General features: G+C 37.0%; 3 protein-coding genes across 6 annotated transcripts; 1 reads left to right on the top strand and 2 right to left on the bottom strand.

The window, feature by feature from the left end:
- Positions 1-148,561: 148,561 nt before the first annotated feature.
- On the top strand, positions 148,562-422,590 carry NECAB1 (N-terminal EF-hand calcium binding protein 1; the record flags this gene model as incomplete). Its single annotated transcript, XM_082674826.1, has 13 exons — positions 148,562-148,660; positions 155,549-155,573; positions 230,804-230,912; positions 291,481-291,506; positions 316,480-316,577; positions 346,987-347,123; positions 360,079-360,200; positions 369,562-369,638; positions 388,365-388,415; positions 411,102-411,214; positions 417,337-417,414; positions 418,710-418,801; positions 422,565-422,590. The coding sequence occupies 13 exons, from the start codon at positions 148,562-148,564 to the stop codon at positions 422,588-422,590; spliced, it is 1,053 nt and encodes a 350-aa protein (XP_082530952.1).
- Positions 422,591-424,057: 1,467 nt separating this feature from the next.
- On the bottom strand, positions 424,058-466,081 carry LOC309835579 (uncharacterized protein C8orf88). Of its 4 annotated transcripts, none has more exons than XM_082675145.1 (6): positions 465,950-466,081; positions 459,282-459,380; positions 456,497-456,570; positions 449,171-449,243; positions 428,074-428,180; positions 424,058-425,913 (listed from the first exon to the last, which is right to left on the bottom strand). In XM_082675145.1, exons 2-6 carry the CDS (start codon positions 459,352-459,354, stop codon positions 425,890-425,892), a joined length of 351 nt encoding a protein of 116 aa, XP_082531271.1. In that variant the 5' UTR covers positions 459,355-459,380; positions 465,950-466,081; the 3' UTR covers positions 424,058-425,889. The 4 variants fall into 4 exon arrangements, with proteins under 4 accessions (XP_082531271.1, XP_082531272.1, XP_082531274.1 ...); XM_082675146.1 differs by having other exon boundaries at positions 459,282-459,409; positions 465,950-466,074; XM_082675148.1 differs by lacking the exon at positions 465,950-466,081 and adding an exon at positions 465,845-465,928.
- An 11,997-nt stretch (positions 466,082-478,078) lies between these two features.
- Positions 478,079-562,453, bottom strand: PIP4P2 (phosphatidylinositol-4,5-bisphosphate 4-phosphatase 2; the record flags this gene model as incomplete). The annotated part of the gene is made up of 7 exons (XM_082674735.1): positions 478,079-478,222; positions 478,882-478,972; positions 500,629-500,681; positions 516,331-516,454; positions 525,310-525,416; positions 539,722-539,870; positions 562,348-562,453. The coding sequence occupies 7 exons, from the start codon at positions 562,451-562,453 to the stop codon at positions 478,079-478,081; spliced, it is 774 nt and encodes a 257-aa protein (XP_082530861.1).
- Between the last annotated feature and the right edge of the window lie 14,263 nt (positions 562,454-576,716).

The following is a 576,716-nucleotide window of genomic DNA, read 5'->3' as shown; positions in this document are numbered from 1 at the left end:
TATCAGTCTAAAGCAAGCAAATATATGAAGGGGTTACCATACTTGAAAAACAGGGCAACAACAAATCAAAAACATAAAATAGCTTCACAAAAATGAAAAAGAAGAGAACACAAGCATAAAATAAAAGGAAATCATCAAACCACAAAAAGAAATACAATAAGAAAAAGAAAGGAACAAAGAAGAAACAAAGACTCAACTGGAATACAAGGTTTAAAATGGCAATAAATACATACATATCAATAATTAGGTTAAATGTCAAGGGACTAAATGCTCCAATTAAAAGACATAGAGTGGCAGACTGGATAAAAAAACAAAAGCCTACAATATGCTGCCTGCAAGAGACCCACCTTAGGGCAAACGACACACATAGATTGAAAGTGAGGGGATGAAAAAAGATATTTCAGGCAAACAGAAATGACAAGAAAGTGGGAGTTGTGATACTCATATCAGACAAAATAGACTTTAAAGACTATAATGAAAGATAAAGAAGAACACTATATAATGATAAAAGGATCAATACAAGAAGAGGATATTACACTCATCAACTTATATGTGCCTAATATCAGAGTACCCAAATACAAAAAATCAAATACTAACAGACATAAAGGGAGAAATCAATAAGAATACAATAATAGTAGGAGTCTTTAACACCCCACTCACATCAATGACAGATCTTCCAGACAGTGAATCAATAAGGCAACAGAGATCCTAAATAATACAATAGAACAGTTAGACTAAATTGATATTTTCATGACATTACATCCAAGAAAAACACAAGAAAACAAAAAAAAAACCAGCATACACGTTCTTTGCAAGCACACATTGAACATTCTCTAGGATTGACCACATACTTTGGCACAAAATTAATCTCAACAAATTTAAGAGTATAGAAATTATTTCAAGCATCTCCTCTGACCACAATGGCATGAAACTAGAAATCAACCACAGGAAATGAAATGAGAAAAAAATGACTACATAGAGACTAAACAACATGCTACTAAAAAACCAAAGGGTCAACGAGGAAATCAAAAAGGAAATTAAAAAAATACCTTGATAAAAATGATAATGAAAACACAACCATACAAAATCTATGGGATACAGCAAAATAAGTTTTTAGAGGGACATTCAAAGTGATACAGGCCTTCATCAAAAAACAATAAAAATCTCAAGTCAACAAACTAACCTGCCACCTAAAAGAATTAGAAGAACAAACAAAACTTAAAGTCAGCAGAAGGAAGGAAATAATAAAGATCAGGGAAGAAATAAATAAAATAGAGATGAAAAAACAATAGAAAAAAATCAATAAAACCAAGAGCTGGTTCTTTGAAAGGGTAAACCAAATTGAAAAACCTCAGGCCAGGCTCACTGAGAAGAAAAGAGAGAGAACCCAAATAAATAAAATAAGAAATGAAAGCAAAAAAACAAAAAAAACCAAAAAAAAAACAAAAACGGGCTTCCCTTGTGGCACAGTGGTTGAGAGTCTGCCTGCCAATTCAGGGGATGTGGGTTCATGCCCTGGTCCAGGAAGATCCCACATGCCATGGAGTGGCTAAGCCCATGAGCCATGGCTGCTGAGCCTGAGCGTTCGGAGCCTGTGCTCCACAACAGGAGAGGCCACAATAGTGAGAGGCCTGCATAACGCAAACAAACAAACAAACAAAAACATCCTCAGTTCACAAGGATGGTTCAACATTCACAAATCAATCAATGTAATATACCACATTAGCAAAAGTTAAAAAAAAACATATGATCATCTCAATAGATGCAGAAAAAGCATTAGACAGAATTCAACATGGCTTCATGATAAAAACTCTTATCAAAGTGGTAATAGAGAAAACATATCTCAACATAATATAAGCCATTTATGACAAACCCACAGCTAATATAATACTCAATGGTGAAAAGCTAAAAACCTTCCTGCTAAAGTCTGGAACAAGACAAGGATGCCCACTCTCACCACTTCTATTCAACACAGTATTGGATGTCCTAGCCATAGCAATCAGACAAGAAAAAGAAATAAAATGTATCCAAATTGGAAAGGAAGAGGTGAAACTGTCACTATATGCAGATGACACAATGCTATATGTAGAAAACCCTAAGGACTCCACACAAAAACTACTAGGTCTAATAAATGAAACCAGCAAAGTAGCAGGATACAAGATTAACATTAAAAAATTGGATGCATTTCTTTACACTAAGAATGAAATTTCAGAAAGGGAATGTAAAAAAATAATACCTTTTAAAATAATACCCCCACCCAAAATACCTAGGAATATACCTGACCAAGGATGGGAAAGACTTATATGCTGAAAACTATAAAATATTAATAAAGGAAATTAAAGAGGATTCAAAGAAATGGAAAGATATCCCATGCTCTTGGACTGGAAGAATTAATATTGTTAAAATGACAATACTATCCAAAGCAACCTACAGATTTATTGTGATTCCTATCTAAATACTCAAGACATTTTTTCACAGAAGTAGAACAAATAATCCAAAAATTTATATGGAACCATAAAAGACCCAGAATTGCCAAAGCAATCCTAAGGAAGTAAACAAAGCAGGAGGCATAACTCTCCCAGACTTCAGACAATACTACAAAGCTACAGTAATTAAAACAGTGTGGTATTGGTACAAAAACAGACATACAGATCAATGGAACAGAATAGAGCCCAGAAGTAAACCCACACACCTATGGTCAACTAATCCTCAACAAAGGAGGCAAGAATATAAAATGGATAAAAGATAAGTCTCTTCAGCAAGTGATGCTGGGAAAGTTGGACAGCTGCATGTAAATCAATGAAGTAGAACACACCCTCACAGTATGCACAAAAATAATCTCAAAATGACTTAAAGACTTAAACTTAAGACATGATACCATAAAACCCCTAGAAGAGAACATAGGCAAAACATTCTCTGACATAAATCATACCAATGTTTTCTTAGGTCAGTCTCCCAAGGAAATAGAAATAAAAATAAAAACAAACAAGTGGGACCTAATCAAACTTACAAGCTTTTGCACAGCAAAGGAAACCATAAAAAAGGTGAAAAGACAACCTATGGAATGGGAGAAAATATTTGTAAATGATGCAACAGACAAGGGCTTAATCTCCAAAATATGCAAACAGCTCATACTGCTCAACAACAACAAAAAACAAACAACCTAATCAAAAACTGGGCAGAGGACCTTAATAGACACTTCTTCAAAGAACACATACAGATGGCCATTTGGAACATGAAAAGATGTTCAGCATCATTAATTATTAGAGAAATGCAAATCAAAACTACAATGAGGTACCACCTCACACCAGTCAGGATGGCCATCATTAAAAAGTCTACAGATAACAAATGCTGGAGAAGGTGTGGAGAAAAGGGAACTCTCATACACTTTTGGTGGGAATGTAAGTTGGTGCAGCCACTATGGAAGACAGTGTGGAGTTTCCTCAGAAAACTAAAAATAGAATTACCATATGATCCATCAATCGCATTCCTGGGCATACACCCAGACAAAACTATAATTCAAGAAGATTTATGTACCCCTATGTTCATAGCAGCACCGATTTAAAATAAGGTTTAAAAATCTATTTCACAAAGAAAATTTCTCTTAAGTGAAGTCAATTATTGTTAATAATTCCTCTTCACATCTTGGTTTATAAAATTCACTTTTTAATATTTGGCACCCCATAAATAAAATATTTATTTCAAAATTACATATTTACTGGAGCCATTCCTCAGGTAAAACAAAAATTGGTCCCGTGATCACATAGAAAGAATGCATTGAGCCTTATTCTTTGGGCTGCATTTAGACTTTGGTATGAGCAATCCAAGATTGTCCCCCATATTCATTTCACGTTAGTGCAACAGGCTACAGAGTGCCCTAAAGAATGATTTCCTTCCTGGTATTACAGGTAAGCTACTAAACAATATGGAATCTATGTCTAAGTTACCTCTAAATTTTATTTTGGAACCTAAGATCACTACTAGGTTTTTTTATTGGGAGGAGTATCTTCCTTAGTTACACCTACTGTCTTCCACATGACATAGGTAATGTGAAAATCTAATTCTATCCCCTCACCACTCCCCTAGTATTTTAGTCTGTTTATTTTTAAATTTTGACTCACTTCTATTTTTTCATTCAGTGCAGAACTTGTACAGTATTCTCTTTTATGCTGGGCATAAAAGGTCTTACATTGACACATAAAATGAGGACTTACTGTGTAAGAAATAAATACTGAAAATTAAGTATGCATAAAAATACTAGAACAAAATACACCAAAATGCTCTCCTTTGGATGTTGGATTTATGAGTGAATTTAAAATATCTTCTTAGCGCTTTCTATCCTTTCTAATTTTCTATAATAAAAATTTAATCTATTTTGATGTTTGTTTATGTTTGTTTATTTGCAATTTGAGGTATCAACTTTATTCTACAAATGTAAATAGGCTTAAGGAGATTTTAGTGAGGTTGCTAATGCTCATCCTCAAGTGAAGACACTGAGCCCGCAGTTGACTTCCCCAGGATCAGATGGAGAGACTAGAGTATCTTTTCTAAGGAATCCCTTCTAAGGAATCTCTACCTAGATGTGCTTATATGGCAAAAGTAGCACTGAAGAGCTCTCATTCTTCTTACCAATCCTAAGGCAAGCAGACAAAAAGAAACCAACCTTCTAAACATTTTACTCAATCCAAATTCATTTTAAGTAATAAATATTTACAAGGATGTTCAGAAGCTATAATCCCAGTGGAAAAAAGTCAAATGGTATCACTGACATACTCAATTTTAGCATGAGTTTAAAAAATGGTATTGAAATTAGATTTTTATATATGTGCCTAGGTATTTACTATGATCTTAGAAAACCATATGGTGGTTACTAATTTATTAGGTACAGATTGGAATGTATTTGTATACAGTTGTAGATGCATGGCATTTCTATTAATTGTCTTTTTTTGCCACTAAATTTTGTATATAGCTTATCTTAGTAATATTGGTATTTGGTAATATAATGTTTGATAACTTGTTAACCTCTTTGGAAAGGAACATGAAACCCATAGTTCTATGAAATTAAAACAGCCAGGAACACTTTTTTATTTTAAACACTATTCAGGTAATGGGAAACAACAAACTCAGTTTTGTTTTGGTGTTGCTGTTTATTCACTCTAAGATTTTTGTTGGGGTAGATGACATTTTGCTTCTTGGAGTGAATCTTTTTCACATTTTTTCAGCCAAGTTTTCATATGGATATTTTCAAATAACATATATAACTAGAGAAATATGGGGCTTCCCTGGTGGCGCAGTGGTTGAGAGTCTGCCTGCTGATGCAGGGGACACGGGTTCGTGCCCCGGTCCGGGAAGATCCCACATGCCGCGGAGCGGCTGGGCCCGTGAGCCATGGCCGCTGAGCCTGCGCGTCCGGAGCCTGTGCTCCGCAACGGGAGAGGCCACAACAGTGAGAGGCCTGCGTACCGTAAAAAAAAAAAAAAAAAAAAAAAGAGAAATATGAAACTAGTAATATTGCTTTTCAAATGTTAAGTTTCAACCTCAAAACACAAAAAAAGAAAAATTCAAATGAGACAAAGAATAGAGTTTTTGTTTTTAAGACTTAAAACATTCACTTATAAAAACACTCATATTCTCAAATTGCAAAATGTTCCACCTGGTGAAATAATGTTTGCCATTATATGATATATAGTTAAATGAGAATAAAGGCAAGCATGGACAAATACTAAAGAAAAACTTCATTGTACAAATACATGTATTCTTAGAAATAATCTTGGAAAATGTACCTCCCTGACTAAATATTTCAGCTGTTTACACAAAGATGTTTTCTACTGAAGCCAACAGGAGTTATACATTCATACATTTCTGGCTAAAATAAGGGTTTTTAATGATTGTTAAAGCCTCATAGAAAGGCCTATATCATTTCTTGTCTTAATTATTTTAAGCAGGAGTTCCTGTTTCCATGTTCAGTTTTTTGCTAATTAATTTGGAAACACCAGTTTCCTAAAAAAGAGGGGATGGAGCGGATGGTCATTTTTTCATTGTAAACTATCAGTTACCCTGTTTGCTTTTGCAAACCTGTATTGCAATTTTTTTAAAAAAAATATTTACATGTTAGGGTAATTAATACCAGATAGCCTCATGTCATGTTTTGGTAATGTCTACAGATATATCATCTGTGGGAGGGCTAATGTCTGTCACAGATCAATCAGCTAGTAAATTGTGCTTATTTGAAGTCTTCTGTTTTTAGCCTCATGATTTACCTAACTGACTTTTGGGGGTTGTTAAAGAACAAAATAACTTGGAATTAAAAATAATTCATAATACTTGTCACAAATAGAGAAAATGTGTTGTAAAGAATAAACTAAAGTAGTTTTAGCATATCAGACTTGTTATAAGCCCTCTGATTTACTGCTGGTATAAACTGCCTTCTTTAGCTTACTTATCTTCAGATGATGCCAAAGAACCTCAGCCTTCCAGACCAGCCCCATGCATGCCTGAAGATAATATGAATCAAGCTGGTAGTTTTTTTCCCCAGAGAGTTGTTCATCAAGCAAATAAAAATACCAGTCAGAAGATGGGGGAGAAATCCAGCCTGGAGATGCATACTTTAGAAGGCATTGATACTTTAATGGTTAGTGAAGCCATGGCAGTGGATGGAATCACCTACGGAAAAGAAGTAGAACAATTTTTATCAGCTATCTAAAATCCATGCCCTTTTTGAATAAACACAACACCTCCCCACCCTACCCCCTGATCCTCATTGAGAATCATAGCCTCAGTATCCACGTGGTTCTGGCTTTAGTTTCTGTAGTCTATATTATAAAACTAATATTTTTTGCTTCATTTTCAAATTACTATAAAATTTAATATGCATTTCCAGACTATACGTGCAAACCCCTTGATGAATAAGAAGAGCAGCCAGCTGAGCATGGCAGCTTAACTAAAGGAATAGCCATGGCTTCCTACTCACCTCACAGGATTGCTAGGAGTAGCAAATGAAAACATAGAGGTTGAGATCTTTGAGACTCAGTATAAAAAAGTCAGAATTTAAAGGATGCTCTTGCTGGAAACAGACATCTATTTCTAAATATATGTGCAATGGGCAATCTTTAGCATTTGTTTTTGGAAACTCTAGCATGGTACATTACAGCAATTTTTAGTTTTTATTCATTGCACAATACCAACCACATGGCTGCACTGTGACTCATAGTAGACAGTTGTGGGTAGTAGCATGGTTATCATTTATTCAGTGTGGGCAGTCTTAGGTTCGTTATCAAGATTTTGTTGAGCTTTGTGGGCTGGTTTGTAAATATTTTATTGCTCTGTATACTTTGCCATCCAGGCCTTTACTGAAACCAGTATCAGTAAAATTCTGCAAACAAAGAGAGCATTTTTTTTTTTTTTTTGGCTGTGAGGCATGTGAGATCTTAGCTCCCTGACCAGGGATTGAACCTGCACCCCATGTATTGGAAGGCGAAGCCTTAACCACTGGATCGCTGGGGAAGTCCCGAGCATTTTTACTTTTAAATCAAATTTTCATGCTTACATTATTTAGAAATTTGAGTGAGATTGGCGTACTATTTAATGGTTTTTTGTCAGAGTATCAGGGATACCTCTGAACTTAGCTCATCCAATTAACTCCTTCCCTCTCTGAGAGGTGTATTCTCATAAACAAATTTCAAGGGCAAAAATAACCAAACAACAATAGTAAAAACAAATTATTAGTTGGGAATTTGGCTTAGAGCCAGGGTACAAAGCTCTAGTAAATTGGGCTGAACACATGAAAGGCTTCTATTTCTTGAGCTTGTTAGGCCTAAATAGCCTCAGGCTAAAGCAGGCTCCAAGGGTTGCTCTCTCACTTTTAATGCTACAAAGGCAGACCTAATACTCCAGTGGGCACTAGTGGAAATGGAAAGAATGCCAAACAAGAGAACACCGTAGCTCTCCTAGGTATTGCTGAAGTTAACTTACTGTGCTCCAAACTTAGGGAGAGGGAGAAGGGGGAGAGGACAGACGCAAAGTGCTCCCCCACACCACTTTGCCCTGTCCTGCAAAAGAGGAGAGAGCCCTGTGGTGACGTGTAGTTCCTTGGAAAACTTTGACTCTTGAAAAAAGCAGCTTAATCAATATCCTATGATATTACTCTCCTCCTTAAAGGGACAAAAAGAGTATGAATGTGGAATGCCGTTCTACACCGAAGGAGCAACAAAATTATTTCAAGTATTTGAGTACATTTCCTGAAGAAAGCAACATATTGTTGTCTTCCTCTTTTCTGTTAGATCTTTGATACAAAGAGGTTTTGGAGGGACCCTCAATTCCCTGAAAAATCAACCATCTTCTTATTCCTTGGGGACCAGCGGAAAAGTCTAAGCACACACACGCATTCTTTACAATAAGTCTCTGTCTTTAACCCAGAGCCCTAATGAGCAAGGCTGAGTCATGGAGTTCTACAAGGACTCCTTTTGTGCTGTTGACCTAACAGCCTAAATGAAAAGAAAGCACAGAGACCTCTTTGACTCCTCTTTCCTGGGCCTATACCTGAATTTTTGCTTTCAGACTTTCTACTTCAATTATAAGAAGGGAGAAAAGGCAATTTTAAGAAAAGTAGCAGCAAAGGTAAAAGAGTTTTTCTACTTTATGCTTAGAACTTTAGAACTGATCTTACCTGAGTTACGAAGTCCTAGGCCACTGAACACTGGAGGTTGTGTATGTTGGGGAGCATTTTAATACAAAAATCACATGAAAGAACACACTGTGTATGAGACAAAGAGAAGCGAAATTGAGATCCTCACAGAACCCTAAAGATGCCAAAGTCAAAGCTGTTTACCTACCTACAAATCTCTTGGAAACCTTCAGCCAATGGCTGACTGGCTTTACTTCTTCATTATATTCCCCTTAGCTCCTCCTCTTGAGACATTTATCACATTTCGTTATTCTTTAACAGCCATCTTTTTCCTAGACTGGAATCTTCTCAAGGGCTGAGACATATTTGTCTTCTTATTCTCTAGCACTTAGCAGGCACTCAATAGATTTTTTTACGGTTGAATGACATTTAATTGTGCCGCTGACTATAACCTCTTTTCAGAACACCACTGGGGAAGGTATTTTGGGGAATAGCTTCTTCACCTCCCCCAAAGCATAGACTGTTTAACCAACATTAGCTCTAGAAGTGTTATTATTTGAATAATTGGTGATTTTAAGAAAATTAAATCTCATACATTTTTTTAAAAATTGCTAACCCCTCAGGTTAGGTTTTATGTGTTCTATTCCCATGGACATCCTCCTTTCATACACTCACTTGCAGTTTCTTGATAAAATCTGCATTTCACCTAAGCTGTAAAGTACAGGAGTAAAGGAGACTGTGTCTAATTTGCCCACTGTTGGATTCCTAGTGCCCATCACTTGGGATAGCATACATTAGGTGTTCAATTGCATTCGTTGAATGAATGGAACATTTAGTCATTTCTTTTGTAGATACAGATCATTAAGTATAAAGTTACTTTGCTCATTTGATCACTTCCATGTTTTTAGTCCATTGGAAGACTAATGTGTATGCTACCTATTGGAGTTACTGCAGACATCCATGTTCAAGACAGTTTTAGTCTTATGCTTCAGCAATTCTTATATTTCATTTGAAAGACAAAGGGGTAAGAAATGTTCTATCTACTATAGCTGAAATAAATTTTAGAAGAGCTCTGAAACTCAACTCTAAAACATATACCTCTAATTCTTAACATTATAAATTGGTGCACAGATCCATATATTTCTGGCACTATAATATAGTTTTTACTGCATAAAAATCTATATATATATTTATATATAACTAAATTTTTAGTGATAGATAAAACCCACTTTTGTATTTACATGTGGCCACAAATAACTCTTGGCTCAAAATGGTATTTCTGTTTTAGATAATCCTCACAGTTCCACTTATTTAAGGTACCTTATATCTTTATCAACAACACTTTTCAGTATTTAATCTAAACATACATACCCCAAATGGCTATTAATTTCTTGAATCATTGAATTTCCAGAATATTATACCTTATGTTTAATCAAAAATGATAATAGAACTTGAAAAGTCAATTATAAAGCCAATTGCTGCCTCACAAAAAGTTTTCTATTTCTTTAAGTTGGAAAATGGAGAGAGCAGAAGATATTGGTAAAATCATATTTAGAAACTATGTGTTTTCTTAAAAAAATTACTTACTGTATTTCATGTTAAGTATGTTTTAATTAACACTGTCAAATTAATAAAACCCTCAGAAGTCAAAGCAATACAGAAAGATTTTTCTTCTGAGAAAAAGTTGTTAATGTAGACATGTTGTTAATATTTAGTCCAGGAAAACTCAACTTTATTCAATAAAAATTTAAGCAGAATTTATTTCCATAATAAGAACAGCTGTGTGGAGGAGAAATGATAAGCAAAAGACAGGAAAAAAGGAACGTACAAAACAAAAATAGTGAATTTCACACAGAAGAAAAGGAGCAGAGGGTGAATAACTGAGATTTGAGTAAAATACTCTTGTCATATCTTGTTAGTCGCTTGAGCTGTAATATCCAGCCTGTCACACAATTTGCCATACTTTTTGAAGTACTAATTACATGATTAAGTACTCTTAACCTTGACCCTGGGAGTTCCATGAGCTTTTCATTTATTATTCATTAATGGAGCTCAGACTCTTGGTATCTGAAGATATAAGGATGACTCTTTGCCTTCAAGGAATATGCAACAAGTTAGAGGAGACAGACAAGTAATTAAAGGATGCTAATATAGTTTAATATATACTATAATACTGGAAATGCTATATTTTTTGTGGCAAAAACATGCTAGGAAAATGGTCCAAAACTCTTTCTCAGGTTTTTGTATGTCAGATCCTAAAATGGCAATCAGATCCATTTTTTTAAACTGGTGTTAGTTGCACTTATAATAAAATATGCATTCTCTGGCAATGATACTTAAAATTATTTTTTATATCTCCCCATATAAAAAAATTAATACTGTTTTAGTCAGATTTTATTTCAAGTTAGTGTAAAACTTTTTTCTTCTCCCAGAACTAAAATGTGACCAGACTGTTTCATACCTGACATCTCAGAGTAAATGCAGAAGAAAACTGGGAAGCAATGAATTTAGCATTTAATATCTTGCTTTAGAGTATAGTTATAGTTAGAATATAGTTAAATAGTAACTCCTTTGAAGTTGCCTCCAGCTTTTTGTCTGTGGTGTTGAGTATGTATGTGGTTCTATCGGAGATGGAGCAGTGTTGCTGAAGGGAACCATAGGTAACACTGAACACCATTTTTGTACTTTTATTTATGTGATTGATCATGATGATCACTTTGATCTAAAGTTAGGTAAAAGTCTGGGTTCTTCAAAGGTGTCATTTCATTATCTAAATTTGACTGAGCAAAGAGTCTGTGCCAAGGCTACTCCAAGTAGTTTCTTGCAGAGGATACAGTTTGGTAGTTTACAGTTGGGGAATACCCAGGGAAAGCCAGAGACAGATGCAGGTACAAAATTTTGAAGGACATTCTATGTCATGTGAAGGAGCTTAGACTTTATTGTGAAGATAAAGTATTCTCTGTCCTGATGATATTTCAGTATCTAGTAAAGATTTAGACAGGGTCTTGCTGCCTAATTAATCTCATTAAGTATACATTAGTATTAATTAACTCCAAAAGAAAAATCTCAGTTTGGGCCGACATCATCTCCTTTCCTCTGAAGGAGGCTGTATTACCTGCCAAAGATGAGGTGCAAGGTGATTATGTCAGGAACCTGAGGAAAGTATTAAAGATTCCCAGTGGATGTTGTGGGTAAAAGGTGAGGAGAGAACAGAGAACGATTGCTGAAATGAGGTCATGAATTTGTAAGAAAGTCAATCCATATTGCATGATTTTTCTCCAGGAGACCTCAGCAACATAGGAGAAGAGAAGGCAAATTTTCAAAAGGTTAGGATTTTGCTACAAAATGTAGCTGAGGTATCAGAAACAAAAGGCATTGGAAAGAGCAGTTATCTTATGATTTTTAATTTATATTTATAATATTTAAGATTTAAATAATAGTTGAGTGGTAAGAAAGATCCTTATTCCTGCCAGAGTAGAAAGACTAGAGTCCAAAGCGGGTAAACATGTATGAAGTCTGGACTGCTAAGATAATGATGGCAGAGATGAAGAACGGATTGATTTGAGTATAATTTTTATATAGAATTGAATGAGAGGTTTGAAGACGTGGGAAAAATGGGAGATAATTTCAGGTTCTTGACCAGGATGAATGGAAGATGTTAATATCCAGGTTTAAGGTGGAAGTTGATGAATTTAGTTTTGGACATGCTGAATTTCAGAGGCATCCATGGGAAGATATCAAGTAGATAGTTGGATATTTGGATATGATGGTTAGGAGAAAAATCTAGGTTAGATTTGGGAATCATTGTGTGCTGGTGATTTAGTATATTGGTGATTTAGGTTTAGATGTGTATCCAAGGAGATTATGTATAATTGGGAAAGAAAGGATCAAGGATGAATTCTAGGGGAATACCAATATTTATAGAGGAGATGAAGACACTTTTTAAGGAAGTAAAAAAGAAACAAATGGTTCTCATGGAAACCTCAGGAGGAAAGACTTTCAAAAATATAGAGTGGTGAAAACTATTATTCACTGTGAGTGTTCACGTGACATAAGGACTGACTAAAATCCATTGAATTTGGAAATTAGTTAAGAACGGTTTCAGTTAATGGTGGAAGCAGATGTCGGATTTCAGTGGCTTGAGGAAAGAACAAATAATTAATAAGTGAATTCAGATTGTTCTTTCAAGGGGTATGTGATTATGAAGGTCAGAGCAGAGAATATACTATTGCTAGAAGAGAGTTCAGAGCCAAAGGAAGTTTTTCTTTAAAATGGGAAAGATAAATATATTTATTTGTGGAGGAGAAGTCAGTGGAGAAAAAAAAGAATCTTAAAGCAAGAGTGCAAAATTAACACTGCAGAAATTAGTATGAGCAGAGTTTTGAGGATTGGTGAAGGGATTAGCATTAGACTGAAGGGTAAGGGCTGGTGGAGAATTGGGGATTTTAGAAAATATCTTGTTTGGTTTGATTGCAGACACATGTGTGATTCCCTTATTTCTTACTCTTAGGAGGGAATGCATGCCAGGCTGTTTCCACTCCTTCACACACACCACCTTAGGGGAGGTGGAAATAATGATATATTTAATAAATTTGATTAGAATAACTGAGCATTAGGATCCTTGGCTGAACTCTAGCCATCCTTCCCTTTGGGAACAATCTACCTCCAGAGAGCATATGTTCTCCTGCTCCTCCAAAGGCAAGCTCTTCCCCAACACACAGGAGGACTTGCCTTTTTTCAGTGCCTTGAACTTGGTTACGTCTGACTCATTCAGAGATTCAGCATTATAAAACTCCTGTGGCTAACAGACATAAAGCCATATCCTCTAACCTGCCCTCTATATGTAATAAAGATGATATTTTACTCTCTTATTCCTTTCTTGTGTTTCTCAATTAGATCAGTATTGGGTGGGAGAGAAGAGTGTTATCTTGTATGCCAATTAATTGTTTACTCATCAAATATAGCATTGACTACATGACCATGGCAGACTGCTAGTGGTCCCCACGCTCTTCCACTTTTAATTGGAAATAGATGCCCAGCTTCTAAAGTAAGTTGCTGCTAAGTCCAATCAATATTGTGAACTGTCAAAAAAGTCTTCTGCAGCTGCTTGGCCCTGGTGAGTCTTAAAGCTATAGACAGCTCACAGATGGGAGAGATTTTGATTTTAGCTGAACCAATGTGCTGGAAGAAAGAAAATTAAAAAATTGGCAAGAGATGGGTGCCTTCTTATTGGCACAGAGATGAGGTACCAGGGAATTGGAACAGATGTATATGACCTAAAAGAGCATCCTAAAATGAGTAGTAGATTGTTTCTTTTTCCTTGCAGAGCTAATCCCCACCCCCTTTAAACTTTATATCTGATGCAAGCTAGACTGACTCCTTTAGATACAAGAGTCCTTCTATGGTGGGTCCTCAGGTAACACCAGAGATAGAGTAGGGAGCAAACTGGAGATCCTTTCCTCATAATTCTGAAAGAGATACCACCTACCACCACCATCCCAACCTAGATATCCTCAGTCCAAGGAAAAATTGCTTTTGTGTGCGGGCATTCTCTCAAATGACAAACCCTGTACATCTGCTCCAACTAAGAGCTTCAATTTGGTGATCCCACTGTGTGTGTGTGTGTGTGTGTGTGTGTGTGTGTGTGTGTGTGTGTGTGACTGAAAGCAAAGTTATCTGTTGAGAATAAGGGTGGTAAAAAATAAAAGGGACTTTGAAAACAGTAGTAGGTTGAGTAGGTGGTTGAAAAAGCTGCTATAAAGCGTTGGAGACAGAGCTGACTGAGACACTAAAGAACTATGAGGAGGCCATGAGGGCCCAGGTGAGGTGATGTTGCAACAAAAATAGAAATGAGGTTTTTTCCTCTCCTGATAACCAGGAAAATAAAGGGAACAGTGAACAGGTTAGAGAAGAAACATAACTGGCCTTAGTTAATCAATCCTAGTTTTATTTTAACTGTTACTAATAGGTAGTGTCTTTAGTTAGATTTGTCCTTCACAAAGCTAACATGTCACCCCTAACCATGTGTAATTTAGGTAGTTTACATCCTGCACATGGTATTTACTCTTTACTCTCCCTATAATCTCCTGTAGCAAATCACCCCTTGTAGATGTTTGCATTTCAGAAATGAGGTTGCAGATTGATAACCCAGAGACTAATGGACCCAATTACTGGGCTGCCAGACTCAATTACCAGGTGGCCTGACTCCAGCGGTGACTGTTTCAAAATAATGCAAGAAGAAGAATGCAAGACCTTCACCATTTTGATCCTTATCACTCATTTCGGACTGTAAATTCCCCTATAAGAATCCCTTTAATTCCCCAGGAAGGGGAGGGGGCACGGTTCTTGAGGCACTAGCCTACTGTGTCTTCGCTTTGCCTGGCAAAGAAAATAAAAAGACTCTCTATTTCTTATATTCCAAATTTCTGTTTCTGTATTATTTATTTATTTATTTATTTATTTTGCGGTACACGGACCTCTCACTGTTGTGACCTCTCCCGTTGCAGAGCACAGGCTCCGGACGTGCAGGCTCAGCGGCCGTGGCTCACGTGCCCAGCCGCTCCGCGGCATGTGGGAACTTCCCGGACCGGGGCACGAACCCGTGTCCCCTGCATCGGCAGACGGACTCTCAACCACTGCACCACCAGGGAAGCCCTGTCTCTGTATTTTTATTTGGAATCGGAGCATAGGGAGCCAGATTTTGGCAACAGTGAGAGAAAACAAAAACATTGAGACATAACTGCACAATTATATGGTTTTTTCAAACAGCACTGCACTCTTGAAAAAGGGAAGAAAAAGCATATGGTTTTACAGAGCATGGGTGAAGGTTTTCCAGGAGAGTGGAGCAGAAAGACCAGAGTTCAAGTTGACTGGTGACCATGTGTTGGACCAATGAAGAAGGCAACATAGGCTGGACTGGGATGAAATCAGGGAACAGCAGGTATAATGTGATTTCTCTCAAGGAATTCATGAAACCAAAGAGTGAATGAAGTGAGAGCAAGACAGAGGGAGGTCAAAGAATAATAGTAGTCCTTTGGCTGGGATACATCCTCATTCACTCAAGCAACATTATCCAGAGTCTAACCTCTAAAAGGGTGTTTTTTCTCCTCTTTGTTAGTTGAATAATCAGAAAGTTGATATCCTACCACCACCACCCTAAGTGTCTTAGTTAGTTCAGTCTGCTATAACAGAATACAATAGATTGGGTGGCTTATAAACAACAGAAATTTATTTCTCACAGTTCTGAAGGCTGGGGAGTCCAAGATTAAGGTGCCAGGTGATTCAGTGTCTGGTGAGGGCCCACTTTCTATGTATGTTCTCATGTGGCAGAAGAGGATCTAGAGAGCTGTGTGAAGTATCTTTTATAAGGGTACTAATCTCATTCATGAGGTGACTTAATTACCTCCCAAAGGCCCCACCTCCTAACACCATCATGGTTATGTATTACAACCTATGAATTTGTTGGTTTATGGTTTCAACATATGAATTTTGGGGGGACACAAACATTCAGTCCATACCACCATGCCAACGTTTACTGAAAGCTTACCATTTGGCAGTGACTTTTGAGGCTTTTACAAACATTCCCTCATTTGCTCTTCACAACTCAATGTGTGGGTTTTACATACCTTGCACAGAGTCACATAAACTGAGTGACAGAACTGGGATTCATACCTGGGCAGAACCCTGGCAGACCCCCTCTTAAGCATGGAAACCCCATGCTTGACCATTACTCAAAAGTGCCATCTTATCATGGGATGGAACTATGGAATATTGTTAACAAAAGTTGGATGGTTTGAAAATTATTATGGACTCATTCATAGATAATTTATGAACTTGGGAATAATATGTGAATCACATTAGTTGATTCATTTCTTTCTTAACAACCTTATGTTAAGCACCTATAATGTGTCAGGCAGCATACACCACAGACCCTGACACAACATAAATTATGAATTAGTATTTCCATCATCAGTTGAAATACCATATATTCAGTAGGGAGGAAATATTTTTTAGAATAGTGCATGTAACCTTATTAGAATAATGTAACTCTGGACCTTACAATTCAGATGATTCTGCTTGGCCATGAAAGTTTTTAAAGGGAAAAAGAGAAATAATCCCAGTTAATTATTGAGATGGTGGTCAGGGTCATCGCCATTTCACCCATTGTGTGTAGGCTTTTTTGTAGGCTTGTTGACTTCTTGTGATTTTTCTTTAGATGCTATCTTGTTCACACAGTTTGTTCACAAGATTACTGAGGGAGAAGCTAGGGAAGAAAACTTGTAACTGAGCAGGACCCTGTGAGACCTTCCCAGGACAGGTCGTTCCCCCATATCCTCTGCTTTAGCTCCTCTCTGAAGTACCTAGATAACAGTATTTGATGCTCATTTCCTGAGTTGCTTTACAGATGTGAAAACCCCCCACCAAATGGAAGATGTTAACTACTTGATGACCATGAACACATAGCCTCAGGTCTCCTGGAGCCTGAGGACTGATAATATTAACTCCTGTGACACCACCCTGTTCCCTCACCATCAGCCAATCAGAGACTTGTGCACAAGCTGATCACATACCCTGTGACCACCCCCTCCCTCACCTGGCTTCTAAAAATGCTTTGATGAAACCCTTTGGGGAGCTTGACATTTTTTAGGGCATAAGCCACCCGTCTTCTTGCAGGGCCCTGCAATAAACCTTTCTCTGCTTCAAACTCTGACGTTTTGGTTTGTTTGGCTTCACTGTGCATTGGGCACACAAACTTGCACTAACAATTAACAGCTAACATCTGTTAATTACTTATTCTTCATTTCTGCTACTTTGATCTATGGAAAGAACCAACAAAAGATTTGAAAGGCATGCTAGGGCTAGAGATGAGTAGAGCGTGGGTGTGCCTGATTTAAGGTTAGTGACAAAAGGGGGACCCCTGTAGAGAGCTCTTTCTGCCAAGAGCTCTTTCCTGCCAAAAGCTGCTTATAAATCACCACTTGTCAGAACATTATTCATTTCTATGGGATTATGGGCTAAGGTTGGTCTTCTGTAACTACTTCATGCTGACATAGGACACCGTATTCTTTTTTCTTTTTTGCGGTACGAGGGCCTTTCACTGTTGTGGCCTCTCCCGTTGCGGAGCACAGGCTCCGGACACGCAGGCTCAGTGGCCATGGCTCACGGGCCCAGCCGCTCCGCGGCGTGTGGGATCCTCCTGGACTGGGGCACGAACCCGTGTCCCCTGCATCGGCAGGCGGACTCTCAACCACTGCGCCACCAGGGAAGCCCAGGGCACTGTATTCTTAGAGTGGAAGTTGACGACTTGTAGCATCTCTTTGCTGACAGTTGTAATTGTCTGTTTACATATACGGGCAGAACAAGCTACCATTATTTTGATGCCCACAAAGATATAGATTATTATGAGCAGTAGTGTGCTAACCAAAGATTCAGTATTGCTCAAGATGGAGCAATTTATGTCATGGCTGCAGTCTGGTCATCATGCAGTTAGCTTTTTCCCTTTGGTGGCAATAACAGTATCTGTAAAACAACTCAGGAATGTGCATCGGACACTGTCTGTGACTCTACTGTCCTAATCATTAGCTGCCTGAGCCTGTTCTTTTGTGACTCAGGGAGACCTGGGAGACTTCAGCTTTCCTATAAATAAGAGGCAGGAGACATGAAGGGTCCTTTGTACTTGGGTGGGGGCAGGGTTTTGCTTGGCTTCATTTATAAATGGATTTTAAAATAACTTAGTATAAATGGTAGCTTTGAAAGCCTGATTTTCAATTGCAAGACAAAGTCACTTACCTTTTTGAATTTAGAACTTGAAATTTTCTCTGTGTGTGTGTGTGTATGAGTGTGTGTTTCATGAAAGTAGATTAATTATAAGATTATAAGTTTACAACTGTGCAGAAATGGAAGGACTTGTATGAAGTTCAGCTATAGACCAAAATTTTTAAAAGGTATATTTCTACACAAGAATGCCAGTGACTAAATTTTGACCTGCATAAATCAAAATGATAAAGGACAGTATGGCCTCCCCCTCCACTAGAGGTCACTTAGTTTAGTGGAGGACAGTGATTCCAAAACTAACAGCAAAGTAAACGGAGTAGAAAGCAAAAGTAACTCTGGAACTAAATTACACAGTAGATGCATATAGAGGCACAAAAAACTCTCTCCCTGGTTTCCCTAAACCCCACTTCCAAGTCACCTGCACTAGACCAACAGGAACTTTGAAAAGAGGAAGACAGGGTGAGGTCTTGCTACTCCAGGAATAGGGGCTGTTAGGTCAACACACTTGGATTTGGAAGTGTTGACTAAAGAAATGCATAACCTAAAAGTTGAGAATTACATTTATTCAGTGGACTTTCTGAGGACTTCAGGCCCGGGAGGCAGCCTCTCAGATAGCTCTGAAAGACTGCTCTGAAGAGGTAATGGAGGATCCAGGATATATAGGAGTTTTGCAACAAAAACCAGGGAGTCAGAACATCAAAAGATTACCATTAATTAAAGAAAACCAGACATTTCAGGTTAATGAATTTAGCGCTTTTCTGTGTGTGGAAAGATGCAAGAGTCTGGGCTCACTGAAATCATTCCTTTGATATGCACCTTAACCATCTAGAGCCAGTATCCTGTTCTTTCCCATCCTGAGATCCCTCAGGGTGCACTTTTGAGGGTGGCTGCAATGGCTTGATGGCTGCCACATCCCGTTTACTGATATGGCAGGCAACATTTTTCATTCACAGAGGGTATGGAAAAGAATGACATGCTTATGGGGCTTCCCTGGTGGCACAGTGGTTAAAAATCCACCTGCCAATGCAGGGGACAAGGGTTCAAGCCCTGGTACAGGAAGATCTCACATGCCAAGGAGCAACTAAGCCCGTGCTCCACAACTACTGAACCTGCTCTCTAGAGCCCGTGAACCACAACTACAGAAGCCCGCTTGCCTAGAGCCCGTGCTCTGCAACAAGAGAAGCCCGTGCACCACAATGAAGAGTAGCTCCCACTCGCTGCAACTAGAGAAAGCTGCACACAGCAACGAAGAACAAAAGCGGCCAAAAAAAAAAAATGACATGCTTATTTGTTTCTTTTTTAACTTAACAAATGCACTAAGAGAGTTTTAACACAAAACTATTAATGGCTGCATAATAATATCATTTTTTATTAAGGACAATATTGATATTTCAATGAACATGTAAACAACATATCTTATTCTTCCAAGATGCCTACAATGTGTATGTCTTTTTTTTTTACATTTTTGCAATTATTGACTGTAAACTCTCCTATATTTGCTATTTCCACCAACCACTACATAATTAAGAATTCTCAATATTCCTACAATCCTCCTTTTATTTCAAAAAGAAATAATATTCTATTATGTTTATGTGACAAAATTTGTTAGAAACATTACCTAATGAAACATTCATATTGTTTTTCTTTCTTACTGGGAGTAGGGGTGGAATCCAGTGTAGAACTAGTATATATAATCTTTTGCTTTGAGAAATGGAATATTTCCTGCTATATCAGTAAACAAAGGATGTCACAGTCATCAGCGCTTGCAGCCCTCCAATGTGAGCTGGTGAGCCCTGAGGAAACTCAGGAAGGAAAGAATACCTAACATCTAGCAGCCATCAGACTGCAGCCACTCCCTAAGGTGAGCCCGGATGAAACACAGGATGTGAAAATATAGGATACTGGCCCCAGATAGCTGAGGTGCATATCAAAGGAATGATTTCAGTGAACCCAGACTCTTGCATTATCCCGTACATAGAAAAGCTCTAACTTCCTTAACTTGATATACCTGGTTTTCCTTTAATTAACAATAATCTTTTGACGTTCAGACTACCTGCCCTTTGTTGCAAAACTTCTATATAACCTGGCTTTCCCCCTCACCACCTCAGAGCAGTTCTCTCAGGGTTACTTGAGATGCTGCCTCCTTAGCTTGAAGTCCTAAAAATTCCCGTCAAATAAAATATAACTCTCAACTTCTAGGTTGTGAATAGTTTTTTTAGTCCACAACTTCTATTAAATTATTTCCTTTAAGTTTATTATTCTTTGAACTGACTGGGGTTGTAGGTGGTTGGCTTGCTTCCATTCCCAACATTCAATTGACTATAATAACAATTAACTTTTAAAAAAGAAGATAAAACTTTGATTCTCCATTTCGACAGCAACAGAATTCTCTTTAGCCAATAATTAAACAAAAAAGAACAAAATTTGAGAATAGAGCTGCACCAACATATTTTTTGTCATTTTTAAACAAACTTTTAGCTTTAGAACACTATTAGATTTACAGAAAAGTTGTGAAAATTATACAGAGAATTCCCTTATACCCTTCATCCAGTTTCCCCTTTTGTTAACATCTTATGTTAGCATGGCAGTCACAACTAATGAACCAATGATGATATATTATTGTTAACTAAAGTCCATACTTTATTGACATTTCCTTCCTTTTAGAGTATTTGTTTGAACCATTGTTATATATTTCTTTTTACAATAGGTATTTTAATTATATGAAAAATTGACTTTAAAAAATCAATTCATGCTAATACAAATGTATGCTCTGAATTAGCCATAGAAGACATGGGGGAAAAGAGGTTATCAAAAATCCTTTCTAACTTATCACACTATATCTAGGCAGGTGTCTTGTAGATAAAAAATAAAAGAGGAAAGTTCAATTATTCGATTTCACCTTTCTTCTTCCTCTGGTCCCAATGTAGGACATTTCAACAGATGAGCATTTTCTGCTGGGACACTGTGAGGGGCAATGGTAGCCACAGTAATGACAGCTTTTAAATACTGGTAAGTCCTTTGAATTTCCACTATATGCCTGAGGGGTTGAGATGGATCTTAACACATTACTGGTGAAAGCAAGCTCTGCAAACATGAGAACATTTTGACTACTGTGGTACATCTTCTCAAGTATTATAGATCTCCCTTATCTCATCCTGACCTCAGTCCCTAGGCATGGGGTTTATTCTGTCACAATGTGACCTGCTTCTTAGAATGATATGCTTCTCTTACATCAGAAGTATGGGCTTATTTCCCATTGGCTTAATTGATACTAAAACTCAATAAAAGAAGCAGATGGGGCCCATTTGGTTTCCTTTACTCTGAAAGCCAAAATTAATCCTGAGCATAAAAATTAAAACAGTATTATTGTAATGGGGAAGAACAAAATCTGACTCCATGTTGGATCTATTTCTTTTACTTTAACCTTTGCTCTGTGTTGCTTTTTGTTACTATAATCACTAAAATTATGTTGTCTATAGCTATTGGCATACATAATGACCTCCCTCAGGGAACCCTGCCCCTCTGCCTAAATGTTAATCTAAAGTGCCTTTGTTCAGCTCACAAGGAAACATTCTGACCCTGCCCACCTGTGAACGGCTGTAAGAGAGAAGAAAGTAACACATCCCCACCTGGCCAAACCAGGCAATGTTTTGCAAGACTTATGACCTTTTTACTTTACTTCCTCACATCCTCCCCCTCTCTGTTCTATAAAAGAAACTGGCATCCAGATCCTGATAAAATGGTATTCTGGGACGCTAGTCTGCCATCTTCTCGAACACCTGGCTTTCCAAATAAAGTTGTTATTCCTTGCCTCAACACCTCATCTCCTGATTATTGGCCTGTCATGCGGCAAGCAGACTGAGCTTGGATTTGGTAACGTTATGTCCAGTTTATGCTGACAATTGCAATGTTATCTCTAGATCATTAAAAATAGCTGACATGGGCCCATCACTAAAGCATTTTACACAGATTATTTTATTTAATCCTCTCAACAACCTTTGGGAGCTACTATGATTATGTTCATTTTACAGGTGAGGAAATGGAGGCATAGATGGTTCAATACCTAGCCAGAGTCAGTCACATATTTAGTGACTGGCAGAATTAGGATCCAAACCCAACCCTGTGGTTTTAGTCATAAAATTTTCCCTTAGTTTTTGGGGTATAGTAAAGTCAATAAATATTTTATAAATGAGTGAGTGAATAAATAATGAATAAAATATTTTGGTAGTGTATCCCTGAGTGAGGCATGTCTTGTATGGGTTCAGTTTAGGGATTATTTAGTTTATCCTCATGTTTACCTTAGCTAAGTTATTCAGGACAGACTTCCTGAAGATATACAAGAATATTTTTGTGCAATTTTGAGTTTTGAATAGGAAGACTGACTTAAAACGTATAAAAGAGTAAATTAGTCTGTATGTAAAGGACAACATGAAAAAGTCATAGAGAAGAAAATAGAGAGAAGGGAAAATAGAACTAAACATTCCTTTGATTGAATTGAAAGTGCCACATGGGAATGGAAAACATTAAAGACCTTTGTCGGTATAAGTTATTTGAATGTGTGCAAAAAGCAATAAGGAATCATCTAAATTCAGTCATTGTTGAATGTTTGTATTGTTTGGCTACAGTCTTTTGTATTGATCAGGATGTAGAGAGAGACTGAAGGCAGGAAATGGGGAACAGAGGAGGCTTCATTCATTGGCAGCCTAGATAAATGACCATAGACACAATGCCAAAGGAAACATTTGAGGAGCTAATCCAGAGGGAGGAGACATGTTCCTCAATAGAAAATCATTTTGAATATGAAAGGAATAGCAGCATAATTTTTCTCTTCCTGACTTCTAAGATATTCCTTTTTTCTTTTCTTTCTTTAATTGTAAGTCAGAATTTTATATTAATTTTCCCAGTGAATATGAGGCTTAAAATTTTTTAAATGTGTATACTGTTAAGTCTAAATTATTTATGTTATGTAAGAAACAGTAACACAGAAAGTCTAAAACCATGCTTTTTTTTAAACTTCAATATTGCATTCAGTGTTTTGGAGTATACAAGGACAGATCATTCTAATTTCATTTTGCTAGGATTGATAGTGAAGTAGTTTTACATTCTCACAAAACACAAAACAGGCAATGAAGAAATAGTCTAAGAAGGAGTTTCAGAAATATTGTGTTTTCAGGGGAATACTGTTCTTGAGCCCAATTCATTGAGGCCAAACAAACCAAAGCATCAGAGTTTGGAGCAGAGAAAGGTTTGCTGTAAGGGCCATGCAAGGAGAATGGGGCAGCTCATGCTCAAAAGACCCAAACTCCCCAGTGGGTTTCAGGGATGCATTTTTAAAGGCAAGGTGAGGGAGAGGAGTCACAGAGTGTGTGATCTCTGATTGGTTGATGGTGAGGTATCAGGGTGGTATCACAGGGGTTAACACTATCAATCTTTAGGCTCCGGTAGATCTGCTATGTGCTTATGGTCACCAAGTAGTTAACTTCTTCCATTTGGTGGTGATTTCGGGTGCTCGCAGCAGTAAGTGGCAGCTTGCAGCGAGCAATATCTGGAAGCAAGTCTTTAGTTCCCAGACCGGGGGTCCTAACCACTAAACCACAGGGACCAGCAGCTAGGGCCTAGATCCCTAGTTCTTGCCTGCCTTGTCAAGAATGAATTCAGGTGAGGAGGCAGAAGATAAAGAGAAAGGTAAAAAGTTTATTGGAAAAGCAAAGTACACGCGGAAAGACGTGTGGGGGAACTCAGAGGGAGAGTCACGCCTTTAAGAAGTTTATATTCTTTTTAAAGGGGCAGTTTTCAGGGTCTTTGTCTTCCTTCTAGCCATTTATCTCGTTTTGTCCCCGCCCTGGCTAATATGTCTCAGAACCCTCCCCTTAGGTGCACACGCATCTCTCAGCCAAGATGGATCCCGATGTGAAGGTGTCTGGGAGAAGCAAGAATAACCATGGCCTGGAGTTGTCCCCTGACTTTTGACCCTCAAGGAGCCTTTCTACGCATGTGTAGTGTCTCCCTTGCCCCAGGAAGTGGGGAAGCAGAGATCCCTTGATCCTTTTTTCAAACAAGGTTTTGCCGCTCTGTTCTCACCATGACTGTTATCTTAAGGCATCCATAAGGGACAAAGCTTGGCTATTTACTCTGTTTCTGTTGTTACTTCCATTTCAGAGAGCAAACAGGAGACTGATTGTAAATGCCTAACTTGGAGCCCACCTATCTCCTGTCTCAGGAAATGCAAACAGGAGGCTAGTTGTTAAGTGCCCAGCCTGAAGCCCACTTCTTTCTGCTTCATGAAATGTAAATGGAAGGCCAGGTGTAAATGTCTAACCTGAGGCCCATCTATCTCCTGCCTCAGTGGGGGTTTTTAGTATCTGTAAAACACCTCATGAAATGTGAATCTAGGAGAAACTAAAGATTCTGTGGCTGTCATATGGCTGATTTACTATTTAAATTCTTACCAGTTCTCCAGGCCCAACTGCTATTTTTGTCACTACATGTTCACAACCTTTCAATCATTCATTCTTGAGACAGGCTTTTGTGACTCAGAGGAGGCCTGGGAGACAACAGCTTTTCTGAGGCAGGCAGAGGACATGGAGGGAGGGGTCTGTCCTGGGATGCCCTCATAAGGTCCTGCTCAGTTACAACATCAAACGGAAATTTTAAACTTTTTCTGAAAAATAAACTTAAGAATTAAGTGCCAAACAATAATATAAATGTAAAATAATTTTAAAATATTTAGGAGCCCTATCCCACTTATAGTTACTTTCCAAATATAAATTTTACTGGGTAACTTTGACTCCAGAAAATAAATTAGGCACATGAGAACGTAAAAGGACAAAGGTTAAAATTGTGCCATGTTAGGGGATAATTATAAAGTCACTGTTGCAAGTATGGAGGTAGCAGTGACTAAAACGATTAAATTTCTAACAAAGGTTACCCACCTCTTGGGGGACTTTTAACTGTATACACTTCTCTAACGTTTGAAATTTCGACAATGGACATACATTATGTAGGGAAAAATAATACAGTAATAATACAATACAATGAACATTGAGCCGTTTGCTTGATGATGTGTCCTTAAATTAATGTGGCTTATCTGAGCTATGTAAATATTGAATGACTGTTTAAGGAATTACTTTGAACACCATAAGGTACTCTATGATTTTCTATTAAGGACTCGGCTATTCTTTACACTAAAGAGAAATTGTATTGAAAAATTAAATGGAAGAATGACATGATTCCTGTTTTCAGCAATATAATCCTCAAGGTCCTCTCTCACTCAGCACTCATCTTATATCCTTCTTCTCCCACACACATACAAATACAACTCTGAAATTTTCAGTAGGGAACTCTGATAGAGGGGAGAGTTCAATCATATAGCACATAGCAAAGCTTCTTTAAAATCTTTCTTTTCCCATTATTCCACTCTTTATGGAAGATATAATGTATTTCTTTTCTCTCTTCTAGAAAAATCCTTTTGGCTTTGCCAGTAAGTTTCCTGCCACTTACTTCCCTTACTTTACAAAAGTTTGTACAAAGTTCAAAATGTGCTTGCATAGCAGAATTAGCTAGACAAAAACACAACAAAACAGGACCAAGCCAAATCCACAGCCATTTATTATCACTCTAAACATGTCACTGAGGAAGCTCATTTTATCGTATCATATAATTTATAAATAATAATATAGCTGAAAGTAAGTTTCTTTTTCAGGTATAAGAACAAAGTGAAGGTTTCTCCTTCTTTATCCTAGTCCTATGTTGTAACTGCTATTTCTTTCCTAGTGATACTCATTTCACTCTTCATGGATAGGCAGAAGGTCACATACTAGTCCATCTGCAACACTTCTTTTTATGTGGGAAAATATTAAGCCACCAGCTGAGTCATTTACAGAAGAAGCATTTTTAACAGATACTGTGGAAAACTGAGACCCTAAATTTATAGGTCAGAGTTCTAGGAACCTGTTTAACTAAGAGATGATGTGTGCATAAGCCAGTCTTTAAAAAAAATTATTATTTTAAATTAAAGTATTAAATTTTAAATTGGCTGATGGTGAGGAGATACTTCAGCAACAGCTGTTAACCGGGGCAAGGAAGCTGCTTTGGAGAAAGTGGTAGTGAGTAGTGTTTTGGGATACAAGAGGAAAGGAAGCCATCTAGTTTCATGTTGGGCCAGGTGATCTGATATCCCAGGCACTATTACAATATTTTGCACAGTCCATAAAGCCAGAAATGAAAGAGAGAGAGAGAGTGCGGGAGAGAGAGAGAGAGAGAGAGAGAGAGAGAGAATATGTGTGTGTATGTGAGTAAGAGGAGTATTTAGGTGCTTCAACTATCTTCCTCATTGCTACTCCAGCACAGCATTTGCATCCTTAGGTAATGAACATCAAGGGCATAACAAAAACAACATTGAACCATACCAGATGCAAAGTAAAAAATTCAACAATGATTAGTGGTTAGGTTAAGAGGGGGAGAATTTTTTACTTCTATGTAGACAGATGAATTGATGAAACAACATAATGTACATTACTGAAAAGTTATTATAGATGCTTTCTTGTCCTGATGGTTTAAGATATGGTTCCTATGATGAGATACAGCTCTCACTAGACTGTAAGCACAAGGAGGACGAGAACTAATTTACCATGTTTACCATGGAAACTAATTTATCATGGTAAATTAGTTTTCATTTACCATGTTACCACAATGTCTCCAGTGCCTGACATGCAACAAGCAACATAATAAACATTTGTTGGAAAAAATAATGATGTGAGGGTACATCATAGATCCATACATCATCTCTGATCTGAAAGACCTTTTAATAACATGGTGATGATGATGTTAATGATAAATAATAGTTATGATTTTTTGAATTCCTTCTTTGTGCCAGGGACTGCACCATCAATTTACACATAATATTTCACATTTCATTTAATCCTAGGAAGTATGTATTATTATCACCATTTTGCAAATGAGAAACCTGAATTACAGAGATAGGACTAAACCCCACCCAAATCAGCCTACATCAGGATCTGATCTTTTTGCTGTATGTCTTTGAACAAACACATTCTATACCCACATTATGAACATAGAACTAAGTTAAGGACAACAGATTGAAGGTAGCATATACTCTTTGCTCTTAAGGAGGCAGTATAAGGTACATAACAACACTGGAGGCATTGCAAGGCCAATTTGCCAGATAATCGGTACAGTAGGTCAGTGCAACAATTTCAAAGAGGAAGAATTTGCTGTGTCCTGAAGAGTTCAGAAAGTGCTTCATGGGAGAAGGAAGCTTGGACAGGATGTTGAAATAAGAATAGAATTTAAACAGGGAGAAAATAAGGGGAAGAATATGAACCAAGTTGAGAAGAAGGAACACACAATGTGTCTTTAGAAAACAATGAGGAGACTAATGTGGCTGGAGCAGACTTCTTTGGGGACAGTGCTCACTTAGAGAAGTGTTTGAAGATATAGTTGTTGGGACACCAGAAGTGGGTAGCACAAATACTCAGCTAAGAAGTTTGAAATTTATCCCATGATGACCCAAAATGTTTGAGATAGTATCTCATGGAAAACAATTATTTTGTTTTCATTAAAATTGTTTGCTCTCCATTAACATTTTGCTCTTATTCCTCCCAGTCTTAGTTCCGTGGAGGTATCTTATAAATGAGGATCATTTTCTACAAACAGTTTGAAATGGAATACATCAAAATTATAATCGAGTCTGTATCCTGGCCAGAGAGGTGTCTCTTGCTGTTGCACCAAGGTGCGGGGGCTGAACTCTGGTGCTGGCAGGACATGGGTTCATAAGTAAACTACCCACGTGGCTTGAAGTTGTGTGCTTCTGTGAATGCTCTACAGTCATGGTTTTTGTGAATGTGTTCTTAGAATTGTCGGGCTCCTGAGCTGTATCATGGACTACTGCAGATAAGAGGTAGGGACAGTGAGAACCTGCTGTCCTTTTTCAACCACTGCAACTCCTCCCCTAAATGTTTGTTAAGTTAGAGTTATATCTACATTTTTATTTGAAAGATAAATTCTACTGATAAAATATGTTTGAAAATTCTACTCCTTAACAAGCACCGACCCAGTCCCATCATTGCAGCCTCTGGAGCAGGAGCTCTTTAGAGATAAACAATACCATATTTAAGGTAAATTCTTTCAGTTTGTCAATTGGCTTAAAGGTTGCTTGTGATTTTTTGACATCTTAAATTTTTAAAATACTATGTTGTTAAATTTGATGTTTCCTTTGTGATTTCTTTCATAAGTTTTATTTGGAGAAAATGCTCTCATCATACAAGGGAACAGCTGCCTATATTTCTCCTAGGTTTTATGTGGTTTCTTCTTTTTCCTTCTAATTTCAATTTAGAAAATTTGGAAAATTTGAAATGTGATATGAGGATTTATTTAGTTAGTTATTTTATAAACAGCCATTTTACTAATTCCATTTATTGAATAATTTTTACATCACCATTAATGTAAATAATTCACACACAAAGGCTTTTTTATACAGTACCAGTTATGTTTTATTACTTTTTGTCATTGCTTATTTTGTTCTGGGAGTATCTGCAGTATCTGGCCCTATGACTGACTCAGAAAATAACTAGCTGTTTCAATTTATCTTTTCTTTTCCCAGATGAATTTGAGTCATTTTAAAGTTTCTCGGGAGACTTCCGGGAAGATGGCGGAAGAGTAAGACGCGGAGATCACGTTCCTCCCCACAGATACACCAGAAATACATCTACGCGTGGAACAACTCCTACAGAGCATCTACTGAACGCTGGCAGAAGACCTCATACCTCCCAAAAGGCAAGAAACCCCCCACGTACCTGGGTAGGGCAAAAGAAAAAACTAAACAGAGACAAAAGGATAGGGACGGGTCCTGCACCAGCGGGAGAGAGCTGTGAAGGAGGAAAAGTGTCCACACACTAGGAAGCCCCTTCGCGGGTGGAGACTTCGGGAGGCGGAGTGGGGGAGCTTGGGAGCCGCGGAGGAGAGCACAGCAACGGGGGTGCGGAGGGCAAAGCGGACAGATTCCAGCGCAGAGGATCGGGCCGACCGGAACTCGCCAGCCGAGAGGCTTGTCTGCTCGCCCGCCGGGGCGGGCGGGACTGGGAGCTGAGGCTCCGGCTTTTGTCGGAGCGCCGGGAGAGGACTGAGGTTGGCGGCGTGAACACAGCCTGCAGGGCGTTAGTGCACCGCGGCTGGCCGGGAGAGAGTCCGGGGAGAAGTCTGGAACTGCCGAAGAGGCAAGAGACTTTTACGTCCCTCTTTGTTTCCTGGTGCACAAGGAGAGGGGATTAAGAGCGACGCTTAAAGGAGCTCCAGAGACGGGCGCAAGCCGCGGCTAAAAGTGCGGAGACCAGAGACAGACATGAGACGCTAGGGCCGCTGCTGCCGCCACCGGGAGGCCTGTGTGCGAACACAGGTCACTAGCCACACGCCCTTCCGGGGAGCCTGTGCAGCCCGCCACTGCCAGGGTCCCGGGATCCAGGGACAACTCCCCCGGGAGAACGCACAGGCGCGCCTCAGGCTGCAACGTCTTGCCGGCCTCTGCCGCCGCAGGCCCGCCCCACACTCCGTGCCCCTCCCTACCCCCGGGCCTGAGTGAGCCAGAGCCTCCGAATCAGCGGCTCCTTTAACCCCGTCCTGTCTGAGCAAAGAACAGACGCCCTCCGGCGACCTACACGCACAGGCGGGGCTAAATCCAAAGCTGAGCCCCTGGGAACTGTGAGAACAAAGAAGAGAAAGGGAAATCTCTCCCAGCAGCCTCAGAAGCAGCGGATTAAAGCTCCACAATCAACTTGATATACCCTGCATCTGTGGAATACCTGAATAGACAACGAGTCATCCCAAATTAAGGAGCCCTGTGGATGAAAGGCTCTTGGTGCTGCAGCCAGGAGTCAGTGCTGTGCCTCTGAGGTGGGAGAGCCAACTTCAGGACACTGATCCACAAGAGACCTCCCAGCTGCACATAATATCAAACAGCAAAAATTTCTGAGAGATCTCCATCTCAACGCCAGCACCCAGCTTCACTCAACGACCAGCAAGCTACAGTGCTGGACATCCTATGCCAAACAACTAGCAAGACAGGAACACAACCCCACCCATTAGCAGAGAGGCGGCCCAAAATCATAATAAGTCTACAGACACCCCAAAACACACCACCAGACGTGGACCTGCCCACCAGAAAGACAAAATCTAGCCTCATCCACCAGAACACAGGCACTAGTACCCTCCACCAGGAAGCCTACACAACCCACTGAACCAACCTTAGCCACTGGAGACAGACACAAAAAACAACAGGAACTACGAACCTTCAGCCTGCAAAAAAGGAGACCCCAAACACAGTATGATAAGCAAAATGAAAAGACAGAAAAACACACCGCAGATGAAGGAGCAAGATAAAAACCCATCAGACCTAACAAATGAAGAGGAAATAGGCAGTCTACCTGAAAAAGAATTCAGAATAATGATAGTAAGGTTGATCCGAAATCTTGGAGATAGAATGGACAATAGAATGGACAAAATGCAAGAATCAGTTAACAAGGACCTAGAAGAACTAAAGATGAAACAAGCAACGATGAACAACACAATAAATGAAATTAAAAGTACTCTAGATGGGATCAATAGCAGAATAACTGAGGCAGAAGAACGGATAAGTGACCTGGAAGATAAAATAGTGGAAATAACTACTGCAGAGCAGAATAAAGAAAAAAGAATGAAAAGAACTGAGGACAGTCTCAGAGACCTCTGGGACAACATTAAACGTACCAACATTCGAATTATAGGGGTTCCAGAAGAAGAAGAGAAAAAGAAAGGGACTGAGAAAATATTTGAAGAGATTATAGTTGAAAACTTCCCTAATATGGGAAAGGAAATAGTTAATCAAGTCCAGGAAGCACAGAGAGTCCCATACAGGATAAATCCAAGGAGAAATACGCCAAGACACATATTAATCAAACTGTCAAAAATTAAATACAAAGAAAACATATTAAAAGCAGCAAGGGAAAAACAACAAATAACACACAAGGGAATCCCCATAAGGTTAACAGCTGATCTTTCAGCAGAAACTCTGCAAGCCAGAAGGGAGTGGCAGGACATATTGAAAGTGTTGAAGGAGAAAAACCTGCAACCAAGATTACTCTACCCAGCAAGGATCTCATTCAGATTTGATGGAGAAATTAAAACCTTTAGAGACAAGCAAAAGCTGAGAGAGTTCAGCACCACCAAACCAGCTCTGCAACAACTGCTAAAGGAACTTCTCTAGGCAAGAAACACAAAAGAAGGAAAAGACCTACAATAACAAACCCAAAACAATTAAGAAAATGGGAATGGGAACATACATATCGATAATTACCTTAAATGTAAATGGACTAAATGCTCCCACCAAAAGACACAGATTGGCTGAATGGATACAAAAACAAGACCCATATATTTGCTGTCTACAAGAGACCCACTTCAGACCTAGAGACACATACAGACTGAAAGTAAGGGGATGGAAAAAGGTATTTCATGCAAATGGAAACCAAAAGAAAGCTGGAGTAGCAATTCTCATATCAGACAAAATAGATTTTAAAACAAAGACTATTAGAAGAGACAAAGAAGGACACTACATAATGATCAAGGGATCGATCCAAGAGGAAGATATAACAATTGTAAATATTTATGCACCCAACATAGGTGCACCTCAATACATAAGGCAAATACTGACAACCATAAAAGGGGAAATCGACAGTAACACATTCATAGTAGGGGACTTTAACACCCCACTTTCACCAATGGACAGATCATCCAAAATGAAAAAAAAATAAGGAAACACAAGCTTTAAATGATACATTAAATGAGATGGAGTTAATTGATATTTATAGGACATTCCATCCAAAAACAACAGAATACACATTTTTCTCAAGTGCTCATAGAACATTCTCCAGGATAGATCATATCTTGGGTCACAAATCAAGCCTTGGTAAATTTAAGAAAATTGAAATTGTATCAAGTATCTTTTCCGACCACAACGCTATGAGACTCGATATCAATCACAGGAGAAGATCTGTAAAAAATACAACCACATGGAGGCTAAACAATACACTACTTAATAACGAAGTGATCACTGAAGAAATCAAAGGGGAAATCAAAAAATACCTAGAAACAAATGACAATGGAGACACGACGACTCAAAATCTATGGGATGCAGCAAAAGCAGTTCTAAGAGGGAAGTTTATAGCAATACAATCTTACCTTAAGAAACAGGAAACATCTCGAATAAACAACCTAACCTTGCACCTAAAGCAATTAGAGAAAGAAGAACAAAAAAACCCCAAAGTTAGCAGGAGGAAAGAAATCATAAAAATCAGATCAGAAATAAATGAAAAAGAAATGAAGGAAACGATAGCAAAGATCAATAAAACTAAAAGTTGGTTCTTTGAAAGGATAAACAAAATTGATAAACCATTAGCCAGACTCATCAAGAAAAAAAGGGAGAAGACTCAAATCAATAGAATTAGAAATGAAAAATGAGAAGTAACGACTGACACTGCAGAAATACAAAAGATCATGAGAGATTACTACAAGCAACTCTATGCCAATAAAATGGACAACCTGGAAGAAATGGACAAATTCTTAGAAAGGCACAACCTGCCAAGACTGAATCAGGAAGAAATAGAAAATATGAACAGACCAATCACAAGCACTGAAATTGAAACTGTGATTAAAAATCTTCCAACAAGCAAAAGCCCAGGACCAGATGGCTTCACAGGCGAATTCTATCAAACATTTAGAGAAGAGCTATCACCCATCCTTCTCAGACTCTTCCAAAATATAGCAGAGGGAGGAACACTCCCCAACTCATTCTACAAGGCCACCATCACCCTGATACCAAAACCAGACAAGGATGTTACAAAGAAAGAAAACTACAGGCCAATATCACTGATGGACATAGATGCAAAGATCCTCAACAAAATACTAGCAAACAGAATCCAACAGCACATTAAACGGATCATACACCATGATCAAGTGGGGTTTATTCCAGGAATGCAAGGATTCTTCAATATACGCAAATCAATCAACGTGATACACCATATTAACAAATTGAAGGAGAAAAACCATATGATCATCTCAATAGATGCAGAGAAAGCTTTTGACAAAATTCAACACCCATTTATGATAAAAACCCTGCAGAAAGTAGGCATAGAGGGAACTTTCCTCAACATAATAAAGGCCATATATGACAAACCCACAGCCAACATCGTCCTCAATGGTGAAAAACTGAAAGCATTTCCACTAAGATCAGGAACAAGACAAGGTTGCCCACTCTCACCACTCTTATTCAACATAGTTTTAGAAGTTTTAGCCACAGCAATCAGAGAAGAAAAGGAAATAAAAGGAATCCAAATCAGACAAAAAGAAGTAAAGCTGTCACTGTTTGCAGATGACATGATACTATACATACAGAATCCTAAAGATGCTACCAGAAAACTACTAGAGCTAATCAATGAATTTGGTAAAGTAGCAGGATACAAAATTAATGCACAGAAATCTCTGGCACTCCTATACACTAAGGATGAAAAATCTGAAAGTGAAATCAAGAAAACACTCCCATTTACCATTGCAACAAAAAGAATAAAATACCTAGGAATAAACCTACCTAAGGAGACAAAAGACCTGTATGCAGAAAATTATAAGACACTGATGAAAGAAATTAAAAATGATACAAATAGATGGAGAGATATACCATGTTCTTGGATTGGAAGAATCAACATTGTGAAAATGACTCTACTACCCAAAGCAATCTACAGATTCAATGCAATCCCTATCAAACTACCACTGGCATTTTTCACAGAACTAGAACAAAAAATCTCACAATTTGTATGGAAACACAAAAGACCCCGAATAGCCAAAGCAATCTTGAGAACGAAAAATGGAGCTGGAGGAATCAGGCTTCCTGACTTCAGACTATACTACAAAGCTACAGTAATCAAGACAGTATGGTACTGGCACAAAAACAGAAATATAGATCAATGGAACAGGATAGAAAGCCCAGAGATAAACCCACGCACATATGGTCACCTTATCTTTGACAAAGGAGGCAGAAATGTACAGTGGAGAAAGGACAGCCTCTTCAATAAGTGGTGCTGGGAAAACTGGACAGCTACATGTAAAAGTATGAGATTAGATCACTCCCTAACACCATACACAAAAATAAGCTCAAAATGGATTAAAGACCTAAATGTAAGGCCAGAAACTATCAAACTCTTAGAGGAAAACATAGGCAGAACACTCTATGACATAAATCACAGCAAGATCCTCTTTGACCCACCTCCTAGAGAAATGGAAATAAAAACAAAAGTAAACAAATGGGACCTAATGAAACTTAAAAGCTTTTGCGCAGCAAAGGAAACCATAAAGAAGACCAAAAGACAACCCTCAGAATGGGAGAAAATATTTGCAAATGAAGCAACTGACAAAGGATTAATCTCCAAAATTTATAAGCAGCTCATGCAGCTTAATAACAAAAGAACAAACAACCCAATCCAAAAATGGGCAGAAGACCTAAATAGACATTTCTCCAAAGAAGATATACAGAGTGCCAACAAACACATGAAAGAATGCTCAACATCACTAATCATTAGAGAAATGCAAATCAAAACTACAATGAGATATCATCTCACACCAGTCAGAATGGCCATCATCAAAAAATCTAGAAACAATAAATGCTGGAGAGGGTGTGGAGAAAAGGGAACCCTCTTACACTGTTGGTGGGAATGTAAATTGATACAGCCACTGTGGAGAACAGTATGGAGGTTCCTTAAAAAGCTACAAATAGAACTACCATATGACCCAGCAGTCCCACTACTGGGCATATACCCTGAGAAAACCATAATTCAAAAAGAGTCATGTACCAAAATGTTCATTGCAGCTCTATTTACAATAGCCCGGAGATGGAAACAACCTTAGTGTCCATCAACAGATGAATGGATAAAGAAGATGTGGCACATATATACAATGGAATATTACTCAGCCATAAAAAGAGACGAAATTGAGCTATTTGTAATGAGGTGGATAGACCTAGAGTCTGTCATACAGAGTGAAGTAAGTCAGAAAGAGAGAGACAAATACCGTATGCTAACACATATATATGGGATTTAAGAAAAAAAAAATGTCATGAAAAACCTAGGGGTGAAACAGGAATAAAGACACAGACTTACTAGAGAATGGACTTGAGGCTATGGGGAGGGGGAAGGGTAAACGGTGACAAAGCGAGAGAGAGGCATGGACATATATACACTACCAAACGTAAGGTAGATAGCTAGTGGGAAGCAGCCGCATAGCACAGGGAGATCAGCTCGGTGCTTTGTGACCGCCTGGAGGGGTGGGATAGGGAGGGTGGGAGGGAGGGTGACGCAAGCGGGAAGAGATATGGGAACATATGTATATATATAACTGATTCATTTTGTTGTGAATCTGAAACTAACATACCATTGTAAAGCAATTATGCTCCAATAAAGATGTTTAAAAAATAAATAAATAAATAAATAAATGGAAATTTAAATGGAATTAAAAAAATAAAAAAAAATAAAGTTTCTCAACCCTTATCTTCACCCCCATTAACAAATGCATCCCCCAAATTGTGTTTAGAGTGATGATGAATAATTTTGGCAGTCTCATATAAGTTAGATCATTGTGAGAAAAATCTAGAGCAGTATTTCTCAAAGGGTTTTCCCAGAGTACTTTTTCAGAGTTAGTAAATCAGCACCTCTGGAGGGGGACCCAGGAATCTAAATTTCAAGTAAGCTTTCCATGGTTGAGAGCATCTGGTGTGGAGACGCAGGTACACGTGAAGAGGATCCCACACAGACTAGGCATGAAGTGATAAGGTCTAAATAAAAGTGGTGGTGATGATATAAAAAGGGACATGTATCTATTTCAAGGTAAGAGTTGATAGCATTTGTTTTGAGCATTTGAGTCTATTGAGTTTGAGTTGGGTGACTGTTAAAATGTAAAATGATATGCCACTGATAGAAGTAGTGAGTTGAGGAAGGATGTTTACCTTTTGGGGGAAGATGATTAATTCATTTGTAGACATGTCAAGTTTGATTAGATGTTAAGATTTCTAATCATTAAATAAGTTAAAATGTAGATTGACACATGTAATTTGTCTCAGACAAGAGAGGGCTCTGAGCAAAAGATGGATAGGGGTTAAAGCATGGGCTTTGGGAGTAGTGATGCATTCAGTTTTGCCACTTAAGGCTCCATGACCTGGAGCAGATTACCTAACTTCTCAAAGCCTCAGTTTTGATACATGCTCACAAATGGGAAGTGGATACAATGATTGTCTACAGAGAGAAGATGATTGTGAAGAGAAAGTACAGTTAGAAAGAAAAAACTCTCTCTAGTCTCCTCATATTTCTCTGTTCCATGACAGACTTGGTTGGGCTGTGATTTCCATTCTGTTTTGTTAGCAGCAGGACTCTTGCTTTAAATGGCATCTGTGGACAAAGTCCAGTATGTAAGTCCAGTGTGTAAAGCAAGCAATGCTCTGTCTAAAGTGGGACTGGAGGCATGAGACGTAAGCATTGATCTCTATTGGCCTGAGCAACCAGAGCCTCCAGACATCTGCTTAGAAGCTTGAATGCCAGGGTGTGGGACAGTTGTAGCTGGGAGAACTACACTCTCTCTGCCTACAGAGTAGCAAGCTAAACCCTAATATATCTAAAACTACAGGAAAAACATGATGTTTGGTATGTAAAAGTACTGACTGAGTACTGACCTTGAAGAATACAAGGTTTGAAGTCACAGCTTTGTCTATGCATGAAAGTGTTGTCATCTACATCCACTTTACTGCAGTCTCCCAGCAGTCCAGAAATGAGTTCTCCTTAGAACATTTATATCTTTTTGGTTCTATCCCCTTCTTGATATTTGTGTTATTTAATTTAAAATTATTATTCTTAGTTTAACAGACACTTGATAATAAAGGTGCTAGAAATAAATACAAGGAGGGCAGATGATTATAGATAAGCATGCAGGAAGTTCATGGGCATTTATCTTTTTATTTATTTCTGTATTAATTTTAACATCTTTATTGAGTATAATTGCTTTACAATGATGTGTTAGTTTCTGTTTATAACAAACTGAATCAGCTATACATATACATATATCCCAATATCCCCTCTCTCTTGCATTTCCCTCCCACCTTCCCTATCCCACCCCTCTAGGTGGTCACAAAGCACTGAGCTGATTTTCCTGTGCTATGTGGCTGCTTCCCACTAGCTAGCTATTCTACATTTGGTAGTGTATATATGTCCATGTCACTCTCTCACTTTGTCCGAGCTTAACCTTCCCCCTCCCGTGTCCGCAAGTCCATTCTCTACGTGTGCGCATTTATTCCTGTCATGGCCCTAGGTCCTTCAGAAGCTTTTACTTTTTTGCACATTCCATATATATGTGTTAGCATACGGTATTTTTTTTTCTCTTTCTGACTTACTTCACTCTGTATGACAGACTCTAGGTCCATCCACCTCACTGCAAATAATTCAATTTCATTTCTTTTTATGGCTGAGTAATATTCAATTACATATATGTGCCACATCTTCTTTATCCATTCATCTGTCGATGGACACTTAGGTTGCTTCCATGTCCTGGCTATTGTAACTAGAGCTGCAATGAACAGTGGTACATGTCTCTTTTGGAATTATGGTTTTCACAGCCAAGTAGTGAGATTGCTGGGTTATATGGTAGTTCTGTTTTTAGTTTTTTAAGGACCTCCATACTGTTCCTCTATAGTGGCTTTATCAATTTTCATTCCAACCAACAGTTAAAGAGGGTTCCCTTTTCTCCACACCCTCTCCAGCATTTATTGTTTATAGATTTTGTTTTGTTTTGGTTTGGGTATTTTTTGCGGTACGCGGGCCTCTCACTGTTGTGGCCTCTCCCGTTGCGGAGCACAGGCTCCGGACACGCAGGCTCAGCGGCCATGGCTCACGGGCCCAGCTGCTCCGCGGCATGTGGGATCTTCCCGGACCGGGGCACGAACCCGCATCCCCTGCATTGGCAGGCGGACTCTCAACCACAGCGCCACCAGGGATGCCCTGTTTATAGATTTTTTGATGATGGCCATTCTGACCTGTGTAAGGTGATACCTCTTTGTAGTTTTCATTTGCATTTCTCTAATGATTAGTGATGTTGAACATCCTTTCATGTGCTTGCTGGAAATCTGTGTATCTTCTTTGGAGAAATGTCTACTTAGGTCTTCTGCCCATTTTTGGATTGCATTGTTTGTTTTTTTGATATTGAGCTGCATGAGCTGATTGATTTTGGAGATTAATCCTTTGTCAATTTCTTCATTTGCAAATATTTTCTCCCATTCTGAGTGTTGTTTTTTCATCTTGTTTATGGTTTCCTTTGCTGTGCAAAAGCTTTTAAGTTTCATTAGGTCCCATTTGTTTATTTTTGTTTTTATTTCCATTTCTCTAGGATGTGGGTCAAAAAGGATCTTGCTGTGATTTATGTCATAGAGTGTTCTGCCTATGTTTTCCTCTAAGAGTTTGATAGTGTCTGGCCTTACATATAGGTCTTTAATCCATTTTGAGTTTATTTTTGTGTATGGTGTTAGGGAGTGTTCTAAGTACATTCTTTCACATGTAGCTGTCCAGGTTTCCCAACACCAATTATTGAAGAGGCTGTCTTTTCTCCACTGTATATTCTTGCCTCCTGTATCAAAAATAAGGTGACCATATGTGCGTGGGTTTATCTCTGGGCTTTCTATCCTGTTCCATTGATCTATATTTCTGTTTTACTGCCAATACCATACTGTTTTGATTAATGTAGCTTTGTAGTATAGTCTAAAGTCTGGGAGCCTCATTCCACCAGCTCTGTTTTTCTTTCTCAATATTGCTTTGGCTATTCAGGGTCTTTTGTGTTTTCATACAAACTGTGAAATTTTTTGTTCTAGTACTGTGAAAAATGCCATTGGTAGTTTGACAGGGATTGCATAGAATCTGTAGATTGCTTTGGGTAGTATAGGCATTTTCACAATGTTGATTCTTCCAATCCAAGAACATGGCATATCTCTCCATCTGTTGGTATCAGCACTAATTTCTTTCATCAGTGTCTTATAGTTTTCAGCATACAGGTCTATTTTCTCCTTAGGTAGGTTTATTCCTAGATATTTTATTCCACTTGTTGCAATGGTAAATGGGAGTGTTTCCTTAATTTCTGTTACAGATATTTCATCATTAGTGTATAGGAATGCAAGAGATTTCTGTGCATTAATTTTGGTTCCTGCTACTTTACCAAATTTGTTGATTAGTTCCAGTCGTTTTCTGCTGGCATCTTTAGGAGTCTCTATGTAGAGTATCATGTCATCTGCAAACAGTGACAGCTTTACTTCTTTTTTTCCGATTTGGATTCCTCTTATTTCTTTTTCTACTCTGATTGCTGTGGCTAAAACTTCCAAAACTATGTTGAATAATAGTGGTGAGAGTGGACAACCTAGTCTTCTTCCTAGTCTTCTTCTTCTTCTTCTTCCTTCTTCCTAGTCTTTCTTCTTCCTGATCTTAGAGGAAATGGTTTCAGTTTTTCACCACTGAGAAAGATGTTAACTGTGTGTTTGTCACATATGGCCTTTATTATGTTGAGGTAAGTTCTCTCTATGTTTACTTTCTGCAGGGTTTTTATGATAAATGGCTATTGAATTTTGTCAGCAGGTTTTTCTGCATCTATTGAGTTGATCATATGGTTTTTCTCCTTCAATTTGTTAATATGGTGTATTACATTGATTGATTTGTGTATATTGAAGAATTCTTGCATTTCTGGGATAAACTCCACTTGATCATAGTGTATGATCCTTTTAATGTGCTGTTGGATTTTGTTTGCTTGTATTTTGTTCAGGATTTTTGCATCTATGTCCATCAGTGATATTCACCTGTAGCTTTCTTTCTTTGTGAAATCTTTGTCTGGTTTTGGTATCAGTGTGATGTTGGCCTTGTAGAATGAGTTTGCAAGTGTTCCTCCCTCTGCCACATTTTAGAAGAGTTTGAGAAGGATAGGTGTTAGCTCTTCTCTAAATGTTTGATGGAAGTCACCTGTGAAGCCATCTGGTCCTTGGCTTTTGTTTGTTGGAAGATTTTTAATCACAGTCTCAATTTCAGTGCTTGTGATTTGTCGGTTTATATTTTCTATTTCTTCCTGTTTCAGTATCAGAAGGTTGTGCTTTTCTAAGAATTTGTCCATTTCTTCCAGGTTGTCCATTTTATTGGCATATAGTTGCTTGTAGTAATTTCTCATGATCCTTTGTAATTCTTCAGTCTCAGCTGTTACTTCTCCTTTTTCATTTCTAATTCTATTGATTTGAGTCTTCTCCCTTTTTTTCTTGATGAGTCTGGCTAATGGTTTATCAATTTTGTTTATCTTACCAAAGAAACAGCTTTTAGTTTTATTGATCTTTGCTATTGTTTGTTTTATTTCTTTTTCATTTATTTCTCATCTGATGTTTATGATTTCTTTCCTTCTTCTAACTTTGGGTGTTTTTTGTTCTTCTTTCTCTAATTGCTTTAGGTGTAAGGTTAGGTTGTTTATTAGAGATGTTTCTTGAGGTAGGATTTTATTGTTATAAACTTCCCTCTTAGAACTGCTTTTGCTGTATCCCATAGGTTTTCAGTCACCGTGTTTTGATTGTCATTTTTCTTCTAGGTATTTTTTGGTTTCCTCTTTGATTTTTCAGTAACCTCTTGGTTATTTAGTAATGTATTGTTTAGCCTTCATGTTTTTCTTTTTCTTTTTTTTTTTTTTTTTTTTTTTACAGATTTTATTCCTTTAATTGATATCTAGTCTTATAGCATTGTGGTCAGAAAAGATACTTGATACAATTCCAATTTTAAATTTACCAAGGCTTGATTTGCTACCCAAGGTATGATCTATCCTGGAAAATATTCTATGAGCACTTGAGAAGAAACTGTATTCTGTTGTTTTTGGATGGAATGTCCTATAAATAGCAATTAAGTCCATCTTGTTTAATGTATCACTTAAAGTTTGTGTTTCCTTATTTTCATTTTGGATGATCTGTCCATTGGTGAAAGTGGGGTGTTAAAGTCCCCTACTATGACTGTGTTACTGTCAATTTCCCCTTTTATGGCTGTTAGCATTTGCCTTTTGTATTGAGGTACTCCTATGTTGGGTGCATAAATATTTATAATTGTTATATGTTCTTCTTGGATTTATCCCTTGATCATTATGTAGTGTCATTCTTTGTCTCTTGTAATAGTCTTTAGTTAAAGTCGATTTTATCTGATAGGAGAATTGTTACTCCAGCTTTCTTTTGATTTCCATATGCATGGAATATCATTTTCCATCCCCTCACTTTCAGTGTGTATGTGTCCTTAGGTCTGATGTGGGTTTGTTGTAGACAGCATATATACGGGTCTTGTTTTTTTATCCATTCAGCCATTCTGTGTCTTTTGGTTGGAGCATTTAATCCATTTACATTTAAGGTAGCTATCAATATTTATGTTCCTATTACCATTTTCTAAATGGTTTTGGACTTGTTATTGTTGGTCTTTTCCTTCCTCTTTTTTTCCTTCCTTTAACATTTGTTGTGAAGCTGGTTTGGTGGTACTGAATTCTCTTAGTTTTGCTTGTCTGTAAAGGTTTTGATTTCTCCATCAAATCTGAATGAGATCTTTGCTGGGTAGATTAGTCTTGGTTGTAGGTTTTTCCGTTTCATCACTTTAAATATGTCCTGCCACTCCCTTCTGGCTTGCAGAGTTTCTACTGAAAGATCAGCTGTTTTCCTTATGGGGATTCCCTTGTGTGTTATTTGTTGTTTTTCCCTTGCTGTTTTTAATACATTTTCTTTGTATTTAATGTTTGGTAGTTTGATTAATATGTGTCTTGGCTTGTTTCTCCTTGAATTTATCCTTTATGGGACTCTCTGTACTTCCTGGACTTGATTAACTATTTCCTTTCCCATATTAGGGAAGTTTTCAACTATAATCTTTTCAAATATTTTCTCAGTCCTGTTCCTTTTCTCTTCCTCTTCTGGGACCCCTATTCCTCAAATGTTGGTGCTTTTAATGTTGTCCCAGAGGTCTCTGATACTGTCCTCAATTCTTTTCATTCTTTTTTCTTTATTCTGCTCTGCAGTAGTTATTTCAACTATTTTATCTTCCCGGTCACTTATCCTTTCTTCTGCTTCAGTTTTTCTGCTATTGATTCCTTCTAGAGAATTTTTAATTTCATTTATTGTGTTGTTCATCATTGTTTGTTTGCTCTCCGGTTCTTACAGGTCCTTGTTAAACGTTTCTTGTATTTTCTCCATTCTATTTCCAAGATTTGGGATCATCTTTACTATCATTACTCTGAACTCTTTTTCAGGTCGATTGCCTATTTCCTCTTCATTTGTTTGGTCTGGTTGGTTTTTACCTTGCTCCTTCATGTATTGTGTGTTTCTCTGTCTTCTCATTTTGCTTAACTTACTGTGTTCGGTGTCTCCTTTCACAGGCTGCAGGTTCTTAGTTCCTGTTGATTTTGGTGTCTGCCCCCAGTGGCTAAGGTTGTTTTAGTGCATTTTGTAGCCTTCCTGGTGGAAGGGACTGGTACCTGTGTTCTGGTGGATGAAGCTGGGTCTTGTCCTTCTGGTGGGCAGGACCATGTCTGGTGGTATGTTTTGTGGTGTCAGTGACCTTATTACGATTTTAGGAAGCGTCTCTGCTAATTGGTGGGGTTGTGTTCCTGGTTTGCTAGTTGTGTGATGTAGGGTGTCCAGCACTGTATCTTGTTGGTCATTGAGTGGAGCTGGTTTTTAGCATTGAGATGGAGATCTTTGGGAGAGCTTTCACTGTTTGATATTATGTGGAGCCAGGAGGTCTCTGGTGGACAAATGTCCTGAACTTGGCTCTCCCACCTCAGAGGTACAGGCCTGACACCTGGCCATAGCACCAGGCACATGGCTCAGAAGAAAACAGAGAACAAAGAAAGAAAGAAGGAAAAAAATAATAAAGTTATTAAAATAAAAAATCAAAAGCTTATTAAAAATAAAAAAATATTTGAAAGTTATTTAAAAAAAGGAATAAAGAAGAGAGCAATCGAACCAAAAAACAAATCCACTGATGATAGCAAGTGCTAAAAACTATAGAAACACAAACAAACAAAAAAACATTGATAGGCAGAACCCTAGGATAAGTGGTAAAAGCAGAGCTATACAGAGAAAATCACACAAAGGCCTTCACCTCAATTTTGGGATGATTCGTTGTCTGTTCAGGTATTCCAGAGATGCAGGCTACATTAAGTTTATTGTGGAGATTTAATCTGCTGCTCCTGAGGCTGACTGGGAGAAATTTCCCTTTCTCTTCTTTGTTCGCACAGCTCCTGGAATTCAGTTTTGGATTTGGCCCTACCTCTGCATGTAGGTTGCCTGAGGCATCTGTTCTTCACTCAGACAGGATGGGGTTAAAATAGCAGCTGATTAGTGGGCTCTGGCTCACTCCGCTGGGGAGAGGGAGGGCATAGAATGCAGGGCGAGCCTGTGGTAGCAGAGGCCGACATGACATTGCAACTTCCTGAAGCATGCTGTGTGTTCTCCTTGGGAAGTTGTCCCTGGAGCTCCAGACCTTGGCAGTGGTGGGCTGCACAGGCTCCCAGGAGGGCAGGTGTGGATAGTGACCTGTGCTTGCACACAGGTTTCTTGGTGGCTGCAGGAGCAGTCTTAGCATTTCATGCCCCTCTCTGGTGTCCACGCTGATAGGTGCAGATCGCGCCCATCTCTGGAGCTTGTTTAGGCAGTGCTCTGAATCATGTCTCTTCACACACCCTGAAACAATGGTCTCTTGCCTCTTAAGCAGTTCCAGACTTTTTCCCGGACTCCATCCCAGCTAGCTGTGGTGCAGTAGCCCCCTTCAGGCTGTGTTCATGCAGCCAATCCCGAAGTCCTCTCCCTAGGATCTGAGCTCCGAAGCCAGAGCCTCAGCTCCGATCCCCCACCTTCCCGGCAGGTAAGCAGACAAGCCTCTCAGGCTGGTGCATGCTGGTCGGCACTGATCTTCTGTGTGGGAATCTCTCCACTTTGCCCTCTGTACCCCTGTTGCTGCGCTCTTCTCCTTGGCTCCGAAGCTTCCCTGCTGCCACCCCCTGCCTCCACCAGTGAAGGGGCTTCCTAGTGTGTGGAAACTTTTCCTCCTTCACAGCTCCTTCCCCGAGGGGCAGGTCCCATCCCTATTCTTTTGTCTCTGTTTCTTCTTTTTTCTTTTGCCCTACCCAGGTGTGTTGGGAGTTTCTTGCTTTTTGGGAAGTATGAGGTCTTCTGCCAGCATTCAGTCTTTAGGAGTTGTTCCACACGTAGATGTATTTCTGATGTATTTGTGGAGAGGAAGGTGATCTCCACATCTTACTCCTCTGCCATCTTGAAGGTCTCCGCATTTATTTTTATGATCCATTATATCTTGTTCACTTTTTTATTGCCTTGTAAATAAATTCAGAATTTGCCTAATGTATATTTTAAATATCTGTCAACATAATTCTTATATCTATTGTGAATATTAACCTTACTTGTTACTCTGGCTCTGTAGGGCTACTAGTATTATATATTCCAGTTAATAAACTCTTTGCCCTCTGTTGAGAACAATAACAATGCAACCAACTAATTTCCTTTATAAGACTGATTCTGGATTTTATAGTCTGGTCTTTTGGAAACTAAAATTAGACCACAAATTGTTTTAATAAAAAACACAAAATTCTGCTAGGCAATAGCAACTTCGTGTAATTTTCTGAGATTTAGGGATCACATTGCTGAGTTGACATAGACGTTCAAATCTTTTCCTGGAAAATTGGATCCATTTATAACTTACAACACTTGGGGAGTAATTTGGCTAAATCACTGAGTTGCAGTTGTCACATTTTTGTATGGATAGCAACCACTCAGTCTACTAAGTAAAACCCAAATTCCCAGGTTCCACTTTCTGATATTTTGATTTCAGTAGGTCTGAGGTAGGAACCAGGGCTCAGCCTTTTGAAGTATTACATAGGTGGTCCATAGATTGTACCTTGAGAAATTCTGGAGTATAGAGTAAGTTCACGTCAGGAAAATCTTTTAAGGGAAGAGTATGATGTTTTGTAAGAGTGGCTAAACCACAGAGAATTCCCGCTTCACCTAACACTCCTCTGTTTACATCAGTGCAGAGCTGCCAGGTAGTGAGTGGGTGTAAGTAACTCCATTTAAACATGGAGATGAGGAAGTAAATAATCAGCAATACTGTGGTTCCATTATAGTTATTCCAATTGTGTTGTTGTTTATGTTTTGGAAACTCCACAAGCTCCTCTGATATCTTAAATAACTTTCAGAAGACACACTTGTTTTTCCTTGAGTTTTGTAAGCCTTTTTAAAAAATATGAGTATTGGGCTTCCCTGGCGGCGCGGTGGTTGAGAGTCCGCCTGCCGATGCAGGGAACACGGGTTCATGTCCCGGTCCGGGAAGATCCCACATGCTGCGGAGCGGCTGGGCCTGTGAGCCATGGCTGCTGAGCCTGCGCGTCCGGAGCCTGTGCTCCGCAACAGGAGAGGCCACAGCAGTGAGAGGCCCGCGTACCAAAAAAAAAAAAAAAAAAAAAAAAATGAGTATCAAGCTCTGCAAATCCAACTGATCAGAAGTTACCTTGACAATCATGTTTCCTATTTTAATTATGTGAAACTTGAAAGAAACTTTGTTTATTTTTATTATGTTTTTCCCTCAATATAACATCACATATTAGAATTTCCCTTCCAAAGACACTGAAGAAAACATAATCAAGTTGTTTGAGCTTGAAGCAGTTTTCTGAATTATAAAAGATTTGTCCTTGTAAGACACACACAAGTATAGACTCATTCATGGAAAAGGAAATTGTGTAAAGAGAATATTATTATCCTATAGGTTTCAACGATAACTGGGTGAGAGGGAAGGGTTACTGTCTCTTGTGTTGATCTTCAACTGTTAGTAGCTCTACACACTAGTCATTAGACAGGTGGTGAAGTAGTGCTGGAAGAACACCAGATGGTATTAGGAAGTGCAGACTTGAGATCTGGCTCCAATAACTCCCAACCATGACACCTTAGTAAATAAAGTTTACCACTTTCTCTCCCTTAGTTATAGATATTATCCCATCTTCACTCATATTTTTAGTCATTCAGTACATTTTATTTTCTACCTACAGTGTTCCACGTTCAGTGTTTTATACTAGGGATGTACTGATAGTACTTTAGAAAGGTGATGATTGCAGTGAAGATGGAGATAAGCAGATGAACTCACTGTGCTGTTCTAAAGTTTCCAATGAGATAATGCAAGCAAGCATTATTTAGAGATATAGAGTGCTACACAAATGTAAATTATTAGTATTTTGTTTCTTATTCCTTAGCTCTGTGTGCCCCTATAATTCCAGTGTCCTTAACAGCCCCGTAAATATAGATCTCCACTGAACACTGTATATAATATTTAAAGATTAGAAATAACCAAAATATATATCAAGGGGGAACTGATTAAATAAATTATGGTACTTCTATACATAGGAATATATAATAATAAATAATGACAATAAATAACCTTTTTGAGCACTTACTGGGTGCCAAAGATGGTTCTAAATTGTTTGTTTATAAATTAAATTACTTAATTATTGTAACACCACTATGAAGAAACTGAAGAACATGGAAGTTAATTTGCCCAAGGTTTCAGAGATAATAAGTGATAGAATTGGAATTTGAACACAGGTGGTTTGGGTCTTACTCTCCATACTTAACACTAGTCTTTTCAACAGTCAGAATAAACAAAGCAGCTCTACATGTAGAAAAAAGGAAAGCTTTCTAAGATATACTATGAAGTGCAGAATGCATACTATTTTCTGGAAAATGGAAGGAAAGAAAGGGAAATTCAAATAAAAAACAAACATGCATGTGTATAGAATATCTCTGGAAGGATATATAAGAAAATGGTAAATGTGGTTGTTTTCTCAAAGGGCTTCTGGGTAGCTGAAGAACAAGGATTGAAGACTCAATCTTTAAACCTCTCTGGTGTCTTTTGATTTTTATGCTGTGTGCATACATTACCAATTTAAAAAGTAAATAGATTAAAAAATTGTAAAGTTCTCATAATGAATCCTCCTGAAGCACGTAACAACCTTGTAATGTACATCTTATCACCGAGTTGATATAGTCTGAAATCATAAGTTCATATTTGTGGTACCTAGAAGACTTCACTGCAGGATAACGATATCAGATTATTTCTGTGACTTGTATCAGCATGCAGTTAGAAAGCAACCAACGTTAAAAGGAACTAGTCTCAACCAGCCTGCTTACTGACAGATTTCCCCCAGCAGCCCAACCCAGGCTACCCAGAAGTCCTCTCTCTCTGGGGCCTCTTAGTCCAGGCCAGCACATTAAGGCTTAGGAAGCCTGAAAGAGCAGAGGGGAAGAGATTATCCAGTGATAGGCATATAGAGGTTGTCTAATACATTGTTTTGAATGAATAAGCCAAAAAGAGAAAAAAGGGAATAAAGAAGAAAAGGTAGTTCTATAAAGTTATATGCCCTATGTCTATACAGTGTGAGATTGATTTTTCACCTGCATCTAATAAAATGGCTTAAAAGAAGTTCCCAGAATGATTTGAGCAAGAGCCATTAGCTTAAAAGTCATCAGTGATACAAAGAATTCTGCTTAACTTACCTTTTCCCTTGGGAGTGGGTAGGTGGATGTGAATATGGGAATAAGATTTTAACTTTATCAGCATAACTTGTACCATTTATCAGTCCATAAAAAACTTTGAAAATAATAAAAGCAAAACATGCTGTTCCACTTAGGATTATAATTTTAAATAGGGGCTTATAGCACCTGAAATTGAGACAGAAAAAATTTTTAGTTGTGGTTTCAAGATCAGTTTGTCTACCAGGCAAGCTAGGTAGATATCCAGATTGGATTCATGCATTTAAAGGTGTTAGAGCCCAAATTAAGTCCCTGGTTCTGATGAGATGACACTTTAAGAAATCAGAGACATTCTACTTTTAAACCAAGAATATATCATAAATTGTATTATTCCCAAATTTTCTGTGTCCTCCTTGTGCATTGTCATGGAACTTGAAGTAGACCATTTATTTGGAAGAATATCCTTCCCCACTACAAGTATTTCATGCTTGAGTATGTGACTAGTTTTGGTCAGTGGAATGTGAATGGAAGAAACATATGAGATGTATCAGTAGAAGTTAAGAGCTATCACATAGCTCTGCCATCTCTCTCTTTTCCCTCTGTCCCTAGGATGGCATGTACCAGAAAAACACTGCTCCTTCAGCCTAGATTCTGGAATAAAGAAGACATTTGGAGCAGACTCTGAGACAATCCTTAGCTGTTTTGTAACATAAGCAAGAAGTTAATATTTGTTTTAGTAAGTGCTAAGATTTAGGAGTTCTTTCTTACTGCAGAATAACCTACAGAAAACTGACTAATACAGAGTGATGACTTGAATAGCCATGCTTGCTATAGGAAAATTTTAAATGGGGAAAAAGAAGGCAGTAAAACATAAATATCTATACCAGCATCTTTACACCCTCAGGCTGGGTGGATGATGAGCCTTGCAGTGGGGTTGACTCCTGGTGTGGCATGCCCAGGTCAGTGATAAATGGAGGGATTACCTGGGCATCTGAGCTCCAGGCTGGACTACTCTCTGCCTTTGGCCTCTGGACTTGCATAGATGAGCATTTGGAGCTCAGAGAATGTACTTAGCCATCTATGGGACTCAGTCATCAAAGCTGCTGTGAGAAAATATTTGAATCCATGAATGCTGTGTAGGGGAAGTAAATGTTTTAAAGGAGATTTTTGATGGTCTTGGTGAGTTTAACAGGCACTTGGCCATCTTCTCAGTATCAGTTGGGGATTGCCCACTCTTGTGAAAGTGGTGAGACTTCAGATTGGAGGAAATAGTAGGTCTTTGACATACATCAAAGAACACATGTAAAGGGCCAGGTAATGAATATTTTATGCTGTCACAACTACTCAACTCTACCATTATCCTGTGAAAGCAGAAATTCACAGTAGGTAGTGAATAATTGTGGCTGTGTTCTAATGAAACTTTATATTCAAAGGCAGGTGACTGGCCAGATTTGGCCTATAGGCTTTACTTTGCTGACCCTTGATGTAGTAGAAAAGAAAATGGAACTTTTTTCCACTAATATCACACTCAGAAATTTGGTGTTAGTTAAAGAGAGGTTCTTGTACACACCTCATCCATAGAAACTTGAAATGTTCTCGCTCAGTCAAGAAACCATCAAAACCATGAAGGGAATAATTCCCATGAAGGGAATTACCCTGGGGAACTATTTTGAAAGTTTAATGACAAATTCTATGTCATCAAACACAATGAAAGGTACAGATGCCTTGGTATGAGTGGCATCCGCAGCCTTACCACAGTTTGAGGACCTAGAAGCACTAACCTATGATAGTGCATGAAACATACAGGAGCAATCAGGCAAATACAGGTTATGAGAGAATAAAATAAATACAGAAAAAATACAGAAGCAAGTGTTAACAGGAATTCATTATTCCACCTTGTATCACTGTGAAGTGTGCATACTCATTTTACATTTGGTTTGTCAGAAAGAACATTGGCTCTTAGCACATCTCAGGAGAGTAGTTATTAGTTGATTTAGGAAAAAAACACTAGAATAGAGATTTATTTGCTGTATCTTGGCCTTTTTTTGTTACTTTTCTTGAGATAAGAAATATTTTATGTCCCAAGAAAGAGTTTTTGTTTTGTTTGTTTGCTAAACAAAAAATGAATTTAAGTATTTGATATAGTTTCTTCAAAGTCCAAAACATTGAAGTATAAGTTTCCTTGGGAGTTTTGATCATCGTTTGTTGCATTCCTGGACAGAACATTCCCCTTGGCTTCTTCAGAAAGAATGGTATTCTCAGAGCCATACTATTACCTTTTAGAGACCTAAGGATAACCTGAGGAGTTTTTAGCTTTTGAAATTTGCAGCTTTATGGGCTTCAGAGATTCTATGAGTTCTATTACTTATCCCCAGTGGGAGATGGCCCCTCAATGGATCCTTTGCCCTGAGTCACAAAAGCCAATCAAATGAAACCAGGTTAAGTATAGCAGAACAGAAACTTTATTCATTGACTAAGGAATGGAGAAGGGAGAGCTTGTGCTCTAAAAACATCTTCTCCCTGAAGGGAGGAGAGTAATGGAATTTTAAGGGTTAGGAAGTAGACATGTCATTAGGGCTCTAGGAAAGGGGTGGAGATTTCCAGGGGTATCTGGGGGCAGATGGGGCATGTGCAGTCGTCTTCCATGCTTCTTTGCACAGTGCACAAATTGTTTAGCAGAGCCCTCCCATCACCACCACTTTGGGTGGAGATCTTAGCATGGTAATGTAGCAAAGGTAACTTTTGGACACCTCCAGGTCTCATCTGTGCAGGTGTGTTCCTGTGGTCAAGTCAGAGCCAGTTCGGGGCAGTTGACTACTGCATATCTCTTAAAGCACAGCAGCAAAACATCTCTGTCAAATACCAGGTGCTTTTGAAACAAACACAGAGGTAAATCAAGGCCAGGACTCTTTAGCTTTCAGATTTCAGGGGCTTGTATGGGTGACAGTTCTGGAGTATGGTTCCTTAATATGAACTTTGCCAAAATGCAGGTGATAGTGGTATAGGTGGTCACCAGATCATGCTGTGAGAAACACAGGAACACAAAAAGAAACACTTTTTGACTGTATCCAGGGTACAAGAATGTCCTCCTTCCTGTGTTGCTGCTATAGTTCTGGGACAAAATCCTACCTGCCAAGGCTGAAGTTGAGGTTCTACAAATGCTACGACCACATACAACATGTTTATTTACTAGTTTATTTACTGGATTTTATCTCCCACTGATCAGAGGCCTTACATTTAATTTAAGAAATGTTTAGTAGGTGATTTTAATTACATGTATATAACAAGTAGCACAAGATATATCTATGTCATTTTATTTTCTGAATATAAAATAAGATCTATATTTCCTAGTTTATGTTGTAACCAAACCAAACATTTTTGTTGTTTCAGAGGAAATGCAGGAGGAAAAAAGTTATTTCCTAATGTCATATTTTTGTCTGAGGTGTTATTTTATGTAAAAAATAATTTTGACAGAAGCATAGAAATAAAACCTGAATTCTGCAATGTTTCTTATGTTCTTAATTTCCAATGTTACATCTTTGTTAGTGTAGCCTTTGAATAGAGCACAAATAAAGACTTTGTATAGTGGGATATAATACCATAAATTTGAATATATTAAGAAAAGATGCGGCCTGGGGTCGTATATAATTTAAATACAACTATATTCAAATTAACAATGGGTTCCATATAAATAACAGATATTTTTGGTACAATATACTGATATTTAATTTATAGTTAATTCGTGATGCTTTGGGTTATTTATATAAAAGTTATATCTCTTGTTCAGGAATGTAAAATCCAATTGTAACAACGTTCCAAGGAGAAAATCAGTTACATGTGGAAACATAGCGAAATGATGATCAGAAGACTTGGAATCAGATAGATACAGGTCTGCTTGTTGGTTTTGCCATTCACAGTCTATTGACATTTCTCAGGTTAATTAACCTCTCTGACATTCATTCTCCTCTTGTATAAAGTAGGAAGAAAAATATCCACCTCTAAAGTTGCTATAAGAATTAAATAAGGCAATGTTTATAAAATATTGAGTTCAAGTGCCCATTGAGAAAATGGTGATTCCAATTCCTTTATACAGTTTAACTCATAGCATTTATGAACTCTGAACAGAAATACGTTTATTTTCCTATAAGAATTTAAGTATTCTATATTCCTTTTTATATCACTTCCCTCTACACCATGCATTTATTTCTGATATATTTCTTTTATAATACCAAAAATGTATGGATAGAGAGAAAAGTCATATTCATTAAATAAAATTTCATCTCTAATTCAAGTCTTAACAATGTAATGCTAATGCGCATTGCTTTTGGGTCACTGAATATTTAATCCAAATTATTCTGTATTTTTTACATTATCTTTAAAGGTTATCTTTAAATATTGCTTTACTTTATGAATCCTAGAAATGAAAAGCATAACTCATCTTGAATCCTGTAGCATAAGCCAATCCAAGCTATTATTTTATTTTTTTAAATTTTGATTTAAATACTGTGTGTACATTGTAGAAGGAATAGAAAATGTGGATTTAAAAGAGAAAAAAATACACACTGTCCATAAATCTATGAATCAGAGATAATCACTTATTACAATACATATATATAAAATATAATATTGTAAATATTTTGTCACTGTAAACTAAATGATGACCATCTCTCTCAGTCAAATATACTTCTATAATATAATTATTTTGCTGCATCATATTTAGTTGATTGCATATATTATAATTTAGGTAACAAATTCTTATTTTTGAGTATTTAATTACTTTTATTATGAAAATGCTGCCATTAGTATCTATCTTTTTTTTTTTTTTTTTTGGCTGTACCACGTGGCATGTGGGATCTTAATTCCCTGACCAAGGATGGAACCCACATCCCCCTGCTTTGGAAGTGAAGAGTCCTAACTATTGCACCACCAGGAAAGTCCTTATTAGTGTCTATCTTTATAAAACTATTTCCTTGTTTGAATCCCTATGTGTAGAACTATTGCCTAAATTCAGACAGATTTAAAATTCAACATAAATTTTCATGTAGAGTCTCATAGCTAATTTCTCCACTAGAGGCTACTTTCTTTGTTTCTAAAATGTCATCTATGTAGATGTTAATTTACTGTAACTAGCATTGCAGACATGCAGTTCGTAAACTCTTTTTTGAACTGTTAGTGTTTCATAACATCCACCCTCCAATTAATACTTTCAAGGTTCTTTTTTTAAAACAATAGTAGTTTTCCCCAAATCAAGTTTTTTCCCTCCTTTGAATTTTTACGCTCTTTTATTTTCAGTAGTTATTCCAGTTATTTCAATATGTTTTTAATTTAGTACACTCTATTTTAAATTAATATTACAGTATTTCTCTGTAATGTAAGAACCTTCTAAATAATACTTTGATATATACTCTTCATGTACTTTGTGCTATTATTGTCATATATTGTTATTATTTGTACTTTAGTCTGTGTCTGAAATTTTACTATCTGGATAGTCTGTGAATATGTTATATTGTCTATTGTTTTGGGTTTTTTGGTTTCAGACACGTGCTTTTGTCTCTGTGTGCCTGATCTTTTAAATTCAGTGCCATTTGTTGTTTTTGAAAAATTATAGAGATAATTTGATGCCTAAGGTAATTATTTTCATCCCAAATAAGATTTATATTTGTTTCTGGCAAATAGCATTACCAGATCCCCTTAATCCCAACAAGGATTGAAATGATGCAAATTGAGCTTCGGTCCTTGTAAGGGCTGGGCTAAGTTAGCTTACCCTAACTCTTTAGGTGCAGCCCTTGGGGGTCCCAGTCTTAAATCTGGGGATTTGCCAGGACCTCCCTCTCCTTGCCAGGCTCTACATTTCAGTTTTTATCTTCTCTAATTCACAAGGCTATTTTAAGTACAGTTTAGCTTCTTAGTCTCTGGAGGAAAGTGATCCAAATGCCAGGCTTATCTTTCTAGATTTTCTTCTTCTCTTTACTTTTGGTCCAAGGATCCATCTCTGCCTTTGTAGCTCTTCAATGCTTTTAAATTTAAAAAAGAATACTTTGTCCAACCTTTGTTTAGGGTTATACCTATAATTATTTTGATACCTTCCTATGCTTTCAGTAATACTAGTTCTGAAAAACTTTAAATTGTGAAATATAATACATTTAGAAAAACAAATCAATAAAGGGACAACTTAACTAATTATTATAAAGTGAATATTCAATGAAACTAACACTGAGGTTATGACTTTTAATTTTGAGCAAAACTATTTGACTCTAGAAAGTTTACTGGTATTCACAACAATGATTGTTATAACCCAATAGAATATAATAATCTTAATTAGAATGATAAGCACATAGAAACTAAAGGTTACAAGTAATACTTACATGGAAATGATAAATTTACCTCAAGAAATGTATTAGTTCTAAAATAGAGTGTACATTTTTCTTAACTGGGGAAAAATAAGGATATTCTGAAGCTAGTTCACTAATTAAGGTTTAAAGAAAACACACATCATGGATAATTCAAAGAAGTAGGAAATTGATTACAGTTGACCCTTGAACAACATGAGTTTGAACTGCACAGGTCCACCTGCACATGGATTTCTTTAATAAATACTAGAGTACTACACGATCCATGATTGGTTGAATCAGTGGGTGTGGATCCTGGATGTGGAAGGCTGACTGTAAAGTTAGACACAGATTTTCTACTGCACAGGAGTCAGTGTCCTTAACTCTTGCATTGTTCAAGAGTCAACTATATTATTGTTCATAACACTCTTTCTACCAGAATTAGCATAAGGATATTTGATTTGAATATACAAAAATGGGGCATTCTGATTTGAGAGAATAACTCAATATCATTTATTAATTTCACACCTTTTAAAAGTAACTACCTTACAATGGCCAGTGGCCAAAGCGGAGGATATAGTACATCTGTGTAAATTTTGTAAAGATGGCCTTGTCCTCTCTCAAACTGATACTTTCAGGGTTAGGGTCAAGCATGGGCTGACTGGAGAGAAAGTGAGATTTTATCTACTGAGGTGAGACACCGCAATGTCCTGACCTTTGTGGGAGAACAACACCCCTGACAACTGTGGAGGACATTCAACCTCAGGTATTGCAGGAAGAGAGTGAGAGCAATAAATACTCTCTTTCATTTCAATATCTAACTCTACACCCATGTAAAACAATCATACCATATGTCTGGGTCATCAAGCAACATTTGCTGCTGGCGACATGGCCTCCCTTTGGGTTTGTCATCCAAACTAAGTGCTTGAAAGTGAAAAACTCATGTGACTCTGGCTGGTCCTGATAATGTGCACTGCTTGATGCCATCACTGGAAGTTCTCCATTGCTGCAGCTATGCCAGTAGCCATGAAAACTTTGTATGTTTTGTGAAATACCTTTTTATCTCATATTGAAAATGTAGCTTTTAAGTGGGTGTAGGATTGCTATAAGAAAGACATACATATAGATTCTAATATGATTCAAAATAAATCATTATATGACAACTTAACTCAAAAGGAAGGTGAAGGATCTAAAGTTGGAGAATTTAATGCCAGTAAAAATGTTTGATAATTATAGAAAGAGGTTTGGCTTAAAAAAATGTTAAGTTAACAGGAAAAGCAATTTCTGCTGACCAAGAGTCAGTACACAACTTCCCAGAAGCCATTAAGAAAGACCTTGAGGGGAGATCAAGATGGCAGAATAAAAGGAATAAATACAACAAAAATACATCTACATGTGGAAAAATTCTCAGAGAAAACCTACTGAATGCTGGCAGAAGATCTCATACAAACAACGCTACAAGAAAGATCCTACATAACAGTGTAGGACAAAAGAATAAAAAAGGAATTGGGATGGGACCTGCACCCCTGGGAGGGAGCTGTGAAAGAGGAAATATTCACTCACCTGCTGTTGCATGTTGGGGCTGGGTGCTGAAACTTGGACTTCAGCTGACAGACTCAGGGAAAGGAATGCATGGAGACAGTCCAAAGTGAATGGAATGTGGTCTGTGCCTCAAAAAGTGGTGCATGCAGGACAGACCTGGGTCTTAACAGAAGCCCCATTGTTAACTTGTGCATGAAGGGAGGGATGGGGCCTTGCCATGACAGCCTCATTCTTGGCTTACTCACAGCAGGTTTGGCTCCACCTCTACAAGCTCCAGGAGAACACAAGCCCCAATTCGTTGCCCACACACAGAGGTGGAACTGAAATCTGAGATGATCCCTGGTGGTTCTGCAACTTCAGTGGATTTATGCCACCAGTGGTTTTGTAAGCTTGATGCATGCAGGACAACAGAGTGGATTACTGGGGCTCCCATGGCTGGAGCAGGTCAAAGGTTAGTAGTTCCAGGCTTTGAGGACATGTGCATGTGGAGGCAGGGCCAGGGTCTGGACTGATTCTGTAGCTCCCATGTCAGGTCCAGGTGCATAAGTATTCTGGGTCCCAGGGCCAGACTTTTGTGGATCTATGCCAGTGGCTTTGTGAGCACAGTGCCTGATGAACATCTGAACTGATTGCCTGGGTTCACATGGCTGAGGTGGGGTTAGGGCAGTGCCAACAACAGGGTACATTGTAAGCCTGTGCAACAGGTGACAGATGATGTCACCGAGCTGACTTCCCAGTGGACAGTCCTTGTGGAAGAATAATCAGTGACTTCTATACTAGTGTGAGTGCTCCAGTCCTGCCTACCTCTCACCACAACTTAGACCACATCTAGGGGCTTCCATTCCAAAAACTGGGGAGCAGACCCTGCCACTGACAGGGCTGTGACAACCACAGAGCAAAAAGGAGACCCACTCAACATCCACTGCAGGCTCTGATCACCACAACACCAATCACACCCCCTATTAAGGGAATAATTGTCATCACACACTGAGGAAAGACATGGAAGTCATCCATACAAAAAACAGCCCTTGCACCACAAATATTAGACTCACACAGGCTACACAGGGAGACTCCCACATAAAAAAAAAAAAAAAAAAACCTTCAAGACCACACTAGATAACAGTTTCTCCTAAATGAATAGAGTCAGACAAATGTAAGTACAATGAAGAAGCAGAGGAACCACTCCTAATTAAAAGAACAAGAGAATTCCCTTGAAAGAACAAACAATGAAACAACCCTGTCCAGTCTACTAGACCCTGAGTTCAAAAAGGAGGTAATAAAAATATTGAAGGAATTAAAAAACTATCAATAGAAATGCAGATCACTGTAACAAGGAACTAGAAACTGAAGAGGATCCAATCAAAATTAGAAAGCTCATTTGCTGAGACATAAATTGAGCAAAAGGCAATAAATAGCAAACTAAATAATGCAGGAGAATGAATAAGTGATCTGGAAGATAGAATAATGGAAATCATGCAGTCAGAAGGGCAGACAGAAAGACAAATTAAAAAAAAAGTGAAAGCAATAGACGAGATCTGTGGAATAATATAAAGTGAGCCAATCTACACATAATAGGGATCCCCAAAGGAGAAGAAAGAGAATAGGGGATCAAAAATGTATTCAAAGATTATGGCTGAAAAATTCCCAAACCTAAAGAAGAAAACAGATATCCAGTTACAGGAAGCATAGAGGATCCTAAGCAAGATGAACCTAAATAGACCTACACCTAGACATATTATAATTAAATTAGCAAAAGTTAAATATAAAGAGAGAATTCTAAAGGCAGCAAGAGAAAAACAAAGGGTTAGTTACAAGGGAACCCCCCTAAGGCTATCAGTTGATTTCTTTACAGAAATGTTGCAAATCAGAAGGGAGTAGCAAGATATATTCAGTCATGAAAGGGAAAATCCTGCAATCTAGGATACTCTACCCAACAAGATTATAATTTAGAATAGAAGGAGAGATAAAGAATTTCTCAGAGAAGAAAAAACTAAAAAAATACAGCAGTATTAAAAATATCCTAAAATAAATATTGAAAGGTCTTCTCTAAATAGAAAAGAAGCAAGAATCTATAGGGAAAATAAAAATCACAATAGGAAAGTAAATCACTTAAATAGGTCAGTACATAGCTAAAAAAAATTAAAAATTTTCGTGAAAGCAATAATAACTAAAATGAACAGCAAAAGAATAACTTGAAGATGTAAAAGAGAACATCAAAATAATAAAATGTGGGGGAGGGGAGTAAGAAAATGTAGATTTTTTAAAAAGAATGTGTTTGAGCTTATATGACAACCAGTCTAAAGCAAGTAGATACAGTAATGGGATAACATACTTGAAAACCAGGGTAACTACAAATCAAAAACATGCGATAGATTCACAAAAAATAAAAAGAAGAGAACTCAAGCATAACACAAAAGAAAACCATCAAACTACAAAAGGAAAAAGAAAAAGAAAGGAACAAAGAAGAAATACAAAATCAACTGGAAAACAAGGTTTAAAATGGCAGTAAATACATATCTATCAATAATTACCTTAAATGAACTAAATGTTCCAGTTAAAAACAGAGTGGCAGATTGGATAATAAAACCTGAGTCTACAAGGCAGCTTATGCTGCCTACAAGGGACCCATTTTAGAGGGAAGGACACATATAGATTTAAAGTAAGGAGATGGAAAAAGATATTTCATACAAACAGAAATGACAAGAGAATGGGGGTCATAATACTCATAACATACAAAATAGACTTTAAAAGAAAGGCCATAAAGAAAGATAAAGAAGGACACTATACAATGATAAAAAGATCAATAAAAGAAGAGGATATTACACTTGTTAACATATATGCACCCAGTTAGGAGCACATAAATACATAAGACAAATACTAACAGACATAAAAGAAGAAATTGACAGGAACAAAATAAGAGTAGGAGACTTCAACATGCCACTTACATCAATGAACAGATCTTCCAGACAGAAAATCAGTAAGGCAACAGAGATCCTAAATGATACAACTGACCAGTTAGACTTGATATTTTCAGGACATTACATCCAAGAAAACAAAACAGAATACACATTCTTTTCAAGCACACATGGAACATTCTCTAGGATAGACCACATACTAGGACACAAAACAAGCCTCAACAAATCTAAGAGGATAGAAATTATTTCAAGCATCTTTTCTGACCACAATGGCATGAAGCCAGAAATCAACACAAAAAGAGAAACAAGAAAAAATAATTACATGGAGACTAAACAACATGCTACTAAAAGACTGATGGGTCAATGATGAAATCAAAGGGTAAATTAAAAAGTACCTTGAGACAGCACAATCATACAAAATCTATGGGATGCAGCAAAAGCAGTTCTGAATGAAATTCATACCAATGCAAACCTCCCTCAAAAAAACAAGAAAAATCTCAAATAAACAACCACCACCACCTAAGTGAATTAGAAAAAGAACAAACAAAACCTAAAGTCAGCAGAAGGAAGGAAATAATAAAGATCAGAGAGGAAATAAATAAAATCGAGATGAAAGAAACAATAGAAAAAGTAAATAAAAGCAAGAGGTGGTATTTTGAAAGGATAAACAAAATTGAGAAGCCTCTGGCCAGGTTCATCAAGAAGAAAAGAGAGAGAACCCAAATAAACAAAATAAGAAATGAAAGAGGAAAAATAGTAACTGATACCACAGAAATACAAAAACACATAAGAGAAGACTATGAACAATTACACACCAACAAACTGGACAATCTAGAAGAAATGGACAAGTTTCTAGAAACATACAGCCCACAAAAACTGAATCAAGAAGAAATAGATAATTTGAACAGAGCAATAAGTAGAAGTGAAATAGAATCTGCAATAAAAAAGAAACTTCCAGCAAACAAAAGTCTAGGATTGGATAGCATCACTGGGGGAATTCCACCAAACATACAAAGAAGAAGTTATACCAATCCTTCCTAAACTCTTCCAAAAGATTGAAGAGGAGGGAACACCCCCAAAGTCATTTTATGAAGCTACTGTCATCCTGATACCAAAACCAGACAAAGACAGTACTAAAAAAGAATTATTATTATTATTATTATTATTATTATTATTATTATTATTATTATTACAGGCCAATATCTTTGATGAATATGGACGCAAAAAACATCCAAAAAATGTTAGCAAACAGAATCCAACAACCTATAAAAAAGATCATACACTGTGATCAAGTAGGATTCATCCCAGGGTCACAAGGATGTTTCAACTTATGTGAGTCAATCAATGTGATACACCACATCAACAAAAGAAAAGACAAACACGATATGATTATCTCAATAGATGTAGACAAAGCATTTGATAAAGTTAAACATTTGTTCATGATAAAAACTCTTAACAAAGTTGGTATAGAGTGAACATATCTCAACATAATAAGCTATTTGTGACAAACCCACAGCCAGCCTAATACTCAATGGTGAAAAGCTGAAAGAGTTCCCACTAAAATCTGGAACAAGACAGTGATGTCACTCTCACCACTTCTATTTGATATAGTATTGGAAGTCCTAGCCACAGCAATCAGACAAGAAAAAGAAATAAAAAGTATCCAAATTGGAAGGGAAGATGTAAAATTGTCACTGTATGCAGAAGACATGATACTATATGTAGAAAACCCTAAGAACCCCACACAAAAACTACTAGGTCTAATAAATGAATTCAGCAAAGTAGCAGAATACAAAATTAATATACAGAATTCTGTTACATTCCTTTACATTAACAATGAAATATCAGAAAGAGAAAGTAAAAAAAAATCCCTTTTAAAATTACATCAAAACAAACAAAGAAAAAAACCTAGGAATAAACCTAACCAGGAAGGTGAAAGACTTATAGGCTGAGAACTATAAAACATTGATAAAGAAAATTCAAGATAATTCAAAGAAATAGAAAGATATCCCATGATCCCGTATTGGAAGAACTAATATCATTAAAATGGCCACAATATCCAAAGCAATCTACAGATTTAATATCAACCTTATCAAATTACCCATTAGATTTTTCATAGAACTAGAGCAAATAATCCTAAAATTTATATGGAACCACAGAAGACCCAGAATTGCAAAACAATCCTGAGGAAAAAAACAAAGCTGGAGGCAAAACCTTCCTAGACTTCAGACAATACTACAAAGTTACACTAATTATAACAGTGTGGCATTGACACAAAAACAGACAGAAAAATCAAAGGAATAGAATACACAGCCCAGAAATAAACCTACACACCCACAATTAATCTTTGACACAGGAGGAAGGAATATACAATGGAGAAGACAGTCTCTTCAGCAAGTAGTGTTGGGAAAGCTAGACAGCCACATGTAAATCAATGAAGTTAGAATACTCCCTCACTCCATATAAAAGAATAAATTAAATGGCTTAAAGACTTAAATATAAGACATGACACCATAAAACTCCTAGAACATGGACAAAACATTCTCTGACATATATTACAGAAATGGTCTCCTAGGTCAGTCTCCCAGGGCAATAGAAATAAAAGCAAAAATAAACAAATGGAACCTAATCACACTTCAAAGCTTTTGTACAGCAGAGGAAACCATAAACAAAACAAAGAGACAACCTTCAGACTGGGAGAAAGTATTTGCGAAGGATGCAACCAACAAGTGCTTAATATCCAAAATATACAAACAGCTCATACAGCTCAATAGAAAAGAAATGCAACCCAATCAAAAAAATGGGCAGAAGACCTAAATAGATATTTGTCCAAAGAAAACATACAGATGGCTAACATGGACATGAAAAGATAAACATCACTAGTTATTAGAAAAATGCAAATCAAAACTACAATGAGGTATCACCTCATGCCAGTCAGAATGGCCATCATCAAAAAGTCTACAAATAATAAATGCTGGAGAGGGTGTGGAGAAAAAGGAACCCTCCTACACTGTTGGTGGAATGAAAATTGGTGCTGTCACTATGGAAAACAGTGTGAAGATTTCTTTAAAAATTAAACATAAAGTTACCATAGGAGCCAGCAATCCCACTCCAGGGGCTATATCTGGAAAAGATGAAAATTCTAATTTGAAAAGATAGATGCACCCCAATGTTCATAGCAGCACTGTTTACAATAGCCAAGACATGGAATCAACCTAAATGTCCATTGACAGATGAATGGATAAAGAAGATGAGCACCAGAAGGTAATGCAGAAAGGGATAGGTTATCTCTACTGTTTTGTGCAAATGCAATTGGGTTTATGATTAGGACTGTCCTTCCCTGTATAGCTGTTAACTCCTGAACCTTGAAGGGAAAAGTTAAACACCAGCTGTCAGTCTTTTGGTTGTACAGCAAAAAGGCCTGGACAATGAGAATCCTTTTTCTGGATTAGTCTTATTGATGCTTTGTCCCTGAAGTCAAGAAGTATGTTGTCAGTAAGTCACTGCCTTTTAAAGTTCTTTTGATATTGGACAATATCATTGGTCACCCAGAACCCCATTCCTACACTGTTGGTAGGAATGTAAATTGGTACAACAATTATGGAGAACAGTTTGGAGGTTCCTTATAAACTTAAAATAGAGCTACTATATGAACCTGCAATCCCGCTCCTGGACATATATCTGGAGAAAACCATAATTTGAAAATATACATGCACCCCAATATTCATAGCAGCACTATTTACAATAGCCAGGACATGGAAACAACCTAAATGTCCATCAAAAGAGGAATGGATAAAGAAGATGTGGCACATATATACAATGGAATATTACTCAGCCATTAAAAAGAATGAGATAATGTCATTTGCAGCAACATGGATGGACCTAAAGATTGTCATATTGAGTGAAGTAAGACAGACAGAGAGACAAATATCACATGACACTGCTTATATGTGGAATTTAAAAAATTGGTACATATGAACTTATTTACAAAGCAGAAATAGAGTCACAGATGTAGAAAACCAACTTATGGTTACATGGGGGGAAAGTGGGAGGAGGGATAAATTGGGAGATTGAGATTGACATATACACACTATTATATATAAAATCAATAACTAATAAGGACCTACTGTATAGCACAGGGAACACTTCCCAAAACTCTGTAATGACCTATATGGGAAAAGAATCTAAAAGAGAGTATATCTGATATACATTGCTGTACAGCAGAAACAACACAATATTTTAAATCAACTATACACCAATGAATTTTTTAAAAATATTTTTATTGGAGTATAATTGCATTACAATGTTGTGTTAGTTTCTGCTGTACCACAAAGTGAATCAGTTATATATATATATATATATATATATATATATATATATATATATATATATATATATATATATACACACATATATACACATATCTCCTCCCTCTTGCATCTCCCTCCCACCCTCCCTATCCCAGTCCTCTAGGTCATCACAAAGCATCGAGCTGAGCCCCCTGTGTTATGCAGCAGCTTCCCACTAGCCATCCATTTTATATTTGGTAGTGTATATATGTCATTGCTACTCTCTCACTTCGTCCCAGCTTTCCCTTCCCCATTGTGTCATCAAGTCCATTCTCTGCATCTGCGTTTTTATTCCTGCCCTGCCACTAGGTTCATCAATACCATTTTTTTTTGATTCCACACATGTGTGTTAGCATACGGTATTTGATTTTCTCTTTCTGACCTACTTCACTCTGTATGACAGACCCTAGGTCCATCCAACTCATTAAAAATAACTCAATTTCATTCCTTTTTATGGCTGAGTAATATTCCATTGTATATATGTGTCACATCTTCTTTATCCATTCATCTATCAATGGACTTTTAGGTTGCTTCCATGTCCTTGCTATTGTAAATAGAGCTGCAATGAACATTTTGGTACATGACTCTTTTTGAATTATGGTTTTCTCAGGGTACATGCTCAGTAGTGGGATTGCTGGGTCATATGGTAGTTCTATTATTAGTTTTCTAAGGAACCTTCATACTGTTCTATATAGTGGTTGTATCAATTTACATTCCCACCAACAGTGCAAGAGGGTTCCCTTTTCTCCACACCTTCTCCAGCATTAATTTTTTCTAGGTTTTGTGATGATGGCCATTCTGACTGGTGTGAGGTGATACATCATTGTGGTTTTAATTTTCATTTCTTTAATGATTGGTGATGTTGAGCATCTTTTCATGTGTTTGTTGGCAATCTGTATGTCTACTTTGGAGAAATGTCTATTTAGGTCTTCCATCCATTTTTGGGTTGGGTTGTTTGCTTTTTAGATATTGAGCTGCATGAGCTGCTTGTAAATTTTGGATATTAATTCTTGTTCATTTCTTCATTTGCAAATGTTTTCTATTCTGAGGGTTGTCTTTTTGTCTTGTTTATGTTTTTCTTTGCTGTGCAAAAGCTTTTAAGTTTCATTAGGTCCCTTTTGTTTAGTGCTGTTTCTATTTCCATTTCTCTAGGAGGTGGGTCAAAAAGAATCTTGCTGTGATTTATGTCATAGAGTGTTCTGCTTATGTTTTCCTCTAAGAGTTTGATAATGTCTGGCCTCATATTTAGGTCTTTAATCCATTTTGAGTTTATTTTTGTGTATGGTGTTAGGAAGTGTTCTAATTTCATTCTTTTACATGTAGTTGTCCAGTTTTCCCAGCACAACTTATTGAAGAGGCTGTCTTTTCTCCACTGTATATTCTTGCCTCCTTTATCAAAGATAAGGTGACCATATGTGCATGGGTTTATCTCTGGGCTTTCTATCCTGTTCCTTTAATCTATATTTCTGTTTTTGCACCTGTACCATACGGTCTTGATTACTGTAGCTTTGTAGTGTAGCCTGAAGTCAGGGAGACTGATACTTCCAGCTCTGTTTTTCTTTCTCAGAATTGCTTTGGTTATTCGGGGTCTTTTGTGTTTCCATACAAATTGTAAAATTTTTTGTTCTAGTACTGTGAGAAATGCCATTGGTCATTTGATAGGGATTGCATTAAGTCTGTAGATTGCTTTGAGTAATATAGTCATTTTCACAAAGTTGAGTCTTCCAATCCAAGAACATGTTATATCTTTCCATCTGTTTATATTGTCTTTGATTTCTTTCATCAGTGTCTTATAGTTTTCTGCATACAGGTCTTTTGCCTCCTTTTGGTAAGTTTATTCCTAGGTATTTTATTCTTTTTGTTGCAATGGTAAATGGGCATGTTTCCTTAATTCCTCTTTCAGATTTTTTGTTGTTAGTGTATAGGAATGCAAGAGACTTCTGTGCATTAATTTTGTACCCTGCTACTTTACCAAATTCATTCATTACCTCTAGTAATTTTCTGGTGACATCTTTAGGATTTTCTATGTATAGTATCATGTTACCTGCAAACAGTGACCGTTTTACTTCTTCTTTTCCAATTTGGATTCCTTTTATTTCTTTTTCTTTTCTGATTACTGTGGCTAAAACTTCCAAAACTATGTTGAATAATAGTGGTGAGAGTAGGCACCCTTGTCTTGTTCCTGATCTTGGAGGAAATGCTTTCAGTTTTTCATCATTGAGAATGATGTTGGTTGTGGGTTTGCCATATATGGCTTTTATTATGTTGAGATATCCAATAAAAATTAAAAACAAAACAAACATTCTTCTATAAATAAATAGGGCTTCATTTAGCAAATTAATAAGACTTAATAAAAATTCTCACCTAGACACAAACAAAAAATAAAAATAAATAAATTTAAAATTAAAGTTCTTGTGATATTGAGCAATTTCACTGGCCACCAGAAACCATATGCATTCAACACCCAAGGTTGAACTTGCCCCCCCCAAACACAATATCTCTAATTCAGCCTCTAGATTAGGGAGTCATAAAGACCTTTAAGCTTTATTACACATGGTACTCTCTGGAAAAGATTGTGTATGCTATGAAGAGAAACCTAAGAGAACATCATAAAGGTCTCGAAGGATTACATTATTGAAGATGCCATTGTTGTTATAGAAAAATCCAAGAAAGCCATCAAACCCCAAGAATACATTCCTGGTGAAAACTGTCCAGATATTATGCATGACTTCATGGAATTTACAGCAGAGCCAATCAAGGAAATCATGAAAGAGATTTAGATATGGCAAGAAAGGTGGGGGATGAAGGGTTTCAATATGTGGATGTTAGAGGAATTCAAGAGCTAATAGACATCATACCAGAGGAATTAACAGAAAATTACTTGATGGAGGTGAATGATTCTGAACTAGTGCCAGATGATGAGGACAGAGATGTAGTGACATAAAACAAACTGACATTTGCATTCTGCCATAATTCAAAGCAGTTTTGTCTTCTTTTACGATATGAACCCTTCTATGATATGGGAACTGAAACTAAAGCAAACAATTAAAGAAGGACTTACCATATAGAAACATTTTTAGAGAAATGAAAAACCAAAAAAGTCAGACAGAAATTTTGATGTATTTCCACAACGTTGCACAGAGTATGCCTGTCTCTCCTGGCTCCTCTTCCATGTTCTCCACCTCTGCCACCCTCTGTTTCCTCCTCTTCCTTAGCCTGCTCAATGTGAAGATGGTGAGAATGAAGTCCTTTAAAATGATCCACTTCCACCAAATGGATAGTAAATAATCATAATGCCATACAATTGATAAAGTTATTTGTTGTGTCTTCATGTGAAAATCTAATAACTGTAAGGCAGGATCTGTATGAGACCTTTTTGTCATCATCATCATCACCTTAGTATTCATTGTGGCAAGGCTTTTATTGAGTGAATAGTTTATTCTTACATAGGCATAAGGTAAATAATAGTTAATATATAATTAGAAAGTGCTGGTTTTCTTGCTGTTTTATAATTTGCTTTCAAGGAATTACAATATTGTACATTATACCTCTCTCTCTCATAATTAGATAAACTGCGTATCAGCATATCTTCACAGGTAAGTGGGTTTATCTTAATGTAACATTTGTAATATTGTATTATGAATATGACTATAATACTGTATACCATAAAAATTTTATAATGATTCATTCATTAGTGTATATGCTAGGTTACCATGAAGCAGTTTTATTGATTATCAGGCTACCATAAAATAATCATATTGCTGCTCCTTTATCAATGCATGAATCATTATACCTGTGAATAAATATGAATTTTTCACATTATCTTTTCATTGTTGATGTCTAGTAATACATATAGTATTACATAGTTAGTAATACATATAACATCTACAGTGTTTTGTATCATACAAGACAAAATTCATGTAGTACTAACAAACAGAGAATTCATCTAGTAAACAGATGACATAAATTTATGGTATCAATAAGTACAATGCAGTACTGTAAATGCATTTTCTCTTCCTTATGATTTTCTTAATAATGTTTCCTTTTCCCTTGCTTACTTTATTGTAAGAATACAGTATGCAATACATATTACATATAAAATAGGTTAATTGGCAGTTCATGTTATCAGTAAGGCTTCTAGTCAATAGTAGGCTGTTAATAGTAACGTTTTGGGGGAGTCAAAAGTTATATGCAGATTTTTTTTTTCCTGCAGTACATGGGCCTCTCACTGCTGTGGCCTCTCCCACTGCAGAGCACAGGCCCTGGACGCGCAGGCCCAGTGGCCATGGCTCACGGGCCCAGCCGCTCCACGGCATGTGGGATCTTCCCGGACCGGGGCATGAACCTGTGTCCCCTGCATTGGCAGGTGGACTCTCAACAATTGCGCCACCAGGGAAGTCCTATATGCAGATTTTTGACTGCATGTGGAGGTTGGTGCCCCTAATGTTCAGGGGTCATTGCTCAAGGATCAACTGTAACTAGCAGAAAACTTCAACACAAAGCAGTAAGTGGGGTTTACAATGTAAACTACAGTATGTTGTGTGAATGCAGAGGAAATATGCCACCTCTTCCTGCCAAGTTTTCTGATATTGTCTTATATGTTAAATTAATTATGAATATAAACAAGAAAGATGGTACAAAAATATATAATCAATAGTGACTGAAACCAGAGAATAATTCATACCTCATATGGAGGACCAAGATGAGATAAGTGCTTTACTTTGCCAGTTCTCCACAAACAGCTGCTATACTAAGAGGCAGTATGATTTCACTGGAATATTTTAAAATAGAAATGAGGATAGCCAGAGTGGGAAGGGTATATTTAGGTTCTGAAGGGCAATGATTTTCCAAATAGCAGCTTAGAAGATAGACTTTCCTATCCAAAATCATAGAGCAACTATATTATCCCTCCCTTCTAACATGTAGAGAGGGAAATCAATTCTTGTTTAGGTAAAAAGTGATGTTACCTGCTAACATCTGCTAAAACCGTCTGATAATAACATGATGTTATTCAGAATCTGTGTATACAGTGAGAATGAGCAAGAAATATAAAGCAGCAATTGTTATGAGTAATTCACAGTTAAGGGTAGAAAAACTTTGTCCTACAACAATTAGTCACTGCATAATGAACCCATAGTTTACGGTTCCCAGAGAGAAACACATGAAACTTAAAAACAAACAAACAAAAATGTTCAAAAAGCTCTGTACAGAGAGGACAATGCAAAAGAAAATCATGAGGATAAACTAAAGTCATTCAATCGTTGGGATACATTACTTGGCTATCTTGCTAGTTAGCTAAAACATCTAAAATAGTTAACTAAATCTATTTAGCCATACAGTCTGCCATTTGATTCTTGACACTTTTCCCCTCTGATATCTCAGTAAAGAATGTATTTAGGTACTGTGAAAATAAAGTTACCTGAATCCAGGTGGTATAGAGCCTTGCTCCTCAAAGAGTGGTTCACAGAGTAACAGTATTATTATTTTCTGAGAATTTTCCACTCTCCTTCCATATTGACTGAATTAGGATTTGCATTTCAACAAGATCTCCAGGTAATTTGTATGCCTCTCAAAATTTTAAAAGTATTGGCAGGAGTTTATTATTCTGGTGCCTTGTCAAGAACTTCCTTACCTCATATCTGCCAAGTTACTTATTATAAGTTTCAGGGGGAAAAATTCTTTACAGTGAAATGTTGATTTCTTTATAGAGTTAGATTTCTCCTCTGCATTTTTTCCTATGGCACAGCAATTTTGTTTTGCACACTTAGACTCTTTCATAATAGATAATTTATATAGGTATAATATAAAATTAAAAAGTTGGAGAGTGACATCAGCAAAATGGTAGCATAGGAATTTCCAGTACTTTTCCCCTCCTAGAAACATCAATTTGTGCAACACAAAATACTTTAACAAGAGCCAAGGATTCCAAGTCAGGGATTATAGCACCTGGGTGAATCACAGAAATTTAAAAGAATGTGAATTGAGAAGAGAAGAAAAAATAGATTCACATTATCCCTCCCCAAGCCCAGGGAGCTCAATTCAGAGAGAGACACCCTTCCCATTGGAAAAGAAGAGTGAACTGAGCTCCTGACTTCACTGTGTGCTGCAGAGCCAGCCTGTCCCAGCATAGGCTGACTGATTCTCTAGGTGGCTCCCTGTAGGACCCCAAAAATCCAGGCCTTTGGGTCACTTGATGCATCCAGTGGCCCAGGTGGCTCCTACAGCCCCAAGCAGATTCCATGGCAGCAGGCTGCAGCAGGCTCCCATGAACCCAGGCTCTTGGCATATCCCAGCACTAGCTCCGAATCAGCCTTCATGAATTCGGGCTCCAGGCAGGCATCCATGAATCCTGGCTCCTGGTTGAGCCCAGCACCAGGCCAAATAACAAGAACCTAGGCTTTCAACCCACCTCACCACAAGGCTTGTTTCCATGGACACAGACTCACAACCCCGTAGCACCAGGCTTTCCCCCCACCATTGATCTAGACTCCAGACCAATTCCCACAGACCCAGGATTCTGGACTCCCCCAGCAACAGGCCAGCCCCTGCAGTCCTAAGTTTGAGACTGACTTCCAAGGACTGAGGTTCCCAGCCTGCTCCGGCCCTACACCAACCTCTCCAGACCCCACCTCCAGACTGGCCCCTCTGAGACCTCAGGTTAAAACTGACTCCCACAGTCCCAGGCTTCAAGATTATTGTAGTTCAAGGCCAGCTCCCATGACCCCTGCCTCCAGTCCAGCTCTTGCAAAATCAGACTCACAGCTCATCCCAGTACAGGAAGAGTCCCTGCAATCCAGAAGCCAGACTCCCCCAATGGTCCCTGCTGCCTTGTTAAACCCTGTGGGCCCAGGATACAGGTATGTACATGAAGACCTAAGGCCCAGGCTTACCACCACAGACTCAAGTGCCAGGACCACCCCAGTGAACCCAGGCTCCCCAGCCCACCTCAGTGGACACAGGTACCAGACCAACCCATCTGCAAACTCAGGCACTAGATGTGCCAACCTAAGGACTCCAGCTGCAAGCTTACCTGTGGACACCACCAGATGACCCACTCAGAATCTCTGGATGGGTTCACTGGTGAAGGGTTTGGCCTGTCAAAGCCAATCTGTAGAAATTGGAAAAGATGTGTATTTCCTCAAATGCACTGACACCAACTCAAGGCCACACAAATCATCAGTAATCGAGGAAACATAACACCACCAAAGGAAACTAACAAAACTCCAGTGACTGACCCTAAAGAAATGGAGATCTATGAATTGTCTGACAAAGAATTCAAAATAATTCTCTTAAAGATAGGAACTACAAGAAAACATATATAGACAATTAAATGAAATTAGGAAAACAATACATGAATAAAATGAGATGTTCAACAAGAAATAAAAAACAATATTTGAAACCTAAACTGATCCTGGAGTTGAATAAAATGACTGCATTAAAGAATACAAAAGGGAGCTTCAACATCAGACTTGATAAAGCAGAAGAAAAAATTAATGAACTAGGGGATAGATCATGTGAAATCATCCAGGTAGAGGAGTAAAAAGAAAAAAGAATGAAGAAACGCTGCATAAATTATGGGATATCATTAAAAGAAATAATATATGTATTATTGAAGTCTCAGAAAGTAAATAGAGGTAGAAAGGAGCAGAAAGCTTACTTAACTTAAAGAGATTTTTGACATCCTAATTCAAAACGTCACCCCAAACCTCCAACCCAAAACAATCTTTTCTAAGACACATTATAATAAAACTGTCTAAAATAAAAAAGAGAAAATTTAAAAAGCAGCAAGAGGAAAAATTTCTCACATAGAAGGGAAACCTCATGAGGCTTTTAGCAGATTTCTCAACAGAAACCTTACAGGCCAGGACAGAGTGGGATGATATATTCAAAGTGCAACAAGAAAAAATCCTGCCAACCAAGAATGCTTTACTTGGCAAAGTTGTTTTTAAGAAATGAAAGAGAAAAGACTTTCTCAAAAAACAAAAAAAACAAAAAAAAAAGCTGAGGGAGTTTATCACAACTAGATCTGCCTTACAAGAAATGCTGAAAGGAGTTCTTCAAGCTGAAAGGAAGGGACCCTGATTAATAACATGAAAAGATATGAAAATATAAACTATACCAGTAAAGGTAAATAAAGTCAAATTAAGAATATTCTACATCAAACTGTAATATGATGGTGTGTTAATCACTTAACTCTAGTATAAAGGTTTAAAGGACAGAATTATTTTAAAAAAACCCATAGCTACAATAATTTGTTAATGAATACACATTATAAAAAGGTAAATTTTAATATTAAAAACTTAAAATATGGAGGAGACAGTAAAAGGGTAGATTTGTATGTGATTGAATTTAAGTTATATATGTTATTATTATATATTGATATGCTATAAGATATTTTATGTAAGCATCATGGTGACTACAGAGCAAAAACCTACAGTAGATACAAAAAAGATAAAAGAGAATCAAAGCATACCACTACAGAAAATAATCAATTTACAAAAAAAGTCAGCAAAAGAGAAAGGTAGGAACAGGGAAGCTCTAAAATAGCCAGAAAACAATTAATATGATAAATGGCATTAATAAGTCTTTACCTATCAATTACTTTAAATATAAATAGATTAATTTCTCCAATCAAAAGACACAGAGTAGGGCTTCGCTGGTGGCAAGGTGGTTGAAAGTCCGCCTGCTGATGCATGGGACACAGGTTCATGCCCCAGTCCGGGAAGATCCCACATGCCACAGAGTGGCTGGGCCCGTGAGCCATGGCCGCTGAGCCTGCGCGTCCAGAGCCTGTGCTCTGCAACAGGAGAGGCCACAACAATGAGAGGCCCTCGTACTGCCAAAAAAAAAAAAAAAAAAAAGACACAGAGTAGATGAATGGATAAAAAACAAGACCCAACTATATGCTGCCTATAAGAGACATCAGCTTTAAAGACACATATTGAAGGTATGCAAAAGATATTTTATGCAAATGGAAACCAAAAGACAGCAGGGATGACTACATTAATATCAGACAAAACAGATTTTAAGTCAAAACTGTAACAAGAGACAAGGTCATTAAGGTCAATTCATCAAGAAATTATAACAATTGTAAATATATGTACATCCAACATTGGAGCACTTAAATATATTAAACTAATACTAACAGATCAAGGGAGAACACGAAAAAACACATAAAAGTAGGGGACTTCAGTACCTCACTTTCAATAAGGGAGATAATTTCTATACAAAAAAATCAGTAAGAAACATTGGATTTGAACTGTACCTTAGACCAAATGAACCCAACTGAAATATACAGAACATTACACCCAACAGCAGCAGAATACACATTCTTCTCATTAACACACAGAATGTTCCTCAGGATAAATTATATGATGGGTCACAAAACAAAACTTAACAAATGTAAGAGGGTTGAAATTATACCAAGTAACTTTTTGAACAACACTGGTATGAACCTAGAAATCAGTAATAGTAGGAAAACTGAAAAATTCACAGATGTGTGGAATTAAACAACATATTCCTAAACAATTAGGTAAAAGAAAAATTCAAAATTATCTTTAAAAAAACAAAAATGGAAACTAAAAATCCAAAATTTATAAGATGCATCAAAGGTAGCTCTAAAATGAAAGTTTATAGGATAAACACCTACATTAAGAAAAAAGAAAGATCACAAACAATCGAACTTCACCCCTCAAGAACTAGAAAAAGCAGAATAAACTAAGCCCAAAGTTAGTATAAGAAAGGAAATAACAAAGATCATAGCAGCAATAAACAAAATAAAGACCAGAAAAATAATAGAAAAAAATCAATAAAGCTAAGAGCTGGTGTTTTAAAAAGATATGCACAATAGACAGGCATTTAGCTCAACTCACTAAGAAAAAAAAGAGAGGACTCAAGTAAATAAAATCAGAAATTTAGGAGGAGATGTTAAAATTGACACCATAAAACTACAAAGGATCATAAGAGATTGGTATGAACAATTATATGCCAGAAAATGGACAACCTAGAAAAAAAAATGGATAAATTCCTAGAAACATATAACCTACAAAGACTGAATCATGAAGAAATAAACAATTTAAAGAGATAAATGAGTATGAGACTAAATCAGTAATCAAAAACCTCCCAAAAGAGAAAAGCCCAGGACAAGATGGTTTTACTGGTGAATTCTACCAAACATTTAAAGAATTAACACTAATCCTTCTCAAACTCTTCCAGAAAATTGAAGAAGAGGGAACACTCTTAAATCCACTTTATGAGGCCAGCATTACCTTGATACCAAAACCAAATAAGGACACCACAATACAAGAAAACTAGAGGTCAATATCCTTGATCTGTATAGACGTAAACATTCTCAACTAACAAATTGAGAACTAACTAACTAAACTAACTAACTAACTAAAATACTAACAAACCAAACTCAACAGCACATTAAAAGAATCATCATATATAAAGATCAAGTGAGATTTATCCCTGGGGTGTAAGGATGGATCAACAAATGCAAATCAATAAGTGTGAAATATCATATCAATAGAATGAAAGGTAAAAATCATATGATCATCTCAGATACAGAAGAAGAATTTGACAAAATTTGACATTTATTTATGATAAAGACTGAACAATTTGAGTATAGAAGGAATGTACTTCAACAAATAAAGGCTATATATGACAGACCTACAGCTAATATTATGGTCAATGATGAAAGGTTGAAAGCTTCCCCACTACAATCAGGAACAAGACAAATATGTCTACTCTCACAGTTCCTATTCAGCATAGTACTGAAAGTCCTAACCAGAGCAATTAGGCAAGAAAAAGAAATAAAAGTCATCTAAATTGGAAAGGAAATAGTAAAATTTTCTCTGTTTGTAAATGAAATTATCTCATATACAGAAAATTCTAAAGACTCTACCAAAAAAAAAAAAACTGTTAAAACTAAATAACAAACTTGGTAAAGTTGCAGGATATGAAATTAACATACTTCTGTATGTTGCATTTCCATACACTAATAGCAAATTATCTGAAAAAGAAATAAAGAAAACAATCCCATTTATAATAGTATTAAAATAATAAAATACTTATTAATGAATTTAATCAAGGAGGTGAAATATCTGTACACTGAAAATTACAATACATTGATGAAAGAAATTGAGAAGACACAAATAAATGGAAAGGTATTCCACCTTCATGGATTAGAAGAATTAATATTGTTAAAATGTTTACACAACCCCAAATCATCTATAGATTCAATGCATCTCTATCAAAATTCCTATGGCACTTTTCACATAAATAGCAAAACAATCCTAAAATTGGTATGGAACCACAAAAGACTCTGGTTAGCCAAAGCAATCCTGAGAAATAGGAACAAAGCTGGAGGCATCACAATTACTGATTTTAAACTTTGTTACAAAACTATAGCAATAAAAAATTATGGTATTGACATAAAAACAGACACATAGACAAATGGAACATCATCAAAGTCTCAGAAACATACCCACACATATACAGTCAACTAATTTTTTGAAAAGGGAGCCAAGAATATTCAATGGGGGAAAGATAGACTCTTCAATAAATAGTGTTGGAAAAACTGGATGCTTATATCTTAGGGAGTGAAATTGGACCCCTATCTTATACCACTCACAAAAATTTACTCAAAACGGATTGAACACTTAAATGTGAGACTCCAACTGAAAACTACTACAAGAAAACATAAATAAAAATTTCCTTGACATTGTTCTTGGCAACAATATTTTGAATATGACACCAAAAGCACAAGTATCAAAAGCAAAATAAACAAGTGAGACTACAGCAAAATTAAAAAATTGTAGACAGCAAAAGAAAAGATCAACAAAATGAAGAGGCAACCCACAAAGTGGGACAAAATATTTGCAAAAAATTGATATGAAGTTATTGTCCAAAATATAAAAGAAACTCATATAACATAGCAAAGTCATCATCATCATCATCATCATCATCATCATCATTATCTGGTTTAAAAATGGGCAAAGGACCTGAATAGACATTTTTCCAAAGAAGGTATGCAAATGTTCTTTAGGCATATGAAAAAGTGCTCAACATTACTAATCATCAGGGGCAAGCAAATTGAAATCACAATGAGATATCACCTCAAACCTGTTAGAATGGTCATTATCAAAAAGACAAGGGTTGGTGAGGTCGTGGAGGAAAGAGAATCCTTGTACACTGTTGGTGGGAATGTAAAATAGTATGTAAGTTCCTCAAAAAATTAAAAATAGAACTACCATGTGACCCTGCAATTTCACTTCTGGGTATTTATCTGAAGGAAATGGAATCACTGTTTCAAATAGATATCTGTGCACCCATGCTCATTGCAGCAATATTTACAATATCCAAGACATGGAAACAACCTGTTTCCATAGATGGATGAATGGATAAAGAAAATGTGGTGTACGTGTATTTATATGTGGATGGAATATTCTTCTGTCATAAAAAAGAAGGAAATCCTGCATTTTACAACAACGTGTATGGACCTTGAGGGCATTATGCTAAGTGAAATAAGTCAGACAGAGAAAGACAAATACTACATAATTTCACTTGTATCTGGAAACTACAAAAGCTAAACTCATAAATATAGAGAGTAGAATAGAGATTGCCAGAGGCTGAGGGGTGGGGAAAGTGGGGAGATGTTGACCAAAGGTATAAACTGCCAGCTATAAGATGAATAGATTGTGCATATCTAACATAGAGCATGGTGACAACAACTTACATTACTGTATTATCTACTTGAAAGTTGAATAGTTCTTGCTTGTTACAGCCACAAAAAGATGGTAATTATGTGAGGGGCTAGTACTCACTGTTGTAATAACTTCACAATATATACTTTCATCAAATCATCATGTTGTACAACTTAAACTTATATATGTTATATGTCTATAATTTCTCAATAAATCTGGAGGAAAAAAACACAAAAATGAAATAAAGTAAAAAGGTATTCACAATTCCTTTATGTTTATTCTTGAAAAGTTTGTAAAAGGGGAGCTGCATTTAGAATTTTAATCAGGATCCCATTTTAAATAAAACTCTCCATGCATCAGAGTTACATTGTGTTTTGTGATGATTGTAAGTAATTACTTCAGTGTCTACCTTGATTATGAATCCTACAATCCATACAAAGTAACCTTTTTCTAGCAATTACTTTTATCCAAATAATTGATCTACCTTGATGTCAAACAAAAATAAATTAATTTAACTTTTTTTTAACATCTTTATTGGAGTATAATTGCTTTAAAACATTGTGTTAGTTTCTCCTGTATAACAAAATGAATCAGGTCTATATATACGTATATCACCATATCCCCTCCCTCTTGTATCTCACTCACATATTCTCTATCTCACCCGTCTAGGTGGTCACAAAGCACTGAGCCGATCATCCTGTGCTATGCAGTTGCTTCCCACTAGCTTTCTGTTTTGCATTTGGTAGTGCATATATGCCAATGCCACTCTCTCACTTCGTCCCAGCTTACCCTTCCCCCTCCCCGTGCCCTCAAGTCCATTCTCTATATCTGCATCTTTATTCCTGTCCTGCCCCTAGGTTCTTCAGACATTTTTTTTTTTTTGGAATCCATATATATGTGTTATCATATGTTATTTGTTTCTCTCTTTCTGACTTACTTCACTCTGTAGGACAGACTCTAGGTTTGTCCACCTCACTACAAATAATTCAATTTCATTTCTTTTTATGGTTAATATTACATGGGAATATTATATGGCTGATATTCCATTAGCCATATAATATTCCATATGTGCCACATCTTCTTTATCCATTCATCTGTTGATGGACACTTAGGTTGTTTCCATGTCCTGGCTATTGTTAATAGTGCTGCAATGAACATTGTAGTACATGACTCTTTATGAATTATGGTTTTCTCAGGGTGTATGCCCAGTAGTGAGATTGCTGGGTCATATGGTAATTCTATTTTTATTTTTTTTAAGGAGCCTCCCTACTGTTCTCCATAGTGGCTTTATCAATTTTCATTCCAACCAACAGTGCAAGAGGGTTCTCTTTTCTCCACACCCTCTCCAACATTTACTGTTTGTAGACTTTTAGATGATGGTTATTCTGACTGGTGTGAGGTGACAGCTCATTGTAGTTTTGACTTGCATTTGTCTAATAATTAATGATGTTGAGCATCCCTTCATGTGTTTGCTGGTAATCTGTATATCTTCTTTGGAGAAATGTCAATTTAGACCTTCTGCCCATTTTTGGATTGAGGTGTTTGTTGTTTTGATATTGAGCTGCATAAGCTGCTTGTATATTTTGGATATTAATCCTTTGTCAGTTTCTTCATTGCAAATATTTTCTCCCATTCTGAGTATTTTCTTTTCATCTTGTTTATGGTTTCCTTTGCTGTGCAAAAGCTTTTAAGTTTCATTAGGTCCCATTTGTTTATTTTTGCTTTATTTCCATTTCTCTAGGAGGTGGGTCAAAAAAGATCTTGCCATGATTTATGTCATAGAGTGTTCTGCCTATGTTTTCCTCTAAGAGCTTCATGGTGTCCAGTCTTATATTTAGGTCTCAAATCCATTTTGCATTTGTTTTTGTGTATGGTGTTAGAGAGTGTTCTAATTTCATTCTTTTACATATAGCTGCATAGTTTTCCCAGCACCACTTATTGAAGAGGCTCTCTGTCCTCCATTGTATATTCTTGCTTCCTTTATCAAAGATAAAGTGACTATAAGTGTGGGTTTATCTCTGGCCTTTCTATCCTGTTCCATTGATCTATATTTCAGTTTTTGTGCCAGTACCATACTGTCTTGATTGCTATAATTTTGTAGTATAGTCTGAAGTCAAGGAGCCTGATTCCTCCAGCTCCGTTTTTCTTTCTCAAGATTATTTTGGCTCTTAGGGATCTTTTGTGTTTCCATACAAATTGTAAAATTTTTTGTTCCTGTTCTGCGAAAAATGCCATTGGTAGTTTGGTAGGGATTGCATTGAATCTGTAGATTGCTTTGGGTAGTATAGTCATTTTCACAACGTTGAGTCTTCCAATCCAAGAACATGGTATATCTCTCCATCTGTTGGTATCAGCACTAATTTCTTTCATCAGTGTCTTATAGTTTTCAGCATACAGGTCTTTTGTCTCCTTAGGTAAGTTTATTCCTAGGTATTTTATTATTTTTGCTGCAATGGTAAATGGGAGTGTTTCCTTAATTTCTATTTCAGATTTTTCATCATTAGTGTATAGGAATGCAAAAGATTTCTGTGCATTAATTTTGGTTCCTGCTACTTTACCAAATTTGTTGATTAGTTCCTGTAGTTTTCTGCTGGCATCTTTAGGATTCTCTATGTATAGTATTATGTCATCTGCAAACCATGACAGTTTTAGTTCTTATTTTCCGATTTGGATTCCCCTTATTTCTTTTTCTACTCTGATTGCTGTGGCTAAAACTTCCAAAGCTATGTTGAATAATAGTGGTGAGAGTGGACAACCTAATCTTCTTCCTGATCTTAGAGGAAATGGTTGCAGTTTTTCACCACTGAGAAAGATGTTGACTGTGCATTTGTCATATATGGCCTTTATTATGTTGAGGTAAGTTCCCACTATGTGTACTTTTTGGGTCTGTTTGCTAGTATTTTGTTGATGATTTTTGCATCTATGTTCATCAATGATATTGGCCTTCAGATTTTTTTTGTGACATCTGTGTCTGTTTTTTGTATCAGGGTGGTGGTGGTCTTTAGAATGAGTTTGGAGGTGTTCCTCCCTCTGTTATATTTGGAAGCTTTTGAGAAGCACAGGTGTTAGCTCTTCTCTAAACGTTCAATAAAATTCACTTGTGAATTCACTTGGTCCTGGGCTTTTGTTTGTTAGAAGATTTTAAATCACAGCCTTGATTTCAGTGCTTGTGATTGGTCTGTTTATGTTTTCTCTTTCTTCCTGGTTCAGTCTCGGAAGGTTGTGCTTTCTAAGAATATTTCTATTACTTCCAGGTTGTCCATTTTATTGGCATATAGTTGCTTGTAGTAATCTCTCATGATCCTTTATATTTCTGTATTGTCAGTTTTTACTTCTTTTCATTTCTAATTCTGTTGATTTGAGTATTCTCTCCTTTTTTCTTAATGAGTCTGATTAATGGTTTATCAATTTTGTTTATACTCTCAAAGAATCAGCTTTTATTTTTATTGATCCCTGCTATTGTTTCCCTCATTTCTTATTCATGTATTTCTGATCTGATTTTTATGATTTCTTTTCTTCTGCTAACTTTGTTACTTTTTTCTTCTTCTTTTTCTAATTGGTTTAAGTGTAAGGTTAGGTTCTTTATTTGAGATTTTTCATTTTTCTTGAGGTACGATTGTATTGCTATAAACTCTCTTAGAACTGCTTTAGCTGTATCCCATAGGATTTGGGTCATTGTGCTTTCACTGTCATCTGTTTTTGGGTATTTTTTGATTTCCTCTTTGATTTCTTCAGAGTTCTCTTGGTTATTTAGTAGCATATTGTTTAGCCTCCATGTGTTTGTATTTTTTACAGTTTTTTCACTTGTAACTGATATCTAGTCTCATAGCACTGTGGTCAGAAAAGATACTTGATATGACTTCAATTTTCTTAAATTTACCAATGCTTTGTGACCCAAGATATGATCTAAGGCCGGAGAATGCCCCATGAGTACTTGAGAAGAAAGTATATTCTGTTGTTTTTGAATGGAATGTCCTAAAAATATCAATTAAGTCCATCTTGTCTAATGTGTCATTTAAAGCTTGAATTTCCTTTTTTATTTTCATTTTAGATAATCTGTCCTTTCGTGAAAGTGGGATGTTAAAGTCTCTTACTTTTATTGTGTTACTGTGGATTTCCACTATTATGGCTATTAGCATTTACCTTGTGAGGTGCTCCTATGTTTGGTGCATAAATATTTACAATTGTTATATCTTCTTCTTGGATTGATCCCTTGATCATTATGTAGTGTCCTTCTTTGTCTCTTGTAATCATCTTTATTTTAAAATCTATGTCTATTTTGTCTGATATGAGTACTGCTACTCTAGCTTTCTTATGATTTCCATATGCATGGAATATCTTTTTCCATCCCCTCACTTTCAGTCTGTATGTGTCCCTAGGTCTGAAGTGGGTCTCTTGTAGACAGAATTTATACAGATCTTGTTTTTGTATCCATTCAGCCAGTCTATGTCTTTTGGTTGGGGCATTTAATCCATTTACATTTAAGGTAATTATCAGTATGTATGTTCCTATTACCATTTTCTTTGTTGTTTTGGGTTTGTTATTGCAGGTCTTTTCCTTCTCTTGTGTTTCCTCCCCAGAAAAGTTCCTTTAGCATTTGTTATAAAGCCGGTTTGGTGGTGCTGAATTCTCTTAGCTTTTGCTTGTCTGTAATCTTTTAATTTCTCCATCAAAACTGAATGAGATCCTTGCTGGGTAGAGTAATCTTCATTGTAGGTTTTTCCATTTCATTACTTTAAACATGGCCTGCCACTCCCTTCTGGCTTGCAGAGTTTCTGCTGAAAGATCAGCTGTTAACCTTCTGTAGATTCCCTTTTATGTTATTTGTTGCTTTTCCCTTGCTGCTTTTTATAGTTTTCTTCTGTATTTAATTTTTGATAGTTTGATTAATATGTGTCTTGTTGTGTTTCTCCTTGGATTTATCCTGTATGGGACTCTCTGCATTCTGGAGTTGATTGACTATTTCCTTTCCCATATTAGGGAAGTGTTCAACTATAATCTCTTCAAATATTTTTTTAGTCCTTTACTTTTTCTATTCTTCTTCTGGAACCTTAAAATTCGAATGTTGGTGCATTTAATGTTGTCCCAGATGTCTCAGAGTCTGCCCTCAATTCTTCTCATTCTTTCTTTCTTTATTCTGCTTTGCGGTAGTTATTTCCCCTTTTTTATCTTCCAGGTCACTTATCCGTTCTTCTGCCTCCATTATTCTGCAATTGATTCCTTCTAGAGAATATTTAATTTCACTTATTATTTTGTTCATTATTGTTTGTTTGCTCTTTAGTTCTTCTAGATCCTTGTTATATGTTTCTTGTATATTCTCCATTCTTTTTCCACAACTTTGGATCATCTTTACTATCATTACTCTGAATTCTTTTCCAGTTACACTGCCTATTTCATCTTCATTTGTTTGGTCTGGTGGGTTTTTACTTTTCTATTTCATCTTCTGTGTATTTCTTGGTCTTCTCATTTTGCTTAACTTACTGTGTTTGAGATCTATTTTTCTCAGGCTTCAGGTTGATAGTTGCCTCTGTTTTTGGTGTCTGCCCCTAGTGGGTAAGGTTTGTTCTGTGGGTTGTGTAGGCTTCCTGGTGGAGGGGACTGGTCCCTCTGTTTTGCTGGATGAGCCTGGATCTTGTCTTTCTGGTGGTCAGGACCATGTCCAGTGGTGTGTTTTGGGGTGTCTGTGAACTTATTATGATTTTAGGCAGCCTCTCTGCTAATGGGTGGTGATGTGTTCCTGTCTTGCTAGTTGTTTGGCATGGGGTGTCCAGCACAAGAGTTTGCTGGTCATTGAGTGGAGCTGGGTCATAACATTGAGATGGAGATCTCTGGGATCTCTCTCCATGGAGAGCTTTTGCTGTTTGATATTATGTGGAGCCAGGAGGTCTCTGGTGGACCAATATCCTGAACTGAGCTCTCTGACTTCAGAAGCACAGGCCTGACACCTGGCCAGAGCACCAAAACCCTGTCAGGCACAGGGCTCAGAAAAAAGGAAGAAAAAAAAAGAAATTAAATAAAATAGAGTTATTAAAATAAAAAATTATTTAAAAAATTTAAGGAGTAATAAAAAAAGGAGAGAGCAACCAAACCAATAAACAAATCCACCAATGATAACAAGCACTAAAAACTATGCTAAGATAAACATAGAAATCAGAAACTAGTCAGTCACATATAACAAACCCCAAGTCTACAGTTGCTCCCAACTTCTACCACCTCAATTTTGGGATGATTCATTGTCTAGTCAGGTATTCATAGATGAAATGTTATCAAGTTGATTGTCAAGATTCAATCCACTGCTCCTGAGGCTTCACAGAGAACTTTTCCTTTCTCTTCTTTGTTTGCACAGCTCTTGTGGTTCAGCTTTGGATTTGACCCCACCTCTGCATATAGGTTGCCCCCTGACAACTGTTCTTCACCCAGACAGGAGGGGGTTAAAGAAGCGGCTGATTAGGGGGCTCTCACTCACTCAGGCAGAAGGGAGAGAGGTGTATTGAATGTGGGGTGAACCTGCAGTGGCACAGGCCAGCATGATATTGAAACAGCCTGAGACATGCCATGTATTCTCCCAGGAAAGTTGTCCCTGGATCAGAGGTCCCTGGCAGGGGCAGAATGCACAGGCTCCCAGGAGGTGTGTGAATAGTGACCTGTGCTTGCATACAAGCTTCGTGGTGGCTGCAACAGCAGCCTTAACATTTCATGCTGTCTCTGGTGTCCATGCTGTTAAATACTGTGCCCACCTGTCTCTGAAGCATGTTTAGGCAGTGTTATGAATCTCCTCTCCTCACACACCTTGTAGCAATTTTCTCTTGACTCTTAGGCAGTTCCAGACTTAGTACAGTTCTTAGTTTCAGACTCTTAGTACAGTTCCTGTACTTCGTCCCATTTAGCTGTGGAGCACTAGCTCCCTTCAGGCTGTGTTCATGCAGCCAACCCCAATCCTCTCCCTGGGATCTCACCTCCAAAGCCCGAACCTCATCTCCCAGCCTCCACTCAACTCAGTGGGTAAGCAGACGAGCCTCTAAGGCTGGTGGGTGCTGGTTGACACCGATCTCCTGTGTGGGAATCTCTCCGCTTTGCCCTCTGCACCTCTGTTGCTGTACTCTCTTCCATGGCTCCAAAGATTCCCCCCAGCCCACCCCCCGTATCCATCAGTGAAGGGGCTTCCAAGTGTGTGGAAACTTTTCCTCCTTCACAGCTCCCTCCCAGAGGTGCAGATCCTGTCCCTATTCTTTTGTCTCTTTTCTTTTTTGTTTTGCTCTACCCAGGTACATAGGGAGTTTCTTGACTTTTGGGAGGTCTTAGGTCTTCTGCCAGTATTCAGTTGGTGTTTTTTAGGAGTTTTGTCCACAGGTAGATGTATTTTTGATGTATCTGTGGAGAGGAAGGTGATCTCTACATCTTACTCTTTAGCCATCTTGAAATTCCTCCTAACTTTCTTTTTATTTTAAAATATCTAAGCAATTTTAAAGTCATATATGTGAAAGATCCATAAAAATCTTCATGATTGTTATGTAGGTTTTAATATGCTTGAAGGTAGGAAGGTTTTATTTATGAGACATAGAAAATATCTAATCTCTTTACATCTTAAATAAATCCAACTGTTCATAGAAATATGCAAAAAAATAAATATGACAGCATAATGACTAAACAATCAGGAGTCAGCAAAGTATGGCCAAAGACCAAATCTAGCACACTGCCCATTTTTGTAAACAAAGTTTTATTGGAATACAGTTATGTTCATATTTTTATGAATTGTCTATGATTGCATATACACTACAAGGTTGTGGAGTTGAATAATTAATACCAATACTTTATGGCTTACACAGCCTAAATATTTTTACTCTAAGACCTTTTAAGAAAAAGTTTGCTCATCCCTGAAATGTATCATCAAAACTACCTAGACAGCAAGATTTTACATTTGTACAATATGGTATTATCCTTTGCCATTATGGTTAATTAAAATAAAAATAATGGAAGATTAATGTTGGAAGAATCTTTACAATTATATAATATGTAAAACTTTGTCCTGGACAAGATAAAAGACTTGCAAGTGACAGTTCTAGGATGTAAACCACAGCCATAATTTTTTAATAAGGGAAATCTCCTATATGATACTTTTTCCTAAGTACTTTGATCTCATACTTTTAAATATAGAGACAAACCTTGAGGAAGATACATACAAAGTAGGATAAATTTACCAGAATGATAACATCAATCTATGTGAAAATTATTAAGAAAGATAATGACAAAAGTGAAAGTAGATTTCTGGATTTTGGTAATGGAGAACTAGAATCTATTATATCATCTTTTCCTGTTAACAGCTCTACACTCTTGGCAAAATATGTTAAAAAGAAAAAAGACACTACCTTAAGTATTGAAGGGCAAATAAAAGCAGGCAGAAATGGGAGATGAAACTACATTTGGAGCTAACTGCTGAACAGCTGTCAACAAAGGAACACTGGAACCTACCAAAAAAGATACCTTACATCTAAGGACAAAGGAGAAGCCATGGCAAGATGGTATGAAGGGTGCATTTGTGATAGAATTAAGTCCCATACCTGCTGGGTGGGTGAACCACAGATGGCAGAACAATTGTACCACAGAAGTTATCTCACTGGAGTGAAAGTTCTGAGCCCCACATCAGGCTTCCTAGCCTGGGGGTCCAGAAATGGGAGGAGGAGTCCCCAGAGAGTCTGGCTTTGAAGGCCAGTGAGATTTGACTACAGGACTTCCACAGGACTGGAGGAAACAGGAACTCCACTCCAGAGGGCACACAAAGGGTCTTGTGTGCACCAGGATGCATGGGAAAAAAGCAGTATCACCATAGGAGAATGGGCCAGACCTGCCTGCTGGCATTGGAGGGTCTCCTGCAGAGGTGGCTGGTGGCTGTGGATCACTGTGTGGATGAAGACACTGGCAACAGAAGTTCTGGGAAGTACTCATTGGCTTGAGCCCTCCCAGAGGCTGCCATTAACCACACCATTAGCCTGTAGGCTCCAGTGCTGGGATGCCTCATGCCAAACAACAAACAGGGAGGGAACACAGCCCCACCCATTAGCAGACAAGTGGATTAAAGTTTTATTGAGCACATCCTTGCCCACAAGAGGGACAAGACCCATCCCAACCCACCACCAGACCCTCCCATCAGGAAGCTTGCATAAACATCTTAGATAGCTTCATCCACTAGAGGGAAGACAGCAGAAGCAAGAAGAACTACTATCCTGAAGCCTGTGGAATGAAAACGACAATCACAGAAAGTTAGATGAAATGAAAAGGCAGAGGATTATGTCCCCGATGAAGGAACAAGATAAAACCCCAGAAAAACAACTAACTGAAATGTAGATAGGCAACCTTCCAGAAAAAGAATTCAGAATAATGATAATGAAGATGATCCAGAATATCAGAAAAAGAATGGAAGAAAAGATCGAGAAGATACAAGAAATATTTAACAAAGACTTAGAAGAACTAAAGAGCAAACAAACAGAGATGAGCGGTACAATAACTGAAATGAAAAATACACTAGAAGGAATCAATAGCAGAATAACTGAGGCAGAAGAATGGATAAGTGACCTGGAAGACAGAAAGGTGGAAATCACTGCCACAGAACAGAATAAGGAAAAAAGAACGAAAAGAAATAAGACAGTCTAAGAGACCTCTGGGACAACATTAAATGCACTAAGATTCACATTATAGGGACCCTAGATGGAAAAGAGAGAGAGAAAGGACCTCTTTTAAGGACTACTCTTCAAAGAAAATATGTGAAGAGATAATAGCTGAAAACTTCCCTAACATGAGAAAGGAAATAGTCACCCAAGTCCAGAAAGCACAGAGAGCCCCAGGCAGGATAAATCCAAGGAGGAACATGCCAAGACACACAGTAATCAAATTGACAAAGATTAAATACTAAGAAAAATTATTAAAAGCAACAAGGGAAAAGCGACAATGAAAGACAAAGGAACTCCCAAAATGTTATCAGCAGATTTCTCAGCAGAAACTCTGAAGGCCAGTAGGGAACAGCATGATATATTTAAAGTGAGGAAAGGGAAGAACCTATAACCAAGAATACTCTACCCAGCAAGGCTCTCATTCGGATTTTACAGAGAAATCAAAAGCTTACAGACAAGCAAAAGCTAAGAGAATTCAGCACCACTAGACTGGCTTTGCAACAAATGCTAAAAGAACCTCTCTGGGCAGGAAAGAGACAAGCAACTTAAAACAACATTGTACATATATAGAATGCTGTATCAAAACCTCATTGGTATAGCAAATCCAAAAACTATGGTAGACACACACACAAAAGAAAAAGCAACCCAAACACAACACTAAAGATAGCCATCAAACCACAAGAGAAGAGAAAAAGAGAGGAAGGGAAGAAAAAATACCTACAAAAACAAACCCAAAACAAGTAAGAAAGTGGCAATAGGAACATACATATTAAGAATTACCTTTAATGTAAGTGGACTAAATGCCCCAACCAAAAGACATAGACTGGCTGAATAGATACAAAAACAAAACCAGTACATATGTTGTCTACAAGAGACCCACTTCAGACATAAGGAAACATACAGACTGGAAGTGAAGGGATAGAAGAGGTATTCCATGCAAATGGAAATCAAAAGAAAGCTGGAGTAGCAATACTCATATCAGATGAAATAGAGTTTAAAATCGAGACTGTTATAAGAGACAAAGAAGGACACTACATAATTATCAAGGGGTCAACCCAAGAAGAAGATATAACAATTGTAAATATATATGCATCCAACATAGGAGAAACTCAATATATAAGGCAAATACTAACAGCCATAAAGGGAGAAATCTACAGTAATACAATAATAGTGTTACTTTCATTAGTGGAGAAATTATCCTGACAGAAAATCAGTAAGGAAACACAGACCTTAAATTACCAGATGGACTTAATTGATATTTATAGAACATTCTATCCAAAAGCAGCAGAATACACATTATTCTCAAGTGCACACAGAACATTCTCCAGGATTGACCACATGCTGGGCCACAGATTGAGCCTCTGTAAATTTGAGAAAACTGAAATCATATCAAGCATCTTTTCTGAGCATAATACTATGAGATCAGAAATATACTACAAGAAAAAAAACTGTAAAGGTCTTCCCTGGTGGCACAGTGGTTAAGAATCTGCCTGCCAATGCAAGGGATGTGGGTTCAAGCCATGGTCCAGGAAGATCCCACATGCCACGGAGCAACTAAGCTCATATGTCACAACTACTTAGTCTGTGCTCTAGAGCCCATGAGCCACAACTACTGAGACCATGTGCCACAACTACTGAACCTGTATGCCACAAATACTGAAGCCCATGTGCCTAGAGCCTGTGTTCTGTAACAAGAGAAGCCACCACAATGAGAAACCCGCACACTACAACAAAGAGTAGCCTTCACTCATCGCAACTAGAGAAAGACCACATGCAGCAATGAAGACCCAATGCAGCCAAAAGAAAAAAGGAACAAAAAACTGTAAAAAACACAAACACATGGAGATCAAACAGTATACTTCCAAACAACCAATGGATCACTGAAGAAATCAAAGAGGAAATCAAAAAATACCTAGAAGCAAATGACAATGAAAACATGATAACCCAAAACCTATGGGATGCTGCAAAAGAAGTTCTAAAAGGGAAGTTTATAGCAATACGGAAAGCAAGAAATATCTCAAAGAAACAACCTAACTTTACACCTAAAGCAACTAGAGAAAGAAGAAGAAACAAAACCTAAAATTAGTAGAAGGAAAGAAATCATAAAGATCAAAGCAGAAATAAATGAAATAGAGACAAAGAAAACAATAGCAAAGATCAATGAAACTAAAAGCTCGTTCTTTGACAAGATAAACAAAATTGATAAACCTTTAGCCAGACTCATCAAGAAAAAAGGGAGAGGATTTAAATTAATAAAATTATTAATGAAAATGGAGAAGTTACAATGGACACCACAGAAATACAAAGGATCATAAGAGACTACTACAAACAACTGTATGCCAATAAAATGGATAACCTGCAAGAAATGAACAAATTCTTAGAAATGTACAACATTCCCATACTGGACAAGGAAGAAATAGAAAATATGAACAGAACAATCACAAGCAATGAAATTGAAACTGTGATTTAAAAACTCCCAACAAACAAAAGTCCAGGACCTGATGGCTTTAGAATAGCCAACATCTATCCTTCTGAAACTGTTCTAAAAAATTTCAGAGGAAGGAAAACTCCCAAACTTATTCTATGAGGTCACCATCACCCTGATACCAAAATCAGACAAAAATATCACAAAAAAATGGAAAATTACAGACCAATATCACTGATGAACATAAATGCAAAAATAGTCAACAAAATGCTAGGAAACCAAATCCAACAGCATATTAAAAGGATTATACACCATGATCAAGTGGGATTTATCCCAGTGATGCAAAGATTTTTCAATATCCATAAATCAATCACTGTGATACAGCACATCAACAAATTGAAGAATAAAAACCATATGATCATCTCAATAGAAGCAGAAAATATTTTGAAAAATTCGACACCAATTTATGAAAAAACTCTCCAGAAAGTAGGCATAGAGGGAACTTACCTCAACATAATAAAGGCCATATATGACAAACTTACCACTAACATCATACTCAATGGTGAAAAACTAAAAGCATTTCCTCTGTGTTCATGAATAAGGCAAGGATTTCCACTCTTGCCAGTCTTATTCAACATCGTTTTGGAAGTCCTAGCTATGATGATCAGAGAAGAAAAAGAAATAAAAATAATCCAAATTGGAAAAAGAAGTTAAATTGTCACTGTTTGTAAATGACATTATAATATACATAGAAAATCCTAAAGGTGTTACCAGAAAATTACTAGCGCTCATCAATGAATTTAAGTTGCAGGTTACAAAATTAATAAACAAATCTGTTGCATTTCTACACACTAACAACAAAGATCAGAAAGAGAATTCAAGAAGCAATTCCATTTATTAATACCATCACATCAAAATGAATAAAATACCTAGGAATAAACCTACCTATGGAGACAAAAGACCTGTACTCTGAAAAATATGATATGCTGGTGAAAGAAATCAAAGACTACACAAACAGATGGAAAGATATACCATGTTCTTGGATTGGAAGTCAATATTGTCAAGAGGACTATACTACCCAAGGCAGTCTACAGATTCAATGTAATGCCTTTCAAATTACCAATGGCATTTTTCACATAATTAGAACAAAACGTTTTAAAATTTGTATGAAAACACAAAAGATGACCAATAGCCAAAACAATCTTGAGGAAGAAAAATGGAGCTGGAGGTATCATGCTCCCTGACTTCAGACTATAGTACAAAGCTACAGTCATCAAAACTGTATAGTACCGGCACAAAAACAGAAATATAGATCAATAGAACAGGATAGAGAGCCCCAAAATAAACCCACACACACATGGTCTATTAATCTACTACAAAGGAAGCAAGACTACACAATGGAGGAAAGACAGTCTGTTCAATAAATGGTGCTGGGAAAACTGGACAGCTACATTAAAAAAAATGAAATTAGGCCATTCTTTAACACCATACACAAAAATAAACTGAAAAGGGATTAAAGACCTAAATGTGAGACTGGAAAAAATAAAACTCTTAGAGGAGAACATAGGCAGGACACTCTCTAACATAAGTCACAGCAATATCTTTTTCATCCATCTCCCAGAGTAATGGAAATAAAAACAAAAATAAACAAATGAGACCTAATTAAACTTAAAAGCTTTTGCACAACAAAGGAAACCATAAACAACAAAAAAAAAGACAACCCACAGAATGGGAGAATATATTTGCAAATGATGTGACTGACAAGGGATTAGTCTCCAATATTTACAAACAGCTCATGCAGCTTAATATCATCAAAACAAACAACCCAATCAAAAAATGGACAGAAGACCTAAATAGACATTTCTCCAAACAAGCCATACAGACAGTCAAGAAGCACATATAAAGATGTTCAACACTGCTAAATATCAGAGAAATGTAATTCAAAACTACAATGAGATATCACCTCACACCAGTCAAAATGGCTATCATTAAAAAACTCCACAAATAGCAATTGCTGGAGTGGGTGTGGAGAGGAGGGAACCCTCATGCACTTTTGATGGGAATGTAAATTGGTACAGCTACTGTGGAGAACAGTATGGAAGTTCCTTAAAAAAGCTAAAAATAAAGCTACCATACAATTTTGCAATACCATTCCTGGGCATACATCCAGAGAAAAGTATGGTCTGAAAAGATACATACACCCCAATGTTCACTGCAGCACTGTTTACAATAGCCAAGACATGTAAGCAACCTAAATGTCTGAAAGAGGAATGGATAAAGAAGATGTGGTACATATATACAATGGAATATTACTCAACCATTAAAAAGAATGAAATAATGCCATTTGCAGCAACATGGATGGACCTAGAGATTGTCATACTGAATGAAATAAGTCAGACAGAGAAAGAGAAATATCATATATTGCTTATATGCGGGATCTACAAATAAATGTTACAAATGAACTTGTTTTACAAAACAGAAACAGGCTCACAGATGTAGAGAATGAACTTATGGTTACCAGGGGGGAAGAGTAGGGGGAAGTGATAGTTAAAGAGTGTGGGATTGACATGTACACACTGCTATATATAAAAGGGATAACTACGTCTCATTTTGAATTATGGTTTTCTCAGGGTATATGCCCAACTATGTTGTCCATAGTTGTTGTATCAATTTACATTCCCACCAACAGTGCAGGAGGGTTCCCTTTTCACCACACCCTCTCCAGCATTTATCATTTCTAGATTTTTTGATAATGACAATTCTGACCAATGTGAGGTGATACCTCATTGTAGTTTTGATTTGCATTTCTCTTAAAATTAGTGATGTTGAGCACCTTTTCATGTGCCTCTTGGCCATCTGTATGTCTTCTTTGGTGAAAAGTCTCTTCATTTTTTAATTGGGTTTAGTTTTTTGATATTGAACTCCATGAGCTGTTTGTATATTTTGGAGATTAATCCTTTGTCCGTTGTTTCATTTGCAAATATTTCCTCCCATTCTTAGGGTTGTCTTTTTGTTTTGTTTATGGTTTCCTTTTCTGTGCAAAAGCATTTAAGTTTAATTAGGTTCCATTTGTTTATTTTTGTTTTTATTTTCATGACTCTAGGGAGTGGGTCAAAAAAGATCTTGCTGTGGTTTATGTCAAAGAATGTTTTTCCTATGTTTTCCTCTAAGAGGTTAGCACTATTTACAATAGCTATGGAAGCAGCCTGTCCATCAACAGATGAATGGATAAAGAAGATGTGGCACATATATGCAATGGAATATTAGTCATAAAAAGAAATGAAATTGAGTTATTTGTAGTGAGGTGGATGGACCTAGAGTCTGTCAATCAGAGTGAAGTAAGTCAGAAAGAGTAAAACAAATACCATATGCTAACACATATATATGGAATCTAAAAACAAATGGTACTAATGAACCTAGTGGCAGGGAAGGAATAAAGACATAGACATAGAGAATGGACTTGAGGACATGGAGGGGGAGGGGGGAGCTGGGGCAAAGTGAGAGTAGCATTGACATATATACACCACCAAATGTAAAATAGACAGCTAGTGGGAAGCAGCAGCATAGCACAGGGAGATAAGCTTGGTGCTTTGCAGTGACCTAGAGGGGTGGGATAGGGAGGGTGGGAGGGAGGTTCAAGAGGGAGGGGACATGGGGATATATGTATGCATATGGCTGATTCACTTTGTTGTACAACAGAAACTAACACAACATTGTAAAACAATTATACTCCAATAAAGATGTATAAAAAATAAATAAAAGTAACTCTTGACAGGAAAATTAAATAAATAAAAAGTAAATAAAATGTATAATCAGCAAGGACCTACTGTATAACCCAGGAAACTCTTCTCAGTATTATGTAACAGCCTAAATGGGAATATGATTTGAAAAAAAATAGATACTTGTATATGTATAACTGAATCACTTTTCTTTACACCTGAAACTTTCACAATATTGTTAGTCAATTATAGTCTAATATATAACAAAAAGTTGAAAAAAGGGGAACTTGAAGAAGGGGAACAAAATAGCATTGCATGAATTTTTCATTTTTATTTGTTTTATTTAAAATTTTTGTATATTTATTTTTGCCTGAGGGCACACTCCATTCAACTCCAAGCAAGGTGGCTAAAATTTGGATGAAAAACTTGCAGTCTTTCTAGCTGAGGGACATAGAAGTCAGAATTTTCTGTGACCATAGCAACTGGAAAATGAGGAAGGATTTCTGAAACAGAGAGAGAGACACACAGGGGAGAGGCTCTAAATTCTGTATGTAAAGTCTACCCAAATTATGGCTGACTCCTGCAACTTCAATTGTTACCCATGCGGGAATTACAGAGTTTGGAGATTTAGTTCAGCCATGTTAACGGCTTGTTGAAACAACAACAACAAAATGAATATTATTCAGAGGGATAAAACAAAAATTCAGAGTCTTTTCAAATCAAAATATCCACAATACAATCTAAAATTATTAGTCATATAAATGAGAATATGCGATCCATACTCAAGAGAAAATATAATCAGTAAATTTGGAGATAAGTATACCCAGATAATAAAATCTGCAAAGATTTTAAAGCAGGTATGCTCAAAGACATTAAGGAGAATATACTTATAATAAACACATTTTAAGTTTAAGCAGAGAAATAGAATATATTAAAAATAACAAAGGTAAATTCTAGAACCAATAACACACTGTATAATGTGAAAAAAATTACTGGTTGGACTTAATAGCAGATTACAGAAGAAAGAGTTAATAAACTACTATAAATTTATCCAATCAGAAGAACAAAGAGAAAAAAATTTGAACACTGCCTCAGAGATATGTCAGATAATAGGAATTCTAGAATAAAAGGAGAGAGATACTGGAGCATAAAAATTATTTAAAAATAATATCCAAGTTAGTTTTGCTTCTGTTTAGCAGGTAGAAAGTTACAAGAGCATATGGTCCCTATCTAACAATGAGTAAAACTGGAAAATCTACAAAATCATAACTTTTCTTGTTTGCTAACAACTATTATAACTCTGAACTCTTCATGTTTTTCAAAATCAGTATAACCAAAATTCCCTGGGATGCACAGATGCAACATATGTGAAAGAAGCAAAATCAACATCACTTCTGTAGAAAGGGTCTTTGCCATAGAAACTCTGACACTAGAATTTCACCGGCCACGGAAGCTGTCCATGGGAACTAACAGTTCTCCCATTTGGATGAGTATAAAGTAGCAGATTCACTTTTTTACAGATTAATCTCCTCTTTTCTTCCCTCCAAGATGTGGGAAGTTGGGCACATCTTTGTTTTAAAATACAGTATGAAAATTAAATAATTCTTTTGGGTCCAGCTGGAATAATAATGGCCAATATTTATTAAGTGCTTACAACGTACCATGTTCTTTTAGTTGTTATTACACTTAATCCTCCTACTAAACCTATTAAGTAGTTACTATTATCATCCCCACTTCACAGATGAGGAAACTCATTCCCTGAGAGCGCGGGTCCCCAACCCCTGGGCCGCGGACTGATATATCGGTCCACAGCCTGTTAGGAACTGGGCCACACAGCAGGAGGTGAGCAGCGGGTGAGCGAGCAAAGCTTCATCTGCTGCTCTGTATAGTTCACATTACTGCCTGAACCATACCCCCTCCGCCCCCGCCCACCCCATCCGTGGAAAAGTTGTCTTCCACAAAACCAGTGCCAAAAAGGTTGGGGACAGCTGCCTGAGAGGACTTTCTTTCCTAAAGTCACAGAGCTACTAAATGGTGGTGCTAATATTAAGACCCGGGCGATCTTTGTGCTGAATCCACATTGTTAATTAACTTTGTGCTATGCTCTCTTCCCTCTAGAACAGAAAGTGTACAAGTCTAAAGCATTAGCTTATTGGATAGCAGTTTAGAAAGTTGGAAAAGTTAAGTAGGTAAGAGGTAGGAAAGAAATATCGGTCTCAATCATCTTTAGTGACTCAGCATACTTTAATGGCTTCAATATGCTCATATATCTCTTATACAATTTTGACTTTAAAAGACCCTATAAACATATTTAACTGTACTGGGCATCTTTATTTTGCTCAGTTGCTCAGAATATGTTGCTGTTCATACTCACTGATCCTATGAAGTGTTAAAATATTACTGTCATTCCCCACAATTACTTAGTTGAAACTCCTATTATTATAATATTGTGGTTTTCAAAAAGAAAAAATATGCTACAGACCTAAAAGATTTAAAAAACAGTATAATTATCTTTACTGTCATTTCAGTAGTTTTAAAAATTGTGACTCCATTCAGATAAATATTGCCTTGCTTCTTTATTCTTTGATGTCTTTTAAATAGAAAGTAAACTGTGACATGAAATAAATAAAAATAAAAAATAGAGACCTTGGCCTTGCTATAAGTGACAGACAAATTGAAGAACAAGGTGAAGATTAAACTCTAGCTTCATTTCTTCTTTATCATCTGCTCTCTATAGAGCCCTTCAAATCTTCTGCCCATATGGGCTGTCTCCATGTTCAGTACTGTCCTTGATCTTTGCCTTGGGATCTCTTATAATGATACTCCAGTTCACTGAGCAGATTGCTAGATCGTTCAGCCAACTTGGCATTGGCACCTGGAAGGTACTTGATTACGTGGCTCCCACTCTGTCCAACTTCTGGGTTTGTCTGTATAAAATAAGACTGAATTCAGCAGTGCAGCTATTCACTTACATTTGAGATGTATGAGTGTTCCATTTAATTGGAATTGAAAGCAAAAAATTAAAAGGATTAAGAAAAAGTTAAAAATCAGCAAAAGGAAACTGGGATCATTTTTCTGTGTGACGTCTTTGAGCTTCTCAATCAGAGGAAGATTATCAACATAGCAAATATAAGTGGAAAAAATAATTGAGAATCTTGTATAATAATCATAGCATTCAAGTAGAGAGAATACTAAAAATTATGCATTGAATTATGAACAGAGTTCCTCATTAACTAATAATATGTTGATTCAATAATTTGGTGTCTCTAACATTTCTTTGGGTGATATAATTTTATAGGCATGGAAGGAATCTCAGCAGTGCATATAAACATCCAAAAGAGAACAGGGGAAATGTTAGTGAAAGAGTTTGGGGGTTTTCAGGGTTCTATGTTTAAGTGCCAGACAGAATTAATTTTTATGTATTCCCCAGTGATCTAGTGATGGAATTAAAATAAAACATTCAATCAGAAGGGGAAAAATATTTATCTATTCATATGAATATATGCTATATAGAAATAAATCCATATTTCTAGAGTTACATACTCTTATTCATAAAATATATATACATATATTTATATTTCTAGAGTTAAGTAATATTAAAATTTTTAAATGAATTTTATTTTTTGAAGACGTATTCACATTATTCAATATATTCCACAGTTATAAAAAATGGAATGATGTCCATTCATCTTGTCCTCAGATGTTACTGATTGCTTATGTATGCTTGCACAGCTATTCTGTACATGTACTAGAAAGTAAATATATAAACTTAAATATTTTCCCTTTTTACTCAATGGTATTTTACTACATGCAGCAATCTGCATCTTTGGAGGATTTTTTAAGTTTATAAACATATGTTTATGTATATTTATTTCATCAAGCTTCTTTATTAATTTTTTTAATGACTGAATGTGGGTGAATCTTAATTAAACTAATTTTTCATTCAGCTTCTGCCAATGTGGCCATGAGGGAATGTGGATCCAAAGTGGTAAAATCTTACAATTCTCTAAAAGAAGCCAATGGTTAAAATTTTTATGGTAACTCTCCCACATTTTAAATGCAGGTACTAATTTAAATGTTTTTTTAGAAAACTAAGCAATGTATATAAATTACGTCTGCAAGTTAAATCTGACAAGTGGGTCAGTCACTGTCTACTTAAAAAAAAAATCTTTGCATTGTTAAATTTGAAAAATCAGTGGATGAAGAAGCATATGTGTAATATCCACTCTATATAAATGTGGACACAATACCCTATTGATCTTCTTTCATAAAAATAATTTAAATATGTGATATTATCACTGAACATAAATATTTTATTTTGAAACTAAACAAGTTACCAAATTGGGCCAGCAAGCAGGAGAAAAGCATACTGTTGTCTCTTTCTATAAGATGCTACCTTAGCAGCATATATAATAAAAGTTGTTTTTTCTTATTTTTCCAATTAATTTTAATTGTTAGCTTTATTTTCTCAAAAGTTACACATATGCATACTTTAAAAGGTAAAATGTTTCTATGATTCTTTTAATTTTGAAAAAGCTATTTCCTTTCCCATCCTACAGACACTCAGTTCTTATTCTTAGGAGGCAGCCACTTCAATTCCTTTGCTATTTTTTTCTAGTATTTGCCTTCTTTTCTCACAAAAAGCTTATACTAATACTTCTTGATTGTCTAAATTTTAGATATTACTTACTGACTTCCTATTTTGAATAATTATAATTTAGCTTGACACACACTTCCTTCATCCCTATTTTCCCAATTTCTCAATCATAATTTTTGGTGAGATCAGAGTTTGGTATTTACCATATCACCACTGAACTCTATAGTATACTATGATTGTCTATCCTTTCTTACCTTGCTTTTTGTTTTCTCAGGAGATTATTATCAGCTTTTTTTCCCCCAGCTGTTTACTGCTATGTATCTATTACTAATTTGTTTCTCTACCTCTCAAAGTAGTCAAACCTTTGGTCATCAATGAGTTTCTTCCTCTTTCTTTCCTATTTCTTTTTCTTTTCTCTCTCTTTGTCTTAGACATTCTCTCTGGAGCCTTCACTTCTGCTCCTGATGAACTGTTCTTTGGCTTGTTGTAAACCATCTCATCACTGGCACTTAATGTCTAGGTTGCTTGAAGCCTCTACTGCTTCTTCATGAAGTATCTGCTTTTGTAAGCCTTTGTCACTGACAAGGGAGTTTTCAGTTGTTCTGGTATCATGGAAAATGTCAGAGTAGAGAAATAAACCACCACGGGTATGGTGATTGGTTAGAAGACAGATATGGAGAAGAAATTTTGAGAATTTGAGAAGTTAGGTCAAGCTGACCTAAGGGAAGATAATAAAATACCTCAAATAACTTCACTCATCCTCTTTTGTCTTTATGTCTAGAACACTATTTTCCCTCTCTGCACAATGTCCCTTATTTTGTTTTCTTATTTTAAATCTTCACCAGTCTTGTGACATGGTTTTTAAAAATAGAAACACTTTATTTCTTTGAATGAAAGGAATGAGACTGCATTGGTATCAACAGATAACTTCTTTAAAGGCAATTTTATAAGTTCTCTGACATAGAGAGGCAAATCAAAATAATGTTATTTTAAGCCAATTTCCCTCATATATTTTGGCTAAAAGACAGAAGAATATTTTCTGGAAAACTATCAGTGTAATGTTCTTATTAGAAAGGTATTTGGCAATGGATGAAGGGGAACATCTCTTATCTATACAATATAATACTTTAAAAAGAGAATAATAATATAAAAAATACTTGCTATTGAAAAATGGGATATATTTATATGTTATAAAATAGAAATAGAGTATCAGCTACTCTGTTTTCAAAAATGTCTTTTTGAAAAGAAAATTTCCATGAAGGCATAAATGTAAACAATTCTAAAAGTTAAATCTAAAATTGTGTAGATTATTTTCATTATGATAAATCTAAGGATACTTATATGTAATATATAAATGAATTATCACTAATATATAAGACAAAACACCCAAATAAGATTATACAACTAGTAACAAGTAAAAATTATATTGAAATATTTGTATGAGAGCACCAGATTTTGGAAACTTCTTAAAAAATAAAGTTTACCACAGTTTATCAGAAACTTATTCATAAGAAATTGAAGGTCATTTGGGTCACTCTATTTCTGAAGCCGATTTATCTCATTTAGCTGCTGACTATATCAGTCTGATCAAGTGGAAAAGAGCCTCTACTCCACCAGCATCAATCCCAGATGAATCATATTGACTTGCTTTTAAAGACATAATGGAAATGGCACAGGATACTACCACCTCAGGCTAGAGTTAAGAGTCTTGAAATGTCTTGGCGATTGGCCAAACACTCAATCAGTTCAGTAAAATATCCCAATTAATATGTGTGAATTAAATACTTATTTTAGCCAAACAATCAGTTAGTAGAGCTGATGTCAACTTTTTGACACAATGATGACTAAGTCACTACTTTCCTCTCTATATAAAAATTTATAGGGCAAAAGTGTAGTGATTGATACAATATAGTAAGGAAGTGAATTGTTCCAAATCAGTTTTTAGACAAAAAGCTGAAGGTTAGTAGTTGAACATTTCTATTGACTATCTCATATAAGATTTTTTACACACCGTCCTGCCATAGGAGACAGAATATGGATTCCAGAATAAATGTTTCTTGATAACTGAGTGTTGCCATCATGACTGTATTTATTGGAATGCCACAGCCATAATTGTATAAGAAGAAGTGGATGTTGTGAAATTGTTGTCCATTACTTACCAGGGACACAACAGATCTCAAGTAATTGCTTTCTTAAATTTAGCTGATGAACATGTTACTTTAATAACTGTGTATTTCTAAGGTATTTGAGAAAAAGAAGAGTGTGCTCATGTAATGCTTATTTTTAAAAGCACATACACAGAACATTCTGGGAGCAAGTAAGCCAATATTATGAGGAATAATTTTACCCCTAGTGGATAGTAATTATTATACTATTTTTTGTAACTTTTATACTTTTAAATTTCCACTAGGAAAAAGTTACTTGTTTTTTAAAAGAAAAATCCCCTTATTTCAGGCATAAAAGCAGAGTGAGACAAAGTATTTGCAGTAACATGGCCATGATGAAGACATAATATGAACCAAATGCAGAAACTCTTTTCTCCTCCTTATCTTCTTTCATTTTGTTTTGCTTTATTCTTTGTATTTATTCAGTCATAGACTTAAAAGTATTCATTAAGTATCTACTATGTTCCAAACACTGTCCTAGGTTCTGGGATTTTAATGATGATGAACCAAAACATGGGTTCCTCTTCTTATGCTGACAAATAAAGATGGTATTTGGACTAGTGGACAGATATTAATCAATTATGACACATACTCCAAAATAAATGTAGAATGACAGCTGTGATCCTATCTGAGGAAACAGGAAATGCTGTGAGCAAGGGGATAAACCATTCTATAGTCAATAGGAGAAAGCAGGGGTCTAAATTGAGTAGGAGGTAAGAATTACTTAGCAGATATTCTAGACTTCTCTTTTTGGACAAGACAGAGAGATGCTGGGAGCTGTCAGCTTTTGCACTTAAAGGGTTTTGGGTTGAAAGTCATCATCAGGAAATGAGATGATCTTTAATTCTGATTAGTGAGCCTAAACTTCAACATTATATCTTCTGAGTTCTCCACATCCATCTTTCAATCAATTTTGGTACTCAGAGTCTTATTCTCTCTGAGTCTGTGAAAATCCCTCACATGTGCTATGAGGGTGTCATTTTACTAACTCTCATCCCTTGTCTTAGCACATGCTCAGCACAGTTTTTTTTTTAAGCTCTAGAATATAAACTCTAGAATATTAAACAACTCCAAACAGCTACATTTTTTCTATCCTGGATATATTGGTTTTATCTTTCTCTGAACTAGATCTTTTATTATGTCCCTAGTGTGCAGACAACAATACATACTAATTTATAGGAATGTAGAAGTTCAAAAATAAGGAAGAAGGGTTAGAGGCAGTTGGGAAAGGCAGATATACAATGGAATATTACTCAGCCATAAAAAGAAACGAAATTGAGTTATTTGTAGTGAGGTGTATGGACCTAGAGTCTGTCATACAGAGTGAATTAGGTCAGAAAGAGAAAAACAAATACCGTATGCTAAAACATATATATGGAATCCAAAAAAAAAAAAAAAAAAGGTTCTGAAGAACCTAGGGGCAGGACAGGAATAAAGATTCAGACATAGAGAATGGATTTGAGGACACCAGGAGGGGGAAGAGTAAGCTGGGACGAAATGAGAGAGTGACATGGACATATGTACACTACCAAATGTAAAATAGCTAGTGGGAAGCAGCCGCATAGCACAGGGAGATCAACTTCGTGCTTTGTGACCACCTAGAGGGGTGGGATAGGGAGGGTGGGAGGCAGATGCAAGAGGGAGGAAATATCGGGATATATGTATATGTATAGCTGATTCACTTCGTTATAAAGCAGAAACTTACACACCATTGTAAAGCAATTATACTCCAATAAAGATGTTAAAAAAAGGAAAGGTAGATATTATTGTCTTTCCTTATTTAACAGGGATGAAATTAGGTAAATGAGAAGTTAAGTGAGTTTATAAAGATTACCTAAAAAATTAGTGGCAGAGATGACATTCAAAACTAGGCTTTTTGACTCCAAATCCTATGCTGAATAGAAATACATAATATAATTCTATAGTGTATCTAAATTAATATTTAAGATTACATTAATGTTATATTTTAGGTTTACATAGATTTATTCAAGAATGTATTTATTTCACTCTGTCTCTGAAATTACATTTTGACAAGATTTTTCAATGTTCTCTTTCTGCTACATTAAACTTGCTTTATTTTATCATAGATTTTTAAGTTGTTGGCTTAAAATTTTACACTTGATATGTATATAGATATTAGACTCATAAGCAGGCTGAGTGAAGTATCTGAAATAACATTAAGGTACTAACCACTGATGCTAGACATTCCCAAATAGTTGGATTATATTTATACCAGAAGATGGCATAAGAGCTATAGCAATGGAAAATTACACACAACAGACCATGGATTTCTTAAAGGATTGCATTATAAACCAGTATGTAAATTATATAATTCTCTTCTTTTCTGATAAAAAGCATTCTTTTCCCTGTGAAAAATTCCCCTTCTTTTTAAATTATGTAATGATTATAGAATAATATAACACACACATACACAAAAATTAAAATTAAAACCACTCAAATTTCACAGTCCATAAACAGCTATCACCAACACATTACACATGTGGAGGGTCAATGTACATGATTAGAGGGCTAGGTTTAATGCCTAAAGGTCCAAGTTCTATGCCTTTAAGGTCAGGTGTCCCAGGGTGAACCAGATTGTATGCCTAGAAAAGCAAGATCCACATCTAGAAGACTTAAATCAATCCTGAAGGTACACATTTCACACACAGAGTGCATGTATAGCCAGGTTCCATGCTAGGAGATTGGTATTCCATATATGGAGTTTCCATTTCTATGTCAAGGAGGCCAGATTCCATTCTTGGTGAAGATATTCCACATACGGAGTGACAGATTCCATAGTTGTAGGGCCAGGTTCCATGCTTGGTGACTGAGATCCCATACATGGAGTACCAGGTTCCAGGTCCAGGACACCAGGCTCCATGTTTTAGAGTGACATGGAGGGGGTTAGTTTGAGGGATTTGGGGCTGATCAGGAAAACGATATGACCACAAGAGGCAATGACACACAACAAGATTTATTGTGCAGTGTTTGGACAGGGTTGCATAAGAGGGGAAGTTCCTCACAGCATAAGTTCAGTCAGAGGCTTATGGTAAGTGGGCTAGCCCCAGAAGGGGAAAAGGGCAAGAGAACTTCTGGGGTAGAGGGAGATAGAAGTGGGAGCCTATGTGTCTAGGTGACGTCAATCAGTAGAATGGGGAAATCACTGGGTCAGAGAGCTCTAAAGGGCAGCAGCAGCTTGGAGTCTTATAACCACAAGCTTCTATCTTTTCATTGGCCAGGAGATACCAAGGATTGTGTTGGTCAAAAAGTTCTTGTTACATGTTATGGAAAATCCCGAACGAATTCTTTGGCCAAGCCAATATTTCACAAGATATACAAAGCAGGCATGGTCTAAGTGGCTAAAATTTGGCTTGTTTGGGCTATTTTAAAAATAACTGGATATGTACAAATTTAAGTGTGATGCTAGTGGGGTTTTGAGCTAACAGTTTATTTCTGCAGTGAAGAAATAAACAACTTAGGCATCAATACAAAGAGGTCATCTTTCTCTAATTTACATAGCACAACGTCTGTAATGAAAATTCAGGAACTACTCCTGGATTGACAGTTTCCACATTTGTAAGAACATTTTCTATGTTTGAAGAGTGAGATTCTGGACATAGAAAACCAGGTTCTTTGTTTGTAATGCCAGAATCCATATCTAGTAGAGCCTACTAAGACTGAACTGCTTGGTATCTTATATGGCGTGTCAGGTTCCACAATTTTAAGGTCATGTTACATATTTAGAGATTGAGTTTCCACACACAAAGTGCCATATTTCATGTATGTAGGGTCCCCTAACATGGGTGGAATTTGAGACACCACACCGCAAGGGCCAGGTTCCATGTGTGTAGAGTTCTGTATTTGGAGACTGAGATGCCATATATAGGATGTCATGTTCCGTGCTTGGAGGGACACAAGTTTATTAATTAACTAATTAATTATTTTTTGTCAAAGTATAATTGACCTACAAAACTGTGTTAGTTCCATGTGCATGAACTACTGTTTCTATATTTCTATACATTACAAAAAGATCACCAAAATCTAGTTACCATCTGTCACAAAGTTATTTCATTATTATTATTATTATTATTATTAACATCGTTATTAGAGCATAATTGCTTTACAATGGTGTGTTATTTTCTGCTTTATAGCAAAGTGAATCAGCTATAAATATACATATAACCCCATATCTATTCCCTCTTGCATCTCCCTCCTTCCTACCCTCCATATCACACCTATCTAGGTGGTCACAAAGCACTGAGCTGATCTCCCTGTGCTATGCAGCTGCTTCCCACTAGCTATCGATTTTATATTTGGTAATGTATATATGTCCATGCCACTCTCTCACTTTGTCCCAGTTCACCCTTCCCCCTCCCTGTGTCCTCAAGTCCATTCTCTAGTAGGTCTGCGTCTTTATTCTTGTCCCGCCCCTAGGTTCTTCAGGAGTTTTTTTTTTTTTTTTTTAGATTCCATATATATGTGTTACCATACGATACTTGTTTTTCTCTTTCTGACTTACTTCACTCTATATGACAGACTCTAGGTCCATCCACCTCACTACAAATAACTCAACTTTTTTTCTTTTTATGACTAATATTCCATTGTATATATGTGCCACATCTTCTTTATTGTTCATCTGTCGATGGACACTTAGGTTGCTTCCATGTCCTGGCTATTGTAAATAGAGCTGCAGTGAAAACTGTGGTACATGATGCTTTTTGAATTATGGTTTTCTCAGGGTATATGCCCAGAAATGAGATTGCTGGGTCGTATGGTAGTTCTACTTTTAGTTTTTTAAGGAACCTCCATATTGTTCTCCATAGTGACTGTATCAATTTACATTCCCACCAACAGTGCAAGAGTGTTCCATTTTCTCCACACCCTCTCCAGCATTTATTGTTTCTAGATTTTTTGATGATGGCCATTCTGACTGGTGTGAGATGATATCTCATTGTAGTTTTGACTTGCATTTCTCTAATGATTAATGATGTTGAGCATTCTTTCATATGTTTGTTGGCAATCTGTTTTTCTTCTTTGGAGAAATGTGTATATATGTCTTCTGCCAATTTTTTGATTGGGTTGTTTGTTTTTTGATATTGAGCTGCATTACCTGCTTATAAATTTTGGAGATTAATCCTTTGTCAGTTGTTACATTTGCAAATATTTTCTCCCATTCTGAGGGTTGTCTTTTCATCTTGTTTATGGTTTCCTTTGCTGTGCAAAAGCTTTTGAGTTTCATTAGGTCTGGTTTGTTTATTTTTGTTCTTATTTCCATTTCTCTAGGAAGTGGGACAAAAAGGATCTTGCTGTGATTTGTGTTATAGAGTGCTCTGCCTATGTTTTCCTCTAAGACTTCTATAGTGTCCGGCCTTACACTTAGGTCTTTAATCCATTTTGAGTTTATTTTTGTGTATGGTGTTAGGGACTGTTCTACTTTCATTCTTTTACATGTACCTGTCCAGTTTTCCCAAAACCAAAAGAAAAGGCTGTCTTTTTGCCATTGTGTATTCTTGCCTCCCTTATCAAAAATAAGGTGACCAATGTGCGTGGGTTTATCTCTGGGCTTTCTATCCTGTTCCACTGATCTATATTTCTGTTTTTGTGCCAGTACCATACTGTTTTGATTACTGTAGCTTTGTAGTATAGTCTGAAGTCAGGGAACATGATTCTTCCAGCTCCATCTTTCTTTTACAAGATTGCTTTTGCTATATGGGGTCTTTTGTGTTTTCATGCAAATTGTGAAATTTTTAGTTCTAGTTCTGTGAAAAATGCCAGTGGTAGTTTGATAGGGATTGCATTGAATCTGTAGATTGCTTTGGGTAGTAGAGTCATTTTCACAATGTTGATTCTTCTAATTGAAGAACATGGTATATCTCTCCATCTTTTTGTATCATCTTTAATTTCTTTCATCAGTGTCTTATAGTTTTCTGCATACAGGTCTTTGTCTCCTTAGGTAGGTTTATTCCTAGGTATTTTATTCTTTTTGTTGCAATGGTAAATGAGAATGTTTCCTTAATTTCTCTTCCAGATATTTCATCATTAGTGTATAGGAATGCAAGAAATTTCTGTGCATTAATTTTGTACCCTGCTACTTTATCAAATTCATTGTTTAGCTCTAGTAGTTTTCTGGTAGCATTTTTAGGATTCTCTATGTATAGTATAATGCCACCTGCAAACAGTGACAGCTTCACTTTTTCTTTTCCAGTTTGGATTCCTATTATTTCTTTTTCTTATGTGATTGCTGTGGCTTAAACTTCCAAAACAATGTTGAATAATAGTGGTGAGACTGGGCACCTTGTCTTCTTCCTGATCTTAGAGGAAATGGTTCATTTTTCACCATTGAGGATGGTGTTGGCTGTGGGTTTGTCATGTATGACCTTTATTATGTGGAGGTAAGTTCCCCCTATGCCTACTTTCTGGAGGATTTTCATCATAAATCGGTGTTGAATTTTTTCAAAAGCTTTCTCTGCATCTATTGAGATGATTATATGGTTTTTATTCTTCAATTTGTTAATATGGTGTATCACATTGATTGATTTGCTTATATTGAAGAATCCTTGCATTCCTGGGATAAACTCCACTTGATCATGGTGTATGATCCCTTTAATGTGTTGTTGGATTCTGTTTGCTAGTATTTGGTTGAGGAATTTTGTATCTATATTCATCATGATATATGGCCTGTAGTTTCCTTTCTTTGTGACATCTTTGTCTGGTTTTGATATCAGGGTGATGCTGGCCTCATGGAATGAGTTTGGGAGTTTTCCTCCCCCTGCTATATTTTGGCAGACTTTGAGGAGGATAGGTGTTAGTTTTTCTCTAAATGTTTGATAGAATTCGCCTGTGAAGCCATCTGGTCTTGCACTTTTGTTTGTTGGGAGATTTTTAATCACAGTTTCAATTTCAGTGCTTGTGTTTGGTCTGTTTATATTTTCTATTTCTTCCTGGTTCAGTCTCAGAATGTTGTGCTTTTCTACAAATTTATCCCTTTCTTCCAGGTTGTCCATTTTCCTGGCATAGAGTTGCTTGTAGTAGTCTCTTATGATGCTTTGTATTTCTGTGGTGCCCATTGTAACTTCTCCTTTTTCATTTTTAATTCTATTGATTTGAGTCTTCTCCCTTTTTTTCTTGATGAGTCTGGCTAATGGTTTACCAATTTTGTTTATCGTCTCAAAGAGCCAGCTTTTAGTTTTATTGATCTTTGCTATTGTTTTCTTCATTTCATTTTCATTTATTTCTGATCTGATTTTTATGTTTCTTTCCTTAAGCTAACTTTGGGTTTTTTTTGTTCTTCTTTCTCTAATTTCTTTAGGTGTAAGGTTAGGTTGTTTATTTAGATGTCTCTTGTTTCTTAAGGTACGATTGTATGGCTAAAACTTCCCTCTTAGAACTGCTTTTTCTGCATCCCTTAGGTTTTGGGTCACCGTGTTTTCATTGTCATTTGTTTCTAGGTATTTTTTTATTTCCTCTTTGATTTCTTCAGTGATGTCTTGGGTATTAAGTAGTGTATTGTTTACCTTCCATGCGTTTCTATTTTTTACAGAACTTTTCTTGTAATTGATATCTAGTCTCAAAGCGTTGTGGTCACAAAAGACTTTTGATACATTTTCAATTTTCTTAATTTTACCAAGGCTTGATTTGTGACCAAAGATATGATCTATCTGGAAAATATTCCATGAGCACTTGAAAAGAAAGTGTATTCTGTTATTTTTGGATGGAATGTCCTATAAATATTAAGTCCATCTTGTTTAATGTATCATTTAAAGCTTGTGTTTCCTTATTTATTTTCATTTTGGATGATCTGTCCTCTGGCAAAAGTGTGGTGTTAAAGTCTTCTACTATGATTGTGTTACTGTCAATTTCCCCTCTTACGGCTGTTAGCATTTGTCTTATGTATTGAGGTGCTCCTATGTTGGGTGCATATATATCTACAATTGTTACATCTTCTTCTTGGATTGATCACTTTTTCCTTATGTAGTGTCCTTCTTGTCTCTTATAATAGTCCTTGTTTTAAACTTCATTTTGTCTGATATGAGAATTACTACTCCAGCTTTCTTTTGATTTCAATTTGCATGGAATATCTTCTTTCATTCCTTTACTGTCAATCTGTATGTGTCCTTAAATCTGAAGTGGGTCTGCTGTAGACAGCATATATATAGGTTTTGTTTTTGTATCCATTCAGCCAGTCTATGTCTTTTGGTTGAAGAATTTAATCCATTTACATTTAAGTTAGTTATCGATATGTATGTTCCTATTACCATTTTCATAATTGCTTTGGGTTTGTTACTTTAGGTCTTTTCCTTCTTGTGTTTACTGACTAGAGAAGTTCCTTCAGCGTTTGTTGTAAAACTGGTTTGGTGGTGCTGAATTCTCTTAGATTTTTCCTGTCTGTAAAGTTTTTAATTTCTCCATTGAATCTGAATAGATCCTTGATGGGTAGATTAATCTTGGCTGTAAGTTTTTCCCTTTCATCACTTTAAATATGTCCTGCCACTCCCTTCTGTCTTGCAGAGGGTCTGCTGAAAGATCAGCTGTTAACCTTAGGGTTTCCCTTATGTGTTATTTTTTGTTTTTCCCTTGCTGCTTTTAATATTTTTTCTTTATATTTATTTTTGATAGTTTGATTAATATATGTCTTGGCTTGTTTCTCCTTGGATTTATCCTGTATGGGACTCTCTGCTCTTCCTGGAGTTGATTGACTATTTCCTTTCCCATATTAGGGAATTTTTAAACTATAATCTCTTCAAATATTTTCTCAGTCTCTTTCTTTTTCTCTTTTCCTGGGACCCCTATTATTTGGATTCTAGTGTGTTTAATGTTGTCCCATAAGTCTGTGAAACTGTCCTCAATGCTTTTCATTCTTTTTTCTTTATTCTACTCTGTAGTAGTTATTTCCACTACTTTATCTTCCAGGTCACTTATCTGTTCTTCTGCCTCAGTTATTCTGCTATTGATTCCTTCTAGAGAATTTTTAATTTCATTTATTGTGTTGTTCATCATTGTTTGTTTGCTCTTTATTTCTTCTAGATCCTTGTTAAACATTTCTTGTTATTTCTCCATTCTTTTTCAAAGATTTTAGATCATCTTTACTATCATTACTCTGAATTCTTTTTCAGTTAGACTGCCTATTTTCTCTTCATTTGTTTGATCTGGTGGGTTTTTACTTTAATCCTTCATCTGCTGTGTGTTTCTCTGTCTTCTCATTTTGCTTACTTGCTGTGTTTGTTGTCTCCTTTACACAGGCTGCAGGTTCATAGTTCGTGTTGTTTCTGGTTTTCCCCCAGTGGGTAAGGTTGGTTCAGTACATTGTGTAGGTTTCCTGGTGGAGGGTTCTGGTGCCTGTGTTCTGGTGGATGAGTCTGGGTCTTGTCTTTCTGGTGGGCAGAACCAAGTTCAGTTGTTTGTTTTGGGATGTCTGTGATCTTATTATTATTTTAGGCAGCCTCTCTGCTAATGGGTGGGGATGTTTCCCTCTCTTCCTAGTTGTTTGGCATAGGGTGTCCAGCACTGTAATTTGCCAGTCATTGAGTGGAGCTGGGTCTTAGCGTTGAGATGGAGACCTCTTGGAGAGCTTTCACCATTTAATATTACATTGAGCTGGGATGTCTCTGATCAACCAATGTCTGACCTTGGCTCTCCCACCTTGAGGCACAGCCCTGACAACTGACCAGAGCACCAAGACCCTCTCAGCCACATGGCTCAGAAGAAAAGGGAGAAAAAAAAGAAAGAAAGAAAAAAATAAAATGAAGTTATTAAAAAAGTAAAAAAAATATTAAAAATCAAATAAAATTGGGCTTCCCTGGTGGTGCAGTAGTTGAGAGTCCACCTGCCGATGCAGGGGACACAGGTTTGTGTCCCGGTCTGGGAAGATCCCACATGCCACAGAGCGGCTGAGCCCGTGAGCGATGGCCGCTGAGTGTGCACGTTCAGAGCCTGTGCTCCACAATGGGAGAGGTCACAACAGTGAGAGGCCCACGTACTGGAAAAAAAAAAAATTAAAAGTAATAAAAAGAAAGAAAGAAAGAAAGAAGAGAGCAACCAAACCAAACAACAACTCCACCAATAATAGCAAGCGTTAAAAACTATACAAAAAACAAACAAAAATAACCAGACAGACAGAACTCTAGAACAAATGGTGAAAGCAAATCTATACAGGCAAAATCACACAAAATCCACTGCCTCAATTTTGGGGTGATTCATTATCTATTCAGGTATTCCACAGATGCAGTGTACATCAAGTTGATTGTGGAGATTTAAGCTGCTGCTCCTGAGGCTGCTGGGAGAGATTTCCTTTTCTCTTCTTTGTTCACACTGTTCCTGGGGTTCAGCTTTGGATTTGGCCCCACCTATGCTCGTAGGTCACTTGAGGGCGTATGTTCTTCTCTCAGACAGGACAGGGTTAAAGTAGCAGCTGATTAGGGGGCTCTGACTCACTCAGGCTGGAGGGAGGGAGTTGCGCAGAATGCGGGGTGAGCCTGCAGTGGCAGAGGCCAGCATGATGTTGCAACAACCTGAGGTGCACTGTATGCTCTCCCAGGGAAATTGTCCCTGGATAATGGGACCCTGGCAGTGGTGGGCTGCACAGTTTCCCACGAGGGGATGTATGGATTGTGACCTGTGCTTGCACACAAAGTTCTTGGTGACTGCAGCAGCAACTTTAGCATTTCATGCTCATCTCTGGTGTCTGCACTGATAGCAGCAGCTTGTGCCCTTCTCTGGAGCTCGTTTAGGCAGTGCTCTGAATCCCCTCCCCTCGTGCACCCCAAAACAATGGTCTCTTGCCTTAGGCAGTTTCAGACCTTTTCCCAGACTCCATCCCAGCTAGCTGTGGTGCACTAGCCCCCTTCAGGCTGTGTTCACACAGTCAACCCCAGTCCTCTCCCTGGGATCTGACCTCCAAAGCCGGAGCCTCAGCTCCCATCCCCCACCCTGCCCGGCAGGTGAGCAAACAATCCTCTCAGGCTGGTGCATGCTGACCGGCACCGAACCTCTGTTTGGGAATCTCTCCACTTTGCCCTTTGCATCCCTGTTGCTGTGCTCTCTTCTGTGGCTCTGAAGCTTCCCCACTGCCACACCCCTGTCTCTACCCATGAAGGGGCTTCTTAGTGTGTGTAAACTTTTCCTCCTTCAGAGCTCCCTCCCATAGGTGCAGGTTCCATCCCTATTCTTTTGTCTCTGATTTTTCTTTTTACTGTTTCCCTATGCAGTTACATGAGGAGTTCCTTACCTTTTGGGAAGTCTGAGGTCTTCTGCCAGCATTCAGTAGGTGTTCTGTAGGAGTTGTTCCACATGTAGATATATTTCTGATATATATGTGAGGAGGAAGGTTATCTCCATGTCTTATTCCTCTGCCATCTTGATAGTCTTCCCCCTGAATTCCTTTTATTTCTTTTTTTTTTTTTGTCTGAATGCTGTGGGTAGGACTTCCAACACTATGTTGAATAAAAATGGTGAGAGTGACCATCCTTGTTTTGTTCCTGATCTTAGAGGAAATGCTTTCAGCTTTCCACCAATGAGTATGAGGTTAGCTGTGAGCTTGTCATATATGGCCTTTATTGTCACGAGGTATGTTCCCTCTATACCCACTCTGTTTAGAGTTTTTATCATAAATCAGTGTTGAATTTTATGTGGCACATGTATACAATGGAATATTACACAGCCATTAAAAGAAATGAAATTGAGTTATCTGTAGTTAGGTGGATGGACCTAGAATCTGTCATACAGAGTGAATTAAGTCAGAAAGAAAAAAACAAATACTGTATGCTAACAAATATATATATATATATATATATATATATATATATATATATATATATATATATATATATATATATATATATAATCTAAAAAAAAAAAAAAAGGTTCTGAAGAACCTAGCGGCAGTACAGGAATAAAGATGTAGATGTAGAGAATGGACTTGAGGACACAGGGAGGGGGAAATGTAAGCTGGGACAAAGTGAGAGAGTGGCATTGGCATATATACACTACCAAATGCAAAATAGATAGCTAGTGGGAAGCAGCTGCACAGCACAGCAAGATCAGCTTGGTGCTTTGTGACCACCTAGAGGGGTGGGATAGGGAGGATGGGAGAGAGATGCAAGAGGGAGGGGAAATGGGGATATATGTATACATATAGTTGATTCACTTTGTTACACAGCAGAAACTAACCCAACATTGTAAAGCATTTTTACTCCAATAAAGATGTTATTAAAAAGAAAAAACCTATCCCATTTCCCCCCTAAGAAAGCAAAACAAAACAACAAAACAAAAACAACAACAGAAAAAGCTTTTTCTGCATCTATCAAGGTGATCATATGATTTTTATTTTTCACTTTGTTAATGTGGGGTATAACATGGATTGATTTGTGAGATATTGAACCATCCTTGTATCTCTAGGTTAAATTCCACCTGATCAGGGTGTACAATCCTTTCATTGTATTTCTGAATTCAGTTTACTAATATTTTGTTGAGGATTTTTGCACCTATGTTCACAAGTGATATTGATGTGTAATTTTCTTTTTTTGAGGTGTGTTTGTCTGGTTTTTGTATCAGGGTGATGGTGGTCTCATAGAATGAATTCAGAAACATTTCTTCCTCTTCAATTTTTTGGAATAGTTTGAGAAGGATAAGTGTTAATTCTTAATATTTGAGAGAAATCACCTGTGAAGCTATCTGCCCTGAACTTTGGTTCACTGGGAGTTTTTTAAATTATTGATTCAATTTCATTAGTGGTAATTGGTCTGTTCATATTTTCTCTTTCTTCCTGATTTAGTTTTGGGAGATTGTACATTTCTAGGAACTTGTTTATTTCTTCTAGGTTGTCCATTTTATTGGTGTATAATTGTTTCTAGTACCCTCTTATGATCCTTGGCATTTCTGTGATATGGGTTGTAATTTCTCTTTGATTTCTAATTTTATCATTATGGGCCATTTTCTCTTGATGAGTCTGGTTAAAGTTTTATCAATTTTGTTTACCTTTTCAAAGAACTAGCTGTTAGTCTCATTGACCTTTTCTATTTGTTTTAGTCTTTATTTTATTTATTTCTGCCCTGAAATTTATTATTGGTACTTCTACTAACTTTGGGATTTGCTGGTTCTTATATTTATGTTTCCTTCAGGTGTAAGGTTAGGTTGTTTACTTAAAATTTTTCTTGTTTCCTGAGGTAAATGTATCATTATAAACTTCTCTTTTAGAACTGTTTTTGCTGTATCTCTTGATTTTGAAAAACTGGGTTTGTATTTTCAATTTGTTTCAGGTATTTTTTGATTTCCTCTTTGATTTTTTCAGTGACTCATTCATTTTTTAGTAGCATATTGCTTAACCTCCATGTGTTTTCATTTTTTGTAGTTTTTTCTCATAGTTGATTTCTAGTCTCACACAGTTGTGGTTGGAAGAGATGATTGATATGATTAAATTCTTCTTAAATTTATTGAGACTTGTTTTGTGACCTAGCATGTGATATCTCCTGGAGAATGTTCTATGTGCACTTGAAAGAATATGTATTCTGATGCTTTTGGATAGAATATTGTATAATTACCTGTTAAATCCATCTTGTATAATGTGCTGTTTAAAGCAAATATTTCCTTATGGATTTACTATCTGGATGATCTGTTCCTTGATGTAAGTGGGGTGTTAATGTCTCCTAATATTATTGTGTTACTGTCTATTCTTTCATTTATCTCTCTTAATATTTGCTTTATGTATTTAGGTGCTCCTTTGTTAGGTGCATATATATTTACAATTATTATATTCTTGTTGGATTGACCCTTTGATCATTATGTAATATCTTTCTTTGTCTCTTGTTATAGTCTTCATTTTAAAGTCTTCTTTGTCTGATATAAGTATTGCTACCCTAGCTTTTTATTCTTTCCATTTGCATGGAATACATTTTTCCATCCCCACTTTTAGTCTGTGTGTGTCTTTAGATCTGAAGTGAGTCTCTTGTAGGCAGCATATATATTGTTTTTTATCCATTCAGCAACTCTCTGTCTTTTGATTGGAGCATTTAGTCCATTTACGTTTAAAGTAAATATTGATAGGTATGTACTTATAGCCATTTTGTTAATTGTTTGGGGGTTGTTTCTATAGCTCTTTTTTGTTCCTTTCTTCTTTTGCTTTCTTCCATTGTGACTTAATGGCTATCTTTAGAGTTATGTTTGGATTCCTTTCTCTGTTTTGTCTGTGTATCTGTGACAGATTTTTGATTTTCAGTTACCATGACTTTTAAATATAACAACCTGTGTATATCTGTGATTATTTAAAGTTGTTGATCTCATAAGTTGAAGCACATTCTAACAACTTTGCCTTTTTACTCTCTCACCCTATGTTTAATGTTTTTTATTTCATATTTTACATCTTTTTCTTTTGTGTGTCCCTTAACTGCTTATTGTCAATGTAAATTATTTTACTATTTTTTTATTTTAACCTTCCTACTACCCTTATGAGTGGTTGATTTACTGTTTTTACTGTATACTTGGTTTTACTAATGAGATTTTTCCCTTTGTAATTTTCATATTTTTAATGTGGTCTTTTCTTTTACACTTAGAGAAGTCCCTTTAACATTACTTGTAAAGCCAGTTTAGTGGGGATGAGCTCTTTCAGCTTTTACTTGTTTGTAAAATTCTTTATCTGTTCTTAAAATCCAAATGATAGTCTTACTGTGTGGAGTATTCTTGATTGTAGATTATTTTCTTCATCACTTTGAATATATCATGTTTCTCCCTTCTGTCCTGTAAGGTTATGCTGGAAAGTCAGCTGATAGGTTTATGGGAGTTCCCCATAATTGGTTACTTTTCTCTTGCTGCTTTTAAGATTCTCTTTTTATTTTTAACTGTGGACATTTTAATTTTTTTATTGAAGTTATAGCCGATTTACAATGTTGTGTTAGTTTCAAGTGTACAACAAAGTGATGAGTATATGTATATGTGTGTATATATATATATTAAATATTCTTTTTCAGATTCTTTTCCCTTATAAGTTATTACAAAATATTGAGTATATTTCTCTGTGCTATACAGTAGGTCCTTGTTGGTTATCAATTTTATATATAGTAGTCTGTATACATTAATCCCAAACTCCCAACTTATCCCTCCCCTGCTTTCCCCTTTGGTAACCATAAGTTAGTTTTCTATGTCTGTGGGTCTCTTTCTGTTTTGTATATAAGCTCATTTGTATCATTTTTTAATAGCTTTCACATATGAGTGATATCATATGATATTTGTCTTTCTCTACCTGGCTTACTTCACTTAGTATGATAATCTCTAGGTCCATCTGACATTTTAATTTTAATGTGTTAGTGAGGATATTTTGGTTTCATCTTGTCAGGGATTCTCTGTACTTCCTAGACCCAGATATCTGTTTCCTTTCCCTGGTTAGGGAAGTTTTCGGCCTTTATGTCTTTATTTTATTTTATTTCTTTTTTAACATCTTTATTGGAGTATAATTACTCTACAATGATGTGTTAGTTTCTGCTTTATAACAAAGTGAATCAGTTATACATATACATATGTCCCCATATCTCTTCCCTCTTGCTTCTCCCTCCCTCCCACCCTACCTATCCCACCCCACTAGGTGGTCACAAAGCACTGAGCTGATCTCCCTGTGCTATGCAACTGCTTCCCACTAGCTATCTATTTTACGTTTGGTAGTGTATATATGTCCATACCACTCTCTCACTTTGTCCCAGCTTACCCTTCCCCCTCCCCATATCCTCAAGTCCATTCTCTAGTAGGTCTGCATCTTTATTCCCATCTTGCCCCAGGTTCTTCATGACCATTTTTTTGTTTTTTTTTTTTAGATTCCATATATATGTGTTAGCATATGGTATTTGTTTTTCTCTTTCTGACTTACTTCACTCTGTATGACAGTCTCTAGGTCTATCCATCTCACTACAAATAACTCAGTTTCATTCCTTTTATGGCTGAGTAATATTCCATTGTATATATGTGCCATATCTTCTTTATCCATTCATCCGATGATGGACACTTCAGTTGTTTCCATGTCCTGGCTATTGTAAATAGAGCTGCAATGAACATTTTGGTACATGACTCTTTTTGAATTATGGTTTTCTCAGAGTACTTTGTGTCTTTAAATAAATTCCCTCCCCTCTCTCTTTCTAAGGCCCTTAGAATGTGAATGTTAGTATACTTGATGTTGCTCCCAAGGTCTCTTAAGCTGGGCTATTTCTTTTTATCTTTTTTTTCTGTTCAGATTGAGTGATTTTCACTACTCTGTTCTGGATGGCTGATCTATTCCTCTCTATCATCTACTGTTGATTCCTTATGATGATTTTTTTTTATTTCAGTTATTACATTCTTCAGCTCTGTTTGGTTCTTCTCTATATTTTCTAATTCTTGGTAAAATTCTCACTGTGCTCATCCAATCTTCTCTTTAGTTATTCGAGCATCTTTATGATTAGTACCTTGAAATATTTATTGGGTAGATTGCTTATCTCCACTTTGTTTAGTTCTTTTCTGAGGTTTTGTCTTGTTCCTTTGTTAGTCTGTGTCTTCATTTTGTTTAATTCTCTATGTTTATTTCTATGTATTATGGTTGGTTATGTTTCCTAATCTTGGAGAAGTGGCCTTAAGTAGGAGATGTCCTATGGAGGCCAGCAGCACACTCCTCTCTGGTCACCAGAGCTATATGCTTTAGGGGTGCCCCCTATGTTGGCAGTGTGAGCCCTCCTGTTGTAATTGAATCAACTCCTGTGGACATGCTCATTTGTAGGACTGGCCCCAGGTGTGTTGGCTACCATGCTCTGTCTTGTGTGGAGGCTGCTAGGATGGTCAATGCCAGTCCTGGATGACTGGCTGCACAACTGAAGGTCCTGGTGCTGGTGCTGTCCTGCTTTTGGGTGAAGCCACATCCCAGAGCAGCTGACTGTGGGGCCCTGGGAGTTCTGGTGCTGGTACTGGCCCACTAGTGGCAGAGCTTGGTCTCCATGAGGCAGGCTGCTCAGCCTGGGGGAGGGGTCCTAGGACTGGTTCTCACCGGCTCATAGGTGGGTAAGCTCACAGCACTAACAGGCTCTAGGGAGGACTCCAAAATGGCTCTTGCCAGCACCAGTGTCCTTGTGGTAAAATAAGCTCCCCCAGATTGCTGCTCTCAGCATCCTTATCCCCATGGGGAGTCCAAGCTGCCTCCTGCTTCTCTGGGAGCCTCTCCAGGATCAACAATGGGGTCTAACCTAGGCTCCTTTCAAATTACAGCTAGTGTGTTGGGTCTTGGAGCATGTGAGATTTTGCATGAGCCCTTTAAGCGTGAAGTCTCCATTTTCTACAGCCCACTCGCTCACCTGTATGCAAGCTGCACTGACCTTTGAAGCCAGAATTTCTAAGGGCTCATCTTCCTGTTTCAGAACCCCTGGGCTGGAGATTGCAATGTGGTGCTTGTGTTCTTGGACAGCAGTGAGTGGTGGCTTGAAGCAAGATTGTATTTCCCTGCCCAGGAATTGAACCTAAGTATCCTGGATGAAAACCAGGAGTCTTAGGTTCCAGTCCACCAGGGGCTAGAGATTAGCAGCAAAGTAGCTCTGGCTCTTGCCCCCTTGTAATGAGAATGTTTCAAGGAGGCCAAAACTGCAAAAACAGGTGCAAAGTTTATTATTAGAGACACAGCACAATGTGTGGGATAGCACACAGAGAAACAGTTTATTTAAGACAAAGACAAGGCAGAAATACCCAGAGAGAAAGGGTGTGGGCATCCTCCCTAATGAGGAGGAGTTCAGTAAACAGGCAGTTAAATCATTTATATAAGAGCAGTTCTTCTGAGTCTTTGTTCTTCACTGGCCAATTATTTCACTTCTTTTTCCCACATCTGACCTGCCTTAGGGCTCTCCCCAGTATGTGTGTGCATTTTTTTTTTTTGCCAAGATAGATTCCAGAGCAGATGTTAATAGGAGGTTTGACAACACCTATTATGGGATGACACCCCCTCCCATTTTGACCCCCAGGAGCCTTTCTGCAAGTGTGCAGTCAGGGAAGTTTCCTTGACCTGAGGAGTGATAGATGTGGTAGTCTTATCTCTTTACTCTAGCAGAGCTCAGCTCCCACAATTAACTTTGTCCTTGGAGTGTCTAGGGAAAACAAACTTCCAATTTACTCTGCCTGACAAACTCCAGCTGCTCAGCCCAGGGGACCATCTACCTCCTACCTCACTTGGACCCATCTTGCCTTGGAGAGAACTCTGCAATTGTGATTATCCTCCCATTTGTGGGTTGTCTACCTGAGAGTGTGGGTCTTAACTATAGTGTGTCTCCACCCCTATTGCCCATCTTGTTGTGGTTCTTTCTTTACACCTTTAGTTGTGAAAAATCTTTTCTGCTTGTGTTCAGGTGGTTCTCATCGATAACTTCTCTGTAAATTGTTGTAATCTTGGCATGCAGGGGTGGAAGTGAGTTCAGGGTCTTCCTACTTGGCCATCTTGGCCACACCTTGGGTGGGGGCAAGTTTTATAAATAGAGCTAAGTTCAATGCTTAGCGCTTTTCACACTCAGAAATCCAGGTTTTACCCTTTGATATCCAGTTACAACCACGGAGAATCAGATTCCATATCTAAAATTAAGTGTCAAGACTGAAAAGACTTGTTTTTTTCCTAAGAAACCCAGATTCAGTATTTCATACCTATACGAACTGATTCCACAGTTGATGGATTAGATATGACCATCCCTTTAGGCTTAAGTTTCACTCTCAGAAGGCTGTGTTGCAAGCCTGGAAAAGGAGATATCATACAGTCATGATTTTTCTGGAAGGCTTAGTTCCATGGCTAGAGGGCCCTGATCCACATATAGAAGCCCAAATTCTAGACCTAGAGGGAATGACTCCATGTCTGGAAAGGCAGGGTCCACATTTAGATTAACTTTTCATGCCTATAAAGTCAAATTCCATTTTGGATGGTCAGGATCCAATTTTAAATAGCTATATCAAAGCTTAAATGGCCAATATTCATCTTTTGAGGGGTAAGTTCCACCCCCAGAAACTTCAGACTCCAAGACTGTAAGGCTGAGTCTCATGTGCAGAACCAACTTTTATGCCTGGAAATGCAGAATTTACACCTAGAAATAAATTAATGACTGAAAGTCTAGATTTCACACAGAGGCAGCAGGTTCCAAGCCTGGGAGAACTAGGTCCTTGAAGTGTCAACTACTATGTCTCAAACCCTGGGTACAAAGTCTGGATTGCCACGTACCATGCTTGTAAGACCATGTTTCATGCGTGGGAAATCAGATTCCACACAGGGATCATGAAGTTCCATTCTTGTAAGGCCAGGCTTAATGCTTGGAGCTGGAGACTTCAAAGATGGAGTACCAAGTTTGCTGCCCAGAAATTCAGTTTCCATGTCTTGGGGAGCCAATATGATATCAAATTCTATGTCTAAAGTGCCAGGTTTTTCACATTAAGGCAGTGTTCCATGCTTGGACTTTCAAACATGGAATATCAGAATTGATGCTTGTAAGACTGAGTTCCATTCTTAGAGATTGAGATTTCACATATGCAGTGTCACATTCCATGTTTAAAGGGTTAGGTTCTATGCTTAGAGACAGAGTTTCCACGCATGGGATGCCACGTTCCTTGTTTGTATGACAAATATCTGTGCTTAGGATTTGAAGTTCTACATATGAATTGTCAGCTTCCTTGCTCATAGAGTTGGGTTCTATGCCTGGAGATCGAGATTCCATACATGGTGTGATAGGTCACTTAGGAAATCAGATTTTGTGACGTGACAAGCTGAGTCTTTGATTAAAATACAAAGTTCCATTGTAAGGATGATAAGGCCAAGTTCCATATTGGGAGATTGAAATTCTAACATCATGCACATATTGCATGATGGATTTAGTGTTTCCTTATAGGGAATGAGTGTCCATGACTGTTCAGTTTCCATTTTTGAAGACTGAGATTTCACACATATAGAATCAGATTCTCTGCTTGTAGTTCCAGGTTTCATGCTTGGAGATTAAATGCCACAAGTGGAATGCAGTTTCCATGCTTTCAGGTTCAGGTTCATGCTTAAAGATGGATATTTCAAGTGTGGTGTTCCAGGTCTTATGTATTTAGAGCTAGGCTCCATGCACAGAGATTGAAATTCCACAAATGGAGGGTCAGATTCCACGGAGATTGAGATTCCATATGTGGTGTGCCAGGTATGATGCCTGAAAATCTATGTTCTATCTTTGGTAGAGGCAAGGTCTGTGATTAAATACCAGTTCCGATGACTGGAGTTCCAGTTTACACACATATCAAGTCTTGTTATATGCTTGTAGTTTGAGATTCCACACATTAATATCCAGTTTCCCTGTTTGAATCACAGAGAGCATGGAAATTCCACACTTGATGTGTCCAATCTCCATGCTTGGAGATTGAGATCTTATGTCAATGAGTGACAAGCAACTTTCTATGCCTAGATGCCATAATCTACACTTCTTTGGACAAGTTTTATATCTGGAGATTTAAAATACATACATGGCGTGCCATGCACCATCATTGTTGGTCCACATTCCATATGTGAATTTTATATTCCACACCTAGTGAGAAAGATTCCATACTCATAGTGAGGTAGGAGATAGATGGACCCCTGGCTGAACAGTTTCTCCCCTGTAGACAGAAACTCCATAAAAGCTGGGCCCTGCCCAGATAAGAGATAAAAGACCACATATACTTCATTCTTGAAGTCAAGGAGACCTCCCCAACTACACATGCACAGAAAGGCTCCTTGGAGGTCAAAAAAGGAGGGTGCCCTACCCCATAGTAAGTGATGTTAACTACCCATAGGCATCTTCACTAGAATCCATCTTGGCTAAGAGATGCACATGGACCCAGGGGAGGATCCTGAGATATACCAAATACAGACTCAGAACCAGGTAAAGCAAGATGATTGGCCAAAGGGAAGAAATACTCCATAAAGGTGATTCAAATTATGGTAAGGGTGTGACTCTCTCTCTGAGTCTACCTGTGCGTCTATACACACATACTCTTTTTCCTTCTAATAAACACTTTACTTGCTTCACTACTTTCTATCTCTACATGGAAATTCATTTCTACACAGCTGATGGGCCAGGGCCTTGTCACTGGCCATTGGTCCCTGGTGGTCTAGTGGCTAGGATTCAGTGCTCTCAGTGCTGTTGCCTGACCTCAGTCTCTGGCTGGGAACCAAAAGCCTGCTTCAAGCTAATACAGGATGAGACCACCTGAGATCAATAAGTCTATATTCCATCTAAAGACCTACATCTTTAGAATCCATTTGGGTAGTACCAAGTTCCATGCTTGAGACAAGTTTGCATATCTTGGAAAGCCAAATTCTAATAGCAAAATCCTATGTTCTTTGTCTGGACTGACAGATTTCAAACATAGGAAGGCAAGTTAAATGTTTGCAGGTAAAGATTCCAAACATTGTATGCCAAGTTGAATGCTTTTAGGGACAGATTCTAGCTTGAAGATTGAAATTTCTCACATGGAATGCCAGGTTCCATTGTTTTGGGGACCAGATTCCATGTCTAGTGATTGATAGTCCATATGTGAGGTTCCAGCTTCCATGTTTGTAAGGTCACATTCCATGTTTGGTGATTGAAATTCTACATACAAAATGCTATTTTTCCTGTTTTTAGGGCAAAATTCATGTTTGGATATTGAGAATACATATGTGTATTTAATGTTCCATGCCTGGGAGTGAAGGTTCCTTGTCTTAGAAAGCCAACAGCTATAACTCACATCAATGTCCAGTACCTAGAGTGCCAGGTTTCACCCATATTAGGTATGTTCCATGCTTTTAGCCTGAGATTATATATACTGAGTACCTGGCTCCACACTATTGCAACCAGGTGAAATTCTTGTAGATATAGTTTCCTTATATAAAATGCTAGTTTCCATTCTAATTGGACAAATTTCCATGCATAGAATTTGAGATTTCAGACATGGAATTCCAGGCAGCACACATATGGAGCCTAGTTCTTGCTTGGAGATTGAGATTCCTCACATAGTTTGTCAGTACCATGCTTATAGGGTCTGGTGTCATGTTTAATGATTGAGATTCCACACTTGAAGAGCCAGGTTGCATGATTTTAAGGTTAGGTTACACACTTGGAGATTAAAAATTCACACATGGAATAACAGGTTTAATTCTCATTGGGCCAGAATCCATGTGTAAAGATTGAGATTCCACATATGGTGGGAGGTGCTAAGCTTGTAGAGCCAATCTAAATGTTTGGAAATTGAGATATTATATATGTACTGTGTAGAGGAGCAGAATTTGTCACCCTAAAATGTGTCTCTTTGGCATATTCTTTTAAGCTGTTTATTTTCTAAGAAATAGCAGACATGGGAAAAACTCTGAAAACCAAATAGGATTTACACTTTTGTAAGAAACATTTGCATTTATAATGGAAATCTTCATTTGTAAGGACGTCTCCCTCCTTGTACCAGGAAGAAGAGGATGAGCAAATCTCTAGAAACTCTTATCAGTGGAGAAGACAATGATTTAAATATGCATAAAAACCTTACCTTTGTTTGCTGTGTTTTTCCTCGTAGCCTCCGCAACAGACTCTCCCCACCCTCAACATCCTCTTTTGTCTTTAGTTAAGGATGGTATTTAAGGTGAGGGCTTCAGCCGTTCTAGCAAGATACTCAGTTATCCTGGGTCTCTCCGATGTATACATGCTATTAAACTTTTGCTTGATTTGCTCCTGTTAATCTGTCATGTCAATTTAATTCTTAGGCAAGCCAGAAGAACCTAAATGGATAGAGGATAATTTCTTCCTCCCCGACACTACAAATATTATGCATAGTTTCACGTATTGTAGAGCCAGTCTCTATGACCTACACATCAGGTTCCATATCTTCAGGACAAGGTTCAGTACATTCAAGGCTGTGCTGTGTCTCATGCACGGAGATTGAGATTCCACACATGGAATGCTAGGTTCCATGCTTGGGGGTCCATGTTTGATCCCTGAATTTGAGATTCCACTTTGAGAACCTGGAGTACCAGTTTCCATGTTCATAAGTCCAGGTTCCATGCTCAGAGACTGAGATTCCTCAGGTCCTTTGTAGTGTCAGGTTTCATGCTCAGAGATTCAAATTACATAAATAGTGTAGTGTGCCAAGTTCTATGCTTATAGTGTGGAGATTTAAATTCCTTATGGTGTATGTCTGTTTGGGTTGCCATAATAAAATACCATAGACTGAGTGGCTTAAACAACAGAAAAGTATTTTCTCATAGTTCTGGAGGCTAGAAGTCTAAGATCAACATGCCAAAAATTCACATTCTGGTGAGAGCTTTCTCCCTGGCTTGCAAATAGCCACCTTCTCACTGTATCTTCACATAATCTTTCCTCTGTACACACAGAGAAAGAGAATGAACTCTGGAGTCTCTTCTTCTTATAAGGACATCAGTCCTATAGGATTAGGACCTCATCATTATGACCTTGTTTAACCTTAATTACCTCCTTAAAGTCCTATCTCCAAAACCAATCACATTGGGAATTAGGGCTTCAAAATATGAATTTGCAGGGGATAAAATTCAGTCAGTAACACATGGTGTGGCAGGTCTGGTACCTCAAAAAATAGTTTCCACTTTAGGAGAGCCAAAGCTTATGACTCAAATGCCAATTTCCTATGTCTGAAATGAGAGGTTTTAGACATGCCTAGTCATATTTCTTTTTTATAGTCCACACCTGGAATTCATGCCAAGTTCCATGCTTGTAGGTCCAGGCTCCACACTTGGAAATTGAGATTCCATAGATGGAATGCCAGTTTCTGTACTTAGAGTGCCATGCTCCATCCCTGGATGTTGAGATTTCATACATGAAGTTCTAATTTCCTTGCCAGGAAGGCCAAATTCCATATGTGGTAAGCCAAAATCTATGAAAGAAATACAGGTTTCTATATATTGGATATCAAGATTCACACCCTGAAGGGGTCCAAGTTTGGAGATTGAGAATCCACACATGTGGTGCCATTATCCATGATTATAAGGCTAGGACCCTTGCTAGGACATTGAGATTACATACATGGAGTTCTAGATCCATTACTAACAGACCAGTTTCCAAGTTTTGGCAAGCCCATGTGTATGACTAAAATATAATGCTATATATCTGTAGCATGCTCCACACTTGAGCCAAGTTCCATGCTTTGAGATTGATATTCCATACATGAAATGCCAAATTCCAAAACTTAAAGCCTAGTTTTTATACATGGAATTCGCAAGTCTATACATAGCAGATTAGATTCTATGCTTGTTGCATCAGTTTTCATGTTTGGTTGTTGAGCATGCATGCATGGAAAGTGAAGTTCCCCACCAGCGAGACATGGGACCATGTCTTGCTAGGACAACGTCTGTGACTCAGATGCCAGATTCCAAGTCTGGGATACCACATTCACCATGGTAAGTCCAGGGAGATTCAGATTACACACATGGAATGCCATACGGCATGTTTCTAAGGCCAGGTACCACAATGGGAGATTGCATTTCTACATATGGAATGGCAGGTCCATGTTGTAGAGCTAACTTGCATATATATATATATATATATTACAACTTTATTGGAGTATAATTGCTTTACAATGGTGTGTTAGTTTCTGCTTTATAACAACGTGAGTCAGTTATACGTATACATATGTTCCCATATCTTTTCCCTCTTGTGTTTCCCTCCCTCCCACCTTCCTTATACCACCCCTCTGGTGGTCACAAAGCACCGAGCTGATCTCCCTGTGCTATGCAGCTGCTTCCCAATAGCTATTTTACATTTGGTAGTGTATATATGTCCATGCCACTCTCTCACTTTGTCACAGCTTACCCTTCCCCCTCCCCATATCCTCAAGTCCATTCTCTAGTAGGTCTGTGTATTTATTCCTGTCTTAACCTTAGGTTCTTCATGACATTTTTTTTTCTTAAATTCCATATATATGTGTTAGCATACAGTATTTGTCTTTCACTTTCTGACTTACTTCACCTTGTATGACAGACTCTAGGTCCATCCACCTCATTACAAATAGCTCAATTTTGTTTCTTTTTATGGCTGAGTAATATTCCATTGTATAAATGTGCCACATCTTCTTTATCCATTCATCCAATGATGGACACATAGGTTGTTTCCATCTCCTGGCTATTGGAAATAGAGCTGCAATGAACATTTTGGTACATGACTATTTTTGAACTATGGTTTTCTCAGGGTATATGCCCAGTAGAGGGATTGCTGTGTCATATGGTAGTTCTATTTGTAGTTTTTTAAGAAACCTCCAAACTGTTCTCCATAGTGGCTGTACCAATTCACATTCCCACCAGCAGGGCAACAGTGTTATCTTTTATCCATACCCTCTCCAGCATTTATTACTTCTAGATTTTTTGATGATGGCCATTCTGACTGGTGTGAGATGATATCTCATTGTAGTTTTTTTTTTTTTTTTGTATTTTTTTAACATCTTTATTGGGGTATAATTGCTTTACAATGGTGTGTTAGTTTCTGCCCCGTAACAAATTGAATCAGTTATACATATACATATGTTCCCATATCTCTTCCCTCTTGCGTCTCCCTCCCTCCCACCCTCCCTATCACAGCCCTCCAGGCTGTCACAAAGCACTGAGCCAATATCCCTGTGCCATGTGGCTGCTTCCCACTAGCTATCTACCTTACTACGTTTGTTAGTGTGTATTTTTCCATGACTCTCTCTCGCCCTGTCACACCTCACCCTTCCCCCTCCCCATATCCTCAAGTCCGTTCTCCAGTAGGTCTGCGTCTTTATTCCTGTCTTACCCCTAGGTTCTTCATGACATTTTTTTTTTCTTAAATTCCATATATATGTGTTAGCATATGGTATTTGTCTTTCTCTTTCTGACTTACTTCACTCTGTATGACAGACTCTAGGTCTATCCACCTCATTACAAATAGCTCAATTTCATTTCTTTTTATGGCTGAGTAATATTCCATTGTATATATGTGTCACATCTTCTTTATCCATTCATCTGATGATGGGCACTTAGGTTGTTTCCATCTCTGGGCTATTGTAAATAGAGCTGCAATGAACATTTTGGTACATGACTCTTTTTGAATTTTGGTTTTCTTAGGATATATGCCCAGTAGTGGGATTGCTGGGTCATATGGTAGTTCTATTTGTAGTTTTTTAAGGAACCTCCATACTGTTCCCCATAGTGGCTGAACCAATTCACATTCCCACCAGCAGTGCAAGAGTGTTCCCTTTTCTCCACACCCTCTCCAGCATTTATTGTTTCTAGGTTTTTTGATGATGGCCATTCTGACTGGTGTGAGATGATATCTCATTGTAGTTTTGATTTGCATTTCTCTAATGATTAATGATGTTGAGCATTCTTTCATGTGTTTATTGGTAGTCTGTAAGTCTTCTTTGGAGAAATGTCTATTTAGGTCTTCTGCCCATTTTTGGATTGGGTAGTTTGTTTTTTTGATATTGAGCTCCATGAGCTGCTTGTAAATTTTGGAGATTAATCCTTTCCAGTTTCTTCATTTGCAAATATTTTCTCCCATTCTGAGGGTTGTCTTTTGGTCTTGTTTATGGTTTCCTTTGCTGTGCAAAAGCTTTGAAGTTTCATTAGGCCTCATTTCTTTATTTTTGTTTTAATTTCCATTTCTCTAGGAGGTGGGTCAGAAAGGATCTTGCTGTGATTTATGTCATAGAGTGTTCTGCCTATGTTTTCCTCTAAGAGTTTGATAGTTTCTGGCCTTACATTTAGGCCTTTAATCCATTTTGAGCTTATTTTTCTGTATGGTGTTAGGGAGTGATGTAATCTCACACTTTGACATGTACCTGTAGAGTTTTCCCAGCAGCAATTATTGAAGAGGCTGTCCTTCCTCCACTGTACAATCCTGCCTCCTTTATCAAAGATAAGGTGACCATACATGCGTGGGTTTATCTCTGGGCTTTCTATCCTCTTCCATTGATCTACATTTCTGGTTTTGTGCCAGTAACATACTGTCTTGATTACTGTAGCTTTGTAGTATAGTCTGAAGTCAGGGAGCCTGATTCCTACAGCTCCGTTTTTCGTTCTCAAGATTGCTTTGGTTATTTGGGGTCTTTTGTGTTTCCACACAAATTGTGAAATTTTTAGTTCTAGTTCTGTGAAAAATGCCAGTGGTAGTTTGATAGGGATTGCATTGAATCTGTAGATTGCTTTGGGTAGTAGAGTCATTTTCACAATGTTGATTCTTCCAATCCAAGAACATGGTATATCTCTCCATCTTTTTGTATCATCTTTAATTTCTTTCATCAGTGTCTTATAATTTTCTGCATACAGGTCTTTTGTCTCCTTAGGTAGGTGTATTCCTAGATATTTTATTCTTTTTGTTGCAATGGTAAATGGGAGTGTTTTCTTGATTTCACTTTCAGATTTTTCATCATTAGTGTATAGGAATGCCAGAGATTTCTGTGCATTAATTTTGTATCCTGCTACTTTACCTAATTCATTGATTAGCTCTAGTAGTTTTCTCGTAGCATCTTTAGGATTCTCTATATAATATATCATCTGCACACAGTGACAGCTTTACTTCTTCTTTTCTGAGTTGTATTCCTTTTATTTCCTTTTCTTCTCTGACTGCTGTGGCTAAAACTTCCAAAACTATGTTGAATTAGAGTGGTGAGATTGGGCAACCTTGTCTTTTTCCTGATCTTAGTGGAAATGCTTTCAGTTTTTCACCACTGCGGACAATGTTGGCTGTGGGTTTGTCATATATGGTCTTTATTTTATTGAGGAAAGTTCCCTCTATGCCTACTTTATGCAGGGTTTTTATCATAAATGGGTGTTGAATTTTGTTGAAAGCTTTCTCTGAATTTATTGAGATGACCATATGGTTTTTCTCCTTCAATTTGTTACTATGTTTAATCACATTGATTGATTTGCATATATTGAAGAATCCTTGCATTCCTGGAATAAACCCCACTTGATCATGGTGTATGATCCTTTTTATGTGCTGTTGGATTCCGTTTGCTGGTGTTTTGTTGAGGATTTTTGCATCTATGTTCATCAGTGATATTGACCTATAGTTTTCTTTCTTTGTGACATCCTTGTCTGGTTTTGGTATCAGGGTGATGGTGGCCTCCTCGAATACATTTGGGAGTGTTCCTCCCTCTGCTATATTCTGGAAGAGTTTGAGAAGGATAGTTGTTAGCTCTTCTCTAAATGTTTGATAGAATTCGCCTGTAAAGCCGTCTGGTCCTGTGCTTTTGTTTGTTGGAAGATTTTGAATCACAGTTTCAATTTAAGTTCTTGTGATTGGTCTGTTCATATTTTCTATTTCTTCCTGTTTCAGTCTTGGCATGTTGTGCATTTCTAAGAATTTGTCCATTTCTTCCAGGTTGTCCATTTTCTTGGCATAGAATTGCTTGTAGTAATCTCTCATGATCTTTTGTATTTCTGCAGTATCAGTTGTTACTTCTCCTTTTTCATTTCTAATTCTATTGACTTGAGTCTTCTCCCTTTTTTTCTTGATGAATCTGGCTAATGGTTTATCAATTTTGTTTATCTTCCCAAAGAACCAGCTTTTAGTTTTATTGATCTTTGCTATCATTTCTTTCATTTATTTTTCATTTATTTCTGAGCTGATATTTATGATTTCTTTCCTTCTACTAACTTTGGGTTTTCTTTGTTCTTCTTTCTCTTATTGCTTTAAGTGCAAGGTTAGGTTGTTTATTAGAGATGTTTCCTGTTTCTTAAGGTAGGATTGTATCGCTATAAACTTCCCTCTTAGAACTGCTTTTGCTACATCTCATAGGTTTTGGGTCATTTTGTCTCTATTGTCATTTGTTTCTAGGTATTTTTAAATTTCCTCTTTGATTTCTTCAGTTATCACTTCGTTATTAAGTAGTGTATTGTTTAGCTTCCATGTGTTCGTATTTTTTACAGGTCTTTTCCTGTAATTGATACCTAGTCTCATAGCGTTGTGGTCAGAAAACATACTTGATACAATTTCAATTTTCATAAATTTACCAAGGTTTGATTTGTGACCCAAGATATGATCTATCTTGGAGAATGTTCCGTGAGCATTTGAGAAAATGTGTATTCTGTTGTTTTTTGATGGAATGTCCTATGAATATCAATTAAGTCCATCTTATTTAATGTATCATTTAAAGCTTGTGTTTCCTTATTTATTTTCATTTTTGATGATCTGTCCATTGGTGAAAGTGGGATGTTTAAGTCCCCTACTATAAATGTGTTACTGTCGATTTCCCCTTTTATGGCAGTTAGCATTTGCCTTATGTATTGAGGTTCTCCTATGTTGGGTGCATAAATATTTACAATTGTTATATCTACTTCTTGGATCAATCCCTTGATCATTATGTAGTGTCCTTCTTTGTCTCTTTCTAATAGTCTTTATTTTATAGTCTATTTTGTCTGATATGAGAATTGCTCCTCCGGCTTTGTTTTGCTTTCCAGTTGCATAGAATAACTTTTTCCATTCCCTCACTTTCAGTCTGTATGTGTCCCTAGGTCTGAAGTGGGTCTCTTGTAGACAGCATATATATGGGTCTTGTTTTTTTATCCATTCAGCCAGTCTGTGTCTTTTGGTGGGAACATGTAAGCCATTTACATTTAAGGTAATTATCGATATGTATGTTCCTCTTCCCATTTTCTCAATTGTTTTGGGTTTGTTATTGTAGGTCTTTTCCTTCTCTTGTGTTTCTTCCCTAGAGAAGATCCTTTAGCGTTTGTTGTAAAGCTGGTTTGGTGGTGCTGAACTCTCTCAGCTTTTGCTTGTCTGTAAAGGTTTCAATTTCTCCATCAAATCTGAATGAGATCCTTGCTGGGTAAAGTAATCTTGATTGTAGGTTTTTCTCCTTCATCACTTTAAATATGTCCTGCTACTCCCTTCTGGCTTGCAGAGTTTCTGCTGAAAGATCAGTTGTTAACCTTATGGGGATTCCCTTGTGTGTTATTTGTTGTTTTTCCCTTGCTGCTTTTAATATGTTTTCTTTGTATTTAAATTTTGACAGTTTGATTAATATGTGTCTTGACATGTTTCTCCTTGGATTTATCCTGTATGGCACTCTCTGTGCCTCCTGGACTTGATTAACTATTTCCTTTTCCATATTAGGCAAGTTTTCAACTATAATCTCTACAAATATTTTCTCAGTCCCTTTCTTTTTCTCTTCTTCTTCTGGAACCCCTATAATTCGAATATTGGTGCATTTAATGTTGTCCCTGAGGTCTCTGAGACTGTCCTCAGTTCTTTTCATTCTTTTTTCTTTATTCTGCTCTGCGGTAGTTTTTTCCACTATTTTATCTTCCAGGTCACTTATCCATTCTTCTGCTTCAGTTATTCTGCTATTGATCCCTTCTATGGTATTTTTAATTTCATTTATTGTGTTGTTCATAGTTGCTTGTTTCATCTTTAGTTCTTCTAGTTCCTTGTTAAATGTTTCTTGCAGTTTCTCTATTCTATATCCAAATTTTTGGATCACATTTACTATCATTATTCTGAATTCTGTTTCAGGTAGACTGCCTATTTCCTCTTCATTTGGTAGGTCTGGTGGGTTTTTATCTTGCTCCTTTATCTGCTGTGTGTTTTTCTGTCTTCTCATTTTGCTTATCTTACTGTGTTTGGGGTCTCCTTTTTGCAGGCTTCAGGTTCGTAGTTCCCATTGTTTTTGGTGTCTGTCCCCCATGGCTAAAGTTGGTTCATGGGTTGTGTAGATTTCCTGGTGGAGGGGACTAGTGCTTGTGTTCTGGTGGATGAGGCTGGATCTTTTTTTTCTGGTGGGCAGCTCCACGTCTGCTGGTGTGTTTTGGGGTGTCTGTGGACTTATCTGCTAATGGGTGGGGTTGTGTTCCTGTCTTGCTAGTTGTTTGGCATAGGGTGTCCAGCACTGTAGCTTGCTGGTCGTTGAGTGAAGCTGGGTGCTGGTGTTGAGATGGATATCTCTGGGAGATTTTCGCCAATTGATATTACATGGACCTGGGAGGTCTCTTGTGGACCAGTGTCCTGAAGTTGGCTCTCCCACCTCAGAGGCACAGCACTGACTCGTAGCTGCAGCACCAAGAGACTTTCATCCACACAGCTCAGAATAAAAGGGAGAAAACGTAGAAAGAAAGATGATTAAGGAAAATAAAATAAAGTAAGATAAGATAAAATAAAATAAAGTTATTATAATAAAAGAATAATTATTAAGAAAAAAAATTTTTTAAGTAAAAAAAAAAAAAAAAATTGGACGGATAGAGCCCTAGGACAAATGGTGAAAGCAAAGCTATACAGACAAAAATCTCACACAGAAGCATACACATACACACTCACAAAAAGAGGAAAAGGGGAAAAAATAATAAATCTTGCTATCAAAATCCACCTCCTCAATTTGGGATGATTTTTTGTCTATCCAGGTATTCCACAGATGCAGGGTACATCAAGTTGATTGTCGAGATTTAATCCGCTGCTCCTGAGGCTGCTGGGAGAGATTTCCATTTCTCTTCTTTGTTCGCACAGCTCCCGAGGTTCCACTTTGGATTTGGCCCCGCCTCTGCATGTAGGTCGCCGGAGGGCATCTGTTCTTCACTCAGACAGGACAGGGTTAACGGAGCTGCTGATTCAGGGGCTCCAGCTCACTCAGGCCTTGGGGAGGGAGAGGTACGGAGTGCAGGGCAAGCCTGCAGCGGCAGAGACCGGCACGACATCGTTGCACCAGCCTGAGGTGCGCCGTGCATTCTCCTGGGGAAGTTGTCCGTGGATCCCGGGACCCTGGCTGTGGTGGGCTGCACAGGCTCCCCGGAAGTAGGGTGTGGATTGTGACCTGTGCTTGCACACAGGCTTCTTGGTGGCGGCAGTAGCAGCCTGAGTCTCATGCCCGACTCTGGGGTCTGCACTGTAGGCTGCGGGTCGCGCCCGTCTCTGGAGCTCCTTTAAGCAGCACTCTTAATCCCCTCTCCTTGCGCCCCAGGAAATAAAAAGGGAAGAAAAAGTCTCTTGCCTCTTCGGCAGTTAGATACTTTCTCCCGGACTCCCTCCCAGCTAGCCGTGGTGCACTAACCCCTTCAGGCTGTGTTCACTCCGCCAGTCCTCTCCCTGCACTCCGACCGAAGCCCGAGCCTCAGCTCCCAGCCCTGCCCGCCCCGGCGGGTGAGCAGACAAGCCTCTCGGGCTGGTGAGTGCTGGTCGTCACCGATCCTCTGTATGGGAATCTCTCCGCTTTGCCCTCCGCACCCGCATTGCTATGCTCTTCTCCGCAGCTCCGAAGCTTTCCCCCTCCACCACCCGCAGTCTCCGCCTGTGAAGGGGCTTCTAGTGTGTGGAAACCTTTCCTCCTTCACGGCTCCCTCCCACTGGTTCAGGTCCCGTCCCTATCCTTTTGTCTCTGTTTATTCTTTTTTCTTTTCCCCTACGTGGGGAGTTTCCCCACGTAGGGGAGTTTCTTGCCTTTTGGGAGGTCCGAAGTCTTCTGCCAGCGTTCAGTAGGTGTTCTGTAGGAGTTGTTCCACATGAAGATGTATTTCTGATGTATCTGTGGGGAGGAAGGTGATCTCTGCGTCTTACTCTTCCGCCATATTCCCCTCTAAGTTTCATATTTTGAGATTGAGATTCCATGCATGAGTATCAGTTTTCAGGTTTGTAGTGCAAAATTCCACATTTGGAAATTGAGATTATACATGTGTTGCAAAGTTCCATGACAGGGTGACAAGTATTATTGTATTGAGTAGTCAACATCTATTCCATACCTACATGTCCAGTAGCGACATGTAGAAGTCAAGGTTCCACACCTAGAGGATCAAATTCTATGCCTAGAGAGTCAGGAGTCACATTTTAAACTAGTTTCCATGTCTGCAAAGTCAAATTCCATAGTTTATGTTCCATGATTAAAGGGCCATATTCTATACCTGGAGAGAGACGTTTCATGCTTAGGGGGCTAGTTTCCAGTCCTGGAGATCTAAGTTCATACCTGTTAGGCTGGGTCTCATTTTAAAAACCACGATTTATGCCTGGAAAAGCAGAATTAACATCTAAAAGTTTTAAATCAATGTCTGAAAGATCAGATTCCATAATTGGTTGGTCAGATTCCATTTCTCTGGGCTCATGTTGTACACAGAAAGTCCTAAGGTCTTTATTTATTGGGTCCAATTCTATGTTTAGCGTAAGGTTCTACAGCTGGACTGTGAGGTTTCATGCCTGATGACCAAGTTTTACAACTGGATAATTGTGCTTCATGCCAGGTAGTTTGGGTTATGTGTTTGGAAGTACAGGTTCCATGCCTGGTGTGCCAAGTTCCATAATGTACTATAGTTCCATGGTACAGGTTACATGGCTGTAGCAGCTGAAGTGCTTCTTTCCATGTCTGAAAGGCCGGATTTCATGCTGAAAGGACAGAATTCATGCCTGTAGGGGTTGAAGCCCTGTGTGGAAGATGTTCCATGACTGCATGCAACTCACCATGCTTAGAGAGTTCATTTCCACACTGGAGAGTCACATTCAATGCATGGGGCCAGGTTTCATACCTGGAGGTGAAGGGGAGGGAAGGTCTATTCCATGTCTGCAGAACCAGGTTCCTATGAGTGGGAGACTATTTCCAGGCCTAAAGGACCAGGTCTGGAGCCTGGGTTGCTTAGTTTCATAACTGGAACTTCAGAGTCCATGTGCCAAAAGCAGGTAGTGCAGACACAGCTGTGCTTTAGCGAGGAAAGATTTACCTTCAAATTTATTATTCCAGAAATGACCTAGATTGCCAAATTGAAGCTGTGTTGTGATATGTTACCCAAGAATAAACAGAAAAATTATAAAACTTGCCAGGCGTTTTATTTAGTGACACAGTAAAACAAAAACAAACAAACAAAAAACAACAACAAAATAAATAATGCTTCTACTGAATAAATTTATTTGAAGGGGACAGTGGTAGACACAAATCAAATATTGTGGTTACACACAATAGTTGTGACTGTTCAACTTAGTAGTGACACCAGAAATTACTGAGCACTATTTAAGTCTATACCTGCATTGCTAAGTCTATAACAGAGCTGTATCTTTTAAGTCCATAGGATATGTCCTACCTATTATCTGACAGATAAGAAAACTTTGGCACAGAGAGGTTTACTGAATTTCCCGAAGTCTCCTAAATGGTATACAGTAGAAGGAGAATATGAACTCTGCTAAATTTTATGTATTTTAAATGATAATTGTATATGTCTGAAGTCTTGAATCAACCCAAAATGAGAAGTAGTTAGTGCTAATTCCCTGGCTGCACAACAAGACTCAGCTCTCCCTGTGGTATGAGGCACAAAATCTACATTTTGAACTAAAAAATAATTTTGCATAGTATAAGAAAAAAATGGTATATCAAGTCCAAAAACTCTTTCTTATAACAATAAAAAACAAATTCCATTCAACTTTAGAGGTGTGAATTTATGGCATGCACATGGTGTGATTGTCATAATTAATTTTTATGAAGCAATTTTCATCCCTGAAGCATTTTATAAAATTAAGTAATTCGTCTTCACCATATCTTTTAGAGAGAGATAATTGTACTCTGTCTGCAAAGAACCTCTGTCATGGGACTCAAAATACTTTATGAATATTATGTATAGTGAAGAGCAGACTTCAAGCACTTCAGATACATACAAGCTGACACTGAGGATATTAGAACTCATTCATTCACTAAGCAAATGTTTATTTAGTGTCATCACTAGAAATCTATAACTGTGTGGCTGATGTCCCCAGGAGGTACGACATTGTCTGCCTGGCTGAATGCAGTGGAGATTATGAGGGTGGGGTGTTCTCTTTAGAAAAGACAACAAATCTCTCTTGACTTCTTTGCCCCAGATAAAGAACTGATATCATGAGGGCAGTTCACCAAATGGCATAGTCTTCCCCTTCCTTCTGTTCACATTTCCCAACCTGTAGAGTTTATTTCTGAATTGGCTAAAGATTATGGATTGCCTCAAACTTGTAGCACAGACTCCCAATGTTTTCATTCCTCTACTCATCATAACTAGCAACATTTCCCACTGCCACATGTCCCCCTTTATTTTCAACCCTGTGTAAGTCTCTAACACCACTCTGAACTATAGTCTGAAAGAATTTCTAGCCCATTAATCTGAGGTTTAGTGAAAATTCAATCATCTTTTAGTCTAGTAACACTTTTTGAAAGCTAGGCTTTTGTCTTATCTTAGGTGAGATTCCCTAGAAACAGAGTCTAATAGTGGATATTTGTGCAAGTGAATTATATGGGAGAAACCAGAGAGTGAAAAAATCAGTATATCAGAAAATCACAAATTCCCCAAGCAGTTCACTGAAAGTGATGGTGATTGGGGCCATTTCTGCTTCTGCACCTTAGTTTGCAGACCCATGTGTTCTATCTGTTGGGGACACAATACCATGTAATTGATGTTAATAGAGGGCATATACTGCATCCTTAAGAAAAATGCCCCCAAATCACAGATCCTTTGTATTTGTAAGATAGTATGTTGTAGGAGCAGTGGATCTCATCATCATGTACCCAACGCTATATCTACTTTTCTATAAAGTGAGTCTCTTGTCCCAAGACAATGTTATATATGATCCCATAAAGAAAAATCCATTACTCTGATTATGGTACTAGTTCAGACACTGTGGGAAGCAAAAGTAAATCCCTACTGCTACCTCAGGAAGAATTGCTGTCTTTCCTAGGGTAGAAGAGGTCCATATAATTAACTTGCATTATGGTCTCTGTTTGCAATTGAGTATCATTTTCAAGCAGGATTTGTTCCTGTCACAAGAAATGATAAATTTGTATATTTGGAACTGCAAATCTATTTGTTCATGCTTTATGTAAGCAAATTAAATTCTTCTTTGAGATTATTAGCAATTTTTAATACTATGAATTCTACTGAGATTTGAAGAAGAATTTAAATGATTACAATAAGTTATATAATGGGTTCATTGATCAGCAGACATTACCAAGAAGAGGTAACACAAGAACTGAGACTTGAAGGATGACTTCAAGTTCCCCAGGTGGAGATATGGGATTGGGGAGAGCAGATAGTTGGATATGTTGGAGCAAAGGTGTGGAAAAGGGAAAGAACAAGGTTAGTGTGAGGAATACCTACTGTCTAGTTTGACACAGTTGAAACAATAGCTATAAAGATAGTATGGTGACACATCTATAGAAGTACATGAATAGAATAGTGGGTTTCAGAGTTAAATCTTCATTAAATGAATTCATATATGATAATAATATCATAAGTGATGATACTGGTTATTGATATACATACCAAACCTTTTGAAGTTAGAGTCACAGTAGACCTACCAGGGCATGGCAGACTCAGAATAGAAATTCTTCTGTTCTTATTTATCATGAATGCCAGGGTATTATTATTTAAACATTTCTCTTAATATGAACTGTCTAAAAACTATAAATAACTTTGCAATATTTCTGATTATTGGATCTATAAATTGGATCTATATAGATGCATGCTGTATACTTATCATAGCATGATTATAATAATATACAGTCATTATAGATTTTTAAATATAAGAAAATATTGTCACTTGAACTCTTATTATCCAGATAAAATAGCCAATAATATTTTGTATTTTGGTAACCTTTCTTCCCAATGTCTCTGGGTTTACACAGACACATGCACACCCACAGTCTCACTCTCTTTACATGCTTGCATACATTATATCATACATTAAATATCTTTTAAAAACTGATTTGATGCAGTTTTGAATATATCAAAATTGATTGGACCAATCCTCTGTTCATGAACATTTAGGGGGACATGATCTACATGGTGGAGTAGTAGGACGTGAAACTCACCTCCTCCCACAAATGCATCAGAAATACATCTACCTGGGGAACGACTCTCACAGAATATCTACTGAATGCTGGCAGAAGACCTCAGATGTCTGAAAAGCCAAGAAAATCTCCACATAAACAGGCAGGACAAAAGAAAAAAGAAGAAAACAAAGTGAGAAAGGAATCAGGGTCATACCTGCACCCCTGGGAGGGAGCTGTGAAAGAAGAAATGTTCCCGCACCCTGGGAAGTCCCCTCACCAGTGAGGAGGTCAGGTGGGACAAAGGGGGAGCTTCGGAACTTTGGAGGAGAATGCAGCAACAGTATTGCAGCAGCCAGAATAGAGACAGACCTGCACAAATGGTCAGTGCCACCATCCTGCACTCCTCAGCCTGACATGCATGTCCACTGGTGTGTGCAGGGGGCTGGATCCTGAAGCTCAAGCTTCAGATATCAGATCCAGAGAGAGGGCTGGGGTTGGCTGCACAGAAACAGGATGTGCAGGGGCTGGAGTCTGGTGTGACTTCAACTGAGGGTGTATATGGGGGAAGCCTGAGCCGCCTTAGAGGCCAGGTGCCATTGTTTGGAGGGGTTGCATGAGTGGGGGAGCAGGATCTGCCATTGCATCCTCTTTCCCTGTGCATGCTCTCATGTAGCAGGACACCGCGTACACAAGCCCCAGGAGCATTTGTGAGCCACTGACGCTACCCTCACAGACTCCAGGAGTGGTTGCAAGCCACCTCCACTCCCATCACATGCTCCAGGGGTGTGTGTGAGCCACCACTGTCACTGAAAACTCCAGGACCAGGCACCAACCAGTGCATCTGCCTACCCCTTATCAAGGGGATAACAACCAGCACATGCTGAGGAAAGAGGCAACAGGAATCTATACAAAACAGCCCTCACACCAAAAATTTTAAACCTACACAAGTGACACAGGGCTGCTTCCACATATAAATAGCCCTCAAAGACCACAGTAAATAATTGTTTCTTCTAAATCACAGACTATGAGAAATGTAGGTAAAATGAAGCAGAGGACCCATTCCCAGTTAAAAGACCAAGAGCATTCCCCTGAGAAAACAATGAAACAGACAACTTCAGTCTAATAGGCACTGATTTCTAAAAGGAGATAATGAGAATACTGAAGGAATTAAGAAAGGTTTTCAACAGAAATGCAGAGTACTATAAAAAGAAACTAGAAAATATAAAGAAGAACCAAGAAAAATTAGAAAACACATTTGCTGAGAAGACAGCTGAGCCAAAGGCAATAAATAGCATAATGAATAATGAATAAGTGAGCTGGAAGATAGAATAATGGAAATCACCCAATCAGGACAGAAGTTGGAAAGCCAAATGAAAAGAATATAAGAGACTTATGTGATAATATAAATATGAAGCCAAATGAAAAGCCAAATGAAAAGAATATAAGAGACTTATGTGATAATATAAATCATGCCAATATACACATAATAGGGATTCCAGAAGGGAAGAAGGAGAAAAGGGGATCAAAAATGTATTTCAAGAAATTATGGCTGAAAACTTCTCAAACCTAAAGAAGGAAACAGATATCCAGGTACAGGAAGCACAGAGGTTCCCAAATAAGATAAATCCAAACAGACCTACACCAAGACATCTTATAATAAAAATGGTAAAAGTTAAAGATAAAGAGAGGATTTTAAAGGCAGCAAGATAAAGCAAAGAGTTCATTACAAGGAACCCCTATAAGGCTATCAGCTGATTTCTCTACAGAAAAGTTGCAGACCCAAGGGAGTGACAAGATATATTCAAAGTCCTGAAAAGGAAAAATCTGCAACCTAGGACACTCTACCCAGCAACATTATCATTTAGAATAGGAGAGAGAAAGAATTTCTCAGAGAAACAAAAGCTAAAAGAATACAGCAATACTAAACTTGTCCTAAAGTAAATATTGAAAGGTCTTCTCTAAATAGAAAAGAAGAATCTATAGAGAAAAGAAAAATCACAATTGGGAAATAAATCACTTAAGCTAGTACACAGATTTTAAAGAAATCAAAAAAGTTTTCTGTGAAAGTGATGATTACCAAAATGAACAGCAAAAGGATGAACATGCCGATGTAAAAGAGGACATCAAAATCATAAAGTGTCAGGGAGTAGAGTAAGAAAATGTGTATTTTTTTCCTAGAATGTGGTTAAGCCTATATGACTACCAGTCTGAGGAGAGTAGATATAGGAAGGGGTTAATATGCTTGAAAAACAAGGTAACCACAAATTAAAAACATACAATAGATCCACAAAAACCAAAAAGAAGAGAACATAAGTATAACACAAAAGAAAATAACCAAACTACAAAAGGAAAAACAAAAAGAAAGGGACAAAGAAGAAATATAAAATCAATGGGTAAACAAGGTTTAAACTGGCAATAAATACATATCTGTCAATAATTAACTTAAATGTTAATGGACTAAATGCTCCAATAAAAAGACACAGAGTGGCAGACTGGATGAAAAACAAGAATGTACAATATGATGCCTACAAGAGACCCACTTTAGGGCAAAGAACACACATAGATTGAAAGTGAGGGTATGGAAAAAGATGTTTCATGCACATGGAAATGACAAAAAAGTGGAGGTCGCAATACTGACAAAATAGACTTTAAAACAAAGGTAATAAAGAGAGATAAGAAGGACACTGTATGATGATAAAAGGATCAACACAAGATGAGGATTTTATTCTCATCAAAATATATACACCTAATATAGGGGCACCCAAATACATAAAGCAAATACTAAGAGACATAGAGGGAGAAATTGACAGGAATACAGTAATAGTAGGAGACTTCAACACCCCACTCACATCAATGGGCAGACTTTTCTAGACAGAAAATCAATAAGGCAACAGAGATCCTAAACGATACAATAGAACAGTTAGACTTAATTGATATTTTCACAACATTACATCCAAAAAAAACCCCAAGAATACACATTATTTTTAAGTACACGTGGAACATTCTGTAGGATTGACCACATACTAGGGTACAAGAGAAGCCTCAACAAATTTAAGACTATAGAAATTATCTCAAGCATCTTTTCTGACCACAACAGCATGAAACTAGAAATCAACCACAGAAAGAGAAACAAGAAAAAACTATTACATGGAGACAAAATGACATGCTACTAAAAAACCAATGGGTCAATGATGAAATCAAAGGGGAAATTTAAAAATACCTTGAAACAAATGACAGTGAAAACAGAACCATACAAAATATATGCGATACAGCAAAAGCAGTTATTAGAGGGAAGTTTATATAGAGGGTGGGGGTGAAGTGGGGAGGCAAACTGGTGAGGGACATACAAAAGATGGAAAGGAGATGATAGATGAATTTGCCACCCCCCTTCCTCTGTCCCAGGAGAGTTCCCAGGTACAGTGGGTCTACACAGCCAGACAAGAGAAATCTGGCATGAGCCAGTGACTAGGTGTATTTTCTTGTGAAACTGTGGCCACCTCACTAAGTATAATTTTTTTTCTTTCTCCTTCCTTTCCTGCCTGGCTTCCCTTTTCCATCACTTTTGCTGCCTGAGTATTGTAGCTGCCAAAAAAGTTTTCCCAAGTAAACTTTGCCTCAGACTCTATTATTAGATAATCTGTGCTAAGACATATTCTTTATGATGTTGTCTGCTCCTTAGAGGGAAGTGCCTAGAAGTAAAAGTACTGGGCTAAAGGGATCAACATTTTAACTTTAATACAAATTGCATAACTACCTTCCACAGAAGTTGAATTAGTTTACCCACCTCATGAAATTAATGCTGATTTCTTTTTGAGGCTGAAAATGATGGACTGTGAAATGAATTCTCTTTTCTCACCTTTAATCTTTTTTGTCTTTTCCTAAAATTAACACTAAAGTCATACTGTTTCTGAAAGAAAATAAGTTCAATAACTTCAAAAGTTCAATAACTTTAATATGCAGTTCAGCCTGGGGAAAAGTGTTCCATGGTAAACTGCAACATTTTACTTGTTTACCAGTTGTCCTCATGCATTTTTCCCATGAAAGAAACTGATATATAACTCATCTAATTTAAATATTCCTTTTTATATGAGGTACTGATTTGCTGAATTTACTTATTAATTTAATTTATTTATTTCACCAATATCCCATGTTATTTAGTATTCATAACCATTTTCTCTTTTCAAGGTTTGTGTGTTTTCATCAGGTATATATATATATATATATATATATATATATATATATATATATATATATATGGATGAACATGGCAGTTTTTCATGTAATAGATTTTTTCAATAATACTTGCTAAGGCACTATGAAGTGCTGGGTGCTTAATACACAGTGGAAATAAAGCAAGGTAACAGACCTCTGCCTTTTTTGAGTTTACAATCCACAGACACAACAACAGACAGGTTGCACGGTTTGAGTGTCTGCACTGGAAAAGTATTGAGTCATTGAAAGGCTGCCTAAAGCTTCCCAAGGGAAGTGAGCTCTAAACTGAAACCTAAAGAATGAATAGGAGTTGAGGAGACAAAAGCATGGAAGTGAGGAACTGAAGCAAACTTGTGTGTTTGTGTGTGCACACAAATACATGTGCATGTGTGTGTCTGTAAATGCATGTATAAGTGCATGTGTCTAGAAGGTGGGCTCCTAGGGAGAGATGAAACTGGATTTTTCAGGATCTTGAGAATATCACAAAGGCCACAAATATTGAATCCTAAGGTTAATGGTGGTCACTGAATATTTGTGAGCAGGGAAAAAATTAAGATCATATAATCCAGGATCATTGCTCTGACATTGGTTGAAGCATTAATAGGTGAAGGAAATATGAGAGGTATGGAGTTCCAGAAAGAGGCTCTAGCTCCAGAGGGAGGATGTCCCTGGGGCAAGTTGGGACAGAAATGTATACAAATGTAGGGCTATAGATTCCAGAACTCTTTATGTGTTAGAATTCATAAGCCCTGGTGAATGCCTGGATTTCTGAGGGGTTAGGGAAGGCAAAGATGATTCCCATTCTTCTTTAAAAAGATTAATATTTTCCATCAAAGTGTGTCCTGTTCTTTTGGTTGTACTAACAAGAGCCATGAAGAGATTTATGTAACTGCTTGTTACTTAAATTAATGATTAACTTTTGTTGAGCAACTATTTTGAGCCAGGTATGGGATATTTCATTTAGTCCTCATAATTTTCCATGAGGTAAGTGCTATTATCAGTCCACCTTCAGATGAAGAAAATAGGCTAAATAATTTGCCTAAAGTCACACAGGTCAAAAGTGGAAAAGCCTGTGCATGACCCAGCCTTCTCTACCTCTCTCTCTCTCTCTCTGTCTCAATACCTCACATTATTATGATGACTTCTATTAGCAAAACTGAAAGAGAACCCAATAAAATTAGAAAAATATTTTAAACCTAAAACAAGTTTTCCCATTGGAAGATGGGTAGTTCATTCAAAAGAATGTTAAAGGCCCAATATCTTAGAAATTGTCAATTAATGTAAGTAGGGCAGAACTTTACAATTACATATCAGTTTTTGTTTTTTCTTCTTTTTGAAGTGTGACTGAAATTGCCAATTTTTAAAGTGTCATTCCTTTAAGCCAAATCCTTCCCATTCCATATTTTTTCTAACAGACAAATTTGAAGCTGGGAAGGAAATTTGAAGGAGGAAGTCACTGCTGTTGTTAAGCTCTGAGAATTTTCCCAAGTATAATTCAGTTTGTAAATTGCTTTCGTAAATTAGACTGTTTTAAAAAATTTTCCTGATATAAATAAAATGGTGTATTTTATATGTTATTTAATAGGATTGAATCTACTTACCTCAAGGATGTACTACAGTCCAAAAGGACTAGTTTTCTTCATAAAAAGTTATAAGAGTTGTATGTTGTGGATTCTGAAACATGTACAAGAAGAATAGCTGTATGATTGGAATATGGTTTCCAACTTTTCTACAGTGAAAAGTAGTTTAATAATTTAAAAATCACTTTCAAACAATTGTTATTGTTTCAAACAACCTTGGCTCATCTACAAACTAGGTAACATATTTCAGTTTGTGGGGCTCTGTTTTGAAGAAATTGTTGAGTAATCAGTCTGTTTTTACATATTTCCTTAATTAGAGGCTAATCTATTTTTAAGGGGAAACGTCAAATGCATTTTGGAAGCTGCTATCATATGAGGGAGGAACAAAGAGGTGAAAATGCTAAAAAGTGTGAAACCAAGCACTTTTCATCCTCTACATGATTGTGGGCATATGATTACTAGGACAGTGCTTACAAGGTGAAGAGTGGGTACATTCACAGTGTTCACATTCTCTCTTTACACCTCTTTGAGGTTAGTAAAATTCACAGTGTTGCACACTTAATGAAGACCCTACTGTCTGCTGGTTACTGGCTTACTCAACCAGTATGACTGATCACTTCTTTTGCTTCAAGAACAATGCTAAGTGCCGGGAACACAGTGATGAGTAAAAAATTCAGGGTGTGCCCACAAAGTGCTCACAGCCAGATTTATGTCCATTCTCATTAAGCCCACAAAAATCTTACAAAATGGCCATTAAGATTCAGACAGATTAAGTGCCTTGCTCATGACTCCAGAGTTGGATTTGGATCCCCCATTCCCACCCCTACTGCACTACCTAATACTGGTTCCTATGGGTTTAGTGACACATCACCAGGAATTCATTGTGAGATCCCTAAATGTCCACACTTGTAGAGTCTGAATCACAAGGGGATGAAGCCTGTTTCTAGGGCCTGGATAAAACCTTTGGGGCATCTACACAGAGTTGTCAAGTCCTCTTTCCCACGTCCCTACAAGCCTGAATTTTTAAAATGTATAGATGCTTATTAAAATTATAATTTCCTATATTTTCTGATTGTGAAATGGTAGATAAATTGATCAACGTTTAACCTTTCTCTTTTTGGGGGGTTAAGGTGCCCCTGCTGTGTTTCCCTAAGCACACTCTTAGTCGGCCACTGATGACCCAGCACCAGTCCTGCCCAGATTTAGCAGCTTATGCTTACAAGGTTTCCTTCAGATATTGAGGCCCTTCTGCTTTGCCTCTGTATGTTTTTATCATCAACTCATGTGATTGGATATTATGACAAGGAAGCAACTAAGATCCTTCATTCTTTTAATCTGATTCCTATATTCAGTGTAAGAATCATTTCATCTTTCTTTCTTTTGTTCATTCATTTCACTTTTATTGAGTGCCTGCCATCTGTTTAGCAATTTGCCAGATATAAGATATAAATGAAAAATGCAATTCTTACTCTCTAGCATCTCAGAGTTTAGACAGGCAGGTAGAGAGGATACTAAAAAAAATATTTTTTAAAAAATATAAGAGACATGAAAAGTATATATAAGAGTGCTATGGAAAGGAGGAGGGAAAACCAATCCAGCCCTGGTGATTGCTGGGGGCATTGGGAGAGGGAGACTCTTCTGGAGAGGAAATGATGTCTTCTTAAAACCCAGTGTTAGTGGGAATGTAAATTGATACATCCACTATGGAGAACAGTATTGAAGTTCCTTAAAAAACTAAAACTAGAACTACCATATGACCCAGCAATCCCACTACTGGGCGTATACCCTGAGAAAAACATAATTCCAAAAGAGACATGTACCACAATGTTCACTGCAGCAGTATTTACAATACCCAGAACATGGTAACAACCTAAATGTCCATTGACAGATGAATGGATAAAGAAGAAGTGGCACATATATACAGTGGAATATTACTCATCCATAAAAAGAAACAAAACTGAACTATTTGTAGTGAGGTAGATGGACCTAGAGTCTGTCATACAGAGTTAAGTAAGTCAGAAAGAGTTAAAAAACACCATATGCTAACACACAAAATAAGGTTCCGAAGAACCTAAGGGCAGGACAGGAATAAAAATTCAGTCGTAGAGAATGGACTTGAGGACACGGGGAGGGGGAAGGGTAAGCTGGGACAAAGTGAGAGAGTAGCATTGACATATATACACTACCAAACGTAAAATAGGTAGCTAGTGGGAAGCAGCTGAATCACACAGGGAGATCAACTCCGTGGTTCTTTGTGACCACCTAGAGGGGTGGGTGAGGGAGGGTGGGAGGGGGATGCAAGAGGGAGGGAATATGGGGATATATGTATACATATAGCTGATTCACTTTGTTATACAGCAGAAACTAACACAACATTGTTATACTCCGATTATACTCCAATAACGGTGTTAAAAAAGAAAAACCCATTAAGTAATGAACAGGCCAGTTAAGGAAAACTGTATTCTAGGCAGAGAATGCCAAGGCAACAGCCCAGGAGCATAGGATAATGGCTATTTTTTGGCCCAATGGCACTTACTACTCTCAAGTCCTAATTTTGTGATCTACAGTTACATAAATGGTCATGCAGAATAGGTGCTAATGGGGAGCTGTGCCATCCTCTGTCTTCTCTCAGCATTTACTGCAAGCCTCTGGTGATACTCTTGTCTCACTGTATTAAAGTTATCTATTAAAATAGTGTCTCTTTAAGTCACACATGTTCTGCAAGAGCGAGGACCAGTCTTTTTCATCATTTCCTCAGCTATGCGTGTCAGTTGGTGGCATGAAGCAGACACTTAACAGATATCCAAATAGAGTTAATTTTTCTAACAAATTTTTTCCCCAATGACTTACCAAACCGTTCTCTTTAACAAGAAAAATTTAGATTGAACTTATCAGAGTTAAAGCATCAAAAACTAACTCTCACTAACTTTTCAGAGTTTTCTAACTAACTTTTCCATGGTGTAGCTACCACAAAAAATGGAGGTTCCTGCAAAAATTAAAAATAGAACTACCATATGATCTAGCCATCCGACTTCTGGGTATATATCCAAAGAAATGAAAACAGGATCTTGAAGAGATACTTTCATCCACATGTCCATTGCAGCATTATTCACAATAGCCAAGATATGGAAACAGCCTTAGTGTCCACTGATGGAAGAATGAATAAAGAAGATGTGGTTTATATATATAATTTAATATTATTCAGCCATGAGAAAGAAGGAAATCCTGCTGCTTGTGACAATATAAATGGACCTTGAGGGCATTATGCTGAGTGAAATAAGCCAAACAGAGAAAGACAAATATTCTGTATTTTGGATGGATACCAAGTCACTCAGAAAGTTGATAGGAAGGCTGGAGATTAAGCTTGGAGGACAAGACTGCTGAAATCACAGCCAAAGATCCCCTATTATATCAGTTAACTTGTCTTCAGGGGCTCCATTGGCTTTGTGGCCATTTGACACTACACTGCTTTTGCTCACTGATACTGTTTCCTTTCATGTACCTTGATACAGATTTAAAGTCCCAAGTGAAACATCCTAGATCTCAGACTCTGCTCCAGCTGCCAGCGGAAAGGGAGAGGGACCATCTTCCCTCCTTGGAAGAGGTGAGTCCTGCCCCTGAACAGGATCCATACCATGGAACAGGTGCCTAGATGAGGACGACGGTTTGATCTTAGGCTGCCTAAGCAACAAAAATGTCCACCAATCTGACTGAAAGGTTTCTGAGTCATCGTTCCAAAGGATGGCCTTCTGTAAAATTTTTAAAATATAAATAAGATAGATTCCTGGCTGTCTGAAATGGTTTAGATAATAGTTCCTCCATGAAGCAGAGACAGATTGAAATACAATACATCCTCACATGGCTATCATCTCCTGAAATGCTAGAAATACCTTTGTGTCAAAGTCTTATTAGAAGCCCAAGAGCTGGAATTTAGAATGACATTCCTCTCCACCCACTCCGCCCCGCCAACCCCCCAACCATGATTTTGCTACAAGAAGTTGGTCAGAAGATGCATTTCCTCTCTCAAGTTGGTTGTCTTTTGTTTGTGACTGATACTATACACAGTGAAGCATCTGTGTTTCACAAAAATAATGTGTGAAAACAGTTTTCAAAAATGCACACTGTGTGTATAAAAAGAAAACCAAATTATGGTTACAACTTTGTAGTGCCTATTGAATTTGTCGGTGAATGGAAATCTAATTGCTATCCATTTCTACTGAAGCCTTCTATGAACATTACATTTCCATTAAATAGAGAACTCAGGTATAGCAATATGGTGTTCATGTTGAAATAGTAAAAATCATTACTGACTAGTTGTTTAAAAATTTATACTTCCTCTTGACAAATGGTTAGAGGAAATAACAGAAAATATCATTCATGTCAGCAAAGGTAAAAGGAACATATTTTCTGAAATGTTACAAATAGCTCCCTGGTTTTGAATGATGACTACAAATTATTCTCCTATTCTTCATTTATAATCACAGAAACTCTTCTTCAACACCTGCTGTTATTACCATGGGATTGGCATAAAAATATTATCACTTGCAGGGCTGAATTTAAGGACTGAGGGACCCACAGCTTGGGTTAGAGGGATCAGACCTAAACTGCACTTGTTGCAAAAAAATCTATTCAACACTCCATCCAACGGCAAGAACAAATAATATTGTATTTTTATAAACTTGGTAACAATGTTCATGATTAGTTCCCCTCCTCCTTCTCTTTCTGGTTTTTCTTCTTCAGTGATGTGAATGACCAGTATCCTTTTGATGAGTTGGTCAGTCCGTTTTTTAATGATTTTGTATTTTCTTTTGATGAATATTTGTCAAAAGAAAGGAGCAGTTCAGATAATGAGATTTACAGTTAATAAGCTAAAATCACAAAATGATGTTAGATTAATATTTCTAAAGTACAGCTCTAATCAATATCTGCCCTTAGTCTAAAGTCTTTCACGTCTCTATCTAATTAAGTGTAGAGTTCTGGACTTCAAATGTCTTCAAGCCTGTCTTCTGAAATTTTATTCTGTCCTGTATGTATAGTACAGATCAGTTCAGTGGTTCTTAATCTTGGCTGTACATCATAATCACCTGGGAAGCTTTTCTTTTTCAAACACTGATGCCCAGGTGCAGCTGCGTGCTAATTGAATATGAACCTGGAGATGAAGCTCAGGCATCAATTTGTTTTTTCTATTTTTTTTTAAGGCTCCTTATTTTTGTTATCTATTGTCACAAAACAAACCCATACCAAGACTTATTTGTATAAAACAGTAACCATTTTATTATGCTCCTGAATTCTGTGGGTTAAGAATTTAGATAAGGCATGGCACTGATGGTGTGTCTCTGCTCTACGATATTTGAGATCCTGGCTGAGACAACAAAAATGGCTAGGTGTGTCTCAAACAGCTATGTGCTGGAATCATCTAGAGGCTTCTTTATTCACTTTTCTGCCACTTAGGCTGAGATGACTCAAAGGCTGAGTTCAGATAGTACTGCCAGTCAGGGTGTCTACTCTGCTCCTCCATACAGCTTGGGCTTCCTCAAAGCATGGTGGCTCAAGGTAGTTGGATTTCCTATAGGAATCCCAGGACTCCAGGAGCAAATATTCCACTGAAAAAGGTGGCATTGTGATGCTTTCTATATACCTAGACTCAGAAAGCATAGCATCACTTTTGCTGCATTTTATTCATTGAAGCAGTCACAATCCTTCAGATTCAAGGGGAGGGGACTTACGTCTCTACAGGAAGAGTGTCAATGAAATTGTGGCCATAACAAAAGTTGCCATACACCCCCTGGTAATTCCAATGTACAGCCAAAGTTGAGAAGAGCTGGATCCATTTCTTGCAAATACTGATCTACAGAGCAGGGCTGGGACTTGGGTGAGGCGAATGAGATACCTAGGGTGCAAAGGCAGTCACTCTCAGGATCATGCAAGTGCAGGGTAACACCTCCTTACATTTTGTGCCCAAGGCCATTTATCGGTCTCACACTAGTCTTGCCCCTGCTACAGAGCACCAGTGTATGAATCATGGGTGAAAGAAGGACTTAGATTCTTGGGTCTCATACTTTGATATTCTGATTCAGGAAGCCTGTGATGTAGACTGGGATTCTGTATGTTTTCAGAGATTCCAGTAGACTAATTACAGATTTCCATGTACTTTCCTGGGTGTCATGCCTTTGCTCATGCTGTTCCCTCTACCTGGAATGACCTTTCCTTCTATTTCTATCAACTATAGAATATCTACCAATTTTTAAGATTTAAGATCAGGAGTATTTCAAATACTACCTCTTTTATCGGGCCTCTCTTGGTCCCATAAGCTAAATTATAAACTGTTCCTCCTAAGAAACCCGTAGCACTTTTTTATATGCCTTAAGGAACTCACATTTTGTCCTGGTAGTTTGTGAACTTGTCTTATAGAAAAAACATGTTCTCTTTTCTTGGAGGCCACCAAACGGAGATCTGGATCCACCCCATCAATTCTCACAGGCAGAGTCTTGTTTGAAAAAAAGTGCTATTTTCTTTGACTCATCTTGCTCTGAGACAGTTCAACTTTGTAACCCACACAGCAACTGGTATGTACTGTGCACATTTTAGAAGCACAGTGGATATCTATCCTGATGGAAGGTGAGATTACCATTTTTGCAGACCTCAAATGTTGAATAATTGCCCTCGTTTACATTCTTAAGCATAGATAGGTATTGCATCCTTTATTGTGACTTCACCTTTGGAAAACTTGCTTGAACATTACCTGACAATCTTTTCCCCATAGAGAACTTTTTTTTTTTTTTTTTTGATGCTCACTGTATGCAGAGTCCATACCCTTGACCATGGCACTACCACATTTAAGCCACAGAACCCTTTGAGGTAAGCACTGCTATTGTGATTCATTTTCCTGATGAGGAAAACCGAGGCTAAATGATTTAGTAACTTGCTAGATCACAAAATGACAAATTAACCAGGGCAGGTTCTGAACCTGGGCATCCAAGATTCCAAAAATGTGTGATTTTATCTTCACACTAATCCAGCCCCTCTTTGGTTGGTGGTATCCATTTACCGGTCTTTAGGGAGGGTAGGAAAGACAGGTGCACTTGTTCAAAAGCAAAGTTGGCAAAACCTCCTGGAATCTCTCAACTCATACGGTTTCTACCCGGGGTGAGCTTAGGGGCGTCCTTACTTTGTGCTCTTGCTTCTCAAGACACCTTTCCATCTGTTCCCCCTCTCTGTCTGGGCTACCTCCTTTCTCGCTGCATGTGGGACTGTTATGGAGTGGGCAGATACCTCAGTGTTACATTCAGCCAAGGCCGATGGCGGCGCAGGAAGCGGGGGACGGTCATAGTCCACTCCCTCACAAAGTGGAGCAGCGCTTTGCTACGTTCAGGGATGAGACTGATCCAGTCGCTGCAGCCAAGGGAAGTGGGGGAGGCGCGAGTCAGAGCGCGTGGGAGCGCTGGGGGACAGAGGTAAGGAGGGGGAGAGCGAGCCAGAGAGAGACAGGAGTGAGGCTCGCCGGGAAGCGAACACCAGCTCCGGATCCCGAGCCCAGCAGCAGGCGGGGCAGAGACGGCAGTGCGGCATCCTTTGCCTGAGTCTGTGCAGCCGCCGAGCTCCACTCCCGCTCCCGGCCATCAGGGCTCCCAAGAATGGAGGATTCCCGGGAGACGTCGCCGTCCTCCAACAACTCCTCGGAAGAGCTCAGCTCTGAGCTGCAGCTGTCAAAGGGCATGTCGATCTTCCTCGAAGTAAGTACAGAGGGAAGGTGTTAGATCAGTGCCCCTCCCCGCCCCCACCCACCGCCATCGTCTTTTTTCTTACTCGGGAGGAGGCGTGTCGGCCCAGGAGCTGATCAGCCAGTGTTTTGCCCCCAGAACACCGGAGAGAACTACCTTCTACTTCGCTTCCCTCTCTCCCTGGTAAACCACCCAGTTAAATGCTGGAGAAATGACCACCACTCAACTTGTAAAAACGGCTGTCCCAGACCTAAAACCTGGGGCTTAACAACCCTTAATAAATTCCCAAAGTTAAATTTCTCAACAGCCTGGATTCCAATAGGGACTAGGTTTGTAAATACAACAGTCTCCATAGGGGTGGGGGGAGTTGTCCCAACTCATCTCTAATGTGCTCTGTTTGCAGCACCCACCTCGCAGATTCTCTGTGGTGACCAAGGGAATCGGTAGAAGTGGCAATGCCTCACCTCCTCCTCCAGCCCCCTAGAAAACACTTTGAAAACATATTTGTTTTTCATTTTTACCAGCGGTGGCCAAGATCTCTTTCATAATGATCCTTTTTTCACTGCCATATCCTATTTTTCCATTTTCCTGCTCTGTTATTGGCCTTCTGTACCTCTCCAAGTTGTAATTACTGTCATTATCTTCATCAATTCAAGCATTTAGCTGTTCTTCTTTTGGTCCTCTCCCTGGCTTCGGTATTGATTCTCTTCCTCCATTTCTCTGCTGTTGATGATCAGTTTTGTTCATTCTTTATTTCCCTTTCTCTGATATTTTTCTGCCTTCATGCTATGGTTTCTATCTCTATAGCAGTTTTATTTCTTATTTGTTTCTCGATTTTGCTTTACTCTCCTTCCTGCTGGTCTCTATATTTCTCACCCTTTTGTTCAGCTCTTTTCTCTGCCTTTAGGTTTTGTGGTTTTCCTATCCCTCAGTTTCCTGCGGGGCACCCAGCTCTCTCAGCGCCTCAGTTGTCACATTCATGCTGTCCCCTGAGGTAGTTTCTGGCTCAGTGGGGACAATTCTGGCATGATAAAAGATGGGCAAAGGGCATTGAAGAGTGATTCGTGCTCTTTCCTCTAACCTTCTCTGAGTTATCATTTCTTATTAAAATCAAGGTGGGGGGGCCAGAGGCCAAATACATTTATTTATTTGTGGAGCAATGAAAATATGAGGAAACCAAATTATTAGTATCATGATGGTGAAGCAGAAATGATGAATATAAGGGAGAGGAGGCAAGGAGCCCTCCCAAGTTTATTTTGAATGGATTAGCTTGAATTTTTTAATTGGGAGAGAAACTCCTATCAATAATTAAACCTAGTGTAAGGCAAAAATATAGATAAGGTTCAACTTTGTTGAACCTAGCAGCCTTCTCTTCTAATCACCATGCAACTGCAATTGGGGATACAGGCATTCTGGGCAGGCCATCTTCTTCCCACCAATACACATGTGGGATTCCAATTTCTTCCACTCAATAAGATTGTTAATACCTCATTCTTAATGAGGTATTAACAATACTAATGAGCACTCATCTCTGCTTAGTTTGGGTCAATCAGATGATGTTATTGGTGCTAATGGTTAAACTGGCTGATATTATTCCTTTTAAGTCTTGCCATTCAAGGCAAAAAAGCCTCTGAGGAACTAAGCAGGTAGAAGGAGGAGGCACACAGCACACCAGAGAAGGAAATCCTCAGGGCCAGAGAGTCAGGACCCCTGAAAATCATCTCAGTTATAAGTTTGATGGCTAAACTGCCATGAAGTTGATTCAGAGAGAGAAAGAGGGGCTTCCATTCATTCTGAGCTGATCTTCAGCCTGTCCCCAAAGGATAACAAGTGCTTCCCTAAGACTTTTTTATTTTTCTGGAAAAAAGTGTATTTAATTTATTTAATTAATTAGTTTATTATTTATTTATTTTTCTTCCAGTTTTATTGAGATATTATTGACTTACAGCACTATATAAGTTTAAGGTGTACAGCATAATGTACACCTTAATATATCCATAATGTGCACTTACGTAGATCATGAAATGATTACCTCAATAAGTTTAGTGAACATCCATCATCTCGTATAGATACAAAATTTTAAAAATAGAAAGAAATTTTTCCTTGTGATGAAAACTCTTAGGATTTACTCTTTTAACAACTTTCACATATAACATGTTGATTATATTTATCATGTTGTTCATCATATTCCTAGTACTTATGTATCTTATAACTGGAAATTTGTACCTTTTGACCACCTCTTCCAATTTCTTCTCCTCCACCCCTGCCTCTGGTGACCACAAATGTGACCTCTTTTTCTATGAATTTGTTTGTTTGTCTGTTTTTTAATATAGTTGACTTATACCACTATGTTAGTTCCTATTTAACAACACAGTGAACTGACATTTCCATACATTTCAAAATGATCACCATGATAAGTCTAGTTAAGATCTGTCATACAAAGATATTACATAGTTATTGACTATTTCCCCACATTGTAGATTTCATACCTGTGACTCATTTATTTTGCAACTGAACGTTTGTACCTCTTAAACTCCCTTAGTTATTTTTCTTTCCCCCACCCCTCTCTCCTCTGTCAATCACCTTTTTGTTCTCTGTATCTATAACTGTTTCTCTTTTGTTATGCTTGATCATTTGTTTTGTTTTATAGATTCTACATATAAGTGATATCATACAGCATTAATCTTTCTCTGCCTGACATATTTCACTTAGCATAATACCCTCTAGGTCCATCCACTTGTCACAAATGGCAAGATTTCATTCTTTTTTTATGGCATATGTTTTTATATTGCATATATATACCACTTCTTCTTTATCTATTCATCTATTAATGGCCACTTAGTTTGGTTCCACATGTTGGCTATTGTAAATAATGCTGCAATGAACATAAGGGGGCATATATCTTTTCTAATTAGTGTTTTCTTTTTCTTCAGATAAATACACAGGAGTAGAATTTCTGGATCATACGATAGTTCTATTTTTAATTTTTTGAGGAATCTTCATACTGTTTTCCATAGTGGCTGCACCAATTTACATTGTCACCAATAGTGCATGAGGGTTCCCTTTTCTCCACATCCTCTCCAATACTTGTATTTGTTGTCTTTTTTGATAATAGCCATCCTAACAGGTGTGAGGTGATATTTCATGGTGGTATTGATTTGCATTTCCCTGATGATGAGTGATGTTAAGCATCTTTCCATGTGCCTGTTGATCATCTATATGTCTTCCTCGGAAAAAAGTCTATTAAGATCTCCTGCCCAGTTTTTAATTGGGTAATTGGTTTTTTGGTGTTGAGTTGTACAACTTCCTTGTATATTTTGCATATTAACCCCTTATCAGATATGTCATTTGCAAATATCTTCTCCCATTCAGTAGATGGAGCTTTTGTTTTGTCGATAGTTTCCTTCACAGTGCAAAAGCTTTTAAGTGTGTAGTACCATTTGTTTACTTTTGCTTTTGTTTCCCTTTACTGAGTAGACATATTCAAAAAAATATTACTAATAGTGATGTTAAAGTGTGTACTGCCTATATTATCTTCTAGAATTTATATAGTTTCAGTCTTACATTTAAGCCTTTAATTCATTTTGAATTTATTTTTGTGCATGATATGAAAGAATAGTCCAGTTTGATTCTTTTGTATGTAGCTGTTCAGTTTTCTCAACACTATTTTTTTTTTTTTTGGCCGCATCATGCAGCTTGTGGGATCTTATTTCCCTGACCAGGGATCAAACCCGGGCCCCAGAAGTGAAAGAACTGAGTTTTAACCACTAGACCACCAGGGAATTCCCTTCAACACCATTTATTGAATAGGCTTTTTCCTCATATATATTCTTGCCTCCTTTGTGGTAGATTAATTGGCCATATAAGTGTGGGTTTATTTCTAGACTCTATTCTTTCCATTGATCTATGTGTTTGTTTTTGTGCCAGTACAATACTGTTTTGATTACTGTGCCTTTGCAGTATAGTTTAAAATCAGGAAGCATGATACCTCCAGCTTTGTTCTTTCTCAAGATTGTTTTGGTTATTTGTGGTCTTTTATGTTTCCATACAAATTTTAGAATTATTGTTTCTAGTTCCGTGAATGCCATTGGTATTTTGATAGGGATTACACTGAATCTGTAGATTACCTTTGGTTTTAACAATATTAATTGTTAATATTGTTAATATTAATTGTTAACATTTTAACAATATTAATTTTCTAATCCATAAACATGGTATATCTTTTCATTTGTTTATATTGTCCTCAATTTCTTTTATCAGTGTTTTATAGTTTTCTGAGTACAGGTTTCTTACCTCCTTAGGTTTATTCCTAGGTAATTTATTCTTTTTGATGTCATTGTAAATGGGACTGTTTTCTTACCTTCTCTTTTAGATAGTTCACTGTTAGTGTATAGATATGCAACAGATTTCTATATATTAATTTTGTATCCTGGAACTTTGCCAAACCCATAATGAGTTCTAGTAGTTTTTTTGTGATATATTTAGGATTTCCTATATATAATATCATGTCATCTGTGAACAATGACAATTTTACTTCTTCTTTTTTTGGGTCAGCCTGCTGGTGGGCAGGGCCAGGGCCCAGGGTGTCCTGGGGTTGGTGCTAGCCTGCTGGTGCATGGGGTTGGTGGACACTTAGGTCACTTCCATATCTTGGGAATTGTAAATAATGCTTCTATGAACATTGAGCTGCATGTATCTTTTTTAATTAGTGTTTTTGTTTTTTTCAGATATATACCCAGGAGTGGAATTGCTGGGTTATATGGTAGTTCTACTTTTAGTTTTTTGAGAAATCTCCATTACTATTTTCCACAGTGGCTGCACCAATTAATATTCCCACCAACAGTATACAAGTGTTCCCTTTTCTCCATATCCTTGCTAGTATTTTTTATTTGTGTCCTTTTGCATAATAGCCATTCTGATCGGTGATATCTCATTGTAGTTTTGATTTGCATTTCCTTGATGATTAACAATGTTGAGTATTTTTTCATGTGCCTGTTGGCCATCTGCATTTCCTCTTTGGAATAATGTCTATTCAGCTCTTCTGCCCATTTTTAATTTTTTTTTTTTTGATGTTGAGTTGTATGAGCTGTTTATATATATTGGTATAAATCTTTTATCAGTCATATCATTTGCAAATATTTTCTCCCAGTGAGTATTGTCTTTGCAATATGGTAAAGGGACATTTTCTTTGGTACTGTGTATAACATAGCTGTGTATTATATTATCCAGATTTTTTTTCTAGCAGTATACAGTATCATTTAGGGCTAATTTGATTGCTGTTAACAGAAAAAAATAACCCAAACTATTTTAAGATTTTAAAAAATAACAATTTATTGACTCTTGTAATGAAAAGCAGAAATCATCTTTTCAGGATGGCTTGATCAGGGGCTCAGAGAGTGTCATCAAGATCCAGTTTCTCTCAGCCTCTGGATACTCCTTTCTTGAATGTTAGTTATTTCCAGGTTGTATATTATATTAACTTCCTAGGGCTTTTATAATAAAGTACTAAACAAATGGTGGTTTAAACAACAAAATTTACTCTCTCAGTTCTGGATGTTAGAGGGGTGAAATCAAGGTGTGGGTAGGACCATACTCCCTTTGAAGGCTCTAGGGGAGAATCTGTTCCATGCCTGTCTCCTAGCTTCTAGTGGTGACCATCAGCCCTTGGCATTCCTTGGCTTGCAGCTGTATCACTCCAATATCTGCCCCTGTTATCACATAGCCTTCTTCTTTGTGTCTCTGCATCTCTGAATTGCTCTCCTTATAAAGTCACCAACCATTGGATTTAGGGTCCAATCCAGTAAGGTCTTAGTTTGATTACAACAAAGACTGTATTTCCAAACAAGGTCACATTCACAGTTACTAGGGATTAGGACTTCAACATTTGTTTTGGGGCAATACAGTTCAACCCGTGACATATACAATTATAACAAAGCAGCTCCTTACCTATATTTTCCTAGGTTCAAAGTCAACAGAAGATAAAGTGTTTCTCTCTTGACAACTCAAGGAAATCCATGGCTTCATTGGCTTTATTGTGCTAATGCCTGAGTAATCACTGTAGCCAGAGGAGTATGACACTCTGTTTACTAGGCTTGAGTACTCTGCCCAACCCTGGAACACATGGTCCAAGACTGGAGGAAAGATTGGTTTCCCAGAAGAAAATTAGAAATCTTTACTAAAGATACTGGATGGTCAAGCAGTTCATATTTATCAAAGACAATTTAAGATAGTCTCAGATAATAAATTAACTCATAAAAGTAAGATATACTATAGACGCAAGAGCTCTTATTTATCCACAATTTATTATTTTTGTTCCTGTTTATTCCCCGTGTTATTATATGATTGACTTATATTAAATAGCACATATTTAAAGTGAAAGGTTGATGCATTTTCACATATTTATATATATGTGAAACTTTTACCACAATCAAGAAAATAAATATATCTACCATCCTAAAAAGTTTCCTCATGCCCTCTTGCAATCCAGCCCTCTCTGCCCTTGCATTCCTACACAACCCTTAATCTGCTTTCTGTTACTATTTGTATTTTCTAGAATTTTATATAAATGGAATAATATATCTTCTTTTGTGTCTAGGTTTTTTACTCAGCATAATTACTTTGAGATCTATCCAAGTTATTGTATGCATCAAGAGCTCATTCCTTTTTATTGCTCAGGAGTATTCATTGTATGGATACACCATGACTTGTTTATCCATTCACTTGTTTATGGACATTAGGATATTTTTAATTTTTTACTATTGTAAAGAAATATTTCAACTGGGAAAACTTTATTTTAAATTGGAATTTCTTTCATTTAATAATGGTAAATTATGTGGGAGTATAATGTTTCCTGCAATACTTACAAAAATGGTGATAAAATGTTTCCTTTTTCTTTTCCAGATACTGAGGAGAGCAGACAAAAATGGTAAGAGCAAAAGTCTACAGTTTTTACTTATTAATCTCTTACTGTTTAGATCACTTTATATAGAATAATATGGAAGAGAGAGGGGAACACAAGAAATTGACACATAAAATGTCAGTTTCTTGTACCAGTAAGAGTTTAAGAAGAGTTCATGGCTCCAGTTTAGGCGAGTTCATCAGAAGTTGACAGAGGTATCTGCATTTGACAGGAAGGTGGAATTTATGCCTTTGAAGTGAGGAGCCATCATACTTGGGCTCTAGCTTTCCCTTTTGTGTTGTGCTTTAAACTAATTTTAAAGTAATAATAGCTTCTATTTGTTGAGTATCTACTGGGGTAAGTGCTTTGCATTCATTGTTTCTTAGAGTTATCAAATATAGATCTGAGACTTGAACTTTAGTCTGTGTGACATCAAAGTCCAAGCTCTCAACATTGAATTTTATAGTGGACTTGGGGCTAATACACTCTAAGATGGTTACCTGGAACTATGTATTACAGACTTATCTCTACTCCATGGCTCTTGAGCATAGCTCTCCTAGTCGAATTGTATGCACTGTGAGTGATAATCTATAGAGGCAGACAAGTAGCAGAAACCAGAAGGAAAAATTGTTTTGTCAAAAGAACTAAAGTTGAAATGACGCCTGCACAAAGTCCAATTATAAGCTGTCATAAGCAATATCTTTTGAATCCTTCATTCCACTATAAATTTTGTTCCACAGAATACCAAATCAGAGATTATTGAATTTATTCTGCTGCTGTAGTATAAGTACATAACAGAGCTATACTCTTGACAAGAGTTTCTTGACAAATTTAGGGTTCAAAAAGTCCTTTTCTTGAATCCAGTTCTTATATATGGGGAGAAATTACAGGCAGAATCTAGATCTGACAGACATGTGTTGTAGTCTAGTTGCCCATTAAGCTGCCAGATCAAGGAAAGCTTGACTGGCACTCAACACCTTGCCACACAACAGAAAAGATATAAATCTAAGGAGCAATAAAATAGTGCCCCAAATCCTGATAATATTTAATTGTGCCTACCCAATTAAATGTTTTCTCAAACTATGCTGCAGTCAAAGGGTTTTTTTTTTTCACTTGAACCACTTGATTAATTTTTAAGACAGACATAATGATGCTATCATCTTGTCTCCTCATTCTACTCATTGGCCTATGCTTGATATCTAGCTCCAGTGATGCTGAAAGCACAACTGAGTAGTCCATTTGTCTCCATGCTACCTGCCTCTACTTTGGCAGCCATTTTCAACTCAGAAATACCTTGTCTCCCTCTCTACCTAAGATCCTAATTCTCTCGAGGCTACACTTTCCTTTCCTTGGACCCCAGTGCTCTGATAGAGGGTCAGTATTACCTTTGTACCTATCACTTTTCTTTCCATCAAAACTTACCTCCTTGGCAGCCCACTATCATAACCCATGATATGGGTTATGCACACAATTTAACATAATTTCATATGTTATGCCATGTAGAGTGGTCATTGGCACTGGCAACCCCATGTGGTCCCATTCAGTTCCATGTTTCCTCACCTGTCTCATCCCCCCCATATGATACCTCTACCCTTCTTGTTTCCTTTCCTAGTGCCCAATCCCAACGTGTTGTCAAAGCTACCTGTCCTTCTGCTCTTGTTCCCACAATCTTCACCATGCATCCTCCTCTGCAGCCCTCTGAAGCACTTGGGGCTCCACGTGCCACACTTCTGTGGTGTTGTCCCTGCTTTCATCTCCACCTGCTCTGGCCTTTCAACCCTTAGTCAGCTTGAGAACTCTGAGGTATTTCTTACATTCCTGGTCAAAGGCACTTTATCTGGGAAGCACTCATCAACTCCACCAGAGAGAGCCCCCACCCTCTCTCTCCATACTTTGGCATGTATTGATTATTGCCCTTTGTGAGGACTAAAATTGTTTGTTGGTGATTCTACTTCTCTAAACCAAACATGCCTTTCTATGGTAAGGAACTTGTCTTATGAGTAGACACTATGCCTAGGCAATACTAGGTGCTCAATGGATATTTGTTTAATGAATTAATAATAAAGTACATTCTACTCCATTATCCATCTCCCTTCCCGCTGTCCACTCTTCCCTCTGCCTTTCATCCCACTTACTCTTCTCCCTCATTCTCAGTGTAAAGTGAGGGGAGGACAGGGTCAGGCAGGTATGGGTTTAAATCACAGCTATGCCACCTAGTAGCTGTGTGACTTTGGGTAAGTAACAAACTCTGTACCCTCAGCTTTCTCATCTACAAAATAGAGATAATGACATCTACCTATGTCATGGAGTTTTAAACAATAAATGAGATAACATATGAAAATTTCCCAGGGCAGTGCATAACATATAGTAAGAATTTATACCTGCTCATTTTTCTGGTATTATTAGGATTAATGTGATCAGTATACTACTGAAAGCCTGAGTTGTTTTTGTGTTGTGGTGCTTTGGAGACACTTGGTGACATTCTAGTCATTTTTATTTCAGTGGAGTTTAGTTGGAAAAGCAGACTATTTACCATACAAGCAGAATTGAAAAACAGGAAAAGGATAGGGATAATCTAATGTAAATGAGAGGATATTAGCATAAAAAATCTTTCTGTACCATGTGCTCATCACATTCTGTATTGGCAAATAAACAGGTGCTACATGTACTTCTCACATGATAGAATACCTTATGGACTGCATAATTGGTGATGGAATAACACAGGGAATAAGGGACTATAAGCAGTATGATAGATAGCATGCCACAGTACAGATTTAATTTTGGAATCTATCTCACATGAAAGGGAAGCTTCTGGAGAAATTGGAAAAAAATAATACATGATTAGAGAGATCTTGGCGGGGGGTTGGTTGTTGTTTTTAAATCATAGACTAGGGTCCTAGACATAAAGATAGACCTTAAAATAGTATTGTATAACAGAGACACAAGTGCTTTGATCTAAAGAGCCTAAAATTAAACACAGAAATGCAAAACTTACTTCTATGCAGGTCGAATGAAAATGGAAATGATAACATGGGCATTTGTAAAATATACAAAAAGAATTTTTTTAACATTCTCAAAGGGCAAAATAAAAAGGCTCATTGTAATGAATAATATCTAATTCCTCTTGTAGATGTGCATTTGCTAAGATCTGCTGCCATCCTTGATCTGCCTTTCTTGGTCAGCAAATAGGCAGGCTGTATGAATGACACTTTTGATCCCAATGTAATGACTGATCTCTTTAAGAGATCATTATAGTTCTCCTCAGTGGCCTTTAGACCACTCCAATAACCTGTACATTGTAAATCTGTGAGGGTAGAGACCATGCCTATTACACATAGCACCAGGCCCACAGTGGTGAGCCAAATGCCTGTCACAACATAGGTGCTCAATAAATATTTGTAACTTTATTTGTAAGAAGTGCATTACCAACAATTTGACCTTGAAAACTGAAGAAACTTAATCATATATATCAGTTAATCAAACTAAGCACTGTTATTGTTTATCTGTTGTTTATTAATCAATAGTATTTGTAAAATTTATTGAGGATATATTATGGGCTACACCCTACACTAGATGCTTTGTATATATTGTCTTCAGTTATTATGAAAAGTCTACAGAATAGCCAGTTTAGATCGGTGGTAAGAACACAGGTTTTAGTTTTATGACTTTGAGCAAGTTACTCAACTTCCCCTTGCCTCAGTTTCCTCATCTGTGAAAGGGGGGTAATATTATTTCTCTTATGCCTCTAAAACTCTTAGTCTTGATCTTGCATATAGTAGTAATTGTACAATATTTTTAGCTATTTTTAATATTTCTCCTTTTTTTAGGTGAAGCTCAGAGAGTTTAAATAATTTTCTGGGTTATATTGTATGTTAACAGCAGAATTTTGAACTCAGGTTTATCTGACTCCAAATTTGGTGATCTTTTCACTTTACTGTATATGGCACATATATATGTACTTCAGTCTACAAATATATAAATATAATTATAACCTGAATTTGCAAAGAGCTTGAATATGATATTCTGATTTCCCAATGCACTAGTTTTCTTGACTTAATGCACTAATTTTCTTGGTAATATGAAAGAATTATGACTCTTTGAATGACTAATCTACTTCAAGAAAATAATGCTGGCATTAAAACCCCTGGTCTAAGAACAGTTGTTGTATATGTGTGTTTAGAAATATTTTGAAGATTTCATTGGATCATTATATAACTAATGTTATTAGATTAAATGAGAATTTCTAAGAGTCTTTTAATTTGGTTACCCAAAGTTTGGTTTATTCAGTTAAAATGTAAGAATATGACCTCAAGTAGAGGGGTGAAACAAAGGTTCTGGTAAGTAGGAATATTTTTTGAAGACAGAAACTTTCAGAGTACCATCGAGAGGCCAGATTCTGTTTCCTGTGTATTAATAACAAGGCTGTCCTTTGACAAGAGCTACTTAGTCAAGTTTCACTGGCCCCCCCACTGGATGCCACAGTCCCTCTGATCTTCTAATAAGGGATATGAGACACAAATAAAGATGACAAGATTAAGGACTGGGTGCTGTAAAGTAGGATTACTGGCATAAGGCTGATTTTCATTTCGTAATGCCTCACTATTTCTCAAACATTTTGGTGAAAATTAGTGAAACTGAGAATCAGATAGCTTATTACAGAGGAGGGTTCTCAGAGAGCTCTAGATTCATGTTTGCTTTCAGGCATAGGCAAACTTGCAAACTCTTCCTACACATCTGCCAGCTTGAAAGTCAAAGAAAAGTCTAATAAGAGTGATTCATTAAACAAACAAGCAAACAAGCATACAACAAACACCTCATACCCTAACAATGACCCTACTGGGAGAAGTGATTCATCAAGGAGTTCAATATGTGGGAGCACACGAGTGAAAGTCCTGACTGTAATGATTTGTTTTAAATTAAAAAAAAAATTTATTGAAGTATAGTTGATTGACAGTATCGTTCAGTTATACACATATATGTATATATATATATATATATTCTTTTTTTTTTTTTTTTTGCGGTATGCAGGCCTCTCACTGCTGTGGCCCCTCCCCTTGTGGAGCACAGGCTCCGGACATGCAGGCTCAGCAGCCATGGCTCACAGGCCCAGCCGCTCGGCGGCACGTGGGATCCTCCTGAACCGGGGCACGAACCTGTGTCCCCTGCATTGGCAGGCGGACTCCCAACCACTGCGCCACCAGGGAAGCCCTATATATATTCTTTTTCAGATTCTTTTCACATATAGTTTATACATAATACTGTGTATAGTTCCCTGTGCTACATTGTAGATCCTTGTTGGTTATCTGTTTTATACATAGTAGTGTTATATTAATACATAGTAGTAAGGTTAATCCCAGCCTCCTAATTTATCCCTCCTCCCACCCATCTTTCCCCTTTGGTAACCATAAATTTGTTTTCTATGTCTGTGAGTCTCTTTCTATTTTGGAATTAAGTTCATCTGTGTCTTTTTTTTCTTTTAGATTCCATATATAAGCAATGTCATATGATATTTGTCTTTGTTTAGCTTACTTCACTTTGCATGATAATTTCTAGGTCTATCCATTTTGCTGAAATGGCATTATTTTATTCTTTTTTATGGTTGAGTAATACTTCATTGTGTGTGTGTGTGTGTGTATGTGTATATATATATATATATATATATATATATATATATATATATATATACCACATCTTCTTTATCCATTCATCTATCAATGGACATTTAGTTTTCTTCCACGTCTCCACTATCATAAATAGGGCTGAAATGAACATTGGGGTGCATGTATCTTTTTAAAATATGGTTTTCTCTGGATATATACCCAGGAGTGGGATTGTAAGATCATATGGTAGCTCTATTTTTAGTTTTTTAAGGAACTTCCATACTGTTCTCCATAGTGGCTGTACCAGTTTACATTCCCACCAACAGTGTAGGAGGGTTCCTTTTTCTCCACACACTCTCCAGCATTTACTGTTTGTAGACTTTTTGATGATGGCCATTCTGACTGGTGTGAGGTGATACCTCATTGTAGTTTTGATTTGCATTTCTCTAATAATTAGTGATGTTGAGCATCTTTTCATGTGCCTTTTGGCCATCTGTATGTCTTCTTTGGAGAAATGTCTATTTAGATCTTCTGCCCATTTTTGATTGGGTTGTTTGTTTTTGTGATATTGAGCTGCATGAGTTGTCTGTATATTTTGGAGATTTATTCCTTGTCGGTTGTATGATTTGCAAATATTTTCTCCCATTCTGTGGGTTGTCTTTTCGTTTTGCTTATGGTTTCCTTTGCTGTGCAAAAACTTTTAAGTTTAATAGGTCCCACTTTTTAATTTTTGATTTTATTTCCATTACTCTAGGAGGTGGATCCATAAAGATATTGCTGCAATTTATGTCAGAGAGTGTTCTGCCTATGTTTTCCTCTAAGAGTTTCATAGTAAACAGCCTTACATTTAGGTCTTTAATACATTTTGAGTTTATTTTTGCATATGTTGTTAGAGAATGTTCTACTTTCATTCTTTTACATGTAGCTGTACAGTTTTCCCAGCACCACTTACTGAAGAGACTGTCCTTGCCCCATTGTATACTCTTGCCTTCTTTGTCATAGATTAATTGACCATAGGTGCCTGAGTTTATTTCTGGGCTTTCTATCCACCTCCATTAATCTTAATTTCTGTTTTTGTGCCAATACCATACTGTTTTGATGACTGTAGGTTTGTAATATAATCTGAAGTCAGGGAGCCTGATTCCTCCAGCTCCGTTTTTCCTTCTCAAGATTGCTTTGGCTATTTGGAGTCTTTTGTGTTTCCATACAAATTAAAATTTTTTTGCTCTAGTTCTGTGAACAATGCCATTGGTAATTTGATAGATTGCATTGGATCTCTAGATAGCATTGGATCTGTAGATTGCCTTGGATAGTGGAGTCATTTTGACAATATTGATTCTTTAAATCCAAGAACATGGTATATCTTTCCAGCTGTTTATGTCTTCTTTGATTTCTTTCATCAGCATCTTATAGTTTTTAGAGTACTGATCTTTTGTCACCTTAGGTAGGTTTATTCTTAGGTATTTTATTCTTTTTGATGTAATGGTAAATGGGATTGTTTCCTTAATTTCTTTCTGATCTTTCATTGTTAGTGTATAAAAATACAAGCGATTTCTCTTTATTAGTTTTGTATCCTGCCACCTTACTGAGTTTGATGAGCTCTCATAGTTTTCTGGTAACATCTTTAGGATTTTCTATGTAGAGTAAGTCCACTACATAAGAATGAGTTCCACTCCGAGAGTGTGTTCGTATGTCCAATTTGTTCATAACTCCAACGAAGTTAGCCTAGGTACTCAATTAATACAATCAGCTATATAGTACTGTGCTGTAATAGGTTTATAATACTTTTAACACAAATAATACACAACAAACAAACACAAAAAATACAGAAAACATTTTTATTCTTACAGTACAGTACCTTGAAAAGTACAGTAGTATAGTACAACAGCTGGCATACAGGGGCTGGCATCATCAAATGAAGAGGCAAGAAGAGTTACTGACTGAAGGAGGGAGAGGAGGTGGGAGATGGTAGAGCTGAAGGATCGTCAGCAATAGGAGACGGAGTGCAAGCTACAATGTCACTCAGGCCTGACATTGATGGAATGCATGTTTGCATCTTTGGAAGTTCACAACTTGAAGGTTCGTATGTAGCAGACTTACTTATAGTATCATGTCATCTGCAAACAGTGACAGTTTTACTTCTTTTCCAATTTGGATTCCTTTTATTTCTTTTCTTTGATTGCCATGGCTAGGACTTCCAAAACTATGTTGAATTAAAGTGGTAAGAGAGGACATCCTTGTCTTGTTTCCAATATTAGAGGAAATGCTTTCAGCTTTTCACCACTGAGTGTGATGTTAGCTGTGGGTTTGTCATATGTTGAGGTATGTTCCCCCTATGAACATTGTCTGTAGAATTTTTATTATAAATGGATGTCGAACTTTATCAAAAGGTTTTTTTGCATCTATTGACATGATCATATGGTTTTTATTCTTCAGTTTGTTAACGTGGTGTATCACACTGATTGATTTGCAGATATTGAAAAATCCTTGCATCCCTGGGATAAATTCCACTTGATCATGGTATATGATCCTTTTAATGTATTGTTGGATTCGGTTTGCTAGTATTTTGTTGAGGATTTTTGTGTCTATATTCATCAGTGATATTGGCCTATAATTTTCATTTTTGTGGTATTGTTGTCTGTTTTTTTTGTCGGTGTGATGGTGGCCTCATAGAATGAGTTTGGAAGTGTTCATTCCTCTGCAATATTTTGGAATAGTTTTTGAAGGATAGGTGTTAACTCTTCTTTAAATGTTTGATAGAATTCATCTGTGAAACCATCTGGTCCTGGCCTTTTGTTTGTTGGGAGTTTTTAAATCACAGATTAAATTTCAGTACATATAATTGGTCTCATTTTTTGAGGGGTTTTGGTATTAAAGCCAGATTTATTTAGAGTAAATATATGACAGGTATCATTATTTTCTCAAATAGCAATCTCAGGATATCTCACCTATGAAGAAAAGTGATTATGTCATTTCCATAACTTCTGGAGGTTTAGTAACAGTTCTCTCCCCAATCTGATCATACTGACATTGATTCTAAATCAAGGCCAATATGGAAAGGCAAAGAAGATAGCTTGGTTTAGCCAGACAGACAACCTACAATAACAGGAAAAGACACTGTAAGTTACAGTGACCCTATCTCTGCAAAGGTATGAATTTAGACTACACAAGCAGCAACATCTGTAAATATTGAATATGCCCACAATGAGACACCTTTGAACAAGAACAGCAAGAAATTCCATTGAGTGACCTTCACATTTTTCCTACAGCTCTGGTTCTACGACAACTTCAAAGTTAAGAATGTGGGAGTGAGAAGACATGCATTTTTACTCTGATCCTACCTCCTTGCAAAAATTCACAAGGTTTCCGGGCCTCAGTTTCCCCATCTGTAAAATGATTGTATTGGATTCATTCTAGTGTTACAATTTTGGAAGAAAATCCAGTTATCCAACTCATAGTTTCCAATTCAATTTGCTGTGACACTCTGTTGAACCAGCCATTTTTTATTCCTTTCAACATGTCCATGCTTTCAAAGTTCAGGTTCAACCATCATTTTTATTTTATTTTTTTAATTTTGATTTAAAGGATAATTTTAATAGTTAAAATGATCGAGTATCCTGTATATGTCAAGATTGCTCTGCATTTTTTTCTTTTTATAATCTCGACAAATCCATAAAGCACATTTTTATAAGACACATTATTGTTATCCCTATCTATATTAGTTTCCTAGGGCTGCTGTAATAAAATTATCACAAATGGTGTGGCTTAAAACAACAGAAATTTATTCTCTCACAGTTATGGAGGACCAAAGTCCAAAGTCATGTTGTCGGCATAGCCATACTCCGGAGGCTCTAGGGGAGAATCCTTCCTTGCTTCTTCCAGTTTATGGTGGCTGTGAGGCCACCATAAACTTGGTCTGAGGCCACATCACTGTAATCTTTACCTTTGTCTTCACATTGCCTTCCCTTTATACTTGTGTCTTCTCTTTTTATTTTTTGAATTTTATTATATTTATTTAATTTTTATACAGCAGGTTCTTAATAGTTATCTATTTAATACATATTAGTATATATATGTCAATCCCAATCTCCCAAATCACCCCACCACAACCATCACCCCCCACCCTCACTTACCCCCCTGGTGTCCATACATTTGTTCTCTACATCTGTGTGTCTATTTCTGCCTTGCAAACTGGTTCATCTGAACCATTTTTCTATATTGCACATATATGCATTACTATACAATATTTGTTCTTCTCTTTCTGACTTACTTCACTCTGTGTGACAGACTCCAGGTCCACCAATGTCTCTATAAATTGCCGAATTTCATTCCTTTTTATGGCTGAGTTATATTCCATTGTGTATATGTGCCACATCTTCTTTATCCATTCATCTGTTGATGGACACTAAGGTTGCTTCTATGTCCTGGCTATTGTAAATAGTGCTGCAATGAACATTGTGGTACATGAGTCTTTTTGAATTATGGTTTTCTCTGCGTATATGCCCAGTAGTGGGATTGCTGGGTCATATGGTATTTCTATTTTTAGTTTTTGAAGGAACCTCCATACTGTTCTCCATAGTGGCTGTATCAATTTACATTCCCACCAACAGTGCAAGAGGGTTCTCTTTTCTCCACACCCTCTCCAGCATTTACTGTTTGTAGATTTTTTGGTGATGGCCATTCTGACTGGTGTGAGGTGATATCTCATTGTAGTTTTGACTTGCATTTCTCTAATAATTAGTGATGTTGAGCAGCTTTTCATGTGCCTCTTGGCCAACTGTATGTCTTCTTTGGAGAGATGTCTATTTAGGTCTTCTGCCCTTTTTTGGATTGGGTTGTATTTTTTTAAAATATTGAGCTGCTTGAGCTCTTTATATATTTTGGAGATTAATCCTTTGTCTGTTGATCTGTTTGCAAATATTTTCTCCCATTCTGAGGGCTGCCTTTTCATCTTGTTTATAGTTTCCTTTGCTGTGCAAAAGCTTTTAAGTTTAATTAGGTTCCTTTTTTTTTATTTTTGCTTTTATTTCCATTACTCTAGGAGGTGCGTCAAAAAAGACCTTGCTGTGATTTATGTTAAAGAATGTTCTTCCTATGTTTTCCTTTAAAAGTTTTATAGTGTCCCATCTTACATTTAGCTCTTTAATCCATTTTGAGTTTAATTTTGTGTGTAGTGTTAGGGAGTGTTCTCGTTGCATTCTTTTGCTTGTAGCTGTCCAGCTTTCCTAGTCCCACTTATTGAAGAGACTGTCTTCTCCATTGTATATTGTTGCCTCCTTTGTCACAGATTCGTTGACCATAGGTGCATGGGTTTATCTCTGGGATTTCTATCCTGTTCCATTGATCTATATTTCTGTTTTTGTGCCAGTACCATATTGTCTTGATTACTGTAGCTTTGAGTATAGTCTGAAGTCAGGGAGTCTGATTCCTCCAACTCTGTTTTTTTCCCTCAAGATTGCTTTGGCTATTTGGTGTATTTTGTGTCTCCATACAAATTTTAAGATTTTTGTTCTAGTTCTGTAAACCATTGGTAATTTGATAGTGATTCCATTGAATCTGTATATTGCTTTGGGTAATATACTCACTTTCACAATATTGATTCTTCCAATCCAAGAACATGGTATATCTCTCCATCTCTTTGTGCCATCTTTGATTTCTTTCATCAGTGTCTTATAGTTTTCTGAGTAGAGGTCTTTTACCTCCTTATGTAGGTTTATTCCTAGTTATTTTATTCTATTAATTTTTTGCAGTGGTGAATGGGATTGTTTCCTTATTTTCTCTTTCTGATCTTTTGTTGTTAGTGTACAGAAATGTAAGAGATTTCTGTGCATTAATTTTGTATCCTGCAAATTTACCAGATTCACTGATTAGCTCTAGTAGTTTTCTGGTGGCATCTTTAGGATTACCTATGTATAGTACCATGTCATCTGCAAACAGTGACAGTTTTACTTCTTTTCCAACTTTTATTCCTTTTATTTATTTTTCTTCCCTGATTGTTGTGGCTAAGACTTCCAACACTATGTTGAATAATAGTGGTGAGAGTGTACATCCTTGTCTGGTTCCTGATCTTAGAGGAAATGCTTTCAGTTTTTCACCATTGAGAATGATGTTTGCTGTGGGTTTTGTCATATATGGCTTTTATTGTGTTGAGGTAGGTTCCTTCTGTGCCCACTTTCTGGCAAGTTTTTAATCATAAATCAGTGTTGAGTTTTGTCAGAAGCTTTTTCTGCATCTATTGAGATGATCATATGGTTTTTCTCCTTCAATTTGTTAATATGGGGTGTCACATTGACTGATTTATGTATATTGAAGAATCCTTGCATCCCTGGGATAAATCCCACTTGATCATGGTGTATGATCCTTTTAATGTGTTGTTGGATTCTGTTTGCTAGTATCTTCTTGAGGATTTTTGTATGTATATTCATCAGTTATATTGGTCTGTAATTTTCTTTTTTTGTAGTATCTGTCTGGGTTTGGTATGAGGGTGATGGTGGCCTCGTAGAATGAGTTTGGGAGTGTTCCTTCCTCTGAAATTTGTTGGAAGAGTTTGAGAAGGATAGATGTTAACTCTTCTCTAAATGTTTGATAGATTTCACCTGTGAAGCCATCTGGTCCTGGACTTTTGTTTGTTGTAAGATTTTTAATCACAGTTTCAGTTTCATTACTTGTGATTGGTCTGTTCATATTTTCTATTTTATCCTGGTTCAGTCATGGGAGGTTATACCTTTCTAAGAATTTGTCCATTTCTTCCAGGTTGTCCATTTTATTGGGATAGAGCTGCTTGTAGTAGTCTCTTACGATTCTTTGTATTTCTGTGGTGTCCACTGTAACTTCTCCTTTTTCATTTCTAATTTTATTCATTTGAGTAGTCTCCCTCTTTTTCTTGCTGAGTCTCACTAAAGGTTTATCTGTTTTGTTTATCTTCTTAAAGGACCAGCTTTTAGTTTTATTGATCTTTGCTATTGTTTCTAATTTATTTATTTCTTCTCTGATCTTTATGATATCTTTCCTTCTACTAACTTTGGGTTTTGTTTGTTCTTCTTTCTGTAGTTCCTTTAGGTGTAAGGTTAGATTGTTTATTTGAGATTTTTCTTGTTTCTTGAGGTAGCATTGTATTGCTATAAACTTTCCTCTTAGAATTGCTTTTGCTGGGTCCCATAGGTTTTGGATTGTTGTGTTTTCATTTTCTTTTGTCTCTAGGTATTTTTTGATTTCCTCTTTGAATTCTTCAGTGACCCATTGGTTGTTTAGTAGCATATTGTTTAGCCTCGATGTGTTTGTGGGATTTTATGTGGTTTTTTTCCTGGTTGTTGATTTCTCATTTCAGAGTGTTGTCAATGGAAAAGATGCTTGATATTATTTCAGTCTTCTTAAAATTACTCAGATTTTCTTTGTGGCTCAGCATTTGATCTATTCTGCAGAATATACCATGTGCACTTGAAAAGAATGTGTATTCTGCTGCTTTTAAATGGAATGCTCTATAAATATCAATTAAGCCAAGCTGGTTTAATGTGTCATTCAAGGCCTATGTTTCCTTATTGATTTTCTGTCTGGATGATCTGTCTATCGATGTAAGTGGAGTGTTAAAGTCCCCCACGCTTATTGTGTTACTGTCAATTTCTCCTTATGTCTGTTAACATTTGCCTTACACATTGAGATCCTCCTGTGTTGGGTGCATATATGTTTACAATTTTTTAATCTTCTTCTTGGATTGATGGCTTGATCATTATGTAGTGCCCTTCCTTGTCTCTTGTAGCACTCTTTATTTTAAAGTCTATTTTATTGATATGAGTTTTGCTACTCCAGCTTTCTTTTGATTTCTCTTTGCATGGAATATCTATTCATCCCCCTCACTTTCATTCTGTAATTGTCTCTAGAACTGAAGTGGGTCCCTTGTAGACAACATGTATATGGGTCTTGTTTTGTATTCATTCAGCCAGTCTATGCCTTTTGGTTGGAGCATTTAATCCATTACTTTTAATTATCAATGTATATGTTGTTGTTGCCATTTTGTTAATTGTTTTGGATTTGTTTTTGTAGATCTTTTTTCTTCCTTTCATCTTTTGTTCTCTTCTCTTGGGATTTTATTACCATCTTTAGTGTTGTGTTTGGATTCTTTTTCTTTTTGTGTGTATATCTATTATAGATTTTTCATTTGTTGTTACCATGAGGTTTTGAATGATCAGTCTATATGTACACATGATTATTTTATAAAGTTGCTGATTTCTTAATTTCAAATGCATTTCAAATATCTTGCATGTGTACTCCTCTCCTCTTACATTTACTGATTTTGATATAATATTTTTGTGTGGATGATTTCCTACCTTTACTGTATGTTTTTTTTTACCAGTGAGCTTTCCCATTTTGTAATTTTCCTTTATCTAGTTGTGACCTTTTCTTTTCTGCTTATAGAAGTTTCTTTAGCATTTGTGTAATTCTGGTTTGGTGGTGTGAATTCTTTTAGTTTTTGTTGGTCTGTAAAGCTTCTTATTTCTCCATCAGATCTGAACAAGAGCCTTGTGGGTAGAGTATTTTTGGTTTTAGGTTTTTCCCTTTCAACATTTTAAATATATTGTGCCACTCCCTTTTGGCCTGTAGAGTTTCTGCTGAAAAATCAGCTGATAGTCTTATGCGGGTTCCCTTGTATGTTATTTGTTGATTTTCCCTTGTTGCTTTTAATATTTTCTCTTTGTCTTTAATTTTTGAGAATTTTATTACTATGTATCTCTGCATGCTCCACCTTGAGTTTATCCTGCCTTGGGACTCTCTGTGCTTCCTGGACTCGGGTGACTGTTTCCCTTCTCATGTTAGGGATATTTTCAGCTATTATCTCTTCAAATATTTTCTCAGGTCCTTTCTCTCCCTCTTCTCCTTCTGGGACCCCTATAATGTGAATGTTGGTGTGTTTGACATTGTCCCAGAGTTCTCTTAAACTGTCCTCATTTCTTTTCATTCTTTTTTCTTTTTTCTATTCTATGGCAGTGATTTCCACCACTCTGAATTCCAGCTCACTGATTAATTCTTCTGCCTCATTTATTCTGCTATAGTTTCATTCTAGTGTGTTTTTCATTTCAGTTATTGTATTCGTTTACTCTGTTTGGTTGTTACTTATATTTTCTATCTCTTTGCTGAGAACTTCCTGTAACTTCCTGATCTGTGCATCCATTCTTTTCCCGAGTTCTTGGATCATCCTTACAATCATTACTTGGATCTCTTTCTTGAGTAGATTTCCTATCTCTACTTCACTTAGTTGTTCTTCTGGGGTTTTATCTTGTTTCTTCATCTGAAACATATTCCTTTTCCATCTCAATTTGTCTAAATTTCTATTTTTATGTATGTAGTAGCTTAGTTACATTTCTCAGCCTTGGAGAAGTGGCCTTCTGTAGGGGATGTCCAATGTGCTTCAGCAGTACACTCCTCTCTCTTCACCCAAGCGCCAGGGACCAGCTGGTCCCAGGGTAGTTTCTGACCTGCATTTGCAGACTCAGTTCCACAGGCTGCAGGATTGTAGTTTCCTTCTTTTTGGTTTCTGCCCCTTGGTCAGGGAGGATGGTCTAGAGGCTTGTGCAGGCTTCCTGGCTGAAGGGGCTGGTGCCTGTCCATTGGTGGGTGGAGCTGGATCTTGGCCCTCTTGTGGGTAGGGTGGTGGCAATGGACATGTATAGAGGTGGCTGTTGGCTCAGGAAGTTTTAGTTAGGCTGTCTCATGATATGTGGGGTTGTGTTCCCGCCCTGTTGGCTGTTTGGCCTGAGGCATCCTGGCAGTAGAGCTTACAGGCTGTTCGGTTGGGCCAGGTCTCCATGCCAAGGATCCAAAATGTCTGCCTCCAACCAGAGGTCACATAGGTGGCTGCTATGTCCACCACCAGCTTTTATGACCCCAGAGAGAACCACAGCTGTGCCTCGCCTCCCCAGGTGACCCTACAAGACCATCAGATAGGTCTGGCCCACACCCCTATGAAGTCACTACTTTTGCCATGGGTTTTGAAGTGCACGAGACCTTGTGTGCATCCTCCAAGAGTGGAGTTTCTGTTTCCCCTAGTCCTGTGGCTCTCCTGCAAACAAGCCCCACTTGCTTTCAAAGCCAGCTGCTATGGGGAATCATCATCCTGATGCCAGAACCCTAGGCTGGGGAACATGGCATGAGGCTCAGAGCTCTCACTCCTGTAGGAGAACTTCCACCGTATAATTATTCTCTAGTTTGTGTGTCACCCACACAGGTCTTATGGGATTTGATTATATAATGAATTCGCTCTTCCTCCCTTATCATGGTTTAGTCTTTAAGTCTTTGGATATAGAATATAGTTTCTTGGTATATTCCAGTCCTTTTGTTCAGCAGTTAGTTGTGATTTTGGTGTGCCTGTGAGAGGAGGTGAGCTCAATGTCCTTTTATTCTGCCATATTGTTGAAACTCCCCTGCTGAAACCTGTGATTCTCCAGTTTTAGATGCTCATTAACAAAGCCAGATGAAGAGATATGTAGGGTGAGGTCCTGAACAAAGTAGCTTCTGTGGTTATGGAGTTTAGGGACCTGCACAATGGCTTGTGGAAGCATTCTGGTTCCCCAACCTGGAAGCTTGATTTATTTATTTTGTCTACAAAGTAAGAGAAAACAAATTTTCTATTTTCATAGTATATATATATATATTAGTATATAGTATATACTAGTATATAGTATATACTAGTATATAGTATATATATATATAAATGTAAAACAGTTTCACACTCACAATTATTTTTTTCTACAAAGTAGGGGAAAAAAATTTTCCATTTCTGTAGTATAGTTTTTTTCTAAAATGTAAAGCAGTTTCACACTCATAAATGTGTTACTTTTCTGCCAAAAGCAGAAAACTGTTAAAATTTTTATCTTCATGTAGCTGGGCTTATCAGTTGTCACAGAAACAAGTAGAAAATTTAGATTCAAATTACTGAGCTCATCATATGACTGTCATGGGCAGCCAAAAGCTGTGAAGTCAGACCCTGCTCCAATAACAGATCTTGAAGTATATAAAGCACAATGTCTACCCTAAAATGTGACTTCTTCCTTAAGCACTTTCTGTAATCCAGATCTATGGATTGGTAGCTCAACATTCCTTTCCCTTTCTGTTTTGAAATGTAATCATTTCCTGTACACCATCTATATCCAGGAGGCCTGTAGCATTGTAGTTAAACTTATGACTTTGCAATCACATTTCCTGGGTTCAAATTCCTGTTCCACTTACTCTGTGAACTGGGCAAGTTATTTAACTTTCTCATCTGTAAAATGGAGATAAAGACAGTGCCTCTCTCACAGGCTTGTTGAAAGATTAAATGAGATAACACACAAATTTCTTGGAAAGGTGCTTGACCCTTAAGAAATTCTTAATAAGTGTTATCTATTTCCAGTTTTTATCTTAATGCTTATTCTTATTTGGTGGGACTGTCAATCATAGTGTCCTTCCCACCCTCCCAGTGGTGCTGAATTATTCACCTAACAGTGCCCAGATGTTCTGTCCCTGATAACCTTACTAAGCCCCCCGAGCTGCCCTGGTGCTTTTCCTACCTTTGTCCTGCTCATTCAGGTTTTCCTATTGTTTGCAATACAATAGTCTTAATATAATTTCTATCTGTGCTTGGAGATGCCCTATATGCATAAGACAGCCTTTGAGTTCTATACTCTACACTCCAAACTGAAGAAACTCATTTCATCTTTATTTATGGTTTTTAAATAAAATAAAGAAGTGAGAAAAAATCAAATATATGTGATACATTCAGTATATAAGGCTCTCCTTGACATTAAAAATATTGCAGTGCCGGATTATGTTGGCTATGTCTTCATGGTGTCAAAATAACCAGTGGATCAGTGTATTTCTTTAAGAGTAGAAATTTTTATTTTTCACGTAGTAGCTCAACTGATCATTACTTACACAGTGGATTTTTTTGTTGTTGTTTGTTTGTTTGTTTGTTTGCGGTACACGAGCCTCTCACTGTCGTGGCCTCTCCCGCTGCAGAGCAGAGGCTCCGGACGCACAGGCTCAGTGACCATGGCTCACGGACCCAGCCGCTCCACGCAGCATGTGGGATCCTCCCGGACCGGGGCACGAACCCGTGTCCCCTGCATCGGCAGGCGGACTCTCAACCACTGAGCCAGCAGGGAAGCCCCTAAACAGTGTTTTTAAATGTTTTATTAAATCTAATGAGAACTATGCATAGAAATGATAGTGTAAGATTTGGAGTTAGAAGGTCTTAAGTTTTAGCCTCAGCTCTCCCTCTTTTCCTCTACCTTTCCTTCATTCATTCAATCGTTACTAGGCAATGGTCTTATTTGCCAGATCCTATTTTGGGGACTAAAGATAGAAAATAAATAAGGCTTAATTAAGTCAGTACTATACACACACACACACACACACACACACACACACACACACACACACACACAGAATACAGGGAATGGAATGGAGTTCAGTTAAATTAAAGTTCATATTCTAGAGGGGGAGATAAACATGAATTAGAAAATAATATTATACTCTAATAAATGTTGTGATGTAAGTTTATATTAGGTTCTATATTGGAGTAATCTTCCTGTAGTATAAATCTGATTCAATCACTTATATGTTCAAAATCCTTAATTTGTTACCTATTGCCTGCAGGATAAAATCCAGACTCCTGAGCATAGTATTACCTGTCCAGCTTCCTCTTACCCTGTTACCTCTGAAGGATACTGCTTCTAACTCCCCCAGCCCTCTGTTAGGAATGGCTTTCATCTCTCTTGTTTCAACCCAAATTTATCCCTCCTATGAAGCCTCTTCTGAATTTGGTTTGGCAGAGAAATATCAAAGCAGTAGGCATTGATTTTTAAAGTAGTTCTGTCATATGCAAGTTTTATAACTTTGGGTAGGTATTTATACCTTTATGCTTGGCTTATAGGGTTGTTGTGATAATTAATTAAATCACACAATTAAAGTACCTTACATGTGACAAATACATAACCAATAAATATTTTGCCTGAGTACACACCACTCTCTCCACTTACCACATTATACTGAATAGTTTGTGGGTATGCTCCCCTACCTTCTATGAGATTGTAAGCTCTTTGAAGTCAGGGACTATACATCTTTACATAACTAGCGATTAATGCTTGATTCATGGTTAGCATTTCGTAAACATTACTAAATTCCTATGGGGAAATAGAGGAAGGTAAGTCTAATTCTACCTGGGATGTTGTGGAAACCTCCAGTTGAGTTGTAATTCATTCGAGTAAGTGTGGGTTAGGTGGGGGACAGGTAATTCCAGGTAAAGGGAAAAGCAAGTACAAAGGCACACAACTTGAAAAAATTCTTGGGAATTTGTTACTGAACACAATTTCAAAATTTGTAAAAATATATATTGAATACCTACCATACTCATATCTCAAATTACACTCTTAATCCCAACTGCTTGACTTGCTCCTTCAGCAGCATCCTCCATCACAGGAAACGGCACCACCATTCAGCAATTTCTCCAGCCAAATAGTTTCAGAGGCTTCCATGATTATTCTCTTTCTCTGATAACTCCACATCTAATCCCTTTTGTCTTCTCTGTTAAAGTATCTTCAAAATCTAATCACTTTTCAGTACTTCCACATCTCCACCCTATTAAAGCCTCCATAATCTTGCATCTGGACTACTGCAAAACCCTCCATATTAGAGCTATTGAAAGCTTCAATAAAGTCATGATAAAGGTAAAAACCAAAGTTGATATTATTGGATGTATAATTAGCAAAAACTTGGAAAGTAATTGGAAATATTTAATGAATAAGATGAAGGTATTTAATGGCATGCATTTGAATGGGGAGGAGGGAGTCAGATTTCTAGTTTCTGGCTTGGGTAACTGCATGAGTAATGAGACTGTTAAATTCTTTATGTTGAGAGTGTTTTATGTATTAAAAACTTATTTTTTTGTAATATTGGGGTCACTTTTAGTTATGAGAACTTGCTTATGAATATCTGTTGCTCTGGTGACATTTGTGTCTTTTCCCTTAATATTCTAAATCACTCCTAAATTGTTAAAAATATAATAGCTTGTACATTACCAAGACTTATATGGCTGTGAGAAAATTGATTTAGACTTCAAAAGAAAATAATATTATAGTAATAAGAGTAAATAACTCTAGAAAAGGATTACAATATACCAGATGCTATACTAGGCATACTTTCATTTAATCTCCGTAATAATCTTTCAAGAGAGATGATATCATTATCTCAATTTTATCAATGAATAATTTGAGACATAAGTAACTTGTTCAGTGACCTAGAGTAAGTAAATAGAATTTATGTCTAGATTCCACTCTAACCCCAAAGTCCTAGTACTTAGCCCAGGATGCTTCATTTATTGAGTCTCATCTCTGTAGTAGGGTTATGCTGTTGAAATCTAGAAATATCAGTCTTTCCACATAAATAACACTAAGTGATTCAAAGTAATTTAAAAATAAAAGGCAAAAATATATGGAAATGTTTTGGCTATGATCCAGTTTGAAGGAAGCACGGCATAATGGAGATTTGAAACCAAAAAGGACAATCTTTAATCTTAGCTCTACCATTCATTATTTCATTTATTCATTTGCCTAGTATTTTATAAGTGCCTTTTTTATGCCAGACACTGTGTTAGGTGGAGAGATTAAAAAATAAAAATTAAAAAAACAGCTTCCTTTGTGGTGCAGTGGATAAGAATCTGCCTGCCAATGCAGGGGACATGGGTTCGACCCCTGGTCCGGGAAGATCCACATGCCACGGAGTAACTAAACCCATGCACCACAGCTACTGAGCCTGCACTCTAGAGCCCATGAGCCAGAACTACTGAAGCCTACGCACCTAGAGCCCGTGCTCCACAACAAGAGAAGCCACTGCAATGAGAAGCCCATGCACTACAATGAAGAGTAGCCCCCATTCGCCGCAACTAGAGAAAGCTTGTGTGCAGCAACAAAGACCCAACACAGCCAAAAATAAATAAATTAAAATTAAAATTAAAAAAAATTAGTATACATTGATTAGGATGTGATCTTGGACAAATTAACCTCTCTGAGCTTATTTTCTCATTTTTAAAGTAGGAATAATAAGACTAAATTAACACGATAGGTGAGGATTAAGCAAGGTAAATATATATAAAGCCCCAAGGACTTTGTTTAGTATATTATGAATATTCAAAACATACCAGTTCCATTTTGCCTTTATTAATTTCGTACAGGTTCTAAAGATATGATTTCTTCACTTGTGGATCAATTATGGAAGGCTGACTGAAAACTGTGAGCCCTTACAATGCTTTGTGTTACTAGGACAAATTATATGTTTGTGTAATGAAAGTAACTACCCTTAGATTTTGGACATAGATCTGGAGAACACTTAATTGATCACCTCTAAACTCTTAGGAACCTGAGGTGGGGAAGAGATATAGGACACGTTGTCCTCTGAGAGCTTAGCATCTTATTGATAAACGAGTGGTAAACACAGAGAAAATTGAATGATAATGTCATCAACAATGCAAAAGGTATCACTATGTTGAATGGTAAATAACCAATGTATAAGAGTTCAGAGAAAGAGGTCTCTGGGCTTTGGATGGCCTAGGTAATCTTATGGAATAATTGTCCTCAACTAAATCTCTGAAGGTGAGTGAAAATTGAGATAGCTATAAAAAAAGAAAGATGGTTATCATTCAAGACCAATTCACTTTAAAGTGACAAAACTCCAATTCAGATTAGTTTAAGTAAAGTTGGGAGTTTGCTGGCTCTTGTAATTGAAATACTCAGGAAATGGTATAGCTTCAGGCCCAGCTATATCTGGGTGTTCAAGAATCACTCTTTCCCTGTCTCCCTCCCTCTTTCTCCATCTCCTTTTTGATTTTCCTCTGGTTGGTTTTACTTTCAGGTAGGTTTTCTTACTAGGAGTGACAAGATGGCTCCTGGAGTGGCTCCTATCAATTCAACAAGTCAGAATAGAGAGAGAGCATCTCTTTTAAAATGATTTTTGCAAAAATCTCAAGATTTTCTCCGAGTGATCATCTAGAGTCATATGCTTATCCTTGAAGCAATAACTGAGAGATGGAATGAACTGATTTTCCAGGCTTGGATTACATACACCCCCAGAGTAGGATGGGGTGCATAAATCCCCACATAAAATACTTAGAGTGAGAGAGAGGGAAGGTGATATCTCAAGTGAAAATCAAAGTATTTTAAGGGAAATTAGATGTTGATCAGGCAGAAAAAACAGATAATCTTATTTTGGAAGTTAAATTAACTTGGAAAGCAGTGATTACCCACTGGGAATGAAGGTATGGAGGAGGGGAAAAGAAAGCAATTCAGTTATGTATTGTATTCCTTTTTCTATATCTAACACCTGTATTAAAACATTTAATTTTTTATTTTGTAGCAAAATTTGCCTACAAATGGAGTATTCTTTACATTGCTAATTTTGAATCTACATTCTCTATAAATGACTAAAATTTCCTCCAACAAACGTTTCCTCTGTCATTCTACGAAGAGACTGAGTAAAGGGGGGTATGTTTTCTTGTTGCCTTTCTCCCAGTCTCGCATAAAATATTATTGTTAACTCTCCATGGAAGTGACATTAAACATATTTTTTTTTACTAAGTTAGAAGCACGTCCTTTCTAGTCATGAAAAACTAATAAACACTCATTTCATCAAGGTGAAGACAGGTTTTTTCATATTCAGAGCAAAATTCTGAGTGACAAAACTATTTTGATGAAAGAAATAAGCCTTCCTGATAAACCATCTAAATATTTGGTATCAAGTCAGTGAAAAGCCAGACATTTGACTCAATTATTTGATTTTTTACCCAATTTCTGGGTACTTGGTATATTTTAAACTGAAGGCAGCTTTAACGATCAGCTTCCAGAAATGTGTCACAGGAATGTGCTTTCAGGGACCATGTTTAACCTTGTTGTATTTGTTTTCTTATGCTCCTAAAAAGAAAAGTTAGAATATGAAACTACTTCAGGAAATTATTGTGGTGAATATAGTCAATAAAATTTAGAGTAAAATTCTTTTCAAGATAACAGGTCAACATTTTTTACTCATATAACTCTGATACATAAAGCACAATTTATTCCCCCAAATAGTCTGTAGAAAACATGGCAGCCACAGTAGGATGTCTAGAGTTCGGAAAATTAAACTGTTGAGTTGATTATTGAGTTAAATGTGTTAGATTTCAAGATGTAATATGAATAAACATAACTGATTTTATCATGTTGATAACATGGCAAGTCAGTTTTTAATAAAGTATTTTAATTCTATATAACATATTCTATCATATATATATATTTAAATAAACTTTTTATTTTAGAATAGTTTTATATTTATAGAGAAACAGGGAAGCTAGCATAGAGAATTATTATATATCTGACATCCAGTTTCCCTTATTATTATAACATTTTATGTTAGTGTGGTACCTTTGTTGCAATCAATGTGCCAATATTGATACATTAACTAAAGTCCATACTTTATTAGATTCCCTTTGCTTTTACCTAATGTCCTTTTTTCTGTTTCAGGATCCCATCCAGGTTGCCACATTACGTTTAGTAGCCATATCTCCTTAGATTCCTCTTGGTTGAAACAGTTTCTCAGACTTTCCTTGTTCTTGAGATATTGACAATTTTAAGGAGTAGTAGTCTGGCATTTTGTAGAATGTCTCTTGATTGGGGTTTGTCTCATGTTTTTCTCATGATTAGACTGGGGATATGTGTTGTAGGGAGGAAGGTCACAGAGATAAAGTGCCATTACATCATATCAAAGGTATATACTATCAACATGATTTATGATCACTTAGGTGAGGTAGTGTTTGTCAGTTTTCTCCACTGTAGAGTTTACTCTTTCTTCCCCATTCCATGACTTGACTCTTTGAAAGGAAGTAATTTTGGGCAGCCCACATATAGGGAGTGCGTAGTTGTGCTCTACCTCCTTGAAGACTTAGCATCTTCATGAATTATTTAGAATTCTGCATGGGGTTTTGTCTATTTTTTCTATTTATTGATTGATTAAATATTTATTTATAACATTATGGACATATGGATTTTTATTATGAACATTGTATTGTAATCCAATACTACTCAAATTATTTTGTTGTTCAAATATTTCCTATATTGGCCATTGGGAGCTATTTCAGTTGACTCCTATGTGCCTTTGACATACCATCATAATTGTGAGTGTTTTTTTAGCACTTCCTTACTTTCTGGAATTGTAAGAAGCTCCAGACTCATCTTTTGTAAGTCCTGCCCCAGTCCTAGAATCAGCCACTCTCCCAGGAGCTCTTATCTTTTTTATTGGAGAATGGCATTAGAAACCAAGATCTGAGTGATAGATGTGCTCACTGTTACTGAGGTGCTTCTAAGCTCTCTCAGCTGATGGAGCAAAGAAATATATGTATATACTAACCCATATATATGTACATTTCTATAAATATTTCCATTGGACCCATATACCCATATGTATCTATATTAAGGTAAACCTGAGCTCATGTCAATATCTCAGACTCCAAATGATTACCACATGAATTATTCTAGCCTCCTCCTTTTGCTTATGAGTAACGTCTCACTCCAACAGTGAGAACACTGACTCCCCTATTCAACCATATATTTACATGATTATTCAACTCCAGTATATATGTATAACAATATCAGAATGTTTAACTTGCACTCCCACAGGAAACGATTTTATCAGCTGTAATATAGTGTGTATGAACAGTTTCTTTTGCCTTTAGCTTATAGATTCTACTCATTTCCAAAGTTACCCAGGTCAGAACATCTTTCCCTTTCCCTTACTCCCTTCAGTGAGGTTGTTTCTTACATTTCTGACACAGCTAAATTGTTTTGTCACATTCTTTATTCCATTCTGGGATGTCCTGAACTTAAATAATTGTTTAAGAATTTGCATACATTAAAATTCATTCTTTACACTGTAAATTTCTATGAGTTTCGACAAACGCATAATGCCACGTGTTCATCATACCATGTCACACAAAACAGTTTTCCTACCCTAAAAATATCCCCTGTTTTTGTCCTTTTCAACCCTCCCTCCTTGCCCTGAAATCCCAGCAATGACTGATCTTTTAAGTGTCTTTACAAATTTGTCTTTTCATAATGTCATAAAATTGGAATCATACTACATAGCCTTTCAGACTGGCTTTTTTCAGTTAGCAATACACATTTAAGATTCAGTCTTTTTTTTTTTTTTTTTTTTTGGCTACATTAGGTCTTTGTTGCTGCACACAGGCTTTCTCTAGTTGCAGCAAGTGGAAGCTACTCTTCGTTGCAGTGCACAGGCTTCTCATTGCGGTGGCTTCTCTCATTGTGGAGCACAGGCTCTAGGCACGTGCGCTTCAGTAGTTGCAGCATGCAGCCTCAGTAGTTGCGGCATGCAGGCCCTAGAGCACACGAGTTTCAGTAGTTGTGGCACGTGGACTCAGTAGTTGCGGCATGCAGGCTCTAGGGCACACAGTCAGCCATTTCTTTCCATGGCTTGATAGCTCATTTTTCCTTTTTAATTTTTATTCAAGTACAGTTAATTTACAATGCTGTGTTAGTTTCAGGTGTACAGCAGTGAATCAGTTATACATATACATATAACAACTCTATTTTAGATTCTTTTCCCATATAGGCCATTACAGAATATTGAGTAGAATTCCCTGTGCTAATAGGTCCCTATTAGTTATCTATTTTATATATAGTAGTGTGTATATGTCCATCCCAGTCTCTCAATTTATCCTCCCCCCCCCACTTATCCCATGGTAACCATAAGTTTATTTTCTACATCTGTAACTCTATTTCTGTTTTGTAGATAAATTCATTTGTACCCTTTTTCTAGATTCCACATGGAAGAGATATTATATGATATTTGTCTTTCTGTGTCTGTCTTACTTCACTCAGTACAACAATCTCTACATCCATCCATGTTGCTGCAAATGACATTATTTCATTCTTTTTAATGGCTGAGTAGTATTCCATTGTATTGGTTAGGCCAAAGAGTTCATTCAGTTAATGAACACGTTGTTCAATAAAGTTCTTTGTGAAAATGAAAAATGTGTCTTTTATTTTTACTTAAAGCCAAATGACCTTTTTGTCCATCCCAATATATATGTACAACATCTTCTCTATCCATTCCCTTGTTGATAGACGTTTAGGTTGTTTCTGTGTCCTGGCTGTTGTAAATAGTACTGCAGTAAACAATGGAGTGCATGTATCTTTTTGAATTATGGATTTCTCCAGATATATGACCAGGAGAGGCATTGCTGAATCATATGGTAGCTCTATTTTTAGTTTTTTAAGGAAACTCCATACTCCATAGTGGCTGACCAATTTACATTCCCACCAACAGTGCAGGAGGGTTCCCTTTCTCCATACCCTCTCATGCATTCATTGTTTGTAGATTTTTTGATGATGGCTATTCTGATCTCATTTTGGTTTTGATTTGCATTTCTCTAATAATTAGTGATGTTGAGCATCTTTTCATGTGACTCTTGGCCATCTGTATGTCTTCTTTGGAGAAATGTCTATTTAGATCTTCTGCTCATGTTTTGATTGGGTTGTTATTTATTTATTTATTTTGATATTGAACTTCATGAGCTGTGTGTATATTTTGGAGATTAATCCCTCATTGGTTGCTCAATTTGCAAATATATTCTCCTATTCCAAGGGTTGTCTTCTTGTTTTGTTTATGGTTCCCTTTGCTGTGCAAAACTTTTAAGTTTCATTAGGTCCCATTTGTTTATTTCTGTTTTTATTTTCATTACTCTGGGAGACAGATGAAAAAGATATTGCTGCAACTTATGTCAGAGAGTGTTCTGCCAATGTTCTCCTCCAAGAGTTTTATAGTAACTGACCTTACATTTAGGTCTTTAATCCATTTTGAGTTTACTTTCATATATGGTGTTAAGGAGTGTTCTAATTTCATTCTTTTACATGTAGCTGTCCAGTTTTCCCAGTACCATTTATTGAAGAGACTGTCTTTTCTCCATTGTATATTGCTGCCTCCTTTGTCATAGATTTGGTGACCATAGGTGCATAGGTTTATCTCCGGACTTTCTACCCTGTTCCATTGATCTATATTTCTGTTTTTGTGCCAGTACTATACAGTTTTGATGACTGTACGTTTGTAGTATAGTCTGAAGTTAGGGAGTCTGATTCCTCCAGCTCCATTTTTCTTTCTCAAGATTTATTTGGCTATTTGTGGTCTTTTGTGTTTCTGTACAAATTGGAAAATATTTTCTTCTAATTATGTGAAAAATGCCATTGGTAATTTCATAGGGATAGCACTGAACCTGTAGATTGCTTTGGGTAGTATAGTCATTTTCACAATATTTATTCTTCCAATCCAAGAGCATGGTATATCTCTCCATCTGTTTGTGTCATCTTTGATTTCTTTCATCAGTATCTTATAGTTTAGTCAGTATAGGTCATTTGCCTCCTTAGGTAGGTTTATTCCTAGCTATTTTATTCTTTTTGATGCAATGGTAAATGGGATTGTTTTTTTATAATTTCTCTTTATGATCATTTGTTGTTAGTTTATAGGCATGGAAGAGATTTCTGTGTATTAATTTTTTATCCTGCAATTTTACCATATTCATTGATAAGCTCTAGTAGTTTTCCGGTAGCATCTTTAGGATTTTCTATGTATAGTATCATGTCATCTGCAAAGAGAGACAGATTTACTTCTTTTCCAATTTAGATTCCCCTTATTTCTTTTTCTTCTCTGATTGCCATGGCTAGGACTTCCAAAACTACATTAAATAAAAGTGGTGAGAGTGGACATCTTTGTCTTCCTCCTGATTTTGGAGGAAATGATTTCAGCTCTTCACCATTGAAAATGAGGTTTGCTGTGGGTTTGTTGTATATGGTCTATATTATTTTGAGGTAGGTTCCCTCTATGTCCACTTTCAGGAGAGTTTTTATGACAAATGGGTGTTGAATTTTGTCAAAAGCTTTTTCTGCATGTATTGAAGATGATCATGTAGTTTTTATTCTTCAATTTGTTAATATGGTGTATCATATTGATTGATTTACATATATTGAAGAATCCTTGCATCCCTGGAATAAATCCCAGTTGTTCATGGTGCATGATCCTTTTAATGTGTTGTTGGATTCTGTTTGCTAGTATTTTCTTGAGGATATTTGCATCTCTGTTCATTAGTAATATTGGCCTGTAGTTTTCTTTATTGTTATATCTTTGTCTGGTTTTGGTATCAGGGTGATGATGCCCTTGTTGAATGAGCTTGGGCATATTCCTTCCTCTGCAATTTTTTGGAAGAGTTTCAGAAGGGTAGGTTTAACTCCTCTATTAATGTTTGATAGAATTCTCCTGTGAAGCCATCTGGTCCTGGATTGTTGTTTTTTGGAAGATTTTTAATCACAGTTTCCATTTCAGTCCTTGTTCACATTTTCTATTTTTTCCTGGTTCAGTTTTGGAAGGTTGTACCTTTCTAAGAATTTGTCCATTTCTTCCAGGTTGTCCATTTTATTGGCATAACATTACTTGTAGTAGATTTTTATGATCCTTTGTATATCTGTGGTTTCAGGTGTAACTTCTTTTTCATGTCTAATTTTATTGATTTGAGCCCTCTCCCTTTTTTTCTTAATAAGTCTGGCTAAAGATTTATCAATTTTGTTTATCTTTTGAAAGAACCAGCTTTAGTTTCATTGATCTTTTCTATTGTTTTCTTCATCTCTATTTCATTTATTTTTGCTCTGATATTTGTTACTTTCTTCTAATAACTTTGGGTTTTATTTGTTCTACTTTTGTTAGTTCCTTTAGGTGTAATGTTAGGTTGTTTATTTGAATTTTTTCTTGTTTCTTGAGGTAAGATTGTATTGCTATAAACTTCCCTCTTAGAACTGCTTTTGCTGCATCCCAAAGGTTTGGATCATCGTATTTTCATTGTCATTTTTCTCTAGAAATTTTTTGATTTCCTCTTTGAGTTCTTCAGTGATCTCTTGATTATTTAGTGACGTATTGTTTAGCTTCCACGTGTTTGTGCTTTTTACCTTTTCTCCCCTGTAATTTATTTCTAATCTCATTGTGTTATGGTCAGAAAAGATGCTTGATAAGATTTCAATTTTCTAAATTTACCAAGGCTTGATTTGTGACCCAAGACGTGATCTATCCTGGAGAATGTTCTGTGTGCTCTTGAGAAGAAAGTGTATTCTGCTGCTTTCAGATCCATGCTCTATAAATATAAATTAAGTCTATCTGGTCTAATGTGTCATTAAGCTTTGTGTTTCCTTATTAATTTTCTGTCTGGATGATCTGTCCATTGGTGTAAGTGGGGTGTTAAAGTCCCCCATTATTATTGTGTTACTGTCAATTTTCCCTTTTATGACTGTTAACATTTGCCTAATATATTGTGGTGCATATATATTTACAATTGTTATATCTTCTTCTTCCTTGATCATTATATAGTGTCCTTCCTTGTCTCTTGTAACAGTCTTTAATTTAAAGTCTATTTTGTCTGATGTGAGTATTGCTACTCCAGCTTTCATCTGCTTTCCATTTTCATGGAATATCTTTTTCCATCCCCTCACTTTCAGTCTGTATGTGTCACTAGGTCTGAAGTGGGTCTCTTGTAAACAGCATATATACTGGCCTTGTTTTTGTATCCATTCTGCCCGTCTATGTCTTTTGATTGGCTCATTTATTCTATTTACATTTAAAGTAATTATTGATATGTATGTTCCTATTGCCATTTTCTTAACTGTTTTATGTTTGTTTTTGTAGGTATTTTTTCTGCCCTTCCTATTTTATTCTCTGCTCTTGCTGTTTGATGACCATCTTTAGTGTTGTGTTTAGGTTGCTTTTTCTTTTTTTGAGTGTGTATCTATTGTAGTTTATTTGTTTGCATTTCCCATGAGCTTTTGATAAAGCAGCATATATATACAAGGTTGTTTTAAGTTGCTGGTCTCTTAATTTCAAATGCAATCCCCATTTCCTGCATTTGTACTCTCCTCTTCTCATGGTCGCTTGTTTTGATATCATATTTGTGTATGGATGATTTCCTGCTTTTACTGTTTCATTGATCTTTTTTACCTTTACCAGTGAGCTTTCCCTTTAGTGATTTTGTTTCTAGTTGTGTCCCCTTTTTTTCCCTCTTCCTAGAGAAGTTCCTTTAACATTTGCTGTAAATCTGATTTGGTGATGCTGAATTCTCTTAGCTTTTGCTCATCTGTAAAGCTTTTGATTTTCCATCAAATCCGAATGACAGCCTTGCTGGGTAGGGTATTCTTAGTTGCAGGTTTTTCCCTTTCATCACTTTAAATATATCCTGTCACTCCCTTCTGGCCTGCAGAGTTTCTGCTGAAAAATCAGCTGATAACCTTATAGGGATTCCCTTGTATGTTTTTTTTTTCCCTTGTTGCTTTTAATATTTTTTCTTAGTATTTAATTTTTTGTAATTTTGATTAATATATGTCTTGGCATGTTCCTCCTTGGTTTATCCTGCCTGGGACTCTCTGTGCTTCCTGGATTTGGGTGACTATTTCCTTTCCCATGTTAGGGAATTTTTTGACTATAATCTCTTCAAATATTTTCTCAGGCCCTTTCTCTTTCTCTTCTTCTTCTGGGACCCCTATAATTCAAATGTTGGTGCATTTAATGTTGTACCAGAGGTTTCTGTGACTATCCTCATTTCCTTCTTTTTTCTATATTCTGTTCCATGGTAGTGATTTCCACCATTCAGTCTTCCAGGTCACTTATGCATTCTTCTGCCTCAGTAATTCTGTTATTGATTCCTTCTAGTGTATTTTTCATTTCAGTTATTGTATTGTTGATCTGTTTGTTTGTTCTTTAGTTCTTCTATGTCTTTGTTAAACATTCCTTCTATCTTCTCAATCCATACCTCCATTCTTTTTCTGAGATCTTGGATCATCTTTACTATCATTACTCTGAATTCTTATTCAGGTAGACTGCTTATCTCCTACATTTAGTTGTTCTTGTAGGATTTTATCTTGCTCCTTCATTCACAACATATTTCTCTGTCCTCTCATTTTCCTTAACTTACTGTTTTTGTCGTCTCCTTTACACAGGCTGTAGGACTGTAGTTCCTCTGGCTTCTGGTGTCTGCCCACAGTTGGTGAGGTTGGTCCAGAGGCTTGTGCCATTATCACCTTGATAGGGGATTTGACTGGTGTTTTGTTGACCAAAACCTGCCCTGTATAGTGAGCCAGGCCTCCCCTTTGCTCTGTGGTTGTCACTGCTCTGTCAGGGGTGGGGTCTGCTCCTTCATTTTTGGAGTAGAGTCCCCCAGATATGTTTCTTAGCTGTGCTTCTGATCTGTGATGTAATGTAGGCAGGATTGGAACAATTTCACTGGGAGAGAAGCCCCTGAGTATTCCTCCTCTTGAGCTGTTTACCTGTGACTGTGCTCTGTTGTGCCCCCTTTCTCCTGTTGTGCAGGCTCACAAAGTACACTATTGTTGGTGCTTAGCCCCACCTTAACTATGAGTATGCCAGCAGTTGGCCCTGGTAATTCTCAGGCATTGTTTTCACCAGGCCACCAGTGCAGATCCACTGAGGTCAGGTCCCAAGACAGCAGTAGTCATGCACCAGACTCTGGCATGGCCCAACCTCCGTGTGTACATGCCCACAAATCCACAGCTGCTAAAGCCAGATGCACCTCAACTGCAAGAGCACTTATTATCTGTACAGATGTTCTTCAGGCACTGAAGAATTTAGGAAGCCATCAGCAGAGGTGTAACTCCACAGTTCATGCAGCTGTGAGGAGAGATTTCAGCTTTTCTTCCTTAGTCACAGCTCAGCTGAGCTCAGCTGTGGTTTCAACCTCACTTCTGCATGTGTTCCTCTCACCGGAGTCTGCTCCAGAGGTTGCTGGGACACATGATCTCATCAGGTGGGAGGGGGCTAAGGTGGTGATCAGAGCGAATGGGCTGCCCAGACAGTAGCTTACAGGAGTGGTGATCTGGACATGCTTGCCCATTAGGAGGGAAGAAGCCAAAGTGGGGATTGGGGTAAGCAGGTCGCCCAGGCAGGGATGGGTGCAGAGGAGGCATTGGTGGTGTTGCATGAGCTGGCTCCAGCCTGAGCTCTTTCTAGTGCCCAAGGAGGCTGCAGCCAGTGTGTGAGGAGAGAGGCTGCAATGGCGGCCCCACCCTTTGTGTGCCACTCAACAGAGGTGCTTCATTTCTGTGGAGGTCTGCGCTTCTGCCATGAGCTTTCCCAGTTGCAGAGCTCCTCACTCCCATCCCCCTCAGGCTGTCTGCTCACAGCCAACAGCAGTCCCCTCCCTGGGTATGCTTTCCAAACCCCATGTTCCAGCACCCAGTCCCCATGCACATTGGCAGACAGCCGTTTCAGGCTGCTGCATACAGGGCTGGGGCATGGGCCATCTGTGTAGGTCTCAGTCTGTCCTACCTGCCACTGACAAGTTGCTGCACTCTCTTCTGAGCCCCTGAAGCTCCCCTTCTGTCCCAGCTGATCTTCCTGTCAGTGAGGGGGCTTCCCCAGAGCAGGAACCTCTCCTCACCTTCAACTCCCCACCAACGGGTCTCATCCCACTTCCTCTCCTCTTTCTTCTTCCTTCTTCCTTCTTTCATCCTACCTGGCTATATGGGGATCTTTCTTGTCCTTTTAGGTTTCTGAAGTCCTTTGCTACTGTTCAGCAGGTGCTCTGTAAGAACTGTTCCGTTAGTAGATGTATTCTTGAGCCATTTGTGGGAGAGATGAGCTCCACATCTTCCTACTCCACCGTCTTGAGAATCTCTTCTTTCAAATTTAATAAGCCATTTTTATTTGGGTGTGTTTCAGGGAGGACACATCCAAGGTCTTGTCTGAAGCAAGGTTTAATTCCAATTTTCACAAAATAGAGAGGTTGAGTGAGCTGATCCCATGCCCCCACTGGAAGAGCCTCAGGAGCTGGAACAGCCCTGGGCTTTCAGGAGCTCAGTTGCAGGGAGTTGAGGGAGAAAATGAAGTCAGAGAATCTGTGGTGGTAAAACAGCTACACTTCTCCCCCACACACTTTTTTAAAACTAGCTTTTCTTTTCTTTTTATGATATGGTAAAAGTTTCCATCTCCTTGATAGCTCATTTTTAAAAATCACTGAATAATATTCCATTATGTGGATGCGCCCAAATTACTTTTTCCATGTGCCTAATTAAGGATATCTTGGTTACTTCCATTTTTGGTGATTATGAATGAAGTTGTTTAAACACTCATATGATGGTTTTTGTATGGTCATAAGTTTTTAATCATTTGGGTAAGCGTGATTGCTGTATAAGAAAATGCCAAAATGTCTTCCAAAGCAGCTGTACCATTTTATTTTCCCACCAGCAATGAATGATTTTCCTGTTGCTCTAGATCCTAGCCAGGAATTGGTGTAGTCAATTTTGTTTTGGGTGAGAAGGGGTGAATTTTAACTATTACAAGGGGTATGTACTAGTATCTCATTAAAATTTAAATTATTAACTCCCTATGACAAGCTATTAAAAATATTTTCAAATGATTATTTAACATCTGTATATCATCTTTTTTTTTATATTCACTAGTTTGTTGTACCTTTTAGATTCCACATATAAGTGATATCATACAGTATTTCTCACATCTTTATCCATTCATGTCTTGATGGCACTTATGTTGCTTCCATATATTGGCTATTATAAATAATTCTAACATTGGGATGCACAAATGTTTCTGAATTAGTGTTTTCATTGTCTTTGGATATATAACCAGGAGGTAGGTTGTCTTTCATTTTCTCAATGGTTTCCTTTGCTGTGCAAAAGTTTTTAAGTTTAATTAGGTCCCATTTGTTTATTTTTTGCTGTTGTTTCCTTTGGCTTAGGAGACAGATCCAAAAATTATTGCTATGATATATGTCAGAGAGTGTTCCACCTATGTTTTCTTCTAGGAGTATTATTCAAGAGACTGTCTTTTCTCCATTATATATTCTTGCATGTTTTGTTGTAGATTAATTGATCATAAATGCGTGGATTTATTTCTGAGCTGTCTATTCTGTTCCATTGATCTATGTGTCTGCTTTTGTGCCAGTACTATGCTGTTTTAATTACTGTACCTGTAGCTTTGTAGTTTAGTCTGAAGTCAGGGAGCATGATACCTCCATCTCTGTTCTGCTTTCTCAAGGTAGTTTCAGCTATTCAGCTTTCTCTGTTTCCATAAATAAAATAATTCCAAAAATTATTTCTTCTAATTCTGTGAAAAATGCCACTGGTATTTTGATGGGAATTGCATTGAGTCTGTAGATTGCCTTGTGTAGTATGGTCATTTAAAAATTTTTAATTATTTTAATCCACAAACCTTTCCATCTGTTTGTGTGGTCATCAATTTCTTTCATCAGTGTCTTATAGTTTTCTGAGTACAGGTCTTTTACCTCCTTAGATATGTTTATTATTAACTATTTTATACTTTTTGATGCAATTGTAAATGAGATTGTTTCATTAATTTCTGTTTCTGATAGTTTGTTGTTAGCATATAGAAATGTAACAGAATTTTGTGTATTAATTTTGTATCCTGCAGGTTTACCAAATTTATTGATGAGATCTAGTAGTTTTTTGGTAGCATCTTTAGGATCTTCTATGTATAGTGTCATGTCATCTGCAAGCAGGGATGTTTTAATTCTTTATTTCCAATTTGAATTCCTTCTATTTCTTTTTCTTGTCTGATTGCTGTGGTTAGGACTTCCAAAACTATGTTGAATGGTGAGAATGGGCATCCTTGTCTTGTTCCTGATTTTAGAGGAAATGGTTTCAGCTTTTCACCATTAAGTATAATGCTAGTTGTGGGCTTGTCATATATAACCTTTATTATCATGAGGTTTGTTCCCTCTGTACCCCCTTTGTTGGGAGTTTTTATCACAAATTGATGTTGACTTTTGTCAAAAGCTTTTTCTGCATCTATCAAGATGATCATATGGCTTTTATTATTCAGTTTGTTAATGTGGTGTATCACATGGATTTATTTGTGGACAATGAACCATCCTTGTATCCATGGGATAAACCCAACTTAATTTTGATATATTCTTCTTTTAATGTACTGTTGGTTTCCTAACATTTCATTGAGGATTTTTGCTTCTTTGTTTATTAGTGATATTGGCCTGTAATGTTTTGTGTGTGTGATATCTTTGTCTCATTTTGGTATCAGGGTGATGGTGACCTCATTGAATGAGCTTGGGAGAACTCCTTCCTCTGCAATTTTCTGGAAGAGTTTCAGAAGTGTAGGTGTTAACTCTTCTTTCAATGTTTGATAGAATTATCAATGTTTGATAGAATGTTTGATAGAATTATCCTGTGAAGCCATCTGGTCCTGGGCTGTTATTTGTTGGTAGACTTTAATTACTGATTAAGTTTCATTAGTGATAATCGGTCTGTTCATATTTTCTGTTTCTTCCTAGTTCAGTCTTAGGACATTGTACATTTCTAGAAATCTCTCTTTAAGGTTTTCGATTTTATTGGCAGGTGTTCATAGTAATGTCTTATGATCCTTTGTATTTCTTCAGTGTCTGTTGTAACTTCTCCTCTTCCACTTCTGAGTTTATTAATTTGGGCCCTCTCTCCTTTTTTCTTCATGAGTCTCACTAAACATTTTTCAATTTTGTTAAATTCTTTTTGAAGAACCAGCTCTTAGTCTCATTAATCTTTTCTATTGTTTTTATAGTCTCTATTTCTTTTATTTCTGCTCTGATATTTATGACTTCTTTCCTTCTACTAACTTTGGATTTTTTTTGCTCTCCTTTTTCTAGTTCCTTTAGGTGTTAGGCTATGTTGTTTTTTTGAGCTTTTTCTTGTTTCCTGACATAGGCTTGTGCTGCTATAAACTTCCCTCTTGGACCTGCTTTTGCTGTAGGCCCTAGATTTTGGATTATTGTGCTTTCATTTTCTTTTATCTCAAGGTATTTTAAAACTTTATTTCTGATTTCTTCAGTGACCCATTGGTTGTTTAGTAGCATATTACTTAACCTCCATGTGTTTTTGTTATTTTAGTTTTTTTTTCTTGTAGTTGGTTTCCAGTCTCATAGTGTTGTTGTTGGAAAAGATACTTGATATGATATATTTTTTACATCTTTATTAGAGTATAATTGTTTTACAATGGTGTGTCAGTTTCTGCTTTATACCAAAGTGAATCAGTTATACATAGACATATGTCCCCATATTGCTTCCCTCTTGCATCTCTCTCCCTCCCACACTCCCTATCCCACCACTCTAGGTGGTCACAAAGCACTGAGCTGACCTCCCTGTGCTATACAGCTACTTACCACTAGCTATCTATTTTACGTTTGGTAGCATATATATGTCCATGCCACTCTCTCACTTTCTCCCAGTTTACCCTTCCCCCTCCCCGTATCCTCAAGTCCATTCTCTAGTAGGTTTCCATCTTTATTCCCATCTTGCCCCAGGTTCTTCTCACCATTTTCTTTTTTATTCTTTTTTTCTTTAGATTCCATATATATGTGTTAGCAAACGGTATTTGTATTTCTCTTTCTGACTTACTTCACTCTGTATGACAGTCTCTAGGTGCAGCCACCTCACTAAAAATAACTCAGTTTCATTCCTTTATATAGCTGAGTAATATTCCATTGTATATATTGCCACATCTTCTTTATCCATTCATCTGTTCATGGGCACTTAGGTTGCTTCCAAGTCCTGGCTATTGTAAACAGAGCTGCAATAAATATTTTGGTACATGACACTTTATGAATGATGGTTTTCTCAGGGTATGCAGAGTAGTGGGATTTCTGGGTCATATGGTAGTTCTATTATAGTGATTTTAAGGAACCTCCACACTATTCTCCATAGTGGCTGTATCAATTTACATTCCCACCAACAGTGCAGTTCTCTTTTCTCCACACCCTCTCCAGCATTTTTTGTTTGTAGATATTTTGACGATGGCCATTCTGATTGGTATGAGATGATATCTCATTGTAGCTTGGATTTGCATTTCTCTAATGATTAATGATGTTGAGCATTCTTTCATGTATTTCTTGGCAATCTGTATATCTTCTTTGGAAAAATGTCTGTTTAGGTCTTCTGCCCAGTTTTGGATTACATTGTTTGTATTTTTGATATTGAGCTGCATGAGTTGCTTGTATGTTTTGAAGATTAATCCTTTGTCAGCTGCTTCATTTGCAAATATTTTCTCCCATTCTAAGGGTTGTCTTTTTGTCCTGTTTATGGTTTCCTTTGCTGTGCAAAAACTTTTAAGTTTCATTAGGTCCCATTTGTTTATTTTTGTTTTTATTTCCTTTCTTTAGGAGGTGGATCAAAAAGGATCTTGTGATTTATGTCACAGAGGGTTCTGCCTATGATTTCTGCTAAGAGTTTGATGGAGTCTGGCCTTACATTTAGGGCTTTAATACATTTTGAGTTTATTTTTGTGTATAGTGTTAAGGAATGTTCTAATTTCATTCTTTTACCTGTAGCTGTCCAGTTTTCCTAACACCACTTATTGAATAGGCTGTCTTTTCTCCACTGTATATTCTTGCCTCCTTTATCAAAGATAAGGTGACTATGTGTGCATGGGTTTATCTCTGGGCTTTCTATCCTGTTCCATTGATCTACATTTCTGTTTTTGTGCCAGTACCATACTGTCTTGATTGCTATAGCTTTGTAGTATAGTCTGAAGTCAGGGAGCCTGATTCCTCCAACTCCATTTTTCTTTCTCAAGATTGCTTTGGCTATTCGGGGTCTTTTGTGTTACCATACAAATCGTGAAATTCTTTGTTCTAGTTCTGTGAAAAATGCCAGTGGTAGTTTGATACGGATTGTATTGAATCTGTAGATTGCTTTGGGTAGTAGAGTCATTTTCACATTGTTGATTCTTCCAATTCAAGACCATGGTATATCTCTCCATCTATTTGTATCATCTTTAATTTCTTTCATCAGTGTCCTATAATTTTCTGCATACAGGTCTTTTGTCTACTTAAGTTGGTTTATTCCTACATATTTTATTCTTTTTGTTGCAATGGTAAATAGGAGTGTTTTCTTAATTTCACTTTCACATTTTTCATCCTTAGTATGTAGGAATGCAAGAGACTTCTGTGCATTAATTTTGTATCCTGCTACTTTACCAAATTCCTTGATTAGCTCTAGTAGTTTTCTGGTAGCATCTTTAGGATTCTCTATATATAGTATCATGTCATCTGCAAACAATCACAGCTTTCTTTTCCAGTTTGAATTACTTTTAGTTCTTTTTCTTCTTTGATTGTTGTGGCTAAAACTTCCAAAACTATGTTGAATAATAGTGGTGAGAGTGGGCAACCTTGTCTTGTTCCTGATCTTAGTGGAAATGATTTCAGGTTTTCACCATTGAGAACGATGTTCGCTGTGGGTTTGTCATATATGGCCTTTATTATATTGAGGAAAGTTCCCTCTGTGCCTACTTTCTGGAGGGTTTTTATCATAAATGGGTGTTGAATTTTGTCAAAAGCTTTCTCTGCATCTATTGAGATGATCATATGGTTATTCTTCAATTTGTTAATATGGTGTATCAGGTTGATTGATTTGCATATATTGAAGAATCCTTGCATTCCTGGGATAAACCCCACTTGATCATGGTTTATGATCCTTTTAAGGTGTTGTTGGATTCTTTTTACTAGTATTTTGTTGAGGATTTTTGCCTCTATGTTTATCAGTGCTATTGGTTTGTAGCTTTCTCTTTGTGACATCTTTGTCTGGTTTTGGTATCAGAGTGACAGTGGCCTCGTAGAATCTGTTTGGGAGTGTTCCTCGCTCTGGTATATTTTGGAAGAGTTTGAGAAGCATAGGTGTTAGCTCTTCTCTAAATGTTTGATAGAATTCGCCTGTGAAGCCATGTTGTCCTGGGCTTTTCTTTGTTGGAAAATGTTTAGTCACAGTTTCAATTTCAGTGTTTGTCATTGGTCTGTTCATATTTTCTATTTCTTCCTGGTTCAGTCTCAAAAGGTTGTGCATTTCTAAGAATTTGCCCATGTCTTCCAGGTTGTCCATTTTATTGGCATATAGTTGCTTGTAGTAATCTCTCATGATCCTTTGTATTTCTGCAGTGTCAGTTGTTACTTCTCCTTTTTCATTTCTAATTCTAGTGATTTGAGCCTTCTCCCTTTTTTTCTTGATAAGTCTGGCTAATGGTTTATCAATTTTGTTTATCTTCTCAAAGAACCAGCTTTTAGTTTTATTGATCTTTGCTATCATTTCCTTCATTTCTTTTTCATTTATTTCTGATCTGATCTTTATGATTTCTTTCCTTCTTCTAACTTTTGGGTTTTTTTGTTCTTCTTTCTCTAATTGCCTTGGATGTACGGGTAGGTTGTTCATTTGAGATGTTTCGTGTTTCTTAAGGTAGGCTTGTATAGCTATAAACTTCTCTTTTAGTACTGCATTTCCTGCATCCTAAAGGGGATGGTTTTGGGTCGTTGTGTTTTCGTTGTCATTTGTTTCTAGGTATTTTTTGATTTCCTGTTTGATTTCTTCAGTGATCTCTTGGTTATTAAGTAGTGTGTTGTTTAGCCTCCACGTGTTTGTATTTCTTACAGATTTTTCCTGTTATTGATATCTAGTCTCATAGCATTGTGGTCAGAAAAGATACTTGATATGATTTCAATTTTCTTAAATTTACCCAGGCTTGATTTTTGACCCAAGTTATAATCTATCCTGGAGAATGTTTCATGAGCACTTGAGAAGAATATGTACTCTGTTGTTTTGGATGGAATGTCCTATAAATATCAGTTAAGTCCATCTTGTTTAATGTATCATTTAGAGCTTGTGTGTCCTTATTTATTTTCATTTTGGATGATCTGTCCATTGGTGAAAGTGTGTTGTTAAATTTCCCTACTATGATTGTGTTACTGTCAATTTCCCCTTTTATGGCTGTTAGTATTTGCCTTAACTATTGACGTGCTCCTATGTTGGGTGCATAAATATTTACAGTTGTTATATCTTCTTCTTGGATTGATCCCTTGATCGTTATGTAATGTCCTTCTTTGTCTCTTGTAATAGTCTTTACTTTAAAATTTATTTTTTCTGATATGAGTATTGCTACTCCATTTAGCTGTTTAGCACTAGCCCCCTTCAGGCTGTGTTCACGCAGTCAACCCCAGTCCTCTCCCTGGGATCTGCCCAAAGCCCGAGCCTCAGCTCCCAGCTCCCACCTGTCCCAGCAGGTGAGCGGACAAGCCTCTCTGGCTGGTGAGTGCTGGTCAGCACTGATCCTCTGTGCGGGAATCTTCCCACTTTGCCTTCCGCACCCCTGTTGTTGCACTCTCTTCCATGGCTCTTAAGCTCCTCACCTCAGCCAAAAGCAGTCTCTGCCCACAAAGGGGCTTCCTAGTGTATGGAAAGTTTTCCTCCTTCACAGCTCCCTCCCACTGGTGTAGGTCCCATTCCTATTCTTTGTCTCTGTTTTTTCTTTTACTCTCCCCAGGTATGTGGGGAGTTTCTTGCCTTTTGGGAGGTCTGAGGTCTTCTGCCAGCATTCAGTAGGTGATCTGTAGGAGTTGTTCCACATGTAGATGTATTTCTGATATGTTTGTGGGGAGGAAGGTGATCTCTGCTTCTTACTCTTCCACCGTCTTGAAGCTCCTCTCACTTGTTATGATTTTAATTTTCTTAAATTTACTGAAGCTTGTTTTATGGCCCAGCATCTTGGTGAATGTTCCATGTGCACTTGAAAAGAATGTGTATTCTGCTGCTTTTGGATGGAATGTAGTACAGACATATTCAGTCCATCTGGAATTTAATGTCTGTTTCCTTTCCCAGGTTAGGGAATTTTCCAGCTATTATTTCTTCAAATATGTTTTCTGCCTCTTCCTCTCTCCCTTCTTCTGCTGGGACCTCTATAAAGTGAATGTTAGTATATTTGATGTTGTCCCAGATTTCTCTTAAACTGTCCTCATTTCTTTTTATTATTTTTTTTCTGTTCAGCTTTAGTGATTTCCACTACTGTCTTCCAACTTGCTGATTCATTCCTCTGTATCATTTAATCTACTGTTGATTTCTTCTAGTGTAGTTTTCATTTCAGTTATTGTATTCTTCATCTGTTTGGTTGTTCTTTATATTTTATAACTCTCTGTTAAAAACATCTAACTTCTCATTCTCTTCTTCCATTCTTCTCTCAAGTTCTTTGATCATCATTACAATCATTACCTTGTACTCTTTCTTGGATAGATTGGCTCTCTCCACTTCATTTAGTTCTTCTGGATTATATCTTGCTCCTTCACTTGGAACATATTCCTTTGTCTCTTCATTTTGCCTAACTTGCTATTTTTATTTTTGTGTATCTGGTATGTTGGTTACATTTCCTGACCTTGGAGAAGTGGCCTTTTGTAGGAGACCTCTTGTGTGTCTCAGCAGTGCACTCCCCTCTGGTTGCTAGAGATTTATGTTGTAGAGGTTCCACGTATTTCAGCTGCTTGTGTCCTTCTGATTATTGTGGGTCCAGGCTGATTATTGTGAACACTATTTTAGGCTTGGCTGGCCCCTGGTCTGGTTGCTTGCTGGGCCCAGCCTTGTGGGGAGGCTGCAAGTCACTGCTTGGGGGTGCTGGGTCACAAGGCAGCTGGCTGCAGAACTCCAGGGGTAGAGCTGGCTAATTGGCAGGGAAAGCTGGGTCCTGGGATTTGGATGCAGGGCCGAGGGGTACCAGAGCTTGTCACTTCTGGCTGCAGGGTCTGGGGTTCTCAAAATTTCTGTTGGTCTGCTGGTGGGCAGGGCTGGTGTCCAGCCAGTCCCAGGGCTGGTGCTGCCCTGCTGGTGATTAGACTGGATTTTCAGGCTGTAAAGCTGTGATTTTCCTGGGGCTGGGGTCTGCCTGCTGGTGCTTGGATCTGAGTCCTGGGGTCTCTGGCTGCAGAGCCCTGAGGGTCCTGCATCTAGTTCCTGCACACTGATATGTGGGGTCTGGGCCTGGGCCCTCTAGTGGGCAGGGCTGTGTCCAGGGGTGGATGGTGGCTCACGTCATCTTAAGGTAGCCTGTCTGCTGGTGGGTGAGGGCTGAGTCCATGTCCAGTTAGTTGTTTGGCCTGAGGTATCCCAGTACTCATACCTACAAGCTGGTGGGCATGGGTGGGGCTGGGTCCTGAGGCTAGTAAACTAGAAGGAGGCTTCCAAAATGACACTTGCCAGCACCAGAGTCCACATGGTAGAACAAGCTCCCCCAAATGGCTGCCACTAGTGTCTGTGTTCCCAAGGGTGAGCTCTAATTGCCCCCTGCCTCTCTGGGAGACTTCCAAGATCAGCAGGTACGTCTGACCCAGACTCCTTCCAAATTACTGCTTCTTCCATGGGTCCTGCAGCATGTGAGATTTTGTGTGCCCTTTAAGAATGGAGACTATTTCCCATGGCTCTCTGGCTTTTCTGAAATTAAGCTCCTCTGGCTTTCAAAGCCAAACATTCTGCAGGCTTGTCTTCCTGGTGCAGGACCCCCATGCTGGGGATCATGATGTGGAGCTCAGATCCCTCACTCTGTGGGCAGAACCCCTCTAATTGGAATTATTCTTCCATTTGTGGGTCACCCAAATGGGGGTATGGGTCTTGACTATACTGTGACTCTCCCCCTTCCACCTGACTGATGGTTTCTTCTTATTATTTTTAGTTGTAGATCTTTTCTGGTGGGTTCTGGTCTTTTCATTGATAGGTGTTCTGTAAATTGTAATTTTGGTGTGCCTGTGAAAGGAGGTGGGCTCAGGGTTTTTCTACTTCATGATCTTGGCCCATCAGTGTATATCTTCTTTAAAGTAGTGTCTATTCAGACTTTTTCCCTCTTCTTAATTGGTTATTTTTTTCCTTGTTGTTGAGTTTTAGGAGTTCTTTGTATATTAGGGCTATAATTCCTTAATTACATACATGTTTTGCAAATATTTTCTTCCACTGTGTGACTTCTCTTGAATTCTTTTAAAGGTAATTTTTTCCCACAGAGAAATTTTTAAAAATTTTAATAAAGTCCACTTATCAATTTTTTTTCTTTCGTGGATTATAATTTTGGTGTTATATCTAAAAAGTTGTTATCCAACTGAAAGCAACACAGATTTTCTCTTTCTTTGCATTTTACACTTAGGTCTATATTCTATTTTGCGTTAATTTTTATTATTTCAAAAGATCAAGGTCTGTATGTAGGTTTATATTTTTGCATATGGGCAGGCAATAATTCCTGTGCCATATTTTTGAAATGACTAGTCTTCATTTAATTGCCTCTGCTCCTTTGTCAAAGATCTTGACTCTATTTGTGTGGGTATCTTTCTGGGTTCTTCATTCTGTTTCACTGATGTATACATGTATTCTTTTGCTAATGCAATACTGACTTAATCACTGTATTTATAGTAAGCCTTGAAATTCGGTAGTGTATGTCTTTTGTTTATCCTCTAAATTATTGTTTCTGTTATCAAGGTCTTTTGTCTTTCATATAAAAGCAAGATACTGCAAAGTATCTTGCTTAGATTTTGATTGATATTGCATTAATAAACAAAGATGGAATGAACTGACATCTTAATATTGAGTCTTCCAATCCATGAACATGGAATCTCACTTCATTTATAAATAAATCTTAGAGCCAAAATTCAAGATAGCAGAGGAGTAAGATGTGGAGATCACCTTCCTCCCAACAAATACATCAGAAATACATCTACAGGTGGGAAAATCTCCTACAGAACACCTACTGAAAGCTGGCAGAAGACCTCAGACATCCCTAAAGGCAATAAACTCCTCACATACTGGGTAGGGCAAAAGGAAAAAGAAAAAACAGAGACAAAAAATAAGGACAAGACCTGCACCTCCGGGAGGAAGCTGTGAAGGAGGAAAAATTTCCACATTCTAAGAAGTCTCTGCACTGGCAGAGACAGGGGATGGTTGTGGGGAAACTTCACAGCCATGGAGGAGAGTGCAGCAATAGGGGTGCATAAGGCAAAGTGAAGATATTCCTGCACAGAGGACTGGTGCTGACCAACACTCACCAGCCTGAGAGGGTTGTCTGCTCACCTGTCTGGGCGGGTGGGGGCTAGGAACTGAGGCTCTGGTTTCGGAAGTCAGATCCCAGGGAGAGGACTGAGGTTGGCTGCCTAAACACAGCCTTAAGGGGGCTAGAGTGCTACAGCTAGCTGGGAGGGAGTCCAGGGAAAAGTCTGGAACTGCCTAAGAGGCAAGAGACAATTGTTTCATGGGGCATGAGGACAGGGGATTCAGAGCACCGCCTAAATGAGCTCCAGAGATGGGCATGAGCCACAGCTATTAGCGCAGACACAAGAGACAGACCTGAAATGCTAAGGCTGCTGCTGCAGCCACCAAGAAGCTTGTGTGCAAGCACAGGTCACTATGCACACTTCCACTCCTGGGAGCCTGTGCAGCCCACCACTGTCAGGGTCCCATAATCCAGGGACAATTTCCCTGTAAGAACACACTGTGTGCTTCAGGCTGTTGCAACATCATGTTGGCCTCTGCTGCCACAGGCTTGCTCCCCATTCTGCACCCCTCCTCCCACCACGGCCTGAGTGAGCCAGGGCCCCGTAATCAGCTGCTCCTTTAACCCTGTCCTGTCTGAGAGAAGAATAGATGCCTTCAGGTGACCTACACAAGAGGTGGGGCCAAATCAAAAGCTGAACCCCAGGAGCTGTGCAAGCAAAGAAGAGAAAGGGTTATCTCTCCCATTAGCCTCAGGAGCAGTGGATTAAATCTCCACAATCAACTTGATGTACACTGCATGTCTGGAATACCTGAATAGACAACAAATCATCCCAAAATTGAGGCAGTGGACTTTGGGAGCAACTGTAGACTTGAGGTTTGCTTTTTGCATCTAAGTTGTTTCTGGTTTTATGTTTTATCTTATTTTGGAATTTAGAGTTTATTATCATTGTTAGATTTGTTTGTTGATTTGGTTGCTCTCTTCCTTTTATTTATAAATAGATATATATTTTTATTCATTTTTCTCTTTTTATCAGTGTGTATGTGTATGCTTCTTTCTTTGATATTGTCTGTATAGCTTTGCTTTTACCATTTGCCCTAGGGTTTTGCCTGTCCATTTTTTGTTTGTTTCTTTTTTAGTATAGTGTTTAGTGTTTCTTACCATTGTTGGATTTGTCTTTTGGTTTGGTTGCTCTCTTATTTCTTTCCTTTTATAAATTACTTTTTAAAAAATAATTTAAAAAATTTATTTTGTAATAACTTTATTTTATTTATTTTTTCTTTCTTTTTTTCACATTTTTCTTCTGAGCAATGTGGCTGACAGGGTCTTGGTGCTCCATCTGGGTGTCAGGTCTGTGCCTCTGAGGTGGGAGAGCCTAGTTAATGACATTGGTCCACCAGAGACCTCTCAGCTCCATGTAATATCAAGCAGTGAAAGCTCTCCCAGAGATCTCCATCTCAATGCTAAGACCCAGCTCCACTCAAAGACCAACATCCTACAGTGCTGGATACCCTATGCCAAACAAGTAGAAAGACAGGAACACAGCACCACCCATTAGCAAACAGGGTGCCTAAAATCATAGTAAGGTCACAGACACCCCAAAAAAAACCACCGTACACAGTCCTGCCCATCAGAAAGCCAAGATCCAGCCTCATACACCAGAACACAGGCACCAGTCCTCTCCAACAGGAAGCCTACAGAACCCACTGAACCAATCTTACCCACTGGGGCAGACACCAAAAACAATGGGAAGTATTAACCTGCAGCCTGAGCGAAGGAGACCCCAAACACAGTAAGTTAAGCAAAATGAGAAGACAGAGAAATACGCAGCAGATGAAGAAGCAGAGTAAACACCCACCAGACCAAAAAATGAAGAGGAAATAAGCAGTCTACTTGAAAAAGAATTCAGAGTAATGATCCAAAACCTTTGAAAAGGAATGGAGAAAATACAAGAAACGTTTAACAAGGACATAGAAGAAATAAAGAACAAACAAACAATGATAAACAATAAATGAAATTAAAAATTCTCTAGAAGGAATCAATAGCAGAATAACAGTGGCAGAAGAATGGAAAAGTGATCTGGAAGATAAAATAGTGGAAATAACTACCACAGAACCAAATAAAGAAAAAAGAATGAAAAGAATTGAGGACAGTCTCAGAGACCTCTGGGTCAACATTAAACACACCAACATTCGAATTATAGTGGTCCCAGAAGAAGAAGAGAAAAGAAAGGGACTGAGAAAATATTTGAAGAGATTATAGTTGAAAACTTCCCTAATATGAGAAAGGAAATAGTCATTCAAATCCAGGAAGCACAGAGCCCCATAGAGGATAAATCCAAGGAGAAAAGCTCCAAGACACATATTAATCAAACCATCAAAAATTAAGTACAGGGCTTCCCTGGTGGCGCAGTGGTTGAGAATCCGCCTGCCAATGCAGGGGACACAGGTTCGTGCCCAGGTCCGGGAAGATCCCACATGCTGTGGAGCAGCTAGGCCCATGATCCATGGCTGTTGAGCCTGCATGTTTGGAACCTGTGCTCTGCAACGGGCAAGGCCACAACAGTGAGAGGCCCGCGTACTGAAAAAAAAAAAAATTAAGTACAAAGGAAAAATATTAAAAGCAGCAAGGAAAAAGAAACAAATAACATACAAGGGAATCTCTATAAGGTTAACAGCTGATCTTTCAGCAGAAACACTGCAAGCCAAAAGGGAGTCACAGGACGTATTGAAAATGATGAAAGGGAAAAACCTACAACCAAGATTACTCTACCCTGCAAGGGTCTCATTCAGTATTAATGAAGAAATTAAAATCTTTACAGCCAAGCAAAAGTTAAGAGAAATGAAAACTACCAAACCAGCTTTACAACAAATGCTAAAGGAACTTTGCTAGGCAGGAAACACAATAGAAGGAAAAGACCTACAATAACAAACCCAAAACAATTCAGAAAATGGTAATAGGAACATACATATTGATGACTACCTAAAATGTAAATGGATTAAATGCTCCAACCAAAAGACATAGATTGGGGCTTCCTTGGTGGCACAGTGGTTGAGAGTCCACCTGCCAATGCAGGGGATATGACTTCAAGCCCCGGTCTGGGAAGATCCCACATGCCATGTAGCAGCTGAGACCGTGAGCCATGGCCGCTAAGCCTGCGTGTCTGGAGCCTGTGCTCCACAATGGGAGAGGCCACAACAATGATAGGCCCATGTACTGTGAAAAAAAAAAAAAAAGACTTAGATTGGCTGATGGATACAAAAACAAGACCCATATATATGCTGCCTACAGGAGACCCACTTCAGACTTAGGTACACATACAGACTGAAAGAGAGGGGATGGAAAAAGATATTCTATGCAAATGGAAATCAAAAGAAAGCTGGAGTAGCAATTCTCATATCAGATAAAATAGACTTTAAAATAAAGACTAATAGAAGAGACAAGGAAGGATTGATCAAGGTATCAATCAAATAAGAAGATATAAAAATTGTAAATATTTATCCACCCAATACAGGAGCACCTCAATACATAGGCAAAAGCTAACAGCCATAAAAGGGGAAATCGACAGTAACACAATCATAGTAGGAGCCTTTAACACCCCACTTTCACCAATGGGCAGATCATCCAAAATGAACATAAATAAGGAAACACAACCTTAAAATGATACATTAAGTAAGTTGCACTTACTTGATATTTATAGGACATTCCATCCAAAAATAACAGAATACACTTTCTTCTCAAGTGCTCTTAGAACATTCTCCAGGATACGTCATATCTTGGTTCACAAATCAAGTCATGGTAAATATAAGAAAATTGAATTCGTATCAAGTATCATATCCAACCAAAATGCTGTGAGGCTAAATATCAATTACAGGAAAAAATCTGTAAAAAATACAAACACATGGAGGCTAACCAATATGCTACTAAATAACCAAGAGATCACTGGAGAAATCAAAGAGGAAGTCAAAAAATACCTAGAAACAAATGACAATGAAAACACAACGACCCAAAATCTATGAGATGGAGCAAAAGCAGTTCTAAGAGGAAAGTTTAGAGCAATACAATCCTACTTCAGGAAACAAGAAACATCACAAATAAACAACCTAAACTTACAACTAAAGCAATTAGAGAAAGATAAACAAAAAACCCTCCAAATTTAACAGAAGGAAAGAAATCATAAAGCTCAAATCAGAAATAAATGAAAAAGAAATGAAGGAAACAATAGCAAAGATCAATAAAACTAAAAGCTGGTTCTTTAAGATAAACAAAATTGATAAACCATTAGTCAGACTCATCAACAAAAAAAGGGAGAAGTTTCAAATCAATAGAATTAGAAATGAAAAAGGAGAACTAACAACTGACACTGCAGAAGTACAAAGGATCATGAGAGATTACTACAAGCATCTATATGCCAACAAAATGGACAACCTGGAAGAAATGGACAAATTCTTAGAAAAGCACAAGTTTCTGAGACTGAATGAGGAAGAAATAGAAAATATAAACCGACAAATCACAGGCATTATAATTGAGACTGTGATTAAAAATCTTCCAACAAACAAAACCCAGGACCAGGTGGCTTCACAGGTGAATTCTATCAAACATTTAGAGAAGAGTTTACACCCATCCTTCTCAAACTCTTCCAAAATACAGAAGAGGGAGGAACACTCCCAAACTCATTCTATGAGGCCATGTTCACCCTGATACCAAAACCAGATAAAGATTTTACAAAGAAAAAAAGCTACAGACCAATATCATTGATGACCATACATGCAAAAATCCTGAACAAAATACTAGCAAACAGGATCCAGCAGCACATTAAAATGATCATACACCATGATCAAGTAGGGTTTATCCTAGGAATGCAAGGATTTTTCAGTATACTCAAATCAATCAATGTGACCGTATTAACAAATTGAAGGAGAAAAACCATATGATCATGTCAATAGATGCAGGAAAAGATTCTTACAAAATTCAATACCCATTTATGATAACAACCCTCCAGAAAGAAGGAATAGAAGGAACTTACCTCAACATAATAAAGGCCATATATGACAAACCCACAGCCAACATCATTCTCAATGGTGAAAAACTGAAACCATTTCCTCTAAGATCAGGAACAAGGCAAGGTTTTCCAGAGTCACCACTATTGTTCAACATAGTTTTGGAAGTTTTAGCCACAGCCATCAGAATAGAAAAAGAAATAAGAGGAATCCAAATTAGAGAAGAAGAAGAAGTAAAGCTGTCACTGTTTGCAGATGACATGATACTCTACATAGAGAATCCTAAGGATGCTACCAGAAATCTACTAGAGCTAATCAATGAATTTGGTAAAGTAGCAGGATACAAAATTAATGCACAGAAATCTCTTGCATTCCTATACACTAATGATGAAAAATCTGAAAGAGAAATAAAGGAAACATTCCCATTTACCAGTGAAACAAAAAGAATAAAATACCTAAGAATAAACCTACCTAAGGAGATAAAAGACCTGTATGCAGAAAACTATAAGACACTGATGAAAGAAATTAAAGTTGATACAAACAAATGGAGAGATATACCATGGTCTTGGATTGGAAGAATCAACATTGTGAAAATGACTATATTACCCAAAGCAAATTACAGGTTCAATACAATCCCTATCAAACTACCAATGGCATTTTTCAAAGAACTAGAACAAAAATTTCACAATTTGTATGGAAACACAAAAGACCTCAAATAGCCAAAACAATCTTAAGAAAGAAATATGGTGCTGGAGGAATCAGGTTCCCAGACTTCAGCCTATAGTACAAAGCTATGGTAATCAAGACAGTATGGTACTGGCAAAAAAAACAGAAATATAGATCAATGGAACAGGATGGATAACCCAGAGATAAACCCACGCACATATGGTCACCTTACCTTTGATACAGGAGGCAAGAATATACAATGGAGAAAAGACAGCCTCTTCAATAAGTGGTGCTGGGAATACTGGATGGCTACATGTAAAAGAATGAAATTAGAGCACTCCCTAACACCATACACAAAAATAAACTCAAAATGGATTAAAGACCTATGTGTAAGGCCATACACTAGAAATCTCTTACAGAAAAACATAGGCAGAAAACTCTATAACATAAATCACAGCAAGATCCTTTTTGACCCACCTCCTAGAGAAATGGAAATAAAAATAAACAAATGAGGTGTAATGAAAGTTAAAAGCTTTTGCACAAGAGCAAGATGAAAAGACAACCATGAGAATGGGAGAAAATATTTGCAATTGAAGAAACTGACAGAGGATTAATTTCCAAAATTTACAAACAGCTCAATATCAACCAAACAACCCCATCCAAAAATGGGCAGAAGACCTAAATAGACATTTCTCTAAAGCATATATACAGATTGCCAACAAACACATGATAGGATGCTCAACATCACTAATCATTAGAGAAATGCAAATCAAAAGTACAGTGAGGTATCACCTACCCCAGTCAGAATGACCATCATCAGAAAATCTACAAACAATAAATGTGGGAGTGGATGTGGAGAAAAGGGTGTGCCCTGTTGGTGGGAATGTAAATTGATACAGCCACTATGGAGAACAGTAAGGAGGTTCCTTCAAAAACTACAGATAGAACTACCATACCACCCAGCAACCCCACTACTGGGCATATACCCTGAGAAAACCGTAACTCAAAAAGAGTCATGTACCACAATGTTCATTGCAGCTCTACTTCCAATAGCCAGGACATGGAAGCAACCTAAGTGTCCATCGACTGATGAATGGATAAAGAAGATGTGGCACATATACACAATGGAATATTACTCAGCTATATAAGGAAACAAAATTGAGTTATTTGTAGTGAGGTGGATGGATCTAGAGTCTGTCATACAGAGTGAAGTAAGTCAGAAAGAGAAAAACAAATACCACATGCTAATACATATATATGGAATCCAAAAAAAAAAAAAAATGGTTCTGAAGAACCTGGGGGCAAGACAGTAATAAAGACACAGACATAGGGAATGGACTTGAGGACACGGGGAGTGTGTAGGGTAAGCTGTGATGAAGTGAGAGACTGGCATGGACATATATACAGTACTAAATGTGAAATAGCTAGCTAGTGGGAAGCAGCTGCATAGCACAGGGAGATCATCTCAGTGCTTTGTGACCACCTAGAGGGGTGGGATAGGGAGGATGGAAGAGAGACACAAGAGGGTGGAGAGGGAGGAGATATTGGGTTATATGTATATGTATAGCTGATTCACTTTGTTATACAGCAGAAACTAACCCACCATTATAAAGCAATTATAGTCCAATAAAGTTGTTTAAATAAATAAATAAAAATACAAAATAAATCTTAGATCTTATTTAATTTCTTTTATCAGAGTTACCTATTTTTCTGCATTTAGATTCTTTATATATTTTGTTAGATTTATACCTAATTATTTCATTTTTGTAGTACTTTTGTAAATGGTAGTGTTTTAAATTTCAAGTTACAATTACTTGTTGCTGACATGTAGTAAAGCAATTGACTTTCATATATTAACCATGTACCCTGTGACTTTACTATATCTACTTTTCAGTTCCAGAGGGTTTTCTTTGTTTGTATGTCTGGGGTTTTTCTTTTGCTTAATTCTTTAGAATTTTCTACAGTTATGCCATCTGTTAAGAAAAACTGTTTTGTTTCTGCCTTCCCAGTCTATATACCTTTTATTCCTATTTCTTGTCATATCAATAGCTAGGACTTCCAGTATATTGTTAAATGGAAGTGATGAGAAAGGCATCTCTAAGATTTTTTTCTGATCTTAAGTGGTGCTGGGAAAACTGGACAGGTACATGTAGAAAAATGAAATGAGAACATCCTCCAACAACATGTACAAAAATAAACTCAAAATGGATTAAAAACCTAAATGTAAGACTGGATACTATAAGAGTTCTAGAGGAAAACATAGGCAGAACACTCTGACATAAATTTCAGCAATATTTTTTTGGATGTTTCTCTTAGAGTAATGGAAATAAAAGCAAAAATAAACAAATGGTATCTAATTAAGCTTTAAAGCTTTTGCACAGCAAAGGAAACCATAAACAGAATTAAAAGACAACCTATGGACTGGGAGAAAATATTTGCAAATGGTGCTACAGACAAGGGCTTAATTTCTAAAACATACAAATAGCTCATACAACTTAATAATAAAAGAAAAATCCAAACAATGCAATCAAAAAAATGGGCAGAAGACCTAAATAGACATTTCTCCAAAGAAGACATATACATGGCCAACAGTCACATAAAAAGATGCTCATTATCGCTAATTGTTAGAGAAATGCAAAGCAAAACTACAATGAGGTATCACCTCACCCTGGTCTGAATGGCCATCATTAAAAAGTCTACAAATAATCAATGAGGGAGAGGGTGTGGAGAAAAGGAACCCTCCTACACTGTTGGTGGGAATGTAAATTGGTGCAGCCACTATGGAGAACAGTATGGAAGTTTCTTAGAAAACTAAAAATAGAGTTATCATATGACCTAGCAATCCCACTCCTGGGCATGTATCTGGAAAAGATGAAAGCTCTAATTAGAAAGGATACATGCACCCCAATGTTCATAGCAGCACTATTTACAATAATGAAGACATGGAAGCAGCCTAAATGTCCATCAACAGAGAAATGGATAAAAAGTTGTGGTATATATATACAATGGAATATTACTCAGCTATAAAAAAAGTGAAATAATGCTGTTGCTGAGTCCAAGCTCACTCTGCTTGCCACACAAAAGGCCAATGAATTGGAGTCAAGGTGTTGAGGCAGGAATACGACTTTATTTCGAAAGCCAGCAGACCAAGAAGATGGCAGACTAGTGTCTCTGAAAAACCATCTTATCAGGGTCTGGATGCCATTTTCTTTTATATAATCAGAGAGGGAGATCCAGTGAGGAAGTAAAGTAAAAAGGCAGAATAGCGAGGGAGAGGAGGTGAGGAAGTAAAGTAAAAAGGCCATCAGTCTTGCAAAACATGTCCTGGAATGACCAGCCTTGGTGAGGGGATGTGTTAGTTTCTTTTTTCTTTCAGCCATCCACAGTTGAGCAGGGTCAGATTGTCTCCCAGTGAGCTGAACAGCAGAGGAGCAGGGTTCCCTGTGGCAGGCCATTATATATGATTATAATGACAAAAGCAACAAAAAGCAGAGGTTAAAGTCAAAGAAACAGATCCAGCGTGGAGTCTGATTTAGCTCTTCCCTGTTACAATGCCATTTGCAGCAACATGAATGCACCTAGAGATCACCATACTAAGTGAAGTAAATCAGACAAAGACAAATATCATATGATATCACTTATATGTGGAACGTAAAAAAGATACAAATGAATTTACTTATAAAACAGAAATAGACTCACAGTCATAGAAGACAAACTGATGGTTAACAAAGAGGATAGTGGGGGTGGTGGGGGAGACAAATTAGGAGTTTATGATTAACATACACACACTACTATATATAATATACATAAACAACAGGGACCTAGTGCAAAGCACAGGGAACTAAATATCTTGTAGTAACCTACGATGAAAAAGAATCTGAAAAAGAGTATATACATATAACAATTTTGCTGTACACTTGAAACTTACACAATATTGTAAGTTAACTATACTTCAATAATAAAAAAAAAAATCCTCAAAGATTTCCAAGGAGCTATGCATAGTGTGTCAGAACATTAACCCTTTGATCTTTGTGTTGAATTTTATAAACCTTCAATCAACAATAAATCTTATTCACTTCCATATTATTTCCTAGGATGGCACGGGCACTAGGTTTTTATAATGTAGTCTTACTTATGATGTAAATATTTTCAGTGTCTCTTAAGTCAATAAAATATAATGTTAAAAAAAAAGAAGCATCTACTTCCCCACTGTTTAGTATGTTGTTAGCTGTAGGGTTTTTGTAGATATTCTTTATCAGGTTGAGGAAATTCCTTTTTATTACTAGGTTGCTGAGAGTTTTTTTATTAATAGGTGTTTGATTTCATCAGATGCTTTTTCTTCATCAACTGATATGATCAAATGATTTTTTCTTCTTTAGTAGGTTGATATTGTGGATTATATTGATTGATTTTTGAATATTGGCCCCACCTTGCACAACTGAACTAAATCCCACTTGGTTTTGATGTATAATTTTTTAAAACATTGTTAGAATAGGTTTGCTAATGTTTTGTTGAGAATTTTTGCATCCATGTTCCTGAGCAATATTGGTAGAGAGTTTTCCTTTCTTTTATGTCTTTGTCTAGTTTTGGTGTTAGGATAATTCTGGATTCATAGAATGGATTAGTAATGTTATTTCTGCTTCTATTTTCTGGATAAGATTGCAGAGAATTGGTGTCATTTGTTGCTTAAAAGTTTGATAGAATTTACCAGTGAATCCATCAGAGCCTGGTGCTTTATTTTCTGTGAGGCTATTAATTATTGATTCCATTGCTTTAGTAGATATAGACCTCTTGTGATTAACTGTTTTTCCTTGGGTGAGTTTTGGCAGTTTGTGTCTTTCAGTTAATAGTTCCATTGTATGCAAGTTATCAAATTTGTGGGCATAGAATTTTTCATAGTACTTCATTATTTTCCTTTCACTATTCCTAGGAATAACAGTGATAACTTCTTCATTTTTGATGTGGGTAATGTGTCTTCTCTCTTGTTTTCTTGCTTAGCTTGGTTAGAGCTTTATTTTATTGATCTTTTCAAGGAATCACTTTTTACTTCTGTTGATTTTCTCTATTGTTTTCCTGGATTCAATTTCATTGATTTGTGCTCTAATTTTTGTTGTTTAACTTATATTTATTTTCTCCTGTTTGTTTTAGGCTCAAATTACTCTTCTCTTTCTAGTTTCCTAAGGTGGAGGCTTAGATATTGATTTTAGGTCTTTCTTCTTTTATAATATATGCATTTAATGGTATAAATTTCTCTCTAAGCACTGCTCTCACTGCATCCTATAAATTTTGATTTGCTGTATTTTCATATTCATTTAGTTCAAAATATTTAAACACTTTTTCTTGACACTTCTTAACTCATGTATTATTTAGCAAGGTGATATTTAATTTCCAAATACTGGGGGATTTCCAGCTATCTTTTAATTATCGATCTCCAGTTTACTTCCAATGTGGTCTGAGAACATACTTTGTATGACTTCTATACTTTAAATGTGTTAATGTGTATTTTATGGCCCACACCTTAACAAGATATGTGGCATCTCTTGGTGAATGTTCCATGTGTGTTTGAGCAGATTACATATACTGCTGTTGTTGGAAGCAGTATTCTATAAATAAATATAGATGAAGTAATTGATAGTGGTGTTCAGGTCAACTATATCCTTGCTGATTTTCTACATGCTTGATCTATCAATTATTTAAAGAGGCATGTTAAAGTCTCCAGCTATAATAGTGGATTTCCTGTTTTTATTTTCATTTCTATCAGTATTTGCTTCATGTATTCTGACGTTTTATGGTTAGATACAAACACGCTTAGAATTGTCTTTTAGAAGTATTGACGCCTTTATAATTGGGTAATGTGCCTCTTTATACTTCATTATTTTGCTTGTTTTGAAGGCTATTTTGTCTGAAATTAATATATCTACTTCAACTTTCTTTTCATTAGCATTGAAATGCCCACGGTCGCGAGATCCCTCACAAAGCCACCAGAGTCGAGAGTCAAAGCCAAACAGCAAGGGTCATTTATTGCAGGTTCGAACCTGGGCCCCTGTGCCCTTGTTTCCAAAGGCATTCCGAGAGCCCCCAAAGGGGCCGTTTTAACTTTTTTATACATTGGTACAAACAAGTTCGGGACTTTCCAGTTGTGGGCAAAACAGATTGGCTATCTTATTTAGGGAACATTAATCCTGTATTCTGATTGGTTTAAAATTTATGGGGTAACCAGCAAGCATAGTTACAGAAGCGAGAACGGCTGATTGTGCAAACCAGAGTTTTGTGCTAAACAGGAAATTCAAAACCGGAGCAAAACCGGTATTGAGGTCTATTATGGCCCCAGTAGGTAGTTATTTTATTTTTAATTTTTATGTGCTCCTCATTCCCCCCTTTCAATAAGTGCTTTAAGGAGCCAATCTTGGGTCCTTATGTCTCGGTTTCTTCTATTTCTATGGGTTGATATTGAGTTCTTAATATCATTAATTGAACTGCATTTATCCTTTCACGTACAAAATCCATGATTTTACTGATTATACAGGGGCCTATGGTGAGTAATATAAGTATGTATAATAAGGGACCCAAAACAGGAAGGAGATATGGGAGCATTCCATGAAGTCCTGTCCAGAGGGGATTGTCTAATAATTCTTTTCTCCGGCGCACTAAATCTTCTTGCAGCTGATGAAATTTGGTTCTTACAATGCCAGATTTGTTTGCATAAAAACAACATTTTTCTTTTAAGGCAAGGCATATTCCTCCCTGTTCGGCAGTTAATAAATCTAAACCCCGTCTATTCTGTAAGACTACTTCAGCCAATGAATCAAGTTGGTCTTGTAAATCTTGGATACTCCCGGAGAGGGTTTCAATATCTTCTATTAATTGTCTAGATAACTGATTATAAGAATAGAGGGAGTGTCCAAGGCCTGCCGCCCCAGCAGCTACAGCTCAAGTAATTCCTAGCCCCGCGATAAGGGGAATAAGAGGGACGGCTCGTTTAGATCTTCCAGCCCAAAGGTCCAAACTAGGAATAGGTAATGGCGTGTCTCCCGAAATTAAATCTATATTGGGTAAAATAGTGGCCAGGGTGCAAATCCCCGTCCAGTTTAGGGGCAAATAGGTGTAAGCTATATTGTTTCCACAAACAAAAACAGTAGTGTTAGAACTGCAAAGGGATGAATTTACAGTTATATATGATGTACAATTAACAGAAGACAGTATTCCCAAGTCAATACTGTCATTAATGAGGGAATCATTTTTAACAAAACAGGTAGCATTTAAAGTAGTAGAGAACCCTGAAAACTGTGTGAGAAATGGCACAGGCAATAAAGTAGGGGTGCACTGTTTGGCAAGGTGTGGACCATTACCAATGGGGATGGCTATCGGGCGGGGCGGTCCTTGAGGTAAACAAAGCCAGCAATCTTGTGCTAAAGTGGGGTTAGTCATATTTAAAAGTATAAATGTAGCTTTTAATATGGTCATAGTCTGGGGGTCTAATTCTGAGGGATCGACCTTGGGTCGAATTAGGGGATGATAATTAAGTTCTGGATAGAGATGTTGATAAATTTCTTCTATTTGTCTTTGGGTCTTTACCTGGCGCATCATATCTTGTGGCCCCCCTCCATCTGACATGTGTGTAGGTGCCCTGGTATTCCAGCATACCGGGATCCCGGGGGTGCCAGTGCATCCAGCCTGAAGGTATTTATTACCCTCATTAATGGTGGGGCTTTTATTATTCTGTAATATGGCTGTGAAATAAGTCATGGGTCTATCGGCTTGACGTGGGTGTAATGGATCCAGGCAGCTATGCTGTCTACCTTGACGGCCCTCGGCGTTGTCAAAATGATCTGGTAAGGTCCTTTCCACCTGGGTTCTAGGGTCTCTTGTCGATGGCGTTTGACAAGAACCCAGTCACCCGGCCGGAGCTGGTGTGGAGTAGGCGGGGGTCCTGTTGCATATAGCTCTTTTAGTTTGGGCCAGATTGTCTCGTGTGTCCGCTGTAAGGCTTGGAGGGAAGACAGGAGATTATTTTCTAGGTCCAATTGGATAAGGTTAGTCTTTAGGTTAGGGATAATAGGAGGAGGCCTACCATGCATTATTTCATAGGGAGTAAATCCTAACTTATAGGGGGAATTTCGCACCCTAAACAAAGCGTAGGGGAGTAGGACTACCCAGTTAGCGCCAGTCTCCATGGTCAATTTAGTTAAAGTCTCCTTTAAAGTTCTATTCATTCTTTCTACCTGTCCTGAACTCTGGGGGCGGTATGCACAATGTAATTTCCAATTAGCCCCAAGTATGGAAGCCAGATCTTGACTTACCTTAGAAACGAAGGCTGGCCCGTTGTCGGACCCTATCATAACTGGAAAGCCATACCTGGGCAGGATCTCTTCTAGTAGTTTCTTAGCTACTATTTGTGCAGTCTCATTCTTGGTTGGGAATGCCTCAGTCCAACCTGAAAAGGTATCTATAAACACCAGTAAATATTTATACCCATATTTGCCAGGCTTTACCTCCGTGAAGTCCACTTCCCAGTAGGCTCCGGGCTGGTTTCCTCTTTCCCGAATGCCAGTGGTTGACGGGTGGGTGCTGGCATTATGGAGTTGGCAGACTGCACAGTCAGCAACCAGTCGTTCAGTCTTTTCGGAGACATTTTTAATTTTAAGTCCAGTCTGCCTGATAAGATCCTGTAGCCGTCGGGCGCCTAAGTGGGTGCTGCGGTGGATCCGTTCAAGGACTAGGGTTCCTAGTTTCTCAGGAAGGAGAATATTGTTTTTAGAGTCCCGCCACCATCCGTCTCTAACCTGGGTTAGAGGGAGCTTGTTCATCCATCTAATATCTTCCTCCGAATAGTCTGGTTGGGGCGGTAATTCTCGAGGCCCTGGATCCGGCAATTGTAGAGGAAGCAATGGTATTGGGGTGAATGCCTCTTTCCGAGCCGTCTGATCTGCCAAATTGTTGCCTCGGGCGACTGGATTTGTGGGTTTTTGATGCCCCGGGCAATGTACAATGGCTAGCTTTTTGGGTTCCCATATGGCCGCTAGCAAGGCCAGGATTTCCTCTTTGTTCTTGATGTCTTTGCCCTCTGCTGTGAGTAGTCCCCGCTTTCGGTATATTGCCCCATGTATATGTGCGGTAGCGAAAGCATACCGGCTGTCTGTATATATGGTGGCTTTTTGGCGTTTGCTCATCTTGAGAGCTTGGGTCAGGGCAATTAATTCAGCTTTTTGGGCTGAGGTCCCTGGGGGGAGAGTCTCTGCCCATATCACCTCAGTTTCTGATGTTACCGCTGCCCCCGCATACCTCTGACCTTGCTGGACAAAGCTGCTGCCGTCAGTGAACCATGTGACTTGTGCATCCGGTAGGGGCTGGTTACGTAGGTCTTCCCGAACCCCATGGATCTGGGCCAATACCTCTGCACAGTCATGGAGTGGGGAGTCCAAATCTGGGTCAGGTAATAGGGAGGCAGGGTTTAATGCCCGCAGCAGAGTGTAGCTGATTCTGAGGGGATTTAACAGTAGACCCTGGTAGTGGACCAGTCGAGCATTGCTCATCCATCGGTTGGGAGGCTGTTTGAGAACCCCGTCGATGGCGTGGGGGGTGGTGACATGCAACTCCTGTCCCATAGTTAGTTTGTCAGCATCCTTTACCATTAGGGCCGTGGCGGCGATCATCCGGAGGCAAGGAGGCCATCCGGCAGCCACTGGGTCCAATTTCTTTGACAGGTAAGCGACAGGTCTGGGCCAAGGACCGAGGGGCTGGGTCAACACGGCCTTAGCTATGCCTTTGCTTTCATCTACAAAGAGGTGGAAGGGTTTGGAGACATCAGGGAGACCCAGGGCAGGTGCGGATAGCAAGGCAGTTTTGATCTGCTGAAATGATTGCTCAGTCTCCTCTGTCCATTCAAAGGGCGTCTGCTCTTTGGTGGCCAAGTATAGCAGTTTGGCCATTTCAGCAAATTTGGGTATCCATAAACGGCAGAACCCCGCTGACCCCAAAAATTCCCTTACCTGTCGAGGCGTGGTGGGTCTGGGGATGCAGAGGACAGTTTCCTTCCGTGCATCTGTGAGCCATCGTTGCCCCCCTTTCAATAGGTACCCCAGGTAAGTTACCTCAGGCCTGCAGATCTGCGCTTTCTTGGCAGAGGCCCAGTATCCCAGGGTGCCGAGAGTCTGTAGGAGGTTTCTGGTTCCCTGCAGGCAGGCTTCAGCGGTCTCAGCAGCTATTAAGAGATCATCAACATACTGTAGGAGGGTTACATTGGGGTTTTGTCTCCAGTACTCACTGAGATCCTCGTGTAGGGCCTCATCAAATAAGGTGGGCGAATTTTTGAATCCTTGGGGAAGTCTGGTCCAGGTGAGTTGTCCGTTTATGCCTCTCTCGGGATCCGACCATTCGAAGGCAAAGAGTTCTTGACTTTTAGGTGCCAAAGTTAAACTGAAAAAGGCATCTTTGAGGTCCAACACAGTATACCACTGTTTTTCAGGACTAAGGGCACTCAAGAGAGTATATGGGTTGGGCACAGTGGGGTGAATATCTATGACCCGTCTGTTAACTTCTCTTAGGTCCTGCACTGGCCAATAGTCTTTACTGTTAGGTTTGTGAACTGGCAGCAAGGGCGTATTCCAAGCTGACTGGCAGGGGCGCAATATTCCCAGATCAAGAAGTTGGCGAATGTGGGGGGTGATACCAGTTTTGGCTTCTAGGGGCATGGGATACTGCCGAACACGCACAGGGTCCGCTCCTTGTTTGATTTCTATGAATAGGGCTGGGCGATGTTTTACCAATCCCATCCCGCCTGTTTCTGCCCATGCTTCGGGAAACTGCTGAAGCCATGATTCTATGTCTTGATTTTGGGAGGGTGGTTCCTGATGAAGTCGGTATTCATCTTCTAAGTTTAGGGTGAGCACAGATATGGGTTGGTTCTGAGGGTCTGTTACGATCGGCCCTTCTGGTCGAAAATGAATTTGTGCTCCCATTTTAGTGAGTAAATCTCTTCCCAGTAAGGGGCAAGGACTATCGGGAATGACCAAAAAGGAATGGGTCACCCTTCCAGTGCCCAAGTCTACAGTTCTCTGAGTAGTCCAGGGGTAATGTTTAACTCCAGTAGCTCCTTGAACCCAGGAGGACTTGTTAGAAACTTTCCCGTGGGGCTTAATCAAGACCGAATGCTGTGCCCCCGTATCCACCAGGAATTGGACTGGTTTCCCCTCCACTTGTAGGGTTACCCTGGGTTCGGGGAGTGGGTCCGAACCCCGTCCCCCCTACTCTGCATCATGTGTAAATAGGACTGGGGTGGCCTTCGGTTGCCATTGCCTCTGGTTGGCGCGCGGCTGCCTTTTCTTGGGGCATTCTCGAGCCCAGTGGCCTTTTTCTTTGCAATAGGCACATTGATCTCTGTCCAATGGTCACCTGGGAGGTCAAGTGGCTGGGGGGCCCTCTTGGTCTTTCTGAACAATGGCAGCCAGGACCTTAGTCATTTTTTCAGTGGCTTTAAGTTGTTTATCCTCTGGGGCGTCTCGGTTATTAAAGACGCGCTGGGCGATACGGAGTAGATCCTGTATCTGTTTGCCCTCCAGATCTTCTAATTTCTGGAGTTTCTTTTTAATATCAGGGGCTGCCTGCTTAACGAAAGACATTACAACAGCAGCCTGATTTTCGGGGGCCTCTGGGTCCATAGGGGTATACTGTCTAAAGTCTTCCATTAATCTTTCTAAATAAGAGGAGGGACTTTCTGTTTTACCTTGTATAATTGAATATACCTTGGCCAAATTAGTGGGCTTGCGCGCGGCAGCCCGGAGACCCGCCATTAGAGTCTGGCGATAAATGAGCAGTCGTCCCCTACCTTCTCCGGTGTTATAGTCCCATTCATCTTGCGGGGGGCGAGTTAAGGGAAAGGCTGCATTGATGAGGTCAGGGTTAGCAGTGGGTTGACCATCATCTCCAGGAACCAGTTTTTTCGCCTCCAGCTGGATTCGCTATCGTTCTTCGGTGGTGAATAGGATCCGGAGGAGCTGCTGGCAGTCATCCCAGGTGGGCTGATGAGTAAACATAACGCTGTCTAGAAGAGCTATCAAGTCTTTAGGGTTATCTGAAAAGCGGGCATTCTGGGTTTTCCAATTATATAAGTCACTGGTAGAGAATGGCCAATATTGGAGCCGAGGGTTCCCTGTTTCATCGGGGGGGCCTATTTCTCGTAAGGGCAGGGCTATGGTGGAATCTGGAGGGTGGAACCTTGGATCGCGTTGGGTGCGTCCTCGGGTTCGGCCAGCTGGCCCATCGCCCTCAGGGGGTGAGGGACCTAGCAATGCTTCTGCCTCTCGATTATCTGGACTTGGTTCTGGAGGTCCTTCTGGGGGAATATCTGGAGGGTCCATTGGGGGGAGAGGATCAGGGCCAGGGGCAGGGATTGGAGCCGGTTGGGGGTTTAGAGGAGGAGGTTGATGGGGGGGGGGGTCCAAAAGAAGAAGGTCTTGGCTATCAGAAAGTATAGGTGCAGTGGGAGGTTGTGGTTTGGGTGGCTTGGTTGGCTTAGCCGCAAGAATCCTACATGAATCTGGGGACAAAAAGGGTGTCACCCAAGGAGGAGGATTTTCTACTAAATCTTGCCATACTAAAATATAAGGGATTTGGTCCGGATGACCTTCTTGTCCCGACAAGAAAACTCTAGATTTAACTTTTAGAATTATAGGAAGGCAAAAGGTACCCTCGGTGGGCCAGCCAACCCCGAAAGTTGGCCATTCAGAGCGGCAGAAGGTAATTAGTTTTTTTCTCCGGATGTCTAAACTGAGGTTGTGTCCTCGGGACTTTACATCCCCAAAATTAGCCAGAAGAAGGGAGAGAGGGGTGCTCTGTGTTTGGCCCATGTTTAGGTCCTGGAAGAGATCAGTCAGAGAAAGTTATTTTAAAACAAAAGTAAATTAAGATCCGCTCAGATAATGAAACCTGTTAAGGAAGAAAGATAAATTTTAGTAGCAATATCGCATGCGCGCACCTGATGGGCTAGGGAAAGGGAAAAGGGTTAGCAGCGATATCGCATGCGTATTCCAGATGGGCTTTTAGCCCCAAATGGGTTGTGGTGGACGTCTCCGACCACATCCGACTAGGCGTCCTATAGCGCGTCCGCCAGGACCGTCCTAGTTCCCAAAACAGAAAGTACCCTGAGCCGGCTTACTTACCGATTGATTATCAGTAATGACCCGTTGACCTGAGGTCTGGTGGGCTTGGGGGATATCCCGGACGAGCCCCCAAATGAAATGCCCACGGTCGCGAGATCCCTCACAAAGCCACCAGAGTCGAGAGTCAAAGCCAAACAGCAAGGGTCATTTATTGCAGGTTCGAACCTGGGCCCCTGTGCCCTTGTTTCCAAAGGCACTCCGAGAGCCCCCAAAGGGGCCGTTTTAACTTTTTTATACATTGGTACAAACAAGTTCGGGACTTTCCAGTTGTGGGCAAAACAGATTGGCTATCTTATTTAGGGAACATTAATCCTGTATTCTGATTGGTTTAAAATTTATGGGGTAACCAGCAAGCATAGTTACAGAAGCGAGAACGGCTGATTGTGCAAACCAGAGTTTTGTGCTAAACAGGAAATTTAAAACCGGAGCAAAACCGGTATTGAGGTCTATTATGGCCCCAGTAGGTAGTTATTTTATTTTTAATTTTTATGTGCTCCTCAGCATTATTATGGTATTTTTTTAAAGAGATAGAAAAAGTATCTTTTTCTATCCCTTTAGCTTTAACCTGTATGAGTGTTCATATTTAAAGTGGATTTCTTGTAGACAACATAGTTGGCTTTTATTTTATTTTTTTACTGACTTTCACAATCTCTGTCTTTTAATTGCTGTATTTAAACCATTCACATTCAGAGTGATTTTTGATATTGTTGGATTAATATCTACCATGTTAGTAGTTGATCTGTATTAGTTGTACTTGTTCTCCCCCCCCCCACTGCTTTTTCTGCCTTATCTGGTTTTAAACAGTATTTTACCTAATTCTAGTTTACTGCCTCTCTTAGTAAATTAATTATATATATATTTTAAAATAGTGGTTACTGGGCTTCCCTGGTGGAACAGTGGTTGAGAGTCCGCCTGCTGATGCAGGGGACATGGGTTCATGCCCCGGTCTGGGAGGATCCCATATGCTGTGGAGCGGCTGGGCCCGTGAGCCATGGCCGCTGGGCCTGTGCTTCCAGAGCCTGTGCTCTGCAACAGGAGTGGCCACAACAGTGACAGGCCCGCGTACTGAAAAAAAAAAATAGTGGTTACTATATACATTTTTCCCTAATGTAAGCTTGCAATATTCATTTTTCCCTAATCGAAATCTACCTTCAAATAGCACGGTACCACTTCATGGGTAATACAGGTACCTTATAACAGAATATTTCCAATGTCTCCTGTTCTTTATGAAATTGGCATAATTTATTTCACTTATCCATATGCTATAATTACCAATATGTTGTTTGTATTATTACTTTATACTGTTATCTGTTAATTAATTCAGAGTAAGAAAAGTAAAATATTTTATTTTACTTTTATTTATTCTTTCTCTGACATTCATCTTTTCTTATGTGGATCTGTGTTTCTCTACCTATATCACTTTCCTTCTACCTAAAGTATTTCTTTTAACATTTATTGCAGAGCAGTTCTGGCAATGAATTCCTTCGTTTTTGTTTGTCTGAAAAGGTATTTATTTCTACTTTATTTTGAAGAATTATTTCATGGATATGAAATTCTGGATTGTGGTGTACTTTCTTTCAACAATAAGTATTTCACTCCACCTTTTTCTTGCTTGCCTGGTTTCCGATGAGAAGTACACTGTAATTGTTAATTCTTATTCTTGGTCCTATATAGATTATATTTTTCCTCTACCTCTTTCTAAATTTCCTCTTTGTCTTTGGTATTCTGCAGTTGGGTATGATATTCAAAGATACAGAGTTGCTTTGGGTGTGGGTGTAGAGGGGAGAATTTTTCCTGTTGGGTGCTGTCTGAGCTTCCTGGTTCTGTGTTTTGGTTTCTGACCTTAACTTTGAAAAGTTCCTGGTCATTATTATTTCAAATATTTCCTCTGCTCTATACTCTCTTTCTTCTTCTGGTACTCTAATTATGTGTATGTAACATTTTCTGAAATTTCTCAGAGTTCTTAGATGTTGTATTTTTTTTTTTAACTATGTATTTCAGCTTGAGACGTTTCTATTGACCTAGCTCAAGCTTACTGCTTCTTTCCTTAAGCTGTATCCTCCACTGATGAGCCCATCAAAGGCATTCATTTTATTTCAAGGCAACATTTTATTTCAAGTTGTTTTAGAGTTCCATCTGTCAGCTTACATTACCCATCTCTTCTGCATATTGCCTACATTTTCCATTATTGTCTACATTTTCCATTATTCCCATAACATATTAATCATAGTTATTTTAAATTTCTTGTTTGATAATTCCAATATCTGTGTCATAGCTGAGTCTGGTTCTTATGCTTTTTTGTCTTTTTAGACTGTGCTTTTCTTGCATTTTATCATGCCTTGTAATTTTTTTGTGAAAGCCAGATGTGATGTATCAGGTAATAGAATAAGTACTTAGGCTTCTAGTGTGAGAATTTATGTTAATCTGACTAGGAGTTGGGTTGTATTTAATGTTTTCTCTACTAGTAGTTGCCAGAGGCTTTAAATTTCTCTTGTCTTTTTTATTGACTTTGGGCTTCCCTAAGCACTCCTTCTCTGGAAGTGTGACAGTTCTTTCAGCTGTCATGTACTATTATTATTTGGCAGCCCTGTTGGTGTGATGGTAAAGAATGGGGGAGCAGATGTGTTCTATACTATTATGATTAAATACAAGTTTTTCAGTGGGTCTGTGTCCCTGGGCTGTGACCTTCCCAATGTCTTTTAGTTCCTCCTACTCTTAGTTGAGACAGGTAGGCTAGATGGGACTGCAGTGGGGAAATGCCCTTCCCCCAGGTGGGATATGTCTCTGGTAAAATCTTTGCCCCTGGAGAGTAGACCATTGTCATGGAAAACACTCATGTACATTTCACAATTACTCTTCCCCTTCCACTTCCAGATCTTTCTTGTCTCCTCAGTAAGAGCCTGATAGGGTTCCTGGAGGTAAAACCCATTAAAGTATGGAAGCTCCCCAAAGACTAAAGCCCCAAAGAGTTTCCTCCTCTCATGCTAGTTTACACTCGGTCTCCAGCATTTCATCAAAACTACCATTTAACTGTTCCTATCAGTTTATGGTTCCCGTAGCTTCTGCTCTGGGGAAACAGATCTTGGCTGTGATTCTCTGGTTTTGCCTATTTCTCCAGATTTTGACTAGTGGTTTGCCCTTGACCTCAGTTCTCCAAAGAGTCCCAGAAAAGTAATTGATTTTGAGTTTGTTCAGCGTTCAGCTTTTTGTTGTTTTAAGGACAGAAGTGATGATGTCTAAGGTCTTTATATATCAGAGCTGAAATTGGAAGAGCTTCTATTTTATTTTTATTTACATAATGGCAGTAAATCATTAAATATATATATATATATGTAGAAGGTTGGAATAATAGGGGCTTTCATTCAGAGATGAGGAAGTTAATGAATAATGATACTAAATGACTTGTGCAAGGTGACATGTACATTTAACAGAAAGTATTTAATCTTTAAATTTAACAAAATAGTAATATATTATTAATTTTTCTGAATTTACAATTTAAGAACTTCAGTTTAGAATTGAGGTTGGTATTTTTAATTTCTGCCTCTAAAATTTGCATCCACGTGCAAAGTATATGCTGTCCTTTGTGTATTAAACCCAGTAATGCTTTCCAGGTGTTCATTTTGTACCAGGATGGTTATTATTGAAGATGATCATGTTTTTGTATTTTAATCTTGACAAACTAAAATATTTAGAGTGTTCAAAAATGTTTTAATACATGAAAGAAAAGCCAGTGTTTTGAGAGGATAGTCATTTTAAATACAAAGACAAGATTTAGCTTGCAATAGAAGGAGGGGAAATACTGAGATTAGAACTCTAGTTGTTGGCATATTTGTGGACATGAAACTTGAAGGAGAAATTAAATGAATGTTTAAAGAATCTCTTTTCACAGAAGTACCAATTTTAGGATTTTCAAAACCTGATTACCTAAGAAAATAAATAAAAATTTCTATTTTTAAACAAACATGTTAAATATCGATTGTCTGTGTAAGGACTTTTCAAGGAAGAGAAGAAAATGAGAATTAAAAACACATAAATGATCTTCACTTACCAAGACTGAACTAGTAAACCTGTTTCCCAGATCACTATTGTTGAACTATGTGTTAGTTACCATGCTAAATGTTTTGTATATAGCCTCTCAGTTAATCCTTGCAACAGTTAAACATTTATAAAATCTGAAACATAAAGAATTTAGTTGGCATTTCCAAAGTCTGTTCTGGGGCTTTTTCTTCCTCACTGTAGGAATTCTTCTTGGGAGAACGAATTCCCTTACTTCTAGGACCTTTAATTCCCATGCATTGATAGCTCCCAAGCATACATTCCAGTCGGCCTTTCTCTTTCTTTCTCTCTACCTCTCTCTCTCTCTCCCTTCTTCTTTTCCTCCCTCCCCTTTCTTCCCTCCCCCTTCCTCCCTCCCTCCTTCTTTCATTTACTCCTTCCCTCCCTGCCCCATCCTCTCCTTTTCTAGACTTGTATGACCCTACTGCTCACTGGGTGCCTCTACTTATTCCACAGAAACATCTAATTTTAACATGTCCAAAACAGCAGTTTACTTCACCCCACACTTTTTGCCCTGTGTTCTCTTTTACAATGGTGATATTGTCCATGTGATTGCTCAGTCCTGGGAAGTGGGTATAATTCTTGATTTATTGTTCCCTCTCACCCATCACCTCTAACTGATCATCAGTTCCTGTTGATTCTTTTTCCTAAACAGATTGTAAATCTGTCTACTTCTCCTTGTTCTTACTGTCACCACCAAGGTTTATGCCAAGTTGATTCTTGTAGGAATTACTACAATGTCCTCTTATGGGTATTCTCTTCTAGTGTCTTACCTCTCCACTCCATTTTACTCACTGTAGCCACAGTAAGCTTTCCAATATGACAGTGCCTCTTTGGGTAAATTCAAAACTCTACCATGATTTTTCAGGTTTTTCACGACATTGACTCTCTGTTTCTCTCTGGCTTCTCCTCTCCTTCCAATATATATTCATTCTCTCCCCCAACCACCCCCAGCTTTATTGAGGTATAGTTGACAGTTTAAAATTGTACAAAGTATGCAACTTGATGATTTGATATACATATACATTGTAAAATATTAATCACTATCAAACTACTTAACATACGCATCACCTCACATAGTTACCATTTTCTTTTTTTATGTGTAGTGAGAACACAAGCTCTGCCCTTTTAACAAATTTCAATTGTACAATACAATACTGTTAAGTATAGTCACATTGCTTACTTACTTACGTACTTATTTATTTATTTATTTTTAACATCTTTAATGCAGTATAATTGCTTTACAATGGTGTGTTAGTTTCTGCTTTATAACAAAGTGAATCAGTTATATATATACATATGTTCCCATATCTCTTCCCTCTTGCATCTCCCTCCCTCCCACCCTCCCTATTCCACCCCTCTACAAGGTCACAAATCATCTACTGATCCCCCTGTGATATGTGGCTACTTCCCACTAGCTATCAATTTTACGTTTAATAGTGCATATATGCCCATGCCACTCTCTCACTTTGTCACAGCTTACCCTTCCCCTCCCCCATATCCTCAAATCCATGCTCTAGTAGGTCTATGTCCTTATTCCTGTCTTACCCCTAGGTTCTTCATGACATTTTTTTTTCTTCTTCTTAGATACCATATATACATGTTAGCATACGGTATTTGTTTTTCTCTTTCTGACTTACTTCACTCTGTATGACAGACTCTAGGTCCATCCACCTCATTACAAATAACTCAATTTCGTTTCTTATTATGGCTGAGTAATATTCCATAGTATATATGTGCCACATCTTCTTTATCCATTCATTGGTTGATGGACACTTAGGCTGCTTCCATGTCCTGGCTATTGTAAATAGAGCTGCAATGAACATTTTGGTACATGACTCTTTTCGAATTATGATTTTCTCAAGGTATATGCCCAGTAGTGGGATTGCTGGGTTGTATGGTAGTTCTATTTGTAGTTTTTAAGGAAACTCCATACTGATCTCCATAGTAGCTGTATCAATTTACATTCCCACCAACAGTGCAAGAGTGTTCCTTTTTCTCCACACCCTCTACAGCATTTATTGTTTCTAGATATTTTGATGATGGCCATTCTGACTGGTGTGAGATGATATCTCATTGTAGTTTTGATTTGCATTTCTCTAATGATTAATGATGTTGAGCATTCTTTCATGTGTTTGTTGGCAATCTGTATATCTTCTTGGGAGAAATGTCTGTTTAGGTCTTCTGACCATTTTTGGATTGAGTTGTTTCTTTTTCTCTTATTGAGCTGCATAAGCTCCTTGTAAATTTTGGAGATTAATCATTTGTCAGTTGCTTCATTTGCAAATATTTTAACATTCTGAGGGTTGTCTTTTGGCCTTCTTTATGGTTTCCTTTGCTGTGCAAAAGCTTTTTAGTTTCATTAGGTCCCATTTGTTTATTTTTGTTTTTATTTCCATTTCTCTAGGATGTGGGTCAAAAAGCATCTTGCTGTGATTTATGTCATAGAGTGTTCTGCATATGTTTTCCTCTAAGAGTTTGATAGTGTCTGGCCTTACATTTAGGTCTTTAATCCATTTTGAGTTTATTTTTTATCCATTTTGAGTTTATTTTTGTGTATAGTGTTAGTGAGTGTTCTAATTTCATACTTTTACATGTACCTGTCCAGTTTTCCCAGCACCACTTATTGAAGAGGGTGTCTTTTCTCCACTGTATATTCTTGCCCCTTTATCAAAGATAAGGTGACCATAAGTGTGTGGGATAATCTCTGGGCTTTCTATTCTGTTCCATTGATCTATATTTCTGGTTTTGTGCCAGTACCATAGTGTCTTGATTAGTGTAGCTTTGTAGTATAGTCTGAAGTCAGGGAGCCTGATTCCTCCAGCTCCGTTTTTCATTCTCAAGATTGCTTTGGCTATTCGGGGCCTTTTTGTTTCCATACAAATTGTGAAAATTTTTGTTCTAGCTCTGTGAAAAATGTCAGTGGTAGTTTGATAGGGATTGCATTGAATCTGTAGATTGCTTTGGGTTGCAGAGTCATTTTCACAATGTTAATTCTTCCAATCCAAGACCATGGTATATCTCTCCACCTATTTGTATCATCTTTAATTTCTTTCATCAGTGTCTTATAATTTTCTACATACAGGTCTTTTGTCTCCTTAGGTAGGTTTTTTCCTAGATATTTTATTCTTTTTGTTGCAATGGTAAACGCAAGTGTTTTCTTAATTTCACTTTCAGATTTTTCATCACTAGTGTATAAGAATGCCAGAGATTTCTGTGCATTAATTTTGTATCCTGCTACTTTACTAAATTCATTGATTAGCTCTAGTAGTTTTCTGATAGCATCTTTAGGATTCTCTATGTAGAGTATCATGTCATCTGCAAACAGTGACAGCTTTATTTCTTATTTTCTGATTTGGATTCCTTTTACTTCTTTTTCATCTCTGATTGCTGTGGGTAAAACTTCTAAAACTATGTTGAATAAGAGTGGTGAGAGTGGGCAACCTTGTCTTGTTCCTGATCTTAGTGGAAATGGTTTCAGTTTTTCACCATTGAGGACGATGTGACTGTGGGTTTGTCATATATGGCCTTTATTATGTTGAGGAAAGTTCCCTCTATGCCTACTTTCTGCAGTGTTTTTATGATAAATTGGTGCTGAATTTTGTCGAAAGCTTTCTCTGCATCTATTGAGATCATCATATGGTTTTTCTCCTTCAATTTCTTAATATGGTGTATCACATTGATTGATTTACATATATTGAAGAATCCTTGCATTGTTGGAATAAACCCCACTTGATCATGGTGTATGGTCCTTTTACTGTGCTGTTGGATTCTGTTTGCTCGTATTTTGTTGAAGATTTTGCATCTATGTTCATCAATGATATTGGCCTGTAGTTTTCTTTCTTTGTGACATCTTTGTCTGGTTTTGTTGTCAGGGTAATTGTGGCCTTGTAGAATGAGTTTGCGAGTGTTCCTCCCTCTGCTATATTTTGGAAGAGTTTGAGAAGGATAGGTGTTAGCTCTTCTCTAAATGTTTGATAGAATTAGGTTGTTTTCTAACTTCATTGATTTACATGCAGCTGTCCAACTTTCCCAACACCCTTTGCTGAAAAGACTCCTTTCCCATTGTACCTTCTTGCCTCCTTTGTTGAAGATTAATTGACTGCGGTGTGTGGGTTTACTTCTGGGCTCTTTCTTCTTTTCCATTGATCCATATTCTGTTTTTGTGCCAGTACCACACTGTTTTATTACTGTAGCTATGTAGTATTCTCTGAAGTCTGGGATGGTTATGCCTCCTGCTTGGTTCTTTTTTCAGGATTGCTTTGGCAGTTCTGAGTCTTTTATGGTTCCAGATGAATTTTAGGGTTATTTGTCCTAGTTCTGTGAAAAGTGCCATTGGTAATTTGATAGAGATTGTGTTAAATCTGTAGATTGCTTTGGGTACTATTGCCATTTTAACAATATTAATTCTTCCAATCCAAGAGCATGTGATATCTTTCCATTTCTTTGAATCATTTTCAATTTCCTTTATTAATGTTTTATAGCTCTCAGCTTATGAGTCTTTCACCTTCTTGGTGAGGTTTATTCCTAAGTATTTTATTTTGGGGGTTGTGATTTTAGAAAGTATTGTTTTTTGTTTTCTTTTTACATTCTTTCTGATATTTCATTGTTGTTGTAAAGAAATGCAACTGACTTCTGTATGTTAATCTTGTATCTTGCTACATTACTGAATTCATTTATCAGTTCTAGCAGTTTTTGTGTGGAGTCTTTAGGGTATCATACAGTGTATCATCTATATATAATTACAATTTTACCTCTTCCCTTCCAATTTGGATACATTTTATTTCTTTTTCTTGTCTGATTGCTGTGGCTAGGACTCCCAATACTGTGTTGAATAGAAGAGGTGAGAGTGGGCAATGTTGCCTTGCTCCAGATTTTAGCAGGAAGGCTTTCAGCTTTTCACCTTTGACTATTATATTGGCTGTGGGTTTGTCATAAATAGTTTTTACTATTTTGAGATATGTTCCCTCTCCATCCACTTTGATAAGAATTTTTATCATGAATGGATGTTGAATTTTGTCAAATGCTTTTTCTGCATCTATTGAGATGATCATGTGGTTTTTGTTTTTTCTTTCGTTTATATGGTGTATCACATTGATTGATTTGTGTGTGTTGAACCATCCTTGTAAACTTGGGATGAATCCCACTTGGTCACGGTTATGATCATTTTCATGTGTTGTTGGATTTGGTTTGTTAATATTTTGTTGAGAAGTTTCGCATCTATGTTCATCAAAAATATTGGCCTGTAATTTTTTTTTTCTGATGGTGTGTTAGTCTGGTTTTATTATCAGTGATATGGTGGCTTCATTAAAATGTCCTTGGGAGTGTTCCCTGCTCTTCAATTTTCTGTAAGAATTTGAGAAGAATTGATATAAATTCTTCTTTGTATGTTTGCTAGAATTCACCTGTGAAGCCATCTGGTCCTGGACTTTTATTTGTAGGGAGTTTTTAAATTACAGACTCTATTTCAGTTCTAGTGATCAGTCTGTTCAAATTATTTATTTCTTCTTGATTCAATTCTGTATGTTTCTAGAAACTTGTCCTATTTCTTCTAGGTCACCAAATTTTTGACATATAATTATTCATAGTATTCCCTTATGGTTTTTTGTTATTCTGTAGTATCAATTGTTATGTCTCCTTTTTCATTTCTTATTTTGTTTATTTGGGTTTTCTCTCTTTTCTTCTTAGTGAGCCTGGCCAGAAGTTTGTCAATCTTGTTTATCCTTTCAACGAATCAACTCCTGGTCTTACTGATTTTGTCCTATTTTTTAAATTTCTATTTTATTCATTTCCTCTCTAGTTTTTATTATTTCCTTCCTTCTTCTGACTTCAGGTTTTGTTTTTCTTCTTTTTCTAATTCTTTTAAGTGGTTGGTTAAGTTGTTTATTTGAGATTTTTCTTCTTTTTGGAGGAAGGCCTGTATTGCTATAAACTTCCCTCTAAGAATTGCTTTTGCTGTATCCCATAGACTTTGTATGGCTGTGTTTTCATTGCCATTTGTCTCAAGGTATTTTTTAATTTCCTCTTTGATTTCATCATTGACCCATTGGTTTTTTAGAAGCATGTTGTTTAGTTTCCATGGAATCATTTTTTTCTCATTTCCTTTTCTGTGGTTAATTTCTAGTTTCATGTTGTTGTTGTCAGAAAAGATGCTTGAGATATTTTCTATAGTCTTAAATTTGTAGAGGCTTGTTTTGTGCCCTAGTATGTGGTTAATTCTAGAGAATGTTCCATGTGCACTTGAAAAGAATGTGTAATCTGGTTTTTTGGATGTAATGTTGTGAAAATATCAATTAAGTCTAACTGTCCTATTGCATCACTTAGGATCTCTGTTGCCTTATTGATTCTCTGTCTGGAAGATTTGTCCATTGATGTGAGTGGGGTGTTAAAGTCTCCTACTATTATTGTATTCCTGTCAATTTCTCCCTCTGTGTCTGTTAGTATTTGCTTTATGTATTTGGGTGCTCCTATTTTAGGTACATATATGTTGATAAGTGTAAAATCCTTTTGTATTGATCCTTTTATCATTATATAGTGTCCTTCTTTATCTTTCTTTATAGCCTTTGTTTTAAAGTCTATTTTGTCTGATATGAGTATTGGGACCCCCACTTTCTTTTCATTTCCATTTGCATGAAATACCTTTTTCCATCCCCTGGCTTTCAATCTATGTGTGTTCTTTGCCCTAAAGTGCATCTCTTGTAAGCGGTATACTGTACACTCTTGTTTTTTTATCCAACCTGCCACTCTGTCTTTTGACTGGAGCATTTAGTCCATTAACATTTAAGGTAATTATTGATAGATATATATTTATTGCCATTTAAAACCTTATTTTCCCATTGATTTTATATTTCTTCTTTGTCCATTTCTTTTTCCTTTTGTTTTTCCTTTCATCATTTGATGATTTTCCTTTTGTATTATACTTATGTTCTCTTTTTGGTTTTTGTGAATCTATTGTGTGTTTCTGACTTGTGGTTACACTGTTTTTCATGTATGTTAACTCCTTCCTATATATAGTTGCCTTAGACTGGTAGTCATATAGGCTCAAACACATTCTAGGGAAAAAAAAAATCCACATTTTCTTACTCTCCTCCCCCACATTTTATGATTTTGATGTCCTCTCTTACATCTTCATGTTCTTCTTTTTGCTATTCATTGTGGTTGTCATCACTTTCACAGAAAATATTTTTGATTTTAAAATATTTTGATTAAAATTTAAAACATTCTGATTAATTTTGATTAAAACATTTCATTAAAATGTTTTAATCTGTGTACTGGTTTCTTTAAGTGATTATTTTCCAATTGTAATTTTCTTTTTCTTATAGATTCTTACTTCTTTTCTATTTAGAGAAGAACTTTCAATATTTCCTTTAGGATAAGTATAGTATTGCTGTATTCTTTTAATTTTTGCTTGTCTGGGAAGTTTTTTATCTCTCCTCTTCTAAAGGATAATCTTGCTGTGTAGAGTATTCTAGTTTGCAAATTTTTCCCTTCCAGGACTTTAAATATATCTTGACACTTGCTTTTGGCCTACAACGTTTCTGTAGAGAAATCAGCTGATAGTGTTAGTGGGGTTCCCTTGTAATTAACTCTTTGCTTTTCTCTTACTGCCTTTAGAATCTTCTCTTTGTCTTTAACTTTTGACATTTTTATTATAGTATGTCTTAGTGTAGGTCTGCTTGGGTTTATCTTGTTTGGGACCCTCTGTGCTTCCTGTACGCGGATATCTGTTTCTTTCTTTACATTTGGGAAGTTTTCAGCCATAATTTCTTCAAACACATTTTTGATCCCTTTTTGCTTTCTTTCCCTCCTGGAATCCCTATTTTGCATAGGTTGGCATAGTTTATATTATCCCATAGGTCTCTTGTATTGCTTTTTTCTAATTTTTTTTTAATTTGGCTTTCTGTCTTGATTGGACGATTTCCATTATTCCTTATTCCATTATTCCAGGTCACTTATTTGTTCTTCTGCATTATTCATTTTGCTATTCATTGACTTTAACTCAGCTTTTATCTTGGCAAATGAGTTTTCTAATATTTCTTGGTTCATCTTTCTAGTTTCTTTTTTCTGTACTCTGCATTTCCATTGATACCCCTTCTTAATTCCTTCAGTATTTTCATTATCTCCTGTTTTAAATCAGTGTCTATCATATTGAATAGGTCTGCTTCATTGTTTGTTCTTTCAGGGGAATGCTCTTGGTCTTTTAACTGGGAGTGGTTCCTCTGCTTCATTTTACTTTTATTTCTCTCTGTGGGTTTAGGAGAAGCAATTATGTACTCTGGTCTTGGAGGACTCTTTATACGTGGGAGCATCCCTGTGTAGCTTGTATGGATTTAGTATTTTTGGTCTGAGGGCTTTTTTTAGTATGCATGCCTGGCACCTCTTTCCTCAGCATGTGCTGGTCATTATCCCCTTGATAGGTGGTACGCAGATGTGGCTACTGGTGCCCAGTCCTGGAGTTCTCAGTGGTGGCAATGGCTCAGGAATGGCCCTGGGACACAGGATGGGAGCAGAGGTGGCTCACAACCACTCCTGGAGTTTGGGCAGGTGGCAGTGGGGGCTCTCAACCACTCCTGGGGTCTGCAAGGGTGGCAGTGGTGGCTTGCAACCACTCTTGGCTTGCAATGACTCCTGGTATCTGGGAGGGAGGTGGCAGGAGCCCACAACTACTCCTGGATTCCAAGAGGGAGATAGCAGAGACCCATGACCACTCCTTGGGTCTGGGAAGGAGGAGGTGGGGGCCTGTGGCCATTCTTCGGTCTGGGTGGGTAATTATTTTTATTTTAAACACCTGAAATTGTTCTTCCTTTTTGAATACATGTATACATGCACAAACAAACCTGTTCAAGCATTTGATCAAAATGTTAAAAATTAAAAGATATAATAACATACAAAATTGAAATGATTTGCTTCTTTTTTGTTTGTTCTTACCATTTTAGATGATGGAAAATTGTCCTTTGAAGAATTCAAAGCATATTTTGCAGATGGTGTTCTGAGTGGAGAAGAGTTACGTGACCTCTTCCATACCATTGATACACATAATACCAAGTAAGGAACTTTTTTTAAATCACTACATTCTGTAAATAAAGTAGAAAGGGCATGAACAAGTACATACCAATGAAACAGAGATGGAGTAAAGCTGTAGAGGACACATTCTGTAACACGCCTATGTTCAGTTCTGAGATAGCCTCTAACAATTGAAATGCTGTGAAAAACTGAATTTTGAACTGGAAAATAAAGATTTTCTGTAGGAAGTTCTCATAAAGAGTTTGCAGAATTAAAACAAAGCATAGGTTATAAATAATTCTAATTCTGCCATTAATAAGAAAGTAGGATTTTACCTTGTTTCTTAGATTTCATCTCAGTTTGCTTCATTTAAAAATTGTTCTAAGTCCATTTTTATGTTACTGTAGTAAAATAGGAAATTGCAGCAATTATCTGGACAATTCAGATGTGTGTGCTGAACTCCAAATCAGTGTTACCTGAGAGATGTATGTAATGCGGGACACAGAATTTTCTCTGAGCAATCAAAGTATATAGTGATCTACTTGATTTATTTTAAAATCTAGCAAAATAAAATATGAGCTCTGAAAATTTGTAGGTTTAGCTGATGGATTTTTTTGAGTCATTTTACAAGAAATGATTTACTTAATTTTTGAAATTTAAAGTGCTTTATTATGTTGCACTATAGGCACAGCTATGATTACATTTCTAAAAAATATTTGCTTCTCATGATCAAGCAAAATATTTTAAAAATATTATTTATGTGACAAAAGAGGAAAATTTAACTTGCAAGTTAAAGAGGAAAATTTAACCAACAAGATATATTTTCAATGTTTTCCTTCTTTCTTTCCAAATATTTTCAAAGTGGTTATGTCACTATATTTAAAGTGATAAAAGGAAAAAAATATATAATGAAAAATATTCTACCCAACAAGGGTAAAATTCAGATTTGAAGGAGAGATAGTTTTAAGACAAACAAAATCTAAAAGAGTTTGGTACCACTAAAATGTCTGTACAATAAATGTTAAAGGGAGTTCTCTAAGTGGAAAAGAAAGACCACAAACAGAAATATGAAAATTATGAAGGTAAAGATCTCATTCGTAAAGGAAAATACACAGTAAAGATGGTAGATCAATCACTCACAAAACTAGTAGGCAGGTTAAAAGACAAAAGTAGTAAAATCATCTAATCCACCATAAGTAGTTAAGGGATATTTTTTTAAATGCAAAATGTGAAATAAAAAATATTAAATGTTGGGTGGGGGTGCAGGTCTGTTAGAATGCATTTGAACTTAAGAGATCAGTAAAGTATAATTATCGTGTGTGTGTGTGTGTATATATATATATACATATATATATACACATATATATATTGTTATATATAAACCACATGGTAACCACAAACACAAATCTATAATAGATATACACACAAAATAGAGAAAGGAATCCAAAAATAACACTAAACATAGCATCAAGTCACATTGGAAGAGTGCAAAAGAAAAAGGAAGGAACAATAAAGAATTATAAAAATGAACTGAAAACAATTAACAAAATGGCAATTGATACGTACTTATCAATAACTACTTTAAATGTAAATGGATGAAATGCTCCAATCAAACAACACAGAGTGCCTGAATGGATACAAAAATAAGACCCATATGTATGCTGCCTACAAGAGACTTACTTCAGGTCTAAAGACACACAAAGACTGAAAGTGAGGGGATGCAAAAAGGTATTCCATGCAAGCAGAAATGAAAAGAAAGCCAGGGTAGCAATATTTATATCAGATAAAATAGACTTTTAAACAAAGACTGTAACAAGAGACAAACTAGGACATTACATAATGATAAAGAGATAAATGCAATAAGGAGATATAACATTTATAAATATATTTAAATCCAACATGGGAGCACCTAAATATATACAGTTATATATACTAAATAACTAATGAGTCACTGAAGAAATCAAAGAGGAAATCACACAAATGAAAATAGAAACACAACAATCCACAATCTATGGGACACAGCAAAAACAGTTGTAAGAGGGAAGTTTATAGAGATACAAGCCTACCTCAGGAAAGAAGAAAAATCCCAGAGAAACAGCTTAATCTTACACCTAAAGGAACTAGAAAAAGAAATGCCAACAAAAATCTAATGTTAGTATGAAGAAAGCAATAATAATGAACATAGGAGAAATAAATGTAATAGAGACTAAAAAAGAGACAAAAAAAATCAATGAAACTAAGAGCTGATTCTTTGAAAAGATAAACAAAATTGATAAAACTTCAGACAGACTCATCAAGAAAAAAGGAGAGGTCCCAAATCAATAAAATAAGAAATGAAAAAGAAGTTACAACCCATGTTATAGAAATAGAAAGGATCATAAGAGATTGCTAAGAACAATTATACACCAATAAAATGGACCACCTAGAAGAAATGGATGAGTTCCTAGAAACATAAATATCCCAAGACTGAATCAGGAAGAAATAGAAAATATTAACAGACCTATTACCAGTAATGAAAAATAATCAGTAATAGAACAAACATAAGTTCAGGACTAGTTGGCTTCACAGGTGAATTCTCTCAAATATTTAGAAGAGTTAATGCCTATCCTTCTCAAACTATTCCTCCCCCCGCCAAAAAAAAAATTGAAGAGGAAGGAATGCTTCTGAACTCATTGCAAGAGGCCAGCATTACCCTGATACCAAAACTAGACAAAGACCCCACAGAAAAAGAAAATGATAGGCCCATATCTCTGGTGAACATAGGTGCAAAAATCCTCAAAAAAATTTTAGCACATTGAATTCAACAATACATTAAAAGGATCAAACAACATGATCAAGTGGGATTCATCCCAGATTTATCCCCCAGAGGCAAGGATGGTTTAATATCAGCAAATCAATTAATAGGATACACCACATTAACAAATGGAAGAGTAAAAATCATATGATCATCTAAACAGATGGAGAAAAACTTTTGACAAAATTCAACACCAATTTATGATTTAAAACCTCTCGACAAAATGGGTGTAGAAGTAATATACCTCAACATAATAAAGGCGTAAATAACTAATGCACAGCTAACATCATATTCAACAGTGAAAGGTTGAAACTTTTCCCACAAAGATCAGTAACAAGAAAAGCATGCTCAATCTACCACTCCTATTCAACATAGTACTGGAAGTCCTAGCCAAGGCAATTAGACTAGCAAAGGAAATAAAAGAATTCAGATTGGAAGGAATAAGTAAAACTGTCATTGTTTGCAGATGACATGATACTATATATAGAAAATTCTATATAGTATAGATACTATATATAGAAAATTCTAAACACACTGCCAAAAAACTACTAGAACTTTCAATGAATTCAGTAAAGTTGTAGGATAAAAAATTAACACACAGAAATCTGTTGCATTTCTGTACACTAAGAACAAACTATCAGAAAGAGAAATTAAGAAAACTATCTCATTTACAGTGGCATCAAAACTAATAAAATTCCTAGGTATAAATCTAACCAAGGAGGTAAAAGACCCATTTGGAAAACTATAAAACATTGATGAAAGAAATTGAAGATAACAACATACAAAGGGAAATATATACTGTGCTAAGGAATTGGAAGAATTAATATTGTTAAAATGTCCATGCCACCCAAAGCAATCTACAGTTTTAGTGTAATCCCTATCAAAATACCAATGGTAATTTCCACAGAACTAGAACAAATAATTCTAAAATTTGCCTGGAAACACAAAGGACCCTGAATAATCTAAACAATTTTGAGAAAGAAAAACAACACTGGATGTATCCCACTCCCTCATTTCAAACTATACCTCAAAGCTACAGTAATCAAAACAGTATGGTACTGGCATGAAAACATAGATCAGTGGAACAGAATTAAGAGCCCAGAAATAAACCCATGTTTATATGTTCAATTAGTCTACAACAAAGGAGGAAAGGACATACAATGGAGAAAAGACAGCTTCTTCAATAAATGGTATTGGGAGAACCAGACAGCTACTTACAAAATAATCAAACTGGACTACTTTCTCATGCCATATAAAAAATATACTCAAAATGGATTAAAAACATAAATGTAAGGCCTTAAACCATAAAACCTTTAGAAGATAACACAGGCAGTATGCTATTTGACATTAGTCTTAGCAATATTTTTTTGGATTTGTCTCCTCAGGCAAGGGAAACAAAAGCAAAAATAAATAAATAAGACTACATCAAACTAAAAAGCTTTTACACAGTGAAAGAAAATATCAGAAAAATGAAAAGGTAGCCTACTGAATGTGAGAAGATATTTTCAAACTATATATTGGAAAAGAAGTCAGTATCTCAGTATCCAAAATATACAAGGAACTCATACAACTCAACCTCAAAAAAAACAACCAAGTAAAAAAGGGCAGAGGACTTGAATAGATATTTTTCCAAAGAAGAAATAAAGATGGCCATCAGACACATGAAAATATGCTCAAGGTCACTAATTATCAGCAAACTGCAAATGAAAACCACAATGAGATATCACCTCACACCTGTCGGAATGGGTACTATCAAAAATACAACCAATAGCAAATGTTGGTCAGGATGTGGAGTAAAGGGAAACCTTATGCACTCTTGGTGGGAATGCAATTTGGTACAGTTACTATGAAAACATAGTGTAGAGTTTCCTCAAACAATTAATGATAGAGCTACCATACAATCTAGCTATTTCACTTCTGAGTATTTTTCTGAAGAAAACAAAATCAAAAAGATACATGCACCCCCATGTTCACTGCAGCATTATTTACAATAGCCAAGATTTGGAAGCAACCTAAGAGTCCATCAATAGATGGATGAATAAGGAAGATGTGGTACATACATACAATATAATACTATTCAGCCATAAAGAGAATAAAATTTTGCCATTTGCAACAATATGGATGGACTTTTGGAGGATATAATGCTAGGTGAAATAAGTAAAATAAAGAAGGCGAATAATGTGTGATATCACTTACATGTGGAATCTAAAAATTACAACAAACTAGTGAATATAACAAAAAAGAAGCAGACTTACAGATGTAGAGAGCAAAATAGTGGTTGCCAATGGGGAGAGAGAGGGGAGAGCATCAATATAGGGTTGGGGGACTAGAGGTACAAAATATTATGTATAAAATGAATAAGCTACGAGGATATGATGACAGCGTAGGGAATATAGCTAATATTTTATAATAACTGCAAATATTGTTAAAAATTGTGAATTGCTATGAGTCATGGGGATGAATTGTACTGCATGAGGAATACAGTCAATAATATTGTAATAACATTGTATGATGATAAATAGTAACTAGATTTACTGTGATCATTTTGTAATGTATAGCAATATTGAATCACTATGTTGTACACCTGCAACTAATCTAGTCAATTATTCTTCAACATCAAAAGAAGTGTTTTCACTTATCAGAAAGCCAGCATGTCCACATTTTTCAGCCAGTTAGAGGAATACATTAAGAAATTAGCATAATTCCTTGTAGAAGAGATTCACAGCACAGGCAGGGAGAATGATCCCCTGGAGGCAAAAATGATTCTTCCAGTATAGCAATTTGGAGTTCCAGATTGTCAGGATAGACCAAACAGTAGACCAGATGGAAGTTTTGCTGTTATATCAGACAGTGAACACACAGGAAAGTTTCTTGGGGCCTGCAGATGGAAGCCTGTGATAGAGATGGACAACTGATGTCTTCAGATCAGGTGTTCCTTATTCCAGACTAAAATAATTTTTTTGGATGCTGAGCACTGGTATTTCAACCCAGTACTTGTTAAATCACTGAAGCACATTAAAGCAAACAAACAAACAAAAAAATTACCACCTACAAAAAATCATAGTTCATCTTGAGCTAGACTTGAAAGTTTAAAATTTTCTTTCTTAACCTAACATGAAACTTTTCTCTCTAAAGTTTCACTTAATTTGTTCAATTTCTTAGGGCCATGCAGAATATGAATATTTTATAACAAGTCTTTCTAATATTTGAAGACAGTTTTTATGCACCAATAATGAGATAAAGTCCCATAATAATTGGAGAGTAATAATATCAAAGGGTTTGTTTTAGATGATAGAATTTTATTCCTTCTGAAACAGGAAAATCCGTTCATTTTATACTTGTGCATAACAGTTAAATTTTAAAGCTTGATTAGTTGGTTGATGAAACCGCCTTCTCCCTTGAGTTACCCATTACCCTCCTTAAGTAGACACATTTTATGGGCATTAGGAAAAGAAGGCAGGATCAGTACCCAAGGAATAAGTATTTAGTAGGTTGGTCTGAAGACCAAAGCCTGCACTGCATTATGACTAGAAAGGTCATTCCAATTCCAATAGCTCCAATAGTGGGTAAGAGAGATCTCCCTATTAACGTAGCCTATACATCTTCAACTAGCACTGAACGCTAAGAGAGCAGCACCAAGTGCCTGGAGGATAGGGCAGACCCCAGTCCCAAGTGCTAAGCTAAGGAAGTATGGCATGACTTAGAGTCATGAAATCAGAAAATGGAAAAAGGTGGTGTAGCTGTATGTCAAGAGAGCACAGTGAAAATCAAAGTCCAGAGAATACAGGCTAAAGTGTGGTGGACACACTGGCTGTGTCAGGGTTGAGTTTTAGCAGTATAGATTGGGCAAAGGAACACTGGCAGAAGAGTACTCCAAGTATTCAGATGAAGCCCAAACTGCCCATGAGCAAACTCACAGAGAACGAAGAGTCCAGATGGAGCATTTTATGATCAAGACTTACCTGTTAGAACAAGATGGTGGGCTGGCCTCTGTCCAGGCATTAAGTTGCCTCTTTGGCATAAGCAGACAAAGCCCAACAGATGTATACTGTTTTCCACAGAGAGGCACAAGTTAGCTGACACATGTGGTCAATGATGTTAGTTTAGCATGCTTATATGCCAAATGAGGCATGGCGCCAGAGGAGCCAAGGAAACTAAGGAGGGAGAGAATAACATTCTTTTTATAGATTTGCCTCAACTTCTCCTAAGCCTTACTTAGCAGAGTTCACAGCAGGGCAGAAGATGTACTAGGAAGGACTTTACTGGTTGTGAGTGACAGAAACATAAATTAAGCTGACTTAAAGAAATAATTATCTGGTTCATGTATCTGAAAAGTCCAGAGGTAGGCTTCATGTGTGTTGGAGTAAAGTGCCCAAACAGTGGTGCTAGGAATCTGTCTATCATCTTTCACCTCTTCTTTCTCTATGTTGGCTATTCTCTTGTGCAGACTCTCTTGCTGAGAGGTCAAGATGGTTACGAGAGGCTCAAGGTTCATATTGCCACCACCTTGGCAAACGCCAAGAGGCTGGTTTTCTTTCAGAGTAGTACCAGCAAAATTCTGGTCTTGAATTATGTTAGCCTGGCTTGGAGCTCATACACATCTCTGGAAAATCACTGTTTTCAAGGAAAAAATAAAGTGAACAGGAACCAGGATGCTATTATCAAAATAAGGGGGAATAAATTCTGGGCAGGCAAAACTTGAGTCCCCTGTAGATCAAATAACCACCTACTTAGCCTCAAAGACTTCCACTTACCATCTCATATTTTAGAGGACAAGGAGCTTGGTAGAGTTTCAACTCCAGAGAGCTCCTACAAAGTGTGGAGTCAATCTGGAAAATCTGAAGCTATCTATATGGGAAAAGATTGAAGCCAGGGAGAAATCTTTGTTTTAATAGGCATCCTAGTTCCATTGAGCTATGCAGGACCCTAGCCCTCTACACCTGCCTCTCTTCTTGACCATCTGATTGTGTCTATTCTCAATGTTCCTGTTTTCCCATACTCCACTAGAATCATGCCTATAATCCCCCTTCTTTTTCCTTATGGTCCTACCAAGTCTCTGTATTTGCAGATACTGCAAAAAACTTAGGCAGACTTAGTGAGTAACACCTGGTCTTTTTTCTCTTAGTGTTTCTCCATAATCACCTAACAGATTTTCTGGGCAGTTGTCACATATCACATTATCCTTATTTTTTTTAATTTAAAAATTAGAAAGAACTGAGTATATAACTAAGAGAAGCACTATTTGATTACATCCTATAGAGGTATACTTTTTGCCACATTCTTAGAGACTGAAAATAGAAGTCTTACAACCTTACCAAGACTCACTCTAATCTATAACCAGTTCTCCAGTTATTGATTCCATTTCGTCATTGGAACTAACCTGTAGTCATCAAATTTCCTTATTATTCACTCAATTTTTAAATGTGCCTTTCACTCCAATAATTTCTGAAATCCATTTATTTTCTTTGAGCATATCTACTTCATGAAGATATGGAGAGAATAAAACAAGCTACTTCTTAAGAGTTACATTTAAAATTATTTTCTTTCCTGTGAAGGCATTTCATTGGCACCACCACAATTTCCTCCTAAATCAGACCATTCCACAATTTGCAGTGCTGACTGGGGCTGAGGACTGTTCCTTGTAGGGAGAGTGAGGAATCAACAAAGTCTACATAATAATTAAGAAGATTAGCATAGTTTGAGGGATTTATAAAGAAGACAATTTTAAGGAGATTTTCTTTAAAGTGACAGGAAATGGTTTCTCCTTAGTTATAATTGCTGAAAAAATAATTGGTTCTAATTTTCTCTGACAAAGATGATAGACAAGCCAAATTTTGTATCAAGACAATATGTATATAATTTCTAAAAAATATGGAATTTCTAAAGGAAATGTTTAATTTTTAATTAAATAAGGAAATACATTTATTGAATGACTATATGGCAGGCACTTACTTGCATCATCTTATTTAATCTTCACAAAAAAACAAATAACAAGGTATTATTAGTATTATTATTATTCACAGCCTACAGTTAAGGAATCTGATACAGAAATTTAAGTGATTTGACCAAGGTTACACAGACAGTAGTGTAAGTCCTGGAGATTATTTCATGGCGGCCTGAAAACAAAACTCAAAGCTCTTTCCATTGTCATGCCACCTCAGTAAATTTTCAGATTTTTAGCTATTTATTTTGTATATCAGAAATCAAAAGATTCCAAGGCCAGCTTTTAAACTCACTTTCAGGTATTTCATTCTTGATGAAAAGATGCTTGATTCTTTCCAGCAGTAGAATATATTTGGATGTGCAGCATAGAGGTAATTGCTTTAATTGCTGCCTTTATCTCTCCTCTTTTTATATCCATAATGTAGGATTTTTACAGTGTAGGAGTTGTTACAATGTAGCAATGTTATTCTTTTTCTCTGTGGACATTATTTCTTTCTTGGAACATTTCCCTCCCTCCATCCTACCTTTACATTTGGAATTTTGGACTTACTCCTCTTGGACTTACTCCTCTTACTACTCTCCATCCCATCACTCTGCACTTACCTCATTTTCTCCATTGTTCTGCAGAGCACTCACAGAGTTTTACTGTTTCAATTAGTCATTTTTATTAAAGACCTTTGCTTCCAAATTTTTCCAGATATTTTATATTTTTAATATTATCTAGAGAATTATTCTCTGCTTGTCACCTCTTCCTCCCAATAAAGAACTTGAATTCTCTTTTTATCTTTTGTTTTTTAATAAATTTATTTATTTTTGGCTGTGTTGGGTCTTCGTTGCTGCACATGGGCTTTCTCTATTTGCGATGAGCAGGGGCTACTCTTCGTTGCGGTGAGTGGGCTTCTCATTGCAGTGTCTTCATTGTTGTGTAGTACAGGCTCTAGGCACATGGGCTTCGGTAGTTGTGGCATGCAGGCTCAGTAGTTGTGGCTCGTGGGCTCTGGAGCTCAGGCTCAGTAGTTGCAGCACATGGGCTTAGTTGTTCCTCGGCATGTGGGATCTTCCTGGACCAGGGCTCGAACCCATGTCCCTTGAATTTGCAGGTGGATTCTTAACCATTGCACCACCAGGGAAGTCCCCTCTTTCAATCTTAACTGTACTCTGTCTTCCCATCAGCCATGATAAAATTGCTAATGGTGAAGCAAAATCTATTACTGCTTAAAATAAAAATTGTCTACTGAGGAATCAAGGCGAATTATTTATTCACCTAACTGCAGTGTTCTTTCTTACTTGCCAATACCCACCAAGTGGGTGAAATCAAATCAGTAAAATGTTAACCCCAATCTTTAAAAAATATGTGATGCTCACTTCTTGGACAAGTCTCCATCTCTCATCTCCCATGTCCAATGCACCAATAAATTCTGTCCTTATTCCCCTCCAGTTTATTAATCCTATGAATCCAACTATTCCCTTTATTGTCACCACATTCCCTAAGTACCTGCTTTCTCTTTTTTACAACTATACTATTCTCAAAAATGATCTGTTTGATGGAAGAGTTACAATTGTTTTTCTCTGTGACATCTTGAGATTATAAAATTCTTGAAATAAATACAAATAACCTCAAAGTCATTGCTTACTTCTTCTTTTTTTTTTTTTCGCGGTATGCGGGCCTCTCGCTGTTGTGGCCTCTCCCGTCGCGGAGCACAGGCTCCGGATGCGCAAGCTTAGCGGCCATGGCTCACGGGCCCAGCTGCTCCGCGGCATGTGGGATCTTCCCGGACCGGGTCATGAACCCGCGTCCCCTGCATCGGCAGGCGGACTCTCAACCACTGCGCCACCAGGGAAGTCCCATTGCTTACTTCTTAAATGAATATTTTTAAAGAGCAATTTCTTTAGGAAAATACTTTCCCTCCACAATAAAATTTATATAAATAACATATGCTTCCTATAAAAAAAGAACTCAGACAGTATAGAAATCATAAGAAAGAGCAGAAAAAGACACCTGAAATTTCATCACTTTGAGATAACTACCCATAGCATTTAGTTACCATTACTTCCAATGTGTGCATTCAGTTTGTTTGTTTGTTTTCCACAAATGACTTTATTTTATTTTAACGTCTTTATTGGAGAATAATTGCTTTACAATGGTGTGTTAGTTTCTGCTGCACAACAAAGTGAATCAACTATACATATACATTTATCCCTATTTCTCCTCCCTCTTGAGTCTCCTTCCCACACTCCCTATCCCACTCCTCTAGGTGGACACAAAGCACCGAGTGAATCTCCCTGTGTCATGTAGCTGCTTCCCACTAGCTATCTACTTTACATTTGGTAGTGTATATATATCCATGTCACTCTCTCACTTCGTCCCAGCTTACCCTTCCCCCCTCCCCATGTCCTCAAGTCCGTTCTCTACATCTGCGTCTTTATTCCTTTATTCCTGTCCTTCCCCTAGGTTCTTCAGAACCTTTTTTTTTTTTTTTTTAGATTCCATATATATGTGTTAGCATACGGTATTTGTTTTTCTTTTTCTGACTTACTTCACTCTGTATGACAGTCTCAAAGTCCACCCACCTCACTGCACATAACTCAATTTTGTTTCTTTTTATGGCTGAGTAATATTCCATTGTATATATGCCACATCTTCTTTATCCATTCATCTGTTGATGGACACTTAGGTTGCTTCCATGTCCTGACTATTGTAAATAATGCTGCAATGAACATTGTGGTACATGACTCTTTCTGAATTATGGTTTTCTTAGGGTATATGCCCAGTAATGGGATTCCTGGGTCGTATGGTAGATCTACTTTTAGTTTTTGAAGGAACCTCCATACTGTTCTCCTTAGTGGTTGTATCAGTTTACATTTCCACGAACAGTGCAAGAGGGTTCCCTTTTCTCCACGCTCTCTCCAGCATTGACTGCTTGTAGATTTTTTGATGATGGCCATTCTGACTGGTGCAAGGTGTTACCTCATTGTAGTTTTGATTTGCATTTCTCTAATGATTAGTGACGTTGAGCATCCTTTTATGTGTTTGTTGGCAATCTGTAGGTATTCTTTGGAGAAATGTCTATGTAGGTATTCTGTCCATTTTTGGATTGGGTTGCTTATTTTTTTGATATTGAGCTGCATGGGTTGCTTGTATGTTTTGAAGATTAATCCTTTGCCATTTGCTTCATTTGCAAATATTTTCTCCCATTCTGAGGGTTGTCTTTTTGTCTTGTTTATAGTTTCCTTTGGCTGTGCAAAAGCTTGTAAGTTTCATTAGGTCCAATTTGTTTATTTTTCTTTTTATTTCCATTTCTCTAGGATGTGGGTAAAAAAGGACCTTGCTGTGATTTATGTCATAGAGTGTTCTGCCTATGTTTTCCTCTGAGAGTTTGATAGTGTCTGGCCTTACATTTAGGTCTTTAATCCATTTTGAGTTTATTTTTGTGCATGGTGTTAGGGAGTGTTCTAATTTCATACTTTTACATATACCTGTCCAGTTTTCCCAAAACCAAAAGAAAAGGCTGTCTTTTTGCCATTGTGTATTCTTGCCTCCCTTATCAAAGATAAGGTGACCATATGTGCATGGGTTTATCTCTGGGCTATCCATCCTGCTCCTTTGATCTATATTTCTGTTTTTGTGCCAGTACCACACTGTCTTGATTACTGTAGTTTTGTAGTATAGTCTGAATTCAGGGAACCTGATTCCTCCAGCTCTGTTTTACTTCACGATTGCTTTGGCTATTTGGGTTTTTTGTGTTTCCATACAAATTGTGAAGTTTTTTGTTCTAGTTCTGTGAAAAATACCATTGGTAGTTTGATAGGGATTGCATTCAATTTGTAGATTGCTTTGGGTAGTGTAGTCATTTTCACAATGTTGATTCTTCCAATCCAAGAACATGGTATATCTCTCCATCTGTTTGTATCATCTTTAATTTCTTTCATCAGTGTCTTATACTTTTCTGCATATGGGTCTTTTGTCTCCTCAGGTAGGTTTATTCCTAGCTATTTTATTCTTTTTTTTTGCAATGGTAAATGGGAGGGTTTCCTTAATTTCTCTTTCAGATTTTTCATCATTAGTGCATAGGAATGCAAGTGCATTCTGTCTTAATCACAGAGAACTACTTTCTTTTGAGTTTCTTCTCTTCCACTGTCTACCCCTAACCCACTCTTCATAACCAATCTTCATCAGCACCTAAAGTGTGATCTTCTGCATCTTTTTTCCATGCTTGTGTAATTGTATATACATCCATATGTCTCATGAAAGTATTCCCTGACCTTCCTTTTTAGGTTAAATTTCTCATTCTGCCTTCTTGTTGTAATATGTATCTCTTCTCTGCAGCTCTTGAATCAGCTACAATTTTATATTTGTTTTGTGTTTGATTAATGCTCATGTTGCCTGGCCTAAACTTCATGAAGGCAGAGGTCATGACTCTTTTGCTTTCCACTGATTCCAGGACCTATCATAGCATCTAACACATATTACAAGTTCAATGAGAAGGGAGAGATTTCTCCTACCCCATACCTTATTCAAGGCATTTTGCTTGATTAGCCCTGCCCCTCCCCTCTGCCTAGTAAAGTTTTCCTGGCATCAAGGTCCACTGAACTCCATGAAAAGTAGTGCTGCAATATGGAAAGAACTCAGGAACTGGTCAAGGTTAAATCCTTCCACTATCTAGCTATGAGGACTATGGGTGGTCATTGTTCTTCATTGAACCCTAATTTCATTGGCTGTAAAATAGAGCCAATATAAAAACCCAGCTTTCAAAGTTTAGCAGTAATGTATATAAACACCTGCCATAAAATAATAATTATTATGATGTAATCACTAACCTTTTCATCTTTCCTGTTCATCTTTTTTCTCCAAATTTCTATAAGTATGGTTTATACTTTCATAATGTACCACTAAATTATATGCCATCTCTTATATTTTGCTAATTGTTTCACTAGTATATTAATCTTGTCTCCAAATCTAAACTATAAACTCCTCTGAGGCAAGGACATTGTTCTCACTACTGCAGCAATTACTGGAATACATTCAATAACGACTTGGTTACTTGATGGATCGTTATAGAAGTCGGATATATTGATTAGGTAAAAGAAAGGCATGCAAAGGTATATTGCTTGTGACTTTTAGACTTTAGAACCTGCCGACTGACCACAGAAAAGGTGATGCTGCTGACAAATCCTGTTGAATAAAAAAGGAGAACTGACTCTTCTCGTTGGGGACAGAATAAATGATAAATCTGGCTTTGGACTCTCAGTTAAACAGTTTCAAAAGTTGTTCCTTTTTTAAAATAGTTATCTACTCCTATGAATTAAAAAACATGAAATGCAATGTTAGGATGTAAATGTGAATTATTTCCTTACTCTAACAGATTCAGAATATGTTCAAATTACGCATTTCTTTTTGTCCCAGTATATTTAATACATTTACATGTAAAAATAAGTTTTCAATGTTTAAAAAGAATCTCCTACTACATAAAAGAGTATATTCTCTTTTATGATCTTAAAAGGTTTCTCATGGAGAAAAAATAGACTAAATAGCAATAGCTTTTAGCAGTTAAACTGTAATAGGAAGAAAGCTGAGCATGGGTATCAGCTGAACATTATTGTCCTTTTTCATTCACTAATGGATTTAACGGTTTAATTTTATTTTTAAGTTTCCCTGGGAACCTATTTTTAATCAACTTCAGATTAAAAACAGTGATTCAGAATAATTAGAAATCTACTCATGGAGGGCCTTAGAATTGTGATCATTTGCACAAATAACTTTTCCTCTATCATCCCATCCTCACTGCCATCAGGTAGAAATTAGTAGATATAGACTTGAGACTGGCAAAAGAGTTTCTCTTTTCTCTCTTTCTTTCTTTGAATTGTGAACAGTTTCTAAGTGAAAACTCGGATTATCAAATTTGACAATTTTATTCCAGTTGAGATCATTGCTTCCAAGAAATTAGTCATTTTTTACCTACTTATTCATTTATTTATTCAACAAATATTTATTAACCAACTACAATGGGTACTATGTGCCATGTATTATACATAAATGAATAAATATTACTTTATATTTATGGGAAGCTGACATATTGATTGATAGAAAATTGTTTTCCAAATATCTTATGGGGGGTTGATTTTTTGCAAAAAAGGAGTCAGTGGCTCCTACTTAATATGTTTATTAATATTCTATTAATATTTCTATTTCTATGCTTGTCTTAACCTAGGATCTCTACAATAGTTATTTCTTGGTGATAAAATGCAATATAACATGTTCATTACTGTTTGAAAAACCTGTCCTTTAATAAAAATTAGTTTGTGTGAAAGTTATTAGTAGGAGACTAACTTTTAAAAAATGGCTTCAAAAAACCAGAGACTCCTAGGTTATGTGGAAATGAGTCACCTGTCTCACTTTGGCCAAAGGTCAACCATTTAAGGAAATAATATAGACAACGGAAATGATATCCTATTACTTGAAAAATAACTTATCAAGGCTCTTCCTGTGGACTCATCAAGAATCAAATAGGGAGAGTTACCATTTAACCTTTATTTCAAAAATATAAGTAGAAATAATGGAATTTTATCTACTGTCTCTGAGTCACTGTCTCTGCCTGGTTTCTTTCAATCTCTCTCACTCTTTCTTTCTGTCTTGGTCTGATCAATCCCCAAATTTGATGTAAAATTGTGTCTATATGAGACTCATAGAATGAATTGTAAGAGCTCTCCAGTGTTTGAATATTTGTTTTCCTATTTATTCTAAGTATCTCCTGGCAATTCTACATTTTTTTTAAACATCTTTATTGGAGCATAATTACTTTACAATGGTGTGTTAGTTTCTGTTGTATAACAAAGTGAATTAGCTATACATATACATATATCTCCCTATCTCCTCCCTCTTGAATCTCCCTCCTACCCTCCCTATCCTACCCCTCTGGTGGTCACAGAGCACCGAGCTGATCTCCCTGTGCTATGCGGCTGCTTCCCAGTAGCTATCTGTTTTACATTTGGTAGTATATATAAGTCCATGCCACTCTCTCACTTCGTCACAGCTTACCATTCTGCACCGCCTGCCCCCCCCCCCCGTGTCCTCAAGTCCATTCTCTACGTCTGTGTCTTTATTCCTGTCCTACCCCTAGTTTCTTCAGAACTTTTTTTTTTTTTTTTTAGATTCCATATATATGTGTTAGGATGTGGTATTTGTTTTTCTCTTTCTGACTTCACTCTGTATGACAGACTCTGAGTCCACCCACATCACTACAAATAACTGAATTTCATTTCTTTTTATGGCTGTGTAATATTCCATTGTATATATGTACCACATCTTCTTTATCCATTCTTCTGTCAATGGACACTTAGGTTGCTTCCATGTCCTAGCTATTGGAAATAGAGCTGCAATGAACATTGTGGTACATGACTCTTTTTGAATTGTGGTTTTCTCAGGGTATATGCCAAGTAGTGGGATTGCTGGGTCATATAGTAGTTCTATTTTTAGTTTTTGAAGGAACCTCCATACTGTTCTCCATAGTGGCTGTATCAGTTTACATTCTCACCAACAGTGCAAGAGGGTTCCCTTTTCTCCACACCCTCCTGAGCATTGATTGTTTGTAGATGTTTTGATGATGGCCGTTCTGACTGGTGTGAGGTGAAACTTCATTGTAGTTTTTTTTTTTAATCTCATTAATAGGATTTTTAAATATGATTTTTTAAATTTATTTATTTATTTTATTTGTTTATTTTTGGCTGCATTGACTCTTCCTTGCTGTGTGTGTGCTTTCTCTGGTTGTGGCGAATGGGGGCTACTCTTCATTACAGGGCATGGGCTTCTCATTACAGTGGCTTCTCTTGTTGTGGAGCACGGGCTCTAGGCACATGGGCACCCATAGTTGTGGCTCACGGGCTCTAGAGCTCAGGCTCAGTAGTTGTGGTGCATGGGCTTCATTGCTCCGCGGCGTGTGGGCTCTTCCTGGACCAGGGCTTGAACCCTTGTCCCCTGCATTGGCAGGCAAATTCTTAACAACTGCACCACAGGGGAAGCCCCATTGTAGTTTTGATTTGCATTTCTCTAATGATTAGTGATGTTGAGTATGCTTTCATGTATGTCTTGGCAATCTGTGTATCTTCTTCAGAGAAATGTCTATTTAGGTCTTCTGCCCATTTTTGGATTCGGTTGGTTGTTTTTTTTTGATATTGAGTTGCATGTACTGCTTATAACATTTGGAGATTCATCCTTTGTCAGTTGCTTCATTTACAAATATTTTCTCCCACTCTGAGGGTTGTCTTTTTGTCTTGTTTATAGTTTCCTTTGCTGTGCAAAAGATTTTAAGTTTCATTAGGTCCCATTTGTTTATTTTTGTTTCTATTCTCCAGGACGTGGGTCAAAAAATATCTTGCTGTGATTTATGTCACAGAGTGTTCTTCCTATGTTTTCCTCTAAGAGTTTTATAGTGTCTGGCCTTACATTTAGGTCTTTAATCCATTTTGAGTTTATTTTTGTGTGTGGAGTCAGGGAGTGTTCTAATTTCATTCTTTTACATGTAGCTGTCCAGTTTTCCCAGCACCACTTATTGAAGAGGCTATCTTTTCTCCATTGTACATTCTTGCCTCCTTTGTCAAAGATAAGGTGACCATATGTGTGTGGGACAGTCTCTGGGCTATCCATCCTGTTCCATTGATCTCTATTTCTGTTCTTGTGCCAGTACCATACTGTCTTGATTACTGTAGCTTTGTAGTAATAGGCTGAAGTCTGGAAGCCTGATTCCTCCAGCTCCATTTTTCTTTCTTAAGATTGCTTTGGCTATTCAGGGTCTTTTGTGTTTTCATACAAATTGTCAAATTTTTTGTTTTAGTTGTTTGAAAAATGCCATTGGTAGTTTGATAGGGATTGCATTGTATCTGTAGATTGCTTTGGGTAGTAGAGTCATTTTCACAATGTTGATTCTTCCAATCCAAAAGCCTGGTATATCTCTCCATCTGTTTGTATCATCTTTAATTTCTTTCATCAGTGTCTTATACTTTTCTACATACAGGTCTTTTGTCTCCTTAGGTAGGTTTATTCCTAGGTATTTTATTCTTTTTGTTGCAATGGTAAGTGGCAGTGTTTCCTTAATTTCTCTTTTAGATTTTTCATCATTAGTGTATAGGAATGCAAGAGATTTCTGTGCATTAATTTTGTATCCTGCTACTTTACCAGATTCATTTATTAGCTCTAGTAGTTTTCTGATAGAGTCTTTAGGAATCTCTATATATAGTATCATGTAATCTGCAAACAGTGACAGCTTTACTTCTTCTTTTCTGATTTGGATTCCTTTTATTTCTTTTTCCTCTCTGATAACTGTGGCTAAATCGTCCAAAACTACATTGAATAATCGTGGTGAGAGTGGACAACCTTGTCTTCTTCCTGATCTTAGTGGAAATGGTTTCATTTTTTCACCATTGAGAACGATATTGGCTGTGGGTTTGTCATATATGACCTTTAGTATGTTGACGTAAGTTCCCTCTATGCCTACTTTCTGGAGGGTTTTTTTTCATAAATGGCTGTTGAATTTTGTCAGAAGCTTTTTCTGCATTTTTGAGATGATCATGTTGTTTTTCTCCTTCAATTTTTTAATATGGTTTATCACATCTCTTGATTTCCATATATTGAAGAATCCTTGCATTCCTGGGATAAACCCCAGTTGATCATGGTGTATGATCCTTTTAATGTGCTGTTCGATTCTGTTTGCTAATATTTTGTTGAGGATTTTTACATCTATGTTCATCAGGCACTTCTACTTGTATTAATTTTTTTAATCACAGATTTCTGCTTTTTATAGTTTATATTTCAAATATAGTTTATATTTTATATTTAACTTTGTTGCCCATGAAGCTAAATGTGTTTATGTCCTGGGTGGTGATGAACACTCAACGGGATTATGTCTTTAAAATAGTGTGTATTCAGAGAGACCAGTCCAATGAAAAAATCAGGGTGTGTTTTTCCTCTACTTTTGGTAAATGTATTAAAAGTAATTATTCTCATTGTATTTGATTAGAACTCTTCTTTAATGTGAAGAAAATAATTGGATTTCAAAGCCCATAACAGAAATCCCCCTGTCATAGACCACACAACAAATTTCTGTCCTTGATTTATTACTTAAAGTTTTTGGCACAATCTTTCTTAATCCAGGTAACATTAATCCCTGAAAATTTAATATAAAATGTTATAGATATGAAGTATTTTTATTCTGGTAGGAAGGAAAGTGGGATGATTGATGCATTGTATCAGACATTCAATGTCCAGTTTCAAAACAGCAAAGAAACCCTACATGAGAGTCATCATCCCTCTTAACTTCTAAATCAGATGTCATCAGTTTTTTGAAAATAATTTTATATCAACCTTGATACAGCAAAAAAAGAGTTTAGATATTGTAAGAGGCTACCACAAAAACTCACTGAAGGTTCTTGGGAATTTTAGGAAGGAGGATCCTGGAGATTAGGGCGAGAAGGCTATTAAGTTGAACTCTGAAGTCAACCCATGTCTAAGATTCTGTCTTGCCCATGCAAACTGAGATTGCATTCTTTCAACAGAGTAACTGAGTGTTTACTAAGTGCCAGATATTGTGCTAGGTACTGGGGATATAGTGGTGAACAAGAGATTTGTAGTTTAGAAGCAACATAGGAAAGTAATAGCTTGATTAATTATGACAGAGAAATACAACTGTTTTGGGGTTGGGGAGTTAGGGCAGACCTAGTCTAAAAGGTCAATCAAGACCTCATGGAAGAAGTGACTTCTAAGTCATGAGACATTATCAAGAAGAGGTATGGACATGAATGGGGATGCGGATGATAGAAGTTTCTAGCCAAAGAAAATAGCATATGTGGAAGTCTTTAGGTAAGAGAGAGTGTGGCATGTTGGAACAACTGAACACATTCAGCATGCCCATAATATCAAATTCAAGAGGGTGATGGTAAGAGGAGCTAGAGAGGCAAGCAAGGAGCCAAGTTGTGAAAGGCCTTGTGAACCAGTGGGGCTTGTGAATTTCCACCCTCAGGTCAGTGTGAAGTTGTCAAAAGGTCTTAAACATGCAAGTGACTGGATTAGGTTTATGTTTTATGATAGAAAATTGGATCCCCTCAAAATGAAGAGAATTGATGACAGCTGACAAGTCTGAAGACAGAAACACCAATTAAGAGGCAGCTGCAGCTGTACTTGAAAAGTGTTTATATGAACCATAATTTTGAGAGTCTGTACTCTAGTCTTTCTGAGTTGGCTTAAATCTTCCTGATCCAGAAAGATTTTGGATGATAGTTATCCTGATGCTGCAGAGCAATAATCATGGTTAACCTTTATGGGTAATTTACCATGTGCAAGATCCTGTTTTAAGCACTTTACATTCGTTAACTTATTTAATCTTTACAACAAACCTATGATTGAGCCCAGTTTGCATATGAGAAAACTGAAACACAGAGAGATTGAGTAAGTGTCCCAAAGTCACAGAGAGCAAGGGGTAAGGCTAGGCACTGTAGCTCTTAACCACCACTCTATACAGCCCCCTGTTAAATCAGTCTTTGTATGTACACTGCCTTGGTGTCTGGCAGAGTGGTAATCTTCATTTTGTTTCCAAAATCCCTGGCCGAGCAAACTTTTCAGTGTTTTACTATCTTTGAATATTAAGTGAGGCTAATAATATTTTCTGGCAGTAAATTGTAAAAAATTCATGACACAAATGTTAAGAAACAGTTTAGTCTGCCATCCAAGGAAGGTTCTACATAAATATGTGAAGTTTGTTTGACTTGGGTTAGTAGTACTTGTGAGTACAGAAGTACTTGTGAGTGCAGAACCACATGAAGCACCAATTCATTGCTCATTGCTGCTTCCTGGGTTTTAGACAGGAGAAAAATGATGGCAGCTGTGAAGCTACACTTTCATTCAGTTCTCTGAACACTGCCCTAAATTTTTTTTTTTTTCGGTACGCGGGCCTCTCACTGTTGTGGCCTCTCCCGTTGCGGAGCTCCGGACGCGCAGGCTCAATGGCCATGGCTCACGGGCCCAGCCGCTCCGCGGCATGTGGGATCTTCCCGGACCGGGGCACGAACCCGTGTCCCCTGCATCGGCAGGCGGACTCTCAACCACTGCGCCCCCAGGGAAGCCCCTGCCCTAACTCTTCTTTGGGAGATATTGCTGATATCTGTGGTGGGGGCACTCTCAATAAATAGAAATCTAATATTTCAAGAGGTGTTACCAAAATGGTGGTGATGAACCTATCAATTTAGTAACCAAGTAGCTGAAATAGCTGACTGGAAAATGTGTGTAGAAATGAACTATCTTTGGGAGAGAGCCTTTTGAGATTAACATCTCTCTTTCTGAAGAGCCTTAGTAATGTGAACTCTTGTTGACAGGATTTGCTTTTTTCCTAATCATGGCTTCAGGATGCCATAGTAGCTTGGAAAGTATCTTTTGAAAAAAAGATATTAGCATAGTATAGAGATAGATGGGGGTCAAAAAGGCATTGACTTAGTAATAATAGAATACTGGAGGCCACTTCAGCCTCTGGGTATCATCTAAGAAAGGGATTTAAAAACTGTTTGGGACTGTGCCTCCATCTCTCTTCTCCTAGTGTTTAGTTTCTCAGCCGTGAAAATGGTCTGGGGACTTGTTTTCAAAGATTGCAAGGAAAGGGGGGAACTGAGCAGACTGAGTTTTGGTCTTGAGAGAGAAGAAACTTCTTGGTGGATAATGAGGTTGCGGCAGTTCTGAGAATTAAAGGAAAACAGTCTGGGTAGCTCAGGCCTGAGAAGTAATTTGGGGCACTTAACAGTCAGGACCCCATGCAATTCTCTAGAAGGTAGATACTAAGGAATTCCACAAGGTGGGCCACAGGGAGCCTCCTAAAAGGTCCATCCACCCTGACCTCAAAGGTCAAATTTTGTCCTTGAGCTTGAAGTTATATCCAGTACAGATCTATATGTCTGACAAATACATGCGATGCTACTTTTTAAATTTTTCCATTGTTTCTAATCCCTTAAATACAAGTGCTGGGTAGGAGGGAAGATTGCTTAAGCTGCACCTCACATTGTATAAGCTGTCTGCAGAGGAAACACATCAGCAGGCTCTCAAGGGCCTGGCTGTGTTTGTGGGGCTTCTTGGTTACTGTTGACTGTTTGTTTGATGTAGGCTGGAACCACTTGTCTGCTAGAGCTCTTTGCTCTTCATACAAGTCCTAGGCTGTCTAGCCCTGCATTGTGCATGCTTGGAGCTTTTTAACCACACTCAGAGGTTTTTCTAATGTAGGAATTTTCTATAAAGCCACAGAATGCTGAGACGATGCTATCACTTAGATGGCTAGAGGATTTTTTTGTTGTCTTGCTTGATGGATCTCAGAACTTTACACCTGATTTTTATGGTATGTGCTTTAAGAGTTTTGCTAAAGGTGCTAATGACTTTGGGGGCAGTATAAATGGTACATGATTGTAAGTGCTAGAAAAGTTGCCTTGGAATGTGGCAGATGAGAATAGACAGAAACATGTACAATTTACTGGTTTGTACCCCTTCCAGAATCATTCCTTTGGTTGAATGAGTGGATAATTACTGGTCTTCTTTTCCCTTTCATATCCAAGAGAGATATAGGTAAATACTTCCCTTATTAAAAGAAGGAGGAAAAAATCTTACTGTTTCCTCCTTGCATTTTTTTTTTATAATTTATTTCTGAAGCAGCTATGATTTGCAGGATGATGAGTAGAAAATCTTTAACATTTTCTCAGCATAGAGTAGAAAAAATGAATTTGATGATTTTTCAATGGTCCCATTGTCTATTGTTAGTGGGAATTATTTACATGCTCACCAATCAGAACAGTGACAAGACCCTGAGGATAATTTCAACACTGAACCCTGGAAATTGTTTTATTTCACTCAAACAGATGTTTATCAGTACTGACTATGGGTCAGGAACTATACAAATGTAAAATCTAGCATATTTTTGGACAGAAGTGCTTCCTTCTGAGCTGGATGTTTCCTTTTACATTTTTAGATCACTGACATGTATGTCAAGGAAAAGAAAACAAAAAAACTTGCTTCTGCAGGGAACTTCTAGTCTAACTCTTTCATTTTACATTCAAGGAAACTGAGTTCAAAGAAGATAATTATGACTGACTAAGCCTGGACTAGGACAAATGTCTCCTGAACCCATCCCTCCCTCTTCTCTATTCTCTACTGCCACCCTAGCAGACCATGAAACCCAGGTGGATGGGAAATGTAAGGGTTTTTTTCCTATGACTTAATTTCTATTTTGAGCATCCATTCTGCCAGGTGGTGGAAATTTATTGTCAGTCAGTACAGGGTAATTCTCTTCCATTTCTGGGTGCTGTGCATAAGTCTGGGGCCTTACCTAGTACAAAATCACGAGTGAAGAGGGGCATCTCTACCTCTCTGTTCACCTTTCCATGATGCATCTGTAGTATTATCTTCCTTTCCACCTGATTTTTGTTCATTAGTTCAGGAAGGTCCCTTTCATTCTCTCTTTTTCTCACGCCCAACCCTTTTCATATCTGCCAGCTCTCTGGGCCATGTCTCTACTGCTTTCAAATCCTGAGAGTCTCTGTAGTATTCCGAAATCAGCCTCTATGCAGGTAATTCTGTGAAACTGTTTCAGGTGATTCTGCTCAAACATACCACGTAGATGTGTTGGCTTGATGCTTCCCACCATGCCGATCAAGGAGAACATGGACTTTCTATCTGGAGATGCTAGATCTCAAACTTCTCTATGGTTCTACCACCAGACCACCTTTTTCACCTTACAGATGTAGCCTTGAGGGGAAGACAGGGTAAATGACCTCAGGGAAGATGACCCTTGAATCACTTTCTCTATGTCTCTTTTCCTCTTCTACTCTAGGAAATCTTATCCAGTTACGGGGTGGGGACGATTAGCTATTAATGAGTTGTAGTCTTCTAAATCTCTCATCTTACCTAGGTCTAGACTTTTGAATTTCAAAAGTCAAGAGTCTGATCCCCTGTATTAGTCAAAGTTCTCCAGAGAAGCAGAATCAATAGGATGTATATTAATATAGAGATTTCTTTTGAGGAATTGGCTTTTGCAATTATGGATGCCAGTGAGTCCAAAATCTGCAGGGTGGGCTGGAGACCCAGGAAAAGCTGATGTTGCAGTTCAATTCAAAAGGCCACCTGCTAGAGAATTCACTCATGTTTGGGAGACGTCAGTCTTTTTTTTTTTTCTATTCAGGCCTTTAGCTGATTGGATGAGGCCCACCCACATTATGGAAGGTAAACCGTTTTACTCACAGATTATTGATTTAAATATTAATCTCATCCAAAAACTGTCTCACAGAAATATCCAGAATAATGATTGATCACATATCTGAGCACTGTGGCCCAGCCAAGTTGACACATAAAATTAATTCTCACACCGTCTCTTATTTATGGTCTGCCTTGTCCTTGCTTCTCCAAGACAATAGTAGCTTAGTCAGTAGGAAGAAATAATGGTAGGTACTGTGGAGGTAGAAGTGGATCGTGAGACTCTTTCATATTTTTAAAATACCTAACTTGCATAGTTATAGTATTTATATATTTACTTTGACTGTTATTAATTAGAATTTTTCAATATGCTACCTCATAAGTGCATTTTCATTTTCACAGGTATTTATCTTTGGTCTTCCAAAAAAATAAAGTTTCTGTGAAAACATACACTGGTTTATCTTCAGTTGATTATAATTTTTTTGTATTTTTCATCAATAAACAATTAATGAATTCCATTAATTAAAGAAAATTGTTTTTAAACCACAGGTAGGGCACTATATATTTAAGTGGAAACTATGCAATTTTTCATTAATATTTGTCACTGAGAAAATTGAAGTATAACTTCTTTCACTTAACTTGATTTTTTAAAATTTTCTTGAGATTTGCATATTTTGTCTTTATGCAAAATCAAAGGACACTAGTCTGGTAAAACTTTTAGACAAAATCTTCTAAAATGAAGCAATGTTTTTTGCTCCAAACAGCTGGGTGTTTTTTTTTTTCTTTGAGTGACATCTATGTTCTAATTTTTTAGTAGATTTTCCCTGAGTGATTTTTGAAAGCCAGCAAAGTAATGCTTGTGACTCCCTTTGAGCTGCTGGGAGACCACAAGGTTTTCCAGAAGTTCCACTGGGTACATCCTAAGTTCTGTGAAGCAGAGATCAAGCTGGGCTAAGTGAACAAAAATGACATATCCTTAATTACCACAAAATGATACCTAATTACCTTCCTGCCAGATTTAATGTAACACAATATAGCTAAGATGGTGTTTGATTTCAATGTCACTTACAAAAGATAATCTTTTAGAACTGGAATGACTTCACCAATTTTACAACTCGCATTTTAATAGGTGTCCCTTGGGTATGCATGCTGTCGATCATATTTTGGCCATTGATATCTAATGCTTTGCTAAGATTGTTATTACAACAAAATAGCTTTTTGTTTAACACCAAAATTGCAGGAGCAATTATTTTACAGTGTCTTTAAAGTTGCTTTTGATATCTTAAAAAGAAAGAAAATAACAGACATTTTAATGTCATCAAAATGGAAACTGCAGTAATTATTTCATAATAGATTTATTCTATGAACTTTGCTTGATCTCTATTTAGATGGAACTATGATAGTTGTCGAAGCCTCCGAAAACTTCTTCAGTGAATGTTTTAGAGTGTTCTTATTGTAAGAGACTAGCTATGACTGGTCTTCCATCTTTTAGAGCAAAAGATTCAAGACAGAAAATTTAGTTTTAAGTACTTTCAATGATGAGAATGCTTCAATCAAACACCAAGTATTTTTTTCAGTTTATGCTATTTTCTACTTGTTCATTTATTCTATAATTATGTGAATGCTTACCATAGCCCAAACTGTCCAGACTAGAATTGACCTATAGTTTAAAATAATATAATAATTTATTTATAATTATTTTTTCTTCCAACTTTATTGAAATATAATAGACATAATTGGCATACAGCACAGTATAAGTTTAAGGTGTTCAGCATAAAGATTTGACTTACATATATCATGAAGTGATTATCATAATAAGGTTAGTGAATATCCATTATTTTATATAGATACAAAATTAAAGAAATAGAAAAAAACAATTTTTCCTGTGATGAAAGTTCTTAGAATTGACTTTTAACAACTTTTACACATAACATACAGCAGTGTTAATTAGATTTATCAAGTTGTACATCACATCCCTAGTACTTCTATATCTTATAACTGAAAGTGTGTACATTTTGACTGCCTTCCTCCAATTCCCCCAGACCCCACCCTCCACCTCTGGTAACTACAAATCTAATCTTGTTCTATGAGTTTGTTTGTTGGTTGGTTGGTTTATGAAGTATAGTTGACCTACAACACTATGTTACTTTCTATTACACAATATAGTGATTTGATATTTTGGTATATTTCAAAATGATCACCACAATAATTCTAGTAAAGATCTGTCACCATACTAAGATATTGTTTATTGACTATATTCCACACACTGTACATTTAAATATTTTGTAACTGTAAGTTTGTACCTTTTAATCTCCCTCACCTATTTCTTTCCTCTTGCCATCCCACTCCCCTCTGCAACTACCTGTTTGTTCTCTGCATCTATAATTCTGTTTCTGCTTTGCTTATATTACATATAAGTGAAATTATATAGTGTTTGTCTTTCTCTGTCTGACTTATTTTACTTAGCATAATGCCCTCTAGGTACACGCATGTTGTTGCAAATGGCAAAATTTCATTTTTCATGTCTGAGAAATGTTCCAGTGTGTGTGTGTGTATCTCACATATTCTTTTTTTTTTAACATCTTTATTGGAGTATAATTGCTTTACAGTGGTGTGTTAGTTTCTGCTTTGTAACAAAGCGAATCAGCTATACATATACATATATCTCCTCCTTCTTGCATCTCTCTCCCATCCTCCCTATCCCACCCCTCTAGGTGGTCACAAAGCACTGAGCTGATCTCCCTGTGCTATCTCACATATTCTTTATCCATTCAGCTACTGCTGAACACTTAGGTTGTCTCTATATCTGGGCTATTGGAAATAATACTGTAATGAACATAGGGGTGCATATATCTTTTCAAATTAGTGTTTTCTTTTTCTTCATATATATATACTCAAGAGTGGAATTACTGAATCATATGATAGTTCTATTTATAATTTTTGAGAATTATCCATATTGTTTTCCGTAGTGGCTGGACCAAATTACTTTCCCACAAACAGTATATAAGGATTCCCTTTTGTCCGCATTCTTGCAAATACCTGTATTTGTTGTCTTATTGATTATAGCTGTTCTGAATGATGTGAGGTGGTATCTCATTGTGGTTGTCATTTGCATTTCCCTAATGATTAGTAATGTTGAACATCTTTTTATGTGCTTGTTGGCCCTCTGTATGTTTTTTTTTTTTTCCTGGAACTTCTTTGTTTTATTCTTTTTTTTTTTTAACATCTTTATTGGGGTATAATTGCTTTACAATGGTGTGTTAGTTTCTGCTTTATAACAAAGTGAATCAGTTATACATATACATATGTTCCCATATGTCTTCCCTCTTGCATCTCCCTCCCTCCCACCCTCTCTATCCCGCCCCTCCAGGCTGTCACAAAGCACTGAGCCAATATCCCTGTGCCATGCGGCTGCTTCCCACTAGCTATCTACCTTACGTTTGTTAGTGTGTATATGTCCATGACCCTCTCTCGCCCTGTCACAGCTCACCCTTCCCCCTCCCCATATCCTCAAGTCCATTCTCCAGTAGGTCTGTGTCTTTATTCCTGTCTTACCCCTAGGTTCTTCATGACATTTATTTTTTTCTTAAATTCCATATATATGTGTTAGCATACGGTATTTGTCTTTTTCTTTCTAACTTACTTCACTCTGTATGACAGACTCTAGGTCTATCCACCTCATTACAAATAGCTCAATTTCGTTTCTTTTTATGGCTGAGTAATATTCCATTGTATATATGTGCCACATCTTCTTTATCCATTCATCTGTTGATGGACACTAAGGTTGTTTCCATCTCCGGGCTATTGTAAATAGAGCTGCAATGAACATTTTGGTACATGACTCTTTTTGAATTTTGGTTTTCTCAGGGTATATGCCCAGTAGTGGGATTGCTGGGTCATATGGTAGTTCTATTTGTAGTTTTTTAAGGAACCTCCATACTGTTCTCCATAGTGGCTGAGCCAATTCACATTCCCACCAGCAGTGCAACAGTGTTCCCTTTTCTCCACACCCTCTCCAGCATTTATTGTTTCTAGATTTTTTGATGATGGCCATTCTGACTGGTGTGAGATGATATCTCATTGTAGTTTTGATTTGCATTTCTCTAATGATTAATGATGTTGAGCATTCTTTCATGTGTTTGTTGGCAGTCTGTATATCTTCTTTGGAGAAATGTCTATTTAGGTCTTCTGCCCATTTTTGGATTGGGTTGTTTGTTATTTTGTTATTGAGCTCCATGAGCTGCTTGTAAATTTTGGAGATTAAGCCTTTGTCACTTGCTTCATTTGCAACTATTTTCTCCCATTCTGAGGGTTGTCTTTTGGTCTTGTTTATGGTTTCCTTTACTGTGCAAAAGATTTGAAGTTTCATTAGGTCCCATTTGTTTATTTTTATTTTTATTCCCATTACTCTAGGAGGTGGGTCAGAAAGGAGCTTGTTGTGATTTACGTCAGACAGTGTTCTGCCTATGTTTTCCTCTAAGAGTTTGATAGTCTGGCCTTACATTTAGGTCTTTAATCCATTTTGAGCTTATTTTTGTGTATGGTGTTAGGGAGTGATCTAATCTCATACTTTTACATGTACCTGTCCAGTTTTCCCAGCACCACTTATTTAAGAGGCTGTCCTTTCTCCACTGTACATTCCTGCCACCTTTATCAAAGATAAGGTGTCCATATGTGCGTGGGTTTATCTCTGGGCTTTCTGTCCTGTTCCATTGATCTATCTTTCTGTTTTTGTGCCAGTACCATACTGTTTTGATTACTGTAGCTTTGTAGTATAGTCTGAAGTCAGGGAGCCTGATTCCTCCAGCTCTGTTTTTCGTTCTCAAGATTGCTTTGGCTATTCGAGGTCTTTTGTGTTTCCATACAAATTGCGAAATTTTTTGTTCTAGTTCTGTGAAAAATGCCAGTGGTAGTTTGATAGGGATTGCATTGAATCTATAGATTGCTTTGGGTAGTAGAGTCATTTTCACAATGTTGATTCTTCCAATCCAAGAAAATGGTATATCTCTCCATCTATTTGTATCATCTTTAATTTCTTTCATCAGTGTCTTATAATTTTCTGCATACAGGTCTTTTGTCTCCTTAGGTAGGTTTATTCCTAGATATTTTATTCTTTTTGTTGCAATGGTAAATGGGAGTGTTTTCTTGATTTCACTTTCAGATTTTTCATCTTTAGTATATAGCAATGCCAGAGATTTCTGTGCATTAATTTTATATCCTGCTACTTTACCAAATTCATTGATTACCTCTAGTAGTTTTCTGGTAGCATCTTTAGGATTCTCTATGTATAGTATCATGTCATCTGCAAAGAGTGACAGCTTTACTTCTTTTTTTCCGATTTGGATTCCTCTTCTTTTTCTACTCTGATTGCTGTGGCTAAAACTTCCAAAACTATGTTGAGTAAGAGTGGTGAGAGTGGGCAACCTTGTCTTGTTCCTGATCTTAGGGGAAATGCTTTCAGTTTTTCACCATTGAGGATGATGTTTGCTGTGGGCTTGTCATATATGGCCTTTATTATGTTGAGGAAAGTTCCCTCTATGCCTACTTTCTGAAAGGTTTTTATCATAAATGGGTGTTGAATTTTGTCAAAAGTTTTCTCTGCATCTATTGAGATGATCATATGGTTTTTCTCCTTCAATTTGTTAATATGGTTTATCACATTGATAGATTTGCGTATATTGAAGAATCCTTGCATTCCTGGAATAAACCCCACTTGATCATGGTATATGATCCTTTTAATGTGCTGTTGGATTCTGTTTGCTAGTATTTTGTTGAGGATTTTTGCATCTATGTTTATCAGTGATATTGGCCTGTAGTTTTCTTTCTTTGTGACATCCTTGTCTGGTTTTGGTATCAAGGTGATGGTGGCCTTGTAGAAGGAATTTGGGAGTGTTCCTCGCTCTGCTATATTTTGGAAGAGTTTGAGAAGGATAGGTGTTAACTCTTCTCTAAATGTTTGATAGAATTCGCCTGTGAAGCCATCTGGTCCTGGGCTTTTGTTTTTTGGAAGATTTTTAATCACAGTTTCAATTTCAGTGGTTGTGATTGGTCTGTTCATATTTTCTATTTCTTCCTGATTCAGTCTTGGTAGGTTGTTCATTTCTAAGAATTTGTCCATTTCTTCCAGATTGTCCATTTTATTGGCATAGAGTTGCTTGTAGTAATCTCCCATCATCTTTTTTATTTCTGCAGTGTCAGTTGTTACTTCTCCTTTTTCATTTTTAATTCTATTGATTTGAGTCTTCTCCCTTTTTTTCTTGATGAGTCTGGCTAGTGGTTTATCTATTTTGTTTATCTTCTCAAAGAACCAGGTTTTAGTTTTATTGATCTTTGCTATCATTTCCTTCATTTCTTTTTCATTTATTTCTGATCTGATCTTTATGATTTCTTTCCTTCTGCTAGCTTTGGGGGTGTTTTGTTCTTCTTTCTCTAATTGCTTGAGGTGCAAGGTTACGTTGTTTATTCGAGATGTTTCCTGCTTCTTAAGGTGGGTTTGTATTGCTATAAACTTCCCCCTTAGAACTGCTTTTGCTGCATCCCATAGGTTTTGGGTCGTTGTGTCTCCATTGTCATTTGTTTCTAGGTATTTTTTAATTTTCTCTTTGATTTCTTCAGTGATCACTTCATTATTAAGTAGTGTATTGTTTAGCCTCCATGTGTTTGTATTTTTTACAGATCTTTTCCTGTAATTGACATCTAGTCTCATGGTGTTGTGGTCAGAAAAGATACTTGATACAATTTCAATTTTCTTAAATTTACCAAGGCTTGATTTGTGACCCAAGATATGATCTATCCTGGAGAATGTTCCATGAGCACTTGAGAAGAAAATGTATTCTGTTGTTTTTGGATGGAGTGTCCTATAAATATCAATTAAGTCCATCTTGTTTAATGTATCATTTAAAGCTTGTGTTTCCTTATTTATTTTCATTTTGGATGATCTGTCTATGGGTGAAAGTGGGGTGTTAAAGTCCCCTACTATGAATGTGTTACTGTCGATTTCCCCTTTTATGGCTGTTAGTATTTGCCTTATGTATTGAGGTGCTCCTATGTTGGGTGCATAAATTTTTACAATTGTTATATCTTCTTCTTGGATCGATCCCTTGATCATTATGTAGTGTCCTCATTTGTCTCTTCTAACAGTCTTTATTTAAAGTCTATTTTGTCTGATATGAGAATTGCTACTCCAGCTTTCTTTTGGTTTCCATTTGCATGGAATATCTTTTTCCATCCCCTTATTTTCAGTCTCTATGTGTCTCTAGGTCTGATGTGGGGCTATTCTAGACAGCATATATATGGGTTTTGTTTTTGTATCCATTCAGCCAGTCAGTGTCATTTGGTGGGAGCATTTAATCCGTTTACATTTATGGTAGTTATCAATATGTATGTTCCCTTTTCCATTTTCTCAATTGTTTTGGATTTGTTATTGTAGATCTTTTCCTTCTCTTGTGTTTTTTCCTAGAGAAGATCCTTTAGCATTTGTTGTAAAGCTAGTTTGGTGGTGCTGAACTCTCTCAGCTGTCTATAAAGATTTTAATTTCTCCATCAAATCTGAATGAGATCCTTCTGGGTAGGTTAATCTTGATTGTAGGTTTTTCTCCTTCATCACTTTAAATATGTCCTGTTACTCCCTTCTGGCTTGCGGAGTTTCTGCTGAAAGATCAGCTGTTAACCTTATGGGGATTCTCTTGTGTGTTATTTGTTGTTTTTCCCTTCCTGCTTTTAGTATGTTTTCTTTGTATTTAATTTTTGATATTTTGATTAACATGTGTTTTGGTGTGTTTCTCCTTGGGTTTATCCTGTATGGGATTCTCTGTGCTTCCTGGACTTGATTAACTATTTCCTTTCCCATATTAGGGAAGTTTTCAACTATAATCTCTTCAAATATTTTCTCAGTCCCTTTCTTTTTCTCTTCTTCTTCTGGAACCACTATAATTTGAATGTTGGTGCGTTTAATGTTGTCCCAGAGGTCTCTGAGACTGTCCTCAGTTCTTTTCATTCTTTTTTTCTTTATTCTGCTCTGCAGTAGTTATTTCCACTATTTTATCTTCCAGGTCACTTATCCGTTCTTCTGCGTCAGTTATGCTGCTACTGATCCCTTCTAGAGTATTTTTAATTTCATTTATTGTGTTGTTCATCGTTGCTTGTTTCATCTTTAGTTCTTCTAGGTCCTTGTTAAATGTTTCTTGCATTTTCTCTATTCTATTTCTAAGATTTTGGATCATCTTTACTATCATTATTCTGAATTCTTTTTCAGGTAGACTGCGTATTTCCTCTTCATTTGTTATGTCTGCTGTGTTTTTATCTTGCTCCTTCATCTGCTGTGTGTTTTTCTGTCTTATCATTTTGCTTATCTTACTGTGTTTTGGGTCTCCTTTTTGCAGGCTGCAGGTTCGTAGTTCCCATTGTTTTTGGTGTCTGTCCCTAGTGGCTAAAGTTTGTTCAGTGGGTTGTGTAGGCTTCCTGGTGGAGGGAACTAGTGCCTGTATTCTGGTGGAGGAGCCTGATCTTCTCTTTCTGGTGGGCAGTTCCACGTCTGGTCGTGTGTTTTGGGGTGTCTGTGGACTTATGATTTTAGGCAGCCTCTCTGCTAATGGGTGGTGTTGTGTTCCTCTGTTGCTAGTTGTTTGGCATAGGGTGTGCAACACTGTAGCTTGCTGGTTGTTGAGTGAAGTTGGGTGTTGGTGTTGAGATAGAGATCTCTGGGAGATTTTTGCCGCTTGATATTATGTGGGGCTGGGAGGTCTCTTGTGGACCAGTGTCCTGAAGTTGGCTCTCTCACCTTAGATGCAGAGCACTGACTCCTGGCTGCAGCACCACAAGCATTTCATCCACACCGCTCAGAATAAAATGGAGAAAAAGTAGAAGGAAAGAAAGAAAGAGGATAAAATAAAATAAAATAATAAAATAAAGTTATTGAAATAAAAAAATTATTAAGAAAAATTTTTTTTTTAAGTAAAAAAAAAAAAATCAAAGAAAACAAAAAATAACAGACACATAGAACCCTAGGACAAATGGTGAAAGCAAAGCTATACAGACAAAATCTCACACAGAAGCATACATACACATACACACTTACAAAAAGAGGAAAAGGGGAAAAAATAATAAATCTTGCTCTCAAAGTCCACCTCCTCAATTTGGGACAATTCGTTGTCTATTCAGGTATTCCACAAATGCAGGTATATCAAGTTGATTGTGGAGATTTAATCCGCTCCTCCTGAGGCTGCTGGAAAAGATTCCCTTTCTCTTCTTTGTTCGCACTGCTCCTGGTTCTCAGCTTTGGATTCGCCCCGCCTCTGCGTGTAGGTTGCCTGAGGGCGTTTGTTTTTCCGCTCTGACAGGATGGGGTTAAAGGAGCCGCTGATTCGGGGGATCTGGATCACTCAGGCCGGGGGGAGGGAGGGGTATGGAGTGTGGGGTGAGCCTGTGGTGGCAGAGGTCGGCATGATGTTGCACCAGCCTGAGGCACACCGTGCATCCTCCCGGGGAAGTTGTCCCTGGATCCCGGGACCCTGGCAGTGGCGGGCTGCACAGGCTCCTGGGAGAGGTGGTGTGGATAGTAACCTGTGCTCGCACAGAGGCTTGTTGGTGGCGGCAGCAGCAGCCTTAGCGTCTCATGCCCGTCTCTGTGGTCCGCACTGTTAGCCACGGCATGCGCCCATCTGTGGAGCTCCTTTAAGCAGCACTCTTATTCCCCTCTCCTTGCGCACCATAAAACAAAGAGGCCAGACAAAGTCTCTTGCCTCTTCGGCAGCTCCAGATCTTTTCCCGGACTCCCTCCCGGCTATCTGTGGTGCACTAGCCCCCTTCAGGCTGTGTTCACGCCGCCAACCCCAGTCCTCTCCCTGCGCTCCGATCGAAGCCCGAGCCTCAGCTCCCAGCCCCGCATGCCCTGGCAGGTGAGAGACAAGCCTCTTGGCTGGTGAGTGCCAGTTGGCACCTATTCTCTGTGCGGGAATCTCTCTGCTTTGCCCTACGCACCCCTGTTGTTGTGCTCTCCTCCACGGCTCCGAAGCTTCCGCCCTCCGCCACCCGCAGTCCCCGCCCGCTAAGCGGCTTCCTAGTGTGTAGAAACATTTCCTGCTTCACAGCTCCCTCCCACTGGTGCGGGTCCCATCCCTATCCTTTTGTCTCTGTTTTTCATTTTTTTCTTTTGCCCTACCCAGGTACGTGGGGAGTTTCTTGCCTTTTGGGAGGTCTGAGGTCTTCTGGCAGCGTTCAGTAGGTGTTCTGTAGGAGTTGTTCCACATGTAGATGTATTTCTGATGTATCTGTGGGGAGGAAGGTGATCTCTGTGTCTTACTCTTCCGCCATCTTCCCCCTCTCTCCTGTCCCATCTTATTTACCCATTCATCTGTTAATGGACACTTAGGTTGCTTCTGTATCTTAGGAATTGTAAGTAATGCTGCTATGAACATTGAGCTGCATGTATCTTCCTGAATTAGAGTTTTTGTTTTCTTCAGATATATAAATAGGAGTGGAATTGCTGCATCATATGGTTATTCTCTCTCTTTTTTTCATTAAGCATCTTTATTGGAATACAATTGCTTTACAATGGTGTGTTAGTTTCTGCTTTATAACAAAGTGAATCAGCTATACATATACGTATACACCCATATCTCCTCCCCCTTGCACTCCTTCCCATCCTCCCAATCCCACCCCCTCAGCTGGTCAAAAAGCACCGAACTGATCTCCCTGTGCAATGTGCCTGTTTCCCACTAGCTATCTGTATTATATTTGTCAGTGTATGTATGTCCATGCCAGTCTCTCCCTTCATCCCAGCTTACCCTTCCCCATCCCTGTGCCCTCAAGTCCATTATCTATATCCACATCTTTATTCCTGTCCTGCCGTTAGGTTTTTCAGAAACTTTTTTTTTTGGATTCCATATATATGTGTTAGCATACAATATTTATTCTTCTCTTTCTGACTTACTTCACTCTGTTTGACAGACACTAGGCCCATCCACCTCACTACAAATAACTCAATTTCATTTCTTCTTATGGCTGAGTAATATTCCATTGTATATATGTGCCACATCTTCTTTATCCATCCATCTGTCAATGGACACTTAGGATGCTTACTTGTCCTGGCTACTGTAAACAGAGCTGCAATGAACATTGTGGTAATGACTATTTTTGAATGATGGTTTTCTCTGTGTATATGCCCAGTAGTGGGATTGCTGTGTCATATGGTAGTTCTATTTTTAGTTTTCTGAGGAACCTCCATACTGTTCACCATAGTGGCTGTATCAATTTATATTACCACTAACAATGCATGAGGGTTCCCTTTTCTCCACACCCTCTCCAGCACTGATTGTTTGTAGATTTTTGTTGATGGCCATTCTGACTGGGGTGAAGTGATACCTCATTGTAGTTTTGATTTGCATTTCTCTAATGATTAGTTGAGCATCCTTTCATGTGTTTGTTGGCAATCTGTATGTCTTCTTTGGAGGAATGTCTATTTAGGTCTTCTGCCCATTGTTAGATTACATTCTTGTTATTGTGGGTTTTTTTCTTTTTTTTTTTTTGAGCTACATAAGCTGATTGTAAATTTTGGAGATTAATCCTCTGTCAGTTGCTTCCTTGGCAAATATTTTCTCCCAATCTGAGGGTTGTCTTTTCATCTTATTTTTGGATACCTTTGCTGTGAAAAAGCTTTTAAGTTTCAGTAGGTCCCATTTGTTTATTTTTGTTTCCATTTCCATTTCTCTAGGAGGTGGGTCAAAAAGGATCTTGCTGTGATTTATGTCATAGAGTGTTCTGCCTATGTTTTTCTCTAAGAGTTTTATAGTGTCTGGCCTTACATTTAAGTCTTTAATCCATTTTGAGTTTATTTTTGTACATGGTGTTAAGGAGTGTTCTAATTTCATTCTTTTACATGTAGCTGTCCAGTTTTCCCAGCACCACTTATTGAAGAGGCTGTCTTTTCTCCATCGTATATTCTTGCCTCCTTTATCAAACATAAGTTGACCATATGTGCATGGGTTTATCTCTGGGCTTTCTGTCCTGTTCCATTGATCTATATTTCTGTTTTTGTGCCAGTCCCATACCGTCTTGATTACTGTAGATTTGTAGTATAGGCTGAAGTCAGGGAGCCTGATTCCTCCTGCTCCATTTTTCTTTCTCATGATTGCTTTGGCTATTCGGGGTCTTTTGTGTTTTCATTGTAATTGTGAAATTTTTTGCTCTAGTTCTGTGAAAATTGCCATTGGTAGTTTGATAGGGATAGTACTTAATCTGTAGATTGCTTTGGGTATTATAGTCATTTTCACAATGTTGATTCTTCCAATCCAAGAACATGGTATGTCTCTCCATCTGTTTCTATCATCTTTAATTACTTTCATTAGTGTCTTATAGTTTTTTGCATACAGGTCTTTTGTATCCTTAGATAGCTTTATTCCTATGTATTTTATTCTTTTTGTTGCAATGATAAAAGGGGCTGTTTCCTTAATTTCTCTTTCAAATTTTTCAGCATTAGTATATATGAATACAAGAGATTTCTGTGCATTAATTTTGTATCCTGCTACTTTACCAAATCCATTGATTAGCTCTAGTAGTTTCTGGTCGCATCGTTAGGATTCTCTATTATAGTATCATGTCATCTGCAAATAGTGACAGCTTTACTTCTTTTCCACTTTGGATTCCATTTATTTCTCTTCTCTGATTGCTGTCACTAAAACTTCCCATACTATGCTGAATAACAGTGGTGAGAGTGGAGGTCCTCTTCCTGATCTTAGAGGAAATGGTTTCAGTTTTTCACCACAGAGAATGATGTTCGCTGTGGATTTGTCATATATGGCCTTTATTATGTTGAGGTAAGTTCCCTCTATGCCTACTTTCTGGAGGGTTTTTATAATAAATCGGTGTTGAATTTTGTCGAAAGATTTTTCTGCAACTATTGAGATGCTCATTTGGTTTCATTCCTTCAATTTGTTAATACGATGTATCACATTGATTGATTTGCCTATATTGAAGAATCCTTGCATTCCTGGGATAAAACACACTTCATAATGTTGTATGATTCTTTTAATAGGCTATTGGAGTCTGTTTGCTAGTATTTTGTTGAGGATTTTTGCATCTATGTTCATCAGTGATATTGGCCTGTAGTTTTCTTTCTTTGTGACATCTTTGTCTGGTTTTGTTGTCAGGGTAATTGTGGCCTTGTAGAATGAGTTTGGGAGTGTTCCTCCCTCTGCTATATTTTGGAAGAGTTTGAGAAGGATAGTTGTTAGCTCTTCTCTAAATGTTTGACAGAATTCTCTGAAGCCACCTGGTCCTGGGCTTTTGTTTGCTCTAAGATTTTTAAACACAGTCTCAACTTCAGTGTTTGTCATTTGTCTGTTTATATTTTCTGTTTCTTCCTGATTCAGGCTTGGAAGGTTGCGATTTTCTAAGCATTTGTCCATTTTTTCCAGGTTGTCCATTTTATTGCCATATAGTTGCTGTAGTAATCACTCGTGGTCCTTTGTACTTCTGGAGTTTCAGTTGTTTCTTCTCCATTTTCATTTCTAATTCTATTGATTTGAGTCTTCTCCCTTTTTTCTTGATGAATCTGTCTAATGGTTTATCAATTTTGTTTATCTTCTCAAAGAACCAGCTTTTAGTTTTATTCATCTTTGTTATTGTTTCCTTCATTTCTTTTTCATTTATTTCTCAACTGATCAATATGATTTCTTTCCTTCTGCTAACTTTTGCGGGTTTTTTTTTTTTTGTTGTTCTTTCTCTAATTGCTTTAGGTGTAAGTTTAGGGTTTTTTATTTGAGATGTTTCATGTTTCTTGAGGTAGGATTGTATTGCTGTAAATTTCACTCTTAGAACTGCTTTTGCTGTATCTCATTAGTTTTGGGTTTGTGTGTTTTCACTGTCATTTTTTTCTAGGTTTTTTTTTTTTTGATTTAGTCTTTGATTTCTTCAGTGATCTCTTTGTTATTATATAGTGTATTGTTTAGCTTCCATGTGTTTGTATTTTTTACAGATTATTTCCTGTAATTGATATCTATTCTCATAGCGTTGTGGTTGGAAAACATATGTGATACAATTTCAATTTTCTTAAATTTACCAAGGCTTGATTTGTGACCTAGGATATGATCTATCTTGGAGAATTTTCCATGAGCACTTGAGAAGAAAATATATTCTGTTGTTTTGGGATGGAATGTCCTATAAATATCAATTAAGTCCATCTTGTTTAATGTATCATTTAAACCTTGTGTTTCCTTATTTATTTTCAATTTAGATGATCTGTCCATTGATGAAAGTGGGGTGTTAAAGTCCCCTAATATGATTGTTGTACTGTTGATTTCCCCTTTTATGGCTGTTAGCATTTGCCTTATGTGTTGAGGTGCTTCTATGTTGGGTGCATAAATATTTACAATTGTTATATATTCTTCTTGGATTATTCCCTTGATTATTAGGTAATGTCCCTCTTTGTCTCTTGTAATAGTCTTTATTTTAAAGTCTATTTTGACTTATATGAGAATTGCTATTCCAGCTTTCTTTTCATTTCCATTTACATGGAATATCTTTTTCCATCACCTCACTTTCAATCTGTATGTTTCCCTAGGTCTGAAGTGGGTCTATTATAGACAGCACATATACAGGCCTTGTTTTCGTATCCATTCAGCCAGTGTATGTCTTTCGGTTGGAACATTTAATCCATTTACATTTAAGGTAGTTATCGATACGTATGTTCCTTTTTCCATTTTCTTAATTGCTTTGGGTTTGTTATTGTAGGTCTTTTCCTTCTCTTGTGTTTCCTGCCTAGAGAAGTTCCTTTAGCATTTGTTGTGAAGCTTGTTTGGTGGTGCTGAATTCTCTTAGCTTTTGCTTTTCTGTGAAGGTTTTAATTTCTCTGTCGAATCTGAATGAGGTCCTTGCAGGGTAGAGTAATCTTGGTTGTAGGTTTTTTCCCTTTCATCACTTTAAATATGTCCTGCCACTCCCTTCTGGCTTGCAGAGTTTCTGCTGAAAGATCAGCTGCTAACCTTATGGGGATTCCCTTGTATGTTATTCATTGTTTTTCCCTTGCTGCCTTTAATATTTTTTCCTTGTATTTAATTTTTGATATTTTGATTAACATGTCTTGGTGTATTTCTCCTTGGATTTCTCCTGTATGGGAGTCTCTCTGCTTCCTGGATTTGACTAACTATTTCCTTTCCCATATTAGGGAACTTTTCAACTATAATCTCTTCAAATATTTTCTCAGTCCATTTCTTTTTCTCCTCTTCTTCTGGAACCCTATAATTTGAATGTTTGTGCCTTTAATGTTGTCCAAGAGTTCTCTGGGACTGTCCTCTATTCTTTTCATTCTTTATTCTTTATTATGCTTTGCAGTAGTTATTTCCATTATTTTATCTTCCAGGGCACTTATCTGTTCTTTTGCCTCATTTATTCTGCTATTGATTCCTTCTAGAGAATTTTTAATTTCATTTATTGTGTTTTTCATCCTTGTTTGGTTGCTCTTTAGTTCTTCTAGTTCCTTGTTAAATGTTTCTCATATTTTCTCCATTCTACTTACAAGATTTTGGATTATCTGTACTATCATTTCTCTGAATTCTTTTTCAGGTAGACTGCCTATTTCCTCTTCATTTGTTTGGTATGGTGGGTTTTTAACCTTGCTCCTTCATCTGCTGTGTGTTTATCTGTCTTCTTATTTTGCTTAACTTACTCTGTTTGTTTTCTCCTTTTTGCAGGCTACAGGTTTGTAGTTCCCATTGTGTTTGTTCTGCCCCCAGTGGCTATTATTGGTTCAGTGGGTTGTGTAGGCTTCCTGGTGGAGGGCATTGGTGCCTGTGTTCTGGTGGATGAGGCTGGATCTTGGCTTTCTGGTGGGCAAGACCACATCCGGTGGTGTGTTTTGGCATGTCTGTGATCTTATTATGATTTTAGGCAGCTTCTCTGCTAATGGGTAGTTTTGTGTTCCTGTCTTGCTAATTGTTTGGCATATGTTGTCCAGCACTGTAGCTTGCTGGTCATTGAGTGGAGCTGGGGCTTAGCATTGAGTTGGAGATCTTTCACCATTTGATATTACATGGAGCCAGGACGTCTCTGGTGGACCAATGTCCTGAACTCTGCTTTCCCACCTCAGAGGCACAGGCCTGACACCTGGCTGGAGTACCAAGACTGTGTCAGCCACACATCTCAGAAGAAAAGGGAGAAAAAAAGAAATAATTTAAAAAATAAAATAAGGTAAAGTTATTAAAATAAAAAAATAGTCTTAAAAAGTAAAAAAAAAAAAAAGGTAATTTAAAAAAATGGACAGGCAGAACCCTAGGACAAATGGTAAAAGCAAGACAAAAATCACACAAAGAAGCATACACATACACACTAACAGAAAGAGAAAAAGGAAAAAATATATACATATGTATACATAGGAAAAACAGGAAGAGAGCAACCAATTCAGTAAACAAATCTACCAATGATAATAAACTCTAAATACTAAACTAAAGTAAACATAAAACCAAGAACAGATTAGATGCAGAAAGCAAATCTCAAGTCTACATTTGCTCCCAAAGTCCACTGCCACAATTTTGGGATGATTCATTTTCTATTCAGGTATTCCAGAGATGCAGGGTACATCAAGTTGATTGTGGGGTTTAATCTGCTGCTCCTGAGGCTGCTGGGAATGATTTCCCTTTCTCTTCTTTGTTCTCACAGCTCCTGGGGTTCAACTTTGGATTTGGCCCCACCTCTGTGTGTAGTCGCCTGAGGGCATCTGTCAAAGTAGCAGCTGATTAGGGGCCTCTGGCTCAGTCAGGCCAGGCGGAGGGAAGGGTACGGAATGTGCAGGGAGCCTGCGGCGGCAGAGGCCAACGTGATGTTACAACAGCCTGAGGCACACTGTGTGTTCTCCTGGGGAAGTTGTCCCTGGATCATGAGACCCTGGTAGTGGCGGGCTGCACAGGCTCCTGGGAGGGGAGGTGTGGATAGTGACCTGTGCTTGCACACAGGCTTGTTGTTGGCTTCAGCAGCAGCCTTCGTATTTCTTGTCCATCTCTGGTGTCTGCACTGATAGCCGCAGCTTGCGCCCACCTCTGGAGCTCTTTTATATGGTGCTCTGAATCCCCTGTCCTCGCGCACCCCAAAACGATGGTCTCTTGCCTCTTAGGCCGTTCCTGACATTTTCCCAGACTCCCTCCTGGTTAGCTGTGGTGCACTAGCCCCCTTCAGGCTGTGTTCACACAGCCAACCCCAGTCCTCTCCCTGGGATCTGACCTCCGAAGCCCAAGCCTCAGCTCCCAGCCCTCACCCACCCCTGCTGGTGGACAGACAAGCCTCTCGGGCTGGTGAGTGCTGGTTGGCACCGGTCCTCTATGTGGGAATCTCTCCGCTTTGCCCTCCGCACCCCTATTGCTGCGTTCTCCTCTCTGCCTCCAAAGCTTCCCCCCTGCCACTCCCCTCTCTGCCTGTAAAGGGGCTTCTTAGTGTGTGGAAACTTTTCCTCCTTCATAGTTCCCTCTCAGAGGTGCAGGTACTGTCCCTATTCTTTTGTCTCTGTTTTTTCTTTTGCCCTACCCATGTACGAGGGGAGTTTCTTGCCTTTTGGGAAGTCTGAGGTCTTCTGCCAGCATTCAGTAGGTGTTCTGTAGGAGTTGTTCCACATGTAGATGTGTTTCTGATATATTTGTGGGGAGGAAAGTGATCTCCACGTCTTAATCCTCTGCCATCTTGAAGTTGTCTCCCACATGGTTGTTCTATTTTTCACTTTCTGAGAAACTTCCATACTGTTTTCCACCGTGGCTGCAACAATTTATATTCCCACCAACAGTGTTCTGTTTTCTCCACATCCTTGCCAGCAGTTGTTATTTGTGGTCTTTTTGATGAAAGCCATTCTGACAGGAGTCAGGTAATATCTCATGATTATTTTGATTTGCATTTACCTGATAATTAGCAACGCTGAGTGTCTTTTCATGTGCCTGTTGGATGTCTACATTTCGTCTTTGGAAAAATGTCTATTCAGTTCTTCTCCCATTTTTTAATTGGGTTGTTTATTTTTTTGATGTTGAGTTGTGTGAGCTGTTTATATATGTTGGACGTTAATCGTTTATTAGTCATATCATTTGCAAATGTTTTCTCAAGTAGGGCTACTTCTGAATCACTGGTGGGTGGAACTGAGTTCTGGGGTGGGTGTTTGTGGGGTTGAGGGTCCCATGTGTACTGTTGACCTGCTGGCTGGTGAGGTGGTTCCTGCTAGCTGCGGGGTCCATGATGTCTCATAGCTGTTTATTGCCTGCTGTTGAGTGAGGGTGGATCTCTAGTTGACTGGCTGAGTGGTACAAGTTGTCCTAGAGCAGGTATTGGCCTGCTGGTAGGCAGGGTTGGGGTCCTTGGGTCCAGGGGCTACTGCCAGCTCACTGATTGGCGGACCAGGTCCTGGGGTGTTGGCCACAGGGCCCTGGGGGTCTAGGAGCTGGAGTTGATCCTTTGGTGGGCAGGACCAGTTTCATACAAGGCTGGCTTGTATGAACCCAGGGTCCTGGGTTTCCCAAAGCTGGTGTTGGCTCACTGGTGTGTGCGGCTGAATCATGGGTAGCTGGCTGAGGTGCCTAAGGTATCCCAAATTTCGTATTGGCCTGCTGATTGTCCTGGCTGTGGTCCAGATGGTCCTGGTGCTGGTGCCTGCACACTGGTTTGTGAGGCTGATCCTGGAGATAGTGCCAGCCCACTGGTGGGTGAGGAGGGGTCTCAGTGTCATTCCAGGTGCCCTGGGGATAGTGCCAGTGAACTAGTATGAGGGGCCATGTTCTGGGCCCTCTGGTGGACTGGACTGGGCTCCAGGGTGGCTGAGGGCTCAGGGGATCTTAAGGCAGCTAACCTGCTCTGGATGGGGCTGTGTCCCCATCTAGCTATCTGCTTGGCCTGAGGCATCCCAGTACTGGTGCCCACAGGCTGGTCAGTGGGGCCAGATCCCAGTGCTAATAGGCTAGATGGAAGATTCCAAAAGGGCACTTGCCAGCCCCAGTGTCCTCATTGTAGAATGAGCTCCCCAAAATGACTTTGGCCAGTGTCTATATACCCAGGATGAGCTCCGGTTTCCTCTTGTCTCTCCAGAGGCTGTCCAAGAGCAGCATGGGGTTTGTCCCAGTCTTCTTTCAAATTACTGCTTCTGTCCTGGGTCCCAGGGCATGTGAGATTTTTGTGTGCCCCTTTTAAGTTCCTATTTCAAACAGCCTTCTGACTCTCCTGAAAATAAGCCCCATTGACTTTCAAAGACAAGTGTTCTTGGGGGTTCATCTTTCTGGTGCAAAGTCCCCAGTATGGGGAGCTCTTTGTGATGCTGACTCCTTGTTCCTTGAGGAGAACTTCTGCAATTGTAATTATCCTCCCATTTGTGGTTCACTTACTCAGGGATTGGGTCTTGACTATATTGTGTCTCCACCCCTCATACCGATCTTCTTGTAGTCCCTTCTTTACATCTTTAGTTATAGAAAATATTTTCTAGTCTTAGTCTTTCTCATCAATAGTAGCTCTGCAAATAGTTGTAATTTTGGTGTGCACATGGAGGAGATGAGCTCAAGGTCTTCTTAAGCCTCCACCTTTGGCCACTTATCCTTAGAATAATTTAGATTATTACTCAGATTTGTTATTTTATGGTAGAATACTCAAAAAACAAGTTAAAATTTCCCTGTATTATTCATTTTTAATAAAGCTTTTAACAAAACAGCCATAGTTGATCATTGCAAGTAGTAATAATTTCCATCTTTGTAATAAAATTATTTTCTTTTGTGTTTGAACTCTCCAGAGCAGAAAGAGAAGGGACTAGAATAAACTATAGTCTAGAATTGATTTAATATGCCAAAATTATACAAGGAAAAAGGGAATGCATTGTGACCTGTCAAACAAAGTAGTTGCTAATTCACTTCAAATCATTTAAATTTTCTCTTATGGATGTCAAAAAGGAACAGAGAGAGGAAGATAGAAATGGAGATGTGGAAGGGAGAAACTAGACGGTTTAAAAGAAAGGTAAGTAAGGTAAGAAAGGGATAGGATAAGCAATGCCCCTTGATATTCATTTCAATAACTTAAATATGTCTTTGTGCACAAAGCAGCACATTTCCCCAAAGCATGTTATAAATTAATGGAGAATAGGAAGAAAATTTAAGCTTGAAGAAATCTGGCATAATGCCAAAGATGCTGGGGGAACTGGCAGTCTGGAGCAGATAGTGAATCCTGGAGAGAAGGGAAAAATGAATCATGTAAAGATCATTTGTCATAAATACAAAGAGCTGATAAATATGTAGTACATGATACAGAAACACCATAAAAATCGCAATGTATGCTTTATTGGACAGCTCAGAGGAAAGAGCACTGGATTAGGAGACAGGAGATCTTGGGTTTTGTTACTGTGTCTATATCTTATTAGTGGAGTTCAAGTCCCTTTTTCCATTGAAATCATTAAATTATTATTTAGTTTTTAATTGTGTTTATTTCTTTCCTTCCCCAGTACACAGGATCCAGTGTCTCCTTCATTACTTTTAGTTAAAATGAATGAATATACTTTTGTTGTTGTTGTTTATAGTTTTATTGCTGGGGAAAGAGTGTTCTGAGAAAAATGTATCCGTTAAAGCCTCTCCTGGATACCTTACTTGCATTGTGGAGAAATATCTGATTTCACCTTAAATGAATGTTTGTCAGGAAGAATACAAGCTAACATTTGTCAGATTCCTACTTTTTGCAGAGCACTATTTTAAATGTTTTATACTTTTACCTCCTTTTAAATTACCACCACTTATCAAGGCCCTGAAAAGTTCAATGTGACCTTCAAAAGTTCAAGGGTCACATAGCTTGTAAAGGATGGATCAGGGAATCAAACCAGAACTTCGTAGTTTCAAAATTTAAATTTTCTCATAATAACATGCTTTCCCACTCATCTCTCACTTAACCATTTTAAACAGAAAAAACTAAGGCTGTGAATGATTGACTAATTTTCCTAAGCCATGCTCTTTCATTCATAGCAAGTCACTGATACTTCTTAGAGTATTTTTTAAAGATTTTTGGGGAGGGGATACAAGATTAAAAACCATACTTGGTTTTATTATTTATTTTTTTTTTAAGTTTTAATTTTATTTATTTTTGGCTGTGTTGGGTCTTCATCACTGCACACAGGTTTTCTCTAGTTGTGGCGAGCAGGGGCTACTCTTCTTTGCAGTGCGCATGCTTCTTGCAGTGGCTTCTCTTGCTGCAGAGCACAGGCTCTAGGCACACAGGCTCAGTAGTTGTGGTGCACAGGCTTAGTTGCTCCGCAGCATGTGGGATTTCCTGGACCAGGGATTGAACCTGTGTTCCCTGCATTGGCAGGCAGATTCTTATCTACTGCACCACCAGGGAAGTCCCTGATTTTATTTTTTAAATTGCATCTATAAAGAAAGCTATTAGGAAACTAGTATCATTCAACCCAACTGAAACAAAGATCACAGTTTTTTCTAATGATGTGTGTATTTAATATATTATTTCTTTGCCTGTTCAAATTTGCAATTATCCTAAAATATAATACCATTTGAAGCTGAGAAAAACATAGTTACACATGGATTATTATTTGCACAAAAATGTTCCCAAGGAATTAATCTCCCCTGAAGCCAAACTCCCACAGCAAAATACTTAAAGAAGGAATCTCAGAGAGTGCTATGAAGGCATATGCTCTGTGAATACACCTGCTGAAGTTCATTTGGTGGTATCATCAAGTCAAGGATGCTAACTCAGATAGACCATTACAGTCTATATTGTACCTGTCCCAGCTTCTTTCACTTATTATCTCCATTGGAGCTTTCTCTGCTGTTTCTACTGCCTCACCTAGAAACAGGATCTTATGATATAGCTGAGCTGTAGCACAAAAACATGGAAACAGCTCCCTGGGAATAATGGCTAGAAGGATGGCACTTATAATTAAATGGGAATCACCTGTGTTGTTTCTAAGAGGGTAAGGCACTTAGGTCTTTGTTGTGAGGTGTATACCAATGTATCTGTGTGTGTATGTTTATTATTTAAAGTAATAGTAGCAGCTGATATCTATTGAGTGCTTACTCTTTGCCTGACCCTGTCAAATGTTTCAAGATTTATCTCCTTTAATTCTCAGAACAACCTGTAGGGCTAAATTTATCATTATCATCACTTTACAATTGAGTAAACTGAGCCTCAGAGCAGTAACTTGGCTAAGATCATGCAGCTACAATGTGTAAGAGTTCGATTCAAACCTAATCAGTCTGATTCAGGAGAGTTTACTATTAGTCACCTACTGGTGGATCTCAACCTTGTCTGCCTATTAGAATTACCCTGGGAGCTTTAAAAAAAATTACTAGGCCAAGGCTGTACCCAAGACCAAATAAATAAGAAGCGGTGGCATCAGTATTTTTAAAGCTTTCTAGGTGATACTAATGTGCAGCCAAGGGTGAGAATCACTGCACAATGGCCCATTGCTGTTCCTGATATGCCCCTCTCTTCTGGGAGGCACCTCTATTTGAGATATTTATAGAACACTGAGAATGATACCAATAAGTTAAGAATTTTACTACCTATGTGCTCAAGAATTTACTAACCTAGGAAGGAGATAATACATGCATTACATTTACATTTACTAAATAACAATATTACATTACTGCATTGCAGTACATTTACATTTACTAAATAACAATATAAGGCAGTACCAAGTGGGTTGATTTGGAGAAAAATGCTAAGAACCTAGGATTTCAATGATAGGCCTTGAGGGTTCTCAAACTACCAAACTAGTTTTGTGTATATTTATATGCCATTTCTAGGTGGCTAAGTAGTTGGAGATGGTTCCTGGTTTTAAAGATTCTCAATAGGGTCAGTATGCACAAAAGGCTAAGAACGACAGTTGACGGTTCAGAAGAGTGAAAGTCAAAGATTGGCTGGAGTGGTCAAAAACAGCATTGTAAAGAAGATGGAACACACGCAGGGCATTGCAGGGCTTAACATAATGATATGAGAGGAAGGAAGTTGTCTTTCCAGGTCCAGGGAAGAGAAGGAAAAACTTATGGAAGTAGGAATATGTCTGCTGGTAGAAGAGTATTATGAGAGAAGTTAGGTTTTGGGCTCTTTGGGAGAATTTTTAAATTAGACATCAAGGATGATTTTTTTTCTTCCTTATAGATCTCGAACTAATGAATAGCTTCCATTTATGAGTAAAAATTTCAGAATTCTAAGAAGATGCCATCAGTCAGTCCAAAGGGGTTTCTACAAATCCCTTTATTTTCTGTTCAAGATAGCATTAACAATCAGGTATCACCCTGACTGGCTCTTCAGATTTCTACGATGGTGAGGTCTCTGTTGGAGCTGTTTTTATGCCCAAGGAGAATTGAATACACTCCCCACAATGTCTTCTCTGATCTTAGGAAGCACAGTCAAGGAAAGGTTCACCCACAGTCAAGCTCTGAAAACAGGAACTTCTTTCCCTCAAGGTAACCCAATGTGACTGGCAATCATGACATACAGTTTCACCTTTCTCTTCTTCATTTGAGCTTCTGGCAAATAAACAAGCATGGAAAATTTCCCTGACATAGGGAAAGATATAAAGTCTAAAGAGTATCTCATGCATTTATCCTCTTTCCCTTGTCATAATATCATAATATTACCTGGAAATAGAAAGACCTAGTCCTTCAAAATGGTGTCATTCTCTCCTAATAATAGGTAATCAGTTCTATATGGTTAAGGGTAAAGGAAATGCTGGCACATGGTAAATGACTAAAAATCCTTCACCCCTTTGGTATGCTAAAGCATAATTATCTAAGTGTCCCTTGGAATGAGAGCTACCACTTTGGGGGATACTAGTTATGTGCCAGGCAAGGGGCTAAAGGCATTATATATATTAGGTTATTCAATCTTCACAAATAATCCATTGAGAAAGGTATAATTATTTCTATCCCTAATTTATACATGAGGGAACTCTAGCTTAGAAATCTAAGCAACTTATTTAAGTTCAGTAGCACATCTAGTCAACGGTGGATCCAAGCAAAAACTCACGTCTCCCGATTCTCTGCTGCTACAAGATACAGCCTCACAGTACAGATTTAAACCCAGGTTTCAAACATGAGACTATATATTAAGAATGGGATGTCATCTGATAGCAATGAATTGGAGAGGAAATTGCCTGGACTTAGGAGGAGTAGTTAGAGATGAGCGCACTGATGTGGGACTTCTTTATATGTAAAATTACCTTTCAGTTAGTTTGGAGGTAGCCTGTCTTAACAGTTATACTCATTGAGTAGGGCTTTTATAAATAAATTACGGTACGTTCATTTGGTAGAAAACCCCTATAGTAAAATAGTGAGACAACACTATATATAATAAGACAACACTATATGTATGGATAAGAAAGGTGTCCAAGATACATTGTCATTAAATCAGCAACATATAGAATAACCTGTACAGTATGCTACTTTTTGATTAAAAAAGAAAAATATATATGCATGAGTTTGTTAGTTAATATAAGAATATTCTTGGAAAGATACACGTGAAACTGGAAATAATATATGCCCTACCAGAAGTGAGCTGTGTGGCTAGGAGTTGAGGTAGGAGGAAGACAGACTTTTCACTGGAGATGCCATTTTACCTTTTGAATGTTATGTCTTGTATGTATAATTATTACCTGCCTAAACAAACAAGGACACTGTCTGCATGATGACAAAGACAAAGTTCTCAATGGCAACAGGGATATTTGAAATAAGCTTGCAAAATTGAGTTTTAGAAATCTTAGTAGAATGAGATATTTTATGAGGCAAACCAGTGAAACACGTTCATGTACTGGTCCTGAAGGGGGATAAGCAGGCCATTGAGGGAATATATTGCTCAGCACATGTATGCAGACTTTTATATGTGATTATGTTTAAATTTGTATGGATTTTCTTTGAGTCTGATTTTTTTTAAATATAGGATCACTACCCAGCCATATTTTTGAATGGTTAAATTAATCAGTGGAATGGAAGAGATTATATTGGATATAGGTGATATAAAATGTATGCAAAGTCCAAAATGTTTCTACAAAGTATTTATTTTCCCTCCCCTAACTCACATACAAAATTCAGAACATCATATAATTGCTAATAGTACCTCAGAATGTTGGAATAGATCCCATGTGTCTTGGTTCCACATAATAACCTCCCTCTTTTTTCACTTATAATTAACATTTTGCTTAATTTTTGTAATTTCTGCTCTTTCCAATAACATAAATATATATAAACTCCAAAACAATTGATTTTCCCCTCATGTCCATATCAAGCACTTGAATGGATTTTGATGAAAACACAATATTGATTTTAAGAAAAAAAAAAAGAAAAAAGGGAAGAATTCATTTTTCACTAATAAAGCTTTCTCCACTGTATTGAACAATTTTCTGAAATGTTTCTTCTTGCCTTTCTTATACTGCCTGTCTGATGACAGAGACTGAATTCTCAAAGCAAAGTGATATTTGAAATAAGCCCTCAAGATTGAATTTTAGAGATATTAGTAGAAAGATCAAGGATTTTATGAGGCATGCTAGGTTCAGAATTATGCTTAACAATGCATTTCATTGCATAAAAAGAAAGGTATAAACATGCTCCAAACCCATCATTTTTCCTACTCTCCAAAGTAACCATTTTATTTCTCTGAATTTTTCTTTTCATTTTTTGAAAAGATTGAAACATTGCTAGTCATATCAAACTTTCTTGAATTTGGACAATTTCCCAATGCTTTTTGTATATTTACAAAAAAGGGTGTGCAAGTTTTCTAAGAAATAGTTTATTTGATTTGAGAGAAAGTGTTAAAGGTAGAGTATTGAGAGGGAAGTACTGACTACCAAAATCACCTTGGCAACTTCTTTAAAGAGATTCCTAAGTCACACCTTGAACTTTAAGGGGTTGGCCTGGAAATCTGCATTTTAAAAATTCTTCATGTGGTCCAAATGCTTAGCCAGATTTAGAAAACTCTAAACTAGAAAATAGACATGGTTGTGAACTGATTAGATTTCTGCCATTAAAAAAAGTTTTTTTAGGCTAGGAGAAAGGAATATGCCTTCTCGGCTTTGAGGTTACAGCTGTGCTTCAAACCCCTCCTTCCTGTCTCTGCTTGGCGCCTCTCCATCTGTTACCTCCTCTTTCCACTCAGTGTCTTGGTTCCAGTCTGTAAATATAACTTTCTCCCTTCATTTGAGTCCATCTCCCTAAGTCTCCACAGCCCTACATTATTTCTTCCTTTCATGCCACATTTCTCCAGAGAGTGATTGTTATGCTATGCCTGCATTACCCTGGCTCCAATTTCAGGAAAGGACTGAAACTATTGTTTCAAAAGTTGCCAAAAACAGTAAGTGTAAATTGCAGTGGTTCTTCTTCATACCTTATTGTGCTCTTCTTCAGTATAGTGAACTCCTGGAACTCTCTTCTCCTTGACTTCTGAGATAACAATCTCCCCTGGCCATTCTACTTAGGCTACTTCCCAGTAGATCTTCCACTGAGGATTTGTTTGTTTGTTTGTTTTAATCACAATAGTTCATTTTCCCCCAGTTTTGTAGAGAAATAATTGACACACAACATTGTATTAGTCCAAGATGTATAACATATTGGTTTGATATGTGTATATATTGCAAAATAATTACCATAAGTTTAATTGACATCTATCGCCTCGCATCATTACATTCTTTTTTTCTTGGGTATAATTTCAAATATACAATACAGTATTGTTAACTACAGTCACTGTGCTATATGTTACATCCCCTTAACTTAAATCTTAACTGGAAGTTTTTACCTTTTGACTCCCTTCACCCATTTCCCCCACCCCACACCGCTCACTCTGGCAACCACCAATCTGCTCTCTGTATCTAAGAGTTTGGTTTTTTTTAGATCCCACATATAAGCACGTATTTGTCTTTATCTGACCTATTTCACTTAGCTTAATGCCATCAAAGTTCATCCATGTTTTTGCAAATGGCAGGATTTCTTCTTTTTATAGTTGAATAATATTCATATATATATGTATATATACATACACACACACATCACACTTTATTCATCCTTCTACAGGCACTTAAGGTGTTTCAATATCTTGGCTATTATTAATAATGCTAAATTGAACATGGAGGTGCAGATATCTTTTCAAGATAGTGATTTCATTTCCTTTGGATATATACCCAGAAATAGAATTGCTAGATTATATAGCAGTTCTATTTTTAATTTTTTGAGGAACCTCCATTCTGTTTTCCATAGCGGTTGTACCAGTTTACATTCCTACCAACAGTGCACAAGGATTCCCTTCTCTCCATATCTTCATCAACACTTATTTCTTATTTTTTTGATGACAGCCATGCTGATGGTATGAGGTGATATCTCATTGTGATTTTGACTTGATTTCCCTAATTAGTGAGGTTTAGTACCTTTCATGTGTCTGCTGGCCATATGTGTGTCTTCTGCGGAAAAATGTATAAGTCCTTTGATGACATTTTAAACAGATTTTTTTTCTTTGCTGTTGACTTGTATAAATTCTTCATATATTTTGGATATTAACCCCTTATGTATATACGATTATATATAATATATCATGATACATGATTTACAAATATCTTCTCCCATTGTGTAGATTGACTTTTCATTTGTTCATAGTTTCCTTTGCTGTGCAGAAGCTTTTTAGTTTAATGTAGCTCCATTTTTTTCCTCTTTTTTTCTTTTGTTGTCTTTGCATTTGCATTTTTTAATTTGTCAAATTAAAAAAAATCATTGCCAAGACCAGTGTTTAGGAGTTTACCCCATATGGTTTCTTGCTGGAGTTTTATGGTTTCAGGCTTATATTCCAGTCTTTAATACATTTTGAGTTGATTTTTGTGTATGGTCTAAGATAGTGGTCTGGTTTTGTTCTTCAGCATGCCATTGTCCAGCTTCCCAACATCATTTATTGAAGAGACTGTTGTTTCCCTTTGTATATTCTTAAACTCCTTTATCACAACTTAATTGACCATATGTGCATGGGTTTATTTCTGGGTTCTCTATTCTGTTTCATTGAGCTACATGTCTGTTTTTATAACAATCCCATACTGCTTTGATAACTATAGCTTTGTAATATAGTTTGAAATCAGGAAGTGTGATACCTCTAACTTCATTCTTTCTCAAGATTATTTTGGCTATTTGGAGTCTTTTGTGGGTCCATACAAATTTTAAAGTTGTTTGCTCTATTTCTGTGAAAAATGCTATTGGAATTTTGATAGGGATTGCACTGCATCTTTTTTTGCCCTTTTTAACATCTTTATTGCAGTATAATTGTTTTACATTGCTGTGTTAGTTTCTGCTGTACAAAAAAGTGAATCACCTATACATATATCCGCATATACCCTCCCTCTTGTATCTTCCTCCCACCCTCTCAATCCCACCTCTCTAGGTGGTCAAAAAGCACAACGCTGATCTCCCTGTGCTATGCAGCTGCTTCCTACTAGCTATCTATTTTACATATGGTAATATATATATATATATATATATATATATATATATATATGTCAATGCTGCTCTCTCACTGCTTCCCAGCTTACCCTTTCCCCTCCCAGTGTCCTCAAGACCATTCTCTATGTCTGTGTCTTTATTCCTGTTCTGCCCCTAGGTTCTGGAGAACATTTTTTCTTTAGATTCCATATATATGTATTAGCATGCAGTATTTGTTTTTCTCTTTCTAACTTACTTCACTCTGTATGACAGACTCTAGGTCCATCCACATCACTACAAATAACTCAGTTCCGTTTCTTATTATGGCTGAGTAATATTCCATTGTATAAATGTGCCATATCTTCTTTATCCATTCATCTGTTGATGGACACTTCGGTTGCTTCCATGTCCTGGCTATTGTAAATAGTGCTGCAATGAACATTGTGGTACATGACTCTTTTACAATTATGGTTTTCTCTGGGTATATGCCCAGTACTGGGGTTGCTGGGTCATATGGCAGTTCTATTTTTAGTTTTTGAAGGAACTGCCATACTGTTCTCCATAGTAGCTCTATCAATTTACATTCCCACCAACAGTGAAAGAGGGTTCCCTTTTCTCCACACCCTCTCCAGCATTTATTTTTGGTAGATTTTTTGTTGGTGGCCATTCTGACTGGTGTGAGGTAATACCTCATTGCTGTTTTGATTTGCATTCCTCTAATGATTAGTGATGTTGAGCATCCTTTCATGTGTTTGTTGGCAATCTGTATGTCTTCTTTGGAGAAATGTCTATTTAGGTCTTCTACCCATTTTTGGATTGGGTTGTTTGCTTTTTTGATATTAAGCTGCATGAGCTGCTTGTAAATTTTGGAAATTAATCCTTTGTCATTTGCTTCATTTGCAACTATTTTCTCCCATTCTGAGGGTTGTCTTTTGATCTTGTTTATGGTTTCCTTTGCTGTGCAAAAGCTTGTAAGTTTCATTAGGTCCAATTGGTTTATTTTGGATCTTGCTGTGATTTATGTCATAGAGTGTTCTGCTTATGTTTTCCTCTAAGAGTTTTATAATGTCTGGCCTTACATTTAGCTCTTTAATCCATTTTGAGTTATTTCTGTATATGGTGTTAAGGAGTGTTCTAATTTCATTCTTTCATTCTTGTCCAGTTTTCCCAGCACCACTTATTGAAGAGGCTGTCTTTTCTCCATTGTATATTCTTGCCTACTTTGTCAAAGATAAGTTGACCATATGTGCGTAGGTTTATCTCTGAGCTTTCTGTCCTGTTCCATTGATCTATATTTCTGTTTTTGTGCCAGTACCATACTATCTTGATTACTGTAGCTTTGTAGTATAGTCGGAAGTCAGGGAGCCTAATTCCTCCAGCTCCATTTTTCTTTCTCAAGATTGCTTTGGCTGTTCGGGCTCTTTTTTTATATTCATACAAATTGTGAAATTTTTTGTTCTAGTTCTGTGAAAATTTCCATTGGTAGTTTGATAGGGATTGCATTGAATCTGTAGATTGCTTTGGGTAATATAGCCATTTTCACAATGTTGATTCTTCCAATCCAAGAACATGATATATCTTTCCATCTGTTTGTATCATCTTTAATTTCTTTCATCAGTTTCTTATAGTTTTCTGCATACAGGTATTTTGTCTCCTTAGATAGGTTCATTTTAGGTATTTTATCCTTTTTGTTGCAATGGTAAATGGGAGTGTTTCCTTTGCACTGAATCTTTAAATGCTTTATGTAAACAGCTAAATAAGGTAATGTTTGAGGTGACAAACACTTTAGTACTTTAATAGTTTTTTATTGTGGAACTACTAGAGACCAGGAGGCAATTGGAGCTCATGCTAGGGACCTAGACATTGGCCGCAGACTTTTTTTGGAACCCATTCTACCACAAAGTGCTGGCAAATGCCCTCTTGGAATCCTCTGTCTAGCTTTTTAGCAATGGGACCTGACCCACTGACAAGTCTGTGAAACCAGTACTAGCAGATCTCAAGAAACAAAAATATCCAGTTGGAGAAACAGCCCCACCTACCAGGAGGCTGTTTGCATTAGGACACACACCAAGACACATAACTAAAATACAAAAATTAAAGAGACACTATTAAAAACAGCAAGGAAAAAGCAACAAGTTACATACAAGGGAACTCCCATAAGTCTATCAATCAGTTCACTTTTGAGGAGGAACACTGCAGGCTGGAAGGGAGTGGCATGATATATTTTAAGTGATGAAAGGGAAAAACCTACAAGAAACTCTATCTGGCCAGGCTTACTCCAGATTTGAAGGAGAGATGAAAATTTTTACAGACAAGCAAATGCAAAAAGAGTTCAGCACCACCAAAACAGTTTTACAAGAAATGTTAAAGGAACTTCTCTAAGTGAAACACAATGGCCAAAACTAGAAATATTAAAAGTATAAAAGGAAAAATCCCATTGTTAAAAGCAAATTACAGTAAAGGTAGTAAATCAACCAGATATAAAGCTAGGAGGAAGGTTAAAAGACATAAGTAGTAAAATCATACCTGTCCACAATAAATCCCTTATCTAAGGGATACAGAAGACAAAAATATGTAAAATATGATGTCAAAAACAGTAAGTGTGATGTGGGGGGGCAGTAAAAATGTCTGGTAGTTAAAATATATTTGAAATTAAGAGATCAGCTTCTTAAATGAATCATAGATACATACATACATACATAGATGGCTACATAGAAACCTTACAATAATCACAAACCAAAAATCTATAATAGATACACAAAAAATAGAAAGGAATACAAACATAACCCTAACAATTGTCATTAAATCACCTTGGAAGAATGCAAAAGAAAAAGTAATAAAGAACTGCAAAAACAGACCAAAAACAATTAACAAAACAGCAATAGGTACATACCTATCAATAATTATAAATGTAAATGGATGAAATGTTCCAATCAAAGGACATAGAGAGGCTGAATGGATTCAAAAACAAGACCTATATCTATGCTGCCTATGAGAGACTCACATCAGATTTAAAGACACACAAAGACTGAAAGTGAGGGGATGGGAAAATGTATTCCATGCAAAAGGAAATGAAAAGAAAGCCAGGGTAGCAATATTTGTGTAAGAAAAAGTAGACTTTAAAATAATGATTGTAACAAGAGACAAGGAAGGACATTACATATTGATCAAGGGAACAATCAAAGAAGAGGATACAGCAATTATAAATATATATGCACCCAACATGGAAGCACCTAATTACATAGGAAATATCAACAGGCATAAGAAGAGAAACTGACACTAACAAAATGTTAGTAAGAGCCTTTGACACCCTACTTAGATCAATGGACAGATCATTCAGACAGAAAATCAATAAGGAAACATTGGCCTTAAATGACACTTTAGGACAAATGTCCATTTCATCCCCAAACAGCAAAACACACTTTCTTTTCAAGTGCACATGGAACATTCTCCAGGATAGATCACATGCTCAGTCACAAAACAAGTCTCAGTACATTTAAGAAAATTGAGATCATGTCAAGCATATTTTCTGACCACAGCACTCTGAGATTAGAAATCAACTAAAAGAGAAAAACTGCAAAAAACACAAACACGTGGAAGCTAAACAAAATGCCACTAAAGAACCAAAGGTTCACTGAAGAAATCAAAGAAGAAATTTAAAAATACCTGGAGACAAATGACTATGAAAATGTAATAATCCAAAATCTATGAGATGCAACAAAAGGAGTTCTAAGAGGGAAGTTTACAGTGATACAAGCCTGCCTCAGGGAACAAGAAAAATCTTAAATAAGCAACATAATCTGACACCTAAAGGAACTAGAAAAAGAAGAATAAAAGAAACCCAAAGTTAGTAGAAGGAAACAAATCATAAATATCATAAATATCAGATCAGAAAGAAATTAAATAGACTAAAAAAAAAAGATAAATGAAACTAAGAGCTGTTCTTTGAAAAGGAAAACAAAATTGATAAACCTTTAACAGTCTCATCAAGAAAAAGAGAGAGAGGGTCTAAATCAATAAAACAGAAATGAAAGAAGAGAAGTTACAGCCAACATCACAGATATACAAAGGATCATAAGATATTAATTACTATGAACAATTGCCAATAAAGTGGACAATTTTGAAGAAAGCTTATGTCTAGAAACATACAATCTCTCAAGAGTGAACGAGGAAGAAATAGACAATATGAGCAGACCAACTACTCTTAATGAAATTGAATCAGTAATAAAAAATACTCCTGACAAACAAAAGTTCAGGCCTCACAGATGAATTATACCAAACATTTAGAGAAGAGTTAACACCTATCTATTGCAAACAATTCCAAACAATTGCAGAGGGAGAAACATTTCCAAACTTATTCTATAGGACCAGCATCACCCTGATGCCAAAACCCAAAAAGATATCACAAAAAAATAAAATTACAGGCCAATATCACTGAAGACCATAAATGTAAAAATCCTCAACGAAAGTTTAGCAAACCAAATTCAACAATACATCTAAAAGTTCATGCACCATGATCAAGTGAGATTTATCCCAGGGATGGATATTATCAATCCATGTGATAAAACATATTAACAGGTTGAAGAATAAAAATCATATGATCATCTAAATAGGTACATAAAAACCTTTTGACAAAATTCCATATTCATTTATGATAAAACTCTCAACAGAGTGGTTATGGAACACACATACCACAACATAATAAAGGGCCATATATGACAAGCCCACAAGTAACATCATACTCAATGGTGAAAATCTCTAAGAACAAGATCAAGAACAAGACAAGGATGTCCAATCTTGCCACTTTTATTCAACATAATATTGGAAAACCTAGCCACAGCAATCACACAAGAGAAAGAAATTAAAAAAGATCAAAATTGAAATGGAAGAAGTAAAAAGTCACTGTTTGCAAATGACATGATACTGTACATAGAAAATCCTAAATACACTACCCCAAAACTACTAGAACTAATCGATGAATTTGGTAAAGTTGCAGGATACAAAATTAATACATAGAAACCTGTTGCATTTATATACACTAACAATGAACTATCAGAAAGAGAACTTAAGAAAATAATCCCATTCAAAATCATATCAAAAAGAATAAAAAACCTTGAAATAAATTGAACTAAGAGGTAAAAGACCTGTACTTGGAAAACTATAAGACACTGATGAAATAAATTGCTGATGACACAAACAGCTGGAAAGATATACCATGTTTCTGGATTGGAAGAATTAATATTGTTAAAATTATCATACAAATCAGGGCAATCTACAAATTCAATGCAACCTCTATCAAAATACCAATGGCATTTTTCACTGACCTAGAACAAATAATTCTAAAATGGCAAGGAAACGCAAAAGACACTGCACAGCCAAAATAATCTTGAGAAAGAACAAAGCTGGAGGTATCACACGCCCTGATTTGAAACTATACTGCAAAGCTACAGTAATCAAAACAATATGGTACTGGCACAAAAACAGACAAATAGATCAATGGAACAGAATAGAGAGCCCAGAAGTGAAACTACACTTATTTGGTCAAATAATCTATGATAAAGTAGGCAATAATATACAATGGGCAATAGACAGCCTCTTCTATAAATGGTGGTCAGAAAACTGGACAGCTACATGCAAAATAATCAAACTGGACACTCTCTCACTCTGTGCACAAAAATAAATTCGAATGGATTAAATAGTTAAATGTGTGACCTGAAGCCACAAAGCTCCTAGAAGAAAACACAGGCAGTAGGCTCTTTGACATCAACCTTAGTAAGTTTTATCAATCTTTCTCCTCAGGCATGGGAAATAAAAGCAAAAATAAACAAATGAAACTGAAAAGCTTTTGTCCTGTGAAGGAAACTATCAACAAAATTAAAAAGCATTGTACTGAATAGGAAAAGATATTTGCAAATGATATGTCTGATAAGGGCTTAATACCCAAAATAACAAAGAATTCATACAACTCAACATCAAAAGAGCAAACAACCCAATTAATAATGGGCAGAGTATCTGACACCTGTCAAAGAAGACATACAGATCACCAACATGTACTTGAAAAATATTCAGCATCAAATCATCAGGGTAATGCAAAGCATAACCACAATGAGATATTACCTCACCCCTGTCAGAATGGTTATTATCAAAAATACAATAAATAACATGTATTGGTGAGGATGTGGAGAAAACGGAACCTTCATGCACTGTTTGTGGAAATGTAAACTGGTGTAGCCACTGTAGAATACAGTATGAAGGTTCCTCAAAAAATTAAAAATAGAACTAATTCCACTCCTGAAGAAAACAAAAACACCAATTAGAAAAGATATATGCATGGTCTCTCAGACCCACCCTGGTGTAACATGTGAGGGCACTTACACATAATATGAATAGCAGGAGGCAGGGGTCAGGGGCCACCTTGGAGGCTGGCCATTAGACTCCAGGGTTTGAATCACTCAATAACATTTGCCTCAGTTTACACATATGTAAAATGGGAGTAATAGTAGTATCTGCTTTTTACGACTAAAATAGCTAATATATTTTAAAAGTTAAGAATGTATTTAAGATATTTATGAGTGAATTATAGGACATCTGTCATTTTCTTTAAATACTCCAGAAAAAAAATTGAGGGAGGAGAATGATGGTGGTTAATAAAACATATATGGCAAAATGTTAAAATGTTGATGATAATGATTTAAAGTGGGCAATACGTACATAAAGTTTTTTTAATGATCTTTAATTTTTTAAAAATAATTATTGATGTATGGTTGATTTACAATGCTGTGTTAATTTCTGCTGTACAGCAAAGTGACTCAGTTATAGATATATATATATATATTCTTTTTCAGATTCTTTTCCATTATGGTTTATCACAGGATATTGAATATAGTTTCCTGTACTATACAGGAGGACCTTGTTGTTTATCCATAATGATCTTTTCTTTATTTCTTAAGTTTAAAATTTCCCATAATAAAAAGTTACATAATTTTTTACATAAAATGTTTATAGCAGTACCTGGAACATAGTAAACAGTCAATAAATGCTGGTTATTATTTTTGGAAAAAAGAAAATATATATGCAGCCCTATGTTCATTGCAGCATTATTTACAATAGTTAAGATATGGAAGAAACCTGTCTATTGATAGATGAATTGATAAAGGATGTGACATATATACATAAATATACATGAATATTAGCCATTAAAAAGGAATAAAGTCTTGCCACTTGAGACAACATGAATGGACCTAGAGAGTATTATCCTAAGTGAAGGAAGCAGACAGAGAAAGACAAATATTGTATGGTTTCACTTATATGTGGAATGTAAGAAACAAAACAAACTAACTAACATAATAAAACAGAAACAGAAACAGATGCAGAGAACAAACTGGTGGTTGCCAGGGGGAGGGAGTGGGGGGAGGAAAGAAATAGGTGGGGGAGATTAGGAGGTATAAACTTACGGTTGCAAAATTAATGAGTCATGTGTATGAAATGTATAGCATGGGGTATATAATCATTACTTATATAATATCTTTGTATGGTGACAGAACTTAACTGGACTTATAGTGGTGATTATTCTAAATGTATAGAAATACTGAATCACTATGTTGTGTAACAGGAACTAACAGTGTTGTAGGTCAATTATACTCCCAAAACGAACAAACTCATAGAAAGAGAGATCAGTTTTGTGGTTACAGAGGCAGGGTGTTGGGGAAGGGGGAATTGGAGGAAGTCAGTCAAAAAGTACAAACTTTCAGTTACAAGGTATATAAGTACTAGGGATATAATGTACTACATGGTAAATATAATTAACACTGTGTATATTATATATGAAAGTTTTTAAGAGAGTAAATTCTGAGTTCTCATCACAAGGAAAAAAATTTAGTTTCTTTAATTTTGTATCTGTATGAGATGATGGATGTTCACCAAACATATTATGATAATCATGTCCTGATGTATATAAGTGAAATCATTATTCTGTATACCTTAAATTTATACAGCGCTATATGTCAGTTATATCTCAATGAAAATCTAGGAAAATAAATAAATAAATAAAATACATTTTTCCAGAAAAATAACAATTATTTCTTTTAATCTGTTTAAAGACAAAATCTGACAATCATTGCTAATATTTGGTTGACTACTTCAACAGTGTAGAATCTATAAGAGAAAATACCATAACTACATATCATCTATTAATATAACAATACAGATTGGGGAATAACTGTATTTACCTATTTAAAAACTTAAATATTACCAAAATAATAATACTTTTTTTCATCTTTTCAGCAACCTTGACACAGAAGAACTATGTGGTAAGTTTATTTAAAGCCAATCAAACCCATTACTTGCTTTAGAATAAGAAAGAACACTGTCTTACATATTTCTACAAACCCTGAAATTAATGCCATAGATTAGGAGTTCTGGAATAAAGTAAAAGATAGTTGAGATCTCAAGGAATTTATCTTTATCCATGAGTTTTGTTCAAGCATGTATTTCACTGAAGAAAGAGTTGGCCCTTATTAATTTGTTCATAGCAGGAGAATTATAATTAGTACAATAAGTTTCACAAGAATATATTCCACCAGCTTGAATATATTTTTAAAGTGTTGTTTAATACAACTTCATTATTCACTTCAAATATATTGTGCAGAGGCTTTGGTTACTTTTTTGCAAAGCTGATCCCTTGATATGTAAAAACAACTTTGTCCCATACCTTGCCTAAACCATTCTGGAATGTCACTTGCAAAACAAATGATTCAGTGGGGAGAGATGTCTTAACAAATTCCTGATTTAGTGGCCTCTTCATTTACTTTCTTCGTTTTTGTGGGTGGAAACAAAAGTAATAGGCTAGAAATATGAAAAGGCAAATACTTTTGAGATTTATTCTTCGTTCTCAAAAATTTGTCTTCTCTAATAATAGAACTAGATTAAAGACCTATTCTATATTTATTTTGAAAGATTTGACTCTGATTTTCCTGCATAATTTTAGTTAGGGAACTAGTTAAGGGGTTTTAATTCAACAGAATTGCTCTATATCTTTAAACCCAGTGATTGTACTCCTAATTCTGTGTTATAATACTCCCTCTCAGTTCAAGAATATGCATTTTAATTTCCAGAGTGAAGTTTCATTTTTCATTATTTTGTGAATATAAAGTAAACATATTCTAATCAAAATGGATTCTAATTAAAACCAAAGTTTTCAGTGCTAGCAAATGAAATATGTAGACTCACACCCAGCAAAAATACTCCCTTTTATGTGGGAGGGGCAGTGTTTGATTGACATGGAAAATGGATTTCTTGTGCTTTTTAGTAGAAGCCAATTAACAGGTCCAAGTATCTAAAACTTTCATTCTGTTGCTTTTATTTAGTTTATCAGTTTACTAAATTATGGACCTAGAATTCAAAATACTTTAATAAATGCTTTATTAAAATAAAGTATAGATATTTCTTATTTTATTTATGAAAGTAATATTTAACTTTTTTTTTTAAATTTAGCAACACAGAATTATATAGGTGTATAAGAGAAAATGTCAAAGGCTCTCACTCCTCTTTCCCCTGATACTGATCTCCACTGCTAACTTCTTGGAATGTATCCTTCCAAACATTTTTACACATGTAATGACATTGATATATATGAGTATGTTTTTTTCCAACAATGTGTATACTATATGATCAACACAAGTGCACACTGTTCTATATCATTTTATTACAAAGGATGCATAGTGTCCCATTTACCTTAAAATTTTTAACCAAATCTCTTTCAGTTGTTTTGGGTTTTCAGGTTGTTTCCAAATTTCCACTGGGACAAACAACACTGAAGTAAATATCCTTGTTTGTATTCTCTTTGCACTCTTATACAAGTAGTTCTGTAAGATAGATTCCCAAAAGTGTAGTTACTTGGTCAAAGATTCTTCCAGTGTGCACGCCCAGCAGCAGTATATAGGCAAGTCAACATTACTCACTTTCCTAAATAGCAGCTTTAGGCCATAACTTATTCCGACCAGTCAATACATAACTTGACTTTAATTAGATAATTGTGTATGAACTTTAGCATTGGGTCTTTGGTTTCCTATTTGTGCCATCTTTAGCTATGATCTAAAATCTATTGGGAGCAAATTTATTACTTTCCTGATCTTACACAGCTTATAACTGTTTTTGTACTCTTACCCAATTTTTTATTAGTGTATAATTGCTTTACAAAGTTGTGTTAGTCTCTGCTGTACAAAGAAGTGAATCAACTATATATATATATATATATATATATATATATCCCATCCCTTTTGGACCTCCCTCCCACCCCACCATCCCACTCATCTAGATCATCACAGAGTACCGAGCTGAGCTTCCTGTGCTATGCAGCAGGCTTCCACTAGCTATCTATTTTACATATGGTAGTGTATATATGTCAGTCCTAATCTCCCAATTCATCCCACCATCCCCTTCCCCCTCTGTGTCCACATGTCCATTCTCTATGTCTGCAATTCTGTTCCTGACATGGAAATAGGTTCTTCTGTACCATTTTTCTAGATTCCACATATATGCATTAATAGACGATATATGTTTTTCTCTTCCTGACTTACTTCACTCTGTATGACAGACTCTAAGTCCACCCACATCTCTACAAATGACCCAATTTCATTCCTTTTTATGGCTGAGTAATATTCCATTGTATATATGTACCTCATCTTCTCTATCCATTCATTTGTTGTTGAACATTTAGGTTGCTTCCATGTCCTGGCTATTGTAAATATTGCTGCAATGAACATTGGGGTACATGTGTCTTTTGAATTATGGTTTTCTCAGGGTATATGCTCATACTGGGTCATATGCTAGTTCTATTTTTAGTTTTTAAAAGGAACTTCCATACTGTTCTCCACAGTGGCTGTATCAATTTACATTCCCACTAACAGTGCAAGAGGGTTCCCTTTTCTCTACACCATCTCCAGCATTTATTGTTTGTAGATTTATTGATGATGGCCATTCTGACCTGTGTGAGGTGATACCTCATTGTAGTTTTGATTTGCATTTCTCTGAATATTAGTGATGTTGAGTATCTTTTCATGTGCCTCTTGGCCATCTGTATGTCTTCTTTGGAGAAATGTCTGTTTAGGTCTTCTGCCCAGTTTTGGATTGTGTTGTTTGTTTTTTTGATATTGAGCTGCATGAGCTCTTTGTATATTTTGGAGATTAATCCTTTGTCCGTTGCTTCGTTTGCAAATATTTTTTTCCCATTCTGAGAGTTGTCTTTTTGTCTTGTTTATAGTGTCCTTTGCTGTGCAAAAGTTTTTAATTTTCATTAGGGCTCATTTGTTTATTTTTGTTTTTACTTTCATTACTATAGGAAATGGGTCATAAAAGATCTTGCTGTGGTTTATCTCAGGGAATGTTTTCCCTGTGTTTTCCTCTAAGCATTTTATAGTGTCCAGTCCTACATTTAGCTCTTTAATCCATTATGAGTTTCTTGTGTATGGTGTTAAGTAATGTTCTAATTTCATTCTTTCACATGTAGCTGTCCAGTTTTCCCAGCACCACTTATTGAAGAGGCTGTCTTTTCTCCATTGTATATTCTTGCTTCCTTTGTCAAAGATAAGGTGACCACCTGTGTATGGGTTTATCTCTGGGCTTTCTATCCTGTTCCATTAATCTGTGTTTCTGTTTTTGTGCCAGTATCATACTATCTTGATTGCTGTAGGTTTGTAGTATAGTCTGAAGTGATGAAGTCTGATTCCTCCAGATGCATTTTTCTTTCTCAAGATTGCTTTGGCTATTCGAGGTCTTTTGTGTTTCCATACAAGTTGTAAAATTTTTTGTTCTAATTCTGTGAAGAATGCCATTCGTAATTTGATAGGTATTGCAGTGAATCTGTAGATTGCTTTGGGTGGTATAGTCATTTTCACATTATTGATTCTTCCAATCAAAGAACATGGCATATTTCTCCATCTGTTTGTGTCATCTTTGATTTCTTGCACCAGTGTTTTATACTTTTCTGCATACAGATCTTTTGCCCCCTTAGGTAGGTTTATTCCTAGCTGTTTTTTTCTTTTTGTTGCAATAGTAAATGGGATTGTTTCCTTAATTTCTCCTTCTGATCTTTTGTTGTTAGTGTATAGGAATGTGAGAGATTTCTGCACATTAATTTCATATCCTGCAACGTTACCAAATTCATTGATTAGTTCTCATTGTTTTCTTGTGGCATCTTTAGAATTTTCTATGTATAGTATCATGTCACCTGCAAACAGTGACAGTTTTACTTCTTTTCCATTTTGTATTCCTTTTATTTCTTTTTCTTCTCTGATTTGCATGGACAGGACTTCCAAAACTATGTTGAATAAGAGTGGCGAGAGTGGACATCCTTGTCTTTTTCCTGATCTTAGAGGAAGAGATTTCAGTTTTTCAGCATTGAGAATGATGTTTGCTGTGGGTTTGTCATATATGGCCTTTATTATGTTGAGGTATGTTCCCTCTATGCCCAGTTTCTGGAGAGTTTTTATCATAAATGGGTGTTGAATTTTGTCAAAAGCTTTTTCTGCATCTATTGACATGATCATATGGTTTTCATTCTTTAATTTGTTAATATGATGTATCATATTGTTTGATTTGCATATATTGAATAATCCTTGCATTCCTGAGATAAATCCCACTTGATCATGGTGTATAATCATTTTAATGTGTTGTTGGATTCTGTTTGCTAGTATTTTGTTCAGGATTTTTGTGTCTATGTTCATCAGTGATATTGATCTGTAATTTTCTTTTTTTTGTGATATCTTTGTCTGGTTTTGGTATCAGGGTGATGGTGGCCTTGTGGAATTTAGAAGTGCGCCTCCCTCTGCAATAGTTTGGAAGAGTTTGAGAAGGAAAGGTGTTAGCTCTTCTCTAAATGTTTGGTAAAATTTGCCTGTGAAGCCATCTGATCCTGGACTCTTGTTTGTTGGAAGATTTTTAATTACAGTTTCAATTTCATTACTTGTGATTGGCCTGTTTATATTTTGTCATTCTTCCTTGTTCAGGCTTGGAAAGTTGTACCTTTCCAAGAATTTGTCCATTTCTTCCATGTTGTGCATTTTATTGGGATATAGTTGCTTTTAGTAGTCTCTTATGATCTTTTGTATTTCTGCTGTGCCCATTGTAATTTCTCCTTTTCATTTCTAATTTTATTGATGTGAGTCCTCTTCCTTTTTTTCTTGATGAGTTTGGCTAAAGGTTTATCATTTTACTTTTTATCTTCTCAAAGAACCAACTTTCAGTCTTAGTGATCTTTACTATTGTTTTCTTTGTCTCTATTTCATTTATTCTTCTCTGATCTTTATGATTTCCTTCCTTCTACTACCATTGAATTTTGGTTGTTCTTCTTTCTCTAGTGGCTTTAGCTGTAAGGTTAGATTGTTTATTTGAGATTTTTCTTGTTTCTTAAGATGAGGTTGAATTTCTATAAACTTCCCTCTTAGAACTTCTTTTGCTGCATCTGATAGGTTTTGGGTCATCACCTTTTCATTGTCATTTGTTTCTATGTATTTTCTTTTGTTTCCTCTTTGATTTCTTCAGTGATCTCTTGGTTATTTAGCAGTGTACTGTTTAGCCTCCTTGTGTTTATGATTTTTACAGGTTTTCCCTGTAATTTATTTCTAACCTCATAGTGTCAGAAAAGATCCTTGATATGATTTCAATTTTCTTAAGTTTTATGAAGGTTGATTTGTTCCCCAAGATGTGATCTATCCTGGAGAATATTCTGTTTGCACTGAGGTGAAAATGTCTTCTGCTGCTTTTTTGTCAAACGTCTATAAATATCAATTAAATCTATCTGGTCTATTGTGTCATTTAAAACTGTGTTTCCCTATTTATTTTCTGTCTGGATGATCTGTCCTTTGGTGTAAGTGGGGTGTTAAAGTCCCCCACTATTATTGTGTTACTGTTAATTTCCTCTTCTATGGCTGTTAGCATTTGCATTATGTATTTAGGTGATGCTATGTTGGGTGCATATTTATAATTGTTATATATTCTTCTTGGACTGATCCCTTGATCATTATGTAGTGTCCTTATTTGTCTCTTGTAAAATTCTTTATTTTAAAGTCTATTTTCTCTGACATGAAAATTGCTACTCCAACTCTCTTTTGATTTCCGTTTGCATAGAATATCTTTTTCTGTCTCCTCACTTTCAGTCTGTATGTGTCCCTAGGTCTAAAGTGGGTCTCTTGTAGACAGCATATATATGAGTCTTGTTTTGTTTTTGTTTTTGTTTTTTGTGGTACGTGGGCCTCTCACTGTTGTGGCCTATCCCGTTGTGGAGCACAGGCTCCGGACACACAGGCTCAACAGCCATGGCTCATGGGCCCAGCCGCTTCTCGGCACGTGGGATTTTCCTGGACCAGGGCACGAACCCATGTCCCCTGCATCGGCAGGCAGACTCAACCACTGTGCCACCAGGGAAGTCCTGAGTCTTGTTTTTGTATCCATTCAGCCAGCCTGGGTCTTTTGGTTGGAGCATTTAATCCATTTACATTCAAGGTAACTATTGATATGTATGTTCCTCTTACCATTTTGTTAATTTCTTTGGGTTTGTTTTTGTGGGTCTTTTTCTTCTCTTGTGTTTCCTGCTTAGAGCATTTCCTTTAGCATTTGTCATAAAGCTGGTATCGTGGTGCTGATTCTCTTAGCTTTTGCCCGTCTGTGAAGTTTTTGATTGCTCCTTCGAATGTCCATAAGATCCTTGCTGGGTAGAGTAATCTTGGTTACAGATTTTTCCCTTTCAACACTTTAAATGTGTCCTGCCACTCCTTTTGGCCTGCTGAGATTCTGCTGAAAAATCTGCTGATAACCTTATGGGGATTCCCTTGTATGTTATTTTTTGCTTTTCTTTGCTGCTTTTAATATTTTTTCTTTGAATTTAATTTTTGTTAGTTTGATTAATATGTGTCTTGGTGTGTTTCTCCAAGGGTTTATACTGTTTGAGACTCTCTGCACTTACTTGACTTGAGTGGCTATTTCCTTTCCCATGTTATGTAAGTTTTTGACTATAATCTCTTCAAATATTTTCTCATACCCTTTCTCTTTCTCTTCTTCTGGGACCCCTGTAATTCGAATGTTTGTGCATTTAATATTGTCCCAGAAGTCACTAAGACTGTCTTCAATTCTTTTCATTCTTTTTTCTTAATCTATTCCTCAGCAGTTATTTCCTCCATTCTATCTTTCAGCTAACTTATTTGTTCTTTTGCCTCAGTTATTCTGCTATTGATTCCTTCTAGTGTATTTTTCATTTCAGTTATTGTTTTGCTCATCCCTATTTGTTTGTTCTTTATTTCTTCTAGTTCTTTGTGAAACATTTCTTGTATTTTTTTATCTGTGTCTCCATTCTATTTCTGAGATTTTGGATCACATTTACTGTCATTACTGTGAATTCTTTTTCAGGTAGGTTGCTTATTTTCTTTTCATTGATTTGGCCTTGTATATTTTTACCTTGCTCCTTTGTCTGTAACATATTGTTTTGTCATCTCATTTTTTTTTTTTTTTGAGGCACGTGGGCCTGTCACTGTTGCAGCCTCTCCCATTGCAGAGCACAGGCTCTGGACACGCAGGCTCAGTGGCCATGGTTCACAGGCCTAGCTGCTCCGCGGCATGTGGGATCTTCCCAGACCAGGGCACAAACCCGTGTCCCTGCATCTGCAGGTGGACTCTCAACCATTGCACCAGCAGGGAAGGCCTGTCATCTCATTTTTTTGATGGGTGGGGCTGTATTTCTTCTTACTGGTTGTTTGGACTGAGGCCTTCCTCACTGGAGTTTGCAGGCAGTTGACTAGAGCCAGGTCTTGGTGCTGAGATGAGGAACTCCAGGAGACCTCTCTCCAATTAATATCCCCTGGGGTCTGAGGTTCTCTGTTAGTCCAGCAGCTTGGACTCAGCGCTCCCACCAAAGGAGCTCAGGCACTACCCCTGGCTTGCTTATCACTGAATTCCTTAACTGAGATTTGGCACTTTATTTTCACCTTGCAGAGCTATTCTCAGAAGACACATAGAATGTAGTTTCAGACCCTCTTGAGTGGTTCTTTTAAAATCTTGAATATCTTCTGTTCATAAACCGGTGCAGTTGCACTTCTCTCTCTCAGTTGCACTCTTACTCATTTTTATTGAACTATTTTGCAAATCTTCAACTTGGTACGTGAATATTTTAAGATACTTATGGATGGGTGATGAATAATTGCAATGAAAGTTCATATAGCTAGAGTGCTTGATCTGAAAGCATATAGAAAGCTTTATGAGCAAGTTTGAATATATTCAGTAGTCTAAGTTTTCATCTAGTTAGTTTTTGCCTACCAATTACTTTAAAAGTTAGCTAAATTCTGTAAATAAGATTGATAAAACTGAGGAATCTCCCATAAGAATTGTATAAGCCTTATATGCAAGGTTCCTTTAAGTTGCTGTGCCCAAATTCCCCCTAGTCAGACTGTATAGGAGCACCACCTTGCATTGCCAGATCCTGGGCAGTGCCGAGGGACTTGTGCCAGCTGAGTCTGGGTACTAGAAAATCAAATCTCTACTCCAGACTTTTAGAGCTGTGACTACTTGGCACATTTATAAAATCACCTAAAGGAGTTGTAGAACAGTTTGAGTGACACTAATCTATATCCCCTCAAAATAACTCATTCTTAGATTTTTGACTGATGCCTTTATTCACAACATGGGTGTTCTAACTCTCTTTTTTTGTCTTGGTCATCTCAGTTATTTTCTTTCCTATCTAATACAATTCTTGGGAAGTTACAGCAAGGTACACACTGTGGGCCTCATCTAAGCTCATGAAAATGCTTTGTGAGATTAGTTCCCAGTGTGATCTTTGTGGAAGCTAGTTCTCTGGTTCTGACTTGGAATTCTTGGGTCAGATCCAAAAACTCAACAACTTGGAGGACTGAGATGCAGAATAGAAGAAAACTCTGTAATCTGGTGATGCGACACCACCAATTAAGTACAGTAGTGAAGGAGGAAGGGAGAAACTAACCTTTGGTTAGCATTTCTTTTTCTTGTTTTGGCCACGCAGCTTGTGAGATTTTAGTTCCCTGACCAGGGATTGAACCCATGCCCTCAGCAGTGAAAGTGCAGTCCTAACCACTGGACAACCAGGGAATTCCCTTGTCAGCATTTTAATAGAGAAGATGTTACATTGAACATCCATGAGGAGATAATTTCCTTTCTGACAGATAATTTATTAAATGCATCTGTTTATAACTCTTGCTCTATTTTTTAATTATACTCAATACCCAGACTCTTACTTTTCAGAGCCTCTTCTCTTAAACTGAGGAGAATTGGTTCTCACACATTTCCATATGTGCTATACAGTTCTCTTTTGCTCTTACCCATGAAACCCTATTGGTGTTCAAATTGGCCCTTGTACACAGAGGGCACAGGGAAACCAAAGAAAGAGGCAGACCACTCCACATTGGTAGGTGGCAGGTTTAGTAGACAAGGGAACTTACCCTTCCATACAAGGTTTACATACAAGGCTTGTCTTAGGCAGGTAGAAAACGAGTAGAGCTCTGCACCCTCCCACCAGAATCTTAAGTTTATATAGAGGTCTTAACTGGATTCAGTCACATACAACAACGTCCAGATTGCTCTCTCAAGGTAGTGTCCTTGAAAATGGCTCCCACTGTGGGAATGTTGGGGAAAGCATACACTCCAAGGACAGGAAAGTGGATGAGGAGCCTCCAATTGCCCAGGTATAACTTGCAGTTCAACCAGTGGTCACGTCCTCTACATTACCTTCTCCAAACCCACATATAGGTTTCAATAAAAGTAGGTCTTTTCTCCTGGAGGTTATCCCAGTTACAAATGACAAGAGTTTGAAAGAGTAAATATTTGTTCTAAATTTTTCTCTGTCTAATGCTAAACACATTTGCCCAGCTCACATTGGTTACATGATTCAAATAAGGAACATGAGTCATAGTAATACGAATAAAACGTTAATTAGTTCAAGCTTAGCCACTTCCAAAGCCACCCCTGACCTTCCCTCCCTGCTTGCCATATTTTGGGGTATAAAGATATACTGCTGAAATTTCAGGCTCCTACCCACTACCACCTCAAAGCTTTGATATGACCTATGGTCCTTTTTCTGTGACTAACTTACTCCTGGCAATTGATTCTACTCTTGTCTCTCCTGATGGTGTATCACCAGTATTCCCCAAACCTTCCATAGTGTGTTCAGATAACACTTTTAATAGAAAAAATTGAGGATGTCGTTCTCCTTTTCAAAATTGCTCCATGGCTCCCCATTGCACGTAGTGGTTCTCAAATCTAATATGCCATATAATCTCCTAGTGAGCCTGTAAAAAAAAAAAAAAAGAAAGAAAAATGATGAGGCCTCGGCCTCAGCTGAAAGATTCTGATTTAATAGATGAGAACTATCAATAATATTCATTTCTAACAAGTATATCAGGGCAGTGCTTCTCAAACTTCAATGTGCCTATAACTCACCTGGGGGCTTATTAAAATGCAGATTCTGATTCAGTATGTCTGAGGTGGCATTCTAACAAGTTCCCAGATGCTGCTGATGCTGCTGGTCTACAGGCCAAATTTTGAGCAGTGAGGCTCTAGGGAATTCTCTGGAGGATCTGATGAAGATGGTCAGAAACACTGACCTAGACTTCAGGATAAAACTTAGAGCACCTAGCAAGGAATATTTCCAAATATTCAGCTTCCTCTCTCATAACTGATTTGTAGCATCCTGCTTCCGTGCTGTCTCTTCTCCTTAAATATCTCCCAGTCCTGTCCCTTATATCCTACCAATGCTGAACAACACATACTCCTACAAACATGAGAAGATATCATCTGCTTCCATGCCTTTGTTTACCCTCCCTCTGATTATCCAGCAGATTACTATTTATCTGTTAATTCAGGCCTTGTTGATGTGTCCTCTGTGAAGCTCTCTCTGACTTACTCCACATGAACTTGGGTGTTCTTTGCTCTGTATTTAAATTGCACACTGTACCTGGCTCTTGAACCATTGTCTTGAACAATGATCATGTGTATGGCAGTTGCTTGTTGGAGTGTTTATTTCCCCTACCTACCTGATTGTAGTCTTCTTAAAATAGAGGCTCTGTCTTTTTATCATTGTATTCCAAGTTCCTAGTATAGCATTTGACACATAGAAGGCACTAAGTGTGTGTGTTAAGTCATGGAATGAGTAAATGAACCCTCATCATGACGAAGTGAAGAGGGAATTATTTCCTTTCATCTATGTTAAATGTCCCTGACTTTTCCACCTAACTTCCCTCTTTGAGTTCATTGGACCCCTACTCGCCCTGGCACATGTCCTGCAGTGTGTAACTTTAAAACAGTTTGAATGACACTGCACTCTACCACCTCAAAATAAACATTACAATTAGATCCACAACTTAAGCTCCTGTTCAGAGCTTGGGTGTTGTAATTCTCTCTTCTCAGTTACTTCCTTTGTAATTGGGGAGTGATTGTTTTTCTCCTAACTACTTTGAATAGGTGAGAAGAACAAATGAAAGGAGGGAAGGAAGGAAGGAAGGCAGGCAGGCTACATAGTCACCTCTGAATCCTCTAATTATTGTCTTCTCATGTGCTTTATCAGCACATGACTGCATAGATTTGATTTCAAATTGGAAAGGCAACTTATGTTCTTTCCAGGGATCTTTACTGATTGAGCCAAATATCTTCTATATGAATTGAAATATTTATTTTATTTATGTTTTAATTGAAGTATAGTTGATTTACAATATTGTGTTAGTTTTAGGTGTACAGCATAGAGATTCAGTATTTTTGCAGATTATATTCCGTTATAGGTTATTAGAAGATAATGGGTATAATTCCCTGTGCTATATATCTTTGTTGCTTATCTATTTTATATAGAGCAGTTTGTATCTGTTAATCCCATAACCCTAATTTGCCCCTCTCTTCTTCTCTCTCCTCTTTGGTAACCTCAAGTTTGGTTTCTATGTCTGAGACTGTTTCTGTTTTATATATAGATTCCTTTGCATTATTTTTAGATTCATACATAAGTGATATCATATACTATTTTTCTTTCTCTAACTGACTTATTTCACTAACCATAATGTTCTCTAGGTCCATCCACATTGCTGCAAATGTCAGTATTTCATTCTTTTATATGGCTGAGTAATGTAGTACTGTGTGTATATATATATATATATATATATATATATATATATATATATATATATACACACACACACACACACACACACACACACACATCTCCTTAAGCCAGTTGTCTGTTAATGGGCATTTGGGTTGCTTCCGTGAATTAGTTATTGGAGACAGTGCTGCCATGAATATTGGGATGCATGCATCTCTTTGAATTAGTGTTTCTGTTTTTTCTGGATGTATATCCAGGAGTGTAATTACTGGATCATATGGTGTTCTATTTTTAGTTTTTTAAGGAACCTCCATACTGTTTTCTATAGTGGCTACACCAATTTACATTCCCACATGCAGTGTATGATGGTTCTCTTTTCTCCACATCCTCTCTAACATTTGTTATTTGAAGACTTATTGATGATAACCATTCTGACAGGTGTGAGGTGATACCTCCTTGGGGTTTTGATTTGCATTTCTCTAATAATTAGTGATGTTGAGCATCTTTTTATATGTTTTTAAGCATCTGTGTGTCTTCTTTGGAGAAATGTCTGTTTAGATATTCTGCCCATTTTTTGATTGGATTGTTTGTTTTTTTGATATTGAGCTTCATGAGCTGTTTGTATATTTTGGATATGAACCCCTTGTCAGTTGCATCATTTGAAAATATTTTCCCCCATTCCATAAGTTGTCTTTATGTTTTGTTCTGGTTTTCTTTGCTATGAAAAAGCTTTTAAGTTTAATTAAGTCCCATTTGTCTATTTTTGCTTTTATTTCTTTTGACTTAGGAAACTGTACCAGGAAAATATTGCTATGATTTATGTCAAAGAATGTTTCGCCTATACTCTCTTCTAGGAATTTTATGGTTTCATGTCTTACATTTAGGTCTTTAAACCATTTTGAGTTTATTTTTGTATGTAGTGTGAAGAAATGTACTAATTTCATTGTTTTACATGTAGTTGTCCAGTTTTCCCAGGACCACTTATTGAAGAGACTGTTTTTCCTTCATTGTATATTCTTGCCTCTTTTTTCATAGATTAATTGGCCACATGTGAGTTTATTTCTGCACTCTCTATTCTGTTACATTGATATATGTCTCTGTTTCTGTACCAATACCACACCATTTTGATTACTATAGCTTTGTAGTATAGTCTGAAGTCTGGGACAGTTATATCTTCAGCTTTGTTCTTTTTTCTCAGGATTGCTTTGTCTTTGGGTGTTTTGTGGTTTCATATAAATTTTAGGGTTATTTGTTGCAGTTCTGTGAAAAATGTCCTGGTTATTTTGATAGGGATTGCATTAAATCTGTAGATTGTTTTGGGTCGTATGGCCATTTTAACAATATTAATTCTTCTAATCTAAGAGCATGGGATATCTTTCCATTTCTTTGAATTATCTTCAATTTCCTTCATCAACTTTTTATAGTTTTCAGAGTATAGGTATTTCACCTCCTTGGTTGAATTTATTCCTAGTGTTTTTTTGATGTGATTATAAATGGAATTTTTTTTTACTTTATCTTTCTGTTAGTTCACTATTAGTGTATAGAAACAGAACAGATTTCTGTATATTAATTTTTATCCTGCTACCTTGCTGAATTCATTTATTAGTTCTAATAGTTTTTGTGTGGAGGCTTTACGGTTCTTTAGATAGAGTACAATGTCATCTGCAAATAGTGACAGTTTTACCTCTTTCCTTCCAATCTGAATTCCTTTTATTTCTTTTTCCTGTCTGATTGCTGTAGCTAGGACTTGCAATACCATGTTAAATAGAAGCAGTGTGAGTGGGCATCTTTGTCTTTTTCCTAAATTTAGTGGGAAGGCTTTCAAGCTTTCAGCATTGAGTATTATGTTAGCTGTGGGTTTGTCATAAATGGCCTTTATTATGTTGAGACATGTTCCCTCTGTACCTACTTTGATGAGGTACATGAATCATCATGAATGATGTTGAATTTTGTCAGATACTTTTCCTGTGTCTATAGAGATGATCATGTGGTTTTTGTTTTTCCTTTTGTTAATGTGGTCTATCACACTGATTGATTTATCATTATATAATGCCCTTCTTTGTCTTTTATTATAGCCTTTGTTTTAAAGTCTATTTTTTCTGATATAAGTATTGCTATCCCCACTGTCTTGTCATTTCCATATCTTTTTCCATCCTCTCACTTCAAGTCTCTGTGTATCTTTCTTCCTGAAGTGAGTCTTTTGTTGGCAGCATAATGGAGGGTCTTGTTTTTTAATTCAATCAACCACTCTGTGTCTTTTTACTGGATCATTTAGTCCATTGACATTTAAAGTAATTGTTGATAGGTATGTACTTACTGCCATTTTATTCCTTTTTTCCAGTTGTTTTTGCAGCTCTTCTTTGTTCATTTCTTGTTTTTGAGTTTCTCATTGTGGTTTAATGACTTTCTTTTGTCATATTCTTGAGGTCCTTTCTTTTTGGTTTTTGTGTACCTATTGTAGGTTACCATGAGTTCCCCATAATTATACCTACTTGCTTTAAACTGATAATCATTTGGTTCAAACACATTCTAAACACATTTTATTTGTTTTTCAATATACCTTCTAGCTTATCTAAGTGATCTTCAATCCTTACTAAAAATTTGCCTTTCCTGTTGGAATTTTCCCTTTCCTACAGATTCTTCCTTCTTTACCAGTTAGAGAAGACCCTTCAAAATTTCTTTTATGGTATATTTAATGTTGATGATTTTTTTTAGTTTTTGCTTGTCTGAGAAATTCTTTATTTCTCCTTCTATTCTAAATGATGATCTTGCTAGGTAGAGTATCCTAGGTTGCAGGTTTTTCCCTTTCAGGACTTTGAATGTCACTCTCTTCTGACCTGCAAATTTTCTACAGAGAAATCAGCTGATAGCCTTATCAGGGTTCCCTTGTAACTGACTCTTTGTTTTTCTCTTGCTGCCTTTAGAATTCTCTCTGCAACTTTTGCCATTTTAATTATATGTCTTGGTGTGATCTTTGTGTTCATCTTGTTTAGGACCCTCTGTGCTTCCTGTACCTAGATATCTGTTCCTTCTTTAGTTTTGGGAAGTTTTCAGCCATAATTTATTCAGATACATTTTTGATCCCTTTTTCTCTCTCTTCTCCTTCTGGGACCCCTATTATGTGTATATTGGCACATTTTATATTACTTCATAGGTCTCATATATTGCTTTTATTTTTTCTTTTTCATTTGTCTTTCTGTCTGCTGTTCTGATCGGGTGATTTCCATTATTTCATCTTCCAGATCACTTATGTATTCTTCTGTGCCATTTAGTTGGCTATTCATTACTTCTAGAGTGTCTTTTTATCTCAGAAATTGAATTGTGTATTTTCGATTGGGTCTTCTTTATAGTTTACAGTTCCTTGTTAAAATGGTCTGAGTTTACTCTTTTTTTTCTTTTAAACTAAATTAAATTTATTTATTTTTAAACAGTATGTTTAAAAATTGTGGTGTTGAAGGAGTGTTTTTATGTGGGAGCATCCCTGTGTAGACTCTTTGTGTCCACTGTCTTTTGTGTAAGGGCTGGTTTTGATATGGATGCCAGCCACATATTTCCTCAGGGTGTGCTGGCTGCTATCCCTTTTAGAGAGGGTGTGTTTGGTGTTGGAGTATCTAAAACCTGTGCAGAGTGTGAGGCAGGACTTCCTCTCTGCTCCGTGGCTGTCTCTGCCCTGTCAGGGGTGGGGTTTGCTCCCAAGTTGCTGGAGTAGAAGCCTTGAGGGTCAGACTGGAGCTGGCTCTCTTCCCTTTAAGTGTGTGTTTTTCCTTCTCCCTGTACTGAAACCTTTGCCTCAAAGAAGTAGAGTGCTGAAGTAAGTGGGACTCATGCACTTATTGTGGTCTGGTATGCTGCCTGTGTGTGCATCTATAGCTCCCCTCATCAACATGTTAAAGTCACATATTTTCCCCTGCTGTGGTTATCTCAGATCTAGTGCAAGTTTGTGGTTAAGATTGCATATGACAGGAGAATTCACTAGGCTAGGACTTGGGGTAGGGGCATTGTGGTTAGAGGAATTGAAGTGGCTGAGCTGCTGGTAGAGGTCTGGACTGCTTCTGGGACACTCTTTGGGTAAGTGGCAATGCTGGCTGCTGCTGTCCCACCTGGACCACACCTCAGGCCCCCAGGCAATCTCTGTGTTGCTAGATCAGGTCTTTTCTCAGGACGTGGCTGCCCTAGGAGCCAGACCCTATACCAAGCTCAGAGCCTGTACCAAGGCTGTGGCATGGAGTGAGTGGGCTGGGATATTCACCTAACTCAAATTGGGGAGTGTGGTGAGGCATCAGCTGCTAGGGCAGACTTCTCTCTGCCCTGTCTGTTGCCAAGCCAGCACACACACCCTCTTTGTGAGTGGAGTCTAGGCTTCTCCAGCCTTTCTATCTGTCCCAATGGTTCTCCCAGCAGCCAAAGGAAAATAAGATGTGCTTATCTCCTCCACATCAGACCCAGGATGGGGACACCCAGTCTGTGGCTTGATCCCCTGACTCCCCAGGGCAAGAGTCTGCCTATGCAGTCTTTCTTTTCCTCTTAAATCCTTCCCAGGGGCACAGGTCCCAACTGGACAATATTTTTCCCATCCTACCCAGTTACAGGGGACTATTTCTTGAATACTTTGTTGTATAAGAGTTCTTCTGCCAGTTTCCAATTAGTTTTCTTATGAGAATTTTTCCACATGTAGGTGTATTTTTGGTGTGTTTATGGGGGCAGGTGAGCTCCATGTCAACTTATTCTGCCATCTTTATCCTCCTCCCTGAAATATTTATTTTGAAAGATGGCTTTCCTTCTTTTTTAAAACAACCATGCCATTAACCAATAACCATTTCAGAAAAATATTGATTTCTCTAAGCAAATATAAGGTTTTGCATTTATGTCTATTATATTTCAACTTACTACCTTGGGATCAATATATATTCCATACCTTTAATTTTAATTATAACATCCAATATAATATTTATTCTAACCAACTGAAAAATGTGTTAACCATGCCTTTTCCTCTGTCTAAATTATTTAAAAATAATTAGATAATGACAGGAATATTTACATGGAAGTTTTCATAGGAGACTGCCCTTGTGTTTAAATTCTTACCTTTGAAGAGAGCATACCTTTCTAAAATGTCTCTCAGAAGAAACCATAACATTTCACTTAATTTCTCAAAAATTACTGACCTAGAGAAGTTTATAATGATATGCTTTTGGGAACAGCTATTTTTTTTTTTTTTTTTTTTGCTAACATCCTTACTGGAGTATAATTGCTTTACAATGGTGTGTTACTTTCTGCTTTATAACAAAGTGAATCAGCTTTACATATACACATAACCCCATATCTCCTCCCTCTTGCATCTCCCTCCCATCCTCCCTATCCCACCCCTCTAGGTGGTCACAAAGCACTATGCTGATCTCTCTGTGCTATGCGGCTGCTTCCCACTAGCTATCTATTTTACATTTGGTAGTGTATATGTGTCAATGCTACTCTCCCACTTCATCCCAGCTTACCCTTCCCCCTCCCCTTGTCCTCAAGTCCATTCTCTAAGTCTGCATCTTTATTCCTGTCCTGCCCCTAGGTTTTTCAGAAATATATTTGTTTGTTTTTTAAGATTCCATACATAGGTGTTAGCATACAGTACTTGTTTTACTCTTGCTGACTTACTTCACTCTGTATGACAGACTCTAGGTGCACACAACTCTCTTCAAATAACTCAATTTCATTACTTTTTATGGCTAAGTAATATTCCACTGCATATATGTGCCACATCTTCTTTATCCATTCATCTGTCAATGGACACTTCAGTTGCTTCCATACCCTGGCTATTGTAAATAGTGCTGCAATGAACATTGTGAACTTTTTCAATTATGGTATTCTCAGGGTATATGCCCAGTAGTGGGATTGCTGGGTCGTATGGTAGTTCTATTTTTAGTTTTTGAAGGAACCTCCATACTGTTCTCCACAGTGGCTGTATCAAATTACATTCCCACAAACAGTGCAAGAGGGTTCCCTCTTCTCCACACCCTCTCCAGCATTTATTGTTTGTAGATTTTTTGATGATGGCCATTCCGACTGGTGTGAGGTGATACCTCATTGAAGTTTTGATTTGCATTTCTCTAATGATTAGTGATGGTGAGCATCCTTTCATCTGTTTGTTTACCATCTGTATGTCTTCTCTGGAGAAATATCTGTTTAGGTCTTCTGACCACTTTTGGATTGGGTTTTTTGTTTCTTGATATTGAGCTCATGAGTTGCTTATAAATTTTGGAGATTAATCCTTTGTCAGTTGCTTCATTTGTAAATATTTTTCCCATTCTGAGGGTTGTCTTTTCATCTTGTTTATGGTTTCCTTTGCTGTGCAAAAGCTTCTAAGTTTCATTAAGTCCCATTTGTTTATTTTACTTTTTATTTCCATTTCTCTAGGAGGTGGGTCAAAAAGGATCTTGCTGTGATTTATGTCACAGCAAGAGTGTTCTACCTATCTTTTCCTCTAAGAATTTTATAGTGTCTGGCCTTACATTTAGGTCTTTAATCCATTTTGAGTTTATTTTTCTGTATGGTGTTAAGGAGTGTTCTAATTTCATTCTTTTACATGTAGCTGTCAGGTGTTCCAGCACCACTTATTGAAGAGGCTATCTCTTCTCCATTGTGTATTTTTGCCTCCTTTATCAAATATAAGGTGACCATATGCGCATGGGTTAATCTCTTGTCTTTCTACCCTGTTCCATTGATCTATATTTCTGTTTTTGTGCTAGTACCATACTGTCTTGATTACTGTAGCCTTGTAGTATAATCTGAGATCTGAGGTCTGATTCCTCCAGCTCCTTTCTGAAGATTGCTTTGGCTATTCGGGGTCTTTTGTGTTTCCATACAAATTGTGAAATTTTTTGTTCTAGTTCTGTTAAAAATGCCATTGGTAGTTTGGTAGAGATTGCATTGAATCTGTAAATTGCTTTGGGTAGTATACTCGTTTTCACAATGTTGATTCTTCCAATCCAAGAACATGGTATATCTCTGCATCTGTTTGTATCATCTTTAATTTCTTTCATCAGTTTCTTATAGTTTTCTGAATACAGGTCTTTTGTCTCCTTAAGTAGGTTTATTCCTAGGTATATTATTTTTGTTGCAATGGTAAATGGGAGTGTTTCCTTAATTTCTCTTTCAGATTTTTCATCTTTAGTGTATAGGAATGCAAGAGATTTCTGTGCATTAATTGTGTATCCTCCTACTTTACCACATTCATTGATTAGCTCTAGTAGTTTTCTGGTAGCATCTTTAGGATTCTCTATGTATATTATCATGTCATCTGCAAACAGTGACCCCTTTACTTATTCTTTTCCAGTTTGGATTCCTTTTATTTCTTTTTCTTCTCTGATTACTGTGGCTAAAACTTCCAAAAGTATGTTGAATAATAGTGGTGAGTCTGGACAACCTTCTCTGTTTCTGATCTTAGAGGAAATGGTTTCAGTTTCTCACCATTGAGAAGATTGTTGGCAGTAGGTTCGTCATATATGGTCTTTATTATGTTGCCATAAGTTCCCTCTATGCGTACTTTCTTCAGGGTTTTTTTTTATCATAAATGGGTGTTGAATTTTGTCAAAAGCTTTCTCTGCATCTATTGAGATGCTCATATGCTTTTTCTACTTCATTTTGTTAGTATGGTGTATCACATTGATTAATTTGCGTGTACTGAAGAATCCTTGCATTCTTGGGATAAACCCCACTTGATCATGGTGTATGATCCTTTTAATGTGCTCTTGGATTCTATTTGCTAGTGTTTTGTTGAGGGTTTTTGCATCTATGTTCATCAGTGATATTGGCATGTAGTTTTCTTTCTTTGTGACGTCTTTGTCTGGCTTTGGTATCCGGGTGGTTGTGGCCTTGTAGAATGAGTTTGGGAGTGTTCCTCCCTCTGCTATATTTTGGAAGAGTTTAAGAAGGATAGGTGTTAGCTCTTCTCTAAATGTTTGATAGAATTCGCCTCTGAAGCCATCTGGTCCTGGGCTTTGGTTTCTTGCAAGATTTTGAATCACAGTCTCAATTTCACTGCTTGTGATTGGTCTGTTTATATTTTCTATTTTTTCCTGGTACAGTTTTGGAAGGTTGTGCTTTTCTAAGAATTTGTCTATTTCTTCCAGGTTGTCCATTTTATTGCCATATAGTCGCATGTCGTAATCTCTCATGATCCTTTGTATTTCTGCAGTGTCAGTTGTTACTTCTCCTTTTTTATTTCTAATTTTGTTGATTTGAGTCTTCTCCCTTTTTTTCTTGATGAGTCTGCCTAATGATTTATCAATTTTGTTTATCTTCTCAAAGAACCAGCTTTTAGTTTTATTGATCTTTGCTGGCATTTCTTTTCATTTATTTCTGATCTGATCATAAAGATTTCTTTCCTTCTGCTAATTTTGTTCTTTTTCTCTAATTGTTATAGGTGTAAGGTTATGGGTTTTTTTGTTTTGTTTTTTTTCATGGTACGCAGGCCTCTCACTGTTCTGGCCTCTCCCATCGTGGAGCACAGGCTCCGGACATGCAGGCTCAGCGGCCATGTCTGACGGGCCCAGCCGCTCCACAGCATGTGGGATCTTCCCAGACCGTGGCATGAACCCATGTTCCCTGCATCGGCAGGCAGACTCTCAACCATTGCACCACAAGGGAAGTCCAAGTTTATGTTTTTTATTAGAGATGTTTCTTGTTTCTTGTAGTAGGGTTGTATAGCTATAAACTTACCTCTTAGAACTGCTTTTGCTGCATCCCATAGGTTTTGGGTTGTCGTGTTTTCATTGTCATTTGTTTCTAATTATTTTTTTGATTTCCTCTTTGATTTCTTCAGTGATCTCTTGGTTATTTAGTAGTGCATTTTTATCCTCCTTGTGTCTGTATTTTTTACAGGTTATTTTCTGTAATTGACATCTAGTCTCATAGCGTTATGTTTGGAAAAGATACTTGATACGATTTTAAATTTCTTAAATTTACCAAGGCTTGATTTCTGACCCAAGATATGATCTTTCCTGGAGAATGCTCCATGAGCACTTGAGAAGAAAGTGTATTCTGTTGTTTTTGGATGGAATGTCCTATAAATATTAATTAAGTCCATCTTGTTTAATGTATCATTTAAAGCTTATGTTTCCTTATTTATTTTCAGTTTGGATGATCTGTCCATTGGTGAAAGTGGGGTGTTAAAGTCCCATAAGATGATTGTGTTACTGTCAATTTCCCCTTTTATGGCTGTTAGCATTTGCCTTATGTATTAATGTGCACCCATGTTGGGTGCATAAATATTTACAATTGTTATCTCTTCTTCTTGGATTGATCCCTTGATCATTATGTAGTGTCCTTCTTTGTCTCTTGTAATAGTCTTTATTTTAAAGTCTATTTTGACTGATAAGAGACGTGCTATTCCAGCTTTGTTTTGATTTCCATTTGCATGGAATATCTTTTTCCATCTCCTCATTTTCAGTCTGTATGTGTCCCTAGATCTGAAATGGGTTTCTTGTAGACAACATACATATGGGTCTTGTTTTTGTATCCATTCAACCAGTCTATGTCTTTCGGTTGGAGCATTTAATCCATTTACATTTAAGGTAGTTATCGATATGTATGTTCCTGTTACAATTTTCTTAAGTGCTTTGGGTTTGTTATTGTCAGTCTTTTCCTTCTCTTGTGTTTCCTGCCTTGAGAAGTCCCTCTAGCATTTGTTGTAAAGCTGGTTTTGTGGTGCTGAATTCTCTTTGCTTTTGCTTGTCTGTAAAGGTTTTAATTTCTCCATCGAATCTGAATGAGATCCTTTCTGGGTAGAGTAATCTTGGTTGTTAGTTTTTCCCTTTTATCACTTTAAATATGTGTTGCCACTCCTTTCTTGCTTGCAAAGTTTCTACTGAAAGATCAGCTGTTTACCTTATGCGGATTCTCTTGTGTGTTATTTGTTGTTTTTCCCTTGCTGTTTTAATATTTTTCTTTGTATTTAATTTTTGTTAGTTTGATTAATACATGTGTTAACATGCTTCTCCTTGGATTTATCCTGTGTGGGACTCTCTGCGCTTCCTGGACTTGATTGACTATTTCCTTTCCCATATTAGGGAAATTTTCAACTATAATCTCTTTAAATATCTTGTCAGTCCCTTAGTTTCTCTCTTCTTCTTCTGGGAGCCCTATAATTTGAATGTTGTTGCATTTAATATTGTTCCAGAGTTCTGTGAGACTGTCCTCACATCTTTTCTTTTTTCTTTATTCTGTTATGAGGTATTTATTTCCACTATTTTATCTTCCAGTTCACTTATACATTCTTCTGCTTCAGTTATTCTGCTATTGATTTCTTTTAGAGAATTTTTAATTTCATTTATTGCACTTTTCATCATTGTTTGTTTGCTCTTTAGTTCTTCTAGGTCCTTGTTAAATGTTTCTTATATTTTCTCCATTCTACTTCCAAGGTTTTGGACCATCTTTACTATCATTACTCTGAATTCTTTTTCAGGTAGACTGCTTATTTCCTCTTCATTTGTTTGGTGTGGTGGGTTTTTACCTTGCTCCTCATCTGCTGTGTGTTTCTCTGTCTTTTCATTTTGCTTAATCTACTATGTTTGGTTCTCCTTTTCATAGGGTGCAGGTTTGTAGTTCCTATTGTTTTTGGTGTCTGCTGCCAGTTTCTAAGATTGGTTCATTGGGTTCTGTAGGTTTCCTGGTGGACAGGACTGGTGCCTTTGTTCTGGTGGATGAGGCTGGATCTTGTCTTTCTGGTGGGCAGGACCACGTCTGGTGATGTGTTTTGGTTTGTCTGTTACCTTATTATGATTTTAGGCAACCTCTCTGCTAATGGCTGAGTTTGTGTTCCTGTCTTCCTAGTTGTGTGATATAGGGTGCCCAGCACTGTAGCTTGCTGGTTGTTGGGTGGAGCTGGGTCTTAGCATTGAGATGGAGATATCTTGGAGAGCTTTTGCCGTTTGATATTATGTGGAGCCAGGAGGTCTCTGGTGGACCAGTATCCTGAACTCAACTCTCCCACCTCAGGGACACAGGCCTGACACCCTGGCGGGGCACCAAGACCCTGTCAGCCCCACAGCTCAGAAGAGAGACAGAAAGAAAGAGAGAAAGAAAGAAAGGAAGAGAGTTATTAAAAAATAAAAAATATAAAAATATTAAAAATGAGAAAATGAAAAAGTAATAAAAAAAAGGAAAGAAACAATGAAAGAAGAGAGAAACCAAACCAAAAAACAAATTCACCAATGATAACAAGCGCTAAAATCTGTACTAAAAAAAAATAAAAATAAAAGGACAGACAGAACCCTAGGACAAGTGGTAAAATCAAAGCTATACAAGCAAAATCACACAAAGAAGCAAAGATATACACACTCATAAAAAGAGAAAGAGGAAGGCTTCCCTGGTGGCACAGTGGTTGAGAGTCCACCTGCCAATGCAGGGCCACGGGTTCGTACCCCAGTCCAGGAAGATCCCACATGCCACGGAGCGGCTGGGCCCATGAGCCATGGCCCCTGAGCCTGCGCCTCTGGAGCCTGTGCTCCGCAACGGGAGAGGCCACAACAGTGAGAGGCCCGTGTACCACAAAAAATAAAAAAAAAAATGAGAAAGAGGAAAAATATGTATATATATCTAAAAAAAAAAGGAAGAGTGCAACCTAATCAACAAAAAAATCTACCAATAATAATAAAGTCTAGATACCACAAAAGATAAACCTAAAACCAGAAAAAATTTAGAGATGGAAAGAAAACCCCAAGTCTACAGTTGCTCCCAAACTCCACTGCCTCAATTTTGGGGTGACTCGTTGTCTATTCAGGTATTCCAGAGATGCAGGGTACATCACATTAACTGTGGAGATTTCATCCACTGCTCCTGAGGCTGCTGGGAGAGATTTCCCTTTCTCTTCTTTGTTCGAACAGCATCTGGTGTTCAGCTTTGGATTTGGCCCCGTCTCTGTGTGGAGGTCGCCTGAGGGCATCTGTTCTTCACTCAGAGAGGATGGGGTTAAAGGAACAGCTGATTAAGGGGCTCTGGCTCACTCAGGCTAGGGTGGGAAGGAGGGGTATGGACTGTGGGGCGAACCTGCGGTGTCAGAGGCTGGCGTGATGTTGCAAGAGCCTGAGGCATGCCATGTGTTCTCCCAAGGAAATTGTCCCTGGATCATGGGACCCTGGCAGTGGCAGGCTGCACAAGCTCCTGGGAGGGGAGGTGTGGATAGTGACCTGTGCTTGCACCCAGACTTCTTGGTGGCTGCAGCAGAAGCTTTAGCATTTCATATCCATCTCTGGGGTCTGCACTGATAGCTGTGGCTCGCACCCGTCTCTGGAACTCATTTAGTCAGTGCTCTGAATCCCCTCTCGTCATGCACCCTGAAACAATGGTCTCTTCCTTCTTAGGCAGTTTCAGACTTCTTCCCGGAATCCGTCCCAGCTAGCTGTGGTGCACTAGCCCCCTTCAGGCTGTGTTCACACAGCCAACCCCAGTCCTCTCCCTGGGATCTGACCTCTGAAGCTGGAGCATCAGCTCCCAGACCCCACCCGCCCCGGTGGGTGAGCAGACAAGTTTCTCAGGCTGGTGAGTGTTGGTCGGCACTGATCTTCTGTGCGAGAATCTCTCCATTTTGCCCTCTGCACCCCTATTGCTGTGCTCTCCTCTGTGGCTCCAAAGCTTCTCCCCCACCCCCAACTCTGCCCATGAAGGGGCTTCCTAGTGTGTGGAAAGTTTTCCTCCTTCACAGCTCCCTTCCAGAGGTGTAGGTCCCATCCCTATTCTTTTGTCTCTGTTTTTTCTTTTGCCCTACCCAGGTACATGGGGGTTTTTTGCGTTTTGGGAAGTCTGAAGTCTTCTGCCAGCATTCAGTAGGTGTTGCGTAGGAGTTGTTCCACAGGTACATGTATTTTTGATGTATTCGTGTGGAGGAAGGTGGTCTCCACGTCTTACTCCTCTGCCATCTTGAAGGTCTCTCGGGAACAACTTTTTATTGAAGCAGTTGTGTATGTAAATCCAGCTTCATTTTTTCCCTATTTTTTGTAAGATAAAAAGAATAATGGTAACCCTCCAGGACTTTTTCATTTTTAATGAAAGTATATTGACACTTTAGTTAGTCTCATCTGAAAATTTGTCAGTTTTATCCATTTGTTTTACTCATTTATTGTGTAAATCTTCAGTTGATATTTTGTTTTATCATTACCTAAAGGCAAACAAGTATTTATTTCAATATTTTTACTTTTCAGAATATTTTTCTCAGCATTTGGGCGAGTATGAGAATGTACTAACAGCACTTGAAGATTTAAATCTTTCCATCCTGAAGGCAATGGGAAAAACAAAAAAAGTAAGGAAATTTGATTATTATCTATAAAATCTCTTCAAAATATCTTTCTCTTGAAAATCATAACTAGTTCCTAATATATCATGGAAGTACAGATTTGTTTTAATCACTGATAATTTATTTTTTTGATATAAATGAGCTTTTTTATTCATTCACAATACAATTACAAAAAACTTACCAGATTCTAGATACTGTGCTTCATGCTAAGGATACAAAGAGCTGTTCAAATGGCTCTTATTCTGATGGGGAGATAAGTGTGTAAACAAGTGATTACAACATAGCACAACAGAGAGAATTACAAGATAGAATACCTTACTCGTGCTGCAGGAGATGACATCTAAGCAATTTGAATTAAAAGAAATAGTTATAGCTAGGCCAAGGAGAACCAGATACAAGTAACATCAGGTACAAATGCCCTCTTTCAGGAGGGACACAGGGCATTCTAGGAATTGAAGATGTCCAATAAGGCTAAAATACAGAAAATCCAAGAGTGGCAATGTGTGAGGTAAAACTGGTGTTGTAGGGAGGGGTCACATCTTTCACAATGTTGCTGGTAAACCTAAAGATTTAGACTTGTATCCTTAATGCAAATAAATTAGCCATTTTAAGCAGAGGTATGACAACTCATGTAGTCTTTTGAAAAGACTGTGTAAGAATTAGCTTGGGATTAGGGTGGAGAATGTGGAAGAACAGAATTAAGAAGATGAGTAGGAGGCTAGTTCACTAATCCAGCTGAGAGATGTTGGTAGTTTGGCAGTACTGGCAGAACAAATGGAGAAACGTAAGTGAATTGCACATATATTTGAGATCACGTCAATAGAATTTGGAGAAGGATTGAATATGCGGACTGGGAGGGAAGGAATTTTCAAGAATGAATCTTAGTTTTCAGTTTGTGTTCCTGGACAGTGGCACTATCTAGACAGAGAATGCTAAAAGAGGGCCAAGTTTAATGAGATAAGATCATAAGTTATATTTTAGACACATTGGGTCTAAACTACATTTGAGACATCTAAGGAAAGTCAAATAAACCATTGGATACATAGGTCTAGACCTGAGAAATGAAGTCTAGACTGGAGGTATACAATATGTGAACTGTTAGTGCTTAGACAAGAACTTGAGTGATATGTCATCTGAAGAGAGACTATAAAGTAAAGAGAAGAGGGAACCTAACACTGAGCTTTAAGGAACTTCAGCTCTGATGGTGAATAGAGGGGAAAGAGCTAGCAAGCGTGTCTGAAATGGAATGGGAAGAAAGGTGGGAAGAAAGACAGGAGAGTATAGTGTCCAAAGTTGAAGAAGAGAGTTTCATGAAGTAGGAGGTGGACAATAGTGTTGACTTCTATGAAGAAGTCAAGAGAGATGAGAATTAAGATTTCCACTATCAGTAAGTCAAAAAAGACATTTTAGCACATAGAGTGCATAACAAGAAATTTAAAAAATTAAAGAATATACAGAATTTCTGGATAAAGACACCACAGATTAACACATACAACTCTTGAAGCTCCATGAAAAAGACTGAAATTAGATATTTTAATGGGGAAATTTATAGCATCAAAATTTGGAAACTGAAAAGCAAATGGACAACCAATAGTTGATAGAAGACCTGAGATATTTGACTGCTTGGCCTGGACTGAGCAAAAGGAGAAAACCACCAACTTGATTTGTAGAAAGGCTCAGGAATTGGTGGCACTAGTTGTCACTGGGAAACAAGGGGAATAGTAAGGCTAAAACAAGGTGACCTATTAGAAATCTGAGTAGGAAGCAGTTAGATTCCCCCGATCCCCTGTTCTTCTCTACCCAGCTAAGCAACTGTGTCTTTATCAATCCAGGTAGAAAACATACCCTTGTTCTCTGAAAAGGTAAAAGAGAGCCCTGAGGTGGCGTCAGTCATAGCTGAGGGATTAAATAAAAGTTTATATACTGCATGAAAAGACATCCAGCTCTTTTCCGTAACTTAACTCCGAGTGTGGCAACCAGACATATATCCTCCTGGCAGAAAGGAAGATGTTGTCTCTGAGAAGTCTAACCAATACAAGAGAAAAGACCTATGAATCCTCCAGTGATGGAGCTTGGCCTGATCTCTCCTCCCATTGTGTAATCAGCTTGTTTGTACCCCATCCTTAAATATGCAGTCAGCCAAGTGCCATCAAGCTTCTTACAGGAAAGAAAGAGACCAAAACAAACTGAAAAAGAAGAAGGAGGGAGGGAGAGACTAAGACAGCGTTCTATGCAGGAAGATGAAAACTTCAAGGTAATGTCCTCAACCTCTTCCAAGAGATAAGAGAAGATATAGCATCCATGAAGCAAGAATAGTATGACAAACAGTGGGCAACCAGAAAATAAGAAAGTGCTTTTGGAAATTTAAACAAGAGAGCAGAAATAAAGACTTAACAGAATTTTGGAAAATAAAGTTTAAAAAGTCTGCCAAAAAGTAAAGCAAAATAGTAGATGAAAAAATGGAATATCAGTCTAGGATCTCCTATATCCAAACAACAAATTTCAGAAAAAGAAAACAGGAAAAAGAAATCTAAATACATTTTCTCTTGACCTCTTCAGGAACATTTGGAAACTGTATAAAATTTTATCCCTTGGGACCTTCTCTCCAGAAATGGTAATTTTTAAAACCTCTGCTTGATATGGCTGGCTTCTCTTTGTTTAGATCTTATCTTAAATACAATGTTCTCATAAAGGTCTTCTCTGATCATCTTGTCTAAGAGAGGCTGTCTTTTTAGAGTAACTCATTTGTTCCTTGCTGGCAATTATCAGCATGAGTAACTATATATTTTTTTGTTTATTTGCTGTCTATAAGGAGGGAGAAAGGCAGTGTCTTTTTTGAATACCCAGAGTCTAGCAATTGAAATGAACCTGACAATTAAAATGAACTCAATAAAAAATTATTGATTGGCTAAATAATTGATGAAATAGATATTCATACAGCTCCAAAGGCTAAATAATTTTGTGCCTAAAAGAAAAATTGTTCCTAAGTTCATTTAGGAAGCTTTCAAATTTCTACTTAATCAAGGATAAGCTCTTTGATTAAAAAAAAAAAAGAAAGAAAATCAGAAATAGTCAAAAATAAAATTAGAAAGGTTACTTGCATGGTATCTCAAAATGAGTGAAACACAGGAGTTTTGACATTTTTCAAACCACTGTTAAACTGACATTTTCTCCATACTGTCTAGCACAAAGAACCCTTCTGACTGAGAAATCCAGTATTTCTCTTTTGAGAGTCCTTATATATTTTTACCCAGATGAAAAGTCCTGTCTCAGTAGGAAGGGCTGACTGTTCTAGGTTTTTAAGAAAAATAAAATGCAAGCCATTTGTGGTCTATCTTCACTGGCAATACATTTGTCTGCTGTGTGAGAGAATGGACAAAATGGGTTCCAGCTGCTTAACTTAAATTCCAGGAGGTAACTCAGGACAGATATAATCTGTTAACATTATTTTCCCTTCCTCCTCCTCCTCCTTTAACCCCAGCCCTTTGATAGATCCTTAAAGAGTTACCTGGATTATTTTACTTTGCTTATTTTTCTGGAACAAGCACCACAGGTCAAGTTTCAAATGGTCTTGAAAGCTTTGAAGGTAGCTAAAACCAGAACTTCCTGAATTTGAATTACACACACACACACACACACACACACACACACACACACGCAAATTGGATTTGTCAATTTGTTTTTCTTCTTTCTATAATGGGGTGATAAGTAACTTATACCATCAGTATGTGATGTGCTTGTAATCTCAAAGCACATGTAGAATTCTGATGCTTAAGCTAAAATTTAAATGGGGTATCCTTAAGGCTTATTAGTAAGGCTTAAAAGGAGATTATCATAAGCTAAAATGAAGAATGGTGTTCTTAAAATAATTATTTAGGGTGTGATGGTCACGTTGCTGAATGAAGCTGCATCTATATAAAAAATGCATATATATACTATTTAGTTTTCTCCTAAAAGTTATTTTTCAAATAAGCACATCCTCCAATACATCAATGATTATAAGAAAAAATAGACTTGAGTCCTAGCATTGCTGAGCATCTGTCTCTCCCTTGCTTCTTATATCTGCCTTTGGGATCCAAGTTGTTTGTCTCCCTGGCATCTGTAGATGTCTTCATTTCAACCTTTCTATCTCTTCTCTATCCCTATTTCCTTATATTTAGCATATGGGCCTCCCAGGGCTCCGTAATTCTTTCACTAGTTAAAAATTATAATCATTTCATTTATGAGAAGTCTTATTATAAAGAAAAGAAGAAATAGCAATAGGTCTCAGAATTCCTATCTGGGTAAAACATCATTAATTACTATTTTTATATTGGATTTATCCTTATAAATTTCCCTTATTTCAGGCAAAGTATAGGTGCTGAAATACTACCATGTATGGAATAGTGAAACCCTCTTAAGCTCATGGAAGAAACACCCTCTTAGGCTTATAGAAGTCAGGCACTTTCATTCTTCATTAGAGTTCCATTACAATCCTTTTAAGTATGCATTAAAAATAAAATGAAAAATATATTCTTAGACTTCAGAGCAACCATAGGAAAACACTTTCCAAAAAACTTATTTGACATCCCATTTACTCTTTAAAATGATCTTTCGTGTAATGTGTTTAGGGATGGGAGACAGAGACTCAGGGCATGGAAAATAGGAGAGAAATGTCTTGAGGTTGCAAATTTGGCTCTATAGCAGAGAAGCCCTCTGTCAGGCCTAAGCCTTAGAATCTCTTTCAAACTTGGCCAGACTTTTGCCCAGCCTGACAAAGGGGAATCCCAGGTCCTTGGAAAGCCTGCTTCATTAAGTCATGGATGACAGAGTCTGCTAGGAGACCCAGGTCTCCTGAAGGAGTCTGAAGTATTTGCTGACTTATAAAGTGAGAATCCTGGGCAGAGGAACTTGCCATCTCTGTCTGGGGAAGGAGGGAGCAGAACTGAGATCACCTGACCCAGCTCATGTGAGTATGACTTTTGGGGTAATTTAAAGGTGAGATTACGGGTAGGGTACAGACCATGGGGTGGGTGATTCGTTCAAGCAAAGAACATCAACAAAGTGGTAGTTAGGAAGGTAAGGGACAGAAGCTCACAGTGAAGTCAGAGCAGGCTCAGAACTTGGATTGGCACCCACTTGGCAACCGTATCATTAGTTTTTTCTATTGCCGCAGCCCTGCCAAATTACCTGACCACTGACTTACATCTCTGAGCCAAGTTACCAAAGTCCAATGTGTCTTCTTTCCTATTAGTTTAAGGCTAGAGTAGCTTTGACCAAAAAGGGAATGAGAATTAACAATAAGTTCCAGCTAACATTTATATAGTGCCTTAGAGTTTTCAACATCCTTTAATACACATTATTTCATTTATTTTTTGTAATATCCTAGTGAGGAATGTTAGGCAAATGAAAATAGACTTATTTCAAAAATGTGGAAACTGAGTCACAAAGTGCTTAGTTGATTTATTAATAAAATAAATTTAGTGAGATTTAAGCCAAGTGATTTTCATTTGAAATTTTTTGAGGTTTATGTGACTCCATATTGAACGTATTACAAACATGTAATTCTAAGTTGTATCATGGCACAAAAAATTTCTGTTGTTAGATAAATTTGCTCTTTGAAACGATTAAACTCTTCAGAATTTGGCTGTGGATCAGCAAAGGCTGGAGACTTCCAGCTTCTCTGATAAAGTTACTTTCAATTTTGAAAGTGAACAAATAGGTGTCCAGAGCCTAGGGTAATATATGAAAGAAGTATGTAAGAAATTATAGACAGAAGTAGATGATAATTAAATGCTAAAATAATTAAATGCTAAAATCAAAAGATGAATGGTACATATGCAACATTCTAGACAAGGAAGTTCATACATTTTAAAATACATAGTCTAATGTCATCAGAGAAATAGATGTAGCTTTAATTGGAAAACAAGGGAAGTTACATGCCATATTTAGCTTTTTACTTGGAGAATAAATATATCCAAAAGAAAAGCTAATATACCTGAGACCAATAAGCAAAAATATTGGTGGCCCTCTGAGCTCTGGGTAGATTTATAAAGGATCCAATAGCATCCAAGTAGAAGTCCAACTGATTTTTTTCCAAATAGCCACCTAACTATTTCAACGCTTTTCATTCTTTGTCTACTCACTTAAAATACCACATTTACCATTTGCTGTATACATATTTATACTTGAGTCTGTATCCAAGCCAAATGTCCTGTTCCACTGATAAAACTGTATATTCTAATTTTATTAACACATTGAATTCTTGCTTGAATACTTGGGTATATTTGGAAATGTGAAAGTACAAGTCTACCCTGGTTGTTCTTCTTCACCAAAGAATTGTCTTTTTTTGGTTTGTTTTGCCATTATATAAGTTTTATATTGTTTTTTCCAATTCTAAGGAAAAATTCCATGAGAATTTTTATTGGATTTGCATTCCTTTTGTAAAGTGATTTTGAGAGATTGTCATCTTATGCCTTCCTGTGCAGGTACATATATATTTCTTCATTTATCCAAGCTTCCTTTTAGGTCTCATTAAATTTTTTGATACTTCATATAGTTTCAAAACTTGTCTTGTTCAGTCAACTTATAGATATTCTATATTTTTGTCGCTTTTATAAATGGTCTGCCTCTCCATATTCCTACCTTTATATTGGTGGTATATTGGAAAATGATTGATTTTTTTGTATATAAATTTGGTAACTAGGTTAGCTACTATCTTGAGTAGCTGCTCCATCTGTGACAGTCTATTTATCTTCATTAACTGATATTACAGGCTTGAACACTGAGATCCATTGCCATTTAGTGAAAGGACCAACCTATCTCATCTGTCTTCCAGAGAAATCTAACCAGTCGCTACATTGTCTTGAGCTTTCTGGCTCACTGTATCCCATTTTTCTAATCTGAACTTTAAAGCTTCACTTTATGCCTATTGTTATTATGTAAAGTTTCAAAATCTTCTTCAGTGCCACAAGGCCATAATAAGTTGTGACTCTACATGTAAAATCTTATATCTTAGTGGAACAAGATAATTTCCCCGATTATAAAATAAAGCTTTAAAATGGTTTCACAAAATACTACAAATACAAACTTGTAGAAAGCATAAATAGATTCTTTATATTTTTATTGGAAGAGGAAAAACAAATAATAAAACCGTGAACAAATAACATATTTAATTAACTGATAATGCATTAATATAGGCTATGAATAAACTTGATGTTCAAAAACAATAGTCAGATAAAACTTCAGTGGGTGGAGGTGAGACTTAAGCAAGAAGGTGAGAATGGGCAGGACTTTAATAGAGAAAGAAGCTAGAAGAGCCTGCAGGTCTTTGACCTTTTAAGTAGGCCGTTTTGGAGCCTGGTTCTGCCAAAGGCCTTCATTCATGTCCACAAGAGGCTATGGTTTATCAGTGGATAGGGTCTGGTTATGTTGACTGCAGTTTGTTACATTTTACCTTATTTACTGTTTCCTGAATGAGTGTGTAAGCAGCAAGCAGTGATCTTGCATATAATCTTGAGTTGAGAGGACTTGAAAAAAACAACTTAACAAATTCCTAGAACTGTGACAGTTAGAGGCTCCAGGTAAATCTCTGGTGTAACCCAACGCCATAGGGATCCTTATAAATAATCCCTTCTTTTTCATGATCATTTTTTATTTTTAGACAATCCTACCAATCCTTTCAACTCTACTCCCTTTCCTTCACCAAACCAGAAAAAAGATATGGTGAGAAATTATTGTATTTTGTGTCATGTACTTCTTATAGTTTTGGAGCTGTTTATTTCCTTCATGGGAATCTTTTAAAATTTATCTTTATTAAATCGCTGACAGGAACACTTATGTTCTTAATAGAAGTTGGGAGTTAATTTTCAGCTTAACGAAGTAATGAGTACAAAGTGTACTACTTTATTTAAACAGAAAAGGAGGTTTGCTTAAGGATATATCTCTGAACTACAGTTGCCTTCATGAAGTAATAACCCTATTTCTGAGGAACTGATCTTTGTAATGTTCAAAGCTAGATAAGGTAAAGAGAAATTAATACAAACATTTTTAGAGGATACACAGCTCAGCATGTGATTCCTTCTGTCATGAGAGTAAAATTTGATATGACTCATTTCTTTTGCCTAAAGTGTAAAAGTGCAGAGGGAAAGATTAAAACTTGGTCTGTGCTGTATTTCTCAGATCCAACAGGCATCAGTTATTATCATGTTGAAGTTGTTCTTTCCCTTTCTTGTTTGCTATTGCATACAAAAAATGCTAAATATTATTTGAAGAATATTTACTTTTTCCAAAGCCCTTATTTGAATAGTATATTCAAAAACAAAATAAATATGTAGTACATTATACCTGTGCTTCCTGTGTAGCTACAAGGCTCATGACCACATAGTGTTGTATGATGTCCCCTTTGGAATGATTTATTTAGTGATCTGACAGTTGTGTACTAGCACATGGCCTGTAGCTCTCATGGCCCTATAGGGCTGTAGCATGGTCTGAGATCTCTGGTGTGGTTCAAAAGTGACACACTCTTAGAGTTTCTTTGAACATGGACAGTATTCAGTTTTAATTTCTGTTATAGATCATATTCACTTTTCAAGACATTCACTAGCCCTGTAAGTGGCTTGACTTCTGACAGTATGGGAAGGAGTTTGTTTTCATTAATTTTACACATATGTGTCTGAATACTAGCTGTGTATTTTACTCTGTGAGATTGAATGTCTATTCAGGCAATCTCTTAGCTTTTCTTTTTAAACCAGAATAATAATAATAAAGCTAACATTTATTGAGCAATTACAACTTACCAAAGACTTTGCCAACACTTTTAGTTTAGTATCTTATTTAATTCTAATATTTTATTAGGTAGGTTCTGCTTTGTTCCTATAGTGAATAAAGAAACTGAGGAAAAAAGTGTTAGGTCATACAGCTAAGATGTAGACAGTAATCTCAAAACTGATGCCCTATGAATTTCTTCATAGCTTTTTTGGTTTGAATCTACCATGGTTTCTAGTCAATTTCTTGAAAAGATGACAAAAAACCATGATTGGTTAGAGAGAAAAGAAAAAATATTTTAGGACTTGTTAGTTATAACAGTTATCTACTGCTGTGTAACAAATTTTTTCCCTAAATTACCAGTTATTTCATGCAGTTTTTGAGGGTCAGGAATTCAGGAGTTGCTTAACTGCGTGATTCTGACTCAGAGCTTATAGTCAAGATTTGAGTAAGAGACTGCAGTCATCTGCAGGAGCTTGAGGAACTGCTTCTGAACATCTGTTGGCATATTCAGAGGGAATAGAGAGTCAGTCATGTAGCTTTAGTTCCTCATCATGTGAGCCTCTCCTTAGTGCAGCTCATATGACACGGCAGCTGGCTTTCTCCACAGCAAGACCCAAAAAGAGGAAAAGACAAAGACAGGCAAAAAGACATACAGAGAGAGATTAAGATGAGAGAGAGACTATGATTATAATATAACCTTGGCAGTAACATCCTATCACTTCTACCACATTCTGTTCATTAGGAGCAAGTCATTAAATCTAACCCTCGTCAAGGGGAGGAGAATTAAACTCCACTTATTCAAGGGAAATGTATCATAGAGTATGTGTACATATCTTTAAAACCACTGTAACAGTTCACTTTTAACTGTGTTTGTGTGTGTTGAGATGGAGTGGTGAAAGGGAATCTTTACCTGGTTTTTTTTCTCTATTAATATTTGCCTCCATTAAAAGAAACCAAATAGATTTTTTAAAACCGACATACATGTCCATTCCTCGTCTTAGTTGAGTATTAATAATGCTGAAAGATAGTGAGAATCAATTATGTTTTTAGAACTGTGCCTCAAGCCACATATACAAATGTATGTATGATGAAATAGGTATCAAAAGAGCCAAAACATGCATAACAAGAGAGGAAATACATGTTTATGTGTTTGAATTAATATTAAAGATGACTAGTCTAAAATAAGCTTTTAAGGAAGTATTTCATAAGTACCAGCTTTCAAAGAGTGTTTCAGTTTTTTTTAATAACTGAAAATCCATGACTTTTAGGAATGACTCCATTCAGTCACTCATTCAGCAGAAATGCTGTGCTAGGAAGTGGAAAGGAATCTAAGTTTTATCACACAATGTCCTCAAGAGGCTTACCATAGAGTAGAATGGGTAATGCAGGACTGTTGTAATGCAAAACTTTGAACAGATTTGATAAGAATGGTTCAAACCATGTGGTAAGAATAGAAAATAGGAATGCATCTCTTTGTCCAGCTAATCTGGAAAGTTACCAAGGAGTAAATGGCATTTCAGCTGAACTTCAAAGAACAGAAATCTCTGTCTATGGGTAGAGATTGCTGGAGTAATAGTGGGAATGGAATTCACTTTCAGGAAAACAAATAACATAAGCACATGTGTGAGAAACAGTGTATTTTCATGGAAATACAGGGAATCATGCATGCTTGAAGCATAAGGCTATTTTGGTTGCTAGTGGGTGTTCAGGCTGAAAGGCAAACTGGTTGGAAATTTAGTTTAATTGTTAAGCAGTGGAGGGATATTGAAAATTTAACTGAGGGAATATTCAGTACAGTGGAGGTCAATTAAGAGAGCTCTTACTTCTCTCATATATATTTATTTGGTTTCCCAGCTGTAACCTCTAAATTCAGGATAATATTTACTCCAGTCATAGTACTGATTTTTATTCTTTTAAAGAAAAGTTACTGTCCATTCTGCAATTTTGTGCATATTTATGTGTCTGTGAATTTAGGTGATTTTTATGAATTCTACAAATTTTTCAACAAGAATTACATATCCACACGGAAAAAATATAATGCAACTATTTTTTAAAATAACTATTTTTAAAAAGTGTTATTCTCGATCTGATTATTTTTTTCGTTGTTAACAGTCAAAATGAATTAAGACAAGGTTGCCAGCACTGTTTTCCTATTTGGATATAGTTTTGTGTGCTCCAAAAGTAGTGGATAAAGACCAAGAATTTTTGGCTTACAACAGCAAAGTTATGCAAAATGTTCAGAAAATATTTATGTGAGGATTTTTCTTTCTTTTCTCAGGAATATCAAAATATGTAAGTGATCATTCTTTCTTCCTCACATGGTCATATCATTTTTCTGTATTACTCTGAAAATCAGTATCTCAATTACATGAAATGTGGGTAGGTGAGGGAGTAACTCACAGGTATTATCTCTATTAAAGCAGAGAAATGCATTTTGACTTGCCTTATGATTCAGTCAAATATGGGCACTAATAACAATCTTATTGTAGTAAACGTGTTAGCATCATGACTTCTATCTTAAGAAAAACATTATATCACTAAATATCACACCTATCAAATTTTCTTTGTAATATATACAATATTTAAAACGACATTATAGCAATAAAAATATATTTTAAATGAAAAAAATCACCCATATGACTAACACTCAAATGAAAGGGTTAATTTCAAATTTGTGTCCCCTTCAGTTCTTTGTCACCTTCCACTCTTTCTTTTATCCCCTGTGGTAGAATCAATCACCTAGTCCCAATGATTTAATCTCTTTAATATTGTTCACATCCTCCTCTCTCAACCCACTCTCTGGACCATGCTCGGCAGAGTTGCCATGATTCTAGCTGGAATTATTTGCCACAGACACCAAATTCATTATTCTGTTCCCAATGTTGTCTTTAGGTCATGCTCCATCCTGCAGGATGAGAAATCTTTCTAAAAAATAAGACTTTCCCTCATTTGCCTAAAACTTTGCAATGGCTCTCCACTGCTCTCAGGAAAAAATCCAGACTCTTTGCCCAGGGCACACAAGACTTGGCCCTCTTGTCCATCTGGCACTGCTGTTCATCTTTCCAGTCCCACCTTTAGCCAGTCCTATGTGATTTCTGTCCCAACCATACTCAGCCATTTACTATCTTGAAGCATCTTACAGTGCTAGGGCTAGTTAAGCCACTCAGTAACATTTTTTGAAATATATTAGATCACAGGAAAGGCTGTGCTGCAGGTCACTGCTGATCTTGTATCAGGTGGAAGGGAAGAGGGGATCAGTGACTGCAATACAGTTCTTGTCAAGCTGAGCGGCAAAGTGACTGTTCATTCCAAGGAACCAGGGAAAACGTGAGGAGGGAGCAGATTCACAAAATTTCCACCAAAAATTGTTTCTAAAATTTGGAATGTTTAGCTGCCCAGGGCAGCAACATACTGTTTCTGAATTTACCAAAATGTGAAGTGAGAACTGCCTGTCTCTAGCCTGCCTGTGTTCCATTGGTGCCAGAGACATTCAGGGCTCCCTGGCAAGGGGCCAGAGACATTTTGTAGCCAGCTGGAGAGGACTGAAAAAAAGAAAAGGATTAGCAGTTTTAATTTTAGTGCTCATACAGTTTGTATTTTATAAAGGATGCCTTTTTTTTTTTTAATTAAGTCAACATCAAGTTTTCTCGTGGTTGGATTTTTTTCCTTAGTCCATTATGTTGAACTTGCCTTTAAAACAGTTTTTTCTATGACACATCTTCAGTTCATGATCTTCTGTTCTGATATTTGAGAGCTATAACCAAGATTATAATGTGGCAGAACAGGGTAGGTGCAGGTGAGTAATATTTTTAGAGTTTCTTAGAAACAGAAGCCTCATTTTCATGCTGATAAAAAGCAAGGAGGAAAAAGAGACATACAGCATAAATTTCCTATAAAGTACATTGATAACATATTTAGTTATATGTTTCTTAACAGTTCTAAACACTTTTTTCCCACATAAATATTTTTAATAATGATGAAGTAAAATGAGCTTGTTTCTGGGAGAATTTCAGTCTGGTGAATGCATAGAAGTGCATGTATATCCCTGAGTGCCAGGCCAAACTGCTACTTATGGGTAGAGACACACATGAGTATGTGCAGGTACAAATGTCTGTCAATAACAGAATTATCAAAATCCAACAGAAATTAATTCATAACAATATAGGAGAATAACTGAAAAGGAAGCACAACTCTTAGTCAGCCATCTCTTCATTTATGTGATCAAAACAGATCATTTGCAGTGATAGATTATATACTCCTACAACCCCCTTGGAAGTACAAAGGATATAAATATCTTCAGGAGCAGAATCCAATGCCTCTGAATCCTAGAGAGAAAACAGGAAAAGTAGCTTCAACAATAGGAAACACAGACTTCTTTTGAAAAGCAATAAGCAAACAAACAAACAAACAAAGGGTGTGGTGCGAAGGGCATAAGGATGCTTTCTCAATCCAATTTAATAAGCACACTAGGAGCACCTACTACATTCAAGGTGTAACCAGGTCTTAAGCACCAAGAAGATTGTAATAGGAAACAAAAGTTACCCAAGAGTGATGATAACAAGAACACTTTTATTAATAACTATTCTACTATCTTGATCATTGTGTTACCAGATTTTTTCGGCTGATAGAAAAAGTGATTGTTGATCTAATAAAGAGAAACAGTAGGAAATTTTGTAATCCCCCTTCCCTGTGCCGCAAAGTATTAATGCAAAATAGTCAACTCTTCAGCCTCTTTGCAAAGATGAGACTACTGTGAGGATGGACCTGTGGCCATAGGAAAAGGGCAGTAACTGGAAGGAGCTGTTTTCTTCCTTTCATTCTTACTCTCCACTCCCTTTTACATTTTCTCATGTATATCAGAGTCACAAGTAAAGCTCAATGAGCTGATTATCGGTAAAAGAATAATTCGTCCAAGTTACTCATTTTAGACAAACCATTATGTAGAGAGTCCATATTTTATGTAGCCTAAGAGAAATTTTGAAAATGAGTCTTAAAGAATTAACAGGTAGAAAGTAGCAATAAATGTCCCCTACTTCAATTTCAAGCTAAATTCTTGGCAACTCTTTCTCTTCTGTTCCCAAAATCTTCATGGAGATTGTTTGAGGAGGAGTTAGGATGCAAAGTCACTACCACTCCTATTTGCAATTCCGAAATCCATAAAGTTCTGCAAACTGAATGCTTTGGCTTTCTTTTTCTTGTTGTTTGTTGTTGATGCTGTTTGATAAGTTTAGCACCTAAATTCACTTGGTAGCAAAACCTATTTTAATATTCAGTATTGTGCTGCAAAAATATCAATATAGTCATTGGGTGCTGGGTGCTGCCCCAGACCCTGATAAGGATATTATATGATACATGGTATATACTATTACCTTTCTAGATTCTGAAAATTTCTGAATTTTGAAACACATTTGGCCCTGATAGTTTCAGTAAAAGATCGAGTTGAGATGGCTATATCATTGTATATGGTATGGTAATAGATTTCCTAATTAGTCTTTCAGACCACCAGACTGTATATTTCAGCAATGCTGAAATGCAATACTATCTTACATTAGAAACAAACTACCAATTCTTTGAGAAACTCATTGCATTTCAAGAGCAGCATAACACATCATGAATAGGCAAATTGAAAACTGACCCCTGGGGTGATGGGGTAAGCATGGATGGATCTATTAACCTTTCAAAAATGACACCCTTATGAGACTGGACTAATTATGTTTGTGGCAGGTGTACTGGCATGTAATGAATTAAGAATGCTTTCACTTGTAGGCTTAATTTACTAAGAGGAATCAGGAGCTACCTTCTGAAAGTCACTGATGACAGATCACTTAGATGGCTTTGAGCATAATCAATTGGTCTAAAGAATAATTCCTTTTATATTGCTACAAGATGAGATTAATTATTGCTTCTTTACAAGTTTTTTATCCTCTGTAGTATTCTGGAGGAACTTTTCTACTTATAACCTGTATCTTCTTAGGAGGTAAAGAATGTGACCTCAAAATTGTGTCTTACATCTGGAAAGTCTCTTTAATCAAACTACAATTAAGAAAAGCCCATAATCACACACCTAACTATGGAGCTGCATTTTAAGCAGATGAAAAAGCTAACTGCTAAGCCTTAGAGCTCTCAATGAGAATAAGTTCAGATAGAAAGGAAGTCAAGATCTCACACCAAGGCCCTGTATGCTCTCTCTTCCCCTCTTCCACCCACCACCACTCAGGGCCCCAAATCCGAATTTAAAAATATAGCCTTGTAGGACCACTTATAAATTGATACCAATAGTTCCTCATTCACTGAAATCAGACACTATATTAACAATTAGGGACCTGCATAATCACAGAACCCTGAAAAATGAAAAAAAAAATAATATTTGGGTCCACCAAGGGTGAATATTCCCAGAAGGTCTAAAACTTCATTAGTAACTGCAGCTCCTAAGGAGTTCTTCTCAGCCATGCCAAGATGACTGAACCCAGATTACTGCTTGGACTATACTCCCTTCAGATCCCTGACCTCTTTTCTTGCCTGATTCTTTGCCTCTTTCATGACTCTTGATATCTCATACCCACCTGACCTTTTCATACAGAATCTAATGTAACTCTTTATAATAAGGATATCTGCTATTTATTGAGCATTTAATACATATCAGCTACTGAGCACACATTATTTCAACTAATCTTTTAGTCCAACTGCATGAGTTTCTCTTACAGCTAAGCACCTGGCAAATGGTAGGTACTCAATCTTGTTTCCTCACAGCTCACTTCACCTCTTCTAATAGTTCATGTATTTCATCCTGAGATTCCTTTATCTGACCCAACCAATATTTATGGAGTGCTGTGTCTGCTCAAATCCTCTGGAAAGCAGATGCCAAGATGGATCTAGGAGTGCAAGAAATTTGTTGGGAGAAATGCCTCTGAAGGGTAAAGGGGAGAGGAAGCAGGAATAGTGGGAAGAAGCTTTGCACTATGATGCTGATCTGACATCTGGAAAAAGACATGAAAGTTGAGCATGAAATACCTCTAAGTCCTGACCAGGCCAATGGGGAGCCCCAGAGCAAAGCCTGCCCCAAAAGGAGTTCCACATCAGGCAGAAATGGCCCAGCTCTCTAACCTTCACTATGTTCAATCATTAGTTAGGAATAGCCTGGAGAGAATGTGGCTTCAGCATTAACATTTCAGAGGCTCCCTAAGGTATAGTAGCTGGAGGCTGTCAAATAAGTATGTTCTTTTGACAGGTTTTCTCTGGTAGCACCTCTATGGCTGCCATAGTACCTACTATATACCAGAATATGATTTCAGGATCATGGGCAAAGATTCACAAATTCTTAAAAATTCACCTTTAGCAATCCATTTCTCTTAAGTCTCAAAAGCAAATGTCCATGGGAAGGGAAAGACCTAATATCTTTGTTATCTAATAACTTAGCAAAGGATAGTGGGAAGCTTGCTAAGAGTAAAAAGGTGGGATCCAAAGTTTCTGAGCTGGAGAAACTCTGAGACAGAGAGAGATGTGCAGAAAGGGATAGTGACTGCATCAAAAACAAATTGCCTAGGTCTATATCTACTGATGCTCATATATCATCCTTGGTGTATATAATACTATATAGTACATTTGATTTTTGTGTATATTTATTATACCCTGGTTTGATCCAGAAAGGTTTACAATGCTTTTTTTCTTTGTCATAGGAAATATGTAACTCAGGTAGGTCCTTATTCTTGATACAGTTTTATAATGAGGATGAACATTATAGTTCTTAGAATATTCTGGAAATATTCTGAGACCCAGTGTTGACAGTATGGGAGAAGGAAACCTAACATTCCTCCCTAGAGTCAAATACACTAGTAAGAATAATCAGTGTTGCTACGCAAACACTGACTACCTGATGTGAAGCTTTGAAAATGACATTAGTATTTAACTGGGTACTATAAAGGTATCCTCTCTAATTAAAAGGAATAAAACCTTCCCTGTGATTTTCTCTGGGATTCTACTGTTTGCACATTTTCATTATTAGAGTTATTTTCTTCATTTCATTAAGAAAATAAAAAGTTGCTCATCAGCAAAGCAGCTGACTTTAGTTCTTATTTACCAAAGTGGTAAGATTCAAGGATCATGTGAAATATCAAGATGCACGCAACAGAATGATCATAATTCTGTAATCTGTATCTCCCTGCATTGACCTTTTTTGAGACCATAGAGCAAGAAGAGAAGGGTAGAGTGGGTACAAGAGAATTGCTTCAGCTATGCAAAGAAGAGGAAAAATAGGTTCTTTTCTTTCCAACCAGCATTAGACGAACCAGTGAACACAGACTTAGCCTGTTCTGGGGTGGAAGCTGAGCCCAGTGCTCCCATTTCATAGATTTGAGGAAACAAACACATGAGAGTTAATGGACTTACCCAAAGTCACACTGTGAGTTCATGGCCAAGCCTGTCAACATGGAATCATGTCCTCCATGAGGATCAAAAAATATTATTCAGAATTTGGTAGAAATACTCAAATCAGTTCCTTGCAGTCCAATCACTAAACTGTTAACATGGGGCCACTTCTGAGCATAATGAAGATTATTAACCTTCCAACTACAGGACTCTACATCTGTTGTCATAGCAAAGGAGCAAACTCTAAGCTTCTGATTAAAATGTATCCTTTTGTAAGAAACCATCAAGATTCTTATGAGTTTCATCACTGTCTTATAGTCTTTTCATTTTCCATAGTACCCCAAGTCTGGAGCTCAAAATGCCTAATCGAAATTTGCTTTTTGTTGTTTACATAAAAAATGAATTAATTTTGCTCTATCAGTTTCTTGGTTTTTTTTCAGCAACATACTTTAATCATTCTAAATATTTAAATGTTTTTATTTCAGTGATGAAAAATAGATTGATGGATAATAAGGTTATAACTTTTTCATTTCTTCTAAAATCTAAATTAGCATCTAATATTAAGGTTTTTGAGTGTTTGATTCAATATAGAACACAGAAAATCTATCTCAAATATGAAAGAAGAATATGAAATTATAATTGAAATAACTGGCAGCCTGGAGATACTCAGTTCAGCATGGACTTTGATGAATCTTTACGTGAAGGCCTTAAATGTTTCTGAGAAAAACCTTCTGAAGATGACATGATTTGTGTCTGTGATCAAGAAAAACTGATTTTCAGAAATTTATGCTGCCTTTTTGCTACTATCAGCTTAAATAGAAGTTTAGCTGCAATTTAGATGACATTTCCCCTCCATTTTAATTGCTCATTCTTCGCTCTGAAAAGCTTTCCTTCCAGAAGTGCCCTTAAGGGCAGTTTTAGAGTCAAGAGCCTCTGCCCTTCGCAGCCTCAAGAGGCTGGAAATTGCTGTTTCTCTCCACAGACCCAGAAATGATCAAGAGGAATTTTGTGTTTTAAACACTTTTTGATATGAAGCAGCAGGAAAAAGACAACTGTATTCTAGTCTACTCTAGGAGGGCTGTGTGAACTTGAACAAGTATCCTTAATCTATACCTCATTTTGGAAATGAGAAATTTGTATTCAGTGCTCCCTTTTAGCTCTATAATATGTTGTCTTTGATTAGCTGCTTGCCTATGAAATTCAGTGACTTTCTGATACTGAAGTTTGTTTCTCAGATCAACAGACTATAGATACCATGTTCTTGTTAATAATTAAATATCTCTCTCTCATGCCAAGTGAGACTTTTAGTAGTTAATATTCATTTTGTAGGGGAATGGAAATGTGTCCTAATTAGTAAACCCTATGCGTAGTTAGTGTTTGGCTAAAACCTTATCTGTACTTTATCAGTGTTTTCTGTGTGTTAATGTAAGATAAGTGTTTGTGAAATGAATGCATTTTAATCTATAACAACTGCAAAATCAGGCTGTTTTATTTCCTTTTTAAATGCACCTTACACAGTTGTATTTACAAAGGGATATTCAGTAAATAATAGAGTTACTAATCTACAAATTTTATTCTTTTTTTCCCCAAAGTAAAGATTAATCAAGGAGCTTGAAAGTAAAGCTTTACTTTTTTTAAAAAAAAGATGCTCTGTGTGTGATAAAAATCAATTTGAAAATAGAGGTTTGGAAATGTTTCTTCTTTTTAGTGTTTCTCAGACTTTTAAAAAATGTATCCACTTATTTATCTATTTATTTATTTTATTATGGTAGTAACATGGGATCTATCCTCTTAAATTTTTAAGTGTACAGTACATTACCATTGGCTATAGGTACAATGTTGTACAGCAGATCTCTAGAATTTAATCATCTTGCTTAACTGAAACTTAGGCCTGTTGACTAGTAACTCCCCATTTTCATCTCCCCCGCTCCAGCTCCTTACAACCACCATTCCACTCTTTCATTATTTTAATTTGCATATTTTAGATACCTCATATACATGGTGTTTAGGAGGAGAAAAATTACAAGTGGATGTTACCCTTGAGGTATTTCATGTGCTTAAAAATGACATTCAAAAGAAAGTGTGTGAGCAGTAATGTGGAAAGCACCCTATTTTGGGAGAAGAAATTTTGATTATATTTTATTATCAATATCAACAAATATATTGAGCTCAATTTATGCAGAAATATAGCTCTGGGCTCTTTATACTGAAAAAAAAAATGACATTTGTTTCTGTGTTACACTCCAGAAAAATGCAGACCAGCAGTTAAGAAGACAGTATATGAGAAGTGGTAAAAGTTACTAATTTGTATGTATTTCTACTGCTTGCCAAACAGTCCTGTATTTTACAGCCCATATCTGTCTATTCCCATAACCTCTCAAACATGAGAATAGTGTACCTCCACCAGACTGGTTCGTACACATATCTTAACCCTTTTGTTGTAAAATAAAATGAGAAAGAGAAAAGCCACAGAAATCAAATGTGGAACTTAATAATTATACCCTACCACTCAGATCAAAATTACAAACTTACCAACCACCCTAGACCTTCCATGTGCCTTGTCCCAATTATAATCCCCTCCCTCCCCTGTAAATAATGACCAAACTGATCTCTCTAGTAATCATTTCCTTGCATTTTATTATGGTTTCATCATACAAATGTTCATCCCTAAAAGCTATAGTTTATTTGTGCCCATTTTTATGTCTGTTAAACTCTTTTAATTTGCAGGTTACCTTGAAATCCTTTAGAGAGATGCTCACCATCTAGACTGCTGTTGACTTCTGATGGTACAATTCATCATGTTCTTTTGAACTCTGTTTTTACTTCAAATTGTCAGCTGAATCCAAAGTCTCATTTGACAAGACTTTACCTGATAGTGTGTTACCTCATCAGGAAGCACACACTATCTGATTGTCTCTTTTGATGTTCAGTGCCCAAATTAGGGGTCAGAAAACTTCAGCCATCTGCCAAAATCTGCCAAGCACATGTTTAATATGGTCTACAAACACAGCCAGACTCATTCATTTAATAATTATCTATGGCTGATTTCATGCTATATTGGCAGGATTTGTGGCCTCTTGGTTCATAAAGTCTAAAATATTTACTGTGTAGTCCTCTCCAAAATAGTTTGCCAGTACCTGGCCTACATCATTGGTCTTTATGTTGAACACTCTAGTAATTTAGGCTGTATGAAGCTCATTCTCTAGTTGATTCCTCAGGAAGAGATCATGTGAACAATTTAATCTAAGTTTTTACATATTGACAATTTTTCTGTGCACCTTACACTTAGAAGTCAATTTTCCTGATGTAAAATCCTTGGCTTCATTTTCTTATTGTATACCTGAAATATGTTTCTATACTTTCTTCTGGTAAAAAGGCATTGCTTTTGTAAAGCCTCAACATAATCTAGGTTTTTTTTAACTCTGAGACTCATTTTCTCTTTATGTGTAAGTACACAAAGACTTTTTTCTTTGCGTTTAAAGTCCAGTAATTTCACTAAAATATGTCTTGATGTGTTTGTTCTGAGTTGGTATTCTTACACATGTAGTATGGCTTTATACCTAATTTCAAATCTTTTTATTTCAGAAAACCATTCTTGAATGTTAGATTCTAGTATTTGTTCTGTTTCTTTGTTGATTTCTACACTTATTCTTTAGGAACTCTAAGTATTTTGGATCTTCTTTGCATATCTACAATATTCGTTACTTCATCTCAAATCCTTTTTGTTTCTTTTCCTTATTTTCTTTTTTCTTCAATTTTTCATTAATGTCTTTTGTCTCATTTTAAAATAGTTGGTTATACTTTTGATCTTTTTGGTGGGCTTGTCTTTCTGGTGTGCGTTCACTGTCTGCAGGAATGTGATTTTGCTCATATTCCTTTTTTATAATAAAATTATATAGAATTTGACCTTAATAATTTTCTATTGCCTACTTTAAAAAAATACTAATTTTCCTGGATTTTTCAAAGAAGGTTGTATTCAGAATAGTTTTTCTGAATTCACAGACCTCCCTCTTGGTTATCTTGTAGTATTGAAAACTATAGTGTCTTTTCTTCTGAGATTTCTGGCTCTGTACCTCTCCCTGACTTTTATTTGAATCTTCTCTTCTTGATCTCTGTGAACCTGTCCTGCTCAGTTTTGATTTGACTCCCTGCAGTTTATCTTCAGTGTGGCAACCTCCTAGCATACCATCTTAGCTACTTAATTTCAAGAGTTCACAGGGGCTCATGCTTCCAACCTCTCTAGACTTTACTAAGATTTTTATGCTCACCTACTTTGGGATAAAAATCCTCCCAGGTTTAGCTGTTCTCAAGCTAGCCAATTATCCTTTCTTGTGAACATTTGTTGGCTATTTTGGAGTTCTCTTGTCTTCAGGTGTGTCACATATCCCATTGCTTCCCTTTGTTTCTTCCTATACATCCAGCCAGTAATACCATGCAATGCAGACCTTCTGGCTATCAGTGATTTTGTCCTTAACCACTTGTAACTTGTGGTTCATGATGATACCTTAAACTCTAGTTTTGTTGTTATTTGTTGGCTATGGAGTTTTGTTGTTGTTGTTATCTATTTGCACTATTGGTTTTTATGTGAGAATTCCTGGAGTTTCAAAAACAATGCCACCAACATGGACATCTTCCCCATATCCTCCTGCTATTATTTTTCTGGTTTCTATGTTCCTATGAAGCAGAATAAAGAAATGGGCCCAGATGAATAGAACCACACTCATAATGACTTGAGGAGAAGGGAAGAAATCTTAGCCAATATACATAAAAAGATCTGGGAGAGAAAAGAAAAAGAGGGAGTAAAATCACATTAGAGACTGAGAAAGAATTTTGAACAGATTCTGGAAAATGAAATGGTCTGGAAGTGGATATGGTTGACAGAATTCAGAGTAGATAAAAGAGATAGTGCAAGAAGTGTTGTTTAGATTTATAAATTGGATCTCATATGCTATCCTTGATGAGAAACAAGTCAAAGACAGAAACACTTTTAAATTAATTTTGCAGTTGAACTATATATTTGTAACTCTACATTGTAACTCCTCAAAGACCAAATTTCATGGGCCACAGCTTCAATGGGGTAACAAATATGAATGTAAAAATTATACATTTCTGAAAAATCAAGGTAACAGATGTGCAGTACTAACTATATGTAGAAAAAACTCAGAAAAATTAATATTTGTAGAAAGCCTGTTACATACCAAACGAACCATATATTTATCCTAGCAATAATTGTGAACTAAACTATTATCACACCATTTAAAATCAGGCCTTGTGAGTTTTAGGCCAATGATCTGTTCATTACACTTTGTAATATCCTTCCACCAATGGATTTATAACAATAGTGAATATTCATTTATCAAAAACTACAAGCTAGACATCATACAGTGCACTTTACATGCCATGTATTTTTCATTTACTTCTCACAGCAAGCTATGAGATTGATACTGTTCTTATCTTACAGTTAGGAAAATAGGAACTTAGAAGTTTTTAATTTTTTTTTAATTTTAATTTTTCCCAAGTTCACAATGCTGTTAAGTGGTACAAGCACATATTAGAACTTCAGTGTAAATATCTCCAGACCCAGTTTCTTTTTATTATTATTTATTTATTTAATTTATTTTTGGCTGCATCAGGTCCTGGTTGTGTCACACGGGCTCTTCATTGTGGCTCATGGGCTTCTCTCTAGTTATGCCGTGAGGATTTTCTCTTCTCTAGTTGTGGCACACAGGCTCCAGGGTGCGTGGGCTCTGTAGTTTGTAGCATGCAGCCTCACTAGTTGAGGTGCGCAAGCTCAGTAGTTGTGGCATGCAGGCTTAGTTGCCCCGTGGCATGTGGGTGTTGAGTTCCCCAACCAGGGATCGAACCTGCGTCCCCTGCATTGTAAGGTGGATTCTTTACCACTGGGCCACCAAGGAAGTCCCCAGACCCAGTTTCTTAACTACCACACTATGTTGTCAGATGCACATGAATGTGATCTGTGTCTTCATCTGTTATTAATCTCCAAGTTTGGTTAACTCTATATATGTTCCCATTTTCATACCCATGCATATTTTCCTGAAATTCTACTTGTTTGAAGAGGGTTACTTTGAGGTTACTTTGGCATTGTTCTCTGAGCAAAGACATTCAAGGGGCCATATGTTCTTGTTAGGGGCTGCTGGTGTGAGACAGAGCAATAGAAGGAGCCAGAGGAAAGAAACCTACATGAAAAAAATCCTTGACAACTCCAGGATGAGCCCTTTATAATGGAGTTTGTCAATTTAAAAGTCTTAAATAATATAACATCTCTACAGTATTTTCTGATTTCAAACTAGAAAATATCTAGTTATGATAGGATTTAGATTTTTAAAAATTTCTTGGTTATTTAATAACATTTTATTACAAAATTAGAGCCTTGTTTCCTCTTTCACTAAACTGCAAAACTATAATTCTCTTAATACATGGGGATCTGCAGTTTGAAAATATTTTAATCTCTTGCTCTGTCTTCTAAGCTTTCCAAAGATCTATCCGGAATTAACCTCAGTTCATTTTTAAGGCACGTAATTAAGGACCAGATTTTTTTCTCAGTTTTATAAGAATTAAACTTGATATGGTGTTCTCCTAGTTTAAAAAGTGTATCATTTAAAATGAAAGAGTACTGCGATTTATGTCTAAGGGTGTTCTGCCCATGTTTTGCTCTAAGAGTTTAATAGTGTCCAATCTTACATTTAGGTCTTCAATCCATTTCGAGTTTATTTTTGTGTATGATGTTAGGGAGTGTTCAAATTTCATTCTTTTACATGTAGCTGTCCAGTTTTCCCAGCACCATTTCTTGAAGAGGCTATCTTTTCTCCATTGTAGAGTCTTGCCTATTTTGTCACAGATTAGGTGACCATAGGTGTGTGGGTTTATCTCTGGACTTTCTATCCTGTTCCATTGATCTATATTTCTTTTTTGTGTGTCAGTACCATAATGTTTTGATGACTGTAGGTTTGTAGTACAGTATGAAATCAGGGAGCCTGCTTCCTCCAGCTCCATTTTTCTTTCTCAAGATTGCTTTGACTATTCATCATCTTTTGTGCTTCCATACAAACTGTAAAATGTTTTATTCTAATTCTGAGAAAAATGCCATTGGTAATTTGATAGGGATTGCATTGAATCTGTAGATTGCTTTGGGTAGTATAGTCATTTTCACAATATTGATTCTTCCAATCCAAGAACAGGGTATATCTCTCCATCTGTTTGTGTCATCTTTGATATCTTTCATCAGTGTTTTATAGTTTTCTGAGTACAGGTCTTTTGCCTCCTTAGGTAGGTTTATTCCTAGGTATTTTATTCTTTTTGATGGGATGTTAAATGGGATTCCTCTTTCTGATCTTTTGTTGTTAGTGTATAGGAATGCAAGAGATTTCTGTCTATTAATTTTGTATCCTGCAACTTTACTGAATTCATTTATGAGCTCTAGTAGTTTTCGGATAACATCTTTAGGATTTTCTGTGTATAGTATCATGTAATTGGAAACAGTGACAGTTTTACTTCTTCTTTTCCAATTTGGATTCCTTCTATTTCTTTTTCTTCTCTGACTGCCGTGGCTAAGACTTCCAAAACTATGTTGAATCATAGCAGTGAGAGTGGACATACTTGTCTTGTTCCTGATCTTAGAGGAAATGCTTTCAGTTTTTCACCATTGAGAATGATGTTTGCTGTGGATTTGTCATATATGGCCTTTATTATGTTGAGGTAGGTCCTACCTCCTAGAGTAATGAAAATAAAAACAAAAATAAACAAATGGGACCTAGTGAAACTTAAAAACTTTCGCACAGCAAAGGACACCATAAACAAAACAAAAAGACAACTCTCAGAATGGGAGAAAATATTTGCAAGTGAAGCAACCAACAAGGGATTAATCTCCAAAATATATAAACAGTTCATGCAGCTCAACATCAAAAAAACAAATAACCCAATCAAAAAATGAGTGGAAGATCTAAATAGATATTTCTCCAAAGAAGATATACAGATGGCTTAAAAGCACATGAAAAGATGTTCAACACACTAATTATTAGAGAAATGCAAATCAAAACTACAATGAGGTATCACCTCACACCAGTCAATGGCCATCATCAAAAAATCTACAAACAATAAATGCTGGAGAGGGTGTGGAGAAAGGGGAACCTTCTTGCGCTGTTGGTGGAAATGTAAATTGATAGAGCCATTATGGAGAATAGTATGGAAGTTCCTTAAAAAACTAAAAATAGAACTACCATGTGATCCAGCAATCCCACTCCTGGGCGTATATCCAGAGAAAACTATAATTCAAAAAGATACATGCACCCCAATGTTCATTGCAGTTATTGACAATAACTAGGATATGGAAGCAACCTAAATGTCCATTAACAGAGGAATGGATAAAGAAGATGTGGTACATATATACAATGGAATATTATTCAGCCATAAAGAAGGAAATAATGCCATTTGCAGCAACATGGATGGACCTAGACATTGTCATACTGAGTGAAGTAAGTCAGACAGAGAAAGACAGATATCATATAATATCACTTATATGTGGAATCTAAAAAAAAGGGGACAAATGAACTTAGCTACAAAACAGAAATAGAGTTACATATGTAGAAAACAACCTTATGGTTACCAGGGGGTAAGCCGGGGAGGGATAAATTGGAAGATGGGGGATGACATATACACACTAATATAAATAGGTAACAAATAAGGACCTACTGTATAGCACAGGGAACTCTACTCAGTACTCTGTAATGGCCTATATGGGAAAAGAATCTAAAAAAAAGGGTATATATATATATATATATATATATGTATATATATGATTCACTTTGCTGCACACCTGAAACTAACACAACATTTTAAATCAACTATACCCCAATAATTTTTTTTAATAAAAATAATAAGATGAAAGCCTAAGAATGTTTAAAGAAATAGGACATAGATAATAGTTAGTATTAGTATATTAATAGATAAGCCAGTTAGTATTTACAAAGTAACAGTTTGGGGAAAAGTAGGAAAGGAGAAAAAAACAGCACTATTTTTGTAAAAGTAAATTTTTTCCTGTTATAGAAGCTGGCACAGATGTCTCACACAACAGGTAGAGCAGCAGGAGCTTAGATTAAAAGGCAGTCAGAAGTAGTACCCCCTGCTAAGTGTGATTGTGTCTGATTTCATAAACAAGAAGACACTGAGATGGGTTGTCACTGACTTGATTAATTTTCAAGTAGGACAAATACAAACAGGGAAGACTATGCGCTCATTTTCATAATTAACTGAGGTGATTCATAGTGGGTTAATAGCTAAGATTTCCACTCTTCCATCACCCAGATGGGAAAGAGCTTGCTTTCTGATGATGACCTGACAGTAAAAATGCACAGTCAGTCCTCTAAGTCCACAGTCAGTCCTCTAAGTACCATGCTTCTAATGCTAAGGATTTTACTTGAATGACTCCTAGCCTTGTTCCAGCTCCACACAAAGTAAATACGTGGATTGAAATATTTACGTTCTGACTTTCCAAAGGCACAAATGGAAATATTAATGCTACTTTATTGACAATTTCCACTTGATTATCACTTGAACAATTATCAGTGAATTCAATGAACATTATTGGAATCTGAGAAACATGCTCTAAACCTTCATTTGCCCATATCCTTTTTAATAGACATGAAAGAATAACCTGTGTTTGGAAAAAGAGGCAGAATTTGAATATCAGGTACCATTTGTATATTTTTTTTACTGCTTTATTAGTTCTTTCTACCTATCTCTCAGATTCCAGGTTTTGCCCAAAGGAATATGTGCCTTAAGCCAATATATCAGTCTTCCGGGAGTTCAGTATGCAAAGATCCCTTTCTGTACCTTCTCAGCCAACACATTTGTTGAGAATAAAAAGGGCAAGGCTTTGACATTTCCCAGCTTGTTATCTATTTAATTTTCCATCTGCTTCTTTGCCACTGCCTTCCAAAGGAACATCTGCTGCATATCTGAGGGAAGGAAAGGAAGATTGGATCTAAGCCACCTGGGTCTACAGTCCTAAACCTTGGGATCCAGATTAAGGGAAGGGAAGAAGATGAACAAATGGTCTAGAAAATGAAATGAGGACAATCTGTTAAAAATAAAGCTGTATTTCTCTTTATGTCCACATGACTGGACAAGCTGCACAGCAGCATCTACCACCAGCAAGGGCTAGATGTAGGGGAAGGCATCTGGTAATTGGGGAGAGGCAAGAGGAGTTTCCAGAACTGACACTCCCTCTGGTGCCTGAATCTCCATGTGATTCCCTGTACCTCACGTAGTCTTTAAGCATTTAAGGATCAGCTGCTGTGAGCCAGGCTTTGTTCTGGGTATTCTGGAGGCAGAGATGATCAAGACATGTTAGTAAACAACATATTACAATATAAAATGATAAAATTATACCCTAGGTAAGGAAACATTGTTACAAGAGCATACAGAGCGAAAGGATGTGTGCCTAATCCTGTGAAAAGAAATAGTGGTTCAAGGGGAGGAAAGGCAATACACAGATGATACCATGAGCTGAGTTTGGAATGATAAATATTAGAAAACAAGCTCTTTTTTCTTCTTATCATCAAGGGCAGCACATAACAGCAAATCTTCATAGTTGACTCAAAAACCTAATCCCCCAAAGCCTTAAACCCACCCACCACTCCTCTCAATGTCAAGGCATCAACATTTCTGTCAAATGTACCATTTGGGTTGTGCCATCTCTTAATGTTATCTGGAGAGTTACTAATGAGGATAACAATTTCTCAAGGTAAGATGCAAGTCTCAGCATAACAATTTCTTAATTTGCTATGATAGAAAATGACAGAGTAGCCAGTTGACTGATTTTAGCTGTCCTCAAAACTCTAACATCACCACAGTCTTTATATGTAAGACCAAAATAGCAAACACAAACAATTCTCAGTTAGCTTATCTGCAAACATTCAAGTGTTGGATGAGTATTTGCTCTGGGCACCATGGGGCATACAGAAGAGTAGACCTTTGTGTCTCTGAAGCTAAAATCTAATCTCAGTGACCAGAGTGTTTAAATTGGATAACCCAAAAAACAAAATCTCCTTTCTATAGATAGTTCTGACATGACAAATATTTAACACTTAAATGAGAAAAGAATAAGGCCAATGTAGTGCTGCATAGCTCAATAAATGCATAGTTCCTTCACTTTTACCTGCTGTCCTCAAATAAGTACAATATCATTTACTTTAGATTAGTGCAGTGTATACTGAGGTGCAAATACAATTGGTATGATCTCTGACTACACAATTACATCTTCTCATCATCTTAATACATTTTATTTTAAAAATATGCTTTAGCAAAATGGAATAACTGCAGGGAATGGATCAAACACAATTTTTCCTGTCATCATGTTTCCTTTTCATCTCAAAGGAAAGCTTTACTCAATTTTAAAAAAACACATTGAGAAATAATTTTTGAAACTTTTATTGCTGCTGAGTGGCAAGCTATTTGATCAAATTAAATATTTTGTATATTTTTTATCTTGAATTAACTCACCAAAAATCCTAATGGCTATTATAGCATGTGATGTTTCATTTTACGGTTAGTTTGTTAGGTGGAGTTTAAAAACATTAAAATTTTTAATTTTTAAATAAGATATGGTGATAAGAAAATCTCCTGTGCTGTTCAGCTGCAAAAAAAATGAACTTAGAAAAGGGATTGATGATCGAAACCTTCTATGATTTCACATTAGGAAAGAAATGAAGTTTTCTACAACATTAGGTTGTTCCGTTAACAGAAGAAAAATAACAAAGTAACTTGTATCAGGAGTCCAGAAGCTCAATATTTCCTAATTTAGAATTGATAGAAGTACAGAATGTTTTTGAGTTGGAATGTATGCCAGAGTGCTTAGTCTGATTTGTAAGTGAGAAAGCTGAGACCCAGAGAGATTAATTAAATCTTGTTTGCTTGGATTTGCAACCATGCCCCAAGATTCCCCAGCATGCTGTATTTCCTAGCATTATCTTGTCACCATCATTCCTTTCAGTTTTGTATTTTCAATCATGAGATAATCATGTTGTTTAGGAATGGAGCCAAATAAATCCTTTCCTTGGCTGAACTTTTGTCTATTGTTCCCACCTGAGACTCTAGGAAATCAGGTTTAGCTGGCTGGTCCCATGACCTGAAAAAGTGGTTCTGTCACCGTTTCATTCCATGCCAACCTGATTTTATTTTCTGCCTTGGTTCTCTCTACGACTTTAGAAGGCAAGAGCGGGCTTCTCTGGTGGCTTAGTGGTTAAGAATCTGCCTGCCAATGCAGGGGACATGGGTTCGAGCCCTGGTCTGGGAAGATCCCACATGCCGCGGAACAATTAAGACCATGCGCCACAACTACTGAGCCTGCGCTCTAGAGCCTGCAAGCCACAACTGCTGAGCCCATGTGCCACAACTACTGAAGCCCACGCTCCACAATAAGAGAAGTCACCACAATGAGAAGCTCACGCACCACAACGAAGAGTAGACCCCGCTCGCCACAATTAGAGAAGGCCCGTGTGCAGCAAAAAAGACCCAACGCAGCCAAAAATAAATAAATTAAATAAATAAATTTATAAAATAAAAAAGAAGAAGACAATAGCAACAAGTAGCACCATCCACAATCCACCTGTATACCTAGACTAAGTTTGGCAGGTATAGTGATTATGTTTCTGATGATCTCTGTGTAGACTTGGGGTTGTTTGAGTGAAGGTGCTTTTGTGGCTGAGGTGTTGTACTAGAAGTTAGATGCAGCTGAGCTTCGGGTAAATTTCCTGAAGGAGGGACGTAAGCAGATTTAGTAAAGTGTTTAAGTATTCCAAGCCTAACATTTTCTGAATTTTGAAATAACAACACACAAGTTCCTTTGGCTTCAGTGTAATACAGATCAAGCATAATAAATACATCAAGAGAGAATTAAGCCAATTGTCAACATTTGAGTACATTTAGTTGGTAAGAGAAAAAAAAACACCCAGAATTAGTCACGATCCAAACTTTTCTCCAGGTAATTTTCTTCCTTTTCTACATATGTCTATTCCATAATTTGACTGGTTTTTGTCATTTTTTCTAATCTTGAAGCAGGTGCAATGGGATATGAGATATTCAAGTCATTTCTGCAGCTTTCTTATTCAACTTCTGGTGGGTAGATAGAATTCTGCCCCAACCTCCAGGACCCAACATGTTTTCTCTCCTCTTTGTCTATTTTTCTCAAGGATTAATCTGAGATTGATGGGTACATGGGGAAAAAAACACTCCTGGTTATTTTTTCCTACCATATTTCTAATTGCATTTGTTTTGTCATCCTTAGGATTACCAAGAGGCTTCCAATTTGAAACAATTTGTAACTCGATTTTTATTGAAAGAGACCTTGAATCAACTGCAGTCTCTCCAGAACTCTCTGGAATGTGCCATGGAAATTACTGAGGAGCAAACTCGTCAAGAAAGGCAAGTTAAATGCTTTCATATGATGTGTCTTTAGTGACTCCATGTTTATGAAAGACCAGTTGAAGGGCATCATCCTTAAACTAGTAAAAACTAAAAATGAGAATGAATAGATTTAAATGGAATGGCAGGGACCTCCAATGGATACTAGCCTTATATTTTCCTCTAGAAAAGACCATTCTCCTTTTTCTTTTACTATCCATCATTTATTCAACAAATTTTAATTGAGAATTTAATAGATGGAGAAGACTTTACAATTTGCTGTGATAATGTAAAGATACATTTTACAAAGTCCCAATTCTTAAGGAGGCTAAAGTCTATTACATAAATAAAATATGAACACTAAAACTATAATGCAAGTTACAAGTGATAAATACCACAGAGAAGGGGAAATATATTGCCAAGAGATTTCAGAAGAGTAAAAGATTTAGTATAGATAGACATGAAAGACAGTTTCATGGAGTTTCCTGATGACATTTGAGCTAATCTTCTTAATGAGTATACTTGAAAATTACGGAAATGATGGAGAAAAATCTTATAGGCTCAGTGAATCTAGATATAGCAGGAGACTTGAGAATTCAATAAGCCTAATTATTTAAGGAAATAAAGAAAAGTGAATGATGGGAGAAACTTTCAAAATTCAATGCCACTAATTGAGAAGATAAGTAGTGATAATATAGTAGTTGTATAAATAATGGTACTAATGCTAAAGATAAACTTGAATTAGAAATGTGTAAAGCAGACATCAGAATAATTCCAAACAACAGTTGGTAATTTCTTGAGTTATAATTTTTACCTTGCAAGCCAGAGAAGAGCTTGGCAAAACTCTTGCTTATGCAACAAATTTTTGCATGTGCAATGGCTTATCTAACTTCTGCATTTTAAGTTATAGAGAACCACACAGTAAGTTTTTTGAACAGGCTGATAAGAGACTGCTCAGTAGGCCAATTTTTTAAGACAAATTAATGGGTACATAATTATTAGGATGTATCAGAAAAACAGTGGAATTTTCAATTTTATGTTTATAATGTCAAAATGAGTGAGCACCACCAAATTCTAACAAAAAAGCCTGTAATCTCAGATCTAATGAGCTTGTGCAGCTGATGAACATTGATATGCACTCTCCAATGGATCTGCATGGCATTTCACTTATAAACTTAGTATTTTCTTCACTGTATTGGGTGATTCCATATCAAATAGCAAAGTGTAACAATTAGCTTTAGAGAAGCAACAACCCATCTCCTCAGGTTTGAACAGAGGATAACTGAATGTCTTGAAGCACAATGAAATTGATTTCATGTTCCTGATGAGAAAATGAGGCCTGATTTGTTGTCTTTTGTTCAGGTTTTCTTGAGGTAAAATGGATTGTCCATTTTTAGACTCAATCTTTTGCCACCTGAGAAGAGGCTTGAAAAAGGATTCTGTTCCCTTTCTTCACCTGCACTTTGGTTTTTATTTTCTATAGTCACCTTGTACAAATTTGCATTCTACATTCACCACCATAGAGTGAATGCATAATGAACAACTATTCCTTGTGTTAGGCCACAGGCTAGCCTTGAACTCCTGCGACTGCTGCCAACAGCTGCACTGCAGCTGTGTTTAATGAGAAGGAGCATAAGAGTTTAAGGAAATTAGAAGACACTAGAGAATTAATGAATCTTTTATTTCTAGGTTTCTAGCTCAAAAACAGCTTAGAAGAATGGAAAATATTACAGATCTAATATCAGTTTGGGAGAGTGCTATTGAATAGAATTTGGCTAAGGCACCCAGAGATGCCCAAATCTCACCACAAATCCACGATACTCTTCCCAGGGAGGTTTCTAGAAAAAAATACACAAACAAGCAAATAGAAAACAAAGTTCCACTATGGGTTTGTGTCCATAATATCCAACGTGAAGTCTCTGGTTACTCTGACTGAAGCATGCGAATTAGGCCCAAGCATACAGGGACTCTATCTCTGTTCCCAAGGCTCCATCTTCCTATCAGCTAGCCACCAGAAACCAAAGTGAAGAGAGCCCCAGGGGCCTCATCATTGGAAAAAAGACAAAGAGAAGAAAGATGGCTGCCCTTTTTCCTATGATATCAAATAAGAAACAAGTGAAGGAGCCTCATAGGGAGATAAGACCTGAATTGGATCTTTTGGGTAGATTTAATGGCAGAATGATATCTCCCTGAAGGGAGGATTGTCCTCATCTACGCTATATTACCCATCTTCTCTCATCTGGCTAACTCATCCTCCTACTTTGTTTGGTCTCTGTTTGGACAGAACTTTCTCTAGGAAGCTTTCACTGCTCACAAAACAGAATTTTATACCTACCTCCCACTCCACTACTCCCGTTAGTACCCTCTACTTATATCTACTTACGATCTCAGTTCCTTAATTATCTCCCCCATTAGACTTTGAGTTTCTAGATGGCAGGGACTTTTTCTTGTTTCCCTATACCTGGCACAGCTACATGTTAAATATATAAAACTGAATAAATCAAAGGGGATTCCAGGTAAAGCGAGCCATATAGAAGAGCAGTGGATATGGACCTGGGACAGTGGAAAGACCAACTTACCTGGAATCTAGGGTCAGGATAGGTCTTCAAAGCTAAACAGATTCATTTAGACTTCATATGATCAGAGATTATCATTGGTGGTTGTAAAGAAAGGAGAAATATAGTAAAAATGGAGTTTAAGGGAAATAGTCTCATAGTAGTATGTAGTAAAGATTTGGGGGAGAAGAGAAGAAGCTCAGAGAGGAGAGGTCAAATAAGTATATCCAAAAATTCATTAGTGTTTTTATACCATAAAGGAAGATTCCATGAGGCTCTGTGCAGTCAAAAGTTGCAACCCACAGATATCTTTAAAAATTCCACATTTGTAATAATTTGCTACCTCTCAGCATCAATATTACTTCGGGGCTTAACACTTGTGAAACCTAAGGATACAAAGACTTGCTGAAATATAGAAAAAATTGAGAAGTCATCTATTCTAGCTATCAACCCCAAGGAGGAATCACACAGTATCATTCATCCTGCAGTAATGAGTTAGACATGCTGTGTTGAGCAAAATGTCTGTGTGTATTCATGTGAAAATGGCAATTCAGAAAGAAGAGATGCATACAGCTGGAATGCCACAGAAGTGAGATTTTTCAGATGGCGTTCTACAACACTCTTTATATCTGTCCTGGCCAGCTGGCTAAATGGAAGCCACTTTAATCCCATGTCGTTTGAAAGTACCCAATAGACGACAAGAATTATCATTAGTTTATACTAAAGTTTTCCTCTAGAGGACCCTTGTCTTCTTATATAAACCATTCTTCCTCAAACAAACTAGGTTTCTAGGAACACAGTTTAATTATATGTGAATTTCTTTTTTATAATGAAATCTGCAAGTTTGTTCTATTTTCCAAAGTTCTTCTTTATTCAGAAAAACAACTAATTCCTTCTGGCTTGGAAGTTATTTTTCTCCTTTTCATGGTTGTTTATTACAGAAGTAAGGGAAGGCATTAATTTCACATATAGGTGATTATAAAGTTCAGACAACTTAAATTCCCTTATCTTGAACATAAAGAAGGAATGCTCTAAATCACTTCCTCCTATGTAGTAAAGATTTGGGAGAGAGGAGAAGTTACTAGAAAGTTGATTTTTTTTTTAATATGCCATAGGAAAATCTAGAGGGAAGTGTAGTTAGATTGGAGAGTAAACATAGAATATTAGTTTTGCTCCCTCCCTAAACCCTTCAAAAATGGCATTAAGAGTGTCTGGATAAAAAGGAGTCATAAACCCACAAAGATAAGAAGGATAGAAGAAAAATGATATAGAAGCTTGGAACATGAAAAGAAGGTGAATCTAGCGGTAACTGATTTAGAAGATCTGAGAAAGCTGAAACATAAGCAGCTGGTGTAAGAAGCCAAGATGCAATCCAACTGGTATCACAAAACCTCAGAAAGCCTCAAGAATTAGCTTCAGGGCTTCCCTGGTGGCACAGTGGTTGGGAGTCCACCTGCCGATGCAGGGGATACGGGTTCGTGCCCCGGTCCGGGAAGATCCCACATGCCGCGGAGCGGCTGGGCCCATGAGCCATGGCTGCTGGGCCTGCGCATCCGGAGCCTGTGCTCCGCAGCGGGAGAGGCCACAACAGTGAGAGGCCCACGTACCGAAAAAAAAAAAAAAAAAAGAATTAGCTTCACCATGTGCAACTGATAGTGGGGATGAAAGTGAGGTTGACATATTGTTGAAAGCTCCACCCAAAGCTTTATATTGACTGCCTCTCCCCAGCCCTTGAGGAAGCCTAGAGGTATACTCTTTGGAGTAGGTGAACAGATTTACACTGGCACAACTGGGTGTCAGAGCACAGTTCTAAAAAATGAGGCATTAACTGAAAGTCTCCATACTGAACAGTGAGATTTGAAACCCCCTCAGAATCCCGTGTTCCCAGAGGACTGGCAGTTGGGCTTATTCCCTCCAGTTGGGACCTCCTTCTTTTAGCGATCTCATCAGTCTTAGAGAAAATACTTAAAAGTACTGGGAGTCAGTGTCCTCCAATGAACAGGCCAAGCCAGGCCACCCTACAATGGAGGCTGCAAGTTGGCAGTCCCCAACATACACATATAGATTCCAATCATTCCTGTGGTTCCTTCCTCTGAGATAAGCAGGGACAACCAAGAGAACAAGTCAAACACAAGAAACAAAACTTGAAACAGAAATATCCAGGGAGCAGAAAACTTCAGAAAGTAAATCATCAATACCCTTAAAAATCAGAGAAGATATTGCATTTATGAATTAAGGGCAGGATGTTATTTTAAAAAAAGAATATTGAAAGCACAGAAAACAGTTCTTGGAAATTCTGATTGTAGAAATGAAAACCTATGAGGAATATTTGGAGATAAAAGTGTGATGACATTTTCTAGAAATAGAACACAGGAGAGACATTATCAAAGAAATAATTTTCAGAACAAGGACATGAGTTTCCAGGTTGATAGAACAGACTAAGAGCCATTATAACGAATAATAAAAGTCACACGCCAAGTCATGCCATTATGAAATTTCAGAATACTGGAGATGAAGAGAAGTGTCTAAAAACTCCCAGAGAGAAAAACCCAAATGATAAAGAAAACACTATATTTTTCAATAATGAGACTGGAAGCTAAAATTCAATCAAGCAACTTCAAAATTTGAATGGAAAAGATTTGCAACCTAAAATTCTTTACTCCATAAAACCACTAATAATGCTGGAGGAAAAATTAAAGTATTATTATACATGCAGTGTCTCAAGAATTTTGCCTCTCATGGTATTCCATTTCTTCTGAAGCAATTGGAGGCATTTTCTCTCTAAAACAAAGGAATAAACTAAGAGAAAAATGAAATCCAGTTTAAAAAAAAAAGAAAGATAAAGGCAGAGGTGGGGTGGGGAGGGAGAATCCAAAATAGGAGAGAGGCTAAAGGAATCTTATTTTGGGTGTGGGGGGTTGCATATAACAGAGGGCGAAAAGTGGCTTAATCACATAAGAGCTTATTATTTCCTGCTAAAGAGCCTGGTGGTGGGCAGTCTAAGGCAAGTATGGCAGCTCTACAGATTTATCATAGATTTCCTCTCTTTTTCACATCTTCGTACATGACTTACATTTGCAAGTTTACCTCATGCCAAAGCTGGTTGTTGGAATTCCAGATACCATGTTCATATTCCAACCAGGAAAGAAGTATAAGGAAAGAATAGGCAGGCTCTCAGCTCAATTCTTCCTTTTAAACAGCCTTCCTGGAAGTTCCTTACATTTCCATGTATATATCTTTGGCCTGAGCTTTTCATATAGGGAATTTGATACCTAAAGCCTAAAACTGAAAAAGAAAGAGATAGCAAAAAGTTCACCACAATAAGTCTAGTTACCATCTGTCACCATATTGTTATTACAATATTATTGAATATATTCCCCATGCTGTACATTTCATCCCTGTGACTCATTTATTTTGTAACTGGAAATTAGTACTTCTTAATCTCCCTCACCTATTTCACTCTTCCCATCTCCCCTCCCCTCTGGCAACCACCAGTTTGTTCCCAGTAACAAAGTCTGATTCTATTTTGTTATGATTGTTCATTTTGTTTTTGAGATTGCATATATAAGTGAAATCATATGGTCTATCTTTCTCTGACATACTTCACTTAGCATAATTCTTTTTTGATGACTGAGGAATATTCCATTGTGTGTGTGTGAATATATATATATAAACACAAATATATATACATATGTATGTATATATATACATATGTCATATATGTAAATAGACACACACAGACACACACACACACATATCCATTCATCTACTGATGGACACTTAGGTTGCTTCCATATCATGGCTATTGTAAAAAAAAAATACTGCAATGAACACAGGGGTGTGTATATCTTGTCAACATTTTTTAAAGTTAATTAATTTATTTATATTTTATTTTTGGCTGTGTTGTGTCTTCATTGAGGTGAGCGGGGGCTACTCTTCATTGTTGTGCACGGGCTTCTCATTGCAGGGGCTTCTCTTGTTGTGGAGCATGGGATCCAGGCATGCAGGTTTCAGTAGTTGTGGCTCATGGGCTCAGTAGTTATGGCTCACAGGCTCTGGAGAGCAGGCTCAGTAGTTGTGGTTCATGGGCTTAGTTGCTCCATGGCTTGTGGGATCTTCCCGGACCAGGGCTCAAACCCACGTCCCCTGCATTGGCAGGCAGATTCTTAACCACTGTGCCACCAGGGAAGTACCTCTTTTCAACTTTTCAAATTATAGTTTTTTTTCCTTTGGAAAAACATTCAGATGTGGAATTGATAGATCATATGTAGTTCTATTTTTAATTTTTTGAGGAGCATCTATAATATGTTCCATAGTGTCTGTACCAATTTGCATTCCCACCAGCAGTGCACGAGGCCCCCCTTTTCTCTACAACATTACTAACAGTTGTTTATTGTTGTCCTTTTGATAACAGCCATTTTGAAGGGTGGGAGGTGATATCTCATTGTGATTTTGATTTTCATTTCCCTGATGATTAGTGATGTTGAGCATCTTTTCATATGTCTGCTGGCCATTGCTATGTCTTCTTTCAAAAAATGTCTGTTCAGGTCCTCCACGCATTTTTATTGACTTGTTTGTTTTTCTGATGTTGAGGAGTTGTACGAGTTAGTTGTGTATTTTGGATATTAACCCCTTATTAGTTATATCATTTTCAAATATCTTCTCCCATTCAGTAGGCTGCATTTTCATTTTGTTGATAGTTCCCTTCACTGCACAAGTTATTTAGTTTGATGCAGTCCCATTCATTTATTTTTCATTTTGTTTCTCTTGCTGAGGATACAGGTATGAAAAATATTGCTAAGAATGATGTCAAAGAACTTACTGCCTATGTTTTCTTCTAGGAGTTTTATAGTTTTGGGTCTTGCATTTAAGTCCTTAAACAATTTTGATTTTTCTTTATTTTTCTTTTTGGTATATGGTGTTATAAAGTAGTCCAGTTTGATTCTTTTGCATGTAGCTGTTTTCCCAACATTTATTGAAGAAGCTGTCTTTTCTGCCATTGTATATTCTTGTCTCCTTTATCCTAGGTTAATTAATCATGTAAGGGTGAGTTTATTTCTACCTCTCTATTCTGCTCCATGATCTAGCTGTCTGTTTTTGTGCCAGTACAATATTGTTTTGATTACCATAGCTTTGTAGTACATTTTGAATTCAGAGAGCATGACACCTCCAACTTTGTTCTTCTTTCTCAAGATCATTTAGGTTATTCAGGGTCTTTTGTGTTTAAATACAAATTTTAGAATTATTTATTTTAGCTCTGAGAAAAATACCATTTTTATTTTGATAGAGATTGCACTGAGTCTTTATATTTCCTTGGGTAGTACGCTCATTGTAACAATATTAATTCTTCCAATCATTGAGCACAGTATATCTTTTCATTTGTGTTATCTTCAGTTCATCAATATCGTACATTTTTCTGACTGTAGTACTTTTACCTCTTTGGTTAGATATATTCCTAGAAATTTTAATCTTTTTGATACAATTGTAATAAATGGGCTTGTTTTCTAAATTTCACTTTCTGATAGTTTGTTGTTAGTATATAGAAACATTGTTAGTGTATAGATTTCTGTATAGTATTTTTTTTATCCTGCAAATTTACTAAGTTCATTTATTAGTTCTAGTAGGTTTTCTGGTGGCATCTTTAGGATTTTCTATATATAGTATCATGTCATCTTCAGTGAAAGTTTTCCTTTTTTCTTTACAATTTGGATTCCCTTTTTGTCTGATTGCTTTGGCTACGATTTCCAATACTATATTGAATAGAAGTTGTGAGTGGGCATCCTTATCTTGCTCTTGATCTTAGAGGAAATACTCTCAGCTTTTCACCATTAAGTATGATGTTAGCTGTGGGTTGTCATATATGGCCTTACTTTGTTGAGGAATATTCCCTTTATATCCACTTTCTGGAGAGTTTTTATCATAAATCGTTGTTGAATTTTGTTAAAAGACTTTTCTGCATCTATGAGATGATTATATGAATTTTATTCTTCAATTTCTTAATGTAGTGTATCACATAGATTGTTTTGATATTGAATCATCCTTACATACCTGGGATAAATACCACTTGATCATGGTGTATGAGTCTTTTGTTGAATTTAGTTTGCTAATACATTGTGAAGGATTTTTGCATCTATGTTCATCAGTGATATTGGCCTGTAATTTTCTTTTTTCAAGGTGTCTTTGGCTGGTTTTGGTATCATGGTGATGCTGGCTTCATAGAATGAGTTCAGAAGCTTAACTTCCTCTGCAATCTTTAAAATAGTTTGAGAAGGATTGGTGTTGATTCTTCTTTAAGTGTTTGCTAGAATTCACCTGTGAAGCCATGTGGTCCTAGACTTTTGTTATTTGGGAGGTTTTTAGTTTTTTTGATTGCTGATTTAATTTTATTACTGGTAATTTGTCTGTTTATATTTTCTATTTTTTCCTGATTCATACTTGGGAGATTGTATGTTTCTAGGAATTTGTCCATTTCTTTTAGGTTTCCCAATTTGTTGGCAAGTATTTGTTCTAGTAATCTCTTAATGGTCCTTTGTATTTCAGTGATGTTAGTTGTATCTTCCCCCCTTTTTTTTTTCTTCTGATTTTATTGGTTTTATTGATTTGGGCCCTCCTTTTTTTCTTGATGAGTCTGGATTAAGGTTTATCAATTTTGTTTATCTTTTCAAAGAACCAGCTCTTACAAGTTCCCTAGTATTATTGTATTACTGTCAATTTCTCCCTTTATGTTTGTTAATATTTGCTGTATGTATTTAATTGCTCCTATGTTGGGTGTGTATACATTTACATTTGCTATATCTTTTTATTTAATTGATTTTTATCATTATGTAATGTTCTTCTTTGTCTCTTTTTTACAATCTTTGTTTAAAGTCTATTTTGTCTGATGTAAGTACTGCTAACCCAACTATCTTTTCATTTCCATTTGCATGGAATACTTTTTCCATCCCTTCACTTTCAGCAACTGTATCTTTAGATATGAAGTGTGTCTCTTGTAGACAGCATATACAGGTCTTGTTTTTTTTTTTTTTTAATCTATTAGGCCACTCTCTGTGTTTTCATTAGAGGATTAGTTCATTTACATTTAAAGTAATTATTGATAGATATGTACTTATTGCCATTTTGTCAATTGTTTGGGGGTTTTGTATAGTTCTTTTTAGTAACTTAGCTCTTTCGCTATTTTCCCTTTTGATTTGATGAATATTTTAATGCTATGTTTGGATTCCTTTCTTTTTTGTGTGTGTATATCTCTTTATAGATTTTTGGTTTGCAGTTCCCATGGCATTTATATATAATAACCTATATATATCTGTGATTATTTAAACGTGCTGATCTCTTAAGTTGAAACACATTCTAACAACAACGCATTTTTACTCCCCCTGCCACATTTAATGTTTTTGACTTCATATTTTATATCCTTTTCTTTTGTAAATCTCTTAACTACTTATTGTGGTTATAAATGATTTTACTACTTTTGTCCTATAACCTTATTACTAGCTGTATAAGTGGTTGATCTACCACCTTTACTGCATATTTTCCTTTACCAATGAGATTCTCTTTTCATAATTTTCATATTTCTAGTTGTGGTCTTTCCTTTTTCACTTAGAAAAGTCCCTTTAACATTTGTTGTAAAGCTAGATTAGTGATGCTGAACTCTTAGGTTTTGCTTGTCTGTAAAACTCTTTATCTCTCCTTCAAATATGAATAATAGCATTGCCGGGTAGAGTCTTCTTGATTGTAAGTTTTTTCTTTCATCACTTTAAATGTATCTTACCACTTGCTTGTGGCCTGAAAAGTTGCTGCTGAAAAGTCAGCTGATAGTCTTATGGGAGTTCCCTTGTGCATAACTAGTTGCTTTTCTCTGGCTGCTTTTAAGATTCTCTTTTTATCTATAATCTTTTGCCATTTAAATTACAGTTTGTCTTGGTGTGGATCTCTTTGAGCTCATTTTGTTTGGGATCCTCTATTCTTACTAGACTTGGATGTCTGTTGTTTTTTCTCAGATTATGGAAGTTTTTAGCCTTTATTTCTTCAAGTAAGTTTTCTTCCTCTGTTTCTCTTTTCCTTCTGGGCCCTCTGTAATGGTAATGTTAGTTACCTTGATGGTGTCCCAGAGGTCTCTTAAACTATTTTCATTTTCTAAAATTATTTTTCCTTTTTTCTGTTCAGCCTTGGTGATTTCCACTACTCTGTCTTCCAGGCACTTATCCATTTCCTCCTGTATCATCTACTCTACTCTTGATTCCCTCTGTGTATTTCTATTTAAGTTATTGTATTCTTCAGCTGTGTTTAGTTTTTTTATCTAACTGAAATTCCTCACTGTGTGCATCCATTCTTCTCCTGAGTTTGTTGAGCCTCTTTATGATTATTAGCTTGAACTCTTTATTGGGTAGTTTGCTTATCTCCACTTTGCTTAGTTCTTCTTCTGGTGTCTTATCTTGTTCCTTCATTTGGAATATATTCCTCTGTCACCTCATTTTGCCAAATTCTTTGTTTTATTTCTATGTATTAGGTAGGTCAGTTATGTTTCCTGATCTTGAGGAAGTGGACTTCTATAGAAGACATCATATTGGGCCTAGCAAAACACTTGCCTCTGTTCACCAGAGCTATATACTCTAGGCATACCCACTATGTGGGCTTCATGGGCCCTTCTGTTATAGTGGGACCAATTACTATGGGTGTACTGGCAGGTGGGGCTTTTCTCTGGCCCAGTTGGCTACTAGGCCCAGCTTTGTAGTAGCTGATGGGCAGGGCCAGGTCCCAGTGTGGCTAGCTGCATGGTCTGGGGAGTCCCAGGACTGGTGCCAGTCCACTGTTGGGCAGCATTGGGTTTCAGGGCAGATAGCTGTGTGGTCCAAGGTACCTGGGACTGGGACAGACCAGGTCCTGGGGCAGATGGTGGGAAGAGCTGGGTCTCTTGTGGCTGGCTGCTGGGTTTGTGGTTCCCAGGATGGATGCCAATTTGCTAAAGTACAGGTAAACCCCCAGCACTAATATGCGAGAGGGAGGATTCCAAAATGGTGCTTGCCAGCACCAGTGTCCTTGTGGTAGAGCAGGTTCCTAAAAAAGGTTGCTACCACTCTCTGTGTCCCTAGGGAGAGTTGCAGTTACCTCCTGCCTCTCTGGGAAGCTCTCCAAGATCAGCTGGAGAGCTTGGGTATGACCCAGGATTCTTTTAAATTACTCTTTCACTGTGGATCTCAGATTGTGTGAGATTTTGTTTGTACCCTTTAAGAATGGAGTCTCTGTTGCCTACAGCCCTCCAGGTCTCCTGTATGCAAGCACCACTGGCTTTCAAAGCCAGATGTTCTGGGGGCTCATCTTTCCAGTAAAGAACCCCAGGGTTGGGAGCTCAATGTGGTAGTTGGGCCCCTTTCTTCTTGGCAAGAACCTCTGCAATTGTGGTTTTCTTTCTCCTTGTGGGTTGCCTACCTAGGGGTGTGGATCTTGACTATACTGCATCTCCATTTGTCCCACTCATCTCATCGTGGTTCCTTTAGTGGTGGAAAATCTTTTCTTTTAGTCTTCAGATTGTTGCTGTCAATAGTGGCTCTGTAAATTGTTGTAAGTTTGTTGTGCCCATGGGAGGAGGTGAGCTCAGAGTCTCCCTACTTTACCATCTTGGTCACACCTCCCCAAGAGATAGTATTGTTATATATAGATAAACACAAATAAACACTTGTTGAAAAGTGTTGCCTTTGTATAAGGAGAATGAGGGCACAATATGGTGAAGGGGAGAACCTGTTTGTAGAAAAAAGTTTATAGAATTATTTGACTTTTTAACTATATGGATATTTAGCTTTGATTTAAACAGTTAAGTTAAAAACTGAATAAAAGGAAAAACAAACTCCATAGGTGTTCTCAAACTAAACAAAATACTATGGAAGTGTACAAATAAGCATTCTTTCCATTGATAATTTGGGCAATAAAAGAAACTAGTTTTTCTTAAATTACAAATCAAGGTATGATTTTTTACTCAAACTTTTAAATTACAAGAATAAAAAAAGCCCAATGTATTTTCTTTTTTTTTCTGCTTAATAACTTTAAAAATAATTTATTGAAGTATAGTTGATTTACAATGTTGTGTTGGTTTCAGGTGTACAGCAAAATGATTTGGTTATATATATATATATTTTTTTCTTTCTCAGATTCTTTTCCTTTATAGGTTATTACAAAATATTGAGTTTAGTGAGAGGAGGTGAGCTCAAGGTCCTTCTACTCTGCCATGTTCCCCCCTCTTTTCCTTAGTTTCACTTATAATGCCACATTACCAGGTATCTCTAGACCATGTTGCCAAGCCATAGTTCTCATAAATTTTCATTTCACTACACTAGAAAATATTTGTGTCTGATCTTTGAAGATGTGTTCCTTGAGGTAAAAGACTGAAGCCCTGACACTGAGGTTAAATATTGTCTTTGTTGTTCAAGACAAGGGCCAACCAAACCAGAAGTCCTGTCGATTCAATGGCCTGGAAAACGATCAAGTCGTCGAGTCCAGAGACACAAAATCTTCTCCCCCAACAGCCCTCAGTTTAATGTCTATGGTGCAGGTAATGAAACTTTGTCATTTTTCTTGAAGTTGACTCAATTGTATCTTCATATTGACTTATTTAAAAAGGACCAAAAGGCAGCTAAAACAATAATAATGGAATGCTTTTCTTACACCGAACAGGTTTGTCTGAAACCAAAGTGGTAAAGGTCTAAGATATTAAGAACTAGGGTGGTGATCCTAATCATCAGTTCTGTCAGAATCCTAGCAGTTGTACTTGGGCAGTACACAGAGACATGTTGGGTAGGGAAGAAAGTGACTCAATCACCTAATATGTGAAAGACTTAAGACCTATAGAAATCATCATCATCTCCAAGCAAAGGAGGTGCCCTTTAGTCTGCACCCTAATTCCAGATCCCCAAGCCTGGTTAAGCATACTCTAAATTCATTTTAGAAAAAGTTTATTGTTTCCTTTCATAACAGGACTAAAATTATAGTGGCTTTTGAAGTGCATAATGTAGTATATGATTGAGACCTCAATAATATTCATTAGGTCATCATATTTTAACCATGTAATTTATATTAATTACTTTAAAATACTTTGAAATATGAAAATTTATGTTGTTAAGTAGAGTAATTTTTATAAAGTATGAATATATATGCATATGTATGTATATATGTATCTGTATGTACCTGCACATATCACTTGAACATGTCATTTTAACATAAATGAATATTTAAATATCTACCATTTCAGAAAATCAATGTATAGATATAGTCTGTATTTACACAGATTGTACTTGAAAGATTTCAAAGTGCTTTCTTGAACACTGTCTTATTTTATCCTAACACCTTATAAGATAGATGTTAGTATCTCCATCTCCCCAGAAAGTAAAGCTATTTGTCTAGGGGTAATGGATCATTAGTCATTTTTTACAGTGAAACAACCTCAAAATCTCAGTGATTACAACTGGAAATATTTGGTTCTTTTCTCTCATGGGTCTATGTTTGACTGTGATTTGAGTGATCTCAGCTGGATGTGGCTCCAGCTTGTAGGTTGGATTCAGCTCTACTCCTCATGTAGCTTCTTAGGATCAGGGACTACTTGGGGCAATATCTTCTCCTGGTCAGTATCAAAAGTACAGGAAAAATCATGAAGCTCATTTAGAACCACTGTAGTAGTGGCCACGATGGTGGAATAGGAAGACACTGAGCTCACCTTCTCCCATGGTCACATCAGAATTACAACTATTTACAGAGCAACTATTGATGAGAAAGACAAGAAGACTAGCAGAAAAGATATTCCACAACTAGATACATTAAAAGGAATCACAACAAGATGGGTAGGAGGGGCAGAGAAGTGGTATGGTCAAGATCCATATACCTAAGAGGGTGACCCACAAATGAAATGATAATTACAATCACAGAGCTTCTCCACAAGTGAGCAAGGGGTTCAAGCCCCACATCAGAGTCTACAGCTTGGGGTTCTGCACCAGGAAATCAAACCCCCAGACATTTGACTTTGAAGGCCAGGAGGGTTCACCTTGGGGAGAGTCAGAAGGCTGTAGGATATAGAGACTCCACTCTTAAAATGTGCACAAAAATTCTCACATGCTCTGGGATACAGGTAAGAAGTAGTGACTTGAAAAGAGAATGAGTCAGACCTACCTGCTGATCTTGGAGAGCTTCCTGGAGAGGCAGGAAGCAGCTGTAACTCATCCTGGGGACACAGACACTGGTGGCAGCTATTTTGGGGAGCTCATTCTACCACAAGGACACTAATGATGGCAGGCACCACTTTGGAATCCTTCTTCTAGCTAATTAGTGCTGAGACCTGTCCCTGCCCACCAGCTTGTGAGCACTAGAATTAAGATGCCTCAAGACAAGCAGCTAGTCAGGTGGGGACACAGGCTCACCCACCAGCAAGCTGGTTGACTTAAGAATCCCTGAGTCTACAGTGGCTCCAGGACCCAATCCTACTCACCAGAGGGCTCAGGACCTGGCCTCACCCACCAAAGCACTGGCACTAGCCTCAAGAAATCACAGGGCCCCACAGTCTGCCATTGGGACCCAACCTCATCCACAGTGGGTTGACACCAAATCTGGGAAAACCCCCCCACCAGGGGTCTGCAGCCAGAGACCCTGAGACATAGTTCTACTGACCAATGGGCTGGCACTAGCCCTAGGACTAGCCTCACCCACCATTGAGCAGGCACCAGCCCCAGGATCCCCTGGGACTTAGACCCACCCACCAACAAGCCTACACATCAACTCTGGTACCCTCAGGACCCAGAATTCAGAGACCCTGGAACCCGAGTCTGCCCACCAGTGAGCTGGAATTAGGATTGGTATGCTCAAGGCCTCATTGCAGCCCACTAGTAAGCTGACTCCAACGCTTTAGGCCTCAGCTCTGAGACACCAGCTCTGAGACACCTTGAACCCCTCAGCCAGCTGCCCTGGGATCCAGCCCCACTCACGAGCAGGCTGACACCAGCTTTGGGACATCCTGGACCCTGCAGCAAGCCATGTCTGGAACTTGCCTCATACACGAGTAGGGCAAGACTAGATCTGGCACCTGTGGCCCTACAGCCACCCACCCCAGCACCAAGATCCACCTGCCACTGGTCCAGCACTAGCCCCAGGAATCCCAGGACACTGTGGTCAGCCATGTCATGACCAGCCCTTGCCCACAAGTAGTTGGCATCCTCTGCCCAAGGCAAGGCCTGGCAATCAACCAGACAGGGGCTAGCCACACCAACTAGATCAGCCACAGTAGTCAGTCAGCCAAAATGGAAGGACCCGCACAACACAAAAAGGGGGCACTCCTAAAGCATGTACCTCTGGTGACCATAGAGGAGTGCACCACAGGTACACATAGGACATCTCCTACAAAAGGACACCTCTTCAAAGTCAAGAAATGTAACAAACCTCCCAAATACTTAGAAATAAAAACAGCAAATTGGGCAAAATGAGGTGATAGAGGAATTAGTCCCAAATGAAGGACCAAGATAAAACTCCAGAAGAAGAACTAAGTGAAGTGGAGGTTAGTGATGTATCTGATAAAGAGTTCAAGTTAATTATCATAGAGATGTTCAAAGAACCTGAGAGAAGAGTTTGGATAAACAAAACAGAGGGAAATGTCAGAAGTCAGAAGTTTTTACGAAGAGATAGAAATGTCAGAAGTTTTTACAAAGAGATAGAAAATGTAAAGAAGAACCAAACAGAGATGAAGTATACAAAACTGAAATTAAAAATGCACTAGAAGGAATTAAAAATGCACTAGAAGGAATCAACAATAAATTGGATACTACAGAGGAACAAATCAGCAAGCTGGAAGACAGAGTAGTGAAATCACTCAAGCTGAATGGAAGAAAGGAAAAAAAAGAAATAGAACTATTTATGAGACCACTGGGACTACATCAAGTGTACTAATATTTGAATTATAGGGGTCCCAGAAGACAATAGAGAGAGAGAAAGAGAAAAGAAATAGAACTATTTATGAGACCACTGGGACTACATCAAGTGTACTAATATTTGCATTATAGGGGTCCCAGAAGACAATAGAGAGAGAGAAAGAGAAAGAGGCAGAGAACATAGTTGAACACAGTACTGACACCTTCCCTAATTTGGGAAAGGAAACAGTAATTCAGGTCCAGGAATGACTGAAAGTTCCAAACAGGTTCAACCCAAAGTGACACACTGAGAAGCATTATAATAAAATGGCAAAAATTAAAGATGAAGAGACAATATTAAAAGCAGTAAGGGAAAAGCAACAAATTACATATAAGGGAACTCCCATAGGCTATCAGCTTACTTATCAGCAGAAACTCTTCTGGCCAGGAAAAGTGACATGATACATTTAAAGTGATGAAAGGGGAAGACCTGTAAACAAGAATACTCTATACAGCAAAGCTTTCATTCAGATTTGAAGAAGAGATCAAAAGTTTTACAACAAGAAAAAGCTAAAAGAGAGCATCACCACCAAGCCAGCTTCACAAGAAATGTTAAAGGGACTTTTCTAAGCAGAAAAGAAAAAGCCACAACTAGAAATATGAAAATTATGAAAGGAGAAATCTCATTAGTAAAGGGAAATATGTAGTAAGATAATAAATCAACCACATATAAAGCTAGTAGGAAGGTTAATTGATAAAAGTAGTAAAATCATCTATATCCACAATAGTTAGGGGATATAAAATACAAAAATGTAAAATATGATGTCAAAAACATTAAATGCGGGCATGGGAGTAAAAATGCAGAGTTGTTAAAATGGGTTTGAACTTAAAAGATTAACAACTTTTAATAGTCACGGATATATATATATGACTATTTAAAGTCACGGAGATATATATATATATATATATATATATATATATATATATATATCCATGACTATTTAAAGTCACCTATATATATATATATATATATATATATCAATATATCAGTGTGTATATATATATATATATATATATATATATATATATATAAAACTCATGGTAACCACAAGCCAAAAATCTATAATAGATGTACACACAAAAAAAGAGAAAGGAATACAAACATAACATTGAAGATCAAATCACAAGGGAAGTCATCAAATCATAAGGGAAGGGAGCAAAAAAAAGAAGTAAGGAACAAAAAAGAACTTTAAAAATCCCAAAACAATTGACAAAATGGCAATAAGTACACACCGATTGATAATCTCTTTAAATGTCAATAACTAAGTGCTCCAATCAAAAGGCATAGAATGGCTGCTTGGAAACCAAAACAAGATCCATAGGTATGCTGCCTATAAGAGACTCACTTTAGATCTAAAGACACAGACAGACTGAAAATGAGGGGATGGAAAAAAGATATTCCATGCAAAAGAAAATGCAAAAAAACCTAGGGTAGCAATACTTATATTAGACAAAGTATGCTTCAAAACAAAGACTGTAAAAAGAGAAAAAGGACATTACATAATGATCAAGGGATCAATCCCAGAAGAAGATATAACAAAAGTAAATATATATAAACCCAACGTAGGACACCTAAATATGTAAAGCAAATATTAACAGACATAAAGGGAGAAATTGATGATAACACAATAATACTAAGGGATGACTTAAACACCCTATTTACATCAATGGACAGATTATCCAAACAGAAAATCAATAAGGAAACACTGACCTTAAACAACACCTTAGACAAGATGGATTTAACAGATGTATATATGGGACATTCCATCCAAAAGCAGCAGATTACACATTCTTTTCAAGGGCACATGGAACATTCTCCAGGATAGATCACATGCTAGGCCACAAAATAAGTCTCAGTAAATTTAGGAAGACTGAAATAATATTAAGCAACTTTTCAACCACAATGCTATGAGACTAGAAATCAAGAAAAAAAAGTGCAAATAAACACAAACACATAGAGGCTAAAGAATATGCCTATAAAAAAACAATGGGTTGCTGGAAAAATCAAAGAAGAAATCAAAAAATAAATGGAGACAAATTAAAATGGAAACACAATGATCAAAAATCTATGGGATGCAGCAGCAGCAGTTCTAAGAGGAAGTTTATAGCAATACAAGCTTACCTGAGGGAACAAGAAAAATCTCACATAAATAACCTTACCTTACACCTAAAGGACTAGGAAAGGAAGAAAAGACAAAACCTGAATTTATTAGAAGGAAAGAAATCATAAAGATCAGAGAGGAAATAAATAAAACTGAGACTTAAAAACAGTAAAAAAAAAAAAAACAAAACACCAAAAACAAAAGACCAATGAAAGCAAGAGCAGGTTCTTTGAAAAGATAAACAAAATTGATAAACCTTTACCAAGACTCATCAAGGAAAAGAGAGAGGACCCAAATCATTAAAATCAGAAATAAAACAGAAGTTATAACCAACACCAGAGAAATACAAAGGATCATAAGAGGTTACCATGAACAATTATATGCCAATAAAATGGACAATGTAGAAGAAATGAACATATTCAGAAGAAACAGAAAATATGAACAGACCAAATACCAGGAATGAAATTGAGACAGTAGTAAAACTGCCCCCAAGAAACAAAAGTCCAGGAGCAGTTATCCTCACAGATGAATTCTACCAAATATTTAGAAAAGAGTTACCACCTATTCTTCTCAAGATATTCCAAAAAATTGCAGAGGAAGGGACACTTTCCAACTCATTCTGTGAGGCCAGCATCACCCTGATACCAAAACCTGAAAAGATATCACACACAAAAAGAAAACTTCAGGTCAGTATGAACATAAATGTAAAAATCCTCAATAAAATGTTAGCAAACAAATTGAGCAATACATGAAAGGAATCATGAGCCATGATCAAGTAATATATTTATCCCAAGGATGCAAGGATGCTTCAATATCTGCAAAACAATCTATGTCATACATTATATTAAGAAACTAAAGAATAAAATTCATATAATCATCTCAATAACTGCAGAAAAGTTTTTGACAAAATTCAACATCCATTTATGATAAAAACTCTCCAGAAAGTGGGTATAGAGGGAACATTTCTCAACAAAACAAAGGCCGTATATGACAACCCACATCATACTCAAAACAAAGGCCATATATTACAACCTACATCATACTCAATGGGGAGAAGCTGAAAGCATTTCCTCTAAGATCAGGAGCAAGACAAGGATGCCCACTCTCACGACTTCTCTTTAACGTAGTATTGGAAGTCCTAGTCACAGAAATCAGACTAAAAAAAGAAATAAAAGGAATGCATACTGAAAAGGAAGAAGTAAAACTGTCAATATTTGAAGATGATATGACACTATACATAAGAAATCCTAAAGACACCACCAAAAAGCTACCAGAACTCAACAATGAATTTGGTAAGGTTTCAGGTTACAAAACGAATATACAGAAATCTGTTGCATTGCTATACACTAAAAACATAGTATCAGAATAGAAATTATGAAAACAATTCCCTTTATGGTTCCATCAAAAAGAGTAAAATGCCTAGGAATAAATCTAACTAAGGAGGTACAAGACCTGTACTTCAAAAACTGACGAAAGTAATTGAAGATGAGACAAACAGATGGATAGACATTTCTCCAAAAAAGATATACAGATTGCCAACAAACACATGAAAGGATGCTCAACATCACTAATCATTGGATAAATGCAAATAAAAACCACAATAGGGTATCACCTCACACCAGTCAGAATGTCCATCATCAAAAATCTACAAACAATCAATGCTGGAGAGGGTGTGGAGAAGAGGGAACCTTCTTGTACTGTTGGTGGGAATGTAAATTGATAAAGCCACTATGGAAAACAGTATGGAGGTTCTTTAACAAACTAAAAATAGAACTACCATACGACCCAGCAATCCCACTACTGGGCATATACCCTGAGAAAACCATAATTCAATATTCATAGAAGCATTCATAGAAGCATTATTAGAAGCATTCATAGAAGCATTATTTACAATAGCCAAGATATGGAAGCAAACTAAGTGTCCATCAACAGATGAATGGATAAAGAAGATGTGATATATATATATATATATATATATATATATATACATACACACACATATGTATGTATACAATGGAGTATGACTCAGCCATAAAAAAGAATGAAATATTGCCATTTGCAACAACATGGATGGACCTGGAGTGAAATAAGTCAGAAAGAGAAAGACAAATACTAAATATTATCACTTGTATGTGGAATATAAAAAATTAAACATGGGATATATGTTTATGTATAGCTGATTCACTTTGTTATACAGCAGAAACTAACACACCATTTAAAAGCAATTATACTCCAATAAAGATGTTTAAAGAAAATTAAACCATAGATTGTTCTTTCCATTTTTCATTTAGAAAACAGTATTAAGCCCAAAATATCCTTTTATGGGACTTTGTTGTGATAGCTGCCTTAAATTCTTTTAGGAGCAACCTAGAATGGAAAGATGTTAACTACTTTGCAAATTAAAATATAAACATAAACTTTGTTTACATATTTATAATATTTTATTGTAAAAGCACTCATTTTTAGTAGCCACTTCTTTGTGGCAATGCTACTGCTTCTTTTTGCATCATAATTTATTTGGTGGGCTTTGAGAGGAGCTTCACTGAAGACGGCAGGTGGAGAAGTGAATTCTAATGTAAAGTACTACCCCCTTATAATTTAGGTCTTATCTTCCTAACATTCAAAGCTAAAACAAGGCTTTATAGTCTTAAATTCAATCACATTCTTCTATCAGGAAATATTAAAAACTATTACTTCAGCAAATGTCTGTGAAAATATTTTGAGCAAGCTGCCATAAGGATACACAAGGATACCAGGATGTTTGTGCAGGGGCTCACACCACAACTTACTCCTTCTTGCCTTTGCATAATAACATATATAACAGCAACAATAATAGCAGCAGAACTTACATAATGTTTATCCTGCTGTTAGATAGAGATGTGTGTGTGTATACACAGACATATTAAAAATACTAGGGGGCTTCCCTGGTGGAAGTGGTTGAGAGTCCGCCTGCCGATGCAGGGGACCCGGGTTCGTGCCCCGGTCTGGGAAGATCCCACATGCCGCGGAGCGGCTGGGCCTATGAGCCATGGCCGCTGAGCCTGCGCGTCCGGAGCCTGTGCTCCGCAACGGGGAGGCCACAGCAGTGAGAGGCCCGCATACCGCAAAATAAATAAATAAATAAAAATAAAAATAAAAAAATAAAAATACTACATACATAGTACATGTATGTTTGTGTGTGTATATATACACATATGTATGTATGCATATGTGTATATATACACAATCCTCACAGTGAGGCTTGTGATATTATTATGCCCATTTAAAAATAAGAAAAGTGAGACCAGAGATGTTAAGTAATTTGACCAAAATCAGCGGGCTCCAGAGTTTGTACTCTTCACTCCTATGCCATGAACATAGTGTCCACTCAGGTTAGTCCCTAGGGAAGGAGATACCAGCTACCTTGCTCTTCTACTTCTTTTTGATTAATAATTTATCCCTTGCTGTGTTCATGGCTATGATTTCCCTGGCTCCTGCCACTGCCTCAGAAGTAAGTTTAGAATTATTTCTTGGTGCTTTCCTTTTTCTAAAAGAAAAATCAGCTACATTATGTGGTGGTAAAAATGGCTCAGCAGGATCTGTTCTTTTGAATATCAAAGGCCAGTGTAGGCAACAACATAAAAAAAATAGACATAAAAATGAACCCACTGGGATACATGGATCTATGGAAATCAATAACTTAGAAAGAACTCATGTGAATCTATCTATATACATAAATATAAATATAAATATATATATATATTTAAATGTGGTGATTAGCCAGTGACACTGTGTTCTTCCTTCAGGGTAAAAGAAAAGCTCTGAGACACCAAAGCATTCCTGCTCTGTCTAGAGTTTAATATATTGCCCTCATGGTTTTCCCCTCAAGGCTTATTAGAAGAAGATAACCAGTGGATGACCCAGATAAACAGACTCCAGAAATTAATTGATAGACTGGAAAAGAAGGTGAGTACTTCCTTTTCTTTCTTCTCCGTCTTAGTTTTCAGTAGATTATGACTCATTATTCCTTATTCCCCCAATATTCATGTCTGCCTGGATAGAATAGCAACCAGGATCTCCATTATACTGCTTGATAGTTATTTGGGATTTTTGTTAAAGTAAATATAATGTTAATTCTCATTCCCCCCATGCCAATCCCTAATTATAGTTAAAATAGTATATAGGGTTTAAAGTTAAATAAATCTACTGCATTGTCTGACTTTTAGGTTATCAATCATGTAAGGTAGCAGTGTGCTTGAATGATGCAAATGGCAGCTCTTGGGAATGACCTGGTTGATGTCTTGGGAATGTTTCAAAGTGATTCAGGGAAATGGCTGTGTGGTACACTAAAAGATGATATTGTACACTCAACTTCTAGAAATTAGCATCTTAACTGATGATTTTTAGCATGAAAACTACCAAGTTAGCAAGCAAGTTAAGATATGATGAAGAGTTCTTCAGAACTATATTTTATGTTTCCAGTTATTGTATTTTTATTGACTAATTCAATTAACACCAAGTAGTCCTGATATTATAGTTATATTCCTCTTAAGCAGCTTTAATGGAAGAAGCTGCTTTTGTTAATCAGTAAGAATATGTGTTTTCTGTGCATGCCAAGCACGAAAGAAGGAACCTTTATGTTTGAGAGAGAGTTTCTGACTTTGAAGGACCCAGAGTCTACCCGTAAAAATATTCTATACTCATAAAATGAGTTAACAGATTTTTAAAAGTATGCAGTTGCACAAAACCAAGCTCATTGTTAATGCTCAGTAAATACTTAGTGACTGACTGAGACATGCCAAAGGAATGGCGCATATACTAAAATTTACAGTTGCTAACCTGAAGGAATGATCACTGCAAGCTGGGAAGGACCACTTGTGTCAGGAAGGGCTTAAGGGGCCTTTAGAAATGATGACAATTAGGAATTTTGAGTGCAAGTAACAGAAATTACCTCTTTAATAAAAAAGAAATCTCTAGAAGGAAATGGGAGTGTTCACGAATCAACAGACAGTCTAGAGATCTAGACTTAGGAAGTCAGTAGACAAGATAAGTCTAGAGATGTAGGTAAGCAAGAAATACTCACCAGTCTCTCAGGTTGTCTCCACTGTAATAAATGAGTTTCAACAATTTCCAGTCTATGGACATTCTGCTCAAGATTCCACTTTCCAGGAGGGAGAGTCTGGTTTGTCTTGTTACGGTTGCACGCAGGTCTCTTAGATAAGGAAGGAGAGAAAACCTTGGTTAACAGTCAAGTATTAAAATGAGATGAGATCATTCACTGAAGGAAATTGTATTGTCACTAAAATCAGAATAAATGTTAGTCAACTAACAAACTAATAAGTATTTGCTATGGGAAAATAAATTTTTAGTAAACAGAGAGCAGTTGGAGAGGGCATTCAGGTAAGGTGATGGCATGAGCAAAGGTTAAGTAGACCAACCTGGTTAGAGTCTTCCATTTAGGGACATAGTGACAAATAAGATTATATGAAAGGGTGGGGCTGAATTATGGATGGCCTTAAATAACAGACTAAGGAATTTGGACTTGATCTTGGAGACAACAGGAGGCATTTATTATTTTTCAACAGATAAGTGACATAATAAAAAATATCCTTTAGATAGAAAATTGGACAGCAAGAATATGAAATGGATTCAAACAAGAAGATTCAAAGTCAGAGCTACCAAAGCCAGCTATAACAGTGACATTAAAGGGCAGGCTGTATACCTGAGCCACTGGGATCAAGTATAGTAAAAGATGGGCCTGGACTAAGTGACTAAAAAGAAAATGGCAGATTTGAAAGACTTGAGGTGAAATTAACAGGACCGTTGAATGGGTATGATGTGTAAAAGGGTAGTTTCAAATAGGAGTCTGAGGATTTGAGCCCAAGTGTCTGAGACAATTATACCACTAACAGACAAGGGAGAGACAGTGAGAGATAATTGGTGAGGTAAAGTGAGGAGGTGAACTGGTTTATTAAATTTCAAGATATAATAGGACATCTAAGTAGAAATATCCAGTTAGATTAGTATTTAAGAAGCCAGGACAACAGATTGAGATCTTGAGAGCCATCTCCCAGAGGTGAAACCTCATGTCCTAAGGATGGGTAAGGTCTCTGAAATGGAGATTCTGTACAAAGAAGAACCACGTCTAGAGGAAACAACTTTGGAGAGTTCCAGTCCCTCTGCCACCACATCACTGTTCACTAAATTTAAATTGACCACTTATGGGGACAAATAACGTAAACTAAGAGTTTGCAGCAAGTCAACTTTCCTCCTTTCTAATTTCATTAATTGATGTGTGAATTGAGATTAAAATGCTTGATAATAAAAATAGTGGCCATACAAATTAGTTTTCCAATGGTGGAAGTCTTGGAAATGCAGGACCCTATTTAAAAACCAAACCTTGTTAAAACATAAAGATTCAGTTGTTAAATAAGTTTGGATTCATTTAAAGAATACAAATACCTCTTTTTAAAATGGTTTGGAAGTCCTTGGCAAAGCTCTTTCTTCTGGTGTCATAAATGTATGTCATTCTTTTTAAAGGGGTAGCTCAAACACAGGTCATGGCTTTTTTTCCAACTTAAAATCAAAGTATTGTCATGTCTCCTTCTTTTCTAGGCTTTTTTCTCCCTTCATTCCTATGAAAACATTTCATTATGAGAACAGTGGCTGAGAGGTTTGCTGAAAGTACAATGTGATGGTCTTAAACATGGGGCTCCAGCTGTGTGGGGCTCAGCATGATCTGTCTTAATGAAAGGAGAAGCAGTGCAAGTTGGGTTTTTTTCTACAACTTGTTCTGTACTATGCTGAATTAGGTTTTTAGAGGAAAAACTTCCAATTGACAAACAGAAGCTAAGTGCATATTATATTTTACTGATGGCTGTCTCGTCTTCTCAGTTGTTAGCACTAGGTTTGATCTCCACATTAAAAGGGAATGTACTTACAGTGGAAGCCATACTGTCTTTTCTCACCACTAAGTATCTATGATAAATCTTTCCTGCACTGTAAACCAAGCCCAATACCATTTATGTGGGGGAAAAATAACCTTTGAAATTTCTACAAGTCTCTTCAGACATTCCTTTTTTCCACTTCAGCCTCTCTGAGTATTTATGGGATATATTGAGATTATATCTCATGTTTTGCTTGAACTCTGCAGAAACCAGTGTTCAATGCTTAAACAAAACAACAACAAAGTCCCTTTAATCTTCATGAAGTCTTAAGTGTACCATCAGATCACAGGATATCCATATTTAAAGGGATATAATTAAGGATGTCACACTCATACAACTTGTTTTAAGTTTTTTACCTTAGATTAAAGAAAGTAGAACTGAGAAGTGTGCCTGAGTTGTTATTAGGGAAACAGCAGTCAAAGAGATCATTATTGTTACAGTTTCTATATGCAGAGTACTTTTAAAGATTCAATTCACATCTATATGCATTATATGTTTGTCTTCACAGAAGAGCTAGGATTTAAATGGGCATTCATTCAGCCACTTGTTTATTCAACTAACATTTTTTGAGTACCCACTTTATGCAAGGTACTATTCTGACAGTGAGAATATAGCAGTGATCAAAACAGGTAAGGTCCTTGGTCTCTGGAGAGACAGACAAACCCCAAGTAAACAAATTCATGAAATGAAGTAATTTCGGATAGTGTAAAGTACTATGAAGAAAATGTAGGACAATGTGATGAAGATGGAGGGTTGGATACTTAAAGTGAGTAATCTGAGAAGGTCACTTTAAGGATGTGATATTTGAGTTGAAGTTAGAAAAATAAGGAAGAGCCAACTAGAGGAAAACCTAGGGATAGAGAATATAAGGCAGTGGAAATAGTAAAAGTGAATTGCAGAGAAGTTAAATAACTTGCATAAAGTTCACCCACAAGAGAACTGCATAGCTAGAGCTATGTAGCTCTGTTATTAACAGGCTTATACTATTTCAGGCAGTCTGGATTTCTATAACTTTCTATTTATTTCTTATCTATTTGAAGGAATTATTGTGCATAATCCTCACTTGTTTTCCAGTTTTGAGAAATAATTGACATACATCACTATTTAAATTTAAAGCATACAGCATGATGGCTTTATTTACATATAAGTTGAAATAATTACCACAATACGTTCGTTAACATCCATCTTCTCATACAGGTACAATAAAAAGGAAAGGAAGAAAAAAAGAAGGGAAAAATGTTTATCTTCTTAGGATTTACTCTTTTAACTTTCCTACATGCCATACAGCAGTGTTAACTATAGTCATCATGTTGTAACATTACATCGTTAATACTTATTTATCTTATAGCTGGAAGAAGTTTGTACCTTTTGACTATCTTCATCCTATTCCCCTCCTCCCACTCTCTACCTCTGATAACCAAAAATCTGATCTCTTTTTCTATGAGTTTGGGGTTTTTGTTTTTATTTTTTTTAGATTCCACATATAAATTAAATCATACAGTACAGTATTTGTCTTTCTCTGTCTTATTTCTCTTAGCAAAATATCTTCAAGGCTCATCCCTGTGGTCACAAATGGTAGGATTTCCTTGTTTTTTGTGGCTGAATAATATTCCATTATATATGTATGTGTGTGTATATATATATATATATATATATATATATATATATCACATGTTCTTTATCCATTCACCCATCGATGGACAATTAGGTTGTTTCCATGTCTTGGCCTCTATAAATAATGCTGGTATGAACATAGGGGTGCAGATATCTTTTCGACGTAGTGTTTTCATTACCTTTGAATATACTTCAGAAATGGAATTGCTAGATCATATGGTAGTTCAGTATTTAATTTTTTGAGGAACGTGAGAAAGCCATACTGCTTTCCATAGTGGATGCACCAATTTACAATCTACCAACAATGCACAAGCATTCCCTTTTTCCACATTCTTGCCATCATGTTATCTCTTGTTTTTTTTTATGATGGTCATTCGAATAGACATGAGTGATATCTCAGTGTGGTTTTACTTTGCTTTTCCTTAATGAGTAGTGATGTTGATCATCTTTTCATGTACATGTTGACCTTTCATATATCTTCTTTGGAGAAATGTCTATTCAGGTCCTTTGCCCACTTTTTTTTTTTTTTTTTGCTATTGAATTATATGAGTTCTTTATGTATTTTGAACGTTAACCCTTATCAGATATATGGTTTTCAAATATTTTGTTCCCATTCCAAAGTTTGTCTTTTCACTTTATTGATTTATTTTCCTGTTGTTGTTGTTTACTGTGCAGAAGCTTTTTAGTTTGATGTAATCCCACTTGTTTATTTTTTATTTATTTGTTTGTGCTTCAGGTGACATATCCAAAAATCATTACCAAGAATCATGTCAGGGAGCTTTATTACTATGTTTTCTTCTAGGAGTTTCATGGTTTCAGGTCTTACATTTAAATCCTTAGTCCATTTTGAGTTAATTTTGTGAGTGGTGTAAGATATGGGTCCAATTTCATTCTTTTACATGTGAATATCCAACTATCCCAGAATCATTTATTAAAAAGACTTTCTTTTCTCCACTGAGTTTTCTTCCCTATTAAATATTAGTGGATTGTATATGCTTGGTCTTATTTCTGGGCTCTCAATTCTATTCCGTCAGTCTTTTGTGTGTTATTATGCTAGTAGCATACTGTTTGATGGCTTTAGCTTTATAGTATTACTTGAAATCAGGAAGTATGATCTCTCCTGCTCTTTTCTTCTTTCTCAGCATTTCTTTGGCTATTCAGCGTTTTTTGTGGTTCATATAACTTTTAAGAGTGCTTTTTCTACCTCTGTAAAAGATGCCATTGGAATATGGATAGGGATTTTATTGAATCTATAGATGGCTTTTGGTAGTATTGACGTTTTGACAATATTAATTCTTCCAATTCAGGAATACAGAATACCCTTCTACTTATTTGTATTTTTGTATTTTCTTTGATTTCTTTCATCAATGTCTTTCAGTCTTCACAGTAGAGAAATTTCACTTGCTTAGTTAAATGTATTCCTAAGTATTTTTTTATGCTGTTGTAAATAGGATTGATTTATTTTTTTTCAGAAAATTCACTGTAGGCATATAGAAATGCTACTGATTTTTGTATGTTAATTTCATATTTTGAAACTTTATTGAATTCCTTGATTAGATCTGACAGTTTTTTTTGTTACATCTTTAAGATTTTTGTTTATAAAACCAAGCCATCTGCAAATAGAGATGGTTTTACTTCTTCATTTACTTTTATTTCTCTTTCTTGCCTGATTTCTCTAGGTAGGATTTCTAGTACTATTTTGAATAGGAGTGGTGAGAATTGACACCCTTGTCTTATTCCTGATTCTTAGAGGAAAAGTTTCACCCTTTCACCATTAGTATGATGTTGAGGAAGCTGTGGGCTTGTCATATATGACTTTTATTATGTTGAGATATGTTCCTTTTATGAATTTTTGTTAAGGGCTTTTATTATGAATTTATGTTACATTTTATCAAATGATTTTTCCGTGTCTATTGAGATGATTATATGACTTTTTTCTTTCTGTTAAGATGATGTATCACACTGATTTATTTGCATATGTTGAACCATCCTTGCATCCCAGGGATAAATCCCACTTGATCATGATAAATGATTCTTTTAATGTGCTGCTGAATTTGGTTTGCTAGTATTTTCTTGAAATTTTTGCATCTATAATTATCAGGGGTACTGACCTATAGCTGTCATTTCTACTAGTGTCCTTTTTTGGTTTTAGTCTCACGATAATGCTGGCCTCATAAAATAAATTTGGGAGTACTCTCTCCTCTTCTATTTCTGGAAAAATTTGAGAAGCATTGGTGTTAATTCTTCTTTAAATGTTTGGTAAAATTCACGAGTGAAGCCATCTGGTCCTGGACTTTTGTTTGTTGGGAGGTTTTTGATTACTGATTCAATCCCTTTACTAGTAAATGGTCTATTCAGATTTTATATTTCTTCCTAATTCAGTCTTGGTAAATGATATGTTTCTAAGAATTTTTCCATTTATTCTAGGTTGCCCAGTTTGTTAGCATATAGTTGGCTGTTATGATCCTTTGAATTCTGTGGTATCAATTATAATGTCTGCTTTTTCAATTATAATTTTGTTGATTTGTGTCCTTTCTCTTTTTCCCTTGGTTAGTCTAGCTAAGGGTTTGTCAATTTTTCTTATCTTTTCAAAGAACTAACTCTTAGTTTGGATAATCTTTCCAATTGTTTTTCTGTTCTCTATTTCATTTATTTCTGTTCTAATCTTTATTATTTTCTTTCTTCTGTTAACTTTGTGCTCTGATCTTCTTTTTCTAGTTTTTGAAGCTGTAGAATTAGGTTGTTTATTTGGGATCTTTCTTACTTCTTAAGTAGGTGTTTATTGCTATGAACCTCCCTCTTAGAACTGCTTTTGCTGCATCCCACAGGTTCTGGTGTGTTGCATTTTCACTTTATTGTCTCAAAAATTTTATTTCCTCTTTAACTTCTTCTTTGATCCATTGGTTGTTTAAGACAATGTTGTTTAATTTCCTTGTTTTCATGAATTTTTCAGTTTTCTTCTTCTTATTGATTCCTACTTTCATGCCATTGTGGTCACAAAAGATACTTGGTATGTTTTTTTTTTTTTTTTTGTGGTACGCAGGCCTCTCACTGTTGTGGCCTCTCCCATTGCGGAGCACAGGCTCCGGACGCGCAGGCTCAGTGGCCATGGTTCATGGGCCCAGCTGCTCTGTGGCATGTGGGATCTTCCCGGACCGGGGCACGAACCCATGTTCCCTGCATCGGCAAGCGGACTCTCAACCACTGCGCCACCAGGGAAGCCCACTTGATATGATTTTAATCTTCTTTAATTGCTAAGACTTGATTTGTGGCTTAACATATGGTCCATTCTAGAATTTTGTTGTACACCTGAGAAAAATATATATTCTGCTATTGAGAGATAGAATGATCTATATATGAATATTAGGATCATTTAGTCTTTAATGTTGTTTGAATCTGTTGTTTTCTTACTGATTCTCTGTCTGCATGAAATGTCCATCGACAGATGAATGGATAAAGAAGATGTGGTACATATATACAATGGAATATTACTCAGCCATAAAAAAGGAACAAATTGGGTCATTTGTAGAGATGTGGATGGAACTAGGGTCTGTCATACAGAGTGAAACAAGTCAGAAAGAGAAAAACAAACACTGTATATAAACGCATATATGTGGAATCTAGAAAAATGATACAGATGAACCTATGTGCAGGGCAGAAATAGAGACACAGACATAGAGAACGGATGTGTGGGCATGGGGTGGGGGAATGGGAGAGTGGGATGAATTAGGAGATTAGGAATGACATATATACACTACCATGTGTAAAATAGATAGCTAGTGGGAACCAGCTGTATAGCACAGGGAGCTCAGCTCTTTGCTCTGTGGTGCCCTAGATAGGTGGGACTGGGAGTGGAGGAGTGGGAGAGAGGTCCAAGAGAGAAGGCATGTATGAATACATATAGTTGATTCACCTCATTGTAAAGCAGAAACTAATACAACATTGTAAAGCAATTATACTCCAATAAAATAAATAGATAATTAAAATAAAAGTAGGGTAATAAAGCCCCCAACTAATATTGTATTACTGTCTATTTCTCCTTTTAGCTCTGTCAGTTGGCTTTATATATTTAGGTACTCCAATGTTGGGTGCATAAATATTTACAGTTCTTACATCTTCTTGATATATTGATCTTTTTATCATTATATAATGACACCCTTTGTCTTTATTCACCATTTTTCGTTTAAAGTCAATTTTGTCTAAGTATAGCTACCTCTGCTTTCTGTTGTTATTATTTGCTTGAAATGTCTCTTTCCATCCCTTAACTCTCAGTCTATATGTGCTTTTAAGGCTAAAGTAAGACTCCTGTAGGCAGCATATTATTAGATCTTGGGTTTTTTTAAATCCATTCAGCCATTCAATGTCTTTTCTTTTTTATCAGATTATAATCGCTTTACAATGTTGTGTTAGTTTCTGCTGTACAATGAAGTGAATCAGCTATATGTATACACGTATCCCCTCCCCCATGGACCTGCCTCTCACCACCCCATCCCACCCATCTATGTCATCATAGGGCAAAAACCTGAGCTCCCTGTGCTATAAAGCAGGTTCCCACTAGCTATCTATTTTACACATGGTAGAGTATATTTGTCAATTCTAATCTCCTAACTCATCCCACCTTCCCCTTTCCCCCCTTGGTGTCCATACATTTGTTCTCTACATCTGTGTCTCTATTTCTGCCTTGCAAACCAGTTTATCTGTACCATTTTTCTAGATTCCACATATATGCATTAATATACGATATTTGTTTTTCCCTTTCTGACTTACTTCACCCTTTATGACAGACTCTAGGTCCATCCATATCTCTACAAATGACCCAATTTCATTCCTTTTTATGGCTGAGTAATATGCCATTTTATATATGTACCACATCTTCTTTATCAATTCATCTGTTCTCCAAAGTGGCTGTATCCATTTACATTCCCACCAACAGTGCAAGAGGGTTCCCTTTTCTCCACACCATCTCCAACATTTATTGTTTGTAGATTTATTGATGATGGCCATTCTAACCAGTGAGAGGTGATACCTCATTATAATACTGATTTGCAGTTCTCTAATAATTAGTGAGGTTGAGCATCTTTTCACGTGCCTCTTGGCCAACTGTATGTCTTCTTTGGCTAAATGTCTATTTAGGTCTTCTGCCCATTTTTTGATTGGGTTGTTTGGTTTTTTTATATCAAGCTCCATGAGCTGTTTGTATATTTTGGAGATTAATCCTTTGTCTGTTGTTTCATTTGCAAATATTTTCTCCCATTCTGAGGGTTGTTTTTTTGTCTTGTTTATTGTCTTTGCTGTGCAAAAGTTTTTAAGTTCAGTTAGGTCCCATTTGTTTATTTTTGTTTTTATTTTCATTACTCTAGGAGGTGGGTCAAAAAAGATCTTGCTGTGGTTTAAGTCAGAGAGTGTTTTTCCTATGTTTTCCTCTAAGAGTTTTATAGTGTCTGGTCTTATATTTAGGTCTTTAATCCATTTTGAGTTTATTTTTGTGTATGGTGTAAGGGACTGTTCTAACTTCATTCTTTTACATGTAGCTGTCCAGTTTTCCCACCCCCCACTTATTGAAGAGACTTTCTTTTCTCCATTGTATATTCTTGCCTCCTTTGTCACAGATTAGGTGACCATAGGTGCATTGATTTATCTCTGGGCTTTCTATCCTGTAGAAATTTATCTATATTTGAATTCATCTATATTTGAATGTCTGTGTCAGCACCATACTGTCTTGATTACTGTAGCTTTGTAGTATAGTCTGAAGTCAGGGAGCTGATTCCTCCAGCTCCGTTTTTTGTTCTCAAGATTGGTTTGGCTATTCAGGGTCTTTTGTGTTTCCATACAGGTTGTAAAATTTTATGTTCTATTCTGTGAAAAATGCCATTGGCAATTTGATAGGGATTGCATTGAATCTGTACATTGCTTTGGGTAGTACAGTTACTTGCACAATATTGATCCTTCCAATCCAAGAACATGGTATATTTCTCCATCTGTTTGTGTCCTTTTTGATTTCTTCCAACAGTGTTTCATAGTTTTCTGACAAGTCTTTTGCCTCCTCGGGTAGGTTTATTCCTAGATATTTTATCCTTTTTGTTGCGATGGTAAGTGGGAGTGTTTCCTTAATTTCTGTTTCTGATTTTTCATTGTTAATGTATGGGAATGCAAGAGATTTCTGTGCATCAATTTTGTATCCTGCACTTTACCAAATTCATTGATTAAGTCTAATAGTTTTCTTGTGGCATCTTTAAAATTTTCTATGTAGAGTATCATGTTATCTGCAAACAGTGACAGTTTTACTTCTTCTTTTCCAATTCATATTACTTTTATTTCTTTTTCTTCTCTGATTGCCATGCTAGGACTTCCAAAACTATGTTGAATAAGAGTGGTGAGAGTGGACATCCTTGTTTTGTTCCTGATCTTAGAGGAAATGATTTCAGTTTTTCACCATTGAGAACAATGTTGGCTGTTGGTTTGTCATTTATGGCCTTTATTATGTTGAGGTAGGTTCCCTCTATGCCCACTTTCTGGAGAGTTTGTTTTTTTTTGTTGTTGTTGTTGGGTTTTTTTTGCGGTACACGGGCCTATCCCTGCTGTGGCCTCTCCCGTTGCGGAGCACAGGCTCCTGACACGCAGGCCCAGCGGCCATGGCCCACGGGCCCAGCTGCTCCACGGCACACGGGATCCTCCCGGGCCAGGGCACGAACCCGTGTCCCCTGCATCGGCAGGCGGACTCTCAACCACTGTGCCACCAGGGAAGCCCCTGGAGAGTTTTTATCATAAATGAGTATTGAATATTTTCAAAAGCTTTTTCTACATCTATTGAAATGATCATATGGTTTTCATTCTTTAATTTGTTAATATGGTGTATCACATTGATTTGTGTACATTGAAGAATCCTTGCATTCCTGGGATAAATCCCACTTGATCATGGTGTATGATGCTTTAAAATGTTGTTGGATTCTGTTTGCTAGTATCTTGTTCAGGATTTTTGTGTCTATGTTCATCAGTGATATTGGTCTGTAAATTTTTTGTGTGTGATCTCTTTGTCTGGTTTTGGTATCAGGGTGATGGTGGCCTCGTAGAACAAGTTTGGGCATGCTCCTCCCTCTGCAATTATTTTGGAATAGTTTAGGAATGATAGTTGATCACTCTTCTCTCAATGTTTGATAGAATTCGCCTATGTAGCCATCTGGTCCTGGACTTTTGTTTGTTGAAAAGTTTTTAAGTATAGTTTCAGCTTCATTACTTGTGATTTGTTTGTTTATATTTTCTAATTCTTCCTTGTTCAGGCTTGGAAAGTTGTACCTTTCCAAGAATTTGTCCATTTCTTCCAGGTTGTCCATTTTATTGGCATAGAGTTGCTTGTTTTAATCTCTTATGATCCTTTGTATTTCTGCAGTGTCTGTTGTAATTTCTCCTTTTTCATTTCTAATTTTATTGATTTGAGTCCTCTCCCTTTTTGTCTCTTTGAGTCTGGCTATAGGTTTATCAATTTCGTTTTCTCAAAGAAGTAACTTTTAGTTTTATTGATCTTTGCTATTGTTTTCTTCATTTTTATTTCATTTATTCCTGCTGTGATCTTTATGATTTTTTTCCGTCTACTAACATTGAGTTTTGTTTGTTCTTCTTTCTTTAGTGGCTTTAGGTGTAAGGTTAGATTGTTTATTTGAGATTTTTCTTGTTTCTTGAGGTAGGACTGTATTGCTATAAACTTCCCTCTTAGAACTGCTTTTGCTGAATTCCATAGCTTTTGGATCGTTGTGTTTTCATTGTCATTTGTTTCCGTTTATTTTTTAATTTCCTCTTTGATTTCTTCAGTGATTTCTTGGTTATTTAGCAGCACAATGTTTAGCCTCTGTGTGTTTGTTTTTTAGTTGTTGTTGTTGTTTTTTCCTGTAATTGATTTCTAACCTCATAGCATTGAGGTCGAAAAAGATGCTTGATATGATTTCAATTTTCTTAAAATTTCCAAGGCTTGATATGTGATATATCCTGGAGAATAGTGTGCACTTGAGAAGAAAGTGTATTCTGCCACTTTCAGGTGGAATGTTCTATAAATATCAATTAAATCTATCTGGTCTACTGTGTCATTTAAACTCTGTGTTTCCTTACTTATTTTCTGTCTGGAAGATCTGTCCATTGGTGTAAGTGGGGTGTTAAAGTCCCCCACTATTATTGTGTTACTGTTGATTTCCCCTTTTATGGCTGTTAGCCTTTGCCTTATATATTGAGGTGCTCCTATGTTAGGTGCATAAATGTTTATAATTTTTATATCTTCTTCTTGGATTGATCCCTTGATCATTATCTAGTGTCCTTCCTTATCTCTAGTAACAGTTTTTGTTTTAAAATCTATTTTATCTGACATGAGTATTGCTACTCCAGCCTTCTTTTGATTTCCATTTGCATGGAGTATCTTTTTCTATCCCTTCACTTTCAGTATGTATGTGTCCCTAGGTCTAAAGTGGGTCTCTTGTAGACAGCACGGGTCTTGTTTTTGTATCCATTCAGCTAGTCTGTGTCTTTAGGTTGGAGCATTTAATCCATTTACATTTAAGGTAATTATCGATATGTATGCTCCTATTACCAATTTCTTAATTGTTTGGATTTGTTTTTGTATGTATTTTCCTTCTCTTGTGTTTCCTACTGGAGAAGTTCCTTTAGCATTTGTTGTAACGCTGGTTTGGTTGTGTTAAATTCTCTTAGCTTTTGCTTGTTTGTAAAGCTTTTGATTTCTCCTTTTAACCTGAATAAGATCCTTACTGGGTAGAGTAATTTTTGTTGTACGTTTTTCCCTTTCATAACTTTAAATATATCCTGCCACTCCCTTCTGGCCTGCAGCGTTTCTCCTGAAAAATCTGCTGATAACCTTATGGGGATTCCCTTGTATATTATTTGTTGCATTTCCCTTGCTGCTTTCAATATTTTTTTCTTTGCATTGAATTTTTGTTAGTTTAATTAATATGTGTCTTGGTATGTTTCTCTTAAGGTTTATACTGTTTGGGACTCTCTGCACTTCCTGCACTTGGGTGGCTATTTCCTTTCCATGTTAGGGAAGTTTTTTGCTTATAATCTCTTCAAATATTTTCTCATATCCTTTCTCTTTCTCTTCTTCTTTAAGGACTCCTATAATTTGAATGTTGGTGCATTTAATGTTGTCCCAGAAGTCTCTGAGACTGTCGTCAATTCTCTTCATTCTTTTTTCTTTATTCTGCTCCTTGGCAGTTATTTCCACCATTCTGTCTTCCATCTCACTTATTCATTCTTTTGCCTCAATTATTCTGCTATCGATTCCTTCTAGTGTATTTTTTTTTTTTTTTTACCGGTACGCGGGCCTCTCACTGTTGTGGCCTCTTCCATTGCGGAGCACAGGCTCCGGATGCGCAGGCTCAGCGGCCATGGCTCATGGGCCCAGCTGCTTCACGGCATGTGGGATCTTCCCGAACCAGGGCACGAACCCGTGTCCCCTGCATCGGCAGGCGGACTCTCAACCACTGCGCCACCAGGGGAACCCCCTTCTAGTGTATTTTTCATTTCAGTTATTATGTTGTTCATCACTGTTTGCTTGCTTTTTAGTTCTTCTCTGTCTTTGTTCAACATTTCTTGTATTTTCTTGATCCATGCCTCCATTATATTTCTGAGATTTTAGATCATCTTTACTGTCGTTACTGTGAATTCTTTTTCAGGTAGGTTGTCTATATCCTGTTCACTCGTCTTCTAGGTTTTTCCCTTGCTCCTTCATCTGTAACATAACTTTTGTCATCTCATTTTTTTTGATGGGTGGGGCTATGTTCCTGTCGTACAGGTTGCTTTCCCTGGTGCTTTCCACACTGGAGTTTGCAGGCAGTTGCGTAGAGCCAGGTCTTGGTGCCGAGATGAGGATCTCCAAGAGACTTCACTCAGATTAATATTCCCTGGGGTCTGAGGTTCTCTTTCAGTTCAGCGGTTTGGACTCGGTGGTCCTACCACAGGAGCTCAGGCCTGAACCCTGGCCTGTGAACCAAGATCCTGTAAGACAAGCAGTGCAGCAAAAAAAGAAAAAAAAAAGGAGCAGAACAATAACAAAGAATAAAAAATAAAATAAAAATAGAGAAATATATTAGAAAAAAAAATATAAATGAAACACCACCACCAAGGGGGGTGGGGCTTAGGCAGGGGTGGGGCTTAGGCAGGGTGGGGTTTAGGTGGGAGTGGAGGCTAGTCTCAGAATCCACACAGCTGAAAAGGTCTTGGGGTTTTGGGGGGCAGGGTTTAGGCTCAGCGTGGTCCATTCTATCTCTTTTCATTGGAGAATTTAATTCACTTATGTTTAAAGTAGTTATTGATAGGTAAGGACTTACTATTGCCATTTTGTTAATTGTTTTCTGGTTGTTTTGTAGATTACTGTGCCTTGTTTCTCATGCTGTTGTCTTTTTGTGTGTGTGTTTGATGTCTTTTGGTATCAGTATGCTTTGACTTCTTTATCATGTTCTTTTATGTAATTTATACAAGATTTTCACTTGTGGTTACCGTGAGGCTTACATAAAATATAACACCCTATTTTAAACTGATAACAACTTAACTTCAATAGAATTTGTAAACTTTACACTTTTACCTCCACCTCACTTTTTAGGTTATTGCTGTTATAATGTATATGTTTTCATATTATGTAACTGACAACAGATTACTACAGTTATGGTTATTTTTGCTATGCTCTTTTACAAGTTTTAAACAAAAGTTAAGTGAATTATGCATCACTATTACCATATTGGAGAAATAATGACTATATACTTATTACCAGTGAGATTTACACTACCTTTTTATGATGTTATTAACATTCTTTCACTTCCACTCAAAGAACTGCCTTTAGCATTTCTTATAAGGCAGGTCTGGTGGTAAACTCCCTCAGCTTTTGATTGTTCAGTGAAGTCTTTATCTTTCCTTTGTTTCTGAAAGAAAACTTCACCAAGTATAGAATTCTTAGTCGACAGTTATTTTTTTTCAATATTTCTAGTATGTCATCCCATTCTCTCCTGGTCAGAAAAGTTCTGCTGATAATCTTATGGGGGTTCCCTTGTATGTGGCTTCTCTCTTTTCTCTTGCTGCCCTTACAGTTCTTTTGTCTTTGACTTTTGACAATTTAATTAATGTGTCTCAGACTAGCCCTATTTAGATTCAATCTATTTGAGGTCCTTTGGGCCTCATGGATCTGGATGTTCATATCTCTCCCAAAATTTGGAAAGTTTTCAGACATTATTCCTTTAAATAGGCATTCTGTCTCTTTCTCTTTCTCTTCTTCTGGAATTCCCATGATGTGAATACTTTTTCCCTTTCAGTGTCTCCCAAATTCCCATAGGTTTCCTTTACTCTTTTTCATTCTTTTTTATTTTTGCTCCTCTTCCTGGGTAACTTCCAGTGTTGTATCCTCCAGGTCACTGATTCTTCTGCATGGTTGAGTCTACTTTTGAAATTCTCTATTGAATTTTTCAGTTCAGTTATTGTATTTTTCATCTCTAGGAGTTTTGTTTATTTTGGTTTGTTTTTGATGGCTGCTATTTCCTTGTCAAACTTCTCATTATATTCGTGCTTTGTTTTTCTGATTTTGTGTAGCTGTCTGTTTTTTCTTGCAGTTCCTTAAGAGGAATTTCCTTAAGAGGATCTTATTGAATTCTTTCTCTGGCATTTCATAGGTGTTCATTTTAAGGCCAGTTATTGAAGTTTTATTAATTTCCTTTGGTGATGTCATATTTACCTGACTTTTCATAATCTTTGATTCCTTACATTGATATTTGTGCATTTGAGTAATTAGGCTCCCCTTCCAGACTCTACAGGTTGGCTTTGGCAGAGACAGTTCTTCAGTAGCTCAGTTTGGGTTTTGGGGTATGTCTGCTGGTAATGTTTTTGAGCAGGTGGGGCCTGCTATTATGCTTTATTGGGGGCAGGGCAATTGTTTCAGCTCTGAGGATAGGGATAGGGGTTGTGCCATTGGCTGAGAACTGTTGGATAGTACTACTGGCTTGGTTCCCTACACAAGTGAGGCTGTAGGATGGGCTCCATGGTTGCCTGGATTCTCTGGTCAGACTTACTAGATGGTTGGGACTGGTTACTATATACAGTAGTAAATGGGACTTCTGTGCCCTGGCATGGCAGCAGTACAGGACCCAGGGCCTATACAGCTCATTGTTTGGGGACCCAAGCCAGTCCATAGTGTGCACTGACTTCCCTGGTCAGGTGAGGCCACTGGTTTTGCTCTGCAGTTGGGGGAAGCCATGGTCTGTGCTCTCTGTTCAAGTACCACTGCATGTAGCGGTGTTGAATGAGCTGTGTAGCTTCCTGTGTGCTCTAGTTAGGTTCCTTGCTTGGACACATTGGAGACTGTACCAATGAACAGGGCTATGAATTAGAATAATTGCCTGCATGTAGCAGGACAAGCAGCTCTAAAGCTGGTGAAGCTCTTTGTTGTTTTAACTCAAGCTGACCCACACCCCATGTTCCCTGACTGAACATGGCTGCTGGCTTTGCTCTGCAAACTATTGGCTTTGCCTGCTTCTCAGCTCAAGTGCCACTGGGATGCACAACTTCCAGGAGTTGTCACCAGCCCTTCTGGTGAGATGGGGTCAGAAGACATTCTCCATAGCAGGTGGGGCTGTGTCTCACCTCCCCTGCCTAGGCAAGAGGGGGAGGTTTAGCTCCAGGCTATTCTCAGTTTCCCAAATAAGGTCCCAGATAAGGAGATGCCAGGACCTACCCTCAGTTTTGGCTATGAATTAATCCATCTGTTTGTGCATAGCACGGGAACATTCCACACCTGCTACTGGTTTTGCTTCGTGGGTAATCAGCTTTGCTCACCCACCTCTTGGCTTGAGCACCACTGGGCCACACTACTTCCAGAAGTTATTGCCAGCTCCTCTGGTAAGATCGGCCTGGAAGACACTCACCATAGTGGGTGGGAATATGATTCAGCTCCTTGCTTGGGCGTGGGCAAACTGGGCTCTAGGGCCAACAAAACTCCTTTGAAGATCCGAATCAGGCAGATCTGCTCTCCTCCAAGTTCCCAGCTTGGTTCTGCAGATGAGCAAAGCTGCTGGCTGGGATTACTACTTGGGCACTGCAGTATGAGCTTGGTCTGCCAAGATCTATGTGCTGGTTGTTGCGAGCCCCTCCCCCTCTTCTCTGTCACAGTCAGATTTCCTGTGGTTGAGCCCCACAGATTTCCCATCTTTGTGGTACAAGATCAGAGTAGGGGCTTTCACAAAATGACCCAAAATACTGGATCGGGCTAGTTGTCTCTCCTGGGATCTCTTTTCCCACTGAGGGAACCAGAGGCTCAGGGAAGATCTGTCCAGGTGGTGCTGTGCTGGCCTGGTGATGGGGCAATGCTGTCAATGTATAGCCACCTCTCTTACCTTCTAATGACGTTTGTCTTGGTCTCTGTGGTACAGGAGGTTGCTTCAGCCTTGTTCTAGGATTCCCTCAGAGGTGTCTTGTTCTCAATAGTTGTTAGTTGTTGTTCTTGTGAGGGGGAGCAAAGCCAGGAACAACCTATGTCACCATTTTGGTGATGTCACTCTCTAGGATATATATTCTTAGAATGAAGTCCTCAGATATTACAGTCTTGGTTTCAGTGGAGCCATTAGCATTATACATTGATCACTGCAGAAAACTCTGAGGTCTTTTTGGTAACCCTTCATTTTTAACAAATATCAATAGTGGTTTCATTTGCTTTTTATTTCACTTCTTAGCAAAGCAAAATTAGCACTAGAGTGTAAATGTCTATCATGATATCTCAAGTATATTGCCATATAACCACAGGAAAAGAAATCAGCCTAGTCATCCTAACTTTTCCTTTTTACTGTTTCTATCCTTTCCCTCTCTGCTTTAATGAATCTTCTCTCCACTTTGTTCTCTTTTAATGGCATCAGTGATGTACACTCAAATTAATAAAAAATTGAACACATCTGAGATAGCTCCTTACAATTGTTATAATGGGTAAAAGAATCTTTATTGGAAGAGCCCACTTTAAAAAATCAGAATTATTTCATCTCCATTCAGATCATGAAGTTCCTTCGGTTTAATGTTAGCCCAAAAGTGCTACCATTCAAATATATGATGTTTTGTTTAATTAACTAATTTCTTGTTTTCTACCCATTTCTTACTCTAACCAAAGGATCTTAAACTTGAACCTCTAGAAGAAGTTATTGAAGGGAATACTAAACCTGTAAGTACTTTCCCTAGGTCAAAATTTTAGAAATATGTACTTTGAAAACATAATTTAATTTCTTCAAAATTAGTTACTATCTCAGTGAAAATTAAAAAAAAACAATACATGGGCATATTTCATTATGTGTGGCTAAGTAGGATTTTCTAAATTGTGATTTGTGGAAAACTAATGCCTACTTCACAGGGGTTTTCTGAAAGAACCTGTTATGTAATATGTGAAAAGTGAAATTTTTATGCATGTATAAATCAATGAGTTATTGAATAATTGAATGAATATGACTGGCAGAGAAGGGTAACATTCAAATTGTATCATCAACTAGGCTGAAGGGTACACCTGAGCTGAAACTTGGTCCTATTAATTATTGTATTTTCAGCATATAGCCCAGGGACAAGATGCTCAGAAATCATTTTCCAAAGAAAAAAATTGATGTTTAGAGAAAAGTGAACGTTTATGCTCGTGGGGAAAATATACCCATCCAGAAGGGTGGCGATTGATGGAGACTGAAAGAAAATGGACAGTGATCCTAATAGGTTCATTATATGCAGCAAAAAAGAAATTAATGTATAAATTAACTAACTGAAAAGCAGCACATACCATGCTTTATTATTTTATTTTATTTTGAGGCAAATATTTATAGCACATACTGCTTTGGGAAATTGGATGTTTGCATTTACATTTAGCGGAAATTTGGATTTTAAAATCTTGGGTATCTACAGAAAATCACTTTTTTCTTAATACCTTAAATATATTATATATTGTATAGATCTTGTAGGATCAGTCACATTTACATGAAACAAGGATATGAAATACCTTCCATCTCTGTATCATGTACTTATTCTATAGGCACTGCTTGTGTGATAGAAGGTGAGACTCACCTGCATGTCAGCTCCTGTTCATCTGTCCAAACTCACAGCACAAAGGAAATTTTCATAGAGGGAGCTTTTTCTCAGAAAAGTTTAATAATGGCTGTTGTGATTAGAATCCTATAGATGTAGACACAATTCCTAGCTATACTACATGTTCAGTGCTCTTATTACTCCAAAGACAGGGATGTGGTCTGTGTTAATTTATCAGGCACCCAGAATTTTAAAGTGATAGGTTTTGGCACGAAGGTGAGGGCAGAGGGCTGTTGAGCACAGATATTATGCAGGTCTTCTGTGCAGTCCCATAAGCACAGGATTATGACCTTGAGGTCTTGCATCTGTGTTGTCTCTTAGGTTTGCATGTAGAGAAAACTACACTCCAGTAAAGAAACATGAACATAATTTTTCTAATGTTAGGAGAGATTATTGTCTATTCTTAAATAATTTCTTAATATAAGTATTCTCTCTCACTAGCTGTGAAGGAGAAAAATTTCTAAGGATTATTTATGAAAAGTGACAGACTCTTCCATTCTCTGGTCCCCGACAGAAAAGAGAGATCTATTTTAAGAGATCTATCAACCCATGCAGTATTGCCAATTCAATAGTGTATGGAAGTACTTTAGAGAAAAAGAACTGGGCAAAGTAGTTCGATAGTCAATATCATTTAAAAGCAGGAAAGAATATTCTTTAACTATTTTTAACCATATGTAAAAGTAAAAAATTATGCTCTTTGGGAATATACACATAGTAATAGTCTGAGCTGGTTTGTTTTTTCATATTTGTCATCAAAAGTTGTATTTTTTACTAGTGTTAGTATATGTATCACTATCAATTCCTATAAAACCTCTATATTCATAATGACAAAAACAATTTTTCACTGTTATTTCATAGCTAGCACACATAATTGTATGTTACTTTTTGATCAGTGATTTTTCCTGGTGACCAAAAACCAATTCTAGAATTCATTGACTGGAGAGGTATTTTTCCTTTTCCATTAGTGAATGCATGAGAACTTTGAAAAATAAATCCTACATCAGAATGCAAAAAATAAATTTTTATTATATACTTTATTTTTAAAAGTTAATCTTTATTGAGCCTTTGCTATGTGCAAGTGTTGTGTTAAACCCACACATATGTAACTCAGTCTTCACAATAGCCATATGAGGTGGTGCTGTTATTAGCTCCATTTTACAGATGAAAAAATTAAGTTGTAAAAAGGTTTAAATACCACAGCTGAAGTCCAGAAGTTCTATGCCAGACCTACAGTACTCACCACACTGTAATACTCCAACTCTAGTGTTTGGTGCACTTTGGGAAGTAGAGTTGCTTTTGCTAGTGAGGTTATGAGCTAATGGATGACTTTTTTTCATGAGATTTCCTACCACTAGAGCAGAAAGTATTATCTGGTAGGCTTATTTAAGCACACAGCAAAAGTCCTGAACCCTAGTATCTGCCATACTAGTTTTCTGGTACGTGAGCCATTACATAATGATGAATGTAGCATATAATCTCTGTTTAAGTCCATTTCTTTTCTCAGCCTGGAGTAAGAGAAGTAACATTTATTGAATATCTATCATGGGCAATATCTTTACATACACTATTTCATTCCATTTAACCTTCCTCAAAACTCTGTGATATAAGTACCTTTATTCCAATTTTGCATATCAGAAGACTTGAGAAAGATTAAGTAACTTGTTCAAGGCCACAGAGCTAGTAAAAGTGAAGCCAATTTACACCTCCTGGTCTAAAAGGAGAAAGAAAAAAGAAAAGAGGGCAAGATGATGGAGGTAGATAAAAGAGCACCTAACAGTGCTCAGAACCACCTCAAATCCTTTTCTGGAATGGATAGTATATAAATAAAATTTACTAAAGGAATTTTAAGAATAGTCAATGGTTAAAAGCAAAAGCACCTTTTATTTTTAACTTGATCACTAACTATGTGCTGGGCCCTGAGGGAGTGTTTGTAGATAAAGTGGTGAATATTACAGACAAGAAGACAGACTAGAAGGAAATATAGGCAAATATAACTAGGATCTACAATAGGATGTGATGAGTATTATTATAGGAAGGTATAGATTTTCATAGCTAGGGAACATGACCTAATTTAGGGGCCAGGAAATGCTTCCAGAATGACATAACATTTAAGATGAAATCAAAAAGGATAAGTAGGAGTTTCTAAAAATGATATCCATATATCTCTTACAACACTGAATTGTTCTAACCTTTCACTAAAAGAATATTAAATATTAAATATTAAATATTAAAATATTAAAATATTCCAGATGATTTATATCAAGCATGTCATAAAAACAGCAACCTTAGGAATTCACTATTTTATTATTTCTTAATAAAATAGGAAATAAATGCACATCAGGGATAAATGCAGATCTAAAGTCCAAGACCTTGGTTTTATGACTCACTGAAAATTTAGGGATAATTTATTGTCTTCTAGCTATCAAGTACTAAGAAGTGAGTATGAATCACTGAAAGGTTAGTATGATTTTTGAAGGGAATTGCATCAACCAGACCATACATCCTGGATCTGGCCAGGTGTATTGATCCACCTGAATACTTTCTGCCTTGTGCAATTGTGTGCTTTGTGTGGTCTCAAATGACTCAAATAGTCTCAAATGACTATTGGGGAAAAAAATGATCATTTTCAGATATTTTCTACTTTCAAAAGGAGTTTTTAAAAAGTCAATATGGGGAGGACCTTCAAGATGGCGGAGGAGTAAGAAGACCTCAGACTTCCAAAAGGGCAAGAATATCCCCACATAACTGGGTAGGGCAAAAGAAAAAAGAAAAAACAGAGACAAAAGAATAGGGATGGGACCTGCACCAGTTGGAGGGAGCTGTGAAGGAGGAAAAGTTTCCACACACTAGGAAGCCCCTTCACTGGTGGGGACAGGGGTGGATAGGAGGTAAGCTTCAGAGCCACAGAGGAAAGTGCAGCAACAGGGGTGCAGAGGGCAAAGTACAGAGATTCCCTCACAGAAGATCAGTGACGACCAGCACTCACCAGCCTGAGACACTTGTCTGCTCACCTATAGAGCGGCTGGGGGCTGGGAGCTGAGGCTCAGGTTTCAGAGGTCAGATCCCAGGAAGAGGACTGGGGTTGGCTGCATGAACACAGCCTGAAGGGAGCTAGTGAGCCACAGCTAGCCGGGAGTCCAGAAAAATGTCTGGATCTGCCTAAGATGAAAAAGACCATTGTTTCCGGGTGTGCAAGGAGAGGGGATTCCTTCCCTGTCTGCCCACAGAAGGCAGATCACCGCCTAAACAAACTTCAGAGATGGGCGTGAGCCGTGGCTATCAGCTCGGACACCAGAGATGAGCATGAAACGCTAAGGCTGTGGCTGCAGCCACCAAGAATCCTGTATGCAAGCACAGGTCACTATCCATATCCACCCCCCACCCCGGAAGCCTGTGCAGCCCACCACTGTCAGTGTCCCATGATCCAGGGACAACATCCCCGGGAGAACACACAGCATGCCTCAAGTTGTTGCAACGTCACACTGGCCTCTGCCGCCACAGGCTCACCCCACATTCCAATTATAACTACAGTACACTTCCCTCCCCCGCCGGCCTGAGTGAGCCACAGCCCCCTAATCAGCTGCTGCTTTAACCCCATCCTGTCTGGGTGGGAAGAGATGTCTGAGGGCAACCTACATGCAAAGGTGGGGCCAAAACCAAAGCTGAACCCCAGGAGCTGTGCGAACAAAGAAGAGAAAGGGAAATTTCTCCATGAAGCCTCAGGAGCCGCAGATTAAATCCCCACAAACAACTTGATGTACCCTGCATCTGTGGAATACATGAATAGACAATGAATCATTCCAAAATTGAGGCCATGGACTTTGGGAACAACTGTGGACTTGGGGTTTGCTGTCTATGAAAGATGTGTTTCTGATTTTTATGTTTATCTTAGCATAGTTTTTAGCACTTGTTATCATTGGTGGATTTCTTTATTTGTTTGATTGCCCTCCTTTTTTATTATTATTACTTTTTTTTTACATTTTTATTGGAGTATAATTGCTTTACAATGGTGTGTTAATTTCTGCTTTATAACAAAGTGAATCAGTTATACATATACATATGTCCCCATATCTCTTCCCTCTTGCATCTCCCTCCCTCCCACCCTCCCTGTCCCACACCTCTAGGTGGTCACAAAGTGCCGAGCTGATCTCCATGTGCTATGTGGCTGCTTCCCACTAGCTATCTATTTTACGTCTGGTAGTGTATATATGTCCATGCCACTCTCCCACTTTGTCCCAGCTTACCCTTCTGCCTCCCCGTATCCTCAAGTCCATTCTCTAGTAGGTCTGCATCTTTATTCCCATCTTGCCCCAAGGTTCTTCATCACCTTTTTTTCTTCTTTTTAAGTTCCATATATATGTGTTAGCATATGGCATTTATTTCTCTCTTACTTCACTCTGTATGACAGTCTCAAGGTCCATCCATCTCACTGCAAAGGACTCAGTTTTGTTCCTTTTTATGGCTGAGCAATATTCCACTGTATATATGTGTCATGTCTTCTTTATCCCTTCAACTATTGATGGACACTTCGGTTGCTTCCATGTCTTGCAAATATTTTCTCCGATTCTGAGTGTTGTCTTTTTGTCTTGTTTATGGTTTCCTTTGCTGTGCAAAAGCTTTTAAGTTCATTGGGTCCCATTTGTTTATTTTTGTTTTAATTTCCATTTCTCTAGGAGGTGGGTCAAAAGGAATCTTGCTGTGATTTATGTCATAGAGTATTCTGCCTGTGTTTTCCTCTAAGAGTTTGATGGTATCTGGCCTTACATTTAGATCTTTAATCCATTTTGAGTTTATTTTTGTGTATGGTATTAGGGACTGTTCTAACTTCATTCTTTTACATGTACCTGTCCAGTTTTCCCAGCAACACTTATTGAAGAGGCTGTCTTTTCTCCATTGTATATTCTTGCCTCCTTTGTCAAAGATAAGGTGAATTTTGTGTGTGTGTTTATCTCTGGGCTATCGATCCTGTTCCATTAATCTATATTTCTGTTTTTGTGCCAGTACCATACTGTCTTGATTACTGTAGCTTTGTAGTATAGTCTGAAGTCAGGAAGCCTGATTCCTCAAGCTCCGTTTTTCTTTCTCAAGATTGCTTTAGCTATTCGGGGTCTTTTGTGTTTCCATACAAATTGAGAAATTTTTTCTTCCAGTTCTGTGAAAAATGCCAGTAGTATTTTGATAGGGATTGCAATGAAACTGTAGATTGCTTTGGGTAGTAGAGTCATTTTCACAATGTTGATATTTCCAATCCAAGAACATGGTATATCTCTCCATCTATTTGTATCATCTTTAATTTCTTTCATCAGTGTCTTATAATTTTCTGCATACAGGTCTTTTGTCTCCTTAGGTAGGTTTATTCCTAGATATATTATTCTTTTTGTTGCAATGGTAAATGGGAGTGTTTTCTTAACTTCACATTCAGATTTTTCTTCATTAGCGTATAGCAATTCAAGAGATTTCTGTGCATTAATTTTGTATCCTGCTACTTTACAAATTCATTGATTAGCTCTAATAGTTTTCTGGCAGCATGTTTAGGATTCTCAGTGTATACTATCATCTGCAAACAGTGACAGCTTTAACTCTTCATTTCCAATTTGGATTCCTTTTATTTCTTATTCTTCTCTAATTGATATGGCTAAAACTTCCAAAACTATGTTGAATAAAAGTGGTGAGAGTGGGCAACCTTGTCTTGTTCCTGATCTTAGTGGAAATGGTTTCAATTTTTTACCATTGAGGACGATGTTGGCTGTGGGTTTGTCATGTATGGCCTTTATTATGTTGTGGAAAGTTCCCTCTATGCCTACTTTCTGCAGGGTTTTTATCATAAATCGGTGTTGAATTTTGTCGAATGCTTTCTCTGCATGTATTGAAATGATCATACGTTTTTTCCCCTTCAATTTGTTAATATGGTGTACCACATTGATTGATTTGCATATATTGAAGAATCCTTGCATTCCTGGGATAAACCACACTTGATCATAGTGTATGTTCCTTTTAATGTGCTGTTGGATTCTGTTTGCTAGTATTTTGTTGAGGATTTTTGCATCTAGGTTCATCAGTGATATTGACATGTAGTTTTCTTTCCTTGTGACATCTTTGTCTAGTTTTGGTATCAGGGTGATGGTGGCCTCGTAGAATGAATTTGGGAGTGTTCCTCCCTCTGCAATATTTTGCAAGATTTTGAAAAGGATAGATGTTAGCTCTTCTGTAAATGTTTGATAGTATTCGCCTGTGAAGCCATCTGGTCCTGGGCTTTTGTTGCTTGGAGAATTATTAATCACAGTTTCAATTTCACTGCTTGTGACTGGTCTGTTCATATTTTCTAGTTCTTCCTGGTTCAGTCTCGACTGGTTGTGCATTTCTAAGAATTTGTCCATTTATTCCAGGTTGTCGATTTTATTGGCATACAGTTGCTTGTAGTAATCTCTCATCATCCTTTGTATTTCTGCAGTGTCAGTTGTTACTTCTCCTTTTTCATTTTTAATTCTATTGATTTGAGTCTTCTCCCTTTTTTTCTTGATAAGTCTGGCTAATGGTTTATCAATTTTGTTTATGTTCTCAAAGAACCAGCTTTTAGTTTTATTGATCTTTGCTATCATTTCCTTCATTTATTTTTCATTTATTTCTTATCTGGTCTTTATGATTTATTTCCTTCTCTTAACTTTGGGTTTTTTTTGTTCTTCTTTCTCTAATTGTTTTAGGTGCAAGGTTAGGTTGTTTATTCGAGATGTTTCCTGTTTCTTAAGGTAGGATTGTATTGCTATAAACTTCCCTCTTAGAACTGCTTTTGCTGCATCCCATAGGTTTTGGGTCATTATGTTTTCATTGTCATTTGTTTCTAGGTACTTTTTGATTTCCCCTTTGATTTCTTCAGTGATCTCTTGGTTATCAAGTAGTGTGTTATTCAGCCTCCATGTGTTTGTATTTCTTACAGTTTTTTTCCTGTAGTTGATATCTAGTCTCATAGCATTGTGGTCAGAAAAGATACTTGATATGATTTCAATTTTCTTAAATTTACCAATGCTTGATTTGTGACCCAAGATATGATCTATCCTGGAGTATGTTCCATGAGCACTTGAGAAGAATGTGTATTCTGGGTTTTTTTTTTTGGATGGAATGTCCTATAAATATCAATTAGGTCCATTTTGTTTAATGTGTCATTTAAAGCTTGTGTTTCCTTACTTATTTTCATTTTGGATGATATGCCCATTGGTGAAAGTGGGGTGTTAAAGTCCCCTACTATGATTGTGTTGCTGTCAATTTCCCTTTTTATGGCTGTTAGTATTTGCCTTATGTATTGAGGTGCTCCTATGTTGGCTGCATAACTAGTTACAATTGTTATATCTTCTTCTTGGATTGTTCCCTTGATCATTATGTAGTGTCCTTCTTTGTCTCTTGTAATGGTCTTTGTTTTAATGTGTATTTTGTCTGATATGAGCATTGCTACTCCAGTTTTCTTTTGATTTCCATTTGTACGGAATATCTTTTTCCATGCCCTCACTTTCAGTCTGTTTGTGTCCCTAGGTCTGAAGTGGGTCTCCTGTTGACAGCATATATATGGGTCTTGTTTTAGTGTCCATTCAGCCTATCTATGTCTTTTGGTTGGAGCATTTAATCCATTTAAATTTAAGAAAATTATCGATATGTATGTTCCTATTACCATTTTCTTAATTGTTTTGGGTTTATTATTGTAGGTCTTTTCCTTTTCTTGTGTTTCCTGCGTAGAGAAGTTCCTTTAGCATTTGTTCTAAAGCTGATTTGGTGGCACTGAATTCTCTTAGCTTTTGCTTGTCTGTAAAGGTTTTTTGTTTTGTTTTGTTTTTCTTTTTGCGGTATGCGAGCCTCTCACTTCTGTGGCCTCTCCCACTGCAGAACACAGGCTCTGGTAGTGCAGGCCCAGCAGCCATGGCCCACGGGCCCAGCCACTCCGCGGCATGTGGGACCCTCCCAGACCGGGACACGAACCCATGTCCCCTGTATCGGCAGGCAGACTCTCAACCACTGCACCACCACGGAAGCCCCTGCCTGTAAAGGTTTTAAGTTCTTCATCAAATCTGAATGAGATCCTTGCTGGTACAGTAATCTTGGTTGTAGATTTTTCTCTTTCCACTTTAAATATATCCTGTCACTCCCTTCTGGCTTGCAGAGTTTCTTCTGAAAGATCAGCTGTTAACCTTATGGGGATTCCCTTATGTGTTATTTGTTGTTTTTTCCATTGCTGCTTTTAATATTTTTCCTTTGTATTTAACTTTTGATAGTTTGATTAATATGTGTCTTGGCATGTTTCTCCTTGGATTTATCCTGTATGGGACTCTCTGTGCTTCCTGGACTTGGTTAACTATTTCTTTTCCCATATTAGGGAAGTTTTCAACTATAATCTCTTCAAATATTTTCTCAGTCCCTTTCTTTTTCTCTTCTTCTTCTGGGACCCCAATAATTCGAATGTTGGGGCATTTAATGTTGTCCCACAGGTCTCCGAGACTGTCCTCAATTCTTTTCCTTGTTTTTTTCTTTATTCTGCTTTGCAGTAGTTATTTCCACTATTTTTTCTTCCATGTCACTTATCCGTTCTTCTGCCGCAGTTATTCTGCTATTGATCCCTTCTAGAGAATTTTTAATTTCATTTATTGTGTTGTTCATCATTGTTTTTTTTTGGTCTTTAGTTCTTCTAGGTCCTTGGTAAATGTTTCTTGTATTTTCTCCATTCTATTTCCAAGATTTTGGATCTTATTTACTATCATTATTCTGAATTCTGTTTCAGGTAGACTGCCTATTTCCTCTTCATTTGTTAGGTCTGATGGGTTGTTGCCTTACTCCTTCATGTGCTGTGTGTTTCTCTGTCTTCTAATTTTGCTTAACTTACTGTGTTTGGGGTCTCCTTTTTGCAGGTTGCAGGTTCATAGTTCCCATTGTTTTTGTTGTCTGTCCCCAGTGGCTAAGGTTGTTTCAGTGGGTTGTGTAGGCTTCCTGGTGGAGGGGACTAGTGCCTGTGTTCTGGCGGATGAGGCTGGATCTTGTCTTTCTGGTGGGCAGGTTCATACCTGGTGGTGTGTTTTGGGGTGTCTGTGGCCTTATTATGATTTTAGGCAGCCTCTGTGCAAATGGATGTGGTTTTGTTCCTGTCTTGCTAGTTGTTTGGTCTATGTTGTCCAGCACTGTAGCTTGCTGGTCATTGAGTGGAGCTGGGTCTTGGCACTGAGATGGAGATCTCTTCTGGGAGATTTTCACTGTTTGATATTACGTGGAGCTGGGAGGTCTCTTGTGGAGCAGTGTCCTGAACTTGGCTCTCCCACCTCAGTGGCACAGCCCTGATGCCTGGCTGGAGCACCAAGAGCCTTTTCTCCACATGGCTCAGAATAAAAGTGAGGAAAGAAAGAAAGAAAGAAAGAAAGAAAGAAAGAAAGAGAGAAAGAAAGAAAGAAAGAAAGAAAGAAAGAAAGAAAGAAAGAAAGAAAGAAAGAAAGAAAGAAAGGAAGGAAGAAAGAAAGAGAGAGGGAGAGAGAGAGAGAGAGAGAAAGGAAGGAAGGAAGGAAGGAAGGAAGGAAGGAAGGAAGGAAGGAAGGAAGGAAGGAAGAAAGGAAGGAAGAAAGAAAAAGAAAGGAAGGAAGGAAGGAAGGAAGAAGAAAGAACAAGATAAAAAAATATAAAACTATTAAAATAAAAAATAATTATTAAGACAAAAAAAATTTAATTAAAAAAAAAGGGACAGACAGAACCCTAGGACAAATGGTAAAAACAAAGCTATACAGACAAAATCACACACAGAAGCATACACATACACACTCACAAAAAGAGAAAAAGGGAAAAATATATATATATCATTGCTCCCAAGGTCCACCTCCTCAATTTGGGATGATTCATTGTCTATTCAGGTATTCCACAGATGCAGGGTACATCCAGTTCCTTGTGGAGATTTAATCCACTGCTCCTGAGGCTGCTGGGAGAGATTTCCCTTTCTTTTCTGTGTTCGCACAGCTCCTGGGGTTCAGCTTTGGATTTGGACCCGCCTCTGCATGTAGGTCACCTGAGGGCGTCTGTTCTTCACTCAGACAGTACAGGGTTAAAGTAGCAGCTGATTCGGGGCCTCTGGCCTGCTCAGGCCGTGGGGGAGGGAGGGGTACGGATGCAGGGCAAGCTGCAGTGGCAGAAACCAGCATGACATTGCACCAGCCTGAGGCGCACCGTGCATACTACCAGGGAAGTTGTCCCTGGATCATGGGACCCTGGCAGTGGCAGGCTGCACAGGCTCCCAGGAGGGGAGGTGTGGATAGTGACCTGTGCTTCCACACAGGCTTCTTGGTGGCTGCAGCAGCAGGCTTAGCATCTCATGCCCATCTCTGGTGTCCGTGGTGATAGCCGCGGCTTGTGCCCGTCTCTGGAGCTCATTTAAGCATCTTTCTTAATCCCCTTTCCTCGTGCACCAGGAAATAAAGAGGCAAGAAAACGTCTCTTGCTTCTTCGGTACCTCTAGACTTTTTCCCAGACTCCCTCCCAGCTAGCTGTGGCGCACTAGCACCCTTCAGGCTGTGTTCACCCAGCCAACACCAGGCCTCTCCCTGGGATCCGACCGAATCCCAAGCCTCAGCTCCCAGTCCCCAACCGTCCCGGTGGGTGAGCAGACAAGCCTCTCATGCTGGTGAGTGCAGGTCTGCACCGATCCTCTGAGTGGGAATCTCTCCACTCTGCCCTCCACACCCCTGTTGCTTCACTTTCCACCATGGCTCTGAAGTTTCCCCGCTCTGCCACCCACAGTCTCCACCCACGAAAGGGCTTTCTAGTGGGTGGAAAACTTTCCTCCTTCACAGCTCCCTCCCACTGGTGCAGGTCCCCTCCCTCTTCTGTTGTCTTTTTTTTTTCTTTTGCCCTACCCAGGTACGTGGGCAGTTTCTTGGCTTTTAGGAGGTCTGAGGTTTTCTGCCAGCGTTCAGTAGGTGTTCTGTAGGAGTTGTTCCACATGTAGATGTATTTCTGTTGTATCTGTGGGGAGGAAGGTAATCTCTGTGTCTTACTCTTCCGCCATCTTGAAGCTCTCTCTATTATTACTACTTTTAAATTTTGTTATTTTAATAACCTTATTTGTTTTGTTATCTTAATTTTTTTCTCTCTCTATTTTTCCTGCGTTTTCTTCTGAGCTGTGTGGCTAACAGTGTCCTGATGATCTGGCCTGATTTCAGGCCTGAGTTTCTGAGCGGGGAGAGTTGAGTTCAGGACATGGGACCACCAGAGACCTCCTGGCCCCATGTGATATCAATCAGTGAGAGCTCTCCCAGAGATCTCCATCTCAACACTAAGCCCCAGCTCCACCCAACCACCAGCAAGCCCCAGTACTGGACTCCTAATGCCAAACAACTAGCAAGATAGGAAAACAACCCCACCCATTCACAGAGAGGTATCCTAAAATCGTACTAAGTTCACAGACACCCAAAACACAACAGCAGACATGGTCCTTCCACCAGAAAGACAAGATCCAGCCCCACCCACCAGAACACAGGCACCAGTGCCCTCCACCAGGAACTCTACACAAACCACTGAATCAACCTTTCCCACTGGGTCAGACACCAAAAACAGCTGGAACTACAAACCTGCAGGCTTTGAAAAGGAGACCCCCAAACACAGTAAGTTAAACAAAATGGGAAGACAGAGAAATATGCATCAGATGAAGAAGCAAGGTAAAAACCCACCAGACCAAATAAATGAGGAGGAAATAGTCAGTCTACCTGAAAAAGAATTCAGAGTAAGTATAGAGAAGAAGATCCAAAATCTTGGAAATAGAATGGAGAAAATACAAGAAACTTTTAACAAGGCCTAGAAGAACTAAAGAGCAAACAAACAATGATGAACAACAAAGTAAATGAAATTTAAAATTCTCTAGAAGGAATCAATAGCAGAATAAATAGGCAGAAGAACAGATAATGACCTGGAGGATAAAATAGTGGAAATAAATACTGCAGAGCAGAATATAGGAAAAAGAATGAAAAGAATTGCGGACAGTCTCAGAGACGTCTGGGACAACATTAAATGCACCAATATTCAAATTATAGGGTTCCCAGAGAAGAAGAGAAAAAGAAAGGGACTGAGAAAATATTTGAATAAATTATAGTTAACAACTTCCCTAACATGGGAGATGAAATAGTCAATCAATTCCAGGAAACGCAGAGAGTCCCCTATGGGATAAATTCATGGAGAAACATGCCAAGACACATCTTAATTAAACTATCAAAAATTAAATTCAAAGAAAAAATGTAAAAGCAGCAAGGGAAAAGCAACAAATAACATAAAAGGGAATCCCCATAAGGTTAACGGCTGATCTTTCAGCAAAAACTCTGCAAGCCAGAAGAGGGTGGAAGGACATATTTAAAATGATGAAAGGGAAAAATCTACAACCAAGATTACTGTAACAGCAAGGATGTCATTCACATTCAACAGAGAAATTAAAACCTTTACAGACAAGCAAAAGTTAAGAGAATTCAGCACCACCAAACCAGCTTTTCAACAAATGCTAAAGGAACTTCTCTAGACAGGAAACACAAGAGAAGGAAAAGACCTACAGAAACAAACCCAAAACAATTAAGAAATTGGTAATAGGAACATACATATAGATAATTACCTTAAATGTAAATGGATTAAATGCTCCAGCCGAAAGACATAGACTGGCTGAATGGATACAAAAACAAGACCTATATATATGCTGTCTACAAGAGACCCACTTCAAACCTAGTGGTTCATACAAACTGAAAGTGAGGAGATGGAAAAAGGTATTCCATGCAATGGAAATCAAAAGAAATCTGGAGTAGCAATTCTCATATCAGACAAAACAGACTTTAAAATAAAGACCATTACAGGAGACAAAGGACACTTCATAATATCAAGGGATCATTCCAAGCAGAAGATACAATAATTGTAAATATTTATGCACCCAACATAGGAGCGCCTCAATACATAAGGCTAATGCTAACAGCCATAAAAGGGGAAATCGACAGTAACACAATCATAGTAGGAGACTTTAACACCCCACTTTCACCAATGCAAAGACCATCCAAAATGAAAATAAATAAGGAAACACAAGCTTTAAATGAAACATTAAAAACGATGGAGTTAATTGATATTTATAGGACATTCCATCCAAAAACAACATAATACACTTTTTTCTCAGTAGCTCATGGATCATTCTTTAGGACAGATCATATCTTGGGTCACAAATCAAGCCTTGGTAAATTTAAGAAAACTGAAATCGTATCAAGTACCTTTTCTGACCACAACGCTATGAGACTAGATATCAATTATAGGGAAAAAAAACTGTAAAAAGTATGAAAACATGGAGGTTAAACAATATGCTACTAAATAACCAAGAGATCTCTGAAGAAATCAGAAAGGAAATCAAAAAACATCTAGAAACAAATCACAATGGAAACACAATGACCCAAAACCTATTGGATGCAACAAGAGGGAAGTTTATAGCAATACAATCCTACCTCAAGAAACAAGAAAAATCTCAAATAAAAAACATAACCTTACACCTAAAGCAATTAGAGAAAGAAGCACACACACACACAAAAAAAACCCCAAAGTTATCAGAAGGAAAGTAATCATAAAATCAGATCAGAAATAAATGAAAAAGAAATGAAGAAAACAATAGCAAAGATCAATAAAACTAAAATCTTGTTCTTTGAGAAGAAAAACTAAATTGATAAACCATTAGCCAGGCTCATTAAGAAAAAAAAGAGAGAAGAATAAAATTAACAGAATTAGAAATGAAAAAGGAGAAGTAACAACTGACACTGCAGAAATACAAAGGATCATGAGAGATTACTACAGGCGACTATATGGCAATAAAATGGACAACCTGGAAGAAATAGACAAATTCTTAGAAAAGCACAACCTTCCGTGACTGAACCAGGAAGAATTAGAAAATATAAACAGACCAATCACAAGCACTGAAATTGAAACTGTGATTAAAAAATCTTCCAACAAACAAAAGCCCAGGACCAGATGGCTTCACAGGCGAATTCTATCAAACATTTAGAGAAGAGCTAACACTGATCCTTCACAAACTCTTCCAAAATATAGCAAAGGGAGGAACACTCCCAAACTCATTCTATGAGGCCACCATCACCCTGATACCAAAACCAGACAAAGATATCATACAAGACAAACTACAGGTCAATATCACTGATGAACATAGATGCAAAAATCCTCAACAAAATACTAGTAAACAGAATCCAACAGCACACTAAAAGATCATACACCCTGATCAAGTGGGGTTTATCCCAGGAATGCAGGGATTCTTCAATATACACAAATCTATCAATGTGATACACCATATTAACAAATTTAAGAATAAAAACAATATGATAATCTCAATAAATGCAGAAAAACTATCAACAAATTCAACACTGATTTATGATAAAAACCCTCCATAAAGTGGGCATAGAGGGAACTTAACATAATGAAGGCCATATATGACAAACCCACAGCCAACATCATTCTCAATGGTGAAAAACTGAAACCATTTCCACTAAGATCAGGAACAAGCCAAGGTAGCCCACTCTCATAGCTATTATGCAACATAGTTTTGGAAGTTTTAGTCACAGCAATCAGAGACAAAAAGAAATAAAAGGAATCCAAATTGGAAAAGAAGAAGTAAAACTGTTACTGCAGATGACATGATACTATACATAGAGAATCCCAAAGATGCTAGCAGAAAGCTACTAGAGCTAAACAATGAATTTGGTAAAGTAGCAGGATACAAAATTAATGCACAGAAATCTCTTGCTTTCCTATACACTAATGATGAAAAATCTGAAAGAGAAATTAAGGAAAGACTCCCATTTACCATTGCAACAAAAAGAACAAAATACCTAGGAATAAACCTACCTGAGGAGGCAGAAGACCTGTATGCAGAAAACTTACAGTTTATAGACACTGATGAAAGAAATTAAAGATGATACAAACAGATGGAGAGATATACCATGTTCTTGGATTGGAAGAATCAACATTGTGAAAGTGACTATACTACCCAAAGCAGTCTACAGATTCAGTGCAATCCCTATCAAAATACCAATGGCATTTTTCAAAGAACTAGAAAAAAAATTTCACAATTTGTATGGAAACACAAAAGACCCCAAGTACCCAAAGCAATCTTGAGAAAAAGAAACAGAGCTGGAGGAATCAGGCTCCCTGACTTCAGACTATACTGCAAATCTCCAGTAATCAAGACAGTATGGTAGTGGCACAAAAACAGAAATATAGATCAATGGAACATGATAGAAAGTCCAAAGATAAACTCATGCACATATGGTCACCTTATCTTTGATAAAGGAGGCAAGAATATACAATGGAGAAAGATAGCCTCTTCAATAAGTGGCGCTGGGAAAACTGGAGAGCTACATGTTAAAGAATACAATTAGAACACTTCCTAACACCAGACACAAAAATAAACTCAAAATGGATTAAAGACCTAAATGTAAGACCAGACACTATAAAACTCTTAGAGGAGAACATCAGCAGAACACTCTGTGACATAAATCACAGCAACATCCTTTTTGACCCACCTCCTAGAGAAATGGAAATAAAAACAAAAATAAGCAAATGGGACCTAATGAAACTTAAAAGCCCAGCAAAGGAAACCATAAACAAGATGAAAAGACAACCCTCAGAATGGGAGAAGATATTTGCAAATGAAAAAACTGACAAAGGATTAATCTCCAAATATACAATCAGTTCCTGCAGCTCAGTATCAAAAAAACAAATAATCCAATTCAAAAATGGGCAGAAGACCTAAATAGACATTTCTCCAAAGAAGACATACTGATTGCCAACAAACAAATGAAAGGATGCTCAACATCACTAATCATTAGGGAATCCAAATCAAAACTACAGTGAGGGGTCTTCCCTGGTGGTGCAGTGGTTGAGTTCGCCTGCCGAAGCAGGGGACACGGGTTCATGCCCCGGTCTGGGAAGATCCCACATTCCGTGGAGTGGCTAGGCCCGTGAGCCATGGCCGCTAAGCCTGCGCGTCCGGAGCCTGTGCACCGCAACGGGAGAGGCCATAACAGTGAGAGGCCCACGTACTGCAAAAAAAAAAAAAAAAAACAAAACACCACAGTGAAGTATCACCCAACACTGGTCAGAATGGCCATCATAAAACATCTACAAACAATAAATTCTGCAGAGGGTGTGGAGAAAAGGGAACCCTCTCTCACTGTTGGTGGGGTAATGTAAATTGATACAGCCACTATGGAATACAGTATGGAGGTTCCTTCAAAAACTAAAAGTAGAACTACCATATGACCCAGCAATCCCACTACTGGGCATATACCCTGAGAAAACCATAATTCAAAGAGAGTCATGTATCAGAATGTTCACTGCAGGACTATTTGCAATAACCAGGACATGGAAGCAACCTAAGTGTTCATTGACAGATGTGGCACATATATACAATGGCATATTACTCAGCCATAAAAAGAAACGAAATTGAGTTATTAGTACTGAGGTGGACGGACCTAGAGTCTGTCATACAGAGTGAAGTAAGTCAGAAAGAGAAAAAAAATATGCTAACACATATATATGGAATCTGAAAAAAAAAAAAAAGTTCTGATGAACCCAGGGGCAGGACTTGAATAAAGATGTAGACATAGAGGGTGGACTTGAGGACATGGTGAAGGGGAATGGGAAGCTGGAACGAAGTGAGAGAGTAGCATTGACATATATACACTACCAAATGTAAAATAGATAGCTAGAGGGAAGTAGCTGCATTGCATAGGGAGATCAGCACATTGCTTTGTGACCACCTAGAGAGGTGGGATAGGGATGGTAGGAGTGAGACGCAAGAGGGAAGTGTTATGGGGATATAAGGTTATGTATAGCTGATTCGCTCTTTTATACAGCAGAAACTAACACAACATTGTGAAGCAATTATACTCCAGTAAAGATGTTAACAAAAAAGTCAATATAATTTTAAACAAAGTTTTATCACTTTCTGATGCTTTTCAAAAACTGTTAACTTTTCTTGAGCACATTATTTTTGTATATATACACTAGAATCCCTTTTCATACAATAGGAGTTTACAAATCTAATATCTTTTTTTTCCTTCTGTATCCTCATTAAACCTATGAATAATATTTTGTGAGTAAATTAATTCTGCCATGCACTTTAATGTGTTTTGTGGACTATTGCCAACTAATATGTCTGAGACTTTCAAAACATAGTCTTGCTTTGCAGTAGCTGTTAAGAGACTCCAACAAGAACACACAAGGAAGGCTCTGATGTTTCTGAAGAATGCTTGGAACACAGTTGTAAATGTAGTAAATAGAGACAGAATAACATAAAACAAATTGGTTGTGTTTAAAACATTTCTTTGTCTCCAGTTATTTAAAAAGCTGATATTTCTTGAAATAAAAAGATCCAAGAAATCAGAGGTACACTCAACTGTAATGTAACGTCACTGGCAAATACTATTCAGTAAACCTGGATTAACCTTTCATAATTAGCACTTCTCAGCCCAAGAAATCCCTAATATTCCACCCTAATTCCATTGTAACAAAATCCCTCTAAGGTAAGTCATAAAAGCAACACTAACCCCTTCTAAAGCAGAGAAACAAAAATGTAGCACTATTTTCTACCGTGAAAGAAAGTTCTGGGCTGGCCATTTACATTATAGGATCTCAGATTTCAGTAAGGATTAAAGGCTGTATATTTTAAACAAGAGACATATAGAAATATCATGAAGATATTAGGACCCCTTCCCTACTTCTCCCATACTCCATATACCACATCTTAACCTAGCCAGCATAGAAAAATATAAGGATTTTCTTTGGACCTCAGAAAGTCTACCTTAAATTACCCAAGATTCAAAAAGCTCCACTTGTCACAGTAGTCATAAAATGCAGGCAGATTATCTGGGCCCCTTTATAAGTTTATTTCTTTGTGTACATATCTGAGGAAAAGTGGGGAAAGAAGTGCCTTGTTTGGATTGCAAAGTAAATTTAATTTTTCCAAATCATATTCACATCCATGTATATATAAGTAAATGAACCATTTAGCTATTGCTATATAGCAAACCACCCAAAAGTGAATGGCTTAAACCACAGTTCTGCATGTAGGCAATTTAGGGCGAGATCATCTTGGTGGTCTCAGCTGGCTCCCTTTTGGCGTCTGTAATCAGCTGCATGCCAGCTTTACTGATCTTAGCTGGGCTTTCTCATATGTCTAGGTCCTCAGCTAGGATGAATCCACTGACTCAGCTTTGTTCTATGTGGTTTTAATCCTCCAGCATAGGGGTTGGCAAAACTACAGCTCACTGCCTGTCTTTATATATAAGGTTTCACTGGAATAGAGCCATACCCATTTGTTTATTTATTGCCTATGTTTGCTTTCACAATAAAACAGGGGAGTTGAGTAGTTGTGACAGGAACCATATGGCCTTCAAAGGCTAAAACCTTTACTATCTGGCCCTTTACATAAAATGTTTGCTTGGGGCTTCCCTGGTGGCACAGTGGTTGAGAGTCCGCCTGCCGATGCAGGGGACACGGGTTCGTGCCCCGTTCCGGAAGGATCCCACATGCCGCGGAGCCGCTGAGCCTGCGCATCCGGAGCCTGTGCTCCGCAACGGGAGAGGCCACAACAGTGAGAGGCCCACGTACCGCAAAAAAAAAAAAAAAAAAAAAAAAAAAGTTTGCTGACCCCTGCTCTAGCAGGGCTCATTTACATGGCAATGTCAGGGATCCAAGCAAAAGAGTGGAAACTCACAAGGTCTCTTGGGGCCTAAATTTGAAACCACCACAGCGTCACTTCTGCCATGTTCTGTTGGCCAAAGCAAGTTAGAAGTCCAGCCCAGATCCAAGAAAAGGGGAAATAGAATCCATGTCTAGATGGAGAAGTAAAAAGTCACATTTCAAAGGGCATGGGTTCAGGGAGCAGTGAAGGACTCTGGTCATATTTACAACCTGCCTCACTAGATCACATAACAATTGCCTTCAGACTAAAAGAATTGTGATGGAATAGGTGGATATATTTATAATATTTCATCAGGAAAGCCCATAAGAATCATGTGAGTCACTGTTCATCAAATACCTGACCTGTAGATTTTTGTCAAAAGGATGTATCCATAATTATTTTGGTAGAGATTATCTTCAGCACAAAGTGAGAGAGTGGCATGGACATATATACACTACCAAACGTAAAATAGATAGCTAGTGGGAAGCAGCCACATAGCACATGGAGATCAGCTCGGTGCTCTGTGACCACCTAGAGGGGTGGGATAGGGAGGGTGGGAGGGAGGGAGACGTAAGAGGGAAGAGATATGGGAACATATGTATAACTGATTCACTTTGTTATAAAGCAGAAACTAACACACCACTGTAAAGCAATTATACTCCAATAAAGATGTTACAGAAAACAAAAACAAACAAACAAACAAAAACCTAGGCCCTGGGAGAGTCAGATAGGAGGCTGATTGTTCATTATACAACCTTAGGAGATAGTTATTGACTTTGATTCCTGATCCTGAAGGGAAATAAGATAAAGCTCAATTAAAATTACTGAACTCATTTAGGTGACTAGGTTATGAAAACAAATAGACCCAAGATGTAGGATGATTCCAATGCAATAAAAGTTTTCCTAGTAAATAGTCCACACAATGATTCAGGGACACAGACTTCTCTCACCTATGGGCCTGCCAGTCCTAAGGCAGGTCTTCATCTTACTAGCAGAAAAGAAAAAGAGAAGGTGGAGGAGGCTCACATCTTTCCTGAAAGTCTTGGCTCAAAAGTAGTACACAGCACTTCTGCTCATATTCTGTTGGTGAGAACTCATCAGTTGGCTACACCTAACTGCAAGGGATAATGGAATTTGTAAGTCTAACTCTATATCTAGAAAGAAGAAAGAAATGGATTTTGATGAACAGTTTGGAGTCTGTGCCATAGTCTACCTTCTGGTCATCAGATGTTCATTTGCATCTTTCTTTTCACATTTATAGAACACATTACCTTCACAAGGGAGACCGCCCAAAGTCTCCTCCAGTTACTGCTTCTAGCTCAAATCCAGGATCCCTGGATGATGTTTAGTCTTATCTGTAAGGTCAGGATGTAGCCATTTAAGGTCTGAAATGCCCAACCCCTGCACACACACAGATAAAATATACAATGATAAAACTAGGCCAGGATAAATGCCATAAAACTGCCGCTCAGAAAACAGATGAATAGGAAATACACAACATTCACAGGTTAGTTGCAACGATGAGTTCATGCTGGGAAGGTATTTTAATGAAGGAAGTTCCACTATTAGACACCAGATCTCCATTCTGAGAGGAACCCTGTTTTCTGTTCTTCTTTAAGAGTTTCTTCTTGGTCCATTACCATCCATGACCACACCTGAGTCAGCCTATTGTGGAACATTACCTTTCTTGGGGGTTATGCAGTATTCACAGCGTGCTTCCAGCTCATATGAGTTTGGGGGCCCAAATATTATTTTAAGCCTTAAATAGTCAAAGGATTTTAACACAAGGATCAAAATTTATTTGGCAATACAGTTGGTCAAAATTTTAGTAGAATTCTGATCAATTTACATACAATAAGTTTCATGGGCCATACCTAAAATTACTTCTTAGACACAGTGTTCAAGACTTGTTTATTTCTTTGCTAAAACCTATGAAGACAAGAATTCTATCTTAATCCATCACTGTATACTAGAATCCAGCATTTACTAATTCCCTGTAGGAACACAAAGTAGGAACATTTGTTCAATATAAAACGTGCCTAACATAATACCTACAATATAATTAGTGTTCATCCAATGGTAGCTGTTAACATTAAGAGAGAAGCTCATTGGAATTGGAGATAGCAAACCAGGGGCTTAATTCTAGCTCTACTTCTACATAGCTGGGTAAGATCATGCAAGTTAGTTTCCTCATATTCTAAATCTTTCTCACATTATTGTTGTTGCTTTGCACTTTTATAATTCACCTCCAATCCTTGTTTTTTTTGCACTTTTATGATTCACTACCAACAATTGATGAGGAAAGGACTAATCTTGAGATCAAAATACCATGAGAAGCCCATAAGCATAGCTTTAGGAAAGTATTCAAACTACAGGTGCTATAAGGGTAATAGGATTTGTTACAAGAATCAGTTGTCATCCAACCCAGCATGATCCATTAAACACAGGCTTCATCTAATGCCATGAGATTTGAGTGGGGCCTATTATAGGTGGTTAATTGTTTGAGAACCCTGTGATGGTTTATGTAGCTTTGGAAATGCGTCAGTGAACACATATTTTTTGAAATTTGGTTGTTTGTAATGAAATTCATAATATGTCTAATATCACAAAATAGCCAAGGAGAAGCTGAAGCTGTGCACTGTGTACAATAAAACTTCTCTTTAAAATTTGGTAAGTGACTTTAGGTCAGTGATTCCAACCCTGGCTGCACATTAAAGTCATTTGGAGGGGTTTTTATGAATACCAGTGCGTGAACCTCACTCCAGAGATTCTGATATAAATGTAATTTTAAAACCTCCCCAGTGATTCTGATGGAGAACCACTGCTTTTAAAAGGGAAATATGTCATCATGAAGGACACCTTTTTTAGTGCCTGTTACTAGAGGCAAGAAAATATCCTGCCTATACTACAGCTTTTATACAGTGTTATTACTTGGACTAGTCATGGGCTTTTTAGTCATTTTTAGATGAAAAATTGTTTGTTTTGTGAGGAGGGATGGGATGAGCAGTAGGTGGTTGGTTTAGGGAGGCTCCATGATAGTCAACAAAGTAACACTTGCCCCTTCCTCTGCAGCACATCATGCTTGTGCAGCGTCAGATGTCTGTGAGAGTAGAGGACTTGGAAGAATTCCAACTCGCTCTGAAACACTATGTGGAGAGCGCTTCCTCCCAAAGTGGTTGCTTGCGGTAAGTGCTCCTGTGCATGTGTCTTAGATGAAGGTGGGGTCTGGAGGACTGGTATTTGAGAATCTTCATCTAAAGTTATGCTGGTCATTCTAGCCCTCGGGGTGATACATTTTGCAGAGTTAAACAGGCTGTTTTCTCTTTTATCCTTGGACTCTGTGTGGATTTGAGCATTAGGAGCACCAAGGGAAGTCAAATAGACTGAAATTCCTCCTTTTGCATCCAGGCAGACTCACACTCTGATTTAAATCATCTCTGGTATATGAGGCCTCAACTCTAGTGCATCTAGCTCTGATTGCTACCTTGAGAGTGCGCCCTATGGCCTAATAACCACCATTTCAGCCATTCATTATGAAATTGCACCATCTCTGAAGTCTTGATGGCAGGACTTTGTCATTTAAAAAAAAAAAAAAAAGTTATTTCCATGGCCACTCCAGCTCAGGCTTCTGTTATCTCAGGCTACTAAAATATACTACCTATACCTCATCTTCAGTTTCTCTACTCCAAGTAGTCCGAGAAACAACTACTACAATTATAATTTCCCGGAAACAATTATCATAGAATTCTCTTATTCAGAAACCTGCAATAACTATCTAATGAGTAGCTTATCAAATGCCAGAAGTTTATCCTGACCCTACAATTATACTACCAACAGACCCCAGAGATCCATAGCACTGCTACCATTTGTTCTCCCTCACCTGAACACTATGCCTCAACAGTGCCCAGCTGCATATTGCCTTTCCAGCATAATCTATTGTCTTACCGCTGTGCCTTCGATCTGGCCACTCTCCTTCCCAGAAGTGTGCACCCAGCTTCAGGTCTCTGCCAGACCATGCTCTACCTTATGCCAAAGATCAAACTCACCTGCTCCTGGAAAACTGCCACAACCAAATCCACCCCTACCTTAGGAGCTTGTTTAAATTGTATTTCACAATACTCTTAGAACATTGGGAAAGCTTTTTAGCACATGTATGCATGCATGTATGTGCACATAGAAACACATACTTTATGTCTCTTTGGTGTTCCTCCCAGTAATTACTAGTTATATTTTATTCACACTCTGGCAGAATACTTCTGCAGCTAAGAAGTCTGGCTCTGGAATTAAACATGGGTTGTATTAACTTTGTGGGTTTGGGAAAGAGAAAAACAAATACCGTATGCTAACACATATATATGGAATCTAAAAAAAAAAAAAAAGGTTCTGAAGAACGTAGGGGCAGGACAGGAATAAAGATGCAGATGTAGAGAATAGACTTGACACAGGGAAGGGGAAGGGGAAGTTGCGATGAAGTGAGAGAGTAGCATTGACATATATACACTACCAAATGTAAAATAGATAGCTAGTGGGATGCAGCCTCATAGCACAGGGAGATCAGCTCGGTGCTTGTGACCACCAGAGGGATGGGATAGGGAGGGTGGGAGGGAGATGCAAGAGGGAGGGGATATGGGGGTATTATGTATACATATAGCTGATTCACTTTGTTATATAGCAGCAACTAACACAACATTGTAAAGCAATTTTACTCCAACGAAGATGTTAAAAAAAAAATTACTGAAAAACCCAAGCAGAGCAATTGTGTGACCCATGTATAACACACACACACACACACACACACACACACACACACACACATTTTTTGATTACTCTTTTTGCATATTTTGTAATCATGAAGGCTTATTTAATCCCTGTGTTTGGCACGGGGAGGTACCAACTGAATATATATGATGCACACAGTGTATTCTCAAAACCATGCATGACTTCGGAAAGTTGAGAATAGTTTCTGCTTCCAAGGATCTAGGAAACCAGTTGGGAAAATAGGATACTCATTCACGAACAATTAAAGCCATGTTCTTGGCCTTAATTTCACAGCTGTTAAGTAGAATAAAATGATTTGTGAAGTCACTCTCAGCTACCAAATTCTAGAATTTGTATGTATTCTGAACTCCATGTCAAGGATGTAGGGAAGATGAATGTGGAACTGCATTGTAAGAATCAACCCTGGGAGTTGTACTATGGCCAAAGAAACATCCTTAAGAACTCATGGTACCCTGTGGCACATTGAACAATTAATTTATCAGCATTTTTATATAGACAAAATAAATGGGTGGCTGTAGTGTGGTGGAGAATTGTAGGAACTATCCCTCCTGTGTGCCCCTTACTCCAGTGATTAGGCTCTGTGAGTTAAGGTAGGCCACCTGGGGAACAGAGGAAGCCAAGATGAAGTGTGTCCTGTTCCTGATGAGCCAAGCTACCTTAGGTAAGATGTTTAACCCCAACCGTTCCTGAGCTACATCATTTTTCCCCATTTCACTGACATTTTCCAGCTCCTGGAATGTTCAAAGTGTCCTGGAGCTCAGGGCTGAAGCTCTAAGTGACCTTATCCAGAGACAGCTTAGCCAAAGAACTCTTGCTTTAGCCAGTGAGTTTTTAAGTGCCACAGGAAGTATGAATACATTGAGGAGGAAGACTGAGGGTGTTTAAGTTAGTACAGTCACAAAACAAAAGCTCAGAGTTACATCATGTAATTTTAAGTTTGCAAATAATTGAAAGCTAATCATTCAAGCCCTAAGCCCTTTTAACAGAAATATTGCTGACTGAAGTTTCTAAAAATTTTATCATTAACCTTTTCTTGCTGTCTCAGTGTCATCACTGCATATGTATTGTTATCTGTATTGTACAGTCTCAAATATCAATGTCCTTAAATGTCATTGCTGTGTATTGGTCAGTTTTGCCCTTAATTGAAAGCACCCAGTCTGTAGAACAATTTTGATTAGCATTTTCACCCATAGTCCTTTGAGACACAATCTGAACTGGTCTTTCAACTCTTCCATCTGGCTCTTGACCAGATGGCCTACAGTCAGGAAGAAGGAGAAAGGAGCAACACCAACAAGCCATCCTCTCATGTCTGAACCTAAGGACAGAAAGTTTCCCAGAAGTCCTTGCTTCTCAGCAGACTTCCCTTGGCATCTCATCGGCCCAACTCAAGTCACATGGCTATTCCTGGTTACAGGGGAGGTTAGAAAACAAATATTTAGCAGAAAGGAGATTGTGATGACTGTCTCAGCCCAGCACTGATTGGTACATTGGATATATTGCAAAATGAACAATGGCAGGGTTCGGTTAGACAGAGGGGAATAACAGTTGGGGAGGCAACAGACAGTATCTACCATATGATTCCCAGAGTGACTGTGAAGGTAAAATGACTTAATCCATGGGAAATGCTTAAACCAGGGCCTGGAACAGAGCAATACATGTTAGCAACCATCGCCATTGTTATTAGTATGTATAATAATGTAATAATTGTTATCATCATTATTATTGGCTTGCTGCTCCTCATTGTTTTCAAAGATTTGTCTTTTTCCCTCAGTTTCTTTTCTGTTCCTTTTAATTCTGTCATGTTTCTCAACTTTGATACCATTAAGGCTTAGCTTTCACTCACCTAAGTAAAGTGCTACTTTGTTTTTCACTATTGAGCTAACAGCTAACACACACACACACACACATATACACACATACAATATACCAATCACTGGGCAAAACATTCTACATATAATGCTTTATTTAGTACTCAGTACTACTATTACCACCATTTAACAGGTGAGGAAACAGGTTAAGTAATGGGCCCAAGGTGACAAAGCTCTAATACATGGTGGATGAAGGTAAGCCTGTGTGGCTATACTTCAAACCACTACCTTATCACACTGTGTTATCTTCTTCAGTCCTTCAAAACTTGAGCATCAGGCTAAAATTTCGTGAATTTCTTGTGGCTAGTCTGGAAAATGGCAGGTTCAGATAGCAGGATAAGTGATTTTTATATGTAATAAGTAATACAAATGAATTAGTTTGTAGGAGGCAGTTCATAGTCATGGATTGAAATTTGACCATTACATTGTCAGATTACATTTGGGGATTACAGATCCTTTTAGACTATGATGAGAACTATGGATTCTCTTCCCAGGAAAAAGTAGATATGCACAATAATTTTCAGCTCATTTCTGGGATTTCAAGGAACCCCCCCAAAAGCCCATCTATAAACTCCTGGGGTTAGAAAATCTCCAGTTTCACTTTCTGTTCAATTCCTTTGATTATGTTATAAACCTTTCCCGAGAAAATCTGAAATTGAACTAAGAACAATACTTGCTACATCATATCTTAACTGAAGCAAGCTTGATCAATAGCTCTGTGAAAAACACCAAACTACAAGCCAAATAAGTATTACAATTTCTGTGTAGTTACCACCATCTGCTGGCCACACTTAGGTAAATCCTAAATTTACACTGAGCTTGGCTATTTTACCGTATGTTTGCTCTTAAATCAATATTCTATTCTCCCAATTTTTCCCAATCTCTCAATTTATTGGGATTGAGATATACACACTACTATATATAAAATAGATAATAAGGATCTACTGTGTAGCACAGGGAAGTCTACTCAATACTCTGAAATGACCTATATGGGAAAAGAATCATAAGAGTGGATATATGTCTATGTATAACTGATTCACTTTGCTGTAAACCCAAAACTAACACAACATTGTAAATCAACTATACGCCAATAAAAATTATTTTAAAAAATTTAAAAAAGAGTAGTTTATACAAACTACTATGTATAAAATAGATAAGCAACAAGGATGTATTGTATACCACAGGGAATTATAACCATTAACTTGTAATAACATTTAATGGAGTATAATCTGCAAAACTACTGAATCATTATGCTGTATACCTGAAATATAATGTAAATCAACTATACTTCCATTTAAAAAAGCACCACACCGGGCTTCCCTGGTGGTGCAGTGGTTGAGAGTCCGCCTGCCAATGCAGGGGACACGGGTTCGTGCCCCGGTCCGGGAAGATCCCACATGCCGCAGAGTGGCTGGGCCCGTGAGCCATGGCCGCTGAGCGTGAGCGTCCGGAGTCTGTGCTCCGCAACGGGAGAGGCCAAAACAGTGAGAGGCCCGCGTACCACAAAAAAAAAAAAAAAAAAAAAAAAAGCACCCCATCTGATTTGTTTTTTTAAATCCTTATTGTTTTTCTAACCTCTGATTTTGATTTATAATCTGAATATACTGTGAAACGTTAGGCTGAACAAGCTGGACTTGTGGAATTAATTTTTTAAAGGAATCTTTATATTTGTATCCTACTCTCCCTTAAATTTATGAATCTATCCCCTCTCCCTTTCTTTCTACCTTAATTTGGATCTTCATCATCTCTCACCTAAGCTAGTTTCACTACCTCTCTAACTTTTCTTCCTGCTTTGAACTGTTCTCCATAGGTTACCTCACACGGCCATCAGAAGGATCTTTTAAAACCCAGCTTCAACAATGAGACTCTCCCTGCTTTAAACCCTTTTGTGTCTCCTCATTGCTACCGGATTAAATCCAGTCTTCACCTCAACTTGTCTTTTCACCCACCTCCTCTCTCTTCACTACTCCAAAACATATTATATAGGCTATTAGCCACTCTCAGGCTAGTCCAGAAGGTTGGAAGGAACAAATTTGTCTTCCCTAAATTGGAAAAGCAATTACAAAAAAAACTACAATTATGGCCAGAATATGGACTCAAACTTGATCTGGACAGCGAGAAAGTTGAGAGGTGTGAGTGTGTAAAAGAGAAAGGAGGAGGACCAACACTGGGCACTGGCAAAGTTGGAGTTAGTTGTGTAGCAGTGTGGTCCAGGTGACTTAGCTTACAGCAGGACCCCAAACAAAAACTGTCAATCCAGAGATAGAGGTAAGGGCAAGAGCTTTGGAGGCTGATTGGACTGATCCAAAGAGCAACAGCTGAGGGCAAGGAAGGTGGCATGCACTCACATTCTTCTGAACCCTGGCAAAACAGAACTCACAAAATCTTTTTGAATAGATATATGAAGGAAATTTTACAAAGTTATATTTGTGATTTCTGAAATATACTGAGACAGTATTCATGATGCCAAACCAGAAAACTAAAAACGTATATTAAACAAACAGACATGTTAATCAATTATTGACAAAACTTCAATTTTCATGCAGGAACCATAGTTGTTTCTTATACAAATGGATAAGATTAGAGGTGATTAGAAATATTAGTTTATTTCTTGTATTTAATTTCCTGTGGCTAATTACACCTTTCCTTTTCCATTTCAGTATTTCTATACAGAAGCTTTCAAATGAATCTCACTACTCGATTTACGAGTTCTGGGAGAACAGTAGTGTGTGGAATAGGTAAGTTATGAGCAGGCCTTATTTTTTTTATTTTTTTGCCAGGGAGGTGGCAATATACATGATATAATTTTAGAACCTGTAGAAAAAACTCCATTCCCTTTACCTCACCTTAAAACCTGTCTTATTTGCTCATTTTCCTAAATCTCACTCTTTTTATGGATTTGAAATCACTTTCCTTTTGAAGCACAAAAACTTTTGATTATGATCACACTTTAAGAATTACCATTTTACTGATGCTTTCAGGTAAACAGATTTAGATGTGGGTCATGGGTGTCTAAGGTGTGCAGGGGTGGGAGACAAAGGATGCAGAAAAAGATGAAAATAATTTTACTTCCTAATTTTTCTTAAGCTCTGTGGTTCTTATTTTGCAATATAGCTATATATAATGGTTAAGATCATCATAGCTTAACAGCTTTTTGAAATGTCTTTACTTACTGCAAACAAAAGGGAAATTCAAGACATTGTTTGGAAAAGATTAAAAGCAAGTCAACTTCTCTTGTAATCATTCAGTTTTGTATATAATTATATTTGTTAACTATTCCTCGATAAAGTTAAAAGATAAATCAAGTTCTTTGAAATTAAAATAATTATTAATAAGTAACAAATATATAATTAGAAAAATGAGATGAAGGAAATTTTGCTATTCTGAGATTATATAAATAGTTCTAGTTGGCTTTAAATGGCACAGAGAATATAGCTCTCCAATAAGTCCATATTTTGGGGTGTTAAATGATGGTAATGAAACAAATACCTGGAAATTTATTTGATACATATTTCACCTAAAATTTTTATTTTTGTGGCTATTTTAAACACTGTGCTATAATGCATAATGACATCAACAGAATTTCAGGCACAAAAGTGAGCTTTAAAGGCAACTTATTCAACTCTGTAGTTCCAGGCCTATACTTTTAGATGATTTTTCTTTCTTTTTATCCTCTAGAGATGGAAAATCTATAGTCCTTCTTCTTAGCTATCCTATTTTTTAAACATCCTGATGCCCAAGATAGTCTTCCTTCTGTTTAAACTTCTTGCTGCAATTACAGTTATCTCCTTTTGTTTTATCTTCTCTAGAGAATTAGTGCTCTCCTGTTTTAAAAAAAAATTCTGGTGATACTTGTTAAATTACTCCTTAGTCTTTTTTTAAGGGTAAATAACCAAGAAAAGAAGTCCGTATTCAGGCACTTAATCTAAATCATCCGAAACCTTGCCACCTTGAGTGAATTTGAACTGTGCTACATTCTACTCAGGAAGATTGTAATAAATTGCACAGCCATAACCTATAATTATTTATACAGCCACCGTCAGATGAATTATAGCAAGACCTTCCAAAGAAGTAATGTGGATTTCTTGGAAACTCCGGAACTCACATCTACTATGCTAGTTCCTGGTAATTATCCTGGGTTCACAATTCTTCTATGTGCTTTTGTATTGCCTTTCTCTGTTTAAAAGACAGTATGTTCTAGCCCTTTCCCCTTCATCAACTGTACTCTATTTTTTTATCTATCTTAAAATTGGAGAGTGGGGGTAGGAAATAAGAGATCTATATATTTTTTCTATTGCCTTTAGTCCTTAGTTGACCCTATTTGTATTCCTGGCTGTATTAAACCTAATATTAGTCATTTGCTGGTCACCTTTTAACAATTTGAAGTACAAATCATGACATTTCAAAAAATTATTCAAATGCTTTACTATATTATAGTGTATTGAATAAATTTGAAATAGGTGACCATAGATTGGAGATTAGAATTATGTTAGAAGTATCTTTATTATAATAATTGTTAAAATATTTTTTGTAATTGGAGAAAAAGGAGAAGGGAAAGAGAAATTTGAAATGAACTTGCCTGAGAAGTCTGGCCTAGCCAAACCTTATTTAAGATAATTGAGAACAAAAATTATTTGTTCATCTACCCATCCATTCAATTACCAATTAAACATACTTTTACTGAATGTTAATAAGTGCTAAGCACTGGGGATACTGGGGTTCCTAGCCTGTTTACTAGCACTGATTGAGCTCCAGTTATGAACAAGCATTGTGTTGGGAGCTATAGAGGGTACAAAGTAAAAATACAGTCCCTACCTATAAAATGCTTTCTGTCCAGTAGGAAAGACAAATGTTTGCAGAAAAATAACAAGCTCAGGACATACATAATAGTTACCTATTAGAGTCATAATGTGCTATGTGAATTTAGAGGAGTGGATTGCCTCTTTAACAGTTTTTAATGAGGAGATGATCCTTGAGCTGGACTTTAAAAAATTAGATTTGGACAAATAAAGATGGAGAAGAAGGGTACTTAGAGGTAAATTGTAGACATGAACAAATGTAAGAAATGTTAAATGTGCTGTGTTAATTGGTGCAAAGATATGATTAAAGCATAAGGTTTGTATATGGTACATGTGCAAAGAGAGGAGAGAGTAGGAAATGGGAGTTGAAAATATAATAAGGAATTTTAACTTTCTTCTTACAGTATTATGGAGCCATTAAAGGTTTTTGAGAGGGCTAGTGAATGCTCTAATCAGTAGTAACTGTGGCAGGAGGGAGAAAAGTGAATGTCATGAGAGGAGAGAAATTGGTCAGGCAGGGCAATAATCTAGGCCAGGAAAAAAAAGCATCTGAACCAAGACGATATCCATACAGTTCCCTTGCAGATAGAATTTTCAGGAGTTAACCATAGCAAGATGATGGTTGAAGCCGGGCGTTGGTGAGAAAGTGTGTAGGTAAGAAGAAAATATCTAACAGAAGCCTGAGGAACTGCCTTTATTTAAAAGGTTGGGAGAGAAAAGCCTCCTTTCATTAAGGAGACTGAGGGGAACCAGAGATAGGAGAGTCACAGTTACAGAGTATCAAGGAAACCAAAAGAGGAGTAACATGCAAAGTACAGTGCTCCTCAGGGGGCCTGTGTAGGAGAGCATGACTGAAGAGAATGGGACTGAAAATTGGATTTGACAAGAGAAGTTTTAATAAAATGGTAGGAATTTTAAAATTAGGGTAGATTTTGATGGATTGGCAATAAATGGAAAATGAAGAAGTCAATTCTGGAATTGAAGCTAGGTGAGGAGATGGGGAGATCAGGTGTGAATGCTTTCAAGTTGGCTGACTCTGACAGTCTCAGCCTGATTTTTTATATTTACTCTAGATCTTAAGGGCAGGTTTATGCACTATTAGTATCATTGGTACATGTATTCTATTACTCTTTCTCTCTCAGAGCATTTCCTAATTTAGAGAGAAAAACTGAGTACAGATAAAACTGGATCAATTCCTGTTCTCAGAATTCAGAGTGAATACAATTTAATGCCTTTTAATTGCTACCCTATTTTTCATGTGTGTGTGATTTTCACATCACATCTAATTTCTACAACCACTGGAATTTGATAGAAAAAAAAGTTAGGCTTGATTCTAACACAATTTTAAAAACCTACTTCAAACAAGATTTTTAACATCTATTGGGTCATCCTACTCTATTCTAAACTGAAAGTTCTATCACTGTTAACAGCTGACTTCCCTTGGGAACAAACAGCAGATATATCTCCCTGGACAAAAAGCTGAAATTAGCTTATAAATATTATTTATGATTTTAATGTCCATATGACTTATATTTGTAACAACTAGTTTTGTGCATTTTGTTTATGTAGTTTTGAAATGCTGCATATATTTTGACCTAAAATAAAAATCTGAAAGTTATTACAGTTAGAAACACACAATGAGTGGGTTTGTATTACTAATTCACAAATAACAATTTCTAATAAGACTTTTTTTTTTTTTTTTTTTTTTTTGTGGTACACGGGCCTCTCACTGCTGTGGCCTCTCCCATTGCGGAGCGCAGGCTCAGCAGCCATGGCTCACAGGCCCAGCCGCTCCGCGGCATGTGGGATCTTCCCGGACCGGGGCACGAACCCGTGTCCCCTGCATCGGCAGGCGGACTCTCAACCACTGCACCACCAGGGAAGCCCAATACTGCTTTTTAATTAAGATTTCTAAGTGGTTTACTTAAGATACATCTTAAGAAATAAAGCAGGGACTTCCCTGGTAGCGCAGTGGTTAAGAATCTGCCTGCCAATGCAGGGGACATGGGTTCAAGCCCTGGTCCGGGAAGAGCCCACATGCCACAGAACAGCTAAGCCCGTGCACCACAACTACTGAGCCTGCGCTCTAGAGCCTGTGAGCCACAACTACTGAGCTGCGTGCCACACCTACAGAAGCCCATACGCCTAGTGCCCATGCTCCATCCGCAATTAGAGAAGTCACCTCAGTGGGAAGCCCGAGCACCGCAATGAGGAGTAGACCCCGCTTGCCGCAACTAGAGAAAGCCCGTGAGCAGCAACAAAGACCCAACTCAACCAAAAATAAAAATAAATAAAACAATTTATTTAAATAAATAAAGCAAATAAACCAGTCTTCACTAGATACAAAAATATAAACCAAAATATATTCCTATGAACTCTCAAATATAAAAATCACTTAAATGAGGCATACTGGAATATGGAGCCTATGCTGATAAGCTATCATAAAACACCCAGACAAAAAGAGTATGAGAATTGGTCTGTGGAGCAGAATATCCCTTGGCAAAGGAGAAAGCCTTATGGTTATGGGAAAAAAGGATACATAAGAAAGTAAGATCCTATTGCCAGTCAGTGTATTATTTAAACAGCTTTGAAAACAAATTTTAATCCTTCACATTTGTCTGTTTCTCACCTCATTCCACCAATCTTACTTCTTTGACATAGGTTTGTCTTTGGGATACTTACATTTACTGGGGAAAATATTCCTAATTTTACAATACAGATATACTAAAAAAATATTATTTAAAACACATCCACTTACTTATACCCAAACTTTCTGAACTGGGAAGATTAAAACAACAACAACATGATTTTATCTTCAGGGTGTTTATAATCTCATTGCCAAGACAATCTCTATTCATATATAACAAAAACTTTTTAGTTAAACTGCAACCAAGTGCCAAAAGCTATGGTACAACTAACAAGTGCACAGGAAAGTTCAATCAAGTCAGGAAACAATAACTTGAAAGATAAGTAATTATACAGACTAAAGATGAGGGAAAATAGTCTCTTTAAGAATGACTTGCACCTTGAACTAACTTAGCCCTAGCAGTTATTTTCATTATTTAAAAAAACTCTTTTTCTCTTTTCAGCTTCATGGTGGATCCTGAACAACTAGCTGTTCCTTAACATTTTCTTTATGGTTCCAAGTAAAAAACAACTGTTCTTATCTGAAATGTGAATTAGAAAATTCTCTGTACTTATTAATCTACTCTCTACTTTTGTTTAAATATATTTACCCTAAGATGTGCACTCTTCTTAAATGTCTTCTATCATTTTATCTTTCATGTAAATTTTAGCTCAACTTTCAAAGTTCACTATTATCCTCAATATTTGCTGCTGTATTGCTACATACAATAAACCTAAAACCCTTTAGTCTCAAAATCATAATATATGAAAAGTATACATATAAAGTAACAAAATTGTTATGATAGAGAAAAAAACATTTAAAGTGAGAGCTTTTAGACTATTACTTCATAGAACAGCTTCTGTAGATCTGTCATAAACTATAAAGGTTAAATCAGTGTTTTGTGATTTTTTAAGTATCTGCTTTACCATGAGTGAAATGTATTCTTCAGTAATACCTACTCCATTCCCAACTCAGGATCCTATAACTACTCACTTTATGTTACTTAAAAAGCTAATACATGATCCAATATGACTGGTATCCTTATATGCAGAGAGAGAGAGCAGGGATGCAGTGCATCCCTGTTGTTTAAGCTTAAAAAAACATTAATACATGAGCATAAACCAATCTTCATTATAACCAATAGAATCTCTATCCATCTGTCAAGTTATAAACTGGTTTTTCATAAGTGAGCAATTCTGTGACAGGGTACCATTTAGTAATGTAACACCATTATATCATTTGTTAAGAAAATGTGGTTCAAAATTTTTGGCACATGATCCAGAGGTCTAACTTTACTTATGAAAAATAGACATTTGCATTTAAATAATGATTTCAAAATATTTTAAAACCAAAATTTTAACCTAAGTGAACAAAGAATTATAAAACAAGTATAAACTTTAGGGAAATAATAAAATATGTACTGGACAAAAAACATCTATTTTTTCAGTTTCAACACTAGAATGACTACAATCCCAGTTTCACTAGAAAAACTAAAACTATGTACCTTATATATTCTGCTGTACAAGCTCATAAATTAAATATTTTTAATAAAATCTCTTTTATTCTGATAAATGCTGCTAATGAAAATGCAATGCATATAGAAATTTGTTTATTCTCTAGGCCAAATTCCTCTGAAAACACAGGTCTTCCAGGAAACAAACATAAGGTGAATTTTTCCTTTTCTTTTTTTTTTTAACTCAGACAAAAAGGAAGGTTGAACTAAAATTTTGTTTTTTAAATATAAAAGTTAACCTAACATATTTTCTCAAACTAACTTTTACCAACACCTTTGTGTACTCTCAGTCCTCATTTAGTCTAAATAAAATTAAAGAATTTTTAATAGCTTCTACTAGAAATAGGTAGTAAATATTGACATACACACGTGTGTGTATATGTTTGTGTGTGTGTGTGGTCATTTCTAAAGATGATAAACACTATGAAACAACACCTGGCTCAACTCTTTTAATTTATATACAAAGCAAAGAACAACATGAATGGAGATGTACAATGATTATTCAAATAAGCTATACATATGTACAAAGGCAAATAGATAATAAAACAGTCTTTGCAGTCTCACTCTGATTATATACAGTAAGAAAGGATCAAAAGACTTTGAAACCTCGGGGACTTCTACTATACAAACTCTTCTTGAAAACGCTGGTTATAAATGATTTCAAAAATAGAAATTATAGCTAATCAATATATTGTTCTGGCCAGTCCATTTCTGTATCAGATTCAGAAAGTACATCAAGTCTTTTGGATACTAGGCACTTTCCAAAGTTAGGATGGTAGTATGACTTTAAATGGGGTCTGCCCTCAGTAACAGTGCTAAATGGAAGGGCTCTTTGGATTCCAAATTGGAATAGGTTCGATCATATTTTTTTTAACTAAAGTCAACAGACTTGGACAATAGGCAAATAATAAAGCAAACCAATTTAATTATATGGTAATTCTGACCCCAGCTCTTTTTAAATTACTTTTTTATTGAGATGACCCCAGCTCTTATATAAATTACATGTATTTTTGTGTATGTGTGTGTAATCATACACATATAAATACTAGAAGCTATAATATAAAGGGAAATAGTAGGGCAAAAATGAGTGTAAAAAACTGGGCCGTAGGTGTAAACTCATTTTTAAGTAACCAATAAATTTATGGCTAGTGAAGGTTCTTTTTTTTTTCCTACTTGAAAAGCAATCTTTTTCTGGTGAACAAAGCAATTAAAAGTAGTATACTAAAGACCAAGTTGGGAAATCTGCCATGGACTAAAGTTTGAATCTGGGTAACAAGTCTAAAGACCAGTGAAGAAAAAGGTACTTGTTTTAGGAGTTCAGAATTCAGTTTAAGATAAACTTTCTGCCAAATGATGTCCTTGAATGCCTTGCCAATAGACCCAGGGATCTGAAAGAATCTGAGGATAGAACTAGGGAGAGTTTACACTTACCTTTATATGAGCAATTCTTTGTGACACTGTGCTGGAACAAACTTTTCTTTTTAACAAGAGTGACAAATTGCAGGAGATTTAGTGTATAGAATTTCTAGGAGCTAAAAGTTTAAACCTCCAAATTCTTCATCCATACACTTGTTATAAGAAATTACAGCACTGAAACTTAATGCACCTCAATTATTTGCAAATGCCTCAATTATTCCTCTTTTGGAAATAAAAGAATATTAGACAATGTTGTTATTATCACAAACCTACAGAACAATCATATATTTGAAAAGAAATACTTCTTAAAATATTATCCCTCCTATCACTGAGAACTATTCATTGAACATCCTGAATCATTCTAAACCTCTAGAGAGATTGTAATGATCCTTTCAAGTGCTGGTATGAAATCAGTGGGAAACAAAACAAAAGCAACTTTAAAAGCAACAAGAAATTATGTATCATATATACATCATAGCATATACTTTATATTTGAGAATCCTTACAGCTTACATTTTCATTCCATTATTACAAGTGATGAAAAACAAAAATTGCAAGTAGCATGCAAATTATAAATACAGTCTTCCCATTTCACTAACCAAATTCCTACTTTCCAGTGTTACTTCCCAATTTATGCAAGAAACTGCCTGCAAAGCTGAAACTGATTAGAAAATTCTTTATTGTTTAAAGTATCTCTTTCTCATTTTAGGAGAAACCAAATATCCAACCATCAAAATTAAAAATAAATTGAATTGTTACAGTCTGTTACAGTTATTGTTACTAGATCCACTTCATTTGCAGGTGTCCAAAATATAAAATTAGTAATTCTTTATCTTGAAATACATACATTCTCAAAATGCTACTTAAAGCTTTGGTTGTTTTCCTGTAATAGAGAAGAAAAAGTTAACTTATCAATTAGATTGAATGAATGTACCTTTTACTAATTAGTTTATCAAACCAAATGTTGTGACCTATTGTTTGCAGATCTAAATGCATGTTACTATAGAAACTATTAAGTAACTGGAATTTGTCAAATAAAGTAGTTCTTCTGTGTTTAGTAAAACTTATATAATACATATATTATATTTAAATATATTAGATTGTATTCAAAACCCGTTGTTCTGTTTTTGTGGTACCTAATTTTTAGAAAATATTATTAATGCATAAAACAAAAGTAAACTCAAAATAATGCGTAGGTCAAACTTCTATTGACAAAATAAAATGTTGTTAGAAGTGGAAAGCCTTCAAATGAGAAAGCGACTATATTTTATATAGCACTGAAGTTTAGATTTATTCTTATAGACCAAGGATTATATGCCCTTAAGATCTCTGAACAGGTAGAAAAATTCAAATAACATCAAGGATGCTTTACCTCATTAAATATTCCTGTGAGCAAGGTATTATGAAAAAAACTTCTAAATTTATGCTTTAATTTTAAAAAGAATTGGCTGGATGTCTGCAAGGTAGTGAGTTTAAATTAAGAGCCATTGATACACTATGAATAAACTAAAATACAAAAAATTGTAATTATGAAAAAAAAGCTATGGATTCCAAAGGGTAAGAAATCCCCCAAATGGAGAACACAGGAGGTATTTTATATCTCACATTTGACCCATTCTTAGCATACCTATATTCTGAACTCATCTCAGTAGAATACTACAGGCATTCCTCACTTTACTGCTCTTTGTAGATACTGTGTTTTTTACAAATTGAAGGGTTGTGGCAACCTTGCATCAAACAAGCCTGTGGGTACCATTTTTCCAACACCATCTGCTCACTTTGAGTCTCTGTGTTATATTTTGGTGATTCTCCCAATATTTCAAACATTTTCATTATTATCATTATATTTGTTATAGTGATCTGTGAACAGTTATCTTCAATGTTACATAGTGAAAAGATTACAACTTGCTGAAGGCTCAGATGTTGGTTAGCATTTTTTAGCAATAAATAACTAAATTGTTTTTTAATTAAGATATGTAAATAGTTTTTTTTTTTTTCCAGACATAATGCTATTGCACAACTAAGAGCAGTATAGTGTAAACATAACTTTTATATGCACTGGGAAACCAAAACATTTGTGTGACTCCCTTTATTGCAATATTTGTTTGGAACCAAATTTGCAACATCTCTGAGGTATGCCTCTATACCTTTTATACACCTTTACCTGTATAAAATGGTGTTTATGAAAACTATAAATAAAAGAAATTCAAATTCCAGTCAAAATGGAAGTAAAGACCATAAAAGATGAAAATCAACACCTACTGAGTACATAATGAGAGATAAGTACCATGCTAAAAGCAATTTCATACATTTCATTTAATTCTAACAATTAGAAATCATCCCCTTATCACAATTGCAAAACTGAGGCTCAAGAACGTTAAGTGACTTGCCTAAGTTTGAACAATATACCAGTACACAGGTGGAGCTACAACTTGAACCCAAGCCTGACATGAAACCCATGTCCTTTCCAATCAATATCCTGAAAGATACATGTATGTATTTACTGTGTGTATTTACTTTGATAGAATTTGATGAGGTGACACAGAAATATAAAGGGCTAAGAAACAGCAAAGATGTGTTGAAGAATAGTTGTGTTGTTTTACTGTATAAAAGGAGTAACTGAACAGAACAGAGCGCCCAGAAACAGACCACATGTAAATATATTGCCACAAAGGTGGCAGAGGACTATCCTTTTGCTAAATATTGCTAGGATGACTGGATATCCATGCAGAAAAAAATAAAACTTCACCCCTACCTCACACCATATAGTAAAATCAATTTCAGGTGAGTTATAAAACTTAATTGAAAAACAAAAATATTTCCTAAAATATGACAATTCCATTCTATTTTTGACAGAGTGGTAATTACTTGCAGTAATTGGTTATACTATACATTTAGATTTATGTACTTTTCTGAATTATATTTCACAATGAGAACATTAAAAAGGTTTAAAAGACACATATTTTAGAATTAAAACAATACAAAAATCTTTAAAAGATAAATATTTAGGATTAAAACAATACAAAATTAGAAAACTACTTACTGGTTTTTGAAGTACAATGGGATGATCAGGCAGAAAGTCTGGTTTTTTTCTGCAGATGGAAACACTTGAGAGCTTCAACAGAAAATCTCTGCTGTATTTGATTCTCTCTGTAGATATCAAAACATCAAATGTAACGTTATAAAGCACAGAACTCTCCCAGAACACTTTTTGGCTCATTTCTTTCTGGATGTCCCTTAACTGTCCATTATTTTATAAAATGGTAAGTAGCTTTTATGTAAAAGAGAAGTGGGGAAAAAGCTCGGACAAACATCTACTGCCTCCAATTTTCCTTTTACATAGAAACAAAGCCAATTAACCAAGGAAACATTTCAGAAACTTGGTAATGCATTGCTTCTTTTATCTGGTTTATTCATATCTAGTAAAGAAATCTTCTTTTATAAAATATAACAGGTATAACACCTATTGGGCAATTCAGATCCTAATAAGCCTATGGAAATGGAACCCTAATAAGCCTGTCTAGTCTTTATATTAACTTACTAAAAATTTAATACAATCCAATAAATTCAAGAAACATTTATTGTAGATAATGGTGAAAAAGGTCCAAAATAGGGTCCCTATCTTCAAGGGGAACAATGATTCAAATATTTGCAGATTTCTCATCAGAGACTATCACCATCTTGGTCTATATGAGACCATTTGCTGGGCCAGAAATAGTGGAGCTATAATCTTTAAATTTCCAACAGAAAAGGACTGACAACCTAGGTTCCCATATTGTGAAATAATAGAAAAAATATATATATGGGTTTCTGTCCCTGTTCCTGGCACAAACATCCTTTCCCTTGTAATTTCCTAAGTGATAAGAGCACTAGGGGCGTCTTTTGTTCTAATATTTGTTCCTTGACACTAGTTCCTGACACAGAGCTGCTAAATCTCTTAAAATTTTCTGGGTGATTTGGTCTTCTGTTCTAATGAGGTGACTCTTGGTGGGCTCCTGGATGGGGGCTGATCACCAGAAAGACCAAGCCATGATTAGAAGCTTGGAACTTTCAGCCCCACCCCTACATCCTCTGAGAAGGGGAGAGGGGCTGGAAATTGAGTTAAGGGTCGATGGTGCCTACGTGTTGAAGACTCCATAAAAATCAAAAAAGTAAAGGGTTTGGAGAGATTCTGGGTGGGTGAATACATCCATGTACCAGAGAGTGGTGTAACTCAACTCCACAGAAGCTCTTGCACTTGCGACCCTACAAAACCCTGCCCTATGTATATCTTCATTTGACTATTCACCTATATTCTTTATCATACCCTTAATTATGTAATAAACTGGTAAATGTAAGAAAGTGGTTTCCCTAAGTTCTGTAAGCTGTCCTAGAAAATGACAGAATCCAAGAAGGGGGTCTTGGGAACCTTTACCTGTAACTGTCATCGGAAGTGGAGGGTAGTCTTATGTGACCAGGCCATTACCCTGTGGCATCTACATTAATTCCAGTTTATATCAGAATTAACTTGAATTATAGGACACCAAGCTGGTTTCGCAATGAATTGCTTGATATGTGGAAAAACCTCACATCTAGTGTCAGAAGTGTTGTGAGTATAATAGAGTATTGAGAGTAGAGGAAAACACAGGAGGAGTGTAGTTTTTCCCTTATACATAGCCAGTGAAAAAAATCCTTCAGGAATGCATATGAAGTAAAAAACATTTTCAGATGAAAGAAAACTAAAAGAATTTGTCATCAGCCGACCTGATCTATAAGAAACACTAAAGGAAGTCCTCCAGGTTGAAGGGAAATGATACCAGACAGAGTCTTTCATCTTAAGATTTAAAGGAGAACAAAAGAGAGATGGCAAATAGCTGAATAAATATAACAGACTCCTTTTTCCCCCCTTATCTAAGTTTTATGAAAATATGTATGATTGTTGACAAGCAAAACTTCTGACACTGCCTGGTGAGATTTCCAAGGTATGGAGATATGATGCATACAGCTATAGCAAAAAGATCAATGCAGGGGAATAAAGGAAAGGAAACTACATATGGTTGCAAAGTTTTGCCATCACTGTTTTGCATGAAGTACAATATTAACAAGTACACTGAGAAAGTTAGATATTATAATCCCTAGATCAACCACTTAAAAATACAAAGAAATACAGCTAAAAATACAATAGATATAATTAAATGCCAAAAATTAAACTTAACAAAATCCAAAGAACAGGGGGAAACAAAAACAAACAAAAATGAGGACAAACAGAAAACAAATAATAAAATTATATGCCTAAATTCAACCATATCACATTAAATCTTAATGGTCTAAACCAGGGTCAGCAAAATTTTTCTGTAAATGACCAGAAAGTAAATACTTGAGGAGTTTGGGACATATAATCTCTGTCACAACTACTCAACTCTGTCTTGTAGCAGAAAAGTAAACACAGATAATAACTAAATAAAGCATGTGGCTGTATTCCAATAAAATTTAATTTCCAAATTGGGCATTTGGCCTGAGGGCCATAGTATACTCACTCCTAAGATAAACACTGCAATTAAAGGCCATAAATTGACACAACAAATAAAAAGAGACACTGTTACATGCTTCCTGCAAGAAATACATATTAAACATAAAGACACAGATAGGTTGAAAGTAAATGGATATAAAAAGATATACCACACAAAGACTAAGAACAGGAAGGCTAGAGTGGCTCTTAACATTAGATAAAGAGATAACAATTATCAATGTGTTGTGCCTAAGGACAGAGTTTCAAAATGCATGAAGCAAAAATTGACAGAAATAAAGGGGACAACACACAATTCCACAAAAATATTAGGTAATGTAAAAACCCTTCCCTCAGCAACTGATATAACTAGACAAAAGAAAACCCAGAAAAGACACAGATCTTAACAATACTATGGACCACCTTGATTTAACTGACAATTATAAAAGTTACATCAACAACTGCAAAATACAAATTATATTCACAGAGATATGGTACAGTAACCAAGACAGACTATATGTTGGCTATAAAATAAGTTTCAATAAATTTAAGAGGCTTGGAAAAAAGAGGACTCAAATAAATAAAATCAGAAATGAAAGGGGAGACATTACAATTGATACCACAGAGATACAAAGGATAAGATTATATTATGAACAGTTATACGCAACAAATTTGACAACCTCTAAGAAACTGATAAATTCCTAGAAACATACAACCTACCAAGACTGAATCATGAAGAAATAGAAAATATGAAATTGAATCAGAATCAAAAACCTCCCGACAAACAGAAGTCCAGGACCATATGGCTTCACTGGTGAATTCTACCAACCATTCAAAGGAAAATCAATACCAATCCTCAAACTCTTCCAAGAAACACTCCCAAATTCAATTTATGAGGCCAGCATCACCCTGATGCAAAAACCAGAAAACAATGCCATGAGAAAAGAAAATTACAGGCCAATATTCCTGATGAACATAGATGCAAAAATCCTCAACAAAATATTAGCAAACCAAATTCAACAATACATTAAAAGGATCATACAGCATGATCAAGTGGGATTTATTCCAGGGATGTAAGGATGATTCAATATCCACAAATCAATCAATGTGATATACCACATCACAAAATGAAGGACAAAAATCATATGATATCTCAATAAATACAGAAAAAGCATTGGACAAAATTCAACATCCGTTTATGCTTAATACTCTCAACAAAGCAGATATAAAGGGAATATACCTCAACCTAATAAAGGCCATATATGACAAGCCCACAGCTAACATACTCAATGGTGAAAAGCTGAAAGCTTTACTTCTAAGAGTAGGAACAAGACAAGGATGGCCACTCTTACCTCTTTTATTCAATATAGTATTAGAACTCCTAGCCAGAGCAATTTAGCCAAAAAAAGAAAAAGGTATTCAAATTGGAAAGGAAGAAGTAAAACTGTCACTATCTGCAAGTGACATAAAGAAAACGCTGAAGTCTCTACCAAAAACTGTTAGAACTAATAAGTGAATTGAGTAAAGTTGCAGGACACAAAATCAATATTCAAAAATTTGTTGTGTTTCTATACACAAATAAACTATCAGAAAAAGAAACTAAGAAAACAATCCCAATTGCAATTGCAACAAAGAATAAAAAAACCTAGGGATAAATTTAATCAAGGAGGGAAAGACCTGTATGCTTTAAGACATTAATTAAAGAAAATGAAGATGACACAAATAAATGGAAAGATATTCTGTGCTCATGGATCACAAGAATTAATATCATTAAAATGTCCATATTACCCAAAGCAATCTACAGATTCAATGCAATCCCTATCAAAATTCCAATGGCATTTTTCACAGAAATTGAACAAAAATTCCTAAAATTCCTAAAATTTGTATGGAATCACAAAAGAACCCAAATAGCCAAAGCAATCTTGAGAAAGGACAACAAAGATGGAGGTAACACACTCCCTGATTTCAAACTATATTACAAAGCTATAGTAATCAAAACAGTACGGTATTGGCCTAAAAACAGATGTATAGATAAACGGAACAGAATAGTGAGCCCAGAAATAAACCCACTAATATATGGTCAATTAATATACAACAAAGGAACCAAAACTATACAATGGGAAATGGACAGTCTTTTCAATAAATGGTATTGGGAAAACTAAACAGCTACATGCAAAAGAACGAAACTGGACCCTTTACTTTACACTATACACAAAAATTAACTCAAAATAGATTAAATGCCTGAATGTACGACCTGAAACCATAAAACTCCTGGAAGAAAATATAAGCAGTAAGCTCCATAACACTGGTCTTGGCAATGATTTTTTGGATTTGACACCAAAAGCAAAAGCAACAAAAAGTAAAAATAAATCAGTGGAACTACATCAAACTAAAAATCTTCTGTATAGTAAAGGAAAACATCAACAAAATGAAAAGGCAGCCTACTGAATAGGAGAAAATATTTGCAAATCATATATCTGATAAGGGGCTAATATCCAAAATATATAAAGAACTCATACAATTCAATAGCAAAAAACCCCAAACAACCTGATTTAAAAATGGGCAGAGGATTTGCACAGACATTTTTCCAAAGAAGACATACAGATGGCCAACATATACAAGAAAGGATGCTCAATATCACTAATCATCAGGGAAATGCAAATCAAAACCACAATGAGCTATCACATGTTAGGAAGGCTGTCATCAAAAAAACAAGAAATAACAAGTGTTGGCGAGGATGTGAAGTAAAGGGAACATGTGCACTGTTGGTGGAAATATAAATTTGTGCAACCATTAAGGAAAACAGTATGAAGGTTCCTCAAAATCAAAAACAGAACTACCACATGATCCAACAATTTCACTTCTGGGCATTTCTAAAGAAAACAAAAATACTAATTCAAAAACATATATGCACCCCCATGTTGATTGCAGGACATCTACAATAGCCAAGACATGAAAACAATCTAAGTGTTCACTGATGGATGAACGGATAAAGCAAATGTGGTATATATATATATATATATATATATATATATATATATATATATATATACATACACACACACACACACACACACACACACACACACACACACACACACACTGGAATATTATTCAGGCATAAAAAAAAGGAAATCTTGCCACTTGCAACACATGGATGGACCTTGAGGGCATTACGATAAATCAGACAGAGAAAGACAAATACCGTATGACCTCACTTATATGTGGAATCTTAAAAACAAAACAAAACACCCCACAAACTTACAGATGCAGAAAACAGATTGGTGGTTGCCACAGGTGGGGCTAAGGGGTAGGTGAAGTAGGTGAAGGGGGTCAAAAGGTACACATTTCCAGTTATAAAATAAGTCCCAGGGATGTAATGTATACAGCATGGTGACTATAGTTAATATTACTGTATTGCATATTTGAAAGTCACTAAGAGAGTAAATCTTAAAAGTTCTCATCACAAGAGAAAGAAAATTTTGTAACTATGTATGGTGACAGATGTTAACTAGACTTACTGAAGTGAACATTTCACAATATATACAAATGTCAAATCATTATGTTGTACACCTGTAACTAATATATATGTCAACTTTAAAAAAATGCTAAAAATAAAAAAATAAATTTAAGAAGCTTGAAATCATATAGACTATATTCTCTGACAACAAAGTAAATTAAGAAATCTATTAATAAGATATCCAGAAAAATCTCAAATATCTTAGAAATTAAATAACATACTTTATAATAATTCACAAGTCAAAGATAATAAGGAAGTTAAAAATAGTTTAAACTTAATGACAATTAAAATATAATGTAGGGCTTCCCTGGTGGCGCAGTGGTTGAGAGTCCACCTGCCGATGCAGGGAACATGGGTTCGTGCCACGGTCCGGGAAGATCCCACATGCCGCGGAGCGGCTGGGCCCGTGAGCCATGGCTGCTGAGACTGTGCATCTGGAGCCTGTGCTCCGCAATGGGTGAGGCCACAACAGTGAGAGGCCCACGTACCGCAAAAAAAAAAAAAAAAAAAAAAAATGTAAAAATTGCTGCAGTGCAACTAAAGTAGTGCTCCAAGGAAAACATAAATTCTTTATTTTAATTGAAGTATAGTTGATTTACAGTATTGTGTTACTTTCAGGTGATTATATATATATATAATATTGTGTATAATATAAAAACATAAGTATATAAATATACAAAATATATATTTTTTCCCATTATTTTTCATTATAGGTTATTATAAGATACTTAATATAGTTCCCTGTGCTGTAGAATAAATCTTTGTTGCTTATCTATTTTATGTATAGTAGTTTGTATCTGTTAATCCCATACTCCTAATTTATCCCTCCTCCCCTTCCTTTCCCCTTTGGTAACCACCAGTTTGTTTTCCATGTCTGTGAGTCTATTTATGTTTTGTACATAGATTCATTTGTATTATTTTTTAAACTACATATATAAGTGATACATATAATATTTGTCTTTCTCTGTCTGACTTACTTCACTTACTATGATATTATCGAGGTCCATTCATGTTGCTGCAAATGGAAATATTTCATGCTTTTTTACGGCTAATATTCCATTGTGTATATATACCATATCTTCTTAAGGCAACTGACTGTTGATGGGCACTTGGGTTATTTGCATGTCTTGGCTATTGTAAATAGTGCTATGAACATTGGGGTGCACATGTATCTTTTTGAATTAGAGTTTTCATCTTTTCCAGATACATACCCAGGAGTGGGACTGCTGGGTCATATGATAACTTTATTTTTAGTTTTTTAAGGAACCTCAATACTATTTTCCACAGTGCCTGTACCAATTTATATTCCCACCAACAGTGTAAGAGAGTTCCCTTTTCTCCACACCCTTTACAGTGCTTATTATTTGTAGACTTTTTGATGATGGCCATTCTGACCAGTGTGAGGTGATATCTCATTGTGGTTTTGATTTGCATTTCTCTAATAATTAGCGATGTTGAGCATCTTTTCATGTGCCTGCTGGCCATCTGTTATGTCTTCTTTGGAGAAATGTCTGTTTAGGTCTTCTGCCCATTTTTTGATTGAGTTGTTTGTTTGTTTGATATTGAGTTGTATGAGCTGTTTGTATACTTTGGAAATTAAGCCCTTGTCTGTAGCATCATTTGCAAATATCTTCTCCCAGTCCGTAGGATGTCTTTTTGCTTTGTTTATGGTTTCCTTTGCTGTGAAAAGCTTTTAAGGTTGACTAGGTTCCATTTGTTTACTTTTATTTTTATTTCTTTTGCCTTGAGAGACTGATCTAAGAAAATACTGCTATGATTTGTGTCCGAGAATGTTTTGCTTATGTTCTCTTCTAGGATTTTTATGGTGTCATGTCTTATATTTAGGTCTTTGAACCATTTTTGTAAATGCTGTGAAGGAGTATTCTAATTTCACTGACTTACATGTAACTGCCCAGCTTTCCCAACACCACTTGTTGAAGAGACTGTCTTTTCTTCATTGTATATTCTTGTCTCCTTTGTCATGTATTAATTAACTGTAGGTGTGTGGGTTTATTTCTTGTCTCCTCTGTCATGTATTAATTAACCTTAGGTGTGTGGATTTATTTTTGGCCTCTCTATTCTGTTCCATTGATCTATATGTCTGTTTTTGTGCCAATACCATGCTGCTTTGATTACTGTAGCTTTTTAGTATTGCCTGAAATCTCACAGGAGGGTTATTCCTTCAGCTTTGTTCTTAAACATTCCGTTTTTTTAGTTTTGTAATTTTTTTTTTAAATTTAAGTACAGTTGATTTACAATGTTGTGCCAATCTCTGCTGTACAGCAAAGTGACTCAGTTATACACATATAGACATTCTTTTTTTATATTCTTTTCCATTATGGTTTATCACAGGATATTGAATATAGTTTCCTGTGCTATGCAGTAGGACCTTGTTGTTTATCCATCCTATATATAATAGTTTATATCCCAAATAGCTAATCCCAAACTCCCAGTCCTTCCCTCCCCCATGTCCCTCCCCCTTGGCAACCACAAGTCTGTTCTCTATGTCTGTGAGTCTGTTTCTGTTTTGTAGATATGTTCATTTGTGCCACAGTTTAGATTCTACGTATAAGTGATATCATATGGTATATGTCTTTCTCTTTCTGACTACCATCACTTGTTCTTATACATTCTTATAAGAGAATATCTACAACATATGACCTAACAATCCACCTAAAAATGCTATAAAAAGGAGAGCAAACTAAACCCAAAATAGAAGAAAGGAATTCATAAAAAGGAAAAATCACCAAAATAGAAAAAAATATATAAAATTAAAATGCCAAAAGTTGGTTCTTTGAAAAGAGAAACAAAATTGACAAATCTCAAGCTAGACTAACTGATAAAGAAAAAGAACACAAATGATCAATATCAAAGATAAGAAAGGGGTTATCACCACAGTCCTATAGACATTAAATAGAAAATAAGAGAATACTATGAACAACTTTAAGCCAACATTTGACAACTTGGATGAATTGGATATACTATAAGTTCTTGTGTGGACCTATTTTTTCATTTCCCTTTGGTGGAAAACTAGGAGTGAAACTGCTGGGAGGAAAGGAGAGATTGCTGCTGCACAATGTGGAAGAAGTGAAAGAATTTTCCAGTGATGGAAATGACTTGTGGCTTTTAAAAGAACTAATGGCTAATACTCAATTCCAAGTTGTTCTCTGGACTATGCTGCCAAATAAAGAAATTGAGGAAGGCTATTAGGAAGTAAACCTGAAAGATGAGAAGATGAAAAATAAGAAATAAAATATATGAAAATTAGAGAAACAATCAGAGTCAAGTAGGCTAATGTTACTAATATATTACTAATATAATAGTTTTAGGAAGAGAACACAAAGAAAATGGAGATGAGAAACATTATCAAAGAAATATCCACAAATTTCCACATCAGAAGAACCTAAGTCTTGAGATCGAAGAAGTTCACCAATTGCTCAGGAGAAAACTTTGAGTTAAAAAAAAAAGACTACAAAACAATAGGAAATTTCAGAAAACCTAAGGTAAACACACAATCCAAAATACTTCCAGAGCAACAATGGCAAAACAAAACAAAACAAAAAAACAGAAATAAAAGACAAAGCCATTTACTAAGGGTCTTGGAGAACTGGGGATCAGAATGGCACTGGACTTCATAGAATTAAGAGCCAATTAACATAGACTGCTAGAAAATAAAGCAAAATGCCTTAAAATTTTAGAATGAAAATAATTTTCAACCTGGAAATTTAAAAAATCAAATTCTATATTTAATCAACACAAGGGAAACCCAGCTTGTTCTTGTGAGTTCCCAAAGCACAGGCTCCTGAGGTTGAAGATTCACTCACTGTGTTTCACTCAGCAGGTTTTGACAGCACTACCAAGCAGAGCTCTACTAATTCTTATTTTCATCCTCTTCCTCTTCCTCCATAGCTTTATTGAGGTATAATTTACATAGTATAATATTCACTCATTTTGAGTGTACAATTGAATGATTTTTAGTATATTTACAGAGTTGCGCAACCACTGCCCCAATCTATTTTTGTTTTTTCGATCTAGGCAGTGAAGGAAATCTCTGCCAAATCATTAGCTGACCATGAAGATATCACAAAAGAGACCTGAGTGGCCACAAATGAGAAATATAGAACTTTTACAGCAACTATCATCAGATACCTCACTCTCATTTGTTGTCACTCTCCATTCCCAATCCAATCTAGGCAATCATTACTCTGTTTCTATAGATTTGCCTTTTCGAGACATTTTATATCAGTGGAATCATATGATATCAGATCTTTTGTGTCTGGCTTCTTCATTTAGCATAATGTTTTTAAGGTTCATCCTCAACTCAGCATTTTCTATCCAACCAAACTACCAATCAAGTGTGTAAGTAAATACACAGATTAAAAGAATTCACCAACCCAATGTCCTTTACAATGAAGCTCCTGGAGAATGCACTTGAGCAAAATGAAGAAAGAAGAAAGCAAAGGAATTAAGAAGAGAGTGATGTCAGCGAAAATTGCCAAGTAGGGAACTCTAAAAGTCCTTCCCTCCACAAAAGCAACAAATAAAGTGTCAAAAACTTCCAGAATCAACTTTTTCCTAAATTCTGGAATTTAATCAAAACCTTGCAAAAAACAGGGGAATGCTTAGTGAAGAAAAAATCAGCTAAATTTGGTAAAGAGTTTTGTGGCATTTTAACTTGCCTGGGAACAGCTCCACCAACCCACTTTGGCTGTGGCCTTGAAAATAACAGGTCTCATTCCTGATTTAGGTTCCCACTACTAGAGAGAGAAATACAGACCAGTCTCAAAGAATAGTGGTGGCATTTTTTTTGACCTCTCTGGTGGCTCCCCGAAGAATCATCTCAAAGGCCTTGCCTATATTTCACCTAAGAACTCTCCCAGGTCTGAGGCTACTATCTGAATCTATTTGTCAAAACTTTTATATGGAAATGTATTAGCCACTTCCACCTAGGAAGGGATAACAACTGGAGCAAACAATAGGCAAAACAAAAAACTCAGGAGGAAAGGCTAGGGAAAGAGATGTGTTGGGGAATAAAGGCACTGAAAGACTCTCAGATGTTCCAAGGAATTTAGAAGGCTACATGCATGCTAAAGGCTAGGCTCATGCTCACAGAAAGGCTTGAGGAGTTCCCAAGCTCTCACCCCTGGCTGACCTTCAGGTTCCTCACAAGCAATAAGTGAAGGCAAAGGCAGAGCTGTAAACTTCCAGACTGAGTACTGAAGGCACACTCCAACACACACACAGAGGTCATATGCAAAGACTGGGAAAGGGCTTTTTTTCTTTTTTTGGTTCTAGGTATTAAAGGAAATCTGTGCCAAATCATTAGCTGACCATGAAGATATCAAAAAGACACTTGAATGGCCACACATGACAAATAAAGACTTTATACTATTAGTTCAGAAAACTCATTAAGCAAAAAAAACAACAATTACAACAAGCAAGAACAACAGACCCTGGGAAGGGGGGAAAATCTGATTTCCACAGTTAGCACATTATAATACTCAAAATACCCAGTTTCAACAACAACAAAAAATACAGGGCATGGAAATAATAAAGTATGGCCCACACACAGGAAAAAAGAAATTAATAGAAACCTTCCCTGAGGAAGCAGAGATATTGGACTTACTAGAGAAAGACTTCAAATAAACTAATTTAAATATGCCCAAAGAGCTAAAGGAAACCATGAGAAAAGTGTCTTGCCAAAATATCAATATCATTAAAATATCAATAAAGAAATGGAAATTATAAAAAGGAATCAAATAGAAATTCTGGAGAAGAAAATTACAATAACTGAAGTGAAGAATTCACTAGAAAGGTTCAACAGTAGATATGACCAGGCAGAAGAAAGAAGCAGCAAATTTAAAGATAAGTCAATGACATTACCCAATCTGATGACTGGAAAGAAAAAACAATGAAGAAAAATGAACAGTGCCTAAGGTACCTGTGGGACTACACAAGAATACCAACAAATGCATAATGGAAGACCCAGAAGGATAGGGGAGAGAGAAAGGGCAGAAAGAATGTTTGAAGAAAAAATAGCAGAAAATTTCCCAAATTTGATGAAATACACACACTGACACATCCAAGAAGCTCAACAAATTACAAGCAAAATACACTCAAAGAGATTCACACTCAGATGCATTATAAGCAAACTGTTAAAAGACGAAGAGAAAATCTTGAAGAAAAGCAGCAATTTATCACTTACAAGGGATTCTCAATTGGAGAAAAGGCTGATTTCTCATCAGAAATTATGGAAGCCAGAAAGCAGTGGGATGACAAAGTTACTAAAAGCAAAAAACACGTCAACCAAGAAATCTATATCTGGAATACTACCTTCAAATGAAAAGAAATCGAGACATTTGTAGATAAACAAAAACCGAGAGAGTTCATTGCTTGTAAACCTGCCTTACAAGAAATGCTAAAGGAAATCCTCAGGCTGAAATAAAAGGACAGTACACAGTAATTAGAATTCACACGAAGAAATAAAGAACACCAGTAAACATAACTACATAGGTAAATATAAATGTCAGTATCAATGAATTTTTGGATGTGAGTCCTCTTTTGTCCTGTATGATTTAAAAAACAAATACATAAAAATGCAAATCTAGGTTGATAGATTATGCAATGTATAAAGACAATAACAACATAAAGGTGGGATATAGCTATATAAGAGTAAAGTTTTATATAATTTTGAAACTAAATTGATATTAATTCCAACTAGATTGTTGTAAATTCAGTTATTCCCCAGTGCAACCACTAGGAAAATAACTAAAATATATATGACAAGGGAAATAAAAAGGGAATAAAAATGATACACTAGGAAGAATCTATTAAACATAAAAGAAGGCATTAATGGAGGAATTGAAGAATAAAAAAAGATAAAAGACTTATAGAAGACAAATAGCAAAATGGGTAGAGCTGTTCTTCCTTATTAGTTATTACATTAAATGTCACAAACAATTAAAAAGCAGAGATTGGCAGAATGGATTAAAAATATGATCCAATTATATGTTGTCTAAAGATATTCACTTTAGATCCAATCACAAAATAAGCTGAAAGTGAAAGAATGAAAAAGATATTTGATGCAGACAATAACCAAAAGAAAGCTGGAGAGGGTATACTAACATTAGATGAAAACGAACTTTAAGACAAAAATTGTTAAAAGGGAAAAAAAAGGATATTATGTAACGATAAAGGGGTGAATTCATTAAAAAGAAAACAATTATAAACATATATGTACCTAACAACAGAAGGAAAAACTGACAGAATTGAAAGAAGAAACACACAGTTTAACAATAACAATTGGAGCCTTCAAAACCCCACTTTCAATAATGAATGAAAAACTAGACAGAAGATCAAAAAGGAAAGAGAAGACATGAACAACACTATAAGCCAAATAGACCTAACAGACTATACAGAACACTTCAGTCAATGACAGCAGAATATACATTCTTCTTAAGTACACATAAAACATCCAGGACAAACTATATGTTAGACCACAGAAGTCTCAAAAAGTTTTAAAACACTGATATGCAAAGTATTCTCTCTGACCACAATGGAATGAAACTACAAATCAATAACAGAAGTAAAACTGGAAAATTTACAAATATGTGTAAATTAAAAACATATTCTTAAACAACCAATGGGTCAAAGAGAAAAATAACAGAAGACTGAGAAAACACGTTGAGACGTGAAAACAAGGAGACAACATACCAAAACCTATGGGATGCAGCAAAAGCAGCACTCAGAGCAAAACATACAGCTATAAATGCCTATACTAAAAAAATTGCTCAAATCAATATCTAACATTAAACATTAAAGAACTAGTAAAAATAAGAGCAAACTAAATCAAAAGCTACAAGGATGAAGGAAATAAAGATTAGAGTGGAGATAAATGAAATAGAGATAAAATAGCAACAGAGAAAATCAACAAAACAAAAAGTTGGTTATTTGAAAAGTTTAAAATTGATGAAGACTAAGAAAAAAAGACTCAAATTACTAAAATCATAAATGACTTTGTATCCTGTAACTTTGCTGAATTCATTAGGTCTAAATTTTTTATGTGGATTCTTTAGGATTTCTACACATAAGACCATGTCATGTGTGACTGGAGAATACTTTGTCCTTTCCTATTTGAATGTCTTTTTTCTTTTTCTTGACCAATTGCTCAAGTGACAGCTTCCATAATGTTAAGTAAAAGTGGTGAGAGTGGGCATCCTTGACTTGTTCTTTATCTTAGAGGGGAAAGCTTTCAGTCTTTCACCAGTGAGTACAATGTTAGCTGTGGGTTTTCCATATTTCCATATTTCCAATGTTAGCTGTGGGTTTTTACCTTTTGTCATGTTGAGGAAGTTCCCTTCTATTCCTTGCTTCTGAGATTTTACCAAGAAAGGGTATTGGGTTTTGCCAAATGCTTTTTCTGCATCAAATGAGATAGTGATGTATCTTCTTTGCCCCTGCCTTCTGTTAATGTGGTGTATTATACTGATTAATTTTAAACTGTTGAACCACCTTTGTATTCTTGGGATTAATCCCACTTAGCCATAGTGCATAATCTTTTATTGTGCTGCTAAATATGGTTTTCAAGTATTTTACTGAGAATTTTTGCACCCGTATTTTAAGAGATATTGGTCTGTAGTTTTCTTTTCATGTGATATCTTTGTCTGGCTTTTATATCAGAGTAATATTGGTCTCATAGAAGAGCTGAGAAGTGTCCCTTCCTCTTCAATTTTTTGGAAGAACTTGGGAAGGACTAGTATTAATTCTTCTTTAAATGTTTGGTAGAATTCACCAGTAAGGCCAACAAATCTTAGACTCTTCTCTGTTGGGAGATTTTGTATTACAAATTCAATCTCCTGATGTTTTATAGGTTTACTCAGATATTCTATTTCTTCTTGAGTAAGTTTTGGTAATTTCTGTGTTTCTAGTAATTTTTCTATTGCATCTAAATTACCTAATTGGCATACAATTAATTATTCATAATTTTCTCTTATGATCCTTTATTTCTTTAAGCTCATAGAAATGTCCCCACACAAAATCAGTGGTATTTTATACACAATTAATAAATAACACAAAAAGGAAATTAAGAAAACCAGTTTTTTAGCATCAAAAATAATATGTAGGAATACATTTAACCAAAGAGGTATAAGGCTTGTACACTGAAAACTGTAAGAAACTGCTGGAAGAAATTAAAGAATACCTAAATAAATGGAAATATATCCCATGTTCACAGATTGGAAGATTCAATATTGTTAAGATGGCAATAATCCCCCAAAGTGACCTACAAATGCAATGCCATCCATATCAAAATTCCAACAGTCTTGTCTTTTTCTTTTTTTTTTTGCAGAAATGGAAGCACAGATTCTAAAACTCACATAGAATTGCAAGGGATCTCAAATAACCAAACAACCTGGCAAAAGAACAAAGTTGGAAGACTCATACTTCACAATTTCAAAACTTAATATAAAGCTATAGTAAACAAAACAGTGTGGTACTGAAATAAGGGTAGACTTACAGATCAAGGGAACAGAACTGAGAGTCCAGAAATAAACACATAAACCTATGGTCAAAGGTTTTCTACAAAGGTGCCAAGATTATTCAATGAAGAAAAAAACTGTCTTTTTAAGAAATGGTGATGAGAAAACTGCATACCTAATGCAAAAATATAAAGTTGGTGTCTTACAGTTTTCAAGTACAGGTGTTTTTTTTTTTTTTGCGGTACGCGGGCCTCTCACTGTTGTGGCCTCTCCCATTGCGGAGCACAGGCTCTGGGCGCTCAGGCTCAGCAGCCATGGCTCACGGGCCTAGCCACTCCATGGCATGTGGGATCTTCCCAGACCAGGGCACGAACCCGTGTCCCCTGCATCAGCAGGCGGACTCTCAACCACTGCACCACCAGGGAAGCCCCCAAGTACAGGTCTTTTATCTCCTTAGGCAGGTTTATTCCTAGGTATTTATTCTTGTTGACGCAATTGTAAATGGGACTGTTTCCTCAATTTCTCTTTCTGAGCATTTGTTGTTAGTGTATAGAAATGCAACAGACTTCTGTATATTAATTTTGTATCCTGCAACTTTATCAAATTCATTGATGAGCTCTAGAAGTTTTCTGGTGGCATCTTTAGGATTTTCTATGAATAGTATCAGGTCATCTTCAAACAGTGACAGTTTTACTTCTTATTTTCCAATTTGGATTCCTTCTATTTCTTTTTCTTGTCTGACTGCTGTGGCTATGACTTCCAATACTATGTTGAATAAAACTGGTGAGAGTAGGCATCCTTGTCTTTTTCCTATCTTAAAGGAAATGATTTCAGCTTTTCAAAATTGAGTATGATGTTAGCTGTGGGCTTGTCATATACAGCCTTTATTATGTTGAGGTATGATCCCTCTATGCCCACTTTCTACAGAGTTTTTATAATAAATGGATGTTGAATTTTGTCAAAAGCTTTTTCTGTGTCTAATGAGATGATCATATAATTTTTATTCTGCAATTTGTTAATGTGGTGTGTCACAGTGATTGATTTGCAGATATTGAAAAATCCTTGCATCCTGGAATAAATCCCACTTGATCATGGTGTATGATTCTTTTGATGTATTGTTGGATTCAGTTTGCTAATATTTTGATGAAAGTAACTGAAGATGACACTAATATTTGGAAAGATATACCTTGTTCATGGACTGGAAGAATTAATATTATTCAAATGAGCATTCTGCCCAAGGCAATCTACAGATTCAATGCAATCCCTATGAAAATATCAATGGCATTTTTCACAGAACTAGAACAAATAATTTTAAGATTTGTATGGAAACACAAAAGACCCCAAATAGCCAAAACAATCTTGAGAAAGAGGAACAGAACTGGAGGTATCATGCTCCCTAACTTCAGACTATATACAAAGCTACAGTAATCAAAACAGTATGGATAAACAAAAAGGTCTTACTGTATAGTACAGGGAACTATATTCAATATCCTGTAATAAACCATAATGGAAAGAATATGAAAAAGAATATATATATATGTGTGTGTGTATGTATAACTGAATCACTTTGCTGTACATCAGAAACTAACACAACATGGTAAATCAACTGTACTTCAATTTAAAAAAAATAACAGTAGGATACAAAACATACACATAGATCAATGAAATAGAACAGAGGGACCAAGAAATGAACCCATGAATTTATGGTCATTTAATCTACCACAAAGTAGGCAACAATATACAATGGAGAAAAGAAAGTATCTTCAATAAGTGGTGTTGGGAAAACTGGATAGCTACATGTAAAAGAATGAAACTAGAACACTCTCTAACACCATATACAAAAATTAACTCAAGATGGTTTAAAGACCTAAATGTAACACTGGAAACCATAAGATTCCTAGAAGAAAACATGGGTGAAACACTCTTTGACATAAATTGTAGCAATATGTTTTTGAATCTGTCTCCTAAAGCAAAGGAAATAAAAGCAAAAATAAACAAATAGGCCCTATTAAACTTAAAAGCTTCTGCACAGCAAAGGAAACCACTGACAAAACAAAATGATAACCTACTGATGGGAGAAAATATTTGCAAATGATATGACCAATAAGGGGTTAATATCTAAAATACATAAACAGCTCATACAACTCAACATCAAGAAAACAAACAACCCAATTAAAAAATGGGAAGAACACCTGAATAGACATTTATCCAAAGAAGACATAGAGATGGCCAACTGGTACATGAAAAGATGTTCAACATCGTTAATCATCAGAGAAATGCAAATTAAAATCATAACAAGATAGCACCTCACACTTGTCAGAATGTCTATCATGAAAAAGAACACAAATAACAAATGTTGGTGAAGATGTGAAGAAAAGGGAACCCTGGTTCACTTTTGTTGGGAATATAAATTAGTGCAGCCACTGTGGAAAACAGAATGGAGATTTTTCAAAAAACTAAAAATAGAACTACCATATGACTCAGCAATTCTATTCCTGGGTATTTATCTGAAAAAAATGAAAACATACATGCATCCCAATGTTCACAGCAGCATTACTTACAATTGCCAAGATATGGAAGCAACCCAGTGTCCATCAACAAATGAATGGAATTAGAAAATGTGGTATACATATACTATGGAATATCACTCAGCCACAAAAAAGAATGGAAGTTTGCCGTTTGTAACAACATGGATGGACTTGGAGGGTATTATGCTAAGTGAAATAAGTCAGAGAAAGACAAATACTGTATGATATCACTTATATGTGGAATCTGAAAAATGAAAGTAACTATTAAATATAACACAAAGAAACAGACTCACAGATATAGAGAACAAACCAGTGGTTACCAGTAGGGAGAGGGAAGGGGGAGGGGCAATATGGGGGCAGGGAATTAAGAGGTACGAACTACCATGTATAAAATAAGTAAGTTACAAGGATATATAGTATAACACAGGGAACATAGCCAACATTTTATAATAACTATAAATGAAATATAACCTTTAAAATTGATTCAGTATTCTGCATACCTGAAACTTACATAATATTGTACATCAACTATACCTCAATTTTAAAAAGTGAATGTTGGCTTATAACTCACACCATATACAAAAATTAATTCAATGGACCTAAATGTAAGAGCTAAATGTAAGAGTTAAAACTGTAAAACTCATAGGGATAAACCTTTATGACCTGAGATTTGGCAATTTCTCAGAAATGACATCAAAGGCAAGGGCAACAGAAGAAAAAACGATAAATTGGACTTCAACAAATTTAAAAAAATGTGTACATATAAGTATACTATCAAGAGAATGAAAAGACAAAGGAAAAAGTCCTTGACAATTATATATCTGATAAGAGTCTAGTGTCTATTATTACATATCTGATAAGGGTCTTATATACACATACCTAATACCTAATAAATATATGTATATATTTATTACACACACACATTGACACACACACACATACATAGGGAGAGAGAGAAGGGGAGGAAGGCAGAAGGGAAGTGGGAGAGAGAGGGAGAGAACAGATGAGGGTCTAGTATCTAGAACTCTTAAAACTCAACAACAAAAAGAAAACAATCTAATTAAAATATGGTCAAAGGACATGAATAGACCTTTCTCCAAGGAGAAATACAAATGGCCAATAACACATGAAAAGACACTCAAAATCATTAGTCATTAGAGAAATAAATATCAAAATCACAATGAGATACCACTTCACACCCACTAGATTGGTTATGATAAAAAAAAAGATCCTAACAAGGATGTCAAGGAATTGGAACCCTCACACATTGCTATTGGGAATGTAAAGGGGTATAGCCACTGTGGAAAACAGTTCGGCAGTTCCTCAAAATGTTAAACACAGAACTACCATACGACCTGTCAAATCTACTCACAGGCATATATCCAAGAGAAATGAAACCAGGTGTTCAAACAGAAATCTGTACACAAATATTCACAGCAATATTATTCATAACAGCCAAAGAGTAAAAACAACTGAATGTCCATTAACTGAGAAATAAATAAAATGTGGCTTACCCATACAATGGAATATTATTCATCCATAAAAAGGAATGAAGTACTGGTACATGCTACACAGGGATGAACTTTGAATACCTTATGGCAAATAAAAGAAGCCACAAACAAAAGGTAATATATTTTATAATTATATTAAATGAGATGTCCAGAATAAGTAAATCCACAAAGACAAAAAGCAGATTAGTGTTTGCTGGTGGCTGGGGAGAGGACTGTATGAGGGAGTACTGCTTAATGGGTATGAGGTTGCTTTGGGGGTAATAAAAATGTTCTGGAATTAGATAGTGGTGATGGTTGCATGATATTGTACATTTATAATGGTTTAAATGATGAGTTTTACTTCAATCAAAAAGAAGAAAAAAGAAACCTGAGAATTGCAAGGGGAATATCCCCAGATAACAGTAGAAGTCCATTCCAGGAAAACAGCTTCACAGCAGTACTGAAGAGTAATTAATCCATACTGGAACAGGATAATGGAAGATTCTAAAAGGAAAGTCTCCTTCAGGGGAAAAACTGCCAACTGATATATATGACCATAAGGAAAATATATATAAGTGTGGCAGAGTTGTTGGAGCAACTGATGCGCAAAGTTAACAACAGTTGCATAGAAAAACAAGACAAACGTTAACTCCAGGAAAAAAGACGGATTGTATGAAACGGAGATATGCACCTCTCAGCCAAGCAACTGTATTTATATAGTCATATAATATAAAGAGTGATGATGCTCTAAATGAAATTTAAATAACTATGTGATGGGGAGGGGGTAGATAGAAGGGTTGAAGAAGTGAGGGGACTGATGTGAAAGACATAAATTCTCATTTTCCAAAAGACGCTTTCAAAATATAATATAAAAAATGAGAAATATGGAAACAATTTAAGTATTTTCTTTAGAATATGGAGTTAAATACTAGAAGAAAATGCTAATAGAGTATTTTTTATAACTTGTAACTTTTAAATTACATACACAGATTGGTTGACAAAAATTTGGAAACTAAATTAATAAATAATCTTTACTTTATTAAAAAGTAGCTGGTGTGGGAAAGACTACTTGTTCTTCGCAAGAGCAATTCTTCCTTTCTGCTTCAGCAATAGAATTAGCTGGCTGGAAAACTAAAGATTATATTTTCCAGTCTGCTTTGTACAGCATGACTAAGTTCTGGCCAATGAGAAATTAAATAGAAGTTATATATGCAACTTCTGGGTGATACTTTTTAGAACTTTCTTCCTCCTTCCTTCCTGATGGCTAGAGAGGGGACATGTGGCTGGAGCAGAGGCATTCATCTTGTGCAATAAGATAGAAGCCATGTATTGAGGATGGTAAAGCCATAGGACAGTATAATACAGGGGCTGGTAGCAACTTCACAAACCAGAATGAGTACACCAGCTCAAAATTTTACATGATACAGAAGATACAGAAATAAACTTCTATCTTGTTTCAGTCACTGTTATTGTGGTCTCCCCTTTAGAGCAGTCAAACCTATAACCAAATATAGACAGAAATCAACCAAAAGAATATAATAAAATTTCTTATGTACCTAAGGTTTGCAGCTAAGCAAATATTAACTTTACATGAGTGCTAAAACTCTCTTATGAAAGTTGAGAATTATGATAAAAATTTACCTTTTTTAACTGGAGACTGATGTTGTTGTTCATTAAGACCTTGAGAAAAGGCTTGCATTCCACTCGTCTTACACTATTGAAAGAAGAAAATACACTTTTTATCTAAGATTTTAAAATTTTATCTAACACTGTGTTTTTAATCCATTTTTAGTTTATTTTTGTGTATGGTGTTAGGGAGTGTTCCAATTTCACTCTTTTACATGTTGCTGTCCAGTTTTCCCAGCAACACTTATTGAAGAGACTGTCTTTTCTCCATTGTATAGGCTTGCCTCCTTTGTCATAGATTAGGTGACCATAGGTGCGTGGATTTATCTCTGGACTTTCTATCCTGTTCCATTGATCTATATTTCTGTTTTTGTGCCAGTAGCATACTGTTTTGATTCCTGTAGCTTTGTAGTATAGTCAGAAGTCAGGACACCTGATTCCTCCACCTCCATTTTTCTTTCTCAAGATTGCTTTGGCTATTTGGGGTCTTTTGTGTTTCCATATAAATTGTGTGTGTTAATTAATTTGATTGTGGTAATCATATCACAATATGTATGTATATTACATCATCAGGTTGCATAACTTTTAAAAAAAATCATGTTCAACCTAAATAGATTAAATTTGTATTTGTCAATCATATCTCAATAAAGCTGAAAAAAAGTAAATTTACTTTGTCATGCCTGCACATATTAACAACTGAAAATGTAGATTATTTCAAATCTTTCATAGCATGTAAGAAAGTACACCTACTAAAATTTTATAAGGTGATTATCTATGTCTTATCTCATTTAACTGTCATAATCTTACAAGGAAATAAAGAAAGTGTTATGATCACCATGTTACAGGCAAGGGAAATCAAGACAAAAAGTGTTTAGTAACAAATCCAAAAGTACATAGATAAGAGGTAGTCAAGCTAGCTTTTGAAACTCAGGGCTACTGCATATAGTCATGAAGAATGTGGATCTAAAGGGGTACCATTCACAGCACAGATGTGGCAGATATCCTAGCAGGTGGCAGCAAGGTATCTTATTCTAACAAAATCTGTATTTTTATATAATTTTTTGTTCTTCTTCTAATTCTTGTAAAGGCACCAAATGGATAGCAGTGGCCCTATTAAACCCACTCATTTAACAAACACAGAGTGCCTACTACATGACTGGCACTGTGCTTTGTATTGGGAATACAAAGATGAACATAGGGCTTCCCTGGTGGCGCAGTGGTTGAGAGTCCGCCTGCTGATGCAGGGGACACGGGCTCGTGCCCGGTCTGGGAAGATCCCACGTGCCACAGAGTGGCTAGGCCTGTGAGCCATGGCCACTGAGCCTGCGCATCTGGAGCCTGTGCTCCGCAACAGGAGAGGCCACAACAGTAAGAGGCCCACGTACCGCAAAAAAAAAAAAAAAAAAAGATGAACATGACATTCCAGTATATGTTTCTGGAGGGATCACAAACTAAAAGGTAGACAGAAAAATAAAACACTAAATGACAATAAAACTTCAGAAGTTCTATAATAACGATATGCAGAAGGTGCAATGGAAGGAAGGGGTATCAAATTTGACTTAGAAATTTCAGGAAACACTTTACATAGGAAGTGATGCTTAAACAACACTTACAGGATTAATAGGAGTTAGGCTGGCTGACCGGTGAAAAATGAATGTTTATGGAAGAAAAGCAGCCTTTGAGCTGCAAAACATGGGATAATATGGCTAGTTTAGGAAACGAAAAATGTTGACTAGGCTTGAGTAAAGCAAAATAAACACCATTTTTTTTTCAAGTCAAGGTTCTTTGCAATTTGTGGTGAAATACCCACTCTGCACACCTAGATATTCTATTTAGCCTTTTCATTTTTATAGCAAAAATGTTCCCAGACCCTGTCACTTATCTTAAACAAATGTACACCACTGAGATAAGGAAGGAGAACAGGAAGAGACAAATTCATATCAACATCCATTCCTAGGATGAAAATTTAAAGAGTAAGATTTATAAACACTCTCAAAAGGCAAAATGTAAACCGGAAAAATACTGTAACTCATAAAGAACTAATTTCTGTAGTATAAAGGAGCTCCTAGGAAACAATGGGGAAAAAAGCCTATAAAAAAGAATGGTGCATTTAATATTGTCCCAGAGGTCTCTGAGACTGGCACATATATGCAATGGAATATTACTCAGCCATAAAAAAGGAACGAAATTGGGTCATTTGTAGAGACATGGACAGACCTAGAGACTGCCATACAGAGTGAAGTAAGTCAGAAAGAGAAAATCTAGAAAAATGGTACAGATGAACGTGTTTCTAAGGCAGAAACAGAGACACAGTTGTAGAGAACAAATGTATGGACACCAAGGGGGAAGGAGGAAGTGGGATGAATTGGGAGATTGGGATTGACATATATATATATACTAATACATGTAAAATAGATAACTAATGAGACCCTGATGTATAGCACAGGGAACTCCACTTCACTCGCTATAAAGCAGAAACTAACACAATGTTGTAAAACAACTATACCCCAATAAAGCTTTTTTTTAATTAAAAAATATAAATAAATAAATAAATAAAAAGAATGGCTGAAGGCCATGAATTGGTAATACAGATGAAGGGAAATTCATATTATTCTTAAACAGATCAAAGATGGCCACAAATTCTTGACATTCTTTTATCTCCTCCCCTTGAATCTGAGCAAGCTCTATGATTGCTCAGACCAATCTAATATGACAGGCCCCTGCTGGTTTCCAGGCCTTAGTCTTGAAATCCAGATGTGGTGCTGTAAAGAGCCCAAGCCATTTGGTGAGGTCATTTGTAGGTGCCCCTTCCAGTCTACAGGGGCAGCTAAACTCTAAACCAACAGCCAGCATTAACTACCTGCCATGTGAGTGAGCCATCTGGCCATCCAGTCCAGTCAAGACTTTAAAGCACTCCAGACCTAGATGTTATCTGATTGCAACCACATCTTTGAGAAATGGTCACCTAAGACCAGTCAGCCCACAGACCCATGAAAGATAATAAGTTGTTGTTAAGCCAAAGTTTTCAAGTGCTTATTTATGAGGTAATAATTTAAAAAAACAGATTAAAAGAAGTTGTTCAGGCAGAAGAAAGATAATACCAGTAATAAACATGGATTTACACAAAGAAATTAAGAGTGCTGGAAATGGAATAAATGAAGGTAAAATAAAATTAATTCTTTTATTTTAAAAAATTATTTTAAAATATAATATACAAAAGCAAAAATAGTAGCAATGTGCTGTGTATTTATAGCACAAGCTAAAGTAAAATTATGACAGTAGAGCAAGAATGGGAGGGAATACACTACAAAAAGGCTATGAGATCTAAGTGAGTTTAGCAAGGTCAATATACAAAAATCAATAGTATTTCTATATCCTAGTATCCAAGATGTGGAATTTGAAATTTACCAAAAATACCACTTAACAATAGTATCAAAAAATACAAAATGCTTATAAATTTGACAAAAGATGCTCAAGACCCCTATGCTGAAAAAACCAAAGCACAGAGAGAAATGTCATGTTTATGGATCAAAAACTCAAAATTAAGATGTTAATTCTTTTCAAATTAATTTTTAAACTCAATCAAAATTCCAATAGGCTCTTTTGTAGAAATTGACAGCCTCATTTAAAACTTATATGGAAATGCAGAGGACCCAGAATAACAAATTTGAAAAAGAATAAAGTTAATGAACTTTCATTACTTGATTTCAAGACTTATCAGAAAGCTACAGCAGTCTGTAAAGTGTGATGGTGACCAAGAGACAGACATATAGGGAATCTAGTATATAGCATGATAACTATAGTTGACAATACTATATTGTATATTGAAAGCTGCTAAGAGGGTATATCTTAATGTTCTCACTACAACAAAACAACAACAACAAAATAGTGATTATGTGAAATGAAGGATATGTTAACTGAACCCATTGTGGTAAACATTTTACAACATACACATGTATTAAATCATCACATTCTATACCTTAAACTTACACATTATATGTCAATTATATCTCAATAGAAAAAAAGAGACATATAAATCAGTAGAACATAATAGAGTTTAGAAATAAATTCACACATATAGGATATAGTGATTTGCTTTTGTATATTATCTTTTAAAATAATTTTTTAAAATAAAAGAATAAAAAGACAACTCAAATATTAGAAACATGCAAAGGATCTGAACAGACACCAAAAAGAAAAAAGAAAACTACAGATGATAAATAAACTCATGATAAAATGCTCAATCTCATTAATTATTAGGAAAATGCAAATATAAAATACGATGAGATACAACTACTCACACACTAAAATGGCTAAAAATGAAGACTGACTATACCAAGTGTTGACAAGGATGTGAAGCAACTGGTACCTCACACACTACTAGTGGGAATGTAAGAAGGTACAACCACTTTGGAAAACATTTTGGCAGTTTCTAAACCAACTTAACGTATGATCCGTCAATTCCACTCCTGGGTATTGTGTGCATGTCCGCACAAAGATGTGAACACAATTATCCACAGCAGCATTATTCATAATATCCCAAAACTAGATACAATCCAATGTCCATCAACTGAGGAATAAATAAATTGTCCTATATTCACACAGCAGAATACTATTCCAAATTAAAAACAAACCAACTACTGCTATCTACAAGGACATGGAAGAATCTCAAAAACATTATGCTGAGCAAAAAAAATCTAACACCAGGGCTTCCCTGGTGGTGCAGTGGTTGAGAGTGCCTGCCAATGCAGGGGACATGGGTTTGTGCCCCGGTCTGGGAAGATCCCACATGCCGCAGAGCGGCTAAGCCTGTGAGCCATGGCCGCTGAGCCTGCGCGTCCAGAGCCTGTGCTCCGCAACGGGAGAGGCCACAACAGTGAGAGGCCCGCGTACCGCAAAAAAAAATTTAACACCAAAGAATATAGACTGTGTGATTTCATTTATATGAAATTTTAGAGCAGCCAAAACTAATGTATAGTTAAAGAAAGCAGATCAGCAGATGCCTGGAGGAGGGAGCACTAGGATTAGTGGAAGTGGGGATGGTGAATGACTATAAAGGAATAAAAGAGTATTTTGGGGGAAGATGAAACTACAGCTCTATAGCTTCATTGTGGGGTTAGTTACATGAGGTATATATTTATCAAAACTCTTTGAACAAATGGGTTCATTTTTCTGTATGTAAATTATACCTCAATAAAGTTGGTTTAAAAAAATACAGAGAGTTAGTAAAAAGTGTCCTTCATTATAAATTATGTGATATATCTCTGACGTAGAGTCTGGTCACTTTTGCATTATAACTGAAGCAGCAGACAAAATTTTAAACTTAGAAGTATATCTAATTAACTGATTTTTCTCTATAAAATTTACAATATTAATATACTCCTTTTTACTTATAAAGTTTCTAAAAGAAGGTCAAGGGTTCCAAAGAGAGGTATGAATATTATTATTGTATTAATTAGGGAAATGCTAACTACTGGAACAGATAAAACAAAACATTACAATGGCTTAAAAAATTAATATAAAGCAAGTGTAATTAAGATATCATGGTACTGACACAGAGATACACAAATAGATCAATGGAAAAGAATTAAGAGTCCAGAAACAGGCCCTATTTATCTGAAAACTTATACAGTAAAGATGGCATAAATCTGAATGGAAAGAATAGATCATTCAATGAATTGTGCTTTACAACTGGTCTTCTATATGAAAAAAATAGATTTCTATCTATATCATACAAAAATTAACTTCAGGTAGACTATACACTTAAATATTAAAGCAAAACTTTAAATCTTTTTGAAGAATATGTAGGAAAAATATCCTTTGATCTTAGGGATGAGAAAACTTCATAAACAATGACACAAAGAATGAAATCATAAAAAATTTAAAATATGACTACATTAAAATTTTAAAGTTTGAAAAAACACACACACACACACAAAACAATTCTCTCATAGACAAAGAGAAATGGGCAAATGATATGAACTGATAATTCACAAAAGAGAAAAACCAAATGGCCAAATTAAACATAAGAAAAGATGCTGCACTCAAAGTAATAAAGAATTAAAAATTAAAACCGACAAGATACATTTCTCACCCATTAAACATGAAAAAAGAGTGAAAGTCACGGGCTTCCCTGGTGGCGCAGTGGTTGAGAGTCCGCCTGCCGATGCAGGGGACATGGGTTCGTGCCCCGGTCCGGGAAGATCCCACATGCCGCGGAGCGGCTGGGCCCGTGAGCCATGGCCGCTGAGCCTGCACGTCCGGAGCCTGTGCTCCGCAACGGGAGAGGCCACAACAGTGAGAGGCCCGCGTACCGCAAAAAAAAAAAAAAAGAGTGAAAGTCTGACAATAACAGGGTAAGGATGCAGAAAAATCAGAGTACTTCATGCATTGCTTGTACAAATCACTTTGGAGAGAAATTTGACAGTATATAGCAATTCTACTCCAGGTTTATACTACTGAGAACCTCTCAAACATGTATTAAACATAACATATAGATGGGTGTTTATTGTAGCATTTATTATAAAATATTTCTATTTCTATTATAAAACAGAAACAAGTGTCATGCCCATGACAGAAAATGGAACAAGAAATGTGGTAGCTTAATATATATATATAAAGAGATTATTCTGTATCAGCACATATTGAACTGCTTTACTCATTTTAACAGTTGCCTAGTATTCCATTTGTAAATATATTTATGCTTGTCTATGCATAATGTATTTCTGAAAGTTTCTAGATAAGAAAGGGGTACAATGGTTACTTCTGATCAGAGGAAATAGGTGACCGGGGGATAGAGATTGGAGGGAAACTTCACTAAATGTCATTTTGTATATTTTGAATTTTTAAATTTGTGACTATTTTATTTAGTCAAAAAATTAAATTAGAAAATTTTAAATATAAACCTAAATGTGAAAAAACATAGCAGAATATGTGTAGGTAAAATATTATTTATATAAAATTGTAGAACAGTTAAAACAATTCTATTTGTTATAGCAAAAGTACTAATACATTCACGAAAACAATAATAAATTGAGGACAGTTATTTTGGGGAAGTATGGGAAGGAAATGGGACGGTGCAGGGATATATAGGTTTTTAAAATTTTACCTGTAAGGTTTTTTGCTTTAACATTTTCTAAAACAAATAAAATATTTAGATTTGAAAACGGTGAGCAATGGGTATTAATAAGTGTTTATTCTCTTTAATATATGCTTGAAATAGATCATAACTTTTAAAAAGTATATAAAGCACTTAGTATAGTACCTGGCACACAACAGCCATTTAACAAATGTTACTTTCCAGTCGTAATGCTTTATTTTATCATAACTTCTAAGACTTACTCTGCTAACTCCACTTTGTAAGTACTGGGTGTTGCATGGATATTCGTTTTGGAAGTTGAAAGGGAATACTGTTCCTGTTAGGAGAGAAAAAAAAAAAAACGTTTTAAATATCTATTACTTCAATAAATGGTATACCACCACCTAAAAACCTTAAGTACCTAGGATATTCTAGGCACTGTTTTGAAATGTTTTCTGATAGTTCATTTACTCAACACAATGAAATGTCAGCCACCATGTTAGGAAGTGGGTTTATAAGCATGAAAAAAGCTCAGAGATAAAAGAGTTCATAGCTTATTTTTAAAAAAGAAGCTCATAAATAATGACTATAATAAAAATAAGTTATGTGACAGGTACAGAGAAGATACCAGGGGAGAGTAGAGTGGGCTTTGGGGGTATCAACTAAGGCTTCACGAAAAGAAATAATTCAATCTGGGTCTTGAAGAAAAAGTAGATTTCTTTGAGGATGTGAGTTGTCCAGAGAGTACAGAAGTATGCTGAGAAAGGCTAAAATTAATTTCTGATTTACTTAACTTTTCTGCTTAATAAACCCCTACTCCTGTCCAGATCTTAAGAGGATATAATTAAATGAGAGATCAGGGCTACCAGCCCACTCCTACCTACCCCTGAAATAGCCTTCAAGGGAAAGGATCAGTGGAAAACTGAACCTGTACAAATGAGGGAGGGACGAGTACTGTAAAAAGGCTAGTCACAGAAAGAAGCGGCTGCCAATGGTTTTATTTCCCTCGCTTTAGGAAAAAATCTGAGACTTCGCCCTACACAACTGCTTCTTCAGTGCACCAGAAGGATACAGCTTCAGCATTGCTAAACTATGGTCCAGAAGATCCCTTAATTTCATTTTGTCTGTCCTAAGTCACAGCCATCTTCAAAGGAAACATTACCAAAGTAGAGACAATCTTCTTTGTAGGAACCAAAGATAGGAGAAAAAATGGAGGACTGAGGAGCTGTGTCATTTCTATATTTTCTGATTCATCTTTGTACCCAGTAAAAGGGCTATATTTTCCCTTTTCTAAGTAGCCAGTTATTCAGTTGAACACATGGACTAAACAGAATTTAAATAACTTTTATATTTTATGTATATATGTATAGACAAATATACATAAAATATAAATATACATACTAGTAATGAAAATAATAATAAAAAATTTAGAAATTAAATACCAAGTATTTCAAGAATTTGTCCAAAAGTTTAGTTTTATGGGCAAAAGAAAATATTTTAGAAAATTTAGATTTCCTGAAAAATTAGATTTTATGTTCCAGTTCAAGCACAGCCTTAATCTGTAAGTGTTGCTTGGTACTAATTTTTTTTCAATTAGGTATATTTTTTAAAGTCTAATGCTCTCTCCAGATGACTGCTCTGCAGTGATCATAATCACAGGACACAATTTGTATTGAGAGTATCATTCTGAGCAGAAGCCAGTTGTTAACCATGAAAATGAGACATGAAAAAAAAAGATACACAAGTTGCTCTCAGGCAAAAAAAATACACAGGTTCTTCCCACCTTTGCTGGTCTGGTAGACCATTAAGAATTTTCTTAATGTAAGTCAAAACCACAATGAGGTATCATCTCACACAGGTCAGAATGGCCATCATCAAAAAGTCTACAAATAGGGCTTCCTTGGTGGCGCAGTGGTTGAGAGTCCGCCTGCCGATGCAGGGGACACGGGTTCGTGCCCCGGTCCGGGAGGATCCCACTTGCTGCAGAACGGCTGGGCCCATGAGCCATGGCCGCTGAGTCTACGTGTCCGGAGCCTGTACTCCACAATGGGAGAGGCCACAGCAGTGAGAGGCCCGCATACCACAAAAAAAAAAAAAAAAGCCTACAAATAATAATTGCTGGAGAGGGTGTGGAGAAAAGGGAACCCTCCTACACTGTTGGTGGGAATGTAAATGGGTGCAGCCATTATGGAAAACAGTATGGAGGTTCCTTAAAAACTAAAAATAGAGTTAACATATGATCTAGCAATCCCACTCCTGGGTATATATCCAGAAAAGACAAAATTTCTAATTCAAAAAGATACATGCATCCCAATGTTCATAGCAGCACTATTTACAATAGCTAAGATATGGAAACAACCCAAGTTCCCATCAACAGAAGATGTGATATATACACAATGGAATATTAGCCATAAAAAAGCATGAAATAGTGCCATTTGCAGCAACATGAATGGACCTAGAAAATATTATACTTAGTGAAGTAAATCAGACAAAGATAAATATATGATACCATTTACATGTGGAATCTAAAAAATAATACAAATGAATCTATTATAAAACAGACTCACAGACATAGAAAATAAACTTATGATTACCAAATGGGAAAGGGAGGAGCAGAGGGATAAATTAGGAGTACGGGATTAACAGATACAAACTACTATACACAAAATAGATAAGCAACAAAGATTTGCTGTATAGCACAATTAACTATATTTAATCTTATAATAACCTATAATGGAAATAATCTGAAGATATATATATATATATATATATGTATATAACTGAATCATTACTGTATACCTGAAACTAACACAATATTGTAAATCAACTATATTTCAATAAAAAAAGAATCCTTCTCTTTGGTAATACTTCTAAATTCTTCAAACAGTGGAGATCATTGGTTTTCATTATTTTTTAAACATCCACCATTTATATATTTATTTACTTATATATTGTATATACATATTATTTATATATTATTTGGCCTTTCAAATACTAATTAGCCATTAACCAATTAATTTTTTAAAATGTGTACCCTAGATTACTCACCAGGAGGAGAAGTCAGATGACGAACAGGTCTTGCTGGTTGAAGTGGTTTACCAATCAATTTTTTGGTTTCCATTGTCTCAAAGACCTTGAGGTTCCATACTTTAGGCGGGAAAAATACATTTTATCTTCTAGACAAGATAATCAAGTTGCTTTAACATATATACAAATAACCACGACATTCATTTGAAGAGAACTATTTTATAAGTTAAGGTGGAAAACACAAAACAAAGCATTTAAAATAACATGCAACAAACCATAGACCCCTTTACAGCATCTGTCACAACTGAATATTCCCTCTTTAAAACATTTTCCTCCCTTAACTCTCCTGACTCTTTTCTTTAAGTTTTGTTTCCTATTTCTTTGACTGCCTCTTCTAACTTCCTTAGCTGATTCCTACTTTTCTCCAAATAAACTTAGGGATTCGTCCAAATTTGGCTTTGGTCCTCTTAGCTACTCTCATCTATTCTTATGATTGCAAATACCTATCTGCATGATAAATATGCCCTAATTTACACATCCAGCATCTACCTCTCTTTTAAATTCCAGTTTTATCTTTCTAATTGCCAAAAGATATTTCCATTTATATTTTACTATAGGTACCTCAAGTTTAACATATCCAAAATTGCAGTACTATTTACAATAGCCAGGACGTGGAAGCAACCTGAGCGCCCATCGACAGATGAATAGATAAAGAACATGTGGTACATATATACAATGGAATATTACTCAGCCATAAAAAGAAATGAAATTGAGTTATTTGTGGTGAGGTGGACAGACCTAGAGTCTGTCATACAGAGTGAAGTAAGTCAGAAAGAGAAAAATACCATATGCTAACACATATATATGGAATCTAAAAAAAAGGTTCTGAAGAACCTAGGGACAGGACAGGAATAAAGATGCAGATGTAGAGAACGGACTTGAAGACACGGGGAGGGGGAAGGGTAAGCTGGGACAAAGTGAGAGAGTGGCATTCACATATATACACTACCAAATGTAAAATAGATAGCTAGTGGGAAGCAGCCGCATAGCACAGGGAGATCAGCTTAGTGCTTTGTGTCCCCCTAGAGGGGTGGGATAGGGAGGGTGGGTGGGAGATGCAAGAGGGAGAGGATACGGGGATATATGTATACGTATAGCTGATTCACTTTGTTATACAGCAGAAATTAACACAACAATGTAAAACAATTATACTCCAATAAAGATGTTAAGAAGAAAAAAAAGACTACTTGGCACAAGGCAAGTGCTAAATACATGCTATTACTATAAAAAAAAATCAAATTCATTACTTTGACTCCAAAGATGTCCCTCCTCCTGTATTCCTTAAGTCATCACCAACTCCCTCATATCACCCTCAGTTAAAGACACCTTAAATTTGTCTATATTAGAGCCCCCACACCATAATCAGTCTCTAATTCCTATCCATTCTACTTCCAAAATATCTCTAAAATATATTTTCTTTACTCCCACCACTACTCTTTTAGTTCCATAGTAGTTCTTAATTCATCTCCCTGAACACCTAGACTGATTTAAATACTCCCTCTCCCTATGTACCTATGTACCTGGGACACAGTGAATATGCCCTTATCATGCCACTTAGAGAACACTGTACTATACTATACTATATACCACACTATAATGGCTGATTTGTCTTCCATACTAGGCAAAAGTGAGGAACAGAGTCTTCTTAAAGTGAGGAACAATATTTTCATTCCTCCTGTGTCCCCTACAACTAACTCAGTACTTGGACTGGATCCAAAGTAGGTGTAAAACAAGCATCTGCTGAATAAATGGGTGAATATAGTCTCCAAACTATGATCTCCTTACACACATACCTGCTTAAAAAACTTCAGTACCCCATCACCTCCTGAATTATTAACAGAAACAGGACCCAACATCCATGTGTCATACACAGTAAACCACTTACCTATGTCATATTATTTAATATTCAGAACAACTTTATAAATTAGGCACTATTAACAGCTAGAGCTCAGGTCTTGGGTCAGCCTACCTAGGTTCTTATCATAGCTCCACCACTTAGTTATGTAATTATGGAAAACAATAACCCCTATCTCCTAAGTTTGATGTGAAGACTAAAAAAGAAAATCTGTATAAAGCATTAGCACAATGCCTGGTACATAGTAAAAGTTAAATAAATGTTAATTTTATCATTTTTTTATCCTCATTTTACAGAGAAGGCTTAGGGAAATCATGTAACTTGCCCAAGGTCATGAGTCTAAAAAGTGATGGGTATGCTCATCCCCATGCTTTTGGACAAGATGCTATGATCAAGCTAGCCCCATATTCTCTTTCCACCTCCCACACAGGCAGAACTGTCCAAGTTTCATTAAGTACCCTTCTTATGTGCTCATAAATCACCCCTGTATCCTCTTCCAGTGTGTTGCATTAGTTTCAAATACCTATTATCTGACTATAAAATTATAGCTCTATCACTCAGGTATATCTCTAATGGCTAGCACAGTGTCTAATACACAGTACACGTTCAATAAGTTGTTGAATTCATAAATGTTATTTTGTTTCATCATATATATTCAGGTGCTCTGTTTGGAGTTCCCTCACTCTCCCTGCTGCTCTTCTCCCAAATTGCTATTCATCCTTCAAAGCCAAGGTCAAGTTCCCTCTACTTCCGTGGAAAGGATCCTCATGTCTCAACGCTAACATTAAATAAACTGGTTCACATGAAGTTCTCTAGTTCCTAACAAATAGTTGATAGTAAAATAACAATAGTGGTAGCAACAATAATGATTTTTCTTTCTTCCTCCAGTGGTCCATATTGTATTGGGTTGGCCAAAAAGTTCATTCGGGTTTTTCCATGACTTCTTATGAAAAAGCTGAATGAATTTTTGACCAACCCAATATTTTGCCTATTAATTTTTCTAAAATGTATCATACAAAAAATCTATTATATGCCTAATTGGTTAGACTGTGAGTTAGTTTAAGCCAAAAAAACTAGGCTTTATTTATCTTTGTATCTTAGTAGCTGCAACATAATTAGTTTTACTAAATAAATCTATAAATTTAAATACCTCCTATTTAATGAAAATCTTCTGATGCCTGAATGGACCAAAAGCTTTCCAAATTTTGATACCTATCAAGACAAAGTCAAAAGTAAAACTCCACCTGATTTTGCACTTGCTCATCCAGAAATTGATTGTAACCCATGATTTTAAGCAGAGGTTGGTCTAAGTGACTGTTTCCCTAAGTATAAAATAGGGTTAATCACTTTCTTTATGCTCCAAAGAAATGCTTTCATCTTAAAAAAATGCCTTTGGACATAATTCAAGTGTTAAAATCATAAATTTATAAACAATCTCTCAAAGTTAGCAATGATAACTAAGCACAAAATAGTTACTTTTTCTTTAAATTCGGAGAGATGCAAGCCAGTACTCTAAGTTAACACCCATCTAGATTTGTAATGTGTATGTTAACTGGTATTTCAGCACAGTGATTAACAACCTTCTAAACAAAACTAATGCACTACTTTGATATAATAGGAAAAAAAAAGTTATAAGCATATGTAGCAGAAAAACCCACTTCAAATATTTATTGAATATTTTCTATGTGGAAGGGAATATTTTAATATGGACCAAAGAACAGTCTAATATTGCATTATTTAATGTTTATCCTAGCCATTTTAATTAGGACACTAATACTAGTAGTAGTAATTTTCCATCCTGTTTCCCATATGAAAAGAATACAATAGAGTACTTTGGCACACACTTTTTTATTTTTCATTGCTCAGCTGAAATCGAGTTGGTAGGTTGTAAAGTCTTTCCAGTTGCTGAGCAATGCAAATCCCCAGTATTCAATGCAAATCCACAGTTTTCAAGAGTTGGGGAGTTACAGAACTCTTATATGATTTTACAACACATGTAAATAAACAAGCAAACAAACGAAAAGATTTTTCAGTACCACCTACCCTTTCAATTTGTAGTATGAAAACTACAGCAAAGTCCCCAGATACATAAATCCACATCAGTTAAGGAAATTATTAAAGTAAACTATGTCTGCATAGAGACAGTGACATTATAGGGAATAAGTTTGGGATGCATACTATATAACAGCATCATGTCTTAAACAGTGTTATTAATGGAAAAGTATTTACCTTATACAATAATAAGCAATTATTGTAAAACTGATCTAGGATCAGAATCTATGAAGGACAGGGCTCCACAAACCAAAGCCTAATTCTCTGGGTTACAAATAAAGACAGCTGAACGACACAGTCAGCATATAAAATAACTTCAATCTTAAACTCTAATGTCTGCTCACTCATTGAATGTAGAACTCCTTTCCTTTGAAGCTACCTAGGTTAGGCATTTATGATATCAAGTGTTACAAAGAACAGTTGCAAAAAAAACATAACCCTACCTACAACATTGGGTAGCAAGTAGTGGGCCTGTCATAAAGTTGTCTTTGAAATGTAAATATATAGTTTTGTGGTATAAATATTTTTAAAGGACATTTTGATCCAATGTCTCAAAAATTCATTATATTAACACATGCTGAGAAATGGTTACTAACTAAAGTTGTTTTTCAAGTTTACACAAATCATCTTAAAATGCCAAGTGGTATGAACAGAACACTGGTTTGCAAGTCAGGAAACCTGTGTAAGTGCTATTCTTCATCTAGAATACTAACTATATCTTAGGTTGTTTGTTTAAAAAAATATATCAAACTAAATATAAGGGCCCACCAATTCTGAAATTACAAATTAACCTAAAATTTTCTAAAATATAGTACCATGAGATAAGTATATATACTGATCAATTGGGGCAAATTTTCTTTACCCAATATATCCTATTCTTTTTTAATTAAAACTCCATTTTTTGAGATCCTACTACATGTTAAATGCTTTACATATACTATCTCATTTAATTTTGAGCCATACATTAACTGTTGTAGAAAATCATTATTAGCTACTTTACAGATGAGAAACCTGAGGTTAAGAAAAATAAGAGATGTGCTCAAGTTCACACGGTTAGTAATTGGTAGAAATGAGGTTCCGACTATAAAGTTCACGCCCTTGTCTCTAAACTTGTGTGTTTGGTAAGTAAAGACACCTCACTCTCCACTATTCCATGTGGACACTATTTGTATGGAAAAAAAATTAATTATGAGAAGGAACATTTATGTATAAAACCTTGCTGAATAAAGTGGTGTGTGCTAACAATTTTCATTTCCTCAATTTTCAATTTTTCTTCAACTACTAAATAAATTGTGGGATTACTATGCTTTCCTCACTCTGCAGACATGGTACACTGCCATTCTAATCCACAGAATGGATTAGATATATGAAACATAATATGTATTATACTTAAAAGCTGAATATTATACTTAAAATTTACAACTTAAATTCTAGATTTCTTTAGAAACTGCTGATGGTTCTGCTGCAATTAAGAAATAAAAGCATATAAAATTAAAGAAATAAGCTGAGAGAAGAAGTGAAAAGACCATGCTTTCATTTACCTCATGTATATTTCCCATATAGGATTATACCAGATAGGATTTAATCTTAATTTTCAACTTCAAAATATCTCTTTTACAAAGTTAGGATTCCTTAAAGCCAAATGCTGCTTGTAAGTAAACAGCAGAAACTGATAACCTGATAGATGAAAAATAACATAAAGGAAATATAGAGGAGTACAGGATAAACTAATTATGACTTACATGATGAAAGACACTTTATACTCCACAAATCGTGTTGCCATATGCAGGAAAAATTAAAACTAAAATATCAAAAAGTTATAAGCCTAGAGTGTCCCCTTATATTTTTCCATTTCATGCTTTCTGACCCAAAATTTTTGTTTTCTCTGTGAAGCATCTTTCAATACAAGCACAATTTAACATTGAGGTGGGATAAAATTGTCCAGGTAATGGGTGTTGGTGGTTGTCATAACTGATGTAACTGTCCTTTTTCAGGTTTTTTTTTTTTTTTTAGTTTTGCTAAAATATCAGCAATTATAAAATTTTGATACAAATATGTTGTACACCTGAAACTATTATAATGTTATATGTCAACTTTTGTAAAACAGAATACCTTTACATACAAGTTGCATAGAACATCTTCAAATACGTTCATTAACCATTTGCTTTCCTTCTGTGAAGTGACCACACATGTCTTTTGCTTCTTTATTCTTACTGGGTTTTCTTTTCTTATTGAATTTAATTTATTATTAATAAAAACAACTACAGTAATCTCAAAAACAAAAACAAACTGTTGCCCAAAATTAGTAAGGATGATTCTAGGGCATGGGAAACAGTCTTCAAACCATCCCACTACCTAGGACCACGTCCTGGGACAGCGGGCGATGTGCACTTCCTTTTCGGGGCTTTTTATGTGTTTGTTTTGTTTTTGTTTTATCAATATCCCTTCAGCAGTGTAATTCCCTTGGCCACTGGCCCCTCGCCCGGTTTTCCACACCGGCCCCCACCCCTTTCCTTCCGACCTGCTCGCTCCCTTCACACTCTAAGAACCACCTTGGGGATCCTGTGGAGGCCCTGCCTGATTTGCGCCGACTGACCCCAGAGGTTCTCTCCCTCACCTCAACTTCCCCCGTTTCCTCCCTCGGAGACGGCGTCCACTGGCCTCCTCACACCCCGGGACCTGACTTCTGTCCCCGTATGGCTCGTCATCCCCGGCCACCTACCGCCTAAAGATCCGGGAGGATTTCGGGACAAGCAGCCGCGTCGCGGCGCTCAGCCCTAGACGCGGCGGCCGAGCGCCCGGCTGCCCGTCCGTGAACAGCTGCAGCCGCGAGTCCGCTCCAGGCCCAGGGTGGCGGCGACGAGGGCGGGGCAGACGGCGGCTCCCAGGGGCGTTGGGCGGGCGCGGGGCGGGGCCTCGGGCGCCTGGGGCCCAGAGCGCGGCGCAGCCCGGCGGGAGCAGAACCGTTAAACTGGCGGCGTGCGTTTCTCGGGATGTGCAGGGCGCGAGGGGCGGGCGCAGCCTCTCGGGAGCCGCGCGTGGTGCGGAGGCTTCGCCGAGGTGCCTTTGGGACCCCAGCCGGCGGTCCTGCTTGCCCGACACGGGGAGGCGCGAGACGAGACGTCTGCGCGATGCCGGGCGGCGGACTCCAGGCAGCGTCTGTGAGCTATGCAGCCTCTATGAGCGAGGCCTCCGGTGAGCTGACGACTGAGCCCCTCCCGCGTCGGAGCTGCCGGCGGATCCCGCAGGCGCTGGCAGCTGTCCCTGGCCTGAGTCTAAGTGGTGCTAGGATTCGGGCTGTTATGGAATAAGGGAAATGGTTAACTTCTGACAGGAATACATATCGCACACAGACTGCCGTCCTGAAAGGAACAAACTTCGTTGAGGCGACTCCATCTGAATCCGAATCCTTTATTTTTAATTTTCACTTTTATTCTTTTACTCAATTTTTCACTGTTATTTTTGAGAGTCCCCACTTGGTACTACCACTATACTAGGGGGACGTGGAGGCGGAACACGGGTGTAATTACAGGGCTCACAATCCGGTGGGCCCCTGGGCTGGTGAACAAATTCTGTGGGCTGTGCTAAGTATTGCGATAGGGGAGTAGATTTAAGTTGGGAGCATAGTGTAAGGAATGCCTAAACTGACCCTTAGGCTTGGAATGTTAGAGCCGTTTTCGGAACAGCTTATGCTTGGTTTCTTCCAGCTGGCTGGAGGAAGAAGGCAAGGAAGAAGAGACGGTGCAAAGGGAAAAGAAAACTTGTCTGGCGTACAGTAGTTGGAGTAGGGAAAACAGTGTGGAAAGGAAACAGAAGAAGTGGACATGAATCAAAAGTTTGAATCTTTCATAACTTATGTTTTTGAATATTGGAAGGGTCGTTCTCACAGCACTATGGAGGGCAGATTGTGTGTGGGGGGTGTAAGATATAGCAATATTAAACAGGCCACAGAAGGCTTCCCTGGGGGTGTCTGCAATAACTCCAATAAAAAATAATGATGTCTGAGATAAGTACCAAAGAAGAAGGGATAGATCTGAGAGATGCTGCTGAAGTGAAATCAATAGTTTTGTGACAGACTGGGTGGAAGGAGTGAATAAGAAGAGAATCTAGGGTGAGAATTGGGTGAACAAGTGAATAGGTGGTGATGACATAAGATAGGGAACACAAGAGGCAGAACAGGTTTAAGGAGGGAAATGATGAGTTCAAACTGGGACTTGTAAATATGAGATTATAAAAGAATATTTAAGTTGAGGTTTTCAAACAGCTTTTTTATGTACACACACAAAAAAATATGTACCCATACATATATAACGTATACATACACGTTATAGATAAATTGGAACATTAGGAAAGGGATGCTGATTAAGAAAACCCATTCCAGAAAAAAGTATTTAGAAAGAGGACTCAAAAGGCAAGTACTGCAAAGGAGGCTGTGTAAAGGCAAAGAAAGCTTGACTGGAATGGGATAACTGAAGATGAAATGCCTCTTTGAAAAGGGATCATCTAAGCTAGGGCTGAATGCTGATATAGAATAGGAAAAAGGTATTTAGGGAAAGGGAACTGTAGGTATTAATGTCCTGGGGTGAGAAAAAGTTTAGCATATTTCAGAAACTGATTAAGACCAGTATGGTTGAATAGAAAGCAAGAAGAGAATGCTGAAGATGAGTTTGGAGAGACAGGAAAAGCTGAAATCCTACAGTTTTTTGTAGGCTCCAGTAAGGAGACTGAATTTTATTTTAAGAGCAATGGGAAGCATTGAAGTGTTTAAGTGGGACAGTAATATAGTAGGATTTACCATTTTAAAAGGTGTGGAGTTTCACAATCACTTCCATGCATAGTCAAGTTATTGCTATTTAGGTGTAGAAAAGGCTTCCAGCAACATTCTTACCTTCCACTGAGACAGCTCACCTGGCTTCAGAGACTAAAGTGCAGGTCAGAGGAGGTGTCATGATAAGAACATGTCCTATGGCATGAAGCACCAGAAGTCTGTGGATAATGAAGTCAGTAAATCCTTTCAACCCCCAGATGTAAAAAATTGTAGGTGTAGGATTCAGTTCTCATTAATCTAGTCAAAACAGAAGTTTTCTTCTTGAGGAATATGTTTAACAATGTAACATATACAATTATATATACATCATACAATAAAATTAGTTTTTACATATTACTAAATGAAATCAATAGAAATTATGATAAAAAAGTGAGATGGAAGAAAAAATTTTTTTTCAAATAAAACCAAAATCAGTAATCTACTTCAAGGTATAAATACATTTTAAATATAGTTAATAAGCAGACTCCTAATTTTTTGGATAATTGATGAAGAAGAATAAATTATATAAACACATTGAAATTTTAAAAAATCTCTTGTTGATTTGGTAAGAAATATTGGCATCTACAAGGATAATCCAGAACTTATAATATACATCTACAAAAAGAGCTTAACAACAGGTTAGTGAGCAATTTAAATACTAATTACACTGCCCAAGAAAACTTGAAATGCCCTGAAATCATTGAGCTCACATAAGAAACTCATGACAAGTTTCCCCAAATTTAACAACACTAAAAATTGACACTACAAGTTGTTACTGAAATTAACTTTTCTAAACTTTCAATAATAAAAATAAATTTTGATTGCCTATCCTGGAGAAAATACCAAATTATTTACTCTCACAAAGAAAATGCACTATAAAATTGTTTTCAAATGAAGAGGCAATCAAAAAACTAAAAATACAGGCAGTTAATTTAAAATATTTTTTTGGATTTTTTGATGTTTGTGGTATTTGTCAGCTTTTTAAAATTTTTAATTTGTTGTCATTGCATTGTTTTTCTCATTGTAAATAAATATTTACTTTGGTTCAAAAAAAAAAGGTTTGGAGACTGTATCAAGGAAAATACAAAAGTGGAAATAGGAATCCCAGTTCCCAATTAGAAGGATAATAATTAAGAGTTAAATGTGTCTTACTACTTGTAAGTAGAGGTTTTATTTACAATTGTATTTCCTTAGCTTATTTAACTTTACCTTCACAATACCTTACATTTAGTTAATAAAACCTTGTATGATCACAAGTAACCTTGTATGAGCACAAGTAACACGCACACAAACTGGTTTCTGGTTCTCATGGTAGATACTGTCTAGTTAGGGTGCAGTTACAGAGACAATTCCAATTCAATAGCTAATTGTTAAGATAAAGGCATTCATGGTGTGCCTGTGTAGTTCTACTGAAAGCCTGGGAGTTGGGAAAAGCTGAAGAGGTAGCATTACCTAGTGTTTACCAAATGATCTCCTTACCAACCTCCTGTCAGTATTCTTCCTCTTATTATTCCACAAACATCTACAAAGCATTTTATGGAAGATACACATATACACACCCCCAAATACAGATAATCATTGAAACAATGCATGAAAAGCTATAATAGCGATTTGGCTCCACTCAGCTTAGTTCAGAAAAAAAAAAAAATTTTTTTTGAAAGTCTGTGCCTATTATGTGCCAGGCACTGAGGATATAAAAACCAAACTGAGATACGACTTGCATGACTGAGGCACAACTAGTAAGAAGAGAACAATAGTCTAAGAGTACCTATAAACCTGTAAGTACAATAGAGGGTAGTATATGTGGCAGAAGTATTTACATGGAATAGAAGTAGTACAAGGAAAGAATTCTGTCTGGGTGGAAAGGAGGAGAGGAAGGATCATGGAAGAGTTTGCAGGGGAGGTAATGCCTAAGGAGGATTTTCAAGGATAGAAAGGAGTTTACCAAGTTAGACAGGGATATTCCTTGCAGGCAGAAGGACATGTCCAAAGGCATATAGAAATAAAACAGAAGTCAATACCAAAAACTATCAGTAATTCAATACTGCAGAAACACAAAATATGAGACACTGCTTGGGTAGTGGTTCAATATTAGGCTAAAGAAGAATGAAGAGCCTTTTATCTCCCTTATAAGCATGTGGAGAGATGCTGAAGGACTGTAGGTAGGGTATGATAAGATCTTATGTGCATCTAAAAAATAATCACTTAGGTGACTAATGTGGAAAATGGATTGAGGAGAGGTACAGGCAGCAGACAAGGCAAAAATAGAAGCAGAGGGACCTGTTCATAGCCTTTTACAGGAAATGTTGATGAGAGCCACAATTAAGATAGGGAGGAACCATGAAGAGACGTGCACATACTTCAGAGAATAGGGAGAACTGATGGATTGTAGAGGGTGTGAGATGAGAAATAAAAATGGTGATGCCAGTTATCGATTTAGGCAGCCAGGTGGATCTCAGAAACAATGAAAAGATATTGTGAGTTCCCTGAGGAGGAATGAGGGAATGGAATGAATCTAGAGTGTAGGTGGAGGAATGGAACAAAGGTAAGAATAGGTGAAATAAGAAAACAACCACTGTAAGAGGAAGGGAGTCTCTGTGAAAAGTGTGGTAAGGGGCTTTAGGACTAAAGTTTTCATATGGTATCTGTGGGAAATTTGCAGAGAGCGCTGAAGACAGGTAAACAATGTTGAGGTGCAATTGAAGGTAAAGATCAAAAATATGTAGTGGCATTTGTGGTTATGGGATTCATTGGTAAATATAGAAGATGATAGATTGGAATAATCAAGAAATTAGAAGTGTTGAAGGTGATATTCAGGAATGGTAGTACAAAAAGGGTCAGAATTTTGGATAGAGGAAGCATATGTTCAGAGAGTGGATATCTGAGTATGAGTTTGGAGATGGAGTGGTTCTAACTATGGGCGCCCAGAGTGCAGCTACAGTGGTGAATAGCAGACGTGTAATGGAGATAAAGGTCACTGGACTTGAGGGAATCAAAGAAATGAGTCCAGACCAGAGTATTAGAGAGGCCATTCACATTGACATTTAAATCAATGGCATGTGATAAGAATGAAAACCAGATACTGAAGTCTGCATTAATTATGGGGGAGTAAAAGAAGACCTGGGGATGGCAGATGGTAGGCAGAGAGGAACTTTTAAAGGAAGGAGTCATACAGCAGGTGTGTAGGAAGAGGCCAGGAAAAAATAAGGCGTTACATAATCTAAGGAATTCTCTACAAATCTCCTAAGCTTATTCTTGCTAAAGGCTTAATGACTAATGAAAAGGTAATGCATTTTCTCCAAGATTATTTAAATATCAAATATCTTAAGCCAATGGTATATTTGGCATAGAGTATCAGACACTGTGGCAAGGTTTTTCAGAAAATTTTATTTAAACACTGGGAACTTACAGTAGTTCTATATCCAAACATTACACATACACATAAGACACTTAAAAACTTCAGAGCAATGTGTGTGATCATTTCCTTTTTAGCAAGTTACCTTAAATGAGTTTTAGTTACATTTACAAAACTGAAGACTATCTCTGTGGAGGATCAAAGACTCTCACCTGTTAAATTACAAACTGTACTCAGATATTTAGCCTTACCTAAAAACTTATTTGGGAGGCAGTCCGAAAAGAATATAGGCTTCTCATTTTTGTTTTTCAATGGTATTCCACCTAAGGTCAAACACATGCGCATTTATCAAACATAAAGAACCTTAGTATTTATTTAAATTTGTAACCGAACATGTAAAATAAATTTAAAAATTAAAAGCCTTTACAAACCTTTTTTAGCATTTTGTGCTATTTAACAATCATTTTAATAAATACTGCTATTACAAGAAAGAGAAGTTATATTAATTAAAATTCATTGTATGTCAATTTCCTTATATTTAATATGTAATATTCCTACTTATTTCCTATGATTTTGTTAATTATAAAAAAGAAAATAAATACATGTAATAATATTTAAGATAAAATGCTATAAAATTAATAATGATATAATAAAATCAAAAAATGTTTTTTAAACTATTCTATTCTTTGTGAAATGAATACTTAGGGCAAATATTTTATTTTCTTCCCAGAGATGAGTTACACACAAGTATAGCTAGATCAAAAATAAACAAAAGCTAAACAAAAGAAATGGTGTTATTACTCAAATACAATCAAAGCTTTTTCTATATTAGAAAATGTGAATGCCAGAGAAAGTGCATGTGAACATGTGTATATTTTCAGCATGGTTTAGTACAGTGTTTCTCAGAGTATGACTCAGGAAAAACCAACATCAGAATCATTAGTGCTTGTTTTGAATGCAGATGCCTGTTCTACGCAAAATCTTTTTCAGGTCTATGGGAGTGGCACTTCAATTTCCTCTGGCAAAGCAGAAACAAGAATCCTTTTCTTAGGATTTCTGTGAATATTAAATAGCACATATTGTAAGGCTAGCACCATACTTGCCACCTATCATTATTAGGATTCTTTCTTTTCTGCCAAATGACATATGTATACTCACAAATGACTTGCTCAAGAATACCTGATCATGGTTCTATTTTTCTCTTTTCTAAGAACTAAGCCTTTTTTTTTTTTTTTTCCTACCTTGGACCACAGGGGACAAATAAATCCTTCCTTTTCTGATGAGTGGCTATGTTATATTCTTTCCAATAATGTTTTCCCAGCACTTTCTGTGTTCTACTTCTGTACTAGTCACTGGAAGGCTAAGTATAAACTGTCATAAGTTTGGATGTAGTTAATTAAAAATTTATGGTAATTCATATAAGACTAAGCTTAAATATATAATATGTTAACTTTAAAACTTAAGGTTTTATGGATGAAACTCATTGGTTTGGATTTTAATAAATTTAAAACTCAAGAATCAAATGACAATGTAACAAATACTGATGTGATCATCACTTAGCATTCTTATCTGTTTATCAAAAGGAAACTTAACACTTTCCAACTATTAGTTAATCTAGCACAGAAATAAAGTAAAAATCATTTATCTTCTATCACTCATAGATAACTATTCTTAATGTTTAGTGCTTAATTTTCCTTAGTTTTTTCAACACATAACATGTAAAATCATTTTTTTAAAGTGAATTATACTCTACATATTGATTTGTGATCTGATTTTGTCCCACAATATTTTGTAAACCATTCCAACTGAACAGATGAAAAATTTCATCATATTTTTAATGACTGCCTGTTGTTTTACAGTATAGGTGTACCATAATTTATTTCACCTAGTCCACATTATTGAATTTTTAGACTTTTTTTTCTTTTTAACCCCCATTATAAATAAAAATGTGATAAACATTGTTGTACATATATATTTGTTATCTTATCCATAACACCTTTAGGATAAATTCTTAGAGACAGAATAACTAGGTCAAAGAAGGTGTGTGTGTGTTCGTGTGTGTGTGTAAGTACCTTCCCATATCTTCAAAATTGCAGGAATATTACTGCTTTTTAACTTTTGTTAATATGGTAGGTGAAATTCTTAGTTTTTAACGTATAGTCTTTCATCATTAGCAAATTTTTTAAAAAGATGGTGTTTATTAATTATTGTATTTCTTCTTTTGTGAATTGCTTTTTCATGCCTTTAGTCTCTTCCCGTATTAAAAAAAGTAATTCTTTATACTATTTTGAAAAGATCTTCACCAGTTTGTCTTTTGGCTTTACTTATGATTTTTTTTCTTTTAATCATACAATCTATTAATCCTTTCCTATTAATGTATTTTTTAATTGAAGTATAACTGACTTACAATATGGCATTTCAGGTGTACAACATGATTCGATATTTTAATACATCACAAAATGATCATCATGATAAATCTAGTTACCACCTATCACTATATTGTTATTAAACATTATTTACTATATTCCCTATGTTATACATTACATCCCTGTGACTTATTAATTTTCTAATGGGAAGTTTGTACCTCTTAATCTCCCTCATCTATTTCACCCATCCCCCCACAAACCTACCTTTTTGTTCTCTGTATCTGTGCCTCTGTTTCTGCTTTGTTATGTTTGTTTTGTTTTTTAGATTTCACATATAAGTGAAATGACATGGCATTTGTCTTTCTCTGTCTGCCTTATTTCACTTAGCATAATACTCTCTAGATCTATCCATGTTGTCACAAATGGCAACATTTCATCCTTTTTATGGCTAAGTAATATTCCATTGAATATATATGCCACATCTTCTTTATCCATTCATCTGTTGATAGACACTTAGGTTGCATCCATGTCCTGGCTATCATAAATAATGCTGGACTGAAAATAGGGTTGCCTATACCTTTTGAATTAATGTTTTTGTTTCCTCCACAAAAATACCCAGAAGTAAAATTGCAGCAACCTATGGTAGTTCTATTTTTAGTTTTTTTGAGAAACCTCCATAATGTGTTCCATGGTATCTGTACCAATTTGCTTTCATACCAGTAGTGCTCAAGGGTTCTCTTTGCTCCACATGCTCACCAACACTTGCTATTTGTTGTTTTTTTATAATAAACATTTTGACAGATGTGAGGTGATATCCTGTAGTTTTCCCTGATATTAGTGATGTTGAGCATCTCTTCATATGTCTGTTGACCATCCATATGTCTTCTTTGGAAAAATGTCTATTCAGGTCCTCTGCCCAATTTTTGTTTTGTTTTTTTTTTTTTTTTGGTGTTGAGTACTATGAGTTTTTTTTTTGGTATATTTTGGATATTAACCTATTATTAGATATATTGTTTGCAAATATCTTCTCCCATTCAGTAGGTTGCCTTTTGTTCTGTTGTTAGTTTCCTTTGCCATGAAAAAGCTTTTTAGTTTGATGTAGTCCCATTTGTTCATTTTTGATTTTGTTTCCCTTGCCTAAGGAGACATATCCATAAAAACATTGCTAAGACTGATGTCAAAGAGCATACTGCCTATGTTTTCTTCCAGGAGTTTTATGGTTTGGGGTCTTACATTTAAGTCTTTAATCGATTTTGAGTTTATTTTTGTACGTGCTGTGAGAAAGTAGTCCAGTTTGATTCTTTTGCATCTAGCTGTTCACCATTTATTGAAGAGGCTGTCTTTCCCCATTGTACATTCTTGCCTTCCTTGTTGTAGATTAATTGACCATACATGTGGGTTTATTTCTGGCTCTTGGTTCTTTTTTTTTTTGGCTCTTGATTTTTGATTCCATTGATAATGTGTGTCTGTTTTTGTGCCAGCACCATACTGTTTTGATTACTGCAACTTTGTAGTATAGTTTGAAGCCAGGGAGCATGATATCTCCAGTTTTGTTCTTCTTCTGCAGGATTCTTTTGGCTATTTGGGGTCTTTTGTGTTTCCATACAAATTTTAGAATAATTTGTTCTAGTTCTGTGAAAAATGTCACTGGTATTGTGATAGGGATTACAATGAATCTGTGGTCATTTTAATAGTATTAATTCTTCCAATACATGAGCATGGTATATCTTTTCATTTGTTTTGTTGTCTTCAATTTCTTTCATTAATGTCAGTTTAATGAGTATAGGTCTTTTACCTTCTGTAAAAGATTGGTTAGATTTAGTCCTAGGTATTTTATTCTTTTTGATGCAATTGTAAATGGACTGTTTTCTTTCTGATAGTTTGTTTTTAGTGTACAAAATTCAACAGATTTCCTTATATTAATTTTGTATCCTGCAACTTACTGAATTCATTTATTCTAGTAGTTTATTGGTGGTGTCTTTAAGATTTTCTATATATATAGTATCATGTCACTGGCAAACAGTGACAGTTTTACTTCTTCCTTTCCAATTTGGATTCCTTTTATTTCCTTTTCTTGTCTGATTGCTGTAGCTAGGACTTCCAATACTATGTTGAAAAGAAGTGTGAGAGTGGACATCCTTGTCCTTTTCCTGATCTTTGAGGAAATGCTTTCAGATTTTTGCTGTTGTGTATGATGTTGCTGTAGGTTTGTCATATATGGCTTTTATTATGTTGAGGTATGTTCCCTCTATACCCACTTTGTTGAGAGTTTTTATCATAAATGGATGTTGAATTTCTTTCTTATTAATATCTGCTTTGGGCTTCTACTTAGAAAGTTTTTCATTAGCATAAGATTATATAAACATTTACCTATACATCCTGAAACAAACGTAAATTCCAAACCCAAGCACATTTAAGAATTTAACATACCAATTCATTCAATCATTTATTCATTAATGCAACAAGTATCTATTGAACACATACACACTAGGCATTCTTCTAAATGCTGGAAATAAAGCAGCAAATAAGACCAAGGTTCCTGCTATCATGGAGTTATATTCCAAAAGGAATATAATCATGTAGCATATAATTTAATGTGGGATTTCAAGTTACTGGGGGAAGAATGTATTACTCAATATACAATGCTGCTACAACTAATCAACCATTAAGAAAATAAACAAATTAGATTTTCATTTCATAAATCAAGTATATTACAAATGGATAAAAAAATCTTTATTTTTAAAATAAAAGCATGAAAATACTGGAAAAAACATAAGCGAATATTACATAAAGGAACATTATATGCATTCTTGAACATGAAAACTTTAGAGTAAGATCTCAAGGCAATTTTAGAAAAACCTCTTATTTTTTAAAAATGGAATAGAACAAGGTAATTTTTGAACAATAATCTTTATTAGTATATTTTTAAAGGTACATATAATCCTGAGCAACTGCATTTATACATTTATCATTTACTCTTTGAAATTTACATGTAGTTTGTTCCAAACTCTCTGATGAGTACATTTTTATACTAATTAGGAACATAAATAATTAAAAATATTATTCTTATCCATGGAATAGCCAATTAATTTACTCAGAGCATCTCATTATCTAATTCTACTACTTCAAAAGCTTTAGAATATTACCTCTCAGTTAAGCAATTTCTTTTTCAAAACTGCAAAGATGGGCAGTGCAAGAGCTGATTCCTTAAATCCTAGTGAATTCTTAGAAAACTATGTTGCTTTTTGTCTTTGATCTGTATTTTGAATAAATTTGGTAATTATTTAACCAGCTATATTTGAGAAGAATGGTAAAAGTAACTGCATCTCATCTCAATATTTTAGCCAGTGTAAAATGTTACAGGGTCCCTTCACATATAAGTATTCCATAATTATCCCAATAAGAAAAATTTACCATGATCTAAGGAAAAGGAGGACAACCTAATATAGATACATCTTTGTAAATGGTTAAATATTGTGAAATATGTGAAATACTTCAGTCTCCATAAAGGAATACATAGAGATGATTAACATTAAATTTCAAAAATCTAGGCCAGAACTTTCATAATTAGTAAATTAAAAAATGACAAAAATAAAAGACAAAAAGATCCTATGACAAAGACAAAGATCCTGTGATCTTTGAGAAAAAAACATTTACCCAACATATCTCCAGCTGTGGACAAATAAATATTTTTATTCTTGTATTTTAAATTACTACCAAAATATTATATCTTTCTACAAACAACATAAAACAAGCATACAGTATCTAGAAATGGTCTTTATCTGACAAGAATGTCAAGTCTTTGAAGGTACACTAAATTTTTTTTTCCTGAATAAGGTCACTATGATCTTAGTTAAAGTTACAGTAAGCAGTTCAAGCAAAATGTGTATTGCTTAGATTTTAAAGCAAGCAATTGTGTTACTGTTTAATTAAAATATAAGTATAAATGTGAAGCTATTATACCAACATTTATAAACACTTCTTAGAAATACAGATCAGAAAGTAATGGAATAACTGATTTAAAAATAATGAAAGGTTGATGTTATATGTAAAATTTGGGAACAAATCAAAAATATATTTAAGAGATGTAAAAGAACATGAAGACCAAGATTTATTATTTGGAGCTTGAAAACTTAGCAGCAAAACAACCTATCTGCATATAATGTAGTACAATGAGCATTTGTTCATAAAAGACTCCCAAAGTCTTAAAACTTCATACATAAACCAGAATGAAATCCATTAGGTAAATGATTTAAAGATGCCAGAGTAGTTTATCCAGAACTGCTAGATACTCTCACCTGCATTACCAAATCATAAACAAGCTTATGCAAAACTGTGTTCTGGATAACTCACTCTTATAGCTCCCCAATAACAAGCTCGGATAAGGCAGATCAAACCTAAGAAATAAGCAACTGCCCAAGAAACATAGGTTGCATGAAATCGCCTTGCAAAACCTTGGGTGCCAACCTAAAATAAAAAGCAATATAAAAATAAAAGGTTAGAAACTGAGAACTTGTGTTGGCTTACATGCAATTTTTATGAAGTATATTCCTAAGATGACAAAACCCCAACAAAATATGAGTTGCTGCATTTGTTGGCTACCACTAACAGAGTAAAATTTAATAAAATGACATTGCTAGCTACATTAACTATAAACTTTATAAAGTAAACAAAAATTCCATTAAAATATCTTATTTATAAAAGGAATTTAATCTATATAACCCCAATGTCATCCCCATATTGATAATAAATCTCTGTTTCACTTGAATAAAAAGAAGAATGGTTTTTCAGACCTTCATAGCTGAATGAGCATTGCTTCAGCTTTGGCCATGACAAAATTGGTTCTGGCACTAAATAAAAACAAATGGGCTTTTGTTAAATGGAGGGTAAAATTCCCAATGTCAAGGACCTTCAGAGGGATCCCAAGACATGATTTCACCTGGATGGGCAAGCTCCAGGCCCATGGATTGGCTTCAGATTGCTCATAGTTTTTCAGAAGCTTCTGGGCCTGATATGCGAGGGAGGCAGGTTCTTCAGCGATCAATGAAGGCTGTTCCAGACCTCACCATTTACTACTGATAAAGTTAAGAGGAAAGAATTCTAACAGCGAGTAGAGTAATACTCACAGTTAATCCAACTCCAATGAAAATACATATCATTCCAATGGTAATATATGCACAGCAGCGTCTTCGAGGAAGTGCACTACCCACAGAGGAACTGCAAATTCATGAGAACAAAACAGAATATTAAGTATTTACATGAAGATTCTCCATTTCATCTTTGTGAATACTTATCTATGGCTTTAGTAATACATATACTTCTATTTATTTATTCAACTTGAGAGACAAGAACGTACATAATAATTTTTTTAATGAGTGATCTAAATCATACCTGGTGAATTTGTGTGTGAATTATTGTGGCTTTAAACAAAATTCAAGTGTTGATCATTGACAAAGTCCACAAAAACTCACTATGGTCAATAATGATCATCCAAGATAAAAATTTATTTCCAAAACAATCTATTCCAGAATGGAAAATCAGTGCTGTCTTACAAATAGAAATTGATTTTTTTTTTACATTTATAACCATTGTTATATGTTTAGTGTAGAAAATTTGGAAAATAAGAATAAAGAATAGAAAGGAAAATTACCTGTAATTCCACTACCATAAATACCGCTATTTTTCTCCAGCCATTTTTTACAACTTATCAATTTAGCATAAACATTTTCTTACATCATTAAGTATCCTCAAACTGGAATTCTGATAGATGAATATAACATAACTTAACCAATTCCCTAGTATTGGACACTTTTTTCTTCTTGGAAATAATGCCAGGTAAGCAACATTTAAAAGCACTGTGCTTATTTTTTTTAATGAAAGTATAGTTGATTTACAATGTTGTGTTAATTTCTGCTGTACAGCAAAGTGATTCAGTTATACATATATATATATTCTTTTTTATATTCTTTTCCATTATGGTTTAACACAGGATACTGAATATAGTTCCCTGTGCTACACAGTAGGACCTTGTTGTTTATCCATTCTATATGTAACAGTTTGCTTCTGCTAACCCCAAACTCCCAATCTATCCCCCTCCCCCACCAACTACCTTGGCAATCACAAGTGTGTTTCTGTTTCATAGATGGGTTCATTTGTGTCATATTTTAGATTCCACACATAAGTAATATCACATGGTATTTGTCTTTCTCTTTCTGACTTACTACACTTAGTATGATAATCACTAGTTGCTGCAATCACCATGTTGCTGCAAATGGCATTATTTCATTCTTTTTTATGGCTGAGTAGTATTCCATTGTATATATGTACCACATCTTCTTTATCCATTCATCTGTCAATAGACATTTAGGTTGTTTCCATGTCTTGGCTATTGTGAATAGTGCTATGAGCATAGGAGTGCATGTATCTTTTTGAATTATAGTTTTGTCTGTACATATGCCCAGGAGTGGAATTGCGGGATCATATGGCAACTCTATTTTTAGGTTTTTGAGAACCTCCATACTGTTTTCCACAATGGCTGCACCAACTTACATTCGACCAACAGTGTAGGAGGGTTCCCTTTTCTCCACACCCTCTCCAGCATTTATTTGTAGACTTTTTTTTTTTTTTTTTTTTGTGGTACGCAGGCCTCTCACTGTTGTGGCCTTTCCCGTTGTGGAGCACAGGCTCTGGACACGCAGGCCCAGCAGCCATGGCTCACGGGCCCAGCCGCTCCACGGTATGTGGCACAAACCCGTGTCCCCTGCATCGGCAGGCGGACTCTCAACCACTGTGCCACCAGGGAAGCCCCTAGTTGTAGACTTTTTAATGATGGCCATTCTGACAGGCATGAGGTGGTACCTCATTGTAGTTTTGATTTGCGTTTCTCTAATAATTAGTGACATTGAGCATCTTTTCATATGCCTGTTGGCTATCTGTATGTCTTCTTTGGAAAAATGTCTATTTAGGTCTTCTGCCCATTTTTCAATTTGAGTTGTTTGTGTTTTTGTTGTTGAGTTGTATGAGCTGTTTGTATATTTTGGAAATTAAGCCCTTATCAGTCACATCATTTGCAAATATTTTCTCCCAGTCTGTAAGTTTTCTTTTCACTTCCTTTATGGTTTCCTTTGCTGTACAAAAGCTTGTAGGTTTGATTAGTCCCATTTGTTTGTTTTTGCTTTTATTTCTATTGCCTTGGGAGACTGACCTAAGAAAATATTGGTACAATTTATGTCAGAGAATGTTTTGCCCCTGTTCTATTCTAGGAGTTTTACAGTGTCATATCTTATGTTTAAGTCTTTAAGCCATTTTGAGTTTATTTTTGTGTATCATGTGAGAGTGTGTTCTAACTTCACTGATTTATATGCAGCTGTCCAAATTTCCCAACACCCCTTGCTAAAGAGACTGTCTTTTTACCTATTATATATTCTTGCCTCCTTTGTCAAAGATTAATTGACCATAGGTGTGTGGGTTTATTTCTGGGCTCTCTATTCTGTTCCATTGATCCATATGTCTGTTTTTGTGCCAATATCATACTGTTTTGATTACTGTAGCTTTGTAGTATTGCCTGAAGTCTGAGATGGTTATGCCTCCAGCTTTGTTCTTTTTCTTCAGGATTACTTTGGCAATTCTGGGTCTTTTATGGTTCCATATGAATTTTAGGATTATTTGTTCTAGCTCTGTGAAAAAGGTCATGGGTAATTTGATAGGGATCACATTAAATCTGTAGATTGCTTTGGGTAGTATGGCCATTTTAACAATATTAATTCTTCCCATTGTGATTATTTTTCATTGTTTTCTTACGATAAATTTTTAGAATCAGAATTACAAAATTAAAGAGATTAAACTTCTAAAAATCTTTTAATACATACTGCAAGAAGCCTATGGGAAATTCATAAAATATATTTCTCAATTGAAATTCCAAATCCAATAGTTTTCAGTTCTCTCTACTTCTAATTTTTTTAATTTTCAAAATGATAAAAGTATAGCAAAGATCAAAAAGCCAATTGGTACTTTCTTCTCTTCCTAAATAAACATATATTAACACATATCATATATCACACATTGTGTTAGTGGATGATATAATTATCTGATTTGTTTGTGTATGGCCAGTGTCCACATTATGCCTACCACATGGTAAATTACTCGTAGAATGTCTACTGAATAAATGAAACACAGAAATGCATCACTTACTAGGTATAATTTAGAAGTGTGCTATTCCAAAAGGTTAATTTTGCATAACAGAAAAATAGCTTCAATTCCCAAATCTTTTTTAAAATTGATGAATATTATTGCAAATATGTATCATAAAAATTCCTGAATAGTTGAAGAAAAATAGAAACATGTGGATGACCTGGGGGGTCATCATTAATTGCAGTAGTGTACAACCTGCTATCTGGAGTTATTAGGGCATCTGTGATTCATTGCCGTTATGTTACATTTAGCCTTAGACTGCTTTTAGTTTTAATAACTATGTCTGCATTTGGTGATTTTTCCTGCCTTATATCTCACAGCTGGCCACCATTTCTCATTTACCTATGTATCTGCCTCTGGCAGTCTAATCTACCATGGATTAGAAGGCAACAAATTTGCTAGAATATACTCAATAATTCAAAAGGGTCTAAGTGAATACCAGAGTAGCTTTTCTGTGAGCCAAAGGAACACACTTTAGTATATTAATTTCAGTGCATGAATTCTACTTAGAAAACCCATGCTCATTTTTCATCACTCAACTTAAATAGTCACTACCTCTGGAAAATCTTCCCAGGAAAGAAATAACCTACTGCTACTCTACAACCCAAGTGCCATCTTATCATAGGGAGAAGGCAATGACAAAAACACCTATCACATGCACAATAAAATCTCATACATTTAATACAAATATGGTATCTGTATGCAATATATAGTATTGTTTTGCAAGTGTTAAAACTTTATACGTACATGTGTTAAACTGTATGCTTCTGTGACTTGCTTTTTTTCCTCAGTACTCTACATGAGACTCTTCTACAGTCATATGTGGAAACTTACTTCATTCATTTGCACACCTATCTTCCATTATATGGAATAACACAGCTTACTCATTCTCCCTGTTGATGGACAGTCAGGGTTTTGTTTTGTTTTGTTTTAAATGTTTTTACTATTATAACAAGGCTACTTTGAATTTGCTTTTACATGTTTCCTTATGTACATATGCAGGAATTTCTCAAACATATACCTAGGAATAGAATTGCTGGGTAGTACTGTAGACATGTTTTTAATTTTAACAAATGCCAAATTTATATCCCCACCAACACTATTTGAGAGCTTCCACCTACATCCTCATTAACCCTTCAACACCTGGTATTGTTCTCATGCTTGACAATTTCACGAGTGTGAATGGTATTTCGTTGTGATTTTATTATGTATATCCATAATTTGCAGTGAGGTTGGACATCTTTTCAAATGCAGGTTGACTACTGGTTTTATTTTTCTATTAATCGCTTGTTCATACCTATTGCCTCTGTCTTGGGCTGTCTTTAACTTACTGATTCATAGATGACATTTATATAATCTGCATACTATTCCATGCAGCTATATATACTGAACATATTTTCTTATAGTCTGTTTTTATAAATTCAACTTTAATAACATATTTTGATCATGAGTATTTACTAATGATACTAATGTAACACAAAGTACTTCTAATATAGTCAAAGCTATCAATCTTTTCCTTTAAGGTTCATACTTTTTATGCCTTGTCTAGGAAATTCTTTCCTACTTCTGTCATAAAAATATTTTTTTTATCTTTTCTTCTAAAAGTATTACAATTTTACTTTTTGTATTGCCAGCTACAAATTGGCACTTGCCATCTACCTCTACAAGGATTAAATCATGAGTCACTGCAGCTGCTGACCTTCAACATCCCCTGAAAAGGAGTTCAGGGTGGAGTTCAGGAATGAGGCACTTTGTGCTCTGGGAAAAACCGGCGGAACAGGTCTTCAGATAGTTAGATATTTTCAGGAGATTTTATGAGCCCAATTCTTGTATCTCCTTGTATCTAGAAAAGTACTAAAATCCTTCATGGTGATGTCTGCTCCTTGTGACTAGTGGTAATCTTCATGAGACTAGCAGCAACCTCCTGCAAAAAATATGTGCTTGCCTGCATGTACTCCCCCTTTGCCAAAATTGCATTATACTGACCTTCCCCCCTCCCTCTTTGGAGCAGTTTCTCAGGGCTATCTGAAATGCAGTCTCCCGGGCTATAATCCTCATTATGCCCCCAATAAAAACTCACAGCTCTCACATTGTGTATTTTTTTTCAGTCAGTAGTATTTATGTCGATCTATAAGAGCAGATTCCTTATAATTATCTATTTTTATTTTACATATTTCAAAGTTAGATTATTTGTTGCACTCAAGTTCAAAATTTATATTTCTGATGAAGTGACCATAATGATAATAATTCTTTTTACATCTGTTCTATGATTGCCATTGACTCAGTATGGTAACAAGTCTTCTGCTGCAGTTACCTTTTCCAAGCAATTGGAGGAAGGGAGAGAAAAGGAGGCCAAGCAGCTTTTGTCTTTAAGGAGAGTATCAGGAAGATGTATTCATCACTTTGTTCATATTCCATTGGCCCTAACATAAACACATGGTCACAATTATCTGCAAGAGAGGTTAGGAAATGCAGTCTCCAGCTGGGTGGCCATTAAGACTGACAGTTCTACTGCAAGGAAAAAGAGAACAGCAGTCTTTGCTATTTTAACTAATATTACTATTGCTATTTTATTGTTGGTTAGTGTTTGCCTGGTATATCTTTCATTCTGGTTAGTGTTTCATGATTTCACCTTTTACTTTCATTCTATGTTCTCATATTTCATGTGTTTCTTCTTCAAATTGCATACAGATGTACTTAAATCTAGTCTGATAATTTCTTGCAAGTTTTATTGACAAGTTTAGTCTAATTATATATATTCTGACAACTAATATATTTTGATTATCCCTTCTACCGTATTTTGGCTTTCTATTGTTTCTCTATCTGCTTTTCTACCCCCTTTTCTGGACTTCTTTTGGATTGACTATGATTCTTTTATTTCATTTTCTACCTACTATTTAGAAAGTTTCACAATTTATTTTTATTCATTTAGCATTCCACTCCCATCTTACATGTTCTTGTTCTTCAATATTTCAGTTCAATTCTTTTATCTATCTATCTATCTATCTGTTTATTTATTTATTTATTTAATTTTGGCTGTGTTTGGGTCTTTGTTGCTGCATGCAGGCTTTCTCTAGTTGAGGCAAGCAGGGGCTACTCTTTGTTGCAGTGCATGGACTTCTCATTGCGGTGGCTTCCCTTGTTGTGGAGCATAGGCTCTAGGGGACACATGCAGGCTTCGGCAGTTGTGGCACGTAAGCTCAGCAGTTGTGGCTCGTGGGTTTAGTTGCTCCGCATGTGGGATCTTCCTGGACCAGGGCTTGAACCCATGTCCCCTGCATTGGCAGGTGGATTCTTAACCACTGCGCCACTAGGGAAGTTCCAATATTTCAATTCAATTCTATTTTTGTTTCTCCAAATTTGTTAGCATTAATACTATTACTGTAACGTTTTTGGTATTTTATATAGTTAGTGTTCCTGATGAATGTTTAGAATTTCTTGGTTTATACTTTCTTTATTCTTACAGAGCAGAAATTTCTTCAGGGATATTTTCCCTAAATTCATCTTTTATCAATTTTTTAGTGAGGGTATCAGAATGGTAACCACTCTGTTTTGGTTGTTACTGCTGGTTAGTTGGTTCTGCATCTGCAAATATCTTTATTTTACCTTCATTAGTCTGTGATGGTTTAGACACTTTGACAGTTAATTTCTCTTAGAACTTTGAAGTATTTTTAAACTTTTTGGCTTCCATTGTTGTAGTTGAGATGTTTGCTGCTATCTTTTTCATACTAAAAATCTGACTTTTCTGTCTCTGCTTTTAATATGTTCTATTTATTTTAGGTTGTCTGCAAACTCACTATAACATATTTGTTTATTCTGCTTGGATTTCATTGTTCCTTTTGAATCTACAGGTTCATATCTTTCATAGATCTGAAAATCCTTAGGGATTATCTCTTCAAAATGCCTCTATCCCATTCTCTAGTTTTTCCTTCTAGATCAGAAATATATCAGATGCTCTTATATATATTTATTTCAATATTATTTTCATCTTTGTCTCTCTGATGGATTCTAGGTAATTTACTTTACTCTATCTTCCAATCCATAACTTTAGTTGTCAACTTAATCTGATCTGCTGTTTAGCTTGTTCCACTGTACTTTCATTTCTGTAATTTTTAATTTCCAGAAGTTTTACTGTATCTTTCAAAACCTGCCTGCTTATTGTTTGGGTTAATTATTTTTTTATTTTTAAATAATTGTAGACTCAAAAGCAGTTATAAGAAATAATACAGAGCGCTCTCATTCATCCTCTACCCAATTTCCCCCAGTGGTAACATCTTGCAAACTACAGTACAATATTATAACCAGCGTACTGACATTAATAAAATCCACTGATATTCATATTTCCTGTTTTACTTATATTCATTTGTGTGTATGTGTATATTTAATTCTGTACAATTTATCCCATGTGGAGGTTCATGTACCCACCACCACAGTTAAGATACAGAAGAGTTCCATCACTGCAAGGATCCTTTTATAACCACACTCACCTCCCTCTTGCCTACCCACCCCCTGTACTCACCACACCATCACGCACCTGTTCTCCATTCCTAAAATTTTGTCATTTCAAAACTGTTATATAAAAGGAATCATGCTGTAAGCCACCTTGTGTGACTGGTTTTCACTCAGCATAAATTCCCAAAGATTCACCCAAATGGTTGCATGGATGAACTGTTGTTCATTCCTTTGACTGTTGAATAGTATGTCAAGGTCTGGAAAAATCACAGTTTGTTTAACAATTCAGCCATAGAAGGACATCTAGGTTGTTTCCAGTTTCAGGCTATTAAGAATAAAGTTGCTATGAACATTTATGTACAGATTTTTGTATGTGCCCAGTTCGTTTCTTATAGACTCTTATCTGTCTTCTCTTATTTCTATTAAAAAAAACCATTTTAGACATGGTTATAACATATTCTATAGCTAACATTATAATATCTGAAGTTCCTAGAAGCCTAATTATGCTGTTTGTTATCAATGCCAATTCTGCTTATTGTATCTTGTTTCCTCATGTTGGTATTTTTGTTAAGAACTTATTTTGACAGACCTTAATATAAGAAACCCTAGCAGGCATGGTTTAGGAATGTCTTCATCCACAGAGAATTTTCATTTGCTTTTCCCAGGCTCCCTAGAATGATACCAATCTTAAACTACTTTAAAATGATTTCTGGGACTGGGTTTTCTTAGACCATATAAACCAGGTAAAATATAAACCTGAAATTCACTGTTCTTATAAAAATTTCCATTTGTATTCTTCCTTTTCTGGTGGGCATTTTCCTTGACCTACTCTATTCATGAAGAATAGTCCTTTATTGGGGGTGGGGATGGATGGTATTCCAACTCTCCACCTTCTGCAAGACCAAGGCCTTCTCTCTCATTCTTCATTTGAACACTGAAACCCAAGTATCTGGGTCCCTAGTATTGATAAATACCCTTAGGACAGCCCTGGTGGTCATTTGCTCTCCATTTTTCTTCCCTGGGGATTTTCTTAACTTTCATATGAGCTGAACAATGCATTTAAAAGGATATTTGTAATGGTTAACTAGTCTTTCATATTACTGGATGTGAAAGTCAAGAGCCTCTAATATACAAAAATGTGGACACTGAATATCCAAGAGGAAAAGATCATGCAAGGTTTCTCAAACATCTGATTATTCACCCTTCAAATTATTTACCTTCCCCTTCATAACACTCCCCTGTGAAACACTAGCATTGTGAAGGACACCTGGAAAATAAAGATGGTGCCAAGCAGTGTTATTTAAGCACAATTTTAAGAATGAGGTAGCCAGGGAAGGCTTTATTAGGTGAAACTTAAGGGCAGGGTAAGATGTGAATAGGTGGGAGAGTAAGTCATCTTAGCTGCTAACAGTAGCTAGAAAAAATAATACTTTTGTTCAAGGAACAAGCAGCAAAATAACCTTTCTTCCAGAGAAGGTTTCTGTAAGTGAGTAAAATTAAAGGGATTTTCAGCTAATTTGTGAGGTTAAGTAGTTATTTTCCAAGTAAACAGGAATGAGAAAGGGACGAGCCAGGTCACTCCAGGCCTAGCAGGAGATTAAGGGACAAAAGCAAGAAACTCTATTGTATATTTATGGAAGTAAAAGAATTTGTTGAGGCTGGTGGTGTGTGTAGAGGTAGAAGAAAACATAATAAAGATACCACTAGAGAAGTTAGGCAAATATCTAAACTTGGAAGGTTGTATAAATCTTGATAAGAAGTTTAGAGTTTGATTTTGGATTTTAGGCAATGGGCCTGTAATAATCTATATGGTGCATTTATGTCAATAAGTATAAAATATCTTTCCTTAGCATACTTCATATGGCACTAATAGAAAAACCTAAAATAACAATGGCAATGGCACCTCCTTGGGTTGTGCAATATACAACCTGCACAGATGTATGCTATGGCCATGAATTTGGGAGCTACAAAAAGGTTTCAAGCTGGAGAGTTTGAAATCATATTTTCACTTGGAGACCTTTACTCTAATAAACTGGAAGAGAACTATAAGGCTGAAGACCAAGAGATAAATTAGAAAGCTATTGCAGTAGTCCTGGTGAGAGATCCTGAATGCTTGAACTATATATAATAGAAATAGTAAGAATAAGGTAACAGAATTGAAATGTCAAGAGACAGAATTGACAGGACCTGTTTCCATTTGGATATTGTGAATAAAGATACACTCAGATTTCTGGCTTGGTCAGCTGAGCAGACAGCAAAACATTCATTAATGTAAGTTATTCATCAACACACAAGGACGATTAGTTTGCAGAGTGAGGTGGGCAAGTTGGATACATTCTGTTTGAGATGCCTATGGGACACCAGGTTGAAATAACTACAGGCAAATGGTGAATACAGATTGTATATTTACATCTGAAGGTCTGAAGAGAGATCTGGGGTGATTTAATGATATATTGGTTGTGATTTAGTGGCATATAAATGATATAAAAACATATGAGAAAGCACAGATATATTGTGATTAGGTTCCAATCCTGGAGAATAGCAATATTTAATGAGTTGGAAGAGGAAGTGGAGCCAGGAAAGGAGATAGCAAATGAATGTTCTGAGAAGTGGGAGAAAACCAGGAGAAAGTGATGTCTGAAACCAAAAGAAGAACAAATTTTAAGGAAAAAAAGCAGGGTAATCAACAGAACCAAATATTAAACAGAAAACAAGGAAATGAAGATTGAACAGATATATTAAACTTTGCAAGTGGGGAAAGCAATCAAGATGGCAAAGTACTCAGACGTGAAGCTCACCCTCTTTCACAAATACAACAAAAGTACATCTATACATGGAACGATTCTCACAGACTATCTACTGAATGCTGGCAGAAAACCTCAAACTGCTGAAAGGGCAAAGAAAATCTCCATGTAACCAGGTGGGAAAAAAGAAAACAGGAAAAAAAAAGAAAAAGAAAAATGAAAATGAAAAAGGAGTCGGGACCAGACCTGTGCCCCTGGGAGGGAGCTGTGAAAGAGGAAAGATTCCTGCACCCTGGGAAGCCCTTTCAGCAGCTCCCCGGACAGACGTAAGGGGAGCTTCAGAGCCTCTGAGGAGAACACTAGTAGCCAGTTTGCAGCAGCCCAGCCTGAGACGCCCATCTTTGGTTCTGGCAGGGACTGTGTGCTGGAATTCGGGCTTTAGAGATCAGAACCAGGGAGAAGACTGGGGTTGGCTGTGTAGAAACAGATTCGGGGGGCTGGAATCCAGAGTGGCCATGCTGGGGGTGTACACCAAGGAAGCCTGGGCCACCTTAGAGGCCAGTCGCCATTGTTTGGGGGCTGCTCTAGGGAGGGGCGGGACCTGAATTGTAGCTTTTTTCCCTGTGCACGTGCTTGCAGAGGCAGGATACTGCCTGCACAGGCTCCAGGGGTGGTCCCGAGCCTCCACTGCAGCCCACCCAGACACCAGGAGTGGTCGCCGGGCCACTGCGGACACCCTCCTGGACCCCAGGAGTGGTTGCCACCCCCTGCTGACTCCCTTCTGGACCGCAGGAATGGTCATGGGCCCCTGCTGATGCCCTCCCGGACTCCAGGAGTGGTCATGGCCCCCCCACCGACTTCCTCCTGTACCCCAAGAGTAGTTTCGGGCTCCCACTACCACCCATCCGAACTCCAGGAGTGGCTGTAAGCTGCTTCCATTCCCATCGCATGCCCCAGGGGGTGTGCCTGAGCCTCCCGCTGCTGCCAAAAACCCCAAGACCAGAAACCAGCAACCTCAACCAGCACCCCCTATCAAGGAAATAACAATGAGCACACACCGAAGAAAGAAGTAACAGGCATCCATATTAAAAACAGCCCTTGCACCAAACATACTAAACCCACGCAAGCTACACAGGGACAGCCCTATATATAAATAGCCCTCCAAGACCACAGTAGATAATTGTTTCTCCTAAATTCACAGAGTAAGAGAAATATAAGTAAAATGAAAAAGCAGAGGAACCACTCACAGTTAAAAGACCAAGAGTATTCCCCTGAAAGAACAAACAACGAAGCAGACCTTTTCAGTCTAATAGATACAAATTTCAAAGAGAGGATAATGAAAATACTGAAGGAATTAAGAAAGGCTATTGACAGAAATGCAGAGTATTGTAAAAAGGAACTAGAAACTATAAAGAGGAACCAAGAAAAATTAGAAAACTCATTTGCAGAGACGAAAGCTGAGCTAAAGGCAATACATAACACAATAATGCAGAACAAATAAGTGACCCGGAAGATAAAATAATGGAAATCATGCAATCAGGACAGAAGACAGAAAGTTAAATGAAAAAAAACTGAAAGCGATGTAAGAGACCTATGGAATAATATAAAGCATGCCAACCTATGCATAATAAGGATTCCAGAAGGGGAAGAAAGAGAAGAGGGGATCAAAAATGTATTTGAAGAAATTATGGCTGAAAACTTCCCAAACTTAAAGAAGGAAACAGATATCCAGGTACAGGAAGCAGAGAGGGTCCCAAACAAGATAAACCCAAACAGACCTACACCAAGACATACCAAAATGGCAAAAGTTAAAGATAAAGAGAGGATTCTAAAGGCAGCAAGAGAAAAGCAAAGAGTTAATTAAAAGGGAACCCCCAAAAGGCTGATTCCTCTACAGAAGCGATGAAGGCCAAAAGCAAGTGTCAAGATATACTCAAAGTCCTGAAAGGGAAAAATCAGCAAATAATCTCTACCCAGCGAGATTATCATTTAGAATAGAAGGTGAGACAAAGAATTTCTCGGGCAAGCAAAAACTAAAAGAATACAGCAATACTAAACCTATCCTAAAGGAAATATTGAAAGCTCTTCTCTAAATAGAAAAGAAGTAAGAATCTATAGAAAATAGAAAAATCACAATTGGAAAATAAATCACTTAAATAAGCCAGTACACAGATTAAAAAAAAAATTATGTGAAAGTTATGATAACCACAATGAACAGCAAAAGGATGAACATGAAGATGTAAAAGAGGACATCAAAATCATAAAATGTGGGGGAGGATAGTAAGAAAATGTATATTTTTTTTCCCTAGAATGTGTTTGAGCCAATATGACTACCAGTCTAAGGCAAGTAGATATAAGAAGGGGTTAACATAGTTGATAAACAGGGTAACCACAAATCAAAAACATACCATAGATTTACAAAAAACAAAAAGAAGAGAACATAAGCATAATACAAAAGAAAATCATCAAGCTACAAAAGTAAAAACAAAAAGAAAAAGAAAGGAATAAAGAAGAAATATGAAATCAATGGGAAAACAAGGTTTAAAATGGCAATAAATACATATCTATCAAGAAGTACCTTAAAAATCAATGCACTCAATGCTGCAATCAAACGACACAGAGTGGCAGATTGGATAAAAAAAAAACAAGAGCCTATGATATGCTGCCTACAAGAGACTCACTTTAGGGCAAAGGACACAATAGATTGAAAGTGAGGGGATGGAAAAAGATATTTCATGCAAACCGAAATGACAAGAAAGTGGGGGTCACAATACTTACACTAAATAGAATTTAAAACAAAGCCATAAAGAAACATAAAGAAGGACATATATAATGATAAAAGGACCACTACAAGGAGAGGATTTTACACTCATCAACATATATGTACCTAATACAGGATCACCCAAATACATAAAACAAATACTAACAGACATAAAGGGAGAAATTGACAGGAATACAATAATAGCAGGAGACTTTAACACCCCAGTCACATCAATGGACAGATCTTCCAGACAGAGAATCAATAAGGCAACAGAGAAAATAGATGACACAATAGTACAGTTAGACTTAATTGATATTTTCAGGACATGACATCCAAAAAAAACAAGTGCACATGTAACATTCTCAAGGATTGATCGCATATTAGGGCCAAAACAAGCCTCAACAAATTTAAGAGTATAGAAATTATCTCAAGCATTTTTTCTGACTACAAAGGCATGAAACTAGAAATTAACCACAGAAAAAGAAATGAGAACAAAATGATTACATGGAGACTAAACAACATGCTACTAAAAAACAAATGGGTCAATGATGACATCAAAGTTGAAATTTAAACAAAATACCTATATAGTACTACCATATGACCCAGCAATCTCACTACTGGACATATTCCCAAAGAAAACCATAATTCAAACAGACACATGAACCCCAATGATCATTGCAACACTATTTATAATAGCCAGGACATGGAAGCAACCTAAATGACCATCAACAGAGGAATGGATAAAGAAGATGTGGTACATATATACAATGGAATATTACTCAGCCATGAAAAGGAACAAAACTGGATAATTGGTAGAGATATGGATGGACCTAGAGTAGAGTAAGTCAGAAGGAGAAAAACAAATATTGTATATTAATGCATATATGTGGAATCTAGAAAAATGGTATAGATGATCTTATTTGCAAAGCAGAAATAGAGACACGGACATAGAGAACAAATGTATGGATACCAAGGGGGAAAGAGGAGGTTGGGGGAATTGGGAGATTGGGATTGACATATATACAGTATTGATACTATGTATAAAATAGATAACTAATAAGAACCTACTGTATAGCTCAGGGAACTCTACTCAATGCTCTGTGGTGACCTAAAGGGGAAGGAAATCCAAAAAATAGGGGATATATGTATAGCTGATTCACTTTGCTATACAGTAGAAACTAATACAACATTGTAAAGTAACTATACTCCAATAAAAAATAATTTAAAAATAAGTAAAAAATAAAAAAAATACCTTGAGACAAATGATGATGAAAACACAACCATACAAAACCTATCAGATATAGCAAAAGCAGTTATCAGAGGGAAGTTCATAGAGATACAGGCTTTCCTCAGAAAACAAGAAAAATCTCAAATAAACAACCTAACATACCACTTAAAAGAATTAGAAAAAGAACAAACAAAATCTAGAGTCAGCAGAAGAAAGGAAATAATAAAGATCAGAGAGGAAATAAACAAAACAGAGATTTAAAAAACAGAAAAATTAATAAAACCAGGAGCTGATTCTTTGAAAGGATAAACAAGACTGACAAACCTCTGGCCAGGCTCACCAAGAAGAAAAGAGAGAGAATACAAATAAACAAAATAAGAAATGAAAAAGGAGACATAAAAACTGATACCACAGAAATACAAAAAACCATAAGGGAATACTATGAACAATTATATGTCAACAAATTCGAAGACCTAGAAGAAAAGAACATTCTTCTAGAAACATACAGCCCACCAAAACTGAAAGAAGAAATAGATGATTTGAACAGACCAGTCACTAGAACTAAAATAGAATCTGGAATTTAAAAACTCCCTACAAACAAAAGTCCAGAACCAGATGGCTTCACAGGTGAATTCTATCAAACATACAAAGAAGAACTTATACCGATCCTTCTCAAACTCTTCCGAAAAGCTAAAGAGGAAGGAACACTCTGAAGGACATTCTATGAAGCCACAATCACCCTGATACCAAAACAAGACAAAGACATCATGAAAAAAGAAAATTACAGGCCAATATCTTTGATGAATATAGATGCAAAAATTCTCAACAAAATATTAGCAAACCAAGTCCAGCCACACATAAAAAGATGATAAACCACGACCAAGTGGGATTCATCCCAAGTTCACAAGGATGGTTCAACATACACAAATCAATGTAATATACCACATAAACAAAAGAAAGGACAAAAACCACATGATCATATCAATAAATACAGAAAAAGCATTTGACAAAGTTCAACATCCATTCATGATAAACATTCTTACCAAAGTGGGTACAGAGGTAACTATCTCAAAATAGTAAAAGCTATTCATGACAAACCCACAGCCAACATAAAATGAAATGGTGAAAAGTTGAAAGTCTTCTTGCTAAAATCTGGAACAAGACAAGGATGCCACTCTCACCACTTCTCTTCAACATAGTATTAGAAGTCCTAGCAACAGCAATCAGACAAGAAAAAGAAATAAAACATATCCAAATTGGAAGAGAAGAGGTAAAATGTCATTATATGCAGATGATATGATTCTATGTATACAAAACGCTAAAGACTCCACACAAAAACTACTAGAACTGATAAACGAATTCAGAGAGATATCAGAATATAAGATTAACATACAGAAATTAGTTGCATTTCTTTAGGCCAACAATGAAATATCAGAAAGGGAATGTAAAAAATACAATACCTTTTAAAATCACAACCCAAAATATAAATACTTAGGAATAAACCTCACCAAGGATGTGAAGGACTTATATGCTGAGAAGTATAAAACATTAATAAAGGAAACTGAAGGTGATTCAAAGAAATGGAAAGCAATCAACACATTTAATGTGATCCCTATCAAATTACCCATGACCTTTTTCACAGAACTAGAACAAATAATCCTAAAATTCATATGGAACCATAAAAGACCCAGAACTGCCAAAGCAATCCTGAAGAAAATGAACAAAGCTCAAAGCACAACCATCCCAGACTTTAAGCAATACTACAAAGCTACAGTAATCAAAACAGCATGATATTGGGACAAAAACAGACATATGGAACAATGGAACAGAATAGACAGCTCAGAAATAAACCCACACACCTACAGGCAATTAATCTCCAACTAAGGAGTCAAGAATATACAATAGGAAAAAGTCTCTTCAGCAAGGGGTGTTGGGAAAGTTGGATGGCTGCATGTAAATCAATGAAGTTAGAACATGCCCTTACACCATACACAAAAATAAACTCAAAATGGCTTAAATTCTTAAACATAAGACGTGACACCATAAAACTCCTAGAAGAAAGTATAGGCAAAACATTCTCTGACGTAAATGGTACAAATGTTTTCTTAGGTCAATCTCCCAAGGCAATAGAAATAAAAACAAAAATAAACAAATGAGATGTAATCAAACTAACAAGCTTTTGCACAACAAAGTAAACCATAAACAAAACAAAGAGACAACTTACAGAATGGGAGAAAATATTTGCAAACGATGCGACTGACAGGAGCTTAATTTCCAAAATATACAAACAGCTCATACAACTCAACAACAAAAAAGCAAACTCAATTGAAAAATGGGGAGAAGATCTAAAGAGACCTTTCTCCACAGAAGACATACAGATGGCGAATATGCACATGAAAAGATGCTCAACATTATTAGAGAAATGCAAATCAAAACTACAATGAGGTACCACGTCACATCAGTCAGAATGGCCATCATTAAAAAGTCTACAGGTAACAAATGCTGGAGAGGATGTGGAGAAAAGGGAACGCTCCTACACTGTTGGTGGGAATGTAATTTGGTGCAGCCACTTTGGAAAACATTATGGAGTCTCCTCAGAAAACTAAAAATAGAACTACCATATGATCCAGCAATCCCACTCCTGGCATATATCCTGAAAAACTCTATGTCAAAAAGATATATATGCACGTCTATGTTCATAGCAGCACTATTCACAATAGCCAAGACATGGAAACAACCTAAATGTACATTGACAGATGAATCGATAAAGAAGATGTGGTACAGGGACTTCCCTGGTGGTCCAGTGGTTGAGAATCCACCTTCCAATGAAGGGGACACAGGTTCAATCCCTGGTCGGGGAACTAAGATCCCACATGCTGCAAAGCACTCTAGAGCCTGCGCACCACAACTAAGACCCGACACAGCCTAATAAATAAATATTTTTTTAAAAAAAGATGTGGTACATATACACAATGGAATACTGCTCAGCCATAGAAAAGAATGAAATAATGCCATCTGCAGTAACATGGATGCAACTAGGGATTATCATACTAAGTGAAGTATATAAGAAAGAGAAAGACAAATACCATATGATATCACTTATATGTGGAATCTAAAATATGACACAAATGAACCTATCTATGAAACAGAAACAGAATCAGGGACATAGGGAATAGACTGGTGGTTGCCAAGTGGGGAGAGGGTTGGATTGGGAGTTTGGATTAGCAGATGCAAACTGATATATATAGAATGGATAAACAATAAGGTCCTACTGTATAGCACAGAGAACTATATTCAATATCTTGGGATAAACCATAATGAAAAAGAATATGAAAAAGAATGTATATATATATGTATAACTGAATCACTTTGCTGTACAGCAGTAATAACAACATTGTAATTCGACTAAACTTCAATTAAAAATAAATTTAAAAAATAAAATTTGCAATTGGGACATGAATTTTGTCAGAGCAAATTTCAGTGGCCTAGTGGGGACTGATGCTAATTCTACTTTACTCCTGGAGAAATGTGGCACCATGATGAACTAAAGAGATATGCCTTGAAAGGAAGAGACATGCATCCCTCTAAGAAGAAATAAAGTGAGCATAGATATAAAAAATGTTTAGAGGTAGGAAGTGTGAAGATGAGGGAGTTCACAGATAGCCTTAAACATCTGAGAGAGACAGGAAGAAGGCAACTCATTTGCTGAGATAGAGAAGAGGGTATGAGGGATGGGGGTTTAAGAGGAACAGAAAATATCTGGAGATAACCACTTTGAGGAATGGGGGAGAGAGTTAATCAAGGACACTTAAATAGGGAATATCAAGCAAGGGTTTAGCTGAAATGTAAAGCTCTAGATTTGTAAAGAGCTAATCAACATAGAATTTTTTCAGCTCTCAGTTGTCTTGGTAAAGGAAGGAAGAAGCCATGGCCATATTGATGCAAGATTGGTGGTTTGAAAAGCAGGTAGATGGATCTGAATTTCAAGGGATGATGATCTAGAAAACCTAGGAGTCTCTCTATACCTACATTCAAAATGAGCTTATCATCTCTCTGCTGGACACAGTTCTTCTAGATCTTTCATTCCCTATCTTAGTGAATGGTTCTACAGCCTCTCAGATACAAGGTCATTCTTGACCCCAATCTCTCTTTTGTCCCTTCACATTAAACCCTATCTATTCCATTTCCTTCATAGCACACCTATACTTTGACTCCTCTGTACCTCTATACCTTTGCACAGGTTGCTCCTTCTACAAGGAACCATTGGCCCTTTTTTTCATATCACTCCAAGTCATCTTTAACATCCCTCCTTCCTGGAAGCCTTCTTTCACATTCTCTTTCCCTCCAGTCTGGATTAGGGGCCCTTCAGAGCAGAGCATGCTGGGTATACCCTTCCAAAGCGCTTAAAACTTTATCGTAATGGTCTATTCTCTTCCATATACCCACAAGACTAAGTCCCTTGAAGGCAAGGTTATATCTTTATTTTGAGCACCTAGTACCTAGCACAGGACGTTGAATTAATGAATAATTATAAAAGAAAGCACTAAACAGAAAAATAAGAGGATAACTTCTGAGAATGAGTCTGCTATTGATTAAAATGACTGGAAGAGATCCCCAAAGTACCTCAGTGATGTAGGAGAAATGATATTCATTGATAATTATCATGGATTAAATCATCATGTCTACTAATCTTAAATCCATTAAAACATCTTCATGGAAATATCGTCCAAGTTGTCATTTCAGAATGCTAGGACTACATCTCCTGCCCAGCAGTAGCTACAAGCTGCCCAATTGAAAGAGAAACCTCACCTTCAGCTACAATAGCCTCAGTGATTGCATGAGTAAAAATACAGTGAGATAAAAAATGCTTCTTGGTCTCTGGAGCCCTGGGGGAAGGTATTCCCCACTTGTTTTGTGAGATATAAAAATAACACGCTAGTTTCATAGCAATGATTTAGTAACTTTTATAACTTAAAAATAATTTTAGGACATTTGCTATTTGAGTTTAAAGAAATAAAAATCTCAGAATCTTACTTCAACAGATGACTCATCAGTTTTTTAAGAAAAACATTCAAAAAGAAAAGAAATCTAGATATGACCCCTGAGTGTTCATGTAATAACAGCACTTTTGCTCAAATAAGTAATGCATGCTCTAAGTCCTCCCAAGCTCAGCATGTGATTCCAATTCTACACACATTCCTCTAAGAATGATATTTAAGCTGATTTATTTCATGTGAATTTCAAAGCAAGTTGTTCCTTAAGTAATTGATAAATTCTTCTCCACATTAATACAGTCTTGTGATACCTTAACCAATGGTAGAATATCTAGACATTCAATACTTCTTTATTATTAGCAAAATATTGCCATTGTTCTAAAATAATTAACCAACCAAGCAAATCACTTGAGCAAAATCCTTACCCTTTCTAACAGTTCCTCATCTATAAAATGAGGATAATAATTCTTGCTAGCCAGGATTTTTGTAAAGATTACAGCTAATATATATGTGTACACAAAGCAACAATCACTGTGCTTAGCACACAATCTGCTAATCATTAGAAGTTTTTTATTTTCTAAAAGATTTTTAAAATCTAATTTAATGTTCTTCATAAAGATATATGCAATTTAATTGTCTTCATTTTGTGAAAATACAGATAACATACAGAAATATGGATTATTCACACACACGTGTATTTGGTATGTCCCTGAAGTATATATTTTTCTGTGCACTTATTTTGGGTTATCCACTTTGCTTCTCCATGTACAGACTTGTCCTGGATTCAGCTAAGTTAAGCATTCATATGATTAATTTCACAAATAAATAAAAAAGGAAATATCTGTTCCTTTGAAGCTAGAAATGTGCTGTAAAGAAGTTATTCCCACAGGATTATATTTAGCTGGAATCAGATCTAGCACAAATAAATGGAGATATTTTGTTACATATATTCTACTTCTCAGACACTTTTTAATTCTTTCCTCCTATAAACCACTCTTAGGATTATTTTACTCTCAAAATAAATATAGTATTTATATTATTCTAAGGATCACAAAAATGTAACTATGAGCTGATATTTTTTATTTTAAATATTAATTATCAAAACATTCCAGTCTAATTTCCTTTGCTTACTTTCCACACATGTAAGTGGAAAACAGTAATTTTTGAATTAAAATTTCATTATCAAAATAGATGCTGTGGGGGCTTCCCTGGTGGCACAGTGGTTGAGAGTCCGCCTGCCGATGCAGGGGACATGGGTTCGTGCCCCGGTCCGGGAAGATCTCACATGCCGCAGAGCGGCTGGGCCCGTGAGCCATGGCCACTGAGCCTGTGCGTCCAGAGCCTATGCTCCCCAACAGGAGAGGCCACAACAGTGAGAGGCCCGTGTACCGCAAGAAAAAACAAAAAATAGATGCTGTGCAGAAAAGAGTATAGCAGGCCTAACACTGCTATCCTTAGACAAGTTGGCTTGTAAGGTAAGCCCTTGGCTGACACCTGGGAACTTAGATTTCAAAAAAGTTCTAACTATTCCCTTACTGATAAGAGTGGGTTGCTATACCTAAATTACTTGTACAACCAATATGGCTTATGCCAAATACCTGCTTTCCTTCTGGGAATATGGAATTGTGGCATGCGCTATGCAGCAGGTGCCTATGTGACCAGCTCCAATTAGACCTAATAAGCTTCTCTGGTCAAAAACATTTCACATATGTTGTAACAATTCATTGCTGGAGGAATGAAGTCCTGTTATGACTCCACTGGGAGAGGACTCTTAGAAGCTTGCTCCTGGTTTCCTCCAGATTTTGCCCCATATGCCTTTTTCTTTTGCTGATTTTGTTTTGCATACTTTCACCATAAAGCTGTGAGTATAACTGTATACTAAGTCCTATTAGTTCTCCTAGAAAGTCAAAAAATCTTAGGGTGACTTGGGGTCTCCCAACATAGATGGCATAAAATGTCTTTAATCAAAATGTCTTCTAGTTTCTCCCATTTTTATATTGCCTTTTGTTATTTTCCTTAGGTACACCATTTAGGAATACAGAGAAATTGACTGAAGAGAGATAAATAATTATAAAAACTTTGCCATCCAACTTCCTAATTATAAACCCCCCAAAATTTGGTTTTCTCCAAGATTACAGTCCATTTTTTTTATACAGTCCATTTTAAAAATATAAATTTTAGATTATTTGCAACAGATTATAACCACTTAGCACATTTGAAAATCATTACCAGGTTACTGATAATTTTAGTAATTTTCACTTTCTCTAAAGGTAAATTGATTTACCTTTAGAGAATAGATAATCCCAATCATTTCAATTTCAAAATGGAACATATTAATCAGTCCAAAGACGTCTTTTTTTTAGTCTTGAAAAGCATAAACATGTTAACCATACATTCATCCCATAGTATGTCTTAAAGTCAAAATTTACTTAAGTGAGAATTCTGAACTCTTTAAATTTTTCTCAAATATTTCCCAACATTATTTCCAGTGGTACAGAACTTACATTTTTTTGCAGTGTGGGCATTTTGCCAGAGTGTTGAACCTCAGTTCCATCCACTGTAAAACAAATAAGAAGAGAGGTTGAAAACAAAAACTGAAAACTGTCCAATCTGATAAGATGTTTCTTTTAGTTCAAATGTCCTCAGGGATCACAGCAGAAGCCATCAACCTTTTCATAGTTATATGAGCTTTTCCCCTCCAACACATCTCCCCCTCCCTTAAAATAAAGGTTGGGATTCCCCTCTGAAACAGTTCCCATGATTTTTTCAAGGTTCTGATGCAATCTAGGTTTGCTTTACAATGAAAGCTGGATGTAATGTTGAAATTCGGGTCATTTCATTCACCTTTATGTTTCAGTCCACTGCCAGAAAATAAAAACGTATTTCATGTACCTTCAATGTTGTTTTTCCTCTAAATATTGATGATTAGCTTTTTAAATACATGAGTATTCAGACTCATTACTAAAAATGCAACTATTCTATTTATGTAGAAAATGCACAAAGTAAATAAACTAAACAAATTAGATACAGGTAGAACTAATGTCAGGAAGCTGCTTTCTGTTCTATAGTAGCTTATTCTATGTAACAAAATACATTTCTTCTACAGACAACTTTCTTTCAATTTTCTTCCCTGTAATGTAGGTAATAAAATGGGTTACCTTCCTCACAGTATTGTTATTCAGATGCTTGAAACAGTTTACTGGTAGTAAAGTCTTTGAAAGGAGGTACAATATACATTTAAAGTAAAACTTAAAAATTAAAAAAAAATAAAGTAACTCTTTACTACAAAAAATATATTTCAAAATACTTTCCTCACCTTCCATCATTTGCTTTTCTATATATCTTCTTATAAAGTGTATATTTCTTTTGTATAATTCCGTTTAGTACATTAGCAGTTTTATCATCAACATAACTTTTCTTTCACTAAAATTAATTTTTGCTTAGGATTCCAGGTCACTCAGTTTTCTTCATAACTCTCAAGTTCTAGGTATAGTAGGGTTTCAATAAGTTATGCATATTCAAATGTTTTCCACATAATAGAGGAAAACTTTCAGAAAGTGTCTGTTACTTGACTATTTTTTCTTTTTAATTTTTTAATGATTAGCTTTTAAAAAAGAACAAAAATAAATCTGAGTTTGTTCGGACTTCTTTTTCTTCATTTTTATTTCAAACCTCCTGAAAGTTACTTAACCTTGAAATAATCTCTCTCAGTCACAGTAGGAATATAGAGTCCCAAGGTAAATAAACTAGAAATGAAACTTTACATGAATGTTCACTCTTTTCACAATGATTATTTTTCAATATCTAGAATGTCAAATGAAGGCTACATTGTTTTTCAAGAAGCCTTAACTCTTTCTTTTATCATTTATTTTATAACAAGTTAATTTATTCTTAATAGTAAAAATGCTTAAATTAATGTGCTAAACAGATTTACATAGATTTCTACAGAAATTGGCACAGAACAGTAAGAAGTGAAGAATACAGAAATCTTACTAAGTACTTTTTCATGTTTTTGAAATTAGTTTTAGGATAGTTGTTGAACTTGTAATGTCATTTCAAATTTTATTTCTAAATAACAAACTTAAGTTTTTCATTGTTAAGAGAAGCAAAGTGGCTGAGGAAGCAATTATGAAACCCTTAAGAGAAGAGTAACTCAAAATCCAAGCTTGAAGGCTAACACACTGGCACAGAAAATCTAGAATTTTAGATGACCAACCTATGGGAGATTATTTAGTCCAATTTTATCATTTTAGCACAGATTATATATGATAAATTCAATTATTACTAACAAACAACTAAGACTCTGTTGTATGATTAGTAAGTTATACAGCCAGCAACCTAACACATCTGGTTTTGTTGTTATCTGTAAGTACTCATTTAAATGCAGCAAACTAAAAATAGAAAAATATTTATTATTAGAAATGTTTGTCATAATCTATTTGAATGAATGCAAATACCTGTGCTTTTGAAAGGATTTACTACTATTCTCTTGTCTAAAATGCAGCCTCTGCACTCTTAAAATTTTACTGCCAAACCTTGAAGTGACAATAGAAAAAAAATCTATTTTCCTGTTTTTTAATTGGATAAATTTGATATGTAACACTGTACAAATTTAATGTATATAGTCTACTACTTTGATATATATATATCTTGTAACGTGGTTGCCGCTATAGTGATATTTATCAATTACATAATTATAGTACAATATTATTGTCTCTATTCATTATTCTGTGTATTAGATCCCTGTGACTTATTTATTGTTACAAGTTTGTACTATCAATCTTATCCTCCACCTCCCATTCTCTGGTAGCCACCATTTTCCTGTTTTTCACAGGTTTGATTTTTTTTCTATTCTAAATATAAGGGGTATCATACAGTACTCGTCTTTCTCTGACTGACTCATCTCGCTTAGCAAAATGTGCTCAAGGTCCCTCTATGTTGTCACAAATGGCAGGAGATCCTCCTTTCCCATGGCTGAATAATATTCCATTGTGTATATATGTACCACATCTTTTTTATCCATTTATCCATTGTGGACATTTGCGCTGTTTCCATATTTTGGTTATTGTGAAAAATAGATAGATATTTTCTATCAGAACAATTAAAAGCAACTTCTCTAAAACCCAATTATTTTTAGTAGAGGTCTTCCAATATTTGGCTTATTTCTAACCATTCTGTATAACAGATAAACTTAGTTTCCCCAAGATATATTTTTAAATCGATTTTAGAAGGCATGTAAGAAAGGTATACTGCTAAGACTAGTACCCTACTAGGTTTTATTTTTTAATGGATACAATAGGCAACTGGTGTGATTATTTTAAAGTATGTTCAAGTTAAAACTGCTGCCACTCTCTGCTAAGCCACCAAACCATAGAACCCTATGAACTAGTGAAGAAAATCTGAACCTGTCTGAAGGTACTACACTGGCCCACTTCAGGGCAAAGTTTGAGCCATCATCTATGATTCAGGCACATATTGTAGATTTTATTGGAAAATGTCAACTCTACACAGAATGTGGACCTGCCTTTCAACAGCAACAGTGAATACCTGCCCCACATAGATGCAATATTAAACTCTTTGCTGTTCAGTTGTCTTAAGAAACTTCTTTACATTCATGGAGGACTAGCTTGCATTACCTGTATTCTTCTGGAAAATTATTTTCTTTTTTCTTTCTTTTTTTTTTTTTTTTTTTGCGGTACGCGGGCCTCTCACTGTTGTGGCCTCTCCCATTGTGGAGCACAGGCTCCGGACGCGCAGGCTCAGCGGCCATGGCTCACGGGCCTAGCCGCTCTGCGGCATGTGGGATCTTCCCGGACCGGGGCACGAACCCATGTCCCCTGCATCGGCAGGCGGACTCTCAACCACTGCACCACCAGGGAAGCCCCTGGAAAATTATTTTCTAAGCAATGTCTCCTAAAACATTGGTCTGGCTAGGCAATCCCCTCAAAATTGCTTGCACATACTAGATAAAACTTCTTCTTGGACTTTAACATTATTTATTTAACATAAGAAATTAAGTTTAATTAATTTAATTATAATAATTAAGTTAATTATTATTTAACATTGTTTAATTATTATTTTAACATATTACATAATAAAAGTGCTAAAGAATATAACTATAAAAATTCTGCTTGATTTTTTTTTTTTTTTTTGGCGATACGCGGGCCTCTCACTGTTGTGGCCTCTCCCGTTGCGGAGCACAGGCTCCGGACTCGCAGGCTCAGCGGCCATGGCTCACGGGCCCAGCCGCTCCGCGGCATGTGGGATCCTCCCGGACCGGGGCACGAACCCATGTCCCCTGTATCCGCAGGCGGATTCTCAACCACTGTGCCCAGGGAAGCCCTCTGCTTAATTTTTTTATCCTAGCAATTCCCAATGATCCTGGAACTCTTTACTGGCATAACACTTATTATTATCCTATAAAATGAGTGTTCTAATGAATACACTTTGGAAAACACAAATCTAGCTTTTCTCAACATTATCCATGGTTCCAGCCAGGCTGTTAAATGAATACTGTGAAGTGAATTCCTAGTAAATTTAATTTTAGCATTAGAACAGTGATAATTATATTACATTGTATTATGTTATTATAAATGAAGAATATTGTTGAGGACACAGTCCATTATAGTGTTGTTTTATCTTAATCCATGGGAATAATTCTCTCTTAGGTCTCAGTATTCCAGTAAAAGCTCCTATGGGAACTTTTATGAAAACTTCACAAATATCTTATAATACAGCAGTCCCCAACCTTTCTGGCACCAGGGACCGGTTTCGTGGAAGACAATTTTTCCATGGACCGGGGGGAGGGGGGGAAGGGATGGTTTCGGTATGATTCAAGCACATTATATTTATTGTGCATTTTGTTTCTATTATCATTACATTGTAATATATAATGAAATAATTATACAACTCACCATAATGCAGAATCAGTGGAAGCCCTGAGCTTGTTTTCCTGCAAATAGATGGTCCCATCAGGGGGTGATGGGAGACAGTGACACCGGAAGTGTGTTGCTTCTGTCCAGTCTACTCTGTAATCTCGTTTTGGTTGCTGTCACTGCAGAAAACCCTGCTTCACAAAGACAGGATGTTGGAAATGGAAGCAGGCTTTTCAGTGCTTTTGTGGCAATCTCAGGATATTCTGCCTTGACTTTAATCCAGAACGTATGGAGATTTGAAGTTGTCTCAAACATACTTTTAAGGCCACCGTCATCTTCAGTCTGAAGCAGTTGATCCTCTTCTAGCACGGACAAAATTGATTCACCTGGCTTATTCACAAATGGGTCACAGATCCATTCCTTCCCAATTCAGGGGTCTTTTCTGGTTGGCAAGTAATGCTCAAACTCTTTTGATCATTTTGAGATAGGTGATCATGCACCAGCTGGGAAAAAGAAGGCCCTGGCTCAGTCTCTTTCAAAATTTCTGCTAATGTTTGAAACATGTCAAAAACCCCAATGTTCACTCGTCGCCCCCATAATTCCAGTTTGGCTTTGAATGTAGCCACTTTATCTGCCAAATTGAACACAGTTGTCATTCTCCCCTGAAGTGACAGATTGAGTTCGTTGACCAGGTTGAATATGTCACACAAGTAAGCAAGTTTTGCAACCCATTCTGTGTCACTGAAATGTGCAGCCAGTGGTGGCTTTTTCTAAAAGAAATCTCTGGAGCGGCTCTCGTAACTCAGAAACTCTGGTCAGTGATCTACGTTTAGAAAGCCATCTCACTTCTCTGTATAAGAGAAGACCTGTGTGCTCTGTATCCATCTCCTCACAGAGCCACGCAAACAGATGTGAGTTAAGAGCATGTACTTTAATGTGGTTGATAATTTTAATCACATCCTGCAAAACGTTGTTAAATTCAGGTGATATTTTTCAGCTAGCCAGCATTTCTCTATGGATGACACAGTGTGTAGACTCACATTCAGAAGCGACCTCCTTGACCAGAGTAGTGAAACCAGAAAGCCGTCCAGTCACTGCAGCTGCTCCGTCTGCATATCCAGACACAAAATGACCAATTCAGTTTTCCTGATATGTAATCATTCAAAAACTTGAATAGTTCTACGGCTGTGGTGTTGACTGGCAACAAAATTGCACATAACATACACTCATGCACATCCTCCTGAAAAATATATCACACAAAAGCGATCATTGTTGCCTTGCTGTCAACATCGGTAGACTCGTCAACCTGGATTGCATACCACGGTGACTCATTAATTCTCTCTGACAATTGTGCCTCAATATCCTCTGCTAATTCATCTAGTTATGGTATTAGATGAAAGAGGAACACGCATCACCCTCTGAATTGCAGCCTCTCCTAAAAGTTCACGACAAACGTCCTTATCAGTAGGCAGGATCAACTCTTCACCAACAGTAAAGGGCTTCTTAGCTTTAGCAATGCGGTTAGCCACTAAGAATGATGCTCTCAATGCAGACACATTTGATGAAGTGGTGGCCTTCAATAATTGCTTCTGTTCTTCATGTTCACATTTTTTTCTTTTGAAAAACTCCAAAGACTTGTCTTTTAATGCAGGGTGCTTGGTCTCCCTGTGGTGAAGCAGCTTTGAAGGTTTCATGGCTTCGTTGGCTAGCTGGTCGCCACATATTATACAAAGCAGACTTGCAGAATGTGAATCACCTGTGGCAATGAACCTATAATTTAAGTAGGACTCTTGGTATTTTCTTTTAAATGCAGCTTTCTTTTCGTTGGCAGTATTGGAGTCTTCTGCTGTCTAATCATTGGGTCTCTCCCCCTTTTCAAAGAAGCTCTCCAGCAACGTTTGTTTTTTACTCATTTTGGCTAGGGTTAGCTTGTGGGCTTACCAAAACTGTGACTGAGACAAGTGTGCAGCATGAGAAAGAGGCGCAGATGGAAGTGGTAGACAAAATAATGGGCGGGCCATGCACGGACTAAAATAAGTGTAAGATTCTGACTTAAAGCCTGCCATTAGATGCAGCTGTACAACTAAAGTACATCAACTCACTTGCCACTATAATGCCTGCGACCAGATGCAGCTTAATTGTCACTTGCCACTCACTGATAGGGTTTTGATATGAGTCTGCAAGCAATTGATTTATTATGGTCTTTGTGCCATCAAACTTCTCTGCTAATGATAATCTGTATTTGCAGCCACTCCCCCGCGCTAGCATTGCTGCCTTAGCTCCACCTCAGATCATTAGGCATTAGATTCTCATAAGGAACTCGCAACCCAGATCCCTCGTGTGCGCAGTTCATAGTAGGGTTTGCACTCCTGTGAGAATCTAATGCTGCTGCTGATCTGATAGGACGCAGAGCTCAGGCAGTAATGCAAGCAATGGGGAGCAGCTGTAAATACAGATGAAGCTTCTCTCGCTGGCCTGCTGCTCACCTCCTGCTGTACGGCCCAGTTCCTAACAGGCCACAGACGACTATCAGTCCGTGACCCGGGAGTTGGGGACCCCTGTTGTAATAGATTATGTTTTCCTCTTTTCATTAACCATAGAAGGCTCATAGCTAACATTCAGTAAAATTTTAACAACTGCACAGGAATAAATATTATGCATACTTATACACTTATGCATGACTTCATCATATTTCTGTCCTATTTTTCATTCTCCCTGACCATTTCATATTTTATTTTTCAATGCTATTGGACTTTGTAATTTTTCTCAATTGCTTTTGGGCCTTGTAAGCCAAGGCTGAAACAAAGTATGGAATAAATAGATGAATTATCCTATTAGTTAAAAACTTGAAGGGCAAAGAATACTACAAAGGATATAAGATTACTTGGATCAGCGTAATAACAAGGATAAGGTGAAGTTCTCAAGTCAAAATTAAGAGTTTCCAGGTCTGTTTATTTTTTATTTTTTTTGCTGTACGCAGGCCTCTCACTGTTGTGGCCTCTCCCGTTGTGGAGCACAGGTTCCGGACGCGCAGGCTCAGCGGCCATGGCTCATGGGCCCAGCCGCTCCGCGGAATGTGGGATCTTCCCGGACCGGGGCATGAACTCGTGTCCCCTGCATCGGCAGGCGGGCACTCAACCACCGCGCCACCAGGGAAGCCCCAGGTCTGCTTATTTTTTGTAACACTCAGTATCTCTCATTAGTCTGAAACTCTCCAAGGTAATAGCCACCCTAAAGGTATGTACTCTGTTCTAGTCACCAAAAACTTTGTTTTCTGGGAATTTTGAAATAATCTTTAAATACCACACGTTAATCCAAAACACCCTTTCCTGCCAAAGACTTAAAGTTTTAAAATCATAATTACTATGCTAATATGATTCAGGTGCCTGCACTGAATATTAAGTAAGAAGGAGCTTACTTTTAGAAGTTCATTTCTGACTTGCAAATTACTTTAGTAATTTTCTTCTGTGGAGAAAATATCTAAATGCATATATTTTAATAAAAGCCATGTCACACACATCTATCTAACCTCTCAACTTGGATCATTCTCTAGAATTCACTTCCAGATGATTTCAAAAACTTAAATATAAACCTTTGTAAGAGTTGTCTTTAATTTTACTTTTTTCCTCATTCCCTCATCTCTACTAATATCAGTATAGCCAATTCTTTCTCAAATTCTTTATGGTATTCATGACCATCATCATCACTTTTCTGAATAATAAAACCTAAATATCTGGTCTTGTGTTTCTTCAGGCTTGCCCATATGCAATCTATTATAGTCATAGCATCAATACACACAAAATTAATTATAAAGCCCTGCTTTAGCTTTCCATTACTCTTAGGATAATTTCACTTCCTCTAGTCTAGATGCTTCCATATGTACACTAAGAACACTCCATATTTATCTGCTTTAGCCTAACTAGATTTCATATAATTCTTGTTTTAATTGTCTTTCTCCTATTAGACTGGAAAAATCCCATAAGGGCAGGGACTTCCTGTTTCCCCAGCATGTAGCCCAGTGTCTGGTACACACTCAATATATATGTTTGAAAAAATGAAATGGGCTCACTTACAATGTGTCTTATAAGGCCTATCCATGCCAAGGATTTGGAATATAAAACATAACTGGGCAAAAATGCAAATGCAAGGTAATTGTGGAAGGGAACTCACTGAAGTAAGCTGAAAAAATCTATTTTGAAGAGTTTTAAATGATATTTCAAATGAAATATGCTTGCATATAACAAAGAAAAAGTAAATATATTTTATTTATATTTAAATTAGTTGATTAATTCATATATATCAATACTTACAGAGGGAGTAATCCTATAGTAAATCAATGGTGATTTCTTTTTCAACATCTAAATATTTTCCTTTTATTTATTTATTTATTTTTAAACATCTTTATTCAAGTAAAATTGCTTTACAATGGTATGTTAGTTTCTGCCTTATAACAAAGTGAATTAACTATACATATACATATATCCCCATACCTCCTCCATCTTGTGTCTCCCTCCCACCCTCCCTATCCCACCTCTCTAGTTGGTCACAAAGCACTGAGCTAATCTCCCTGTCCTATGTAGCTGCTTCCCACTAGCTATCTATTTTACATTTGGTAGTGTATATATGTCCATGCCACTCTCTTTGTCCCAGCTTACCCTTCCCACTCCCTGTGTCCTCAAGTCCACTCTCTATGTCTGCGTCTTTCTTCCTGTCCTGTCTCTAGGTTCTTCACAATCAATTTTTCTTTTAGAGTCTATATATATATGTGTTAGCATATGGTATTAGTTTTTCTCTTTCTGACTTAATTCACCCTGTATGACAGACTCTAGGTCCACCCACCTCACTACAAATAACTCAATTTCGTTTCTTTTTATGGCTGAGTAATATTCCTCTGTATATATGTGCTACATCTTCTTTATCCATTCATCTGTCGATGGACACTTAGGTTGCTTCCATGTCCTAGCTATTGTAAATAGTGCTGCAATGAACATTGTGGTACATGACTCTTTTTGAATTATGGTTTTCTCAGGGTATATGCCCAGTAGTGGAATTTCTGGGTCATATGGTAGTTCTATTTTTAGTTTTTTAAGGAACCTCTATACTGTTCTCCATAGTGGCTGTATCAATTTACATTCCCACCAATAGTGCAAGAGGGTTCCCTTTTCTCCACACCCTCTCCAGCATTTATTGTTTGTAGGTTTTTTTGTTTGTTTGTTTGTTTTTTTGCGGGACGCGGGCCTCTCACTGTTGTGGCCTCTCCCGTTGCGGAGCACAGGCTCCGGACGCGCAGGCTCAGTGGCCATGGATCACGGGCCTAGCCGCTCCGCGGCACGTGGGATCTTCCCGGACCAGGGCATGAACCCGTGTTCCCTGCATCGGCAGGCAGACTCTCAACCACTGCACCACCAGGGAAGCCCCTGTTTGTAGGTTTTTTGATGATGGCCATTCTGACTGGTGTTAGGTGATACCTCACTGTAGTTTTGATTTGCATTTCTCTAATGATTACTGACATTGAGCATCCTATCATGTGTTTGTTGGCCATCTGTATGTCTTCTTTGGAGAAATGTCTGTTTAGGTCTTCTGCCCATTTTTGGATTGGGTTGTTTGTTTTTTTGATATTGAGCTGCATGAGCTGCTTGTAAATTTTGGAGATTAATCCTTTGTCAATTGCTTCATTTGTAAATATTTTTCCCATTCTGAGGGTTGTCTTTTCATCTTGTTTATGTTTTCCTTTGCTGTGCAAAAGCATTTAAGTTTTATTAGGTCCCATTTGTTTATTTTTGTTTTTATTTCCATTTCTCTAAGAGGTAGGTCAAAAAGGAACTTGCAGGCTTCCCTGGTGGCGCAGTGGTTGAGAGTCTGCCTGTTGACGCAGGGGACACGGGTGCATGCCCCGGTCCGGGAAGATCCCACATGCCGGGGAGCAGCTGGGCCCGTGAGCCATGGCCGCTGAGCCTGCGTGTCCGGAGCCTGTGTTCCGCAACGGGAGAGGCCACAACAGTGAGAGGCCCACGTACCCCCAAAAAATAGACCTTGCTGTGATTTATGTCATAGAGTGTTCTGCCTGTGTTTTCCTGTAAGCGTTTTACAGTGTCTGGCCTTACATTTAGGTCTTAAATTCATTATGAGTTTATTTTTGTGAATGTTGTTTAGGAGTGTTCTAATTTCATTCTCTTACATGTACCTGTCCAGTTTTTCCAGTCCCACTTATTGAAGAGGCCATCTTTTCTCCATCATATATTCTTGTCTCCTTATCAAAGATAAGGTAACCATATGTGTGTGGGTTTATCTCTGGGCTTTCTATCCTGTTCCATTGATCTATATTTCTGTTTTTGTGCCAGTACCATACTGTCTTGATTACTGTAGCTTCAGTATAGTCTGAAGTCCAGGACCCTGATTCCTCCAGCTCCATTTTTTTCTCAAGTTTGCTTTGGCTGTTTGGGGTCTTTTGTGTTTCCATACAAATTGTGAAATTTTTTGTTCTAGTTCTGTGAAAAATGCCAGTGGTAGTTTGATAGGGATTGCATTGAATCTGTATATTGCTTTGGGTGGTAGAGTCATTTTCACAATGTTGATTCTTCCAATCCAATAATATGGTATATCTCTCCATCTGTTTGTATCATCTTCAATTTCTTTCATCAGTGTATTATAGTTTTCTGCATACAGGTCTTTTGTCTCCTTAGGTAGGTTTATTCCTAGGTATTTTATTCTCCTTTCATCACTTTAAATATGTCCTGCCAGAACCTTGTGGCTTGCAGAGTTTCTGCTGAAAGATCAGCTGTTAACCTTATGGGATTCCCTTGCATGTCATTTGTTGTTTTTCTCTTGCTGCTTTTAATAATTTTTTCTTTGTATTTAATTTTTGATAGCTTGATTAATATTTGTCTTGGCGTGTTTCTCCTTGGATTTATCCTGTATGGCACTCTCTGCACTCCCTGGACTTGATTGACTATTTCATTTCCCATACTTGGAAGTTTTCAACTATAGTCTCTTCAAATATTTTCTCAGTCCCTTTCTTTTTCTCTTTTTCTTCTGGGACCCCTATAATTCGAATGTTAGTGCATTTAATGTTGTCCCAGAGGTCTCTGAGACTGTCCTCAATTCTTTTTTTCTTTATTCTGCTCTGCAGTAGTTATTTCCACTATTTTATCTTCCAGGTCACTTATCCATTCTTCTGCCTCAGTTTCTTGTATTTTCTCCATTCTATTTCGAACATTTTTGATCATCTTTCCTATCCTTACTCTTAATTCTTTTTCAGGTAGACTATCTATTTCCTCTTCATTTGTTTGGTCTGGTGGGTTTTTACCTTGCTCCTTCATCTGCTGTATGCTTCTCTGACTTCTCATTTTGCTTAACTTACTGTGTTTGGGGTCTCCTTTTTGCAGGCTGCAGGTTCATAGTTCCCGTTGCTTTTGGTGTCGGCCTCCAGTGGCTAAGGTTGGTTCAGTGGGTTGTGTAGGCTTCCTGGTGGAGGGGACTGGTGCCTGTGTTCTGGTGGATGAGGCTGGATCTTGTCTTTCTGGTGGCAGGACCGCATCCAGTGGTGTGTTTTGGGGTGTCTGTGACCTTATTATGATTTTAGGCAGCCTCTCTGCTAATGGGTGGGGTTGTGTTCCTGTCTTGCTCGTTGTTTGGCATAGGATGTCCAGCACTGTAGCTTGCTGGTTGTTGAGTGCAGCTGGGTCTTAGCATTGAGATGGAGATCTCTGGGAGAGCTCTCGCCGTTTGATATTACATGGAACTGGAAGGTCTCTGTTGGACCAATATCCTGAACTTGGCTCTCCCACCTCAGAGACACAAGCCTGACACCCAGCCGGTGCACCAAGACCCTGTCAGCCACAAGGCTAGCTTCCACTGTCACAAACTTTGGACAAATGCCTTTACTACTGCTCTCAGCAATCTTGTGAATATGCTATTATTCTCCCCATTTTCAGATGAGGTAATCAGAATTTAGCAAAGTTACATAACTTGCCCAGCATCACATAGTCAGGCTTTAGTATGGCCAGGACCCAAATCCAAACCTAATTCTCAATAGTGATTTTTTAAAAAGAAATTTTTAAAAAAGAAATCTTTTCACTATCCCCACCAAATATATCCCCTAATTGATGTACTTGGTCACTGACTTAATCAATAAAATATAAATGCAAGGAAGAAGATTTATCTTATCCTAGTAGATCAGAAAAATCATAGAAATTCTGGTTAAATGTAATAAGTTGGACAAATGCATGCATTTCTATTTCCTTTCCCAAACCTGACTAAAATGACAGTAAATTGTATTTACAAATGTATAATACCATAAGGACAAATAGAATCTGAAGAGAAATGACCTTGAATTTTCAGACAGAGGAAAGCTGATGGAGACTTGGTAACAAACTGAAAGGGATGCTGAAACCTGATTGCCTAAAGAGAGATATCCAATGAAAAACAGGCTGATTCAACTGAAGAACTACAAAATAGTTCAGACCTTGGGACTCCAAGGTGCTTTCAAAGATAGGAGTTAGGGGTAGTGATAAAAACAGGAGTATCAGTTCTAGCCTCTTTCCTCCATATCACAAAACCAAAAATCCCTCCCTCCCCAACACATGCAAGAGAAGAGTGATTTATTCTCTCAAAGAAACTGAACTAGAAGGACTGTGAACTTAGGAACACCAGGCACAGCAGAAGGCAAGAATAAGACACCATTCTAAAAACAAAGGAGTTAAATAAGTCTACAGTCTGAACAGTAGATGAGAACTTCATCCCTATTATCTTTTCTTAGCTCCTAGAATGCTGTCTCCCAGATATACCTCTTACAAGAAGTCAGAGGATTATTCCCCAGAGAAACTTGCCCTAAAAGAAAAAAAAGACATTGATACTAATAGTTGGCAGTTCTTCAAGAAAAGAGAAAAAGAAGAGGAAGAAGAAAGATGAGGAGGAGGAGGAGAGAGAAGAAGAAAGGAAAAAGGGAGGGAGGGAGGGAAGAAAGGAAGGAAGGAAGGAGAAAAAGTTTAGCCCCTGCTGCATACTTAGAGATTCCAATCAGTAACTTGCTCTCATATATAAATGAGCTCCTCATTAAAACCTCTATCAGAAAATAAAAACAAATAGAAACAATGGAGAGAAAATAGAGACAAGGCATAAAGAAGAATAATACCTCAGAAAACATAACTAATAGCTTCAGAAAGATGCCATAAAGAAGAGAATGTGATTTAGAAAAAAGAAAAATTAATCAGAGAACACAGAACTCTTAGAAATTAAAAATTAATTTAGATCATCTGAAATTTAAAATTTTAATTAAGTTTAGAAGATATGGTTGAGGAAATTTCCCTGTAAGTAAAAGAAAAAGCCAAAACTGAAAAGTATGTTAAAAAAAAATGAGAGAGAAAGAGAGAGAGTGTGTATGTCAATTCAGGTGATCTAATCTCAGGGGTTGTAGAAAGATGGAAGAAAGAAAATGGAGTGGACTATAAAAGGATTCACTGAGTAGCCAGACAATGAGGTCAAAAAGATTCTCCCTAAGGCACATTCTAATACTATTTCAGAACACTGGAGAAATGAAAGAGGAAAATAAGAGAAAATAAAGAGAGAAAAATAGGTCACATGGTAAGGGCCAGGAGCCACAACAGCAGTTGATCTTCCCATCAACAGTGGAGCAAAGCCCTCAAATTTCTGAGGAAAGAATTGGCAACCTATAATTCTACATCTGGACAAATTATAACGTGAAAATAGGGTTAGATTAAAAACTGTTTAAGAAGTAAAAGGTTCAAATTTATTTCTCTGCATCTTTTCTCAGAAAGTTAAGTGAGGATGTGCTCCAACAAAATAAAGCAATAAACCAAGAACTGTAAGGATGGCAGAGGATCCAACACAGGAAAGAGGTAATAGGAATTCCTAAGAGAAAATGAAGGGAAGTCACAGGATGACAGCTGTGTAGGAGGAAGTCTAAATAATAGATTCCCTGACCCATTTGACTATATGACAGGAATTTTGTAGTTCTATGAAAGAATATGAGAAGAACTAGTGATTTGTACATAAAAAATTAAAACAAATCTAAAAGAGGGAGGGACAATTATTAACAAATCCAAGAAATATTTAAGAGCCATACAGGAGAGAAATGTAATATATTACTTGGCTCAGCTGTGAACACAATTTACCTAATCATAAAAAATGTAAAGACTAAGTATTAATCAAATAAAATATTATAACTCTACTGGGAGTATGAAAGTGGAGAAAGGACTATGAGAGGAGGCAGGGTGGTAAGAGTGCTAAATCTTCAACCTGCGTTTTACAAAGTAATAGGTAATATCTAAAACTGCTTAATCAAAAAGAAAAAAATAAGCAAACAATTTAAACCCATGGAAGTACATACCAGAATAGCAGCTGAAAGAGTCAAAAGTATTTGGGGGATGAAAATTGGGGTTGTGTTAGGTAAAGAGATGACCACCATTTTCCCTTTAAGCTTTACAGTCCTATTTGACATGTGAAGTTATTATACATGAATTACTTTATCAAAAATAAAAATTAGAAGGGAAAAAGAGCAAACAGTCTACACTTTCTTAAGCTCATTCATCCCTTAGTGACAGCAGGTCTTGTTTATAAACCACTGCAACCTCAGCTCTCCCCATGCCTACACTCTGGAAGGTTCCTTTAGTACTTAGGTTCTAAGGAAAACCTTTTGTCTCCTTTGGAGGCTAAATAACAAAAGAAAACCTGTTCTTATTCTTCCTGATGGGGTAAGTCATTATGAAATTAACATTTAAAAATCAAGCTTAGGGTTAAAGTTAAAAGTAGTAAAACAAGAACTCCTATAACTTTTGTTCATGTCAAACTACTTATACTTTATTTTTTATCCAATAACTTATCTAATTACAGATACCACAGTAATTCCCGTTACCCCCAGTTTCATATACAAAAATCAGAAAAATTTTGATAAATTATAATGAGAATATTTCTTGAATCCAGAACCATTAAACAAGGCCACTGCATGAGAGTGTGCATTTTGCACTCTGCTGAGGAGATGAGGGTAGGAGGTAGGTTCAGTTACTCACTAAGCCAGGATACCCAAGTTGCTCTGCCTGGAGCACAGCGTTCTTGTTTGTTATTAGCCTACCCAGAGAGGCCCTTTTTGCAAATGAATCAGTCAGGGGATGCACCTTATATGTAATTCACAAACAACGCAGTACATCCTAGTCGCGGCTCTGATTAACTGTCTTTCTAACAAAGGCTCTATTTTAATCTTTTGATCAATTTGCACTTGGACAAACTATAAGACTATGAGCAGTGGTCAAATCTGTGTGATCAAGACCTACATTTACAGATTGATGTCCCTGTCACAAATGTCTTGTTACGTACCAAGAACGTATTTCCACAGTGCCCACACACAACTCTTGTACCTTCTGGTTGGACTGGCAATGCAGGTTGAGCTGGTTGTTCTTCAGAAATAAGCATTACTGGGCCAAGGTTAATTATGCGTCTACTGTGGAAACAGAGAGGAAACAACTTCATTATCCCACAAATGGACTGAGAGCGAAACCTACACTATGGGGCCAAAAACGTGGAATATAGCATTGAAAATAGGTTATACTTGTTTTATAAATTAAGTGAATTAAATGTCAGCCTTTAGAGCCAAAATCACAGAAAACAGCAATAGTCAATATTTCAAAAGCAAAAAAATTAGTTGGAATTGGACCTAATCAAATCACCTTGGGAACCATTTAACTACTGCTTCCAAGTTTTTATAAATTCAAATCTTATCATTCCTTACCTTATCTTACCCTATCTAGGAAGACAACTTGAGTAAAAGACTAAGTAAGTTAAAAAATTGTACATTAACAGATATATGTGTGCCATGAAGGTACCAAAGTGCTGAGTCACAACCAAATTTCTCTGGGTAGGCTGGTACTCCTTAATGTCTGTTTAATTGGAGTTGGACAGAAAGGACAATGGTAGGCTCCTTTCCTTTCCATTTCCCAGGTTACCATCAGATGGGGTTGCAAATGATTCACATAATGGTCAAAAAGACAGAAAACACAGAAACAAAACACAGTTAAGGTTTTGATATACTTCTATCTGTGCACTTCCATACACCATTTGGCAGAGGCACATGACTACAGAATTTATTGCATAGCTTATACTCAGCAAAAACTAGTGTAATAACACAATTTAAAGTATACAATGATTACTAAAACACTTCCAACTTAAGATGAAATATGTCAAAGATAAACTAGTTGGTTATTTTTAATAAAATATGAGTCACTGATTTATTACAATCTATTAAGTAGTTATGTAACATCAAGAAAACTTCCATTGCTTATTCAAGAACATTAGTTTACAAATAACTGTAACCAGAGGGGATTCAAGATGGCGGAAGAGTAAGACATAGAGATCACCTTCCTCCCCACAAATACATCAGAAATACATCTACATGTGGAACAACCCCTACAGAACACCTACTGAATGCTGGCAGAAGACCTCAGACCTCCAAAAACGCAAGAAACTCCCCACGTACCTGGGTAGGGCAAAAGAAAAAAGAAAAAGCAGAGACAAAAGAATAGGGACAGGACCTGCACCAGTGGGAGGGAGCTGTGAAGGAGGAAAGGTTTCCACACACTAGGAAGACTCTTCGGGGGCGGAGACTGCGGGTGGTGGAGGGGGGAAGCTTCAGAACCACGGAGGAGAGCGCAGCAACAGGGGTGTAGAGGGCAAAGCGGAGAGTTTCCCACACAGAAGACCAGTGCCGACCAGCACTCACCAGCCTGAGACGCTTGTCTGCTCACCCGCCGGGGCAGGTGGGGGCTGGGAGCTGAGGCTCCAGCTTTGGTCGGATCCCAGGGAGATGACAGGGGTTGGCTGCGTAAAACACAGCCTGAAGGGGGCTAGTGCGCCACAGCTAGCCAGGAGGGATTCTGGGAAAAGGTCTGGAGCTACCAAAGAAGCAAGAGACTTTTTCTTGCCCTTTTGTTTTGCAGTGCGTGAGGAGAGGGGATTAAGAGCAATGCTTAAAGGAGCTCCAGAGATGGGCACGAGCCACGGCTATCAGTGCAGACCCCAGAGACGGGCATGACATGCTAAGGCTGCTGCTGCTGCTGCCACCAAGAAGCCTGTGTGCGAGCACAGGTCACTCTCCACACCTCCCCTTCCATGAGCCTGTACAGCCCGCCACTGCCAGGGTCCTGTGATTCAGGGACAACTTCCCTCGGAGAACACACGGCATGCCTCAGGCTATTGCAACGTCATGCTGGCCTCTGCCGCCACAGGCTCACCCCGCATTCTGTACCACTCCCTCCCTCCCTCACTCAGCATGAGTGAGCCAGAGCCCCCGAATCAGTGGCTCCTTTAACCCCATCCTGTCTGAGCGAAGAATAGATGCCCTCAGGTGACCTACACTCAGAAGCGGGGCCAAATCCAAAGCTGAACACCAGAAGCTGTGCGAACAAAGAAGAGAAAGGGAAATCTCTCCCAGCAGCCTCAGGAGCATCAGATTAAATCTCGACAGTCAACTTGATGTACCCTGCATCTGTAGAATACCTGAATAGACAATGAATCACAACAAATTGAGGAGGTGGACATTGGGAGAAACAATATATTTTTTTTTCCGTTTTTCACTTCTTGTGAGTGTGTATGTATATGCTTCTGTGTGTGATTTTGTCTGTATAGCTCTGCTTTTACCATAAGTCCTAGGATTCTGTCTGTCCATTTTTCTTTTTTTTTTCTTTTCTTTTTTTAGTATAGTTTTTAGTGCTTATTATCATCGGTGGATTTGTTTTGGGGTTGGGTTGCTCTCTTCCTTCTTTCTTTATTTTTTATTACTTTTTAATGTTTTTTAACTTTATTTTATTTCATTTTATTTGACCTCTTTTATTCTTTCTTCCTCCTCCCTCCCTCCCTCCCTCCCTCCCACCCACCCTCTCTCTCTCTCTCTCTCTCTTTCTTTCTTTCTTTCTTTCTTTCTTTCTTTCTGCATTTTATTCTCAGCTGTGTGGATAATAGGCTCTTGGTGCTCCAGCCAGGCATCAGGGCTGTGCCTCTGAGGTGGGAGAGCCAAGTTCAGGACATGGTTCCACCAGAGGCCACACAACTCCAAGTAATATCAAATGGGGAAAATCTCCCAGAGATCTCCATCTCAATGCCAAGACCCAGCTCCACTCAACGACCAGCAAGCTACAGTGCTGGACACCCTATGCCAAACAACTAGTAAGACAGGAACACAACCCACCCATTAGCAGAGAGGCTGCCTAAAATCATAATAAGGTAACAGACACCCCAAAACACACCACCAGACGTGTACCTGCCCATCAGAAAGACAGGATACAGCATCATCCACCAGAACACAGGCACCAGTCACCTCCACCAGGAAGCCTACACAACCCACTGAACCAACCTTACCCACTGGAGGCCGACACCAAAAGCAACGGGAACTATGAACCCGCAGCCTGCAAAAAGGAGACCCCAAACACAGTAAGTTAAGCAAAATGAGAAGACAGAGGAACACAGAGCAGATGAAGGAACAAGGTACAAACCCAGCAGACCTAACAAATGAAGAGGAAGTAGGCAGTTTACCTGAAAAAGAATTCAGAATAATGATACTAAAGATGATCCAAAATCCTGGAAATAGAATGGAGAAAATACAAGAAACATTTACCAAGGACCTAGAAAAACTCAAGACCAAAAAAACAATGATGAACAACACAATAAATGAAATTTAAAATTCTTTAGAAGGGATCAATAGCAGAATAATTGAGGCAGAAGAATGGATAAGTAACCTGGAAGATAAAATAGTGGAAATAACTAATGAAGAGCAGAATAAAGAAAAAACAAGGAAAATAATTGAGGACAGTTTCAGAGACCTAGGGGACAACATTAAATGCATCAACATTCGAATTGTAGGGGTTCCAGAAGAAGAAGAGAAAAAGAAAGGGACTGAGAAAATAATGGAAGAGATTATAGTTGAAAACTTCCCTAATATGGGAAAGAAAATAGTTAATGAAGCACAGAGAGTCCCATACAAGATAAATCCAAGGAGAAAGATGCCAAGACACATATTAGTCAAACAATCAAAAATTAAATACAAGAAAAAAGATTAAAAGCAGCAAAGGAAAAACAACATATAACATACAAGGGAATCCCCATAAGGTTAACAGCTGATCTTTCAGCAGAAACTCTGCAAGCCAGAAGGGAGTGGCAGGACATATTTAAAGTGATGAAAGGGAAAAATGTACAACTATGATTACTGTACACAGCAAGGATCTCATTCAGATTTGACAGAGAAATTAAAAGCTTTACAGACAAGCAAAAGCTAAGAGAATTCAGCACCACCAAACCAGCTTTACAACAAATGTTAAAGGAACTGCTCTAGGCAGGAAACACAAGAGAAGGAAAAGACCTACAATAATAAACTCAAAACAATTAAGAAAATGGTAATAGGAACATACATATCGATAATTACCTTAAATGTAAATGTATTAAATGTTCCCACCAAGAGACATAGACTGGATGAATAGATAAAGAAACAAGACCCATATATATGCTGTCTAAAAGAGACCCAATTCAGACTTAAGGACACATACAGACTGAAAACGAGGGGATGGAAAAAGATATTCCATGCAAATGGAAATCAAAACAAAGCTGGAGGGCTTCCCTGGTGGCACAGTGGTTGAGAGTCCGCCTGCCGATGCAGGGGACACGGGTTTGTGCCCCGGTCCAGGAAGATCCCACATGCCGCGGAGACGCTGGGCCTGTGAGCCATGGCCGCTGAGTCTGCGCATCTGGACCCTGTGCTACCCAACGGGAGAGGCCACAACAGTGAGAGGCCCGTGTACCGCAAAAAAACAAAAACAAAAAAAACAAAGCTGGAGTAGCAATTCTCATATCAGACAAAATACACTTTAAAATAAAGACTATTACAAGAGACAAAGAAGAACACTAAATAATGATCAATGGATCAATCCAAGAATAAGATATAACAATTGTAAATATTTATATACCAACATAGGAGCACCTCAATACATAAGGCAAAGGCTAACAGCCAAAGAAGGGGAAATCGACAGTAACACAATATAGTAGAGGACTTTAACACCCCACTTTCACCATTTGACAGATCATCCAAAATCAAAATAAATAAGGAAACACAAACTTTAAATGACACATTAAACAAGATGGACTTAATTGATACTTTTAGGACATTCCCTCCAAAAACAACAGAGTACACTTTCTTCTCAAGTGTTCATGGAACATTCTCCAGGACAGATCATATCTTGGGTAACAAACCAAGCCTTGGTAAATTTAAGAAAATTGAAATCGTATCAAGTTTCTTTTCTGAAAACAACACTATGAGACTAGGTATCAATTACAGGAAAAAATCTGTAAAAAATACAAACACATGGAGGCTAAACAATACACTACTTCATAACCAAGAGATCACTGAAGGAAACAAATAGGAAATCAAAAATAGCTATAAAGAAATGACAATGAAAACATGACAAGCCAAAACCTATGGGATGGAGCAAAAGCAGTTCTAAGAGCGAAGTTTATAGCAATGCAATCCTACCTTAAGAAACAAGAAACATCTCAAATAAACAAACTAACCTTACACCTAGAACAATTAGAGAAAGATGAACAAAAACACCCAAAAGTTAGCAGAAGGAAAGAAGTCATAAAGATCAGATCAGAAATAAATGAAAAAGAAATGAAGGAAATGATAGCAAAGATCAATAAAACTAAAAGCTGGTTCTTTGACAAGATAAGCAAAATTGATAAACCATTAGCCAGACTCATCAAGAAAAAAAGGGAGAATACTCAAACCAACAGAACTAGAAATCAAAAAGGAGAAGTAACAACTGACACAGTAGAAGTACAAAGGATCATGAGAGATTATTACAAGCAACTATATGCCAATAAAATGGACAACCTGGAAGAAATGGACAAATTCTTAGAAATGCACAACCTTCTGAGGCTGAACCAGGAAGAAATAGAAAATATGAACAGACCAATCACAAGCACTGAATTAAAACTGTGATTAAAACTCTTCCAATAAACAAAAGCCCAGGACCAGATGACTTCACAGGTGAATTCTATCAAAGATTTAGAGAACAGTTAACACCTGCCTTTCTCAAACTCTTCCAAAATATATCAGAGGGAGGAACACTCCCAAACTCATTCTATGAGGCCACCATCACCCTGACACCGAAACCAGACAAAGATGTCACAAAGAAAGGAAACTACAGGCCAATATCACTGATGAACATAGATGCAAAAATCCTCAACAAAATACTAACAAACAGAATCCAGCAACACATTAAAAGGATCATGCACCATGATTAAGTAGGGTTTATGCCAGGAATTCAAGGATTCTTCAAAATATGCAAATCAATCAATGTGATACACCATTATTAACAAATTGAAGGGTAAAAACCATATGATCATTTCAATAGATACAGAGAAAGCTTTTGACAAAATTCAACACCCATTTATGATGAAAACCACCCAGAAAGTAGGCATAGAGGGAACTGACCTCAACAAAATAAAGGCCATATATGACAAACCGACAGCCAACATCGTCCTCAATGGCGAAAAACTGAAACCATTTCCATAAGGTCAGGAACAAGACAAGGTTGCCCACTCTCACCTTTATTATTCAACTTAGTTTTGGAAGTTTTAGCCACAGCAATCAGAGAAGAAAAAAATAATAAAAGGAATCCAAATCGGACAAGAAGAAGTAAAGCTGTCACTGTTTGCAGATGACATGATACTATACATAGAGAATCCTAAAGATGCTACCAGAAAACTACTAGAGCTAATCAATGAATTTGGTAAAGTAGCAGGATACAAAATTAATGCACAGAAATTTCTTGCATTCCTATACTCTAATGATGAAAAATCTGAAAGTGAAATTAAGAAAACACTCCCATTTACCACTGCAACAAAAAGAATAAAATACCTTGGAATAAACCTACCTAAGGAGACAAAAGGCCTGTATGAAGAAAATTATATGACACTGATGAAAGAAATTAAAGATGATACAAATAGACGGAGAGATGTATCATGTTCTTGGATTGGAATAATTAACATTGTGAAAATGACTATACTACCCAAAGCAATCTACAGATTCAATGCAATCCCTATCAAACAACCACTGGCATTTTGCACAGAACTGGAAGAAAAAAATTCACAATTTGTATGGAAACACAAAAGACCCCGAATAGCCAAAGCAATCTTGAGAAAAAAAAACGGAGCTGGAGGAATCAGGCTCCCTGACTTCAGACTATACTACAAAGCTACAGTAATCAAGACAGTATGGTACTGGCACAAAAACAGAAATATAGATCAATGGAACAGGATAGAAAGCCCAGAGATAAACCCATGCACATATGGTCACCATATCTTTGATAAAGGAGGCAAGAATATACAATGGAGAAAAGACAGCCTATTCAATAAGCGGTGTTGGGAATACTGGACAGCTACATGTAAAAGAATGAAATTAGAACACTCCCTAACACCATACACAAAAATAAACTCAAAATGGATTAAAGACCTAAATATAAGGTCAGACACTATCAAACTCTTAGAGGAAAACATAGGCAGAACACTCTATGACATAAATCACAGCAAGATCCTTTTTGATCCACCTCCTAGAGAAATGGAAATAAAAACAAAAATAAACAAATGGGACCTAATGAAACTTAAAAGCTTTTGCACAGCACAGGAAACAATAAACAAGACAGCCCTCAGAATGGGAGAAAATATTTGCAAATGAAGCAACTGACAAGGATTAATCTCCAAAATTTTAGAGCAGCTCATGCAGCTCAATATCAAAAAAACAAACAACCCAATCCAAAACTGGGCAGAAGACCTAAGCAGACATTTCTCCAAAGAAGACATACAGATTGCCAACAAACACATGAAAGAATGCTCAACATCATTAATCATTAGAGAAATACAAATGAAAACTACAATCAGATATCATCTCACACCAGTCAGAATGGCCATCATCAAAAAAATCTCCAAAGAATAAATGCTGGAGTGGGTGTGGAGAAAAGGGAACCCTCTTGCACTGTTGGTGGGAATGTAAATTGATACAGTCACTATGGAGAACAGTATGGAGGTTCCTTAAAAAACTACAAATAGAACTACCATATGACCCAGCAGTCCCCCTACTGGACATATATCCTGAGTAAACCATAATTCAAAAAGAGACATGTACCACAATATACATTGCAGCTGTATTTTCAATAGCCAGGACATGGAAGCAACCTAAGTGTCCATCAACAGATGAATGGGTAAAGAAGATGTGGCACATATATACAATGGAATATTAGCCATAAAAAGAAACAAAATTGAGTTATTTGTAGTGAGGTGGATGGACCTAGAGTCTGTCATACAGAGTGAAGTAAGTCAGAAAGAGAAAAACAAATACTGTATGCTAACACATATATATGGAATCTAAAATATATATATATATATATATATATAGTCATGAAGAACCTAGGGGCAAGATGGGAATAGACACAGACCTACTAGAGAATGGACTTGAGGACACCTGGAGGGTGAAGGGTAAGCTGGGACAAAGTGAGAGAGTGGCATGGACCTATATACACTACCAGATGTAAAATAGATAGCAAGTGGCAAGCGGCCGCATAGCACAGGGAGATCAGCTCGGTGCTTTGTGACCACCTAGAGGGGTGGGATAGGGAGGGTGGGAGGGAGGCAGATGCAAGAGGGAAGAGATATGGGGATATATGTATATGTATAGCTGATTCACTTTGTTATAAAGCAGAAACTAACACACCATTGTAAAGCAATTATACTCCAATAAAGATGTTTAAAAAAAAAAAGAAAGAAAGAAAAAAGATAAATGGACAGAAACAGAGTAAGTAAAATATGAAAAAATCTGTGTGCACTGCACATAGCAAAAGTAAATTTTCTTTGTGAAACTTTTGTTTCAAATATATGAGTGTGTGTATGTATGTATGGAGATGAACACATGTGAATTTTGGGTTGTAAAATAAAATGTATTTTACACTTGGCATCACAGCCAAAAGTTTAAAAACTGTGACAAGCACTGATTTGAACTATTTATTTTCTCTCTCAGAGCTTCAGATTTGTCACCTATAAGCTGGAAATAAAAATAACAGCAAATAAAGAAAAAAGCAAATAACTGTAACCATTAATTTCAAACTAAGCAGTATTATTCCTTTAACAAAGAAAAAAATGCTGTAGGTCATATAATTACTTTGAGGAGAAAGACTGTTTAGAACAAACCTGCCACATAATGAATCTTTAATAAGTACTTGTTGAATGAACAAATGAATGAATGAATGAATCTTCATGTCTTACCAGTTGGGTCTTGGACATCCTATTCGCCGTGATGTGTCCTTACAAATGAGGAGACAATTACAAGGGCATCTAACATACTTCTTCCCTGTTGGGGGGTTTTTGATTGGCTATATAATAAGAGAAGAAAATATAAACACAGCAAATTAACCAAAGTACAAATTGCCAAAACTTGTTTGTATATAAAATGGAAATTATTCTTAAAATCTAAGGCTCCCCATAGTGCTACCAAAGTACACATTAAGGAAAAGTGCATCGTAAGTGATTTTTTAAATTTTATTGAAGTATAGTTGATTTACAATGCCGTGTTAATTTCTGCTGTACAGCAAAATGACTTGGTTATACATATACATATTCTTTTTCATATTCTTTTCCATTATGGTTTATCACAGGATATTCAATATAGTTCCCTGTGCTATAAAATAGGACCTTGTTTTTTATCCATCCTATTTATAATAGTTTGCATCTGCTAGTCCCAACCTCCCAATCCTTCCCTCCCCAATCCCTCTGCCCCTTGGCAGCCACAAGTCTGTTCTCTATGTCTGTGAGTCTGTTTCTGTTTCATAGATAGTATCATATTTTAGATTCCATATATAAATGATGTCATATGGTATTTGTCTTTCTCTTTCTGACTTACTTCACTTAGTATGATAATCTCTAGTTGCATCCATATTGCTACAAATGGCATTATTTCATTCTTTTCAATAGCTGAGCAATATTCCATTGTATATACATATATATATATATATATATATATATATATATATATATATATATAAATAACACATCTTCTTTATCCTTTCATCTGTCAATGGACACTTAGGTTGTTTCCATGTCTTGGCTATTGTAAATAGTGCTGCTATGAACATAGAGGTGCATGTACCTTTTCGAACTAAAGTCTTGTCTGGGTATATGCCCAAGAGTAGGATTGCTGGATCATATAGCAACTCTGTTTTTAGTTTTTTGGGGAACCTCCATACTGTTTTCCATAGTGGCTGCACCAATTTACATTCCCACCAATAGTGTAGGAGGGTTCCTTTTCCTCCACACTCTCTCTAGCATTTATTATTTGTAGACTTTTTAATGATGGCCATCCTGACCAGTGTGAGGTGATACCTCATTGTAGTTTAGATTTGCATTTCTCTAATAATTAATGATGAATCATAGGTGATTTTAAATAGCCCAAATGTTGGTAAACACTCTATAAAATTTGGGGAACTGTAGAGATTTAATTAGAAGGGCATATTTCAAAATTAGTTTGTATTGGCCTGGAGTTGTTTTCCATTTAAAGTTCACAGGACAAGGTCATTTATCTGCCTGGCCAGGGGCAAACATTCACTGAGGGTTCTTGCACATGTCTGAGAAAAGCAAGCTCAAAGAGAATAATACGGAAAGAGGAGTATATCACAAATTTGAATTTTTCTTAAACTTTACTCACTAGAATACAAGTGATTAATTTTATGGTATCTTTTAGCTTAAAAAACACTTATTATAGCTCCTAATGCTAGCATTTCCTTTTTTCTTTAACTTTACAGTAAATTTAAAAGTTAGAATAAATAACACCAAAGAAAACACTCCTCTCATTACTAGGACTTAAGCTTGTTAAAGCAAATAAGCTCTGATGCACTGAGAGGAATGGAACACCACTCCTGTGGCATGCTTGCCAAAATGTATAACCTGAATTTAATCACAAGATAACATCAGACAAACCCAAATGAGGAACATTCTACAAAATATCTTAACTGTGCTCTTCAAAACTGTCAAGGCAATAGAAGACAAAGACTAAATTTCAGATTAAGGGAGATTAAAGAAACATGATAATCAAATGCAACATGTAATTCTAAATTGACTCCTGGACCAGATTTTTTTTTTAATGGAACAATTGGGCAAACACGAATTAAGTCAAAAGATTAAATAACAGTATTGTATCAATGTTAATTTCCTGAATTTGATAACTGTACTGTGATTGTATAAGTGAATGTCCTTTTTTTTTAGGAAAATTTACACTAAATTTTAGTAAATTTACACTAAAATGTTTAGGGGTAGAAGAGCACCATGTCCACAATTACCTTAAAAGGTTTTGAAAAAAATATTTATTTATTTAGAGAGAGAAAGCTACTTTGGAAAAGTGTCAATGTTTGTGGAATGTGGGTGAGCGGCCCACATGGGAATTCTCTATACTATGTACTACTATTTTTCTAACTTTCTATAAGTCTGCAACATATTTTTTTTAAGATTTAAGAATTTTAAGTAAATAACCTTGGTAGAAATATATATAAGTTAGCAATAAGCCATCTGCAATTTATTAAACTATATTATAGATAGAATATGACAATCTAAAATTCACAAACATCCAGAATGTGTTCCTATATAATCTAAAGTATCAAGAAGCAGAATTTGTCTTAATTTCTCTGTATACATATTTTACCATTAAGTAAATGTGTGTTGGGCAAATGACAAGATTTATTTTTATACAGACATACCTCACTTTACTGTGCTGTGCTTTATTGTGCTTTGCAGATACTGTGCTATTTTACAAATTGAAGGTTTGTGGCAATCTTGCATTAAGGAAGTCTATCAACATCATTTTTCAAATAGCATTTGCTCACCTTGTGTCTCTGTGTCACAATTTTAGTAATTCTCACAATTCTGGAATGTTTTTCATTATTATAATATTTGTTATGTTGATCTGTGATCAGTGATCTTTGATGTTATTACTGTGATTATTTTGGAGTGCCACAAATTTTGCCCATATAAGACAGCAAACTTAATCGATGAATGTTGTATGTGTTCCAACTGCTCCACCTAGTGACCCCTTCTCTCTCCCTCTCCTTGGGCCTCCCTATTCCCTGAGACACAACAATATTGAAATTAGGCCAGTTAATAACCCTACAATGGCCTCTAAGCATTGAAGTGAAAGGAAGATTCACACATCTCTCACTTTAAATCAAAAGGTGGAAATGATTAAACTTAGTGAGGAAGGCATGTCCAAAGCTGAGACAGGCCAAAAGCTAAGCCTCTTGCACAAAACAGCCAAGTTGTAAATGCAAAGGAAAAGTTCCCAAAGGAAACTAAAAGCGCTACTCCAGTGAACATACAAATGATAAGAAAGCAAAACGGTCTTATTGCAGATATGGAGTAAGTTTTAGTAGTCTGGATAGATGATCAAACCAGATACAACATTCCCTTAAGCCAAAGCCTAATCCAGAGCAAGACCCTAACTCTATTCAATTCTATGAAGGCTAAGAGGTGATAAAACTGTAGAAGAAAAGTTCCAAGCTAGCAAAGGTTAGTTTATGAAGTTTAAAGAAAGGAGCCATCTCCAAAAAATAAAATTGCAAGGTGAACTGCCAATGGCCCAGCTCACAAATTCCAGATATCAGGATCAGCTCTGACCTGGAAACTCTAATCCAAATTAATCCAACTCATTAGGTGCAAGTCCTCTGCACAAGGTCCCTGAAGCTAGACTAAGGGTGAAAGAAGAGGTATAAATTCCATGAAGATACAGACATTAGCTGTCAATCACATAGAGGTTAAAGGAAAGAAGCTGAATCCGAACCCCAGCAGTCTGACTCCAGGGCTTGTGTGCTTAACTGCATAACCAACAGTATGTGTCATGCAAAACTGCAGAATTTTTCAATTCCTGTCCAAGATGGCAGAGTAGAAGGGCCTTCAGCTTACTTCTTCTCACAACTAACTGCTGAACAACCATCGATTAAGAAGAGTGGAACCTACTAAAAAAGATATTTTACAACCAAAGACATAAGAAGAACCACAATAAGACAGTAGAAGGGGTGCACTCCTGATATAATCGAATTCCATACCCCCCCAGGTGCGTGGCCCACAAACTGGAGAACAATTATATCGCAGAAGTTCTCCCATAGGAGTGAGAGTTCTGAGCCCCACATCAGGCTCTGCAGCCTCGGGGTCTGGCATTGCAGGAGGAGCCCTCAGACCATTTGGCTTTGAAGGCCAGAAAGGCCTGATTGCAGAAGCTCCATAGAACTCCTGCAGAGACTTTGGAGACTCAGAAACAGAGACTCCACTCTTAGAGCGTGCACACAAGGTCCTGTGAGCACTGGTAGCCAGGGTAAAAGCAATGACTTCATAGGAGCCTGGGGCAGACCCACCTGCTGGTCTTGAAGGGTATTCTGGGGAGGCGGGAGGGTGGCTGTGGCTCACTCTGGGGACAACAACACTGGTGACAGTGTTACCAGGGGACATTCATTGGTGTGAGCTCTCCTAGAGGCCAACATTTCGGCATCAAGACCTGGTCCCACCCAACAGGCTGTAGGCGCCAGTGCTGGGATGTCTCAGGCCAAACAACCAACAGGGTGGGAACACAGCTTCATCCATCAACAGACAGGCTGCCTAAAGGGTTCCTGAGCACACAGCTGCCTCTAGACACACCCCTTGATACAGCCCTGCCCATCAGAAAGCCAAGACCCAGCTCCACCCACCAGTGGGTAGGCACTGGCTCCACCCACCAGGAAGCCTGCATAAACCTTTAGACCAGCCTCACCCACAAGGAGGCAGACACCAGAAGCAAGAAACCACAGTCCAGCAGCCAGTGGAACTGAGTCTACAAACACAGGTCAGAATCTACCCTGGGACCAGCTGGTCCCTGGCCCTCGGTGATGAGAGGGGACTGTACTACTGGGACACACAGGAAATCCCCTACAGATGGCCACTTCTCCAAGGTTGAGAAACATAACTAATCTTCTATATACATAAAAATACAAATAGAATTTTAGACAAAATGAGAAGACAGAGGAATATGTTCCAGACGAAGGAAAAAGATAAAACCCCAGAAGAACAACTAAGTGAAGTAGAGATAGGCAAACTACCCAAGAAAGAGTTCAGAGGAATGATAGTAAAGATGATCCAAGAACTCAGGAAAAGAATGGATGCTCAAGCAAGAACTTACAATAACTTTTTAACAAAGAGTTAGAAAATATAAAGAACAACCAAACAGAGTTGAAGAAAACAAAAATGAAAAACACACTAGAATCAATAGCAGAATAAATGAGGCAGAAGAACAGACAAGTGAGCTGGAAGACAGAATGTTGGAAATCACTGCTGTGGAACAGAATAAAGAAAAGAGAATGAAAAGAAACAAAGACAGTTTAAGAGATCTCTGGGACAACATCAAATGTACCAACACTTGCAATATTGAGGTCCCAGAAGGAGAAGACAGAGACAATGGGCCTGAGAAAATATTTGATGAGTTAATAGCTGAAAACTTCCCTAACATTGGAAAGGAAACAGGAACCCAAGTCCATAAAACCACAGAGAGTCCCATACAGGATTAACCCAAGGAGGAACACGCCAAGACACATAATAACTGAACTGATAAAAGTTACAGATTAAGAGAAAATATTAAAAGCAACAAGGGAAAAGCAATAAATAACATACAAGGGAATCCCCAAAAGACTATCAGCTGATTTTTCAGTGAAAACACTATAGGCCAGAAGGGAGTGGCATGATATATTTAAGTGATGAGAGGGGAAAAACCTACAACCAAGAACACTCTACCCAGCAAGGGTCTCATTCAGATTTGACAGAGAAATCAAAAGCTTTACAGACAAGCAAAGTAAAAAGAATTCAGCACCACCGAAAACAATTTTACAACAAAAGTTAAAGGAACTTCCCTAAGCAGAAAAGAAAAGCCCACAACTACAAACAAGAAAATTATGAAATGGGAAAGCTCACTGGTAAAGGCAAACATAAAGTAAAGGTAGAAAATTATCCACACACAAATATGATATCAAGACAAGTAATCATAAGAGGAGAGTACAAATGCAGGATATTTGTAATGCATTTAAAATTAAGAGACCAGCAACTTAAAACAATCATGTATATATAGAGAGACTGCTATGTCAAAACCTCATAGTAACCACAAATCAAACATCTATAATAGATATACACACCAAAAAGAAAAAGAAATCCAACAAACACTAAAGTTAGTCATCAAATCACAAGAGAAGAGAACAAAAGAGGAAAGGAAGAAAAAAGACTTAACAAAAACAAAACCAGAACAATGAACAAAATGGCAATAAGAACATATGTATTGATAATTATCTCAAATGTAAACAGATTAAATGCTCCAACCAAAAGACATACACTGCCTGAATGGATAAAAAACAAGATACAACAGAGACCCACTTCAGATCTAGGGACAAATACAGACTGAAAGTGAGGAGATGGCAAAAGGTATTCCATGCAAATGGAAATCAAAAGAAAGATGGAGTAGCAATACTCACATCAGACAAAGTTAGACTTTAAAATAAAGACTGCTACAAGAGACAAAGAAGGACACTACATAATGATCAAGAGATCATTGTAAGAAGAAGATATAACCATTTAAAACATATATTCACCTAACACAGGAGCACCTCAATATATAAGGCATATGCTAACAGCCATAAAAGGAGAAATTGACAGTAACACAATAATAGTGGGAGACTTTAACATCCCAGTTTCCTCAATGGATCATCCAGAAAGAAAGTCAATAAGGAAACACAGGCCTTAAATGACACAGTAGATCAGATGCACTTAATTGGTATCTATAGAGCATTCCATCCCAAAACAGCAGAATACATTCTTTTCAAGTGCACATGGAACATTCCCCAGGATAGGTCAAATGCTGGGCCACAAAGTAAGACTTGGTAAAGTTAAGAAAACTGAAATCATATCAAGCCTCTTTTCCAACCACAACACTATGAGATTAGAAATCAACTACAAGAAAAATACTGCAGAAACCACAAATACATGGAGGCTAAACAATAGGCTACTAAACAACCAAGAAAAAAAGAAGAAATCAAAAAATATCTAGAGATAAATGAAAACGAAGATGCAATGATCTAAAATATATGGGATGCAGCAAAAGCAGTTCTAAGAGGGAAGTTTATAGAGATATAAGCTTATCTCAGGAAAAATCTCAAACAAACAACCTAACCTTACACTTAAAGCAACTAGAGAAAGAACAAACAAAACCCATAGTTAGTACAGGAAAGAAATCAAAGAGATCAGAGCAGAAGTAAATGAACAGAGATGAAGAAAACAATAGAAAAGATCAATGAAACTAAAATCTGATTCTTTGAAAAGATAAATAAAATTGATAAACCTTTAGCCAGACTCATCAAGAAAAAAGAGGGGAGAGAGGCCAAATCAATAAAATTAGAAATGAAAAACAGAAGTTACAATGGACACCACAGAAATACAAAGGACCATAAGAGACTAGTACAAGCAATTATATGCCAAGAAAATGGAAACTTAGAAGAAATAGACACATTCTTAGAAAGGTGCAATCTTCCAAGACTGAACCTGGAAGAAATAGAAAATATAAACAGACCAATTACAACTACTGAAATTGAATCTGTGATTTAAAAACTCCCAACAGACAAAAGTCCAGGACCAGATGGCTTCACAGGCAAATTATATAAAACATTTACAGAAAAGTTAACACTATCCTTCTGAAACTGTTCCAAAAAACTGCAGAGGAAAGAACACTTCCAAACATTCTATGAGGCCACCATCACCCTGATACCAAAACCAGACAAAGATACCACAAAAAAAGAAAATTACCTGCCAATATCACTGATGAACTTAGACACAAAAATTCTTAACAAAATATTAGCAAACTGAATCCAACAATACATTAAAAGGGTCACACCCCATGATCAAGTGGGATTTATCCCAGGGATGCAGGGATTTTGAATACCCACAAATCAATCACTGTGATATACCACATGAACAAATTGAAGATTAAAAACCATATGATCATCTCAATAGATGCAGAAAAAGCTTTAGACAAAATTCAACACCCAGTTATGATAAAAACTCTCCAGAAAGTGGGCATAGAGGAAACATACCTCAACATAATAAAGGCCATATATGACAAACCTACAGCTAACATCATATTCAATGGTGAAAGCTGAAAGCATTTCCTCTAAGATCAGGAACAAGACAAGGATGTCCACTCTCATCAGTTTTTTTTTTCAATATAGTTTTGGAAGTCCTAGCTGTGGCAATCAGAGAAGAAAAAGAAAGAAAAGGAATCCAAGCTGGAAAGGAAGAAGTAAAACTGTTACTGCAGATGACATGATACTATACAAAGAAAATCCTAGATATGCTACCAGAAAACTATCAGAGCTCGTTAATGAATTCGGTGAAGTTGCAGGATACAGAATTAAAACACAGAAATCTGTTGAATTTTTATACACTAACAATGAAAAATCAGAAAGAGAAATTAAGGAAACAATCCCATTTACCATTGCATCAAAAGGAATAAAATACCTAGGCCTAAACCTATCTAAGGAGGCAAAAGACCTGTACTCTGAAAACTCTAAGATACTAAAGAAAGAAATCAAAGATGACACAAACAGATGGAAAGATATACCATGTTCTTGGATTAGAAGAATTTATATTTTCAAAATGACTATACTACCCAAGGCAATCTACAGATTCAATGCAATCCCCATCAAACTACCACTGGCATTTTTCACAAAACTAGAACAAAAAATTTTTAAATTTGTATGGAAACATAAAAGACCCCACATAGTCAAACAAATCCTGAGAAAGAAAAATAGAGCTGGAGGAATCAGGCTTCCTGAATTCAGAGTATACTACAAAGCTATGGTAATCAAGACAGTATGGTACTGGCACAGAAACAGAAATTTAGATCAATGGAACAGGATAGAAAGCCCAGAAATAAACCCATGCACCTATGGTCAATTAATCTATAACAAAGGAGGCAAGACTATACAACAGAGGAAAGACTTCTCTTCAATAAATGGTGCTTGGAAAACTGGACAGCTACATGTAAAAAAAATGAAATTAGGACATTCTTTAACACCATACAGAAAAATAAACTCAAAATGGATTAAAGACCTCAATGTAACAACAGATACTATAAACTCTTAGAGGAAAACATAGGCAGAACACTCTGACATAAATTGCAGCAATATCTTTTCTGAGCCGACTCTTAGAATAATGGAAATAAAAACAAAAATAAACAAATGGGACCTAATTAAACTTAAAAGCTTTTGCACAGCAAAGGAAATCATAGACAAAATTAAAAGACAACCCACAGAATGGGAGAAAATATTTGCAAATGATGCAACAGACAAGGGATTTGTCTCCAAAATTTACAAACAACTCATGCAGCTCAATATCAAAAAACAAACAACCCAATCAAGAAATGGGCAGAAGACCTAAATAGACATTTCTCCACAAAAGACATACAGATGGCCAAGAGGCACATGAAAAGATGCTCAACATCACTAATTATTAGAGAAATGCAAGTCAAAATTACAATGAGATATCACCCCACACATGTCAGAATGGCCATCATCAAAAAGACTACAAATAGGGCTTCCCTGATGATGCAGTGGTTGAGAGTCCACCTGCCGATGCAGGGGACACGAGTTCGTGCCCCAGTCCGGGAAGATCCCACATGCCGTGGAGTGGCTGTGCCCATGAGCCATGGCTGCTGAGCCTGCGCGTCCGGAGCCTGTTGCTCCGCCAACGGGAGAGGCCACAACAGTGAGAGGCCTGCGTACCGCAAAAAAAAAAAAAAAAAAAAAGACTACAAATAATAAATCCTGGAGAGGGTGTAGAGAAAAAACCCTCCTACACTGTTAATGGGAATGTAAATTGGTGCACCCACTATGGAGAACAGTATGGAGATTCCCTTAAAACTAAAAGTAGAGCTACCACATGATCCTGCAATCCCACCCCTGGGCATATATCCAGAGAAAACCATAATTTGGAAAGATACATGCACCCCAATGTTCATTTCAGCACTATTTACAACAGCCAAGACATGGAAGTAATCTAATTGTCCATCAGATGACACATGAATGGATAAAGAAGATGTGGTATATTGGAATGGAATGTTACTCAGCCATTAAAAAGAATGAAATAATGCCAGTTGCAGCAACATGGATGGCCCTAGAGATTATCATACTAAAGTGAATAAGTCAGACAAAGACCCATAGCATATAATATTGCTTATATGTGGAATCTAAAAAAAAAGAACTTATATGCAAAATATAATTAGACCCACAGACATAGAAAACAAACTTATGGTTTCCAAAGTAGAAGCGGGGATGAGGGATAAATTAGGAGTTTGGGATTAACATACACATACATACTAATCATAAAATAGATAACCAACAAGGACCAACTATATAGCACAGGGAACTATATTCAATATTTTGTAATAACCTATAAGGTAAATGAATCTGAAAAGGAATATATATATATGCGTGTGTGTGTGTGTGTGTGTGTGTATACATATGAATCACTTTGCTGTACACCTGAAACTAACACAACATTGTAAATCAACTATACTTCAATAAAAAAAAATGCAAGTTCGGATGTTGAAGCTGTAGCAAGTTATTCAGAAAATCTAGCTAAGCTAATTAAGAAAAGTGGCTACACTAAATATTTTCAATGTAGATGAAAAGCCTTTTAGTGGAAGAAAATGCCATCTAGGACCTTCATAATTAAAGAGGAGAAGTCAATGTCTGGCTTCAAAGCTTCAAAGGACAGGCTGACTCTCTTGTCAGGCTGATGCAGCTGGTGACTTTAAGTTGAAGCTAATGCTCATTTACCATTCTGAAAATCCTAGGGCCCTTAAAGAATTATGCTAAACTACTCTGCCACTACACTATAAATAGAGAAACAAAGTCTGGATGACAGCACATCTGTTTACAATATGGTTTACTGAGCATTTTAAGGCCACTGTTGAGACCTACCACTGAGAAAAAAAAATTCCTTTCAAAATATTACTGCTCATTGATAATGCATCTGGTGACCCAAGAGCTCTTATGGAGATATACAATGAAATTAATGTTTTCACACCTGCTAACACAACACTCATTCTGCAGCCCATGGATCAAGGAGTAATTTTGACTTTCAGGTTTCATTTTTTACGAAATAGATTTCATAAGGCTGCCATAGATAGTGATCCCTCTGATAGATCTGTGCGAAGTAAACTGAAAACCTTCTGGAGAGGATTCACCATTCTAGAGGCATTAAGAACATTCGTGATTCATGGGAAGAAGTCAAAATACCAAAATTAACAGGAGTTTGAAGAAGTTGATTCTAACCCTCATGGATGACTTTGAGGTGTTCAATTTCAGCGGAGGAAGAAAATGCAGAAGTGGTGGAAATAGCAGGAGAACTAGAATTATAAGTGGAACCTGAAGATGTGACTGAATTGCTGCAATCTTATGATAAAACTTTAATGGATAAGGAGTTGCTTTTTATGGATAAGCAAAGAAAGTTGGTTTCTTGACATGTAATCTATTCCTGGTGAAGATGCTGTGAAGATTGTTAAAACGACAACAAAGTATTTAGAATATTACATAAATTTAGTTGATAAAGCAGCCACAGGGTTTGAAAGGATCGACTCCAATTTTGCAAGAAGTTCTACTGTGGGTAAAATGCTACCAAACTGCATTGTGTGTTACAGAGAAATGGTTCATGAAAGGAAGAATTGACTGATGCAGCGAACTTCACTGTTGTCTTATTTTCAGTAATTACCACAGACACCCTAACCTTCAGCAACCACCTCCATGATCAGTCAGCAGCCATCAAAAGGGAGTCAAGATGCTTCACCAGCAAAAGGATTATGACTTGCTGAAGGCTCAGATGATGGTTAGCATTTTTTAGCAATAAAGTATTTTTTAATTAAGATATATCCTTTTTTTAGACATAATGCTATTGCACACTAACAGAATAGTGTAAACATAACTTTTATTGCACTGGAAACCAAAAAATTTGTGTGACTTGCTTTATTGCAATATTTGCTTTATTGAAGTAGTCTGGAACTGAACTTGTAATGTCTCTGAGGTAGCCTGTATTTTATTCCCACCATACTTCTAGACCTCAGTTCTCTCATTTGTAAAACAAGATGATTGAAATAGAAGATTTCAAGCACTGGTCCTCAATGCCAGTCCACACCATGTCATGTCTGGTCTACAGTAAAACGGTGGAGCTGGGGTGGGGGCGCAGCAGGGGAGATGACATTGTTCATATGCATAAGTTTTAATAGTCTTACTTGGCAAAATAAGCTTACATGTTCCAGGAACTGTGCTGGGCACTTTACCTCTGTAATCCCAACAGCAACCCTAAGAGGTAGGTATTATTACTATTACACCTCTTTACATGAAGAACCACAGTTTAGAGAAGTCCCCAAGGATATATAGCTACTAAGTGGCAGATTCAAACCCCAGTCTATTAGTCTCCAAATCTCAGACTCAATCAAGTATGCAGCCAACTAGCTCCACTCTTTCTCCAGGACTTCTCAAATTTTCCATTAACTAGTCATAGATATTGCTTCTCCTTTTAACCTTAAATTCTGTGTCCTCCAAGTGTTGCTAAAGTTTGTCCATATTCTTCCTCTCTCTCATATACAGACACACACACACAGACACACACACACACACACACACAACACACAACACACACCTTACTTCCCTTCTTAATTCTATCTACTGAAGTAAAAAGGACTTTTATTAACCTTGATTTTTTTGTTTTGTTATGTTTTATTTCTTTCAATCTCCACAGGAATGTCCAGTTCCTGTTAAAAGTGGCTACCCAAGAGAATAGATACACTGACATCCTGTTTTAGGTGACATGAGGAGAATGAATAACCAGTTAAATTGAGTAGGAAACAGTGATAGTGAACATAAGAGAACTGTTCTCTTGGGCCCTGGTCCACTATATCTGTCTATTATATCTGTTCTTTTCAACATAGAATTTCTCCAGAGAAGCTGCCAGTTGCCTAACCTCTTCATTCATAAATTTAAGATCACATTACACTGTAAACATTAGCAGGTCATATGTTACAGCATTCCTCAAAGGCTTTTTTTTTTCAATTTTTTCTTCCCTTGTAATGTTACTAATTCCATACAAGGCAATCTGATTAAATACTATTCATATTCTCTAGAATATTCACAATTATTTACATTTCTTTACTTAACAGGGATAGTAATGATATAAAAATTTCAGCACAATTTTCTTTATGTCCAAAAGTAGCTAGCTTATTTGTAGCCAAATTTTATTGACCCTATATGAACTCATCACTTCTAAGTAACCAGCTTGAGGCTGCTGGTTAAATCCATAGTGACTTTGAGATTCTTTCATAATTGACCTACTCTGTTCTGTTTACTTCCACATGTAAATATAAAGCTTTAAATCTCCTTTCTTTCTTCTCATTAAAGAACAAAGTTTGTATGGGTAAAGGAAGAGGTGAAAAAATTCAACACTAATGCCAAATCCAAGGAAGCCTTTAAGACACTTTTATTTTTTTAAATTGCTATTTGTGTCTAACAATTCTTATTTGCTTGCCAACTCTAAAAGGAGCACTAAGGAAGTTGATATTAATTAAATTTACTATTTAAGTGTTCAACTGAAAAAGAAAATAGCTAGTTTTGTAGGTATCATCTATTTACACAATAAAGTTCTCTAAAAGATGTCCCTTATAGAAAAAGTATTTACAATGATATATATTGCTTCATGACTTAAGGTTTTAGCTTATGACTTTTCCATAAAACATATTATAAAGCCCCCAGTATTCATCTTTCAGGGTTCTTAGAGATACAATAATCATTGGCTGACTTTTTTTTAGGCTTTTTCTAAAGAGGAAAAACTACAAATACCAAAAATTAAATTAATATTTAATTTCAAATTTTGAGACAGATTGAAATTTTAAAAATAAAGCCTAACCATGAAAGTAGAAATATATTTAATTTAACCAGTATACTCTTTATACCAGTTTATTACTTAAAACTGTAAAAATCTTACTTAAAATTTAGTTGCTCTTCCCAAAGTTCAGTAAAAAAATGTCTTTCAAGTTTTTTTGAATATTTCACTGAATTAATATCAAATAAATGGAATAAGATACCAAGCTGTTAATAAACACTTCGACACAAATGCCAATAATAAATGCACAATCACGAAAGCCCAGAAAAATTATATCAACATCCTACAGACGTAAAACAAGTTTAAATAATTTTCCACATAATAAGTACAAAGTCCACATTTGTAGTGAAGTTCAGTATATTTCATTTTAGTGATAATCAGAATGGATTTCGTTGAGATGTGGATAGACACTGAAGATAATTGTAAATGACTGTCCATGGTCAGTCTCATTTTAGAAAGAAAAGAGCCAAATGGCATTACATTTAAATTCCTCATGAAATTTTCATAATGGAGTTAGCTTTAAACACCTGGAGGCATCCTTGTATGATAAAAGAGAAATAGCCAGAGGGAAGAAAGGATAAAAAAATGGCCGTTTCGGTATCCAGCCCACATCTACTTGTAAGTAACATTATTGGACTACTTTTTTAGGGAGATGTCAGATAATAATTTCTGCTTTTATTAATGAAAATCTCCACTTACCGTAGCTTCATTGCAAACCGTGCACTTAACCACATGCTGGTGAAGCTTGCCATCCAAATTGATGAGAGATTGGCACACGCGGCAGTTTATTACTGGAATACCACTGGCATCTGGACTGGCAATGGCTGTATACGGAGGTGGGAGTTCCGCTAAAAAGATATTAGCCACTGAATCAGAGTCTCAGAGATATTACGGCTGGTTTGAGCAAATAAGCAATAGAAGTAAAGAAGGAAAACTATCAAAATTCTCCTGTTCTTTATGTTTTTAAAGCTGGCCAACATAATATAGTTTCAGAGCAGAAATACATATAGGACTATATTGTGAAATAGAATAATTCTTAGCTCCTAAAATCCAAATCACACCTGCCTAGGTTTACACCTTTTATTAACCTATACTCGAAATATTCACTCCATTTCTATGTGCAAATTCATAGAGTTTGTAATAGGAAGGTGATAATTTATGCCTAAAAGTAAAAATCTTACACTAATGATCTGACTCCCAAGAAATAGAAATAGTCAATGAAGACAAAGCTTTAAAATCACTTACATATATACATATACATAAATTGTGTAGTTGTCGTGCTCTGTTTATACTAGAAGCAGTATAATAACTGCTGAGTATGACAAGAACAAAATAGGGTTTTGGTGGCAGTCAAGGAGAGACAAAAACGAACCCAGGAAAACTAAACATATCAACATGGAACATGTTCTAATTAGAATGGAATTATGCTAATTTCAGAGAAAAAACAAGAATGAAGTAAATTTAACAATTTTTGTCTCAAACTTTCACCTAACATTAAAAATCTAGAAAATGTATCAAAGTATTTATGGGTAAAAAATATATTGTCTGGGATTTAATTTAAATACTCCAAGAAAAAGATGGGTTAATAGATGCAACAAGAGTATATTTATGAATATAAAGACACAGAAGGTCATTTTGCTCTTACTACTTTTGTGTATGTTTGAAAATTCTGAAAATACAAAGATACACACACACACACACACACACACACACACACACACACTGCTTTTTGAGAGTCCTTAAGTCGACTGATTGGGTAGAGGGTAGAAGCTCAGTTTCAGAATTGTGTTCATATACCAGAAGTATATATTTGTTACAAAAGTTAGAGAAAAAGAATCTAGATATACTATTCTAGAATGGGATTTCTAAAGGGGACTGCCTAGCCTAATTTTGTAGCTATCTTAATTATAGGAATAGGAGCCCCTTTCAAGGTAAGATTTTGTCATAGCCCATCTAGAAAAGGCTACGCCTCAACACATGATTGAATCCCCACTAAAGAGAACTGATAGTTCAAGGGGCTACTGTGACACTATAAAATACAATAACAATAACTAATCATGAAAAGAGCTATTTTTGAAATAGAGATTTTTCTATCCACTGGATTAGATTCTGAACTCTATTATAGTCTGAAATGAGTTAGAGCACAGCACATTATGGTATGTTTAAAATCCGCATATTACCACCTGGCATCCTTAGGGTATATCAGGTAGATTTTTTAGACTTGCAAAGAATTAACAACAAGTGTTATCCATTCAAATATTCATAATAAACCAAATTTCTGCAGCAGCCAAGGCTCTGAAAGAGGTCACATTGAAATGACAATATGCACACATCCCTGGAAGTCTTATACCAGAACACTGTCAAACACTGAATTTATAAAGAAGCTATAGATGTCTAAATTATAAAAATAGTTTTATAATTTATAAAACTATAAATTAGGTACACGAAAAGCTGCTCAACATCACTAATTATTAGAGAAATGCAAATCAAAACTACAATGAGGTATCACCTCACACCAGTTAGAATGGGCATCATCAGAAAATCTACAAACAATAAATGCTGGAGAGGGTGTGGAGAAAAGGGAACCCTCTTGCACTGTTGGTGGGAATGTAAATTGATACAGCCACTATAGAGAACAGTATGGAGGTTCCTTAAAAAACTAAAAATAGAATTACCATATGACCCAGCAATCCCACTACTGGGCATATACCCAGAGAAAACCATAATTCAAAAAGACACATGCACCCCAATGCTCATTGCAGCACTATTTACAATAGCCAGGTCATGGAAGCAACCTAAATGCCCATCAACAGATGAATGGATAAAGAAGATGTGATACATATATATGATGGAATATTACTCAGCCATAAAAAGGAACGAAATTGAGTCATTTATAGAGACATGGAACGGCCATAGAGACTGTCATACAGAGTGAAGTAAGTCAGAAAGAGAAAAACAAATACCGTATATTAACGCATATATGTGGAATCTAGAAAAATGGTACAGGTGAACCAGTTTGCAAGGCAGAAATAGAGACACAGATGTAGAGAACAAATGTATGGACACCAAGGGTGGTGGGGGTGGGATGAATTGGGAGACTGGGATTGACATATGTACACTAATATGTATAAAACAGATAAGTAATAAGAACGTGCTGTATAAAAAATAATAAATAAAATTCAAAAAACAAACAAAAAAATAGTTTTAAATCCTTGAAAGAATTTAAGGTTGATGCAGAATGACCTGTAATGTATTAATCAAGAAGAAAAAACAGGTTAAAGGATCAATGTGTCAAAATACATTTGAGCCTGTGCAACTTGCAGATTATTTTATCAGATCTTGGTAAAGAAGGTATTGTTCTGGGAAAAAGCATACACACCTCACTAGAAATTCAAGACACACTGCCTGGTGTGTAATAATAATTTTTTAAAAATAATTATTAGCAATAGCATTATTAATAAAAGTTTCTTCTTTTGACTTTTCCTTGAGTTATAAAGTAACATAAAGTAGGTCTCCCATTAATTCCAGGTTTCCACCTTACATAGTGTGATAGAAAAGAAATTTAAAGGCAAGATAATTTCACAAAGAAAACAAGGGTATTGAGGGTGAGGGGAAGAGGCCACACATTGCAGCTACATATCAGGATGGTAAAACCCATGCACTCCAACAGGCAAAAGTTTTGTTCAGTGGAATCTCCTAAAGATTTCAATGGTTTATCTTTTTTGGTTCTGATACATTTGAAGTGTATCAGAACCAACAAGACCCTGTGAACTTTTCCTCTAAGATTTGTACTATATAATTTTTAACCTGTAAAAAAAGAAAAGCTTTCAATGACAAAAATATGCCAGAATCTTCTGGAGGCTTGGGAAGTGGAAGGAGGGGGAAAGAATGAGTGAGGATTAGAAGTCTAAAATGGGAAAGACTATAAGCTCCATGAGGCCAAGGTCATGTTTGGCTTGTTCAGGACTGATACAGCACTTGTTATAAGTGCTTGGTCTATGATAGGTGCTCACTAAATATTATTGAATGGATGATGGATGAATAAATGAATGAATAACTGAATCACTGAAATTTATCAGGCTCATCTATTTCTCCTGGGAAAATGATACTAAGTATATTACCACTACTCTCCTTGGAGAGGAGCTAGGGTCCTAGCAGGGGAGTACAGCATGACTGAAAAAAAGGCTCTCTTCTATATATAGAATACCCTCTCCAAATCATGCACTGAGAGAGGGAAGTGGACAGGGGACACTGGCCTGGCCCACCAGATAAGTACAATCAATCCAAGAGATCAATAGAATAACAGATGTTGCAGCCTAACTGCTCCACTAAACAGTGCTTTCAGGCATATAATTTCAATTTTCTGTCCATTAATTACTTTAGCACTAAACTGATTTAGAGATATTTCTTGTACTTTTATCCCAAGGAAACCTTGACCTACAACTCCATCTCCTCTTGTAAAGGACTTGTAATTACAGAAATTTATTTCACTGTCAGTAAACCTGCAATGATTAACAACTTAGATTGTTCATTTTGTCTCTTTTCACTTTAAAACAGTCAACAGATCACCACTATTATACCTATTTTAAATTTCTGCCCTGGATAAAAAGTCCACTGTAATCTCAGAACTTGGGATCATTGGATATTAAGAGTCACAAAAGTTCTTCATTTTGGAAGAGTCTTACTTGTTATTTAAACAATGATAATTTTCTCTATGGGGTTTGCCTAAGTGAAAAATCTTTTTTCTCCAAGTGAGCAGTATTTGTTAGACCAGTAGTCCTCAAACCTGAAAAACCCCCTCAAAGTTCCAGAATTATACAGTGTTAGAAATTCAAGCAATCTTAGTCTAGTATTTAGTCTAATTTCTTCATTTTATGGAAGAGGAAACTGAAGACCAGGGATTCTGACTTCTTAGTAGACTTTTATATAGCACTTCAGCAAAGCCAAGAGCTGACTCTTCTCCCAGAGGTCACTCCATAATGACAGCTGCCTCTCTTAATGAATAATGATTTAATATAGGGAAAAGATGTAAGGACTAATGGGGATTCTGCACAAATACTTAGACAAGAATCAGATCTGAGTTAAAGGGGATTAGGAGGAGGAGAAAGAAGAGTCAGGGAAAATGAAAATTAGAACATAATATGAAGAAAGAATTAGTTCATGATAAAAAGTTCACAGGGCTTCCCTGGTGGCGCAGTGGTTGAGAGTCCGCCTGCCGATGCAGGGGACACGGGTTCGTGCCCCGGTCCGGGTAGATCCCACATGCCGCGGAGCGGCTGGGCTCATGAACAATGGCCGCTGAGCCTGCGCGTCCGGAGCCTGTGCTCCGCAACGGGAGAGGCCACAACAGTGAGAGGCCCGAGTACCGCAAAAAAAGGAAAAAAAAATTCACAGTAAAACTGAGATTCGTAAAAGAGACAAGACAAAATAACATAGATCACAAGGCATACATAATGGTCTTCCTTAAAACACTCAAAAGGAACCATTATTATTCTATAAACCCACAAGTGATCAAATTACACTTTCCCATCATAAACATCAACTTAATTTATCTATTTTATGCCCAAAAGCTCCTCTTTCCTGCTAATTCATGCTGGTGTAATAATCCATACTTCATTTTTTACCAGATATACCCAGATATAGCATTTTAAAGGTTGCAAATGTTTTGCTGGATAGCTCTGATCTTTATTATCTCAGTTATTCCTTTATAAATCTCTGCAGTGACAATATTTTCCAGTTTAATTCACTTACTTCACTAATACAGTCTTATATGCAGTCCTGGCCCTTGACAAAGATGTACCAAAGTTGAAAAATGACATCAGATTAAAAAGAGAGATCATTTAGAACACTATGATTATAGGATGAGCAAGAAAAGTATAAAGGACCAGCCTGTGAGGAAAGCTCTGGCTTTTTCTCCTCCATAGGATTTTTGTGGAGAGTATGGTTAGGGACAGGTTGCACTTCGCTGCTATGGGATATCTACTTCCTGTGTAAAATCTCTCCAGTCCAGTTCAACACAGAGAAAGGGGAGACCACCTTCTGTTCCTCCCCTCTCTGAAACCAAAGAAATAAAACTATTCCAGGAGACTCTTGGATTCTTCTAGAACCATTATACCCTCATAAGGATCCATCTGGCTAAAGTCAGTTTGGAAGGTAAATGTGCCAGCTATTAGGCTACTGACTCTCAGCTCCAAATCCACCCTTCTATGCTTTGTCATGCTGGTGCTAAAACTCTCCAAACAACATTTTTTCTTTGTCAGCTGGCTGCAGGTTATGTTTTGTTAATAGGAGGTGATAAACAGAACCTGCAAGGTTGAAGGAGGAAGAAGGGACTTGTAGCCCTTTCTCCAGGTGTACAAAATCTTTCTCAAGGGCTCAGAGACATCACCACCAGTGGGCTGGTGCCTCTGAGAAGTCATGTTTCAGTTATGTTCCTCTAAATTACTAAATTTTAATAATTCCAATCTCTTCCCTTTGTTCTCACCACCCTAGAGGTAATAGCTGCTTCCTGCATTTAATACCTATTTGATGTTAGAGTAATATCTTTACCTTTTAGTTACCTACTTAACAACTTTATACCAAATTAATTCTTTCTGTTATATTATATTGTTTGGTTTCTATCTTCAGGTCCTAACTGTTATAAAACTCATACCAGGTGTAATCCCAGGAAACAGACCCTCAAAAATGGGATTGGAGAAATGGGTTGGTCATGCCTTGGGCTTGAATGCAGTGCTGAGCTCCTTTACCAGTAAGACATAGTATGGTAGTGATTGATGGCATGCAGTGGCATCCTGGTGAATCAGATTATCTCCTATAGATGATTGTGATATTTGAGGCGCCTTTACTTGACCATTATGGCAGTAATAATTACTGTGTGGATTGTGATATGGGGTAAAATGAGAATCTCAGGTCTTTAAACTCTCAGCACAAGTCATGGTCAGAGAACTTCTATTGCAGCCCTAAAAATATTGCTTATTTATAATTGTCACAGGGCTTATATTGCTGAAAATCAAATACAAAATTTATTTGTATAGATAGCTAAATTATAAGGTCAGGGAAACCCACAGCCTTACCAAGTCTGCCATGTGAAACTTAGGACACTGATTGCAAAGAAGTGGAACTCTGAAACTTGGAATGGGGCCATCTAGTTGTACCCAAACAGAGCTGAGAATCTTACACTCCTGAGTCACTCTGAGCCTCCCCTGTGAGTGGAGCACAACATTTCTTCTTCTATCTGAGAATATGAGCCTCCTTTTAATGGAAAACTGTAATAACCTCACCTGAAGTAGTTGTCTTACAAGGAAATGACCATTTTCCTTAAGAGCCATCATCAAACCCCTTATTGCCTCAAGACCCATAAACTAGGATGAAATCTCAACAAGCCTTAGGAGGACAAGTACAAAGTGTGACTCAGAAAGAAGCAACTAATACATCAAGAGAATTGCAATGTTTTGATAATATATATTGTCAGAAACCTGGAGAATATGTGTGGGAATGAATCTTATGGGGGTTAAAGCAAAGAGGATGGAATATAACACTGAGTTGAGCCAAATTTAATAATCCTGGTGTACTTGACAAATGTTCTGGTTTCAATGTTTGTTTTAAATCTGGAAGTGGCTCTATCAGTTTACTTGTTGGTTTGATGAGACTTGGCCTTACATTCAATGAGGTTGAAATGTCAAAACATCCCTAGCATGATGCAGAAGAAGCAATCAAAGGTTTAAGGAGTCAGGAATGTTAGAGTGAGTTTATCATATGAAATCTGCATCCCACACCCCACTACATCCCCTGAGAGGACCCAGAAGATATGCCTTTAACTAAGGCATTGATTTATACGTTATTTAGGGGAACAAAAGCATTCTGCTGTGGTGGCTCTCCTACATAGGCCAGGCATTACAGTGCAGGATGACTCCAATAGAGGTCATGGAATCCCAGAGTAACAGAGGCCAAATGGCAGCACTTAAAAGTCAAAGACAAAGTGGGTACATTTAATGTAATGGGAAATAGTGGATATTAGAAAATTTTGATCCATAAGGACCTTTGGCAGTGGCTCATTGAAATAAGCCTAAGAATGAAATGGATGGGTAACCTACACAAATGTTACTTGGTTATATATGATAGAAAAATCTAGGTCTTAAAACCAGCAACATGACTTGAGTAGCCACAGTGATGAGTCCTAGTTTTTCAACCAGTTTCCAACAAAGCTAATTCACAGACCCAGAGCATCTTCATTGAGGGTTTGTTGATGCCTCTGACAAATGATCCAGCAACACTACTATAAGTATACATTATAAATCTCCAAGTCTCCCCCAAAGACCTGAGATCATTTACTAGAGTGACTATTCACTGGGGAAAAAGAAAATACCCAGATATTTCAGGTATCACTAGAAACTGGCTCATAAATGGTGCTAATTCCTCAAGACTCAAAACTCCAATGTGGGCGACCTGTCAGAGAGGTTATATAGATGGTCATCAGGTTACAGATGGAGTCTTGCCCCAGATCCACCCATAGTGGTCCAGTAAATCTGGGTACCCACGCTGAAGTTATTTTCCCAGTTTCTGAATATATTATTGGAACAGACATTCTTGTCAACCAGCAAATACCTAAATTGGTTCTCTGGCCCACAGATTAAGGTAGGAAGGGTCACACAGAGGGTCCCTGGATCTTCTACCAAGAGCAGCTCCACATTCCCTGGAAGGACTACAGAGGCAGTGCTACTATGAAAGATGTAGGAGTGGTAATAACTGTCACATCTTCATTTAACTCACTCATTTTCTAAGTTTGACTGCTGCTCCAGGGCAATTCTAGTTTTGTAACTGAGGGGATGTGATATAAGCCCCCTCTATGAGCTCTGATGCCAGAGGAAGTCAAGAGGTCTTCAGCTATAGTTAGGCAAAAAGCAGCAGCCAGCCAGGCCCTCTATGGTGGATTTCCAAGAGTTAGTTAGCACTCAGTCACAAGTACTTAGCATCTGTTCTGTACCAGGTACTGTACTAGATGTATGTCAGGGATACTATGGAGAAGAAGGCATACCCCAGGGCTCAAAGAGCTCACATTCTTAACATGTAGAAAGACAGTAAAACTACAAGTACAACTTGGTGTGGTAAGTGTTCTAACAAGGATATACACACACGGGACTTTGGGAGTATAGAAGAGGGCGTATAAATCTGACTAAGGCGCAGTGTGTCAGGAGCGAGGTGTAGGGGAGGGAAGAGAAAAGTCACTCTAGCACAATTTAGCATTCAAGTACTGCAATCTTTCTATATATTTTAACCATTAACTCCTTTCTCCACACTGCAGCTCTAGAAAAACAGCTATACCTTATTAAGTTTGGTCGTGTAATCAGCTTGGCACCAATACCAATCTACATCCTAGTGCCTCTAGTATTGCTTGTAGGAGCTTGTGTGGGTCCATGGTAGACCCCAAGGCAACAACAAACTGGGTATTCTTATACAGCTGGTGATGATGAGTACTGAATTCCACTATGGGTAGTTTATCTGCTATTTTTCCCTCCCTTAGTGGTCTTAGGCATTTGGGTTGTATCAAAATGCTGCCATATAACTGGAGATACTGGCAAGAAATGCCCAGTGACCTGCCAATGACAAATTCCCAGATAACAAAAACTTCTGCTCTGTCTTTTCTATTTCTCATTAGGCAATATTTTTACCTCATTCTAGTGCATTTCATTTGTGGTACTAGTACTTCCTTCCAGTATTGGCAGTTAATAAGTTACATATTCTCTCATTTTATCAACTACTGTGTTTATTTTTATTGAAAAAAATACAATTTTTTCTGACACGATTTATGTGAAATCATATTGTTTGTATATGCATGGCTCCATTCTTAATTTTTTATTTACAATATTGCTTCCAAGAAAGCATGTGTTTCAAGAAAAATATAGAGATACTAATTTTTAGTACAGAAAAACAAATTGTTTCCAAGGCAAAAAATGTACCTGCCTAGAAATTTAGAAACTCTTGCCATAGACAGAGGAGGTAACAGATTCCTACTCTGTCACTCTTCCTAGACAGCTCATTTTCACTCTTACAGACTTGCTTTTTCTAAGAGAAAGCAAGACACTCCTTTGCATATACCTACTATACACACTAAATGATAACTTGCAGCTTACAAGTATTCATGAATCACAGTTATAAAATATACTTAAATATAACTGAACCCAAAATTTGTTTTAAGACATTTTAGATGAGAAAATATGAGGGGGGAAATTACCTCAGTATATGGGGAAGGGAAAAAGTTCAACTGGATTTGCAATGTTTTATTTGCTTCAATATATGAAACAGTATGGCATAATGTTAAGGTCTGATAGAATTAGATGATGATATATGAATGATTATATTATACTCAGTATTTTTCTATCTTGAAATATTTCACTCATTTTTTTAAAAAATGACCTAGCGATTAATAGATTATAGATAAAAGTCACCAGTTTAGTAATTTTAGAATTTGGGACATATTCATCATAAATCTAAGCAAAATCAGATAGATACAATATATGGAGTGAACTGAACCTCTTAGAAACAGTATTTATTTTTTAAGTATATTTAGTGAATAAATCCCTTCAATTCTAGTGCTTAGATATTTCTACCACATGGGTCAATTAAATTTTATTTTAAAATATAGCGATTAATAAAAAAAATCCAGAAGTTAATCCATTAAGAGGAGAGTTCCTCATTGTAGCCAGCAGGAAGTATAGTGATGGAGATCCTTCCTTTGCTATGTGGGCATTTCTAATGAAACAAATGGATTCAGCTACATGCTCTGCTGGATCACTTCCATCTTTTGTTCTCATGTTCTTCTGTAAACCTGTAAAACCTTCACTCTCTAAGTGACTTCAAAATCACCATGATGGCATCCTTCTTTATTTTCTCACTCATTCATTCATACGACTGATCCTTGTTGAGTACCTAGAAATATAAGATCAAGTGCAAGAGACTATGTAGGACTCACAGATAAAAGATACAAGAATCCTGTCTCCCTCCTTGTCTCCCTTGATAAGGTCATGTCCACAAAGAAGTATTAAAATATATAGTAGAAATGTTGAGAGATATTGCTTCGGGAACATATATCGTCCAGTAACAGAGATTAGAAAGGATTACATGGAAAGAAAGGACTTTGACGAATGGGTAGAATTTGAATGCTTCAGTTTCTAAAATCCCTTTCCTACTTATCTACCCATAGGAAGCAAAAAGTAAATCCTCATCTAGAGAAGACCAGAAGTGCCTAATAAATGATACTGGTATGAGGCAATGAGCATGGTCTTAGGAAAAAGCAGATACACATAGTGATACATTTCCCATATCAAAACAGGATTCTTCCTATTAAGATCTTGACAAGTGGGAGTAATGGACCAAATCAAACACAATGAAATATAAGGTTCCACTGCAAGGACCTGTAGAGAGATGTGGGGACATGGTCTAAAAAATAGCATTTGTTACATTGTTCAGGGTCCTAGTCAAGGATAAACTCTACAAGGATCAATAACATAATGTGGCCAAAGTGCTTTCTGATACATTAAATTTTTATTAGTAACATATTTCTATGGCTCAAAAATCAATATTAATGTAAAAAATATATGCTTAGAATTGTTACTCCAATTTCTGTGCCAATCTACCATGCCCCACTTCAGAGATTTCCACTTAAATTACTATTTTTTTAATCCTTTCAGTGTTTCTTTAACCTGGTACAGGTAATATATACCTGTAATATGTAATACACATATTCTTTTTTTTCTCCATCTTTCATACAAAAAAAGGGAATATGGGGCTTCCCTGGTGGCGCAGTGGTTGAGAGTCCGCCTGCCGATGCAGCAGACATGGGTTCGTGCCCCGGTCCGGGAAGATCCCACATGCCGCGGAGTGGCTGGGCCCGTGAGCCATGGCCGCTGAGCCTGCGCGTCCGGAGCCTGTGCTCTGCAACGGGAGAGGCCGCAACAGTGAGAGGTCCGCGTACAGCAAAAAAAAAAAGGGAATATGCCTTCCTCATTCTTCATCTTGCTTTTTTCACTTTATTTTATATCTTGGCAACCTTTCCACAATGGTACGTAGAGTTTCCTCATTTCTTTTCCAGCTGCACAGTGTTCCAGTTTGTGGGTATATCACAGCTTATTTTGGTGATTTTAAAATATTAAATTTTAAAATGCAAATTCTTTGATACTCATCCCATTAGAATTGAAGTCTATGTTCCTTCACCTTACGTGCAGGTGTTTGGACCAATAGAGCATGGCAGAAGTGACACCATATTTGACTTCTTCTTTTTTTTTTTTTTTTTAACATCTTTATTGGAGTATAATTGCTCCACAATGGTATGTTAGTTTCAGCTTCACAACAAAATGAATCAGTTATATATATACATATATTCCCATATCTCTTCCCGCTTGCGTCTCCCTCCCTCCCACCCTCCCTATCCCACCCCTCCAGGCGGTCACAAAGCACCGAGCTGATCTCCCTGTGCTATGCGGCTTCTAAGACTAGGTCATAAAAGGCCATATGGCTTTCACTTAGGTCATCTTGTGTTCAGGCATGTCTGATAGTTTTAATAATAACCTATGTCCTCATTAGGGACTGGCAGTAAATATAAATACTACTTTTTTTGAGCAAGGCAAAGCATTCTATACAGAGAAACAGGATCCCTGAATTCTGTAAACTTGGAAAATGGTTTTCTTATAAATAACTTTGTATTAATTGGCAGAATCCATACAGCTCAGTAGAAATCAATGTTTATTTGGGAAATTCCTATGATCTAAGATTAATAACTCAGGCGTCTGTGAAAGTCTTCTACTTTAAATCTGCTCACTATCCCTTCTATGTATTGCTGTTCCTCTGGATGGTGAATCTTAGCACTTTAATCTCTGAAACTTTAAAACTTCACATGTTCAAATGATGAACTATTAGAGGCTTTCTTGTATACTGTGTTTTGTTTTTTTTTTTTTTGCTGTACGCGGGCCTCTCACTGTTGTGGCCTCTCCCGTTGCGGAGCACAGGCTCCGGACGCACAGGCTCAGCAGCCATGGCTCACGGGCCCAGCCGCTCCGCGGCATGTCGGATCTTCCTGGACCGGGGCACGAACCCGCGTCCCCTGTATCGGCAGGCGGACTCTCAACCACTGCGCCACCACGGAAGCCCTGTATACTGGTTTTAAATCCATATTATGGATCTGTGAAGCTTAACTATCTCAACTTGACAAAGCATAGCAGGAAAAAATATTTTGCCATTGCCTTTAGAAGTACATGCTTTGAATAGAATGCCCTGACTGGTCATGTGGCACATACAAATACTTCCTATGGAAGAAAATATTATTGCACGCTAGTTGGTCTTCTGATGCTTAAAAGAGCCATGTAACACTCCTTAATGTTCAATAATACTGTCTTTGCAATTTTCAAAAGGGTATTGGAAGAAATAGAAATTTAAGTACAAAAGGGACATTGGAAGTAAAAGAATGAGGTAAAAAAAGATAATCATCATCTATATTTTAAAGTCACAGATATATTCTCTTAGGTGTATCCAGATTCCTTACCAAGAACAACTGTGTTATGGAATATAAAAGCGAAAGGGAACACACTACACCATTCCTTCTCAGGTGGAAAACTGAGGCCCAGAGATGTAAAGTAACTACTCTGAGGTCAACAGCTAGTAACTGGCAGAAAGAATTCAAGTGTCAGGTCCCCCAGGCCAAACTACACCTGGTGGCAGATCATTTCTGAGACTATACAGGGATTTAGTTATATAATGCTTGAGAAACACATGAAGACAAGGAAGAGGAGATACACTTTTCACTTCTTTTTCACATATTTATTTTTATTCTTACAAAGAAAAAGAAGTTCACTTTATAACAGCAACCAGGGAAAGGAAAAAAAATCTAGAAAAGTGCCAAAGCAAAACAAACTCTGATGCACTCCCTACTCAATGTATGGAAGTTCTCTTGAAAGAATAGCAGGCAGAATGTGTTCCCTTTTAAGAACCATTAAAGGGTTGTCATTCTCAGGTTATGCAATATCTCTTCATCCTTATAAAAATGGAACTCATAACAGCTGAGTGTAAAGCTGTACTCAGGCTTGTCTGCTTTTCCCCAAAGTGGAAGGATTAGCATTTCCATTGATCACTTCGCAGACAGTAGCTTACTGCCTTCAAATATAGTTATGAACATCCATCCTGCTAACTCTCCTCTCTAACATCTGAGCTATCTAGCTAACATCTGTATGCATCTGGCAAATCTTGCAAGATTTTTACAGAATGCTCTGTCCTAGAAGTTTGACATTCCTGAAAAGAGTTTGAAGAATCCTTGGAAATAAATGAGAAGCCAAAAGCATCATCGCCCACTACAGTGAAGTATTACCATACATATAATAAATAATTGTTGAATGAAATGTACTCCTCAGGCCTGATCTCTCCCCAGACTCCAGACTTGCACATCCAATTGCATACTGGACATTTCCAATTGAATGATGACTAAAGGTATTTCAAACTCCACTTGTCTGAAACAAAATATTTATTTCCACTGTCCTTCTCCTCACCACCCCCGCAACACACACCCAACTCCTTCTGTTTGCCCATTTTAGAAAAAAGTGCAATTTTTTACCTAGCTGTTTAGGTCATTTTTGAGATTTGTGATTCCTTTCTTTCCACTGATTCAATCCATCAGCAAGTCCTTCTGCTGTATGCATAAAATATGTCCTGAATCTAACCACATTTCACTGCTTCCATCACCTATACCCTGGCTCAGAACAACATTACCTCTTGCCTATTCCACTGTAACAGCCTCCTGATTAGTTTCATGTCTTATTAGCCTCTTATCATTATTCACCCAATAATTCATTCTCCAAACACCAACCAGGATGATCTACTTAAATGTAAAACATTTAATATCTCGTGTCTCTCGTCTGCTCCAAGCCCTTCATGGCCTCCCATTATCCTCCGCACACAATCCCATTTCTGATGGTGGCTTACAAAGCTGCCATAAAACTTGTCACCCACCATCTGCCTCTACAAGGATGAAGTACTAGCCACTTCAGTTGCTGACCTTCAACACACCCTGAAAGGAGTTCACGGCAGAGATCAGGAATGAGGCACTATGTTCCTCGGGAAAAACTGGCAGAACAGGCCTTCAGAGAGTTAGGTATTTTCCAGGAGAAGATATTATGAGCCCAATTTTTTGCATCTTCTCATATCTAGAAAAGCACTAAAATCATTAAAGGAGACATCTGCTCCTCATGACTAGCAGCAACCTTCTGCCAAAATGTGTGCTTGATTGCATGTACCCCTTTCACTAAAATCACATATATACTGACCTCCCACCTTACCTCTTTGGAACAGTTCCTCAGAAGTATCTGAGGGGCTATCTCCCAGCCTATATTTCTCATTTTGCCCCAAATAAAACTTAACTCATAACTCTCACATTGTGCATTTTTTCAGTTGACAAAGCTCTCCTGGACTTCCTAGTCTAGTCCTCTAACTTCTTCTACCACACTCCCCTAAGTCACCACACTCTAAACAACTGTCCTCCTTGTTTTATAACAGCATGTTTTGTGCCTGTTGTTCCAGCTGCCTGACACACGCCTCCCCTAAATCTTCCAACAGCTGATTCCAACTCATTTTTCACGTCTCTGAGCAATTGTCATCTTTGAGATATCTTTCCTGAACACACTACCTGAAATACTCCCCACACCACCATTTACTCTATCCTCATGCCCTGCTTTATTCTCTTCACTCTCTGGAGTTATAATCCTTACCAAGTGTATCTCTCACTGAAATGTAAGCTCCCTAGCATCTGGAACAGTGTAACAGGTGCTCAAATATTTGAAATGATAACTGACTGAATGAAACATTTCTTGATTAATGTTTTAAAGATGTTTGGTAGAGCCAGGAAAAATGTGGGCATTATAAAATAGAATAAAAGAATCATAGAGCTTGATGCCTGCTGAATAACAGAAAAGGATTATAATAGGAAATGGGCTTGCCATAATATTGGAAAACTGGAAGCAGATATACTTCAGCAACGTTTGGGCTCTATTTTCCCTTCATAAGGATGTGGTCTCACTGAAGGAGATTTTGATTCAAGAACAATTTTGTACAACAAGTATCTACTGTACAGCACAGGGAACTATATTCAATATCTTGTAATAAACTATAATGGAAAAGAATCTTAAAAAGACTATATATATATAGTATAACTGAATCACTTGGCTGTACACCTGAAACAACATTGTAAATCATTTGTACTTCAGTAAAAAACAAACAAAAAAGTACCATTTTGAAAAAAAAAAAAAAAAACTCCCTTAAATGGAGCATCAGCTTTAGCACACAGCACAGTATCAAGCTTCCCTACTTTCTCAGTATCACAGCAGGTCCACACCCATATTGGGACCTTCACGGAGCTTCCGGTAGCAGCTCTCAAATATGCTGCATCTACTTCCACTCATTGTGACAAACTGGTTTCTAGTGGGTTTCAGAAACCTTGGCAAATATTGATAAAATGAGAATTTAATTTAATCTTACAGTTGGTTGTGCATATAGTGTGGGTCCCTGGGTCTGCATCATCTCTTCCTGCCGGTCCACAGCCAATCTTAAACTCTGCAAGGATGCAAGGAGGTTCCGAAATTTAAAAGACTGCCCAGGGCTTCCCTGGTGGCGCAGTGGTTGAGAGTCCGCCTGCCGATGCAGGGGACACGGGTTCGTGCCCCGGTCCGGGAAGATCCCACATGCCGTGGAGTGGCTGGGCCCGTGAGCCATGGCCGCTGAGCCTGCGCGTCCGGAGTCTGTGCTCCGCAACGGGAGAGACCACAACAGTGAGAGGTCCGCGCACCGCAAAAAAAAAAAAAAAAAAAAAGACCGCCCAAATAGATTCAAGGACTCTAACTCAGTGCAATGGACTGAATGTTGTGTCCCCTCAAAATTCATATGTTGAATCCTAACCCCCCATTAGGAGGCGGGATCTTTGGGAGGTAATTAGGTCATGAAAGTGGAGACCTCATGAATGAGACTAGTGCTCTTATGAAAAGAACCCATAAGAGCTCTCTTGCCCTCCTCTGCCACATTAGGATACAAGGAGAGGTTGTGGGTCTGCAACCCACGCGTTCTCACTAGACACCAAATCTGCTGGCACCTCCATCCTGGACGTCCCAGACTCCAGAACTGTGAGAAATAAATGTTTGCTGTTTAAGCCACCCAGTCCATGGTATTCTGTTATAACAGCCTGAACCAGGACACTCTAGTGCCTAGTAAAACTCTAGTCTAGTGTAGAACATAGTTCCAAGTGAAATAAAACTTTGCCTCACTTTAAAGTAAGGCACCATTTTTAACTTTCGATTTCTTCAGGTAGAGGATCAGTAAAAATATACTTTATTTATTGTACAATTTCTAAGAAGTACAAAAGTTCATATTAAATAACATCTCTCAAACCAGGAGTCAATTTATTTTCTAGTCACTGAAAACATTTCCTCAAGCAACTTCGAATTTACACACTTTTTAAAGTGAAACAAGGTGAAAAGGAAATGGCAATGCCTTCTAAACTGCAATTATGTTTCATAGGAAATCTAAGTGTGTTTCAGAATAAAGGAATATTAACCTCTTCATTGAAGTTAAGTTGCTTTGAGGTAATTTTACAATTAAAATAAATGCGCATTAGAGTATTACATTAGATGGAAATGAACAGTTCTTCAATTCTTTAAAAAGGATTTGAATATAAACATCTTTTTTTTGAATTTTATTTTATTTATTTTTTACACAGCAGGTTCTTATTAGTTATCCATTTTATACATATTAGGGTATATATGTCAATCCCAATCTCCCAATTCATCACACTACTACCCCCACCCCCACCCCCCTTGCCGCTTCTAAACAAACTCTCACTAAGGTCACTAATAACCTCCATGGCACTAAGTTCAAATGACATTTTTTTAGACCTTATCTATTTGCTCTTTCTTGTAGCTGTTGACATGTTTGACCACCCCTTTCTCGAAGTGTTTTCTTCCCCTTGATTCTGTGATATTACAGTCCCCTGGCTTTCATCCTACCTCACTGGAAGACACTTATCAGCCTTTTGGCAGGCTCTTCTTAATCTGACTGCTCATTAAATTTGGGAGTTTCTCAAAGCTTTGTCCTAGGCTCTCTCTTCTTTTATGTTATTCTTTCTCCCAGAGTGGTCTCATATAAAGCTTCCCAAACTTTTTCACATTTTGGTACACAGAGAAAACAACAATATTTGTATAGCTACTCAGAGCTGGAGGCCACTGGACTAAAGGCTTCTGCTACTCCAAGGACTGAGAATAATCCATATCTTAACACATGTATGTTCTATCTCGTCACATTCCGTGGAACACTGATGGGGCTTTGGGAAACTCTAAATCAAGATCCATGTATTTGGCTATCACCAATATGTAAATAACACAGGTTTATATTTTCAGCCCAGATCTCATTTCTTAGCCCTACACCTGTAAATCCAATTGCTTATCTGACATCGCTTCTTGGATATTTGAAAGCACCTTAAATGTATCATGTCTAAAACTAAGCTCATGATCTGTATTCTTCAAAACCTAGTCTTCTTCTGGTGTTTTGCCTCAGTGTAGGCAATCACACCAAGTTGTAGAAGCCAGAATTCTAGGAAATATCCTTTCCACCTCCCTCTCATTCCTACATTCAATCTATCATCAACCCCTCTTCAGTAATTCTTAACATCTACGTATCTCTCCACTTCTACCACCACCTGAGTCCAAGTTATCATCACAGTTTATCAGATTTGTCCAAATCATTATAGTAGCCACTCAAAGTCATCTATCCTCATCTACTCTGGCCCTTCTCTAATATATTCTCTAATCAATAGATAGAGTAATTAAAAAATAATAAAAGATCTAACCAGATCATCCCTTTGCTTAAGGCAAAATTCTTCAACATGACCCATCATCCCTGCATGCACTGATTAATACTTATTGTTCTGGTCATCTGTTGCTGCAGAACAAATCACCCAAAAACTTAGGGCTTAAAACAACAATTTAATATTAGCTTTCATGATTCTGTAGATTGTTCAGACTCAGTTGGGATGTTAATCACCTAGAATCTGCCATGCAGGTGCAGTAAGAATTTGGCTTGGCTTGGAGTCATCTGAAGGCTCAAATGGGCATCCAAGATGGCTTCTTCACTCACATGTTTGAGGGCTGGTCAGGCAACCCTCTCTCCATATAGCCTCTGCAGGTGGCTAGTTAACGGTTCCTCAAAGCATGGCAGTCTCAGGATGTTCAAATTCTTATATAAGTTACTTTCCTCAGAGTGTACTTTATAAGAGACCAAGGCAAAAGCTGCAAGACCTCTTGTGACCTAGTCTCCAAAGTCATTCAGCTCTCTATTATCTTATTCTGTAGGCCAAAATCAATCACAATGTCAGCCCAGATTCAAGAGAAAAACTATCTAAGGACTTGAATATCAAAAAGCATAGTTCTAAGGAGAGTCTCTGGAGAATATGAACCACACCAACCTCTCCACTCCCATTTTGCAGCACCTTCCCTATTGCTGTTTCTACTTTGACCACACTGGCTTTCTTTCAGTTCCTAGTACTTACTATACTCTATCCTGCTAAAGGCTTTTGCACATACTTTTTTTCTTTTTGCTTAGAGTGTTCTAATCCCCTCCTTGCCAAGCTAACTACTGCTAAGCATTCAGAGCTAAATCAAGTCTCAGGAAAGCCTTTCCTGACCAGGTTAAATCTTTTCATTATATACTCTCACGGCGCTGGATATATTTTTAGCACTGTCCTCATCCCCACTGCACTTTTGCATTTGTTTGAATGATTATGTAATTTATGTCTCAATATCCCCCACTAGACTGGAAGAGGAGCCATGTCTGTCTTTCCCTTCTTACCACAGAGCTTGGCTAGTACTCCAATATTTATTTGCTGAATAAATAACAGAAACAAAGTAAGCAAGTGAAACTATCTCTGTATAACAAAGTACTCTTTTCCCTATAGAATTATAGTGAAGTAGATAATCACATTCCCATATTCAATACATAATCAGACAACTCAAATATAAACCATTTTTCACAGATGACGTCTCATAAATTTAGAGGTCATATTCATTTGCCACATCCTTCCTATAAAATTAGCAGATGTATAAAGAAACCAAACAAATATAGCCAAATTGTAGGTTTTGTGGTATTTTTTCCAACCTCCTTTCAAATGAGCCTAAAACTCTCTTTGATTTTAATTTCTATGATTTAACAAAAACTGACAAATATACCAAATGGGGCACTGTGATCACAGGAGAGGTGATGTCCTCCTACTCTATGCAGGAATCCAGTACTGACAGCAAAGACCACTAGAAGCATTCCACTTAGAAACCCAGGAGGATTTGTTACATAAATGAAACCAGATGCAAAATACTAACTGCTCCCCCACTACATTATCGATAACTTGTCTATAAATAAACACTCCATCAACTTTCAATTTGAAGTGGAATATTTCATCTTGGGGTGGGATCTCACATTCCTGTTCTTAGAAGGTTACACAAATAGCGAAGAGTTGAATTGGAGAAAATAGTCCCTAGTTATGGCTATTAACCACTTCTATGAAATTTTTTTAATGTCTGGGTAATTATAGATTGTAATTATCATAAACCAAAGTTCTTTCCCAAAAAGTACATTCTATTTCTGGTCTTTTGAATCCCAAGCTTCAACTCTACTGTTGTCAACTACTGAAAATATTTGGTCTAGTGACAGACTGTTTCTTACATTCTGAAATGATTCAACTTATTCTTTTTCCTCATGTTCCATGAGGGCATGGATTTGGTTACTCTTGTTTTCCTAGAGCAGTCTCCGGCACGTTGTCCCACCTGATGAATTACTGAATGAGTAATTAGCACTGTTCTTCTAGAATCAGATCTTGTGTATTTACTCAAAATATTTATCAAGATTCTTATTTGCTATTTATTAAGAAAAGATATTTTGCCAAAAATGCCTTTTACTTCTCATTTATGCTTCTTGCTTCATATGCCATATGCCATGAAATTAGTGTTTCTAATTATCTAACCTGTCTCATTCACAGTTAAGAAAAAAAAAATTGTTCTACAATAGGCAGAAAGAGCTTTTTGCTAAAACATTGTTACAAACAAGACAACAGACCCAAAATGGAGTCACTTATGCCTCTCTCAGAAATGGACTCTTAACCCAATCAATCAGGAATCTCCTGATCAGCACTAGTGAGGTCATCTGCCTAATAGGCCCCTGCCATCCCCTAAAGAAAAGTGACCTTGCCACAACCAATCCACATTTTGCTAGTATAACTTCCCTGTCCCACTCCCTTCTGCCTATATGAGTCTTTAATTTTGTACAGTTCCTTAGAGCTCCTTTTTATCTGCTAGGCGGGATTCTGCCTGATTCATGAATCACGAAATAAAGCCAATAAGATCTTTAAAATGTACACAGTTGAATTTTGTTTTATAACACATTGAATTTCTTTGGTAAAAGTTTTCTGGAATGAAACTTCTTCTTCTTAGTGGCTGAGCTGAAACTTGTACCATATTTTGTGCTTTGAGAAGTCTTATCAGAATAACAACTATTTGGCAAATGATAAAGAAGTCTACAAGCAGGTCCGTGAGTATGACCATTTTTGTGGGATAATTTAGCCACTCTCTGACTAAAAATAAAAAACACAGATGCAAGATAGAGAGCATGAAAATCTGTTATGGGACAGTTTCTTAAATCTAAATTCTGTCTCTCAATAAATCATCAAATATTTTGTCTTAAAAGGGTGAATTGATGAAATTGAAACAGTCATTAAATAAGTGTTTAAACCTGTTGTAGACCATACAGTTTAGATAACAGTAAACACATTAACATCAAATTTGCCTTTTAAGGAAATTCCCCCAAGAGGTGTCCTCTGACACATGTTTAATGCTGACCAACAAACATGACTTGTGGGTTTTCTATGGGTGAGTATCTGTACCATTTTGCACCTTATTTCTCAACTCATTAATCACACTAAATTATTCACAGCTAAACATCCTTTTCCTTTGTCCTGCTTCTTGTTAAGTGTGGATTAAGATCTAGATTGTTGCTTTTCAAGTTATAAAGTATTAAATGGAAATTTTAAATACTTGACAAGTTCGACCTGCTCTACAGCTGCTCCAATTCCAGACTTGAACGTAGAAAAAGTTGTGCTACAGGAAACAGGATCCACCCACATTTTCAAAGGCATTAATGTTTGCCTCCTTGGGTTTTTAAATGTCTCACATTCAGCCAAAAAGGAGAGATGCATTTAACCTACATTTGCAAGTACCATATTTGACCAACCTTTTCACTGCTCTAAGTGGTTTTTTAAAGTCTTGCCTTCCATTTTCTATAACTACTGACTCCGCCTTATTTCTACTATAGGAATCAACTAAAAGGCTTAGAACAAGGATAGATCTTGGAATAAATTGAATAGTTTGGTAAATAGATTTCCCCCTTCTTTCTTCAGACCCCATTGCCATCAAATCTTTCTTAATTCCATTTTACGAAGAGAAATAAACAGAAATATTTATTTTATTAACTTGGGTTACTTTTAAAAGTCAATTTCAATCTCACTCAATGCACTCAATCTCACTGCATTTTTGATTTGCATCAAAAATATTCCATCTTCTCTTCTATTCCTCATTTTACCACTAAAACTAACACATACTCCTTACAAGTAGAAGCAATAAGGAAGGGCAGAGATTTCAGACATGTTAGGAATATTGATTAACTCTTCTCCTTTTGCTAAGGCAATTCCCTGATTGAACAGACTACTGGTGGGTGAATGGTAGAAAATGCATATTTTTCAAGCTAAGCCCTTTCAAGGACAGATGCCAAGGTGAGCAGTACTCCTGGTTTCTCAGCAACGTGGAAGAATTTGTGAATGACTGTGAAAGATTTGCACAACCATCCAGCTGCACTTAGGAGCTGCTCTAAAACAGCAAAGCCCAACCTGGGAAATTCATGTCACATCCTGTACCCCTGGGTCAGAAGTGGTGAAATACACACACACACACACACACACACCAACAGCAGTGGATAAGACACGGTGCACACACACACACACACACACACACACACACACACACATATCCCATACCCGTGGGTAAGAAGGGGCGAAATACACACACACGCACACACTCACACACCCCACACTACACCACGAGAAAGCCCTGCGGTGAAGCTCTCAGGCAGGCAGGCTCTGCTTCAGAAGGCACAGTCAGCATCCCTCTCTCCCAGCCCAAGTGAGAGGCTGGCCTCCGCCTCAGAACTCCCTGGTCTTTACATCCTAGGCTTTTTCTTACAAAGTAGAAAGATCTATGCTGGCCTTACCTCTGGGGCTGCTTTCTTGTAAGTATGGTGGGGCCGTGGGAGTGACATTTCCAGAATGGGATGCGGAGAGCAGAGGCGAGCGTTCGTCCACCCCATCAGCAGCCATGACTGCAGCAGTGGCGCCGGGGCCGGGGTGGAGGCTGAGTCTGGGGTTGCGGCTCCGGTTGGAGGCGCTGTTAGTGCTACTGCCGCTGCAGCCGCCTCCGGGAGGACCCGGGATGTGTCACAAGGTAGGAGGCGGGCAGGGAGGGGGGATGCGGGATCGAGAGGCGGGGAAGAGAAGCGCGCTGGGAAGCACGCCTAGGGGAGGGGAGCGGATGAAGAAAAAAAAAAAAAGAAAGGGCCCGGGAGAGCTGGGGGAGGGGAGAATGGGAGGAGCAGGAGCCCTGGGAACTTAGTAGGGCTGACTGGGAAACGCTGGGAGGGGAAGGTGCCAAGTAACCGAACGCAGAGAGGAGGTAAGTGGGAGGCAGCGGTTACAACTCTTTCTTCTTTGTACTTCACATTTCCTTAACTATAAGGAAAAAGAAGAGTGAAGGACAGCCTGAAAGGGGGCAAAAGGCCTGTGGCTTGATTACAGGAAAACTACAGCAATCACAAATCCAAGTTTAACTCCTCAAGGGAGGAAGAGGAGTTCTTTGCTGTCAAACTTCGCAGCAATTATATAAAGAAAACTTATTCCTAGGGTTATCAATTCCTTCTCGAGGGCTGCTGCTTTTGTTAGGAAATCATTTTTCAACATCTGTTGTCTAAGAGGACGTAAATTTTTGTATGAGCAGTGCCATTTCCTGCTTTTCCTTGTTAATTTTTACATATCTGTTTGGCACTCTAGTAACTGTATCTTATTGAAACTATGCATAGTGTGTTGGTTTTTACAAGTTTAATTTAACAAAATAGGTTGTCATTTTAGTTTTGTTTTTGTACTGTATTGTCCCTGACACATATATGATAATAAAGCTTATGAATAATGTAAGACAGATAACTATTTTCTTTAGTAATGTCTTAAAATAATCATTCACATGTAAAACAGTATTAAAAACAAGCTAAGTACAGTTCTCATCTTGCTTTTTGTGTTTATTTTTTTCTTTTCTTTTTTTTGGTGGCTTGCTAGAGTGGTTTTAAAATCAAAGTTTTGAACATGCCCAGATAAAAAAATGCAATGGGAAAATAGTCATGGTCTCAAACCGATCATTTTTCTGCAATAGTTCTTTGAGTCATTCATCACATATTATCATGTGATTACTGGTCTACACATATGAATAGGGGATGGTCCTGGTCTTCAAGATGTCTGTTATATAGCACAGCCAAAAACAAACCAAAAATGAGGCTGGTAGTCTTTAAAGGGGCTGGAGATTTAAAGGGGCATGAGTAAAAGCAAACTGTAGACATTTGAAACTACCTCTTATATTATGTGCCCTCTGAAGATACTCTTTATTCTGAAAATTCCATTTAGGCACCAGCTGGAAATCCTAAGGGAAAATCAAAGAATAATGTTTTCTATTATGCAGCATCCTTTGTGGATCAGTAGCATCAGGAGACAACACAATATAAGGATTCCCAGGGACTTCCCTGGTGGTCCAGTGGTTAAGACTCCGCACTCCCATGCAGGGGGCCCAGGTTTGATCCCTGGTCGGGGAACTAACACCTCACGTTTGGCAACTAAGGCCACACACTGCAACTACTGAGCATGCGTGCGTTCTAGACCACCCGCACCCCCACCCCGCCGCACTCTGCAACTAGAGAAGCTGGCACACCACAACAAAGAGCCCTTGCCCTGCAACAAAGACCTAGTGCAGACAAAAATAAATAAATAAATAGGATTCCCATAGGATATAATCCAAGGGCATTTATAGGTCTCTAGGAACTTGGAATGTGAGGGGTAAAGATGTAGCACTCCCTGCAAAAGTGAACAATTTACAAAAGAAACAACAGTGTTTTTACAGTTGCAGCCTAGAAGCTATTGAGATAAAGACACTTTTAAAAAGAATCAACAAAATCCTATTTCTATACAGTTAGCCCTCCATATACATGGGTTTCCGCATCCACAGATTCAACCACAGGTGAAAATTTTTTGCAAAAAACAATTTCAGAAAGTTGCAAAAAGCAAAACGTAAATTTGCCATGCTCAGGCAACTATTTACATATCATTTACATTGTATTAAGTATTATAAGTAATCTAGAGATGATTTAAAGTATACAGGAAGATATGCATAGGTCATATGCTGTACTGTGTAATACTACGCTATTTTATGGAAGGGTATCCAAAGATTTTGGTATCCTTTGGGGGTGGCGGGGAGATGGTGGTCTGGAACCAATCCCCCAGGGATACGGAAGGACAAAGGGCGATTTTATTGTCCTATCCTGTCACCTATCACACTTTATTGTAGCAGTGTATTTACATTTCCATTACCCACCCACCTTTTATCCCCAACTGACTTTGTGAGGTCAGAAACCAAATCTATCTCATTCACTATTATATCTCCAGTATCTAACACAATGCATGACACATTAATAAGCACTTGATAAATGTTTGCCAAATAAATAACAAATGAGTATATGAACAAATCCTACACAGTCCCAGAATCTTACTAAAACAATTGTTAACGGGAAGAAAGTTAAGAGCATTTCTTGACTTTTTGATGAAGATGAGAGTTTTGCCACCTGACTATTTTATTGTTCCATTTTATCTTTACAGCTAGACTTTCTTTATTGCCCAGGTAATAATGATCAGTATAAAGGTTTTTTTTTTTTTTTCATTCTTTACTTCTTTATATGACTTCTCTATTAATTTCAGAATTCAATTGAGGGTGATACAGTTAATGGGTATATTGAGATTATATTTGCAACAATGCCAAATTTCACAAAAAGTAAAAAACTTATTAGATGAGTATCACTTCATTCTAGTTTAAAGATAATTCTATAGTTTATGGTTACTCAGTAAATGTTAAATAATACTGATCAATCTAAGGCCTTTTATGATTATGATACTTTGCCATCACTATTCATTTTCACTTTTGGAATAATTGTATGATTAAACAGATAATGTATGAGCTAGTAAGAGATATATCTTACTACTTACTTAAGCTGCTTAAACTACAGTTCCAGTTATCTACTACTAAGTAACAAATTATATCAAAACCCAGTGGCTTAAAATAATGTGATTTGTTATTTTTCATGATTCTGTTGGTTGACTGAGTAGACATTCTGTTGCTCTTACCTAGCCTTACTTAGGCAGCTGCATTCAGCTAGCAGGTTGGCTGGGGGCTGGGCTCAGCTGATGAGACAGCTTGGATGGCCACGAGTCTCTCTCCATATAGTCATTCAAACAAGGCTTCTTCACATGCTTAGTAGTCTCAGAGCAGTGTTCTAAGAGGGCGATTGTGGAAGCTCTGGCGCCTCTTAAGATCTAGGCTCTGGACCTCAAATAATGTTACTTTCACCACATTCTTCCACCTCCTTCAGCCTGCCTCCTGCCCAAAGAAAGCTGGAGGCCCAGAGACCTCTTTTCATGGTCAAAGGTAGTCACAAGGCCAGTGGAGGAATAGATTCCATATCTTCATGGATGGAGTGACAATGTCACAGTGCAAAGGGCTGTGGAACACAGGAAGGCATGATTCATTGCAGGCCATTACATAGCAAGCTACCATAGTCTATCCTCTGGCCACAATGGTTCATGTCCCTCTCATGGGCAAACTACATTTGCCCATTCCTAAGACCCCAAGGTCTCATTTAATCACCAAAGTCATGTTTGTATATCTTGTCACCTAAATCAAGTACAGGTGCAGACAAAGTTCCTTGGGTATGATTCCACAGGTTCAGCTCCTTGGGTACAGCACCTGTTGATTCAGAGAACTGTGAACTAAAAAGACAAATTATGTGCCTTCCTCATCTCCCCCTGCCCCATCCTCCAACATTTAACAGTGAAACACGAGCAGCATAACAGCAGTAAACACTCCAATTTCATAAAGTGAGGGGAGGGACCTGATGTGCATTTAGAATGGAAAGAACATAGTGTAACATTGTGTACACTGAACCACACAATTCTGAAATCCAGTTGAGCATATGTCACTAGCTCCCTTGACACTAGAGCCAGGGAACGCTTCTTTATTAGGGCATAGTTCTGCTCTTAGTGTTACTGGGTTTCCTCATCCATTGCTGTCCTTGGCTCTCTGCCCTGCCACTGAGTCCTTTCTTTTCCATAAAGTACGACTCCTGTTTGTAGTTGAGTAGCTTTCCCAGTCTGCCTCCGGCCCAAACAAAGTTGGAGGCCCAGAGGCCTTTTTAAAATTTTGAACTGTCTCTGTTCCTTTTAATCCAAGTTAATACAATTCCCTTAAAAACTTTGCAGGCTTCTTATAAATCTGACTGGGGTTTACTTCCTGCCCCCAAAGCCACAGACATAATTCTTTTTGAGATAGGCATCTCTCTACATTGGGCCACATTTGAGACCCTTCAGATTTGTAGAAACCCCTTTGTCTTACCTAAGGAAGTCTTCAAATCACTGATTGAATCTTTCAGAGGTCTTAACAAGGAGTTTTATAGCCATCCCCTTGGATTAAAATTTTATCCTGAGGCCATTTCTTATGTTAAAAATCTTTTGCTGGACTGTTCTGAGTCCTCTATATTTCCTCTAAATTCTGTTGTAAACTGAAAGTTCTTTTTTAGTTCATCTCTGTGGTAGGGAAAATAATGACCCCCAAAAGATGTCTACACCTAGTCCCTAGAACCTAGGAAACCTTACATAGCAAAAGGGATTTAGCAGATGTGATTAAGGGTTGCAGATCTTATGATGGGGAGGTTATCCTGGGTAATCCAGGTGGGCCAATGAGTCTTTAAAAGCTGAGAACCTTCTTGGCTGTAGCTAGTGATATTCACAGAAGAAGAAGGAGGAGAGATTAGAAGTGTGAGGAGGACACAACCTACCATTGTTGACTTTGAAGGTGGAGGAAGGGAACCAAAGAGTGTGGGTGCCCTTTAGAGCTAGGGGTGACTCTCAGCTGACAGCAGCAAGGAAATGAGGATTTCAGCCCCACAAACACAAAGAACTGGATTCTATAAACAACTTTAATGAGCAAAGAAATTGTGAGCAAAGAAGAACATAGAGCATCGCTCATCACCCAGCTATATAAGGGTTAAGTTGAAACCCACTGCAGTCTCCCCTGAGAGGAATTCAAGATGAAAAACAGGATGAGGCACTCTGTGCTTTCAATAAACAGGCCCCTAGATAGATTCATGTCTCAGGAAGAATTTCAATGACCCCAAATTCTTGCATCTTCTATACATAGAAAAGCATTAAAATCATTAACTCGAGGCTGTGTTCTTTGTGATTAGCAGCCATCTTTTACCAAGATATATGCGTGACTAACATGTATTTTCTGGCCAAAAAAATCATATATTCTGTCTCCTCCCCTGTCTCTTTGGAGCACTTCCTCAGAGCTGTCTCCCAGGCTATACTCCTCAGTAAGACCCTGAATAAAACTTAAACTCACAACCCTTTATGTTGTGTGTTTTATTTTCAAGTCAACAAATAGATCTTCCCCTAGAGCTTATAGGCAGAACACAGCCTTGCTGATCTCTTGATTCTGGTCCAGTGAGAATTATTGGACTTCTGACCTATGGAAATGTTAAAATAAAATAAAATAGAGGGCTTCCCTGGTGGCGCAGTGGTTGAGAGTCTGCCTGCCGATGCAGGGGACACGTGTTCGTGCCCCGGTCGGGGAAGATCCCACATGCCGTGGAGTGGCTGGGCCCGTGAGCCATGGCCGCTGAGCCTGCGCGTCCGGAGTCTGTGCTCCGCAACGGGAGAGGCTGCAACAGTGAGAGGCCCTAGTACTGCAAAAATAAAAATAAAAATAAAAATAAAAATAAAATAGAGACTAGGCTTGAAAATCCTACAAGCAGACAAAAATCATTTAAGTTACATAAAGAAAATAAATCTAGCTTATTTCATGAACATAAGTAAAAATCAACATAGTTTTTTTCTTCTAAGTGCCTCTGATAATCATCTTCCTGAAATGGTATAAGTTAATCACTGTTAATGAATCCCCTACCATCTGGAAACCCCCATTGTAATACCCGATCATTGTAAAGGTTAAACACCTTTCTTACTTCTACTTTACAAAGCCATCCTGTGACATCATGCCTCTGAGTTTCATCTCAGTGTTGGACTTGAAGACTCCCAGTTTGCAAAGTATCCTTCTGTACACCATAAACTCTTACTTAATACTATTTTACTGACCTAGTCTTAATTTTTACTATCTCTAAATTTTGACAGAACTATAAAATAATAAACTTATGTTGTTTAAACTGCTAAGTTTGTGATAATTTTTTATGGCAGCAATATAAAATACCACCTCTCATCAGACAAAGCTAAAAGAAGCTAATTGTTATTTTCTATACCCTACATGGAAATTAGTGAGATCAGTAAGTTCATTAGGTGCATTTTCTACCTTCCAAGTTACCATAAGCAATACTTAATTGGTAGACTTCTGTTCTCTGGTCTCCCGTAGCAATTTCCTCTCTGCTTTTTAGCTTCTACTAACAGTATCCCCTCTACTCCTTTCAGCATTCTCAGGCTGCCTAGTCCTGAAGACAGTGCCATATACTTGGGTTTATTTTAGAGCAATACTAATTTCTATTATATTTATCTATTGCTTTGTACTTTCAGTACCAACTTCTGTTGGATTTACCTATTGCTTTGTACTTCCAGTACCACTTTCTGCTTTGTTATTGCTTTTTAAGAATCCATCATCTTACAACTTAGTGGATTAAAACAACAATGTATTATTTTTCAGAAAGATGCGTCCATCTGGTGGATCAGCTGGGGCCTGAGCTCAGCTGAGAAAGCTGCATTGGCTGAACCCCTGTCTCCAAATGTACTTTTACCCTGGGCTTCCTCTTTACATGTCAGTCTCAGAATAGTACACTTAGAGGGCAAAGGCAGACGCTTCCAAGGCCTTATAATGTTACAGGGAAGAACAAAATCTGGCTACATATTGGATCTGTTTCTTTTTCCTTAACCTCTTCTTCCAGTTGCTTTTGTTCACTAAGAGGATACTGTCTATACATAACGGCCTGCCTCCGGGAACCCTGCCCCTCTGCCTGAATGTTAAACCAAAGTGCCTTTGTTCAGGGAAACATCCTGACCCTGTCCACCTGTGAATGGCTAGGAGAAAGAAGAAATTAACACATCCCCTTCCTGAGGCTGGCCATTCCAGGAGATATTTGCAAGACTTATGGCCTTTTTACTTTATTCCCTTACCTCCTCCCTGTCTCTGTTCTATAAAAGAAACTGGTATCCAGACTGCAATAAAATGGTTCTTTTGAGACACTAGTCTGCCATCTTCTCGGTATGCTGGCTTTCCGAATAAAGTCATTATTCCTTGCCTCAACACCTCATCTCCTGATTTATTGCCTGTCATGCAGTGAGCAGAATGAGCTTGGACTCAGTAACAATACGCCCAAGGTTTTGGAACGTGTACAAGTTTACTTCTACCACATTCTATTTGTCAGAGCAAATCACAAGGCCAGGTCACATTCAAACAGGCAGAGGGATAAATTCAGTCTCTTGATGGAAGATGTGGCAGTTTCACATGCAGAGGAGCATGGATGCAGGGAGACGTGATTCATTGGAGGTCATTTTAAATTGATCAATCACAACCACAAACGATATTTTGTGTAAAAAAGGCATAAAAACAAAGGAGAGTTCTTCAAGGGACATGATGCTTTGGGGAAGTTTAATTTGAAATTCTAAAGTCCATCTGAGAAGGCTATTTTATGAATATCTATGCAAGATATCTATGATATTTAATGAATATCTATCATAGATTTTATGAATATCTATGAATATTTTATGAACCTCTATGTAAAGTATGTTCATATTAAATATGTACTCGTAAGGGTTATAACTGCTTTCCTTAGCACATGCCAGGGTACCACCTCTACTCTCTCACCCTGACCTCTGTTTCTCTACTCTGTGCCAGGAGAGCCCAGGCTTGGAAATCAAATAAAATTATACTTGAATTCATTACCTCTGAGTAATGATCTTATTTAAGTTAGTTTAACCTTTCAAAACCTCAGTTGTCTAACTAGTCTGTAAAACAGAGTAATAATACCTACCTTATGGAGTATTTATTATAATTTAATGAGAAAATATATGGAATGTAACTATCAGTGACTGGCATATAGACTTGCCATAAACATAAGCTTTTTTATCACTCTCCTCTTTTAGCTCTATTGGAAGGAAAACCAGGGGACAGGCATCACTGAACTAGGCTAGAAGCACAATGGGCCAGAGCATGTTTGTATTTTTAACTCATTAATTCATCTACATTCGCCTTACAGTTATTATATAGTACATCTCAGGTGTGTAGTCTGTATGCTTAATTCAAGAACTCTAGGGTATCTCAGCAGGCCTGAGGGAGTTGTATTTATGCATGAATGGGGACTTCTCTGGCAGTCCAGTGATTAAGACTCAGCACTGACAATGCAGGGGACACAGGTTCAATCCCTGGTCAGGGAACTAATATCCCACATGCCACGTGGCGTGGCCAAAAGAATAAAAAAAAATGCATGAATGTTCCTAAGGTTTTTGGAAATGCCCAGTAAAAAGGACTTTGAGGAAATAGAGATTTAGATTTCACACGAAGGATGAAATATGAATGCCCCTTCATTATATGCATACCCTGAGAAAGCAGGAAACTGGTTCTTAAGTGAGGAAAACTTGAAGGATGGGTACACACTCTGCTAAGACTAGGGTAAATATGTTTACCTTCAGCTCTGAGGGATTTTGTTTACTTCTCCAGCAAACAGAATTATAACTCTGAGAAAATAAGGCCATGTTCTGAAGTTGAAAGAGTGCAACATTTTGCAAAAACAATAGAGGAGGGTTGAAATCTTGACTATAGTCATAGAAGAGTTGTTTTTTTCAATTAATTAGTCCTAGATTGTCTCTTATTGTCTCAGTTTCATCAGCAAAATGGGAGATAGCTATCCTACATCTCACAGGATGCTAATAAGAGTAAAATGAGGTCCAAGCTCTATAAGCACACCACAACAGAACAGAGTGAAATGCAAAGTTCCATAGACAAAATTTGACTTGAAGTTGTGTGGAACTTTTCTTGTTGATCCAAAACTGATAGTTAGGGTCCAAAACTGAGGCCAAAAAAAAGCAGTAAGTATCTCCACATACTAAATCAGCAGAACTGGCCCTTCAATAACCCAATACCCCAATCCGTATAAACAGGAGAATGAGAAGGAGGAAAATGGAAATTATTGAAGTCATGAATTGTTGGCTTAGGGAGTTCTTCTGTGGCTTCTCCCTGCCCTTTTCTGAAAAGTCAAGTGAGAAGTGCTCTAATAATAATTTGCAAAGTTTGGATGTATCTGCATAAAAAGAAAACTAACACCTCATTTTCAAATTAGGACACAGATTACCTGCTCTTCCCAAAGTCTGTGTGAACAGGAAAAAAAGAATTGGTGAATTATGGCAGGGCAAACAGAAAGGCCTGTGGTGTAGCTCAGCTATCACTCCTGCTTTGATGAGAATGTGAGTTTCTTGTAGGCCAAAGTAGCACCACAAAAATTAGCTGGGCTTGTGCCATCATGATGGCAGCAACAAAAGTACCAAACTCTTTCTCTTTCTCTCTCTGTCTCTCTCTTTCTCTCCATGAATTTGCACTGAGGAAAGACCATGTGAAGATACAATGAGAAGACAGCCATCTGCAAGCCAGGAAAAAGTCCTCACCAGAAACTGAGCCCTTGATCTTAGACTTCCAGCCTTCAGAATTGTGAGGAAATAAACTTCTGCTGTTTAAACCATCTGTGGCATTTTGTTATGGCAGCTTGAGCTAATAAAATCTACATAGAATAAGATTGCTTTTTAAAAATCCTTTTAGCCCTTGGAGGTACACATACACACATTTCACGGATAAACCTATTTGAGACCATAGAAGCAGTTGATTAATGTAAAAACACATTTTATGATAAGAAACCTAATTTTCCTATGGTTTCAGAAAACAGTTGGGTAAGAAAAATACCTATTACCTCTTTAGAAGTTGGTATTCCCAGCATTTCTTCCTGTGAGATACAGAACCACATTCTAGTTTTCATTTCCACACTTCTAGGCTTTTTTCATTTCTACTTCTAGCCCTTTGAATGGTCTATCTGCCTGATACTTAAGTGCAACATCCCAGTTTATTTAACCAGTCCTCTATTTTTTAATTTTTCAGACTTGTTGCAGTATTTTTCTATTCATTCATTCAGCAAATGTTTATTAGGTACCTTCTATGTGCCAGGCACTGTTTAAGGAGTTACAATATCCCTGACCTCATTATAATGAAAAATATAGGTAACAGTTTAACAAGGATATATAATATATCAGATGGTGATAAATGTTGTAAAAGAAATAAAGCAGGGTAAGGGAAAATGGCAAAGATGGGTGGAGGAAGCACATTGCTTTTTTACATGGAGGAGCTAGGATAGGCTTCATTGACATTTAAACAGGTATGAACAGCAAGGCCCTGAGAAGGGAGCATGCTTGGTATATGCAGGAACAGCAAGGAAGCCTGAGCAAACTGAGCTGGGGGGTTGGGGTAGGGGGTGGGGGAGTAAAAGATGAGATCAGAGAAGTTTGGCATGTACCCCAGATGGGGCAGATCATATGAGGCCAGTTTGGTATATCTTCTGAGTTGAGAAAACTTTGGAACTCTTGTTGGCTTTTGAGCAGAGGAGTGATGATATTGTAAAGGAGCAGGACCCTATAAGCCCTTCCCAAGACAGACCTTCCCCCATATCCTCTGCTTTAGCTCCTCTCTGAAGTACCTAGATAACAGTATTTGATGCTCATTTCCTGAGTTGTTTTATAGATGTGAAAGCCCCCCACCAAATGGAAGATATTAACTACTTGATGACTGTGAGCACATAGCTCCAGGCCTCTTGGAGCCAAAAGATTGATAATGTTAACCCCTGTGACACGACCCTGTTCCCTCACCATCAGCCAGTCAGAGACTGTGCACAAGCTGATCACATACCCTGCAACCACCTCCCTCACCTGGCTTTTAAAAATGCTTTTCCAAAATTTGGGGGGAGCTCAGGCTTTTTCAGGGCAGGAGTCACCTGTCTCCTTACAGGGCCCTGCAATAAACCTTTCTCTGCTCCAAACTCCAACATTTTGGTTTGTTTGGCCTCACTGCACACTGGGCACACGAACTTGTGCTGACAATATGACATAGACTTTATTTTTTTAATATTTATTTATTTATTTATTTTTATTTGATTGTGCCAGGTCTTAGTTGCGGTAGGCAGGCTCCTTAGTTGTGGCTCGACGGCTCCTTAGTTGTGGCATGTGGGCTCTTCAGCTGTGGTATGCGAACTCTTAGTTGCGGCATGCATGTGGGATCTAGTTCCCCAACCAAGGATCAAACCCAGGCCCTCTGTATTGGGAGCGCAGAGTTTTAAACACTGCACCACCAGGGAAGTCCCAACATAGACTTTATAAGGATCACAAGGGCTACTATGTTAAAATTGGACTCTAGGTAAGAAAGACAGAAGCAGTGGAGGTGGAAAAAAAGGGATCAGATTCTGGATATCTTATGAAAGCAAATCTAACATGATTTCCTTATGGATTTCACATAGTTTATGAAAAACAGAAGTTAAGTATGACATCAATCTATCTTAGAACACTTTTCTGATTATTTATTCCTGAAAAAGGTTTTGAAGTGGTAGGCTGGATCAAAGGATATGCACATTTTATTTTATTTTTTAAATATTTGTTTATTTGGCTGTGCCAAGTCTTCGTTGCGGCACACAGGATCTTCATTGCCGCATGCAAGATCTTCATTGGGGCATGTGGAATCTTTAGTTGTGACATGCAAACTCTTAGTTGCAGCATGTGGGATCTAGTTCCCTGACCAGGGATTGAACCTGGGCCCCCTGCATTGGAAGCATGGAGTCTTAGCCACTGGACCACCAGGGAAGTCCTCAAAGACTATGCACATTTTAAAATCTTTGGATATATATTGTCAGTTGCTCTTTAGAACCTGAGAACAATTTTTTACCCTCACTTGTGGTGTCTCACACTGTACATTTTTCAGCAGCCAACGAAAATAACATTATTTTTACTGTGGATAGTTTAATAGGAAATATGTTATTTTTGTAATTTACTTTATTCTTGATGATTCTGAATATTATTTTTGATCATTGGTATTGGACATTTTTCCACTGGGGAGTTCATCTTTTTGTTATCATTTATAGTTTTATTTATAAATTTAATATACATTTTATTTATTGATTGATAAAACCTATTCCCTTTTCCTCCTGGGAATTCAGCTAAACTATACTTCCCAGCCATCTTTGCATTTAGGGTCTTCATATGTCCAAATTTTGGCCAATGGAAGGTTGGTAGAAGTGTTATAGACTACTTTTAGACCAGGCCATAAAAACCTCCCTTACATCATCCTCCATGCTCTTTTCCCCTCTAAGATAGAATGTAGGAGATGACTCCCAAGGAGACTGGGGGAGTTACATGTTGAAAATGGCACAAGGAAGGAAGGATCTTGAGATACTACATCATTGCATATAGAAGAATTGCCCAGAAAGAACACCAGTTTTGCAGTGTTTTATGAGCAAGAACTATACTTCATTGTGTTAAGCCACTGAAATTTCAGAGTTTATTTATTACAGCAGGAGGTGTTTTTCCTAATTAATAAAGACATATATATTAAAGAGTTATAAAGAATTTATCTTCATATAGTAAATATATTTATCTTTTGTCTGTGTGAAGAACTGTAAAATTTTCTTCTCTGAATGTATACTGACATCCATGCTCCCTCATACTGAGAGACTAATCCATTCCTCTAAATTCTTTCTTTGAGTTGACAATTCCAAGAACAGGACACAATGGACTGAAAATGGCCAAATGCTCTCATGCATGCACACACATGCACACACGTGCATGCATGCACACACGCACGTATTTTCTGAAAGACTACCACACTTGCCTGAATGGTCACCAGAATTGCAACTGGAGCTCTGCTACTTTTGTTTCTTTGCCATATAAAACCCCCCTTGTTTCCCATTTTCCAGGAAACACTTCCTTTGGTTATTCTTCCTATTGCAACAGCCTGAATAACATACCCATCCTTGAGTCCTGGACAGCTTTTAAAAGTTAGACACGTAGTAAATACAGTATATATTTTTCCTAGCTTATTGTTTGTCTTTTGATTTTGTCTGTGTTGAAAATATGTTTAATGGTTGTCTAATTTTCCACTATAAGCTGTCTCTGTATATGATCTTTCTTTATATTCTCTGTAATTTAGAGCCCATGAAATATCAAACTGTCTTCTTTTGCTGGTAGAACTCCTATCCTCATTCTTTCTCAATTTGGTTACACCCAGAATATAGGATGCATGAGAGAACAATGTGCCATTTCTTGCTTTGTCCCTCTCATGCTTCATTCACTCTCAAGACTATTCTCCCTTTTGGTTATCTAACTCTTAAGGTTATGCTTCAGGTCACTCAGTCTTTCAGAGGGATCCTGCCTTGTCTGGCTGGTCAGTTTGTCATTGACCTCACTTGTCACATATTCTCACCGATCGTCCTGTTCACTCTAGTCAACACTAACAGGTCAAGCTAGCTAAACTCATCACAAAAGCTGCCTGCATGAAGTATAAAATGGCTTTCGCTAGGCTAAAATAAAGCTGTCAGCAATACTGCATTTCTTTGTGAAGCCTCCAGGGGAGAATCCAGTTTCTTACCTTTTTCAGCTTTAAGAGACCACCAGTATTCCTCGCTTGTGTTCCTTTCTTCCATCTTCAAAGCCATCATCTTCAAATCTGTCCCTGACTCTCCTGCCTTCTTTCACTTACAAGGACCCTTGTGATTATTCACTTGGCTAATAAAGGATAACCTTTCCATCTCAGTATTCTTAATTTGATCATATCTGTAAAGTCCCAATTGCCATGTAAGGTAACATAGTCATATGTTCCGGGGTTTATTATATGGGCAGACATCCATTATTCTACATCTCACAGGAGAATTTCAACACAATGCAAAGCCTTCTGCATGATCTCTTCCTGACTCTGAAATGGTGTCTAGTCATGGACCACTCAGTGTAGAAATTTTTTCAGACAAAAATCTTTCTTCTTTACTTCTTCATTTTTTTCCCTAATTACTATGAGTTGGTTAACATAAGTTAAAAAAATCTAGCAGAACCTAAAATATATAAAAACAAAAGTCAGAATATTGCACAAGAAATAACCCCTTGATAGAAACAACATTAACTTCAATTCAGAGTTATAATTAGAGATAAATAGGTAACTTTTGGTTGGGCTGATACAAGAAATATCTGTACTTACATATGATTTGCTTTT

Source organism: Grampus griseus, assembly GCF_964374135.1.
Source record: "Grampus griseus genome assembly, chromosome: 17".
Lineage (NCBI taxonomy): Eukaryota > Metazoa > Chordata > Mammalia > Artiodactyla > Delphinidae > Grampus > Grampus griseus.
Note: the sequence above shows the minus strand (reverse complement) of the source record. Positions and strands in the feature narration are given on the sequence as shown.

Coding starts and splice junctions, on each gene's coding strand:
- LOC309835579 (XM_082675145.1), bottom strand. CDS start 459,354: ATGGAAACCAAAAAATTGATTGGTAAACCACTTCAACCAGCAAGACCT. Junction 449,244..456,496: donor TACAAAGTGGAGTTAGCAGA/GTAAGTCTTAGA, acceptor TTCTTTCAATAG/TGTAAGACGAGTGGAATGCA. Junction 428,181..449,170: donor TCAGTCTCCAGTTAAAAAAG/GTAAATTTTTAT, acceptor TGATATCTACAG/AGAGAATCAAATACAGCAGA.